This window comes from Paramisgurnus dabryanus, chromosome 20 (genome assembly GCF_030506205.2).
Source record: "Paramisgurnus dabryanus chromosome 20, PD_genome_1.1, whole genome shotgun sequence".
NCBI classification, from domain to species: Eukaryota; Metazoa; Chordata; class Actinopteri; order Cypriniformes; family Cobitidae; genus Paramisgurnus; species Paramisgurnus dabryanus.
This window is the reverse complement of record NC_133356.1, coordinates 14,058,719-14,611,362: the sequence shown is the minus strand read 5'-3', so window position 1 is coordinate 14,611,362 and position 552,644 is coordinate 14,058,719. Positions and strand designations below refer to the sequence as shown.

Genomic DNA, 552,644 nt, shown 5'->3' with positions numbered 1-552,644 from the left:
AATGACTTTATTGTACCTGCATTGTCCCACTACAGAAACGTTATACACTTAAAAAAATATTTTAAACCCATTGTTGGGTCAAAAAGGGACAAATTATCCCATGCTGGGTTGTTTTAACCCATTGTTGAGTCAAATATAAACATGTTCTGGATTAATTTTTAACCAGCTCCTGGGCTCGTCCCTTTTTGACCCAACGCTAGGTATTAAAAATAACCCAGCATTTTTTAAAGTGTATACATACCGTATAATCACTATTCCAATTATTCGCCAATCTGGAAGTGCAAATCTATGACTGCATTATGCTGATTTTACAAGAATAACCTGATCACTGACATACATACATGCATACATGTTACCAAGAAACAGGCCAGCGTGACATGGCCTGCATCTCATCAAATATTAGTCACACTGGTAATAGCACGGAAAATGTGTCCATGTAGTACTATGTAAATTTTCCACAAGCGATAAAGATTCTCAGACACATTATTCATAAGAAAGGGGAATGTCGGGTGTTTTCCGAAAGCCCGAATGGGGAGAAAGGCGCATCATCTGTCACGAGGCATCACACTGGTGAAAGAAGGAGCACCAGAGGAGTTACACTGGACAGCACTCGCTGCTACGTCCTGTCAGACGTCTATGTGCTCATCATCATCATCGCTGTCATTTCTGATGCCAGGGAGGCGAAAGGCCAACCTGGGGCTGTCAATCAAATCCACCTCATTAGGGATATTGCTAATTATGAAATTTTCTCTGATGTCTGGGAATGGAGTACTGTAGACACTTAAGTATGTGAAATATCAAGATGTCTAATATTTATATATATAGCTACCTAAAAGTGAATAATAATGTCATTTGTGCTATGCAATAAATTAACACTCCCATCCCATGCCTTAAACAACTCTGAATTTTTTTTAGTTTTTCACTAAACCTGTTTTAGTTAGCAGCAACACTTTACATGAATTAAATAGTTATTTCCAATTACTGGAAAACAGTTAATGTTGGCTTAATATGCTTCCATGCAGGACAAAAGCCCATTTCCATCCTTTTAGGTTTCATCTTGTTGATTATCTCATCATCATGTAAATACTCAAGATACTGTACAATTAACTATATGTCTTTTATCTTTTTAAAAAACATCAATATTCTTAAAATATTTAATAATGTGATTCAGATAAGGTCATTTTTGGTGATTTACTGTTTTCTGCATAAAATCTACATAATTTAAAGAAAATTCTGTTATAATATAACCTTGTATTGTAGGTCATGTTTAAGATTGAAATCAATGTAAAATCAAACTTTGATGCCCCTATCATATTAGATTATGAGATTTTGGCCTGGATTTTACAGACAGGGTCCATAATACTTCCTTAAATTAAACATTACAAAAAGTTCATTAAAACATCATATAGGGCATTCATGACTTTGTAAAAACCGAGCTTTATTTTCTCCGTATTGTCACTGTATAGGAGCGCAGTGGCAGTGAAGCAGAGCCACTCTCTTGATGGCTGCGCTGTGATTATGAGGTCAATTTTACCCAAGCTGTGTGAGCCCATCCAAGAGACACTTACATAAGTTTGCGAGCGTCCTAATGAGCAAGCGCTGATTGACTTTGAATTGTAAAAAAAACCCATGTGGGTGGAGTTCAGCCTTGTTTTATTAGTTGTATTATTAGCGCGGGATTCTTACGGTATGATCACAGACCCTGCACCTCCTCCTCACCAAATCTGGCCACTTCCCTCACCAGCCAAAACTCATTTTCTTTTAGCGGCTAAATGATCGCTTCTAATGGCCATTGTGTGACACATTATGTAATTAAAAGCTAACGCAATCTGCCTCGCCATGTGATTATGTCACCCAGCCCGTAAAGAAACTGCGCAAGAAATCAAATCGTCTAAAAGAGAAAGCGTTCCTCTGACCCGGCTGTTCAATCAAGTGGAGATCTTCTAGAAAACCGACAAAGGCCGTACCTAAGGGGGATTGTTTGTTTGCGACCCCAGGGCACCCTTAACATCCGAGAGAGGGGCTAAAACAACACGCAATCCCCCGTTTGCACTCCTTAAGACTCCACACAGAGGCTCATCCTCCCTGTTAAGTGTCTGAGTGAAGAAAAAGATAGAGAGCGAGAGAGAGAAACGGAAAAAGTGAAGAAGCACCAACCCCCATCGTCCCTCCTAACCCCAACCCCCCCACCCCTCCTCAACACCCAGTCACTGTCAGGCCAAACACATGATGAATTGCCCTGTCAACAGAATTCATTCAGGGACCAATTAATTCAGCAGAAATGAACTAGAGCCATCAGTCGCTGAAAAACTCAGTGCAAAGAGAGCAAAGTAGCTTACTTTGGAAAAGAGAGAGAGAGCGGGAGGAAGCCGCGGAGAAAAGCGAGAGAGAAAGAAAGAGAGAGTGCGTAGAGGAAGTTAGTCTGACAGAAATTGGTCATTTAATGCTTTAGCGCACTGGAGACAGCCCCTGTCATAGAGAAAAGGCATGGCAGGGCTCCCCTGGTGCTTTATTTATTAATTATCCAAAGCAGCGAGGGGCATTTAACTGTCTCACTCCAGGGCTGTCAACCCGATTTCTTGTCGTTTCCTTTCCATAAACAGATCCTTTAACACTGAACTCAGGTTAATAGAACAGAATCCCATCCTATCATTTTTTGGAGAAAAATCTTCCGGAATGTTACATGTGTGTAGTCGCCTATGTTTGGAATGGAAATGTATTAATAAGAAGGATTACCTCAGTCCTGTGCATATTCCAAAACTTTTGTGATTAATCACAGGCCTGGTAAAATAGCAGGATATATTAAACACTGACATATGAGAAAATACCAAAAAGGGTGGTTTCATCCCATTTGGACAAACCCAATTTACATAGAAAGTGTCCAGATTTGTACCAACCATGGGTTAAAACAACCCATCATAGGTTAATTTAAACCAAAAAGTTGGGTTTGTCCACATTTTAATCAAACATGGATTAAAACTATCCAGCATTTCCAAATTCCAGCATTAGATTCACATCCGTTGTCACGGTTATGCGCCTGGCCCAAACTTAACTTCCGGTCTGTGTTTGTTTATCGGTCTGGCTAGTGTCGTACCTGACCTCTGGAATAAATTTCTTGTTGAAAATACAAAATGTTTCGGTTTTCAAAGACAAGCATAGATGGATCACCGCTACGCGGGAGCCAGGCAAGAATTTAAGCATCTGTAGCTAACACTGTATACATTAATTGTACACAGTAACGTTAGCTCAGTGTAATAGTTGATATGATTTGAACTAAGATAATTTACTTGTTATTTATTTTGCTTGTTATCAGAAATAATTTACTCTAAATAGACTCAGTTATTATTAATTTTTTGCAAAAGTCTACTGGAAGTTAAGTTTAGGAAACAAAAGCTGTTTATGTTGTTGCAGCTGAAACCGTCAATTCATGAATATCAGTCATGCAACCTTTTACGTCATTCCAATTGTCTGCCGCCATCTTGAGTACCTACCGAGCACAAGTAGGCTACTGACAAGCATTGGCTAGCTTGCTACGATTTACGGATTTCTTATCTTTTACGGTCTATGATTCTTACGGATATGGGAAATGGCTACAAAAGCAACATTTCACACCTCGACTGTCATGAAAAGAAAAGCTACTTCAAAAAAATATATATATCTTGGTTAGGGTGTGATGCCTACTCGATCCCTGATGCGTTCTTCCAGCCGCTGTCCGCTGCTACTGAACAACCACCATTTTTACAACACCAAGGCGGCACGATACAACATGAAACTTTGCTTGAAGTAAAAGAAAGGTTTTCAACAACTGATTTTGGCTGTTGTGGTGTCCGCTCGTCATCACTGCCAGATATAAAGAATCGATTTCCAAATGCGAATCAATGAATCTCATATGAGGCTCCTTTTTCAACTGGAAAGTCAATATTGCTTTCACTTGCGACAAAACAACGAATTATCTGTGCTTTTACATGGAATTATACTTTAGAAGCTATCCATCTTTAATCTCCTCCCTCCTTACGTCACATTCGGAGATCGATACATCTTGACTGGTAAGATGGCGGCGAGGGGACGCCAAAACAAGCAAAGTTGTTTAAAACCCCTTTTTTTAGTAAACTCTGTTTACACAAACGATGCTCTCAATGCTCGAGTTCACGTGTAGAGACACAGGTGATACTTAGAGCAAAGTATTATGTTGTGTCGAGCCTTCTTAGTGTTTTAAAAAAAGCCATTTTGATGCTTACAACATATTGAAGGCATAGCTTCTAGTTCTTTTGCGACCACTTCAGGTACTCAAAATTAGGGCTGGGTATCGATTCAGAATTTCCAGATCGATTCGATTTCAATTCACAAGCTACCAAATCGATTCGATTTCGATTCAATTTTCGATTCTGGTTCTCGGACCGGTTTTTATACTCTATTCAACTCAATGAATATAGATTTAATAAAAATCCTATATTAATAAAAAGAACAGTGAACAGCAGGTTACAAGTGGGTAATTAATAAAATCGACGAAGCACCTGAAATCGCCATTTTAAGCACTGAATGAATGAATGACAGGCTTGCTTCTTGCTCCTTGATAACATGCTCTAGGCAAAAAAGAGGGTGACATCTAGTGAAGAAGACTAGTAATTCGATTATTGTTAATGTTTCGTTCAATGTTTGCAAAAATAAATATGAAAGAAAAAAATCGATTCTGCTCTTGGAGAATCGATTCTGAATCGACCAAGTTTTAAAGAACGATTAATCGAAAAATCGATATTCATGAATAGGTACTTATTCACATGTGTAGTGCAAATGTATTAGGCCACCATGACAACATTAGATTTGTTGTTTATGCAATTGTATAGTTGTATACTGTTGGTGTTTATATGAGTACCACCAGACCTGGGGTCTCATTTATAAAACTATGCATAGGATCATTACTAAAAGTCTATGTACGCACAAAAGCCAAAAATGGCATACGGCAAAAAATATTAAGACTTATAAAACAAAGCAATGTTCCCTTTATAAATCAAAGATCACCTGCAAGAGAGCATACATGAATCATCCTCAGATCCCACCTTGCAAGCCCATTCTCCCATTAAGTTTGTTTTTTTATAGATCACAACCTTTGCATGGGAACTGGCACTGGCACTTTATAAATGAGACCCCTGGTACCCATAGTCATTAAAATTTGCTAAAATAACAAAGCTGGTGGTGGCCCAAGACGTTTGCACAATACTGTATGTAAGTAAACAGCTATTTAATTATATGCATCAATTATTGATTTACATATGTATTTGCCAGTCTCGTGTGTTAAAAACAAAATCACATGATCGATCAAAAAGTAGATATTATCCTCGCTCAAATTTCTCCACTCCTGTTTCCTCGATGCTCCTTATCTTTTGTGCACTTGTCCAGAATTGGATTAGAATTAATTAGTACCTATGCTATCTTGTCCATCAGGAAACATCATTACGGCATCAGATGAGTCCAGGATGGGCTCTGAAGCAGCCCAAACTAATTAAGGTTGTTGTGTGATTTTTGGCCTGGTGATCAAGAGACTGTTGCCTCATCCCATTGGTAATTATGATGTCCATATGGTCAATGCAAAGCTATCTAAGCATGGGAAATACTATCAGTGTGACGTGGTTGCTGTGAAGCCAAAAGTTTGTTCTTCGCCATTGTGGAGGGTCTGATCAGAGACTGAATTATTGATGGGGTTCATTCATAGCCAAGACGCTGGGCCTGCTGTAAGGGGAAGCTAGACTCGGGCATCTGTGGATCATCCTGTCCCAACCGAAAGGGAGTGAAATTTGAGGCCATAGCGAAAGCCCAGGTACCAAGTACATTGGTCTTACATAGACATCTTTTAGACTATCTGCCAAATAAAAAACTATTGGAGGTCATTTAAATGATCATACAGTTAACCACAAAAGGAAGTTTTTCAAAATGCATTTAATCAAATTGTTTCTTTATCATAGATCTCAACTCTTTAGACACACAACTGATATTCCCACTATAGAGAACTTTACATGTAAGTTTATTGGAACTATACCAAAAGCCTTCATCACAGATTAAATGATGAGTGATCACCCATGGGCCCTCCAATCGGAGTCTAAACTCCACACGTTAGGTCCACTTGAACCCCAGCTCCTCTATCGGGCTCGGTCGGTCGACAGTCTGCTGAAAGAGCGCTATTTATCACAGCCACAGTAACCTGATAGACAACAGCGGCACGCCAGCTGAGTGAATCTGACAAATAAAATAGAGAAACTAACCGAGAAGAAAGAAGGTGCTTAGGTAAACTGTCTTTCTGAAGTGCGCTCCTCACCGCGTCTCACTTGCCATGTTTAAAGTTGACTTGTTTTCTTAGGTAAGGTAAAGAGCCGACGGATGAGTGTGTCAGTAACTAAATGCGAAGCATTGAGGCCTTGAGCGTGGGGATTGCTGACGGAGGGCACATATCAGATCGACTTTAAGTGACTGGTAAAAAGATGAATGAAATACTGGCACGGGAAATTCAGAAGGGAGAAAAGATCCACTTTCGGCATGTGCGGATCTGGGGTGTGGTGTGTGCTAAATTATAAAATGCAGTTTTGATGTCATTCATTGTTTTCATTTGTATTTATGTATTTGCAAAGAAGTAGGAAAGCTCAATTGTGACAACTATATACAACTATTAAAAGAAAAGTGATTTCATTTAAAGGTGTTTATACTGACATGCAACACCCCTGCTTAACAAAACGCGTGACTTCTGTGTTTTTGGAAGAAACCGTGTGACTTTGTGTGACAACTAGCCCCATTCTCCCCTAGCACTAATCTCAGTCTTTAAAAACACAATAAAATGAGATATATGACTTTACTTAAAGCATTATTAAAGTCACCCCAGTCTCTCCTTGTCTTGCTATTTTAAGTAAGGCTACTTTTTTCACTTTCATCACACAAAGCTGAGCAGCTCATTTCTCAGCCTAATGCAAATGGAAAGAAAAAACTGAACGCAGAGGAAGATAAGGAGATGTGCAGCAGAATATAATTAATTAAATGAGACTAATTAGGAACATGAGAGCAGGTGCCAGGCTATGGGCTGACAGCACAGACAGCAAGACAACATGAGAGACAGAGAGAGGAAGAGAGAGAGAGAGAAAGCGAGAGAGAGAGAGAGAATAAAAAACACTCCGGTTAAGGGGTGTAACATGACAGAAAGAGGGACAAAACAACTTTCTGCGTTTTGTCATGTGAAACCCCACAGGAATAGGTATGACAGAAACCATAGACCCCGGCACCATAGGGGTCTTTCCATTGTTTGAGACAGATTATTTTTTTGGCAATTGGAAGTTTGCACAAGCGCAAGATTTTTCCCCCTAATTATTCCAGCATATGCTCAGCACCGGTGGTGGCATAAATTGTTCTCTCTCTCTGTCTCTGTCTCTCTCTCTCTCTGTCTCTCTCTCTCACTGTAGTACAGAATGGGTGAAGCATGTTTCCCCTCTGGAAAACTTAAGTGAGATTTCATATTTAAAAATCAAGATGACAAGACTATCTGCCTTTCTTTCACCTGCGCTTATTAAGATACGTTTTGCTTCCAAAGATACCACAGGATCGAGGAAATCAAAGTATGACATATGACACACAGTTTCTCTGCACCATTCTGCCAAATATTTTAAACAATACTGTCATTTAAAAGAATCAAAGCGTGTTGCAAATCTGTTAAAACCTTTTCAAAAATCTAAACACAAATTCAGCGTTTACACCTGTCCTGTAGTCAAGGAGGTTCATAAGCAGACTGATCTCATGGAAAGTGGTGTTATAGTCACGAAACATTCGATTAATTTAATTGTGCCAATGGCACGAATTTCAGCTTTTTTACATGCCTTAAGCACAAATGTCTTTTTTGTGTCACTCGCACCAATTTCTATAAATAGTTTTTCATGTCCGTGGCACGACTTTCTTTTTCATGTAATTTTATGTATTGTTTTCTCATTGTATTTTCCTATTTCTATTGTCACTTGGGGTTAGAATTACTTTCAGTTACATTTTTAGACATACTAACCTAAACCTTAACTCAAACCCCAGGGTTATAGTTTCATCCTAACCCCAACCCCAAGCGACAATGGAAATAGGAAAAAACAATGAGAAAACAATACATAAAATGACACAAAAAAGAAAGTCATGCCACGGCCAAGAAAAACTAGAAATTGGTGCGAGTGACACGAAAAAGACATTCAAAAGCTGAAATTCGTGCAATGGACACGATTAAATTAATCTAATTTTTTGTGACTATAACTCGAATTTCTGTGAGATCATGTTGTTCATAAAGCATTACAAGGTATCTGCATATGCTGTCTGGCCAGAGATATTAGCTGTGTCCCAATTCAAGGGCTGCGACCTTCTAAGCATGCAACCTTAAAAGGTGAGCAATCGGTCTTTCAGGTGGCAGCCTCAGAAGTTCGCAAAGATAACTAAAATGAGACCGTCTAACCTTCGGAGGACCCATAATTTGCATCACCTGCTGCCCGCGCACACCGCGCCTGTCAGCAGGACACAGCGAGACGCTTCTGACTTATTAAAATAAATATGGAATTAGTAATTTATAATTTATTAGAAAACTTGACACGTTAATGTAGATTAAACTATTCAACATTATATCAAATTAATCAACCTTAGAAATATACGCAACATAAACAGAATAATATTAACACAAAACATAACTTATGATATTAAAACAGTGACAAGAAAATTTTTTTCTGATAAATACACACTTTTATTTAATAAAGGTTTTAATTGTTTATCTTAGAATATCCAGCCATTATATGCAGCCGTTGCAGGTGCGCAATGAATCTTGGGATATCCTCGGCTGTTAAGGATCCATTCGTTCTATCCTTAACAGCGCGAAAAAAATAAGGACGCATTTTGAGGCTTCTTTCTAAGCATCCTTTGAATTGGGACAGCCTTACTAGCCTCAAGTCGCGCTGCTGTGACGCAATCGGTCTTAAAATACGTCCTTAGAAGGTTGGAGCCTTTGAATTGGGACACGGCTATTGTAACATTGTCTGTGATGTAAATTCTCTGACCCAATCTAAATTATAAACAGGATGCTGATTTTGTGTATTTGGTATAATACAATAAGTTCACATGGTTTGTGGTTAAAAAAAGAACACATTATTATCCTCATTCTGTACATTTTTGTAGCTCCAGATCTCTTGCCGAAACACACGGATTTGAAAAGCTCTGTGTCCCTGATTGGCCAGCTAATCTGTATGTTGTGATTGGCCTGAATACCTCTGACATGTTTGAAAGATTTGCTCACAATGCAATGCTAACAGGAGTTAACTTACAGGCTACGAGTCGAAGCAGGAGGAATAATGATAATGACCGTTGTGTCCATGTCAACACGCACAGGAAGTAAACTGTTGCCTACAATCCGTGTGTTTGTTGCAGTCCAACAAAAAAGTGATTAACGTTGGAGACGATAACTCGCTTCATCGGTTTGTACCTTTTGCATATCGTTAATATGTACTATTACACACTTACACACCAAAGGAAATGTAAAATGCGTGAATCGGACAATAGTTGCTCTTTAAATGTTACATATTATACCTTTAAAAAGGATACTACCACAGTGACAGCTAGGGACCATTTTTCTCTGACAGTGTAACATTAGACTGAAAATAGTAAATAACAATAGTGAAAAAACTTGCCATACTTGACTTTTACCAATACAATATGAAGTATGTTTTTTCTATTTGATTGTATTATACATGTATAAAAAAATAATATGCATAATAAGCTGTAAACTTTTGCTTGAAAATCTACATTTTTGTACTTAGGGGGTAGTGATTTGCCTATAAACCACACTTTGGTAAACACTTTACAAACATGGGTACATTTAGCCATTTTTTCTAGATCTGTAATTGCCATATTTTTCTCTTGATTCAAACCCTTTAACAGTACAGCACAATAGGTTAAAACAACAACAGGAGACACCACAGGCACGAGAGTATTTCTCATTGAGAATAACTCGAGAGACTTCAGGTTAAAAAGTCATTTCTGCTGAAAACCAAATGAGTTCATTAAACAGACTCATCCGCTGATGTTCCCTGTTTACTACAGATGAGGTTCAGCACCTCCGACCACCCTCTCCAAATAAATGTCATATTCCTCATTTTGCAGCACAGAAGATCAACGAACTGCAGTTTTCATCCAGACACAATGTATTCTTGTGTCAGCCTTTGAAATGTATTAGATGTGGATTCATGGCAGAAACTGCAGAAAATATAACAGGGCCAAAGCCACCCAATTAACCCTGTGGTGCACTTCTCAATACGGAGAACATCTTCTGCGCGAGAGTGGGGATAGGGAGCAGGCATCAGCTGATTTTAGCACAATTTACTCCTCTAACAGGTTACAAATGTGGCATGGGATGAATATAATGAGGTTTGATGTCACTTAGCCTGCGGTCATGTGTGGAATAGCAAAACACTAGCTGTGACAGAGATAGACGGAAGAGACAAAAAGACATAGGCAGAAAAAAAACAGGAAAGCAAGGAAATAGCTAGTTTGCTTACAGTATATTGACAGAAATGATGTTGTGTGGGACATGTTCGGAAGAAATAAAAAAAAACACTTTAAATATTTGACCATTTTGGGGGTTGGGAGTCAGCTCGTATTACATGAGGTGAAAATGGTATTTGTCAGGCTGTATGGTTCCATAAAGAACCTTCAAAGAACATCCACAGAACCAATTTATAGTGGATAAAGGTAAGAAATAAATTATTATTTTAATTTGAAAGGCTTTTTGAAAAACGAAAAATGGCTTTCCGCATCACTGCCAAGAGCCCTCCTACTTTTTAAGACGTAAACATTTTGTCAGCCATGAGCAAAAGACCAATTAAAGTTTTTTTTAGCTCTTAAAAGAGCACAAGAGACTGTTTGAAGAACTTGATGCTGGAAGTCAGGATGCTGCCAACAGGACAGCTCAATATTTCACTTGTGCTCAGCTGTCAATGGGCCAAAAGTAAAGGCTGTGAGAGAAAAGCCGAGCTCTTTTTTTAATTATCTCTGACCCGAGCCCACTGTGCATCATCATTAGAGAAACTAAATATCACTGGTCACTTACTCAGGTAGTGGTAAACGGCACAATTAATGGGCTGAGAGGGGAAAACTGTATTCAATTTGAAAGCCTTCTCTCCTAATCCATCTCCACTGATCATGGCCTGTGCTGAGCTACACGCTTTTACATTCAATTACAATAATCAGCCTAATTCTGAGGAAGAAGTCAACATTTGAATCAAGGACTGACAATCTATGGTTATCCGGTGTTGAGACAAAACAAGGTCAAGATAATGAGTTTGTTTATATAATTATTGTATACAAGAAATATACTTAAAATATTGCATGTTATATTAATTCCCATTTATATAATACATAACAAATATATTAATAATTATGAGAATATAAATAAGTTATAAAACAATTGTATTTGACAAACGTTTAGTGTGTTTCAATTTTATTCTGGGTAGTGGCAGTGATTTCATTTTAAGTGAAACATCTAACATGTGTATTTTAAGGATTACAGATGTTAAAGTGGCAGTTTTACTAGTTTATTTTTTCTGCCAGGTGCACAAAAAGCTCACAGATGTGGTTACAGCACTACACAATGTCACTCAAAACCCTTTACCTCTTTCCAGTAATGAATAAATAAAACTTCAGTGCTGTAATGCAACAAAAGATGCACACCATCATGAGCGAATGCTATTGAAATCCATGACAACTATAACAAAATAATACTGGCAAATGTCTCTTTACTATTTCACTAGAGTCAAAACTTTTAGGACTATAAACTGTACTAATATTTGTTTTACCATGCGTACTGTCTTTTACTGCCTCGTGCATTTTTTGTTTTCGACAGTAAGCGACCCTGAAACCTGGTCCTGAATAACAAGAAAATTCATAGCAGTCTGTTTAATCACACTGGACAGAGGTTACAACAGCTCAATACAAGAGATAAGCAGTCTTTGATTCAAACAGCCATGCAGAACCTAGAGGTAACGGTGTCAGAAAATGTACTGTCAGGAATTTCGTATTTAAATTTGGCCTGATTATCACCACAGGGATGAATAAAAGAGACTGCAGGTTAACATCAACTGGAGTGTAGACTACATCTTTTCATTACTAAACAGATGCTCTGAATAAATTGAAGACTGTACTGTACTTAATTCTGCTTTTCAAAGACCAACATGTATGGGATTTAATATGAAGAAGCCTTGGATTTTAAAAGAACAAATATGACCCAGTCTGTGAAAACCCAGCCAAAGTCATATTTTGAAATTGACTGTTTTCAACGTAAAATCATCCTACATAATGAAAAAACCACTCCACTTTTTTTGAAAATATGCTCATTTTCCAGTTCTCCTAGATTTAAACATTTGATTTTTACCGTTTTGGAATCCATTCTGCTAATCTCCGGGTCTGGGACTACCATTTTAGCATAGCTTAGCATAATTCGTTGAATCTGATTAGACCATTAGCATCGCGCAAAAAAATAACCAAAGAGTTTAGATATTTTTCCTATTTAAAACTTGACTCTTCTGTAGTTACATTGTGTACTAAAACCGACAGATTAAATGTTGCGATTTTCTAGGCCGATATGGCTAGGACTATACTCTCATTTTGGCGCAATAATCAAGGACTTTGCTGCTGTAACATGGCTGCAGGAGGTGCAATGATATTACGCAGTGCCCGCAAATATTCCCCTGCCATTGAAAGTAACCAAGGGGACTATTTTCAGGCAGTGCGTTATATCACTACGCCTGCAGCAGCCATGTTACAGAAGCAATTAGTTCCAAGCTATATCGGCCTATAAAATTCCGTCTGTCTTAGTACATGATGTAACTACAGAAGAGTCCAGTTTTAAATAGGAATAATATCGAAACTCTTTGGTTATTTTTAGCGCAATGCTAATGGTCTAATCAGATTCAATGGATTATGCTAAGCTATGCTAAAAGTGGTACCACCAGACCCAGAGCACAGCCGAATGGATTTCAAAAAAGTAAAAATCAAATGTTTAACTTTAGCTGGAAAAAAAGCATATTTTCAAAAAAAAGAGTGTAGTGTCCCTTTAATACCTTAAGAAATAGTCTTGACTGAGTAAGGTCATGTCCAAGATTGAATTCAATGCAAAATTAATGAGTAAAATCAAACTTTGATTCTCCTAATCCCATAATACGATTATTAGACTATAGCCCATGGCATCGGCTTTTCATAACCAATGTCACATATTCTTAAATAAATATCAAACCAAAAATAAACATTGTGGCTTGACGTCCATGTCTACTTATTTTTAAGGCCATCAACATTAAATTCTAGTGCACTGTATTTTTTTAATTTTTAAAAATGTAGGTCTCTACAAGCCTACAGTAACATACAATACCTAGCCACCAAACCTTTTCCTACCATTGACTATCAATTCGATACGCCTAAGCCCCAACTTCTTGTTTCAAATAAACATGTCTCAACATAAGAAAAAAATGCACTCGTCACAACATTTCTTGTCTTTAGGCTTGTAGTACAGATCCAAAACAATAAGAGTAATCTTTTCAAGTAAGAATCTATTTCCCACTAGGCCCCAATGTAAATCATGTTCATAGACACAGGTTGATAATCCTTTGGATATAATAAAGTAACACGTCTCTAATTAATATATATGCCTTTTAATCAGACATTCCAGGAGACATTGTCAGCCTCCCCCTCCTCATACAGTCTGTTAATTGCCTGGAAATTGTTATCCGTCCAAATCCCCCGGTACCTGCGTTCATCCTTAGGCGACCAGCGTGAGTTTTTTCCCATCTTCTCAACGCTATCGAGAAACGCCTTCACTAGCCATCTCCTTCTCAAGCACAGCGTCCTCCACTAACACGCACCTCAGGGGCAGTCGGCAGACTCCTCTGTTGACTTTCATTAATTCACAGACACTAAACTTGCCAGTTTGGGGCTCACCCTGCTTCACCCCACCTGCACCTGTGCTCCAGGGCAGGTAGAGAGCAGCACGCACCCCATTGTCCCCTGGCAGCCGAATTAAACGAAAGCAGCCTGATTGCTGGAAATCACAGGGCCGGGTGATAAAGCAATTAAGGTTCTCTAATTCTTTAGCCAGGGAAGGGTTTGCACGGGCCTGGGAGGTAATTAACTATATATAATGAAATCCTTTTATTACCTCTTTTTTGATTCGATTTGTGTTTCTGATGCTGCTGGCTACATGGGAGTGGAGGTCTATGTGGCAGGGGTCTCTCCTGTCCTAAGTTGTCCAGCAGATGAAAACAGATCTTTAGTTAATAGGCTCTCTGTGGACAGATGAGGTCTATTAGGAGGTTAATTTGAAAATGAATGGGGGGACCACAAGAGAGACCATGAACAGAGACAACACAGGAGCTTCATAAACAGCATCCGTGTTAATGATCCTCTTGCTTTCAATAACCATATACCTTTCATTTCATAAACTGAAAACGAAGTGTGGTAAAAATAAAATCAAAGATTTTGAAGTTTCTCTGATAGTCTCAAAGTTTTTAAAGTGCGACATGAATATATGTATAACAAAAAATATTAAACATTTTCTGATCACGAAATACATGGAATGTAAAGACATTTACATACCTAAAACTAGGATTTCACACCACTCATTTGGCAAACTGTTACTATATATAATTCGAATTCAGCTCAACACTGTTCTCTGCACACTGAGAACAGGCAGAATCCAAATCCGAAAATACCAAAAATGCAAATTGGAATTTTTTTTATGGTAACACGGGATCTGAGCTTCTCCATGGAGTCATTTTAAAAAACAGCAAAGCATTGTTCAAATGCATGGCACCACCCTCCTTCCCATTTCCATTTTTTTCCCACTGCCCAGGAAAATATGATCCGAGCTCATTGGTGTGTGTATAATGAGGAGGTTACGGTGAGCTGAGAGAGGTCGTGTAATTCCTCGTACCGAGGGACAGGCTTTTTGGGGGAGTTGGCTGAGCACTCCTGCTCTGTGATGCATGTACTCGTGTGTGCCAGAGACGACCCTTCCAAATCCAAGGTTCTTCTTAGGAATTGGATGCATAAAACACATACAGTCCGAATATGTCAATATCATTCGGATATGCACATGATTTTTACCAGCAAAAAACTAAAATTAAACTTAATGAATGATTTATGAATTGAGCTAAATCAATCTTATTTAGACAATAAATATTAATCTCAGGTTCTTTCATTGTAGTATGCAGACTCCCACAAAAAAAACTGATACATGAAACCTGCATGATAGCTTTCTTTCACATTACATAAATAAACCACATAATCTACTAAAAAGATACCATAAACTTCATTAAGTGGGCTCAGTTCATGAGAGCAACCTCTTAGATGTGGGAGTAGCCCCTCCACACCATAGGTCACTGCTATTAGCATATCATTTGACAATATGGCCAGCTATTGTGGGAGAGTTTCCCCGAGGAGGCCTGCTCGTGTCTCCCAATGGACGTGAAGAACCACATCATTCCAGGGTTAAGTATCCCCACTTAATTATGATAAAGACATACGGCACAGTGCCATTCAGTCTCTGAGGTCTGTGTCAATACCCCGTATGGTCAATGCTCCGTTCCTTTGACTGTCTGACCTCTTAAGAAAGCTTCATCCATCATCAAACTCCTCACCCCCGATCATTGCAAATCATTACGCTCGGACACGGCTGGCCTCTGGTGGTTGTGGCCGGGATTTGGGGGTAATCTACTGGGGGTGATCAATCATGCCTGTGGCACACTTACATCATGGTCCTGAAGAAATCTTATTGGGTTCTAAAAGCAAAAGTGAGCCGATCAACACATGTCAATGCAATTTTAGGTCAAAGATTTAATGCATATTAAATGCTCTTAACCATTCCAAAGTACTTTATAATCATCTAAGAACATGATCAAAGTCTCCATTGCTCCTTCATATATAGGGTTTCCACACCTTAGTTAAAGGAATAGTCTACCCTTTTGCCATATTAAACTATGTTATTACCTCAACTTAGACAAATTAATACATAGCTATCTTTTTTCAGTGCGTGCACTGTACAGCGCGTCATGAATGTGTTAGCATTTAGCCTAGCCCCATTCATTCCTATGGTACCAAACAGGGAAGCCACCAAACACTTTCATGTTTTCCCTATTTAAAGACTGTTACATGAGGAGTTATACCAGTATGGTGCCACAAAATAAAACTTTTTTTTGGTACCATAGGAATGAATGGGGCTAGGCTAAATGCTAACACATTCACAACGCGCTGTACAGTGCACGCATTGAAAAAAGATAGGTATGTATTAATTCGTCTAGGTTGAGGTAATAACATAGTTTAATATGGCAAATGGGTAGACTATTCCTTTAACTTCAAATTCAAGGACCTTTCAAGGACTTTCCAGGTCCAATACCCTCAAATACAAGGACTAAATGTGGGGACACATTTCAGTGAGAGCAAGGTTACATCGTGTTACGCTTTAAGATACATTGTTTTTGAGGGAACTCGTTCTGCGTCACTGCAGCGACACTTTGGGGACGCCTCCAGGGGTATATATCAAATTTAACCAATGGTGAGGCTTAATGACAAAGACAGGGTGACGTGGGAGCCAGGAAGTATATCGCTATCTAAAATATTGCCAAAGATGGCGTTACAGAGACACAGGAAGTATGGCAAGGGAGAAGCAGCATCTCGTTCCCTTCTCGTTTTCACGTGTCAAACACAACTATGCAAAAAAGCATTTTGGTATGAATCAACATTTGCATACAGAAGATATAAGCATTTAAAGTGAACAGTTTAGCACGGCCATTCCCAAACTGTGGTCCGCGGACCACTAGTGGTCCGTGAGGGTACTGCAGGTGGTCCGTGAAAAGGCAAAATAAGAATATGTATATTTTAATATACAAACTCGTTCATATTTTGGGCGACCGTGTACTGCTGCCTAATAAACGTTACTGTGAACTCATTCATTCTGGTGCCTGTGAATGGCACGCTCTCTCAGTTAACGTCGTTCAATAGGGTGCCAGATTTGTATATTCTTCCAGGCGAAAACCCTACTAAAACACACTGTAAACAGGCCTTAATGTGTAGCGGAAAAAACACCCAATCTGGCAACACCGCCACCACTCTGTGTTCACCAGTCACGCTGCATGCGTCATCACAACAACACAGAAATTCTGAAGAATGCTGAAATTCCTGCCGCGCAACTCAAATAGTTTAACATTAAATAACATCATATTTGTCCTAAATCGTTAACGATTACCATAGGCTGCTAACGCATATTCCGGATCTTGAAATAGACTTTGACTAAGCTCACGCTATTTAACGTGCACGTGTGGTGTGCAATACCTGCGACCGAGTTGTCATACACACGATGCCTCGCAGCGCTTCTCGCCCGGGGTGCGACCCCCACCCAGCTAGCCTTTCAAGGTATGTGTAAGCAAATACAAAAATTAAAAGACAGTCAATGCTAATGTAAACCCTGGTTGGATAAGGATTTAAAGTTGGATATTTATATGAAATCTGACGCATTTAGCTTCAGTGTTAAAACTGATCAAATAATTGCTGTCTGTGGTGGTTCTATATGGGCTATAATGGCAATCATTTAAAAAAATAATATGGGAAAAAATAACTATAAATTAGTTCATTTTTGGAACTGTGACCTAGTTTAACATTTTCAAATATGAACTATGAACTGAACTAGTTAATTTTAAAATTTGTGAACTGTGAACTAAACTAGTTCATGTAGAAAGTGAACTTTCCCAACACTAAGAATATGTATATAAATAATTATGATATAAGGTTAAGAAACCTGTTGTACTGATGTAATGACCAGTTATAGTTTTAGTGCTAGTAAGACTATTTAGATGTGCAGATTAATTCAGGACTTTGTGTAGACATATTTTATAATAAGTATTATGAGGTGGTCCGCGAAAATTCTTGATTACAAATAGTGGTCCACACACACAAAAAGTTTGAAAACCCCTGGTTTAGCACGTGTCCTTAAAAAGTCTAGAATTTTTATGAAATTATCCTACACTACACATGGAATAATATTTTTTTTCCAGAAACTTTCAATGACCTGTATCTATGTATGTATATTTTCAAAAACTTTTTGAAATTTTTCCCCCAGATTCACAAACTTTCAAAAGATTTCAAGGACCCGTGGGAACCCTGTATACAGTTGTTTTCAAATGGCATATATATACGCAAAATTAATAAATAATCTGGCCATCATTTTGTGTTTCATTCAATAAACAAAATAATACATGAGGGTGAGAAATGATGGCAAAACTTTCATTGTTGTGCGAACAATTGCTTTCAACCATCTACTCATTTATCAAAAATGCACAATCTTGCCAAATATAAAAAAACAAGAAGGACACCATTCTTCATCCTTTCTGTCTGTGGAGGAACCCCTCCTCCCTCTCACACTGAAGATGCTCCTGACCCCGCTAGCTTTGCAAAACTAGCGCAGCGCTCTAACCCGAGGGTATGTGTTGTCATGCAAGCGAGATAAGTTTATTCTGCGTACGGCCGGCATTTGTTCCGTCAGGCGGTATGGGCTCTGGACCCCGAACGCTAGCAGTGGGGAGCCCAGCTCAGCACCTGCAGTGCTATCGAGGTGGCTATGGAGATGCTTTGGCCACAACCCAAATATCTGCCTCTACCTTCTGCGCCGAGCCCAGCCTAGGGAAAGCAGGAGGCAGCAATATTGTGGAACAAATGTCCTCTAATGTGAGCCTGCTGGTTGGAGGCTCCGGTGGGGCCCGCCGCCGCACGGCCTGAATTTACCCTTCACGCAGGCCGGCCGGCAGCATGACGGAGGAGGTGCTAAAGGCAGGTTAACGCTGTGGGGACCTCCAGATGCTCCACGGCCCAGGCACTTTGGCCCGGCGACAAAACGGTGCTGACAGAGAGAGCCTGGCTCGGGGTTCAGGCATGCCAATGACTACAGGGTTATTGAAGGGTTCGGAATTGCCAAAATGACACAAAGTTGTGCTTTGAAGGGTGTTTACTCACTCTATTGGGACACTTTTGGAATGTAGTTTTGTCACTTAAGATGAAAGTAACCTCCATCTTTCCAGTTTCAAAGTATCCAGTCAGACCCCCAATTGTAAGAACTGATTGAAATCGAGAATGTCGAACGCTTCGGGATTGAAATGGTTCTCCTTTAGTTTAAGGCACTAAACCGAGGCTTTGAAGTTCATTTTTACGACTCTCGGAAGAAAAACAACAATTACAAGCACAGCTGCATACAAAGCTGTTAATGTTCGCCCTGCAAGAGACGAGTCTTCTCACTAGAGGAAATGTTTTTGTTTGTCTGCCTTTGTTGCTCTGTGATTTGAGAAGATTCTGAGATAAGGACTGCAGTCTCTCTCAGGGTTGCTAACAAAGAGAGGGTAGATGGACTAATTTAGAGCTAAAAGTGACAGCAGTGACAAAAATTAATCCATATGTGCCTGTCCCCCATTAGCAGACAAACAGCGCTTTTGGAAACAAACAGCCAGAATGAGTTCATCTCTACACGCTCATTCGTACACATAGTACAGAACTGGGATCAGCACAAAAAGACGTTTCAACTACACAAAATGTGGAGTGCATTACAATCTTAAAAATAAAGATTTTTCACATCGATGCCATAGAAGAACCATTTTTTCTTAAAAGAGGGTCTTTTTATAATCTAAAAAAACATTTTAATTTAAAAAGAACCCATTTTGGAACAGAACGATTCTTCAAGCTTTAAAAGTTCTTTCAGACATTTGTGAATTTGTGCTTACCAACCAAGTTCGAAAAATAAATAGATAAATTGTTTTGTTACTGACTGTTAACTACACTACATTCATACGCAGCAACATTCAACTCCTGCTTTATTTTCTCACAGTGTATGTTTTTGCCTGTCAATCAATATGAAGTAATACTGTCAGATTCAAAAGCAATATGTCAAAACAAATATTCATAAATAGTGACAGACCAAAAATTACTTCAAGGATGGTTTCTTATGATTTGAAATGTCTGACAGAAAATCGTATATGTTGACAGTCTTGACAAAATAGTAGTAGCTAGTTTGCTGATGTTGCCGTGTTAAGTTTAATCTACAGTCCATATTTAAATCGACATAAAGAAATGACTTCCAGCAGGTGGTTTTAGAGGCAGTGAGTGACAGTTTAGATAAAATGAGAAAAAAATAAAACAAAATGTTACGCATTCGAATGATTAACTCTAAAAAATGTCACAAATTTAAATGTTGCTCATTTTAAAACGAATAGCAGGTACAGCTGAAAGACAAAAGGTCCCATTTTTCAAAAATGCCAAAACAATATATTGCACTACAGTTCTATTAATAAAAAACAAATCATATTTCAAGTCCAATATATTTCACACAAAAAATAAACCTGAAAAATCAAAACCTAAAGATTTCACCGCAATAAATATGCCTACATTTACAACCATTTCAATAAAATCTCTGCACAGAACATCAATAAACACGCTCACTATTCATGCGCAGTTACAAAGGCCAAAGCTGTGGGGAGGGTACTGGTGAAAACTATTTGAAATAATTTTCCTGATCAGTGGTCCCACTATCAATTGGAAAGCTTCCATCTGCAATCCTGTGCTCTGTAAGAGAGAGCAATATAAACTGGAGGAAGGTTGTCTCGTGTGACTGGAATTTACTTTTAGTGTTCCAAAAATGACTTTCCATTTTTATGCGATCAGTTTAATTTGTGCGCAATTAAAAGTTGCAAACGCGTGAAAACAAAACGAGTACAGTTACAACCAAACGCCATAAGCAAACCGAGAGCGAGGGAGAGAGAAAGCGAGTGAGCCCGTCTGGAAGTTTACTGATCTCCAGATCGTCGTTTCGACTGGGTGGTGGACTGCTCCAGTCTCAAATGAGCAGTCTGGGGCAAAGCAATGCAACAGAAGGAGCCATAACCATAGCAACGGCCCAGTCCCCAGCTGTCACGCTGGAGTGGAGATGGGTGCTGTGAGCACGGAGACCACTTAACCTCGGCCCCACTTCAACTTAGGGGAGTCAAGATGCTGTTGAAATCTTCACAGAACCCCACTTAATATGGAGACAATAAGCCCTGTGCGTAGACAAAGGATGCTTTTGAAACAGCCAATGAATAAATGAGCTACGCAAGGGCTCTTCGTGTACATTAGGTGTCTTATCAGAACATTGGATGTCACCTTTCAGAATGAGACAGAAAAGGCTGTGCTTGGTTAAGCTCTCAAAAATGTGCACATCACGTTCATTACGATTCATGAAATCACCAACATCCCTTTTATTTGTCTCGGCCAAGAATAACCTTCATTCGGACGTGTGCCGTAAGCTATTCATTGGACGGCAATGACAGCGCTGCTCCTTCAGCAGCTGAGCGCGCTAAGAAATATCAGCACGTCTGCTGCCGGTATTCAATTACTGACCTGCATCCAATATGGGTAACTAGGTAACTGAGGTCAAGCCGTCCCATAATCGACAGCATGCATAATGTCAGCGATAATAATCCTCATTCAAGGCGGCAGATCACGGTCATAAATACAGACGACCCCGAAAAATCTTTTTGGGGTGATTAGGGACACTCTTGTGTGCGGGGAAACCCTACAGTACGTCCTTCCCTGAATCCGAGGCGCTGATGGCAAGTGATCGCTTATATTTACACATAGCTGATGGGTCTTTTCTCTGAGCATGTCTTACACGTGTTTGTGTCACGCTCCCTCGCAATACAAAATTGTTCTTTAAAGGAAATCGGTTTCCAGAATGAAAAATAATAAAGAAAGCAAGCGTTTTAGTAGTATAGCAAGAGCCGTTCCACGGCCACATCTTCTTTATTCTTTCCATGTATTGAGCCAGCAAAACCAGCGCCAGACCTTTTTGAATCATTTCCAAAAAACACACAAGCCATTTGTTTTCCAAATGCATGTTTGCATGATTAATGCAGCGTAAACAGTGCCACCAACACAAATTCATAACATATGACTTTTTAGGGATTGCAAGGTTATGGGCACCAATTTGAATATGACACTATGATGCATAAGTATTTTGCGGCATATCATAAATAGCAATTGGTATTCATCATAATTTGCGGCTAAGCAAAACCAGCCCCCTCCTGAGAAGGTCATCTCCATATTAATACGCGAGAACAATACTCAGATGAGTAACGATCCATTCCAAATGACAATGTTTGTTTCTAATGACCACTTCACCCAAGCCTGACTCGTGGAAACTTGCCATATTGCGGCACATCAGCAGGGTTAGTGAGGCAGTGGGCTCTGCCATCAGCTGAAGCTGATGTACACACGGTTCTTTCTGCTCCTACTTGTTTGGGATCTTACCACAATGGTATGTGTTCTCAATTTTAAAGATTAAGAAACAAGATCATTCATCGTACATTCCTGTGTTTACCTCACGTGCCGAATCTCCGCATGTCGCTGAAGCCCACACAGAGCGTGCATTGGTATTCTGTTAGGTAGATATAAAAGCTCATGCTTCTATCAGATATTTTGCCTGGGGCTGAATGCAGGACGTCACTCCTAGATACCCGAAGACTCACAGCCCCAAAAGTCTCTTCTGCATCACTAGAGCTGCATGTGTTTCCTATCTCCAGTCAGCTCTGTGATGTACTGCACACGACACAGATAGTGAATTCAATGCACACCTGCATGCACACATCCAGCACTGGGTCAAAAACGGAAGAACCCAGCCGTTGGGTTAAATTAACCCAGAAAATGAACATATTTGGCCCAAAAATGGGTTAAAATAACCTAGTGGGTTGGGTTCGAACATGCCCTATGACCCATTGCTTGGACAAACAGGTAGTCCCACTCCAAATGTACACCACTGGTTAAGCCAATGTACTTCAGTAAAATAGATCACAGATCTCAATATGTAAACTTTGGGTCACCATGTGCATAGTGAATAATTTTGCCATTTGATGATAATAGGCATATTCGTGTTAATTTAATATTTTCAACCAGACTGCACACATACATATAAAAGGCTTCAGCCAGTGTAAACATTATCTAGAGTCAAATACAGTGTCAATATTATTTACTTAATATAATACAACATATTAATTATAAATAGAAATGGTCATGAAATCCAATTAAGACCTCAATGCATTATAAACAATATTGAGAAACTGTTCATGCAATTAATCAAATACAGGATCAACAAGGATAATAATTTTTTCCCAGTCTATTTCTTTAAAATATCTAAAGTAAAGTATTGAAAAAGGTAAAATATTATGACAGTCTCAAAAAGCTTGAGGTGTGTGTTTGTTTGAACCCTATGGCTGAGGGCACCCAACACCGCGTATCAAGTGGTGAATACAAAGTAACGTTTACAGAGTACACTCAGTGAACAAGCATTTACATAATACAAAAACTATCAAGCAAGGGTCTTTCTCTGCTTTGTTGTTTGTCAATGTGTGTGTGCGTGTGCGCATGTGTCATCTTCCCTGTGACACACATTGGCGGTGACAGAGGTCAGACGGGCTGGCCTGTTGTTTTGAAAGGGAAAATGGTGTATTGTCCTGCTGTAGTCTCCTCTGGTTGGGATGCAATGCTCTAATCAGCACTCTCCCCCTTTCAGTGCAGTGAGAGACGGCCTGTGGTCTCTGAGGGGACCTGCCTTCACCCATCCTCTGGGACCCTTCAATGGGCTTTAGAGGCCAAATGAGGTGTAAGTCTATTAAAAGGGGGTTTGTCTGCAGATTTCGAGCCTATTGACGGACTTTGAGGTGTCAGTCAGGTGCAGTTAATGTTGGTTCAATCAAAATGTACAAATATTGTGGAAAACATGGACAGAGTAACAATCAATATGGCAAAATAAGAATGTATGAAATAATAAAAAAACTATAATGATTTTGGTCGTTTTTGTACATTTTGGTTAAATATGTATCTTTAAGAATGTTATACGTAGTTTAAATAGCTTCCAAGGGGACTTACCATACTTTCCGGACTATAAGCCGCACCGGAGTATAAGCCACATCATTAAAAAATGCATCATTAAGACGAAATAACATATATAAGTCACAGTGGACTATACGTTGTGTTTATTTAGAAAATTATTTTACAAAATCCAAGACGAAGAACAGACATTTAATCTGGAAAGGCAAGTTTTTCAAATAATCAATAGCAGACAGAACAGCAGGCTGAATAGATGTCTGTTCGTTAAAGTAATATTATTCAATTCAATTCAATTCAATTTTATTTATATAGCGCTTTTCACAAAAGTCAATTGTTTCAAAGCAGCTTTACATAAATAGAAGCAGTGAAAAGCACAGAAAAACGACAGATAGCACAACAAAATACAAAATAAATTTGCTGCGGCTATGACTCAATATTATAAGTGCACGTATTACTAAAGCAACGTCTAAGTAAAGTAAGCCCAAAAAGGCCCAAAAATTAGCAGTTATTTAAACGCTAAACCATTGCATTACCTGGAAGGTTGAATAGGCTAACCGAACAAGCCAACTAGCGTGAAGTTCGCATACTCCTCATTCCACATTACTGAATCCATTGAATTACATTAAATACAGGAGTAGCATATAGTGGACTCTCACGGCTGTAGACGGTAATGTTGTCTCTTGCTTTATAAATGTCAAAATTAATTCATACTGACTTACAAGGCGCACCTGACTATAAGATGCAGCACCAGCCAAGTTATGAAAAAAAAAATGCTCACGGCTTATAGACCGAAAAATATGGTAACCATAAACTGGGTAAATTGTTGTAATGTTTCGACACAACATGGCAATTCATAACAATTTTATAAGGTAGCTAATTCGTAAGAATTGTACATTCTCATTTGTACGTTTTTTTTACAACCATCAATGTTTTTGTACAATTTACAAAACTCACAAATCTTACGAATTTATATAAAATCGTCAATTCATGTTACAACCAACAGGATGTGATGGCAATTTGTATGCATTGTACGAGGTGACTAATTCGTATTAGTTTGTACGACCACATTCGTATGTTTTTGTACGATTAGCTTTTGCCCCATGTTGCTGCAGTTAGGGGCGGGGATAGGGGTGGAGTTTCATTATTGTTTTTCCCAAATAAACGTACAGTCTAAAAACAAACGGTGCTAAATAGCACTAAACGTGGTTCATGAAATAAGGAAAAGTCCAAAGTGCTCAGAAATAGCAGAAGAAATTTTAGAAATAATTTGAAGGTGCATTTTGCATAGGGTATACAAAATGTCAAAAAAGGGGATCCAAGGCACTCTTCGTATTCAAAAAAGTGTTATAAAAAGCCTTTACATGGCTATATTACATTAAAAAAAAAAAAAAACATTAAACTGGGCAGCAACCCACACGTAGTGGCACAGATAGCCTTCTACAGCCCTAAAAGTGGTTCACTGGCTTGTAATCATAGGGGAACCATTTTAAGTGACATATAGCACTGATGTAGGGCCTGTGTAGCACCATATTGTGCTATATAGAACCATATCTGGTGCTATAGTGGTGCTATATCAGCCACAGATGGTTCTTCTTAGGTGCGGTATACACTCTAAAAAAACAAACGGTGCTATATAGCACCAAAACTGTTGCTTTGGATCGTAACCATAGAAGAACCGTTTTTAGTGCCATATAGCACCGGTGAAGCACCAGTGAAGCACCTGTGTAGAACCATATAGTGCTTTGTAGAACCATATGTGGTGCTATAGTGGTGCTATATGGCCCCTATATGGTTCTACACAGGTGCTACACAGGTGCTTCACCGGTGCTATATGGCACTAAAAATGGTTCTTTTATGGTTACGATCCAAAGCAACAGTTTTGGTGCTATATAGCACCGTTTGTTTTTTTAGAGTGATGGCACTAAAAATGGTTCCCCTATGATTACGATCTTTTAGTGCTATTTAGCACTAATTTTTTAGAGTGTACGTTTTTGTACAATTTACTTCATACAAATTCATAAGTATTAGGCAACTCGTAAAATATGTATGAATTCCAACAAGATCAAGCTGGTTACAACCCATGATACTTTAAACCAGAGCAGATAACATCAGCCATCAGACTATTTTGTACACAAAAATATAGAACAAATTTCACCTTAGAATGGTGGTCATGTACGATATTCATCTCCCTCTTAATCAAATTTATAATATAATTTCAAACAAATTGGATAATTCAATAAAACAATCGTTACAACCTGACCCATGTTACAACACTCCCTGGTCTCCTCTATTTAAATTCATATAATTAAAAACAGCTTAAAATTACTAAAACAACTTAATTAATGAGCAGTTCAAAGACAAAGCTTGGTGGATGCTTGTAGAGTCTGAAGCCATATGCCCTACAAACAGATGAAGGAAAGATAAATTAAACAAGGCTGTTTATTCATATGGAGAACTGGAATGAAGAATGGTCTGCAGCAAGCAGTGCATTTTGGAGGACGCTGTCGTCACACTATTCATTATATAGGAGTGCCTGTGGGTCATCATGCTTTATCTAAATCAGGTTCTAGCCCATTTTCCCCCAATACCGCCAGGCAAGAGCCATGTGTTCTCTGATTAACCTACTTCAGGTAGAGTCTTCAAGATCTGCCCTTCCAACGTGATCTCCTTGAGAATATAGCTAGCGTGATTATTCTGGGTCATCTGATAGAACAGTGAGAACAATCTGACACTTCAGTTCATCAAACCACAAAGACGCATAGAGAAGGACATGGCTTGACGTGCCAAAAAGCTGCTGCATCTCACAAAGACATTTCATTTACGTTGAACCCATATGTAAAACTAACTGGATTAGTGGCCTTGGGACCAAATTTCGTGCCATTTTCCGTTAATTAAAAGTCCACACTATCAGTTGATGTAAATGTTATCTTGGTTGATGTCTAATATTAGAACAGATGTTCTAGCCTTGAAGGTATGAAAAACAGAGCGACCACAACCACCGCTTTGTCGCGACACATTGAAATGCACCATAAAGCATCGGCATGCCCTAATCCAAAGTAGACTTTAAAAAACAGGTTACGTGACAAGAGGCAGCAATCTAATTCAGCCTGGGATGGACTGTCAGGGCTAATTACACGTGATTGTGAAAGTGCGCCTCAGAGCCGAAAAATTTAATTTGCTATTGATTTGCTACTTAAATGGCTCACGTCCATTCTTATCATTATTACATGGAAGCCACAATGCCAATATGCAGAGAGACCCAACACATCAAAGCAACAAAGTCCAGGCTCAAGGTGCTTTCTTTAGCGCAATAAATAAATCTAAACATGACCGCTGGATTAATTCTTCTCTATCAACTCGACCTTAGAATACAAGACCTTATTCTGTCAGCCATAGTGTGAGACAAGAAAACAAGCTGATTAATATTGATGAAAAAATTTATTTAACTACACGCCTGTTAACAAAACAGATCCTGTTTCTAGAGTGCTTTATACAATCATTTCATAAAAGTTCATGAATGTTTATATTTATTATTAAGAATGTGAAATTATTTGGCAACACAACAAACATGTATAATAACCAGAACAAAGTATTTAACTTTAAAGGTAAAAAGTATATGAAAAAGTAAGTATAATTGTAAATGTGTATGTGAATATATTTCCCGTTGACTTTTAAATAAACAAAAAAAAAAGTCAAAATTGTTCCCCATCTTTTTTTTATGTTTTTGGGGCTTTTTGGCCTTTTTATTTAGACAGTATAGTGGAGCATAGACAGGAAAGTGTTGGGTGGAGATAGGGGAGCAGGATCGGCAAAGGACCTCAGAGACGGGAATCGAACTCGGGTCACCGTGAGCAAACTGGTGCTGTGTGTCAGTGCACCAACCACAGGGCTACTGTGGCCAACGTCACTGGGACTTTTAAAAAAGGTCCTTATACACTATTAACCCTGGAATAGTTTATTTTTTAACGCACTGCCTTGCAAATGTATATAGTTTATTTGATTCAAACGTGTGCACAGATGTTCGATGCATCCGCATAAGGGTGATCCTTATAATGGGTAAATTTTTTTATGTTCTACTCTCACCCCCTAAATGTGTTAGGATATCAATAAAAACACACTGTGCAAAATTTTTAATTGTTCCAACAATATCTAGAGGTTGCTCAAAGCCTTTGAATATTTCCGAAATCACATATTTTTGCAAAAACTATACCATTTAAAAACATACAACACACATAAAACTTGCTTCTTGGAGGGTAACTTTGTTCCAGTTAGTCTGTTCCGATCCAAGTAACCATATAGCGGACTTGCTTTGTGTTGCTTCAGTCATTGTCTTAGGGTATATTCTACTGTGCTTCTTTCGCATTGAAGCGTTCTTGCTTTGAAAGACATATCACTAAAACAGGAGTTTTAATTGCATGGAGCATGGTCAAATAAGTCCATTGCTGCCATAAGTATATATTATTTAACAATTATACATGCTAGCACAAAGTATCACATAATACACAAATGTGTTAACTTCAAAGGTCTTGAACAACCTTTAAATATTAATTAATATTGACAAATTTTTGCCCAATTTATTTATTTATTCAAACATATTGGTGGGGTGAGCATGAACTTCTAAAAGTTGAAAAATAAGAACCACCCTAATGCGCATTGCAACAAAATGTTATACCTCTCCTAGCCTACATACTACTTCTGTATGCGCATGCACGACCTACACATACAAAGTACATGCGGTTACAACAATCCGGCGGTGAGCATACAGTATTATTCAAAATGTGCGTATATGAACCCTCGCGTATACGTAAAAACTGAACTATACTTCAGGCTTTAGGTACAGATTTGGTTCCTTTGAGATAATATGTACATTTGATGTACTAATAAGCACTCTTTAGTTGCAAAGTTGTGCTTTTTGAAAGGTTTCCACCCCAGTTACAGCTAGGGTACATATTGTGACATTTCTATAAGTGTAATTTTTTAACAGTATAAGTACATGAATTTATTCAGACAAATTGTTTATTTGATGATGTCATGGTGTTGTACGTATTAATGCTTGTTACCCCAACACTAAAATGTTAGGTAGACCCAATAAAACAAATCAGTTAAAAATTAGCTTGAAATACTTTGAGAGTCTCGATCACTCCGAGCTGCACGCACCCAGAAATATACTATTGCTTTTTTATTCCATTATTGCTGTGTAGATTTCACCACAACAGTTTTAACAAGACAAAAAGCAAAACGTTACAAATATTTGCATATGAACAATCATAATGGATATTGGATACTACCACCTGACCACAATGCTGATTTGTTGGACAAGCAACAAATGCTGTCTGGTAAATATTTCGAAGAGCTAAGCAGTGTTTATTGAACAGCGCTGGAGGGCAAGTGTGTTTTAGAGGTAAGATAAGGCAATGGGTGACGCTTGGGTGACTGTGAATCTGAATTAGTGGCATACATTGACTAGTATAAGAGCATTGGACTGATTTTCTATCCGTTACTCAGCTCTAAAGATTTCCCTTCAGCACGAATCAACTGCAGTCAACTCTTCCCTGTTAAAAGCATGCTTTAACAACTGCAAAATAGCACACATCCTTTTTACATGGCTTATATTTATAAGTGATGTTTTATATTACTTCAACAGTAAAGTTTTGAAGCTTACTCACTTGTTTATAGAGTTAGAGTTATATGTTTTAAATATAGTGTTTCAGTGGTACAGCAGTGCGAAGGTTGTGGGTCCATCCCAGGGAACACATATGCTGGAAAAAATATACTTGTACGTCGCTTTGGATAAAAACATCTGCCAAATGCGTAAATGGAAACATTAAAAAAAGATAACATAATTATGTATCACATTCTATCATGGTACAGTATATAAGTATTATGCACAATTATTTAGATGATCACTTTAAAAACAGTAAAATAAATCTGAACAGAACCTAACCACAAACGCATTACTAACTTACACAATGTACTAAATTACAATGCACCGCATATGCGCACTAGATGTATACCACAGTGTTTTATGAGTTAAGATGTACTGAGTTTTCCACGAAAAGTCAAACTGCAAACATCAAGCTCTTTTGTTTGTGTCTGTGGTTGTATTTGCCCCCGGAGACTGTGACTGCAAGTGTAAAACCGCTCCAGTCTTTGTTGTAGGGGCTGAGGTCACCAGACCAACATTGACCTCTGCAGTTCTATTTCAGTGATGGGCATTTGTCACTCTGTTGAGGCCAGTGTGCGGTAATAGATTATTGACCATTGCACAAGTCTCATCTCACCATGTGGCCTGAGCCCTGCTGTTTTCTTTATCACCAGAACAGATATTGCAGCCATGAAGAAGCAAGCACCTGCCACTTAATGAACATTTTGCACTTGATGCAGAGTAGCTATAACAGAGTCCTGTAGCATCACAGGATCACAACTACTTACTTCTATACCTGTTCCCCACCTACCCAACTTCTCATTCGCAAATACAGCTGACCTGAAGTTACTCCGAGAAAGTAATTAACTGTGAATTTTTAATTACATTCTTTTAATTAATTAGCGGGATTACTCAATTAATTAGATGGACACCAAGTCATCCTTTTAATTCACTCAGGATGTACTGGGACAAGTCATTCAAATATATTAGTAGGATATTAGCATGTTACAAGTAATGATATACAAAAAAGTGCTGGGTTGTTTTAATGTACAGCATGGTTGGGTCAAATATGGACAAATCTGACCAGTGGGTTAAAATTAACGTAAAATAGTGGATGTGTAAGTTCAATCATGGGTAAAAAAAAAAATGGACGATTGTATTTGAATTAAAGCCAAAAATGTCCGACCACGATCGCCGCCATGTTACGTAAAAGTGTTAGTTTGGAGCCAAGGCATGCATAGCAGGAATCGTCCTTGGAGCCAGAGGCGGAGCCGCGTTATTAAACTTCCGCCCAAACGCTTGCGCGACCAATTCAACCATGCCAATCATAACGACACGCCCCGTTTCTATAGCATCAAATTACTAGCTAAAATGCAACTTATCACAAGAATGAACACTTGAACATATATCAGTGTGATAACAACTACTTGAAAGGACCAAAACCATCTTTCGGAAACTTTCATTGGAAGTGTAAAATTTGCGGTCGCAAAATTCTGGTCCCTTAACTATCCCTAGAATATCAAAAGTGTCTAAAGGTTGTAGATCTTTTTCCTACTTAGCCCCTAAGCTCTGGAATGATTTGCCAACTGATGTCCGTGAATCAGACACAGTGGATCACTTTAAATCTAAACTTAAGACTTTTTTCTTTAACAAAGCATTCACATAATTTGTCTAGTAAATTATACTTATCTCACAATAGATGGCTTGTAGGGAACAAATCATTCACATAACTCGTCTGGGTAATATACTAATGCCGCAATAGCTAGCCTGTCTGGAACCGAGCATATATTAAAACACAATACTGTGTGACACTTGCTTTACATGCGAACGGCTCCTATGCTAATAAAGTTTTGTTTCTCTCTCCCCGTCTCGTCCTCGAACCCAAGGACATTGAGACCCAGTTCTGGCTGCCGTGGAGGTCAACACACCACTGATCTACTGGCCGCCCTTCAACGTGATGCCAAGCTGATGCCTGACCAACGACCTCCGATGGAACCCATTAAACCTCCTTATTTATATACCGTTTACATCACATATAGATATAAGATCTAAGGGTCCAAAGGGTTTTTTTCCTCCTAGGACTTTTTGTTCCTCCCTCAGGTTTTTCTCCTAGGGTGTTTTTTCAACCCCCGGGGAGTCGGCCGCCATTGGCTTAACTTAGCACCCTCTTGTATAGGAGACATTATTAATACGCTCGCTTATAAGGTTTATTCATAGCCGCTGTATTTTGCTATTTATATTTTGTGTCGATTTTTCTGTGTTTCCACTGCTTCTTTTAATGTAAAGCTGCTTTGAAACAATTACCAATTGTGAAAAGCACTATATAAATAAAATTGATTTGAATTAAATATTTTTTTATTTAGAGCAGAGTCCCATTCGTTTGAATGGAGAGGGCGGGGTTTATGACTTGTACTGCAGCTAGCCACCAGGGGGCGATCAGAGAGCCAGCGGCTTCATTTTTTAAGACTTATAAGGCACACCCAGTTAAAACAGACCAGCATTTTTTTTTTTTTGAATAACAGATTTTTTTTGTATTTTTCGCAAATTATTTCTTTGTGAATTCCTTGAATTCATTTCAGATTCCCATTCTTCTTTTCTGTAAATCTCAATTTGGATGCTTTGCTTCATGCTGCATTACCTCCTCCTACGTGCATTATTTTAAAATAATTCAACGGCCCTTGGTCAACAGCGAATCTCTGCAATGGACCAAGATTGCCCTGTTTGTTGTTTACACACAATATAACACCCGGCTCACGTCAAGAAGAAAGTCCAATGGCTCAAACATGTGGGGAACTTCTTGTATTTAGTTCGGCCCAATCATGGGTAAAACAGCCCAGCATTTATTATTATTTTTTTCTGAGTGATGAGTAACATCACTATTTTTTTGTCTTTTTCACAAATTATTTTTTTTGCGCATCCCTTGAATTAATTTTAGATTCCCATTCTTCTTTTCTGTAAATCTCGATTTGGATGCTTTGCTTCATGCTGCATTACTTCCTCCTATGTGCATTATTTTCAAATAATTAAACGGCCCTTTGTCAACAGCAAACGGACCAAGATTATTTAACGGCCCTTCGTCAATTATTCCAAACTAAATTTGAGTGGTTTCAACGTCATATGTAACATAACTGCATCATTAGAAGAATAACTGTAACTTGATTACTGAACAATAAAGCATAGTCTCAAAATCTCCTTAATACTGCAATGTTACTCTGTACTTTTAAAACTGAGACACTGCAGGCTTCATTATCAATAGCAATTCTGAGTGTAAATCACTCAAATTTTCTATGTAAATAAATACAACAAACAGGAGGAAAAAACGTATAATCTAAAAGTGAGAAACAAAAAGCAGTGAAACAGCGATGTGATTTGCTCAATGTTGTGTATTTTGTTTTTGGCGCAGTCTGGAATTTTGATTATATGATAATTCATCTCTGAGCTCCAATTTACCCCCCGCTGCCTGCTTTCTATGTTGGACCATTTTGTGATCGGTCCCCCAGAATGCTAAATGAGCGACTCTGTAAAAAAAGCCTGTCTGCCAGCTAAACCACATATTTATGGACATATTTGTTAGCTTTTTGTCAACATTAAACCTTTAGGCAAATGAGTGTCCATATGTGTCATTATCTGCTGAAAAGTTTTTGAACTTTTTGAACTTACTCAATCTTCAAGTTTTTCATGGTACTGGTTACATTGTCTCCCAAATAATGGCTTATGAAAGATTACAAAATTAAATTATTCTGACTGGCTGCTGTTCTCTATAAGTGATTTTTTTTTGTATTGTAATGGGTTTTATGTGGGACTCGAGGACTGCAATATGTCCCTCTCTGGAAGGTTGCATAATAACTACCTGCTGTTCCGAGTCTCCGGCCCTGTCTGTCAAACAATCTGGGGACATTTAGTGTTATTTCACCACTGCTTATTTAGCCACAGGAAGCCTATTAATGTCAGCAGGCTGCATCCTCTCTGAAATCTATCAAAAGAAAGCTTATGTCCCATTGGTTTAATACATCTGTGGCCTCTGAACAATGTCAGCCATCCACTGATAACTTACTGTATTAAACATGGATTAGAAAGTCTCAAAGCAAAGACACAATAATATAATGTATGACATCATCTAAATATCTTGTATGGTTCTTCAGCTTCTTCAAATCAATCGTTTCTGGCACAGTCCCAAACATTTTTTACCCTTTAAGTGAACCACATCCTTGACTTTGTTACCCAGATAATAGAAGATTATATTCTGTTGGACGATACAATCTGCTGGCACAGAACAAACACACTTTGACTGGTTGTGAAGGCAGTGCCAACAGAAAACATCATAGAATATTAACCCTTTTTGTTGTCTGGCATCAGTAGCAGATGGTGCCGCACATTGAAGCGAGATAACAGCTGCCAATTTCAAGGTACTGCCTCTAGTGGAGCAATCTTTTTTATTTTTTTGCCTCATAGGGATAGAGGATGATTTTTAAAACATAATAACCAAAACCGACGCACTTCTTCACCCTGATAAACTCCCACCCCTTAAAAACCTCAGAGACGTATCGGCCCATGCACACAAGTACACAATGCATGAACTGAAGGTGGTGCATTGTGGGAAGGACTAGGAGCCACTAGTGCCCTAGTTGTCTTGAACACACACACAAACCATGACTGCTGAGTCCAACCCCCTTGAGTCGCTGACTCTTTTTAAATTAAAACTGATTCCTCCAAACTGATTCCTCATTGTGGGTTCTCAAAGCACAGGAAAGTTGCATTTCACCCAAGCGGCGGCTTGGGAATTGTCCTCCTAACCCACTCCCGATCTTCTGATTTACATGAGAAAGGCAAAGTCTCGGAGACCTGGCCCCAGAGCTGAACTGCGTCTCATTTATTCATTTCTTTACCAACATCACTCGCTTTCCATCAGGGGCTACTGAGGAAATCATAGTAGCAATTTAGATTTGGTTTAACATACTCCCAGGGAAGGAGGACAGGGAATTGCCTCTGTGTAGTGTATTTCCCTTCCCGCGCCCAGCACAGGCAGCATCAGTCGAGGTAGGAAGAGATCAGAGAAAGCGATGCGCAATCCAGAAAATCTGCAGTTTCATCACAAGCCAATGGGAATTGCGGGACATAAACTATTTTAATTCTGTATTGTGCTGTATTTCTGATACACAACATTCAGTGAGAAAAAAAACGTAGGGTGAAACTTACGTTTATATTTAAGAATTTATTTGGATAATAAAAAGAGTGTTAAGAGTCGAACAGAATGCAGTTTGCTAATACAATGTCTAAATAGACATGTGGCAGTTAGATCTGGATATTTGGTCATTTCAGATAATTTACTCACCCCCATATCATCCAAGATGTTAATGTCTTTTTTGTTCAGTCGAGAAGAAATTACTTTGAGAAGAAAACATTCCAGGATTTGTCTCTAGACTTTAGTGGACCTCAACGTTTACAGTTTCAATGCAGTTTAAAATTGCAGCTTCAAAGGGCTCTAAACAATCTCAACAGATGCATAAGGGTCTTCTTAACCAGCAAAAAATTCAAATTTTCGCAAAAAAAATAAAAAATAAGTAATTTTTAACCACAACAACTCATCTTGCACTATCCTTGTGATGCGACAGCGTGACGCATGCGAAACTACTGCTCCAGTGTTAAATAGTGTGGAGAAAGAAGAACGTTCCAACATGGTTGTACGTGGAACGATACTAATTAATGTCTGTGTGTCAGTTTATTGGTACTGCAAATGTGAATTTCACATTGGTAACGCGTGACCTTTCGTCACATGGCTAGTGCAAGACGAGGAGTTGTGGTTTAAAAGTACATATTTTTAATGTTTGGGAGGGCGAAAATGACAATCGTTTCTCTATAGTTAAGACCCTTATTCCTCGGTTGGGATCATTTAGAGCTCTTTGAAGCTGCATTGAAACTGCAATTTTAAAAACCATTGAGGTCCACTAAAGTCCAAATATGGAGAAAAATCCTGGAATGTTTTCCTAAAAGACTGAAGAAATAAACATCTTGGATGACATGGGGTACCGTACTTTCCGGACTATAAACCGCACAGGAGTTTAAGCCGCATCATTCAAAAATGTGTTCTTATGACGAAATAACATATATAAGTCACAGTACACTGACTATACGTTGCGTTAATTTAGAAAATTATTTCACAAAATCCAAGCCGAAGAACAGACATTTAATCTGGAAAGGAAAGTTATTCAACTAAACAATAGCAGTCAGAACAGCAGGCTGAATAGATGTCTGTACGTTAAAGTAATATTATCAGTTATTTAAACGATAGCATACAGAACTTACCTGGAAGGTTGAATCGGCTTAATTAACCGAACAAGCCAACTAACGTGAAGTTCGCATACTCGTCATTCCACATTACAGAATCCATTGAATTACATAATTACAGAAGCAGCATACGGTGGACTCTCGCGGCTGTAGACAGTAATGTTGTCTATTGCCTCATAAATGTCAAAATTAAATCATACTGACTTACAAGGCGCACATGACTATAAGACGCAGCACCAGCCAAGTTATGAAAAAATGCGGCTTACCAAAAAATACGGTAAGTAAATTATAAGGATTTTTTACGAAAGTGGAGTAATCCTTTAACATCATGCACTAGCTAGAATGACCAATAGTATGTGACAACAGCACATCTGGAAAGTGGGTAACTTAACTGGCAGAGCATGCCAATGACATGGACAAAATCATGGGTTTAAATGCCAGACAATGCATTTAAATTACATTTGCATTTATTAATTCGGCAGACACTTTTATCCAAAGTGACCTACAGTACATTTAAAGTATGCATTTTGAGTATGTGTGATTCTTGAGATCGAACCAATGACCTCTGCATTGATAACTCAATGTTCTACAAAGTAAGCTAACTGTTCAGGCACATACTGACATAATATATTTTGATTAAAGATTAAATAGTTGTAAACAGAATAATTACTCATTCACAATAAAACCAGGAATGAGTTTAAGTAAATACGGTCAATTTTTTATTTCTTTAATATCCCGATATTACCCACATAAATTACTTAAACCAAGTAATATCATAGTTAGGCACATTGGCTGATAACCGATCATACACAGTGCGAGTCCACACCTGGTTTGTACTTTGACACACAATGGTCAATTCTAATACAAGCCCCTGAACAGTTAGTAAATTGCAATGGCAAAGTTTCATGATCAAATGGAATACATCAATCCTGCTCTTGAAGGAAATCAATTTGCAATTGACCTCATCTAGGGTGACATTCTCTCTTTATATGCCTGTCTGCATTTGCACTCATCAGCACAGCTCAGGCTGGCTTTAAGACCACAGAACCTGCCGAATCAAACTATGTTACTCAGTGCCTTTGTTTCAGTACCGAGTGGACTGCCCTGGCTACAAAATCAGCTGCCTTTTAAGGCAACCGAAATGAAAACTCAGTAGTCAACAACTGGTAGCGGCACATGCACATGCACGTGTGTTGCGAATCTAGCCATAGTACTATAATTAACAATACTTTACTATTTTGTGCTATATTTAAAATTTTTGTTCTCATCTTTGATGTTTTTCATTGAGCTTGGAGGAGTGAATTCTGGGGTTGCATTCTCTGTGAAATATAATGGCTGCCATGCAGTTTATGCCAAAAAGGAGCGAACTTGGTGACACTGCCCACTTCTTACCTTTACATACACATCTATAAAAGCCCTTAAAAATAATCAAGGTGTCTTAAAGACGGTGAAAACTTTAAACGTCACGTTCTGTCTGATCCCATTTTTTAAACCCTAGCTAGTAATGTTGCTATAATAGCATAAATAATACCAGTAAAATAATAAAGCTCAATGTTCACTGCCAGGTGTTATATTTTATATTTTTTATACAGAATTCGCCTTTCAAAGCCTACATCAAACGGCCGGTTTGGACTACAGCCCTCTACTTCCTGCTTTAATGATGTCAGTAGAACAGTATTTGAATAAACTCCGCCCACAGGAATACGTCAGTCGCCAGCTAAGCTAACGGCAAGCTAAGCTGCTATCGAATCACAACACACTAAACCAACTAAACAATCAGAACTCGATACGTATTTTAGAGCCCTGCACGGGCCAAAAATCTAGGCCCTGACCCGGCCCTGGCCCGAGAAGCTTAGGCCCTAGCCCGGCCCTTGTCCGACAGCTTATCAGAATTCTCAGACCGAGTCCGACCCGAGTCCGAACTTTTTAATTCTCCCCATTAGGAATCTGTGTCCGCAGATATAGTCACTGCATCGTGTGTGTTTGTGAGTAGAAGTCTGTGCTGTCTGCTGTGAGGTTTTTATGAGAGAAGCACAAACTTTTTAATAGCCTATTTAATATGTAAAACTTGAATTTGAAATAAAACTTTCTGCGGAGAAGTTAATGAGATCTCTATCGTCTCTCTTGCTACATGACGCGACAATTATTTATTATTTCAAATCCGTTTACAAGATATATATATATACATTGTGTTGTTAAACTGATGAAATTATCTTGCTATATACGCTACATTCATTATGAGAAGCCTTTTCTTTTTACTCTTACACTGTAGACAGTAATATGTATATTATATAAAACTATGGTCGTGACAGCACATTATCCATTATCTGTTGGTTCATGTTGGTCCAGTTTAATTCAGGATAATCCTTTAATAAAATGTAATATATACACTGTTAACGATTTCCCTGTATTTTTACAGTACGGTACTGGCAGCACGGTTGCCAGTAAGTTACTGTATTTTGGTTTTACAGTACTGTACTGTAATACCCTTTTACAGTACACAAACTAGTACTGTATAGTTACAAAGCAGTACTGTACTGTAATTTTACAATATTTTATTACAGTAGTCTATTTTTACAGTAATTTACTGTAATGTCTATATTGACCCATAAATACTATTTATTACTTATTACAGTTAATACAATAATATTATATAAAATAGCTAGAGATTTAGGTTTAAATCTATAGTTATTAATATGGTAAAAATGCTAAATTAAAACATAATGAATTAAAAGGCAATCCAAGCAATGTATGTATCAAAATTTTATTTAAAAAAACATTTAATTGAAACAAACATATTTAAAACAAGATTTTAAACAATAATAAACATATAATCAAGTAACATAAAATAAAATCAACAAGTATAAACAAGTTTGGAGACCCCTGCTGTAACATATTTAACTCTGGCAAATAGAACACTGTTCCATAGTTTGAAGTTTTCAGTTTAAAGTCCATCATCGACTAAAAGGTAACATTTCACTGTGGTAAAAACAACACTGGCCCATAGTTTTAAATATTCTACTTGAATTTCATTTAACACTAAAAATAAATGCATTAAACTGTGGCAGACAGACCACACTGGCCTTTACTTTGAAGTCGTCCATTCGAACTCAATCAGGGACTGCATGAAGCTGTTCACATGGGGGTTAATGGCCACAGCTTTTCTCTGCACCAAGTTCCTTGTCTTTTTGCTTGCTCCTTGTCTGGATGTGCACTTTTTCCCATCTTTGGAATTAATTCTATCCAGAAACCTGTTAGAAATATCATAAACATTAAGTCAACAAATATAAGATAGAAAAAGATTCTTAAAAAATTAAACTCAGCCTTGAATTTACTCCTATTCTGAAACCTTTTGCTCTTATTCTACTGTTCCACACCTAATTTCACTAAAATACAGAAGATTCACTTACCGCTGAACAAACTCTTTCCTCAATGGACAGCATCCACCTGGATCCTGTCATGATTGAATGTCCTGAACAGAAAGTAAAATTGTTACTGATTTGGACACAACTTTTTATTCTGAAAACAAAATCTTTTGTCAATAAAGTCCAGGGACACCTCTGCTAAATAAATACAATTATTAAATTAAATTTCTTATAACCAAAGTCTGAATATTTCTGTTTGTATATTTCTACATGGCAAACTAAGACAATTGTGTACATGTTGTGTATGGTCGTGTTACAGTGTTGTGTGTGGGAATTGTGAATGAGTGTATACATGGGTATTTAAAGAAACTGTAGTGGTAAAGTGCAAACTTACCGAACATAATGTGCTTGGTGTGTGTCTGGTATCACACGTTGTGCCTCCACATCTGCCTTAACTCCTGAAAAGTGCAATGACACTCAGGTAAACTACAAATAAAAAGTCAGCCACATTCCTGTGTAATTTTGCATGTGACGTGAAAGCATTTAATATTGCAGTCGAAAAAATACATGACTTGTAACTGTACATCATGTACTTGCCTGGTGCCTTTAAAGATGATCCATCTTACCCAATCCAGCTTACAAGCAATGGTAAGACTGTAAAAAAGACAAATGTTACAAAATCTGTTAGCCATAGAAATAAATAGACATTGTGAAGGAAATGGTAAAAGAAAATTTAGTAACACTTTACTATAAGAGTTTATTCCTTAACATTTGGTAATGCCTTAGCTAATATGAACTAACAATGAACAATATATTTTACAACATTAATAATATTTGATAATGTTCATTGTGCAGAGACAAAGTGATTGATTTAAAAATTTATTAAGTGTTTAAATCTAATATCATGCTATGCTAACAAATAAAACATTACTGTAAGTGTTAAGTCAGTTGTAAAACAAATATATAAATATTATATATATATATATATATATTAGTTGTTATATTATATATTATATCTAAATATCTAAATAAGTATTTTTTTAATTATAACATCTGGTCTACAGAAAATCTCTGAAAATGTCTCGTTTAGTGCAGAAAATAGCGATTTATAGTGATAAGGTAAAAAGATTGTCCCTTTAATGTTTTACCCGGACCGGCTGCGGTGTAACACGCTATTTCGCGCAAAGTTTTTTAACAAGTTAGTAGCTAGCTGCTCACTTTAAAGATAAACATGATCGCCTAAATCTGAGCAATCCTGGTGATGCCAGTTTCCTACACGATGTTATTATGGATTATTTTACATCCAGAGATGAAGGATCAGATGACAGAGACGAGAAGACAAAGGTACGTAAATGCGGAGCCCATTCTCTTTTCGTGCATTGATTTGATGTGTTTTGGAAACTTATATACAGCGTGTAATGCATCTGAAGTGGTGGAAACAATATGCCATAAAAATGTATTGGACAACTTACTGGACGTGTAAAACGCTTTAGAGAAGATATTCTCTGCTTTTGCTGATATACAATAATAAAATATATAATATAATATATAATAATAAAATAACAACAACAATAAGCGTGGCAATCCCTTTCGTTCATCTGATATTAAGATGAGCCCAGGTCTGAATGATATTTGGTCGAAGTTAAAGCTGCGATGAGTTCGATGCATGTATCCAGTTAAATATGAGGTTTCTTGTTTTCACTTCTGTGGAGGAGTTCGGTATGCTGTGTACGGCGTGTCAATTCCTGTCTGTTTACAACCACAGCCTTACCAAACAGTCGAACTTAATACTTTTCTCTGACGCTAACTGAACGGATGAAACGCCGAGATAAACGACCGTTATGCTGGGACCGCAAGACCGCGCTGGCGGGTGGTCTTTGTCCATTTCGTTAAAAATAGTTTCATTGTCACCACACTTTCAACACAATATAAACTCACCAAACCGTCATAATTTAGTTAAAACAACCCTATATTCATTAAAAAAGGTGTAAAGCGAGTTAAAGCAGCGGTAGACATCTGTGTGTAACGTTAGCTTACTTTCTGAGGGAGATTGAAACTTTGTTGGCGACCGTTTTTTTCTCTCATTGCACATTTAAAACAATATTGTGACAAACTATTGACAACATTCTTAAACTAAAAATTAAGTTTTCATGAAACAGAAATATTTCTAACTTACCGAACTGCCAGAAATCAATCATCCTCCTTCAGCTGCAGCCAGGAGTTGTGCTCTCTCTCCCTCTGTGTGATTTGACGTTGGCACACTTTCTCTGATTATTGCAAGTACACCTGGCACATTACAGCAATGGCTACAGCAAGGTTACATCAAGACCAAAATATACTGTAAAATTTTCCCGCTCAAACAAATTTACCCAGAATGCATTATGAACTGCAGTACTGTACTGTAATGTATACATACAGTATAGTACTGTGGATTTTTACAGTAATGTACTGCTAAATCTACAGTGACATCTAACAGTGTAGTTATAAAATATTTTATTGTTTTGTAATATTCCCAGCGCACATTCTCTCGGATCATTTTAAAACATTTTAAATCTTTCTGCAAAATTCCGCATAGATTTTGCAAAAGAAATCCAAAGAAATAGCAAAAAATAACTCCTTACACAGCTTGTACAGCTGTACTCTTGCAGCAATTAAAGCAGTTCAGTTTTGTTTTAAATGGCAAAATAGTTATATTTCTTTTTTATTAACATTTTAGAGCAGTTTTTGTTTGTTAAAGTTTTTTATGATAACCAAGTGGTTAGCGGCCGACAGCAAGTTGACGACATGTTTGATGAATTGATCCTCACAAATCAACACTTCACTTGCCTATAATATCAACTATATAAAATAAATATTTTCAGCATATCACAATGTTAGTTTAAACGTTTATTATCAACACATACTATTTTTAAAAAGCGAAGGCAGGTTGCTCTGCTGCTCGCAGTTGCAACGGGTGCAGAAATAAAAAAATAAAAAGGGCTATACAAAACGAAACGAAATAAACATGAAACAGAATAAACATGCATGCTACCTTATCTTACAACTTCGCTTTGCATATACATTTTTTTTTAAATGCAAGGATTTACCACAGAACATGGCTATTCATGTATCCATCCAACAGTTAAACTAATAAAAAAGTCGATCCATACACAAACAAGAAATAAAGACACAGCCTTCTTACACGAAATTAATACAGGGAGAAGTCTTTAATAGATTATGTCTTGGATGCTGTCTGCATAGATTATTTACAGTATCCAAGGTTTTAATCTAGTACTCCATTTATAATTTTTCCTGGTGCGCTGAAGATCCTGCTGTTTAAATACGCTGTTAAAACAGCTGCATTGTAAATGTGTGGCTGTGCGTAGCGGACTCATGCGATAGGTTAAACCTCTTCCAATGTTTGTTTTGCAATCATAAATGTCTGTTAAAAGATTATTTTAATTAAATTGAAAACTATAAAAAGATGGAGAAGCGGCAGCCTAAATAAGCCCGAGGTCCGGCCCGCGTATCTGCTGTGACGTTAAAATTGGCCCGAAACCCGACCCGAAGGGCGTAAACAGGTCGGGCCCCGTCGGGCTCGGGCTGAAATGCAGGGCTCTAACGTATTTCTGAAGGATGGACTTCGTTGAACAAGGAAGACATCAGCCTGTTTTGAGGACAGTGAAAACAGCGCTATACAGATAAGTAAATAGTGAAAAACCCCAGGGTTTTTTACATGTAAAACATAAACACATGTTATATTGCGCACTGTAAACACAATCAAAACTTCAAAAACACAGAAAAAAACGGGACCTTTAAAAAGTTTTTTTAAAGTTACTGTTATCTTGCTTAGTAAACGTATTGACTAGCTGACACAAGTTTAATGCTTACATATTATAATTTGACCTGAAATATAATCCCCACGCCAAGGAGAGCTTTGGACTTACAAATATTTGTTTGCTGCATAACAATGAAAAATCTCTCCCTCACTTGTACGCACAGCGAAGCTTAAAAAGAAGCGCATATCATTTAAATAAATATAGGTTTTCATTTTCATAATTAGCATAGTTTACTGTTCAGCTCCTCAATAGATTCTCCTCAGCTCCCCCTATTATTTATCTTAAATGGTATCCTCCCCCAGAAAGATTAATTGAAGCTGGGATAAAACAAAATGGCTCCCAGGGGGTGGACGACTGTTTGTTATTCATGTTGGTCTGAAAACGGCAACAGTAAATCCTCTAAGTTGTTGTTAAGCTGGGGTATTACCATATGTGTGCCATTTCCACATAGTGACAGCCCCCTTGGATCAACTGGGGACTATTGATCCAGCAGCACTCCATTTCAAGTTAATTGTGCTTGAAATGAGGTACGCACTCTCGAGCATACCTTTGTTTGAAAGGTGGTTATTTATTTTTATTTGGCCGGATGTTGATATCTGGGAAACAGGAAATATTCCATGCTCTTTGTTTTTACTGAATCCCAGGCTGTGATTAGCCTACATCAAACTGTCAATACCCGATATGTATCTGAGGCTCTTTGTTGTTCATCTACATCTGTAGTATCTTAATTGGCAAAACACTTGTCATAGCTAAACAGACACCCCTCTACCGACGAGTAATTATGAGGGAACATCGACTCAAACACGGCCCAATAACATTTTTTAATTCAAAATGAAAGAAGCAGTCTAACTCGCTCATGTAACATACTAAGTTAATTACGCATTTATTTAAAAACAACAACTGAAACGCGTTCATTTAACTCACCACCGTAACTGCTGTTTTGAGATTTCGAGAATGAATAAATAAATGCCGCCACCTGCTTCAACAGCTAAGAGCTCTTTTATGAAGAACATCTTCTTACTTTGTGATGCAGATAACGCTCCCACACGAGAAATCATTTTCCAGCCATAGGGAACAAATAAATTGCACGTAAACCAGGCATTTCACTAAGAGTGAGAGATAATGTGCAGCCACTTATTCTACCGTTCCCGGGGATTTTCCACCTCCAGCCGAGTTAAACTTTAATTTCTGATCGGTATAATGTGTCTGCGGCTCAAGCCTCATTCAGGTGGGTCAGCCCTGTCTGGGACACCACCCAGAAACTGAAAGTCAAAGCGCTATACGCTGTATAATCTCTGTCATCATTAAGGCCAAAGCCGATTAACGTATGCAGTGTACGTGAAGCTGCGTACCTTTGGCTCTTAACAAGGCGTACAGTAACAGGATGCAGAAAATAAGGCGGTAGATGCTCTCAATAGCTCAAAGAGAGAAAGAGAGAGAGAGAGAGAGAAGAGGGAGGAAAAGCAGGATAAGCTCAGTTACAGAGCAAACAGTGGCACTTGCTTGGATTAAAGTCCTAAGTGGCTGCCGCTTCCTAATCCCCACTGAGAGATGGAAGTGAATAGAAGGGAAATGAGAGTGGATCTGAGAAAGAGAAATGACAGAATATGACTTGCACCTCCTGCGTGATCATCGGGGTTTGTCCTCAGGCACTCTGTGCCCCAAAACACACTTCATCTTTCTGAGCAATTACTGCTGTTCCTCGGGTTGGCTCTGCGTACTTGAAAGAATATTAGAGCTAAACAAATAAAGGGGTAACAGTAACCGACTACATTAAATAGACAAGCATATTGAGGTAGGATTTCATTTGCATGCTAGATTATTGCGATACTGGTGGTGGAGTGGCCTCAGGGGCGGTGCTGGTATTAATAGGATCTAGTCTCTTCAAATCCATTAAGTCAATTGAGCGGACACATATATAATCTGATTTCAAATCCACCATGAAAATGCTTAACAAGTAGCCCCTGCCCCAGGCTGGCCTTCTTGGCAGCTGAATTCCACACCAGATTCCCACAGAGAGAAGCCCAAGCTGAAATATCCACCTTAAACTCAGAGAAGCTATACATTTTATCAGTATGTGTTTTTTCTGGGAATTAAACCCAAGAGCTTTATTTTATTTTTTGGGCCATTTTGCCTTTATTGGATAGAAAGTAATTAAGGAGATGACAGGAAAGTATAGGGTGAAGAGAGGGGTATGGGATTGGCAAAGGACCTCGAGCCAGGATTCGAACTCAGGTCGCCAGAAGTGCGTCTGCACCATGTGTCGGAGCACCGTCCACTACACCATCGGCTCCAACACCCAAGAGCTTTAAACACAAAGCTCTACCAATAATGCTACAAAAATTAAAGCCATAGTCTGGAACTTGTTTTAGTAAAAACAAATAATCAATATTTGACCAAGTACATAAACAATCAATGTTCAATTTCGGCAAATGGAAGTTGTTACACATATGTATAGCAAACTATCATATTTGTTTCAAACAGAGATGGCGATAGAGAGGCAAAAGTTACAGACTGCAGCTTTAAGTTGGAGTAGACCAGGGGTGCCACACAACTCCTGAAAAGTAAAGCCAAAACATTTCGATCGCCCCCTGGTGGCTGGATGCAGTATAGGTCATAAATCCAAAACTCTCCATGTAAACATATGCCAAAATTAAAAATCAAGTTACACTTCAAATAATTATTCCCACTGATGGTTGCTGTTATTTTTTTCACATTGATGCACTTTTAAGTTTTTCTAGTAAGTTTGGTTTAAGTTGGTTGTTAGATGCTATTAAAAAGGGGCGTGATGAATAGGTGGGGCCTTGATACAGTGGCTCTACCTCATGATCACTACTGGGCAGACTCAATTGTGGCTAGATGGGATACAGCTACGGACAAAATCTTGTGAAATCTCAACAAATGAGTGCTGTTTTAATCCTAATCTTACCCCAAAACCTAAACCTAAGATTTGGTGAGATTTTCCCTTATGAAAAATAACCATGGTTTTACTACAGTTAAAACCAAAAAACATGGTTACTGTAGTAAAACTATGGTTATCACAAAATAACCAGTTAAACCATGGTTACTATAGTAAAACCACAGTTTTGCTAATAGTAATCAAGATTCAATACATCAAAAAAAAAAAACATGGTTACTACACTTTTACCACAAAAAAACATGATTAATTTTCTGAGGGTTGGCCGTAGCTTTATCTCATAGCATAGCCCTAACCGGCAGACCCTGGCTCCAAATAAAGATGTCACTGGCCATTTTTGATATATTTTGGCCTATTTTTTTTTTACAATTAAAGTCTATAGACTTTAGACAAAGAACCACTTTTGGTGCTATATAGCACCGTTTGTTTTTAGAGTGTAGTGGAAAGGACGATTTGTAAAAAGACATTCATGCTGTTCCTCACACGTAACTATTATATTATATGGCTTTAGAACATGTAGTGTAAAAAATTACAATTTTTCATTTCGGGTAAACTATTGATTTAAACATAAAAAATATGTATAAATAAATGGATAGATAGATACTCGGTTCAGAACAGAGTGACAGTTCTGTTGTTCACATCCCAAAGGCTAGAGATGCAAAGCTGTGTGGGAAATGAGCGGATCTCTCAGGGCTGTATATGAATGAAGGTGAAAAGCTTTCTGCTGGCAACTAAATCCCTGTCCGTGAGCTCGGCAGAAGACGCCGCTGGAGGCGCTCGGTTCTGTGCCCCCGGCGCACACGGCCTGACATGGTCAGGGTCATGCCTGAGTGCCTCGGCCCACCATACTTTTCCAGCCACTCCGCGCTCTCACAGCTGGGGTGACAGGGGGATAGACAGCAAGAGAGCAGAGCTTCACACCGGCCAGCTGCACAGGGCAGGAAGATGCACCCACACTGGGGGATATTCATGTTGTTTATAATTGGGGGCGCTACCGGAGGGGGATGAGGAACAGGGGCAACAAAACCAACAAGAGGGCAAACGTTAAAGATTTGTGGGGTTTGATCTTTCACATGAATGGAGAGTGTTGTATTTGTTTGTTTGTTTGTTTGCTGTGTGTTGGCTTTTGTTTGGTACCTGGCAGGGATTGCTAAAATTTCATTTTTATTGAAGACTCGCTTAACTAAATTTAACAAAAATATTTAAAAAACCAAAGGTATTTTTTGGTTTATTTATTTATTTATACGTGCCCTGCTTGATGGGAGTTGTTGATAAACGAAAATAAAATTTCTGACATCCTGTCTACAACAACAGAGGCTTTTTTTAAAGTAATTCATTTAGACAACATGTCAGTCACACAAATTTCTATAAATAGTTTTTCGTCTCCATGGCATGACTTTATTTTTCATGTCATTTTCTTTATTGATGTCTAATTTTTTTATCCTATTTTTAAATCACTTTTGCTTGGGGTTAGATTTGGGGTTTGGGTTAGGATGTACTTTTATGTATTGGTTTTTACATGTTTTTCTTCTGCTTTTAATATTCTCACCTGGAGTTGGGGTTTGGGTTAAGATGTCTAAAAATGTAACAGGAAGTGATTCTAACACCAACCCTAAGCGACAATGGTAAGAAAATAGGAAAAAACAATGAGAAAACAATACATTAAATGCCACAAAAAAGAAAGTCATGCCACGGACATGAAAAATTATTTATAGAAATTCGTGCACCTGACACGAAAAAGACATTTGCGCTTAAGGCACGAAAAAAAGCTGAATTTCGTGTCATGGACTCAAATAAATGAATCACATTTTTTGTGACTACAACATGACTTTACGTGAGATCAGTCTGCATTTAGATGAATCAAGGCCAAATATATTTTTAAATAAATAACTATATATTAGTTTTTTTTTTCTGTAGCTCAAATTGTATAGTTGCATTAGCAACACAAAGGTTATGGGTTTGATTCCCAGGAAACACACATATTTATGAAAACTGTATATATTAAATACAATGTATGTCATTTGAGATAAGGGCATCACATTCATACATTTAAATGTAAACATATTCTTATGCTGCTTATATTCAGATGCTTGCAATTAGTTCATAAAATGTCCAAAAACACATTATGAAAATACTAGTGTCTGTCCTAAATTACAACCATGTCCATTTCTCATATAAAGTCCATTATCAGACATTTCAGGAAGACAGTTTGCTAACAATTAATGCTTTAACACACAAAGGAGGCACAGCACATCCCAGATTTCAAACACAAATGCATCCAAGTGCCATATTGAAGCAACAGTATCCTGAAAATAAGAGTGGTTTTGTCTGCTTCCTGGAGGAAGCCCCCCATCCGATCCCTCCCTTCTGACAGCTGACCGTGCCGCGGTTTGCCCATCACTGATTAATAAAATCTCCATTCTCCCAGCTGGCACCCAACCGTCACGTACTTCGTCTGTGGATGTTGACAACATCAGTGAGTGAAGCGTTCAGCGTGGATACAATAGCATTAAGTACTGAACAACGGCCAACAGTGAACACAAACACAGATTTCATTTGTAAAACACAGACCACAAAAAACTTAATCGGACGAGGCAATTAGCAGTGTTCTTCCTGAAGACTCTAACCTTTACACAACAGTTTATGGTCAAAGGATTTGTCACCTCCACTGTGAAGGCCGTCTTGGCTTTTCAAAAATACATAATAGGAGAAAAGAAATGGGGGGAGAAGAACTCCTCCAAACCTCCGCTGAGGATTTGGGCACTTATATAACTCCCAATTATCAAAACTTCTCCAGGCAGCCTCTGCACTGTTTATATGACTCACAAAATATCTAATACTCAACTGTGTATAATGCCACTGTGGCCACATGACTGCAGAAAAGGCTCTTGCGCTTTCTGCCCCACTGAGTCAGGCATAATAGGTGTCTTGAAGGCTCCGGGCTCAGGCCAGCAATGCTAACAAAGCCTGGGTGGCTTGCAGGGAAGAGCATGTCTTCAAGCAACTTGCCAAAAACTCATTTTCAGGAGCACTCAGGGATTTCCTCAGGATGCTTTGGTGGTGCTATGACATGGCAGGCTTTAGATATCGTGGCGCACGAGGGATCTGGGGATGCATTGCATATAAATTACCAAAATAAAAGCCCTTAAGAAAAATACATGGTACAGTATATATTTATTTAATAGAATGTATTTGAAAAATTATTTTTTGATCATTTTAAAAAATTATAAAAAAAAACTAAACAACAATTGTTGTTTTTATGCAAGCTCATGAATATGATAAAACTGCCACTGCAAGTAACAGTGCCTCTGTATTAAAAGATTCTGGGTAAATCCACAGGAACAGATATTTTAACAGTGAAGACCGCATCCAATCACTGACCACATCTTTGCACTTTTCCTCTCTTTCCCCTTGACTTCTGCTCCCTCTCTCTTTATGCCCACGTTAACATACCTGTTTACCTGATGGGTGGTCTTGAGCCGAGCTCAAATAAAACCCCTTTCCCTGCAGATCTAAGTGTAGAGTAGCTGCTAATCCGATTTCAGGAAACAACCAAGCCGCCCTCTAGCTTCCCAGCTTATTTCTACACCACCACCACCACCGGGAGGAGGTGCAAGGGGGGTGCATCATTCAGCAAATATTCCAAGCCAGACTTTGGGACCACCTAACCTGTGGCTTTTATTGCCGACCCCATAATGAGGAGGGGAATATTACCTTTTCACTGCCTGTGCTTTCTTAACTACGCTCTGCCCTCGCGGGGACATTACAGTGGCCAAATATAAAGCCGGGTTTCATGGAGCCCGGGCTTATCTGGCCTCGGAAAGTATGTGAGACATGCCGGTGAACAAAGGCTCGTCTCTCTGCCAGCAAGCAGGGTGAGGGGATCTCTTTCAGTGGCCACAGATTGCCCTGTGTTCCCTTAATTGACAGACCCTGGCTGGCTGGGACAAAAATGACATGCAGCTGCCCCTGTCCCAGCCTGCACAGGTAGACCACCTTTCAGCAGGGAAATTGTCTCCAATACTCTATTCTGCATGGAGGTCCTCTACCTCAGTCCCACCACCGTGACTTTGAGATGCACTTCCAAAAAGAAATTGCTAATTCATCAAAAATGTACAGTAATGCATGTTAAATCTAAACTAAAGGTTTATAGACGGCAAGAAATATTTTTTAAATTATCAGTTTTATATCATATTTTTTGACTATCTATAAAAGAGGAACAACCAACGAATCAATAAAAATGATGCATGCTGGGGGCTAAAATAAGGCTTCTGTGTTCGAGAGAAACCGACGTAGACTCTATGTTTGGACACTGTCTCTGCCCAGTTTGGGGAAAGCATGTCCTCAACTGGCCAAACATAGGCAATGCAGTTCCTTAAACAATTCCCTTTAAACCATTTACATTTATGTGGGCCTAATATATTAATGCCTAAACATGTTTTGGTGTCGTTTAATATTTTCAGAAACATTTAAAATTAATGTTGACATTTTTTGACTGCAAATTCCTACACTGCCTCAAGTTGATTAAATCGAAAATGCATTCATGCCTAACAAAAGCACATTCAAAGTGTTGAAATTTGTACTCAATCAACACAATTACAGCTATGACACATTACAGCTTCCCAAGATTCCAGAAACAACACAATGTGCACTAAAATGTGAAGAAGCGAACACATCACCAGACAGATGACATCACTTCGCCCGTGTTAGTACAGGCTAGTGTGGTACATGTGATCACTGACATACTGTATACGATGCCATCAGAAGATAGTGTCACTGCTGATCCCTGATGTACTGTCAGATGTCAGCAGACCTCAGGGGCTCTTTCTGCTGGGAATACTACCAACCATACGGCATCTGTCACTGCCGCTCAAATCCGACCACTGAGCCTCACCCACGCCATGCCAGACCTGTACTACAACACACCACTGATGGCCAAACTGGATAAGCTATTTTTTTTGATTGGAAGTCAGAAGAGATTTTCCCCTTAATTCGGTTTATACCCATTTACATTCCATTTTACATTGTATAAATATTATAAACATAACTTTCCAATGTTTGCAGACTTTTTTTAAAAAAATAGGGGAAAGTGTGGCTCATGACCGTTTGAGTTAATTTTTATATAACTGCTTATAGAAAAGTTATTTATTTATATATTATATATTATTATATAACAACTGACATTTTTAAAGTTTGATGAATAATTTTTTACATAATTTAAATTCTTTTTTTTCCGCATATAGACAGTTTTAGCAGTAACAACATAAACCAGTGGCTTTCGTGGTCAACACGTAACTTCCGGTAAACTCCACTAAGAATAAAAACAACAAAGTACTTTAAGCATAGTTTATTTATATAACAAGCAAAATAAACAACACGTAGATTACCTAGGAAACGAAAACATTTGTTATTTTTGACGAGGTATTTGTTCAAGAGTTTAATCCAGCATCTAGTCAGACCATTAGAAAAACTGAAACCAGAAGTAAAGTTCGGACCAGAAGCGTATCGAATCATCGCGAATGCTTACAATGAAACGGTGTATACATGTGATATGCTATTTGTGTGACAATATGCAATTGACAATTTACCCCATATGGTTTGCCAACATACCTATTCCTCTTTCAATAATGGTTGAAATAATTAATAGCATTTACACATACCTTAGGTATGTATAAAACAACCTTTATCACAAAATGATGTACCTATAGTCACGTAAATTTGTGTCTTTTCTGTGACACTGACACGTTTTTCCGCCTTTTTGTGTGAACGTCACGCATTTCTGTTTACGTGTCACTGTCACGTATTTGTTACTCAACTGTTTTGTCCTATTTTCAAACCATTGATGCTTCGGTTAAGGGTTACATTTGGTGTTTGCGTTAGGATGTCACTTTATGTATTGGTTTATACCGTTTTTTTATGATTTGTTTTTTTATATTTTATGATTTTTAAACCATTGTCACCTGGCATTAGGGTTAGAGTTTGGGTAAGAATGTCATTTTATGTAAATCTAACCCTAAACCGAAGCGACAATGGTAAGAAAATAGGACAAAACAGTTCAGTAACAAATACGTGACAGTGACACGTAAACAGAAATGTGTGACATGTTCACGCAAAAAGGCGGAAAACCATGTCAGTGTCACAGAAAAGACTCACTTATTTATGTGACTAAAAGTACATCATTTCGTGATACTAGGTTGGTATAAAAATATTGACTGGATAAAACTCTATAAATGATAAAACTATTCTAAAGTTTAAAGTAATCAAAACCCCCAAAATAGTCTCCTTTACGTATTCAACAGTGACCTTTCATATGTCAGACTGCTACACACAAACAATTCAAACTTATGCGAAAATCTTGTATATGTGATATGGTCCAAGTAAGGAGAGACAGAGACATAAAAGAGGAAAGAGAGATTTAAAGTTTCCCATCTCAGCCCTGCCTCGCTGTTACCTGAGGAACACCACTGAAGTCAACAAAAGCTCTTGTGTCTGTCAGAGCTCTTTCACTGCGCACTCTCTTTGATGGCCCATCACTTTAGCGTTGCTCAGAGATGACCTTGATCCCACACTTACTCCACAGCCGGAGGAGCCTGTAAACACTCCCACCCTCAGCCGCTTAACAGCCACACACTATACAAACAAAGGTAAATAACACATGGCTTTGAATGTGAAGGGTCCATTTTCTCTGTTACCTGGACGTCTGCATGGCCCCCCGGGGCGTGAGTTGGGTTTTTTGTTTGTTTTTCTTTACCTGTGTCTGGAAACTATAGCACCTTGATAAACACTTTGTCAATCAATAATCCGACATTTTACACAGTGGCCAGGTGAGAAAATAAAACAATGCTTAGAAACACAACATCTTGTAACTGTTTGTTTGTGTTCTACCTGCAGTGGCTTGCAATTTAGAAAACGCTTCATTTGGTACATCTACATTATTACCGGGAAATTCAAGTTCTTACCAGGAAATTCACAATTTTCGTGGTGTAAAGCTTAAAGGGACACTCCACTTTTTTTGAACATATGCTAATTTTCCAGCTCCCCTACAGTTAAACACTCGATTTTTACCATTTTGGAATTCATTCAGCTGATCTCCGGGTCTGGCTGTACCACTTTTAGCATAGCTTAGCATATTCCATTGAATCTGATTAGACCATTAGCATCGCACACAAAAAAAATAACCAAAGAGTTTTGCAGCAACTGAAAATAGTCCCCTTCTATTGAAAGTAACAAAGGCGACTATTTTCAGGTGCTGCCTAATATCATTGTGCCTGCTGCAGCCATGTTACATCAGCAAAGTCCTTGATTATTACACCAGAATGAGAGTATAGTTTCCAGCCATATCACCTAGAAAATCGCAACTTTTTATTTTCCGTCGTTCTTAGTACACGATGTAACTACAGAAGTCAAGTTTTAAATAGGAAAAATATTGAAACTCTTTGGTTATTTTTTTTGCGCGATGCTAATGGTCTAATCAGATTCAATGGATTATGCTAAGCTATGCTAAAAGTAGTACAGCCAGGCCAGGAGATCAGCTGAATGGATTCCAAAACGGTAAAAATCAAATGTTTAAAGCAACACTAAAGACTTATTGCTCTTTGCTCCCCCTACAGGTTAGAAGCATAATTGTTAATTACCACTGTCGTAAATACTGCAGCATAGCTGGCTCTGATTGGATTGTAGGTCTGCCGTAAAGCAAGTTTTTGTAGTTTTCACTCGAACTACAGGACCACTACCCGACGGTTGGAAACTTCTTTAGTGCGGTTTTGGCTGATAGAGGGCTGCAAAGCAAATGTGAAAGTGCCATTCACCCTGTTTTGAGTGGATGAACCACTGAAACTTTTTTGAAAACGTTATTTTAAGGAAAAAAAAACTCTTTGGTGTTGCTTTAACTCTAGGGGGGCTGGAAAATGAGCATATATGTTAGTTGTGTTTTAGAGCACTAAATTCAGGTTCACACACAGCACAGCTCGGATAGAAAATTAGAAAATATGACTATTGGTTTATATTAGTACAGTTTTTAGTTCAAAAGTCCAAAATGGTCCTTTTATGGCATCATGAAGTATCTTTATTTTTAAGAGTGTACTGTAAGAACACAACCATTCAAAACTTTACCTTTTCTGAGGTCCCAATTTGTAACTTTACAGGTATACCATTATACAATGTTGTACCTTTTTTGGTACATAACTGTACATTAAGGACCTATTGTGTACATCTAACATGTTTTGAACCCCTAACATTTAACTGGTACACAATAGGTCCTTAGCGTATAATATAATAGGGTATAATAACTAACCTAACCCTGACCCGAAAAAGTTAAATTTTAGTGTGTTGAATACTAATAAAGGTACAAAAAGAAACTTTTAAGAGTACCACCCCAGTGACAGAAAAGGTACAGTACTTTAATTTCTGACAGTGCACTTGTTAGTAAATACAATGGTCAATTCCAAAAACTGACTGTGCCTAACTGTAGACACAGTTAGACAGGTTCTCTACCTTACATTAGAGAAAAAAAATATTCAAATCTTTTGCTACAATTAAAAAAAAAATAAAGCAAGAAGAGAAGAATCTTTTTTATGAAATTTCAAAATCTTAAAAAAGCTAAATATTTTCTTACAACAGAGAAAGGTGAAACTAAAGCAATTAAATGAATCTTAAAGTAGCAATTATTTTATATTCTAACTTATTACACAGAACCATGACCACGTCTGCAGCTCAAGAAACTGTCTGAGGATCATGATGTGTATTTAAAAAAGAACTTGTTTTCTTTGCTTTTGTTCACCCAAATGCTCAGGTAGACTGAAATCTTGAGAGCACTGGTATAAATGACCTCTCCATCGGCTCCCGTGGAACACTCAGAGAGCGACTCTCGTCTCAAGCACATAAAATGTTATTACTGCGTGCTCAGTGGAGCTCTTACCAGGGCACCAACAATAGCCATCACCACTAAAGAGCTTTTGGCTCCAGTGGGACCTAATGAAACTCAAAGAAAACAGCACTAATTCTAACACTGGTACCCGAAATGGCCTTGACAATTAGGAGTCGTCTACTAAAATAAATTCCTCTTTGTAGGTTTTGCCAACAGATGAGAAATTTGTCATCCGAATGACTCATTCATACCGTGCATATATACAGCTATATGAAATATTCCCAACAGAAATCTGTTTAGAAAATAGACCATGGATTTTTCTTTTTCTTTTTTTACATAAAGTATGGTGTTTCACTGAAAGCACTGTGACTCTGGGTTAGATATGATTTATTTGTGAGGTTTATTATAATGAGGAAACCATTAAGAAATGATGCCAGGAAATGACAAATAAATTTGCAGTCGTGTACTATTTAATCTCCTATATTAATAAGAAGTATATTATGACAGATTTCCGTGATGAAGACAAAACCATAATGAAACTTCAGATGCGTTCTGTTCGAAAAGCTATTTGAAATTATAACAGTAACAACGTCCTTAATATTTCAATAACCTGCACATACTTTCAGCCAGACACTTAAATGAATCCTGTTGCTCATTCGTACATTCACACGGTTTCTGTAAAATGCGTTGCATCTTAAAACACATTAATAATTTCAAAGGCACAAATCATTAAAAAGCCAACAGTGAACACAAGGCTCAGCCTCAGTATATGATGAAATGCAAATATAATAACAACAATGTGCTTAGCTGGTAGATATATATAGATGGATAGATAGATAGTAACAAAGTTAGTAAAGAAAAAACAAAAACAATGCAGGAGCAAATAAGCCATGCAGTACCAACCACACAATCACAGTACATTTAAGTATAAGTGTATGACATAAGCAAGCCACACACAGTCAAGCGTTTCAGAGCTGTACTTTATTGCAATGCTCATCGCTGTAATTTCTCGACTGCTGGCCACTGATTGCATTTCAGCTCAGAGGTGAATATTACATGCTCACTTAACACCTGAGATCATACAGACCACCGCGTGTCTTCCCCTCCACTGGGTACTTGGCAAAGCAAAACTCTATGAACATAGTACAAACTACAGCTCATCCAGCGAATAGCCACATCTGTGAGCAGAAGGATAACAATGTATCTGTGCATTATCTCGGAGGGTGGGTCTTTGTCTTAGTAAAGCGAACGTTGCAAAATTGTATGAAATTATCAGTTGATGAAAAATTATGTATTCAAATGAATTACATTATTATAGTTCTGTTAGATATCAGAATGTATTTTCTTGTGGATCAAACTGGCAGAGCATGGCACTAAGACCATGGGTTTGATTACCAAAGAACGCATATGCTCAGATGCAAAGCCGCTAAACCTGGTCTCAATCCATTCAGAAATACTGGTTTATTTGCAGAATCCGCTAAATGGCACGTTTTGCAATGTTTCCAGTTGCAGCTGTAGTAATTTTGCTAATACTATTCTTGTCCAAAGAAGTGGATATTTTAGAAATGTTTTTTGTCAAAAGTTTGCATGTACTTGGAGGGTTTTGCAGGGAAAGACAGTCAACGTTGTTTAATACCAATAAAAATGAATAAACATTAGACATAAACATAAAACACAGAACCTGATAAAAAATGCTCATTTACAAAAAAACAGGTCAGACGTACTTAGCAGGTTTTGCATCTGAACTCTTCATATAATGATCAAATACAGAGTTTGGTTCCAAAACACGATAAACATCATTACTGATTTTGGTGGTAACAATTTTTTTTTTAATGTATCAGTTCAGTATTAAAAAGTAGATTCTTAATTTTACGCAAAATCCAATATCCGCCGTGTTATTCTGTCAACTTTTCTTGCTTTTTTCCGAAAACACAATAAACGCCAGTCCTCCTTCTCTGCAGAATGCAATAAATCCCCTCAACAAATCACAGCGCACCATTCCACGCATCATGAACAATGATGGCGGCACGTTGAATACACACATAATCCTAGTTTTCCTCATCTACTTTGTATGTCATGATCAACAAACAAACAAACAAAAAAATAATACTTGTGATGCCATTAATAAACCTGTGGTGGTTTTCTGTGGCGGGGAACAAATCAAAATCTAATTATTTACATGAGAGGCACTCGGGCGAAGGAAAAATGCTGGCTGTTGCTTGTTATCACACGACAGCATCAAACTTTTGCGATGCTAACACATTGACCCCAGGGATCTTATAAAAAACTTTCCATTATTTTACTCGAAGTCATTGAAAATCGAGCAGGACCAAAACATTATACAGCTGATCGCTGTCAAAAAAGTTCAGCGATGACGTCCCAAGGATGACAGCAGCAATGACTATGTTCTTAATATGACAAAGTAAGTGTTTTGATTAATGCCATTAATGTTTATTTTTTTAATCAGTGTATACCACTAGTCAACTAAATGAATATAACATGGCAAAGATGAATGCACATTTATATATTGATTCAATAGATTTAGAACATTTTGCGGAAAAAATAATCCGTTTTTATAATAAATCTTTGAAAATCAAATTATGGATTTGATTTTTTTATGTTATTATAACATAAAGATGCTATGTGGAAATTTGTAAGAGAAAATAGTGGTTTTTCATCTTGTCACTTTCTTGTTAACACATTTTACCAAAATTAGTCAAAATGGATTTATGGCATTTTGGAATCAAACTCTTCAAATGTATACATTGAAAGCAATGCAAGTTGCTTGGGATAAGCATCTACTAAATGCATAAATATAATATCATTCTATCTGCTCTTGGTACAGTCAGCGTAGTTTAGTCACATTTGGAAATGTTCAGTCGCAGGTCAGGTGGCTAAAGAAAATGTATTTACTAAAAATAAAATTTATCATCACATTAATTTTAAACTAAATTAAGCAAACACTAAAAATGTAAAGCTCTATCCATAATTTTACATGTTTGTCCATCAACATTAGGACAATATTTTGAAATGGAAACAAAAGGAAAAATATCAAGCCTTCCATTAATGTCACTTAACATCAGGATGTTCAAGACCAACAATCACTTTTCCTTTAATGGTAGTTGAATGCATTAGAAAACAGTGAATGTGGCTGAGAGGTGTTTTGTGTATTCACGGGCTGTAGAGGACTTAACCCTGCTATAGAGGGGTGAGAATACAATAGCTCGGGCACCAGGGGTCTGAAACTATACACTTTAATAAAGTCACCAACGGCTAAATGAGGAGCCGCTATCGCGCTCGCATTACCAACAACAAGGGCCGCACTATGCCTCTAGGGGGTTTGTTTTCCACAAATATGCTAAGCTAATGCAGACCAAAAAACACAGAAACCCGATCACAACTCAAAGCTAAGGCTATTCAGCTTTTAGGCTTTTTTGTACAGGCAACATCGAGAGCTCAGCACAGAGCGAATTGAGGAACTTGAGCTTAAAAAAAAAAAAATCCTACGCATGCTAAAACACGAAACAAAAGGAAGCCGCTTGGCTTCGCACCGGTGGCTTTCTTGGTCCGCGTTGGCGCGGGGTGGCGAGCTACCTGATGGCTATCCCCAGGCCTGTGTTTGAGCGCTAAATAAATTGTTATCTAGCGAGGTTTTTGTCATTTCTGGGAAGATGCCAGGAACATCCCTCCCAGCCACCTGTCTTTAGATAGGGAGCGAGAGCGAGCGAGGCAAACTTTGGATAGGCTCTCTTTTGGGCCTCCCATTTGGACACAGGAGAGGTCGTAACCTCCCTCTTTATTTTTCCCAAGGCTGTTGGGCTAATGAAGTAACAACAAACTAGGCCGGCGGCTAATTTGGAGTGGCATTTCCTGGCCCCTCTTGGCCCACGGAGATGTGTTTCATTTTCTCTTATCAGTGCTTCAGTCATGTGGCTTTCCGCATGGACGCCCCTGTCTCCCCCCATCGCTGGCCTAATGGAAACTTCGTTAATGTCATTAATCTGCCGTCGAGGACATGCACTAAACACACATCAGCCTGTTTGTACCAGCTTCAGGGAAAAAACACCAGAGGCTGTTTAGACTTGGAAGAAGTGACAATAACAAAATTTCTTTGTTTGTTTGTGCAGCGGCGAGTTTTGGTGAATGTGCATCACGTTTGGTTTCAACCGACTAAATAAAACACATAATAAAAAAAATGCAAAAATTCATTTATCAACATGTAGTGTGTGTTTTTGCTCATTCCTTATTCCTTTCCAATTCACCCTGAGGGCCGGTGTGTCGACTTTCATATTCGACTCTGGCACAAATAGTCGCTCCCCTCCCCTGCCCATATTAAAAAAAGAGGGTTTGCTTAATGCTATCTTAATGATGAGTCAGGTGACTCTAATTAAGAGGCTTCATTCACACATTCCCTCGACTCCATCAATGGACGATCTTAGACCGACATGTCATATACTTCCATTCATCCTGAGCAAAAACGCGAGGGGGAGCACAGCTCTGCTGGGAGGGACGGGTAACCGAGGGGACAGTTTTCTTTTGTGCACCGCTAAGCTTCTGGGGCCAAATGCCAGCAGGCTTACCCCTGTGCTGGCTGCCCATGTGTTTCTCCTTCCTCCCGAACGGAGTAATTAGGAAGATCTTAATGGGTTTCCAGGTTTATTAGTGCCCAAGAAAAGCTTCAAATGTCACTTTAATTAAAGGGGATTCCACAGACAGCTTGTGTGGCAATGTCAACCCTTCAAAAAATTCCTTGTTTGGGCAGGAGAAGTGAAACAGGCAAAGTCTTCAATGCACACAAAGAACACTGAAGCTCTAAACGGCAGCTGTCTAGACGTGTGGTCAGAGACAAAATAGATCATTTGACCTCGACATAACATTAAACTGACAGCGATTATCTGCTTATAAATGCCACACATGCGTAAAGGAGAGTCCTTTTCTTTTATCAGCACCAGCAATCCGACTCCCCAAAAACCATGCCATTCAAAAAGCCCCTTCCCAAATTATTTTGGGAGATGAATTTATTCCTGGCATATCCTATGCTCGTTCATGCAGGATATAAAATCCTAGATTATTTCTTGCTTGGTTAACCTGCATCCGGTCGCCTCGTTCACAAAACCACTCTAATGTTGCCATTAGTTATGCTTCTACGGTGGCCAAAAGATGAATCCCGGGGTCTTCACATTCAGTAAATGCGTACATGAATGGTGGAGGAAGATAAAATGTATCTGAGAGATAAAGAAGGGGCCAGTTCATTGCTGGAACATCAGAGAGCGAGATAATTAATCAATATGAAAATGACATGGGCTCCATTGTTAAATCAGAGGCATGGAAAAGCCTTTTCACCTTGAAGAAGCTTTAATATTAATTAACTGCGAAGACAACAGCGAAAATGACACAAAAAATATTTCATTTCAATTCACATTAGTATTTATTTTAGAGCCACTGCAAATGATCTTGAATTAGTTTTTATTCTTTAAAAATATTATTATTATTATAATTATTAAATTAATCTTATTTATAGATATCAGCTTGTCTCTCACATTTAAATTATTAATTTAGTTAAATAAATAATAAAAAATTATTAAGTATTAACTAAAAAGTGAATAAGAAGAATTAAATTATTTTTACAAATTGTGTTTTACACATACACATATCTATATATGTATATATGTATATATCACCAGCTTTGTTGTTTTAGCAAAGTTTTAATGTCCTTCCATATTTATTTTTCACTCTTTTTGAAGATACAAACAAAAAATACAGGAAATATGTACACAATATTAAAAACAAAACAATTTTCATAACTAAATGTCTACTTCATGAGCATCAGTCAGTATTTAGTGTGACCTCTCTTGGCACGAAACACATCTTGAGCTTTTTTGAGAAAACTGAAGTCCTGAATTCATTAGATTATAATTAGAAATTAGGATTTAATTTACTTTAGGTTTAAGAGATCCTGCAGCTGCCTGCTATTGCTCAAGTTGAAGAAGAGTTTACCATAAATACTTGACACTTCAGCTTATACTTTTATACTGTTTTTAATACTACATACACATTTCCTGTATTTTCTGGTTGTGTTCTAAAAAAAAGAGACTGAGAAATAATTATATATGATCACTATAACATTGTAAAAACAACAAATGATAGCATGGTGGCCTAAGACTTTTGCACAGTATTGTATGTTGGCTTACCTTTATGCAAAAACTGCAACTAACAATGCATTTAAAGGTTAATGTCAATAAACCAAAAATTAGGCAAAAAACAGCTTGTTGGACAAACACATTAAACTGACCTTTAAGCTCCTTTGTAAAAGGCAGAAGCTGAGTTGAGTAACTGGTGTTGTCTCACTGAGAGTAAAGGGAAAACATTTTTAAGTTTTATAGCACAGGTGTGTAATCGTACAGACCAGGAGCCTGGAAAGGTGATCTGGTAATTGCCATGAGAAAACATTGTGTCAAAGGATTGTCTAGATAAGAGACAGGAAAGCCTTGTAATCAGGTTTTATTATTATGTGTCTATCTACAACAACAATGTAATGTGTAACTTCAAAACAACCAAAGACTCATCCGCAGCTAATGGAGCTAACATTAGAATAATAATCTCTATGGATCTCTTTAAAATCTCAATCATTTATTTTACACCTCAGTGAGATTAAATAAAAAACAAATGGAAATCTTTCCTCAAGTCTTCCCTCAGCAAACACTTTTGTGTTTAAAAGATGTCTAAAAGCCGTCCAAAGACAGCAAAGTTGTCTATAGGCTAAAATTTGGGCTGTCAGTGAAAATCATTTATAGCTCATAAATAAATTAAATAAAATGCATTGTAATTGTGGTTGATTTGTTTACATGATAGAATATCATACCTCTCGCAAGTTATTTTGGCAAAAATTACATGCAACCAAATTCAAGTTTATTTTGGCAAGAAGTGGGGTTACTTATAGCCAGACTATTTTGGGTCTATCTATTGCATGCTACACTCTAAAAACCGTTGGGTTATTTGTTTTACCCAATAGGTGGGTTAAACATATTGGGTTGTTCTGTTGGGTTATTCCTAGCTTGTATTGGGTTATTTCCATAACAACCCAGAGAGTTGGGTTAAAATCGGGCTCACGTCACGCATTTTGAATTTCAACGGTTGACAGGTGCCACTGCTGAGTGCGGACAGACACGAGAGGTACGTTTTAAAATATCTATCTCTGTGTAATGTTTTATTTTGCTACAAAGTGTCTTTAAGCTCTAAAACACAGTAAACTATCAGTCACGTTTAAATAAGTGTACAAAAACGCTGTTGTCTAGTTTTTGTCCGTTACATCTGTTCCATTCATTAACTGTTATCGATGCCAAACGCGTTTTTAAGCAATCATAAACGTAGAGAGACATCGCAATTTATGTTAATACTAAACAGCACCAACAGCATGGTCCCTTACAAAAATGAATAATTTCTTCTTTTAGTAGTATAACGTTAGTTTCATGACGTATTGATTGCCATATTGCTTTAACCATGGTTTCTGTAACAGACAATGTTTTTTGGTTTAAAGTGTAGTAAAAACCGTTTTTTAACTTTTGTAAGGGATGCAACCGGCTGTTTTTTGCTCCAAATATTTTTTTAGCCGGTCTGTGTTATAGACACAGAGCTGTAATATAAATGTCATTCTGAATGGAAATGTCTTAAGAAATGACTCGATGGCATTTTATTGTCCTCTTACTTCAGTATAATCCCTGATAAAGCGCTGTTTAATCCTGCACGTCTGTTTACTGTAACCCTGGTAACGGTTGAATTTGCTCTTTAGCGACATCTACTGTCAAAGTAGAGTATTTATTCAGCGTGCCAGATGTGTTTGCTTTGAGATTTAATTAATTATTCTTTTCTTTAAATGTAGACATTCTTGGAGATGTTGCATTAAAAACCTTACAAAATGGCCAGCAAGATGGTTCAGCCTTCCTACAGTACCAAGAGGCAAAGCAAACATTTATTAATTTGCAACCTGTAAGTATCATTTATGACACTTAGTTTTTTTATCCGGTTTATGTGTGCATATTTACATTGTGAAAATTCTGTCTTCAGGTCAGAAAACAAACATAATTCAGTATTTGGAGGAGGAGGTATGACGAAGACCCCATGTCCTGCTATGAGATGAATCAGACTAACCACAAGCCTTTGTTATCGTGGGGAGGCATGGCCCAGGAGCAAGACCAGCAGTTGACATGTGCTTTAATAGTTTTTTTTACATTTTATACAGAGTATCCCAAGCCTTTCACTACTGTTAAGTAGTTTCTGTAACACACAATACATTTTGTACCATGTGATGTTTCCTGAACACACTGTCACCTGCTTAAAGGGACAGTTCCCCCAAAAATGAAAATTGTCATAATTTTCTTCCTCTCCTGTCGTTACAAACCTGTAGACATTTTTTTGTTCTGATGACCACAAAAGAAGATATTTTGAGTAATGTTTGAAACCATGAGCCCCATTGACTGTCATAGTAGGAAAAAAGAATACTTTGAAAATGAATGGGGCTCATGATCGGTTTGATTTCAAACATTCTTTGAAATATACCTTTGTGGTTATCAAAGTAAAGACTTATATACAGGTTTATAACAACATGAGAGGGAGAAAATGATGACAAAATGTGTGAACTATGCTTTTAAGCAGTTTTTAGTTGGATAAGATTGAGTAGATTTGTTTTCTTATGTTTTTGTTTATTTATGTATGTATATATTTATGTATGTGTGTATGTATTTATGCTTCTATACATGTATGTATTTATACATTTAAATGCAAGTGCAAATGACTAAATGAAAATAAAGCATTACAAATGTATTTGTAAGTTTTGTATTATTTATTTATAAAGCAAATAATAGTAATAAATAATAATAATAATACTAATAATAATAATGGGGTTAAAACAGCATTGCAAAAATAACCCAACAAATTGGTTATTTCATAACCCAACTAATTGGGTAAAACTTTCTACCCAATGCATTGGGTTAAAATAACCCAACAATGGGTCGGTGCTATAGTAACCCACCATTGGGTTATTTGTTGGGTTATTTTTAACCCAACTGTTTTTAGTGAGTAGGCTTTGTCTCAGATATTTCTCCTGAGGAGAAAAATTCAGAAATCTCACAGTTTTCTCCATTAGATTATTGAAGAGATCTCAATAATTACAAGTCTGCTATCAAAAGTCAATATTATTGACGATTTCAATTTGAACAAACACTTCTCATCAAGTTTACCCAAATCCAGATTATTTTACCCATACATTCTACATTAATTTTACGGCTCCATACGCTTGATGTATTTTAATAATTGTCTCATTTGTTTCTTTCTCCCAAGCAACTTCAGGAGAAACATCTGAGACCAATACTTGAATGAAACATAACTGAGAACTCCATAAAATCTCCTGAGCTTTAAAAGAGAAACATCTGAAAAAATAATATTTCCAGGCTTCAGCATTTTAAAATGATCACTTTCATCTCAGGATCGCTGAGGAAAAAACTAACTTTTCTGGTTTCCACAATAAGTAAAAGAAAAATACAAAACAAGAAAATGATACAATTGTATAATTTGAAAGCGAAAACGCTGGGTTTTGAGTAGAAAGCACCCTGCAATTTTTTTGCACAATGCGCAGAGCCCAGAGTCTACCGCCCGTATTTCATGCTGCGAATTGCATCTGGTGGCAGCAAAGCGAAACAGCAAGCTTTATTTTCTTCAGACAGTAATGCTAGCGTACCTTTGGCACAGAAAGCCAGCGTCTCTCATAGCTCACTCGGGGCTACTCAGTCAATGGAACAAAGTTAGAAGAATGGCACACAGTCTCTGAACAAAACACACACACTGGAGAGAGACGGCGAGACCCGAGCTGGAATTCCACTCGCTGTGCAAGATGAGCAATATGGTGACAGGCGAGAGTGGCACGGGGCCCTTCCTCTAAAGCCAAGCATGTTTTCGTCCTGAAATAACCTATTTTCATAAGCAAGACTATCTTTACAGAAACAGGTGAACCATCTGTGCATCCAACTGCAAAGGCTTGGCTGAGCTTACAATCGAGTTAACCTAATAGCTGAGCACTGTATTTGGACGGGCATGTTTTGCTTTTTTGTCACGTGCCAGACGCGTTTACAATGACAATAAACATAACAGCAAAATATCTAATCCAATTATGCCAACTCAAACTGCACAGAGATGACCATGAGCTATCAATAAAGAAGCTGTTAAAGTGTCAATAACACTTGTAGCAATGAAACCCATGTCAATGTCTTATTGAATTCAAAAATGTTTTCAATAGAAATCAGTCACCAGTTTGAGCTAAAATGTACTTAACTTTTATTAGGGATATTATGCGAGTACTCTACGATATGCAATACCATTTGAACCAAATGCAGTGGCTAAAATGCAGTTAACAGTATTTATAAATGAACAATCCAAAAATTGTTGCATTGTTCATTTATATTAAAATCAACATGTGAGATTAGAGTTTAAGGTTGTGTTTTGACTGCATATTCACCCTTATTTATGGTTTCCAGTGGCACAGAAATCAAGTCCACTCATGTTTTGAAGTGGCTCTAATGTCAAGATAAGATGAAGAATTGCAAGGTACTTTCTGACACAAGATAAATGGGAGTTGACCCAAAGACACAAGGAGGTGAGAAGCCTTGTAGCATTGTTGTGCCGCAGCTCTGAAAACATTTCCTGTGTTGTTTGAGAAACGACACGCCTTTGGGCCATTTTAGACATGGATATATCTCATCTATGAAAACTTTGAGAAAAGTGTAACTGACTGAGACAGGCTGTACTTGTAAAAAGCATAAAGTCACAATGAAATTGAAATTAAAAACTTAAATTTTGTGGTATTTTTTAGAAATGTGCATTACAAATTCATGTGCCCTCATAATCTTTGATCTAGTGCTGCCTCACGATTAATCATGACTAAACATTTGCAGAATAAAAGTTTTTGTTTACATATTATATGTGGGTGTATAATAATTATTAATAAATACACAAACACACACACACGTATATAATTAAGAAACATTTGCATGTGTATACATGTTTACTTTATATATAATTTATTACATATAAATATTAATATTTATTATGTACATTTATTTTTTTCTTAAAATTATACATGTATGTGTGTGTATTTATATATACATAATTATTATACACAGTACACACACATATATTTTGTAAACAGAAACTTTTATTCTGCAAAGTCAAAACTAATCGTGAGGCAGCACTACTTTGATAAAAAAACTTAAATCTCCTCCCCTCCTCAAAACGATCTCTCTTTACTTTCAGTCACGAGGAATGGTGGGACCCGGGAAAAGATTGCAGCGATTAGCAAATAGCAACATGACCTTCCAACTTTCAACAATCCAATCATATTTCAATGGACAAATTCAAGTCCCGCCCTACCTTGTTTTACTCGGATGTACGTCACGATGTGGAAAATAAGACAATCGCTACTTCTGTTTCATTGTGACTTTAAGTCCATCTCATTTATCCTTATTAACACAAAATATTAAGTAAGAATATCAGGTTTGGTGGTTTCTCAAAGTCAGTCGTTCCCAAACTTTAAAAAAAATCTGTATAAATTCAGACCATGTAACTCACCCCAAATTTCATTAAAAACTGATATTATGTTGACTCACTAATCATTGCTGTATTGTTTATTTTTTATGAAAATTACTGGACAGCTCTTAGCCCAACTACTGTAAATGTACTGTACTGTATCAATGAACTGTTATGCAATATCGATGATTTTAGGAACTTTATCATTTCATAGATCTATCATACGCTGTAAAAAAATGCTGGGTTATTTTAAACCCAGTGTTGGGTCAAAAATGAATGAGCCCAGCCCGTTAGGTTGTAATTTCACCTATGCTGGGTTGTTTCAAACCAAAATCCTGGATGTTTTTAACCTGAATTGCTGGGTTTGTCCCTTTTTGACCCAGCACTGGTTTGAAAATAACCCAGCATGGTTTATTCGTTTTTTTGTGTATGTGTGTCAGATCATTTTACAACCTGGACCACAATTTGAGAGCCACTGCTTTGGGTCCTTGAGAGCAAACACATTCATATATAAAAAGATAAAGTTACAATATAACATTCAGAAGAGTTGCTTATTGAGAATTTTTTTGATTATTACATCTCACTCTTGTATTTTGTTTCGTTGACAAAAACAGCATTTCTCCTCCAAACGTAATCCAAAGGAGAAAAACCATAGACATGCAGAGTTACTCAAATGCATGAACGCATGCCCAATTCTGTAACAATATTCTGTGAGCCGCACAAATGATCAAACTTGATGACAGCCTCAGTCTGAGGAAGAGACAGAGCCTACAAAAGGAAATGTGACAGGCTCTTCTACAACAGATGTTTCTACCGAGGGGAGTCTACTCTCCACTGAGCAGTCTCACACATGAGAGACACCCAAAAGCTCTGGAAACCGTCCTGAAAATGTATGTTCACTGGTAAAAACTCAACCCCCATACGGACTACCCACCACTAACTATTCCAGTCAAAAACACAGAGGGGTATTAAAACATAAGCACCAGTGTACCGCGCTACCAAAGTTTTACAAAAGAAACCTTTGTTATATCAAAACAAAACCTAAAAATGAGAAGAAAAAAAATGTGATAAGTCTTACCGCACAAGAGTGTTTGCCTCTATTGATCCATGATCCGGAGAAGAGCCGTGTTATTGACTGAAAACAAAACACATTAGAAAGGCCATTTGTCAGAAATGTTGCTCTTCAGATCTATCACAAAAAGAAAAATCTTCCTACTGTAAACCATAACACATGTCTGTTCTTCATTTCCAACAGATCAATATCAATATGCAGGGGGTCCCGAAGATGGATTGCGGACAACCTTTAACCAGTTGAGTGCTGGGGTCAATGCGCAGAGAGGCCTGATAAGCGGATTGAGCCAGAAACAAAGTCTTTATGATATATGAAGCGCTTCATATATCATACAACCTCTTTCTGTGTCGTATATCTGTCATATATAGACAATGTAACATACATGTGTAGTGTAAACACTCTATAGATCCGAGTTCATGGTAGGACAAGCTGCGACCAAACAAATAAATAATGTTTATTTATATACTTCGTTTAAAATAACTTGTTTTGGTCTCTTAAATATATTGCTGAGTCTCAAATGACATCATTCACTAAAAGTCACCTTTGTTAAAATTTACAAAACTTTTTGTTGCAGTAAATTGCATCTTATCTGCAGGTGTGACCCATGCTTCCAAAAAATGTTGAGTACTTTTTGGAAGCACTGTGTGTTTATGTATACATACTTCACATACACGCATGCACATTTCTCAAGATCAACATATGCAGGTGTTTCAGTTATATCTGAGCTCAGTGGTCTATTTAGGCAGACTCATCTAAATCAGACTACAAGACGGCGACCACTGCACAAAACTGCATTATGCCTTCTGTTCACGGTGGGTCTTAGAGAGCAGTGGCCAGTCTGGTGCCTATTTCTTTGAGACAGGATCTAAACAGGAGCCAGACGGGAAGGCAAGCGTTGCCTTGCAGGAGGCCGGATAAGCCAGCTCTGATGGCTTGATACAGCTCCAGACCCCCAAGCCGGATACCCTGGCCAGACAAGCAGGTCTAAATATTGTTTGTCATGCTTGCAGCACGCATGCTACTGTGTGACATTGGTTTCCTGCTAGTAGTCTTTCATGCTGTATTTAAGGACAATTATCATATGTGTCAGACACCAACAAGCACCTGCTAATGCACAATTCAAGAATTCACAAATCTTTAATTAAATAATAGAAAAGAATTATATTGCATAAACATTATTTAATTGTAGCACAGTGTTTAATCTAAATGATTTATTGTGTCATATCGGAGTGTACTGTACTTTAATCTGTTTGATTCTAACATACTGTAGCGCACATATTTGTAAAGACAATGCAGTTTTATGATCCATGTACAGAAAAAAAACTGTGGCTAAACCTAACATTATGTTCACCTCACGCAAGTGATGGTGAACTTTAAAGCACCTTTCATGCCGTTTGGCTGTGTGATTAAATTCTGTTCATTTATCTCACCATTTGAGAGTTAGAGGACAAATTGTGAAAAGCTTGAAAAAAACTCATTAATAAAACTTGGTGGCTTCAATTACAAAAGAGATTTGTTCAATTTCTCTCAATATCTGCGGGAAGAAAACAAAAATCTGTTGATTTGATTTTGGCACTTGGATAATTTAATTCAAAATCATCTAATATATAATACAATAATACACATTCACTTCAAAGTATAATAAAGTTAATAAAAAATGTGAAATCGCTGTACCTGAACTGTGAATCAAACATTAATAAAATAATTACAGATGTGTTCCGACAGACAGCTCCTGGTATTATTGTCTAAAGTTGAGGAAAAGGTAATTAATTTGGCAGTAAATTTATTCGCACTGTGTTTGGCACCTCTAACGAAGGAGAGGAAATTGCAAAAGCGGAGATCAAGTATTCTTTCATTGTGTCTGATCAATTGGAAATCTTTCTCTTTTAACACAATATGCACATTGTGTGGCGGCCTTCCATTGCCGAATGACATGCTTGAGCATACCAGTAACTATGAGTGAAATCTCATTAATTACTTTTTAATATTTTTTATGCAAAATGTTATAATCATATAGTTATTTCCTTATAAAAGACATTGAAAAATTAATTACGTAATTATTTTATAATTATTATTTTATCTATTTTTTGGAATGCATAAAAGCTAGATTTAAACCGACGTTAATAGATTTATACTGAAATGCTATCAAATACAAAAATATACAAAATAATACTAGTTAGGTTATCAAACACCCTAAAAATTGTAACAAAGTTTTTAGTCTACTTTAAAATAAATATACTTAAAGTCACAACACTTAAAACACACCTCATATGATTCTTTTGCATACAAGCGACCAAATTATATAAGTAAAGGGCATTTACAGTGTACAAAAATAGAGGAACGTTCATAAAAGTTTTAACTTTACAGAGACAATGTATAAAAATGATTTTTATGATATAGTTAGGCTGTTAATTTCACATCTGGTTTCTGAGTGCGCAGAGCAACAATAGTGTGTGTTTAACAAACATCAGAGATGGTAATGTAGTGTCACAACATATTTAAGTGCATTGCACTTTGGATTTAATAGGACTATGTTAAAGTTCTGCACTGTTAAGGGATGTGCTTGACGAGATAGCCCCTGCTGATTCAGTACAGTAATCTCTGTGGCCCACCTTAGGCACAAGGGTTTTGCCACAATGGCAGATGGGACACATCATGCCTTCAACTGGAAAACAGTTCTCTTGTGTCAATGATAAAAAAAAGAGAATTAAAAGCAATATGAGTCACACAACAAACTATAATATTGCCTCCAACACCAAAAATCATATTCACTGATAACGTCACTTGCTAAACTGTGAAATACTGTTGTGTATACAATTTTACTAAATACATTTTATATTACGAGAATAATAATATAAAATTATTACTGTTTCTTTTGAGTTTGATTGTTTTTTTTTAAATGAATAGTTTACCCAAAATAAAAAATTGTTCATATTTACTCATCCTCATGTTGCTCTAAACTTGTATGAGTTTCTATATTCTGTTGATCACAAAAGAAGGGATTTTGATAAATGATGGTAAGCACACAGTAGTAGACAGTACCCAATGACTTTCATAGTATTTGTTATTGCTACTATGGAAGTCAATAGGCACAGTCTACTGTGTGCGTACCATCAATTATCAAAATACCTTCTTTAGTGTTCAACAGAATAAAGTAACTCATACAGGTTTAGCACAACATGAGGCTGAGTAAATGATAACAACAATTTCATTTTTGGGTGAACTATCTCTTTAATGGGCTATGTATTTGATATAGGCATAGGCCTAATAACTAGCAAGTTATTGCAGCAAAACCCCATAAACTCTACGTGCAGGTCTTGTTTCGTAGTAGGTCTAATATTTTATCATGGGTCACCTTTAGCCATTATGAAGTGCTTCAATATTTCGATTTACAATCAGCACTGTATCACTTAGCGTGACTCGATGACGCCACCTTGCGTTTAGACTGCGAAGCCCACCAAATCATAAGCCATGCACAGAATCACGAAACCAATAAAACAAGGCAAACTGGCAAACTTAACATAGAATGTACAAATATCAAATATGTAATAATAATGATATTTAATAAGAAACAGTATTGAATTTTAAAGGTTAAAACACTAGGTTATGTGGCCTTAAAAACACATTTACTTTAGATAAATATCAGATAAGGTATTTTGAAAAAGAAAAATGATAGAGGCGACTGGGGCTAGTTGTCACAGTGTGAAAGTCTATATTATCTCAGTAATTATATGGTAGGGAGTCAAAAGTCCAAAATCACACGAATGTCTTAGTAGAGTAATGTGAATAAATGATCATATGTTTTAAATAATTTATTACTATTTAATAATTTTGTAATGGTTTTGCATGTGGAATTTTAAAAAAGTAGAATTGGCTCAGCTATATAGAACATGATATACAATAATGGCACAATGCTTGTTACTGAGGAGTGTTATCACTAAAGCTGCATAAAAAACTGGATAAATATTTAAACAGAAAAGGGGTAACTAGCTTAAAATTAATACCAAATAAATACTAGAAAATTAAAAGGACCTAAATATGAAACTTGCTTTGTGGAAGCAACATGGGCTACAGCTTGGCTTGTTTACTCTAACACAAACAGCACAACTGTATTTCAGTGTACTTAATGACCTTAAACTTTGGCACAATGACATTTTACTCTGTTCCATAAAATTCAACTAAAATGAAAAATGCTAAATAAATAGACTTGCAAAAAAGGTAACATTTATGTAGTAGGCTACATTTTTGCCAACTCTTATTTTAAGTCTAATAATATAGGCTACTGTAAGTTTTGTGTACTGAATATGTTAGTTTCATTTATGCATTCAATTTGTGAGAGAATTCCACATGTCACTGATCCAAGAGGGTTAAGTAGAGTCCAGCCAAGATGAGCCATCTTTGTCCTATAGCTACTCATTATCAGCCTCGTGTACTGCATTTCCCGCACTAACAAATAAAACAGTGCAGCTGTATAAAACTCACACAAGCGCGCGCTCGTGTGATGAGCATTAATTATGCAGCGCTAAACATCTATGAAACCAATTTGTAATCAGTAGGCGTGACAGCATACACTTGTGTAATAACACTGAACCGCCAGAAACCACTGGAGCACTATTCACCTCTTGTATGTGGTCTAACAAATGATGATGTATGTGAGGGCATTAGAAAACATCAACAAAACACAAACTACAGTAGTTGCTATTGCTTATCTATAAAAAAATGTGCCATGGTAGCCCTTATTCATTGTGAAAGAATAGAGCATATATATCATGGATAACAATGACGTCATACTGTATGCACAAAGCAATGCAAAGCACACTTCCAGTTATACCACACTACTTTGTGCATTTGCAAGTAAAGTCACATATGTTAAATCTATCTGCCCGTCTGTCTGCCCATCTACTGTTATAATAGCGAACAGATAGCATAAAAAGTGTTTACGAAAGACTGCAATAGCAATCACAACAATGACACGAGGGTGTGTTTACATTAAAGCGGATATGACGTAATTGGTTTTAAACCTCAGCGAACGCGCGCAGCGCTAATGAATTAGCTATACATTTTAAGCTTTGGTGGCATCTAACCAACTTAAGACTAAGATTTTAGATTTTTTTTATTGCTATCATTCCAGGTTTGCAATTTTATCGAAAAGGTAAGATAAAACTCATAAAGCCCCATGCGCAGATTATGGATGATGCTAGTTAGCCATAGCTACCGCGCTGAGCCGAAGTAAACAAACCGTGATATCGCTGTCAAATGTGTTCACAGCATTTGAATGCATGTGATTTGCGACCTGTATTCATTTTGTTAATACTAAGAGTAAATGTTTAACTTAATAATGTTCAAAAAGCCAGCTAGCAAAACCAGTTGTGTAACGTTATGTCGCGTGCAAATGTTACCGCTGCAGGCGTGTAAAAGTAACTTATTTGTTTTCCAGCACGTTTTAAAGAAATGTACTTAACGTACATCAATTCAATGCTTGTGCTGAATGAATAAAATACATTGCATTAAAGACTCAAGACTCGTGTTTGTCGAATTTCGAATGATCTTGCGTGAGAAAATAAGAATCGATTGTAACGTTTTGATTCAAGTCAACGTTGCTAACTCTCTAAATCGTCAGTGTGTGTATGTTTGTTTCTATGCACAAATCGTTACTTACTTGGTAGCAAAACAGAATCAGCTTGTAAACAAGTTGTTATTTGCTTCTCTGTCTCCTCTTCCTTCTTTTTTGTCTAATTGCTGATAAGATGGACATCCAGAAAATCATTCACGATGCACTACACGAGTTCATTCAGTCCTATATACCTCAAGCAGACCTCAGGTGCGTGTGAACGAACGCACGCATGCGTTTAAATAAAGTTTGTTTTTAAGTTCTGACCAAATCTGTCAATTACCTTCCAAATTTGTATCCTCGTTAGTACTCTTGATGATGTGCTTTTGTCATACATCACCGGGGTGCTGGAAGATTTGGGATCCCAAGAAAGTGTGGAGGAAAACTTCGATGTAGAGGTGTTTGTTGAAATGCTGGAAGCCTACATCCCTGGTTTTTCTGATATTGACAGGTAATGTCGATAGCAAATACATTATTTGCAACTTTAATTGTACTAAAATGATTAACAAAAATGTGTTAAAATTGTTATTTTTAATGTACTGTTTTGGAAAAAAATATATGCTTAGCTTATAGCATATTCCACTGATGAGACAATCTTGCTTACAGTGTCAAAGTTTGTGAGATGATGTTTAGTCTGGCATCAAAGTTGGCTTCAGCACGGGACACAGGTAATTTTCACCTCTCATAAGTGTACAATGTTGCTAAAAAAATCTTGTATTACTGGATGTTTTAACACAATTGTGATATTTCTGTGTGAAAGATACTGGAGAGATGAAAACCGAAGAGATTAAATTTCACTTATCAGAAAGCTCGGCCATCACCAACAAACACTCAGGAGCAAAGCCTCACAGTGTCACATCACAAGCAGAGGGAGCCACAGCTGAGGTCTTTTTAAACACATTCATCTGTATTTTTTTTTGAAGAGCAAATTAAGGTTCATGTCTTAAAGACACTGATTAGATATCTGATGCTTAATATAATTGATTTTACTTGCTTATACTTGGATAAAGGTCAAGAGTATACAAATGAGTCATCTGATCTGGTGATGTGTGTTCAGGTGACTGAATCTGTGTGGGATAACCAGGAGCAGCATCTTCTTGAGATGTTTCCTAAGTGCAGTGTGACTGAGGCCAGAAGTGCATTGTCGATTGCAAAAGGAGATATGGAGGAGGCTGTTCGTCTTATTATTGAAGGAGATGTTCAGCTGATGTGTCCACCTTCACTCAATGTGAGTTGACTTTACTAGATACTGTACGTTTTGCCTTAGAAAAACATGTTACGTTATGAAGGAATTTTGTCGTTTGTGTGTGAATGCCTTTTACATTTTATATTTTTAGGTAAACGAAGGGAAGACTGTATCTGCTGAAGTTGATCAGAAACTTAAAGCAAGTATTTTAGAAAAGTAAGTATTGTTAAAGTTACCTTCATTTGTTTCTGGTTGACCAACTTATGTCAGCTACAATAGTTATATCGAAAGCAAAAAAAAAAAATTTTCCACTTAAAATGAAATATAATATGTTTGTCTAATAAATGTTTTTGATGTTTTTAATCCCCCACAGGTACATGCATGTTGATAGTGAAGAAGATAAAAAAGTACACAGGCCAGTTACTCCAAAAGATGTAAGTTTTTGGTCTCATTTTTTTTCTATTGATTTTTTTTTTCTTTTTTAATCAATCTTGTGCCATGCATCCGTGTCTCATGCATTTTTCTGTAGCAAATCCATATGGATTTTTGAGGGTATCAAAGAACCAATTTAAAGAAATACATGATTGCATTGCTTATCATTGTTAAATATATTAGATACTAATTCATATGCTGTGCTTGGTTACTTGCAGGCCCCTAAAAAATTAGTGCGCTACCATGGAAGTCAAGTGGTCACCACAAAAGGAGAACGCTACCATCTAGTCAAGAAAGAAGAAGGTGAAGATATGAAGAAGACCTACGTTAGTCTCAAACCAGCACGCAAATATCGTTTTCATTGATGACAATCATCTTGTTCATGGACCATTCTGATTATCTTTTGTTTTTGATATTTGTGTCCCGTCGAATGATCTATGACTGGAAACAAATAGTTTGGTTTTTATTTAAGTGTACCTTGGTCAAAATGGGTGTCCATTGGATTTGTTGTGGTGCTCAAGTTTTTGTTTCCTTAATATTTGAAGGAGTTGGATTGGTTTTGCCTTGTTTTCAGTGAAACTCACAGCAGTTTCTTTTCAAACCCTTATGAGTTAATGTATTTATTTTTTTAATCTTTACTAAACATAAAGCTATATTGAAGAACATTGGGGTGTTTACACCTCATTTGGCTGTTGGCCTCCGTAAAGTCAAACCTTGTTTGAAACATCATAATGTGTCATTGAAACATGCAGTGAAGTGGTTGTTTTGTTTTAAAATCAACCAATTTATCATGCTGTTTTTATTTTCATATGCAGAAATATAAAATATATGTTCATACAAATATTAAGGAATTGATGGGTCTGTGACAGTGGATTCGTGTTGCAGTTCACAAACAAGGTGTGTTAATTCAGGACTCATCTGATGGCAAATATACACTGGATAACTTTGGATAGATTAACCTTTGAGTGAATATTTCATTAAGTTTCACTGTATTGTGTATTTAGCTGGCTATACATAGTTTTAGAAATGAATGCTTGTGTTCACGATTAACAGTTATATTCATATTACACTAGTATTTGAAGATTGTTGCCATTTGATGTACTGTTTACCCGGTTGTGTTTTGTGTAGCGTGAGCTGTCAACATCACCAGATGTTTCCAAAACCACCGCAGCCCTAAAACTAAAGTGAAGTGATTGGATTCAAATATATTAACATTGTTTCTCAAAGTAACTAGTAAAAATTGGATGTTTTACAAATACAGTCTTTTCTCAGTTCTGTGTATTTTGACACGAATAGTTTTATAATAAGATTGTGTTAGGATAATTAACTATACATATCTGAAGACACAAAGTCATGAACATGAAGGCCTTTTGTTTTTTAATTTAAGGAGTACAAGCAGAATCTTTAAAAATCAGTGTAACTGTGAGAAGCCGCTAAGAATTGCATAAATCACGCAGGAAGATTTTAAAACAACAGGTTTAGTTTTCTTTCAATCTTACACCGTATTTCAAAGCATGAGTGAATCAGTACATTACTTGAGTTTATTCTTTTAGACAAAAACCCACATGCAATGTTTAGTATTACCTTTGTATGTCAATCTTTTCCTTCCTGTATCATTGTTAAGGATTGCAATTTTTTAATTATTTAAAATTTAGTACTTAAAACAAACATTCCCAGAATGCCAGTGTGTGCTATGATTTATTAATGTGACATTTTTGTTTCTTGAATGAAAGGACCTGGTAGATAACTACAATCTTAAGAAAGACCAATTGAACACTTCGATATTCTAAAACAATGTCAAGCCAGTTTAACTGACCCCAACTTAAACTAATGCCAAAAACATTAGCACAGGTATGATTGCAACATGCATGGAGGGTGATTTTGGCACACAGCATGTTGAATTCCAGTGTGTTGCTTGTTTAGCTTTCTAGCACACATTTAAAAATGCATCAAATATCATAAAATTATAATAATTCTATAAGTTCAATTCAAAATAATTATCTTTTACTATTTTGAAATAACAGACAGTAACACAGACTTGGCAAGTGTAGTTTGTTCGGAATTAAATTTCTGACTCGAGAGGTACCGTGTACATTGAAGCATTTAACACAAAGAAACTAAAACATTTGCCTTAATATACACATAGAAAAGAAAAAAAGATCACAAATTGAACACAGCGAGTCAGGTATGAAAGGGTTAAAAAATTCCTTACGTTTAAAAATTGGCCTACCATTGCGTTCTGCATTACCTTTATCCTAACAGAAACAAGCACAGACATTACTGCTTCTCAAAAGATACCATTAACAGTTTAAAACTGTTCAATATGAATGAATGATGGTAAGTTTTAAGCTAAATATACAGTAGGATATGCTCAAGGCATTCCTGCAGACTCGAAACCAAGGGAGTCTAATTATGTTATATGGCACCTTTGTCCCAACATGGGACAAAAAAAATGACAAACAGGCGCTCTGTGTGGTGTAAAAGTGCTTTCTGGTAATGCTATAGAACTGTTAGTATGTAATGTCTCACACATATGAATAAGGTCTCTTATTAAAAACAGATCAAATAAAGATTTTAGTGGTATTCTCCTTACACCAACACAGAACTAATGTGATAATGGGACAAAATGCCAAAATATTGCCATTTCAACAGTCTGACTGTACGGTCAAGCATATTATCATATTCACACATACAAATAAACAGACCATCCTAGCAGGACACTAAAGAATTCAGCTCAGTCCATGATCATATCTGCCCTTTATCATCATGTTCAACAATGGACCAACCTGTTGAAAACACAGCATAATTAATATAAAATTTATTATTTTGTCTCAATGTTCAATTATAACAACATACTAACTAGACTGAATTAAGAATTGAAATCTTAGTTTATTATAAACGATGGCCAATATAATAAAAGATTTTAAAAAAATAGTTTTTGCTTTGTCAAATTAAAGCACACACAATTTTAATCTCGTTTAAACAGGTTAACCACAGATATAATTGTAATTAGGTTATTGTCAAGGTCAAAATACACAGGGAATTCCTTAATGCATTATTCATATCTAAGAACTAAAAATGGAGATGAATTTGATTGACTGTTCCATTTCTCTCTACCTCATGTGGGTCCCCCAAGGCCTCTCCCAACATCTTCTCTATGTTCCTCATAATGGCCACCTTCTGATGAGCTCTCAATGGGTACTCTATCCTTTTTGGAGTTGGTGCCCCCTTATAATTATATAGTGTGCAATATTAGTTGACAGTTTAGGCAATATTTACAATACACACAAGACACAGTATTACTGAGATGGCTTTGCTAATCCATACCTTGTACCAAAAGTTCACCGTGATGGTTACTCCTCCATTTAACAGTGACTCGATGTGATGCCACCTTAACCAAGTGAAAGAGCAAAAACACTTATTTCTCGGCATAAAACCCTACACCTAAAGACTTCCTCTAGATTTTAAATGCCCTGATATTTTACCCATATATACGGCCGCACCTGCAGGAAACTTCCCCTTGAGTAAACCATATGCATGGTGCTCATATACTCCTAACATCACCCATGTGTCAGATTAGATTGGATGTGTATGAAATTGATTTGAGAAACTTAAAAAAGAAATATTTCCTCTAATGCAAATGAAGTCTAGGTTTCAAAAGGGGGAAGATGTTCACACTCAGACAGGCAACGGAAACAGTATGGACTGTAGAATTACACAGCTGGTTGGCATCATTTTGCACTCCAGTGACTGGAGGGAGCAAGGAGTTGGAAGACGAAGCCGTCATGGCTGAGTCGCTCTTACAGGCTTGAAACCAAGTCAGCAGCCCATATAGGCCTGCTAAATGACATACTCCACTGAAAAAGGGGCCAACACCAGCTGGGTCATTTCAGGTCTAGACTTCAATGGGAGATTTTTAAAACTGTGCCTAATACACCTTATTGATATATAAAAAAAATTGTCTATCTATAGAATGTCTATTAAGAATTATGCAGGTACAGGTAGGATCAACCAGAGCCCCTCAATTTATTTAATGCACAAAAATAAAAGCGTTATTGTATGTCATCTCTGAGTCTGCACCACTAGTGTCAGCAAACTACAGTAATTGTGAGTTACTTTAAAAGTTGGGGTCTCAGAGTTAACATACTTTATGTGAATTACAAATAAATAGCTTATAGTTCTCTGTCTATATTGAAGTATTATATAACCGTTTATTTGGTTCTCGAATCTGATTGGCTCAAAGTATTTTCCAGCCATGTAATATTCCATCAGTATTACCACGGGAACCATTTCTATCATTATGCCACTGAGCATTTTAATATTTATAACAGAGGCTTGTTTGGAGCCATATGGTCACATATTTGTGACTGGAAAATCTGCCACCAGAGTAGACGGTTCCATATTTGTGATCAGAGAACAAGTGGTGGCTGTGAAGCATTTTAAGCTAGAAGTATAGTCTTGTTTTTACACATACGCGAGGGTCCATGTACAGTACGTGTGATGCAAATTTCATCATTAGAAAAGTATGGGCATACTGTATGCGCAGGTCACATACTTTTATGAATATTTAAAAGCATTTCTTACCAATACATTGGGATGTAGAGAACATCACCTGGTCCGACAACAGCCTCATATCCAATGGTATTTTTGAAATTAGGAAACTTATCATAATCTGGATTTTCGAAGTCAACCTATGACAGCAAAAACATATAGCTTGTTGAAATCACTGTGAAATATATTATGTCTTGAAAAGTTTAAGTATTAAAAATCAGTTAAGATCAGTGGTTCTCAAACTTTTTAGGTGACACTTTCTGGCCACAACGCATTACCCATGATCCTCAGTTAGATAACATGATCTATCACATGATTGAAACTATGCTCAAAACTAAGTCCCGGATCCAGTGTTTAAACGTGCCTCATATCAAGCATCTCAGTTCCTACAGACCCTTTCCGTTCCACTAAATTTGTGGATGGCCAAACCACAGTATGGCCAAGCTACCGACAGCTATGACGGTGAATACTTTCCCACGGTTTATACTTATGCAAACTGTTGTACAGTTTTGCTAATCTTACTCTGTAAATGCAAATGTTTATTTGATGTTGATTTGACATGATTTACATTTTTGTGAATTTAACTCTGCACATGCAAATATTTTAGACAATAATGAACCTTCATAAAACATTAAATTGCAACATTCATTCCCAAAGTAGAAACTGAGCCATGTATGAGAGCCATAGACACATAGAGCTGTACTAATATTGTAAACACAACTAGAAATTAAAAATAAATCATTAAAAATGCAACTTTTAATGTCAAGTTAAGCACTTTGACAACCACTGATCTCAGATGCTATCAAACATAAAATACCTGAGACTGTCTGTCACATGGATGATGAACAGGGTAGGGATAAAGGCAATCAAACTGATCAGGAGGAAAGAGGATACATCTTTTATGTCCTTTAATTTGTGCAAAGAAATTCTGCTGCTCATCATAGTGTGCTGGTGTCACATTGCCTTGTGACATTTTCAGAGGATAAACAAACAAAAAAAATTAGATGACAAGTACTGCACTGCCAATTTATCAGCTTAAAACCAAAGACAGACAACTAAAAAACAACCAGAGAATATTCAAGAGAAAATCCATTTAAAACTCAAGACACATTTTGGCTGTGAATTTGTTTTGACAATTATAATTGAGGTTTGATGGTAATAATATAAATCTGAAATAAAGTGCACTGCATCTGTACCTTCCATTCCTATGAGTAGCAAATTTGAGGTAAGCGGTCCCCAGTTTCGTTTAGCTTGCTGTTTGTTAATCCAGTTCCAATTGAATCCAAGGAAGTCCACCACTATTTTTCGGCCTACTGTATCATTCAGAGTTTGCTGCAAATACAATCTGCAAATAATACAAATGGACAAAGTCAATTTTCAACTTTAAAATGATATTTTAAAGGATTAGTCCACTTTCTTAAAAAATTCAGATATTTTACTCACCACCATGTCATCCAAAATGTTGATGTCTTTTCTTTTTTAAGGAAAACATTCCAGGATTTTTCTCATTTTAATGGACCCCAACACTTAACACTTAACAGTTTTTTTCAATAGCATTTCAAAGGACTCTAAACGATCCCAAATGAGGCATAAGGGTCTTATCTAGCGAAAAGATTGTCATTTCTGACAATAAAAATAAAAATATGCACTTTTAAACCACAACTTCTCATCGATCGCCAGTCCTGTGATGCGCCAGCGCATCCTCACGCAATTCGTCATCATGTCAAGAGGTCACGGATGATGTATGCGAAACTACGCCCAGTGTTTACAAGTGTGGAGAAAGAGAACCGTTCCGACGTTGTTGTATGTCGAATGATAATAATTCATGTCTTTGTGTCAGTTTATCGTTTTAAAATGGTCCGCAAATGTGTGTTTCATATATGTAACACGTGACCTTTCTACGTCACTACGCAGTTACGTGAAGTCGCACTGGCACGTCACAGGCCGGAGATAGACGAGAAGTTGTGGTTTAAAAGTGCATATTTTTATTTATATGTAAATCGTTTCACTAGAGAAGACCCTTATGCCTCATTTAGGATCATTTAGAGTCCTTTGAAACTCAGTTGAAAAAAACTGTTAAGTGTTGAGTTAAGTGTTGGGGTCCATTAAAGTGAGATCCTGAAATGTTTTCCTTAAAAAAAAATCTTCTCGACTGAACAAAGAAAGACATTAACATTAACATGACATGGTGGTGAGTAAATTATCTGGATTTTTAAGAAAATTGACTAATCCTTTAAATCATTTGGTGCTTTAAAAGCTCCAATTGTACTCTCAAAAATGATCAAGATTATAGAGAACTGATTTCTCTAGATATTCCTCTTTTTTGATTTATTTAGTAAAGTCTAATGAAAACAAAGGGTGAAGAGCCAAAAACAGGATGATTGAAAATGGTATAGGGAGTAAAGTCAGCAAAGTAACATAGCGAAAGGTCAGAGATGTGACCAGGATACCCATTGGCAGAACTAAATGCTTAGTCATGTAGCCGAGTAATTTCATTTCCTGGATTGGATTTCATGCATCTCAACACTTATCCACCACATCATACAACTGTCAATATAAACGGTTCAAAACCTTATGCTCAAGCTTAATTTTAATTCTGGACAAGTGTACAATTACAGGCTACTGGATGTATTTTTATCTGTGAAAGAATAAAAACTAAAGGGTCACTTTGATTTGTTTGACACCATATTTAGGATGATAAATAAATAAGAGCTACAAGAGGATTGTTAAAGGATAAAATGTATTACAAAGACAATACTGGACATGTAATAAGGCAAAACATGTTGAAATACCTTTCATTTCCACCTTGCTCTTCTGCCTGGTGTATCCTGTCTACAAACTCTGAAAATTTCATTTCTATTCGACGAGATTTGGGTACAAAGTCCTCAAAGTTCGACAGTTTCTTCTCGTCATAATATAAGAATTTGTGATTATTTGCTGTGTAAACAGAGAAGTCTCCATTTCCAATGTTCTCTTGCAAGTAGGGTATGTCCCATTTTAGGGCTGGGTGCACCAAGTTGGTGTCTGTTAACACAACAGGTTCCTGAGAAAGAAAATAGTGCATCCAAACTATTAAAATCTTCTAATAAAAAGATCATTTGCACACAACTTAACATTTAAAATGTCAGCTTAGGGGTGTATTTAACAGATTGCTTAATGTTTAACTTTTTCTAACTACATTTGGGTGGGACATTTGTTTCCCTGTCATTCTGTCTTCATGGTCACCTTCAAGTTTACTGCATGTCTTAAGGTGAATATTTTAATGATCTTAGATACATTGTCAATACACAGAACTTGCGGAATGCTGTCGCGAAAACGCCAAACTCATCGTTTATTTAACATAATAATAATACTGATGCTGCTGCACCGTGAAAAAAAAATGACAAGTGCTACGTGACTAGAGGAACGTACTCAGTTCCAGCATGCGCGCGACCAGACTGCTCGCGCCCTCCGCTGCAGCTACAGCAGCACAGCATGCTAACCTAAGCATCATGCATGGTAACAACCAAAAAATTATTATTTTATTTTAAACTACTCTAAATAAACATTTGTTTTCAAACTATTATAATTGGTATACTGATTGTGTACCAAGTCTCGTTCAAACACAAACGTTAGAGGCGTTGCTTGGAAACACAATAATTAAAAATCGAATATGCAAAGATATTCCAAAGAGTTTTTTTTTTTACATATAAATTGTTTATTAGTAATTTACCCATTTATTATAAATGCATTTTAAATTGTATGAACTGGGTGTGTACAAAAGGCGCGCTTGAATTGTTTACACCAATGAGGCAGCCGTCAACACAACTTGAACAGTGTGCTTTGACTGTGTTCTCATTATAAACCAATGCCACAGTCTTGTATAACTAAAGACCATACTGCTTTTTATAAAAGATATTGCAATTCTATTTTTTACTTTCTATTTAATGCAGGGTCCCTTTACATGCCATGAGATGTGTACTGTTATGATTATGTCCTTTTATTAAAGAAATGTCTTTGCTATAACTTACCAACGTCCCCGTATATAAACAACAGTGTTGTATTTATATGTAGTATGTATATATGTATATATGACTAATACATTTTAACTCTAATATACTCAATATTAAAAGTATTTACAGTGTATTACATCTACTGGCATACTGTACAGTTTCACTTTCACACCTTGTGCAAGTTAAATATCATGCGGATATTACGTGTGGTAACGTTACATGGCCCGTTTACCAACTTGCTGAAAGTAAAGCCCAACATGACATATAGTTAGTGTAGAATAACTATTAATATAACTACAAACTAACAGGACCAAAAGAGATCAGATTAGCCACGTCAAAACAGACTTGCCGTTGTCTGGCAAACCCATGAAAGATTTCAGTAACGTTAACGTTACTAAATGTTTTTGATGTTAAATCGATGCATTTATTTAAGTTTGAGTTAATCTTCCCTTTCGCGAATAATAGTAACACCTTGCATTGGATGAGCCCAACCAGTTGTTCTTTAGATCGACCGTCTGTAGAACAATAACAAAACCCAAGATAAATCTGCCAAAATACCTCGTTATTTATTAGCATCTCGGCGCGTGGATCCGTATGCGAGAGTCGCAATATCTGTCTTGTTGGAAAAGTATACGGCCTTAGCTGCGATTCATCCCAGCCTGGGTCGCGTAGTTCCGCGAAGGAGGCACCAGCTCCATCGGTCTCTGCCATGTCCTGTGAGTGCGCCAGACGATTATTTTGCGCGGAAACTACTACGACGCAATAAAGTCGAGCGATCTAAGATCGCAAGGCCTAAAGAGTAGCAATATGCAGGAGATTCAAACAACTCATCCACACAAACGCTACTGAATGACGAACAGACACAGTCACACAAGTGAAGCGAAAGCTTTCTGCTTATGTTTTCACAACACCTACCGGAAGTGAGTCGTTTCAAAATAAAAGTCCGCATTAGATTCTACTGTTCACAAATAAAGCGACCATACAACACACAAATAACTATTGCATTTGTATTATTTCACATTTTGTGTATATTAGTTTTATTGCTGTAACAAAAAATTTAATATGGTATTTTGGTGGGAATTAAAATACAATTTTCGGCAGTCCAGATGAACCCCAGAATAAAACCCCCCAGCTGTGACCTAAAGTGCTGACCATGTACATATTTAGTGATCAAAATCTCGCCAGGAGACAGATAAAGATGTTTACAAAACCATAGTTATTTTGTTGTAACCATGGATTTACTACAGTAACTATCGTTTTTTTGGTTTTAAAAAGGGTAAGGGTAATATCTTACGCATTTGATTAAATCATGGGCTCCTCTGGAATTAAACCCATGACGTTGCTAGGCGCCATGCAAAACCCCTGCAACACTCTTAAACAAACATAACCCAGGTATGCTCCAGAGTGGTGAAATATAATTTAAAACGTAGGCCAGTTAATGTATAATTAATCTCTTATCTATTACTGATCGTGTCTTCCTACTGGCCATTTACACAAAAGCAGGTTTTTGCGGATATTATGGTATTAAATTTAGCAATCACCAATTTGTTTTTGTATTAATTGTTTTTTATTCTTTAAAGTGTGTCACAAGATTCCAACAGTGTGCTTTATCCTTCATTTTCCTCTGAGCCTATATGTAAAAATATATATATAGGCCACCTCCAGAGGGCGCCAATAAACTTGTCTAATACTTTAGTTGACAAGTGAATTTATGATGGGATTAATAATTTTACCACCAGATGGAGCTATTGCTCTGCATCCCACTGTGTCTAAAGTCGCACCTGTTTGTTAAAATTCATGATGACCTGATCTGCAACCCCTGGCACGGTCTCTTTTAGGGATTTTTTTGTTTGTTTAAAAACCTCACCATTTTGGCAATACGAAGCAAATTATTAGTATTATGAATGATGTAATTCTTAAATTTGCATTAAATGTACATGATGTACTTGATTGGAGTTAGTCAAGTTGTGATGGCATGCATCTTTTAACCTGAAGCTTACATAAACCAACTGTTGTGCAAACTAGGGAATGTCAAAGGAAGAAGATAAATCGTTTTCCCACCCACCACTATACTCACACCCATGCTGACCTAGTCACCTCTTGGTGTTGTTCCCCCAGATGTCTTAAGTCACAAATCCTTTTAGTCAAGGTTTCTCAGAACAATTAAATGTAATTTTCCAATCTCTTCTGTGGTGCTGAGGGATCTGAACAATGCTCAACTTTATTATTCTGCATTTTTGTAATGTTTATTGGTTGTTGTTGTTGTTGTTCTTGTTGTTTTAGTTTTTTCTCTTTTCTTGTTCTTTTCCAGTGTGTCACACTTTCAACCACCTCAAAATGATGCCCAACTGCAAATAATCCATGGCAAGGCTAACCTGACCCTGGTTTCATTAGAACACACAAACGGGAAGTCTAACTGTAAGTTTAAATCCTTAATAAATAGGGTTTTAATTATTTCACCATGTCTTAATTTCTTGATTTATTATTTTTTGTCAAAGATATATGATATTTTTGTATATGATTTGTGTGATATGTATACATTTTCACATTCACTGAATAAAGAAACTTTCTGTTTCACAAAAGGTTCATTAGGCTATTAACCGTAAGGAAAGAAATGGTTATTTGGGAAACCAAACATTATTCTACAGCATTGCTGTAAAAAAAAAAACTTTTATAGCACATTTATTTGTAAAAATGTATATGATTTTTAAAATGTATATAGATTTCAAAGGGTCTAAAATACATTTGTTTTATCACATAGCACTAACCTCTCAGAAATAAAAGGTTCAAAGTTATCACCTATTATGTACCATTTTGGTACATACGTGTACCTTTGAGGTAGCAGTATTTACCATTAAGGTACCAATATACCTTTGGGGTATCCACCTTTTAGGTATAAAAGTGTACTTTTTGATACCACCCCATAACCTTTTTGCACCTTTATTCTTAGAGTGTAGGAACGTAATTTGTTTTATTTTATTTGTTTCATTATGAACTAAATGTGTAACACCTAAGGCAGAGTTGCCCTTACCCACTAACCTGTGGCGTTAACCAGGAGGAACTGACCTAAACTCACATGATTATTGAGGTATCAATGGGAGTTTTTTATTTTGATCTTGATTTTGTAAATAAGATGTCAATGAGATGCTTTACTGGAACATCCGCGAAGAGACTACACATCAGATCCAGATATCAAGAGTTTTAATTAGTTTTTTTAGTCAGCTTTCTAAGGGCCACGTTTTTGTCAGTGTTATACTGTAGTGTTGGCACTTCTGCAGATGGGACGGTAGCTGGCAAGTATTTGTTTATAAACCCTACTTGTTTGGGTACAATACTTGAACTAACTTCTATTCAGCAAACAGTGTGAATCCATGCAAAGCCTTTTCCCAAAGTCCTTTTGAAGGCGACAGGCCATTGAAGGAGGAGGAGAGGGGGATTAGCGTCCTCAGTAGCAGTGCATTTCCGAGGGAGCTGATTAGCTCGCCATTCATTGTTAAATCGAGCAAAGGAAGGCCCTAGAAGACTGAAAAGAGCCAAATAGGTGGGCCTGGAATAAAACATCCACAGGAAGCCCAATACAGGCTACATGAAGTTTTCCCAACATTTTTTTTTTCTCCCGAGATGGCGGCATGAAAAAGGAGATTAGCATACAAAATTAGACGCTGGATGATTTGTGGGGCGACTTGGTTCATGTTTTCCCTCTGTCTCAACAAAGTTAATTAAACTAGCCTTAAACAGTAAAGAAACATCCAAGCGCAAAAGCATTGGGAGTGCTTTGAGGATTACTCCGACAGAAAAGGAGGCATTTGTGAAGAAGAAATTGAGAGAGGCGTGAAGGAAGGAAGACTATAATTAAATGCTGTCTTCCATTGTTTCTCTGCCCCAGGGTTATGTGACACCAGGCTGAAGAATACAAAAAGAAAAAGAGTATATGTGCTAAAGACAAAGAAATAATTAGATCTGACCAATGGTATGGCAAATGATTTAAGCTGTTGGTCTTCCATATTTGATTAGTTTTAATTTAGCTACTCAATAGACATAACCCAAAAATCTTGTGCATTGATCTACAAATTCTCCTTGTTGGTTTTTGGATTTTTCCGTCATCAGTGTGAAGCACATTTATTTCCAAAATATAAATAAGCACAGGATATTTTACTACAGAAACAGCAATAAATTCAGATGCATTGAGTAATACAACTATTAAAAGAAAGGTTACATATCTTTAATTATGAAAGTAAGGTGGAAAAAGCAACACAAAAAAAAACTAATATAGAAAAACAGCACTATAGTATCTGTGCAATAAATTAACAATATACAAAGTGCTTTCTCTTATTTACATTTCATATACAGCATCAAGGTAAAACTATCATCAGGATGCTAACAGACAAGACATTAGGAAAGAAATGTTTGTGTCCAATAATGCATTGAAACCCCCCTTTGTATGATCAACGAATAAATTATAAAATAAAATACATCCACGTTCAAATTGCTACCTTAAATGTAAAAAGTTTTAATCTAATTGCCTGTGCAATTCTACACTTTAAGAAAAAAAGGGTACCCTTTAAAATGGTCCTATATGTACTATTTTGGTACAGATGAGTACCTTTGAGGTACCAGTGTGAATCTCCAAGGTACCACTGTGTACCTTTGAGGTACCAATATGCACCTTTTAGGTACAAAAGTGTATGTTTGAAAAGGTACCGCCCGAAGTGACAACTTTTGTACCTTCTTGTACCTTGAGTGTACTTATAACTACTTAAAACATCGAATTTCAAATGGTTTACATTTTAACTAAGCCAATTTGATTAAACTTAAAGATTTAGGCAGCAAAAAAAGTTTAAGTTTGTCCAAAATCTAAATGAAGAGTTTTTTAAAGTCTTTTGTGCCCCTAAATAATTTGATGTGGTGTTCAGTGCTATCTTAAAATTTTGAAAGATAAGGGGTGATATCTTACTGTACATGCATTTTTCAATTTAAGACACGTCTGCAATTGAAATGAATATGTGCTCACAGTATAAGATCTCCTAGAGATGTCAGGCCTCCATTAAAGCATTCTTTACAGGTTTCTTTTAGCTAAGGGTGAAACAAACAAAACTAGTAAAAACTCTAGAGCTTTTTCTTTAACCGATAGCTTTTCCTGCGGCTGGCGCTGCTATCGTTCTTGACTCGCTTGGTCCTCTTGACACAGTAGTACTTTGTGACAGTTTTACGGCACTGCTCGCATTTCACGGCACAGCACCAATGGAACTTGCAGTTGCAGCTAGAAACGGTCTCAGCCCTGCGCTCCTCTACGGCCAGACCACAATCCAAACACAGCCGCTTACAGCTGCGCTTCTCCCATTTGGTCAGGTTCTTCCCTTTCCTCAGGCATTCACGGCCTTCTGTACCTGCCAAGCCTAAGGTCCGGTTCTCCAAGCAGTAGTCGGGCGAATCCTCCAAATGCACCAGCTCTTTACGTGAGATTGAGCTGAAGGTCTCCGCGATCGCCCCGCGGCTGGCTGCGCTGTTGCCTGCGCCGCGCAGCAGGTCCACCTTCAGAGCTCTGTGATATTTCTCCTTTAGATAGTTGCCCACCTCACGAAACTCTGGCAACTGCAGCCAGCAAGTCTGAGTTGTGCAGCTGCCAGACACTCCATGGCACTTGCACGTTCTCTGCATGGTTCCTTTTACTGCCTGATTGGGGAGAGGATCTGGTGTTAAAGAATTAGCAATGCACTTCTGTAGAGAGACATTTCATTCAGAGGTTCATTCAGAATGGAGGGTTCACATTTGTCGTTCATTCATGCATTCTAGAGGCAAATGTTCATGTTTAAGAACTTTCTAATTAGGATTGAGCTCGTCAGACTAAATATACAATAAGAAGGGCTATACATCGAGAAATAAACGAAAAAGCTGAAGGAAACTGTGAGTTAAGAGGAACCGGTTCAAGGTTCAAGTCTGGGGTTTTCTCTTTTCTGGTGGGCGTAGAATAATTCCTGACTTCGGCTGAAAACAAACAGCTGTTCGTTTGAAAAGGAACCCCTCTTTTCTCAGGGAGGCACTCGCTATGCGTTCGCCGCAGAATCAGGGTCTCACATCGAGATAGATTGTTCGGCACAGGAAAGGGGTGTATTTATTTTGCATAGCCATTGTCGACGTGTTTTCTGTCGTGGACAGACCCAGTGGTAAGTCCATTGAAGAGGAAGTGAAAAAGAATTCTTTCACTTTTTTTTAGTTACAATGATGCTCCAGGTGCCAATCAATTGACAAAACCTGCAGACGGGGGCACAGGCAGGATAAACAAAGCGCACTTCAGCCACATGGCCGTGATCCCCGTGGCTTTCTCAAGTACAACAAAGACCAACATAAATGTAAGATCCTTATTGCAAGAATAAAACTAAACACTTATTTGGGAAGCAACAGAATACAGAACCTTTGCAAAATGCGGACCCCTAGGTCGTCTAATTAAGCTCGCACCACTGATCCCAAGAATCTCAAGTTAAGGGCCCGTCATAAAGGACATTCACAGGCTGTAAATAGGCCTTTCTAGTACAACACACTCTATTGGAAGAACGAGTGGCACCTTGCTTATAAGGCAGTGAATGAAACTCTTGGGTGGTACGCTATCATTAGAAGCGCTGAAAAATGATTCAGAAGGCACTCCACAATCAGTCGGCCCGAATTTTATGGCGCAAGTGCAAAGACCCCAACCAGCATGATTGAATTCACCGTCCTCCTAAAGGCTAAAAGCTGAGACAGAAATTTGGACTGGAAGACTGAAGACTTTTTTAAAAGGCAAAAATAACTTGACGTACCTTGCGTCCCACTTCATTGTTGTGCAGGTTCATGGCCGCTCTCGCATCCTGTCCGGTTTCCAGCGCGTCCACAAACTGCTTAGAGATCACTTCTCCGAATCCCACGTTATCACTGCACCCTCCCCAAAGCCACCCTTGCCCACCTGCGACAGCAAAAGAATGATGTTTATTACCAGACAAAATAACACTGCCAGAAAATAGTAGTCAAAAAATGCTGTCACTGGGACATACCCATTCTAAAAGTACACCTTTGCACATATACTGTAGGGGCGGTTTCCTGGACATGGATTAGCTTAAACCAGGACTAGGACTTAGTTTAATTATGAAATATAAATAAGGAATAATTGACGACGGGCCATTGAATTATAAGAAAATAATGCACACCCAAGGTGGTCACGGAGTGCCGTTACACCGCGAGTGTGCATTATTTTAAAATATTCAAAGGACCGGAGTCAATTATTCTGCTTATACCACAAACATTGCTCTGGTGCCTATTTTTAAGACATTTTAAAAGTTAGGTGTGCAGTTATCGAAAAATAATGCATACCCATGGAACATTTCTCAACCAATCAGAATACAGCATTCAACAGACCCATGGTATTACTAGTTTTAACAAACATGCCTTACTAAAAACATTACTTGTGTGCATTTTGAGGCAAAACAAAGGGCACTGATGTATTTTAAGATATGTCAGTGCAAGTTGTTTTCAGTTTGGACAGCTCTTACATTTATTTTAGTCTAGCACTTGTCTAATCCCTGTCTGGGAAACCCCATAAAGTTCATATTAGTACTTCTGAGGTACATATTGGTACCAAATGTATACATATCTGTACCCAAATGGTACATATTAGGACTTTTTTAAAGGGTACTGTCCCAGTGACAGCTTGGGACACAGTAATTTTTACTTGTATATATGCTTTTGAAAAAATAGCTACATATGTAGCACATTAATTGACTGTCTATTATATTTGTTTTTATCAGTTTACTGTTGAGCTTCAGTTTATCACCTCGTTGGCCGTTCCGGGTATCATCGCACCCACAGTTGTCAAAGTCACCAAGACTGCAGTTTCTGGTGAGGGTGTACATAACCCCAGCAGAGCTGATAGCGTGAAAAAACGCAGTCTCTCTGTTTGCTGTGAACACAAGTAAGAATGGCATTAATTTGCTCTTGTACCTTTATAAAGTACCTTCACTCTTCATGTTTTTACAATGTTAAAAGTCGTAAAAGGCATCGAGGAGATATTTCTACCTGATCTGTCCCTGAAAATTATATGCAGGCAGCATAATAAAAATGTTAAATCTTATTTTGACACAATTTCCCCCCAGCAACAAACATAGACTAGTGGTATTGGTCTACTCTCATACATTGTCAGTCTGAGGTTTGCATTGGACTGCAACGGGTCCCTCTTTGGCACTTGAGGAATCCCTAATGAAAAGAGTCTGAGGCAAACCTTTGACCCACACCCTTTGACTTGAGAGGGCGTCCATTTCACTCACTCACTCCGGTGCACAATATACCCTTGGTGGCTTTTCTATTTGCCTATTAACAGACTAGGTTTAATTGACTCAAGAATGCAGTGGTTTCATGCACATCAACATTGGGAGAGGCTTCTGAGAGTGCATTTAAAATAATCATTGTTTGTTTTAAGTGATGTAACTGGGATTGTTACGACTTGGATTTGAAACACTAAACACGTTGAGTTATATAAAAAGTAAACCCTCACTAACTTTTATTCTAATAATATGTGCATTTTAAGAGATTAGCAATTTAAACAAATTCATAGATTATGATTTCACTATCAAAGGTCAAAGTTCTCACCACTTCTCAGTCCACTGTGGGTGGAGAGCTGAAGAGCCCTCTCTGGACAGTTCCAGCGATCCCATGCAAACTGATACTTGCACTCCTCAATCCCACTCTGAGCTCCAGCGGCCACACTGCTGGAGTAGATCAAGTAAGCCTGAAAAACAGATAATTATTAATGTAGCTCCATGTTATTCATTTGGTAGAGCATTAGCATTAGCAGTGCAAAAGGTCATGGGTTTGAGCCCCATGAAACAGTGCACTCTCTGAAAATGCTGTCACTGGGGCAGAAGGTCCTAAAATGTACTATTTAGGTACAAAAATTTAGCACCAGTATGTATTAATATGCACTTTTTAGGTACAAAGATGTACTTTTTGAAAAGGTATACCGCCCCAGTGACAGCTGATGTATATTTTCTTCTGAGAGTGTATAGCACTTGTAATGAGCATAGGCTCTTAGGAAAAAAGCGTCTGCCTATGTATAACTACAAATGTAGGTACGGTGTTCACAAAAGCACAGCAACAAAACATTTTTCATTATACATGGTTGCAATAATTGGGAAAATAAATTAATATGGAAATAAAACACTGAAAAGAAGTCTTTATTAATATAGTAAAAGTTTCAGAATTATACTTAATTTTATGGGAAAATACAATAAATATAAGTGTAAATGGTTTCCCCATGGTTAAACTTCAGAGACTCTTCACAAAACACAAACTGTAAACAATAAGGGTCTATGTAGCGTGCTGAAACTGTGGTTTATACAATCTAATATGTCTCAAGTGGTTTAGAAGAGACTGCACTACAAGTGCTCTCACGGACGGCTGGGTTGCTAATGATGACCACCCACCAAAGGCCCCTTCCCTGGCCACTCAGTGAAAACTCCTCACAACTTCACATTGTGAATGAGCTCAAGTGTGTGAAAGCTATATGGTCCAGTCCACCCCAAGAAGCAAGTAATACCTAATAGAAGACACATGCTAAAGAAATACAGCACCTGTGCTGTGAAAATCTTTTCATTTGATACTTGCTTGCACTGTGATCACATGCATGCCCATGCATGTCAAATATGAACTACTTAAATCCGAGAAATATTTAGACTTTTTGAAGTTTCTCCTGGCTGATAAAGGTCAGAAAAGAAGATCAAAAGATGTTGGCTTACCTTTGGGCCAGTCATCAGGAAATTATTCACTGACCTGGAAGATAGATCAGCCTAATTTAATCAGTGTTAAAGTGTTTGAGCCACACAGAGACAATACTTTTATATGTTTCACTTGAGATTAAGAGAAAATCACGCTGAAATGCCTTACTGGTGATCATAAACATAAAAAATACATTTTATCTATTAGACCTACAACTTTTTTCAAAGTAGCTTCGAAAGAATTAGTACATTATTATTACCAAAAACAAAATATTAAGTAATTCATTATTTTTAACATATTATATATTACAGAAAACCTATCCATATGGGTTACATATTCCCAAAAAAAATTAATTTTGCTGTTAAAAATACATGAAATGCGTTCAATATAATTATTTTTAAGCATGCCACCCAGTGCAAAAAGAGTCAAAGGATCTTTATCATGAGATGATCATCTGAAATGTTAAAAAAAATACAACGCAAAAGACAGCCATAATAGGCTAGAGATTTTTTATTATTAAAAAAGTGAAAATAGAAAAAAACCCGCGATGTTATCACCAAAGTCATCTGCGTAAACGCCAAAAGAACAACTGAACTTACCAACTACAGCAAGACCTCATGTGCGCCATCAAAATGAAAGAGTAATAATAAACCTCCCAATGCATGAACATCCTGAGAGAAGTCCGGCAGCAGACTTTTCGTCACCTTGGAAAGCAGAGGAGTCTGCAAGAGCTCTATATAAACTACATCCAAAATGTAGAGGCTGGGGGTCTCATGTGTGAGCCAGGGGGGTTCTGAAATGGAGCTCCTCTCATCCCAACAAGAGATTATGTGCTTAATTAAAGATTTTCCCTTTTCTTACTCGTTCAGCCAATCAGAACTATTGTACCAGAGAGAGATTGAAATGATCAAAAGGGCACCCTGGGCTCCTCTGGGACAAATAGCTGGGAAGAGCTCCCTGCGTGCTAACAGTTGGAGTGAATTAATATGAAATCGGGATGGCATCTCTAAGGTTGTGCCTTAAAACTCAATTTCAAGAGCGGCATGAAAGGGTTGGATACAGTAGTGGCTTATAACGCTTAAGGATTACTGGCATTATCTGGTGCATCAAACGACAAATGTTATTTGTGGTGTTAAGATGCTTTTTTGGATGTTGCAGGCCTCGCGAGCGTATTCATAGTTTTTTAGGATGAATAAATCTGGCACAAAAAAGAAAATTAAAGCAGATAATTGTAACTTAAACAATTAAAGGTAAAACCTTTTCCCAGCCTACGTCTGAAAACGTGAGAATCTAACACGAAACTATGTGGGGCGGGGACGAATTAAGAGATTGTAAAATACAGCAGGAATTTACATAGATAAGGAGGATTAAACCGAATTGATAAGATTTGTGTTTGCAGTTTATTCAGGGGGACTTCATAATTTTTAAAGAGTGTTGTTTTATTTTCTCTCTCAGTTAAGTCCTCAGATGACCCTTCGTGACCTTTAGGATCTGATTCTTTGACATCCGCCTATCTTCTTGTGTGCAAATTAGGATTAGGAAAGTTATTTGAGAGATTTTAGAGGGATGTTTTTGGATTACCCCATGCATGAAAAACGTCCCTGAGACTGGTAAAACACACGTGGAACTAGGAAAAAATACCTTTGATTTCATTTAAATAAGAGGACCTCATGACACAGCGCCATAAAATGTTATAGTTAAATTTAAGATGATGTACAAAGTTTTATGCATACAAGAAAATCGGATTTGAAATGTTTAATTCTAAAAACTATAAATACAATGTACACAAACACAACATGAAGTCGCAAAGCTCTTATTTTGGGCTAAACCGAATGCAGTGGTTGCAACTATATCTTAAAATTAGTCATGTATTTTAAGTATGTTGCATAAAAGGTAAAGTTGTCTAATTTAAATACAAATAGTAAAACTGATTAGCCCTAACGAATTGCTAGTTGGAATAACTTCACGGCTATGCAAATAATAAAGAATATAAGTTGCAAAAAACAATGCGTTTCGGTACACGCATTTATAACAGACATCTCCTGATCACTGATTCAACAAATTATTTTAAAAAATGTAAGTCATTTATACCATAATGGTGTTTAATATGTAAATGCATAACATTAACGAAAAATAAATGATACTTTACAGCATTTATTAATCTTCATTTCAGCATTTAATGACACCGTTTTAAAATCAAAACCTGTACATTTTAATCGGTAAATGCACATTTAACAAACATTAACAATTGTGTTGGCATTAACTCATATAAACAAAGATTTATAAATGCTGAAAACTATGTATTGGTTAGTTCATGTTAGCATATGCATTTACTAATGTTAACAAATACCACCTTACTGTAAAGTGTTACTATAACAAGATACGTGAAAAAAAAGGTTGCTGACACTATATTTTCAGATGTACACATATTTTTATTCAATTAAGAAACGATTAATATTGATTCATAACAAAACTCATGGTACAACTTGCAAAACTCTCCCAATTATACAAATCTTAGTTTATTTAATGGTACAGTGAAACAACATTGCTTGAAAATGTGCCCATTAAGGCTCCCAAACATCAAAGGTCAACACTGTATGTAAAATATATAGATCATTTTTGTTTTCTTCTTTTAAACATGGGTGTATGTTTTAAATATATATTTTAAATATATATAAAGTTTTTCTGTTGTTATATTTTGAGTGAGCATGTGGTTATTCATTTGTCGCAGAGACCATAAAAGATCCATGCATATACATTAATGCTCACTATTTGGAAATTTATCTGAAGTTATAAATAATCTTCTTTGTGTTCCAATTTTGGGTCTAGCCAAAAAACATATATATCCTGTATAAGGCAAAGGGCAAGTTATGAAAACAAACTTAAACATTTTCAAATTTTCAGTTCTTGTAATATAAAGGACAAAAAAAGTCTCACAATAAATCTGTAATACAGTTACCTCAACAAATAAATATTATTACATAATTTTAGATAGTCTTTTGAAGCTTCAGTGCATTTAAATACAGGAATACAGGACACTACAACAATATTAGCCAGGTCTTAAAATATAATTTCAAATTCAAATTTATGGTGAATTAATAAATTTACTTGAGAAAATTCATTTATTAGCACACTGTAAAAATTCTATCAAATCAACATATATTTTTATGTTACTTTAACAAATTACCTTTTTTATAAATTATGACGACTTATCACATGTCAAAACTTAAAAAAGGGGTTGAATTGACTTGCATAACCAAGTTGTTTTAACTTCACGCTGCAATTTTTTTTTACAGTGCTGATAATACAACTTTTGCATTGGTGTGTATGATCATTTCATAGATAGGCTACTGTTTCTAACAACAATGCCCGAAGATGAATAATCCACGACTTTTTCATATAAATGGTCCATACTGAAAAACAGATATTTATTCTCACTAGAGTAGAGCTCAAAGCACCAAAGGTGTAGTTTTGCTAAAGAATATAATTTTCCAATGACCTCAAAACCCATTATCTGTGGCCTAGCACTTTTCTGACTTGTAACTGCATACAGTATACTTTGATCAGTAATGCTATTTATATTTCAGATAGAAATCAGCTTTAACCACCTAAATAGCAAAGACATTACAATATTGCCAGGTGATTCGTATATATATATAGACAGATGCAAAGCACACTAAATCAGAGCAGTTATTATTTAACCAGGGAAATATGGGTCAACCTATTCATGAGAGAGGGCTGTAATGAGGCACATGGCTGTTTAACTAGTGAAGTACCATTTCTTGCCAGTGGAGGCAGAAGGAGATATTATTATCCTCCCAATCTATGGTCTTTACCATCAGCAAACCATCCCCACAGTCCAATACACTTTATGAAAAGGAAAACGATTTCTTAGAATGAATGTTAGTACAATGCACTCTAGAGTTTTTTATCTAAGAGTGGATACAAATCAATCTTCATTGTACACGGTGAAATGCCGCAAAATGCATTTGTGTATTTTGGCTTATCGTAACATTTTGTTTATGACATAAAATGAATAAATTAACCACTTTTGTGGCTGCCATCGCCAGTGCGTTTAACACGGGCCATGACAGTCTCATGAGGTACCCTTCTGCAGTTCGAGGCCAGGCCGAAGTAGCACATGAGATCTATAAATCCTTTGGTCACATTCAGCTGACTGCCAAACTCACTTGTAGCATAATCATGGGGGAACGTGTGATGGTAGTTGTGAAATCCTTCACCTGAAATTAAATGATGGGATATATTATCCAAACATTTTCACATGCAAACTGAGTGTAAAAAAACATATAAATCCATTTCTATAGCATAATGTAATCATTGTTAATAACAGATCTTTAAGGATATGACCCAAATGATATTTAGTTGCCCGGTTTAGTTGAATTATGCATTCAAACAGTATATGCTATATAAAGGCAATGGCAATTTAAGTAGGTACAAAGCTTTTTGTCATAAATCTGTGCTTATTTATATGTAATTTATTCAATGGACTCCAATTTATAAGTGTTAAATGTAAAGTAAAATAAAGAAAAGAGTTTTTACCGATGGCGCTAAAGGCAACCAGCTTGTTCTCTCTAGGATTGATGTTGTGGTCATAGGGTCTCATTCCCCACATGTGAGCTGCACTGTTGACCAGCCAGCTTGCATTGAGGACCACTGCGTATCTCAACAGACAAGGGATGAGGTAACTCATCCAAAGACTCTCTTCCCAAAAGAACCAAGGTACCCACATGGGAATGACAAAACACATCACCAGCACAGACAACTTGTAATACCTAGAAAAAGAGAACAGAAAAATATTTCAAAATAAGCATGTATTTGTTTCTCATGTTTCAAATAGCACCTGCTGTACAGTATAAAGCTCAGCTGTAACAGATTAAAAACACTGGAATGCTGATGAACCAGCTATTCTCCCACTATCTGATTTGGCAAGCCTATAAAGCATTTTGGAAGCATATCAAAACATTAAACCCTTATGAAGAAGTTCAGGATGTTTGTTGGATTTTATCCAAAGTGATAGACCTGGTCAATTATTTTCGTAGGCAAAACTAAATGCCAGTTTATAGTGGTCCTGGCCATAGGAGTGTGAGGAAAACGTAACCACAAAAAAAAAAAAACATGTATTTTTGATCATAAGGAATTATAAAACCTGGATCAAACTGAACCAATATATATTGATTTACATTGATTACCACTGATTTTTTATATTTAATAGCCCTTACAATGCAGCATTATAGGGATTACTTTGTTCTGTTGAACACAAAGGAAGATATTTTAAGCAATGTTTGTAACAAAAACATTTTTTGGTAAGCACCATTGACTTCCATATAATTGTTTCTTCTACTATGGAAGTGAATGGTGCTTCTGATTATTGCTTGTTTACAAATATCATTTGTGTTTAGCAGAACAAAGACATTTCTACAGGTTTGAAACAACTTGAGGGAAGTAAATGATGACAGAATTTCCATTTTTGGTGATACTAAATAAAAAAATATACTTACCTCCTCTGAAACATTACAACTCCATCTTCTTTAAGATCACTGAGCTCCAGCTTCTTCCCTTTTTCAATAACATCTGGGTGTTTACGGACCAGCAGCCAGCCAATGTGAGCGAAAAAAAATCCCCTCCGGGCATTGTGTGGGTCTGCATCAGTCTCCGAAAACTTGTGGTGAACGCGATGGTCTCTGGCCCACTCATAGATATCATTCTAAATGTGTTTAAAAAAAACAAAGTACAATTAGCAAGTTACCTTTATGTTTCATTGCATCTGAACATTTGCTTTTATCAAGGTATATATTTTATCAGTAGGCATATGTGTGTTACCCCGGGTTTCGAACCCATGACCTTTTGTGTTGCTAATGCAATGCTCTACACTTTGACTTATAGGGACCCATTTGGCATATGCTTATTTCCAAAACAATTTACAGCACACTTCTAGCAGATCTTGGGTGAATTGATTTGCTCAAAAGCACAATGGTAATAGTTGATGGATCACCCATTGTGTGAGGTTTGAACCAGTGAGCCCATATTTTTAACCAGCATCTGAGATGTAATTGTCAAAAAAATTCTCCACATGACTCTGTATCTATTCTAATCTCATTATATTGTTTCCTCCATTTTATAAAACGGTTTACCTGAAAAGCCATGGAGTTTGCAACAGCTAAGAAGATTCTTAATGGCAACGAGGCTTTATAAGACCTGTGGCTCCACAGACGATGGGCGCCAGCAGTAATTCCTAGAGCACTTATCATGAAACACACTCCAGCTGTCACAAGGGAGTAAACAAAAATATTTAATACACACATGTCATTCTAAGTCATTCTGTAGTTTGTAATGGTGTGTGCGCCCTTGATTTGTTCTATTAGAGGACAATATCTTGTTGTGTTTTGTCAGACAAAACTGCAAGGGATGTACACGGACTGTGAAGAAGAGTGTACTGTTATAACCCTGCACAGTTTACAATGGAGAGCCTATTTAAACAGCAATCGTTCATTGTTCTACAAGGCACAATATTATGCAATTATGCAATGCCAAAAATGCACCAAACACTGAACCACAAATTTGGGGATTTTTTAAAGATATTCTTAGGATTGCATTTCTCACACAAGAAATAGACAAAATCACAAATTTAGCTGAAATAAAAAATGCAATGATATATTTTTTACTTTTGGGGGGGACATTAAGCATTGTTTAATGGTCACAATAAAGGATTACATCTGATAATTGTAGCTAATCACAACTTTGGATCTTAGATAACATACGTGCGCACGTGACCATCAGGCCAGGAGAAATATAAATAGTTTATTTAAGTAAAATGACATCTCACATAATGAGAAAAAGCAGTTATATCAGCTACTCACTCCATATGAGGGTTAAGGCAGAGGCGGATGGTATAACAATCAGTCCATAAAGAGCTCCTATGTGCAAGAGAGACATTAACACGACGTTTCTCCAGACTATTTGTCTTGGAGGACTCGGGCCCTTCTTCGGTTTGTAAGAATCATCATACACATCTTCTGTAAAAGAGGTTTCATCCATCGCTCTTTTGCTCTTTGTTGTCTTTATTGACATCTGTCGAGAGAATAATAAGTCGGTTATATTTTCATCACCGTGACTAAAACGCATTTTCCCACCTATTTTCTAGATAAAGCCCTGTTCGTCCAATCCAAGCATGCAATGAATATTAACTAACGCCTTTTTAATTCTGCACATAAATGGGTGATTTGTCTCTTAATAGGTAGGACAACTGTGGCACGCGCTGAAATAAACGCTCATTACGCGTCTGTTGTTCTGTAACACGCGCTTACCTTTTTCTGCGACGCAACCATGAAGGCTTATTGCAGTATGACTGATGCGAGCCGGCAGGAAGAGAGAGAAGACGTCGAGTGAAATTTTTTTTCTCACCTAAGCCCTCGATGTCGATTTTTGGTTGTTTAAAATGATGCAATTGGGCGAGGCTGAAAGGATGCCATCTACCCTACCAGTTTCATTGGTTGCCTGGTTATCTGATGCTTATGTTGAGAACGACATGTTCACTATGCGTAATGATTATTATGCATCGCTAAGAGTTAACCCGGTGCGACATAAATTAGGTCACACTGATACAAAGCTCGTGCCTTAAAAATTTCCACAAATCTGATTCCCAGTGAGGATGAGAGGTGTTATTAAAAGGATTTTTATTGCCAGTTAAAATAATATATTTCATCTCGCTCAGCATGTTTATTATTTTAAAAAGGAAGATGTTAATTCAGTGTTGATAATATAAACGAACACATCACTGGTTTAATCTTAGAAAAAAAGCCTACATACATGAGTTTATTTGTAAAGCAACCTTTTCACATAAATGCCCCCACTCACAATTTCTAACAAAGTATTCTAGAGCTTGCATAACTGTATGTTTGCTAAAGGTTTTGCTCATTTTAATGCTTGTTTTACTTTAAATATTTGTGATGTTGAGATCCCAGTGTGGGCACTGGTCCTCTGACTGAGAAACACTGCTGTAAAGCTATTTTATAGGGTGAATTCAGGTACAGTCAACTGAAAGTCAATTTACCTGAATTCAGGTAAGGGACAGCACAGGTCTTGAGTATACTGGAATAAACAGTTTACTTCCATACCTTATTTCCAACTTAAAATGTACAACTCTGAGCACATTATAGCAATTGAATGGGATTGTACTTACATGTACATTTATGTACATTTGAATCCAATTCAACTTACAGTGCAAACAAGAGACATTTTATAAGTATGTGTGTTGGCTAGGTATCAAACCAATGAACTTTGTACTGCTAACACATGCTCTACCAGAAGACTTCTCATTTTGCACTTCTCACTTTATCTGTGCACTTGATCATTTTGTTTCTAGTTCTCAGTATGCTATTAAATGGAAAGTAGGCTTCATTCATATAATTACATTAGCCTATCTAACTAATACAAAACTGAATCATTTTAAAGGAAGCCGATATCAGTTGTCTTTTTTTCAAGGCAAAACTGTCAGAATGTGGCCAATGTGGATGTCTTGGCATAACTGCAGCACATTAGCTATATTTTACTGTATTCTGTTGTACACCCTTTAAACTTACCTTAATATTTCAAAAACAAACTTCTGAAATAAATATGTTGCTGGATATGCAAGCTAATATCTTGCAACTAGGCTACACTCTAAAAAATGCTGGGTTACTTCAATGCAACATTGGGTCAAAAAGGGTCAAGCCCAGACGATGGGTTGCATTAACGCAGAAAATGTTAATATTTGACCCAACAATAGGTTCAAACAACCCAGCATTTTGGGTTGAAACAACCCAACGGGCTGGGCTTGTCCCTTTTTGACCCAACACGTTAATGCACAAAATGGAGAAATGTCCCAATAGCACCCTCTAGTGATAATGTAAGTGGTTTGTTCACATAATTGATAACATTCAAATAAATATGGGTTTCTGTAATATTGTGTCTTTCTGATATTTAATGAATGTATTTCTGACATTTTAGGTGGTAATTATACTGAACACTTTGCATTCACATTCAATGGTTTATAGATATTCATGTTTTGTTACAAAGTGATTAATTTCCTTCAATCAGTATTTTCTATACTATCTCTCAATAACAAGCACAAGTTCACAGTGAGGAGTGTGTGGAAACAGGTCCACAGGAACAGCCAAGACTGGCTTAAAGGCTTCCCCGTTGATCTTCCTCTGAAAATTGGATCCACAGCAAAGATCTCTAAAGTTCCTCATTGCCTCTCCATCAGGTTTGCATGATATGTAGACAAGCCTTTTTATGGCTGGGTGGTTCCTTAAGGCTCTGACAACTCGATAATGCAGGCCAGCCCTGGACGGATTCACGACGGCTGTCAGCCCACAGTGAGAACCCAACGTAGGCATCAAATTTGGTAGAACAACCTCTGCTTTGCCTGAAAGAAATTCACAGTTATTTACTCCATTTAGTTCTGCATTATACTTGGCGTCCTTAACTGCCTGCTCAATAAGCTCTATGCCGATGACTCTCTCCATCTGTGTAGATAATGAAATGCCAATGGCTCCTGTACCACAGCAGATATCAAGAAGGGTACCCCCAACACAAGTCCTATTCAGCTCCGCAACAGTGCGGTACAGGGCCTCTGCTGCTCCCCTGTTCACCTGAAAAAAAGAATCAGCAGATATTCTGAACTTAAACCCAAGCACCTCCTCAAAGATATGAGGCTGTCCATACAGAAGCTGGTAGGGGGATTGTTCATGACAGCATCGGGTCATTGTACTCTCCTGAAAGTAAAGCGAATCCAACTGACAAACTGCACCGGGACCTTCTGTGAAGTATTCGACCAGGTCAGCTTTATGGATGGTAATCTCCTCAGGTGTCAGTTGTTGAGGATGGAAGTAAACTATAGCCATAGTGTGACCGGCAGAATTAGTTCTTATAGTGATTTCTCTCCAGTGACCGCCATCGTGAAACAAAATACATGGATTAAGGGGTGAGAGACGTAGAAATTGCTCATAGTACCTTGCGACCATCTTGTGCTTTGGGGGCATGTTCAAGAGGTGGTCGCCATGGACACAGACAATGTTACCACTTTTTCCATTGCCGATGTAAAATCCAACAGTCTTTGGGTTTCCGTCTACTCCTGTGTTGACAGAGAAGGTTGACTTATTGCGGTATCCATCAATCACTGGTGAGGGTACTATGGGTAGGAGGGGGAATCTTAAATCATCAGGCTTATGGGGTAAATCCTGAGCCAGCTTTGTCATCTCAAGTAAAATTTTGTGCTGTTGTTCTTGTTTCCATTTAAGCTGCTGCTCATAACTCAGTCTCCATAGAGGAGTCACAGCATCAGACAGTCTCTCTTCCCAGGAGAGCGAGTGCCAGTGAGCAGGTAGATCAGGTTTCCCTTTTCTCTTTGCAGGCTTAAGGGCGATTTATAGTCGTGCGTAGGTGCTACGCCGTAGCTACGGCGTAGGCTATCCGTAGCCTGTGCGTAGCTCTGCGTAGCCTGACGCGCACCTCACAAAATTCCTAACAGCGCGTCGGACCTACGCGGACCGCAAGCTCTGTGATTGGTCCACCAGAACCCCTCCCGTCAGGTAAAAAAAACTGCGTCATAGGTATTTCCCGTTGAGACGGTGAAAACAAAGATGAGCCAAGTCGAGAAGTGATTTAACTAAAACTGCAACATAAGTCGCTGTTTATTTACTTACATCATTGCTGGTCTTCTCAAATTATACACAACAAGTTGCTATTTTTTCTTCGTTTGTGGGTTAACTTGCTTAGCTTCTTCTTCTGTGACGACTTCTGCTGCTACTGTGGTTACACGCGTGATTACTGCCAACCAGCGGTTTCGCGTGTCTTTGCACGTCGACGCGGACGGCGACGCACAAGTATAAATGAAAACCGACGCGGAACCTACGCCGTCGCTGCTACGCCGTAGGACCTACGCACGAGTATAAATCACCCTTTACTGTCAGTATTGACAAAACTGTGACGTAATACTGAATAACTAAAGCACGCTTTCGGTTGAGTGATTATTTGTCTTAGCACTGGGGAAAATAAATGAAAGCCCATTATTTTAAAGGCATTGATCATTGATGCCGACTTTTAGTTAGTTATGCAGCACGTGAGAGCACACACTCAAACACATTGCAAATGCTGTGATATCAGACGGCCAGAGTTTAAAATACTATATAAAACTTACGTACTGGCAAAAGCCCGGAAAAACCGTTTTTGTTTGCACTAGCCCTCCTCTCCTCTTGTTTATTTTCATAACAAGTTGAACTGAAAGCTTCTCATTTCGGTTACGCAAGATAAAACGTTACTCACTAGCAGACCCACTCTGTGGCCGTTTCTCAATTCGAAGTTTGTAGCCTCCGGAGGTCGCATTTCTAGGCTTCATACGTCATCAAGACTGTCTAATTTCAAAATATTAACAATTATAAAGTTGACTATTATTCTTGGTTAATATTAATCGTTGTGATATGCTTATGACTTGCGAATGTAATGCTCAATTAACTTAAATAAACCAGGTTTGATGATGTATGCAGCCTGCATATGCGACCTCCGCAGGCTGCAGCCTTTGGATTGAGCAAAAGGGCAAGCAAGTTTGTTTCCGGAGATTAGATTTTTTTATATTCAAGATTCAAGATTACTCAAATTAGCAAATTGAGGAAACATTTCACAGAGTTTCATGTATTTTGTAAACAGCAATAGAGAACTAGATAATAAGTGTAGCTAGATAATAATACGCTAAGTAAAATAACTTGAGCAAACAAGCAATGATCAATATAAAGAAAAAATACATAGCGCAAATCATAATAAAAACAAATATAAAGATAGATTGCGGCTTAAAAACATCGTATTTAAATAAAAAGAAAAAGAATAGCGAGCAAGGAGAAATATTATAAATTAATTATTATTTATAATAATAGAAAATTGTGTATAATGGCTTCTTTACATTTTACATACAAGTCTAAAATATTAACATTATTTATGAATAAAAATGTATGAAGCGCCACCATTTTCTTTCTTGGGTAAAGTGGACGTTCTATGCGCTACTGAAATGTCTTTAAATGGTTGTAAACGTCATCAAGGTGCGTCTGTAGCGTCAGGAAAGAGATCAGTCATCAGTTCCGCCGTCGCAATGGAATCAAACAAGGACGAAGCGGAACGCTGCATTGAAATTGCCATCGCAGCACTGCGAGATAATCGACACGACAAAGCCAGACGCTTTTTAGAAAAGGCACAGAGACTGTTTCCCACCGAGAAGGTGAAAGGTGCGTGTGATGTCAATAAGTGTTTACCGGAGATCATAAGAGGTCTGGCCACAGGATAAACCTCAGTAGTAAGATCAGATGACGGTTATGGCTCTAGAACCCTAATACTAGATGATTCATTTACTCGTAAAATGTAAAATTGTGTTTTCTTGCAGCACTTATTTTGTGCTTTTGGTTATATACTACTGACTCTGAATAGAGCCGATGTCCATAATCATACTAGTAAAAATAAAGAAAATGTAGTAGTACTAATGCTTATTCTAAAAAAAATGATGTGTAATATTCTGTATTTATGTATAGTATTTGAGACAATATGTGACCCTGTCTGTGAAAACCCAGCTAACCTAAAAAAAAGTAGTATTTGCTGTTTTCTACATAAAATCATCCTACATAATGTAAAGAACATTCTGTGAAGAAATAACCTTGATATCTATAGTCTTGACTGAGTGATGTAATATTAAAGATTGAAACTAAAGTAACTTTTATGGTCCTAATCTCACTTTTTCATGGTGTCCACATAATAGTGTATCTTATTTTGTATAGATATTGATGCAATTCCTCCTGATTAAAATGCAAGTGTTCTCACTTTAGCTTTACTAGAATCTATTGCTGAGAACGGAGGACCTTCCACAAATAAAGAAAACATTGGAGAAAATGACGGTGCTGGTTTACGAAGCAGACTGCACAGCAATGAAGAACACTCCTCTGAACATGGTGCCACAGAGTCATCCAAACCCTATACGACAGAACAGCTGGATGCTGTCAAAAGGTTACTGACTACTTTCATAAAAGACCATAACATTCTGTGATATACATCATTATATTGTGATCTATCTTTCGCTTAATGTAGAATTAAGAGGTGTAAGGACTATTATGAAATTCTTGGCGTCACTAAAGAAGCCACTGAGGATGATCTAAAAAAAGCTTACCGAAAGTTGGCTTTGAAGTTTCATCCAGATAAAAACCACGCGCCTGGTGCCACTGAAGCATTTAAAGGTATCATACGTGATTTTAAACTCATGCATTTAGGATTTATTTTATGGAGAAGGCTCACGAAAATTTTGTTCATTACTGCCCTAAACAGCTATAGGTAATGCTTATGCAGTTTTAAGTAATGCTGAAAAAAGGCGACAATATGATGTCTATGGAGAAGAGAAAGCCAATCCGTCTCATCAAAGGACCCATCACAGAAATTTTGAGGCTGATATTTCCCCTGAAGACCTCTTTAATATGTTCTTTGGAGGTGGTTTTCCAACTAGTAAGTAGTTTGAATATTGCTTTGCACTTATTGTAGGTTGACCTTTTACGTTTTAGATATCAAAATCAATGTGGTGTAGTTATTATAAGCACTAAATTATTGTGTCTTTCTAGGTAATGTGCATGTGTACAGCAATGGCAGGATGAGGTTTGGTCATCAACACCGACATGAACGACGAGAACAGCACAGAGAGGTAACTGACTACACATCAGTAGCGTTAGAGATTGATTTTGATTTATTTATCTGTGTCAATGTATGGTAACAATGCCATTTTTATTCATGTGTTATAAATAGTGAAATGTGGTGTCTCTTGAATTAACTGGGAATTTGTCATGGAAGTTTATAAGACGTATTTGAGCAGCTTGTTTATTATGTCATTATGTATTGTTTATTTAAATTAATGATTTTTATTTTCTAGGGTGGCCTTGCTTTGTTTGTACAGCTCATGCCTATACTCATACTGATCATAGTCTCAGCTCTCAGCCAGATGATGGTTTCCAGTCCCCCATATAGCCTCAGCCATAGATCGTAAGATCATGTGTTTTATTTTCTTTAAAAATGCTTGTGTATTATCTGTGTTGTTTTTTGTGTTGGATATTACTAATATGAACATCGTACTTATACCTTTGTGTGTTTTGAGTTAGCGGTCAAATTCTGTTGTAAGATATAGTTGGTTTAGTTTTATTTTTTGTAAACCTGACCTCTAAGGAGTTTGTAAGCCAGAATATCTCGTAAAGCATCTTCATATGGTTGACTTGCAGGTGATAACCATCTCTGGCATTTGTAAAATATTAACATCTCCCCATTGCAGATCCACAGGTCACATACATAAGCGACACACTACCACTTTGAAGGTGCCTTACTATGTGGCCGATCACTTCTCAGAGGAATATACAGGAATGAAACTGAAGAATGTTGAACAAAATGTGGAAGAGGACTTCATATCAAACCTGAGGAACAACTGCTGGAAAGAGAAACAACAGAGTATGTGGAGTAGTGATATAGGGTTGGAATAAGAAACATGTCTATACATCGTAGAGGCCATTTACACAAAAATGTTAGCTTGTGTTTTTATGCACTTGGCTGTGCGTTTACACGACATTGGTATTTGGGGTCCTGAAAAATGCAATCTTTTAAAAAATGGCCCCTTGTCGTCTCTGTTTACATTTTTTTAACACAAATCTGCAATAACGGTGGGTGATGTCAAGCGCATGTGTCAATTCGATCTATAGGCATGCACGAGTATAACAAAAACAACAGTTGCCTACAGGACTGTGTTTGTGCTGCTCGAGTTTATTAACACTTCAACAAAGTTTACAAAGTTTTGCCACTTTATACTTAAGAGTCATTTGTAGTAATATTCCCACCTTATCATCCGTCTAAACAAAACTGCACAATGTTTTTGTCACCTTTATTGTTTGTGTTGATCGCTCTGTAGATGTGTGTGTTTGCAGGCTTGTTGTGCTTCTTTACAAAGTAACGTTGTTACTGGCCTGTCACACATAATACAGTGATTATTGTGAATTTGTGTAAATGCAGGGGTTTTTTGACACCATTGTCGCATGTACGTGAAATTTTTCAAAAACGAAAAGGGAAAACTTTTCAGTTTTTTTTCCCATATTGTTGTTGTGTACATAGCTTTAGCTTTTTAAAATTCTGATGCTTTCCTGTGAAACTGCTTAATAATGCATGCGTTTTCTGTGTGATCTTACCTCTGCATTTGTTTTCAACTTTCCATGACCACTCGGTTAAAGACTAATTCAATTTTGTTGAATATTCTGGCCACTTAGACATTTTTGTTCTGATTTGCAGAGGAAGGCTTGTTGTATCGTGCGCGTTATTTTGGAGACACGGACTTGTACCAAAGGGCGCAAAAAATGGCAACACCCAGTTGCTCAAAGCTTTCAGACATACAAGTTCTGTTATATGGACCATGAGTAGCAAAAAGTAAGTTCGTACATCATGTTTTGAATTCCCTATCTGATTTTTTATTTAACTTTAGGTGCATTTGTCAAAATATATTTGGTATACACAGTGCTTTTGCATATGCATCAGGGGGTAGTGTTTTATTTCTGTTTGCTTTCAGGTCCTGCTTTGAAGGTGATGATTTTGTACAGAAATGGTCTTCTGTTCTAAATTGGGACAGTGCATTGTACCTGTTGAAGCAAGGAGCAAAGTAGCCGGTGCCACAGGGGCTTTGTCATTCAAAATTTCTGGAAAGCTGCGACTCCTGGAAGATCTTAATATTGATTTAAAAATGCGTTGAATTAAGAATGAAAAATAGATAGTTGAGAGAGAAGTAAATGGCTGTTTATTGGTAATCAATGCTGCTAGCTTACTGCTTTTATATTTACAACTCTCAAGCATTTTTCAAACCCATATTTGGGTTTTCTGAGCCAACTGTAAAATTTCAGTAGTTCTGGATCTGTGTATTTGACCACAGGAAATTAAAGCATAACGCTAGGGTCATTCACCATTTAATGAATTGTTCACTGTGGTTTTGCCTGTTAGATTTTTAAAAAGAATGTTTAAGATTGATGCAAATGAGAAAATAATATTTGTATTTATTAAATTGTATCATACTATAACTTCTCCATTTAATTTATTCCTTACGATAGAAAAGGACCATTGTAAGCATTAATTTTTTTTTTAACTATAAATGTTTTGAAGTGTAGATTGAGTTCTGAAGCATATTCAAGTGCCTTGCCATCTCCAGTCTTGCAGTATACTGTTACTCCCCACATGTAATATAGGAAGATAAAAGCATCAGTGTTTGGACTGATGTGTTTAGTGTTTTGACCAAATAGTCTTGTCCCCCATGTTTCACATTCTCGTAGTTCCATGTAACATTTTATGTAAAAAGCCTGTAATGTACACAATATAGTTACTCTAAAAGACATGACATAAAAAGTAATAAATTTTCTTTCTAAAATGTTTAGTGTTTAATAATTATGCTTTATTTGAAGTCCATGTCTCACATTTTTAAATGTTGACTTTGTTGTTCAAATGTAAGTGCTTTAAGATTGTGTTCATTCAACTTTATTTTGTAGCACTTTCTGCAGCTTTGCATTGTTGCAAAGAAAATTTACAGGAAGTACATTTTAGAATAAAACCATATATATATATATACATATATATATATACATATATATACATATATATATATATACATATATATATATATATATATAAATATATATATATAAGATATATATATATATAAATTTTGGGGGTATACAACTAGGTAACCAAAATGGGTTCCTCTTGAGCATAATGTGAATAATAATGAATTCATATTGATTTCCTGAAACATTCCTATTCATATTAACCTCCTAAAACCCAAGCTTTGGTTTGGCTTGCATTTTTGATTTCTTCCAGTTATTTGAGGTTAGGAAGAACCAATAAATATAATAACCAAATATTTTTCTTTGAACATGAAGTAGTATAATTGTCCACGTACAACAGGTTCCAGATACACAGAATTATGTGTAGAAGTATTATGGTCCAAACTAAAAATGTGATCCATACCATGTGTTTTAGGTTAAGATGACTGAAAGTGGGGAATTAAAATGGATATGGCAACACTATAAATTATTTTTTTATTACTTTTATTTTATTATGGACGTGCTCAATGCAATTTAATTGTTATAAAAGTTATTTTTGAGAAAGTTCTGTCAGTGATAAATACTGTAAGTGTCTAAACAAATATTTGCATATTGAAATCTGTGTTGTAATACCGATATTACACACATGGAGGCAATCACAAGCCTTTATACTAGAAAACAATTAAGAGAATGGAAGGTATAACACCATTGTCTCTTTATGACAGATATATTCTGTGTTTATTTTGTAAAAAAAAATACATTCAAACATAACATCAGATCCTTTGACTAGTTATTTCCTCTTAATTAAAAAATTAACCCTTTAAACCATTTCCAAATTAAAGTTCAACGATTCATAACATCCACAAAAACGCTTTTTTTCTTAGCAAAAATATCGCATATTTATTGTTTGTGCTTCTACTGTAGGTAATATGCATGTGTAATGGTCCAATGGTGTCTGAGGTAAGAGGCCACTCCATCATCAATAGGCTACTGTCAATGTTTTAAGAGTTACTTTGGGTAATGGAATATAACAGCAGCTTGCCTTGTTCGTTATGTGTTAGGTTTTTTATTCAAATGAATAATTTTTATTATCCAGGCCTTTCCTATTTTGTTTGCCAGCCTATATTCATACTGATCATATGCGCTCAGCCAGACGATAGTTTCAAGTCCTTCATATAGAGGCCACACATACAGCAGAAAAATATACTTTTTAAGTATTTTGTAAGGCCTCATTGTTGTTGGTTGACTTGCGTGCGGATGATAAATATCTCTGACGCTGTTAAAATCTTTCACCCATTGCAGATCCACAGGCTACAAACTTGCGACACACTGCCACTGAAGGTGCCTTACTATGTGGGCGATCACTTCTCAGAGGAATATACAGGAATGAATGGGAAGAATGTTGAACAAAGTGTGGAGGAGTATTGGTCTGTATTTAAAAAGCAGCCAATATCTCTGAAGCACCTGAGAAACTGGAGCAATGTTCTTATGCTTTTTTATGAATCTATAGCTGCTCAGTAGCCTAATAGATTATGATGTGCATTGAAAAAAAGTTTCACCTTTTCCAAATGGTTTTAACCTTGAATCTCTTTAAATTCATGAATGGATAAAAATGCCTCTGATATGGGCTATTAAAGAAGTAATTCTCATAGTTGTTTTTGGTGGAAAATATTTTAGTAAACAAAGGTAAATGTTTTCAACTAAAAGTTCGCACATCATAGTTCTCCTGTTTTTTCTTCTTTCTCTAATGCATTAAAGATGCACTGCATAACTTATAGAAAGATCTCTTGATAGAAATGCATTATAATATACATAACTATTATCAGTGGTGCATAAAGACCTTACAAAATTTAATATATTGTTTTTATTACCTTAGAATGAGCCATTTTGATCTACATACATCACCAGTCCCCTTACATGGTATTTTGCGACACCATAGTAATACAGTAGCCCTAAATGGATGAACTGGTTTATCGAGCATGTTTCTTTATGATGTTGTCCCAGACGATGACATGTTTGTCCAGTGGCGGCTACCGTAGCTTCACTTTGCATTTCGAAAGGCAAGGGGGTTGAGCTGTGGACTGAGCCTTTGGTTGCAATTCACCATCTCACCACTAGATGCCGCTAAAGACCTACACAGTGCACCTTTAATACTGAAGAAGGTTCTTGGAAGATTTTAAAGAGCACCTATTATCCGATTCATGATTTTACATTTCCTTTGGTGTATTAGTACATGTTAATGATATAAGGTATAAATCCCAAAGTAAACGAAAACGCAAGTTATATACAGACATCATTTTAATGTTTTAGTATCCTTACCAATCTGTTATGTCCTGCTCAAGACGTGCTGGTATAAGTTGATCGATCAGCTTGGTCGTCTGCATTTTCTCGATCAGATTTGGCTTGAATAGACAGGGTAGTAAAGAGGATATTAATTCCTGTCAGTATTGCATTGGCAGCTAATCTTCCAAACGTGGTAAGGAGTGGCACATTTCCGGGTGACGAGAGAGGTATTCAGGCCAATCAGAACGTCCTAGTTAGATGGCCAATCGGAGGACACTGCGTTTTTCAGAACAATAAGCTTTGTACAAAATCAACGCGTTTCAGGGAGGCAAGCAGAGGAGCAACAATAATGTGTGGAAAATAATGTGTCTTTTAAACATAAACCATGCAAACACATTGTATTACACAAAATAACATTGATTTTTTTTAGCAACGCAATATGTGCTAAAAATGCTATTTAACCCTGGAGAACCCACAGGGTCAAATTTGTTCAATAGAATAATTGGGTTTTTGGATTTTCCTGGGTTCTCCAGGGTTAAAAAGGTCTCTTTGGTACTATTCATTTTATTTCAACTCTTAATGCATTTCAAACACCTAGTTTTCTAAGATGATTACTACAGGCCCATAATTGTAATCCTTTCAACATCAACAATTTTTCTATGATCAATCATATAAGGATGTTATTGGTATTACACTAAGATTTCGTAAATATATATGTTGTAATTTCATGAAATATTGCGCTGAGCTGAATTAATGGGCTGCACAGAGAGGGGAGGAGCTATAGACCAATTCCCAGACTGCATTGAGTAGCCAGTAACCATAGAAACAACATGTTTTATGAAAGAAGACAAGACTTCTGTTTGGTCTGTGCCTTACTGATGTTTAAAGTCTTGAGACCATTATTTACTTCAGAACTAACTGATTGTGTTATCAAGGTTAGTTGAAACAAAACATGCTACTGGAAATTTGAAACGATGTTAAGGGAATTCATTTTACACGTTTAATTCAATGATCATTTAAATGTGAAGGGGTTTGTGGTTGAGATCAAGTAGGAACACAAGCCACAAGATAAACTGTGTCTATGTGTGTGTGTGTTAACCAAAACACTGTTCCATTTAAGATGTGATTTATTGCTGGACAGGACGAAAAGGATCCCAGCTCCCAGGGGTAGGTACAGGAGAAAATCTGATGTTGGCTAATTCTTGCTGAGATGCGGTTTTCCTGCATTTCCAATGCACAGCACAGCGACTTTAGGTGTAAAGTTACACTTAAGGTTAACATAGAGATCTAAGTCACTTATCTAGTTGGCCATGAAATATGTCTTGGAAAAATTAATTTCCTTAAGTTGCAATATTGTACTGTAATGTATGAAAATGTCACGCCATTTAAAATGTTGCCCCTTTTTGGAAGCCTAACCTTAAACAATACTCAAATACTTCTGTCAGCAAAAATTGTGCAAATATAATGTCTTCCAGTATTGCTGTATTCAGAGGAAAACATACATCAGTGACACCCCTGATATTAGGCCTGAGGTGGATGTAGGGCTCTATTGCGTCTTCCCATATGGCAAAAAATATGTTTTTAAATATATTATTTGTTGAAATATATTTTGGATTATGCTTGCAAAAATATTTTTCACTGAAAAATGTTTTGGCCATTTTTGTATATTTTGAAAAAATATATTTAGCCCTCCATATATTTCAAATATATTCACATCGCATTGGAAGAAAAACTTTGTTTATGTAACAAACCTGTAAACATAATAGTTTTAAAAGGTTATAAATATATTTTCAATTTTGGCAAAGAATACATTTTCTCAATTTGGGATGAAACATTTTAAATGTATTTGCTTGCCCTTGAAATACATTTTAAAATATATGTTGATATATGAAGGTTAAAACGAAATATATTTCCAAATTCAAAAATATATTCAGTTGAGCTTTACTTTCAAAATATTTAACTTATATTTAAAATATATTTTTGGCCAGAGACTTTTTTATTTTGCCGTATGGGTTTATAGAGTTTAGGGTTGACACAGAGCTTAACTGGAGCAACCTTAACCCACCATCTAAAGACTTCTTCACATTACATTAGAAGCGTATAGGCCGGCCGCACTTTGTAAGATCAATATGCCGTACTTTAAAACAAAACCTAGTGACATGACATCTTTCCTATGTCCTTTGCCATGTTAATGTTCTTGTATTATTCCTTCTGTCTCAAGTTTCTTTTAAGAAAACCACCGCCAAGAATCAGCAAAACCAAATCATGAAGAAACAAAACATATCAGTATCACTAAAATCACTCAGAGGCAAACACAGTGCATTGTAATAATATCATCACAGGAGATGAAAGAAAGTTAAATGGAGGGTAAGTGTAGTTTGCCTTTACTGCAGAATATCAGTGGGAGAAGTGATACTGTACCGCGGTGTTGGCAAGTGCTGAGGGCAGTAAAAAAAACCTGCATCCTGTCCCAGTCCATGTGCTACAACATCACCTCTCAGCACTGGAAGATGAATGGGATGATGACAGTCATCTAGATTCAAAGTGTTCATTTTGTGTGTATTATTTGTGTCAATAAAGTTTAAATTTGAAAATCATAATTATTTTAGAAAAAGTACACTGTGATACTGATACATATAGCAACAAAACATGTATGTGGAGGTTTACATTGCTTGCCTGGAGCTGTGTGTTCATGTGAATCAGGTGTTCTCATGAGTGACAACTATGCTCAAATATGAAGACCACTTGAAACCCCCTGTGGGACTTTCAGGACTGAGTTACTCTACACACTGACATATTCACACACAAAAACATTGTCATGTATGTTTGGTCAATTGTCCTGTCAATCAATGTTTTTTATGTTATATCACGTTGGTTTCAATATCATGGTGCACATTTCCTTCTAACCATTTCAGGTGTCCCTTTTGTTAGAATTCAGATAATAATTACACATTTGCTTATTTGTTAAATGCACTTGATCATACTATATATTTTAGCCATATACTGTACAGCTTGTATGCTGTGCAGTGTCCGAATTATAAAGCTTATGGGGGTTCCCCCAGCTAAGCCCCCCTCCCATTATTGGGTTGATGTAATTTCACAAAGTAAGATGTGATCCTGGATCAACAATCATCTGAAACCCCAAATTACCCTTAACTCAAACCATAACCAATTTTACCCCTCAAATTAGTGTGAAACAAGGTCAGATATTTTAAACTGAGTGGACCTTGGTGAAATAGGGGGGACCTCAATTACATAATTTTCCAATATAGTAGGTGTTAATTAGATTATATTACATTTTTTGAGTAATGAATTCAATAATTTTTGGATCAGCAAAACTAGGGTTGGGAAAATAAAGAAATAGTTCCTTCTGTTCCTTAAAGGGATAGTTCACCAAAAAATGAAAATTCTGGCATCATTTACTCTCTATCTATCTCTTGTTGTAACAAACCTCCATAAATTTCTTTGTTCTGATGAACACAAAGGAAGATATTTTGAGAAATGTTTGTAACCAAACCGTTCGTGGACCCCATTCACTTCCATAGTAGGAAAAAGAATACTATGGAAGTAAATGGGTTCTACGAAAGGTTTGGTAACATTTCTCAAAATATCTTCCTTTGTGTTCATCTGAACAAAGAAATGTATACAGGTTTATAACAACACGAGGGTGAAGAGATGATGACAAAATTTTCATTTTTGAGTGAATTATAAGTTACTGCATTAGATAACACAAGAGACACATGCGAAACTGTACAACATAGACTTAATAAAAATAAAATTGACTAAAAAGTAAAATAAGAACTAGCCAGCTTACAGCAAAGTTACAGAAAGTATACTGTAAAATATCCCAGTTCAAACAAAATTACCCAGAATGCAATACAAACTACTGTACAATATTTTATTGTAATGTAGAAATATTGTATTGTACTGTAGATACTCACAATATTACACTGCATTATTTACAGTGACATCTAAGAGTGTCAATATTGTACACAAACTATATCTGGGCAAACATGTGCAACCATAAGTATAGACCGTTTCAGTGGCAACAGCATAAACAAATTTTGGATCAAACGTAACTTTCGGTGGACTTTGCAGTAATAACAAAGTCCTTTAGATTATACAGGCACAATAAATAACCAGTAAATTACCTTAATTCAAAATCCTAGCTAAAGCATATCAACCATTACACTAAGCTAATATAACTGTGTAAAATAAATGACAGATTCTTTAATTCTTATGACTGTCAAATCCAGCGGTGTTCCATGCTCACTGTCTCCCCTTTTGGAAACCGAAACATTTTTATTCATTTATTTTTTATTTAACGAGCACAGAGCGGAAGTTAACTTCGGGCCAGGCACGTAACCACGGCAACGCACCTGCCTCAGTTAAAACCATCAGAAAGAATGTATCTCCATTTCTGCCAAAACGGTATTTTAGTGTTTCTGCTATTTTATGTTTATTGCTGTTTACATTTCTTGTATCGCACATTTTATGTTTTGAGTGTCATAATTGATTTACCTACCTTTTTTTATATAATACAATATTGTAGGATACGTTCAGAATGATTTTCCTCTGCTTCTCCGTTTCCCTTGGTCATCACTAGGCAAAAATAAATCCAATGTCACTTACACTGTCAAATCATAATTTTTATTTGCACACTTTAAATTCCGATCACGCGTTCACTGCCAAGCTTGATAGTAGCAGCTCTTTTCGTCTCTCTCTCTCTCTCTCTCTCTCTCTCTCTCTCTCTCTCTCTCTCTCTCTCTCTCTCTCTCTCCTCTCTCTCTCTCTCTCGTAGAGGGAAGACGCATCCCGTAATCAGGTCACATTTCACTGTAGTCTCAGCATCCGTTTCTCGCGCTTTACAGCAGAGGAATCGGACATCAGACAGGCGGAATAATGGTGTGGATGAATGATCTGGGATGTCTTCTCGTCCCGTTGCTAATGCTCATGCGGGTTTCCATGCAGGTGGACGTAAAGAACGGAAAAGAAGCCGAGAAAACAGGGAATTTCATGGAAGATGAACAGTGGCTGTCCACCATTTCCCAGTACAGTCACAAGATCAAGCACTGGAACCGCTTCAGAGATGTGAGTTTGTCTTTAAGAGTATCAATGATGACACTGCACGACGCTATCTGCTTTAGCTCTTATCAATACTGATAGATTTGTAAGCGATAGGATATGTTGGACAGTATTCATAAGACACCATTAGTACCAAGACATAAATTCACAATTGCATCACAAACTCTCGGGCAAATTGAAATTGTGAGAGTGAATTTTATTTAAAAATTATGTACGTCCGATACATAGCAATCATTTGCATTTTGTATAGCCAACACTGCCCTGGTGTTTACACAGACTTGTTTCAAAACAATGAACCATCTGTTTCTGTGTGTTTAATTGACAACATAGGTTTGATTACAAAATAAAGCAGATTGCATTGGAGTGTCAGTCATTGCCCAGCTGTTTAATCTGATGTAATAATAAGAAACTTTAATAATTGATAAGACCTCACATGTGTTCAGAGGGAGATTTATGAATTTATTAATCTCCTAAAGGTCGTATTGTAGAATAGAGTTATTATACAGTTATGTCAACTGATGCTTTATCCAATTGTATTTCTGTATAAATTTGCGGAAAATATTATCTCATCCCAAGCAATGTCAGAAAAAACACTTTATTGTCACTCAGGCAAAAATCAATAGCCCTTATGAATATGTAACATAGGTATTAAAAACAGGTAGTGATATTTGACATCAGCAGGTGACATACTGTTCTTGAAACTTAAAAGGGTTCTCAGTCGTTCTCTGTTTGCATGAGCTGTGCACCTAAAATTGAAACATTAAACCGTGATTTATCTCCGTCAGTGTTTGGCTGGCAGCTATTTTTACCCTTCTGGAAGTAGATTAAGTGTATAACTCCTTAAACGATTATGTCGAAAAACACATTCAAGAGAACCGGGAACTTATCAAAATGTGGGTATGAAAAGATTAAGTATGAATTAGACCAGGATTATAAATGGATGGGTACAGCATTTTAATATCAGTGGTTTACAGGTTTAAACCAGGCCCTGCAGCAACCTGTGTATTCTCCAATCAATGGCCATTGATCACACCATCTCACATGAATAGCAGAGGAGCAATGCTTGTCCAACACATACGGGTGTTTTGCCGAAATAACAGCCCTCCTTTCTTTCACGAGAATCAAAACAGCCTTTTCTCTGTCTCTCTGGCCATCTAGTTAAAATGCAGGTTGTTTTTTTCTTAAACTGTATACTAGCTGAATCACTTGCCATGAAATGCTCGCAGCTGTATAGTTTGGTTTGCCGTGCCATAGCACAGATAATTGGAATATTTTTTTATTATAAATAATAAATAAAACTTGTTGTTAAAGAATTCGAACTTGTGAAGTATGCCTGGGGGAGAAGAAAATTGAAAAAGCCCTTGCACCATAAAAGCACACTTTTCTCAAAGCAAACATAGCAACAATTTTCATTATTTCTGGCTGCCTTGGCAACAAAAGCTTGGTTGGGTCAGACAAGAAAAGCAAGTCGTTTCAGATTTGGTTTATTTAACAATTTTGACCTGATGCTGAAAAAGTACAGCATGCATACATCTTAAATAATCTGAAGCTCGTCTGCTGTTTTGGAGTCAGCTGGGCTATATATTTTTATTTTACAAGACTTTCAAAGAAATGGTCCCTAAATATCTACACTACAGTATTTTAACTTCATGGATTAACATAAATTGCATTTGTAATTAGATATTGATTTAAATGCGGTCTCAATCCTGTCCCTTGCTTTTCCAAAAATAATCTATTTAAATTGCATGGGTTCAGATCATGCTGACGTGTTTGCTGATGTTAATTTGTTTATTATTCGGAGACCGCAAGGATTAACAAAAGCTCCGACACAGTTCTGCACCATTTTAATAGTCACCTGTTATCTCTGATCAGAGACAGAGATAAAACTGTTGAAGACTGAAAATTAATCTCTTTCTGAACACAGCTGATTTCATCTTTAAAGTGTTGCTTGTGACAAGGGCAAATAATTCAAATTGATGTTGGCTCTCAAAGTCCTTTGAGGTTCTTAGAGCTGAATAATGATACAACCAAGCTAACACTAATGAAAGCAGAACATGGAATGCTCGCTGATGCACATGGGTTATGATTTGACATAAATATTTCATATACTCTTTAAATTTCATTCATTGTTGATTTTTTAAACTTAATTTCACTTTATACAGTAGGAGAAGTATGAATTGGACTGATGTCCCTTCTGTTTTATTTACAAACCCTGTCATTTAAATTAAATGTGTCTTTTTTCAGTTACGAATGTATTAACGTCTTACATATTATGATGATACAGAACCATGGCTTTAAGACAAGCCTCTTGTAATCTGTGGGGTTCGAATGGGTTTTATTTTCTACAAATTGAATGTGGGCACAAAGACAACCAGACTGATTATAAACTGATGATGGTGTCAGTCATCCTTTACAACCAATTTTCTTTTTTTACCCTAAAAAATAGGTTATTTTCAACCAAGCATTGGATAAAAAATTTACAAATTTAGCCGTTAGGTAAAATTAACCCAGAAATTGTTTATATTTGACCCAACAAATGGATTTAAACAATCCAGCATTTGTTAAATTACAACCCAGTGGGTTGCGTTTGTCCCTTTTTGACCCAACTCTGGGTTGAAAAAACCTAGCATTTTTTAAAAGTGTATATGGTGGAACCATATCAATTTAATTGGATTGTGAAAAATAATGCCCCCCCCCAAAAAAAAAAATTCTGTATGTTTGCTATATGTTACACTTTCCAATTACATGTTTTACACCGAAAAGATGTCAGACATGCTGTCGTACATTTGGAAGACAAAAATGTTTTACTTGGAATAAATCATTTAAAGTAAAATCAGCAGCATGCATTACGAAAGTTTTTGTTTTACTTTAAAGTACTATGTTATCAAGTTATAGTTCTTTTTTTAAATCACAGTGACTCTATATTAGGAAAGATTACAAACATCTGAAGATAATTACATACTGATCAACCCTAAGTGCTGATATAAAGTAGATTCAGGCTTAGTCAGGAACATCACATAGACACTAAAAACTCACAGTGTGGGTTTAAACCATTTTGTCATGCTCTCTTATCTTTTCCCATACAAGTGGAAAATTAATCTTATTTCATGGTCGGCATTTAAGACCAAATATACTGCAGAATGTAATAGATTAGATCACTTAAAATGACAAATCCCTGCTGGACACAATTACATTCACAATTGCCTCTGCAACATTAAGTCTAACTTAGCTGTACATCAGATATATATCAACTTGAAAGATCTTGCTATATACAACTACATACAAGGAGCTCAGATGCAAAAGCCTCTAAATGCCACTTCCGTCAAAAATGAGGTAATGATATTAACCGAATGGTCTTTGCATGTATTATGTGTTCGTCCAATAATTTCGATTAAAATCCACTTAATCAGGCCATTCAGAGTCTGATTAAAATTCTCATTTACCAGAAAACATGTCAGACGCACTTAGAGGATTTCATATGTGGCTCTGGATAATTGCACCCCTCACACTTTGTTAAAGGGGACATATCAAGAAAATCTGACTTTTTCTATGTTTAAGTGCTATAATTGGGTCCCCAGAGCGTTTATCAACCTAGAAAACATGAATAAGATCAACCCAGTTACTTAGTTTTGATAAACCATTCTCTGCAAGCATGTGAAAAAATAGGTCAATGAAATTTGGCTCCCCTTGTGATGTCAGAAGGGGATAATACCGCCCCTTAATCGGCACTATTCAACCACGGCACTGCCATTAAGTGCAGAGATCAGCTCATTTGCACTGAAAAGGACAGACACAAAAACAGCACATTTTTGCTCTCTACAAAGCTGAAATTTTAACATGCTATAATAAATTATCTGTGGTGTATTTTGAGCTAAAACTTCACGTATGTACTCTGGGGACACCAACTAATTTTTTGACATCTTAATAAAGTCTTGTTAAATGTCCTTTTTAAAAAGAATGTCTCACAAACCAGGAGTGAATCTGTTATCTATCCTGCTGAATGTAAACAACCAGCAGCGCTGCTGACCAATCCCGTGGTGGCTGGCAACCCTCTCTTTCTCTCCCCCTTCACAATGTAGAAAAGGCTCATTAAAAATCTGTGCTTTCCCTCCGCTTCAGAACACTCTCGGCTTGCACCTGTTATTCAACCGCTACATTTTTAATGAAGCAAAAATGTTTCAAGCTTCAACTAAAAATGCTCTTCCATTTAACCATTCATCACTATTTCCTTTAAAATACCATTTGTTCATTCAGAGTGGGTGGAGGAAGGTTTTTTCAGTTTCTTAATTTATGAAATTTTCATTGTGGCTTAAATATTGAATGCGTTCGTCTCTTTCTGACAGAACTCGGCTTTATCTGGCACAGTTTGTGTTCTAATGAAATTAGCCGCAGTTTTTACATCAGCATTCGAATATGTGGATCCAGTGGAGAAATAGAAACTGCACAATATGTGTCTGTCGAATGAAGCGAGTGATTTCGTCCGACAAGCCTGCTAGACATGCATACCAACCGCAGAGAACCTCAGTGCTGGCCTGTCATGGCTCTGGTCCATAAGGATTCAAGGCACATGCATTAGAATGTGGGAATGCCCTAGCAACTGTCGGAGCAGCCTAGCATATGGTCCATAATTACTGATAATGCAGCATAAGATGATACATCCATATACGCCATTATTTCCTGTTTAATTTATCTTTTTATTTGGAGAATGCAGGTGCACGGTTGACCCAGGATCATTTTTGGAGGCTTTGGTCAGGCTCAATTCGAGAAAATCTCTTTTTTTACCTTCAATATCTACAAGTGCTGTTACAATTGGAGCTAAAAATGAAAGCAACCTCACTTTTCTGCCTTTCTCCCCGAGCTTCTGGGAGTCTGAGTATAAAACACAGTGTTCTCTGAAGATCAAGCTGACCTACCAAATAAAACGGCTCTTGTTCCGGGCATCCAATTACAAATACTAGCATGACGACGCTATTTTCTCCCCCAAAGGTTTCCTGTCCCGGATGAAGGCAGCATAATTCTTCCCTTCCAAGTCTGCTTGAAATAAACAAAGACGTGCTTTTGAAAATGCCACAGTTAAGGGGCACCGACTTTACAGACTCTAATCTCCAATAAAGTGCATTAAGCCTCCAGCAATAATGAGACGGGGAAAACTAGGATTAATCCTAGAGAGAGCTGTAAAGGTATGGAGTTGACGTGACCTGTCATCCCCCCATCCATTCCCCTCAGAGGTTCAGTCCTTCACATCCAGTGAATGCCGTATTGACTGCTGTTGGTGTCAGATTTGCTCATTTAAAAGCAGCTCTTGCCTCTGCTGTATCTCTCACTCTCACTTTTAGGGCTGTCAGTCGGTCCCATTGAGTTGCTGGGAGTGTTATTGAGTCTTAAGAGGCAGGAAGATTTAAGATTACTGACCAATGGATCTGGACAGAATGTACCCTCTTTAAGGATCCAAAAATGCTCTTTGTCAAGCTGTATGGCTCTATGCACACAGGGTTCTTGATAGGGCATTGTAAAAAAAATGGTCCCAAGCTTTTTTTTTTAAAGTACACATTTGCACCTAAATACTTCATATTACTACTCCAGAGGTACATACTGGTACCAATTAGTGCATATTAGTACCTCAAAGGTACATACTGGTACTAAATGTATACAAATCTGTACCTAAATGGTAAATACTGGGACCTTTTTAAAAGTACTGCCCCAGTGATAGCAAGACCATTTATTTAAAAAAAAATTCTGAAATGGTATAGCTGCTTGCTGTGCTTTATGTTTCCTTTAAGATCCTTTCATTTAAAAGATTCTTTGAAGACCCAAAAATGGTTATTCTATGGCTTTGCTTGATTTAAAGGTGGGGTGCACGATTTTTGAGATTGGGCCGAGTACCAAAACACACTTGTAGCCAATCAGCAGTAAGGGGCATGTCTACTAACCGACGTATAGACAGAGCGTAGTTATGCTTATTTAAAAACCACGCCCACCAGGGGGAAAACAATCCAACCGTCTCCATTGTTTTGCATTACGTGAGGCCGCCTTCTTGTCATTTCTGGCTAATAACAAAAAACAGAATAAGGCCTTAAAGCTGTTGTGTGACAAGGTATACAGCTAACAAGCTAAAAAAACCCAAAAAACGAGCATTTAAAGACACAAAAGTGGATCGTCGACTACGTTTGTCTCCAGTGGGCGTAGTTCTAATAAAAGTAGTACAATGCAAAGTTGCTTGTATATACATTTGGGTTTTTAAATGCTCGTTTTTTGGGGTTGACAGCTTATAAAAACGTATTTTTATTTTTTTGGGCTTGTTAGCTGTACATCCCGTCACACAGCATCTTTTGGGCATTATTCTGCTTTTTGTTATAAGCCAGAAATGACAAGGAGGCAGCCTCACGTAATACAAAGTCAATGGAGACTGATGGATTGTTTCCCCTCCGGTGGGTGTGGTTTTCCGGTTATGAGGCGTTGCTCTCTGTCTCTGTTGCCTGGGTTGTGTATGTGTTGGGCGGGTCTAACAAAAGAAGCTCGAAATTCTATTGGGGTAGGGGCGGGTTTGTTAAGGTGATTTCAAATGTCAACATTGGCTTTCAGAGATCGTGCACCCCGCCTTTAATTTACACTTGCATAAGCCATTAAGAAAAACAAGATTTTTGGGTCAACAGTATGAATCTGCAAAGTATAGAAGCATTGTTAAAGGTGCAGCCCTATCTCAAGACATTTCGTGGTATAGTCACAAAATATTTTATTTATTTAATGGGTTTATGTACACAATTTTCCTCTTTTTTTGGTGTAATGAGCACAAATTTTTTTAATCTATTTTTAAACCATTGCCGCTTGGGGTTGGATTTGGGGTTTGGTTAGGATGTTATTTTATGTATTGGTTTCTCAATTTTTTTTTTACAATTTTTAACTATTGTCACTTGAGGTTAGATTTGGGTTAGGATGTCTGAAATGTAACAGTGAGTCCTTCTAACCGCAACCCCAAGCGACAATGGTAAAAATATAAGAAACCAATACATAAAATGGCACGAAAAGAAAGTCATGCTTGGGGACACGAAAAACAATAGTAATTCATGCCGAGTAACAAAGACATTGTGCTCATTAACCTGAAAAAAAAGAGGAAAACCGTGTCAATGAACACAAATAAATAAATCTAACATGTGTGACTATACCACAAAATGCTTTGAGATTGGGTTGAAGGGTGACATGTGTCAAGTGTGAGACCTCAAAAAGTCAAGAGATGTGCATCTTTCATGCATCAAAATGCATTCTGTAACTCTTGTATCTGACAACAGATGCTTTCAGTCTCAGTTGTATGTTTAATTTAAAGGCCAAAGTCAGTGACAAATGCTCTCAGCGAAAAGTCAGCTCTGTTCTTTTCACACTCTCTCCAGACAGTCTGGGTCTAGAGTTTTACCCTGGAGCAGCAGCTTGCCTTTCTCCTCTCAGCTTTACAAAAACCTACTGGCTGGCAGGCCTCTGAGCTTTTTCCTCCACATGAGGAATGGCAGGATATGTTCACAGTCAAGGGAGTGGGCTGTTAGCTGAGCTTTTTGATGCACTCGTGTACGGTTAATCTGAAAATCCCAGTCGGAAAGGCCTCATGCATAAATCAAGTAGGAGGCCGTGCATGCCTGTCAGCTAAAACCATGGTGTGACAGTGAAAACATAGTTTGGAAGGTACTGATAATACAGCGCCTGTTTCTCTCTGGATTCTTTTCCCGATCGCGGAACGTGACTGATTACAATCGGAGTCAAAGGAAGGATGGATGTGTGGGACCTCAGCATCATGCACCGCCTGGGGTGTTTATGAACTGTGAGGAGCCTGCGTGATTTCTGCCAACATCGTGGTGTGATAAATGTGTGGGTGTGAGGCCGCTGTGAGGTCATCACAACCAGGATCCCTCCTGCTTTTATCAATTATGGAAGACTGAGGGCCTTCAACAAGCATTAATTATGAGCACGGCATGCAATTTTGATTTCCTTATAAGTGCCGAAACCAAAACAAAATTGATAATATTGTGCATATTAAACAGATTAAAAGTCAAATAACAGATTATTGCCCGCTTCTTTGATGTTGAGGTTGCATGCAAAATCCATTTGGCTAAAAAAAGGGGGGCATGTTTGAATGGTCTATATATCCACCCTCATGTTGTTTCAAACCATATGTTTTCTGCTGAAGAAAGAAAGTCAATAAACCCGCATTTCATATTGATGTTTCCTGATATGTGTTTGCTGGATGTCGCAAACGTTTCCACAGCAGAGTGCAGTGGTGCATTCCTGCATACCACTTGCTGTCTATCTGCATTGTGATGTAACTGTCAAGCATGAGTGGAAAAGAAATATCCAGTTCACCCACTAACTGATGCTCGAACACACGCAGACACGTGTATGTTTCACTCGTCATCCTTTTCTAAAGTGCCAATCAAATCCTTATTTTTCCACATAAACATACACCGGTGATATCAGGGCCTCTAAATCACAGTCGAATTTACAGAGTGCATGTTCAGACGTGTTGGATTACATGGCAGTGATGTGAGGGATAAAAGAGTTGTCAGTCAGCACAGGAGGGGGTGAGACACTGTGATGTTTTTCGTGAGACGGTGGTCCTCTGAGACATACCCCTGCCAACCTTAACTCAGGTCAAAGCAAAGATGAGCTGACTCTGGATATAGGAGGTGCCATCCACAGATGCTACCTAGTCTTTGATGAGTTTAAAGTATGCTGTCAAACAAACAAAAAAAAGTAATTGTCATTGATCAGACAAACAGAAAGTCTCACCCCAAACTCTGGCTTTTCTTTGTAATTGATGAAGTGCCAAAAACAAGGACTCTTAAAGATTACTGCATGCATGCCCATTGGTATAAGCTTGCATCATACTTTCCCATTTACTGTATAAAAAATATTTTCTATATCACCGTAAAGAAGTCAAGACCTTGATGATGGTGATATTTTGTGATGGCGGTGATATTAAATTTAAAGAGGATGATGATGATGATGATATGTTATGGCAATATCTCTGTTAGTGGTGGCAATATTTCTCTGCTGTGACTCATCCTTGCCTCTTTTCAGAGAGGGTAAATGCGTTTATGTGACACAATATTTTCTCACTCACTGGGTTTACCACTCTCATGCAAGCAGCAAAAAGTGCACATCTAAACATTTTCAGGATGTGTTGCTATGGATGGTTGCTTCAATTTGCATAATCTAAAGATAAGAAATAAGCGACCCTTGAGATGGTTTCACTCCTCTACCCTTGTAGAACATTAGATATTCACTGATATAGACATCTAATATGTCAGTAGACCACACAGTATCTCATTTGCAAAGACAGCAGAAACAGACTTAAATAATGCAGATATCAGGGAATCAATATCAAGGATGTCCACCGCCATATATTATTGCTCTTAAGCACTGCAGTAGTAAGCCAGTGGTCTTTTACAGCATGAGTTTATTTCTTCTGACAGAGTTGTGTCATATTAGGGACAAGCGTGAATCAGTGTTTATAATGTGTTTTATTGTAATTGATCCAGGAGAGATTTTAAACAAATGTTGGGGTGTAAAGTAAGTTTAAATGCAATTGCACAACCTGATCTCATGAAAATCTGTGTTGTAGTCATGGAATATTTAATCACTTTATATGTGACCATGTCACTGAATTCAGCTTTTTTTTCGTGACGGGACCACATATATCTTTTTCATGTCACTCCCACCGATTTCTCGTGTCATTTTATGTATTGTTTTCTTATTGTTTTTTTCTATTTTCTTACCATTGTCGCTTGGGGTTAGGGTTAAAATCACTTTCTGTTTCATTTTTAGACATCCTAACCTAAATCCCAACCCCAAATTTTCCGTGACTATAACACGGATTTCCATGAGATCATGTTGCACTTGGAAGTGTTGGTTTAGTGCTGAAACCAACTGCCCTTAAAGTAATAGTCTACTCATTTTCAATATTAAAATATGTTATTACCTTAACTAAGAAGAGATGATACATCCCTCTATCATCTTAGTGCGTGCACGTAAGCGCTGGAGCGCGCTGCTACACTTTGATAGCATTTAGCTTAGCCCTATTCATTCAATGGTACCACTCAGAGATAAAGTTAGAAGTGACCAAACACATCAACGTTTTTCCTATTTAAGACGAGTAGTTATACGAGCAAGTTTGGTGGTACAAAATAAAACGTATCGCTTTTCTAAGCGGATTTAAAAGAGGAACTATATTGTATGGCGGAACAGCACTTTTGGGAGTACTTCGACTCGGTCCCATTATGAGAGGGAGAAGGGGAGCGGATTTTTCAGGCGAGTTGAAGTACTCCCAAAAGTGCTATTCCGCCATACAATATAGTTACTCTTTTTTTTAGGAAAAACGTTGATGTGTTTGGTCACTTCTAACTTTGTCTCTGAGTGGTACCATTGAATGAATGGGACTAAGCTAAATGCTATCGAAGTGTAGCAGCGCGCTCCAGCGCTTACGTGCACGCACTAAGATGATAGAGGGATGTATCAACTCTTCTTAGTTAAGGTAATAACATATTTTAATATTGAAAATGAGTAGACTATTCCTTTAAAGGCATCATCTACTCACTTGTATGTTGTTCTAAACTTTTCTTCTGTTTAACACAAAAGAAGATATTTTGATTAATGATGGTACCCACACAGGTGACGGTACCCACTGACCTTCATAATACACTCTCAGAAATAAGGTACACTTTTGTACCTAAAAGGTGCATATTGGTCCATCAAAGGTCCATATCTCTAACAAAATTTTATAAGGACCTTTTAAAAAAAACTTTTTTTTACCTTTTTTCTAAGAGTGTAGAAAAAACAAATACTATGGAAGTCAATGGGGACCATCAACTGTGTGCTTACCACCATTTATCAAAATATATTTGTATTCAACAGAATAAAAGAAACACATACAGGTTTATAACAACATGAGGGTGAGTAAATGAATTTTGTGAGTTTTCATTTTTGGGTAAAAATCCCTAAAAATAACTATGTATTTCACATACTAAAGGGCACATTTGAAGGATTTTTTGTATGTGTGGTAAATTTCAGCAGTTTTATATATGAAGAGTTTTGTTGCAAAACGAGATTTTTTTAATTTTTCAGAAATCTCGTTTTTTGGTTGTGCATTCCAATTAATATCAATTCAACTGCAGTTGGTTTGTTTTAACCTTAGTTTAAATCTTCATAACTTAAAAAATACAGCTAAGTATCACCATAAAACAAAATAATAACATATATTATAGTATATATATATACACACACCCAAAAAGGATGCATAAAACAGTATATGTTTCTAAAGCAGAGTCATTTAACCAACTATATAGCCTTTGTATGCATCACTTCAATAGCCACTTGACTTGTGATTGCAGAAATAATAATTTATTGCCCTTTTGTAGTTGACAAAGCCAAAATCAATCAATTTGTAATTTCACCTTCTATTTACACTAACAGCAAAAGCGACCACTACAAGATAAATTACCACTGATAAATAAAGTTCACTACTATTATTTATCGCTACTGCAATATTTCAAGTGCTATGAGCACCAAGTGTATAATTATTTCAAAGCAACTGCCTGTTTTATTAGAACACATGGGAGATTATTACAGATGTATTCAAAGCTCTGCCCAGGAGGCAAATAGATGTTTAAAGCAGTTGGAGTCTGTCTTTGTTTTCTTGAAAGTTACTCCTCGGAGATGCATCTCTCTCCTCTAACTGTCTGCTCCTCTTTTCTCTTTTATTCATCTTCCTCACATTTCACCAGGAAGTGGAGGTTAGTAGTGCTTGCCTCATGACTTTGCTTGTGTTTGATGTCTTTTTTGAAATGTCATCTACCGTAGGATTCTCCATCAAAGTTCTATAACCCTGCTTTTTATTACAGTCTGCATTTAGTCATCTCACTTTAAATTTCTTTCATTTTTATTTATCTGGTTCCTCTCTCTGTTCCATTGAATCTTAGTGCTTATCATCATTAAAATATGTGATCATATGTGTGACTTATGGATTGTATTGATAAAAGATTGAGCCTATTGACTACAGGCTTAGCTTGTGAACGATTCAGTAGCACATGGACTGACAACTGTTTTTCTCTGTCAGGATGATTACATCAGATCATGGGATGAAAATCAAGGCTCAAATGAAAGTAAGTCATCTTTAATATTATTACTGTAGTATATTTTCTATATTGTAATAGGCCGTCTATTTAAGTACTCAAATCCAAATGTTACCAGATAAACAACAATGTTAAATTTAACAATGCAAGTTTAGGTATCAGGCTTTGGTTGTGCATAAAGGAAATGGCACATCAAAGCACATTGTCATTTTTTGCCATGTCACATAGTCACTGTGTAAAGGTGATTATTAAAGATTAATTATATGCAAGGAAGAAAGGTCCGATCACAATGGCTTAGACACCTTACACTCTCACCAACATACAGTCTAAAAAATGCTGGATTGTTTCAAACTATGGTTGGGTTAAATATGGACAAACATAACTGTTAGGACATGTCTATATTTCTATATCCAACCATCCCAGGATTTTGGGTTAAAACAAATTAGAATAGACTATGTTAATTCAAACCCAACTGTTAGTTTATGATATATTTTACCCAACCTTTTTTTTTTTGAGTGAATAATGCTTTCAAAAACCAAAAATATCAGACAAATAACTTGTATATAAGTTTTAATGTATGGTGTGGTATCCATTCAGAAATGCACCTTTGCACCTAAAAAGTTAATATTAGTACCTCCATATTGGTAGCAAAGAGTGCATATTAATACCTCAGACTTAAAGGGATAGTTCGGCCAAAAATGATATTAAACCCATGATTTACTCACCCCCAAGCTGTCCGAGTTGCATATGTCCATCGTTTTTCAGACAAACACATTTTCGGATATTTTAGAAAATGTTTTAGATCTTTTAGTTGATTAAATGTAATGTTACAGGGTCCACGACCTTCAAGTCCAAAAAAAGTGCATGCATCCTTCACAAATTAAATCCAAACGGCTCCAGGATGATAAACAAAGGTCTTCTGAGGGTAATCCGCGCGGTGTTGTTGTAGAAATATCCATATTTAAAACTTTGAAAGATCTAAAACATTTTCTAAAATATCCGAAAATGTGTTTGTCTGAAAAACGATGGACATAAGCAACTCGTACAGCTTGGGGGTGAGTAAATCATAGGTTTAATATCATTTTTGGCCGAACTATCCCTTTAAGGGCCGTTCACATTATAACATTAACTATAACGATTAATATATTAGTGTCCACATCATACGTCTTATTCAGCCTGCCGCCATGTTGATTCCAAAACGAGGCTGTGAGGGATAGAGGTCCAGAGCGTGCGTTTTAAACCTATTGTTTTGTACTGGGATGCTGGTCATTCAGACATCAAAACACAGAAAATACATAATTTTATAAATTTCCACAGTACAAAGATCGCAGAAATCATGCCTGTTTGTTTATCATCCTGGAGCCATTTGGATTTAACTGAAAGACATTTAATCAACTGAAAGATATTAGCCTGTTGGCTAATCTCTAATTTCTAATGTTGTAAGCATGTTTACTTAAAAAAAAAAAACAATATAGGGCAACAATACATAATTTTATGACAATAACTAAGTATATATCTCCAGTTTGTATAAAACATGAGCGTATGTATTATGTATTTTCTCTGTTATGTTTTTTTTTTCAAGACATGAACATTAACTTAATAACGTGTGATTGACTTGATAACAAGCTATTTACTTGATAGTTCATTGTGCAAGTATTGTTAGCTGTAAAACCCCAAATGAACCCCAAAGTTGTGTAACTTAAAATTTTTATTTAAACACCCCTGCTGAAAGAAACAATAAAACCATTACAGAAAATTCTAATGGTTTTATTGGGAATTTTTTTGGTTCCACTGGAATATGGCCCAGAACACACTACAGTGTATTGGTTTTTGTTGGTCTCTAATGGTATGTATTGTTTCTATGTATTGGTTCTAATGGAATATGGCCCAAAACACCCTACAGTGTAGTGGTTTTAATGGTAAAAGCTAATGGTTCCTATTGGTATTTTAATGGAAACCCTTAGAATTTTCCGTAATGGTTTGATTGTTTTTTTTCATCAGGGACAACATATGCTGGTCTTGCTGGTTTTTCCAGCAGGGTCCTGCTTCTGTTGATTAGCTACAGTCAATGTTCTTAAAAACTTTCTCAGAGGAAAGTTTTTATATTTATGTTTTGCGTTTTTGTAATCTGTACGAATTGGAGTTATGTACTTAGTTCTAGGACTATATTAGTGTTGCCAAAATTTTTTAAAACATAAGAATTAGTGATTAGCCAACAGGCAAATAGCAAAACAGATTCTGTATACACATTGCGCTGCTCTTATCTCAAAATTAGGTTATATGTCCCTTCTTATTTAAACAATCCATGATTTTTGAGGTTCTTTGTCCTGTGGAAATGTATAAAATTATGTATTTTCTGTTTTTTGACGGCAGAATGACCAGCATCCCGATACAAATCAATAGGTTTAAAGCGCACCCTCTGGACGTTTTTCCCTCACAGCCTCGTTTTGGAATCAACATGGCAGCAGGCTAAATAAGGCATATAATGATAACTTTATGCTAATTCGCTCACGTGCGAGGAACTCACGCTAAGCACTTGCCTTTAATGGCATTAATTAATATTAGATATTTCTTTTAATAATAAAAATGTTTGCAATTGTTTACATGTCACCGAATATGTAAATATGCTGTTGTTGTTGCATTTACACAGTGGGTAACCAGCAGATGTCTTCAACTTGCTGCGTTTCACGTAACTCTAAACAGTGAATCTAGTAGTTTGTGTAATAATATCTTACCTTTTGGCGTAGTGTGGGAGGAATAAAGCATTATGTAGTGAATTTCACAGCAACTGCATCAGCACTGGATACCTGAGGTAATTTTATGTTATGCACCTCAGTAATGCGTCATTTTAGGTGCGTGTGCACTTTGAGTACAAATAGATTTGATTGGCTGTCAATGGTTTATCGTTCATCAGATGAAAAAAAAAACGCTGAGAAAGTGATCCCAACAATATCATTGTATCTTTATCGTTATAGTTGTGGTGTGAACTCTGCTATTCTCTTTAAAGGAACAGTATGTAAGAAATGTATATCAATTAATCATAAAATGGCCCTGATATGTCACTAGACATTAAGAAATAATTTTCATTTTAAATACTTATATCACTGACAACATTGGTCTGGCCAGGATATTGTCATTTAAAAAGTGGAGTTGCAGCCCTCAACTGATGTTTATGTTGTCATTTTGTGTATTGGCCACCAGTTGTAAGATTGCAGTACCAGTTTTAGCCACAAGTTTTGTGATTGCAGTACCAGTTTTGACCACAATCCTACATACTGTTCCTTTAATATATAATGGTTTTCAAAACTATATTTTTATAGTTATCGTTATAATGTGAACGGCCCTTTAAAGTACATATTGGTACCAGATTTATACAAATCTGTGCCTAAATGGTACATATTAAGACCTTTTTTAAGTATTCTGCCCCAGTGACAGCTAGGGACCATTTTTTGACCATTTCTTCTGACAGTATATATGTTAGGGTCTTGATCCAAACAAGAATGTTTCATTACAAAGCACTGTAGGCTATTATAGGAGGATTTGGTCAGTTTTTTATCATTTGTGTTGGTTTGTCACAGCTGAGAGTCCTTCTTTTCTCCTTGACTGCCAAACACTAATTGCTTACACAAGAGATGAGGTCATCCCTCATCAGAGTGTGCTCGAGTAGAGTGAAGGCCCGGGCACATTTGAACATTGAGTCTTGATTTTCAGTTCAAATGAAGTCTTCAGAATCGGGGAGTCCATTAGCAAATATTTCAGGATGTAATTAATGGATAATTGCTGGTTCTACTGAAGGCCCAGTAAGAGCTGGAGGCTTGATTTAGCACTGACTGACATTAGCTTTGTTCCTTTAATGCACAAATTCACTTTATCTTCATACTGTATGTTCAGAACGAAGGTCCATGAACCGTTTCAGAGTTTAAACTAAAGTTTATTGAGAGCCTGTCACTACTCCCACCTCAAATCTTTTGTTTTGAAACTCATTCAATGAAGTTATTTTCACATACAATAGTGAACTGTCAACAAAACATTTGACAAAAGTGTTAGAGAGAGAGAGAGAGAGAGAGAGAGAGAGAGAGAGAGAGAGAGAGAGAGAGAGAGAGAGAGAGAACATGCATACATACCACAGCAAATATAACAATGCTGCCAAAAAAATGACAATGCTGTCATTATTTACCCTCATGTTGTATAATGTTCATCCTTCATTTATACACTCACTCACCTAAAGGATTATTAGGAACAACATACTACTACTGTGTTTGACACCCTACCACCTTCAGAACTGCTTTAATTCTACGTGGCATTTATTCAACAAGGTGCTGAAAGCATTCTTTAGAAATTTTGGCCCATATTGATACAATAGCATCTTGCAGTTGATGGAGATTTGTGAGATGCACATCCAGGGCACGAAGCTCCCGTTTCACCACATCCCAAAGATGCTCTGTTGGGTTGAGATCTGGTGACTTTGGGGGCCATTTTAGTACAGTGAACTCATTGTCATGTTTAAGAAACCAATTTGAAATGATTCGAGCTTTGTGACATGGTGCATTATCCTGCTGGAAGTAGCCATTAGAGGATGGGTACATGGTGGTCATAAAGGGATGGACATGGTCAGAAACAATGCTCAGGTAGGCCATGGCATTTAAACAATGCCCTATTGGCACTAAGGGGCCTAAAGTGTGCCAAGAAAACATCTCCCACACCATTACACCACCACCAGCAGCTTGCACAGTGGTAACAAGGCATGATGGATCCATGTTCTCATTCTGTTTACGCCAAATTCTGACTCTACCATCTGAATGTCCCAACAGAAATCGAGACTCATCAAACCAGGCAACATTTTTTCAGTCTTCAACTGTCCAATTTTGGTGAGCTTGAGCAAATTGTAGCCTCTTTTTCCTATTTGTAGTGGAGATGAGTGGTACCCGGTGGGGTCTTCTGCTGGCACCAACAACCATGCCACGCTCAAAATTGCTTAAATCACTTTTCTTTCCCATTCTGACATTCAGTTTGGAGTTCAGGAGATTTTCTTGACCAGGACCACATCCCTAAATGCATTGAAGCAACTGCCAAGTTATTGGTTGATTAGATAATTGCATTAATGAGAAATTGAACAGGTGTTCCTAATAATCCTTTAGGTGAGTGTACATTGTAAGGGAATAGGCACTGAGGCTATCAGTCAGCAGTCATCCTTAGTGTCCCCCAAAATGATTTACAAACCCTTTCGTCCATGAAAACACAATATTTCTTTAAGAATTTATACAATAATGCAATAACTAATGTTAACAAACACAACCTTATTGTTAGGCATTGTTCTAGCCAGCATGTTTCATAAGATAATAATGTGCTGTGGGCCTGTCATGATAGTAATAAGGTTAGATAAACTGCAGCGTAGAACAAACATATATATGAATATTATTTATACTTTGTTTTGGTGGCTGATTGATTGTCAATTATTTATGATTTTATTTATAGCTTTTATAACAGGAACAGAGCATCTGCTCTTCATTTTCTAATTTTCCTCCAGCAGACAGCTAACCGGAATTCCCAAAGAGCCTCATTTACAGCGGATTCTTGAAGATCTGGTTCTTACCTTTTTAATGAGGAACGGATTTCCGTTTTACATGTTATTAATGGAATGGCTGTCACATAGTATCAGAACAAATTTACGTGATGTATCAATTGCACCAACATAAAATGAATGAGAAAAAGGGCACCTTTATTCTTCCCATTTTTCTTCTGTTCACTCAGGACTTTCCGGACAAATTGTCATCGCATTTATGGATTCTGCCAACAAAACGGTATTTCGGAATGGTTTGTGGCTGGGATAAAGCGGATTTGAAGCAAAAGTATTTGATGAATGTATAATACTCGCTGAGAGCATTTGATCAATATCATTATCTAATTGGCGTTTAGCGGCTTTTGCATCTGAACACTTCATATACCACTTTAGCTGGAGAATAAATGTGAAGATCATCACCACATTCACAGGTCAACATTTCACATATTGTTTACTCTAAATTCTGCTGGGTTATTTTTAAACCCAATGCTGGGTAAATATTGGACAGAGCAAATGTTGGTTTATAAATAAACATATGCTGGGTTGTTGTTAACCCAACCATGTGTTGAAACAACCCAGCATAGGTTTATGTGTTCTGTCCAATATTTACCCAGCATTGGGTTAAAAATAACCCAGCAATATTTAGAGTGTTGTTAAGCAGCATGTACAAATTATTCACAAGCACTCTTTTTTATCCCATTTTGCGTGGTTGTACAAAGAGTTGATCAGTATTTTATAGAGTTAATTTGTAAGTTAATGAAGAGATCATGAGAAAGTAAACAATGCTTCAGTTTATCCACAGGATTTGTTGTGTAAACAGCATATGTGTACATTTTCATAATGCTGGTCCTGACTGCTGATAAATATTGGTCGCATTAGCTCAGGCTTTGGCTGGGCTTTGATATCGAGTCAGTGGCTCCTTGATTACACTCTGCGCCTGTAATGATCACATTAAATGCTGCCATGTGTGTAAATAAAGGATAAGGGAGGTGGCGCAGCAGTGACTAGCTGAGAGTCCTCGGATCTCTAAGCCGGATTTGGCATCGCTCAAACATAGGAATCTACATAAAGTGTTTTATATGGCTCAAACTCAAAGGGCAAATGCTCATAAAACAATTTAGAAATAGAAAAGAGATAGAGAGGAGGAGTGTGGTGAATATGGACAGAAAGTGTTGTCTTTTTTCAGAATACTTACATGAGCTTCTAATCAGTCTTCACTCTAGAGTTGAACTGTTGCTATAGCAACATCATCATCATTCTTGTGTTCACGTTAATTTGCTTGAGACTGTAGTGAGACGTATAGATCAGTTTTGTGCCATGTTTAGATCAAGATAATCTGTTAATCTTAAAATAATGATTCTTATTCATTTAGGGTCATAATGTTACTGATATACAGCCAGTTGTAGTTATGTTATGTCTGCTAATCCTGCTAATGGTCGGTTACACAATTTTGACTTTTTTTTCTCAAAATCAGAGGATGCTTGTCATTGGATACCTTAAAGGATTTGCTTAAAGGATTAGTCCATTTTCTTAAAAAAATCCAGATAATTTACTCACCACCATGTCATCCAAAATGTTGATGTCTTTCTTTGTTCAGTCGAGAAGAAATTATGTGTTTTGAGGGAAACATTGCAGGATTTTTTTCATTTTAATGGACTTTAATGGACACCAACACTTAACACTTAACGCAACAGGTAAAAGTTTTTTTCAACGGAGTTTCAAATGACTATAAATGATCCCAAACGAGGCATAAGGGTCTTATCTAGCGAAACGATTTTCATTTTTGACAAGAAAAATAACAAATATACACTTTTAAACCACAATTTCTCGTCTAGATCCGGCCCAGCACGACCTAACGTAAATGCGTAGTGACGTAGGGAGGTCACGTGTTACATATATAACACGCACATTTGCGGACCATTGTTAACAATAAACTGACACAAAGACATTAATTAGTATCATTCCACATACAACAATGTCGGAACGGTCCTCTTCAAACACACTTGTAAACACTGGGGCGGAGTTTCGCGTTCGTCCTCTGTGACCTCTTGACGTCATGACGTATTGCGTGAGGTCACGCTGACACTTTCAGGACTGGTTCTAGACGAGAAATTGTGGTTTAAAAGTGTATATTTATTATTTTTCTTGTCAAAAATGAAAATCGTTTCGTTAGATAAGACCCTTATGCCTCATTTGGGATCATTTATAGTCCTTTGAAACTCCATCGAAAACAAACTGTTACGTGTTGAGTTAAGTGTTAAGTGTTGGTGTCCATTAAAATGAGAAAAATCCTGCAATGTTTTCCTCAAAAAACATAATTTCTTCAAGACATCAACATTTTGGATGACATGGTGGTGATTAAATAATCTGGATTTTTCTTTTAAGAAAATGGAATATTCCTTTAATAGAAAAACGAGCATAATATTCAATTTACTTCCGAGACAACAGAGTAGTTTGCCCTCACCTACTAATACACAGTAGATAGTTGAATCGCTTACTGTATAAAATGTACAGTGACTATATGTAACTGACAAATACGGTAAATCTCTGCAGATGTTGATACCACTAAAGATCCTTGCCAGAAGGTGAAGTGCAGTCGACACAAGGTGTGCGTTGCCCAGGGCTACCAGCGTGCTGTGTGCGTCAACCGCAAGAAGCTGGAGCACAGGTCAGAGCCCTTTGCTTAGAAGAACTATCTCTCCCTCTCTCTCTCCCCCATAACATGAGTATGAGTAAATAAATAATAACTAAATTACTGGTTGAACTATTCAACTAACAAACATGCATTTACTATGTGTGTTAGGGTTATGAGAAACAGTTCACAATATAGTTTGATTCATCAAATAATATATGTTTGAAATTGTTCATTCAATTCATAAATATGTTAATAAAGTCATGTGTTGTCTAGTTGTAAGGTACAGAGATTTAGTCCCTATAGAGTTTGTTTTTATAGTAACTGAAATGTTCCATAGGCCAACCTTTAGGGGTTATTTCTCATTGTACGGTACCAGTCAATATGAACAACATGTGATATTACATTCAGTAAAAAACTGGCCAATGAAAGCACATTTGCATTTCATTTTTACAGAAAAGATGTTGCTGTTGTTTTTAATGTGTGTCAGGTTAAAACAGCAGGTCATAAAGCAACAGCAGGAAAGCAACTGTAGGTCCTGCCCGGTGTCCTCTGCTGGCCCCGTTTGTGGTTCTGATGGTCACAACTACGCCTCACAGGTACTGCACACCACATAGAGCTTATTCACTGTAGCTCTTTCCCCCAGCGGACATGATCAATTTCTCTGCAGTTCAGCTCATTTCAATACAATTGAATTTGTTGGATCAACTAAAAATATACGTGACTAGGAGTATTCACACCCATACTACAAATTTAATTACAAACTATAGGCATTGTTAGAGACGACTGCATGCTTCCATCTTGTGTGTATATGATTGTCTAAATGACTCATATAGATCAATCTGCTTGGAGCAATATGGTAATGTTCTCCATTAAATCCTGTACTGTAGCCCTGGACATCTTCAGAAATCTTGTCTGAGAAGATTCAGAGTGCACAGAGATGAAAGGGCCATTCTGCTGAATTATGTATTATCTCAATTATATCTGTTTTTAACCTTGTGAGGGAAGAAGTGAAGGTTGACGTCAGCTTTTCTTTAATGGAGATGTCATGTTTAGATGTCATGAATCATGAGTAATTGGTTTGTATCTTGGCTATAATTCATTCCTCTGAATTGGGGCATGTGATACTGGACAAGTGTTATAAGAGTGTTATCCTTTGTGTTGTGTGTCTGTGTGTGCACCTGTGAATCAGTGCAAACTGGAGCAGCAAGCATGTCTCACAGGGAAGGAGCTGAAAGTAAAATGTGCCGGTCTGTGCCCCTGTACCGCCACCGTGGCACCTACTTCAGACACGGACAGCAAACATGGTATACATGCCACACACTGACAAACAATGCAATCTAGCTTTGTGAAGCTTGTTCAGCTTTAAAAAATAGTATAAAGCACAATAATAAGCTTATTTAAACCAGCTTGTAAATTACTTTGAGATTGCTGCAGTGCATTTGCCTCTCTTTACGTCCCCTGAGCTGTTTGCAGCACTGCCTACAGTAACAAAGGCTTTATTGATTTATCATCAGATTCTCGCTCTCTGTCTTTCTTCTCATTTTGAAGATGTGCTGACTTTTGATTATGTTTGATTTATATCTGTGAGGGCAACATTAGGACACTGTGCTTGAATTTTTTATACCAACATCTGGCAACACCCCCTTACCTCCTTTTCCACCTTTTCTCTTCTCATCGTCCGTAGAGAGTTGCACAGGGCAGGACCTGGCGGATCTAGGCGATCGCCTGCGGGATTGGTTTCAGCTGCTCCAAGGCAACGGCAAGCAGAACAACACAGGGAATCCTGCAGCCAGCTCGGCATCAAGTGAGACACTAATATCTGCTTAGACAGTGTTGTTATAGTGTTAAGTTACACATAGCATCCTCAAATACAGATACAGAATCAGATCAGCAGTACAAGGGATTCAAAAGTCTGAGACCACTATTATTTGTGATGTGCAGAATATTTTATACAAATGATATTATAAGTTGAAAGTTTAATTGATAAATGTATATACATTTCAAAATTGATATTTTTGCTTAAATGACAGCATTTGTGCAAAACCTTATCTGTTTTATATAATATTGTAGTAAAGACATAATAATTTTTTTACAGAGTTAGTAAATAATGACAGAATTTTTCATTTGTTGATGAACTATTCCTTTAAATATGGTTTTACAGAAGTTGCACTGCATTTTGCATAAAATTACGATAGAACCGACTGATAGATTCAGAGATATTTTATTTTGAATTGTTTCCTTTCATGTAGCATTAAACCATCACCAAACAGCACAAGCACCATCTTACCCTCGAAAAGCAGTTTTGCTGAATTGGGAAATGCCAGTAGCTTAAGTACTCCATTTCCTCCTACTTCAAATTAAATGCAAGTTTAATGGCAAAAATATGGCCAGATTCACCATACGCCTCATCAGTTCTCAAACTAGCTGTGAACTGCCTATGCCTCTCCTGTGGCACGGTTTCTATTATTTGCTCCTGTTTGATTAAAAAAATGTCAGTTTCAGACCATTTGACATCCTTATGTCAATGATCCACAAATTATTGTGGAAAACTTAACTGGACTATTTATCCCTTGTTTGTGTTTGTCTATAGGATTAGATGTTGTCAAACACAGACTTTAAACATAACCATGTAAAAAATACAGTGTGTATGACCATGGGTTTTATTACTGGATCTCATTAAAAACATTTTAAAGCAATGTTGCTTTTTTGAGGAAATCGGTTAAATTTCTCAGAAACTCATTCGGTCAGAAAGTAGCACAATATAGTATTTTCTCAAACACAGTGATATGCAAGTACATCATGCAATGAAACTCCTCACACACATTACAAGAAAATTATATAAATCAGATTAGTAATAAAAATTAAGTAAAAAATGTAAAAACAGAAACAAATCTGAAAACTTTATTAAAATTACAAAAAATAAGATTAAAGGTCACCTAATATGGTAAATTTTGGCTATGTTAGGGATAATGTAGAGGCAGCCGGTAGTTATCGGGAAATAAGCCCCGACAGTGTGATCAGGACCCGATGCGAAGCGGAGGGTCTTGTATCACACTGAAGGGGCTTATTTACCGATAACTACCGACTGCCTCTACATTATCCCGCTTATTACACGGCTACTTGCCACATAAGAAAAAATACTGGACATGAATATGAATTTGAAACATTTTATTGGCATATTTGTTTTAAATTAAAATTTTTATCCTTCCGCGAAACTTTGCACAGATGCATAAAATGATCGTAATACCTTATTAAGATTCTCTGCTTCATACTTGTCTGTCTCCATTTTTTTCTCTTTTAGCCAGTCTTTGAGAAGTTTTAATGCCCATTCTGTATTTTTTTGTGTGTTGGCTTCGTAGCTGTCATGCTCTATTTTGTCAAGTTCAGTCTCAGTAAGCTCTCTGTGTCTTGTCGTTGTTCGTTCTTCTATCCATTGTTTAAATGTTTTGTTTTTTCCGTACATGTTAAAATTAATGTGGTGGTTGTCCAGTGTTTGTCACAAGATTGCGCCAAACAGTAATCTTTATTGGCGCGGAGCGATTTTAATCGTACAAGTAGTACCGGCTATGCGTTATTACTTTGGAGCGGTTATTATTTGAAAAGAACGAACCTGCAAATGTCTCAACTGACCAATCAGAATCAAGCATTCCAGAGAGCCGTGTAATAAATGGTGATAATCTTAGGTGTCCCCAGAATGTGCCTGTAAAGTTTACGGTCCAAATACCTTATAGATAATTTATGATACAATGTTGAAAAGGCCCATTTTTGGGTTTGCTGAAAAAGTGTTATTTTGGTGTGTGTCTCTTTAAATGCAAATGAGCTGCTGCTGCTTCCCTCCCCGTTAACTGTTATCTATACTGAAAACATACATTGTATTAAATAAGACAATACTTCCTTACCTACCTTACTTCATTGTTTATAATGAACGTGCGATAATGAATTATGTAAAGAAGATTTAAAAAAAAAAATTACCTAAGGGGCCAATCACACCAAACGTGTTTTAAACGCGTGGAAATGCAAGGCGCATGGCACTGCCTTTTTTGGTCACTTTGAAAAAGAGGAGTGCGGCACAGCTTTTTATATTGCTAGGCAACCACTGTTGCAGCTGTCCTGTCAATCAAATACTGAAGCGTGAGCGCTCTTTTGCTGTTAACTGTCATATTAGCAGAAACTTTAAAAAAGAGGGCACTTGCTCTGACCTTGTTTGATGGTGAGAGGTGCACAAACACAGGAGACAGGGAGTGACTGCAGTCCGGTTGTTTTTAAACAACTTTAAACTTCCGTCACTACAACAGAAGGCCTCTCCCCTCATTCAATTGGACAATGGTAGGACGCAAGTGAAGTTGGGTGCTTTTCCGCTCTTAGCGCTCCTTCAAAAACGCATGCTGCAGCAGGCGGCAAAAAAACACAAGGCGTTCGGCGCACATAAACAGCACGCATAAAGCTTACTGCTCATAGAAAAACATTCAAAAATGGTGCCTGCGACTGCCATAAACGTGTTTGGTGTAATCGGCCCCTAACATAGCGTGCACACCAAAGCTTTTAAAAGCAGGTGGATGCCGACTGCCAGCTTTCTTCAGCTGAGCACTTTAGTTTCTGTGATAGTTCTGCTTTGTTTATCAGTCGTTGTACGATGCGCCGGTTGGTTGTTGTGATGTTTATCCCCCCCCTCCACTGTGATTGGATGGCCATGTGAGAACTGACATTGACAAGCTAAGCTATTCTGCTTTTCAAGTTGAATATTTTTCAACTCTAGGCGCTCAGCATGGTTAAACCTGCCAGCTGTTCGCTTATTTAAAAAAAACGCTGCGCTTCCATTGCAAACAATTGAAAACATAAAAGCTTTGATGTGCACGGCCCCTAACTGTTTTTCTTGGACGGTTGTGGGTGGGGCCTGTTCAAAGTGCCGTCAGTTTGCACAAAAAATCCCATAATTACACACAATTATGTTCAAAATACATATAAAAGTGAATTTATTATATAAATTCAAATAATTACAACACAATAATAGCATTATATAATCAAAAGAACTTACAGCACAATAAAATGAAATGAAGAAATATATATGTAGGCTACATAAATATGAATGTAGATGGTAGCAGGGGGTAGTAGTTGTAAACTAGTATTTTGAAATGTACCTGTGTGTTTTGTATAGTTGTGGATCGGACTCTTGTTGCAACCTGCAAGGACTCTATTGGCTGGATGTTCTCTAAGTTGGACACAAACAGTGATCTGTATCTGGACCAAGCTGAGCTGGCCGCCATTAATCTGGACAAGTATGAAGTGTGCATACGGCCCTTCTTCAATTCCTGTGACTCTTACCGCGATGGCAAAGTTTCCACAGCCGAGTGGTGCCTCTGCTTTTGGAGAGAAAGTAAGTTTTCAGTATCTCTACACAATTTAAAGAAATTTCAATGACTTTTGTAGCATATAACAATAAATAGCATAGTGACATTCTTTTAAATGCCTATTTATGTTTAGAACAATTAGCATGTGCTGGATTGTTTGTTGTATATTAAGTGTAAAAAACTTAAGGTTTATGTAACTATAGAACTTTTCCTATACTTCAAACACTTATCTTTTAAAATCCCTTAAAAAAATTCTCAGGGATATGCTAATTCTCGCTAGTTTTAGGGCTACAAATGTCAAGTAAAGTTGAGATAGGAGAAAATATTGTAATATTGAGAAAATTAAACACCCCACAGCTTTAAAGTCAGCGAACTGGGATGGTTGCCTGGGCATTGCACATTTCTGCCCTGCACCCTGCTGTTTTGTGCCACGGTCCACAGTTTGCTCTGCTCAGTTATATCAGCATGACAGAAGGGGGACACATGGCCCAACGTCAGTGCCAGCACAAGTCCGTGTTGAACACGGCTTCACAGAGTTTTAATTTGGAAAGTTAATAGTTGAGTTTGAGGGAGCTATTTAATTTACATTACAAAGATTATGAAGACATATTGCATGCAAAAACTCCTCTGACTCCTAACATCAGTCAGCATCACGCATAACAATATAAAGATACTAGGTACAGCTTTAGGAAAATCTGTCTATCTCCGTGCAGAGAGTTTTCTAGACCCGCACCACTATCTTATTCAGGCTGCGGTGGATTAAACCTAATTGGTTTTCTAAATATAATCAAACATTGAAGGGGGGAACTGAAGCATATGTGGGATGTTTGGATTACCGTAATCCCGAGCTTTCATTTTCTTCAAACACTCTCGCAACCCCTCTGGCTAGAATACATGAGACGAGAGAGCAAGGGAGACTGTGAGCTGACCTTTAGCTGTTTGTGGTAGAGTAATTTAAAGTATTTATTCAAATAGATGCATGAGTCTTTGCAGCATAAGCTGTTTGTGTGGAGGAATTGCTATTCGGTGTGTTGCTAGGGTGACTGACAGTAAGTGTGTGTTGTGTCAGCGAGAGAGCGCGAGTCTGTTTGCATGTGCATGTGTTCATAAGCAACATGTTATACATATTAATGAGGTTTGTCAGCGTGTGAGTGTTTCTTTGTTTGAGGAATTCCTCTGAGTCTTGAATTGTGTGTGTGTGTGTGTTTGTGTGTTTACTTAGGCCATGGAGCATGGCAAGCGTCTTGACACAAACAGACATATGCTCTACTCTGCATCTCATTGGAGGGCACAGAGCTGTATCTCTCACACACACACACACACACACACACACACACACACACACACACACACACACACACACACACACACACAGTATACCAGCTTGCTTCTTGTTTGATGTGATTCTGCTCACGATGTGGCTGGGCACTCTCATCTCTCCAGGGAAGGGCACAGTTGCTTTTGGCCTGTCACACTTTGTCTTCCCCTTGTATTTCCCCTGGTGCAAAGGAAATGGTTATTGCAAAAAGAAAACAACATCACTGTTGGTTGTTGACAGGCCGCTCGGACTCAAACTCTCTGGGATTGAACCCAAACGGGCAGTGAGACAGAAGCTCGTTGAGGTTTTCAGACTTGACCTGACCGGCCCTCACATGTAGTTTTGAAACGTGATAGCTTTAAGGCATTTGTTGATATTACTGTACAGGCTATCGACTGCTATCACCTTGAATGATAAAGTCATTCACTAAAAGGGTCGTATGATCACCTTGGGACCCGTTTTGTGTTTGACAGAAAATGGAAAGGTCACACGTGTTTACAACAACATGTGGATGCACTGTCAAAAACACATCACTGTGGCTGTACCCTTAAAAACGCACAGATTGGAACCTGAAGATTTCATATTAGTGCATTTAGAGATACTTATTAGTATCACAAAGATACATATTGTTGCCAATGTATACATATCTGAACGTAATTGTGCAGATATTAGGACCTTTTAATGGGTACTGACCATGACTATTCTTTTAATAGTGTGGGCAAATGATGTAATTTTTGGTTGAACCATGCATTTAATGCATTGTCAAAGTGTTAAAAAGCATGGAAAATTTGACCAAGTCTGTGAAAACCCATTTTACATAATGGAAAGAGGATTATAACCTTAATATCTTTAATATTGATTAAGACCATATGGAGTGCACCGATAAATGCCGATATACACTAATAATACGTGGCCTATAACTATTCTGAATCGCACAGCCGATATTATTCACAGCTATTTCATGTACTACGGCTTTTGATCAGTAAGTCCTTATCGATCTGAAATCACTTAAGTTTGAGTCGTTTATAACATGCATTTGAAAAAGCTACACTCGTCAAACATAATCATTATACATATGCAAAAATGCACGAAAATGTTTGAAGAACAGCAATATAAATATATCCTTAAGCCATTTCCTGGAGCTGCGTGTCATCATAGATATGTATAATAAAGGCTAGATGCGTTACGGCGGAGTCTCTAACGTCATCACCTGGCGGCCATCTTACCACAGGCAGCTCGCTCACTCGTAGCATTGAGTTTTAATGGTGCAGGTACTTTTAAATGACCATAACTTGCTCAATTTTCTACCGATTTTTAAACGTTTTGTTTTCTTACAAACATTATTAACGTGGCTATAATTCTGGATGCTTTAACATGTTTCATTTTTTTTATAAGTATGCAGTGTCATAGGTACATCTTTGACGTTTATAACAAACCAAACCGTTTGAAAATCTGTAAAAAATTAATCAAGTTATGGTCATTTAAAAGTACCTGCACTATTAAAACTCAATGCTACGAGTGAGCGAGCTGCCTGTGGTAAGATGGCCGCCAAATACGGACGTTCCACTCAATTGGCCAGCAGCGCAGGCGAGACATCAAGCATTTATACATGGCTGTTTCTCAATATGCGTTCTTCAGCAATCTTGCGTCCTTGTGTCCTCTCTCTACGTCATCATTAACAGTCGAAGTTCAATTCCAATTCTCAAGAACGCAAGTACAGAGGACGCGTGAAAATACCCGGATGAGTTCTTGATATCGAGGATGCATCGAGTGCAGACTTGCGCGTTGAAATCTGGGGAGGTGACGTGACCAGCAGGAAGATCACACACATCTCAATTTCTTACAAGTGTGTTCTGTGTTCTCGCGACCTTCTGAGTTCGTTCTTCCGAGATCGCCTTGCAAGACCAGTCTCCAAGAGAACGCAAGTCCGTTCTTTGCGTTCTTGGAATTGAGAAACAGCCCATATCTATGGTCCTAGCTGCGTGTGTATGGTTCTTCGTCTACAGCGCATATTGAGTTTCTGCACGAGAGCGCCCTCTGGCTTTTGGATGTAGCGGCATTTCACAGTAATTCATTGAGAACGATTGCGAAGGATAGCAAGCATCATCTACCAATATCGTGAACCCCTAACACCATATCAAAGATTAAAATCAATGATTGAAATCAAATTTATAATTAGATTATGAGAATTTAGCCTAGATTTCACAGACAATGTCACATATATTTAATGTTCATTACTCAACCATTTCAGATCTATCTAAACCAAGTTATATTACCTAAAGAGTTTACTTTCATTTAAAAATTAAATTGATATAAAACTAAAGATTTTAACAGTCATTTGTACCATTTATAAATAAGGTGGTGTGCTTGGGTGTAATAGCGTTATTTGAGTGTGCGGCCGAACAGAGAAAAGCTCGGCCATAATGCTGCATCATCTGGGAGTTGGTGGGTGAGCTCGTGTGAAGCGTTTGTCTAAAGGAGATTAGCGCTGACTCTTCCCTAAAGGCACTGACTGTTTTTCTTCCTCAGAGCCTCCCTGCCTGGCTGAGCTAGAGAGAATCCAAGTGCAAGAGGGAGCCAAAAAGAAACCGGGTAAGAATGAACGCTCTGCTGAGACTCACTGTGCTATCTCAGGAAGATCAAGTTAAGGTGTGAAGGAGAGAAACAGAGATTCAAACAAAAACTGGAGAGAGAGGCTATATGTGGAGAACTAGAAGAATAAAGAATGAAGGTCAATAAAAGTAAAAAAGCGCATAATTAGATGTGGGGATTAGAGCGGAGCTCCTGGCAGTGGACAGCGCTGCATGTTGGGCTGCACTGCTGCTAGGACTCTCCAAGGACACGCTGCAGATCCAACAGCCAATCAGAGTCAGCCAAAATGCAAAAGCCCCCTGATGCTTCAGAAAAAACGTATACGTATACAATAAAACCCAAGCGTTTTTTTGTTTTTCTGGAAAGTTTAACCTATGTTTTACACGCGTTCATGATTAAATCCAACAATATAATAATTTTCTATACAGAAAAATAAAAAGTGTTATTTTAAAAAATGTGTTTTGATAGAGTGTGTACTGCAATAGAAGATGATGGCAAATATTCCTTAAACTATGTGATGCATTACCACTTTTGCCAACCTTGCTGAAATTCCATTGCAAAATACATATAGAATAATGGGTCAAAGGGTCAAAGATGCATCTAAAGCACATAAATTGATGATGATATGATGTGTTTTTTAAAAAACAAACAATGAACGATTATTAAAAAATGTTTATTTAAAAGATATGTCCTTGAACTATATACAAATATAATTAGATAAATGCTGCATTTTAATGTAGCTGATTTTACTGTGCGTCATGTGTTGAGATACTGCAGACAGAAACCCAGCCCTTAACCCTCGCCAAGGTTACATTTTACGCATTACAATGAGAATTGTCACTTGGGTCTGTCACATGATTTACAACCTGCACTAAAGCTAACTAGATTGATTCTCATTTTACACCCAATTCTATAAAAATACATTTAAAATGTACATTTGGCTTTTTTACAGTCATTGTGTGTGTGTGTGCATTCATTTGTATCACTCTTCGTTTTTTGTTATTGTAGATACATACATACCCAGCTGTGATGAGGACGGCTTTTACAGGAGACTGCAGTGCGATAAGAGTAGAAGGGAGTGTTGGTGTGTGGACCAGCATGGAGGAGAGTTAATGGGCTCCAGAATCCATGGCAACCCCGACTGTGGTAAGCACAAGCACATACACACGCATATAGACACACAGAGGACAATGCTTCTTCTGTAGCTACAGGGCTTAGGGCTTAGATCCACGAGAACATCAGTCACGCATCTGACAGACGACCAAGTGCTACATTCATTAGGCCAGGTTCATTTCCATTCCAAAAGAGCAGTTGTCTCACGGAAATAAAGGTCTTTAAGATTAATTACTACGGGCTGCGTCCGACCGGCAGGTGATAAGAACATCCCCCGACTGGACATAAAAAAGCGATTAAAAAAACGGACCTCCTGTTTGGTTTTGTTTAGCCTTTGTCACACAAAAATCGTAACTGGATGCATTCAACCGTTATTAAATAATGGTTTTCTTCTACAGATGAGATGGTCACGTACTCGGGCGATTTCGGCAGCGGACTCGGATGGGAAGACGAAGAGGAGAAGGAGGTGGAGGAGAATGGCGAAGAGGCCGAGGAGGAGGAAGGGGAGGTGGGGGAAATAGATGACGGTGGATACATTTGGTAGATCGTAAAAGATCCGCTTTGTTCGACGTAGCTTTCTGTGGCCCATCACTACAGAGGCAGCTCTATCTTCTGACATTTAATGGTGGACACTGGAGGGTTGATCATCTTTATACTGCACTCCAAACAGCTTTGAGTTAGGGAGGGGGTGGGGAGGGGTCGCTGGTTAGTGTTAGCTGTAGTGAGATTATTGGCAAGGAGTGGGCTTATGAATACTTGTGAACCATCATATTTTTTGTTGAATCGGTGAATCCGTCTCTAGCATCCGCAAACACGAGAATTAGGCGCTTGATAGGTGTGATGTGATGCGTTCTTATGCAAGTCTAATGAAAACATACTTTTATCACTATACACTTGGAAATTTTACCTGTAAATTGTTCGAGGTGCAGATTTAAAGTTTTAAAGAATGTATACTGTAAAGATAGACAGGTTTGGGGTCCAACCAGGTTGCTTACTGCTTCATTAGATCTTTGTTATGTTGGCTTTGGCTTTTTGAGACTGCTGCTGCAATGTCTTTGCTCTTAGAGTTCACGTAAATTGCAAATTTCTACTTTCTTCAGATGGTTTAGCCTGTATGAGCACAGCAACAAAAGATTACTACTAGTTTACTACAAAAAATAAATTAAACTCTAGAGCTAAGACTGTTACTCTTCATCATCAATGCAAGATCTGAACAAAATCTGTAACACTTTTCATTAAAGCAGCCTTTGAAGTAGATATAGTCGTAAATGTCTTAAGATGAGGTAGCCTTCATTAATGTATTTGAACTTGTATATGACGTATTTCTCAGCAGTCACAAACTGCAACAGATTTTAGCCAATTTTGCCCGAAAGTACACAATGCACTTCTACAAGATGATCCGTGTCCTAAAGGCACAGTTTTTCTCTCTTTTGTGTAATAATCCAACCGAAACCAGAGTCTGGTAAAGCTTTATATTTTCATACAAACTATGTCTCGACGCAGTAGCTCTCTCTCCCACAAACCCCAAAAATGTCCAAATCATTGTTTTCTGTTTTGCAATGCACAGTAATAAATCTTGAGAAATGTGCTTTTTGGTTTCATATTTCTATCGTAATAGAATTTGCTTATACTCCACTAGGTCAGGCTGTAATACGGTACCTCTGAGGCGACACGGCTATTATAATAAGGCAGTATATGGATGAACAGGAGAGTCAGGAATGCGTTTTTGAAAATGCATTTCGACATATTCTCCCTCATATTCCCGAAGGGACCAATCTGTCTTTGCAGATGTCTTCTAATCAGATCTTCCCATCATTTGCAGTGAAAGATGACTTGGCTGTAATATTGCAAGGTGTAAATCCGGTAGGCTACTGCAAGGATTTATAATCTAGGTCCAAATTTATAATCTTTAAAAGACTGAAAGTAAAATATGGAGTAAAATCACAGCTAGCTGGCTGTACAGGACATTTCTCTTTATTCCACTTAGGAGTTTCAGTTGCTATAGCACATGAACTGTAAAATGTATGAATTATAGACTCGGTCTGGTATGCTAATTTACTCAGATTTGGTTTGCGAGCTCCGAATAGGGAAGAGAAAATGCATTTGATACGGTTACATCCAAACAAGTAAACATATTCATCAACGTACTGCTGCTTTTCGTGCCGCACATAAATCCTCTAAAAAAATAGAAATGTCAGCGAGACAAAGCTTGAGGATATTTAAATTATATCTGGATTATCAGATAACGTCTCTCTGGTTTGATCGAGTGGATAGACGGCCTGCTCATTAAAAGTGAATTGTGAATGTTCTGATGTCTTACTCATCAGTGTACAGGAGTCTGCTAACAGTGATGTTATACCACTTGGACTAGTGTATGATTGTATTGTACTGTACATGCCATTATTATTGTAAATACTTGGATTTTACTGATTAGAAAACACTCTATTTGCGCTGAGTTGCCGTATATTTGCATTTAGTTGCATGTTTCTTTGTCTGAGTGTCCTCTTTCTTGCCTGAATATGATTAAAGGCTCTGGGCCCTAAACACTTTTCCCTTTGTTCTCCTGATTATTTGCAAGACATTTTCACTACACTGATGTTCATTTTTTCGTGCTATTGGAGACATGAAACAAAGTTTTCAACACATTTTAAGCAACATTTTGGCTGTATAATATACATAAGATATCAAACAAAAGCTGATTGGTTCTAAAGACACGGACACAATGGACTCAAGTATTTCAATGGCAAAAAAAAAGTTTAAAAGTAATTCAAATCTTTATTGAAGAAATTAAGTTAACACACATCTTTGAAATATTTGTCCTACAATTGATTAAAATCAAAAAATTATATGAAGAAACTGTTGAGGTCTACTGTGTTGGCACCCATATGTTTGGGATCCAGTGTGGCACCTTCCTTTGTATCCAGTGGGATGGTTGGATATTGGTTAACATACTTTTGGGTTAAAATTTTTTGGGGTTTTATTTGGTTGGAATAATTAAGAATTGAAATGAAAAATACATTACTGGGGGCATAACTAATTACAATACACTGTATTAGGTAATGAAACATGGTATAACCATGGCATAATTTAAAGGTGCTTTCTACAGCATCATCATAAAATATTTTATCTTGAACAGTCATTATGTTAATTTGCTTGATGTACATTGTAAAGAAGTGCAGAAATTAAAATAATTAATATGTTAAAATGCTTTAATCAAGCCTGTTTTTATCCGACGTGCTTAGTTGAGCTGTTGTGAGCCCAATGTCCATCCACGCATCACACTCAGGAACACCTACATTTTGTTAATACACTATTAGGTAACGGATTACTCTAAGATTGAATAACATTTCTCAGACTTCTTATCTTTTTATAAAAGAAAGTGATTCATTTTCCTAATGATATCATCCATTTTTAAAGGTCTTCTACAATTACATTTGATTGATGAGGACAATCAAAGCTTGCTTTGAAGGCTTTGTAGTCTCCATGTTTTTCTGACGTCCTTCTCTGCACTGTCTAAGGCCTTAAACACCGCCGCGTTTCCAGTTTGTGCAAAGAGTCCCAGCAGCGGTTCCAGAACTGTCACTGGGACACTGAAGTTTAAATGTGGATATGTCACTTTCGCTGAGTAGTCTCTTGTATTGCTAGACACGATACCTGCAGTAATAGGATATAAGATAAAAGAAAACATTTAACATGAATTATGCTTCAATACTCACCCGTTAAAAAAACATGCATAGTTGGTCATATGGTGCCCCCTTCTGGTTACCGAAGATATTGTGTAATAGAATAATTTGTGTGTTTGTCAGTTAAGGCCAAGTGTGTGATTTTTAGACCACTAATGTCATCAAACCGAATTACAGAATTGCAAAACCAGCACCGCCCCACACTCACACCACTGGTCAAGCCAATGCTGGCTTAGTGCCTTCAGCGATAGAGAAATAACACACTTCTCCTTTAAGTATATATTAAAAACATAATCGATTTATAAATAACTACAGCACAGTTAAAAATATATATATTACAGGTAAGATTTCACAATGCCTAGATTTTAATCTTCAGCTTTTTTATTTTATTAACACAAATACTTGATTAGTATAGAACATCTGGTGTTGATGACCTGATGCAGTACATAATCATTTCTTATGCAACTCTTCCATTGCTATGCTAACTAGTAACTATGTGATGTTAAATATAGAAATGATTTTACCCAACAATTCCCCAGTCCCAGAACGAACCACAGCGCCACCACTGGCTCCAGAATGTACTGCACATGTAGTTTGCAACATTACAGGCTGTGACTGATGGGTGATAACTCTGGATAAGATCCCTGAGGTGAAAGATGGGCCAGAGCTACCTCCTAAAGCCCCAAAACCAACGACAACCACATCTTCACCTAAACAAAAAACAAATTATTTTAAAAATGAGAGAAAAAAATATTTTATTTCATATTTTGAATTATTATATAGCTTACTTTATTAGGTTGAGCCAACAATTTTCTTCTAAAATTTTCCTGCTAATAATATTTGCACGATGTGTATTACTGAATAAAAAATATTATATTTATCTGGTACATATGGTGTAAAAACAATGAATGCAATGTAACAATAATTAATGTAAATCATTTGCAATGAATTAGAATGGCATCGGTTTAAGTCATAGCAGAAGGAGGACGTGCTGGAATTCTGATTAACAAATTGAAGCCCAAGATGATTTCCTTCACTCTCAAAATACAACAAACATGGATAAACATTAAATTGTTGTAAAATAACTGTAACACATTACCTGGGTAAAAGTGTCTAGCAAACCGTGGAGTAACTATGTTCATGAGGGGCTCCTGAAGCTCCACCACAGCAATATCATAAGGAGATGATGGTGCTGAGGAGTACAGCACCTTACCACTCATCACATGAAATCTGAAAAGTGTATTTATTTTACTGCAGATTAAAAAAATATCTCAACAGTTTACAAAACTTTACAAAATGCCCTTCACAACAAAAATGTCTCAAGACAAATTTGCATAAATTCAAAGTATACACAACCATACCTTCCTCCTAAATCTGCTTTAACTGTAACCAGAGATTTTTCATTCACCAGATGCCTGCAGGTCAGAACCAAATGCTGGTTTAGCAGTACACCAGAACCCCACAGCCGATCTGCGTCGATCAGTACCACTCCAGGATAACGTTCAGACTCTGACCGTCTGTTTGTTAATGGTGCTTGAAGAGATTTACGGATAAAATGTAATGACATTTCTGTCAGTGTTTCCTGAGAGCCTACAGCCTTTAGGGCGTTTTTCAGAATTAAGTCAACGGAGCACACTAGTGTTAACCCAATCCATTCTTCTGATTTCCAGCATAGAGGTGAAATGATCAAGCCCACGAGATAAGCTCTATCTTCTTCACTAACAAACAGTCCTCCTCCTTCAGTGCCAGGCAAACAGCGGGCATCAGTCAGGATCAGTGCATTCTCATCTCCAGCGAGATTACTCACAATGCCTTTACTGACTGTGTTCATAAAGAGATCTGGACATAGACCACCAAAAGGAGACCCACAGGCAAGGACACTAAATCCCTTTTTAAGAGTGTCACTCTTCAGCCAAGGCAGTGATTCGCTATAGGTGGATGAAGAAGGCACTTTAAGAAAGGCGAACCAGCTTAGGAACGTGGAGTCTTCCAGAACCCCTGAATCCTCAATGCCACCATAAAAGCCCCAGTTATCTGCCCCCTTAAAGATTTTGTGAAATGCATCTTGAAACTCTACACAGTTAACCATCATTAACAATTCAGCCTCTTGACGGATCACATTGGGTCTGTCCATTAGTTTATAAGATACATCAGTGAGCTCTGTGTGATCTACATACACTTTCATATCTTTACTGAAACTGTCAGAATGCAATGTCTGTAAGTCTTTCTTAACTTTTTGCTTCTCACTTACAAAATTAGAAAACACAATGCCAGTACAGATTACAATCCCAGACTGGTAGTTTAGATATACTCCACTGCAACTCATTGCTTTATTCTGGGACAAAGAACTGAGGTCGAGGGGGGCCTCAGATACGGTGACAACACAACACGATTCCTCAATAGTCTTCATTGCCAATCATAAACTATAAAACAACTTGCAAGTAAATACAATATTGCTAGCTATAGCATATTGTTTTAGCTTTTAGGAGACCCTAGCTTTCGCGTTTTGAATGGCATCACGAGTAATATGTTACCCTACTGTACCAAAAAAGTGTCACGCTCTGGACTACCAGTTAAAGCATTCATAAGAAGCTGGCTACAACCGTCCTTCAGTAAAAACGAATCCGGTGATTTGGCCAATGCTTCTAGTTAGGATTAAATTAATACATTTTCGAACCCACACTAGTTCTAAAACTACAGCATTTCCGGGTATGATACGATTGGCGTAGACGTGATCATGTGATTTTGCGCGTCGATCTAGTAGGCGTGTCCGACTTCATTCCTCTTTTAATTTATTTAATATCGACATCAAACGCAATTTGCACAACTCCACATGGACAAGAGGTCACATTTAGTCACATATGTTACTGCATGTCATACTTCATGCAGCCCTGCACAGACGAGCGGCACGTGTCATCGAAGTATCGCGAGAACGATTTACGTCTCTTGAATAGCTCTCACGGTACTTTGATATCATATGTTGGTCGGTCTGCGCCGTGCTAACTATTCTACTTAATAAACAAAAAAATAGTGTAGACCTAATAAAAAATACAAAATGCAATGTACACAAGGATTTAAGGGCGATTAAAATATTTATTTGTAATGCCTACTTACAAGTGGCATGTACATAGTTTGTCATTTCACAAGATAACCAACATTGAAAACTAAATTTATTTACTTAAATCTATTTCCAGGCAAGTGCTCCAGTAATATAACACATTTTTATATTGCACAGGCATATTTCATGTGAAGGAAAGCAACTGTACTCTCATGCCACAGCTGCATAAATCACAATTTTCGCAACTTTTTGACAGTCAAAAAGTACTCGCACAGATGAATCGGGTAGGCCGGTGCTGTAGTGAAACAGGTCAATGTAAACACATAGTGCAACTGTTACGTCAACACTGTTTTAAAAGTATCAAAACGCTACATATAAACTGCAAACATTTGGATGTTTAAATATTGGATAAATATTTCATTTTAAATTATTGCATTGGCAACCCTGGTGAAAAACAAATATACTTTATTGTATTTCAAGTATATTTAACTTTGCAATAGTACATTACAAATATACTTACAAAGGAATGTACTTTCTTTAAACATATTTAAAGTATGCTTACAACATATTTGCGCGTATTTTTTACAATTAAACTTTTAACATACTTCAAAATAATTATACTTTAGTATATTTTCTAAAAGTATACTTTAGAAAAATATACTTAAAGTTAAAGTTTTGTGCAATTTTTAAAGTATACTAAATTTAAACTTATTTTAAAATGTATTTTAGGTATACTTTATCGGTATCCTTAAAGTTATCATTATAATAATGCACTGACAGTATATTTCTAAAATACATTATTTAGTATTCTTTAGAAACAGTATATTTTAAGTACATTTTGAAAGTATATGGGGTGTACAAATGTATATTATTTTATGGAGAAATAACGTGGGCTTAAAATTACGAGAGAGCAGTATGTTCAGTTACATTTTATATTGTAGATGTATACATTTGTAATATACTATTAACATAAGGTACACTTTAACTTCACTATAGTCAAGCATTGGATAAACCAATTAACTGTGTTTTACCACAAAATAACCGTGGTTTTGCTAATAATAATCAATACACCAAAAAAACATGGTTACTAAACTTCTACCACAAAAAAAACAAACATTCATTTTCGTAAGGGGAATATGAGTGTTTGTTTTTTTGTAGTTTTTCAGTCAATTGCATACCGCTTTTAGCTGTACAAAACTTAAACAGTTTTCGTAAATGCATTTCAGAGAAAAGTGAATTCTGAGATTTGAATAATGCATCTGACGTGTGTGTGATGACGTCACGACGCACGTATTTTGATTTTTACCAGTCGTTCAAGGCGGACGGATTCAGTCCCAAGGTACGTGAAAATATCTTAAAATTAATTATATTTGATTATCGTTTGACCATTCTGAAGTTTATCAGTAGACTATCATATTTCGAATGCGAAATGTTGTCAATAACGCGGTGTCTAACTCGCTATTAGTGATAAGCTGCTGTGTAGCTTAGCTTAGCTTATAGCTAATGTTAAAGGTTTGAAAGATAGAACTGTCAGCCTGTTATATCGAATTAGTACACCCGATTGTTTTGTTAAATATATGTATTGGTGTGTATGTATATGTTAATGAAAAAAGGTAGCGTCAGTCAAATCTGTTTTTTAAATGTAGCATGAAAGTTAACCATTTATTGACTGTTTAGAGGTTGTAAGGCTTTTACCTAACTGTATTTAGTATTAATGATGCTGCATTCTTTCCTCAGAAGCTTAAGTTTTTCAAAGACATTTGTAGGGAGGACTTTGCAGCTAATGGTAAGTCATTTTAAACTCTTTAAGATATAATAATTCATTCGTAGTAGTAAATCAAGCTTCAGTTTAGATAACGTTATACATATTGAGGCGGTTTCCCGGACAGGGATTAGACTAGTCCTAGACTAAAATAAATGTAAGAGCTGTCCAAACTCAAAACAACTTGCACTGACATATCTTAAAATACACCAGTGTCCTTTGTTTTGCCTCAAAATGCACACAGGTAATGTTTTTATTAAGGCATGTTTTTTGAAACTGGTTATATTTCTTAATTAAATTAAGGCCTAGTCCTGTTTTAAGATAATCCCTTTCCAGGAAACACCCAATTGTCTGCTTGTTGCATTTTCTTTCTGACAATTTTTACATTTAAATTTAATACAATAACATCTTTCTTTAGGAGCTGAAGTATTTTATGTAAGGAGGATTTTGCAGCCCATATAGGCAAGTCATTATAATGAAAACTCTTAGGGGTGGTTTCCCGGACAGGGATTAGCTTTATCCAGGACTAGACCTTAGTTTAATTAGGATAGTTTTAACAAACATGCCTTACTAAAAACATTACTTATGTGCATAACGATGTAAAACAATGGGCACTGATGTATTTTAAGATATGTCAGAGCAAGTTGTTTTCAGTTTGGACAGCTCTTACATTTATTTTAGTCTAGGACTAGTCTAATTCCTGTCTGGGAAACCGCCCCTTAATATATATGATGACATTTAAGTCAAGCTCTAGTTTAGGTAAAAATATATCTGCTATACAATCTCTGCCAGTAAACTATAGATTTAATACAGTAAGTCTTAAATAAATGTAATGTTTTAATATTAAACACTTTTTAATTGAGCTTATTGTCTCTCTTTTTCAGATTTCCTTAGGCTTAACCAAAACCTGCCAGACTAAAGTTGATTTGGGAGAGAAAGGCGTTGTAAACTCAATCATCTTGACATTCTTCAATGAGTAATTGTTCAATTTTTAGGCAAATATTGTACACTTTGAATGCTGTGAATAAAACTATACTTTAAATATATTTAAAATGAATTGTTTTTGACTGTTTTAATCAGCTTTTATTTATTTGGAAAAAATTATTTTGGTTATGTTACCAGCTAAAGTAATCTATTCCCAAAACAGCACTCTTTAAGTTAACTAATTATTAACACACTTGAAGTATACTCATTACTAATCTAGCTGCAGGTATGTAAAAGTATACAAAATGTAATGTACTTGGCATATTCATTTTTCACCAGGGCAATTTTTAGAATTTTGGATTGGCCAAAAATATATAGAATGTACGCAAACAGTCTATTTAAGGTATACTGATTGTATGATTGCAAGACACTCATAATACATTTGTAATGTACTCCTAACATAAATAAAACACACTCTAAATCCACTTATCAAGCATGAATTTAGCACAAAAACAGTCATGTACTTAAATTGTACTAAATACACTTAAAGTTGTTCCACTTTAGCACACAAAAGTACACTAAATACACTTAAAGTTGTACTTTGTTACAATTAATATACAACTAAAATATATTAAGTACAAAATTAGTTGTTCCAAAATAGCACTCTTTAAATAAACTAATCAATAGCACACTTTAAGTATACTGGTCATTAGTGTGACTGCAAGTATACTTAAGTATATCAAAATTAAATATATTTAGCATACTATTTTTTCACCAGGGAATACACACTGCATCACTTCAAGTTTTCTTTGAATAGGTGAAAAATACAGAATTAGGAAAATGAAGATAAAAAGTGTTATTGAAGACCACCAGCATTAAGGCACAGAGGTAGCAGACAAAACACTGATTTTGTATTATGGTTTTGCATCATCAAAATATATCCCAGCACATTTTTTAATGTGACCAAGTATTGTCTACCTTATTTTTACCTTGCTTCAAAATAACAAATGAATGTTTACATTTGGCAGGGTATGTTGCTGTATGTTACCTTGGTCTGAGACAGGTGCTCTGTCAACTACTATAGCATATACTTCTGCTAACCCTGCTTTTAGAGAGAGCACAATTAACTGGTTTATAAGTTAGGGGAGAGCGAGGCACTATCATTCAATAAATATGCGATAAATATTTCTAGAACCTACCGCTTTCGTACAATTACACCAAAAGTGGGGTTAATTGTAACAGACAGATGGTTTCTTGTAACATTTGCTAGACATTTCTATTTAAACACAAATAATTTCATACTACCAATATTCTTTCCAAATACCAGAGGTGGATGTTGCTTATATATCTGTCTATAACAGATATCCATCCACACATCCATCCAAGATCCTTCATCTAACCATCCTTGTATTATCAATCCATCATCCCTGATAATGTATTTACATATATTATTTTGACTAATGGTATTTACATTGTTTTCATTTCATTATCATTGAATTATTGAGGCTTAACCCCGCTGCAAAAAAAAAAAACGTTTTCAATCCCAGCTATCAGTTACTACTACGAGTTGATGACATGTTTTAGAATGATGCTTTGTTTTAGGTAACCAGACAGTGATTGAAATAATATAAAGTTGGATTTGGTGATATCGTACAGGAAAAAACACATCATGAAGAAATTGCCTACAAAAAACTCTTTGTCAAGAATTTTTACAAAAACACATAAAAAAATTTCACAGATTCACAGGAGATTGTTTTCTGATGGTAAGAGAAAATGACCAAAAGCACATTACTCAGCCCTGTGAAACTATGTAAAGTAGCTGTGTTACAGTTAACCCCACGTTAATTTGTGCCCCGCTCACCTCTTGTTTAGACACATTAATTTAACGTGTATCTATCCCATAACCACCCTGTTTTTTTTAAGGCTCAGACAACAAAATATACAACACCCCTGGTTACTACAGTTTATTACAAGATAGAAAATCAAGGGATCATGGATTTAGGGTGAACAAATTGTTTAGTAACATTAAATATACTAATCAATATACTGAGAAAGCCATCGAAAACCTTCACCATATCCTTGCCTCTTCAACACACTGCACATAAAGACTTCCATTGGCCTTAGGTTGAGCTCCTTTAGTGATACATTTCCCTGTATAGACAAATACAAACAAATACTTATTTTTTAAAGTACATATCTGAAATAAACATATAAAATTCCCAAATAACTACTGCTACATAAAGTTACCCTAAGCCTCTGTAATTTAGGTTTAGAATTTATTCATTTATTTGCAGAAAGATCAACATATTTCCCTGTTAACCTACCTTTCCAGTAGTTTGTCCATAAAGACCAAACATTTCTCTAAGGGCATCCTCACTAATTGCTTCTGGACGATCAATTTTATTCCCCAAAATAAGGACTGGCACGTTGGAGATGGTTTCATCAGTTAGGAGAGCCTATGGTTTTGAAATTATGTTAGACAATACCATGGTGCCCTTATTATTGAAAAATATTACAGCATGTCAGTGTTATGAGTCACTGGGTGTGTAAAAAAATTCAACACAAAGGCATCATATAGAAAAAATTAAAAGTAAACTTACATCCAGCTCAACTTTGGCTTCAAGTAGGCGCTCATGATCAGCAACATCAACAAGATAGACTATTCCATTTATTGCTGGTAGATAATTCTTCCAAACTCGTCTTGCTGAAAATAAAGAGCAATTAAGACCAATATGTAACATTGCTTTAAAGGTTGCAATTTTTAAATGACTGCTTTGCAAAATCTAATTTTAATGAAGGATATATCATTACATATTGTTAAGCTCTGTATTTTTAAAAGATATTAAAATAATATCTCAACATTTACCTTGAGCATGACCACCCAGGTCAAATGTTGTGAAAGTCATGCCAGCAATACTCAGCTCTTCAGATGCTAAATGACAAAACAAAAACAGGTCACAATACAAATGATACATTAGTTGCTCCAGTCTATAGCATAAAGGTCACTTTGTAAGATGAATCTGTTTATTCTTACAATATTTATCCACATTAAAAAAATTAAATATGTAGCACTGAATAAAATAATTACTTACTAGGGTGAAGTGTTGGAACATGTTGACCAAGTCGATCATCTTTAAGCATGTGCAATAACGTTGTTTTTCCAGCATTGTCTAATCCAAGAAAAACGAGTTTCCCGGACTTTTTATATAATCCTAGAGTATGAAAGAAAAATGAATTTTAGTCAAATTAACTGCCTGTCAACTGCCATGCCAACGTTGGAAGGCAAAATGTATGCTAAAAATCATCAGCACATAAACTTCTGGCTGATACTTTACCTAATAATTGTAATACATTGCTGAATCCTCTGTACAGCCAATCAATTATGAACGACATATTTGTAGATTGCTCCCTTCAATGAAAATGAGAGAATTGTAACAGTATTGTACACGAATTTTACATGGGCTCTTCTAACTATACAAAACATGCTGAAACAGGTGAAAAACAGTAACCATTACAAATTACTCGGACAATTCTTTAATACGTATTACATGTCTCCTGTATAGCATTGGGTAACAGTAAACATTCACTTGAGGAAAGAAAGTCAACTATTTCTAGTTGCGAGAGTTTGTCACTTGACGCCAAGGATACAGCGCACAGACTTAGCTGTCACTCAAATGACAGCAACTCTCATAAGCGTTATGCTCGGGCGTTTCTATACATTAATGATATGTATATATTTTGCAATGTAATTTATGCAGTATATGTAACACAGTGTCGTTAATATATCCTAAATGTAACCACCAGAGTATACGTTTTTGCATCCAAATGTTTAGAGCGCGCACTTTCCAGAAAGTGTCAGGCACTGAGGCGCACTTTGAATACATAGCAAACAACAAACACGTAGGATAAATGTCGAACAAACTTAAGGATTACACACCGCTGTGAAAACAAACAGGTGAATACGAAGAAAGATCAACACATTTATTAAACAGTGAAGAGTTGAGGGTTTATTTTGATGTGTTATAAATAGTTCCGATTAGAGTTCTACACAGTAACGTTAAGCCTATTTTATCAAGATAAAAAAATTACGTCATTCAACAACAAAGCATTACAGGAAACAAACCAAACAACACACGAGAGAAAAACATATTATGGCAATACCTCAAAGGGTCTGCTTCTGTAGTAAAGCAGTCAGTCCGCTCACCGTGTTGCTGAATGCCAATCCAACATGACGTTTAACCGGAACTGCGTCTGCGTCGCTGTAGAGTTGTCTCAGATCAGTTGCGTTGCATGGGATCTTATGTTAACTGCAACTCACAACTGACTCGATCTGACATTATTGTTCAAATGTAGAAAAATAGACAAGGCGGTGCACTGTTGGCGTGCTTTGGTGCATGGAAACTAGGAGTCATGATGCATTTACAATTTATACAAATTATATACAAAGGCAAAGCAAGTCAAATTCTAATTTTAATGGATAGTTTCTACTCCATCTATGCTTAATTTTTGCACTCATTACCACACTGTTTATCTTTGGTTGTGTATTTATACTTTCGCCTATTTACTTTGCTTGTTTATATTGCTATGAGAGACCTGTTCGTTGTTTTTAAACAATGAATATACATCGGTATTATTCTATTCTCCACACTACAGAAGCTATACATAAACAAAGAAGTATTTTATAACAGCAATGGCATTGAGAATAACTTTATTAAAGCAAACATTCAGAATTTTACAGTACCGGAGTTTACTTTAGTATTGGTTAAACAGAATGTCTAGACATAGAAAAATTAACTTAACTTAACTGGACATTGATTAGCATTGTTATTGTGAGATTTAATCCCCATACAAGGTGTAACTATGCTTTTCTAAAACATACACGGTCCTATTCAGATACTGACATACATATTCTAAACATGTGATCAGACTGGTCCATCCACAGTGTTATCTTCAATTCTTCACCTTGTAGAACCATTTGTCAACTGAAAAAAATACATAATGTAAATAATGTAAAACAAATGGGAAAAACTTCATTATTTTAGTATTTATTCAAGACAAAAAACAAACCCGAGCATGGAATTGGACTGGCATCTCCACACGGGCATGACTGGAAATGTAAAGAACAGATACTATCATAAGATCACAGATCATATCTAGCAGAGTAAAACCAAACACAAGCATGAATCTTTGAGGATGTCAAAATGTGTATTATCATCACATTAGTGAAGGCGATTTCACAGACAGGGCTTATCCTAGTCCCGGACTAAAATGCATGTTTAAGCTTCCCTGATTAAAAAAAAACATGTTGCACTGACATTATTACCTTAACATTAATCAGTGACTTTTTTGTCTCAAGATGCACACAAGTATTGTAAAGGTTTGTTTGTAAACCTACTTAATTATCCTAATATATTTCATTCAATATCCTTTTCTATTCTCTTCAGTTCTAAAAAAAAAAAAAATACACAACTTAGATAGGCTTTGTGAGACTAGTTTTATTGCACGTATGTATTCCTGTTCTTGTGTTGTTCTAAATGCTTCTATTGTTTACCTTTTTATAAGTTGCTTTGGATGAAAATGACAAAATTTAATTGTAATATAATTTAGCCCTAGTCCTGGAATAATCTAAACCCTGTCCAGGAAACTGCCTCCTTATGACACAAGGCACCACTAAAAACATCTGTATATTATGATATTTGTAAGGTATCCCAATAAAATCTTGGTAATAAAACAAAAAGGAAGTTCTTACTGCATCAACAACTGCTTTGGCTTCATCTGCTGAACAGCAGAAAGGACTGTCGCTCCCTGAGAAACACGTGTTCTTGCTGCATAGTACAAAAAAAATTACTTGAGATTAAAGAGAAATTAAAACAGAAAAAAAAAAATGAATAAAAAGCTAATAGCCTTCGGTTTACACCCAGTGACCACTTTATTAGGTACACCTACACACTGACACAAGTCTGGCAGAAACTCCATTTATAATCACAAACACATAGGGAGCACAGCTATTTAAACCAAAGATCAAAATTTGGGATATTATGATAAACTGAATGTTGCCTGGATTTAAGACTTTTCCCCATAATGTAATATTTTGGCAAATATTTACTCTAAACTAGATATTACCAAATCTACACCTTTAAATCTGTAATGATCATGAATGAAAGTCAAACACCAATGCAAGACGAGCAAACAAATTTAACTTTTGTGGTATAAATTACATACAGGTGTTATTTGTGGTATATATTACATATAGATGTATATCACATGCTATTCACTTACCAGTTTAGTTCTCCAGCATTGGTTTGTTGTGAAATAAGTGCTTTCCAAAAGCCATGGGTGGCTTTAATTGTCTCAATGGCAAAGTCCTGTAATAAGAGTAGCATATTATCAGTGACGTAAAGTAGATTTTACAAGACAAATCGGGGACAAACTGTATTTCATGAGTCTATTTATTTCTAGTGGAGTATTAAAAATGTATCCAAAAAATTTTAATATTATGAGGAAAGTTTACTAAACAACATACCTTGTCTTTAAACTCTTCATTGAATGCAAACTTGTTTTCAGGTTTCCCATCAGGTACTTTGTACCTCCTAAACCAATCAACTGTGGCCTCAAGGTAACCTGGCTTGAGTCTCCTCACATCACTGATGTCTAAATTTCATAACAGAGGAACAATCACTCTCCTAAATCTACTGAAAAGAACCAAGTAACTCACCAAGTTAATACTTACTGTTAAAGTCTTTTGCCTCAGGGTCATCAACACTGATTCCAATGACTTTCCAATCAGTTTCACCTTCATCAATCATTGCCAAAACACCCAGGACTTTCACTCGGACAATATCTCCACGAGATAGTATCTAAAAACATTAAGGGACATGGAGTTTGTATATATATATACACGTATACAGTTATGCTTTGAATAATTATATATATATATTCAAAGCATAACTGTTCATATAACAACATTCCTGTTTTTTACAGGATGCTGTAAAAACATGCACTAATAGCCAAAGAAAATAACTTTTGAAAAAAATACCTTGCTACCAATTTCACAGACATCAATAGGGTCATTGTCGCCACAACACCCGGTGTCTTTGTCTGTGTGCCCAGGGTCTTCCCATGTCTGTCAAGAAAGAGACAAACACACAAGGCCAATAGAAAAACTATATTACTCTTTGGAATAGCAGCAGTAATAAACCTTGAATTTACATGAAAAACTTGAAAGTAATTATGTAACAATAACTGTATTCATTTATTCTTTAGCATAAAATTAAATCTGAAGATTGACTGTGTGTTTTAGTGCTTTTTGAATGTATTGTACCAATTAACACACCCTTGATTTGAAATTTGTAATGTTTATATTCAGTGCATGTTTATTTAGCTTACTTGTGGGATTGCTCCATAATTCCAGATATAGCCTTTATGTGGGAAAACATTGGCTACATAGCGCAAATTGCCCTTCTTCACATCTTGCTTAATTGGGTTCAGAGGGTCTTTTGTAGCGATCTGAAAGTGAAGCATAATGTTGAATTACACAATGGCAGAATATAACGCAGACAATAATTGGATGATTTGTTATTTTGTTATACTGCAAAAGTACACTCCAGACATAAAATTCTTGTATTTTTAACATTACATTGTACTTATCCTACTGTATATCCAGCCATGTTAAGTTATATACGTATCTATATGTAAATATAAGGCCATACAACATCAATGTGTTATAAATGGACAACGTAAAGTGGTTCTGTAAATGTGATAAAGTTAGCTCTGGAAGTTTGCCGTATTAAACATATGTACACAATGTTTATTTTATGTCCTTTTCTGATGTTGTCAGATGTGATTCTGGTGGAAAGATTCAACAAGTATAATATACTGAATTCTGTTTGTACCTCCATTTTTGCATTTGTCCATCTTGGGACTTCAACAACCATGTGGAAAATATTCTGCAGAGCACAAAAATAAATAATTATAATAAAATACAAAAAATATATATTTCTAAACCATAAACTTATAATTTTACTAAACAAATACATTCATATACAGAAAATATTATAATGAATGAGCAAGTAACAAAGTTAAGATAACAGACTAGTACAAAGTATTGAATGATGACACTTAGTCCTTTTACCCATTAGGTTAGCCTGATAAAAAAACTGATAGACCCATGCTGGATTGTGAAATTATCATTTGGTGCCAAGTGATTCCCACAAGGGAAAAGACATCTATAGACAGTCAAGACTTGTTATCACGAATGATGATCTTGAAAATTTTGAGAAATACTTTACCTGAGCTTCATCTGCATACATAGGTATGTCATGGAATGGTGAAATGTACTTTCCATCAGAGTTCTCTGTTTATATAAAAAACACTTTTTTAAAATTATGTATTAACATCTATGCATAAGTACAGCTGTATGATTCGGTTACACTTGACATAAAATCACACTTATCACCTGACTTGCCAATTCAAACAACTTATGAAGTGTATGCTGCTGCATAGCACATTTAATGTAAAAATCCATCTACCACCACGTGATTTATCCTATAAATAATTTCCACAAAATATGCTATATTTTTATGTTGTTGTTTTTAAATACTTAAAGTCTTACCTTTAAAACTGCACAAAATCCTTGTGTTAATGAAAAGATATCAGAAATCGCACTCTAATTTCCCTTTATTGTGTACTTAATCTGCAAATTAACTACTATCAAAAGAAGACGTGTTATGTAATTGTGCTAAGGGTGAGATTACAGGTGGCAACTATAAAACACGCCCTATTTTTAGAATAATCACCTAATAAGTATTTCTAGAGTTTGTTTTACTATTAAATGTAGATTCAAAAGACAATATTACAAAATAATAAAGCTTGTTTAATACTGCACTACATAGATATAAAATAAATCCAGCTAGGCAATCCAGTTCGTGCCGAGGTTATCCTTAAACGTTAAAAGATCGTTAGATAGAATTCACTAATCATTATCCATAAATCTAAATATTCTGGCTAGCTAACCCATAGCCACATATAACTTCATAAACCCATTGAATTTACAGTTCCTTTGGTTAGGTTTTAGCTAATGAATGACGCAACGAAAAGCGACACGTGGGACTTGCAGCTCAACCCCTTTCATCCCCATTCAATAAACCACCCTCACTTTACAAACGTCTCATTATCAAAAACTAAAGATTGCAATTTACACTTACTGAAATATATCCTATAGCTCAAAGTGTTAGGGTTTCCTCGTTCCTCAGTGGTGAAACTCATACTTTGCTTTCAATGGTGTATTGATTCCGGTAGACCGTGTCACAGCGGCAAACCCAGCGACTTTGCTTGCTATAGGAAATCACGCATGCGCAGAGACTCCGTTGCGTAAATAGGGCTTTCAGTGCGAGATTTGTAATCCAAGATTACTTTAAAATAATTAACGTCTGTCTGTCAATCGGTCTGTCTGTCTGTCATCTTACATCATCAGTATGAAAAAAATACAGTACGCATTTAAACAGTTAGATATAATTTGACCGTAAAATGATGTACTGCAGGAAGCAATAAAGTGATCAATACTGTAAATCACATTATTAAAACTGCATTTTATATATTCTGTAAACAACCACTCAAAATATTATAACTACAACAGTGACGCGAATGTGGGTGTGAGTTTATGTGACGCATTCTCCGCTGACGTCATATCCGCCCAGCTCTCTTCGCTTCCTGCCTGGCGGAGGGAGGGGTTGGTGCTGACGGCTGGGAGGACGAGCTGCACGTCAAGAAAGCCTTGGAAAGCGATAATAAAAGAGGGAAAAGGGCCCAAGGTTTTACCTTCCATAGGGATAACTTATCGCTCGAGTCTGATTAGCAACCGAAGCGAGCGCAATGTCGTCCAGTCGTCAGCTTAGTGAAAGCAGGGCCATCCCGACCAGGACGGTGCTGATCAACGACTCAACGCAGCTACCTCACGACTATTGCACCACTCCAGGGGGCACTTTATTCTCTACCACCCCGGGAGGTAATGCACTCCATGTCCCGTCTGATATATGGTTGTAATATGCATGGAGAGAGTCGTGTTGTTGGAGAGTGGCCTAGGTTGGCCAGGAAGCCAAAAGTGTGTCCCAAAACCTACATAGACAGGATTTTGGGGCATCATAGTTTCGTAATGATTTATTTTGCGTGTAAACGTGTTTAAAAATGTTGGGACGTTTAAAATTGAAGTTGCCAAAAATGTTGTCTACGAAGGCAGCTTGATGGGGTTTTGAGACGGCCATGGAGTTCAAAACAAAAACAGCTATGATGATGAGCGCCGCCCGTGCGTCACTCTGATCAACGTGATTGGTCTGCAGTGACTGATAGACAGAACAAAGGAATGCATTGGTTTTAACTCATACAGAATTAAAATAAATCCCATGGTTATGCTTTGTATTTATCCAAGTGATAATTTATTGTTTGTTGTGACCAGTCATAATAAATTAGTCATGTGAATTCCATTGCTCTAAGAGAGTCCTGTTGAAATGTCATGGGTTGCTGTTTGTGTATTGAACTGGTTTATAACCGAATGCCATCCTGACAGTTGTTATGACAATGCAGGTACCCGAATAATCTATGATCGCAAGTTCCTGTTAGACCGGCGCAACTCACCCATTGCCCAGACCCCACCAGCACACCTGCCGGTTATCCCAGGAGTGACAAGCAAAAATGTCCTGAATGAAAAGAAAAGAAATGAAGCTAACAACATCAACAATCATGATGCCAAACCAGGGCAAGGTTAGTCTTTAAAACGGATCTAACTGGACCTGTTTTTACTTGCACCACCCTGTTATACAATTTATCATGTTTTGTACACACATATGGTACAGTAAAATAATATGACTGGTGAAAGGTTTGGACTAGTAATATATACAGTGTTTATAATATGCAGTATAATTCTATGCTACACTACACACACAGATACCATTATAAATGTATTAGTTTACTGATTAGTCATGCATGTTTCATATCAAATGGCATTTTTCTTTTGTGTCACAGGTGAAGATGCTCAGTTTGAGATGGACATCTAAAGAAGAGAAACCAACTTGAAGAATGATTATTTACCTGGTACCTGTGTGCCAGTGGCTTGGCTTGTAGAAACCAATGTTGTGAGCCCTCTCCTTTAGCTCTCTCTAGCTGCAGGGTGCTGCATAATCATGGGGATATTTGACTAATGTTTGCCCAATTGGGCTGCAGGAGCCCTGAAAGTTAACCTTATGAGCTTTCTCTGTTTAAGTTTCAGGGCAACCTCCAGCTGTACTTGCTTTGTCACAGAGCAAGGGAAAATTCTGTATTGTAAGTGCCCGGACTTTTTACAAGTTTACTGTAATAGAATCATAAACGAATCGGCCATCAGAGATTCACTGCTGATAGTACATCGTTGTTTTCAAAGTACACTGTTCCAGTCTACTTTGTTCACAAGTAAAATAATTTGCAGACAAGTCAGCCAAACTGTAATCAAAATGAACGTGTTCTCCCAAATTTAATCATGGTTTTCTTTCCCTATCAAAAAAAAAATGGAAATACGGAATACTTTGATTTTTCTTTGTAATGCTAACAAGGAGCAGCAGGATTAGCACCATAATTTTGGTTTAAAGATAAATAGACTTGCATATTCATTCCAAGTTTTTTATATCAGTTAAACATTCGTATACTCTTGATTTTTTTTTTAAGACTTGAGGTTTTTTGGAATTTGATTAGTTCAGATGAATAGTTTTATAAAACTGTCATACCACAGACCTTAATAAATCATTTGAATTCATACAGAATCATGATGCCAAACAAAATCACCAGATTTTTTTTTTAAGACTAATGCAGAACTTTCCTTAAAGTCACCATTTCAGTTCAGTTTTCCTTAGTCCTTTCTTCTTAAAGTAAAGGTTAATTTAAGGTAAAAATAATATTAACAGATCACTGTTTGGAATGATCAGATTGTTACATTTGATCAGAGAAAATGGTTGTTGCTCAGACTCATCCCGGTGACAATACGGTTTGTTCCTAGCTTGCGTGCATGGCAAGCTACTTTAGGTGATACTTGAAGGATTCCCATCAGCTCTGTAGTCACTGTATCTGATAAGCACTTCTGGTCAAAGGTATACAATACCTAGTGCTGTTAGACCGGATAAGGATTTCATGTACTTAATGAAACATTACGACAAAAAGAGAGCTGGTCTCAGGAAGTACTTGCGCTATGTACCTAACAAGTACACTTATTATTGCCCCACTCATGGGAGTAATAACAGTGAATATTTAACATTAATATCAGATGTGATATTTGCTGTCACTTTCCGATTACTACAATTCTTACAAACCTTGATAATCAAATCAAAGGTAGAAAAGCACTGAAGTGTCGTTTGGTCATTTTACTATCTCACAACTACACAATGTGAAATTTCAAAATTTCTTTAAACGATGGATAGTTTTGTAGTGACCAGACATTCATATTTTGATTCAGATCAAAAAATCTTGAAAACTTGAATCTTTTTACTGCTCTTCTATGCATGTTGTTTTGATCTGCTCTTTGTTTCACATGTCAGAATCAAGTTAACATTACTGAGTTACCTTATTTTTGGGGATGCCAAATCTTCTGAAAAAAGCTTTGATTAATGTTGAAAGTTAATTAAACAAAGAGATTATTCAAACAAGTGGCCTAGAAAACTTAGTCTCGTTCTATGTTTGTTATCCCGGCAGAGAAATAATTTTTTTCTCTCAAACCATTTCTTGTGCTTCGCCTCTGTATCCATGCCTTACTAAGCTGAACAGCTGTTTCAATGCAGTTCCCATTGCATACCTTAAAAGAGGATTATTTCCTTTCCATTGGATTTCTTTTTATTATTCGTCCCTGATATTAAGTTGAGAATTAACTGAATTTGCTATGTTTTACTAGAAAGCAATTATATTTTTGAAAACATGTTTAATATCATTTACTTTCTTACGGAGATGGAAAGATTAGGACATAAATCAGTGCAATGTTTGTAATACAAGTAATGGGTTGTTTGACTTAGGTTTGGTTGGGTGTTAGGTTTTCCTTGATCGTTACATTTAAACTTTCTATCAAATATTCAATACTGGTGAATTGAATTCAAATCCTTGAGAACTTGATGCACATTGTCCGTTGTAAATCATAATCAAATTTCTGTCAAAGTCACTTTTAAATAATGGTGATTTAAAGGGAACTTATCATTTTACTACCCTCGTAATATATTTGAGTTACTCTAAAATATGAAAGTTTAAATTTTGAAAAGGATCACTGCTAACTTTTGCTTCCCTAAGGTATCAGAAATGTATTTAGCTCTGTACAGGGGGATTTTGGGTGAAAGTGTTTTATCTAATGTGGCAGAAATTTCAAACTTTATTTTCTTTTTTTCTAAAACCCTGTTTAGTTTAATTTTAATAAAATGCCAATGCCAGTGGACACTGTTACAGCAAGATGAATAAAAAGTTCCTTGACATCAGCTCTCTGTGTTCATCTTTTCTGCTGTAGTCACTAGGTGGAGCACTGTAGTAAAGTGCAAAATCAGTTTTAAGAACAAACTCGAGCAAGAATGTATGTAATGTGTATTATATACCTGTACAAACATACACTTTTAGGCTAAGCACTGTGATTGTCACAAAAATCAAACTGTTTTCATGGTTTGCACCAAACAGGATGAAAGTTTTACGTTTCCTTTACCCGTGCTAGAACAACTTAGAACTGATTAAACTGAAATAGGTCTGCCTCATGTGAGAACTTGGTTGCTTTGAAACTCGTATCCACACCTCACCAACAGTTTAAAGAAAAAGACCACAATTTCAATGCAGTGAAAGTTATAAGCCTGGTCACTAAGCAAAATATTCTTGCAAACATTTTTATACTTCTTTTTTAAAAACTGTTATTATTGAAGGTGGCAACTTCCACTCTATCCCCTCCGAGCACAATCATGTGCATTTGTACTCTTTTAAAAGATAAGTTACTGCAGATATACGCATCAAAAATAATTCTACTCACAGAATGTGTTTTTGTAGAACATGCATTTAAATCCGTCAGTTTCTGTTCTGACAATGTGAACAGTATTAGGCACAGACATAAATAGTTGTAAAATGCAAATTAGACCTATTGACGACTACGCTGCGCAGATTTATCAGCATATGGCATCAAATACCGCGAGAGCGATTTGAAAGCAGTATGCGGTCGAAGCGCTCTCGCGGTACTTTGATGTCATAGCCCGATCGGTCGGCGCTCCGCCGTATGAAGTTGAACATGCCTTTCAGCTATTTTATACTGAAAGTATTTGTCAATAGTAAACGTGGAAGGGAAAGTAGATGAATGTGAACTTATTGTAAATTGGTGAATTAACTCAATCTCCGCCTACCATCCTCCCTGTTTTAAACATATTTTGCTCGCGCTGCTGTAAGCTTGTCCATGTCAGATGGATTTACAATTGACTGCATTGCATTTACTGACAGGACTCAATATGAGTGAACATTTAACTTTTTCTTACAACTCAACACGAAACTCCTGAAAGGTGTCTTTAGGAGCCAGGTGAGAAAACTGTTGAATAATATTTTACCTTGACTTCATTCGCTATTGTGATTTTTTTTATCAAAGTTAGTCTTTCTATCATTCTGTGAAATATCTCATTTTTACAACGCGAGAATTTATTTACACATGGCAGGACATGTGGGTCCTGTAAAACTTAGCTTAGAGAGTTTTATTTATTTATGTATTTATTTGTGTATTTATTTATTTTACCGACAAATAGACATATCTGTAAATTATGTTGTTGATGTTCTTAAACATATATATTTAAGTATTTAATATTTAAGTCATTATGCTATATGCATCTTTATATCACAATTTAAAGAGATTTGATTGTAAAGACCGCACATCTATATTTAAACAAATGTAAATACATTGCATTAGGGTCCCTCGGTTGGCAAAAAATCTTAGAGGGGGGCAGTCAATTGGGTCACAAAAGGTTTGTCAGCCCTTTGCTGTATACACATTAGATTACTTGTGTTAGGGCATTCACTGTACTGCTGACTGTCTAGTTTTTTAAGTTCATTTATCAGTGTGAATAAGGACATGTCAATCACTCCAGAATAGCTGCAAGCTCAATATACGTGCACTGATTTGTGTAGCTTTGTAAGGATGCATCCCGGGTCCTTTCCCATCCATATTTGGAGATTTTTGTTGTTGTTGTTTTTGTTCTAGGACCGTGATACTCGGACTCAACTGGAATTTAAATCAAGTCCCTGAATGGGAAAGCATTGGTCCTGGTGCCAGCGTCTCAGTATACCAAACTTTCAATTGGCCAGGCAGTTATATAAACACAGGACAAGAATATCATAATGACATTTACAGACCTATCATATATTTTTCAGTCTGGCAAAAAGTTGATGATTTATGAAACGAAAAAAAAAACAGGATTGGATATTTCAACTGCACAATCTCATCATCTCTTTAATGACTCTGTGGCATCAAACTCTTAAGGTGGATTTCAGTAGATGCAAAGGCTTTAGTAATGTTTGGTCTTGTGGTTTCTTTTCCTCCCATGTTCGGTGTTCTGTAATGTCTCTGTCATTGCTTAAGAGTACTTTGCATGGGTTGTCCCTGTGAATGTCTGGAGCCGCCCACATTGCCGTCTGGTTGCCAGATGTACTATAGTTCTCTTTGGCCCCCTCAAGGGTTGGGACTGTTATCCTGTCACTGTAAGTAGAGAACCAGAGAGGCATTGAGCGAGACAGCAAAAAAGATAACTTTGGTGGCACAGAATTGTGTTAAGTTGAAACAAAGGGCTTCTTTTTTATGTTTTATGGATTCTGCTGGCAACAGGACAGTACGTTTGTTTTGTAAGGATTAACCGATAAAGCACGCTGAACATCTTTCTGAAACTGAGATGCAAAAGCCCAAGGATGTGAGCACACGCGGCACAGACATGGGACAGTAAGCAATTCGTTTAATGGTCAAATAAAGTGGAATGACTAAGATGATGTGCATGTGTAATTTTAAGATAAATTTGATTGATTGTCTGGCTTTTTGGTATATGGAACATGTATTTAAATGCAGGACTTCCTTAATTTGTTTAACACCAGATTTAGTTACATGTGTTGGTGTTTTAGGAGGAGGAAATTGAATCTTTGTGGTCTCACCGCTCAGTATAAAGCACATCTGTATCTTTACATCAGGACTGAAATAACCCAATGTAAAATGACTAACATGTCTAGCGATTTGCTATTAATCACAATATAAATCCATCACAGCTCTGTGCAGATTATGGGTACGAGTGCCAGTGCAACATCACAGGCTGCTCCACTTGCATCTACACAACAGGCTGATTTCCAAGGTAACGGCATGGCAGAGTACAGACGCTCACTACAGTCACTGAACATTCACAACAGCAAAGCCAAGTCCATCATCACAAACAAGGTGGCCCCTGTTATCATCACGTAAGCAACATGATGCTTTTTAAAACTTTTGCTTTTTAAAACTCTGTACAGAAAATCACAACTTGTGTGTGCTACTATTTAATTAAACTGCAGTGAGCAAATCTTTATTTTCAGTAAAATATTATTAAACACAAAAGTTTGTTTAAGGTTAAAGATTTATTCACAAAGTTTCATAAGATGTCAGGACTATTAGGACTTGATGTTTTATGGTCATTGATTTAAAGGGGACATTTCACAAGACTTTTTTAAGATGTCAAATAAATCTTTAGTGTCCCCAGAGTACATATGTGAAATTTTAACTCAAAATACCCCACAGATAATTTATTATAACATGTTAAAACTTCCACTTTGTAGGTGTGAGCAAAAATGTGACGCTTTTTTGTGTGTCCTTTTAAATGCAAATGAGCTGATCTCTGCACTAATTGGCAGTGCTGTGGTTCGGTGGTTGGATAGTGCAGATTTTGTTTATAAGGGTTTATTAATTTATTTATTGCAAGTATAAAACAAGAATATGATACAATATCAAACAATCTTGGATGACACAAATACAATAAGTATAAAGCAGGAAAGAAAGCAACCGTTTGAAAACAAAGAAAAAAAATACATACTGTATGGCTTAAAGAATTGTCATCTTATGTTCCTGTTGAAAAAATTATGTTAAATTTGAAAAGAAAATCATCAATGTTTGACAAGATTTGGGGCAAATTTGTTAAATATATATATATAATATTGATTTTACATCAATTGGAAATGCCGATGTGAAAATGTCAATTATTAACTGTAACACATTATGTTTATAATTATTTTATTTTTATAAAAAAAATGTCCCTTTCCTTTAATGCATTTCAAGGTCTTGTCATAATTTCCATATACGTTTTCTGTCTATTGGGGCGTTGAAAAGGGGTGGGAGGGTGATTAGAAAACTTTTTGTATACTGAATTGAAGCTGTAAGTTATTCTTGTGAAAAAAATACAGAGGTAATAAGCGACTTATGTAACATTTGTCAAATCATTATACAAATTCACAAATTTGACACTTTTTTGATTATTAATCTTTGTTAGTGTTATAATTAAATAATTATGGTCACAATATTTTTTGTGGGGGAACTCTTGAGGAAAATTTGGATAGTGCCGATTAAGAGGTGGTATTATCCCCTTCTGACATCACAAGAGGAGCCAAATTTCAATGAGCAATTTTTTACATGCTTGCACAGAATTGTTTACCAAACTAAGTTACTGGGTAGATCTTTTTCCTATTTTTTAGGTTGATAGAAGCACTGGGGACCCAATTATAGCACTTAAACATGGAAAAAGTCAGATTTTCATTTTATGTCCCCTTTAAGCTTAATTTTCATAAGGAATTGGGAAATAGATTTGTCCTTTATTAAGAATACATTATTAAATTATTACCAAAATTTAGTTATTCTTAATGCTTAATTTTTATGTTTATTGTAATGATTTTTTTGCAGTGCAGATTTATCAACCCCTTCACCTTGACTTTGAGAGGGCCTTCTTATTTGACATTTATTAAAAGCTGTGAGATTTTAATGAAGTTTTATCTCTATACAGAAATAACTGCAAGGAAGAGTTTCAGATTCATGACAAGATCCATTCTGCCAATTACTCACTTGGGAGAATATCTGACATGCTCCCTGAGCACTACCTAGTGCTGGTAAGTTTTTAAACCGAGATTTAAACAAATTATTTAATTAATTTAAAAGGACTCAAGATAAAGAAATGAATTAAAGAGATGGAAATGTAAATAAATGCATGGCAAGTTCTTGTCATTCACGATGAAGTGAAAATTATAAAAAACAGTTTTTTGCTCTTTTATTTTCCAGGGGGAGTTTTTTATGGTACAGGATGTATACGATAGAGCCGATGTCTTAAATACTACAAAAAGCTATGGGGCCCCAAACTTCCGCAAAGTGAAGGGAAGTTACCCACTTTTCGGAATGGGCCAACCCAGCCTGAGCGGTTTCAAACAGGTCCTCCAGAGATTGCAGATTGAGAACTATGAGGTCTGTTTGAACTTGATCATAAGTGGCTTTTTGATTTTCTAAAATGGTTATCACATAACATAATATTGATAACAGAAATATTAATGACGCAAGTGCTTATTATTACAGTGTTTTTTATATTAGAATTTTTTTTACAACTGTTTACACTTGTTGTAATAATTTTATCCCAGAAAACATAGTTCCTTATACAGTATAAGAAGATTGATATGCAACAAAAAGTTACTAGCATCTAGTGTTGTAGTCAAGTCCAACTTGAGTGAGTCAAGACCAAGACAAGAGATTGAGTGTCGAGTCCCAGTTCACACCTAGCTCGACTACAACACTGGGTTCCTTGGTGAATTAGTAAAAATATGGTGCTTTCATCAGAAATAGCTCTGAAATGAAATAAAAAAAAACAGTGTTTAGTTTTATGTAAACAGACCTAACAATAATGAGCAATAACTTTTAATCCCACAAAATATGTGAACAGGAGGTCATTTTCATCTGCGTTAGGGAGGAACCAGTGGTCTTCTTTCATATAGATGAGGACTTCATTCCATACACTCCCAGAAAAAGAGAGAATCTCCATGAGAACCTGCATGACCTGGACAAAGGGCTAAGTGCAGAACAAATGGAGCTCTCCATCCGGAAAGAGGTCAGTTAAAGAGCTGTTATAGCCTGGCTTGGGCTCATGATGAGTTTTATCAGGGGGATTGCCTGCCATCCTTTTAAGGCAAAGTGTAGACAGGGGTCACAACATCTGTTCCATGTCAGTTTTTAATTCTTCAATATGTGTAATGTCTTTTCTCCAGTTGTGTGACTTGGCCAAACTGAGTGAAAATATGATCTATGTCTATGATGACATTGAGCACTTCGTAGACAAACCTCGGCGTGTTCAGATTCTGTCAGAGGAGGACATTCACGTCACTGAAGAGGTCTACAAAAGACCACTTTTCAGTCAAGTGTTGGACAGGTAATTTTGCTTGTATATTTGAAAACAATATATAAACTAAATTTTCTGTTCTGTTATAATGTGTTGTATCGTATTGTATATTATGAATTCTTGATTCTTGATTTAGATATTACAGGCTACCACTCCCCATTGAAGGGGCACCAATGGAGGAGACATTTGATGCCTTTGTTAATATACTCAGGGTAAGACCTACATTATATGAAAATTTCAAGGGAGACCAGGCCTTGTTGTTTTTAGGGGAAGTTGTCACAAGGGGTATACAGTATCTCTGTACACAGATCTGAGTTAAAAGTCCTATTAAATGTGTTTTTATCTAGCAGCTGTTTTGTATGTTGATTTTGTGTCTTTTAAACTAAATGTCCGATATCATTATATTTTGTTGGGTAAACAAGTAACACAGTGGTCACATGGATAGTCATTCAGAAAGATTTTTGAAGAAAAAAGTAAACCTGTCCTGAGAAATATTCACTGGAGTACAGTGTATAGACTTGTCCTGGTCTCCTGTACATTTTTAATTTCAATATCTTCATGTGAACTCTTGTTTAAATGTGATGATTTATGTCACTGAAGCAATACTTCATCTCAAGAACCTAGAATGTTTGACCGAGCGCTCGTCATCTTATTTATATTTCATTGTCACCACGAACATCAATCTTTGAAAAGCAAATGAACCCAGACAAGAAGTTATAAATGTTAACATAAGACCATGGAAAATGTCTTTAGGTGTCTGCTTATGATCAAGAAATTGCAAGGTATTTTTAGACTTTTTAAATCCAGTTTCATCATCTTTTCCATCTTGAGTTCACCTTTTTCAAACCTTATTCCTTTTTATCAAAATATTATTTGTGTTTTGCAGTTTGATTGACACAGGATCATAAATCCAGGATGGTTGTTTTTCTGTGAGGTTACAAAAATGTAAACAGAAATGTTTATTATTACTATCTGAGAGAATGCTGGATATAGACAGACCTTGTAAATCTAATTTTCCTGGATTGCTAACAGTGTCTTTTTTCCAAGGCCAATGGGCAAACACCCACACATACACATATTGGTACTTCTATTGTTATAATTGACGTACTAATTAATGATATGTAATTAAAAACATCCTTTACACCTAAAACTACCCCGTATGTACCCCTTTTTGCATTTTGACATGTTTATATATGTTAATTTTATGGAGCAATTTGAAATACAAGCACAGTTGGGGTGTTCTTACAAAAGCTTTTCCTACATTTGTGATGCCGCCTACCCCTCTCCCATACACAGGAGACCCATAACCTCTCTGTGATGCGGGATAGTTCAAGACCTCTGCCTGCACTGCTGTTCAGCTGCCAAGTGGGAGTGGGACGTACTGATCTTGGTTTAATCCTGGGCGCCTTAGTCTTGCATCACCTGCAGGGGGCATCACAAACCCCCAGGTACCTACAGTACAGTACAATACACAGTGCAAATCATGTTTATCTTTCAAAAGAAAAGCATTCATTTATTCATTATTTAGACACGGCTTTGTTTCTTTGAGGCCATTTATCCTTTTAATTTATGCTATTTCTTAAGCACTCTCTCTCACAGTCATGAGGAAGTGAACAGTGGACACAAATTGAATTTCCAAGTGATTCAGTTGCTAATCAGTCGCCTACCCAAAGGTCAGCAGGTCCTGGATGAGGTTAGTGTTAATAGTTTTTATTTAAACAGCGTACAACTAATAATTAATGTATAAAAAGCACACCGTATTAGGAACATTAAGTATTTATCAAAAAGAAAATTAATATAGGCATATGTGAATTAACAATTTTATGTAACCTAAATGTTGTATATGTGCAGTATCGGTAAAGTTTAACAAACACATATTATTTCTTTCATTACCAAACCATTTTTGTTAAAATAATTTTTGAAATGATTTAGACTGTATGTTAAAGAAAAAGCAGCCAAAAAGAGGCCAGAATACACATGAACTCCTTCAATATTGTTTTAAAAGCAACATTATTCCTATACACTGTAAAAAAAAATTGCACTTAGATTTTTAAGTATAATCAACTTGGATTTACAAGTGATTTCAACTTATTTTTTATCTTGACTAGTGATTGGTTGCTGTAACTTATAAAATAAAGTTGAAATAAGTTAGGGCAAGATAAAAAATTACTTAAATGATTCTTAATTCATTTTTACATTTTTTTTTTAAAATTACGTAATTTACATTACGTAATTTGTTAAGTTAAAGTAACATAAAAATATATGAAGAGTTTGGTTCCATAATGCAATAAACACCATTAAAAAAAAGTTACCATCAAAATCAGTATTGTATCTGGTCTGTATTATAAAGTTAATTCTTAATTTTACGCAAAAATCCGCCATGTTATTTTGTCATCTTTTTTCCAAATCGTGACAAATGCAAATTCAACAAATTTGTGTTTACATACATTCTATCATTTGCTAAGTTTACAATTATTCTATGTAAAAAAATATAAATAAAGAATGAGTAAGTTTTCCAACTTTTGACTGGTACTTTATATTAATATATATAGGTTGAGGATGCGATTGCCATGTGTTCGGAGATGCAGAACATTAAAGATGCTGTGTTTGAAAGCAAACTAAAGCTGGAAGACATTGGGGTAGATCACCAGATTCAGGTAAATCCCATTGATTATTTACACATTTGTATTAAAATAAACTAAAATGATTTATCAATAGTTTATGTTGTTGTTTAAAGGGGAGCAGTACAAAAGAGTATTTACTGCAGAAAACACTGCAGAGTCTTGAGCGTTACCTGTACCTGCTCGTTTTCAATGCATACCTTCATGATCAGGTATGGAACAGCCATGAAATCAATTATACTCTAAGTGTATGTCATTATTTAAAAAAATATATATTGAGTGTCTTCTTTCCATCATATTAGTATCCACAGGCATTTTCCCAGAGCTTCAGTCATTGGATGCATATGAATGCTTGGATCTACAGATTGCTGACCTCTGTAAATAACACTGAAATCTCTGCACCAGCCGACCTTATAACTGATGGGATCAGAGTTCTGGTGAGGGATTTAGTGCAAAGACATAGGATAAATAATTTATAAATTAGGATAATAGAGAATAAATAAGTTAGACCACATTGTTAAAAATGTCACAGACAATTGCTGGTTTTAAGCAGAGCTGATATTGCAGTATAGAGCGGGGAAAATATATGTGTCAAGTATACAAGAACATTTAAGTATACAAGTTGAGTCATAATAAAGTGAATTATTTATTTATTATGACTCAACTTATACTTAAATGTTCTGATTTCTTTGTATGAATTCAATATATGGCTTGATGGCTGCATCTGGTGAAAATTTTGTGTCAATAGCCCACTTACAAATCCCCTTACTGATAAAAATGCTAATGTGTCAAATACTTATTTTCCCCACTGTATAAAAACACCATATAGGTTGAATTATAAAACTTATCAAAGGCTTACTTTGTAAGTTTGCAGATTCTTCTAAACTATAGGTTTACACACTACATGTACAAATATAGGGATGAACATACTGTAACTTCAATTTCTTTGAAGGTATCCAGTGAATTTTTAGTAACAGATCTGCTCAGTACATCCAAGGACATGAAAGTGGCAAATTTCAGACGTGTTTCAAAAATGGCTCTGTATGGAATGGGCCAGCCAAGCTCAGAGGTAAACACATTTTGAGGCATTTATTAGCTGGATATGTGCAGCGCAATCTTCTAAACCCTGGCTGTCTGCGATGTCTGATAGGAACTAATCAAATCTTGTTCGTATCTATTCAGGCTCTGTCTTCTGTGGTGTCCTACCTGACGGACCAAAAACGAAGACATTCTGGAATTCTCTGGATAAATTTACAAGAGGAGCTTGTGTTGGAGGAAAATGGACAAACGTTCACGCCGAGAGAACCCGGCTATTTGGAGCAGACCATTCCAGTGTGGGTTCAACACCCAGGGCAGCTTCAGGTGTACTGGACTTGATCATTTGTGTATCTATTGCATCATATCCAAACATTATGGCCTTCACTTATCTATTCAGGACTAGATATGAATTTAGTATTTAACAAATCTAACACGGTATTAGTTCTGTTTCATTCAGCAAACGTAAGCAGTGCATATTTTTTCTGCCCACACACAGCACTTTCTATTCAGTAAGTCTGACTGAATACAGATGATTTAAGCAGTTTACAGCAAGCCTTCGGGCTCTGAGTTTTGTTCAGTGTAGATTAATTTAATGTGCATTCACATGTAAATGAGGTTTGTAATAATTCTTAATCACGCAGTCTAAACGTTTAACAATTTATGGCCGTTATTAAAAAAATACTTAGTGTATAATATTTTGCAACCTAGAAATTGGGTATGCAACCAATGCTGCTGCTTTGCTCACATATACATATTAACCATAAAATGTGCATTTTTAAGACATATTTTATTTAAGTATTAGAGGGACACAAGGTTACATACCTTGTCGCAATATTAAAATAGTTAAACCAGGGTCTTTGAAACAGGAACTAGAGCTGGCAGTGAAAGACAACATCCTACAGTCTGAGAAATGGCTGGAGGTCATTACAGAGCAGGACAAACAGATGAGGATGCTGAAGACTTGTCACACTATAGAGGAGCTCTTTAATGATCAGAAAAAAATCCATCCTGGTCTCACCTACCACCGGATTCCTCTATCTGAATATTGTGCACCTAAAGAAGAGGCAAGTTAATGTGAAAGTTTACCCTAGCATGTGGCAGAGCTAAACCTACCTTTTTATTTCGAATGACGTCACTCTTTTGCAGGTGTTTGACCAGTTGTTGGAGGCCATGAAAAGCAGTCTGGCTGATGATCCCTGCTGTGCTTTCGTCTTCAACTGCCTTGATGGGAAAGACCGAACTACTGCAGCCATGGTTATTGCCACACTCACCCTGTGGCACATTAATGTGAGCCATTTTCAGCTTTTAGCTGTTAAAGGAGAAGAGCCAGAACAATACTGAGCTCATAAACCATGACATGACTTTGTTTCTTCAGGGCTTTCCAGAGTGCAGAGACGATGAGATTGTAAGTGTTCCAGATGCCAAGTACACCAAGGGAGAGTTTGAGGTACAGTTCATGTCAATACATTAATCTAATTACTGTTAAAAACAACAAGTTAATTTAACCTACTTTTTTAAGTTTTGACTGATGATTAGATGACAAATTTAGAAAAAAACAAGTTGAAATTGTTTAAAGGGGACAGAGAAGGAAAAACCATTTTTACCTTGTCTTTGTTGAATAATGGTAGTCTACCCACATTCACAAACATACAAAAAGTGCTAGACATGCTAAACATCTCAGTCTCATAGAAATTCCTCTTTTAGAAATGTCAGCCAGAAAACGGCCCAATCTGAAAAACTGATGCTTATGACATCACAGGCATCTAACTGCCCCTCCACTTTAAAATAATTGGCTACATTTTTAGAGTGGCAGCAAAGTCAGCCAATCAGTAATGATATTGCAAGTTAAGCCAGTAGGGGGAGCCAAATAGGTGCAAAACCACTTGGTCAAAATCCCCCACCTTAATACAGATATCTGATTGAGGTTTTTAGGGAGCTTCTAAAGCATTACAGACCCAAACAAAAAATTTTTGTCTACATGTCACATCACAGAACAAGGAAAAATACCCTGTTCAATCATTCTATGTCACCTTTAACATAATTTGTTAAGTTAAAGTAACATAAAAATATATGAAGAGTTTGGTTCCAAAATACGATAAACACCATTTAAAAATTAGTTACCACCAAAATCATCTGGTCAGTATTAAAAGGAAATTCTTAATTTTACGCAAAATCAGATATCCGCCATGTTCTTCTGTCATCTTTTCTCCATTTTTTTCCAAACTGTGACAAACGCCACTCCTTTTTCTGCAGAAAGCAATAAATCAGCTGAACAAATCACAGCGCATCATTCCATGCATTGTAAACAACAATGGCGGTGCTTTGAATACACACAGAATCCTAGTTTTCCTCATCTACATTGTATTTCGTAATCAACAAACAAACAAAAATAAAATAATACTTTTGATGGCATTGATATACTGCCGGCTATTGCTTGTTCTCACACAACAGCATCAAGCTTCTGTTATGCTCACACATTGACTCCAGGGGATCATGTGAATAACTTTCCATTATTTTACGCGAAGTCAATGAAAATCGAGCAAGACCAAAACATTTTACTGCTGAACGCTGTCAAAAAAGTTTAGCGACAACGTTCCAAGGATGACAGCAGCAATGACAGTGTTCTTAATATGAAAATTAAGTGTTTTGATTAATGCCATTAATGTTTATTTTTTTAATCAGTGTATACCACTAGTCATCTAAATGAATATAACATGGCAAAGATGAATGCACATTTATATATTGATTCAATAGATATTTTGAAAAAGAAACATTTTTTTTTACTGCATTTTGTGAGAAAAAAAAATCAGTATTTATAATAAATCTTTGAAAATCAAATTATGGATTTGAATTTTTTATGTTATTATAACCTAAAGATGCTATGTGAAAGTTTGTAACAGAAAATATTGGTTTTCATCTTGTCACTTTCTTGGTATAGAAACACGTTTTTACGGAAATTAGTCAAAATGGGTTCACTGAGTTTTGGAACCAAACTCTTCATATGTTGATATGATCTCATTTTTTTACAGTGTAATAACCCATTATTGAGTTTAATAACCCAGTCTAAAGTAGAAAGTTTTTATTTTTGGCATTTGGCATCACAGTATTTACAAATACAGAAAAATAAACAAAATCAGCTAAACGCCACTCCTATCAAAAATTATACTAACCAAATACTTTTGGCATGTATTGTACGTTTATCAAATACTTTTGCTTCAAATCCATTCAATCTCGGCCTCAGGCCATTTAGAAATACCAGTTTGTTGGCAGAATTTAATATAATATGTATATGACACTATATATATAATGAAAATCAGACAAACACACAAAATACAAAGTTTACACTTGACCCGAGCCATGTTTATCTACAGTACTGTTTATGTGTATATGTGCAAACATGTGTTCAGGTTGTGATGCAGGTCGTGAGGCTCTTACCTGATGGTCATTGTGTAAAGAGAGAAGTGGACACTGCTCTGGATATTGTCAGTGAGACAATGACCCCCATGCATTACCATTTACGGGAAATCATCATATCCACTTACAGACAGGTAGAGAGAAAATCACCCTTCTGAAGTCCTTGATATAGAGCACTTCTTTAATAAAGGACAACAAAAAATACTGCTGATCAAAGGCTTAGGGAGCATAGCCCCCCAATATAAGCATGAGCTGAATATTTCTTGACCTAAGTAGTTTGAATCTTGGAACATATAGTTTATTAAGTAAAATAAAATAAAATGTCATCCACCACTATCTGCACCAAACGTAATAGAGATAATAAAATCAGATTGTGTAGCTAAATATAAGTAGAGGGATAACAAAAGGAATAACAATGTTTACTGGTTTTTCAATCCCCTCAGATTAGGACGGCTAAATCAGAGGCTGATGCCCAATGCTTGCGGTTAAAAAGCCTGCAGTATCTCGAGCGCTACATTTATCTCATCTTGTTCAACTGCTACCTCCATCTGGAGAAGAACGACTCCTGGAGGAGATCCTTTAGCCAATGGATGCACCAGGTAGTGTCCTCACAATATTGATCAGACTCTCAGAAAAAAAGGTACAAAAGTTGTCGGGGCAGTACCTTTTCAAAAAGTACACTTTTGAACTTAAAAGGGATAAACTGGTAAGCAAGCAATGCATTTTATGTTTGTATCATGAGTAATGAATAATACCAGCTACTGCCACATGCTTGTGTCAGGGCAACTTTGAGCCGACCTCATAGCTACATTGTTGGCATTGGTTTGTTGTGTCCCTACTCTTAAACAGTGCTACAACTAAACATAAGTCACACGAAACATAAATGGCAAAGTGTTCTCTGTCAACATGTTTATGGTTGAAAACATGTTCAGTCTCATTCAGGCATTTTGTCAATCCAGCCATGATGTTTAGTTTTAGTTTGAGGACCTGGAATACAATGGGAAAACTCAACTGTGACATCAAGTGTTCTAGCTTTCAAATAAAAAACATTAAATCCAAAACAACTTATATACTAAACATTGTAAACAGAGAGCATCTGGGGGTGTTGTGTGGCTTGCACAAGGGAACAATGGTTATAGAGTGTGAATGAAAATGTAATTTTCATGTTCAACATTTTTAGCAGTTTAATAGCACAAACATTGCTCCCTCTGCTCCAGGTGTTTCTCTGCCCACCACATGCCTCTATCCTCAGATATACAAAGACAAAAATCCAGCTATAGACTCAGTTGGCGAAGTCCCTTTTTTTTTAAACTTCAATGTTGCTGGAACTTCTGTTGAGTCCATAAAACATCTTTTGTGCACCAAACCATTTATAAACTTTATGAAAGTAAACCCCTTTTTTAGCATATATTTAGAAATCTTCCACTAAACATCTATATGGGTTATTTTCTTTCAATGTCGCAGGTGGCAGCCAGAGCTGGCATCTATTCCATCCTCGACCATCTGGGCTTTTCTGAGTTTGAGAACCCTGAAGACTCTCTGATGGCCAGACTGCGTTTCCGCTGGCTCCCACACAGCATCCAGTCAATTCCTATGAGAGGGAAACTTATTTAGAAAGACACAAGGCCAAGCTCACTACATGCTGAATCTTATTTCATTACAACCTTTTATAATACTCGTTTTCAGAACTCATTAAACTTTTAAACAAAGTTGTCTTAATTTGTTTTTACTCTTTTCATGAGCCATTATGTCTTGATTTAATGGCTTTTGGTCAGCATAATCTATTACACCTGGCCACAAAAACAATTCTCTAAAATAAATTTAGTGTGAGTTTAATGCAAGTATGAGTTTAAAGAAGAGATTGCTGTTCAATCCTGTGGATCGGGTAATAAACTGGCATGATATAAATGTCTTTCAACATACCCGGGTCATATATTCAGTGGGTGTTGATATGTTTGGGGGTGCATTTATATGAAAAATAGCTGTAGCATATATGCAATTCTTATAACAAAATTATTGTCCAACAGAGCCAATGTAAGAAATGTACAATTCAGATTAGAAATACACTGAATGCAAAACAAGATAATTTTTGTTTTCCAAAGCTAAACTAAAACATGACCTTTAGTGTGTTTTTATATGATTGATACATAATGACCTGGTCAACTACATATTTTATAGAAATCAAAAGAGAATAGATCAGATAGGAATTACTCTTGCTGCACTCAGTAGAGTCATATGTGCTTTGAAAAACTGTACCTTACATATCTCATCATTTGCAACATCCTGCAATATTCCTTTGATGTTTAGAGCGCTCATCTCATCTTTGTAGGGAATATTTTAGCACATCCTACTGAGGCTGATGGTTTTCAGCCAAGCCTGAAGTCAAAAATCAAACCTCAACTTCAATTTTTGTAATTACTGTAATGCTCTGCTGGGCAGTTGTCCTGCATCCTGAATAAACTGGCACAAATAAGTGCAAAATGTAGATGCTAGAGGTCTTACCAGGTCACAGAAGTTTGCTCATATAACCCAGATTTTAACACTGGTTAACAATTAAATTCCGTATTTATTACAAAATATTGCTACTCACTCACCCCTATGTCGTAGCCTAGCTAGGTTGCAAGAACAAAAATGTAAGCAGCCAAGCTTATTCTTTACTGGCTTTTCTGTTTCACCTCGGCATGGTCATCCCAAGGTAACTACACTGTAAAAAAAATTAAATTTTTGTTTTACTTTAACTTAAATATCTAAATAATTTTATCTTGTTTATAAGTTATGTCAACTACATATAGTCAAAGTAGGTTCAGTTGACTTTCATAACCAATTTGATTAAACTTGCAAGCAGCACTGCAGCATTTTTATTTACAGTGTAGCGATAACGCCAGTTCAGTCTCCATCAAATGACCCAAGACATATGGAAAGATGACACCAGCCCTTGCAAGGACTTCAGATGAAGCCAGCTTTGGACTTAAAACTGATCTATGATATTTTAATTTTTACTTTTGTAAAGCTGCTTTGCAAGTGCTATATAGGCAAATAAATGTGAATTGAATTCTATTATGACAAAAAGTTATTTTTAACATTTCTATGGTTACTTTTTCTATATTGTTTATTTTTTACTTCTGCTGGTATTCCCTAAATTGTACTGCACAAACAATATCCTACAGTCTTAGCTTCATCTTACATCAGCCATATGCATTTTTAGATTTGGTTGTCAGCCAGTATAAGTTGATGTGGAATTAATTTCCTGAAAAATTCTATGGAGGCGTTTCACTGTTTCAAAACGACACTTTTAATGAGTCGGGTGGCATATTGTGGCTATATATGTTTATATATCATGTTTCATATACATTTAACCTTTATTGACAGGTTTGTCATAATTGGCACCAAGAACATGGTTGGTGTTAGACATGTTATGTTTGTTGGAGTTCTTCCTATTTCTTCATGACAGTAGCCTAGTACAAGCATCAGTGCTGTATATTTCACATTTTCTATACTGTTTATTTGCAGACTACATATAATTGCATAGTGCAGTTTTCATAGTGCTCCTAGAATAAATCCATCAGGCATATTTATGTTTGAGAGCTTGTGCATTGCCATTGTACTACTCAAAAGTCAATTTAAGACCCCTTATGCAAATGCGTTGCTTGTGTCTACTTGTTTTTTTTCCTATTTCAGATAAACAATCCAGTAAAATAGAATATGGAAGAAAAAGAACGTATTCACTTTTACTCAGTATACACTGCATATACATATAATAAGCCAAAAAATATTGTTGCATATTCAATCTGTCCATGAGGGCAGGCTAAGATAAGAGACTTTATTATGTATCTCAGATTCCAGAATATTCCAGGAATTAAGGATAATGATGGCAAAACAAAACTAGACTGTGATGAAGACTTTCACTTTTGTCTGAGAATTTCTGTTACTTTGAGCTGCAGTTCTTTTTGAAGATTGAAGCTAATGGTAAAAATTGTGTCATGAATCATTTTTGTGTGTATTCACCCATCTCTAATCTACTAATTAAACAGCTTTTTCTTTTATATGGTTTAATTTTATCATGCTGATGATTATACAGCAGACTGTAGATCTTCATCCATGTTAAACAATGAAAAGCTCTTCTGAATCGCAGCCCATATGGGCATTTTGATCTCAAAGGTTCATCAGAACACAATAGCACCATTAATTCATGTACAAATGCACTGTTATACAGCAAATTAAATGAATCCGAGCATTGCCTCATTTATAAACATTCTAGATTGTGATTTCATGATTTGTTTCATGATTTCACTTTTTGTAGCTCTATTGAGGGTTAGCCATCTTGCAACTACAAGCAATATAATCCTTTCTATTATCCTTGGAGAACAGAGCACTCCCTTAAGTTTCTAGTGTTTTCCCATAAGTGCCAGTTTGTTATAAAATAGAAAAGTTGCCCGAGGTAAGTTGCTCATTATATCTCAAGAATAGCAATTACCTTGTTATATTTTACAATATAATTTTTTGAAAATGTCTCCAAACTCTGCTGTAGTAAATTGCTTGAATATGATGAAGTCCAATCTACCCGCTGGCCATTTGTTTAAAATCACAAATTGGTTTTCTGTTGATATATTTTGTGCCACAAAGTTTATCACAAAAAGAGCACCCTTTTCAGCAAACAAATCATACAACCTCAATATTTAACGTTTGCAACGTCGTTACCCCCCCCCCCCCAAAAAAAAACAAGATAACACATATTTGTTTTTAGTTTTTTTTTCACAGGCAGGGTCATATTTACATAAAAACATTTTCCTGTGCATTTATTCTCCTCGTACAATCTAATGTAAGTATATGGGAAAATCCACTGCCCCACATGCACTAAACAATTTATTTCATTTATGAAACAAGAGGCATTGAGATCAGGAAAATAATGGGTTTTGATACTTATGAAATGTCTTTAAGAGTATGTCATCTATTATTTCGGTATAGTGCGTCCATGTAATATGCCTCTTGTTTAATAGACATCATCACATGAACACATTAACCATGTACATATAATCTAACATACTTCTTTGAACAGCAGATCAAACAGGTTTTGAAGCTCATTATGGACCACCATTGTGTGTTTTCAGCTTCATATGCCTTCCAGAGATTTCTGCTTGTAACTTGGGCCAAATGAGTTGAAAATCTAATGATCTGGACCGGTTCTTGGGCAAGGATCTGTTTAATGAACACTGACCGAGTACCACACGCCATACCGACCCTAGGTGAGGAAGTCAACTTTGTAGCCTTGTAGAAAGTAAACTGATAAGAGATTTCATTAACATTTCCAATAAAATTGGTGAGAATAAGGGAGGTTCTACGTTTTAAAGGGGACATTTCACAAGAATTTATTTAAGATGTCAAATAAATCTTTGGTGTCTCCAGATTACATATGTGAAGTTTTAGCTCAAAGTACAATATAGATAATTTATTATAACACATTAAAATTGTCACTTTGTAGCTGCGAGCAATAATGTGCTGTTTTTGGGTGTGTCCTTTTAAATGCAAATGAGCTGATCTCTGCACTAAATGGCATTGCTGTGGTTGGATAGTGCAGATTAAGGGGCGGTATTATCCCCTTCTGACATCACAGGTGGAGCCAAATTTTAATGACTTTTTTTCACATGCTTACAGAGAATGGTTTACCAAAACAAATTTGTACAAAGTTACTGTGTTAATTCTTTTCACATTTTTTACGTTTATAGAAGCACTGGAGATCCAATTATAACATTTAAACATGGAAGAAGTCAGATATTTTTATGAAATGTTCCCTTTAAATCAATAAGAATTTTTATTATTATTATTTATGTGAGAAATATATTTTTATTTCTAAATAAACGTTATTTCTTAAAATCTCCCAAATCGTGGTTATCAATAATTGTTATCAATTCAGCTGTAAATTAATTTAACATCGATCTCCTTTCATTGCTGCGTCTCAATGCCTAATGGGTCTTTCACATAGGAAGCGGTGTGCGCTGCGCTGCGCTATGAAACCCATTCATTTCAATGGCTTGCGCCGCGCGAGGGCGGTTTTTTGTTGCGCCGAGCAAATCACGCCGCGGTCAAAGTTCAAAATAGTTTAACTTTTGCGCTGCGCTCTGTGACGATTACCCGCGCGGCCAATAGAAATGGGGCATCCAAACAAGCAAAATGGACGAAAGCTTATACTCGGGATTCTCAGAGCTTTATAATACAAGTTTATGCTCCTACAGAGACATCGGAAGGAAAGCCGTGTCATGGAAACACGTAAGCAATTCAAGTTGACATGTTAGGTGTGGTTTAAGTCAAGCAGCTTGTTGTAGGTATGCTTAAAGTTACGTGAAATGGAGATGAGCAACATCAATCTCTCTGTATTCCTCGTCGACTATTTAACGCAAATATAAACACTGTAGTAATTTATTGAAAACCCCGCCTACTTTGGTCTGGCCATCAGAGCACAATCGCTTGGCTGCGCCGAACCCAGCGGCGAGCGCAGCGCACACCGCATCCTATGTGAAAGCCGCATAAAGCGTTGTAGGGCCAATTCAGGTAGGATCGGGACATTTGGATAGTCACATCAGTGTCAAAAGTGGCTCAAATGTATCTAAGTTCACCTTTTTTTGGCATCGTGCGCGTTCCTTGGCTGGGAGTATGACGCCCAACATACTGTCCAGTGAGGCAGCTCACTAGGTTTTGAGTCACTCACAGCCGATGCATTTAATGAAATTGTAGGTGTCAGGGGAGATGCTGCACGCGTGAAAGAGTCACAGAGCGTCAAGCATAACGGACTTTTCAGGCTCAATCTCGCAAAACTTTGATTTCCGTCGGAATATTTTAAGGATAACGGTTACACATGGATGATACGGAGATAACTCCTGAAGTATTGGAGCAACTATTGCAGTTGTACAACCTTACTCGTCAAGAGTTTATTAAAACGTACAAGATTCAGCCACTGGTTTACATCCCCGAGTTACCGTCCAGCGCCAAAACTATATTTATAATTGTGTACACGGTGATTTTTCTCCTGGCTCTCGTTGGGAACAGTCTGGTTGTCTATATTGTGTTAAGAAAGCGAGGGATCCAGACTGCAACAAATATTTTCATCTGCTCTCTCGCCGTCAGCGACCTCCTCATATCTTTCTTCTGCATCCCATTCACATTGCTGCAGAATATTTCCTCTGAATGGTTTGGCGGTAAGTCCCACCTAATGCTTTTAAATAACTTTTATTATTAACGTTTTTTAAATGTATGTTTTATTTGATTAAAGTAGCCTACTTTATTTCAGTGTAGAAAAGTATACAAAGACCTATAGGTTATAAAGTCCTAAATACTGTATATCATTTTTTTTTTAAAACAATCTGAAGGTGCATGGTTAAGATTGGGTTAGGGTTGAGGTTATGGCTTTAACCAACGTTTCATATAAATCTCAAATGTAATCTATAGTAATAAATATATAAGTCTTTGATTAGGGGTAGGTTAGAGACATTAGGGCTATATTTGTTTGAAAAAGCATGCTTGGATAAATCGTATTGTGTCTTAGTCTTGATAATAAGTCTGCTAAAAATAAATAATTAGGATTAAAAAATATATAATTTACAAATATTTCATACAAATATTTAGAGCCTCTCCCCTCCAAGTGCCAAAAATGCAACTACACACCATACATTATTATCTAACAGTGTCACAAGTACCTTGTCACAAGTAAATTGAAAAGTACAGTAAAAGTAAAGTTTTTATAGTTAAAGAGGTAGAGACTACCGCCAGCAATGCAAAGGTTGTGGGTTCGATCCTATGAATAGGGCCTACACATACTGTATAATGTATAGATTGAATGCACTGTAAGTCACATTAGATAAATAATATGTAAATGTATAGTAAATTTTATGTCAGATTTTGTTGGGTTATAACTATGTTTTTTCTATGTTATAACTATGTTGTATTATTAGGTGTGTTGGTGTGCAAAACAGTCCCTTTTGTCCAGACCACTGCCATAGTAACTGGCATTCTGACTATGACCTGTATCGCGGCGGAGAGATACCAGGGGATTGTGCACCCTCTGAAAATTAAAAGACAGTGCACACCACAAAGAGCATACAGAATGCTGGGTTTGATGTTTTTGAGAATCTTTATTCTTTAAAGAATTTTTCATAAGCAGATTTACTTTTATCTCATTCAAAATTTTATAATGCACATCTTGCAATTAGTTTTTTTTAGTATCTTTGTGTGATGCATCCTAACAATAATGTTTTCACCAATTTTAGGGGTTGTTTGGATTGCAGCCATGACAGTTGGGTCCCCAATGCTGTTTGTGCAACAATTGGAGGTACATATTAAATTATTCAATTTTGACCCTTTCATAGTGGGAACACCAATTAGTTTTCTTAGTGATTTCCGTGGGCATATAACCCATATAGTATGTCAGAAATTTTCCCCAGGGTTTGACTTAGCCTCCATATCCAACAGGATGAAAACTCTTAGATGTCTGGTCTATTCTAGAGAAATAACAAGCTTAACATTTTAGATTATTCATGCATATTCCTCAAACATTCCAGTTAATATGTTCCAGTTTCATTTTCATCAAAAAATCTCTTTGTTCTGTTCCTCGTGTACAGGTGAAATATGATTTCCTATATCAGGTCCATCATGTATGCTGTCAGGAACGCTGGAGTTCAAATGCCCACAGGAAGCATTATGCTACATTCATTCTAGTGTTCCTTTTCCTCCTACCCCTTGCTGCAATGCTACTAATTTACACCAGAATAGCCATTAAGCTCTGGATTTGCAAACAAATTGGGGATTCCTCAGTGGTAAATACCATGAACCACAGGGAGGTCGGCAAAATATCCAGGTAACTATTAATGAACCAGTGGTTATTAATTTCCAGTCTGTACATTTTTCAGCATGCATTATAGCTGACAATAATTATTTATCTTATATATCACTAATACTGATTACTGAACACTTCTTATGGAACAGGAAGAAGCGACGAGCAATCAAGATGATGGTCACCATCGTTGTGTTGTTTACTGTCTGCTGGGCACCTTTTCATACAGTGCACATGCTGTTTGAACACAGTAAGAAATTGTTCAAAAATACATCTTGGCACATTGCAGACTAAAAGTGTGGCTTTTTTCACATGTGCTTTACTTTCATGCAGGTTATCTGGGGAAAAAGTATGATGAAATCACAGTCAATATGATTATTGCTGTCACACAGGCCATAGGGTTTTCAAATTCGTTCAACAATCCTATTATCTATGCTTTCATGAACGAAAACTTTCAAAAGAACTGCAAGTCCACCATTTCGTTTTGCATTAGGAGGTCCAATCATCGCGTGGATGTGACGGACAAATCAAAAGTTAATTTTTCGAAATCTCCCAGACAGAATGAAGAGATTTTTGTGCTGCCCAGGATACATATAGTCGACCATGTCACATCTGCAAAGTCCAACACACAGGAAACTCTATCCTTTCAATAGGAGATAATTTCCAAGATGCATGCAAGATGTATTAAAAAATGATAAAACTATGTAACAACCTCATTCCAAAATACAAAGACCATAGTTAAGTCATTGATGCATAATTAAAAGCCTGCAAATCCACAATTTGTTGACTCTGAAGTCATTTTTAGTGATTTAATGCCTATTGTTTTCTACATCATCCTACATAATGTAAATAATATTTTGTGAAAATATAACCTTAATTTCTTTAATATTGACTGAGTAATGTCATGTCAAATATTGAAACTAAAGTGAAGTGTTTTTCAATAAACTTTACATTTAAATGCATTGCATTGGTAGTTTGTGTCTGAGTGGTTGATGTCATTGTTCAATGACAGCAAAATGATCTACACGAGACAAGTGTGACAGTGACAATGTTTGAAATGTAATGAAATAAAGTATTAAAAATACCTGGACAAAATTAAAATATTTACATTAACACATTTTCAGATTATCCTATTCGGTGCAAGACTGACACCTAGCGGAAGAACATTTACCATGCTGTGTAAAACATCCATGGTGGTTTTGTTGTTTTACTGATAAGTTTTGACAATATTGACAAAAGTATCAAGTATATGTAAATAGTATATGTACAATGATCTTTAAAATCATATATTACATTTGTTTTATTTGAAGAAAGCAAGGAAGGATATTATTTAGAAGCACTTAGGCATTCGAACTATTAATTATCAGTATTTTGTTTTAAAATAATTAATTGTTTTTGATGACTAATTACTAATAATGTTTCTTTATAAAACTTTTAAATTTATTTACAATTCCGTGGGTTACAGAAACTAATATATTTTGCATTTCGGTCAGGCGCCATCTCATGTACTGTAATACCGCACAGGCATATTTTCGGGCACCTACGGGTCCTTCTTTCTTTTCCTCGTCCCTGAGCGAGCCGACGCCAAGATGGTGAGTGGAGTGTGAAAAAATCAACCCGAAAATCTTATTTAATCTTCACCATCCAGCAATTGTATATTACAGTTATCACCGTAAACCACACTATAGATATATTACAATCAACGTATGGTTTTATTGAAAAGAACAGACATGGCTATAACTTTATATTTATGGTGGTCCGTGAAACGAAGGTGTCTCGGTTCATAACATCGTGCTACTGTCACGCAGTGGCTGAAAAGTTGAAAAAATGAACAGTATAGATCTGTTTATATCCCCGTACACGATAAAGGACTGATATAAACAAATAGAAGGCCACTGCAGAAATCCGAACTCTTGGTTTTGTGTCTTTGAAGCTAATACAGCTAAATTGCTAACTCGCCTAGCATAACGTTTTGTCCACATCTGTACAAAATTTTGTGTTTGTGTGACTTTACCTGATAAATGCTAAAAACATTTGCTTTTTCATTTCTACTCTATAGTTCAGTATATTAAAAAAAATTACTCTTGTCCATCGTAGCACCATCATTTGAAAAGCCAGCTTGCACAGTTGAGCTGCAGCTTACCTCTTAATTTACCTGCCTGTCTTTTTTTAGCACCTTAAACCCCAAAGTTTCGTTTACACCGATTTAAATGTGTTTTGGTTAAGATTGAATGTAGTTTCTTCTGAATGATGAATATATTGGAGCAGAACTGATCATCTCTTGTTACTGAAATCTAACACATATTTTACACATGTCTGTCTTTGCAGAATGACACAGTCACTGTCAGGACCCGAAAGTTTATGACAAACCGACTGCTTCAGAGGAAGCAAATGGTAAGTGGACCGCAGTAATGGCTGATTTAAGTTAGTTTAAGATTTAATGTGTTCTCCCAGTTTTGTATGCATTTGCTCATTTTGTTTTTGTTTTTAAGGTTGTCGATGTTCTGCATCCGGGTAAAGCAACAGTCCCAAAGACAGAGATCAGGGAAAAGCTTGCAAAAATGTACAAAACCACCCCAGATGTGGTGTTCGTCTTCGGCTTCAAAACTCAGTTTGGTGGTGGCAAGACGACAGGTTTCGCCATGGTTTACGACTCGTTGGACTTCGCCAAGAAAAATGAGCCCAAATACAGGCTGCAAAGGGTAAGCCACTGACTGATGCTTTGATGCTGAAGGGTTGGAGAATCACCTGAAACTTTTGTCATTGACTAGTAGTCAAGTTATCAGTGCCTTAATTTGACATCATTTGTTGTTTTCTCAGCATGGTCTTTATGAGAAGAAAAAGACATCCAGAAAACAGCGCAAAGAACGCAAGAACAGAATGAAGAAAGTTAGAGGAACCAAGAAAGCCTCTGTTGGTGCTGCTGGCAAGAAGGTAATGTTTGTTACACCTTAATTTCTGCACACATTTAAATTCTCATTTGTAGTTTGCCCCAATGTTATTTTGTTTGCCCATCATGGTCTTTGTGTTGCACAATGCCAAGTTTTTATGTAACTTGTCATCTTTCCTTTTTATCAAATGTACATCTGGATTGTAGAAGGTAAATTATTTCAGAAGTAGACTAACTGCTGTTGAAGGAGAGTCTGGAGTGATCAAAGTTAACTCCACATATCTAGCAGCAGTGTTGATGTCTAATACAATTGACCATTATGTTGTGGTGTACTACATATATGGTTTGGTTGGAAGTAATTTATTAGGTTCCTCACTTTAATCTTACAAATAGTAAGTGGTGTGCTTGAATGGCAGAGGTGGGCAAACTTTTTGACTGGAGGACCATGGCAAGTTTTTTTTATATTCAATAAGGATGCCACACTGTGTGCATGACAAATGGAGGCATTGCACAGTGAGTACTGTGCTACATGTATACGTGCAGTAAATTCTGGTTCATCGTACCATCTTTTCAAAGTAGATTTTGGTCTGTTTAAATGGCATTATTTTTGGGCAGATCAGACAGGGCATTGTGTCAGATACTAAATTTGCTTATTTCCTGTCTATTTTTTCATTACATGTAATATTCAGACAGAGGCCAATTTTCTTTTTGTCACTCTCATTTTTCTTTCTTCATGTCAAGCAAGCATTGCAGGCGAGCGCCATCTATTGGGTTTTGTTTGAATTGCATCAAATTTGCAGTTTTTGACATCCTCCAAAAACTAAAATGTGGTTGAATTTAATACATTTCAAAACTGCCTCGTGGTTAAGATTTAAAGTGTCCTGCCAGCCTGTGGTTTGCCCTCCTCTGTTGTGTGGTATACTAATAGTGAAGGGTGGTATAGTAATCTAATAGAGGAAGATTTAATGTAGTTGCTTTACTGAAAAGTATAGTCATTCAACTGTCCCATAAATTGTATGGGATCCAGTTCATGTAATTCTGTCTTTTAGGGAGCAATTCTAGTTATTGAAATATTCAAAGATCTCATTTGTTTTCAATCTCTTGCCCTCTTCTGCCTCCCCTGGATGTTTACAGAAGTGAGAGAAATGAGGTTTCAGGAGAAGGTAGAGTGGAAATCGGCATGGTGTGCTGATGTGATCCACTTTTACCGGTTACTTGGAGTGCTTGCATGTTGAATTCGAATGCTTCACCTCACTTGCAGATATTTTTAAACCTGTGTTTCTAACTTGGATGAAATATCAGCTTTATACTCTTGGGTGGAACTTGTGTTGTTCCAGTATAAACTATCTACAACTTATTATTTAACCATTATAAACCACTAATTCGTAGCATGCTGTGTGTGGTCAGCATTCACTCATTTGAGATACACTAGAATGCATGTCTGCAAGTGTGAGTCCGAACTGAAATATTCAAAACAAGCCGTTCACTGTCATACCGAATGATCAATGAAATGAGCATTGATATAGAGATGTTTGGATTTCCTAGTTTGTTTGTGTATAATAGTTTGATAGTGCTCTGATGTAAAATGCAGTTCTCACAATGTATGTTTTCTTTTCTTTTACAGTAAGACCTTCAGGGAAGACCATCATCCTGAAAATGTTCTTGTACATTGTCAACAAATAAATTCTTTAGAAAAAACAAATTACTGTCTCTTTTAATAAACAACTTATTTTTATGGTTTAACTAAAATGTCAGAAAAGAGCACCCCTGTGATTTATACAAATGCTAAATATAATATACTTTACATGTTGTAGCTGCAATATAAAGACTAAAAATAGCAGGACATTGAAGCATTGCAGAGTATTATTTACATAACAAATTTAAATAGTTTTTCTCTTGTAGCTTTAACTTTATGTGCACAGGGAAAGAAAATTAACTTTAACATGTTGGTTTGGACTTAATTATGGTAAATGTAGTTTTAGCACGCTATAAATGCTTTGGATAAGAGCTTCTGCTAAATGTAAATAAACAACCTGAATTGTGCCACACATTCTCCTATCAGTTTAGTTCAAGAATTAACCAAATATTTATTGTTCACGCATCATAAATATGCAATAGAATGAGTGTTTTTATTTAAGTGTATAGTACTCATGCTGCACATCTTGCAGTTTGATGCTCGTGCATGCATAAACAGACTTTTTTGTGCCAATGAAATTAATTGGCAAATATGCAACTGATCTGTTCAAGGTCTAACTCAAAAACCTGTCTGGTGCAAACGATGTCTTTAGGCTCCTATGTATCACAGTAACCCGGTTCTGGCTAGATGGGATATAGATACTGCCAAATCTCGCGAGATGTTGGGTTTTGGTTGTAGGATGAGGATGAAAACACTGGTTCTAGCTAAACGTGATATTGCTGTTGGGTTTAGGGTTAGGATGATAACTGCCGGCGAGATCCGTAACTGTAACCCTTCTAGCCACAACACAGTACCATGGGCTTCTGTGTGTAGAGTATTAACCAGTGATTTGTGATCATAAAACGCTACAAACAGAAGGGGGAAATCTGAGGCCGCTTTGTGTTTTTTTCCCAAGGGCACTGCGTTTCTCTGAGGAATATTTTATTGACATACACACACACAGGTGCATTGCAAAGCAAACGCTAAGCATGCACTGTTCTCAGAAACTTGTTAGTAATGTAATTTTGCATTACGTAACACTTAATTTAAAAATGTAGATCAAATGGTAGAAATGAAAACAAAGAAATTTGCTTGACAATTAAAAAATGCACTTGCAAGGTTTCATTGGCATTTAAACTAAATTGAAATACCCCTAATGAAACTGTTGATCAGAGACTGGAATGCGCGTTTATTCAGCTTTATGGATATTATGCAATGTGCGTGCAAGACCTGTTCGACATTCTCCGAAGAGCATTTCATTAGCATGCCTGTAAACAGCTATTAAATATGCACATAATCACAACGGATAACAATAGTGTTTCCCCTAAGGATCTCTGAGGTTTGCATTGCATTATAACATTTATTTGCCTGGCAGATGTCCATTCCTGAGGCAATATGCAGCAATTACATATTGTGACACTTATTACGGCTGCTTTCAAGGCTGTGCGATTTTTCAGAGAGGCAGAGATTTGTGTTACACCTGAACCTGGATTGATTTCAAAACGCTCCATCTGTGCTTTTAGATTCAAAGGAAAGATATTACACCACCAAACCCAATACAAAACAGAAACGTGTGCAGAAATGTAACCGCCAGAGCTGCCACATGGTGGCCCTGTATGCTTGGTTTTGTACCTCGACTCTTTGTAATAATCCGTCACACGTACCACACACAAAAACACATTCCCTGTGGTGAGGCTGATTCAATATTCCACCAGCTGATTTATGCAGAACAATTCTCCACAGGAATGGCTGGAGCCAGAGAGCGGAGGGGGTAAAAACATCTGAAAAAAGACTGTGGTAAAAATAATTATCTCTGGTGTCACTGTAGCAACAATCTTTGAGGCTGATGTCAATGAAATATTGAACAGCACAATCACTTTGAATGTGATCTGAGGAGGGCTGGCGGTGGGTCAGGCAGAGCCACAGGAGCGCGCTTCGAATCTTCCGGAAACGTGGGCTGAATGCAGAGCGCGGAGAGCATCACGCACTGTCTGCAGTCATTTTATATGTCAAAACACTTTTGCTCCTCAACCACTGCAAACCTGGCTTCTGCCAGATTAGGTTTTCTTAACGAATCTCACGTCTGAGAAATATATATGATTAATATCGCACTGAATTATCCCTCGTTTCGGTGCTGAAGCCAATTCTTTCTTTGTGTATAGAGAGCGGGATAACATGTCCCTTTGTTTATGTATATACAAACAAACAACATGTTTGGTCTTGATGCCCGCGGTTCTCTTTGCCTGGTAAGTCTGATTTCCTCGGGATGTCTAACTTGCCTAACTACACAATTAGTCAGCGAAAACTTTCATTTTTAGCATTGTCATCACAACAACCACGACCTTTTGGAAATATTTGCATAGAGGCGTAGACGTCCTTGATCACAAAGATGCATACAAATTGTTTTGAGGTCACGGATTTGTCCTCACGAATTGTGGTGAAAGCAGTTTGTTTTCTTTTTGATACTTTCTAATGAAACAGAATTTTTTTTTACTAAAGGATTAAGCCATTTATATAGGCCTATAGATTTGATCAGTCATGAACATGTTAGCTTTACATGATAAGTCTTGATAAGTAGCCTAATTAGTTACTGTAATAGACCTTTCTCACAACTTCCGTATTTATGACCGGAAATACGCAATCGTCGCGGAAATTTACTTCCTCCGCAGTCAAGGCAATGTAAAAAGCCGTATCTGTTCCATCAATTCCCTGTTGATGGTGAAGTTAGACAGAAGTGGATTCAGGCTATTCGGCGAGACTTATAATGTGTCGTTTTAGTTAACAGTTCAGTAACAGTTAGACTCGCTCTCTACTTACCAAGAAATTTATGGTCAAATTCTTCATGGAAAAAGTTTTCCTCCATTAGTCGTGTCACATCAGCAAATGTAATATTTGGCAAATCCGTTAACGAAGTTTTGTAGACTCTTTGATCCATTTTAAACTTGCCCGGGTTTATGTTTTTCTAGTGTGTTGACGCTTGACAGGAACTCCGCTTACACGACGATTACGTATTTCCGGTTACTGTGAGAAAGGTCTATAATTTAATATTTTTTCCTTGTTTAAAGTCGCCATGAAACGGAAGTAGCGATTGCCTTATTTTCCCCGTGGTGACGTATATCCGAATGAAACGGCTTTTGAGATGAAATAAGGCAGGGCTGGATTTGAATTTGTCCATCGAGATCTGATTGGATCGTTTGAAGTTGGGTCGTGTTGCTAATTGCTAATCACTGCGATCTTCTCTCGGACCCCGCCCACCTGCCATACTTTTGACCGGAAGTGAAGAGAGATCGTTTTGAGGAGGGGAGGAGATTTGCATTTTTGATTAAAGATTATGAGCACACACGAATTTTAAAAAAATAATGAAGCTCACAGATAAGTCATTTGTTAATAATACCACACTATTAAAAATACATATATAGTTTTTCATTTCAATTTCATTGCGACTTTAAGTAAAGTAAGGAATAACTCTTATTTTTCAGTAATTTAATTACAGTTACTTCTGATGTAATTGAACTAAATACTGTGTATGGACTGTATAACAAATATATATAAGACAATGGATCACAATTTAAAGTTTAACGTTAAAATGCATGCTTTTATGTATCCTTCTCACTTTAAATACTTGGTGAGTTAGTAAGAATAAGGGTACACTCTAGTGTAGTTTACAATTCTCACTATAAACTGGTTGGTTATATTGGCATTAATATTACTGAGATATTGGCTGTTTATTAGTACTTAAAAAGCACATATTAATGCCTGATTCTGCAAAACTTTATTCTACATCCTTAATCCTACCCAATTCTTTCCAATACTTAAAAATAACAACTACTTTACTAAGTATTAACAAGCAGTAATTGGTAGGATATGGATGCAAAAGTAGTTAATAGTTAGTTAATACTAGTGAGAATTGGACTTAAAAAGTGTGACCAAAATAATTTATGTACTTTTCTATTTGAGCCGTTTCAAGACTGTCTTTGCATCATTTACTACACAGTAGAGGTCTACACGGGTCCAAAAATTCCTACCCGAACCCGATCAGACCCGCAAATGTGCTACACTGAACCGACCCGGACCCGTCTGTTGTTTTGAAAGCTGGACCCGGACCCGACCCGGACCCGTCTATTATTTAAAAGCTGGACCCGGATCCGACGAAGACCCGTCTATTATTTAAAATCTGGACCCGAACCCGTCCGGGAAGACACAGACCCGACCGGCAAATATTCTTTAGCTAAATGTTATTAATAAGTCAATAAACAAGTAGCGAAAATTAAACTTTTTGTCTTACCCATAGAAGTTAGTCTTCTCCCTCCTTGTACCTGTCTGTGTGATGCACAATCCTTATTTCCAAGAAAGTTCCATCCATGTTATTCCTCTCTTGACGATGAAATGTTTTATGCTTATTCCAGCTTTTAAAGTCCACTTTACAGTCATGGTGATTAATAACGCAGTTTTACATCGGGTCAACTTGCTTAATAATGTTTGCCCATTTGGATTATAATAACGATTGCTCGTTCAGTGCCATGGCTGCTTTCGTTGCTTCTTTGCTATCATCTCTGTGCTCTTTGAGTCGCGAAAACTTTAGATATAACAGCAAGACGGTCAATTTATAATATTATTATAAAAATGAGAGAAGTCAGTGCAAAATGCGTGGTACGGCGGAATAAGTCCCGCCTTCTAAATAAAAGAGCCAATAGTCAAAGGTAAAGTCATTGCGTCTCACTGCAGAAGCTCCTGATTGGTAGCCAGAGCAGAGACACAGTAAAAGAGCACATGCGCGTTAGCTGCCTGGTTGGAGCAACCAAATATAAACTTTTTAACGCAATTTTAGCGTCATAGAAAAAATGTATGCGACAGTTCATCTAAGTTTTTGTTGCTGATTTTGAAATATTTTATTTAAATGTGAGTGTGTGTTCTCCGAGTCCGATTGACCTCGGGTATTAGCCACAATGTTAAACAGACCCGGGACTCGAAGTAATAGATTGAGACCCGACCCGGACCCGGCTGATCATTTAAAATATAGACCCGAACCCGTACGGGTCCCGGGTCGGGTCCCGGGTCTTCGGGTCTCGGGTCTTCCGTGTAGACCTCTACTACACAGTATTTAGAAAGTAAGAAGTAATTAAATACTTTCTGGAAAAAAGTAATTTGTACAGTATCCTTATCTAATAACATATAATTAGTATACTAGTCATTAATTACTTTGAGGAACTTACCCAACACTGGATATGGATATTAGGAGAAAACATTCTCATTTTACAGAGTTATTGAACAAAAGCGAGTAAAGTCTAAGTTATCAATAGTTTTGACCCATACTCCCAGAGAAGAATGTGTGTTTGAAAATGACTTTTTTCAACATTTAAGAGTACACTAGCATACCCATGACCTCAAAAGCAAACTCATATTTAAACCCACAAAGTTCAGATTCCCTGCAGTGCACTTTAAATAGGTGCATTATATGAGGTTTCCGTTTAGTCATGCTTCTGGGTGGTTGTGGCTTTACAAAACTGCGATGATTTGAATGACAACAAAACCTTTCTTGTGAGAATGGTCTGAATGTTTGTAAGTCCTTCAGACGGTACTGTAGTAGGATGCTTTTGACGGCAGAAGGTGCAAAAAGTTGAAGCTAGTTCATTTCTAAATCTGAAGAACGACTTTATAATTAACTTGTATAAAAGCTGCAGTGGTGATCTTAACATTAAAGTATGACTTATGATGGTGGTAGATCACCTACACTAAAGATACTTGTTTTTTTCTTTCTTTCAGTGGAACTGAGCATATGACACACTTTACTTTGACCTTTACTTTACTTAAGTAGGTCGAACGAATTGAAGCGTCCTTGGTGTCTGTCTCGGTGCGCTGAGAAGAACAAAACACGAGGTCTCCTTGACTCTTTCTCTTTCTGTATTTTCAATAGCAGAAATATTTTCTGTAACTCACAAACGTTTTGGAATGTGAGACTATTACCTGTAAAGTATCAGCAGGTGAGGATGTTTAAACCAATTCGGATTTTAATACATGGAGAAACTGGTTGTTAGCATTGCCCTTTATCTCACTTGAAGTCTGCACATTGGACCGCAGAACTTTTTGAACCAAGTGCTGACTACAGTAAGCGTAACGTTATAAAGTAATAAAGGAGAAACATTGAAACACATATAGCAGAAACACAGAGGTCGACAATTGGATATGAAGGTTAAACCAATTTCTCTCAATCTGGGGTACGTGTACCCCCTAGGCAAGATGATGATCGGGGTACGCAGCCTTTTTTATTATAGTTAAATACTAAAATAACATTTAGACCAAGTTTGTGTAATTCCCACATGCAAAAAAATCACATGTCCACTACCCTCTAGTGTTTAAGCACCACAAAATAAAGCTAATCAGTACATCTTTACCTGTCACATGAGTGTGCACCGTACATTCTGCATTTACAAATAATTTTAATCGCTTCATACTGTCACACCTGCATCACACTCGCCGTTTTTAAGCATTATAAATAAAACAAATAAAAATTAATTGTGCCCCTGTATAGCTCAGTGGTAGTGCAAAAGTCAAAAGGGTCAAAGGGTGTAATGCATTGTAAGTTGCATTGGGTTAAAGTCTCCACCAAATGCATGCGGTAATTGTAAATCTAAATGTAAGTAAGGAAGCCTTTTTCACAGAGTTAGTTAAAACAATTAAATGCACCCAAGTTCATCTGTCATACAAACTAGCAAGAACATGATTTGATTATTATATACAACATGGTAGTAGCCTATGGTAGTTCCAATCCATAATGTAGCTCAGACACAAAATTAAGAAGTTAAAGGGACCCTTCACTTTTTTGAAAATATGCTTATTTTCTAGCTCCCCTAGTGTTAAACATTTGTTTTTTACCGTTTTGCAATCCATTCAGCTGATCTCCGGGTCTGGCGCTACCACTTTTAGCATAGCTTAGCATAATCAATTTAATCTGATTAGACCATTAGCATTGCGCTAAAACATAACCAAAGAGTTTTGATATTTTTCCTATTTAAAACTTGACTCTTCTGTAGTTACATTGTGTACGCAGCGTCTGAAAATAGTCCCCTGCTATTGAAAGTAACCAAGGGGACTATTTTCGGGCAGTGCGTAATATCACTACGATTGCTGCAGCCATGTAATGGCAGCAAAGTCCTTGATTATTACGCCAGAAAGAGAGTATAGTTCCTAGCCATATCTGCCTAGAAAATTCCCAAACAGGAAAAATATATCAAATTTTTAACTCTAGGGGAGCTGGAAAATAAGCATATTTTCAAAAAAGGTTGAGTGTCCCTTTAAGCTCCCTTTACCAAACTTGATTGTGTTGAACATAATAAAATTACATTGTGATTACATGATGAAACAACATTATTGACAATTAAAAAAGTGTTGTATTATCTTTCAATTTAAAGTTCACTGACAAGGCACAAATGATTTTCAAGTGTTGGTTAAAGTGCAAAGATGTGCATTTCAGCATGTTTGCTGCTATTGTGGGTTTTTTTTAACCACAGTGTTTTCGTTCAAAGCTATATGCAGGAAAGACTTCCCCTTCTTCGTGTTTTTATGTTGTTAGGTTACCAGGTTAGGCTAACCAGACATTTTTTCAATACATGTACAGTGTGTGGGCAGCCTCGCGTTCGATATCTCCAGACCACCCCTGCAGCAAAGGTTACAGCGTGATCTCCCTGCAAATTGATTAAAGGAAGGTCTCACTCAGCCGCAGCGCTTGCAAACAATCCGGCACCCATCAATAGGAAATAGTCAGCCAGGTAAACCACTGCTCTCTTCACACAGTGCTTTAAACACAGCACGCATGGCCTTTTCTATTTCCATGCCTACTTCTTAACACCCTGCTGCATTTATTCTTTGCTCCTTAGCTATTTACTACCAGTCTTTCTCTCTGTTTCCTTTGCTCTACTTCAGATTTCTATTACACAAATGTGCAGTGTAACAGTTGCCTTGAATCTTTAATGCCTTACATCAGAAATAACTGAGCAAGGCATTTAAACCATTTCAGATCCATCTCAGCAGGCACTGATGTACATACTGATACTATTAAGCACATTGCATAATCATACTACCATATTAATTTTCTGGATATACGCTACACCAAAAGCATGTGGACCCCATTTTCTATTATTAACAAGTGTATGAAATGAACAATACAGCCATTTTGAGTAAAAGTGAATGTATTAAAGCGCCCAGTTAAATACTTAACCAAATTTGATGTGCAGTATCTTGACTGCCTGTGCAAAACCCAAACCTGACCTCAAGCCCCCATCGTCCAATATCAGCATCTAAAATTGTGTCTAAACAGAAGCAAATCCCTGCAGCCATGTTTGAGTAAAGTAAAGCATTTTTAGGGAACAGAAAAGGGAGAACCAACAACCTAGATTTCGAAATCTGAATCTTGTTTTATATCTCATTTCATTGTTAAAATAACAGCAAGTGGTGTGAAAGATTCAGTCCTAGTGGGCAGCATACAAGAAGAGGACCAAAGATCCAGCTTTGATTTGCTTGTGTGGCAGTGGTAAGAATGACATAAATGGAGCTTTCAGCTCAGGGACTGGTAACAGATGGTCTTGGAAAATGAGGTTCTTCTCAGCAGTGCTGACGTGCACTCCCAACCCTCCACCGCCTCCCATCTCTCTCTCTCTCTTTACTTGTTCTACCTCTGTATCTCTCTTTTTTCTCTTTGCAATTTTTCGCTTTTGGTTTTATAAGCAAGACAGCTCATAAGAGAAGTCTTACTTCAGATGTCTATTCAGGAGAGGAGAGATCTGGGGTGCTCCTAATTGGGGAGAACATCCAGAAAGATCTACTGGCTGCTCGTTCTTCAAGTCTGTCTGGGTGTCTTCAAGTGTTTTTAAACTTGGCACTGAATGGCAGGTCACAAATTAAAGCAGAGGTGTGCATTTTTACTTTGCTAAAACACTTTCTTATATTCCAACACATGATTTCAACAGCAATTCAATAGAAATGTTGTACTGGCTGAACTAACAATGTTAATTTAATGTTTTACTATCTGTTTGATCAACCATTGGGTGATGGGGAGGCCTGTTTGGAAACTTAATTTTTTTTACAATAGTGATGCTATACATTTAGGCTTTAAAAATCTTATACTCTCATATAAAAGGTACAAAAGTTGTTGCTAGGACAGTCCTCTTTGAGGTACAACACTCTAATGCTGCGTTCACACCAGCCGCGGTAGAGGCGTCAAGTGCGAGTTATTTCAATGTTAAGTCAATGTGAAGGTCTCGCGGCGCAAATGAGGCTTTAGTGCTGTGCGGTAGATTCTAGTTCGTGTGAATGGCGAGAATTGAGCGTTGCCGCGGAAACTCGCAAGTTGAAATTGTTTTTACTTTGGCGGATAAACGCGCCGTGTTAACCAATTAGGAGCTTGCTCTAGTAGGGACGTGATTCCATTAGCTGCGTTTGAGGCGTCAAATTTGCGTCTACCGCGTCTAGTTTGCCGCTTAAAGATTTTGAGTTTAGTCGCTTCATTCACGCGTGAAATTCTAGTCATCGAGACATTCACGCAAATTCACGTTATGGGAGGGGCTTCTGCTACACTACTAGAGCAGGGTCCTAATTAGTTAACGTGCCATGTTTTTCCGCCAAAGTTCAAAATTTTGAACTTGCGCGTTTCCCGCGGCAACACTCAATTCGCAGCATTCACGCCGTGAGAGCTCAAGATAAGCATTAATGCGTCTTCACATTGACTTAACATTGAAATCACTCACGCTTGATGCCTCGCGGCTGGTGTGAACGCAGCATTAAAATGGTTAACATTCTGTGTTAGTTTAGGAACAACACATTTTTTGTTGTCCCTTTTATTTATTATTTGTTATTTGTTATTTGAACACAAAATCAACACAAAACGACACGTTTAATATCATAACACAAAAAAATGTGTAAAAAATGAACACATCCATTCTTAGAGTGCGGTATGCCTCTTATACTGCAGGTACAAAAGTGTACTTTTTGAAAAAGGTACCACCACAGTTTTTTTTCAACTTTTGTACTTTTACCTCTGAGAGTGTTGAATGTAAGGTCTGCATTGACCAAAGTCTCAATCTTATGAGATTTGGAGCATTAAAGTTTGATTTCACTTTAATCTTTTTTTTTTTAAGTTAGATTTTTTGTCCATTTTGCCTTTATTTAACAGTGAGTAAGGAGAGGACAGGAAAGTACAGGGAGGAGAGCGGGGTATGGGATGGATTGGCAAATGAGCCTCGGGTCACATGACTATAAAGATATCAAGGTTATATATCCTAAGACCTGGAGTCCACATGTGTGGACATCAAGTTTTGTTTTGTTTTGTTTTGCACCATAATACTTAATTATGTGTAACTGGAACCTGTTGTACACAAACATGGACAATTACACTGCTTCAAATAAGAAAAATATTTGGTTATTATATTTATTGGTTCTTCCTAACCCCAAAACAGCTGGTAGAAATCTGAAAAAAGACAAACCATATCTTGGGTCTTAGGAGGATATTCACTGAATGATCTTTGCATTATAATTTTATGTAGAAATAAGTAAATCACAAAAAACGAACTTTAGCAGGGCTAAACGCAGGGTCACATGTGTCTGACATCTACTGAAGTAGTTTCCAGTTAGTTTGGGTGTAGTGCAAATTCTCATCGTCTTTAGGGTCCAGTTTCATTGCTCTAAATCTCATGAAGTAAACAGAAGAATTAAAGGCTATAAGAACTGAAAATGAGGAAAACATGAGGAAAAAGGCACAGTTGCAGGTTTATCATGCATGGATTTGAGAGGTTATGCTGGCCAGCTCTGTCACCTGGGCCCTGGCAGCCATTCTGGCTCTTCCAGACACAGTTAGCAGATGGTGGGGCTGTGCCTACTCTTCTCCAGGGGCTTCTGCAGATAGAAAGAAAAACTGAGATGAATGTGTTGCTGCTGTATTATTGTTATAGACCAGGGACATTGAGTAGACCAGGAGTATGTCAGTGTAAGTGTTTCCAGATTTGTTGAAATGCATCAAACTAAGTGTTGATATTTGTCCAGAAAGAGCAATTAGATTTCATCTGTAGGTGAGCTCAGCCTTCTCGCGTGTGGTTAAGATTGTAATTCCCACTGTTGAGGACTAAAGGTGATGAATACCTTGATACAGCTGAAGGTCTATGAAATTAAAGTAGAAATTTATTTTAATTCTTTTGTGTAATGGGTTTAAATGAGAGGCCTGGACAGATGGGATGTATATGAGACTATCATCACGGTAACAGTCACTTTTGTGTTTTTTGTAAAGTTGCTGAATTAATGAGTTGTTGGTTTTAGTGATTCACGTCTTTCATCATGACATAAAAACTATTTTCATTTAGTCATTTAGCAGATGCTGTAACCAAAACATCTTACAAATGTGGATCATTTATCATTGAAGAGCCAAAAATAATTGCAGTACTGCAATGAACATTATATCTAAATAAATGAAAAAATATCTGAAGCAAGATTTTCTTTATGAAAAATTTTACATGATTATCCGTAAATAACAATTTAAAGGGTTAGTTCAATCCGAAATTAAAATTTCATCATGAATTAGTAACCCTCATGTTGTTCCTCACCCATAAGTCCTTCGTTCATCTGTGGAACACAAATAAAGATATTTTTGATCATATCCGAGAGCTTATTGATCCCTCATAGGCCCGGTCCCAAATGGCACACTCCAGACTATAGACTTCCTCCACACGAATTTCCATGTTATAGTCACAGAATATTTTGCTCATTTATCCGTGTCATTGTCACGGATCTCCGCATTTTTCCGTGTCCGTACCACGGACTTTCTTTTCCGTGTCAGTTTCATGTATTGGTTACTCAATTGTTTGTACTATTTTCTTACCATTTTCGCGGGGGTTTGGGGTAAGAACAACTTTCTGTAACATAAAATGACAACCCAACTCCAACCCTAACGTCAGGCGTCAACTGTTTAAAAATCCGGAATTTTTTTTTATAAACCAATAGTTAAAGTGATATCCTAACTCCAAATCTAATCCTAAACTTACGCGAAAATGGTTTAAAATAGGAAAAACAATTGAGTTACCAAATACTTGAAACTGACCCGGAAAAGCAGGTCTGTGGTACGGACACGGAAAACTGTGGAGATCTTTGACAATGACACGGATATATGAGAAAAATATTCCGTGACTATACCACGGAACTTTGTGAGATCATGTTGTTAGGAACCCTTGATGCAAGTCCAAGATGGCGCAACAGAGTCGTATTTTGGGACAGCCTTGAGCGTCACGCCGGAAATAGGAAGAGAAGTTGTGAATTCCTCCTTTCCGTCATCTGATTGGTCTGACTGCTCTTTCGCAAGGACTTCTGGGTTGGTAAAGTGTGCGAAGCCTTCTGCAGTGCGAGCTTAACCGAAAACCGCGTCAAGGGTGCAAAGGGGGCACTGATGAGCAATGAGCAATAAATGACAGATGGGACACCCTACAGACTCGTAGACTAAGCGAGCATGTGCAATTTAAGGACACGAGACCGAAAGTCCACATGAAGTGCGTCATTTGGGACAGGGCCATAGACAGAAATGCAACTGAAGATTGAACCACTGTAGTCCACATGGACTATTTTAACAATGTCATTACTGCCTTTCTGGGCCTTGACAGTTTCAGATACATTGCTGTCTATGAGGGGTCGGAAAGCTTTTGGATATCTTCACAAATATCTTAATATGTGTTCTGTAGCTCAGTGGTTCTCAAACTGGGGGCCGCGAGATGGTGGCGGGAGGCCCCAGTTTTATGACATTTTATAAAATACATAAATTTTCCTTAAATTCTGTGTAATTAAACCTAAAAAAAAAAATAAGGCTACTAACCAACATCACTACTTTGTATACTTTAATATGTTTTGTCTATTTAAAATGTTATGGTTTAGAACAAAATTGTCATAATGTTTCTTTGGGGGGCCGCGAAGGAATGCAACGTACACAAGGGGGACCGCATGCTAAAAAGGTTGAGAAACACTGCTCTAGCTTAACAAAGGTCTTGTGGGTGTAAAACAACATGAGGGTGAGCAATTCATGAAATTTTTTTCATTTTGGAATAAAAAACTGGCTTAAGTGTTGAAGATCTGGCATCCACCACAGAAGCCATAGACTTCTTTTATAGCTTTATGGCACTTTCTCCTTTTTGAGAGTGTCGGTCGATGGTAATACTTTCAGAATGTCTTATTTTGTGTTCCACAGAAGAAAACAAAACATAAGGTCTGGAAAAACATGAGGGTAACTGCTTCCAGACTAGTTGTTTATATTTCTTTAAAGAAGAGAATCTGTTACCTATTTGCATGATACGCGTGTAGTTGTTTTAAGCATCTATCTGTTGTATCAGTTTTACCATCCCTGCATTGTGTCAGTTGCTAGGTACTAATATGTAAAATGTGTTGCCTTTAACTCCCCTCAGGACCTGGCAAATGATTCGCTTCAGAGGCCGTGTAGGGTTGGTAGAATTCTAATCATGTGCTCCGAATCCCAAGTTTGGCTTTGGCTGCAATTTCTCCCAAACACAAAGAAAAAATCATGAAGCATGAAGAAAACAACCCGAATATCCCCCACAGACTCAGTCATATCTCTCACTCCGAGTAGATACGTATGCTAGTATTGCCACACAGCAGCTTCTGGTCAATAGACCATCTCTCTCTCTCCCTCTCTTTCTTGTTTTTTTTTTTTTTGTTATGACATAATTGTCTGATTTGATGTCTTTTTCTTAAGCATATCATATTTTTCTTGCATTGATATAAAAATGTACACATTGAAGTGTTCAGCTGTTGAAAGACATGTGTTGCGTGTGACTGGTGTGCGTCGCACCCGGCTTGGAAACATTGTGAATGAAATCGCAGCATGCGGCAGCATCTCCGCCATAAAGGGCTCTCCTGTCTCCCCACGTTCACGTCCCTGTTGTTTTCATGCCTGGAGAGGGAGCGAACGAGGAGTCGTGGCTTCAGCAGGCCAGCAGATGTTCAGTTTACTAAAGGAGACAGGACTAGACTGAGAAACAGGCTCTGGCTGTCCAATCAGAATGACAAATTTGATGCCCTGGATGAGGGCCCACAATTTGTTGAACAGATTGCCGAGTGGTGCCATTATTGGACAATGTGTAGAGTGATTTGTATAGGACTGATCCGAGAACAGGTTTTGTGTTCTTCTTTGTCATGATAGGACAGGCTTGTGATTGGCTTCCATAAGATGATCTGAAGCCAGGTTGATAAATCTTTAGCTAAAACGCATTAGTCTTTGGATGAATTTTGTTTCCTTATCTGAACCGAGGATGCTGTTATCACAGGCTGGAACCTCTGTCATCTGTCACTGCAAAAGGAAAATTCAAATCATATGTCAGTAGCAGTTTTGGTCATGAATTTCGCATGCATAAGCATAAGATGCACAATCATGCAAATTCAGTAATATACCTAGTAATTTCAACACGTTAATATGTGTTGGCAAATAAAATTTATTAGCAGTGGATGCCACTATTTCTGTAATGCAATAAATCTCTGGCTTATAATTTCTATATATTTATAATAACTTAAAGGAAAACACCACTGTTTTTCAATATTTTACTATGTTCTTACTTCAACTTAGACAAATTAATACATACCTATCTTTTTTCAATACATGCACTCATTCTTTGTACAGAGCGTCGTTAATGTGTTAGCATTTAGCCTAGCCCCATTCATTCCTTAGGATCCAAAAAAGGAAGAATTTAGAAGCCAGCAATCACTTCCACCAAGCACTTAGTTTGCAGCACTTCGACCTCAGGTGCAGTAATATTGCAGGCGTTAGAGAGAGAGGGGGAGTAGTCAGGAGTGAGGATGTTACTGCGCGCAGAGGTCAAAGTGCTGCAAATTAAGTGCTCTTCTGCCATACAATATACCAGTGGTTCTTAACGTTATTCCTGGAGGCCCACTGCTCTGCACATTTTGTATGTCTCTTTTATCTGACAGACTCAGTTCAGTTCATGGAAATCTCTTTTAATGAGCTGATGATTTGAATAATGTGTAAAATAAGGGAGACATACAAAATGTGCAGGGCAGTGGGCCTCCAGGAATAACGTTAGGAACCACTGCAATATATCTCTCATTTTATCCCTATGATTAAAAAATCATCATGTTTTTTTTGTGCCACCATACTTACTCGTGTAACTACTCAGGTAACAGTCTTTAAATAGGGAAAACATGGAAGTGTTTGTTGGCTTTTAAAATCTTTCCTGTTTGGATCCCAATGAATGAATGGGGCTTGGCTAAATGCTTACACATTCACGACGCACTGTATAAATATTACGTGCACACATTGAAAAAAGATAGGTATGTATTAATTTGTCTAAGTTGAGGTAAGAACATAGTAAAATATTGAATAATGGTGGTGTCTTCCTTTAATAAGCTTCTATGATTGGATAAACATCTATGATTCAGTAGGCCTAGTACATATTCTCATTATATTTATATATGTGTATAAGTATATATGTATTTTTTTGGTTCAAGAAATATGGTCCTCCCGAACTTTAGTTTAAACTCCATATAATTTGTATCACTGCAGGTCTAGAACCTTCCGTTTTACATGAAGCTGCATTAGTGAGAGTATAGTCTGGTGTCAGGACCGTCAGGCAGGTGTCATTACCGCACTTCATTTGCAAGGTAAGTGACTATGGGCTGTGACAGTGCTGGAATTAGTAATGCGCTCCTGCTGTCATTTTTATCAACACGGCCTGCAGGGAGGACATGATAAAATGGATATTCCTCCTTCTGCATTAATACCCTCTGCCCCACTTTCAATTCCATTTACTTTCCCAAGCACTGAATGAGGAATTTTAACTATCGATTGCCAAGAGGAGAGGCAGATTCCTGTACCAAGTGTACATTTTAATGCAGGGGAACCTCACATCTGCTTCCTAGAATATAAACAGAGAAAATATCTCTTATTAGATTTGTCTGCTTCTTCTTGTTAAAGGGATGATGAGATTGGGTTAAACACAGTGGCGGCGGTGACTTCTTTTTTCGACGGCGCTCAATGCGAAGTCATCCCAACATTAATGTAGCCCATCATGTGTGTGGTTCCTTTTTTTTAAAGGTGACATAGAATGATTGAACAGGGTATTTATCCTTGTTCTGTGATGTGACATGTAGACTAAATTTTTTTGTCTGGGTCTGTAATGCCTTAAAAGCTTCCTAAAAACCTCTCTCAGGTAGCTCTAGGGTGGGGGATTTTAAACAAGTGGTTTTGCACCTATTTGGCTCCCCCTACTGGCTGAACTTGCAATCTCATTACTGATTGGCTGACTTTGCTGCCACTCAAAAAATGTAGCCAATTATTTTAAAGTGGAGGGGCAGTGAGATGCCTGTGATGTCATAAGCATCAGTTTTTCAGATTGGGCCATTTTCTGGCTGACATTTCTAAAAGAGGAATTTCTATGAGACTGAGATGTTTAGCATGTCTAGCACTTTTTGTATGTTTGTGAATGCGGGTAGACTACCATTATTCAACAAAGACAAGGTAAAAATGGTTTTTCATTCTCTGTCCCCTTTAAATATGTGTGCGTCTAGAGATCCTGTGTGGATCACATGTCTTGTCAAAATAAGTGCCTGCTGCAGATGCGTCTAAAGGGTTTATGGTAAAAGAGACACTCGCGTTTGCCAGATACTCGCATAATATTAAGCGTAATCAGAGTTTACTGTTAAGGGAGTGTATTGCATGTATTTTTCTTTTATCATAAACGGTTTTGACGTGTGTGCAGCAGGCACTTATTTTGACAAAACACATGATGCAACAAACACATATTTTGAAAGAAAAGTCACAGATGAGATTTCTTTAGTATCTCAATTATGTCTCACTTTACTATTTTTTTATGATATGTGATTACACAACACATGTACAATTGATGCACATTTTTAATAATTGCAGTGTTTTTCCCTCCAAATGTTTAATATTTGGTGATTGTCAAGACAAAAGAATGATGCCAGTGATTCAGTGTTAGCAGATCAATGATGCTGAGTTTCAGACACAAGTGCTGCTTACGAGCAGGGTGGGGGAAACAAATCAATAGCCACTGACCTTACAGCTGCTTTTCGGCTGGTGTGACTGACCACTGAACAACACAAGATATTCTGTACTGCCCTTGTGTTTAATAATACAGCCTCGTTTTATGCATTAATTATAACAGAAAATCACATCATTAAGATCAAATTAATTACAGAAAGGGTTTATATAATAATGCACATAATACACTTAATATATATGCTTATAACACTAATAATCCATAATAAAAGTCCCTAATGTGCACTGAGCCACACTGATGCTGAAGCGGGGTTCATTAAAACAGTTGTAGATTAATTAAATGTTAACCGAAACAATTTAATTATGCATGTGATGTGAATATAGATAGAAGGTCAAATTCTTGACTATTTACTTAACATTTAATTATTTATGAAGGAATGTAAAAAATACATCACTGCTCCAACATGATCATGGAAAGTTTTGTTATAGCCTCGCAAAATTTGATTAATTTATCCGTGTCCATGGAACGAAATTCAGCTTTTTTCGTGCCTTGAGCACGAATGTCTTTTTTGTGTCACCCGCATGAATTTCTATAGTTTTTCGTGTCAGTGGCACGACTTTTCGTGTCATTTTATGTATTGTTTTCTCATTTCTTTCTATTTTTAAATCATTGTCGCTTGGGGTTAGATTTGGGGTTTGGGTTAGGATGTACTTTTATGTATTGGTTTCTTCATGTTTTCTTCTGCTTTTAAAACTATTCTCGCCTGGAGTTGGGGTTAGAGTTGGATGTCTAAAAATGTAACAGAAAGTAATTCTAACCACAAGCAACAATGGTAAAAAAAATAGGAAAAAACTATGAGAAAACAATAAATAAAATGAAACAAAAAAGAAAGTCATGCAACGGACACGAAAACTATTTGTGCGAGTGACACGAAAAAAAACATTCATGTTCAAGGCACAAAAAAGCTGAATTTCGTGCCATGGGCATGAATAAATCAATCAAATTTTGCGTGACTATAACACGACTTCCTTTATCGTACACTTTCCTGGATACGCTGTGGGAATGTCTAAAGTCGTCTTTTGGTTCGTTGAAATAAACCGGATTTCCAGGAGATGCGAGTATCGTGATTAGTTTCGGTCCCTGGAAAACAAAGCTCTGACGTTCCATTGAGGAAGAGAATCAGTCGTGTTCACGCGGATAATAATGACCAGTTATCATGATCAGCTAAACATTAGATTCTCAAAAACATGCAAAGGCATAGACTCTCTAAATGACGTCCAAGAGTTTTGCTTGAGGCAGTTAATGGAGTCAAAAAGTTTGGTTCTCCTGAATTGCTTGTAAGGTGTTAAAAAATGGAGAGATATGCTTCAAACAGATGTTTAACAGGAGCGTCTCATTGGTGTGGCTGTTGATGAAGTGCACAACGTTGTTTTATGGTAGCTTGGATGTAGCAAGCTTTTATGTAGCTTGCTACATCCAAGCTACTTTTTTATTTTTAAAGAGTAACTAAACCCCTGGTCAGAGCGTGACTCCACCCACTGGCAATATTTGAAAAATGCAAGAAAAGTGGGCAGATCCCAAGGAGATAGAGGGGACGAACTAAGTGTGTGGTGAGATCGTAACTAGGGCGTGGTGATTTTGAACCTGCTTACGTCACGAGTCATTTTTTGGACCCACCATCCAATAGGAAAATTCAACTGCAGTAGCCACCGTTCAACCTGAAGAGGGCAGCACTAAGACGTTTTTACACCATATATTGTAGTATTGAAACACTTTATATCCAAATGTCAAAAAACGTACTAAAATCAATGAACAGCACTAATAAAGCCCCATTCTCACAGATCATTAACTAAAAAAAGTTGGTTTAGGGTTTAGTTACTCTTTAACCAGTTTTATTATGTAATTATTTATTCAGTTTCCATTTAGCATTTTGGTAATTATAGGCTATACAAGCATAATGTAGGCCTAGGTACTTCACATTTTGGGACGGTTTGCTGGACAGGTCTTATCCTACTCCCAGAATAAAATGCATGTTTGAGCTGCCTTAATTTAAAAAACCCTGGCCCTGACATATCTTAACACAGGGGTCTCCAACTTGGTGCCCGCGGGCAGTAGGTAGCCTGCACAGAGTCTGTGAGGTGCCCGCCAAAGCACACTATATTAATAGTTTCAATAGTAATAATTATTACATGTTTTTATATTAGCTTGGCTTGATGACGTAACCCAGTCAGAGGTAGAGCAGGAGTCTTCACAGAATGCGAGTGGTAATGTTTTGTATGAATGAAGGAAGGCTGCACAACTCGAACATACGGGACAAACGACGTCCTGTGTCGATTCAAAATGACGCGCTTATTCTCAAATTCAGGACGACTTCAGAAATGTTTGGAAAATTGTAGCTTGTGTGGAAGCTACCTCACTACTTGGTCATAAAAAGAGCTTAGCTACTGAAAAGCTATTTGATTTAGAAAGCAGCTAAGCTACCACCAAGCTACTGAAAAATGTAGTTAAACTATTAGCTTCGCTACTTGTAGTGAAGCTACTGCCCAGCACTGCTAGGGACTACTAGACTAGAGCATCAGCTGTGGACAGAATATGGATAAAAGCTTTTTGGGATTGGAACCGGAGACCCTGGCCTCATAACTCTCTGACATAACCACAGCATATTCAACATTCATGATGAGGGGTTGATTTATGAGCAGGCAACTGCACATGTCAGCCATGTTTCTTCAGAAGTGTCAGAGTCACGTTTTGATGAGAGTGTTTTTGTCATTTTGATACATAAGATACTTTATTGGTCGTTGAAAGAGAATTGATTGTTACTTTAAAAACATCTCAAAGCAAAATGTCTTTGATTGTATGAGAAGCCGAGTTGTGACAAAAGTGCACCTTGTACGTTCCTAATGGATCTAAAATGAATGCATGGTTTATTGCCTGCAGGCATTACTATTTCAGGCACAACTGACGCTTGGACTCCCTACAGAGCGCCTGTTCATCCTGCGTGAGATCGTTCTGGAAAGAAATCTGGGGCTTTTACGGAAATCAGATCAACCAAAAACAATGTTATGAATACGACAATAAGTGATATTACCATGCCGTCAGTGTAAGGGTGGGTTAAACGCACAGTCATGGCCTGCAATGGGTATCCAGAGAAAACTGCAGGTGTCACTCCTGACATGGAAAATAAGGAAGAGATGTTCAGTAGAAACTGTCATTCCGAGCCATCGAGCTCTGTCTTACTGAAAAGAGACCCAGTCAGATGTTCACTATGCGTGCTGCATTGTCTGCTGCCTGTTCGATAGGGCTGGCAGCAAAAGGTGACATCTGGGGACTAATGTGCTTCCATGTTCCCCTTTTCTCTGGGTGGCAGATGCTCTGCAAAAGCAGATAGCAAGAGGGGGTGGGGGAGTGAGGTGAGGTGAGCTTGAGATGGACAGGCAGGGTAACGTTTGCGTGCATTTTTGTATTGCCATTTGCAATGGATCTGTGATTTTTTTTTTTTTTTTGAATGAATATAAATGAAATATTAGGATTAATAAATTGCTGTAGTGCTTCCTGGTTTTGTCTGCATTATTCTCAAGTTCTGTGCAGGTGCTCAGTCAATACATCTAGAGTTCAGGTGAACTAAAAGATAGCACTTCTTTGCCCCCACACTACCACATAGGCCCAACACTTCATGTCACCCGGACAGCTGTGCTTAACCTCCCCCTGACCTTTTTGCACAGCTGCAAGTGAGCTCTTTTCCCCTTGTCTTACTCATGAGTGGCCCTGCAAATCCAAATACATTTGACAGAAAAGCGGACAGCCTCCATTCCGGCTTTTAACTGCCCTGTTGTTACTTAGCCACACACAGAGAGTTACAGCAGAAGTTCACACAATGCCACACTGTGTCAGACAGGCTTCCCAAAGCCGTGCGGTTTCTAGACAGCCTCCAGTGTAAAGCAAACACAAAGTGACTGGAACGGACAGATGTGCAGAAGAGGTGCCTTCACTGTGACAATATATTTTCTTAGGTAGTTGTCATAGTATGAGATATGTTTCTATCATGTTCTAAAATTAACTTTGTCTACACCTGCTAAAGGCAAATGAATTGACAAAAAGCCATGAAACTGCAATTAAACTGTGCAAGCGGAAAAACACTTAAATGCTCTTAAGTCTAATTGTCTCAAAATTCCAAGGTATGCTACCACCTGAAACTTATAACACATGGCTGCAAATCATTTTGACAGGTATAGTTTAATATTACACAAAAATTAAAGGAACAGTATGTCAGAAATTTATATCAATTTTTAAAAAAATGGCCCTGATATGTCACTAGACATTAAGAAATCATTTTCATTTCAAATACTTATATCACTGACAACAGTGGTCTGGCCAGGATATTGTCATTTAAAAAGTGGAGTTGCAGCTCTCAACTGATATTTATGTTGTCATTTTGTGTATTGGCCACCAGGGAAAACAGTTCAAACTCTGTGTATTTTTTGCTAATCACTCTGAATCTGATCTCTATCAAAAGTCCTTCACAAAAATGCAGAAACATATTTGAGAGGTGATAAGAAGAGAACAAAGATAGGTATTTTTTTATTAAAAGAAGAGGGTCTTTTGACTCTGTTCTTTCATTTTATATATATTGTATGTTTATATTTAACCTCCTAAGACCTGGATGTCCACATACGTAGACATCAAATTTTTCTGTTGTTTTGCACAATAATACTTAATTCTGTGTAACTGGAACCTGTTGTACACAAACATGGACAAATACACTGATTCATTTTCTAAGAAAAATATTTGGTTATTATATTTATTGGTTCTTCCTAACCCCAAAATAGCTGGTAGAAATCTGAAAAAAGACAAACCAAATCCTGGGTCTTAGAAGGTTAAGAACAGTTTCTGGAAGGCTTAAACTTTTGTGAAACTCATAAAAAATGCTGGCACTGGCTGGCAACTTTTTTAAAAACCCTGGCGGGGAAAGAGTTAAATATGGGTAGGTTTCTTGAAAAAGAGCAAATTTTGAGCAAAAAGCTGAAATAATTGCATTTTTGTACAGGAATTTTGTTAGAGATCAGATTTAAAACGATTATCAAAACATACACAGACTTTAAAATTCGTAAAATAATTTTTTGCTTCAGTTTTCATAAATAGTAAGAGTGTCATCTAGTGGATAATAGTGTCATTACAGATTACCGTAAAAACTCGTCAGGAAAGCCTCATTGTCAGGGAAATGTTTTCTTTTAATTGACGAGATAACTCGTCAATGGCGTGGAAAGAGTTAATAACATATATGACATTATAATTACAAATGATTAAACCAAATAGTATAACGTCTTTGTCTTATCTTTAAACCAAGAGTAAATGGGTTTTCCTCACGGAAGGTCTGCATTCGTTAAAAATGAACAAATAAAATATTTCTAAATAATATTTAATGTCCCTTACCTTATGAGGTTAATAGCTGAGTAATAAGCAGGATAATGTACATACGGTAAAAAATGCAAAACAACTTGGTTTTTCAACCTACTATTTTAAGGAATTGGCTTGTGAAAAGTTGTCATAACTTATAAAATTAAGTTGAAATTGTTTAACATATTTTTTTAAGTTAAAGTAACTTAAAAATATGTTGATTTGGCAGAAATGCTACATAATTTAAAAAAAAGTGCAGGCAGGGCTTATTTCTGTGATTACAACCTGCTGCCTATACATTATCCCTTACCTAAAACACTAAAAAAGGATACTGGGTTATTTTTAACCATCTTGAGTATGAAATCAACCCGTTGGGATATAATTTAATCTATGCTGGGTTATTTCAACGTAAAATGCAGGGTTGTTTAACCCATTGTTGTGTTAAATATACGTTTTCAGGGTTCATCCCAGTTTGACCCAACACATAGCACTCTTTAGAGCGTACCACAAATGTCACTAAAAGCATCTTAAATGAATCAAAACAATATTTTAGCATCTTCAATGTTGTTACGCTTTGCCTAGAATGTGCAAAATCATACTGTTTGCATTTCATCAAGAAGCTTCTTACATTTTCACCCTGTGATATTTTTTAAACAAAACTAAAGTATTTTCCATCTTTTCTGGGCTCTTGTTGACTGTTTCTTCATTATTTGGTCCAAGTCAACTATTTCAATAATATGATCTAATCTAATGAAAGAAATGAATGTGTTGGCACAATTTCATTTTTGTCTACAGAAGTAATTTCACACATTATAGCATACACCTTCAGATTAAAGTATTTTTAATATCATGAGAATCATTTCAGTCAACATTTTCTAAGCTTTTGTTGAACCATGTACACTGCCAACATGAGAAATAAATTACTTACACTATAAATCATGCTGTGTTGATTCAACCCCTGGCCATGGTTGGGTAAAATAAACAAAAAACTATCGAAAATGTCAAAATTTGACTCACCAAGCATTTTGAATGTAGCTGTTTATTCCATTTTATATTTTATTATATATTTGCTGTCACTCTTAGCATCATATACCTGTACAGTCTCACAGTGCCACCAGCCACAAAAATATGAGAAGTGTAAAATATTAACACTAAGGTAAAAATAGATCTTTTAACAGCAAGGGTCAGACACTAAGTCTTTTAGTGTTCGTGTTTTATTCATCTGCAGCAATTCGTAATAAAATTGCTAACAGATTTATTTACCTAACAAAGTCGAGCAGATTATTATGCGCATTTTCCTCTTGGAGTGTTAATTTTGGACCCTGGCTTCTTTCACAGTTTCCATGTGCAAAAAGAACACATGTTCCACTTCTTACCGGTTATAGTCCCTCTTGTTGTACACAGATGTGATTGAACTGCCTTTATGCTGATATAGCGATTCATACATTCCACAGGAAGAAGTTATTAAAATCCTTTTCATTTTAAGCCATATTGCCCTGTCTTTCCCAAGAAAGTAGCCGTTCTCTTTAAGATAAAAAATCTGCCACGAGAAAATGAATTGGCAGGTTGCTTCCCCCGAGGCCTCCTCTATCAGCTAGTGCAGTGGGTGACAAAATGCAGCGCATGTGTTCCCAATACAAACCTTATTCCATCTGTGGCCCTATCAGCCAGGAAATGACATATTTATCAGAGCAGTGTGGCCTTGCAGGCAGCAGAGGCATAGTGGCTGCTGACTGTGAAATCTTCCAGAATTAACTGGGGCTGTCCTTTTCTCCCTGCACATTACTGTTCCCCGAGGGCCACGGTTCAAAGTGTCCTGCATCCAATTGCTTTCCTATTTGTTGTGCCTTATACAATTGATAACATTTGTCGCGACTGAATAAGTGATCTAAAATGATAAATCCATCATTATGAGCGTGCAACAAAAAACTGTTTAAATGCACCAAAATGCACCATCATTTGCAATCACAATTTCATGAAACAAACGTGTAAGACACAAACTGGAAGAATTGTATTAGGCAAGATGATATTTCTACTCTGAGACTGTGAATACACCCTTACTGTCCTAGAAGAAACTGCAAGCTATCTGTGCTGAAGCGTGCAGAAGAGCCTGAGGAACTTGCGTCTAATAATATCTCAGTTACCATTTTTTTCACCAAATTGTTTATGCAAAACATCAGAAGTCTGCATTCGAAGGTTGTTAGACTACAACTAAAACTATTTGAAATTGATGAGTAACATTTTACAGTAAAGTTGTATTTGTTAACATCAATAAATGCATAAGCTAACATAAACTAAATGTATTAGCAAATGCTGAAAATTATAAAGTGTTATTGAAAATAACAATACAGTACAATACAATAGTACTATATTTTCTAATTAGAATTATTTAAGAATTAATATTTGTCTATACAAAACAACAAATAATGAATAATGACTTGATTTTCTTAAACACACAGATGAACACGTGCGTACACACACACATACACACGGAGTTATGTAAGAGACTAGGATGGGGTACACAAGCTGGCTGGAGGTTTGTAAACAGATGTGGTGTCGACGTGGGGCACAGTGCCAGGGGTGTGTGCTTGACTCTGTGTAAACAGCAACAAACCCACCATCTTACTCATACCCACAGTGTCACGTGTCACAATGTCGATCCAAGTTCATTCTAGATTAGATCTGTCTGTTCCTGTTTATTTTGGTCTGCGAGGGGGCAGACTGAGGAAATTCAAATGATTCTTCTGTCATTTCTAATAGGGTGCCAATAGATTTGGATGATGTGATCCATTGGGACCACTGGACGATTGGTTGTCCAACAAAGAAAATGTAATACCCCTCTGTACTAATAGGTCTCCTGCAATGAATTGGGGTTTCAAATCACACACTTTAAAAAACAATTTTAATTCATGAAATTAAGAGCATTGAAATAATAGCAAATGAACCGCTTGAGTGATTATAGGGATGAGCAATTCAAATTGCATTCAGATTGCTGGTTTTCTTTGAGATAAATGTGCAAATTCATTTCAGACAAGTAAAAATGAAACTGTATATGCAAAACCCAAAGAAAATTGCGTCCGACATGTTTTCAGGAAATTAGCAGGATCTTATGTTTAGGTTTAGTAATTTTACTTTAATGGCACTTAAAAAGTTATTAGTCGATAATTAAAATGCCTTATTTTCACAAATGTCAATTTAGTAATTTCCATTTGACTGTCTTTCGTTGCAAAACCCTCTAAGTGCATGCAAGCTTTTTTGGCAAAAAACTCCACTTTTAAAAAATCTATTTCTTTGGATAAGACACAATAAACAGATGCAAGACCACTGAAGATGCTACAATCATATGCAAATAATAAAAGTCAGAATGTAAAAATTTAGAAACTGAAGCACACACTAGGTGGCGCTGTGATGCAAGTGGCTGCCACATTCTGGTTGTATTCAGGTCCAATACTCACAAGGGACACAAGTTTAAAGGGACATTCCACTTTTTTTGAAAATATGCAAATTTTCCAGCTCCCCTAGAGTTAAACATTTGATTCTTACAGTTTTGGAATCCATTCAGTTGATCTCGGGGTCAGGCGCTAGCACTTTTAGCATAGATTAGCACAATCCATTGAATCTGATTAGACCATTAGCATCGCGCAAAAAAATTACCAAAGAGATTCAATATTTTTCCTATTTAAAACTCTTCTGTAGTTACATCGTATACTAAGACTGACGGAAATTAAAAGTTGCGATTTTCTAGGCAGATATGGTTACTATACTCTCAAACTGACGTAATAATCAAAGACTTTGCTGATGTAACATGGCTACAGCAGGCGCAATGATATTACATAGTGCCCAAAAATAGTCCCCTGCTATTGAAAGTAACTTAGGGGACTATTTTGGGCAGTGCGTAACATCACTACGCCTGCTGCAGCCATGTTACATCAGCAAAGTCCTTGATTATTACGCCAAAATGAGAGTATATAGTTCCTAGACATATCAGCCTAGAAAATCGCAACTTTTAATTTTCTGTAGGTCTTAGTACACGATGTAACTATAAGAGTCAAGTTTTTAAAATATCAAAACTCTTTGGTTATTTTTTTGTGAGATGCTAATGGTCTAATCAGATTCTATGGATTGTGCTAAGCTATGCTAAAAGTGTTAGCGCCAGACCCGTAGATCAGCTGTCAGGCTCAAGAAAACAGAGAAGATCCCAATGCAGTAAACAGAAGGTTTTATTTAAATAATAATGTGGGTAAACAGACAATAGCGCGTCTGGGCATAAAGCCACACCAGGGCAGACGGCTGAGGCGGGGAGCACACACAAGCACCAGGGAGGAGAGCCACACACGTTCGGGCTCCGGCCAGACAGCGAACGGTGGGAGAGAGTATATGTGGGGGCCAACCACAAAAGGCCAGAAGACAGTCCGACTACAGGCACTCGAGGCAGATGGAAGAGGAGATCCTGTGGCGGGCAGAGAGAGAGCGTTAGTGGTGCTGAAGGGAGAAGCCGTGCAGCTTCAGTGCTGAAGGACCCTCCTACTGGACAGCGGCAATGCCGCGGCGAGTGTGCGCTGCTGTAAGCACAAAAGGCAGTCAATAAAACAGGCAGGCAGTTAAGCAGGCAGAAGGAGAGTGGTCCGTATTTGGTGAGTGAGAAACAGTCTCTGAGAGCCGTCGAGTAATCAGAGTCCACAGAAAAACTCCCGGGTAGCAGAGAGCACAGACTGGGGTAGGAGAGATAATTCCACAACAAGAAACAGACACAAAACACGACTAGGAACTAGCGTAGCTAGAAATGGCAAGAACATACACTGTGACAGACTAGTATAAAGACAAACGGACTTGCAAAGACACACTAGACACACAGGGATTAAATACACAGATCAGACGAGAGGATAACAAGCAACAGGTGAGGAAGACGAGAGGCAATCACACTGAACAGGAACACCTGTGAGGGAAGCACACGTGAACCTGTAAAACACATACAAACACAAGACAACCACAATACCAACAAGACAAAACCATAAATATATTTATATATAAATATATATAAATATATATATATATGCATGAAAACAGAACACTAGACTAAACAAGACATAAAAACAAAGACTGGAAAATGCAAGGGAGCGGGGAAAAATAACACACAATGACGAGAATACAAGGGAGCGGAGAAAAGTCACAAGACACGGGAAAAACGTGGTCTGATATGACAATACCAAAACCACGTTCTCCCACACAAAACATTGTACTGTCAGGACCCTGCCATACACAACTAGATATAATTACCAAACCAGATTATGGCAGAGTCCTCACAGGACCCTCCCCTCAAGGGACGCCACCTGGCGGACCTCAAGGAGAGACACAGGACAAGACAGACTGGACACTGGACAGCACCCACGAAAACATGACAAACACTAACAAGGGAAGACAAGACAGAACAACTAGAGGATTCGGGTGGGACAACAAGAACAACAAACAAGGGAGGGGGGGGCGGGGGAACAACAGCGTTCACAGGAGGAGGGATGGGACTGGGTACAGGACGAGACCTCTGACCCCGGGAAGTAGCTGAGGGTTGGGTGCGTGGAGGCCGGGCAGGCCTAACAGGGTTCCGTGGGGAGGAAACAGCTTGGGGCAAGGCAGGAACAACAAGGTCAGGGTTTAAAGGCTGAGGGGAAACAGGAAACATGACAGGGGGCGCTGTGGCCGGCAGCGGAGACAACACAGGAACATTCACAGGAGTCGCTGCAGACGGCAGCGGAGACGAGGCGGGGACAATGACAGGAGGTGCAGCGGACGGCTGCGGAGACAACACAGGGACAGTGACAGGGGCCGCTGCGGACGGCAGCGGAGACGGGACAGAGACAAAGGCTGCTGCGGTTGGCTGCGCAGACGTCAGGGGCTGCAGCGGAGGCTGCGCAGACGTCAGGGGCTGCAGCGGAGGCTGCGCAGACGTCAGGGGCTGCAGCGGAGGCTGCGCAGACGTCAGGGGCTGCAGCGGAGGCTGCGCAGACGTCAGGGGCTGCAGCGGAGGCTGCGCAGACGTCAGGGGCTGCAGCGGAGGCTGCGCAGACGTCAGGGGCTGCAGCGGAGGCTGCGCAGACGGCAGGGGCTGCAGCGGAGGCTGCGCAGACGGCAGGGGCTGCTGCTTCTCAGAGAACTGAGGGGTGGCAGCTGGTTGAAGAGCGGAGGAGTCCTTCTTCCTCTTCTTCCTCCGTCCGGAGACCGGTAATGCAGGAAGGAGATCGGGTGCGGGCGTAGGCTCCGGCGCTGGAGAGATGAAAGTCGACCTCCCCAACCTGATCGCCCCGGTCTGAATGCCCCTTCCCCTTATCGCCAGACGACTACCCCGAAGGCTGGCTGGCGGGGCGGAGCTTATGGAGCTAGATGTGGTGGGTGCTGAGCTCTCCAGGACCATCCTCCCGACAACGCGGCCCTCTGGGACAGGTGACAGAGGTCTGGACTTGGGTTCGGGCCTGTTCATGACGTAGCTCACCATGTCAACGAAGTCTAAGGGCTTGAGCAACTCCACCTCACTGGATTTGAGAGGCTCATCGAGACAGGCATAGAAGATGACCTTTAGCTCGTTCCCGCTAAGACCGGCAAGACGAGCCTCCTCCAAGAACTTGGAGGCGAAGGACCGGATCTCTGCTCCTCTCTGCCGCATGCCAAAGAGTAAACGGGCATGGTGGTTACGGTGGGCAGTGAAGGCCGAATCCTCCTCCTGGGCAGTAGTGGAGAGCTGAGCGGTCGCTGAACAGCCAGATTCTGTATCTGCGGGATCCATTTATGGCAAGTCCGTTCTGTCAGGCTCAAGAAAACAGAGAAGATCCCAATGCAGTAAACAGAAGGTTTTATTTAAATAATAATGTGGGTAAACAGACAATAGCGCGTCTGGGCATAAAGCCACACCAGGGCAGACGGCTGAGGCGGGGAGCACACACAAGCACCAGGGAGGAGAGCCACACACGTTCGGGCTCCGGCCAGACAGCGAACGGTGGGAGAGAGTATATGTGGGGGCCAACCACAAAAGGCCAGAAGACAGTCCGACTACAGGCACTCGAGGCAGATGGAAGAGGAGATCCTGTGGCGGGCAGAGAGAGAGCGTTAGTGGTGCTGAAGGGAGAAGCCGTGCAGCTTCAGTGCTGAAGGACCCTCCTACTGGACAGCGGCAATGCCGCGGCGAGTGTGCGCTGCTGTAAGCACAAAAGGCAGTCAATAAAACAGGCAGGCAGTTAAGCAGGCAGAAGGAGAGTGGTCCGTATTTGGTGAGTGAGAAACAGTCTCTGAGAGCCGTCGAGTAATCAGAGTCCACAGAAAAACTCCCGGGTAGCAGAGAGCACAGACTGGGGTAGGAGAGATAATTCCACAACAAGAAACAGACACAAAACACGACTAGGAACTAGCGTAGCTAGAAATGGCAAGAACATACACTGTGACAGACTAGTATAAAGACAAACGGACTTGCAAAGACACACTAGACACACAGGGATTAAATACACAGATCAGACGAGAGGATAACAAGCAACAGGTGAGGAAGACGAGAGGCAATCACACTGAACAGGAACACCTGTGAGGGAAGCACACGTGAACCTGTAAAACACATACAAACACAAGACAACCACAATACCAACAAGACAAAACCATAAATATATTTATATATAAATATATATAAATATATATATATGCATGAAAACAGAACACTAGACTAAACAAGACATAAAAACAAAGACTGGAAAATGCAAGGGAGCGGGGAAAAATAACACACAATGACGAGAATACAAGGGAGCGGAGAAAAGTCACAAGACACGGGAAAAACGTGGTCTGATATGACAATACCAAAACCACGTTCTCCCACACAAAACATTGTACTGTCAGGACCCTGCCATACACAACTAGATATAATTACCAAACCAGATTATGGCAGAGTCCTCACATCAGCTGAATGGATTCCAAAAATGGTAAGAATCAAATGTTTAACTCTAGGGGAGCTGGAAAATGAGCATATTTCCAAAAAAGTGGAATGTCCCTTTAAAATGTGTTCCATAGTCATTTTATATTGGTCCTACATGCACTTAAGGGACTTTGCTGAAAAATCGACGTGGCATTTAACGGATTCTGCCAACAAACCGGTATTTGCCCAGATGCACTATTTTGTTATTGCTTGTTATTCATTGATAAAGTAAAAGATGTGTTATTAGCTTGATACATCTGTAACAGTATCCTGTGAAAACTGATTTTGTAACATGTATTACAGCTATCATAGAAATAGTCTTGCAGAAATAGTGTACTATTGTTTTCCAAGCTTTGTTTTATGTGTATTTAGGGGCAGGTGGCCTCTGGCGGGCTCTACAGTATATTTTAATCATCTAGTACTCACCAGGAGTACACAATGTAGAGAAGACCCATTGAATATTTCATGACCTGTTTCCTTTGGCTAACAGAGGAAATCTGATTAAATGGATATATTAACTCACACTGCAAATTATATTATGTGGAAAAGCTGTATTTGTTTTTAGTCAGCTGAGTAAATCACATCATTTCTCCGTTGTGTTATTAATCCATCAGTTTGCTTTAAGAGCGTACTCCTAAAATGGCAGTTTTGTGCTTTGTGTTTTCTCTAATCAATCTTCTGCAGTGTTCCCAAAGGAGCGTAAACAAGAACCCTCCAACCTTTAGTCACCACATTACAGATGTAAGGCGCAGGTAGCAAGAAAAAGCATCAGATCACTATTAGCTGGGTAAAAATCTTCTCCTGTGTAATTGCAATGTTCCACTTCAAAGACTCTGACAGGAAAGCTGGTGTAGGAGTGAGATATCCTTAAAATAGCAATTAAAGGAGCCGAGGAAAAATATGACCTCTACTTCCTTGGGTCACAAAACTGGAGAGATTGAGTTTATTGAGATTCTTAGCCGTACCTTTCAGCTGCAGTTCTGAGCTTTTATATCAACATCGCTGCTTCGCCGATTAACATTCTCTCGCTCAAAGGATTATTATGTCACATCACGTCGCTGTTTAGTCTCTTCATCATGAGTTTCTATGGTAATTCAACAGTGAGTTCATTTGATACGTCCAATATTCTGCTTCCAGCAACAAAAATGTCATTTTATTTTAAATGGCTGTGCCAAGCATATGATGATTAAATGCAACTTTTCTGCAAATCTTGGCCTGTTTTATTGTAGCAACTTCAGTGCATTCTAATCTAAAAAAAATGTATGAACTGTATATATATATATATATATATATATATATATATATATATATATATATATATATATATATATATATATATATATATGATTTTTTAACTATTTATTTGTATGATACAGCTGCAAATAACTATTTGAACACCTATCACCCGCCAGGACCTGTTAGTCTGCCTTTAAAATGTCCACCTCCACTCCATTTATTATCCTAAATTAGATACACCTGTTTGAAGTTAGCTGCATAAAGACACCTATCCACCCCATACAATCAGTAAGAATCCAACTACTAACATGGCCAATACCAAAGAGCTGTCCAAAGACACTAGAGACAAAATTGTACACCTCCACAAGGCTGAAAAGGGCTACGTGAAAAAAGGTCCACTGTTGGAGCAATCATTAGAAAATGTAAGAAGCTAAACATGACTGTCAATCTCCTTCGGACTGGGGCTCCATGCAAGATCTCACCTCGTGGGGTCTCAATGATCCTAAGAAAGGTGAGTGACCTGTTGTGTGACCTGAAAAGAGCTGAGACCACCGTTTCCAAGGTTACTGTTGGTAATACACTAAGATGTCATGGTTTGAAATCATGCATGGCATGGAAGGTTCCCCTGCTTAAACCAGCACATGTCCAGGTCCGTCTTAAGTTTGCCAATGACCATCTGGATGATCCGGAGGAGTCATGGGAGAAAGTCATGTGGTCAGATGAGACCAAAATAGAACTTTTTGGTCATAATTCCACTAGACGTGTTTTGAGAAAGAAGAATGATGAGTACCATCCCAAGAACACCATAACGCACAAAATAATGTTTTTTTAAGCAATAAAATAGGTGCACTTTAAGGTAAGATTATCAAAAGTGTCATTGATAGATGCACTTTTTGTTGTGTAGTTTTAAGGGAAATAATGTAATACGCATAAGTATAAACTTATATTTATGAACAGGGTGAAAAGTAGTAGTAGCACTTACTCCTCGGCACATTTGTCAAAACATGTATGATGCTCTCCGGGTTGGTGGCCTGATTTCCATTTCGCCACGAGTCTCTGTTAGCCCGTGCTGCCTAGTAACGGTCAGATCTAGAGTGTGATTTATGTAAATAGGCTGGCAGGGGCTCATGGGTCAGAAGCGATCTGTTGTGAGACCACTGTTGGGCAGCTGTACAGCATAAACAGCAGACTCCACTGCTATCCGACCGGCACATTCTAGTTTTACGTCATTATAAACTGCTGATTTTGAATAGTTTGATTGTGATATATAACTCTTAATTTCAATACATTCTAAATTAAGGTTGTTTGCTGAGAGTGGGTATATACAGCAATAAACCTGCCACAACAAAATGTAGACTAAATCAGTGATTCCCAACCGGGGTACGCGTACCCCAGGGGGTACGTGAAGAGTTTCCAGGGGGTACGCGAAAAGATTTACATTTTGCTTTGATCTCATTTACTTTTAATAAAAATGTCTTTCGTTTGTCCAGTCATTTACCTAAGATTGATTTTTGTGAGGAAAGCATTGTAAAAAGGACAACTTTGTAATTTTAATCTTATCATTAATATAATTAGCTGTCAAGAGTAAATGCGCTGCATGATCCAAAACGCAATAGCGATGTCCAACTCAAGAACGATCTGACTATTTTCAATGAACCTGAATAGTTTCTAAAGACACAAAGTTTATAAACTATAAATAATGTTCAAATAATGCTATAATATTCATTCCCGCTGCCATTACATTTTCAAATTATGCAAAAAAACTTTTGCATTGTTTTTGGCTAACATGTATTGTCCCGTATGATGTCTTTTGTATTTATAAAGAATGTCTTCACATTTTGTTTCTCTTTATATTTGAACAGAATAATTTAACCTATTTGCACACTTTAATTATCAGTAACTTAAATTGAGATTTTATTAAATTTAGGGCATTTACTAAAAAGGACTTGAGAGCTCAATTCCAAATAAGCGCCGGAGTGGATAATTTGCGTGTGATTTACTACAAAGGCGCAAATAAAATACACAGGCACAATAATGACATAAGCACATTTCCATAATGACCATTGCAATCTATTAGAGCAGCGCAAATTAGTACAGGGTCGCAAATAAGAGACCTCGGCAGGACATCGCAATGAAAATGCGGACTGCGGAGTGTGAAATTCCAGCTAAGTGAAAGTAAGACGAAATATGAACGGTAAAAAAGTTTTGAAATACCTGATTTGACTTCTCCTCGTGACTTCTCCTCTTTTCTCCAGCAAATTAAACATAGCTTGGCTTGGCAAACTCTTTATATATTTTTTTTTAAGTATGTTCCTCTGGCAAAATGTAATACTCTCCTCGCATTAATGTTGCTTCAAAAGGAAAACTTCCACAAATGTAAATGCAATAAGGTCACAAAAATAACACATTTTCAGAGCTAAATATCTACTGCGTGTCTTTAGTAAGTTCAGTCGTTATTAAACGCCAAAATGATGGTTTTGCAAGCCGTTAATAAATCTGGGCCTTAAAGGGGTCATATGATGAAATTTTTTAATTTGTAAAATAAGTCTTTGGCGTTCCTAGAGTCCATATGTGAAGTTTTATCTCAAAACACCCTACAGATAATTAATTATAGCATGTCAAAATTGCCATTTTGTAGGGCTGAGCAAAATGTGCCGTTTTTGGGTGTGTCTTTTAAAATGCAAATGAGCTGATAAAATGCAAACACTGATCGCAATGATAGTGGTTTGTTGAAATAAACATGCTTCATCAGTCAGTGCTTTTTACTTCAATGTTTAAAATTAATAAATATTACTAATTATTTGTCTTTAAAACACAACTTAGGTTTAGTTTCGATGAAGGGGTACTTGAGCCTTACTGATAGGGCTGTGGGGGTACTTAGGGCAAAAAAGGTTGGGAACCACTGGACTAAATCATTGACCCCTGATGGGTGCTGCACAGCATCATAGCATAAATATTTTATATTTCAATAAGACAGTATTGCCACCATTGAAGAATAGGTCCTTTCTTGTGATGTACCACCTCATCAATACAACGCACACCAGGGATGCAACACTATGATTATGCCGCTAGTTTCAAAGAAGTCACACAATGCCTGAGCATGCAAGTGTGTCTGAATTAGAGGAAAACATTGTAGTGTCGATCAGAGAGTTGCCATAAGCTTCAAGCTTTTCTTATCTCGCTTTTGCAGCCTGGCTTACAGTGCCTTCATTTGGATCACCAGCAAAACAAAACTGGGCAAAACAGAATCAGAAATTAGTCTGTCGCTTTTTATCCCCCTGTGTTCAGAAATGTTAACATTTGACATGGTGAGTATTTCAAGTTTTATACAAACCACAGGAGTCGCAAGCATTAACTGTCCTGTGTGCATCCCTGTGCTCAGGCTTATTAGATGAATGATATCCAGATGATGATGAGTTCAGGGGAGAATCAAGAAAACCCACGCAGACGTTTCTTTAAACAGAGGCAAAGTATCATAAAATAATTAGAGCAGCACTTGCCGCTCCCTTGTGACAAGCCCTGCAAAACTTGTTTTTGAAGAGCGCAATCTGAAATGACTCTTGTGAGGGTGCGCGCTCCGGTACCGGTGCAGATGGTCTCGAGGCCATGTGTGCCAATGGGAAATTTAATTGCGCTGCATTTAAAAGTATCTGTTTTAATAGCAGGGTTCTGGAGTTTCCCGCTGGCGCGTTTTAATTAGTTTGAATACATTAGGCTCCTGTTGGATCTCTACCTGCCAGGATTGATCACCGGACTGGGACAACACAGAAGCCATTTGCATTCACACCCGTTGGCCCTGTAGATTGAAGCAGTTACAGACTCTGCAAAGCTTTGCATGTGCACTTCTGCTCTTTATCAGCAGAAGGTAAAAACGGAAACCTATCGGCCTGATGGATTACTGCAGTTTTAGAGAGGTGAAAGAGTCTAAAGGCAAAAAAATCAGGCACTGAGTGGTTGCATTGAATTGTTTCAGTTCTTCCATCTTTGAAGAAGTGGGGAAAGGTTGAATCTATTACCAGTGGGGCTAGTTGTCACACTCATAACCCTAACCCTAACAATTATTTTTCAGGTTATATATATATATATATATATATATATGCACATAAAAGGTTTGGCCAACATATGTGTTTGCGTGTACACTGCATGTATGGATAATTTAAAATAATGATATTGGAGTTTTCTTAACTTTTCTGTAGGACAACTACCCCATATCTCCCATTAAAGAGGCCATGGCAAGAAAAAATCTGACTTTTTCCATTTTTAAGTGCTATGATTGGGTCCCCAGAGCTTCTATCAACCTAGAAAATGTAAAAAAGATCAACCCAGTAACTTAGTTTTGGTAAACCATTCTCTACAAGCACATGAAAAAATAGGTAGTTGAAATGTGCCTCTCCTTGTGATGTCATAAGGAGCTCTTATTATAACAATACAGCCCCTTAATCTGCACTATCCAACCACAGCACTGCCATTTAGTGCAGAGAGAGAGAGAGAGAAAATAATTCACAGCACAATTGAGTTTCAATGTCAACAAACCACCATCATTGTGATCAGTGTTTGCATTTTATCCGCTCATTTGCATTTTAAAGGACACACCCAAAACGGCACATTTTTGCTAACACCTACAAAGTGTACAAAGTGGCATTTTTAACATGCTATAATAAATTATTTATATGGTATTTTGAGCTTAAACTTTACATATGTGCTCTGGGGACACCAAAGATTTATTTGACATCTTAAAAAAGTCTTGTGACATGGCCCCTTTAACATTTCACTTTTTTTATTAGGTTGTCAGATTTATTAGTGTAATGATATGCCTTTTGCACCCACGTCATAACAGCTTACCCGGCCTTAACAACTTTTACCAATGCAATACAGATTTAGTTTCATATAAGGATTATTTATTACTTTCAACACATGCATATGCTGTTGATCATCATACGTATCTTATCCAGATGGACAAAGAGAGTGCATCACTGAGGCAGCTTTCTTCTCTTTCACAGTCATAACTTGGGTGTAAAATTTGATATTGGCAATATTATGGAGAACTGCGGCAGAGCACTATTACTGAAAATCCCCCAGTTTCTTATCTCTGTCAGGAAAAGTGCACATATAGCTCTTCTGGACCTTGACTATTGCTGTATATCAGTCAGAAAAAGGAGCTGACCTCAGTCTAATTTGTGTTATGAAGGTGGAAGTGAAAAAATCTCAATTCTGGATAGACCTGCATCATGTGCTGGCAGGTTGGCAAGTGCTTCATAGCCATCAGAACTGAAGCTGACATGATGTGTTTTTCTCTGTTGCCATAATATCACAATTTCTTTTGTGTCAAAATGGCAAATATTATGCAGAGAAAAGTTTTCCTGTGTTGTCGTTAGGTTCCAGGCATAATTGACTTGCAAGCTGACAGTGTTTTGCATGCAAAGTTATTAAAGAAATAGTTCATAAAAATGTACTCACTTTTTATTTCAGTTTTATTTCTAACATCTATGAATGTCCATTTTGTTAAACATAAAATAAAGTTTACCCGAATTTTCACATTTCCCTTCTCCATAAAATGAAAGTAAATGATGACCAGGGGTGTTAGACTCCAAAATTGACAAAAAACAACAAAACCATAAAAATTAAACTGTATTCCATCAACAATGGAATTTGTGGAAGGAAAAATACAAATGAAAAATAATGAAATGTTCTTGCTGTTTAAGAAAGTAAATTATGACAGAATTTGTAGGTGAACTCCTCCTTTATTGCAAATTTATATGAAAGTTATACATGCTTCCTAAAGGGATACTCCAGCAAAATATCAAAACTACCTGATGTACTCACCCTCAAGCCATACATATGTCCATCATCTTTCAGCCGAACACATTTTGGGTTATTTTAGCAAATGTCCTTGCTCTTCCAAGCTTTATAATGGTAGAAAACAGGGATCAGGGAACAACTTTTAACTATAAAGTGCATTAATCCTTCACAGAAGTAATCCACACGGCTCCAAGGGTTAATAAAGGTCTTCTGCGAGTAATCAATGCGATTGTGTAAGAAAAATATCTATATTTTAAACTTTATAAACTATAATAGCTACACTTAAAAAAATAATACGCTGGTTTTACTAAAAAACATAAAAATACAGTGCATCGTTTTTGCATCCACTTTTTTAAGTAAGTTTTAGATAAAATTAGCAATTGCATTTTTTAAGTAAGTTTTTTTTATTAAAATTATTAAAATTCCATGTAAAATTTACTTTAAAAGTGGATGCAAAAATTTAAATTTTTAGTGCACAGCCTTGTTAGTTATATTTGCTAAAATAATTTAATTTCCTTCTTACAAATTTAACATGATAAAATTTAGTTGAATTTACTAAATAAAGTGTTTATTTAGAATTACTCATCTTTTTGTGTTCTTTTTTTACTAAAATTTGGTTAAAAAACAAGATTTTTTTAAAAAAATTGAATTTACTTAGTTAAATTTACTAAGCCACAAAATCATTTTTACAGTGTAGGTTCTGGTAACAGCGCCATCTTGGACAGTGAGCACTGCACTCGTTGCCATGGAGGGTACGTTGTGCAGTGACTCTCGTGAATAGAGTCCAAGATGGCGTTGTTACCGGATACTAGTTATTATAGTTTATAAAGTTTAACATTTTTATATTTTTCTTACAATATCGAAAGCCCACAAAATACTGTTATTAACCAATTTGAGCTGTGTGGATTACTTCGGTGAAGGATGGATGTACTTTATGGGCTTCAAAGTCAGAAGGTGTTGCCTGATCCCTGTACTCTCCCATTATATCACTAAAATAACTCCAAAGGTATTTGTCTGAAAGATGATTAACATATGTATCTCGGATTGCTTGAGGATAATTCTGATATAGAGTTTGATCTATTTTTAATTTATCTCACCTAAATCCCCCACAAACTGCCTAAATACTACAAGGTTTTCATAGTACATCATGATAAAAAAAACTTTGCATTGCTGCCTGATTGTTATTACTGAAGCCATACTAATTTAGAGCTCTACTGTATCTGGTAGAAAAATGCATGTTAAGTCATAAGAAACACCTAAATTTATGATCACACATCTACCAATGTGTATTAATGGAAAACCGAGGTGCCTACTAGAAAACTGATAGTAAGCGAGATAGTGTGCAAGAGTGTCCTTCTTCTTGCTAGCAAAAGCAGATGTTCACCTGAGACCCTGCCAAAGAAATGTGATGTAAAAGGTTGAGCTGTGAAGATCTACCTTACATCTCTTCTCATGGGTTCCCACAGGCCTTGGTGTTTTTCACATGGGCTCCAACCACTAAACCTGAGAGACTGCAAGGAGAAGATTCTTCAAAAGTGTTTGAGGTAGGTGTGTGTGCTTTCTGAATGCAATAGCGGCTCCTCTGAGGGGCGCAAATTCAAAATATGTGTCACAGAATGTCACGTGTGTTGCTCATGTTTTCAAAATATGTGTTCTACGCGTCGAGTGATCCTATGTGCATCACGTGTTTTGTCAAAATAAGTGCCTGCTGGACACGTGTCAAAACCGTTTATGACAAAAGAGACGCTGACGTTCACAAAATACACGCAAGACACTCCCTTAACAGTAAACTCTGATTACGCATGAGATTATGCGAGTATCTGGCAAACGCAAGCGTTTCTTTTATCATAAACCCTTAAGATGCGTCTGCAGCAGGCACTTATTTTGACAAGACACGTGATGCACTTAGGTTCCCTCGATGCGCCGAACACATATTTTGAAATGACGAACCATACACATGACAGGCTACATACATGTTGTGACGAACATGTTGTCACCGGCCGCCACTGCTAGTATGTGATGTCTTTGATAATTTATTATTCAATTCAATTTTAAACCTTTTATTTTAGTAGGCCCTGTGTTTGCACGCTTCTTGATTTGTATGCAGTTGATATAATTTGCCTAAAGCATCGACATACATTCGCCCAACAAGTGTCAACAGCTAATGCAAATTTAATCATTAAGTCATAATAATTCAGATAAAACCATGTTGGAATTTGTACAATTTCACAATGTGATCATTATGTCTAACTAATCTCAATGTCATCCAGAGTTTATGTATTTTTAATACAACAATGAACAACGAGGATGCTAACACACCTCAGTATTACATGGCCGATGGCAAACCATTAATAAAAGAATATGTTCCACAAAATGGGTGTGTTACCAAAAACTCTTGCATATAATTGTGTGTAATATGCAAAATATTAAAGTACCTCATAAATAAACAATTTCACAATTCACACCTTAATAATGAATCACATTTCGTTAATATTTTCATATAGTGATAAGTACTTATGATAAAGAGCATGATGCTAACAACAGTCTTACAGGTTCAATTCCCAGGCAGCACACAAATTTATCAAATGTATATCTTAAATGTACAGTACGTTGCTATTGTCATGTAAAAGTATCGATACACAGAGGCCAGCTAAGGATGAACCACAATTTATACCAGCGTGTGTTTTAGCACTTTCGTTTAATGCACTTTCTTGCCTCTTGAAAACCTACGTCTCTGTTTGAGAACTTAAAAGATATGGTAAAGGAAAAGAAAGACTCGCAGAGCCCTGAGGGTCATTTGTTGTTAAGGAAACCAGGCAGGAGTGCGTTACAAGGCATCAGTTCACTGTGAGCCTCCTGTCCTCCGCTGTACACTGGAAGAGTGGGTAATGGATCAGACCTGCACCCATGAGACCGCTGCCTGAATCAAACCGTTCAATACGTGCCAACAAAGTCTCCTCTCCCTCCAAGCAACAAACAGGGAAGGGAGTAGGAGAGAAACACCTGAATTTCAGGCTTTCCCACTGCATATAGAAACACTATTGAATGTATTAGCATATAGCATAGAAATGTTCTTTTGCTTAGGGAAGAAAAACCGACTGTGGGCACACAGATTGATTTGGTGTGTTTGTGTATAGAAGGTTGCTGTGCTAACATGGCTTTGTTTCCTAACCACAGAGCTTTCGTATCAGTCAATGTCCCGTTAGGGCTGTTGGCAAATTAGTCTCTGCCTACTTTTCTTTCCAGGATGCAAAATAAAGGAGTTACAAATGATGAAGTGCAAATGTACACAGAAGTGTGTTTGCCCTCTTTAGAAGTAATTTAAGTCTTTGCTGAATTTGATTACAATGCAGTAGATTGATAACTCCAGGAATTTCACTGTGGTTAACTAAGCTACTCAGAGACATGGAGCAATACTGAAAGCACATAGTTTTAATTATATATACATTAAGTACCATACTGTATGCTTTTGTATCATATTGCATAAATTGAATGAATAGTTTACTTACCTTAATGTGAATTTGCTCACCTTTATGTTCTTACAGTTTCTTTCTTCTGCAGAAGAAAAAGAAGTTGACATGGCCCCCACTGACCTTTATTATATGGACACAAACTCCAAAAACATTTCTAAAAGCATATTTTGTGTTCTTTAGTAGAAAGAGTCATGAAGGTGAATAAATGTTGACAGAATTTAATATTTTGGGTCAACTATGCCTTTAAGGCCAGGTTTCACAGACAAGGCCTATAAAGCTTTCACAGACAAGGCCTATAAAGCTAAGACTACACCTTAAATTAAGATGTTTAAGCATCTGTATAAACATGCATTAGAAAAAGTTACTGTATCTTGAGACCTTTTTGTACCTTTATGGGTATACAGCATACTGAAATGTTGTATCTTTTTGGGTGCAGTATTATACTACTTTAAGGACCTATGTTTTCCCTTTTAAGGACCTATTTTTGTACCAGTAAAAGGGGGTACAAATCATTTAACTGTACATTTAAAGATACACAATACGTCTTTAAAGCAACACCAAAGAGTTTTTTTACCTTAAAATAATGTTTACAAAAAAGTTTCAGTCGGTCATCCACTCGAAATAGGGTGAAGGGCACTTTCACATTCGCTTTGCAGCCCTCTATCAGCCAAAACCGCACTAAAGAAGTTTCCAACTGTCGGGTTGCGGTTCTGTAGTTCGAGTGAAAACTACAAAAACTTGCTTTACGGCAGAACTACAATCCAATCAGAGCATATGCTGCAGTATTTATGACAGTGGTAATGGACAATTACGCTTATAACCTGTAGGGGGAGCAAAGAGCAAAAACTATTTAGTGTTGCTTTAAGGTACAGTAATGTACTCAAAAAGGTACAACATTGTAATATGTTTTGTACAAAACGGAACCTAAGGGTACCATCCCAGCGAGGGAAAAGGTACAGTTTGTACTTTTTCTGATTGTGTATGCTACAAATTTGGCTCCCCTTGTGATGTCAGAAGGGGATAATACCGCCCCTTAATCTGCACTATCCAACCAAGGCACTGCAATTTAGTGCAGAAATCAGGTCATTTGCATTTAAAGGACACACCCATAAATGGCACATTTTTTGCTTACACCTACAAAGTGGCAATTTTAACATGCTACTGTATAATAAATTATATGCTGTTTTGAGGTAGAACTTCACATATGTACTTTGGGGACACCAAAGATTTATTTTACATCTTAAAAAAGTCTTGTGAAATGTCATGACCTTAAAAGTGCGAGAGAAATCTTAGCTGTGTGCTATAAATGTCATTATCAAACAAATAAATAAATAAACAACTACAAAAAATGCAGCATACAGTAACCCCATGACAATCACGCTGTAAAATAACAAGGACTCACTTTGTTGATGAACAAACATCTCATAAAAAATTGAAACAAGGTTCACATTGAACATAACTATTGTGAGTCTTATCATAATAAGCCATTCTTGTCAAAAACTACACTACATTCTTTCATATGCTTAAACATATTTGAACTTTCTGCAAGTTAAATGTGTCTGAATATGAATATTATTGTCTGTCTGGAGACCGGGTCACTTTTAGAAGACCACTTTAAAAGTGGATAGAGCGTCTGACATTTATCAAAAGGGCAGGAGCAATTCATACTATTAGGGCCTGTGGCTGTGTCTTGAGAGACTCAGCTAAACCAATCTAGAACCCAAATGTCATACCATCGTGCTCAGTCTATTCAACCTGTTTTAAAATCAAAGTGGCAAATGCAATTTGCTTTATATTGATGCTGGCTTTCAACATCAGTGGTGTGGAGCCCAAAGTGTTAGTATGTTCATAGCACGTATACGTTTCTCTGAAGAGTGTGTTGTTCCTGTGCCCTGAGGACGTCCTTGTCTGGACTGTCGGTCCTCAGCATCTTTAATTCAGATGATACATGTTCTACACGTGACTTGTTTCACTTTCCCCTGTCTGTGCGCCTTTATTACATCAAATCTTTAATTGCTCCAGACATTTATTCAACAGCTTAGAGTGTCTTGTTTTCCATTAAGGTCCGTGCTGTATGAGAGCCTGAAATTTAGTGGATTTCTGGCATGTCATTGTTCTGCTTGTCCCTTTAATCGACAAACTAAGGGCAAATTATGGTTACTCTCTGCAAGCACACATCATGCCGCATGGTGACTTGCCATAGCAACCCTACCATCAATTTTCCACTCAAGGACAAAACTGTTTGACTAACCTGTAAGTTAACTATATTCTAATTGATTTCATATGATTAATAAACTCTAGATTTACATTAAACAACTCTTATAGTTGTGTTGCTAAAGTCTGACAATGGCTGTAGTCGCGTATTTAGTAGGCCTATATTCCTCATCGTGAAATTTAGCATTGAAATTAATGTTAGAATAGGACGACATGATGGCTTGGTCAATAACCCTGTTGCCTCTCAGCATGGAGAATTCCAGTTCCAGCCTCGGGTGGGTCAGGAGGTCTTTTCGTGAAGACTTTGCACTCTTTTACCTATATCAGCATGGATTTTTTGGGGTACTCTGGTTTTCTCGTACAGTCCAAAGGCATGCAGGTTAGGTAAACTGGAGATGCCAAATTGTCCTCATCATGAATATAGCCATAGATGCTGAAATAACATCAAGAAATATTAAATAAATAAAAATATGTGTGATATAACTGGACTCTGAAATGCTGGATAAGGCATTAAAGGGGACATATCATGAAAATGTTTAAGTGCTATAATTTGGTCCCCAGTGCTTCTAACTACCTAAAAAATTAAAAAAAATCAACCCATAACTAAGTTTTGGTAAACCATTCTCTGCAAGCATGTGAAAAAATAGGTCATTGAAATTTGGCTCCTCTTGTGATGTCAAAAGGGGATCTTATTATAATAATACCACTCCTTAATCTGCACTATCCCAACCACGACACTTAGTCCAGACTAAAGAGACTGAGAAATAATTGACAACACAATTCAGTTTAAATTTCAACAAACCATCGTTATGGCAATCAGTGTTTGCATTTCATCAGCTCATTTGCATTTTCAAGGACACAGCCAAAAACTGCACATTTTTGCTCACACATACAAAGTGGCAATTTTAACATGCAATAAATTATATGTGGAGTATTTTGAGCTATAACTTTACATATGTTATCTATAGACACTTAAGATTTATTTTACATCTTAAAAAATCTTGTGAAATGTCCCCTTTAAAGAAATATATATTGAGATACATTAAGATTAATAGAAATCTCCACATTCTACATTTTTGTTTAGGTCGTTTCAACCCTTGGTTGGGTCAAATATGGCAATTTTTTTATGTTGAGTTTGTCGATATTTTACCCAACTATGGATTGAAAGAACCCAACATTAAAGTGCATGTATAATAATTACACATAGACTAGTCGGCGTCAATATAGCCTCATGGTTAGTCAGCTGACCTATGGTGCCAGTGTGCTCATAGCGACCCGAGTTCAATTCCAGTCTCTGCGGATCTACTTTGCTGATCCTGCCCCACTATTTCCACCCAACACTTTCCTGTCATTTCTCTACTACAATATCCAAATAAAGGCTTAAAGCCTCTAAAATATAAAAAACGGCAATAAAGATGCATAACCCACTCCTTTGATTTAAATTTATTGAAACATTCACACAGTCATTTGGAATTTACAAGCATGTGTGAATCTTGAATCTTCTTGTGCATACAACAGTTCACAGAATATGAACAATTTCAGTGTAAAAAGTAAAAATTGGATCTGCTTAAACAATTACTTCAATTGGTAACACCTGAAAAATTTAAGCTTTATCATTTTAAAGTTTAAGAATTTTAGTTGAAAATGTTTTATTTTTTAGGGGTTACCAATTGAAGTTATTCAAACTTTCACTTTTTACAGTAATTGATATATCTATTCATACATCCATCTATGATACATTCACACAACAGCTGTGAAAAACAGTGTCAATGACTATAAATGGCAACCCCATTGCACAAGAGCGTTTAATCACAAGGGTCTAAATGCTTTTTATAACTGAACAAGCTGTCAAAAATAGCTAAGCAAGACTTAGACTAAGATCTTTTAACCTGTAAGGTTTCAGCCTTCTCTGTATTCTTAAGGGCAAATAAACTTTTTACCAGATGAACAAGTTCTAATAACGCCTTACAACTCTCCATTTACTCAAAGTGGATAAAAGACAGGACATAAAATGATGGCGCCAGCCTCTTGAAGTGCCTCTTACAAGAGGACGAAATACAACCCGCTGCCTCGAGGATATTAAAAATGAAATACAAAGTCATTTGCTGCACAGGGTCAGCCTATACTGATCTGTTTTTGATTAAAAACAAGGAGCTTAGAGGCTTTCCTGTTGCCATGATAAGGCATCATGTCATAAGTCTGATTTCAACCGTAGCCGTGCGGACAGTAGTAGTGAGCTTTGGCCATGCCTTAATAATCTTCCATCTAAATGTGTGAGAACCTTCTGAACCCCACAGCATCACAGACTGCTTTTAAGGTTGCAGGTTTTGGCTTTGATGGATCTATCTTCCTTACAAACTTCCATTTGGAAAATATGTGGCCCTTCTTTACTCTCTCTCTTTCTACTCTTTCTGGCTGAGCGCAGGATATGAAGTACCTATTTCGCTTCTCACGTCTTTTGTAAGCATTTGGATGCAATGATATTTTCATATTTCAGTGACAAAATGCATTTAAGAAAAGCAATAGATTACGAATGTGCTTTCAGTTTGCATTGTGCATGCATATTACTTTGGATATCTGGGATAGCTGAGCTGAAAGTGACTCATATTTTAGCCCTGTAAATGTTGAATTTTCTGCTTGGCGGACATCCACAAATGCTTACTTGGAGAATCTGGTTTTATTAGTTTTGTTCTCAGAGCTATGTAGATGAGCGTGCCTGAAGATCCATTTAGCGTATGGTATGTTTGTGCGGAGGCCACGTAGACAATTGTTTGTGCACGCACAGGCTCGGCCATTAGACCTTCTCCAGGTCAATAAACATTTATGATAAGAGCAGTCCCCTTTCACAAGACGTTATTTTACAGTCCCAGCCTCCCAGCCTTTTTCAGCTGCATTGTGTGAAACACTTTAATCCATCCAGGAGGGACTCGGTTGGCGCTGCGGAGGCCACTCTGTCCCCCTTTCTGTTTTCGCAGAGGTTCAATGGCAGAAAATCCATAGCCTCTCTAAAAGGAGGAATTCCATTAGATAATAGATATGGAATCCATCTCGATTCTCCACCTTATCTTCTCTTGGGGTGAGAAATCAATAGAGAAGCTTCAGCTGAACTGCCAACAATAACAATAAAATGATAGGCTTGTGAGAGAAGAGAGGTGAGGAAGAGGGGTAATGGACCAAACGTCACACTTTTCATCGACAATGACGTAAATCACAGTGTTAATTGCGCCAACAGTGCTTCAAATGAGGAAAGGAGGGAATGGAAACCAGTAGGACTCAGCATTTTGTTTTACTTTCATTTCATTTCATTTTGTAATGATTTTGTAAATTAATATTACATGCTTTTATTTTGCAGATGCTTTTATCAAAAGCAATGTATTCAATGTATACTTGTTTACCAGTACACTCTCAGCAAAAGGTATAAAAGTTGTCACTGGGGCGGTACCTTTTAAAAAGGTCCTAATATGTGAGGGAGAGCAGGGCACAACCCTTTTTGGCTTTGGCTGTATCATTCAAAAAATATTCAAGTTAGATAAATATTTTTTTTACACAATCAACATACACATCTCTGCTACAAATGAACACTCAACGTTTGTTTGTGGGACCTACCGTTATCTTACAATTACATCGAAAGTGACAGGAGTGCAAACGTTACAACTTACCCCATAGGTGGGGTTAATTGTAACAAACAGAGGGTTTGTTGTAACACCTGCTAGAAAATTTGGTTAAAAGACAAATAATTCAATACAGTTCTGTCTAAGGGTGGATATTGTTTATATATCTGCCTATAATATATAGATATCCACACATTTATCCATCCATGATCCTTCATAAAACCATTCTTGTATTAAGCATCAATGCATAGAAATAGATTGTTTTAAAGGGCTGCACAATTAAGACAAAAAAATTCATAATTGTGAGTTATTTACCGTGATATTGTATTAACAGTTATCATTTTGATGAATAGTATTTGAATTGTTTTAATTTCATTATCATTGTATACCTGAGGCTTAATTGTAACGCTGTGTCACAACTACAGTAACCCCGCTGTGTAAAATTTTTTTCAATCCCAGCTATCAATTACTAGGAGTTGCTGACATGTTTCAAAATGGTGTTATGTTTTAGGTCGGCCATTCCCAAACTGTGGTCCGCGGACCACTAGTGGTCCGTGAGGGTACTGCAGGTGGTCCGTGAAAAGGCAAAATAAGAATATGTATATTTTAATATACAAACTTGTTCATATTTTGGGCGAACGTGTACTGCTGCCTAATAAACGTTACTGTGAACTCATTCATTCTGGTGCCTGTGAACGGCACGCGCTCTCAGTTTAACGTCGTTCAATAGGGTGCCAGATTTGTATATTCTTCCAGGCGAAAGCCCGACTAAAACACACTGTAAATAGGCCTTAATGTGTAGCGGAAAAAACACCCAATCTGGCAACACCGCCACCACTCGGTCTTCTTCACCAGTCACTTTGCATGCGTCATGACAACAACACAGACGCTGCTGAAATTCCTGCCTCGCAACTCAAATAGTTTAACATTAAATAACATCATATTTGTCCTAAATCGTTAACGATTAACATAGGCTGCTAACGCATATTCCAGATCTTGAAATAGACTTTGACTAAGTTCACGCTATTTAACGTGCACGTGTGGTGTGCAATACCTGCGAGTTGTCATACACGCAATGCCTCGCAGCGCTTCTCGCCCGGGGTGCGACCCCCACCCAGCTAGCCTTTCAAGGTATGTGTAAGCAAATACAAAAATTAAAAAACAGTCAATGCTAATGTAAACCCTGTTTGGATAAGGATTAAAGTTGGACATGAAGATGAAATCTGACGCATTTAGCTTCAGTGTTAAAACTGATCTGTCTGTGGTGGTTCTATATGGGCTATAATGGCAATCATTTAAAAAAAATAATATGGAAAAAAATAACTATAAATTAGTTCATTTTTGGAACTGTGACCTAGTTTAACATTTTCAAATATGAACTATGAACTTAACTAGTTCATTTTAAAATTTGTGAACTGTGAACTTAACTAGTTCATGTAGAAAGTGAACTTTCCCAAGAATATGTATATAAATAATTATGATATAAGGTTAAGAAACCTGTTGTACTGATGTGATGACAAGTTATAGTTTTAGTGCTAGTAAGACTATTTAGATGTGCAGATTAATTCAGGACTTTGTGTGGACATATTTTATAATAAGTATTATAAGGTGGTCCGCGAAAATTCTTGATTACAAATAGTGGTCCACACACACAAAAAGTTTGAAAACCCCTGTTTTAGGTAACAAGACAGTGATTAAAATAATATAAGGTTGGATTTGGTGACTTACACACCCAGTCGGCATTTCAACGTTGATTCAACGTTGAATCAACGTCAGGTACCAACGTTGAATCAACGTTGGATTACCTTTCGGTTTTGCAAAAAATTTCAACGTTGAAATCACGACGTTGTTTCAACGTCACATTTTCAACATAGGTGAATTATGGTTGATATCATGACGCAATTTCAACCTTCTATTTCCTTGTTGTTTTTAACACTAAATATAGATTTTTACTTGACACTGCAATACTCACTAAATGATTTACTGTATACGTGTCATTTTTAGTGCAATTATCATATGAATGCAACTTGCTACGCATAACTTACAGTACAACCCCATTCATAAAACTAAACACTTAAGGAAGGTAAAGTTTAAATGTGGACAAATAAGATGGCAGGTGCCTACTTTTTCCAAATAAACATGAAAGCAGCTGTTAAAAATATTTTTTAATGGATAAAAACACATTCTTTCAAACAGTTAGGTTTCCAGTTAGTAGTGCAGAAGTGGAATTTTCTAAATATAGAATAAAATCATAAAATATATGAAAAAAATCATGTTTAAAAGTCATTTAATTCATCTGAATAGAAAAACTTTATTCAAGAAAAACTGCAAATATGAATTTTGTTGTTGGTTTAGTTGACAGTCTTCTTATGGCCACCACCACCCATCCATTCTGGCTCATGCTGTACTTAATACGATGACAGCATCTAAGGAGGGAAAAAACACAAGATATTTAATTTTCAAAAAATGCTGCATTTTAGCCCATGTACAAAAAAATCTTGTTATTGCACATCAGGGCAAGATGCGTTTTCTTTGATAGTCTGACTTGAAACATTGCATAGCCATCTGATGAAGGAACAAAGCTGTTGTGTTTACGAAGATGACAATGAGGTTCAATTAAGATCATCTACAGTGCATTCAGAAATCATACACCTTTCACTTTCAATTTTATGTTGTTGCATGATACTGTAATTGTTTAGATATTTTTACAAAGTAAAAACAGAATTTTAGAAACTTTTGCAAATGTATGAAAAAAGAAAACATATCATATTTACATTATACATATTCAGACCCTTTGCAACATCATCTGCAATTTAGCACAGTTGCCTCCAATTTCTCTTGAGGTTGCTGAGATGTTTCTACACCTTAAATCGTCCTGATGAACACAAAGATTTTTTAAGGAATGTCTGCAACCAAACTGACCAGAAGCACCATTGACTTACATAGTAGGATAAAAAAATACTATGGTAGTGAATGGTGCTTCTGATCGATTTGGTTACAAATGAATCCAGTACTGAATGCTTAAGTGATTTTAACTTTATATTTTCAACTAATTCCAAATGAGATGCTTAAAGCAAACACTGACAGGTTGCTTTACGTGTGGGTCAAACAACCTTTTGTGTAGTCCCTTACCAATGAAATCGAAGATGGACTTCAGAACTTCTGGACTGTCTGTGTAAGACTTTAAACTCGCTCAGACCAGCAAGGCATCTTGTTAGCAGACATCCCGACCTGATCAAAAACTTTTGATTAGGAGATGTTCTAATCCTATTTTTAATATATGTTTTACAAACTTACCACATGTGATCAGGCAAAGCGACTTATGAAACAGCATCTTCCCAAATCTCCTCTTCAGGCTCATCTTAGCGATCATTGCATTTGATAAAGTTTGGAAAAAGAAAAACATATTTCATTAGTATAGAAATATAAATGTAATCTTTTGGTTAAAAATACAGAAAACTGTGGCCCAAGTACAACTTTTAAAGAAATTAAGAATGTTTAATTTTTTTGTCATAACACTATTCATTACCTTTTAAGGGGGAATGATTTGGGGATCTGGAAAGACACACTACTTCACCTCTCTGTATTTTATCACACGTCTTCAAATTGCATGTTGATATGCCTACAATTTAAAACACATAATAAAATAAAAACAAGTCATAGCCCCTTTTAAAAAGAAAACATAAATTGTGAAATACAAAACACTGCATCTTAATTATTAGGATTAGTAGAATTTGATTTGGTTACAAAACAAATATTAAATGCATTGTAAGGTTTAAGGGGAGACGCTTCACAAAAAAGAAATGGTAAATTACGGATTTCTATTACAACATGGTATCTTGGTGGTGCATTACCAGGGTAGGTGGTAGCTCATTGACAATTAAAAAATTATGATTAAAGCCATAATACATAAAGATAAGAACAAATAAATGCTGTCATGTACACCACCACAAAGACCCATTTTTTTCTGTCTATATGAAGCCTCTATAAAACTTGCATCAACATCCACTCTGAACACTGGATTTACTTTTTTCTCTGTATACTGAAAACAAAGTGTTTGAAATATGTAGGCCTACATACTGTAGAAGGAATAGTGGCATAGAAAAGAAATTAATTGCTGTGTTGAAAAGTAACCATTGTATCCTAAATTAGTTTCTTATATTTTCCTATTGACAATGATAAACCATTCTTGAGAAACAAGTAGCAGGTGTTTTAAAAAGCCACTCTCAATTCTCACCTGTGAAGTTTCTTGTGTTTGTGTGTCATTCTGTTTCTGACCTGACAACCCTTGCTGTCTGTTTCTTGTTCAATCTTGACAAAATATAAAAAAGTAAAATTAGTGCAATATTGGAAGATAATTATAATGACTTTTATCAGAACATGAATACATACACTTGCATACTGCATTTAAGTAAATATTGTAGAATAGCAGGGTTAACACAACATTACCTGATCCAGATGTAGTGGCTGTTGATGCATGAAAATCTCAGCATTGACAAGATCATCATCACTATTCTAATTTGAAGGACTCTGATAACAAAGACATTACAAAAGAGTTATAAAAATATACTTAAAACAAGAGCACATTTGTCTAGATAACCAATATTTTCTATTTTCATTAAAACGTGCTAACTATTCAACAAGAGAAGTAAGCAAAATTACACCATTACAATGTATTTCAATTCGAATAGAACATACCAACTTACACGACATGACATTTTCGTACAAAGGAGTAAACTAAAGTGTTTCATGCCGCTTAAAATCATGGATACTGCGCGAATGACCGCAGGTGCGATCATAAGCGTAACGTAATTGACTGATTGCCATGGAAACATGAGGGTCACGTCCACTATCTTGTCCCTTTTAATTTTATAACTGCATTTATACACATTACCCCGTCGAGAAAACCTCAGCATGATTAATATTGGATTCGACGCCCATGTTATCACGTCATCAATATGTTTGGATTAATGTCATTAACACGAACTGCTATACGTATCCGTTATTGCGAATTCGTGAGCCATAAAACACCAACATCTCATCTAAGTTTTAACACTTTATCAGTAATATGAATTTGAGAAACTAAGCAGCTTAACACTGACCGCACCGCACTCGCGCTGCTCCTCCTTACAAAAGGCTGATAGGTGTCTGTGGCGCCTGTAAGACCTCTCGGATATAAGTTACGCTGAATGAACTACGAAATCTTTTTCACCGAAGTTGTCCAAAAAAGCCCTTACATTTATAACTAGTTGCTTTTCTGAAGCAAAAACAACCAAGTGGTTAAAGATGATAAAAACACACCTCATATTAATTTATTAATATTCATAATAACGAAGTCCAATTTCGGCGGGAACATCCCGTGGACTAGCAAATTAACTACTATAACGAATACATTCGCAACTAACAGAAAAAAACCCGATTTGGCATCGTGCTTTTTTGTCATACCACTTTGTATATGTGAATATAATAACGTTATGCGTTTACATTGACTTATATTTCCTTACCTCTTCTTTCTCTGAAGCATTTTCTCGTGTGATACGCAAGATCTCCCAGACAGCCGTTAAAACAGTCCAGTCTCGTGTAATCTCGCGAGATTACCTCGCTACCTGTATATTCAATTATTTGTTACATTTTTGTATAATTTCATCAATTTTATAAAATGAGTTTTTAAAATTTTTTCTGAATGATTCACATATTATAAAACATTATTTTATTGTCTCTCTGCAACCATTTACTTCACTGTTGTTTCAACGTTGTTTCAACGTTGAATCAACGTTGAACAAACAACTGACATTATTTCAACCAAATTTCAACGTTGATTTTTAAGCATTTTATTAACCTTTTTCAACCGTTTACCATTCACCGTTGTTTCAACGTTGTTTCAACGTTGAACAAACACCTGACCTAATTTCAACCAAATTTCAACGTTGAAGGTCGGTCATATGCCCGCTGGGCACCCAACATAGAAATAAAAAAAACTTAAGATGAAAAAATGTACTTTTATGCCTCCAAAACACTCTTTGTTCACTAGCTTAACCAAAACACATCAAAACTTTTCACAAATTCACAAGAGATCATCTTCTGACAGAAAGAGAAAATGACCAAAATCACAGATTGCTCGGCCCTGTAGAAATATGTAAAGTAGTTCCGTTACAATTAACCACGCGTTAGTTTGTGCCCCGCTCACCCCTACCATTTAGCTTCAGATATGTACCTTTGAGGTACCAGTACGTACCTCCAAAGCACCAATGTGTACCTTTGAGGTACCAATATACACATTTTAGGTAGAAAAGTGTACTTTTTGAAAAGGTAACACCCCAGTGACAACTTTTGTTGTACCTTTACAGGATTCGAACCCATAAACATTTGCACTGATCTTCAGGAACACAGAGTTTGTGTTAAATGAGTTAGATACAGTACAAAATGTTTGTTACATATAGTTCTAGATGTTTGATGAAATCTTTGTTTAAAGTGATGTAAGTGTACAGTGGCCATGCTTTCCTGACTGCTGTGGTTTCCTGTTGAAACTTTAGCACTGAAAGGTGTGGTGTTTCCCCAGTGACATGTTACAAACTGTGCAGTCAGCGAACAAGATTGTCCAACCTTTTAATGATCACTATAATTTACTTTCAATTCTTATTTTGTAGTTCAGACATATTTAGACATTATAAAATGACAGACTGCATAAAATGTATTTTCTGAATTTTAAGTGTATCAATAGAAGCCACATTTGAATTCACTGTAAGAACTAAGCAGCATCATGTACTACATAGAAAGGCAAGAGAGTTTACATTGTTAATTTTTTTCTGCATGTTGCTGTCAACAAAATAGCTAGATTTTCAGCTCAAATTTAGAGGCTGTGGTAAAATGGAAAGTTTATGCTTATATGTAAATACATAGGGTGGCACACACATAAAGTCATCTGTTATTGCTAGACAGGCATCATTTTTCTCTAAAGTGCTTAAGAGCTGATTTTGCATAACCCTATACAACACACCTTAACAACAACTGAACGATTGTGACTCTAAAGCTGATTGAGTAACTAGAACTTTAACCTGATTATGGTACTGATGCTTAGCCAGCAGATGTCAGTCTTTTCTGTAGTATCGGTGGCACATTGCAAATGACATTGCCCTGGAGGCAAACAGAAAGGTGAAGCATACCATTTTTGTGTCACAGACTGAATTGCAAAGAGAATTACTCTTTGCAAACTGGTTTCAATTGGTCACAAAAGTCATGCCATTGGTTGTGCCGAGGTTGGTATACTGGGCATTGGTCCAAGACAGACCACCACAGGGTTTCCACTGTTAAGAGAATATCAACAAAAAAAAACCTTTTTTTAATTCTTTCTGCATATTGAGCTTGGATAGGAGATTGAAAAAATCATCAGAGTGATGAAATTGTTGGAAAGATCTGTAATGCATAAATGAAAATGCTTATTAAAATGGCCTTAATGGGAATAGCATGCTTTATGCAGCTTTCATAACATCTCTAACTATTAATGATTATGTTCTTATTTGCACTTTAGACTTAATTGTTTCATTTAATCCGTGTGTATGCCTTGCATAGAGTAGAATCATCACAAGTCAACTACGCTTCAGACATAAAGATTAAATAGCAATCGTACCATTTGGCCAGTTAACTGGTGCTTTAACAATAACATTCAAGAGTAATGATATTATTATCTTATCCTAGACATTCCAGGTCAGTTCTAATGAATGAATTAGCACCCCGATGCATTCATCTGGGCCTGCAGAAAATCAAACCGGAACAATAGTACGTCGATAATATATTTAAACCGTGTCATATCTCCTCTCCTTACGCAACTTATCCATTACGGCTTGCGTGGGATCTGTTAGGCAGTTTCCTTTTTCATGTCGAGCCGTGTGCGGAGGGAAGACCACCCTCATTGGGAATTGAGTGCAAGTTAATTTCAACCCACACAATGACACAATCTAGAAGACCGCAGAACTGTCTTTTGTGCAGTTTCTCTCCCCCAGCCAGTCAGTGGGAGGCATTAGCGTCCCTGTCATCAGAGTCTGAGAGCCATCACTCCTTTGAAGGATTAACTTCATTAGCATGTTTTCACGCCACTCGTCCTCTAATTGCTCAATTGAAGCGCCCACTTGTTGTGCTTGTGAAACATGCCTGGACTCACAGTCCGACGTGAGTCCGAGGCTGGTGTCTGAAAGTTATCACTTTTGTTAAGCTAGTTAGAATTAATATTTAAAAATTGATTAGCATTATTGCATTTGACACTACACTGTTCAAAACTGGATGCAAGTAAGATTTTCTTTCAACGCTGCTTATTAGATCATGTTCCATATATTCAAATACTTTTGCCCATTTTATTCAAATGTTCAAAGCGATGAGAGAAAAAGTGAGATCTGTTGCATACAACATTTTCGTCCAGCCAAACAGAGAAAAGTGGCACCCTGGCTCAGAGAGAGGGGTGGAAAAGTAACATGTATACATACATAGCCAGGGGCCTTCCTCTCATTTCCCCATGAATCACAAAATACATGCACGCGATGCTTTAACTAAAGCTTTCACCCTATAAAGTTCTCTACTAAATGATGTCATGTACAGGAAGATGTTTCTCAGTCTCAACCTGTCTGCTCATGCCAGTTCACCAGTAATACGATACACATCTAAAGACTGAGAAAATGCTGGTCATTCTCAAACAAGGGCTTCATTTATTTCCCGAAAAGGAGGCTAATGTTCCTTCAGTTCGGTCTGGACTGTGTTTTAATGCACCAAATAAAGAAGCCAATGCACAATTTTGTTTATCATCAGAACATGCAACTTTAAATTTTTGTTATACATTCCTGTAAGACAAAAATTACGATAATTTGCAATTATTGGCAAATACAGTGTAGATTAGGAATGAACACATATTAGTTATATTTAATGATTTACTTTAAAATGTATATGCTCATCATGCAAGTACTGTATAAAGCCAGATAAAAGGAACTATTTGTTTGCATTCCAAAATATTGAAAAAAATGAAGCAAATGTTGAAAAATATTGGAAAGCTTTTTAGATATCAAAAGGATGCTCAGACAAGTAGTAAATCTGAGAGATTAGAGAATGTTTGATTTAAAAACCAGCCATCAATAGACTGAAAGGGTTATTTGGATCAATGGAAAATAGTTTAGTTCTTTTATTTGATTATTGCTAGCACTATCAATTACTGTCATTTCTTGAAGAACAGAAAACATAATCTTTTAAAGGTACATAACACTCTCTTATATAGTTAGGTTTCTTTGCTTTGCTTTATCATTGAACATTGTATTTCTTTTATATCTTTATTTGTTTTTTTCAGGTTGTATGTGGAACCTTGCAGTAATGTTTCTATACATTTTGCACAGCAAGGGGTTGATCACACCAAAAGCGTTTATGGCAGTTGCTCTTTTTGAATGGTATTCTATGGGCAGGGAGCGTTTGCGCGCTGTTTATGTGCGCCGCAGCATGCACTTTTGAAGGAGCGCTGAGAGCGGAAAAGCGCCTGACGTCATTCGCGTCTTTCCATTGTCCAATCGAATGAGGGGAGAGGCGGGCCTTACGTTGTGTGAGGGAAGTTTACAGTTGCTTTAAAGAATCGGACTCCACTCGCTCACTCTCTCCTGTGTGTTTGTGCACCTCTCACCCTCAAACAAGCCGTCCTCTTTTTAAAGTTTCTGCTAATATGACAGTTACAGCAAAAGAGCCCTCACGCTTCAATTTTTGATTGACAAGGCAGCTGACTCGGTGGTTGCTTAGCAATATAAAAAGCCGCGTCGCACTGCTCTTTAAAAAAAAAAAAAAAGACGCTCCTTGCGTTTAAAAAAAACGTGTTTGGTGTGATTAGTCCAGCAGTCATTCTGTCAAGAAAGAATTTAAGCATCTTAAGCAATCAGTGGCCAGTTGCATAAACTGCTTAGACTAGTCTTACAACTTAGTCATCTAATTTCTTTCTTCAAGAACTTTTTAAAGTCATAAAAATGTATATTGGCCTAATTTAATTTAAAAAGTATGAAAGTAGGACTGGTTAGCCATAACTAATTGCTAGTATGTCATGCTAGTGATTAGAAAGTCTTAACTTAGCGGCTATGTTTATGCAACAGGCCACAGGTTCTGCTTCTCACACAACTTGTTTCTTGTCATGTAATGAACCTAATTAACAACCAAACAGAATGCAACAATGAACTTGAGTCTCACTCCAGCCTGTCTGCTGCTCAAATGCTAAAATTAACCTCAAAGGAGTGGCACAAATTCATTTTTGTGTATTTGCAATTCAAACACATAACCAAAGAAAGCATAACCAGATAGTATTAACTTTTACAAAGTATCAACATGAAAAAATTAAATGCAGTTATTTTTCCTCATTAAAATAATAGCTTTTTTTTTTACAGACATAGAGCAGGGCTGTTATCATGATAAGGTCACATGACATGTTGAATACTATTTTCTTTATTTCAGTAACCACCATATTAATACAGAATGACAATAATTCAACAACATTTGGCATCAGTAACCAAACATTGCTTGTAATATAAGTTTGATTCAATAGTTTGTGCTGTCAAAACATTTCAAAGGTGAAAATAACCAGCTACACCATTGGCTCTTCATTAAGTTTCCAAACTTTTAGTCTTTATCTCCATACGTCCCCTTCTCGATCCCTCTTTCACCCCCCTTTCTCCTCCTTCTTACATGGCCTGAGGGAGCAGTTAGCTCTCTGAATGCTCCTACTCTATTGTGAGCTCACATTGATTGCCTCTACCCTCTCCAAAGCCAGTCGGGCCAGCCAGCATGGGGTACAGCCTGTCTGCTTTATCCACCGTGGCTCACATTTTTCTGAGAAATAAAAGAGGGGGACAGAGAGAGAGAGAGAGACTCTCCACAAGTGAGTTCCTCCTCCACTCCTGCAAACAGAGAGCCAGATGCATCTGTTTTACTCCCTCCCTCTTTCTTTCTTTCCCCCTCCCTCTCTCCTGCCTCTACTCTCAGCGGCTGTGCTCTAAAGGGAATCAATAGTGTACTTAAACGGATTTCTCTCGTGTCTTGTTGTCAAATACGTTGTGCACCTCTGCCTTTCTCCGTGTGGGCTGATCTTTGTGTGCGCGGCGCTCATTTATATGCCCTTGATCTGCATTTCCTCTCATTGTCTGTTTTACACTTCTGTAATATCCTTTACACCTACCCAGTTAATGGTGCTTTGGCACAGTCGCTTGTGTTTCCTCTAAGGAGGTCTGTGAGGGCGATAGAGCGCTGTGTAAAGGAGCTGTAAATAATCTGTGAACGCTCAGTCTGTGTGTGAAAGCTTATGTCAGCAGAACTGAAACTCTCCTTCCATCATGTAGCTATGAAGTCCCAGCAGCATCAATCATTTCCCATGTGATTGTCAGGGAATTAGCTGAGCGGTGGTGCTCTGGGTTGAGGGAACTCATGTCAGTTCAAGTCGAAAAGCAAAGGAGCAAGACTGGATACATCTTCAGATATGGGGTCCACCTGACACATTGCACAACACTCAAATGCAAACCTTACGAAATCCATTTTGATTTCGTGCATCTGCCAAAGATAGGTTATGTATAAAATTATACCGGGGTTCAGTCAAGCCTAAGTCACTCCACCTAAGGTCCATCCATCTTCTTGGCAGCCATCTGGTCATATTGTCTCAGAACGCAAGAGTTGAGGGTTTATCCGTGAACACTAGGAGCTCTTACAACACCAGCTTTGAACTGAAGTGTGCTGTTCATTGATTGCCTCTGATTTTGTTCGCATGAACCGTGGCATCTTTGAAGGACTTCACAAAAACATGATTAATGGCCCAGAACACAGGATATTACAAGCAGCTTAAAAGGTAATCACAAAAGACACCGAGGTCCTCAGCATTACCAACGCCATGCTTTGATACTGATGTTACATGGGGATATCCATCTTTGCAAAAAGCCATTTTGAAGCACCAGTCATTCTATCGAGAAAATTCAACAGCATCTGTTAAATCACTTTGAAAGTCAGGACTTGATGAAGTACTTTAAGATCTAATGGCATAAGTGCTCATCAAACAGACACATTTAAACTAGCCAGTCAGAACTTATACCAAATCTGGAACCAAAACGGTGTACAGTTGAAAAAGGAACACAATAAGTGGCAAACGTGGATGAAATTGAGGAAGAGGTGCTTTGACATTGACTGTAGCCTTTTAAATTGTCATTCGGCGGATGGCCATCTCCTTCTAAGAACAGGACAGAAATAAATATGAATGACTGCTTGTGACCAATGATGTCATCTTGCTAGATTTATCCTTGCCAACTTAGATAACTGTACAGGAGCAAGTGTCCTTGAGACAAAGTGCTCAGAGAATGAGCATGCATTAATGTCAACAGCCTTGCTATGGAGAAGCTACGAATGTCAAATACACATCATTTGGAAATAATTGCTAATAATTGACAGTTGCCAGAAAATGTCTTGCAGTCCATTTAAAAATATGTCGCAGTGATCCACATTTACATCTACAGCTCTTATCCAAAGCAACTATAGGTATGCAAGTTCCTGGGATCAACCCACATTCTTTGCGTTTCTAAAACAATACTCTACTAATTGAATCTTTAAGTTGCTAATGCATTCTCTACCAATTGTTCTTCAGAAGCACTATGATCCTATAATTAAAACAATACATTGTAATTTAGTTTAGAGAATTATAGTTTAAAGACAATGGTATCCAATAAAGTTGCTCCTGTCAAGAGGGGAAATAAACAAGCTGCAAAATCCCAGGCTGTGTTTTTCATATTTTGAGACGTAGGTCATTTAAGCACGGTGGTATTTGGTATGAGGCAGTCCGTGAGGAAGCACGTAAAGTGTGTGACTCTATCTGATGCACTACTAGACGCACGGACCCGCGGACAACCCCCCTCCACACGCACACACAGTAGATGCGCGCGGTGTCTCGCCACTGTTGGAAGAGTCATTGTTCCCTGACGTCACCACTCAGCCAAGCCTGGCGCTGCTGCTCTCAAACATGTCTTTGTTATTCAGAGCTTTCCACCGGAGACCGGCGAGTCGCAAAACACGGAGCGATTCCCTTCATTCACTGAAAAAGTGCATGGGTTTGTTTATTTGGAGGGAAAATGTATAAGAGAATATATTTTCTATTATCATTTTTTTAACTAAATATAATTAATCAAATAAATGTTTTTAACCAAATTCTTTGTCTTTGAAGCAAAATTTTCCTGTTAATTATGGCAACTTAATACGAATACAAAAGCCCCCTTGTGTCCATACAGAGAAAATTATTACATTAATTATACTTTAAGATGATTTTTAATGCATATAAATTTAAGACAATAAGCAAAGCGCGTTTTTATTTAAAATTATGTAAGATAGTCGACTTGATGAGATTACATTATAAATCAAGCCAGATGATATCTCTCAGAGGTATAAATAAAATAGGTTTAATAAAAATGATGTAGTGTACTCAGTATTTACAATAGTTAGTTAAAGTAAAATTCCTATAGGCTGCATTAAAGTGTTTTTGAACCTCACAATTGTAAATATTAAAGTATGTTACAGTATTTACAACACTTTATTAATTTACTAGTTAGTTACTACACAGTAATATATTAGTACTACACAAGTGTAGTAATTAAATATTAAATACAGCATACTACAATTCACTACAGTTTACTATAGAAAATATTAATGTATACTATAGTATTTTTTTATGTTGGACCAAAGAGTAAACAAAACGCGTAAGTAAAACACAACTGGCACTTGAGTGTAAATCCAGTCCGTTAATGTGCACTCACCGTTTGGTGTCTGTAGCGCGTGTCTTCCAATGGCTCGAGCGCTTTACGCGACTCTGGGACGCATTTTGTCAGCAGCCAGCAAGCATGGCTCTGTGGTAATAGAATAGCCCGTGTAATTTGACACTTCAACTTGCCGTGCGCTACGTTAGTTGATTCAGACAGTCACACTAACGAAACGCCGTGCGCTTTTTTCTCAGTGTTTGCAAAGTGCGAGGGAAGAAAACAGGACGCAACTTTAAATCCAGGAGCATTTTCAGCGCTGTTCTGTGATCGGACCTGAAAGTAAGTTCTGCGTGTGTTTTCCTATTATTTTCACACCTCGGGACTGTGAAACGCTTTTATGCATTGCACTGAAACGAATCCGTAGCCGCCGAGCTAGCGCCAACCCCAGCTAACAATAGAGTCACTTAAAGACTCGCCAAAGTATGGCTAAGATTTATAGACGCGTATTTGTGCGCAGGAAACGAGCTCGTTTGAATTGCACTAACTGAAATGTTCGCGACGTGTGTCGAAGCAAAACAACAATCGCGCACTATTGAGCATTTTTCCTGGACAGCGGTGTTAACGCGGAATTTGCTTCAATGAACCGTGCACGTTAACCGGAGAATCCCAGCGTTTACATACAGCATACAATATCGTTCTGGTGTGTTGTATTGTTCAAATGAAGAGGGCACTGTCATGCGGTGGACGCTTGGTTGGCATATAGATGGGCACATCTAGATGTGTAGAAAATCGCCACGAGTCATGAATACGATGCCAACATAAAGGTTATTTATGATTGGGTGCAATTGTATTGTAAGTACTTGATAAGTACAACGAAACGATGCGTTCAACCATGTGCTGAAATGTAATGTGTGCCATGCTGTGTTCTAGTAACAGGGCTTCGTTAAATCTGAGCAAGCGCGTTCAGACGATCGCGGCTGATACATTGTAACATTCCGCATCTTTGAATGTTAAATTCTTGAACGCTTCCTCAATCAAATCCTGTCACACGTATTGCAAGATACACGAGTATCCTGTCTTTTATCCATAGGCTGTTTTTGTGCTTAAGCGATCAGTTAACAAGAGGGATTCTTACGGGCAGGTTGGAAATTATACGACTTTGAAGCAAAGAGGTTTTCTTACATGGTGGATTGAATGAGCTTGTTAAGTACTTAAACCAGCGATATGGGGTTTTGAGTAAGCCTAACCCACGCCTTACCCAGTCATGTTAATGCTTCAGATTTTGACAGAAATTATTCATATTTAATCATTTCAAGATACGTCTTGCCAGCACAGATTAAGCTCCCAATTTACAGCACCAGTTTCAATTTACATTAAATTGTTGTTGTATTTATGATATTGTTTTGTTTCCCATATTTCATAATAAACAGTTTTTATCATTTTACTGAGTTCTTTATAGTAGACACAGACAATATGCATTCATATAGTTTTTTTTAGTCAAAGTTGACGGCAATAGTTTGGTCACTTCTTCAGGACTGTACAATCACAGTCAATGTTTACATGGTTGTGTGAATACTGATAATGTAAAAACTTCAGTGTGGATTACTTATGGAGCAAAGGTGAAAGTACCTAGTTGTCATCATAGTAACTGGTGTTAGTTCATGTAAACATTGTTGCGATAGGTACCATAACAATAACAAGGATATGCTTTTCAAATGCTTAAAAGTGAACCTACACTCATACCCAATCCTGGCATTCTTGTCTCGTGATGAATCTGTATGTATTGTATAACACCACACATTTACCCACCAATGTCGGTACAGTAATGAATGAAGATTGTGTTTAGGGGAGAGTTTATTTTTATGATGGCCCCAGGTCGAGAATCATCATTACCAATGGCAGTGGCTTTATCCACATTCATGTAAAGATACATATAGAAGTCAAGTCATTCTGTAAACAGCACTAAAGATGTCTTGCACAGGAGCTTAATGTAAAATAACTGGATTAAACGTGCGAAGGATTGTTGAAATGCTCTTTTCAGCATGCCAATATGGACTGTGAATGAATGACTAGATATGGTGTTTGAGCAAATTAACATTGTCAAAATCATCTATCAGATTTTACACTTGAATTATTCACTAACAGGTTTATTAGTCATTAATGCTCACATCAGTGGCTGTTTGTGCGCATTTGTGTCTCTATTGTGTCTAGCCTAACAAACGCATTCAAGGTTGTCCAGTTTAGGAGCGTAGTCTCTATGATCCCCTTTCACATTCAAATTTTTGGCATGTGTGACAAAAGCTTGCTTAATTCACTGGGCGATTTAAGGGTGGGAATTGTGAGACGATCCCTGTGTACAATATTATCAACAATAACATGAGAGTATATTTTGAGTCACAGTAAGGAGTTTTGTTGTTTTAATTTTGGGTTTAGAGATTATACATGTGTGTCCTTCACCTTTTATTAGTTTAGTTATAGACGTTTAAAGCACAGCTTAGTCTTTCTGTGTTTATGACTTACTTCAGGGCCAAAGCAGAGTTAGAAATGTCACTCACTCTTTTCATATTTGTAGCATTTGAAACTGTTTTCTTATATTGGTTACGGACGGAAAAAGATATTGTAGCTTTTTAAACCTGCTGCACTCTAATCAGTGTTGTGACAGCTTGACATTTAACTGTTAGTACACTATTGTGGTGAGCGATTGTGAAATAGTTGGCCCACGTTCATTCATCATAAAGCAGAGCAGTTGTCTAGTTGCCACCTGCACACGCCCACTCTTGAACCTCAGTCAGGCTTTGTTTCTGAATCCACATGATGCACTGTGGATCAGCATAGAACTGTGTTCATTTTTTACACTTACAATCCATTGATGGCCTTTTTAATGGTTCACATTAAGTGTTTACCTCTACATAATCGCCTTCTAGTTTTGCGCGCATACAATTTCATTTCTGTGGTGATGGGGTTGTGACCAGCTTACAACAAACGGGAAATTATTTCAGCCTGGCTGATGTGTAATGCTTTGTGATTTCCTTGCAGACTTATGGTTATGATGTTCTGTTTCATCCAGTAGTTCATGACCTTGGTAAAGCAGTAAGGAAAAGAATTTTTGATTTTAATTAAAGGCATCTGAAAGAAAGTGGTGTGGGACCAAATCTGCTTCCAGGCTGCGTAAGTTGAAAGCTTGTTGAAGGTTGCCTCCAACTCTCAAGCTGACAAAGCGACCATGGATGCATTGGGATGTGACGTGCTGCGCATTAGCTAGCTGCTGCAATTTTAAGTGCTTTGCCCTCAGATAGGGACGTCCAGTCCCACACTGTCATGGGCTCATGCATGTTTGATTTGACATTCTTTGAAAAATGAACGTAGAAGATGTCACAATGCCTGTATCCCCTTTTCTGTCTGCAAGAGCAAGAACTCCGAATCAAAACGGACACCTGGCTACTCTTTGTCAATATGAGGGCTCGCTATTTTGCACTATAGGACAAAATGTCCTCACTCCACCGACAATTTTGCATGATCATAAGCAATTATCTTCATTTTTTGGTGCCAATGAAAGCATGCAGTGCTTTGAAGTCTGACTGCTGTGTGCCTTGCAAATCCAGCTTAAGCAAAACAAACATATTGTCCACAACCTGTTTTCTTTTGACTGAGGCAAATGAGTCTTTATTCACTGAGCCATGTTCTCCATATTAAACTGTTAGCACTGCTACTTCAGGGTTGCTTAAGAAGATCAGGCTCTGTCTTGAGAATTAAATATGTGCATGGTTTAGTACTTTAAATAAAGACCCAGGGCCTATTTAATAAGCATTTGTACCTGCTTGCAATCATTTCGACTGTGTGCAAGAACAACTGCAACCTGTACATCTCCATTTATTTTATATATATCGAAATGCCGCCATGTGTTCCATCATGTGGAAGCCTTGGACCTTGTCACTGGATCTGAGTCTTGGGGTCTCTGTGAGTGGGATATTTCGCTGCGATTCTGAGAGGGACGTGCAATTACATTTAACATGGCCCGAGGGATTCATACATGTTTTCTGACAAAGTAAATTAATTAGGTTTTCTAAGGGAGGATAAATATTATTTCTCATCCAAATTCAGCTTGTAGAGGAAGGAGTATTTGCGGTACGGCACGCAGAATGACACGCACGCGTAACCTTGACTCAGACATTTGCGCAAGGTGAGACTAAATGAAAGCTGAATGAAAGGCAACTGCGAGATGTCTGGAGAACTTGACAAATGGATGAATTAAATTCATTTCAGATCCACCAAATCCCTTTGGGGCACAGGATAAAGGTGAATTTATATTAAGCAGAAAATTGTTTACTTAAGGTTTCCTGAATTTTTCTCAATTTAGATTTTTGGATACATGGGATGTTTTTGCATGGATATTTGGATACACAGAGTCTATTTACACTTAATGCCACTTGATTGATTGGATCACAGTATGATTGGGTATAGGGGTGGGCGATAAACCGGTAGACAAAATTAACCGGTAGAAATTTGTCAACCGGTAGAGATTTTGGACTATCGTTTCTATCGAGGTTACGTGCCCACGTCACGCTCCTGTGCGTGTGGTCGCGAAAACGTAACGTTTGTACACGTATTTAAGCACTGCAGTTTTAAAACAAGTTATTTTAAGCCATTGAAACACAGACAACAGATCTGTATGCGTGCGTTCTTTCTGTGTGTCAGGAGCGGACAAGTCGCGCAACCGCTGCTCTTTCTGTCTGTGAGGAGCGCGCAAGTCGCGCGACCTCTGCTTATTAAGCTCGTGAGCATTTTTCCCGCTTTATTGGCCTTAAATACACATATGCGTCAAAATTCCCGTCTTTGCAAGCATCATCATAAACACGACCAGTAAGGTCTTAAGAGAAAGTAAACAGCTAAAAGAGAAAGCGCATGTGTAACAGTGTATTGGATCCGGACTTTGGTCTTAAAGGGGAAGTTACCTAATTTTGCTCCTGTCTGTCACTCGTGTTAATCAAACAGCATTGAGAAAAAAATCTCTCACTGCTCCTGATTAAATCACTTTTCTACCTTAAATAAAAATATATATAGGCCTATACATACATGCATAATTATTTATTATCATTCTTATTGACTGTGTATCTTCAGAGAGCTTGAGTTTTGTTTGTTTTTATCTTCTTTCTATGCTTGTATATGTTTTTTGTGAGAATTATGAACATTTCTATGGTATTAAAGATTTAAACCTTATTAAAACATAAAAAACTCTACCGTGATACATATCGTTATCATGATATAAAATTAATCCTATCGTGATAGAAGATTTTGGTCATATCGCCCACCCCTAATTGGGTATATACTTTTCATGGCCACATAAATGTGACAGATATAAATCTCATCTACTATTACCCCACTTTATGCAGTGCAAGTTATATGGGGAAGTTCACCTCCGCGATGTTGCCAATGCGGGTAGCAAAATATCTCTGTGCTCCGTCTCAAACCAAACTTTTGCATGCAGACATATTTTTATTTGGTATAGTATACATTTCCATATGTGGCCTCAACAACCAAGGATTTACACTTTGCTCACTTGCTATGTGTCTTAAATGTGAGCATTTGCACTTCAGTAAATATATACATATGCACATAGTATCAAAGACTGTAAGCCGATGAGGTCTTATATTGTTTATGTCCAAATCGCCCAACCGGTGATTTCCAGAAACACTTGTCAAGTTAGTTTTAAATCAATAACCGAGTGGTTTACAAAGGCAGATGTCATGTAAAAGTCTGTTTGTCCACAGCTAGAACCCTCTTTCTGTTACAACACATATCATGGGTTGATGTATAGAAATGATGTAATATCACAGCAATATGGCTTAGTAGGCCAATTTCTCTCTGCAATTTAAGCAGTTTGCTTTGACGTAACATATACATCACAGTGATTAAGCACGTTTGGCTTTAAATGTATTAATCTAGATTCCACCAAATCAAAATAAGCCGTAGGACCGAAGCTTTCTTTAGCAGTCATTAACTATTCAAGGCGGTTTTCACAGCGAAAATGCATTCGAGTTGAGAGCACACCTCTCGCTCCACAAATACGCTTCATGCATGGCAGCATCCATACAGAGCTCACGAGGTGACAGCTGTAGGCAACAGAGAGACGTTCACGGCGCGCCGGTGCAGACTTGCCGCCAGATAGAGCATGATGAATCCAGAACCGCGTAAGCGTTTGTCTGCGCGTGTATGTCCGAGCTCATACTGGCGTGCAACGGCAAGCACCACTTTTCTTGAAAGTGCTGTGCGCCTGTGCTCTTAAATGACTTTCATAAGCAAGACTGACTCTTGGTGGCAACTGTGTTCTCTCCTCTCTTGTTCATCCCTCCGACCTCATGTGGTTTCATTTCTCTACCTAGGCTATTCAGAAAAAGAATCATATTAGAAACCCCACAGGGGTTTGTAAAATAGCAGGTTTGGTGTAGCAATTTCCACTTAATCCGTCAACAGAAAAACCAACTTGATTTAATGTTGAATGGGTTACATGAAATCAGAAGCAATTAGATTTTTTTTCCAAGCAGTCAGGAGTTCATTTGTGCCGTAGCAAATTGAAATGTTAACTTTTATGACTTGTAAATTCTAGCACAATAACGTTGTCAGCCAAGAAGCAGAGATAAGAATAAGTGATATTGCAAACTAAACCCAGATTTCTTTCCGTACCTCATTCTTGCATGCATCTTCTGAGAAAACAGAAGCTATTGTTGCTCTGATCATTTATCATTGGTGTAATGAGATTAAACTAATCGTGTATTCCAGAGACAGCAATGATACACTGTGTGGGGCTTGCCAGGGATCATCTTCAAACAGTATTTGTCATTGTCTCTCAGTGCTTTTTAATTATCTGTTGACAAACAGCTTAAGCCTTTTGGGCTATATGATTTAAGAGCAATATCATTGTTCCTTAAAATTTTGGAAAAACCTGGAAAGAAGCAAAGATATTTTATCATCTATTAGACAAAAACAATTCGTAGTGTATGTTTTATTTCCTACCTATCATTAATGGCCGCTGAGATTGTTAATGCGATCCTTCTGCAGTGAGCTTGTTGCTGATACAAAAGCAAACAGTGTTCACATGAAATGTTTTAATTGCGCATTAACCCACTGCTGGTGTTTTAATCTGGTGTGCCTTAAAGACAGCACGACCTCCGTTGTATTCCCACATTGATGTTAAGAATCGCGGGTTAGACGTGGAGCATCAAGGCAAACTGTTGTTGCATTAGCGTGATCGAGCCAGTGGAGTGATGCTCCAAGGGTGCTTCAGAAAGCTCCCGACGCTGCGCTTGCAATAAGTAGTCACCAGGGACGTATGGCACATGCCAGCTCAAATTTTCACGCCGGCCGTCAGATGAGAAAAAGCAGACCGGCAATAACAGGCAGATGTTTTTCCCCTTGCCAAGCACTCGTTTTCGGACGCCATGAGCATCAGATCAATATAAAGGAATGTAATTTAGTTTGGCTTGATGTGCCCAGCCCTGTTTGATGATTTTTTTGTACATGGCCGTCTCTCGGATTGTCTTTGGATTTCTTTAGAATCTGTGACCTGGGAATGTGGAAACTCAATCCGGAGTGCCCTGAGGGTTCCTCTGCGAGAGAATTCCCACCCAGATCGCTGCCAACACCCACACAAACATTTATGTGGGTCTGTTTTCAAGAGGACGCCGGCCTCAGTCTCACGTCACGCCATAGCCATCGTTAACCGCAGCGGGCGAAGTAGGTTGTTTGTTTGTGGGAAGCGTAAAGCCAGCTGAACATGTGCACAAGGGCCGCTGCTTGCGTGCTGCACTATTATTAATTAGATTATGGTTATACTTCCAAAGAGCCACAATGTACATGCTTATTTATTGAACGTTAGAGCCCATTTAGTATTGCTGTGGTGTTCTTAGTAGAAAAAGGTAGGACATACTGTGTCTGAAATTGATAGATTCTTAAGATTTATTACTAGATGTATATTATTATGTTTGAGTAGTTGAAGCATAACGTGTGTCCAGTAATGTGACATGCTTGACTTCATCTAAAGCTGTTTTAAATGCAGAAAAATCTCAAAATATAATATTATGCTAATGTTATTCATCAACTTATTAATAAATACAAATTGGCAGTGTACATTCCAAAAAATGCTGGGTTATTTTCTACTCAGCGTTGTGTCAAAAATGGACAAACCCAGAAAATGTTTATATTTTGACCCAACAATGGTAAAAACAACCCATCAATTTGAGTTGAAACAACCCAACATAGGTTAAATTACAACCCAACAGGTTGAAAATAACCCAACATTTTTAATGTGTAGGCTTGGCTTTTGACTTGGTTTTGGTGTGGACACAGTTTTTGGAAATGCTACCATACTATTTAAAGTATTTGTTCCTTTTCAAAGGCTATGCTTACACGACAACAATGTATTAAAAACTGAAAAGTGTCAACCACACACAACAGCGCTGTCAAAAAGATCCCCATTTACATAGATCTACAAAGGCAAATAAATACTCTGTGCCAGGCCAGGAGATGCCGATTACCTGGTAAAGACGCCTGGGCATAGACATTATATACATAGACGCTTCATGGTGTGCTGGAACTTAATCCATATTGGTTGGGTCTCCTCACTCTACGCTAGCGATCAATCGGAGTCAACGAAGAGCGAGCAACTATGCCCATATTTTGTGCAGCTTACGGTTGCAATAACCGGCGCAGTATTGATACCAGTTCGCATGGGATTACCTTTCACAAGAAAGATTGAACAATAAGGCAGTTGTAGCCTAGTGGTTAGAGTGCGGGCTTGTAACCCGAACGTTGCCGGTTCGAGGCTCACGACTGGCGGGTTGCGACTGATGTGCCCTTGAGCAAGGCACCTTAACCCTAATTGCTCCCCTGGCACTGCAGGGATAGCTGCCCACTGCTCCAGGTGTTTGTGGGGAACGACTTGCAGTGCGTGTGTTCACTATTCACTGGATGGGTTAAATGAAGAGGTCACATTCCAAGTATGGGTTACCATACATTGGCAAATACTCACTTCGTAATTTTGGTTATTTTACCATTTATAATATTATGTCATCGTAACTAACGTTACTTGCGTGTAACCAAACCGTGTGAAAATCCGGAAAAAAATTCAGGGAGTTATGTACTTTCTCAGTAGAAATAAATGCAGCGGGGGCACATTGGGGACCCATCCAAGATGGCGGCCGCGCTGATACATCAGCGACAATAGGGAGCGTTAGTCTATGAGGCGTTTACATATATAATGTCTATTCGCCTGGACACATATAGATTCTTCTACAGAGCGACAAATAAAAACAATCAGGGCAAGGAAAGCATCAGGCAACTTTATTTAGACGAACAGTGCCGAATAGCTGCCAATTGGGGTAGTGCCAAATTTCTGTAAACTTTGTTAATAAACTCAGTATGAGTATTTGAGTAGCACAAACACAGTCCTGTAGGCCGCCATGGCTGTTTTGGTAATACTCGCCCATCCATGACGTCACTGTTATCAAAGATACACGTTTAGGTAGTTTGCACAGATACGACAAGGCGTCATTATCAAAAGTTTGTACTTTGAAACCCATCTCTCAGGACCCCAAATGCACTGGCAAACCACCAAAAAATTTCCAATTTAAGATTGAAATGTTATCGTGTAAACGCCCTCTAAGAGTCTCTTCTGGAAGAAGTGTTAAATGGCAAAAATCATGCTCTGAGATTTCTTCATCAGCGTGTTTTAATGTAGAGCATCGTATTTTCAAGCAGAGTTTTATGTTATACCATCAAGGTCAATTGTGCTCTTTGTCTCTATATTAAAATAAAAGCGGTTTATTTAGGCAGAAGAACAACAGTGTTTTGTCTAGAATTGACCCTTATAATGAGGCGGTGTGCCCTGTGTTGTTAGCTGCAGCTGGTGTCTAAAGAATTAGCACATGTCACTGCCCTCTGGCTAAGGTTTGTCAGCTCATCTGATATTGAATAATGATTGTGGCTGGATTGTAGCAAACCACCAATGTCTGTCACTTTTAAGTGACTTCCACAATGGCAGCCTGTTTCTCCACCCCATTTGGTGGTGGCTTCTTTTAAAAGGGTGAATTGAGAGCGCTTGGGGTCCGCGTCTGTGGCTTGTTTCCCGTTCTCGACCTCCCGTGAGTGGAGGGGGTTGGTGGTGGCAGTCACGTGAATAGTAATTGTATTTGTGTTGGGTTTCTTTTAGGCTGTCGCCGTAAATCTGTTTGACTCGTCACTTTGTAAATCATTATGATGGCTAAAAGCTTTTTTATTGAATTAAGTTGATCTCCTGAGCAAATGTAAGATTCTTCTTTTTTGTTTGTTTGCCTCTTGCTCGTCTTCGGTAAAGATAAGGCTCACTTCTTTTGTTTGCCAAAAGGGAAAGTTGGCTCTGCGCTTGTTTTCTTTTGCTTTTAAAAAGATACAAATGAACGTTCACCAGATTTAATTTTGATTTAGACTGGATTACTGTACGTTTTCAACCCTCAGATGAAATTGCAGATTTGGATCAAAGCTTTCAAAGGCAGATGCAGTGATAAGGTAATGTAGATAATGTATGAACGATATGTATTAAAGTTAGGTCAAATAGGGTGAACATCAGTACATGAGGATCGACCCACTCAAAGTGTCACTCACCAGCGAAACTGGTTTGGGCTGACAGGAACATGACAGAGTGCATCATGTCCTGAAGATCAGCTCAGCTTGTTGTCTGATAAACATCTCTGTGCTGCTTTGCACTCGCTCTGCCACTCGTGGCTGGCATCAAGCGTGGCAGCAGGCATTTGTCACTCTGAGCTGATGTACTGTCAGTACACACACTAAACAGGATAACAGAGCTTCTTTATTTCTTTACGTGTTTATAGCAGCAGCAAGAAAGTCAAGTTTTTGACAAAAATTACTTTTATAGTTCCCTTTGCTGGTGAACTGTGAACTAAAATGATATTTATTGTTGTGTATAAAATGTTGTGGGTTCGATTCCTAGGAAGCACAGATACTAGGGGTGTAACAAAAATACACAAAATGTACAGTTTGGTATGTACCTCGGTTTGTAAGTCAATAGTTCAGTTCAGTTTCGGCACAGTTAGGTGGGAGAAATGCCATGCCAACTTGTAGCTGTAAACAATACTTTGCAATGCTTGTCCAGCCTCTGTGGTTTCCTGATTGGTCCACTGTTCTGGACCTGACATTGATGAGCTGTGCTCGGGTGTGCCTCATACATCTTGAAAAGTAAAGCTGCTGGCTCTTTGATCGCTCCCTGGTGGCTGGCTGCAGAACAAGTCATAAACCCCGCCCTCTCCATACATACGAAAGGGACTCGTGTCAAATAAAAAAATAAATTACACTCCCAATAAAATTTTCAGAAAGATGGTTTTGGTTCTTTAAGTTAGTTGTTATCACGCTGATAATTGTTCAATTGTTCATTTTTGTGATAAGTTTCATTTTAGCTAGTAATTTGATGCTTTAGAAATGGGGCGTGTCTTTATGATTGACATTTGTAATTGACAGCTTATCTGAGAGGACTCTTGGGGACTCGAGGGAAGATTGATTATATAACTATTAATTTTCGATTTCTGTGTTATTTCACACCAAAAATAGGGCTGTGTATCGCCAACAATTTCCCGATACGATACGTATCCCGATACAATGGTCCCGATACGATGCGCATCACGATACAAGACTATTTTGAATTACATTTTTTGTTCAGAATTTAGTAACATTATTATTATTATTATTATTATTATTATTATTATTATTATTATTATCTGTTTATTGTACATTGAATAAGCAGTGTTGTAACAGTTGTGTTTTTGGCATTCATTTATTGGCTTTTGGGGTAACATAGAAATGCTAAAAATCCCAGAGTTAGTACTTATGTTTTTTTTAAAGCAGTTTTACAAAAGATATAGTGCCTTACTCTAGGCATTATATTTGTCTCTCACTTAATTATTCTATATCAATGAATATATCTATAAACATGCAGTCAGAGTTAATACTATTTAGTAGAAATCAGATTATTAATGTTACAGCTATACTGTAGTTTGAAGTAGCTCTGTATCTCTTCTCTAGACGTACACTTTTCACATGCAAATCTTTGTCGTGTTTCTTCTCAAATGCGTTAGTACTGTTTTATAAGAGAGTGGCTTATAAAGCCCTTTGCAGTAGTATAGGCTAAGATCTGCGCTTTCATACTGAACTCATTGATTTTAAATACACACAAGTGCGCGCGCGAGAGAGAGAGAGCGCGGAGTACGCGGCTCGCTATGCAGACACGTGCGCCAGCGAGACAGACACGCAAAGTGAAAGTATACCCCGCTACCTTTAACTCTACGTACTCCACAGGACACGTGCGTCCTTTCCAAATGGATCACGGATCAACAGCGATTCGTCACGTTACTTTCAAAAGTGCATCCGAATCGATACGGAAGGTGCTGTATCAATGCGCGCATCGTGAGGCGTCCATGACGATGTATCGTCGTAGCGATATTTTGAACACAGCACTACCAAAAAAATAAGTTGTATTTAACTTACTTTATTTTTGCAAGCCAATCAAATGAGACGTTCAATGGGCGTGGTTGAATTGGGCGGAAATTTGAAATCGTGGCTCCACCTCCGGGCCTTCCACGCATGCCCTGGTGTATGAATGTGTGAGTGAATGTGAGGCAATATGTAAAGCGCTTTGGATGGCCATTGGTCTATGAAAGCGCTATATAAATGCGGTCCATTTACCATGTTCAGTCCATTACAATGGAAGAAAGCGGCGTCGCGACATCCATCTTTTTTTAGAGTCTATGGCTGCATTGCTTGGAAAATGTGAAATTCTTTTAACTTTACACGGCATCTTAAAACTCAAAGAGACTCTACAAAAGACGCGAGACTTGCACGTAACTTTCAAACACATCCATCTAGCGAGTGTTTACATAGAAAAGCAATGGAAAAGTAGCGCAGTGGAAAATACGCATTCTCCATTACCGGCTTGGCTAAACAAGCTTGCGGTCTGCCACTTACTATGTCCATGTGAGAACTTATACATGAAGTATGTCCACACGTAAAACAAGCCTACTGTTAACTACTGGTAAAGATTGCATTGGATTAACGTGCACCGAACCAGAAGGCATGTACCACAATGGTTCAATCTCAATATGTGTACTGTTACACCCCTAACAGATACTAATAAATGTATATTTTTAATCGACTATAAGTCGCTTTAGATAAGTGTCTGCCAAATGCGCAAATAAAATGTTAATGTTATGAACATGTGCAAAATGTTATTATTCTCTGAAGAGTTTCCGGGTACAACAGGAAATTCAATAAGTATGCATCGAATGTTTGTGAATTGAAACTATGTAGTCGAAAATCGCAAAAAAAGCTTTTAGTGTTTGGCCGAATAAGTGAAAAGACAGTGCATGCTTTACAAATGGGGATCCCTTACAAAAACGTAGAGAGACGCTTGTTTTTTAAAGGCCTTTGAGCAATGGTCAGATTGCAAAAAGTGGACATTGCACACCACAAAAGAGTCAGCTGGTTGAATTAGGGGTTGAAAAGAAAAAAGCACTTGTTGTGAGCAGATGTAAAAGGCTGCACAAGTTTTAATATTTTGATTACAATATCACAGAGGCAAATTATACCTGAAGGCCAATATATGTATTTCATTATTTATGCATTTGCTCTGAAGGGTGAAAGTAAAAAGGGTACATCTTGATTTAATGTTGACTTTAATCACCAGAGAGAAATTGCGTATGTTTGTACTCAGGGAGGGATTGAGGTTCCTGGAAGCTGATGGCCGGCTCTGCTTTTGTAGTGCGAGGGAGGAGAGACTGCTGGCATTTCTCAGAGTTGCTCGTCTGACAGAGTAACAATTCAAGCTGAAAACTCAGTTTTGGAAAATATTGATGTTGGAGGAAGCTAGTAAGCTGTCACAAGTGTGGAAGACTGTTTGCATGGTGATAAATTTGCTCTTTTGGAAATTATGCATTGTGATATTGTTTCACATCTGCTTCCTAACTAGATTTCAGATGATTTAAGTAACAATAGTAAAACATTTTGGTTGTTGCAACTGTTTATCTGTGCTGGAAAATATGATTATGATAACTTGGGTATTATGTCCCGTTACAGTAATACTCCTCCTAGATAGTTTCTGCTCTCTAAGAAAAGCGGAGCATTATCTCTCATTTGATGATTCGTTCAGGCTTTCGAGAATTATCTCAAAAGTGAATCTGACATTTTGTTTATTCAGTTTCCCCGCAAAGTATTGTTCAGAGAAAGACAGTGTAGACAGATTGCATTTGGGCCTGTCAGTCACAGGTGCAGGCTTTTCCGTCTCTGATAGCTAATTAAGTCGTGACACATGTTTGGCGAGATGCCCACGTCCCGATGGATTATGAAATTATTATAGAAGGCATTCAGAATAGAAGAGCAGAAAGATCAATATTGCATGTTTGCATAAGCTCATTACTAAGCACTTCAAACGCAGAAAACCATGTCTGTTGTATTATGTAGAGGTTAACACCTCCTATGCTCTTGATGCTAATTTGCTAAGGCAGTAATAAATGTAAATGATATACATTTAAACAATTTAATGACATTACATGTAAACATAGATAATCATATGGGTGGTAAACAGACGCTGTAAAACTGTGGGACTTTTTTGGGATGTGAATTATAAACGTAGATGTTCTTTTTGAAATTAGCATTTAAATATTTTCTGTCTTCGATCATGCTCAGATTTTATATTGCCAGTAGTAATCGCAACTAATTGTTTGCAGAATAAAAGTCTTTGTTTACATTATATATATATGTGTGTGTACAATAATTATGTATGTGTATATGTCATGTTTTGTTAGTCATCAAACATTTAATTGCCTTTGTTATTTACCTTTATTAGGTACTTTGTCAAATGTGTTTGCTAATAACCAGCACAGTTAGATTATAAACAGTTGATTGTCTATTCAATTTTAAAGTGACTTCTACTTATGTTTTACTGTAGACTCAACTGTGAACAAAAGCGAATAAATAAGAATGACTGGCTGATAGCCAAGACGGATTACTTGCACAGGAATTGCTGTCAAAAACATCTCCAAAGATAATTAGCTGTGGTGTATCACTGCCGATTTTACTTCTTAAAACCACATTTATATATGAGTTGCCCTGACCTGTTAAGTCTGGAGGGTGTGTAATAAATTATCATAAATGTATTGCTCAAGACAAAGATTATACACTTAGTTTCCTGTAGTTCTCCCAATAATAACCTTTTGTTTTCTAATAATGAAGGACCATTGTCAGTTTGATACATAACAGAAAACACCCACCAAATATTTGGCCTACCTTTTTTAAAGATGGTGTCTGTGGTGTGGAAGTGGTTGATAAGTGTTGGCTTACTTTGGTTGCTCTAAACTTACATAAAACTTTGCTGAAAGAGGAAGGAACTAAACTAAAGGCGTCCTACCCACAGACAATCCGTTCGATGTGAAAGTTAAAAATTGTTTTGGCAGGCTGTTGTGTATTGTAAATTCAGTATGTGTCTTGATATCATATCCTTAAACATTATTTTCTTCTCCAGTAAGCAGAAACACTCAAACTCTTTACTGTAATCTGTGTACAGTGTAGTAGCAGGAAAGCTTACACGGGTGCAGCACTTAAAGAGTGCTTTCAGCTATTATCCTCAATCAAAGGTCATTTGCTTGTTGTGGAGACAAATCAGAAGCAATAACAGAATCCAGCTGAAATGTCATTTCAGACCGTAGACAAAATCAATGGATGTGGAGAAGGAAAGGCTTATACTGGCAGGGAAAGTACAGGAGCTTAGTCACAGCCTTGGAGCTCAGAATAACAGTTGACGTCTAAGGAAAGCTTTGACATCAGAAGGGGTTCCCTAAATCATTGACGTTACCACCCTGTAATAGTAACCTTTTCCTTTAAAACAGAGCATGCTGTATGAGGTACAGAGAGTGTGTCTGCACTGTCACGATGTTGGATTGATTTATCTTTAAACAATGAATAGACAGTTTAAACTTTTCTTGTTTAAATGGATGTGGCAGTTTGCTTTAGATGTGTATAAAACATTATGCTTAAACTGTGACTACAGATGGTCCCTTTGAGAGATTACGATGTTATCAGCTGTATATTTGATGCAAAACCCTCTAAGTGCGTCTATGTTTTTGTAAATTAGCATTTTTATCTATGTAAAGGTTTAGTAATTCCACTTTAATGACAATGAATAGGTTATTAGTCAGTAACTGAAATGCCTTATTTTCATAAATGTCACTTTATTGGCATTTGACAAATTTGACTTTGTTTTCTCTGCAAAACCCTTTTAATGGATTCTGCCAAAAAACAATATTTCTGAATGACGTGAGGCTGGGATTGAGTGGATTTGAAGCAAAGATATTTGATGAACATATTTTTGACACAGGTGACGTTTAGCGACTTTTTCATCTAAGCATCTCATTTCCTGAATCTTACATTTTCCTGACCCAAAAACTGCCTGATATTTGTGGTAGGGATGCACCAAAAGGAAAATTCTTGGCCGAAGCCAAGCCAAATAAAAAGAAAAACTTGAATAACGAATAATATTTATTTTATTTTAAATTTTGCCAATTTTTCTTACCATTGCACAAGTTACATTCAGAATGTCCTTTTTACTATATTTATTTCACATTATTTAACAATGATTTTTTTTACATTCCATTCTAACAGTCATTATAGGGCCTTACATCTGGTAACTTCTCTTGTCAGATATATATATATATTTCAGACTTGCTAAAACTGTTCTATTTACATTCAACCACATAAATGAGTCTGGGATAAAAGGATATTAATCCAATCTTTTATTCCCGCGAAAAATGCAAATAACATACTCATTACTACTACATTTCGCGTCAGGAGTTCGTTCTTCCGAGTCTGAACTTGATATAAGCGTGTTTGTCATTGTAAAACTTTACTGATTTTAGAAAGTTTTTATTTCGCACTGCTGATGCTCATGACATGGGATGAAGAGCTAAAGTCTCCCATTGTGCATTCAGCAGACAAATACCCAGGATTGCCGCCGTCGTGTCTTTCTCATACACGGCATGGTGTTCAGGATATCTTAACTTTAGATGATAAATGAAATTTGTAGTGCTGTATGTTTCCACGTCTTTCTCTGACACTTTAAAATGCTTTCACCAACATGTTTGCTGCATTTGCGCCGACGTGTCTCTCACTCTCCGCTGGTTGCTATTTGATCGTGTCATCAAAGACCTCATTATTCAGTAAAATTTATTTCCCTTTTTCGGCCGAATAATTTTGGTCGCCTTCCCTAGTTTGTAGGTTTCATTGACGACTGAAGACAATGACTAGCTCTGATGTTGGAAGGTAGACTTCATCGCTAAAGGGCTGCCAGCCTTTGATGTCTTGATGCCAGGCCAGAAAGCACTTGTATACAGACACTAATTGGAAGATTGGCACCAAAAGACTTTGAGAGTCACTCTGTGTTCCATTAGTCCGAGTGGGTGTGAGAGATAGAGGGATAGAGAGCAAGCGTTCAGTTTGATTATGACTGCCTGACCTAATAGAAAATATTTGCCTAATGGGAAACTCATTCCACTCTTGATATAGTTGGTTTGTAATGAGACAAACTAGCAAATGTTTGCCTTTGTAACTTCAAATGAAAAATTAAGAAAGTTGTTAAATGCTTTGTGTATGATGGGTGGGCCACAACGGCTGGCTTGCTTATCAAGTAATAATCCAAACAACTGAGTCATTGATTTTACTAGTTATTGTTGAATTGTACCTATTTATTGTTATTGAACTTGAATTTTTTGGGGGTGGTGGTTTAATTGGTGCACTGAAATGGTGTTGTGTTAAAAAAATCGGTCTGTTTTGAATCTCCTTTTAAATACTGTAAACAGTCACACTAATGTTGCTTGTTGTTACATGTAATTATACAGGACTTTAATGGCACTGTTCTGTTGCTTAGAACAATGCGGCTGGGCACAACGTGGCCCAGCTCGCTTTTCATCGGCTCGGTTTGCTTCACTGCTTCACTGCAGTTTAGAACCACTTCAAAGTGGGTGGGATTACAGACTTACCGTTATAGTTGCAGCGCCTCTATTGCTGACATAATCGTAAACGGATCATTGCGAAATAAATAAATGCGCAACAAAGAGGCTGTTTACACTTGGCATTAACATGCGTTTTCGTCGATCGGACCACAAGTGGACGACGTTGATGCCAGGTGTAAACGGTGTTCAAAACGTTTTGAACGCGTCCACTTTCGACCACTTTCAACCACATCCAGAGGTAGTCAAAACCACTTTCGATCGGATCGCTTTGGAGCTGCGGAACGCAATGTGGTTGAATGTGTTCGAACAGCCACACGCGACCGCCTTCCCTCCGCCCATTTATCTAATCTGAGGTATTAAACACAAATTTTACGTCTTTTTTTGACTTCTGGCGTGAACATACGGTGAACAGCGCTATTTTTAGCCTTTCATTGATAAAACTACTGCGGGTGTTCTCCATAGTTTCGTTTTGAAAGCGTGAAAGTTGTGCGATCCTATTTCATCAATTGCGCTGAAAATTCATAGAAAGCTCTAACATACACAGGTACAAAACTCTGTGCAGCATGTATACTTGCTAAACAAGCGGTGGACTCCGACATAATATTAGTTTGCGTCCATATAAACTCATAATTACTGCCGCTCGTGTTTGAATGACAGCAGAGAGACTCTTTCAAAGGGTATTTTGAAATAAACTCGTGCAAGAAAGCGCAGATGTTGACATCACTTGGTTTGCTCGACGGTGTACGAGGGTCAGCCAATCTTACATTTTAGCAATGACACTGGTAGTGATAATTCTCTCTGACTAATCTGTGATTTGCAGTGTTTACATGTCATGTTTTCGTATTGATGAAGCCTGCCTGGAACCTAAAGTGGTACTAAAAAAGTCCCAGGTATTAGGGACTGTACACAGTGGAGAACCCCCAAAAGTAAGCGGTACTGGAAAAGCGCCATAAGACAGCCAGCAAGTCATCATCCAATTTAAAAAAAGGTGTACTGCAGGGCTCCAGACTGCCACCAAATGGTGGCATTTGCCACCAAAATTTGAGAGCGTGCCATTGAATTTTACATCCAGTTGCACATGTGCGACCAATAAATTTGACCCTTTTTTTTGTTATGTGACACTAAATTTGAAACAGCACATTGTACTTTCTGCATCTATCATTAAAGTATTTATTAGTAATACAGTGGAAATTACTAGAAATGTGAAAATTTGGTAAGCATACTGATTTACAATGTGTGCCCCTAAATTTTCTGGTTGCGCCCCTAAAATTTTCAGTTGGGGGCCACTGTGCTCCTAGTGAAAAAAGTTAGTCTGGAGCCCTGGTACTTATAAGTGGGTTTACAGGGTGGACAATTGGTGGCAGATTAGTTATTTGATAATCCACACAAATTGTTCAAATCAATAAATGTTGCATTATTTAAAGACACTTTGACCAAACAGATTCAATAAGCTGCGACCCAGGCTTTGTTCAGGAGTGAAAACAAACCCTAATTGTCTGGTTTATTTTAATCCTTCAAATGAAGTGAGATATCTGAGCATAGGCCCTCCACCTTTAAGTGAGATCCGACACTTGAGGGAGTGAAGTGTTTTCGCTGGAAAGCGCATGAATGATTGATGGGGAGCAGAGCTGTTTAAAATCGTCCTGCTCCCTGCTTATCAATAATTCAAAGCACTTTCTGTATTTTGGTGGCACATTAAATATCAGTCACCAGTTTGAATTCTCAATTTGATTTATATCTGTCAAATACACTTGTGGTTTGTAGTGATTCCCTTCATTTAAATGAGTTAATTTTGCCCATGCTGGGAGTTATCTCACTTGTCGTAGTTGTATCGTCGCTAGTGTTTCACATTATAAGAGTGAAGTGTTGATTAATAATTATGCGGCTCTTAGAAAGCAGTTTCTCTTTATTGGTTAGTTGTTAAAGATGCCTCAGGGTCTCCGGCATCAAGATTTACAGGGCTACTTACCAAATAAGTAAATAAATTGATTTAAAATATTCATAAGTTGAAATCATTTTATAGAGTGCTTTAAAAGATATGAAACAAGCATTTATGTAGGAAACTGGCTGTCAGGGTTATACATTGTAACAATCATCTTATAAAAAGTTGTGTGCAGTTGACCAATCAGGATCAAGTGTTCAAGCGAGCAGCGTAATAAATATTTAATATCTTCTCATGACATGACTAAGCACCTCTTACATGATTTACTGTGGGACGTTATCAACGCATGTTCCACATCCCTTACTTTACCTCAGGCGATGCAGTGACATATGAGGTTGAGGTAGAGGTTGGGGTGCGTGTTGATGCTAACAGCCACGAGTAGTTACCATGATCTTAATTTAGAACAAGAGGGCTTTTACATTTTAAAAGATAGTTCAGGCGGCCTTATCCCGTAAGTGGTTTCTGTACCACACGGATCCCTCCCGTTAAAAGTTAGAGTCGGCTTTCCTCTCATCTATTCGCGGGGACGTGCCGTGTCCGGTCCATTTGCATTAACAGGGAAACACAAAAGGATTTGAAGGAGGAAATTGCCTCTTGTAAACACAATGGCCTTTCCTGTGAGTTCTCATGATAATGTCCTGAGTGGCCTTGGGGCAGAATCTAGAACATTCTGTAGGAGAGACCAGTGAGGTCTGCCTTTATTCGGCCTTTAGCGTGAAATGGCAGTGAGACTTGCGACTTGGATATTGAGCCGTAGTAAGCGTGTTGGCCAGCTGATGTATACTAACAAGCTTGAATTTCACATGATAAAGATGTCTGGATATGTGTGGTGCCCGGAGTGTCTGGGGTGGTGGCATGAGTGTAGATTTCGTGTTGGTTTAGGAATGCCTTTTGGACGTCCAACGTTGGCTTTCTGACAAGGCATGTTGACCATAAAAGGATTCACACGGTAGCCCAAATTAAACATCACTCTACATGATTGAATTTCCCACCTGAATTGTTTTATCTTGCTTTAAAGGGACACTTTACCTAAAAATAAAAAAATTAAATACTTTACAAACTTAAAGGGACAGGCATGGCTTTCATTCACAATGCCTAAGTAATTATTTACAGTTTAATGCAATTTAAAGGTCCCGTTCTTTCTGTATTTTTAAAGCTTTGATTGTGTTTACAGTGCGCAATATAACATGTGTTCATGTTTCACGTTTAAAAAACGCAGTATTTTTCACACAATTTACTTTATCTCTAGCGTTATTTTCCCTGTCCTAAAAACGGGCTGATGTCTTCCTTGTTCTTTGAAGTCCCTCCTTCAGAAATACGTAATGAGTTTTAATTGTGTAGCTTGTTTAGTTTGTTGTGATTCGACAGCAGCTTAGCTTAGCAGAGCCGTTTGAGCTTATCTATTCAAAGTAACCAAGGGGACTATTTTCGGGCGCTACGTAATATCATTGCGCTTGCTGGAGTCATGTTGCGGCAGTCAAGTCCTTGATTATTACGTCAGAATGAGAGTATAGTTTCTAGCCATAACTCCCTAGAAAATTGCAACTTAAAATTTCCGTTGTCTTCGTATACAATGTAACTCCAGAAGAGTCAAGTTTTAAATAGGAAACTATCGAAACTCTTTGGTCATTTTTGAGCGCAATGCTAATGGTCTAATCAGATTCAATTCATTGTGCTAAGCTATGCTAAAAGTAGTACCGCCAGACCCGGAGATCAGCTGAATGGATTTCAAAATGGTAAAACTCAAATGTTTAACTCTAGGGAGCTGGAAAATGAGCCTATTTTCAAAAAAAGTGGAGTGTCCCTTTAAGATTGCGAATTGCAACCAACCTCAATTTCAAAACGCAAAGAGAAGCTACAGCAGCTGCCACAGGACAAACAAGTCATCGTCTGAGACAACATAGGGACAAAACGCAATCTGCAAACAGTTTGTCCGATAAGGGCTACCATAGAAACATGACTGCGACTGCCATGTAAAGGGACCTGAGGTGTATGTAAATAATAACGGCTCATTCTAAGGTAATTAAAACAATACAGTTCATTATGTAAGGTCTTATACACCACTGATAATATAGTAATGTATATTATATTGCATTTCTGTCAAACAATCCTTCTAACGGTACATTCACACGGAAGGCTTGTCTGAAGCGTGGCCAATGGCCAGTCACAGTGGACGGAACAAACGCTCCGGTCTTCCATAAATGTAATTGGCTGGCTCTGCCTAGGAATTTGCATAAGGCGATATGATTGGCTTACACACGCATTCAACTTCTGCTGCGAGCAACAGCACTGACGCGGCGCCGATGGATCCACAATTCAGTTCGGCAGCGCATGGCGTCACCTATTAAAAGTGAATGGGAATCGTTAACGCTTACGCCCCGTGTGAATGTACCGTAAATGTCCCACATTGCACCTTTAAAAGGTGAAATGTGCCATTTTTGTGCCACCAGCTGTATCAGTAGGTTTGAGTTAGGGATGATGAACATAAAAACATTTAACCAATATGTGCATTAAGAGTTGGACTGTCCACTCCACTAGTTGTGCAGAAATGAAGAAATTTCTCTTTAAATAATGCTCATTTTTGAGTTCATGGCCTTGTTGTGCCTTTCTATAGTGAAGTTATATGAGTGTTGTTTTATCAGTCCTTGTCGTTGAACTATGGCTTTTGGCTGTAAGAGAAGGAGAGGGACAATTTACATCAGTTGACATTAGCGTCCATGGTTGATTTTGTTATCGCCTGTTTCTCATCAGCTCAGCCTGTCAGTTAGCTAAAATATAGCCGTGCTCTTGTGTCAACAGCTAATATTTACATAATCCCTTTTCCTGAGACACAGCTTTGCTTAAATGCACATCTGAATGCCCAGTGTTTAGATTTAAACGTGCTGATTAATTTTTAACACCAGAAATTCTCATAATGGGATGTTTGGCTCTTTAGAGAGAAGCTCGTGTAGGAATTATCTGGATACAAAACTTGAAATAATTAATTTTACAGTTTGTCGATAGAATAACTGTAGAGCCTTTTAACATCTTTTAGTTTCCAGACATCATAGTTTGGTATGTAAACTGAGGGTTTTGCCTGAAACATGCACTATGATTCACTGTGCCTATGGGTCATGATTTCATAAGGTCAGCTGAATCACATAGCCTGTGGTCTGCATGCTGCTCTGTATGTCAGGGAGTTGCTTCTGACAGCGGAGAACTTTATTAGGTTTTTGCTTCTTTGAATTTGTAATGAAGGCCCGCATCATTGACACTTCAAGTCTCCTGGCACAGTCGCACACGGAGCACATTGTGTTCTGGCTGATAAACAACCTCACAAATCGAACCACTGCAGAAGTAATTCAGTGGCGCTAGTAAAAACAAAACGAGAGTAAAGGCATCAGTGCGCTTGCGTGCCATCCGGATACCTTCGCTTGTATCCTGCATGGAATAGAGAAAGCTGGACCCACATGCATATTCATATACACACTTACAGTAAAGCTCTTGAAAAAAGCAGGAACTGAAACCTGTCTGAATAGGACTGCATCATGCTGGCTATTAAAAGGAGTGGTGGTTGCTCCTGATAAGCTCAGTTTGCTTATTGCACAGCATAAGTATTGAGGGCAGAGGATTATTGCCACTTGTGTGTTTTTCTGCTGATGTGTTTTTATCCCTCTTCAGTCAGATGGTGTATGCTAAAAAAAAAGTCTGATGCAGAAGTGGAAGGCATTTGCTATCACCTGAATATTAAGTGAGAACACACAGATGATGTCCTCACAGGTGCCGGAGAGTAAACAACTAAAAACAGCAACACCACTGACTTAACTACATTCTTCAGTAACTTAAATGTTTCAGACTTTTTCCATGTTTGCTATAATTGGGTCCCCAGTGCTTCTATCAATCTAGAAAATGTGGAAAAGATTAGAGCCCGACCGATATATCGGCAGGCCGATATTATCGGCCGATATTAGGTGTTTTACAAACTATCGGTATCAGCATTCATAATGGCCGATAAATGAATATTTAAAAAAAAACCCGGACGAAACACAGAGATGCAGAGAGAGAGAGGAATAATATTTTTTTTTTAAATAAAATTAGTTTGAAAAATGGGGGGGTCGTCTTATATTCGGGTATACGGCAATTATAAGGTAGCTTATGAGGCAATATAGGGACTAATTATTACACACGCACACAAACATTTAGGAGTGACCTTTATCTTGTTTAATGATAATATAAATGAAGATGATAGTAATAATGTCATCATTATTTTTTGCAATTATTACTGTCAATAATTTTTGTTGTTCTTCTGTTCTGTTGTGACAATAAAAGAAACAAGTAAAAAAAAATGCATTATCATATTATTTTAGTTAAAACTCATAAATAACTACAAATAACTAATGTTAGGGAAATCTGTTAATGTTTTGTTGCGAGTTTCTGAAAAAAAAAATATATCGGCCGATATATCGGAATATCGGATTGCAAAACCATCAAACATTTGTATCGGTATCGGCCTTCAAAATAACCCAGTAACTTAGTTTTGGTAAACCATTCTTTGCAAGCATGTGTAAAATTAGGTCATTGAAATTTGTCTCCCCCTGTGATGTCAGAAGGGGATAATAGCACCATAATTTGTACTTTCCAACCACAACACTGCCATTTAGTGCAGAGATCAGCTCATTTGCATTTAGAAGGACACACCAAAAAACGGCACATTTTCGCTCACACCTACATAGTGGCAATTTTTACATGCTATAAAATATAATCTATATGGTATTTTGAGTTAAAACTTCACATATGTACTCTGGGGACACCAAAGATTAAGTTGACATCCTAAAAAAATGAAATGTCCCCTTTAAAGTAAAAAGATACTTTTATATTGGGTTGCATGAGACGATTCTATACTATTTTACTGATTTAATTTTAGCGAATTGTTTTTGTGCATTATATTTAAATCAAGGTTTTGTGTATGTGTGTTTACCTTGGGGTTTGAACAACCTTTTATCCTGCAAGTGAAATTCTCAACCAATTGCGCTACAGGAACAGGTTCTTTCAGATAGCTTTTTTTTGGTTGAATTAAATGTAAATGTATTGGGTCTTGTTTTGTTGGTTTTAGAGACACCAAATGTTTGGCAAACAAAACTATTTGGCTAAAAAAAAGCAAAAAAGCATCTCTCTCAGACACTTAAAAATGCTTTCACACCGCCAACAATGACTGCCGAATATTTGGTGCATCCCTAGTTGATTGTTTTTGTGTGATATAAAAACAACATATTTTACCATTTTTATTAATCGTTCTGTCTTTATACTTTTCCAAATAGCATCAATGTAGCCAGTAAGAGATTTTTCTCAATGCTGATTGAATAACATGAGTGACAGACAGGAGCAAAATTAGGTAACTGCCCCTTTAAAGGGATAGTTCGGGCAAAAATGATATTAAACCCATGATTTACTCACCCCCAAGCTGTCCGAGTTGCATATGTCCATCGTTATTCAGACAAACACATTTTCGGATATTTTATCAAATGTTTTAGATCTTTCAGTTGATTAAATCTAATGTTACGGGGTCCACCCATAGTCCACGACCTTCAAGTCCAAAAAAAGTCCGTCCATCCTTCACAAATTAAATATAAACGGCTCCAGGATGATAAACAAAGGTCTTCTGAGGGTAATCCGCGCGGTGTTGTTGTAGAAATATCCATATTTAAAACTTTATTAACGAAAATAAATACCTTCCGGTAGCGCACTTTTTTTGGACTTGAAGGTCGTGGACTATGGGTGGACCCCGTAACATTAAATTTAATCAACTGAAAGATCTAAAACATTAAAAAAAAAATATCCGAAAATGTGTTTGTCTGAAAAACGATGGTTATATGCAACTCGGACAGCTTGGGGGTGAGTAAATCATGGGTTTAATATCATTTTTGGCCGAACTATCCCTTTAAGACCACATGTTACACATTTTCTACATGTTACACATGCGTTTTCTCTAGCTGTTTACTTTCTCTTAAAGGCGCTCTAAGCGAATAATGTGCGACGTCACTTCCTGTTGATGTTTGAACTGTTTTCAAACAGACAGAGCGTAGCTAACTCCTCCCCCTCCCCCTCCCTTCCGTGCTTTCATGAACGCGCCCAACCCCCACCCCCAAATCCTTCTTGCCGTTTATTGGCTGGAATACTTTGTTTTGTTTTGTGCTGGCTAGGTTTGGCCATTTGTTGATATTGCCGTTTGTGAAGCCTGGGCTGTCTACAGAGATCGCGTTTTTTTACAGTTTGATCAGCGGACAGGCAGCAAGCAGATAGTGAGGAGATGTTTCCGGTATGTAACAAAAAATGTTTTATGGTCTAAAACGCTTCAATTCGCTTAGAGCACCTTTAAGACCTAAATGGTCGTGTTTATGAGGATACTTGCAAAGACAAGAATTTTGATGCATATATGCATTTAAGGCTAAAAAACTCACGAGCTTAATGAGCGGATGCGCAACTTGCACGCTCCTCTCACACAGAAATAGCGCACGCATTTAGCACAGTTGTTTGTGTTTCAATAGCTTAATGTCACTTGTTTTAAAACTGTGGTGCTTAAATATGTGTACAAACAGTACAATTTTGTTTATCGCCCACCCCTAGTATCTGCTTATAGTTTCGCAACTACCCTTTAAAGGGATAGTTTCACTGTAGTTTAACTGTTTGATTTTCGGTGTAGTTTGTAACAGGATAAGCTACAGTTTTGAAGTAGCGTCCAGTTAGGCATTTCACAATTTACACCAGTTTTGCTTAATGCGGCAGCTATCAAAACAACCAGATAATATTTATTTTCCTCCCCATCACACCTTACAAAAAGCCGCAGAGGCCACGCCCTCCTCTCTGCTCTCGCCCGTCGCGCCTCAGTTTCAGCCTCCTTCCCGCACTGTCAGCGGTGCTGACTTTATTTACATAAATGATAAACACGGCGGATGGCTGGATTGGCAGTGTAATCCACTTGCAGTGTCATTAGGGAAGAAAAGAGAGAAAGGCTATTACGGCTCTTGCTTCATCAGTGCGTCTCTCTTAGGCCATTTATGGAGGTAATGGAAACCTCTCTCATTAAGGTGCCGCTCGCTGTGGCGCTGAGAAACATCTCCACTCTGTAATTGATCTTGTTGGTCTTTAGTGCTGGAAAGTGGCCCTAAAGCACCGCCCGCTTGCTGCATTCATTTTTCAGCTCAGTCAGAGCCGCCCTGCCCGCTTCGTCTCGTCCAGTCACCTTCACTTCTGCTGCCGCTGTCGTGCACCTGTGTGTGGTCTTCGCTTTCTGCTCGCTGCGTCTCTTTCATGGTAAAACGCAGAGGTGTTCCAAGGTGAAGAATTAGCCATTAGCACACCGAACTGAACTGCAGCGTGCATGGGTGGCAGCATGGGCATGGCATAATAACATTGATTCGAATAATGGACCTCAGTCAGCATTAACGAAAGTTAAACGAATTTCTTTGTAGCTTGTTCATTCTTATGGGAAGTCAAAATCTTATGGTAATTTGTTACTGTGTTACGGGGTGGCTAATTAATTTGAATTCATATGATCTCCTTTGCATGCTTTAATACGACCTGCTTTTGTTTCAGAGATGGGCCTTCATTATTGCTTTTCTAGCCTGGAGTATAGTCTGTTTTTTTCATGTAGGCAAATGTTACCGCATGGTCAAGCGCACAGCCTTGTAGTGCTGGGCAAAGATTAATCCCGATTAATCGCATACAAAATAAAAGTAAATTTTTGCATAATATATGTGTGTGTAAATATTATGTACATTTAAACAAACACACATACATGTATGCACTTCAGACATTTTTTATTTATATATATATATATTTTTTAAAATGTATATATATATAATATAGAATATAAAAAAATAAGTAAATATACACTGTAAAAAATTTGCTGTAATTATGCAGCTTTAAAGGTTTCTGCTTACTTCACGATTTGCGGTGCGGCCGGTCGCAGTCTTTATGTCAAACGGGCGGGTATGAAATAAATTGATGCTGATGTCGGATAACGGGTAAAGTGTTATTTTTATTGTGCGAATGCGGGTTATCAAACAGGACTCATATAAGGAAAATGGAATGACAGCATGAAAATGATAAAATAGCCTACATGTTTAATCTGTACATTAAACCCCCATGGGTTCTAAACTGCTGTGTTAAAGGGATAGTTCACGCAAAAATAAAAATTCTGTCATCATTAACTCTCCCTTATTTTGTTACAAACCTGTATACATTTTGTTGTTCTGATGAACACGAAGCAAGATATTTTGGGGAATGTTTGTAACCAAACCAAGAATAAGCCCCATTCACTTCCATAGTAGGAAAAAATAATACTATGGAAGTAAATGGGGCTCTTGAATTTTCATTTTTGGGTGAACTATAAATGCAATGCGGTCAACAATTTGGGTGCACCTAACTTTTGTGCTGGTGCACCTAAGAAAAAAGTTAGGCGCACCAGTGCAACCAGTGCAAAAAGTTAGTGTAGAGCCCTGATTTGTATATTAAATTGACCCATTTCCACAAGAATAGCTTTGGAAAGGATTTACAGAGGAACTAGTTTTGGTTGTCTTTCATAAATAAGAAACTTTGCCTTTAACTTTACAAAAAAAAAAAGTGCTGTGAAATTGAATTTGCACTTTGTATCATCAGAAGCATTATCCAAATGTAGCAAATTATCACAATGGTTTTAAACAGCGAATACACTTCCTTTGTTAGCAGTTGTTGTAGTAAGAGTCTGCACATTGAAAAGTGTCATACAGAAGTGTTTGCAATCAGTCGTGTATGTATCCACATAAGCACTCTCTTTATTATCTCTGTGTTGTCTCAGAGGATGATGTGTTTATGTATTAGTGTCTGCAGCTGTTTGGTGTGTGTGTCAAGCTCTTGCAGGCCACTGAGAGTTGTGACATGTGTGGTGTAATAATAGACGAGTTTTTGTGATTCGAACAGCCTGCTCTGCTCTGACTCACTGCGGCTGGGCCTGAGGTCTGGGCTTGCATCATCACTGGGATCTTCTGTGCTGTCAAGAGATCGCCAGGGTTTCTGCTCAGCCTGTCAACCAAGAAAACAGACACTTTTATTGCCTAAATCTTCAGTTTAGTGCAGAAGTGATACTAGATATCATTCAGTACCCAGAAGTGTCTGAGAATGTGAAATGTGCAATGTGAACGTGTCAGAAAGAGGAAAATTGTATTGCTCAGACGTTTTTCTTTTCTACCTTATTGAAGTTATTCTCCCCATTATGTTTCTTTCAGGTGTCAACATTGTCTCAGATGTTTGTTTTAAAAATAGAGAAATAAAATGAGATATGTTTAGATATATATGTCCGCAACAGTAGTTATACACATTATACCAAGCACAATATACCAAGACAAAAGTGTTTGCTAACGCGACAATGACGTTTAAAGTTACTATAAGGGGTGTGATGGATCACAAAACTCACGGTTCGGATCACATTACGGTTTTTGAGGCACGGATCGGAAAATTTTTTGGATCAGCAAAAGGGCTGTTAAAAATATACCGTACTTTCCGGACTATAAGCCGCACCCGAATATAAGCCACATCATTCAAAAATGCGTCATTAAGACAAAATAACATATATAAGTCACAGTGGACTATACGTCGTGTTTATTTAGAAAATGATTTCACAAAGTCCACGCCAAAGAACAGACATTTAATCTGGGATGGCAAGTTATTCAGCTAAACAATAGCAGACAGAACAGCAGGCTGAATAGATGTCTGTACGTTAAAGTAATATTATCAGTTATTTAAACGATAAACCATAGCATACAGAACTTACCTGGAAGGTTGAATCGGCTTAATTAACCGAACAAGCCAACTAGCGTGAAGTTTGCTTACTCGTCATTCCACGTTACAGAATCCATTGAATTACATAAATACAGACCTCAACATACTCTCGCAGTCGCGGCTGTAGACGGTAATGTTGTCTCTTGCCTCATAAATGTCAAAAATAATTCTTACTGACTTAAAAGGCACACCTGACTATAAGACGCAGCACCAGCCAAGTTATGAAAAAAACGCGACATAGACCGAAAAAATACTGTAATAACAAATAAAGAAATGACAAACATTTATAAAAAGAACAACGTTGCACATTATAAGATTCAAAATTAGCTTAAGGTACAGAAATTGAATCAAATGAATAATTACATTGTCTTTATTGTATGAATTAAATATAATTATAATTTTTTTAAAGCTACAGAAGTGATTTTCTCTTTGTCTTGGGTTGTTTGATTAACATCGATGATACAGACTCAAGTAGGTTAATTGAGGTTACTGTCTCTTTAAGACCAAATACGCGCAGACTGGTTTCTGACTTTAATCGATACATACACTTAAGACATAAACACATGTTTTTATTAGAAAAAGAATACTGTGGAGATGATTTTGTTTGTATGTGCCCTGTCAAGAACAGAAAGATTTTGTGTTCGCTAGCTTTTTTTAATGCGGCCCTCCATGTGTGCACTTCGCAGTATGAGACACAGTAGCGCAAGTCTCTCTAAAGTTTACATATCAAGAGTTAAATTGTTTAAAATCACTTGAATGTTAACATTTGCAAGCCTTTGAAACACATGCAAATTATATATTTTCCCTATTAAATTTGCGTATTAATCCGCAAATCACATGCAAGCTGAATCGTGGGTTGTGAACTGTACGTATCACGGATCAATTGCGATCCATCACAGCACAAGTTACTATAGTTTAAAAACCTTTAATATTAAGTTAATGCATTTAAAAACCTGTCAAAAGGTTAGCCCATTTTTTGGGAATTTTAATATATTAGGAAATTTAAATCTCTGCAGGGTTTACGAGTATCCAGGAGAACTGAGTGACGTCTGATACCGGACCATTCCAAAATGTCGGATGCGCCTACATACGTGGAGCGGTAGAATTACTTATCTATATATACATATTATGTGTGTAGACATACAGTAAAAATGTAGAGCTTTATGAAGTAAATACGGTTAGCATTGCTCAATGAATTTGATAAGAAATGTAGGAATTCATGTTTGGTCTTAGAAAATCTTAACACATTTGAGATTACTAGGAGAAAAATACAACCAAAGGTCTCTATCTGTGTTTTCATTTCATCTCATTGCTAAAGAAAGAATCAAGATCTTTAATATTATCGCTTTCCTATTGACTAACACACAAAAAAGAGCTGTTTTTGTTGGGGGGTAATTTTTACCTAATGCTAAGGTAAACAAAGGTTTTTGAGTATTTTGTAAAACATTTAATTTTTCCATAGAACTGTTTTTCCCCCTGTGGCAACGCAGTGCATTTAGACCCTGAAATGAATTCTATTTACTGTTCGAGGTGATGTTATTGTTCATCTCAGGTTAGCAGCGGTTGGGTTTGAACACACTCACTCAGACCACTGTAATGTGTCTGACCTTTTGTTCCCATTGACGGATGAGGTATTGGCTGAAAGGAAAATGAGATATTTCCAGCACTCCCTTTGACAGGCGCACACAAATGAATGAATCAAACAGCATGATTCCACTCAGACAGATCAGGATTCAAGCACGGTGAGCCAAGAGATTATCATGGTTGATGGAGAATATGAGGGGGAAATTTTGCCTTACAGATTTCTCAGAAATCTTTATATTTCCAACAGTTTGACTTTAATCGTGTTGTTCTTCCTCCAGGACAGAAAGATCAAGACTATCTCTATAGTTACTCTATATAACAGCTCAATGTGCTTTATGTCTTTATGGTGTCAGTTGACGTAATAAGGGCTCTGCTGCTATCATCATAAGTCATTTTGCTCTTGATAAGACCTCCGACACCCCCCTCCGGTGTTATTCATAAAGAGATTCGCATGAATGAACACAGAGCCCCGGCGCTGTTTTCTATCTGGTAGTGTTTTGGTTTATATCTAGGCCATGTGTATCTGACGCAGGGACTGTTATCCGCAAAAACAGGCTCAGATTGTCCGTGGACTTGTGCGGCCACCCGTTCCAATCTGCTATAAAGAGGCTTACGCGTTTTGTGCTGAACAGCTTCCCAAATGTGCAGATTTGCAGGGAATTGAGCAATCTTTGACCAAATGAAGGATTTCAGGAAGAGTGGTCTTTCTAAGAACTAATGCACGAGATGGCGGGTGTCATATCTCGATCGGGTTACTAATGCAGGAATATGAAACGTTAATCAAGACGCTGGGGAAGTGTGCTCAGCATGAAGCAAATTACCTGGATTAGCATAGCAAAACGCTGCATAATGTACCTTTACCTCTATGCAGAGTCTCAGTAAGAGACAGGCCTCTGTTAATTACAGTAGAAATAAACAGAATGTGAATGTGATGGGACTAAATGGAGCTGAAAGAATAGAGATGCTAACATGGGGTCTGATTTTTATATTCCCATCATGTTTGTTTTGAATTTGCTGCTTGAATCACTGACATGAGGTTCGGTATGCACAAGATGTCTGATATGATAGATTTGTATGTAGTAGATAGGGTTGGAATACGGAGTTATTTTTTGTGTTGTTAAACAAGATAAGATAAGCTTGGTGTAATTTAGTCCCATCAATGTTCTTTCAAATGTATTTCCAGCTTTGTCTTGTTATAATAGCTTAAACATAAGGACTGTTAGTATCAGTGTCATCATGTGGTTTTTATTGAGGTCAAAATTTTGTGTTTAAGATAATTTTTGATGGTGTTAGACCTAATATGGTATTTGGCAAACCATTTTTATTTTTGCAATCCAGTATTTATATGTATTGGAATTGGTGCAAATGTTCATTATAAATACCATGCTGACTTCTATTTAACCTTCAAAAATCAAGCAGAGATGCTCACAGATTTTGAGGTCAGGCTGAATAATATTTCTTGCTGTTGTCGATTGCCCCTGGCTTTTTGTTTTAAATAAAATAGTATTTTAACACTACCTATTTTCATTCGCCACTGCTGATGTAAACGTCCTAGGCATAAGTCTTACAGTTATTTTTTTTAAATTAAATTTACATGCATTTTGCAGACGCTTTTATCAAAAGCAACTTGTGCTGACACGGTAGACATTTTTATCATCATGTGTGTTTCCTGGGTTTGAACCCATGACCTTTTGTGCTGCTGACACAATGCTCAACCACTAAGCTATACAGAAGCAAATCTGTAATCAGCCATGAAATCCTATGTTTATTTTTAATAGTGTAAATAGTGTATGTGCCGTTTACCACCTGGTTGCAGTCCATGTACCACATTTTGAGAACCACTGTTTTTAGGAAACTTCAAATAAATGTACAGTTGGAATTAGGGCTGCATAATGATTAATCGCAACTAATTGTTTGCAGAATAAAAGTTTTTGTTTACATCATATATGTCTATACTTTGTATTATAATTATGTATATATAAATACACACACATGCATGTATATATTTAAAAATATTTACATGTGTGTGTGTATATATACTAGGGGTGTCCTCGACTAAGGATTTACATATTCGAATCAGAATTTTCGAATCTTTCCATAGTCGACCGATAGTCGAATCATCTATGTTTGTATGCATGGGTTGGGAGGGGGCCAGACCAGGTACAAATTGGTAACTTTTATTTTCTTTCACAAACAGCACACATAAACAACTGTCTGATAAAGTGACCAAAACTGTCTTTCAAGTAATAAACGAAGACAAAACTGACGATGCATTTATATATATTTTTTTTTAAGGTAAAATGTAAGGCAACATTTGTTTAATTATTCCTCATAACATTTTAAAGCCACGATCTACAGAACATCACACAAAAATACATTTTGATAACTAAACCTAAAAAAATAACAAAGGTAATCCTGCCTTGGAAACTCCGGCTACAATTACGTGTTTTTATTTAATTTGGAGATAGCGCGTCAAAGCAGTCATGACCAAAAAAACCCGACAAATGAGAAATGACAAATAATTTGTGATTGTGACTGTAAATGATAAAAACTAATCTTTATATACAATTCATTAAACGTTAATTTATAACAAGAAAAACACTGAAATTAATGATTATATAGACACTACGCGTTATTATTTAGCGCAGAAATACCTGCTTGCTTGCTTTGACTTTGATCATCTCTGTATTCACTTTAGATACAGAAAGACCGGATGATATTATTTATTTCAGGAATCTCTTTGCTATAATTTGAAAGTGAACACCGACTGACCATAATATTAAATCACAAGAAAGACATTCGTGTCAGGCAGAAATAGGTTCGGTGCAGATACTAGTTTCCGTTTCATCACCGAAATAAAAAAAAACGGCTTACCTGTTTTGTAGTTTAACTTTAAGATAGACAATATATGTTTTAAATACATTTTAAAAACTTATACTCGTCGAAAAACATCCGTTTTTTAATGTTTAGTTTGATGAACTCCTAAATATGAGACGCAGAGCACCTAACCGTTCGGCTAAATTACATGCGCAAGCATGGCCAGCACGCAATAGCGCAACATCGATACAACGAAAAGCTATTCAAAATTTACATACTTAAATTAGATCGGAATTTACGTTTATAATAAATACAATTTTTTTAAATAAAATAAGGTCAGAAGTAACAAAGTGCAGAACAAATATGCAAAATGCCTCAAGTGCACGGAAACAAAACACAAGCCAAATAGTTAAATCAGATAACCCAAAGTGAATTATAAATAAAATAAAATATAGAAATTATTAAAAGAACGAAAGACATAGTTTAATTTGCCAGCTTTGTCTTTTAAATGTCGAAACAAAGAGGCAAGGCTTTAATAACATAGAGACCTCTTATGGACGTGAAGTCCGGTCACAGGGGTTGTTGGATTTATTAACGCATTTTAAAAATATTTATTGAAAGCTGCTACTTCACATATTATTTGCAGCATTATCATAATATGCAGTATATTAATATATTGTGAGAAAGCTGTTATATGTGAAATCAGATAATGTGTGCACCCATACGGCCAAAATTAAATGATCCTCATTTCATAACACATCTGCGACGATTCGACTATGAGATTGGTAGTCGAATCAGGCTTCTCCTATCGATGCATCGAATCTTCGACTATTCGGGGTCACCCCTAATATATACATAATTAATACTTAATACATGAATATATTTTGTGTGTATATTTATATATACATAAATATTATACACAGTAAACCCAATTATGATGTAAGCTAAAACTTTGCAAAGATTAGTTGTGATTAATCGTTATGAAGCCCTAGTTGTATTGTTAGAACGTATGTTGGAGAAATGATCTATTTGAGAGGATTTAACACCGACAGCAATTTTGGCTTAATGTGCATTTGTTTTTCTTTTTAATTTCACATAATGGATAATGGACTGTTGTACAGTTATGGTGTTTGTTGTTTATATACACCTGCACTTAAAACAATCTACTTTAATTCATACTACTTACTGTTAGGATCTAAATGTTAAATGCTTTGTGATTCATTTTGAATACTAGTGTTTGCTGAATCAAGAAATGCAAATAGACTTTGATAAACATGTTTCCTTTAAAATGGGCATGGGCAAAATTAGGGTCATTCAGTATAATGCTCCACTTTTTCAAGAATTGAATGTAAACAAAATGAAAAAATGATTCTCGACGTTTCTTTGGTTTTTTGAAAGACATTTCATGTTATGATTTAAGTAGTAAATAGCTGTAATAGGTGTGGCATTTTTAACTGTGGTACATTCGGTTGGGTGTGTGGTGAATCTGTGGTAAACACATGAGCTCACGCAGCTCTTCAGAGCGACAGTCTCTTCACACAGATGACAGATGTAGGTCATTTAACAAACATGAATGTGAGTTACTGTCCAGGCACAAAATTATGACCTGTAATGTAAACCAGGCCACAAACATGCATTTCTTACTAATATAATTACACCCTTCAGTAATTTATGAAGTGTTTATGCCCAGATATCTTCTTAAAACCATTATCCTTGGTCTTCCATTGCCCAACATTTTCATTTGATATTATTATTATGTAGACTATATTTTTCATATTTACTTATTTATAATTTATTTTCCAATGGTCATTTGTATTGTAAAAAATTCTGTAATTATCTACCAAATGTATATGTGGTATTGCAGAGATAAGAATCTTTCCCCTCACATATATTTTTGTTAGGATGGAAGACATCTATGGACGACTTTTCTATTTGTAGACCTGACCTTGATGCTTTACTGTACCATCAATATTGTATCATCAAAATGTGAATTTGTGACATACTGTATGACTGCACTTTATAATAGGAAATAAAATAAAAGTAAAAAAAAAACATCCTTGTTATACATGATGGTACAACTTGTTTAGGTTCTGTTTAGGTTTAAGTGACAGTAGCAACAGAAAAGAGGCAAAATGATGAGAAACTGCATAAAAACTTCCCTCACCTAAAATCCTTATGATCCCACTATAACTCTAGCTATAAAACAACAATTGTTTCATGATGCTTAAAAAAACAGCCTTGGCAGCAAATTGATGCATTTACTGAATAGAAAGCAAACAAAAAACAGTTGTCTCTTAATAGCAAGTATGATTGTGTCAGTGAGATGAGAGACTCGTCTTTACAAGGCTCCTGAAGGAGCCTCGTTCTGACTGGCATGTGCATCTGTCCTCTGCGCTGGCTGTGTTGAAAACCAGGCCGGTGCAAAGTGCTACTGTTACATGTGGGGTTGGTATGTGCATTTGTGAACCACATGGCATCATTTCTTTAGTAGGAAAAAGAAAGCACTGTTGTAAGCTGCAGGTTGATGTGTATAATGTCCACACAGCTTGTGACACCCAATGAAATAGCAATTATAAATACTGTTTTCACACAGGTTTACTGAACAAACTCACAAAATTGCTTGGACAGGCTGGCCGTGCTGCTTAAAAGAGCAATGTCTTGATAGTGCCTCTGTGTTTATAATAACTCGCAAGTGGCTTACATGTTGTTGTCTTCTCAGCTGGAAATCATTGTGGTTTTAATAGAGTTGAGAAAAACAAAGGGAACTATTTTTAGATTTTTAGAAACTTAAGGTGTGATGTTCTGCAACACTCAAAGGCTTTTTTATTGTGCAGAAGTGGCTACATAACAGTCATATAAGTGTTTATATGCTGCTGTATCCCCAGGACATCTTAGAAGTGACCAATTGGAGGAAGCCACCCAAATCAATTTCAATTGTTGACATTTGCTTTTGAAGCTTCAGATGATGATATCACTGATTAGGGAGCGATGTGGAACACTTGACCTGTTTGTTTTAGGGGGAAATGGTATTTCTCAGCTAATTTCCCACTGATAACTATCTGACAACTCATAGTAAGGCACATTATCTTCAGCTGAGGTAAATGGTTTCTTCATAGTGTGAATTGATTTTGCCGGATGCCAGCGCCACTTCAAAACATTCAGTTTTTTTAGACTGAACCCATTCTTTTACAGTTTCTATTTGTATGTAAATTATCAATTATTTCTTTTGCCAGAGTTCTGCCACCCAGCTCGTGTTTCACATGTAGAAATACTGTAGTGAGGTGATGCGCTGTTTCACCTTAACAAATTATGTTTGCACCCCCACCCCTCACTTTCCTTTTGCAATTATCGACTGTTTGCACTGCTGACTATATTGATTTTTTTCCCTATGTCACGACTTAACGTTTGGCTAACTGGCTATAATATATTTGATTTAAATTAAATTTGGTATTGGTTGTGTGAAAATCACTTTCATTAAATAGATACTTTCGTAAAAAACAGATCATTGTAGTTGTGCAGGGTTGTTAAGTAAAGCGTACACATTAGATCTTGAGATGTTTTAAGTGAAATCATATTCATCATAATGTATCTTAAAGGGACACTCCACTTTTTTTGAAAATATGCTCATTTTCCAGCTCCCCTAGAGTTAAACATTTGATATTTACCGTTTTGGAATCCATTTGGCCGATCTCCGGGTCTGGCGGTACCACATTTAGCATAGCTTAGCATAATCCATAGAATCTGATTAGACCATTAGCATTGCGCTCAAAACTAACCAAAGAATTTCAATATTTTTCCTATTTAAAGCTTGACTCTTCTGTAGTTAAATCGTGTACTAAGACCGACGGAAATTAAAAGTTGCGATTTTCTAGGCAGATATGGCTAGGAACTATACTGTCATTCTGGCGTAATAATCAAGGACTTTGCTGCCGTAACATGGCTGCAGGAGGCGCAATGATATTACGCAGGGCCCGAAAATAGTCCCCTGCTATTGAAAGTAACCAAGGGGACTATTTTCGGGGCGGTGCGTAATATCATTGCGCCTCCTGCAGCCATGTTACAGTAGTAAAGTCCTTGATTATTACCCCAGAATGAGAATATAGTTCGTAGCTATATCGTTCTAGAAAATATCGAAACCTTTTGGTTATTTTTGCAGCGCGATGCTAATGATCTAATCAGATTCAATGGATTATGCTAAGCTATGCTAAAAGTGGTATTGCCAGACCCGGATATCGGCTGAATGGATTCCAAAACTGTAAAAATCAAATGTTTAACTCTAGGGGAGCTGGAAAATTAGCATATTTTCAAGTGGAGTGTCACTTTAAAAGTCTAAAGTTTGGCTATGTAAACTTTTTCACTGCAGTGCTTACAGTTAGAGCAATGAAGAATTGACGCATTTTATGTAGATATTTTTGTAACAGTAAGAGTAAAAAGACTTCTGAATGTCTAATATCTAGGCACATGCTATTTCTCGGGTATATTCTGATGGTTTTCGGGAACCCCATTGATATACGGTTGATATTCAATATGACTTTGATTTGTCTTAGCTCCATTCTTCCTTTCTAGATCTGCACGTGAAGCTTGATTGCAGACATGCACCAAATTTTCCACTACATTTATTTTCTCATGAATGTTTGCATATTTCAGTGATTGCCTTCTAGTGGGTTCAAATATGCAGAAATGGCAATCTTACACTCCTGGAGTGAAGCGTGTTCTCATTTCACAGCGCCTAATTGCGTTTTTGTAAAACGGTCAATTGTTTCACTTGCACAAAGACTAAAGTCGATGCTTTGTATTGACGTAATGAGAGATTCCTGACTGTGATCGTTCATATCAGTATTCAGAATATATGCAAAATAGTTGCCATGATGCCATGAGTATTAAGGGTCGTTGCTTGGGCATGTGGTAGGTGATTGCGTACAGGTCCGATTGAACCCATGAGTCTTTGACATTTTGGTTCTTAGAAATAGCTTGGTCCCCTAGTGAAAATCCTTAGAAAAGTCAACCAGCGCATGATTTGGGGTATCATTCACATCTCTAGCGTCATCCTGAAATGTGATACTTAAGTTTAAAGGTTTGTTTGAAATGATGAGCAATTGTAACATTAATGAATTCCATAGAAATCACCATTAGTAAAATGCTGAAATAGATCCATCCCCACTGGTTACGCTGAGGCTCGAAAAACTGCATGGAAACGCAAGGTTTGCCCAACAGCTGCTCAGTTACGTCAACAACTTGGCTCTTTTCCATCTCACTGACTTTTTGCAACTTGACCGGTGCAACAGACACGCAGCGTTCCTGTGTTCGCTCCATCTCTAACATTGCTGCACATTGCCTTTCCCGATCCCGTTCTCAGTAGCGGAGCTGTGCCGGTCAGCCATCCAATCCAGTTAGCAGCCATCTGATCCGGGTACGATGAGAGGGCCCTGTCATTATCACTTGTAGATTCATGCCGCACATTACCATATGACCTTCCCATTGCTGTCAGTCAGAAAACTGCCACAGTACCCAGCCACGAGGTGACTGTTCATGCCAAGAAACCAAAGATTTTCCACCCATATCACTTTTACAGGGTTAATGGCCACTTAATTGGCTTACCTGCCAATGTGCGATGAGTTGTGAGCTCTGTAAATTCAATTTGGTGCTGACACGTGCCACTTTGAATGTTTATGGCTCTTTTACTATGACGTAAAGTATCGCACTCCATTTTTTACCAGGGCCGGAGTGGGGCCACTTTTCAGCCCGGGAGTTTCAGGCCCAAGACCGGCCCACTTTTCCATAGTGTTATTCCAAATTAGCACTTTTTTCAAATTGGATAAATAAAGCAACAGTTCCGCTCTTACTATAGTTTTTATTAATATCATGGTTCAACAAATAAGGTAAAAGTTAAATAATATTTCACTTAAGATGAGAAGTTAACAAAAATATTCCTCTACACTCTAAAAAAGGCTGTGTTATTTTTTACCCATAATGGGTAAATATTGGACAGAACAAATGCTGGGTTAAAAATAACCCAATGTTGGGTTGTTGTTATGCAACCATGGATTTTAATAACCCAACATTTGGGTTAAAACAACCCAGCATTGGGTCAATTTTAACCAAGCAGCGTGTTCTGTCCAATATTTACCCATTATGGGTCAAAAATAACCCAGCCCTTTTTAGAGTCTATTCCACAAGGAAAGGTTGATAAATTATTAGCATTGCTAATGCTATGAGGCATATATGATTAATCAGATGCAAATAGAAATATAAAACACAGTCCTACTTTAGAAAGAAAACAATTTGACAAAAATATTGAATCCAATATTGGGTAAACATATAGCATAACAAGTGATTTATAAGCTTTTTTTAGGCTGGTCATTTTTGACTGGGAACACAAAAGGTCTTATAGGGTTCTGAACACAACCTGAGGGTTAAATAACTTTAATTCATATTGTTTACTCATGGCCTCCTCATTTTCACCGGGGAACTGGCTTATCTGCTGCTCAGAAGATGCTTGCATAATATTTGCAAAGTCTATGAATCGCCATGTATACACAAAAGGCTAATATTTTAACTAAAAAAATGCTGGCTGCTCTTTTCATCTCCGTCAAAAACTAATCTACTCCATCGGTTACCTGCATCTTTCCTGGGCCCATAACCTGTTGATGCAGCCATTTTGCGTAATTGATAACCGGTAATTTATTAAACAATAAAACGTTAGAGAAAAACACACGCATGTACCACTCTGCTCTCTGCCAGAACCGGAACCACATTTATTTGCATATTCCCTTATATGGAAGACAGGTTATATACACGTGACATGAACACTATGAGGGCACATATATTATAAACGCTAACAGCTTGTAAATAGTTTGACAACGGTATTAGCCGAATAATTACGTTGCTAATGCTAATTATTATTAGGCTTATTTCTCTTTAAGTTACCTGTTGTCACTTTTGTTTATCCTCTTAAAAATAAATCTGTAAGGTTGGCACATTTGGCAGCATCCTCCACCAATGGCTTTTTTCTTCAACCTGTTTTTTTACGCCCTCCTCCTCTCAGACGCATAACGTTACGGTAGGGCCGGCCCAGCCTACCGGAGAAAAGTTTTGGAGAAGACGTGCTATGGACCGAACCAACTCTATGGGAGGGGAGGGGAAAACTCCCTCACATGGTAAAACCCATGCAGAGGCTGCGCGCTGCAGTGTCAATGCGAAACGTGTGAAGTGTCATTTAAGAGAAGATAGACTCACTAACGTGACAAATGTAAAAAAAAAAAAATAACTCGACCGGCCCAAAAGTGAAGCGGCCCACCGGGAATTCTCCCGGTTCTCCCGATTACCCACTCCGGGCCTGTTTTTTACCCACCCTTACACTACATCCTTACTTTGCAGTGAAGTGTGAAGGTGCTTACCCAGCCGTTCAGAAAACGTATCGTATTATACTGCGGTAACTGCTATTTGTAATGAATTTTGGATTAGGAGCGACAAAGTGGCTTTGATGACCGTTTGGAAGAACGTATTTAGGGGTGCTGTGTTTGATGCTGCTGTAGTTGAACAGTCCCAGTGCAACACGAACAAAACTTGCCATACCAGACCTGTGTAGGATACATCAGTCGATCGAGAAATGTCAGATCATCAGGCGTATACATGTGAAGTGAATTATTCGGTTTTTGAGAGCGTCCCTTGTGATAGCTGAATGTCTAAAGTGTCTTTTATTTCTTCGCAGGTGCCGTGGACCCTAGTTTGGACGTGAGCTGACCGAGGGACCTTCCCCACGGACTATATGAAGGGAGGGGAGGGGGAGGGGGGGCTGCTGACGTGACTCCCAGCTTACAGAACGCACAGGTCGGCATTGCTTTCAAACCATGCATCTTTAAATATTTAAAGACGATTCTTGAAATGTCACGGTTTGATTCATTTCTTGTCCAATGTGTTGGTTTCAATGTTGAATTAGTGGCTTTAAATTAAGTAAATGGTCCTTTTTCTTTGCCGTACAGCTAATGGATCACATTCAGCACCCTTGTCTGTGAATGTCTTGTAATTTAGTGCTGTTTTTACACCTTTAAATGCTGTTCCCAACCTTTTTGTTTCAACCTTTGGGCTCAGGAACCCATTATTGAAACCCAACCAGAAGGGCGTTTCTTTTAACACCATGTGTTAAAGAGCACCTATTACATAAAACAACATTATTTAATTCAATGTGTTTGCATGGTTTATAGTAAAAAAAACACATTATTTACTAAATACAATACATAATTGTTGCTCCTGTATGCCCTGCCTCCCTAAAACGCATTGATCATCGTTCTGAAAGGCGCAGTGTCCTTCGATTGGCCAGCTATTATGTATATTGAGACACTATATGCAATCCATTAGCCATTTTTTCTCCATCAGCCATTAGAAAAACCTTGTAAGTTGACTGCTTTTATAAAGCCAGATGTGTTTGTAAGGTTTATATGATCACTATAAGCTTCTGTCTGTCTCAGTGGTTTCTTAGAGCATTGCATTAGTAGCGCAAAAGTTCATTAGTTTGAACCAAGGCAACACACATGCTGATTAAAATGTATACATTGTAATGCACTGTAAGTCGTTTTGGATGAAAATAATTGTATAAGGGAATATAAGTACAAATCTTTCCAAACTCAAAGGAAAGTGCAATATGGTAACAACATTTGAAGCAGCTTAGAACAAAGTGCATAACATCTGGATAATGGTTGACCTTTGCTCACTGCCCTCTATATAGGCATAAGGCCGTTCCCATTCTCAGCCATAAGCCATGAGATGTTTACCTTTTCTTTATGATTATGCCCGTTTCATGTGAGCACAACAAGCATAAGGGAACATGCTGGGTTGATTTGGCCAAATTGGAAGGCTGTGAGTAATATATAGCAGGGCTGGATGGACCGGGAAAAATCTGGTAGTGTTTATGCGCAGTGTAGCCGCATCTGCACACAGCCTAGTCCTTCGGATGCCTTGTACCCTTAGGGCTCCAGCACCTGCATAATGGAACAACAGAGAAGAAAGAAAGTGGAGGGAGATCAAATGACAGGGTCTTGGGTTTCTCACTTCAAATGTTTCTTTTTTTTTACTCGCACCAGGAAAATATTTTCACAACCTTAGAAGGTTGTGCGCTGATATGATCGAGCAGCCTTGTCATTGTCTCGTAAACATTTGTCTTATTGCGTGTTTGGCGTTTTGCCCCTATCGGCACTGTTGGAAATTGATGGTGGAAAGAAATTTCTGTTAAATTTCTGTGGGTCTGTGTATTACACTGCAAATGAGGACTGGGGCTGTTAGCATCTGAAATACACTGTAAAATGGTCCAAATGACTTGCGTGCTATCTTCCAAAGTCATAAATTTGTGTGAAGAATAGACCAAAATGAATGTTGTTGTTATTTACGTAAAATGACCAGGGACCTGCAACTCAATGTGGCAGGACCAAAAAATGAGTGAACCAATATCATTCAGATTTTGTGAATGACCAATTCTCTTAAAGGATTAGTCCATTTTCTTCCAGATAATTTACTTATCACCATGTCACCCAAAATGTTGATGTCTTTCTTTGTTCAAATTATGTTTTTTGAGGTAAACATTCCAGGATTTTTTTATTTTAATGGAATTTAATGTACCCTAACATGTAACAGTGTTAATGCAGTTTAAAATAAAAAGAGTTTTTAAAGGATCTAAACGATCTCAAACAAGGCATAAGGGTCTTTCTTATCTAGCGAAAAAAAAAATCATTTTTGATAAGAAAAATAAAAAATATGCACTTTTAAACCACAACTTCTCGTCTTCCTCCGGTCCTGTGATGCGCCAGCGCAGCGTCAAGAGGTCACGGAGGATGTATGCGAAACTACGCCCCAGTGTTTACAAGTGTGGAGAAAGAGGACCATTCTGACTTTGTTGTATGTCGAATGATACCGTATTTTCCGGACTATAAGCCGCTCCTGAGTATAAGTCGCGTCAGTCAAAAAGTGCATCATGAAGAGGAAAAAACATATATAAGTCGCGCTGGACTATAAGTCGCATTATTTAGAAAATTATTATTCTTTTTGGGGTCATTTTGTTTGGTAAGTCTTTCTCCGTTGTCTTTAAGTTAATGTTTCAGTTAACAATTTTTTTCAGGGGTAGGCTACAGGAGCAACATATAGCGCCCTCTCTTGGCTGTAGATGGTAATGTTTTACTTTAGTTCATGTTAGTCAGTATGAATTAATTTTGACATATAAGTCGCACCTGACTATAAGTTGCAGGACCAGCCAAACTATTAAAAAAAGTGCGACTTATAGTCCGGAAAATACGGTACCAATAAATGTCTTTGTGTCAGTTTATTGTTTAAAATGGTCTGCAAATGTGCGTTTCATGTATATAACACGTGACCTTTCGACGTCATTACGCAATTATGTGAGGTCGCACTGGCGCGTCACTGGACCGAAGATAGACGAGAAGTTGTGAAGTTGTGCATATTTTTTTTTTCTTGTCAATCATTCAAAAGATAAAACCCTTATGCCTCATTTGGGATCATTTAGAGTTCTTTGAAACTCCGTTGAAACTGCAATTTTAAATGCCATTAAAACTGTTAAGTGTTAGTCCTTTTAAAATGAGAATTTTCTCAAAATACATAATTTCTTCTCGACTGAACAAAGAAAGACATCAACATTTTGGATGACATGGTGGTGAGTAAATTATCTGGATTTTTTTTTTAAGAAAATGGACTAATAGTTTAAGAGACCCAAAACAAACAAATAATTAGACATTGCATACTTTTCTCAAATGTAGTTTTGGACACATCATGTTTTTTTTTTTTTAGCTTGACAGCCTAGTCCTCATTAATTTTCATTATATGTAAAGCGCAGCCAAGATATTATTTTTCCTTTTGTGTGCCATGGAAGAAAGTCATATTGGATTGGAAAGACATAAGCAACTAGTGACAGAACTTTCAACTATTCATCCAGCCTAGTAGGATTTTATTCTGCAGTTTTGTCAGCGATTTAAGAATTGGGGCAGGCGGTGGCACGTATAGGGATGGAGGTAAATAAATAAATAAATAAAGGTGCTTAATCTCGCTTAGTGCAGTGTGAACGTTGAGCAGTGCTGTGTCCTGACAAACATCTGCCTCACACACAGCCGAGCGGGATCAGCTAAAGCGATTAGTGCGCTCACGTCAGTCTGTGGAGACGGGTGCCCGTTACAAAAGCCAGAACACCAGCCATCCCTCCTACACTCCACCTGGAACACTGACACAGCGGAGAGGGCACCGTTCCAACAGCAGCACAAATACCAGCTACAACCCTCTTCCAGCGTGCATCTGCTATTCTGCTTTTTGCCTCTCTTAAAACAAAGCAACACGTAGCTCTGAGGACTGAACAATCTGTTGTGGTACTAAAGCAGATGCTTATCACAGCCAGAGTTTTTATCCCAAATGTAACTTCTTAATTAGTTTCTGCGTAATGAAATATGCCATTCATTAAAGTCTAATTGTAATCTTAAACTTCCTTTGTACTGAGACGGGGGGCACGGTTGTGGTATCGGAAAACCTTTCAGTGCTCTCTGTAAAAAGAGACCATCCTGCACATGAGTTTACAGTTAACCTCATTAAAGCAAAGCAGAAGCAATACTTCCTGAAATGGGCTTTCAACAGGTCTTTTCTCCTCTTTTCTCCGTCTCAATAGCTTCTAGCCGTTTGTGTTCATGTACTCACTGTTTTCTTTTTCTTTCTTAGTTGCTCTTTGATTTTAACATCATGTTTCTGGAGTCCCCAGCTTTGGCAGTGACCTGCTTATAAAACCTGCACTATAGTCCGTTTTATTATTCGCACAAAAGCATACACGCACAATTGAACAGTGTACAGTGCGTGCATACTTTATCTGGCTGACCCACGCGTATGTGTAAAAACAGATTACTTCAGCCTTAAGACCTAATTTCTCGGCAATATTGTAACTCACTGTGGTTTCTCAAACATGGATCGATATGTGATTTTACCTTTGACAGATAAACCAGTTGTATTATATAAATTTAAGTAAGGCAGGATTACGCAAACAGCATTACTGAATATCAACATAGCTGTGATTTGGCCGTAAGCAGCAAGTCACAGATCAAAAAACTCACATAATATTAATCCTGCTAATATTGCTCAATGTTCTGCATCGGCAATATCATATACATCTCCATTGTCTGCCATACTACAGGACAGCCCAAAAGTTAGAAATGACTTTGCCGATGAGGTTTTCTCCGGGCATGTGTACAAGCCACATGCTTCATTTGATAAAGAAAAAGGATGTCAGCACTCACAGGATTAGCTCACACCACAAGAATTAAAGTCAACATCCCTACTCCTGTAGCACCAAGCATTTCACTTCCCTTTTATACCTAAGAGAAAACAAACACCTGAAACCGTGTCTTTTTGCAATTTATGCTCCGTTTTTAATCTCGGCCTGTGTGAAGCTATTTATTTTTACTCTGTTGGTAATGGAGATTTGGCCTGTAGGCATCTTTCCAACGCTTTCCTTATATTTTAAGTATTAGAAGTCTGCACCTGTGACAGCTAGTTTCATAACTGAAGACAATAAATACAATTCTTAAAACACTTTAACTACACAGCATTTTTGCCCATATTCTAGCAGTTTGTTGTCATTTGTAACGATTTGCCATAGAGTTGCTTTTATAATTTCTTTTTATTGTTGGCTCGGATTAAGTTTAACACCCCCATTTGAATGGAAGGTGTTGAAACAGGCAAAAATATCCTTCTGCCCATGCCAGAAGTGCATTCATGAAGAGCACTGACTGTGCAATGCAGGACAGATGTAGTGACTCATCTGGAATGATGCCTCTTTGTGGAAGGAAAATGAATTCTCAGGCGTGGATGTTCTTCATCTTATCTCTGGACATGCTGTGTTTATGCCAGTGACACAGCTAACATTCAGAAATGTTCAGAGGTTGATTTTCTTTATATATTATGCATATATGCTTTGGCTGAAAAAAATATCAGCAGTAAAAAAAATCCAATGTATTGGAACCAATGCGTGACTCTGAGATTTAAATATGCTTACTGAAACTAGTTCTGATTCACAGAAATGTACCTTGAACGCCTGTCCGAACTAACATTTCTTATCTTTGCAAGTCATAAGTCAAGAAAAGAAGGAAAAATTTGTGTGATACTCTGTAAAAAATTCCTTGTGGCACAACCTAAATTAACAAGTCATTTTAATTTCCTTGAAATGAGGAGTTGGTATAAATAAAAATAAAGTTGAATGGGCTTAGGTTACTACAACTTTATTTTTATAATTTATAGCAACTTCTAACTAGGCAAAAATGTTTGAATAAGATATTAATTCAAGTTGTTTAAACAAACATTTAAGTGCAATTTTGTCAAATCAACATATATTTTTGTTACTTTAACCTAACATATTAAAGGAATATTCCATTTTCTTAAAAGAAAAATCCAGATAATTTACTCACCACAATGTCATCCAAAATGTTGATGTCTTTCTTTGTTCAGTCGAGATGAAATTATGTTTTTTGAGGAAAACATTGCAGGATTTTTCTCATTTTAATGGACTTTAATAGACACCAACAATTAACACTTAATTCAACACTTAACAGTTTTTTTCAACGGAGTTTCAAAGGACTCTAAATGATCTCAAACGAGGCATAAGGGTCTTATCTAGCAAAACGATTGTCATTTTTGACAAGAAAAATTACAAATATACACTTTTAAAGCACAACTTTTCGTTTAGGTCCGGTCCAGCGCGACCTAACGTAAATGCGTAGTGACGTAGGGAGGTCACGTGTTACATATATAAAACGCACATTTGCGGACCATTTTAAACAATAAACTGACACAAAGACATTAATTAGTATCAGTTGACATACAACAACGTAGGAACGGTCCTCTTTCACCACATTTGTAAACACTGGGGCGGAGTTTCGCGTTCGTCCTCTGTGACCTCTTGACGTGATGACGTATTGCGTCGGGTCACGTTAGCGCATGACGACCAGATCTAAACGAGAAGTTGTGTTTTTAAAGTGGATATTTGTTATTTTTCTTGTCAAAAATGACAATCGTTTTGCTAGATAAGACCTTTATGCCTCGTTTGGGATCGTTTAGAGTCCTTTGAAACTCCGTTGAAAAAACTGTTAAGTGTTGAGTTGAGTGTTAAGTGGTGGTGTCCATTAAAGTCCATTAAAATGAGAAAAATCCTGCAATGTTTTCCTCAAAAAACATAATTTCTTCTCGACTGATCAAAGAAAGACATCAACATTTTGGATGACATGGTGGTGAGTAAATTATCTGGATTTTTCTTTTAAGAAAATGGAATATTCCTTTAAGATAAACAATTTCAACTTGTTTTTATAAGTAATGTCAACTTACAGGTCAAAACTTAAAATAATTTTCAATTTACTAGCAAAACTAGGGCACCCATTTCATTAGTAAAAAACAATGTTATTTTGTGTATTTGGTATAATACAATGTGTTTGCATGGTTTATGGTTAAAAAACACATTATTTTTTAAATACCATACTTTATTGTAGCACCAGATATCCCTGTCTTCCTGAAACGCTCTGATTTTGTACAAAGCTCATCGATCTGAAAAGCGCTGTACCCGATTACCCAGCTAACCTGTACGTTGTGATTGGCCTGAATATATCTGACAGAAATGTGACGCTCCTTACCATGTTTGAAAGATTCACTCACAATGCAATGCCGACAGGAATTCATTTACAGGCTGAGTCCAAAGCAGGAGGAATTATGATAATGTCGGTCTTGTCTACATCACCAATTCCAGGAAGTAAACTGTTGCCTACAAACCGGTGTTTGTTGTAGTCCAAGAAAAGAGATTTACATAGGAGACAATAAGTCGTGCTATTGTTTACTTTAGGGTATGTATCTTTTGCATATCATTAACATGTACTAATACACACTTACACACCAAAGCAAATGTAAAACAATGAATCGGATGATAGTTGCTCTTTAACGTTTTTCAGTGCAGTGCATTTTGTTTTTATGCTGAAAAAATGATACTTGTGTAAAATAGAAGTTTACTTAATTTGTTTTGGGCTACATGCTTAAATCTTTATATTTCTTTGTTACCATTCACTAAAACTAGGCAGGAGATTTATGGTTCCCTGTAAGCTTTTCATGGGTATGGATGGATGCACTCTAAAAAAAAAAGGTGGGGTTTTTCAACCCAGGTTTGGGTCAAAAGGGGAAGAACCCAGCATTTGTTAGACTGTGTTAAGAGTAAATACTAAGATGAAGTGATATTTATTTTGTGTTTTTGAGGAAGATTTGTGTTCTGTTCTATTCAGAGTTTGTTCCATTAAAACAATTAAATGCACAAACATGTGTTCTTCCTCTGACATGAAGCTATAAGATAATAAAAGATGTTTTCTCTTACCCTGCCAGGCCATGCGGCCATGATAAATGGGTGTAATATACAGTGCGTCAGAAGTGGACTCGTGCATTAATGGCTCTTAATAATTTGAGCGATGCATTTCAAATGCTACTTGTGCACAGGGGATGATTGTTTCTGAATGATTTAATCTTGTTGTGTCTCCCTCCCGTTTGTGTCAGTAAACAGGAAAACTACGTGCTCATTTGAATAATATCACAAATTGTGTAGTTCCTGGCAGTCCCGGGCTGTGCTGTGTGAGTTGTGGCAGCCCTCAGGGTCTGACTGAACAGAAACAAATCACTGCATTGCTTACACAATTACAAACCTGCGTACTATTCATCTGCACAGGATATGTGAATTACTTATCTGAATATGTCTCCAGATATCATCGCTTGCACACAATGATGCACAGATTGAGATACATGTTCTTCAGGCAGATCAGAGCACATATGCGTAGAAGGAATCTAGTTGGCATAATAGAACCGTCATTTTAATATTAAGATCGTAGTCTTGAACAATCGGGGTGAATGCTGAACTCAAACAAAGCCTGGAGTTATCACAGCACAGTGTTTCGCCCGTCCCGCAATGATTATTTGAATATTTCTCATTTATTTGCTGATGATTCAGGGCGTTCGTAGTGTTGGTGTTGCTCACTGGCAGAACTGTCGGAGTTGATTTACGGATACAGTCTGTTGGATATAAAATTGGAGCTTATTATAATTCTACCCATGCCAACATGAAAATGTATATTTATTGGACTTCCATTTTTTTATATGGGATCTCTAGCCGGTGTTGTGAAGCAGATTGAGTGCTCTCACTTGATAAACCTCCACTTTACTCGTATCTGACAGCAATTATCCTGAAACATTAGATCCAGATTATGCATACTTCTCCAGTCCTATATTTACATCATCTCCTTCAGACTATAGGCTGTTTATGTCCTCTGTAAGGGAAGACAGATGTTCGAGGTTCCTTGGTTTTTCTTCCCAGACACCTCTGGTTGGGTCCCAGCACCACCTTTGATTTCAGGGCCCCCAGAAGCACCTGCAAATGTGGTAAGGCGTTTAGCTTTGCTTAGAACTGCCAAAACAAAGCAGTTAAGGAAAACGATGGAGAAACTTTATACAGTAGTATCAATATGGATGTTTTTGAATGTCTAAGTGGAAGGAGCAATGTGGCACGCTTTTAAAAGTAGCAGCAGGGCATTTCATGTCCCGCGAGGCCTCCTACAGTCACATGGCTTTCAAAAGAAGAGAGTTTGAAAGGCATCCAAGCCCTGGTTAAAGTTTGTGTGCATGTGTGCAGTAAAGGAAACAGACCTCGGATATTTGTTCAATTTTCAAGCTATTAAACTTTCTGATTATGGTATGGAATGTTGCTTGAAATTAAGGAGTTCAAAAACGTTCCAAAAAAGTTTTTTCATGTACGTAGTCAAATATATAAATATAATAAACACAAAATATTTTGCCTTAATTGGCCAGCCCTAGTTAGTATTAATGTTAACCAAATCTTTCATGGCCGATTAGCTTTTTCTATATCTGATATGAAGTTTTAATGCTTGCCCTTATGATCCATTGAACTGTGAAGGTTAAATGTGATCCTCCGCTATCTGATTACATCGTTGTATGTTTCACAGGCTCGCACATATGCCCAAACGCCCTTTCCACTGTTTTGACAAGCAAATAGCGGCGTGGCGGCGCGCGCCTCAGTGGATCGTGGTACGGTCCAGACCCAAATACCAGAGAGTGAGTTATTCCCTGCACCGTGACCTGATTAATTGAGAACGTCTGAGGTCGTCTCTGGGTTGTGTTCAGGCTCCAGCCGATGCCCCAACCTCATCCATCTCAAAAGCTCACGTCTAAAGGCTGGCCTCCAAACGCTGACCCCTCGCCCCGACCGCAGACAAAAAGTGCTTGTGCTTAAGTTGATTGAATGAATGGGAGCGAGAGAGCAAGCCGGGCATCAAGAAGTAAAGATAACGCGCGCGAGAGCGCGAGACAAACTAGGCAACATTTAGACAGCTGCACGCGTGGCGTCACGTATCCGTGTCTGTCAGAGGAAGATATTTTTGTCTCCTTAGTGTGGCCCTCAGGCTTCCGAGCGGGCCATCTCGATGTCATCACCGCCACCCCGCTGTCATTGGCTAAAAAGGCCTGCTTAAAGTACAGCATGTGCTAGAGTTAAGGGTTCTGTCTGCTCGCTCCGGCCTAATTGGAGAGCCTCTGTCAGGCAGCTTGACTCATTGCAAATTACTAAGAGCAGTGCACTTAATAGGAAAGCAAGGAGGATTGACAATAAGGTCATGATACCAACATATTCAATAGCAACAATGAAATTCCAGGGCTGCTGTGTTTGAGTTAGTATGTCTTCTTTACATACATCGCAAAGCTAGTTTTTACATTTTGCATTTGGCAGGTGCTTTTATCCAAAGTGACTTTGACATACAGGTAACACAATGTAAACACTGATGTGAAGTGACACTGTATATTTGTGCTAATGTTGACCATGTTATATACTTTTTTCCGCGTCTGCGTTCGGCTCGTGCGCACACACGTTTGCGCAGCTTTCCATGGATACTCCCTGCGGCCACACGCAGATGGTCGCGTTCGACACGTATACGCAATACAGAAGCTGTACAAATGCTGTCTATTGCCTTTGTGTAATGGTTTGTAGTGGAGTGTCTCGTCTCATTATTTTCTCGCTTATGCGCTGTCGTACGTGGATTGTCCGCACGGTTCGCGCGGACGGCCGTGGACCCTCCTGATGATGAAAATGACATCATATAGATGGTACACGTAAGCAGACGTCCCTAGTACACCTCCGGGTCAGGGGTTACTTTAAAATTTGGGGGGAAATGATTGAAAACCATGAAAAATAGTGAGAAAGTGAATGTTTATTGATGTATTTAAATGCACACTCAGTTATTTCTATTCGACCAAAATCTATTTGACTGAACTAATAATAAAATTGTAAAAAGTTGACCAAAGAATAAAGTAGTTCAATATATTACATTTATATGTAATATATATTTTAAAAAAATACGTTTGCTCATAAATAATAAATATACATTTGTTTTGTGGTAAAACTAATAGAATAGTAGAGAGAACAAGAAAAAATCTGTATTGAAATCTTTATTATTGAGTCCTGTATTACTTAGGGGGTACTCAGACAATCCAAACGCGCTCGGGTGCGTTTGACCCCCAAAGCCTGGTTTGTTTGACTAGTGTGATTGCTCTGTACTGCGCCCCTGGTGCGGATTGGTTAATCGTGCCCTGGCCGGGTTGCAGAGGTGGGCTGGAGCATGGTTCACTTGGGCTCAGGCGTGGAAGGCTATAATGCGAGCGCAATCGCGTCTGAACGCGATTTAAAAGGTAATGACGTCAGTTGCACGACCACTCACCTTCATCTGCATCTGTAAAAACCTTTTGCTGCGTGCAGCAGGGTTACGTGAATGCCCGAGCTGCACACGTGACAGATCAACTAAGCAATATGATGACATGTGAGAGGGCTGTCTGTCATCGCGCACCAAACGACTCTGAATAAAAAACACAGACTTAACATTACGATGGGTTCCAGTGTAAAGAGAGTGCTTTTTTTTTTCAAAACAATCGCATCTTAATGACGAAAGCGTGCCCGGGCTCGGAATCGATAAAAGTACAGTGTGAGTGTGTGGATCTGGGGGAGTAGGGAGGGGTGACAATCGCGCTGGGGCATGGTTGGTTTGGTTTGGATAATGTGAGTGCGCCTTTATGGGCATTTCACACGGTAAGCTTTGTTTATACTCTCGCTTTGGTCCGCAACGCAAGCCTCTGCGGATCGCGCGCGCGTCTCACCAAATGGACAAGGCGTTTATAGTTGACGCGCTCGCTGTTGCAAAATCACCACGTGGGGACGCGAGCAATAAAGTCAAAAACCAACACAAAGAAGAGGATAGAAGTCGTCGTCTGCTGGAACAGCTTTTAACATTAGAGTTTGATATATAAATATGAGAACATGAATAAAACAACAATCTTTTAAATATGTCTTTATTAAACATTATCATTTCATAAACGTTTTTTACCAAACAAACAGTAGATATCTTAAGGTTTGTATTTTATTCCTCGTCTAGTGGTTCATTCAATACAAATATAAGCCAAACATTATGAATCATGTAAAAGAATTCGTGTTTTAAACTGCAAAGTTTCCATACTTTACTTACAGAGTGTCAGATAAATATATACATTGTTTTGCTTGGATTGATCAAAGAGATACGTCACAGGCTTGCCTGCTCGGACAGAATCGCCTCGAGTTCGGTCATTTTCGGATGCGGAGCCCTGCGGAAAGTTACAAAAAATGCCGTGCACACCTCCACGCGAAATGGGGTCTCGCGCACCCAACGCGCACGACCACCCACTCCGCGTTGACCTCATTTTTGCCGTGTACCAACGTGTCCGTGCGGACGCGGCGAGCATAAACATAGCTGTACGCGGCAATGGCTACGGCTTTTCTCTTGTAGTGGAAGTGTTTTGTGCAGGATTTAGTGCAAATATGTTTATCTTTAAAAGCGCTTGCCATGAAGAGCCATGGCCGTGAAGGGGCATGATTTTGGGTGCACGAGCAAGGCGTACGCTACACTTAAGCGTAACCATCCCCGTTTTTTATTGTCATTGAACTTAACATACGTGGCTGCAGTGTGCAGTGTGAAACGGTCATTAATGTGTCTAGAATAAGCACTTGTAGTAGGATTTGTCCAATGCATCACCCATGTCTTGTCTCGATCCTGACAAAAGGAACGTTGCTATATACAGTCAGGACCATTGCTATTGCTTTATATTTACAGTTAACCTAACACCTATGACGTGCTTAAGTTTCAGTGACATCTGAATTGTGGGAAATGAATTAAATTCAAGGATAAATGCTGAAAGCTTTCTCTTGTGTCAGGACTGCTACTGCCTCTCGTGTGCCTGCGGTCCGATTGATGACTTGAACCTGCTGTTGACTCGCATCTCTGAAGCTCACTATGTTTTCTGTCGACGTTGGGTTCTATAGTCGTCTTGTTTTCATGTAAATGTGACCAAAATTTTAAGTTACACGTGATATCATTCTCAAACCACATATACGTGACATGCCTGTTGTATTGTGGGAAATTGAAATTGGGAAGCGTTTCATAGTGTGTTTCCTTAAGATTGCTCCGTAACCCTCATGGCACACATGCTTTCACAGTGAAACGTGAGGTGGGTGTTTATGTTCTTTAGGTTAACATGGTTATCTGTGGAGGAAACCTGGCCTGCTGGCTCTGTTCTGATGAACTGACTTCATTTCACAGCTGCAGAAATATTCTCTCTTACAGAGCTGCAGGGACATGCCAGTATTTTCATTCCTAACTTCAGGCATTTCCGAGCTCTAACAAAGAAAGAGAGAGAGAGAGAGAGAGAGGGGTGATGAAACTAGGGGTGGAAACTGTTTTCCAAAAGCAGCAAATTATTTTTCTGTGTGAGCTGTAGATGCCTCACTCCCACAGAAGCTGGGATTCATTCTGTGGGGTTTGTTTTAGGAAACTTGCATGCAGTAGTTTTTTTATAGTAAACATTATGCTGACAGATGCTCTACCATGAAAGCATGGAAACGTATTATTCATATTAATTTAGGCTGGATCTTCTCACAAATATTGGTTGAGTCCTCTGAGAGAAAGGGTATTTTACATTTAAAATTTGAAAAGCCTCTAATGGACTGTTTAATGTCAAGTTACATTGTTTGTGACAACTTGTGTGAGAACAATTGTGCATTCAATGAAAGTTATTTTCCTGGGCAATAGTGAAATATGTTAAAGGAGTAGTCCACTTTAAAGATGGGGTCCATTGACTTTTCATAGTAGGACAAAAATATACTATGGTAAGTCAATGGGCCCCATCTATAAAGTGGACTACTCCTTTAATAGTGTATAAAAAGTGTAAATAGCTTAAACACTCTCAGATAAAATGTACGAAAGCTGCCACTCGGGAGTTACCCTTTTAAAAAGTACACCTTTGTACCTAAAGGGTGCATATATTAGTACCGCAAAGGTACATACTCTTACCTCAATAGTACATATCTGTATTTAAATGGTACCCTAATGGCGCTTTTCCATTGCATAGTACCCCACGGTTTGGTTTGGGTCAGGTCAGCTCACCTCACTTTGGCTTGGTTAGCTTTTCCATCGAGTTTAGTAACACTTCAGAGTTGGAGGGATTATAGAAGTGTCGTTATATTTGCGCTGCCTACTGCTGTGACATCATACAAGTGAGAGCGTTGTTGGAATACATCCCCATACATTCATTTAACGTTATTTCTTACTCTGCCACAAATTTTAAATTGACCACCACAAATAATGTTTAAACATCGCGTTAATCACTACCTCTGTCTCACATGACAGTTTCTGTACAAACACCCGTCGCGTCAGTTGATGAGCTCCGCTGAGCCTATTTTAATTTGCATTTAAGCATATGCGGATGTGCGCATCGCAAATGTGCCGCCACGGCAAGTCTGAAAAAAATCTGGTGTGGTGTTCCTGATTCTCAACCTGTGGATGTTTTTCGCTAAAATGGAGTTTGGGAACTTATAGCAAAGCACAGATGACAACATGTTTGCTCAAGACAGCGCAAGCTAGAATGAAGGTAAACCCTTATTTTTTACATTATAGAGGTGACGGTGGTAGTGACGATTCTCTCAGACCAATCAGTGATCTACAGTGTTTTTGTTTCACTTTTTGGTATCAGCTCGGGTCATTTGGAACCCCAACCGAGGTGGTACTTAAAAAAGTATTGGGTACTACACACTGCACCCAGAGGAAAAGCCCCCAAAAGTAAGCTGACCCGACCCAAACCAAACCGTGGGGGACTATGCAATGGAAAAGGGCCATTAGTGACAGCTTTTGTACCTTTTTCTTCCCATAACACCTTTTTGCTATAATTTTTTTTTATTCTTGGTATTGGGAAATGTTAAACCACTGCAGGTCTCCTTCTGAGGGAGCTTCAACTCTTAGCATATCCGTTTATTTTAATCCTTTTTGGAAACGGTTTGCCTCCTCTCAAATGGTGGTGCGAGAACCGGAGATCCACTGGTTAAACTGGAATCCCATTCATTCAGTTATGCTCATTCTTCTCCCATTGACTGTTAAAAAGCCTCCTGCTGTGGATTGACAGGGAGAGCCTTTGACAGGCGGATACCAATAAACAGGGAATTGCCCTTCCAGAAAAAAATAGCTCGGTAATTGTCGGGTACGTACAAGTCGGCCGCAAAGAAACTGCTGTACATTTTTTTGCCCTGCGTCAGGGTTGTAGATATTTCAGCGAGCCCCTCGCTCTCATGCGCATGGCTGTGGTCGTCTGCTCGACTTGGCCCAGTGGTAGAGGCCCAGCTGAATGCTTGGTGGTTGGCAGGCTTGGCTGCTTGCCTGTATAACTGGAGTTTCAATGAAAGGAGGCTTGTGAACCTTTGGGCTACTGTGGCATTTTCCAGCTGTCGACCTAAGTAATTAAAAATCTTTAGCTGTATTGCTGAAACGTGTAGAATTACAGTACCCGATTTGCTGGCAACACATTGCGTACCTCATTATCGTGCTTCTCTTTGGTTTCATACTGAACAGTGCAGCATTGGATTTTTGCCTCAATGAAGTTTATTTCGTCCAAGTACTTTATAGATATTTGCTCTGCATCATGAGTTGGTCTTTTATTTAGTTTTCTTAGACTGAAACGGATAGATGCTGAGGCTTCACATAGTCAAGGAACAGATGAGAACATCAGGATGTTTTATAATGGCAATAAAGATGCTTATACGATGCACCAGTTTTGCCTGAATGGTTCTATAAAGAACCTTAAACATTCTGTTTACAAAAGGTTGAAAAAATTTTTTTTAAGATTATTAAAAGGTAAGAAAGAAAAGGTTATTGAAAGAACCTTCGACTGAATGTTTCTTTGAATAATCAAAAAATTTTCTTCTATGGCATCGCTGTGAAGGACCTTTTAAGCACCTTTATTTTTAAGAGTAGGGTCCTAAAAAGTTAATAAATGTATTTTTTAGTTGTTAAATAAATTTTTATTTATTTATATTTATTAAATAATATTATATGTATTAAATAAAACTATTAAATATTTTTATAATAGAATTTTTTGATTTAAATTTTCTCTTCTTTTTCTGAAATTTTCTGCATTTTCCAGATTCTGCAAGGTGTATGTAAACATTTGATATGATTTTATTTATAGTTATTTTCTGCTGCATCTGTTTGATGACTCTTGTAGAGTCTGTGTTGCAATCTTTAGAAACTCTGAGCTGAAGAAAGCTGGTGATAGACATCTTACATCATTCTCATATGATTGGCTGTGAGGTTTTTATTGTCTGTGTGAAGTCTCATTACACGCTGCCCCTGGAAAACAGCATAATAAGAAGTCTGCAGTCTCTATTGAACCGTACAGAGAGAAATAAAGGTCTGCGGCACATGTAAAGACACCTGCTTACTAATTTGTAACGAATGTCCACTGAATGCCTCCGCTGTCCTGGGCTTTTTATCAATTGTAAATGTACGTTCTGATTTGAAATCGGAAAACAAACTGGGGAAAAACATGTCCCTCCAGCACGTTAAGCCCTGGCTGAATAATTTAGATCCGCTGTGTTTTGTCAGTCCATTCTGCGTAATGGCATCTTTTATGGCACATATCTGAGATGACTCCAGATGTAAGATGGTCTCTGCGGTAAATGCCCTTAAATTTACCTGTTTGCATTACCTCACTGTGCAACCCAGAAGCGAAGCCTAAAATGGTGGATTTCATTTCTGCTTTAACGTCCCCTTAATAAACCATTCACAAATCAATGCCTGCTTTTGTCATGTAATTTGTTGGCGAGCTGGGTTTTGTGATAATGTTTTGCAAGCAAGGCTCTTTGGATCAATACGAGATTGAGGGAGGAAAACACAAGCCTGGCTTCTATTTTTCTCTTCAAATATTTGTAAAATGAAGTTAGCGCATTATCTCATTCAGATCAATTCTGGTTCACGGTGGAATGTTCGTTTTTGCAAAGAGATAAAGAAGTGTATTTGAATGAATAGATAGTTATCCAAAAACTCATGTGACTTTCTTCTATATAGGTCACAGAGGACAGAATGTTAATCGTGTATGACAACCTCGGTTACAATTTACTTTCACGTTATTGGCAAAAACCAGCATCAGCAGAAACTAAGTCACACAGGTTTAAAACGATATAAAGGTAGACTGTAATTTTTGGATGAAATATCCTTTTAAACATATAGATTTCAACTGTGCGCACCCCTGAGTATGTTTTTCTGTCTATCTGGTAACGCTTGCTCTCTCTCCAGCTGCACCTGCAGTAATTGTAAATGTGCAGCTGTGATGAGAGAGCTGTCCTCCAGCTGGGAGAGCTTGTTGAGCTGCCACACAAACTGGGCGAGCCAAGCATCCCAGTAAGTCCCTCCTTGACTCGGCTAATGAGTGTGGAGCGCAGACAATACACCCCAATCCAGTGGCCCATCTGAGCGCCACTACAGTCCAAGAACCAGAGGAGGTCGACTATAGACGGCTCTCAGTTTGTGCTCCGTGACCGTGAAAGTGTGGATAATCAAGCCTTTTCTGTCTCTGCCTCCTGTATCCCTACTGTTTCTTTCCTTTATTCTTAGTATCGGCCCATCTTTCGGGTTTCTTTCACGCTGAGTAACTCCAGATCAGTCATCCGGTCTGAAGGTCATATTTTCTTTACAAGTGAATGATATTCAATAAGGTTTCAGGGAGGCTTTGCTGGATGTTTCATCATTATATGTGGGCTTAATTGTAACAAAACAGTAGTAGCCCTTGAAATCTAGAGCAGCAATAGTCCTTAATAAATAAACCTGTAGGAGGTTTAAACCTTATTTCAGTCATTCCTTGGTTGTCCAAAAATGAAAGGGTGGTTGGGTGTTCACTGGGTGGGGTGCAAATGCGTTTTTCTTCCAATCTTAAATGTGTAACGCGAGTACTGAAGAGCGTTAAGTTAATTAAAAGGTTGTGTCCGATTTAATTTGACTCAAACATGAGACAATAAACGAGAGGGTCACGGAAGCCAACGTGACTGAAGTGTAATTTAATGACACACTGCATGAAATCAAGTTTTTATTATTAATATGGATATTATTTTGGTAACTGAAGTCAATGTGACCCAGCGAAATATCAAAAGTATTATGTGTTCACACTGGCCGCTATAAATTTGTTAAAAAATACAGTCGCAATAAACGAGTCCATTAATAGTCAAGGCATGATCCCATTAGGATATCAGTAGTTTCACATTTCCAAAAGCTGACTTGAAATATTCATATGAAATTATAGCCGTAGGGGTCGGGATGGGTTGATAGCAGGGATTCAAGCAATAAACACACTTAATAGACCCTGCACTCCAGTCACATGCGGAGGGCCGAGAATCAGACGGATTGTCACTTTTTGCTTTGGATTATAAGGCCATTCATTCAGGCACAGTGACAGTTACTTGACAGGAAACGGATGGTGTAACGGTAGAAGCTGATGGGAAAGATAAACCAGAGCAGAAAGTTTTATATAAACAGATTATTGCTGCCTTCGAGTCATGTCAAAATTATCGTATTTGAGAGAAGGGCACGCATGAATGCCGCCACAGTGTTGTACAGTAAGTACCAGTGAAGCATTCTGGGCTTTTTTGAGTCTCCATTGCTTTGCAGTTTGGGTGCCAACACCTAATATATTATGAAGCAGGTGATTGTTATTGAGTATATATGTTTTACATATTCCTGATTTTTGCCAGAATATGGTCTGTTCTTTCCAAAATCATGATATCTTAAAGGGACACTCCACTTTTTAGCTGATCTCCGGGTCTGGCGCTACCACTTTTAGCATAGCTTAGCACAATCCATTGAATCTGATTAGACCATAAGCATTGCACTAAAAAATAACCAGAGAGTTTTGTTATTTTTTCTTTTTTTTAAACTTGACTCTTCTGTAGTTACATTGTGTACTAAGACCGACGGAAAATTAAAAGTTGCGGATATGGCTTGGACTATACTCTCATTCTGGCGCAATAATCAAGGACTGTGCTGCTGTAACATGGCTGCAGCAGGCGCAATGACATTACGCAGCCGAAAATAGTCCCCTTAGTAACTTTCAATGGCAGGGGACTATTTTCTGGCACTGCGTAATATCATTGCACACCCTGCAGCCATGTATTGAAACTCTTTGGTTATTTTTTAGCGTGATGCTAATGGTCTAATCAGATTCAATGGATTATGCTAAGCTATGCTAAAAGTGGTAGCGCCATACACAGAGATTGGCTGAATGGATTCCAAAACGGTAAAAATGAAATGTTTAACTCTAGGGGACCTGAAAAATTATCTAATTTTCCAAAAAAGTGGAGTGTCCCTTTAATTGTGACTTCTAAGCTTGTTAGTAGATGTTTTTCAGGATGACCTGAAGGCGGCATAATTGTACCTATAGGCCTAATTTCACTTTACCTAATGTTAAGTCTGTCATAGACGACGTGTTGTGGTCTAGACAGGATATAAAATCATGCACATACAATACATCCACTTGTTACATGGCTGCTGCATACTAAATATATAATGGACATCAAATATTGATTTACGTCATTATGTGAAAAGTAGGAGGCAGTGGATTGATAGGAGATGCCTGAAGCTGCCTCAGCTATGTACTGTAGGTTGCTTGGGGCAGAGGTCAATAAGTAGTTATTATACAAGTATTGGACTGCAGAATAGTTCTAGTTAGTACATTGGTGAGATTTGAAATACTGTATGTAATAAGATTACATTCTTGCTACCATTAGTTGACATTTTCCTTTTTCTAGCTTTAAATAGTACGGTAAGTAATAAGTATAGCGCTTAGATTGCCTCCTATAGCTGGCGCATGCCGTAGTAGACCATAATGGTGCATTTGATCTCATATACAGAGTTAGTCTTCCTTTTTTAGCAGTGTGACATTATCACGAAGGGAGAGTACAGGACATGGATTATAAATGCTGAGAAATAATATGTATATATGTAACCATGAACAATATTAAGTTTGGCAATGTATTTATGTAATGTTTTTCTTCTTCTAGATCACTTCTATGATTGATGAGGATATGTGAGTGAATTTGCCAAGCCCTGAACGAAGAAATCTACTGCATCCTCTGGTAAGCTGTTTGACTGATGATCCGTCACTGCTCATTTCTGCTAATGATTGTTCACCTAATCGCAGATTTACACACACATGTGCTGCTTGGATAGTGATATCTTCAAAACAACTTTCCAGATTTAAGTCCAGTGGAATAATTGGGGCTAAAAACGTGAAAGCACGCACGCTTTCGTATTTCTTGAGCGGAGTCGAATGACGAATTTATTTAGTGTTTTTGAGCGGCAGCAGACTGCTCTGTATAACATGAGTTTTAATTAGCAGCAGGGTCTTGCAAATCACTCGCTGCTTTGTTGTTCCCCTCGCTACGGCGGCGTCAGGTTTTTTAACGTGATTATTAAAGGCAGCCACAATTACCGAGATGTGAGATTCTTTGAAAAAAATCTGTTTCAGCAAAGCCATTCATTTGAACAACACATGTGGCATATAAATTGTTTCGTCTTGAGCCTGCAATATATGTTCACCACGTTCTTCCTTGTCCCGTGTACCGAAGAGGCGTGGAACAGCTTGAAACTGAAAGAATTTTTTCGGTGGCATCTACGTTATGCTAATGAGGTCTGGAGGGGGTGGAGCCATAAGTGCCAGATTGCCTAGAGAAGATGGATAGTAGAAACCTGTAAATTATGGATGCAAACTGCCATTTCTGCCAAGGAAAAGGGAAGAGAGGGACTGGGAGAAACCTCAAGTCATGCATATCAGATTATCCTTCCCTTACCCCTCCCTCTGCCTTGACTTGACTAAATTTTCTTATCGTGCTCCTTGAGCAAACTTGCACACACAATCTGGGCTGTGTATCTGTAGTCACATGAGGGCCAGAGGTGCTGACGGGTTGGAATGTTTGGCCTGGTATTTCCTGATGCTTAGGCACACACATGCGCATAAACACACACTCACATAAACACACAGGGTAGGTTATATATTTGTGGATGGGTTCATGTTTGACTTGGATAGAGAGCTAGTAGCAGAATTGTGAAACAACAACAACAACAACAAAGATAGTTCTCGTTTTTGTGGATGATTTTCGCTGCATGGTTTAGAAGTTTTGTTAGTCGAGATGAAATCCAAATTGACCCTGTTTACTACCTTGCATGTGATTTATTTTTGATTGGTGAATTCATTGGTGCATAATTAAAATAAACATGATTTTTTTGCTGATATCATAAATTCCCACTTTTTGACCCCTCCCTATCTGATCCAATCATCTGGCTTCATTCAGATCTTCACAATTCTGAGTAAATAAAACCATGGCCCTCCCTACATTTTTTTCTTATGAAACATAACCAGTTTCAATCCAAAATAGTTCACCCCAGTCATCATCATTTACTCACCCTCAAGTTGTTCCAAACCTGTATACATTTTTTTGTTCTGCTAAACACAAAAAAAGATATTTGTAATCAGGCAGGAAACAGAAGCACCATTAACTTCCATAGTAGGAAAAATAGTATGGAACTCAATGGTGCTTAAAGGGATAGTTCACCCAAAAAGGAAAATTCTGTCATAATTTACTCACTCTTATGTTGTTACAAACCCGTATAAATTTCTTTGTTTTGATAAACACGAAGGAAGATATTTTGAGGAATGTTTGTTTTGTAACCAAACCTTTGGGGACCCCATTCACTTCTATAGTAGGGAAAAATAATACTATGTAAGAGATGGGGTCCACAAACGGTTTGGTTACAAACATTTCTCTAAATATCTTCCTTTGTGTTCATCAGAACAAAGAAATGTATACGGGTTTGTAACAACATAAGAGTGAGTAAATATTGACAGAATTTTCATTTTTTTGGGTGAACTGTCCCTTTAAAAACAGTTTGGTTACAAATTTTCCCTTCTTGAGGGAGGGTAAGTGATGACAGAGTTGTTATTAGGGATGTGACGATAAATACCGATATACACTAATAATACATGGATAACTATTCTGAGTCGCACAACCGATAATATGCACAGCTCTTTCATGTACTACGGCTTTTGATCAGTAAGTCCTTATCTATCTGAAATCACTGTTAGTTTGAGTCGTTTAAAACATGCATTTGAAAATGCAACTCTCGTCAAACATAATCATTATACTTATTCCTTATTACCATGAAAATACCTAAAAAGGTTTGAAGAACAGCAATATACATATATCCTTAAGCCATTTCCTGGAGCTGCGTGTCATAGCTGTGTGTGTAATGGTTCTTCTTCTGCAGCCCATAATATTGAGTTTCTGCACGAGAGCGCCCTCTGGCTTTTGGATGTAGCGTTATTTCACCGTAATTCATTGAGAAGCATAGCAAGCATCATCTGACAATATATCGGTGCACCCCTAGGTGTCTTTTTTGGGTGAACTATCTCTTTAACTAATGTATGTAATATTTAATAGATTTAGTACACGTTAAACAACACGAGTGCTGTTTAAACTCCTGTTATTAAAACATGACACGATTTACAGTTGTTTAGATATTAATCTGCTTCATTATAAATGTCTATAGAGCTCATCTTTCTTCACCGGTAATTTCTCACAACTATTGCTGTGTACACGTTGTAGTCATATTGCTCTATAATTAGTATCCACTGTGAAAAGGCTCTTTGTATGTTTTATTTACAGAAAGATTAAGAAACATTCCCATCTGGTATATGTCTGGTAATTATTTTCATGAACTGAAAGATTATAAATTATTTAGTCTTTAATTGCAGCCAATCTTTACAATAGAGAAAAATCATTGTACGTATATAATAATTGAATAATTCCATGGCTAATTCATCATGCGCTGCCCGCTTGCATTATACATAGTAAAATCTGTAAGGAATTGACATAAAATAATACTTTTAATTTCATTTATTTAGTAAAAAACTTTTCTCTTTCGTTCTCACCTTTATCAAACGAGGGAATTTCCAGAAGTGGTGGGTTTTAGCGAGATCAGGTCAGAAGTGGGTGGACCTCTGTGAAAGTGTATGCGTTTGTATGGGAATAATGGAGCCATTCTTCAGCTCTACGGAGGCCGCTGTTATACAGTGGCATGTGGTGGACCTGCCAGTGCCTCTGGGGTCTCCTTAAAATAGCACCAACCCTTGACTGTCAGTAGCAATGGTGAGACTGTGCACTGAACGCTACCCATCTGACCAAAAGTATCAAAGAAATCTTTTTTAGACTTTTTGTGCTTTTGCTGCAGCCAGGAAATCATCCACTCACAATAAGTAAATCATGATTTGATTTTGATTTATTATGGAATCCCAACAGACCTTTGACTTTTCTAATCTTACCACAAACCCACAAATCTGTGCGCTTGTGTAGCAGATCCAGAGAGCTCATGGAGAGCAGGTTTCTCTGTAGGGATGTTTGTTTAATAGTTTATTCAAAAGTCAAATGGTTGACATGGATTTGTGAGTTTGGCGATTAGTTTATTCTGCTTTATGCAATAGAAAGGCCACAGACAGGGAGAACAGAAGCTTGGCCTTGTCTGTACCATAGCATCAGTAAACTAACAACCAGAATAAATCAGATTATTAGACCAAAACGAAAGAGCATTCATTTATTTTCTTTGTTTAAGAGACCACACAACATAGAAATGCAAGCGACTAGAATAGTCTATGCCTCGCAGTCTCAGTAAAAATGGCTGTGACAGTCAGCCGCATCCTCCACAACTTAGCAGTACAACCAGCCTTTGAGAATAGAGTTTGAATATAGCCTTAAGCACTGATTTTTTTTAAACATGTTTGTTACATCACCTCATTTACATAATTTATTTAGTAATTTTTAGTAATTTGGGTGATGCAACTGTGAATAATCTGTATTGTCAGTGGGTAAATGTTCTTCCTAGTGAATTCCCTTTTCTGCATCTAGTTTGTCCTTAAGCTACTAGTAAAGGTCTTCTTTTGGCCATGTTTACAGTATAATAAAGTCCAGTGGCGACAAATGAATTCCCAGTAGATGTAACTCTGTTACGGGCACCTTGGATGCTTCTCCCTGTGGCAAGATCAATAGTAAAATAGATCATAAGTATCACACCTGATTTCTCAGGCTTAGCATTCAGCCATGCCATGACACAGCCTGTGTACTTTTAACCTTACTCATATAGACAGATAAGCACCCAACCATCCAGAGGGATTTGAGAAGAGCAGAGACAAAGAACATTAGAGAGTAAAAGGAGATGAAAGAAGGCAAGGTTTACTGGATCCACAAGCTCAGATATCCACAAAAGAGCGGGGACAGATGTATCTAATTTGAGATAAATCACATGGCCTACAAACATATTTTGCCATAATCTCTTTGCATTGAACTTTATCTGGGCTCTTAACATCAGTTTCCCTTGGGGTCAATAGGTGGTTGATGTTTTGACATAGTGTCAGCACATACAGTACACGTAATTTTTTTTTTTTTTGGTGGATACCATCACTTACCACAGGCCTGTTGAATGCTTTATTCTGATTGGTTGAGAATTGGTGTTGATTATTTTTATGACCTAGCCTGTCAAATGTCTTAAAATAACCACCAGAGCAATGTTTGTGGTAACCGTGGTATAAGCAGAATAATTGACTATAATAAGTGAATTATTAAAAGAATCAGAGTCAAATATTCCTTTCCTTTGTGTCATGTGAAATAAAAATATTTATATTAGGCTTTCATTTATTCATTCTTAAATATACTACAATATAACAAAATAAAAGGCAAAAAATGAAATGGACTTTGTGGGCAGGATGACTTTAAAGATTGTTGTGGACTTTATTAACTCTTTCAGCGCCATTGACGAGATATCTCGTCAATTAAGAGAAAACCCTTCCCCTCCAATGACGAGATTTTCCGTCTTTCCGCAATACCGCTATTATCTTCCGCAACTTTTTAAACCCGGAAGTATTGCCCTATGGCAAGCTGCTGCATGTCCGTGTCTGTTTTAAAGATCGCTCTGAATGGGATCTCTATGAAAAGTCTGTCACAAAAATGGAATTATCTCTGCTTTTTGCTCAAAATATGGTGTTTTTGCAGAAACCTACCCATATTCAAAAGCTGATTACAAAAGAACCACTGAAGGTAGGATGAAACGGTTTTGTTTTGTTTGAAAGCAGAGGGTCTGTTCTTTCATTTGGTATATTGTATGTTTATATATTTAAAGAAGAACATTTTCTGGAAGGCATTAAACTTTGGTGAAAATCATGAAAAACGCTGGCGCTGGCTGGCAACATTTTTTAAAAACGCTGGCGGTGAAAGAGTTAACAGTGCTATGGCGCTTTTCCATTGCATAGTACCCTCACGGTTTGGTTTGGGTCAGCTCACCTTAACTTGGTAAGCTTTTCCATCTAGTTTCATAACATTTCGGAGTGCGAGGGATTATAGGCGTGTCGTTATATTTGCGCTGCCTACTGCTGTGACATCATACAAGTGATAGCGATGTTGTACATTCCCATACTTTTATATTTTCTCAGTCCACCACAAATTTAAAATGTACCACCACAAATAGATGTTTGCACATCAGGTTCAGGGCTCGCAAATTTTTTAAATCCCTGGTAGCCCTTCGGGCAGGCACTCTTTCATTTTTGGTAGCCCGAAATGAATACAAGTAGCCCGAATAAAAAATACACTGTTTAATGTAGAATATTGATAAATCCTGGACTTCCATGTAAGCCAACTATTTTCTGCCCATCCCCAGCTAACAATTTGGTACCCAAAACGTTCCCCTAACATTAGTTTTTGCTTTCTAGAATGTTATTTTCCAAGGTTTTTGGTTAATAGCAAGGAATGTTTTCTAAAAAGAAAATAAACATTCCCCTAATGTTATTTTTAGGTTATTTTAACGTTCCCCTAACGTTAGAATAATTGAATTGTTATATTACTGAAATATTATATGAATGTATTATAACACAGGTTATTTTTAATTTAATTTAATATAATAAAATACCTCAACACATCACACATTGTATTTAGATAACATGGTATTTTATCAAATATATAAACAACCAGTGACTTAAACACAATAAAGAAAACTTAAAACAGATATTTATTAAAAAGGAATAAACATTTAATTCCCTTTAGGTTAACAGATCTTACCATAGCCGTTTATTTTCGCTAGAATAATGTTAGACTCTGAGGTAAAACGAAATGACAAATAAACATTCTATTCGCTTTAGGTAAACATATCTTACCACTGCTGTTTAGTCACCTATCAAAAGCTTCTAACTTCATATTCTCTTAATAGCGTAGACGTGTCAAATCGATCGGAAATCACTCAAATATATTTTCCTTCTCAAATATTTAAGTTAATACCTGAAGAAAGAAAAAAGAAACGCTAAAACAATGTTAGTCTATGAGGTAATTATTTTTTTAAATGACTTGAGTTCCCGCTGAGCACAAGAGCAGGCAGGTGCTTGTGAAGAGCGAAGCGGGAGAAGCGCATGCAGACGGTCGCGCGCATTTCAGACGTGCACATTAAAGGATGGGTTTATTTATGCTTTCACTTCATTTCCTGACATTTTCACTTGTTACGTGAGGATAATGACTGACAAAAGGACGCCGAAATACATAGCCTACAATATAATTACCTAACTAAATCTGAGACAAAGCAAAAACATTAAAATATTATTTCCTCCCCAAGATAGCCCGACGGGCAGCCTGACAGGTATTTTGGTAGCCCGACAGGAATTCACAATAGCCCCGGGACGTCGGGCTAGCGATTTTGCGAGCCCTGAGGTTTAACACTACCCCTGTCTTACATGACAGTTTCTGTACAAACACCTGTGGCGTCAATCGACGCGCTCCGCTAAGCATCATTTAAGTTGCATTTAAGAATATATGCAGACGTGCGCGTCGCGAATGTGCCGCCACAAACTGCAAATCTGAAAAAAAATTGGTATGGTGTTCTGATTCTCAACCTGTGGATGTTTTTCATCGCCAAAAGGGAGTTTGGGAACTTATACCAGAGCACAGATGACAACATGTTTGCTCGAGACAGCCCAAGCTAGCATGAAGGTAAAGCTAATCTTTTACATTATAGCGATGACGCTGGTAGTGACGATTCTCTACGACCAATCAGTGATCTACAGTGTTTTCGCGTCACGTTTTGGTATCAGCTAGGGTCGTTTGGAACCCTGACCGGGGTGGTATTAAAAAAAGTATCGGGGACTACGTACTGCACCCTGTGGAAAAGTTCACAAAAGTAAGCTGACCCAAACCAAACCGTGGGGTGCTATGCAATGGAAAGCACCATTAGTCTGATGCTCATGGTGACTTAAAAGCGTCATGAATATAAACTTTGTTAACTTGACCGTCTGACGGCTAACAGGATCTGTAGTTTACCTCAGTCCTTTCACATGATTTACAGTCTACGTTCCAGTCAGAACTGTACATATTCATGTCCTTGGTGCAGGCCGAGACATGATCTCATTTACTTCTGCCGGGGCATCTCGTGTAAGCACAGAATCTGCAGATGTAAATCACTGTTTACTTCATTACACCATTAGCCTTGTTTCCTTGGGCCCGGGAGAAATGAGGTGAAACACAGCGGTTACCGCTCGCCCCTTTTTGTGCCCTGTCGAGCCAAAGAAACCCATAAATGAAGCTTATTTCCCTCCTTCTGTTTGCAATAGAAGATAGATCCTGTTGGACAAATTCACATCTAAATTATAGAAAAGCTGCCAATTTGGCTGGCGTTTTTCCGCTTTATCACAGTTATCATATCACTGCACCTTTATTTGCCCCTTCAGAGATTTCTGGTTGATTGGATTTCAACACGGATGGAAAGATGGATGAAAGATTGGTTTGTTTAAAACTGCTTTGCACAATAGCGCTCCGAGGTAAAGCGCTAAAAGAGAAGCTCTTGTTTATGAAAGGGGTGTGTAGCACTTAGAACAGGTGCGGAAATAGGAGTATAATGTTTTTATTGTAGATCTGTTGCTAGGAACGTGTTTGCTGTGACATGGTGTGATACGTCTGGTGCGTTCACAGTTTGTTTTTAAGTACAGAGCAAATATTGAAAAGGAAAGTAGTTAATGTGTTTTTCTATGAATTAACTTTTAGCCACAAAGGTCGTTCAATTCCTAGAAAGACTTCACACACCAGAACCTACAGTACTGTGGTAATACTGGATTAAATGGGAAAATATATATCAGCAACTACAATATAGTGATCTATCACTTCGTCTCGCTATACATTTTATCAGTAGTATGTGCATTCCCTGGGAATCAAACCCACAATGGTTGTGCTGCTTGTGCAATGCTCAGTTTAGCCAAAAGAACACATTTTGTGTGTGTGTTTGTTTTTTAATGTGCACATATACCAAACAGACATACAATAACACATCAATAGAAAAAAATAATATATTAAACCCGAGAACAAGTAGGCAAACAGATTCACAACAAGGGTGTATGCGTGTATACACCACTCATTACGAGCATAGGATGCTTGTCAGTATGCTGGTTAAGTGTTGTTGTGAGTAAGAGCAGTGTGGCCTATTGTACTCACTCGATTACACACCTAATCAATTCACCTGCTTGTTTATACGCTCATGCGTCAAAAAGCAGCTACGCTTCATTCATGCTGCTTGGCTTCCTCAAAGGTCCTCTAAACAGTATCCATGAAAAGCCCAGCGCTCCGTGCAGAACAGTGGATTTGGATTTCTCTCTCTCTTGCGGACACTAAATCCGCATGCAGTGTGACATGTTTAAACTGTTTTCCTCATGTTTTAGGAACCGTCTCATGTTCTGAAGCGGTGATTGATTTGTTTAGAGCTGGTAGCATCATAATCACTCGAGAAGCAGAGGATGCGTTTTCCGCTCTGTTATATTTGCGTTATTGGAGTGTGGCTTTCCCGAGTTTGTGGATATTGCATTACAACAATATTGTCTCTGTACGCGCTTAGTTGTTCGCCTAGACACACTACAAATGGCCGGGCTGCTGCTTGTTTAAATGCTCTGAAGCATTGCTAATGCCTGGATTATCTCCTAGAGAAATGATTTAGTGAATATAATGGCTTCACATTGGCTCCACTGCAGCAGATATATGCAACAACCCAATAACCAGTCTGCAGATGGAGTATATTGATTGTGGCAATAAAATTGCAACATTTCCCCAGAAAAGAAATTTAAAAAAGGATATTTTTGCGAAATAGAATTTTAATGAGAAACTGTTTTGATTGATTAATCATTTGATATTTATTTCTTTATTATGGATTTATTCATAAATACAGTATGAAAATATAGAAATGTATCATTTCTTGCATTACATACCGGATTTCGTATAGCATTTCATTTTGTTTAATAGCGAACTTTGTTTTGATCAAAATGATCAAAGTGCTTTTCTCTAGCAGTCTGTTTAATTGACATGTGAATGAATGAAGTATTTGAAGTTTAATATTTAATCGCTTAATCTTGGAGCATTTTACAAAATGGAAATCATCATACTGTATGAACATAATATAATAAAATATTATTATTAAGAAGCTGCCTATTGCAGTGTCAACCTGATACTGAAACCGGAAGAACTAACATTGAAACATAGGATGGAAAAAATATATTTTCCCTTTTCCTGTCAGAAGTGCAGAGATCATCAGAAATATTGGCATAAGTTCACCAAGCTTATTGTCTGTAATCGTAACCCCTCCACCTACGCTCACTGTTGATGCTGAGACCCACTGCCTGCCTCAGGATCACACATGACATCATTTCACCACAGCTGCGGGCCGCACACGAGGCGTGGAGAGGGAACAATTGACCAGGGGGGACGCAGGAAGAGCAGAGTGACCTGATTGCTCAGCTGGCCAAGCAACTGGGAAGGAAGGCCCAAGGCGGAGTCATGGATGAGGGGAGGGGTGATGGTGGCGGACAGTGCCCCGTTTACCCTCCCCTCCCCCTGGACGCACTTGTGTTTGTCCTGCCCTCTGCTGTTCTGCGGCCTGAATGTCTGAGCCAAAGCAGATTTGTACATGAAAAATGATCTGCAATCTCTGTGGCTGTATCAGCTTCCAGATATAGACGTTCCTGATAGGCCAAATCCCTTTTAAAGAGAGCTTTATCCTGCTCGGTGAAAAGCCAGGGAGAACGGCACATTCTTTTATCTCCGCGCCTCGTATGTTCTAAATATGTGTCGCATTTTGTGCTGTGACACCAATCTGTTTCGTTCATGTACGGGGTATGAGTTCACATTCAAAGGCTGGGATTCGTAGTTTGTCACTAAGCAAATGCGAGCAAATTGGTACAATGTTAACTCCTTCATGACCGGATGCTTTTTGGAACGTTCTCAAATGATGGGGCCTAACATGAATCATCTGGTTTTGACTTGTGGAGTCTGTAATTTTTCTTGTTATTTAATTGTTGATTTAGTAATTTCAAATAAAAATGTATTTTGATAAAAAGAAAGTAAAGTAGAAGAATTTACTTTAAAACCCTACTGTGTGTGTGTGTGTGTGTGTGTGTGTGTGTGTGTGTGTGTGAATTAAGCGAATTTCATTTAACACAGCAGTGAAAATGTGACCGGTTTAGTAGCAAAAGGTTATTGTATAAATGTTAGCGCAATCTACATTGCATTGATCGTCCTTAATTATGAGACGCACAGCTGCCGCCTGAATACGAATCAGATGGGCAATGTTTCATCTATGTATAGACAGGCAGCTGGAAAGGGCACGTGCATATGACCCACCACATGTTCAATTTCGTATAGAGAAAGACGACACTAGACTTTGATATGAGAAACATTACGCTAAAGAAGTTAACATCTAAACATATTTCTCTGTGTCCTCAACCAACTACAGTCTAGGTTTACAAAGAACAAAAACCTTAAAACCAGACCGTATAAATACACCACAGGGCAAACCGTGTGTGCTTGTGTACATATGTTTGTGTCTGGGTTGGAGATCGCGATAGCCCTTTTCTCCAGAAGAGATGTGTTTTCCCGGGCTGATTCCCGTGAGGCGGGTGATCCTTTTTAATGACAGGGATTCATCTGTTAGCGTTCCTCAGGCCCCACGCAGCACCGTACGGCATAGCTCCCAGCAGCCCGCAGAAAATGGGCGGCGGTCTCAGGAGATATCACCTTCTCAGCCCCTCAAGATGCAATGTGGGAGTTTAATTACTCCTGCGGCCGCAAACCACAGCATACACGCTCTCATTACAACAAATGCCTTCATTTACAGTCATTTTTAATCATTTTTAGGCAAGAATATCACAAATGCCCTTGCAGGAAATGGACCAGGCGCTCAAAACTGGAGGTCGCTCTGATGTGGGCTTGTGTAGGGGGGTTGGGTAAAGTGTCTTGAATAGGGGGTAGAGGTGAGGGTGCCTGCCTTTAGGGAACAGAGGGGGTTTAAAGAAAGGACTTTGGATTACTACCTCTACAAAAAGGACTAAACATCCATTCAATCAGATCCCTCTGGTCAGTAGGGCCTATCCCTGCTGTTTTAATGAACTTATTTGGAGCGAGTTTAGTTCATCCACTACTGCTTAAATGAATTAGGCTGCTATTTGTCTACCTTATATTTGCTTAAGACCTTAAGAACATGTAGCCGACTATTTAAGGTGTTAGTTCACCAAATTTGCCATTTAAGGCCTGGGTGTACTTCGCAGTCTCAAAAATTGATCTGTACGCAAACAGGGTGGGCACTGGGCAACAGTGGACCCTCCTGATAACGAAAATGGCATCATCTGTGCTTTGTGCTCGCATGTAGCTCCATATAAGAGGTCCATATATAAAATCATACAATTTCCATTTCATGTTTGCTTTAGGTCGATATATCAAACATTATTCATTCTCACTTGTCTAGTCACTGTCATATAAAATAACATAAAGCATCTGTAGGTGCCATATTTGAATGTATGCACAAATAGGAATTATTTATTAGGAATTATGGTGTGCGCTTTCTTTTTAATCCCACCACATTATATTTCCCATGCATCCTTTCACCTCAACTTAGTATTGTTTACATTTAGTATTGTTTCAGTATTTTTCAATGTGTCCAAGATCCCATCTGCTCTGCCAGTAAGGAATCCTGGTTACATTTGAAACCGGATCCGTCTGGATTCTCATCCTTGTCTTTTTCTGTCTTGCTCTCTTTGAGAGTGTGAGACAGATTACTTGCTCTTACTCTGATCTCAGGGGCCTGCTTTGGGTGGCTGCCTTCTGCGTCAAGGGGAATTTCTGCAGACATTGTACAGGACTCTCAGATCATTACAAGCCTCCTTCACTGAGCCTTTGTTCCCACCCCCGCCTGCCCGGGTGGTGAGCCGACACACGGCAAAGACCAACCGCCAAACTGTGCATCTCCTGACGTAGCGCCATGCTGAGAACACGCTGGCTGTCATAGCGCTGCTTGTGTGACCCTCCCCTCCTGACTGTGTCATCTTAAATCTGTTCATCTGTTAACAAAGCCTCAGACAGCTTATTATGAAGGTGTGAAAATCACTCTACGTCCCAGCATCGAAACATTGTGTCAAAAAGCCGCTTTTATTGAAAGCATCTGAATTGGAGTGTAAATCTGTTTTAGTGTACGTTACACCAGACTTTACCATTTTTGCATGATCACGCGTAGATAAAATCTGACTGCATTACAAACAAGGTGTAAATGCATCAAAGCATTGAGATCGGAATTTGAACAGGTCACGTTCGGATGGGGTCGGGGATGGATTACTGCTACACACAATGTGGGTCTTAATGCTAATGCATTTTCATTGTCCGTATACAATTGCGCAAGTAATAAGTAATGAGGTTGCGCAACAAATAATCATTATCCGTCACTTTGATGGACCTGGTTGTTAATTTTCCGTCCTGCTTTATTTTTTTATCCATGTGATGCAAAATTATCCTTCAATGATTTTCAATTTTGGTCAATGCTAGAAAATGTTCTGTTATCGCAACATCCAGGTGTCGGATCTCAATCCGTTTACTCATCTCAGCATTTTATTTATATTCTGTATTTGTTCAATTTTTACTTATTAATGACAAGTCACTTGATTGTTGGAAGAAAAAACTGATGCCATTAATTAGAGCGCGTCATTAAATGCCTGCGTGTCAGGGAGTGGGAACAACACACTCGCTGGTTTTAACTCTGCGCGCTAACAACCTCTCTAGTGCAAAGAAATGTCAGACCCGGGTGTATTACATGCTTGTGTGCGAGGAAGAGTCAAAATCAGGTGCATTACAAGTTCGGGTGCTAAAAGGAGTCCATGCCGCGCATTCAGGTCCGACCAAGAGTCCAAGACGAGCGCATTAAGTCCAGGTGCGTGCGAGAAGGAATCCGCGCGTGTTTACAAGCTCTCTTGCGCAAAGTGAAGCCCACAAACCCTTTCATGCGAGAAAAAGCACGCAGTACGCATGTTAATGTGAAACTATGATGATAATAATAATAACCATCGCCAACTATCGTCATAAAAGCCTGCCATTGGCGGTATGTCTGACGATCGTCGATACGCAATACTATCGTCTATCGGCAAAAGCCTAGATCACACCGTAAATGCATTGGAATACAAAGTGTGTGAGTAAAGAATCTAGATAGTGTCCGGACACAAAATGCATGTTAATACCAGGTGCAAATGCCAAATCTATGCCTTAAATATTGGTAGAAGAGCTTGCATGTGTCTTTGTTTTCCTGGGAAGAGGAGCCCAGCCAGTTGTCTTCTGCCTCCGAACTGAACAGCAACACGGGAGCTTAAGTTTCAACCTGCGCCATATCCTTGCGTGTTGGGCCCCCGCCAGGGTTCAGAGATCACACTTGTGAGGCATGTGTGTGGAAGGGGGACCCAATCCGGGGGCCCCTGCCTCACACAATATGTCCGTCAGCAAATCTCTTGTTTTCTCCTCTTTTAACCACTCAAGTCTCCGCTCCGTATCCAAGGAAATGTTGCCAGGGGAGATCGGTACGAAAACGTAGCGGTATGTGTGGATGCTCTGTTTGCTTTGATAAATGCATGGTGTCCAAGCATGTCTGATTATTTTGCCGCGTCTTTTTTTGTCCTTCCTCTGCTGCTCCTGCGGGACCCATGCATTTGGCGTACATGCGTTGGTGTGCATGCGCGCAAGCTTGTGCGTGCATGTGTGAGTACTTCCATATGTCTAGACAAGAGTGGAATCCCAGGGGCCCCACACGTTTAGACTCAGGATATTAAATGACCTAATGGTCATGTTATTTGTGTTGGATTCATTCAGAGAATCTTTGCGAGGAACATTAAATCATAATGAAGAGGGTATGAATTTTGATGGCGAGCTGCTTTGGGAGCGCGTCCAGGTAAAGCTCTGCTAAGGCCGCCGCATAAAACCCTCATTGAAAGCTTCAGGCGGTGACCCGAGCCAGGTAGCTGCACATAGTCTTAGCTATTCAGACAAGTTTGAACAACCAGGAGTAGACACGACATGACCAAATCTTGAGCAGCGCGCTTAGACCTCAGTAGTAAGAAAAACAATTAACACCTAAACAAGACAGAACACACATTCTCTGTGTTAAATCCTTTCGAGAACGTTACACTTTATCTGTTCTTGTGTACACTCGGATGATTGATGTTTTATATCACATTGAACAGTATGTGCTGTGACTTCAGCATCAGGTGGTATCTGAAAACTCATCTTCCTCATGTCTGTGCCTCATTAAGATAAGAGGGAGGCTGCTTTTCAGACACTTTATGTAATGACTCTCTTTGATGTTCTGGGCAGGCTAGGACAACAGTCAGCTAGTCAGGTTCTGAAGAATTTGCAGTCTCTAGTATACTTGGCATTGCTCTGGAAATATTTGATCCTTCCTGACACCATTAGGAGACAGATTGCTTTTTTTATTCATTTGATAAATCACTGACTGAAATTTGATGAAGTACATGTTATTCTTTTCAATTTTGTGAAGTGCATTTTGTTCTAATTTGACTAACTATACTTAAACCATTAATAGATTGTTTCCCTGAGGAGAAACATTGTGTAACACTGGGTAAACACTGATATTTGTGACCCTGGACCACAAAACCAGTCATAAGTAGCATGGGTATATTTGTAGCAATAGCCAACAACACAGTGTATGGGTCAAAATTATAATTTTTATGCCAGAAATTGTTATGATATTAAATAAAGATCATGTTCCGTGAAGATATTTTGTACATTTCCTACCATAAATATATCAAAAATGTATTTATTATTAGTATTATATGTGTTGCTAATGACTTAATTTGGACAACTTTAAAGGCGGTTTTCTCAAAATTTCGATTTTTGTACCCTCAGATTCCAGATTTTCATATAGTTGCATTTCAGCCAAATATGGTCATATCCTAAATCATACATCAAGCTTATTTATGCAGATTTTAGATTATGTACAAATTAAATGTTAAAAAAAAATAGCTGTGGTTTGTGGTCCATGGTCACATTTATAATGGGACTTCCTGTTTGCCCAAAGTCAATGTATTTTTTTTTTTTTTTTGGAGTTCCGTGCCACTACTGGCACATCAATTACAAACTGAAGCCTTAAAGGAAAACACCACCATTTTTCAATATTTTACTGTGTTCTTACCTCAGCTTAGATGAATTAATACATACCTATCTTTTTCAATGCGTGCACTTTTAATCTTTGTACAGCGCTTCGTGAATGTGTTAGCATTTAGCCTAGCCCCATTCATTCATATGGCTCCAAACAAAAGTTTTATTTTGTGCCACCATACTGTCTGTCTTTAAATAGGGAAAACATGAAAGTGTTTGGTGGCTTATAAATTCATCCCTGTTTGGAGGCTAACACATTCACGAGGCACTGTACAAAGATTAAAGGAACAGTATGTAAGAAATGTATATCAATTAATCATAAAGTGGCCCTCACTAGACATTAAGAAATCATTTTCATTTCAAATACTTACAGTCCGGCCAGGATATTGTCATTTAAAAAGTGGAGTTGCAGCCCTCAACTGATGTTTATGTTGTCATGTTGTTTATTGGCCACTAGTTGCGTGATTGGAGTACCAGTTTTAGCCACAAGTTTTGTGATTGCAATACCAGTTTTGGCCACAATCCTACATACTGTTCCTTTAAAAGTGCACGCATTGAAAAAAGATTAATTTGTCTAATTTGAGGTAAGAACATAGTAAAATATTGAAAAACCGTTGTGTTTTCCTTTAAAGCTGTAAGCTGTAACTCATTTTATGGTAAAAAATGAACACAGATCAGTTATTAAGCAAGTATACAAGAAATCAGCGTTTGACACTGTCTTACCTTACTGTGATTCACAAGGGTTAGCTTATAATAGCAATCTATAATTTAAACTGTCTGGTCTGAATTTGAGGGAAATGACATTTTGACTTCAAGCCACATAAAGAAAATTACGCTAAAGTAACCTGCAATTTAATGCTTCCAGTAGAATGGCAAAAGTTACAGACTGCAGCTTTGAGGAAGTTGATGTTACTAAAAGGTATAAAATTATTATACGAAATGTCAAACTAAATTGAATTCCTTATTTTTTGTATCCTAAAACTTATGCCAAGTAGAAATATGCTGCTCTGTTATGCAAGTTTCAGAATGGCGTGAGGCTCAACGTTCCTCAGCTAACAGGAACTCCCCTATTTCCTGAACTCCCCTCACCGTTTCATTGCAAACACTACACACACACACAGCCTCAGGTGTCACCCCTGTTACATATACAGAGACCACAAATTAAAATTGTAGAGGGTGCAATGCCAACCATATAAACCAATGTATCTGCTATCATCCATCTGTGCGTGGATTAGTGTTTTACATTTATTCATTTAGAAGACAATTTTATCCAAATCGACTTACAAATTAGGGAGCATTTAACATTTGTTCTGGGTTTGTGTACTATCCAGAAGCAACGCAACATGTATGTTTTGTAATGTGACACATTGACAGCCATTTTTCCATTCTACTGTGAAGATTTTATGATTTTAGATCAGGTGGAATATGGTTAGATACCCATTTAGTATGCGATGTAAAGCTAGCACTCTTGTCCTTTGTATTGTTTTCACTAGCATGAGATCTGTATCTGCTGGTTAGTCTCAGTGATTGGTTCAAGCCATATAATTGATCCCTTAGTTGATGTTTCATTCACCAAATGAACACCCAGGTGATCAATGTCTGATAAAAGCCCAAGGCGGTGAATAAACCAGAACACAGGAACCAGTTTTAAGTCAGATTTTGTCAGCGGATGTTGTTCATAGTTATGTATACATATATATGCATTTTATCTCTATAAAGCTTATAGATCCAGATAATGAGTATAAAGAGAGAGAGAGGGAGCAAAACCAAGCTGTGACACTGGGTTGTAGACCTCTGCTCCAAGCTGATTGACCCTTTGTGATCTGGCCAGTAGATGTTGGATTCTCAGCTCATGATCTATTGATCCACATGAGCCCTGTCTATTCACATCCATGTACTGAAGCTGTCACACCTCAGTCAGGGAGCACACCAGCTTTCTTTGCAAGCATATATGTGAACTCGAGCATCTGACATGCATGGTGTTGAAATATGTATTTTTATTCATGCATATTGCATCAAGTCATAAATCATATCATTTATACATGATTATGTGTGTGTGTGTGTGTGTGTGTGTGCTTGCGTTAAGATATGTTGCACATGTTGTTTTGTGTCTTCTGTGTGTGCTCGCAAGTGTGTGTGTGGTCGCACTTAAACAGAGTTGAGGGTGGGGAGAGAGGCAATAAGGAAAGAATGATTACCAGACAGGACTCATGCTCACTGCAGATATGCAGGCCTAGCAGTATTTCGCCTCTGCACAGTGTCAAGCATATTGATCAGCCTCTTGTAATAGAGAGAGGGCAGTGTGCAAAATCAATGCTCCATTTCTTTCTTTCTCTCTATCTCTCCCTTTCTCTCTTTCAAACATCCGTTCAAAGCTGTTTCTCACCTCTAGCTGTTTAGTCACTGTAAAATATATTGATGTGTTATATATATAAAATCAGTGTTTTGCTTTATTTTGTAGTAAAAATATTGAAACACCCTTACAACTACATATGAAGAGTTTGGTTCCAAAACGCAATAAATCCATTGAGACTAATTTGGGTAAAAATGTGTTTTTCTATACCAAGAAAGTGACACGATGAAAACCACTATTTTCTGTTACAAACTTTCACATAGCATCTTTAGGTTATAATAGCATTAAAAATTCAAATCCATAATTAGATTTTCAAAGAAATGCTATAAATATATTGAATCAATATATGTTAATGTGCATTCATCTTTGCCATGTTATATTCATTTAGTTGACTAGTGGTATACACTGATTAAATAAAAATAAACATTAATGGCATTAATCAAAACACTTACTTTGTCATATTAAGAACACTGTCATTGCTGCTGTCATCCTTGAGACGTCGTCGCTGAACTTTTTTGACAGCAATCAGCTGTAAAATGTTTTGGTCCTGCTCGATTTTCATTGACTTTGCATAAAATAATGGAAAGTTTTTCATAAGATCCTCTGGGGTCAATGTGTTAGCATGACAGAAGCTTGATGCTGTCGTGTGAAAACAAGCACCAGCTGGCATTTTCCCTTTGCCCGAGTGCCTCTCCATAAAATTATTCGAATTTGATGGCTTATGTTTTTTCCCCGCCACAGGTTTATCAATGCCATCAAAATTACTATTTTGTTTTTGTTTGTTTGTTGATTACGAAGAACAAAGTAGATGAGGAAAACTAGGATTCTGTGTGTATTCAAAGCGCCGCCATTATTGTTTACAATGCATGGAATTGTGCACTGTGATTGGTTAAGCGAATTTATTGCATTCTGCAGAGAAGGAGGACTAGTGTTTGTCGTGGTTTGGGAAAAAAGGGAGAAAAGATGAAAGAACAACAGCGGATATCAAATTTTGCGTAAAATTACTTTTTAATACTGACCTGATACAATACTGATTTTGGCGGTAACAAAATTTTTTTAAATGCCGTTTATCGCGTTTTGGAACCAAACTCTGCATACTTTTTTTGTGTGAAAATTTTGTTTTTTGATTGTGCATTCCAATCAATAGCAACCAAACTGCAGTTGGTTTATAATTAAAGAAATACAGCGAAGTAGTACAATAAAACACAATAAAAACATAATAACATAATAATAAACATGTTTTGAAAAAATATTTTAAAACTGATTTATCTCGTTTTGGAACCAAACTGTTAATATATTGTTCTTAAAGCAAATTTCACAAAATATTAGGACTTATTTATTTTTACATTTATTATTCTAACAGCATTGCCCATTTTTGTATTGTCTGTTAGATTGTCTGTGTCGTGTTGTAGCTATAAGTTAAAAATGTATTTGTAATAGCGGTACTTATGCGTTACTGCTGCAGAAACACTATAATGTTGTAAGAGGGTTTGAATTTTCCTTCAAAGAAATGAGAAGAGAAAGAAAAATTATTAAAATTGTTTAATATTTATTGGTAATGTGGATAATTCCTCATTATGGGTAAAGGGTGTAAACTATATGTCAGCATATAAAAGCAGTGCAAGCATTTCAGATTGTTTTGTTATAAAAGGCCTGTCCAGTGTTGTCCAGTCTGCGGATAAAATCAGGCTTCTTTCCTGTTATGCAAGTGTTCCCATTTGTTCCCTTTTCTCTCACTCAGCGTTTGATACAGATTATAGAAAAGATTAGGTCTGGCGTTACTGTCCCAGTCTGTCTACCAACAGAAAATAGAATTCATTTAGGTAATCCAGATGGTTTTTCCTCAGTTTGTGTGTTTGGTATTTGGCCGGCAGTCAACAGCTTTTAGCAGCTCAGGGTGAGCTTTTGTGTTTGCATAGAGTCGAGGACCTTGACAGAGCCGCTGCTCCTGCGTTCACCAGCATCATCGTTGGCACTGAGCAAACGCACACCTGCTGGTGATCAGTGGGCATTGTTTATCGCTACGAAAAATCGCAGTAAATGCATTCATTTTTTTCTTCAGATAATGTTGTCGGTGGAGAAGCTGAGGCGCTCCTGTTATTCCGATGCTATGGAGAAAATGGATTGATTTGTTCTGTAAACCAATTAATGCGGCTAAATACACCTGTGTATTATATTGTTGTTGAGGCCTGACTGTCAATAGCTATTTGGCTAATTCATCGATTAGATTCACCAGAGAACTCATTAGAATATAACAGACGTAAAATAGCTGGCGGCGATGTTGATCTTGAATTTATTCCTGAAAAAGCTTTGCAAATAAATCCACAACATGGCACACATTTCCTCTAATCAACATTGTTTAATCTTTATTCACCTTTCTGTCATGTATGCTTAATTTCTCACTCTCCGGATCCGGCCCCCACGAGTCTTTGTTGCACTCATGTAAATGATCTGGCGTGGGCTGCCGTGTGACCTTATGGCAGCACAGACCCCATGACATCAGTCAACGCTCTTCGTCTTGAGGCAACAGCATCTTAATGAGCACTCGCTCTGCCAGACTTGGCCAGGCTCAGCCTCTCTGGTTTGGTTTGGAAACCGGCCTGTGCTCCTCCAGAAAACCGCCCTGCTCCAATCCCGGCCCCACCGCACACACATGTGATCCGCCCAGTGGGATAATCTTTCCCCACTGTTGCAGGGGCACAGGAGGATGAGGGTTTTTTCCCTGACACACAAACGCACTCTGATACGTGATCCCTTAGTGAACAGATGCCCTATCTGGATAGCTTTTTGGGTCCTGGAGGTGTGGCGGTCCCAGCCAAAGCAGGCTGGGTTGGGGTAGGGCTGATGGGCTGGCCATGTTGGATAGGCGATGATGAATGGGACTCACCTGGTGGTCTCTGTGAGGGCTGGCAACCTGCGCTATGGGGGTCTCCCACCAGCCTGTCCCATGCAGCGTGTGGCAGGAGGCAGCAGCCAGGGCCACATTAATCAAATCTTCCACCTGCCTCTTTCTCAACTGTCTCCCTGCTTCTCTCTTTACCCATTCTCAACCAGGCTCGTCGCTCAGAACAATGGGCCTTTTAGCGGGGCTGGTGCGAGTCAAAAGTCTTTCTGACAGTGGCCATTTTACAGCCGAACCTTGGACTCTCTTTGCACTTGTGTAGTAGGTGTTTAATGCTATTACCGCAAGGCGAACCTTCTTCTTCTCATTTGAGCCCTGACGCTTTTATAAAAGCTAAAATAGACTTGGGTTCCTTTAGCACTTTACATTGACTGACCCTTGCCCCGTTCTTTAGTATTAGTGAGACAAAGCAGTTAAGACTAGAATTGGGTGACATTACCTTTTGAGATCACTGAACACATAATTGGGTACTTAGTCAGTGCTTAGTGTAGGTCACTTTAAGTTACAGTCAGCTTTGAAATGAGCTGAAAAAGTGTTAACTTGTAGATCATTCTAAACTCAAGGGTGTCATTCTGTAAAAAAACAACAACGCGTGCAGCATCTTTAAAACCACCGCATCGTTACGAAATTAAACATAAGCAACAACTCGTCCTAAATGATTATTTACTGCATGTGAAATTGACCGTCGTTTCCCTTGTGATTTTGGGGGGGATCAGATGAGCACCCGTGGCTCATTAAATATACATGCTGTGTATTGAGCTGAGCGAGCCAATTAACCGCGTTCGCTTTCGATCGCTAATAATTGCTTGCCGTTTGCAATATCTCCAGACCCCGCCTCCCCTTCGTCTGTTCAGGGGGTCTCGTCTTTGTGATGCGATCAGTAAATAAGGTTTCTACTGTTCCAGACCTCCTAGCAGTAGGCATTTCATGTTGATCCTTTCATAAGGCGACATCTCAAACAGATCCCCACCGCAAGCTGGCTTGTTCTGCAGGTGGCAGCCTGACTTCATTATCGCACTTGTCTGTGCGTGCATGTGTTAGAGCGGATTCGTAGATGAAGGCTGAGATGATAAAATGTGAGCTGTTTAGAAACAGCCTCCGTGCATCGACGTCGACCGCGCATGTGTCTGTCGTGCCAGTTGCAGAGTGGATTTCATACATCATATGCTTTGATGCTACACTGCGTCATCAAAGCTGAATAAATGGTGTTTACAGCTACATCCTCACTGTTGCAGGATCAAACAGCCCGACATTAACCATGTACAATCAAACATAGGCAATCTGTCAGAGGGGTTTGCTAGTGATGATGACATTTGCCGGCAAAGTTCAGCGTGGTGTTATTGCATAGTGATATTTTAAAAATGAAATCATAGTTTGTAAAATGGTTTAATAAAAATTAAATAAATAGATACATTAATATATAAATAACACACATTTACATCGCCAGCCCTTCATTTACATGTATTACATGTATTTACAAAATAGAGCGAGTTGTGTCAATATTCAACTAGTCGGTTGTTGGACTGCTTTGACTCATCCATGTGATTTGATAATCTACAGTATTTTTGTCTTTCGTTTTAGCAGAATGGTAATGATCTTATCTCCATGTAATTAAAGGCTAGACTGGCATGATTTAAATAGAAATGCATGGAAGGCCAGAGACTTTGTGAGAAACAGAGACGGCTACACGCAACTCAATTACTGCATGCTAGAGAAGATCTAAAACCGTCTATTACGGCACATTTTATGGATAAACTGCTGCAGCTAACTCATAAATCCTGCAGCTCGTGCGTGACACAAATCTATTAGTGCAAGTCAACTTTCGTAAATACACCTTTAGATTAAAAGAGAAATTTTTGCGATGATAGCTTTGGTGTTGTCTTTGTATGTACGAGTGTTGGCGTGTCTTCATCGTCCAGTGAGTGGAAAACACAGATCGCACGATTTGTCAGAATGCTTGATTTGGGTTTGGAAATCTGGCTTTCCTCTCAGGAAGTGTTGTTCCTCTCCTTTTTCTATAAACAGTGGAAAAGGGACTTGAAGAATATGTCCCAGACTCACTATTTCCATTGTAAACACTCTGAGCTGTTTCCATCCACAGAAGTGGCTTTCGGCTGGATCTGCCCAGGGCCTTTTTCAGAGGAATGATTTTCCAGGGAAGACTTCGGTTGGGTTTTATAGCACGATTGCTAACTGCTGTCACAAGAGGGTGTGGATTTTTATGAAAACATTTGCATGTCTTCAGTGTAGGATTGGTAACTTTCTTATTTAGAACCTGATTTTTAAACATTCGGCTTTCATCATTCCCAACTCAAAATAAACCAGGTGCTGTTACTGTATTACTTGTAGTAAACTTTAGTAAATGCATTAAAGTGCACCTATTTCATTGCTAAAAAACATGTTATTTTGTGTATATGGTATAATACAATGTGTTTGCGTGGTTTATGGTTAAAAAAACACATTATTTTTCACATACCGTATATTATTGTATCTCCAGATATACTGCTTTCCTCAAACACATTGATTTTGTACAAGGCTTATCAATCTTAAAAGCTCTGTGTCCCTGATTGGCCAGCTAATATGTAGGTTGTGATTGGCCTGAATACCTCTGATGTCAGCTTGAAATGTGACGCTCCTTATCATGTTTGAAAGATTCTGGCAAAATGCAATGCTAACAGGAGTTAACTTGCAGTCTGAAGCGGGAGGAATTATGATAATGAATGTCGTGTCCACGTTAACAGGCCCAGGAAGTAAACTGTTGCCTACAAACCGTGTGTTTGTGTTTGTTAACATGTACTAATACATGTACGCAATATAACATGTGTTTATGTTTCACGTGTAAAAAAACACAGTATTTTTCACACAATTTACTTATACCTATACTGCTGTTTTTGCTGTCCTAAAAATGGGCTGATGTCTTCCTTGTTCTAATAAGTCCTTCCTTCAGAAATACGTATTGAGTTCTGATTGTGTAGTTTGTTTAGTGTGTTGTGATTTGCTGGCAGCTTAGCTTGCCGTTAGCTTAGCTGGCGACTTACGTATTCATGTGGGCGGAGTTTAGTCAAAAAAACTATTCTACTGACGTCATTAAAGCAGGAAGTAGAGGGCTGTAGTCCAAACTTACCGTTCGCTGTAGGCTTTCAGGGTTTCCCGCAGAAAATTTGTTAGTTAAGGTGGTAGGGTTGTGCAGGTGGGCGGGCCGGGGGCGTGGCAATCAAAGGGGCGGGGCGTACGCATCAAATAAACACTCAAATAAAACTAAATTTTTAAGTAACTATGACAGAAAATTAACAAATACTAGATTATTAATTAATTAAATGTTTTATCAACAGGCTAGTTGTCCTCCAGACATTGACGGACCATGTCTTTCTCTCATTTCGGCCATGTGGCGCGTGCCCGCTTGCAGTGTGAACGCGTCCACGCTATTCTCCGAGATGCACTTGACGACCTTTTGTGCAGCGATATTTTTTTTGGACGACCTTGTTAAGGTGGTAGGGTATCCCAGCTTAGGTGGGCCGCCCGAACTGAAGAGTGTTGCGGGAAACCCTGGCTTTGAATAGCTGTAGGCTTTTGTAGGCTTTGAAAAGTAAGCAACATTACATACTATCTAGGGTTTAAAAAAATAGGATCAAGAAGAACATGACTTTTAATTCTTGTTAATGTTAGTTAATGTCAATACAGTTATTCATGTTAGATCATGGTGCATTAATTAATGCCCCGCCTACAGAGAACGGACGTAGGACTTCCTGCTTTAATGATGTCAGTAGAACAGTTTTTTGACTAAACTCCGCCCACAGGTATACAACGCTTAATTTTCATAAATGTATTTGAAAATGCTGAATTAACATTAACTAAGATGAATAAAGCTGTAGAAGTATTGTTCATTGTTAATTCATGTTAGCTAAAACATATACCAGTAGCGAACCATCAGGGCACTCTAGGCCCTCGGAGAGGATCTAAACTTTGTTAAAAGTAACATTTCAAGACTTTTAAATGTTATTTTTAGTAAATGTCAGCCATTTTCGCCTATTACAGTCGCATTGCAAAATGATCGGCGCATGACATCATAGTACCTCAAGAGCTTTTTAAAAGCATACAGTGCGGTCAAATCTTGCGTTATTCACATGCCTGCTGATTGGTCTGCACAGCTCACAATAAGTCCACACACTCTGTGATTGGTGGTCCAGCTGTGAAATTACATCCAATGCGAGACTTATTTGTTTAAAGTGACGAAAAAAAATGACCAATCATATTGTTCCTCTGAAAAGGTTTGGGGTAGAGGGCATAGGTTAAAGATTCACTGTTCGCTACTGATATTAAATAATTATTAATACATCCTTATTGTAACATGTTACCCGATATGTAGAACTTGTTGAATGTTTAAAATTGTATACATTTAAGATTCCAGTCACATCATTAGCATGATAAAAACAATTATTTTACTTTTTCCAAGCAGCAGGTAATAATAATAATAAAATAAAAACATAAAATATGTTACATCGTGTACAACAGAGCATTGCTTTGTATAAAGTTAAGCTTTGTTAGGAGCCATTTATTTCTTGAAGTACTAAAGGAATCGTAAATGGAGTCGTTAAGGACCTTGAACTTTTAAGTAAATTGGAATCTAAACCAGAATCATTAAATTCCTTACGATTCCCATTCGTAGTCCTCAGCTAAACCAATAGCAAATTTTCTAATGACTGAACTCTGAGGTAACTCAACATACTTCTATTAAAATTATATTATCACAAAGAGCCTCTAAAGTGTGATAGGTTTATGGGAACATTTCTGTTGATCTAACTTTCTAAAACTTTGGCATTTGAAAAATGTAAAGGCTTGTTTCTTTCTGATTTCATTTTTATTTGTATTTTTTGAGGGCATTGTTTGCTACTTTAAGCACAAAGAAGGAACAACAATTTAAGATTAATCGGTTGTGTTTTGATCCGTCTTTATTTCTCTACATTTACATTTTACCTATATGTTAATCATACTAAAGCGAATCATATGGTGCAGTATTTCCTTTGTTCCATTCTTGCTAAATTTATCTTTCTCTCAACAAGTAATTAAAGTGTTAACAGATGAAAGGAATCTCATTGAAATGGCAGTATCGCACAACAGCTATCTGACTGATAGGAGAGGTAAAGCTGCATTTGAGGCCTGGAGAGCCATTTTTATTGCATCGTATCAGCCGTGAAAGAGGTGCTAAGATGGACACTCTGTACCACCATCGTGCCAAAAACTAATCTAAATGGAAAACACATTGTCTTCATTATTTTGCAAGTGCTGAAAGAACATTGTTGCCATAGTAACTGGCAGGGGAGGCCGAGGGCTGCTTCAGGGCCAGTGAATGGAGTAGAGGAGAGCCCTCCCGAGCCCAACTATAGAAATGGCCAGTTAGTGAATGTAAAAGTGCTGCTCACTCATGTAATTAATTTCAAGGAGGATTGGTGGGGGGGTCCAGAACGCAAGATAACAGATTTAACATGGATACTTAGAAGCTCTTTGCAGTGTTTAGCGCCGCGAGTCAAATGGCAGCCCTGAAGCATGCGAGCAAGGGACGGTATGCGGGCGTGTGGTGGGGGTAGATGAGGGTGTGTGTTTGATTAACAGCAGCGATGACGACATGCTGTTTTGCAAACATGCGACTGAAATTGCTTGCATCCATAAAGCCATGGCTGCCAGGCATAGCTTGAGTTTTTCTCCGGAGGATTTTTAACGAATGCCAAGAAAGCTGTTATTTTCGTGAGGTGGTACCAGACACACACACACACACACACAGATGGAAAAAAGACTGAGGAGCTTTATTAAAAAAACATATGAAGAAAAATAACATCGTTCATATCATAAACTGTCTCACTAATGCTACCAAATCCAGACCAAATCCGTCTTGTGGTAGTGTTTTGTTGTCGTGTTATGAATAGCAAAAGGATGTTCTTTCCAAGCTGTCTGCCAAAATTCTAGGAATACAAATTATAATGATCTTGCCATTGGGGTCGGACCTAATGATTTGTTATCCATAGCATGAGCGTTTCATTCGATGAACTAATGATGCCGCTTGCTACACTTGCCATGTTCATTTAAATGCCTTCTATTCATAGTGCAATACAGTTTTGTTATGTCCTCGATGAAATATTTAAAATACTTGCATGCTTATTTTCAAGTGTGCAAGGTGCAGAGAGGGGTATTCATGTAAATTCAGTTGTTTTGTAGTTTGAAATCTGATTTAAAATATTAGATTGCGATAAATGCAGTCTTTTATGTTCTACCAATGTTTATTATGTCATTAATATTCATTTCTGAATAAATAAGGGATAATTCACACAAAAATGAAAATTCTGTAATCATTTAAAATTGTATTAATTTCTTTTTTTCTGATAAACACAACAGAAGATATTTTGATAAATGATGGTAATCACACAGCTAATTGTAACAATTGACTTCCATAGTAGGAAAAACAAATACGATGGAATTCAATGGGTACTGTGTGCTTACCATCATTTATCAAAATATCTTCTTTTGTGTTCATCAAATAAAAGAAATTCAGGTTAAGAACCGAATTAGCATTTTTGGGTGAACCCTTTAATGTGAAAATGTTAATTGTTTAATTGAATTCATGAGAAAATAATGCACACTTCATTGCTTAAGAAGTGCATCCATGAAGTATGCATGCTAGTTGTTTCTAAATGCAATTTATAAATTGTATTTAATCATTTAAATGTAAAGAATTATGTAAAACCGCACATTCACTTTTACTGTAAAATTGATATTGAGTATCAGAAAATTTCACTGGTGGTGTTATTGACTTTTGAATTTTTGGTGTCCTGGCAACACTACCAGTTAAGTTACAATAGATGCTGGTTAATGATCTATTCGGTCAGCTAATAGGGAAGTGCTAACAGAGGCAGGCTGGGTGTCAGTGACAGGACTTTTCTGTAAGGGGGAGGACAATGGCATTACCGCTAATGGCTGCAGCTCTTGTGTGCGGAGGCTGTTTGTCACAGCGATTCATGTCAGGGTGTAATTGGTTTACCTGCCCATGTCTGTTGTGAGGCTTGTCTGCATAGCTAAAAACAAATTACCCACCACTGACCTTTAAGCTAAACCGACCGCCTGGTCGCGCAGAGGGTGCTGGGTGGAGAGGAAGGAGGGAACTTGGGAGAGGGGAACAGAGGAATTGGGCGAGAGGGACTAGTTGAGTCAGGCATGCACTGCTGTAGATGAAGGTTTTAAAAAACAGCGGCTGCAACGTTTGCACTACTTATCTGTCAAGAGCAGTAAAGGGAGGGAGAGAGATGCCGTAATTCCCTTCTTCCTGCATGAAGGATACAATATCCATTTTAGTGACAGCGTAGATGGGCCTCAATTTAAATCTTAATCCACAGGGGCTGAGTCGCAGTCGGCCGGATTGATTCTAGCCCGCTGTGTGTGCGACTGCGTGCTCCGGGCGACACTGCACAAGTTGATTTTCTTTGTGATTGTCTGACACTTCGCCGCCACCCTTCGTGTGCTCATTTTTGTCTGCGCTGGCATGTACGGATGACAAAAGTGCTCTGCCACTGCTTGTTGTTCTCCCTAAATAAGCAGCCACTTTCAGGCAAGAGCTGGGTTTTTTATTTCTTTAATTATGTTGGCAAACAACAGAACTGTAAGAATCTGAAATTTTCACATGATCTGTTTTTTAATGCCTTTAAAGTCACCTGGCATTGCAGTTTTTCAAGATGTAATATTAGTCTCGGTTGTCCCCGGAAGGTGCCTGTAAAGTCCAAATACTCTATAGCTGTTTTTGTGTATGTTTCTTTAAATGCAAATAAGCTGCTGCTTCTCTCCCCGTTTACTGTCTATACCAAAAACATATAGTTTTTAACAGCATCTTACTACACTGTTCATAATGAACATATTGTAACAAGTTATATAAAGAAGATTTAAAATGGATAAAATTACCTAACTGTGGTCTTTGGACGGTTGTGGGCGGGGCCTGCACAAGTGACATCAGTTTGGTCCGAAAACGGCAACAGCTCGTCCTATAAAGCTGGATTCACACCAAACGCGGTAGAGGTGACAAAAACGTGCTATTGGCACGCTTCATTCGTGCATTAATGCCGCGCGTGAAAATTCCAGTCCTTCGAGACATTCACGTGAAATTCTTGTTATGGGAGGGGCTTCTGCGACTCCGCTCGCTTCCTGTAATCACGTCACGCAACCTGTAAAAACTTGCACAACTAGACCAAGCTCCTCATTGGTTAATTCGCTGCGATTTTCTGATTTTTCAATTTGAGCGTTTTCCGCGACAAGGCTCAATTTGCTTCATTCGCGCGTCATTCAGCGGTTTCGCGTCTACTGTGAATGCATGCTAAACGCCTCATTCATGCTGCGAGACCTCCAGACGAGGTTTACATTGACTTAACATTGAAATCATTCGCACTTGATGCCTCTACCGCGTCTGGTGTGAACACAGCATAAGACTGTTGAGGTTTTACAGGGAATTAAGAAAAAGGAGTTTGCAGATTTTTATCATTAAAGGGTGGTTGTGTACAAATACAGGCGATACACAATTATTTTCAAACAACATCTAAAAATACATTTCTCATTGGTGACCTTTAATGCAAGAAATATTATATGCAAATACTAATAAACCACATATGTAGAACAGTTTATGCATTTAAATTGTACATTCTGCCTCTTCTTGATTACCGAAATATACTCCATTTCTGGTCTATATCAAGGTTTGTCTAGGCATGGGTTAGAAAAATTGGTTCTGTCCTAGACGTGCTGTTTTTGTATTGTATTAGATGTTAAAGTATCTTCCCAAAACAGGTGGCTTATACAAGTGTCAGTATGGGACCAACAATATTGCTTAACTCCTAGCAGGGTTGGCTGCTTCATGTGCTCCACTGATAGCACAGCAAATACTGTCACCATCACAGATCGAGCCTGGCCAGAAGATCATGTGCTAATCATGAGCTTGATGTAAGTCCATTTCGGGCTGATTCCATTATGCTTGCAATCTGAGAGCTTTGTAAGCAGCAAACATTGAAGATTGCTCTCCTGAAACCCCTTTTTACTCAGTTCTCTAGCCCAATAGACCGAGTGCAGTTACAAACAGGTGCAAGAGCTATGAGCTGTAAACACTGTCATTGATCAGTCTTTTTAATTAGTCGGTGAGATAATTAAAACACTGTATTTTCACTCAGCTGGGTTCATCCGATGCACTATATTTTTTAAACCAATACCAAACGTCACAGTAAAAAAGTTGCACCCTATCGACAGGTTCTATTCCTGGAAACTGTCTTTTGCTTCTAATAGTTTTCTTTTCATCTAATTGGAGTTTCACACTAATTAGATTTGTCTTCTAAAACACAAGAAAACTCTAGCGCAGCAGGAGCTGCTGAGCAGGAGGTCGGATGTTGGAGCTTTTTGAGAAATGTTAGTCACACTTGTGAATGATGTGCGAGCACGTGGCTGTGTTTGAAAGTCTGGATATGTAAATCACGGTGAGGTCTTTTTCATAATGTGTTTTTTGTGATCAGTTTTTGTTTGAATGCAAATTTACTGTCGTAAATGCTACAGAATGGTTTCTAAAGAAAATCCCTCCTCCCTGTGCTACCCCAACCCCCAGCGGTCCCCAGTGATCCTCCAACCCGTCAAATTAACATGGCTGTCAAAACACAATACTCTGTTTATGTTTGTGAATGTGTAATCACGTTGTGTACTTTAGTAGTAGTGATAGACTAATATATCAGGCAGACCCATTAATTTCGTGATTACCACCATTGGCTGTAAGCTGTAAGTTGTTTGGCGCATTACCAGTGGTAAAGACAAACAAAAACATAAAGTGGTAATTTCCCACTTGTGTATTGGGTTTCAACAATGTTTTGTTTTGTTATATTTGCCATCCTTAAATTTTATTATATGAACCAGTATTTTATTTGATTTAAAATGAGTATCATACATGGTTTACCCTAGATAGCAATGGGTCTGATGGAGACTTGGCTCAGTTCTTCTGCTTATCTGATTTCTCTTTTGGCGAAAGTAATTTTACCTTCTCTTTATTAATTTTGCTGATGCTTTTATTCAATGTGACTTACAAATAAGAGAGCATTAAAAATTAAAACCGCCTTTTTACTGCACACAACAAACAACGAAAAACCGGAAGTCATTCATTCCCTATGGAGAGTCTAAGGGGCTGCGTGAGGTGCCGACCATCTGCGGATACATAATTGTCTGTAATGTTTTGACAGTTGGATTCAAAAAATGTTTAAGTTGTGCGACTGCACCGTATGCGATAACCTGACCGGAAGTGATGTATTTTAGTGTATTCCAATCAAAACACTGTGCAAGGTGAAAATTGTCTAATCCTTTTTGTTTAACTTTATCAGTAACACTTGAATCCTTTAAAAAAACAAGTAATACATTATTAATTTAATATGTATACGTTATTATTTTAATCTTGTCTCCATATGTTTTCTCCAAAAAATATTGGCTCCCAAACTACGACAATCGTTTCCGAATGTTGTGTGCAGTGGAAAGGCGGCTTAAAGGGGACATTTCACAAGACTTTTTTAAGATGTCAACTAAATCTTTTGTGTCCTCAGAGTACATATGTGTACTTTAGCTCAAAATATCATATAGATAATTTATTATAAGATGGTAAAATTGCCGCTTTGTTGGTCTTACCTCAACTTAGACAATTTTTTTTCCATGCGTGCACTTAATCTTTGTACAGCGCATTGTGAATGTGTTAGCATTACTCATTCATTCCTTAGGATCCAAACAGGGATGAATTTAGAAGCCACCAAACACTTACATGTCTAATGTCCCTATTTAAAGACTGTTACATGAGTAGTTACACGAGTAAGTATGGTGGCACAAAATAAAACGTGGCGATATTTTTTAAGCAGATAAAAATTGAGAATATATTGTATATCGTCCATCAATATTACTGCGCCCGAGGTCAAAGTGCTGCAAAAAAAGTGTTCTTCCGCCATACAATATAGTTCTCATTTTTTATCAGCTTAAAACATCGCCACATTTTGTTTTGTGCCACCATACTTACTCGTGTAACTACTCATGTAACAGATTTTAAATGGGGAAAATATGGAAGTGTTTGGTGGCTTCTAAAATCATCCCTGTTTGGATCCTAAGGAATGAATGGGGCTAGGCTAAATGCTAACACATTCACGACGCGCTGTACAAAGATTAAGTGCACGCATTGAAAAAAGATAGGTTTGTATTAATTCGTCTAGTTGAGGTAAGAACATGGTAAAATACTGAAAAATGGTGGTGTTTTCCTTTAATACCAGGTGTAAACAGCCTTTATAATGATTTTTTGTAGAAAACAGTAAATCACAAAAAAATATTTTCACTGGGTTTTCACAGGCAGTGTCACATAAAAACTTAATCAAAAGTTAAACAGTGCACAGTTGAAATGGTGCCTACAACTATTCTGCATAAAAGAACTATTAGTGGTTCTTCTGGCATGGAGCACAGAGATCGTGTCCTTCAGTGTGTCAGTGAGAAAGCCCAGAGCCTGGCCTGGTACTAGACTATAGAGTTGTTGATGTTTCAGCACTTTTAAAGCAGACCTGAAACAGAAGGCCATGGAATTTCTCAGCTTACCTATTCAGCACTGAGGAGTCCACCAGCAGCCAAACTGGTCTGCTGCCTGCGGGGTTCGGTTTACACTAGCCTGTCAGCTCTCACTCATGGTCCACAAACCCAATGTTCAGTTTTGCTGAGTTCACTTCTTTCAGATAAAGCCTGAGCTCTCTTCCCTCGATCTGAAATACGGCTAGAGTTTAACCAACTGTGCAGGAACGTAAATTACATTTTTTCCTAAAAGGCCTGGCCTGCAGTTTCTTCTTTTTGCTGGCACTCTAAATTAGAAAGTTGAAGATTTAAGGGTCTTTATGAGAGTAAGACCACATTTTCTTTTATGCATGGCTGGGGTTTGTCTCCCTTTTTCAACCGATACTATGAAAGTAATAAATCAGTACAGTAAATGTGCTGCATTGCCATATTACAGCAGGGTAAATTGATATTGTAAACATTAAAGATGTACATAACATAATCTATTAAGTCTTGTTCTTTCTGAATCCATTTGAAAGCATCTTTTATACTCTTAAGACATTTCAGGGTCATCCAATTTTAGATCTGAACAGTACAGATTGTCTCATTGTATATAATTAAATGCAGTGACTATATAAACATCATTGTCTATAGTTTTATTTCCCTTGCAGCCATATTATGATAGAAATAAGTCAGTAGAGGCCATGCATTGCAGTCCACAATTAAAATTTAAATACTGTAATGCATGGCCTCTTATAGGTAATACAGTTATTATAATAATTTAAATAATTATCGCAAACGGACCAATCAGTGAGGGACTTGACTTGAGCAGGTTTACCACTGTGAGGTGCAAACACTTCCCAGTTTATTTACGCAGGCCTGTCCAGCTCTGGCAGTTGGCGATCTCTGACAAATGAGAGAATGTCGGGATGAGCCAAAGAAGGGTGAGAGAAAATTGTTTGGAATGCTGGACATGCTTTTGCTCAACCTCACACAGACAGACACACATTTGCGTGCACTCTCACACACAAACATGCCCGGCAATGCGTTGATAAGAGCAAAGGGTTAAATCGTAATTTACACACACTGTGATTTGTGGCCAACTCCGGTTGGACAGCCGTGCGCCATCCACATTTGCGACGCCCTTATCGGGGATAGCTGGAGTTTTTCACAGCCCTGTGAGGTGATTCAGGGCTAAAGTGAGCCGACACATAAAGCATTAAGTGAGTTCATAGATCGTACTAGAATCGCTGTTTCTGTTCCCCCAATGTATTCGTGGCATGATGGGATTGTCCTGGGGTATCTGGTGACACATACGTGCCATTGTAGGGACCTCTGGCACCATACTGCTGTTCAATATTTATAGACACCAAATGCTCTCGAATATCAAATAGTTAAACAGCTGCACACAATTTCACAACCGGCTGCCCGTTTTGGAAAGTGCACAGGCCTCAAAATAGTTGCTGGTATAAAAGAGCTTAATTTTTCATCACCTTCCTTATATTGGATAATTGATGGACTTTGAAAGGAGATGTTGTAGTTGTTTCCATGTAGTCACCATCACTTCACTTTATTCTGGTCACCTTATTACAAACATCAAAAGATTAGTCAAAAAGATTTTGAATTGGCAACATGCAGCGAGGCGGCGAAAATGGCTGTCACGTGGCCAGCCTGGCGTCAGCGGCTCCCTTGTGAGAACTTCCCCTCAGGTGAGAAATTAAAGTGGATATTATCTGTACGGCAGCCCAGCAGCAGATCTGTCTGAGGCCAGGATCCATTTTGCTCCCTTCACACAGGAAATGCTGGGTTGACATTATTTTCAGGGTGGCCATACTCGCCCTCTGTTAGTGATGTGCTTTTCATTTAGTCTCTGTGCTTGCGCTTGAGGCCAAGGTCAAATCGACTAAGGTCGTTCCGCTTCTACCGAGGTGTAAAAGGAATGTGAGAAAAAAAACGTTGTGCATTAGGAAGCAAATATGAACAGTTTTGTATGTGAATGCTCATGTTAACATTTCTTTTAAGAATATGAAAGTTATATAAACACGACTGATACAAACCAGTACAACTAATGCAATGCTTTGATCTGGATTGGGCATGAGCCGACATCAACTACCAGAGGTGGTTGGGCAATGATGGAAATAACCAAAATAGCAACGATCATGTAACTTGCACTTATAATATGACAGAAACTAATTATGTGTACTGTATCTATAAACAGTACTGTTACATAGTTTAACCCTGATTTATATATAAGCGATTTTTGAGATGTCAGTTCTGCAACTGGATAATGCAACATTATGTTTAATGGTTTTAGCAAATTTTGCATAGATTTTTTAAATAATGTTCATCTTTTTATTGTGCGTACGTGCAGTCTTACATTATTTATTTACATTATATAAAGCCAACCAACTTCTAATAACTGCAAACTTCTAATAAAAACCTGTATCAGTTGCAGTGGCGGCTCGTGACTGCTCAACCGAGGGGCGCTAATTCAAAATAAGTGTTTTGCGCCTCAAGAGATCCTGTGTGCATCACGTGTTTTGTCAAAATAAGTGCCTGCTGCACACGCGTCAAATCTGTTTATGATACAAGAGACGCTCACGTTCACAAAATGCATGCAAGATGCTCCCTTAACAGTAAACTTTGGTTACGCATGAGATTATGCGAGTTATCTGGCAAACGCGAGCATCTCTTTTATCCTAAAACCCTTTAGACGTGTCTGCAGCAGGCACTTATTTTGACAAAACACGTGATGCACATAGGATCTCTCGTCACGCAGTACACATATTTTGAAAAAAGGAACCACACACATGGTGAGCTACATACATGTTGTGACGAACTTTGCATCGAGCGCTCTCGAAAAAGAAGTCACCGGCCCGACTGATCAGTTGCCCACTAATTAAAATCGTCTGTTAGTTAGAGGAGGTTGTGTTGGGGGGGTCCACACTAAAGCGTGCCCCCTCCCCTCTCTGAAGAGCCCGCAGATGGGCTGCACCAGCCTTCTGTTCCAGCAGGGATCCAACAGATCCAAGCTCTGGACAAATAATGAGAGAGACAGGTAGAAAAAGGAGGAGAAAAACAAATTAAAGTGAGCTGGAAGAAGAGAGACTGTGAGAAAGTGAAGGATGAGATAAAGGGACAGAAAAGCAGACTCAAGTCAGTAGCTAAGTGTCTTGTGACCCGAATGAAACAGAAAGCCTGAGGCAGATGTAAAGAGTAAAGAAGAAAGGAGGGGGTGGTGGTAGAAAGAGGAAAAAAAGAGGAAAGGGAGTCGTTTCGAGAGTAAAAGGAACGTAGAGTGAGTGAAATAAATAAATAGAGAGCGTGAGAGAGAGAGAGAGAGAGAGAGAGAGGGTGGGCGGCGGAGGGGGGAGATATGGTGGGCCGCTGCGGGCATGTTGATTGGCTTGTATGAAAACACATGACTGCAGTGGGGAGCCTATTGCTCAGGGTGAGTGGCTCTGCTTCAGACCAAACCACATTAGATGAAATGAATCCATTCCCCAGCCTGTTAAAGGAGCGTGCTGTCCGGGTTCCGGAGAGAGAGAGATGGAGAGAGGAGGGGTGGATTGAGTGGCAGGAGGGAATGGGGGAGCAATAGAGGAAAAGAAGAGATGGGGGCAGGAGGAGGCCAGCACACACACACACATACGGTGCTGGAGACTGCTCTGGAGATTACTGCACATTTTAGGTCAGGACAATAGAGAGCAGTGGAGAGCCTTTACGCTGCCTTTCTAGAATCACATAACAAATGTTGCCTTGTCCTTTCTGTGGGGGCCACATTCTGAGGGGGCTGCTGTCCAGATCACTGCTCCTTGCTGAACACAAATGCACACTTGTAGCTCTTTAAACACATTATCAACACATATTTTTGAACATTTGCATATTTTAAATGTATATTTAATCTTAATCAAGTTTGATTGTTTATTAGTGGATGTTATACAGTACAGTGGGCCCAAAAAGTTACCAGTGCAAAGGTCATTGTTTTGATGTCCCAGGGAACACACTGATGAAAAATTTTTAGATTGAATGTACTCGCTTCTGATAAAAGTGTCTACCAAATGCATGAATGTAATGTCAATATATTTAGACACCTAGTTTTTATTCATCATTGATGAAGAAAGACAGCACAAGGACATTTTTATTGAAAACATATCTGAAAGAATTTGTCAGGTTTGAAATTATAGAGCTAGATATACTATTACAAATGAAAACAATTTTTTTTGAATCTTTTCTGTTTGTTATGATTAAAACTATGATTGCTCTCTTAAAGGGACACTCCACTTTTTTTTAAATAGGCTTCTTTTCCAGCTCCCCTAAGAGTTAAACATCTGATTCTGACCGTGTTGGAATCCATTCAGCCAATTTTGGGGTTTGGCGGTACCATTTTTAGCATAGCTTAGCATAATCCATTGAATTTGATTGGACCATTAGCATTGTGCTAAAAAAATAACCAAAGAGTTTCAATATTGTTTCTATTTTAAACTTGACTATTTTGTAGTGCCTGAAAATAGTCCCCTTGGTTACTTTCAATCGCAGGGGACTGTTTTCAGGCACTGCGTAATATCATTGCACCTGCTGCAGCCACAGTACGGCAACAAAGTCCTTGATTATTACGCCAGAATGAGAGTATAGTTCCTAGCCATATCGGCCTAGAAAACCGCAACTGTTAATTTTCCATTGTTTTTAGTACACGTTGTAACTACAGAAGATTCACATTTAAAATAGGAAAAATATCGAATCTCTTTCGTTATTTTTGAGTGCGATGCTAATGGTCTAATCAGATTCAATGGATTATGCTAAGCTATGCTAAAAATGATACACTAAAATCCCCTTTGGACCAGTTGGTCAAAGAAATTGTAAAAAATGTCAAGTTTATTCTAGCATTGAAGCTCTAACATTGTTTGTTTCTCTATACCACTTGTTTTGATATTGCAATAGCATTAATTTTTTTTTTAAGTTGTGCATTTGGCAGATGCATTTATCCAAAGCTATTTGCCGTGCATTACAAGGTATGCATTTTGCTTTTTATGTGGCCCAATTATCCTAAAACTTTTTTTTGGGACAGCTACAGGTGTTTGATTGTTGGTGACTACAGTTGTGCTGCTCTTAAGTGGTTAGAGAGTGTGGTTGTCCAATCGATCAGAGCAGATGACAGACTCCCTGCCACTCAGCTGCAGAAGTCACATCAACAGGTGCTGAGAAACTCTCTGCCCTCCATGTGCGGTCTGATCTCAGTCTGACTGCACTCTGATCAACCGTGCTGAAAGCGAGCAGGTCCCACTGGTCTCAGCATCAGACAGCACGCCCACATACTGCCCACAATTCATTCATTGACCGTCTGATGCGTATAACAGATAAAAATGGCATAAGCTCTATGACATCACCAGTTCTAATATGATTGGTCAAAAACTGGTCTTATCTTTTTTTTTAAGTGTTTTGTTTGAAATGCTTAGCAAATTAATTAGATTTATTTGTAAAATGAAACTTTTTCCACAGATAGAAATAACAGATTAAACGTTTTGCGGTCATTTCTCCTGTGCAGTTATTTGAGGTTTTCCTATATCAGATAAACCTGCTTCTGAAACTGAAACTGATTGGTAATTTTCCATCAATCAGACAGATACGCCACATAAAAGAGTTAAGTTGAATCACGTGGTCTGATCAAGCATGAGATCTAGCTTGGCATTTTTCTTAAGTTATATTATAGGCTGGTATTAACCTGTGAAACAAGAGCCACTGATGGTTTTTATAGAAAGCTGCCAAGTCAAGCGTAAATGGAAATGCAAAACTCACTCATGCAACATGTGTCTGATTATGAAGAGATATTCTCTTTGAAAAACTAACACTCTCTCTCTCCTTCAGTCTCTCTATGGGTCTCTCTCCCAGCCATCTCCATGACCTCACCTTTCTAAAGATTATACATAATGCCTTTTCACTATTTTTTTATACTCCACTTCCAGCTTTTGATTTTGTACTGACTGGATGAATTATGTCTAGTCTTGTATGTCTGAAAATATTTATTTTTGTGCTTTTGAGGATTGTTTCTGCTGATTTGCCTGGTAATATCTGTATATCATTACCTTATCTCATTTGTGGTTTGATGAGATGAATAAACCTTTATAAAATGCTGTGATTGTATTATGCTGTTTGGTCACCTGTATTAATAAGTTAACAACATTTGTAAGCAGCATGATCTTTGCAGTTTTTTCCAACATAGGTTTAAAGCCATAAAATAATCAAGTAAAGTACTTGTTTTTTTGTTTGTCCAAAAATGTCATTTACAGGGTTCCCACGTGTCCTTGATATCCTTGTGAATCTGGGGGAAAAAATCAAGGCTCTGGGAAGTTTTTGAAAGTGTACATACATAGATACAGGTCATTGAAAGTGCTTGAATCTATTTTATGCAAGAAGTTTTCTGGAAAAAAATCCATATTATTCCCTGTGTAGTGTAGGATAATATCATACAAATTCTAGACTTTTTAAGCACGGTAACACTTTATTTCGATAGTCCACTTTAGACATTTTACTAATTATAAGTAACTTTGCAACTACTTATCAACTACCAATCTTTAGAGAATTAGTAGACTGTCTGCTTAATATCTACTAGCACTTTATTGTGATGATATCTCAACAGATATTCAACTGACTATAAGTATCTTTGCAGGTGCATGTCAACTTATACCACTAACCCAAACCTCTTCCCTAAACCCAACCCTTACAGTCTACTTATACTCTAATGAAAGTTAGTTGACGTATAGTTGCAAATTTTTGAAAGTTAGTTGACATGTAGTTGAAAAGTTGTTTATAGTTAGTACAATGTCTAAAGTGGACTATCAAAATAAAGTGTAACCTTAAGCACACGTGCTTAACTGTTCGCTTTAAATGCTTATATTTACTGTATGCGAATGTTGATTAATACCAAAATGCTTTTTTGCATAGTTGTGTTTGACACATGAAAACGTCTCGGGTTACGTGTGAAACTGTTGTTCCCTGAGAAGGGAACGAGACGCTGCCTCTCCCTTGTCATACTTCCTGCATCCCTGTAATGCCGTCTCTGGCAATTATTTCAGATAGCGATATGCTTCCTGGCTCCCGCGTCACCCTGTCTTGGTCGTTAAGCCTCACTATTAGTTAAATTTGATATACACATTCAGACGCACTTACCCCTGGAGGCGTCCCCAAAGTGTCACCGCAGTGACGCAGCACGAGTTCCCTCGAAAGGGAACTATAACATTGTGGGCCCTATCTTGCACCCAGCGCAATTGACTTTGTCAGTGACGCATGTATCATTCGTATTTTGCACCGGCGCACAGCGGGTTTTTCCCACCACAGACGCACGTCGGCAAACAAGGAAATGAACTTGCGCTTCCTGGGCGGTTCAGCACAAAAAAGGAGGCGTGTTGCGGCGCAAACCATCCCTGATGCTATTTTGCAGTTTCAAAAAACAATTGCGCCACTGACCAAAAAAAACTAGTCAAAAGTCAGTGGCACGTTGCGCGTGGTTCATTATGCTATGTATAGCGTGCACAACGCGCACACACTTTGCTTATCTAATCTACACAGATGCAACAGTTATTTTTGCAAATCATAAATTGTTACAATAAAAAATATTAACACATGAGATAAGGGAAATCATAGTGGTGAGCATTGTGGTGATAGTTTTTAATTATTGTGTGGCTGCGTTAAAAAAATTCTCATGCAAATAACGATTAAAATATTTTCATAAGTTTGTTGTGTGGCTGTATTACGTTTATTTTATGTAAATAATAATAAAAATGTTTTTATAAGAAACCTTAATGTATATGAACTTGATTTGTAAGTTTACTTTGGGGTTGGACCTTGCTTGCGTTTCTTGGGTCCGATTTCAAAGCCCCCAAACCCTTCAGTACTTTCAGCGGTGAGGGTGGACGCAGCGATGTCCTCTGTTGGCATCAGATTCTGTGTAGAGGCAGATCCACCTCCCGTTACACGGCGTGCCCGATTTATGCTGGCAAGCTTGGGTTTCCCCCGTCTCCTGACATCATTGTAGCGCTTGGCGCAACGATGGGGATGCCAGCTGATGAGACAATTTCTTCTCACGCCTGTTTAACCTACGCTGATTTGGGCGGGTTTCTCTTATCCCCATACATAACAACTTCTCTGTCTTTGACTGCTCTTACAAGAACGTGGGTCTCCTCTGCTGTGAACCGCTCCTGCCGTGCGCCTGGTAAATCCGTCATAATAATATCAACCCGCCATGGAACTTGCGCCCTTGCGTTTAAAGGGAATGTTGGCTAGCGTTCTGATTGGTTTATTTGACGTTACGCCCAAACCACACCTATGAATAATGAACCTACTTCAGACCAACCCCTTATTGATTTGCGCCTGGCGCAAGAGTTATTTCTCCCGCCGGGAAAATAGCAACAGCACCCAAGATCCGCCCACAAACTCACTTGCGCTTTGCGCTTCGCACTTGCGTTTCAGATCGTTAAAATAGGGCCCTGTATGTTAAAAGGTAACACAATTTAACCTAGCTCTCACTTGAAATGTGTCCCCATATTTAGTCCTTGAATTTGAGGGAATTGTACCTGGAAAGTCCTTGAAAGGTCCTTGAATTTGAAGTTAACTCTTTCACCGCCAGCGTTTTTAAAAAAAGTTGCCAGCCAGCGCCAGCGTTTTTCATGATTTTCACCAAAGTTTAATGCCTTCCAGAAAATGTTCTTCTTTAAATATATAAACATACAATATACCAAATGAAAGAACAGACCCTCTGCTTTCAAACAAAAAAAACCGTTTCATCCTACCTTTAGTGGTTCTTTTGCAATCAGCTTTTGAATATGGGTAGGTTTTTGCAAAAACACCATATTTTGAGCAAAAAGCAGAGATAATTCCATTTTTATGACGGACTTTTCATAGAGATCCATTCAGAGCGATCTTTAAAACAGACACGGACATGCAGCAGCTTGCCATAGGGCAATACTTCCGGTTTTAAAAAGTTGCGGAAGGGTGGATAATAGCGGTATTGCGGAAAGACGGAAAATCTCGTCATTGGCGGGGAAGCGTTTTCTCTTAATTGACAAGATATCTCGTCAATGGCGGGGAAAGAGTTAACTAAGGTGTGGGAACCCTGCATTTAGGATTGATGACACTTTACATTATGTATGTCTAACAAAATTTTTATGATTTAGACATGTTTTAGCTATATTTTGAGGTCTGAGTTTTGTATATTATTTACCTTTTGGGTAAACATTGTGATTTCATAACAATAAGGTTGTGATAATGGCCAGTTTCTTGGTAATCATTTTATAATTTATTGCCATTATGAAACCATGTAGTTACCCAGAAATTGTTATTTTCAGTTTAAAGCTGCAGGCCTCTTACTGTACACAAAGGAAATGCTATTGGTATGAAAGTTCATCGCGAGCCACTTAAAGCTGCTTTACTTACACTTGAAACAGGTCTGAAAAACAGGTATAGTGTCCAGGGAGCTTTCCATTGAACAAGGATAAAGTAAATGGGATAATTTTGTAGGATATTAGATATGGATTGGGCAGAGGCAGGATCAATTAAGTGTTGTTAATGTTTCCAGCACGGCCAGGCCAAGCCTCAGACTGTACACTTTTAGTTTGGAACGGCGCCATGGCTAGCGTCTGCTACTCTTTGAATAATCAGAATCAGAGTTTGTTTTCATTGAGGTGGTTGTTTCGTTATATAACCACTTTTTTTTCGTGCTTGAGGAGAGAGAGAGAGAGAGAGAGAGAGAGAGAGAGAGAGAGAGAGAGAGAGAGAAAGAGAGGATGCATGATCAAGCTGTGTGGATTGCGTTACGGCTCTCTGACGTCACAGATCAGGATGTTCACCAGCCGCTGTAATGATGTTTTCATGTCATCATTGCCCTCTTGAAGCCTGGAGTTTGCACACCAAACAAAGCCATCCCAGACTCTCCCCCTCCTTCCTCTTTCACTGCGGGTAGTATGAGGTGAGAGTGACAGAGGGGTAAGGAGGGAAATAGTTAATCAATAGCCACAAGGTCAGACAGGCGAGCTGCTGGTTTGAGCGTTCCCTGTTAGTGGGTTGGAGGAGAGGATTTGTAGCGCTTGTAAAGGCTTAAAGGAACACTCAGCAGTTATTTGTGGTGGTACTGATCTGATGGGCAGGGTGGGTACGCTGCAGTGTGTGATGGAGAGACCCCTGCTGGCCTTTGACCGTCACTGCAGCCACACCAGCTTGAATCTGTCAGTGCATTTCATCGATTTAGCATTAAATGCCAGATTGGTGTCTGGTTCTGCAGCATTAACCAAAACTAGCTTGCTATAAAAATCCATTTCTTAATCAGTATGTCTTACACTATTAAAAATAAAGGTGCCACCGAAGAACTGTTTTTGGGTTTTATGGTTCCATTAAAGAACCGTTAGCATCTCCAACCTTTCTGTTACGCAAAGGTTTTTTGACAAAATGTTCTTTTTTTGACCAAAAATGGTTCTTCTGTGGCATCATAAAGCACTTGTATTTTTGAGTGTGTGGTAAAAAAACGTAAATTTGAAATTGTTGTCTTGCATACATTTGTGTCATTTTATAACCATTATTTTTAGAGGATTTAAAAAATATTTCCTATAGAATTATTTACATATTTTAGATTATCATTATAAAAAATTATCATTACCGCAACATGATATTACATTAAATATATGCATTTACAAACTCATGTTTCGGTAATGAGAACTAAAAAGTTGTCTAGGTACTATGACAAACAAAATTTCAACTTTATCTGGAGAGAAAAAATAAGAACTGCTTACATGGTAGCCATCTTGAGTGTCACAGTCAATTATGTCCCTTACAACAATTTTTTTTAAAAATTTTAGTTCCTTGAGGGCTTAAACAATGTTTAAAAATTATTGTTGTCTCCACATTTACCAATGATCACCAAATACCACATGTTTCTTCACTGTAAAGTTTTATAGTATAACATGCACTGAAGCTTTTTATTTTTTAAATATTTTTAATTATAAATATTTCCATGTCAAAAACCAAAATCCAGTCATGGACACATTGTGGTAATGAAAAACTTTCCCTTAAATGTGGAAAAAACAACAAATTTGGTTTGTATGATGTCATTTGAAATCATGTGCAAAATGCTACATGAAGAGATGTTTGTAACTGTATGCTTCTTATTTTGATACTCTTACTTTGCATTTACTTTTCTTATCAAAATGTTTCATGACACCTCATAAGTCTAATTTCGCGAGAATCACCCATGTAGAGCACCAGTCTCTAGCCCTCAGAAAGGCAAAGACATCCCGTTCCTGTCACACAGACAGCTGAGGTGCTTGAAGTGAGCTTTATCAAAGTACAGCAGCGGTCATGCATGTCTGTTTTTTTGTCCCATTTGCGACTACGAATTTCTGAAAGTGACGGCAGTAAAGTGTTCAGATGAGAGATGAAGTCCCTCCGCTCCTTTTCCCACCAATTAATCCTGCCGCACGTCCGCGCGGTGAGTTACGGCTCTGGCCGCCGGGCCCCGTATTTATTTGCCAGCGGATGCTACTGTAAATCAGTCCGCGCTGGCTAAATTGATAACCTTGAATGTAAGGCCCTGATACCTTTAACAGCGTGTAATAGACACACTGATGGGGTTCAAGCTTCACAGAGAACTGGAAAGCTGACTGGAGTGTAATTGGTCACAGTGCTTCCACTAAACCAACAAACACATACACACAGCTCCTCTCCAGTCGTACTGAATCTACAGCATGCTGTTTTTGAGTTTGTGTGCATTTGTGAGATACTCGAGGAGGAATGCAACCTGACCTCCTGTTTCACAGTGACTTCACGAACATGAGAGATGTATAGAAATTCTTCTTTTCACCCACTGCAGAAATGTCATCGGGACACTCTCGGTGTCTTTCAAAGCTTCATTGAGCGTATGAGGAGATCACAGGTCTGCTGAAGTGCCATCTCGTATATCTCTCAGCCTCTGACACGCTTCTCTGTTCTGTCTGTTTTTTTAGAGAGAAGAACTTTAATGGCTTCCAGGTAGAGAGGAGGCAGCAGTCAAGATGAACTCGATTCCTTCGATGGACAGGCACATACAGCAGACCAATGACAGGCTGCTGTGCATCAAACAGGTGGGAAACAAGAACCAATTACAGTGGCAGTCTCACCCTAACCCATCTTATATACATGTCTTTCTATCTGTGAATGTTTATTGTTTCTTTTGGCCTCCTTTAAATGGCTGTTTTCCAAGCTTTCACATCGGTAAAAATCTGGTTCCTTTGTTAACTTTGTACAAACACACACAAGTAGACATGTCCCAAGGCAATGTCTTGTGATTCTAGACTTTGATAATTACCGTGTGTAATGTGTAGGTGTGACCTTTAATGTCTATCAACGGCTTACATGCCAATCTGCGAACAGGTAGTTCGGGATTTTTCACTTCCGCACAGATTTCTGCTCCGCTTTGTTGTTTCTGCCTCAATTAGGAGAGTCTTAGTGCTAATAAGATCATGTCTACGGCACGTTCGGATCCATTGATATTCTGAGCCATTTTAATTGGTTACAAATGACATTTGTTAGCTCCGTTTTGCATGCCAGATTGGGTCTGATTAAACCTAAAGACAAAACACAATCAATTGCTGCTCATTAATCATATTGATATGGAACATTCAGTGTGGTGACGGCCGTCAGTTTAACCAACGGGACTTTTGTCCCAGTCAGCTCTTGTTAAGCTGAGAAATCACAGACATCATTTACATTTGTAGGGGGGGGAATTGAGGAATAGGGGTGAGGGTGTCAGGTTAAGATTAGGGCTCCCTAACGATTAATCGTGATTTATTGTTTGCAGTGTATTTATATGTTCATAATTATTATACACAGTACACAAACATATATGATGTAAACAAAAACTTTTATTCTGCAAACGATTAATCACAATTAATCGTTATGCAGCCCTAGTTAAGATAGGTGTATAATCCCATTTTTACGCACACGAGAGGGTCCGCCTACAAGTGCGCATGACGCAAGTTTCGTCATCAGAATAGTCTGCGGCAGGCGCACTGTACGCACACCACCAAATGTTTGTAACCGCATGTACCTAAAGCCCGGATACACTGCATGATTTTTGGATTACCATAGTGAAACAATCATGACGATTTCTGTGATCGTGGCTCTTCATCGGTGGTCCTAAGTTGTACAGTGAGAGAGGTTCAAAGTCTTGTATCCAAAGAAAGCCTAATGGCCATTGCATAGTATCCCATGGTTTGGTTTGCGTCAGGTCAGCTTAGTACCACCTCGGTCGGGGTTTCAAGCAACCCAAGCTGATACCAAAACGTGACGCGAAAACACTGTAGATCACTGATTGGTCTGAGAGAATCGTCACTACCAGCAGCATCGCTATAATGTAAAAGATTAGCTTTACCTGCATGCTAAAGTAAACATGTTGTCATCTGTGCTCTGCTATAAGTTCCCAAACTCCCTTTTAGCGATGAAAAACATCCACAGGTTGTGAATCAGGAACACCATAACATTTTTTCCAGACTTGCAGTTTGTGGCGGCACATTTGCGATGCGCATGTCCACATATATGCTTAAATGCAACTTAAATGAGGCTCAGTTGAGCATGCCGACTGACGCCATGGTTGTTTGTACAGAAACTGTCATGTGAGACAGAGGTAGTGATTTGTGGTGGTCAATTTTGATTTTGTGGCAGACTGATAAATACAACAACGCTCTCACTTGTATGATGTCACAGCAGTAGGCAGTGCAAATATAACGACACGCCTATAATCCCTCCCATTCCGAAGTGTTACTAAACTTGATGGAAAAGCTACCAAGCCAAAGTGAGGTGAGCTGACCCGACCTGACCCAAACCGTGGGGTACTATGCAATGGAAAAGCGCCATAAGATAGAAACTGTAGCATGTAGCCCAGTAGATGCATTGCGTTTCGAATGAGTAAAATAAATTATTCTTTACAAGGCTGTGCGTTTGAATGTGTGCATACATTTGCCTACACATAAAAACTAAGTTTTTCAAGCCACAGTGTGCGAAAAGTTAATAATCTCTCAATAAGATCTGGTCTTTTTCCATCCTGTCCCATTTCCTCCTTTTATCCCGCTGTCATCCCGTCACTCATTTATACGCCCGCCTGTCACACAGCCTGTTCTTTCTTCAACTTTAGTTGGCTAAAATGACAGTAGTGTTCAACATTATGTCCTATCTCAAGACTAACAAACACCAATCATCACGATATGATTGTAACGTCGATCAAATGGGCCGTGTTTGCTCTCTTGGTTATACATTCTTACTCCACGCTCTCTCGCATTTCCATCTGAGTTTCATTTACTGAGCTCCTCGTGCAGAATTCCCCTGTTTTCCCAGCACGGGCTTCCTCACCAGCGGTTAAAGCTCGCACGTTAAGCAGTCAGAAGCGCCAATAGCTGTCAATCAGACTAAATGAGATCCTGGTCTATCTGAGTGGAATGAACTGACATCATAGTCAACTAAAGTCAAACTGTTGCATTAAAATGAATCACATTTTTGGAGAAGGGGAGTTTAATATCATGTATTATAAAAAAATCAGCGTATGTAACTGGAGCTATATGTTGTTAAATGAACAACTTCCTGTAATTATACTGGACTGATTATATAGTACGTACTGTATAAGCACATGTAACAAAGTAACAGCTTATTTTGGGTGGACCTAATTCAGTAACTGATCTGTTTGATTTAGTGAATGATTCTTTTGAATAATTCAAAGCATTAACATTTGAGTTGGTGAGTTTGTTTGATTCATTTAAAGAACCGGAATGTTAATCACTCAGGATACCAGTGCTCATGCTGTTTATTTGTTATAGCGAAACATAAAGGCGTTTTATTTTGTGGTACCTGATCCTCTTTATCTTATCATATTCAATTTAGAAGCTCACAAAACATTTCACATGCTGTCGGATACTTTTTCATTTATTTTTCATAAGAAGTTTATTGTGTTGCATATGTGCTTTTGCAAAAAGTAAACATCTTTATTGTTCAGATTATTTGCTATTCATTGCAAAGTAAACTGTTGTTTGAATTATCAAGGCATTTCTCTGGGCCCGTTCCCTGTCAAGAACATGAGGAGGACTTTAATGATTAGATATAATATGCGAAACATGGCACAGCGACTCCGTTAAATTAGAGCGTCTTTCTTTTCCTTTTCTTCTTAAGCAAGAAGAAATTATCATTCGCATGGAACATGAATACAAATTTGCAATGATGTCGAAGAGTATTCTGATGCTGTGGAGGGGGCGTTTATTCATGGTTCATGTCCCGTGTATGACTGATGAAATGAGATTTCCTCTAAACAGATTAGCTGATGAGAGAAATTATTCAAGATCCTGACCTGTTTTGTCTCAAGTCTGAGTGAAGTACTGAAAATTGTTATTTTAAGATTTTCCATTAAGTAAGCTAACAAAGGAAACACTTTACTATAAAGTTGTATTTTTTAACAGTAGTAAATGCATAAACCAACATAATTTAACACTTAACAATACTTTACAACATTAATCTTAAATTCATGTTAATTTTAACATTTACTATAACATTTTCAAAATCAAAAGTTATTATAACATTAGTTATAATAATTAGTGCAAGGACACGATGGGCATTTGCGCATTTGACAGACACTGTTATGTGACTTACAGTACATTACAATGTATACATTTTTGGGTCAGTGACGTTAATTATTTTGTGTCCGGTTCAATCAAATGTAAAAGGATTCAAATTTTCAAAATAAATTTGCAGATTACTTGCATACAGTCTTTTTTTTGAGGACCTAAAAGTCTAAAATTTCTGGTTTTATTTCTTTTTAAAGGAATATTTGGGGGATAATTGCAAAAATGTCAAATTGGTATAAGTAGTATTTTTTAAATGAAAATATAAATATATATGCATAAAATAATGTGGAATAAAAAATTATCATCTAGTTTGGTGTAATATGATTTTTTTACATACATTTTTACATCATTTGTCAAAGATTATTTAGAAAACAGAGCTGTTTTCAGCATATGTCAGGACAAATATTACAAAAACGCATTAAAATTTACATTTAGAAATAACTAAAAAAAATGATATTTTAAAATGATTTTTATTTTTTTGTTTTATGTTTGATGATTACGCTCACATGCCATGAAGGTGAAGGTAGATAAAATATTTAATATTTCTCATTCTTTGGCACAATTGGCTGTTACACCATTTGACATTTTCAGGTCCATTCAGTCTTAACTTTCATAAAAATGGTGCAAATGTAATTTTTTATTGCATAAAATCAACATAAAAACACTGATGCATGCTTTTAAACTTTCTTTCTGATCCCATTTTTTAAACCATATTCAGTATGTAATTTTGCTATTATAGCATAAATAATACCTGTAAAATGATAAAGCTCAAAGTTCACTGCATGCGATATATTTTCTTTAACAGAATTCGCCTTTCAAAGCCTACAGCGAACGGACAGTTTGGACCACAGCCCTCTACTTCCTGCTTTAATGACGTCACTAGAACAGTTTTTTGACTAAACTTCGACCACAGGAATACGTCAGTTGTCATCTAAGCCAACGACAAGCTAAGCTGCTATCGAATCACAACCAGTGTTCGAATTGAAGGGGGTCTGGGGGGGTCCCGGACCTCCTATAAGCCTTAAGGGACCCCCCATAAAGCACAAAAATATAAATTAGGGGGGTCCCCTGGTTTTTATTAAAATTAAAATACTACATGAATTTAATATTCTCATGTTGCGTGTCACAAAGCGAAACTGTCTTTATTTGTCCCAATTTCACAATAAACTAATTCAAATGACTTCTGTCTGAAATAAATAAACTCGCAAGTGCGCCTCATGCTGTTTTCTGGAGGAATTGACAGACAAACAGTGGCAAATCTATCCTGTCAGTCTGACGGCTGGTCCACTCAGTCACACAAAATATTTTATTGGGGAAGCAGAAGAAATCACGCTTAAATGATAATAAATTATAGTCTCTTTAATACTTAACACCAGGGCACATAAATTGCACTTGAGCGTGTTTGTGACCAACCCTCATTGACGACAAGCACACATACGCGCGTTTGTGAGCGGCATTGACAAGTACATAAACCCTGTGCGTGTTTGCTGTGATTGTTTTTAATGATAGAGAACATGAACCATTTGATATTTCAGATGAAATAAAACTTATCACTAAGTTATGCAGATCTTACTTGTAATTGTCATCTATGTGACGCGACAGTCGGCACTCAGCAGCACATCATCATTTCAAATTCGTTTACAAGATGAATTCTCTTGTTATGTTAAATATGAAGTTTACATTGCATTGTAAAAATGATGAAATTATCTTCATACGTGCTTATTCATAATGATAACGTATTAATACAAGCTTTTTAATGCTGCTATAATATATAACAAAATAAACAATATAATACATGTCATTTTATATACAAACTATGAAGTTTACATTGCGTTGTAAAAAATAATGAAATTATCTTCATACATGCTTAATTCATAATGAGAACGTATTAATACAAGCTTTTTTATGCTGCTATAATATATAACAAAATAAACAATACATGTCATTTTATACACAAACTATAATTATATCTTGACAACCACATTATCTGCTTCATGTTGATCCGGTTTAATTCAGAGGACTCATTGCTTTGGTGTATTCATTTTCATTTTAAGCTTTTAAAAAGTAATTATTTTAGATGCAATTTTGTAATATTTATGGCTTAAATTATCTAATATAATTTTTAAAACATTTAAAATCATTTAGCAGAATTCCGCAGATTTTTCCAAAACATTTCCAGATATAAAGCAAAAAAAGTCTGCATATTTCGTCTGGCCCTGTTTATCGCTCAAATACGCATCATTCAGAAATAAATAACTATATTTATAGAAAGTATCTTTTGCATGTGTTTTTTTAAACCTTGCAAATGTTAACATGCAAGCGATTTTAAACAATTTGAGCGGAAGATGTTAAAGTGGGCTGTTTTATGTGCGCAAAGACAAGGACGCGTCGCGCACACATTAAATGGACGCAACACTCATAAGCGGACGCACGGAGACGCGCGATTCCTAAATAATGCAAACACAAAATTATTTGGAAATACCACAGTCTTGGCACCTATTCTCATAAAAACATTCAGTTATGTTTTAAAGTAAGTGCAAACAGTTCAGAAAGAAATCAGATGTTTGTGTTGGTCTGAAAGTAGCAGTTCTTATCTGCTTGTGTTTCTGTCATTCATATTAATTAAACAACAGAAAACAAAGGAAAATCACTTCTGTATCTAAAAACAGATTAATTATTCGATGAAGAAGACAGTCTTATTATTCATTTGATTCTATTTATGTACCTAAATATATCTTACTTTATTTGTAACTTTGTTCTTTTCTATTTTTTATGCTCATAATTTCTTAATTTGTTCTGATGTTATTTTCCCACCCCCAGTTTTGCTGATCTGAAAAGTATTCGATCTATGACTCAAAAAACGCAATGTAATCCATTTAACCACTACTATACTGTATAGTAAAATTATGTAATTTAAAAATGAGGTCCACCCTATTTAACCCCTATTCTGTGTAAAATGTCTGCCCTTGCCAGTGTTTCACACTAATTTGAGGGGTAAAAATGTTTTAGAGTTTGAGTTAAGGGTAATTTGGGGTTTCTTTGATTAAAACCAGGATCAGATGATTACTGATCAAGGACGATCACATCTTACTTTGTGAAATCACAGCGACCCTATGATAAGGGGGTGGGGCTTGGCCAGGGGGTGGGGCTTAGCTAGGGGACCCCCCATAAGCTTTGACATAATTCGAACACTGATCACAACACACTAAACAAACTACACATTTTAGTAAATTGTGTGAAAAATGCCATGTTTTTTACTTGTGAAACATGAACACATGTTATATTGCGCACTGTAAACACGATCAAAGCTTCAAAAACACAAAAAGAACCGGACCTTTAAGAAGATTTTAGAATTTCTCATCTTGCCAAACCGTTTTTGTCACTGACCCTTTTATCATCTGGTGTGTTCCCTGGGTTTGAACCCCTGACCTTTTGCGGTGCTATGGCAATGCTGTACCACTGAGGTAATACAGGAGCACGTAGCAGTGTAACTCATGCTTTCCATACCTCCCCAACTCCCCTGTTTCCAAAGTGTAATAATTGGCCAGACGCAGACATCAGTATGTCCACTTAAACAAAGAATGGGCTTCCTTAAAATGGAGATTATTTTACACCAGCCTTTTTGTGCCAGAGGGGGAATGTTCGCTGCCCACATATTCCTTGCAGGATTTACTCAGCAGGGTTCTGCAGCAGCAGACATTGGCTCTTTGTCGGATGAGCTCTTTGTCAACACACACACCAAAGCGACCTATTCAAATGGCGACCTCTGCCGCCCTCCGGAGACAATGCTGCTTCCTCGCTGCGAGTGTGGAATAGGAGGTGTCCGCCACAAATTTAATGGTCTTCAAAGTGTACAGTCTCCTTTTTCAGAGCTGCCAAACATGCACGGAGCATTTATGTGCGGAGGCTATAAAGAGCGTGTCCGTTTGTTAAAATTTGTTGTCGTGTCTCGTGCGCCACCGGTTGATGGAGATTTTGGAGGGGGGCGGGTGGGTGTTCATTCTGAGAGGAGGATAAACATCCTCGCTCAATAAATAAAAAAGAGAATAAGCCTCTCTTTATTCAATTCTACCACAAAGCAGCCCCCTCTTGTGTGCGCCTTATTGGCCGGCCTGCTTGACTATTGCTTTCAGAGGTGCAGATCTGTTACATCTTAGTGGACAAAAGATGATGAAGAGTCTGGATTAGGACATACTGCTGTGTTGTGAGGAGGCCTTGATGCACACTGAGGTCTTTGTCAGGAGGGTAGATCTGTCCCAGAATGCACAGCTGCGTTCAGATCAGGGCACCTTGGGTTGTCCGGCGGGTTTTGCCAGACCACTTTGCATATATTTTTTTGTGTATATTGTATGTGATCCAGCCTGCAAAAACACGACTAAAGTATTTTTTTTATAATTTACTATTTTCTACATAAAATTATCCTACATAATGCAACAACAAAAAAACATACAGTACTGTGAAAATATAACCTTGATATCTTTAATATTTACTGAGTAAGGCCAAGTCAAAGATTAAAATTAAAGTGAAATCAAACTTTGATCTTGAAATCTCATAATTAGATTTTGACTTTACACTTGATTTCACAGAAAGGGTCATGTATACTGGTTAATTATTTGAAGCAAATATTAACCTGTGCAATATTTGTGATTTGTTCTCCTCCGACAGCACTTACAGAATCCAGCCAATTTCCAGACGGCGGCCACAGAGCTACTGGACTGGTGCGGAGACCCACGAGCCTTCCAGCGACCTTTTGAGCAAAGCCTGATGGGATGCTTGACGGTAAGAGCAGCTGCTTAAGTCTTGTCCTCGTGTCAGGGGCCAGTGACGAATGTTAAAGCAACAGTCATGCTTCATGTGTCCCTCTGCCCACCCATCTCTCTCTCTCTTTCTCTCTGGCTCTTCTCTCTTATAACCTCACAGATTTTCAGCAGAAAAGATGCTGTTGTATAAAACTGAAGTGTGCTTTTTTAACTAAATAATTTCTTCTATCATGGCTTGAAAAATATAAGCAAACTATAAATAAGTCATTTGTAGGTTAAAAGGTCAATTATGACTTTATCAATTAGTTAGCATCCTGACCTGTATAATATTGGCTCAATCAAGGGTAAAAGTTTACACTCATTAAAAAAGGTAAACAAGCTGTCACCGCAGGGTACCCTTTCAAAAAGGACACTTGTACCTAAAGAGTGCCTATAAATATCTCAAAGTTCAAATTGCTACCAAATGTATGCATATTTTTAACTAAATGGTACATATTAGGACCTTTTTAAAGGGTACCACCACAGTGACCGCTTTTGCACCTTTATTCAGAGAGTGTAGGGCGCAGTTCAAAAAACCTGTTTGAATTGTTCTTGCAATGTCATTTTGTGATGCTAATAGCATGCAAGTTACTTTGAACAACAAACTTTGAACATGGAGTCGAATAGAGAAAAGCAGCCCCCATTCCACATTATTAGTGACTGTCATTGGCCAAATTCCTGTGTTTAGCACCCTCTGCGTCTAATACTGTCCTGTTTAGGTGCTTTTCATAGATGTACAGACTAGGTCTGCAACAAGTAATCAATAAAATCGTAGTCAATGAATTTCATGATCGATTAGTTGGTCTGTGACGTCACATGCTCCCGCACCATTGTCTGACAGCGCGGACGCGCGTTATACTTCGCGAGCTGTGCGCTTATACTTAAAGTCAGATGCTGTTTCTTCCTACAGCTGCGTGCACAAATTTAGACACTTTTTCGTCATACAACGCTGTACGTTTATCAGGTGCAGCTTGTTTAAATGCATGGCAGCGTTGCCAGGTCCACAGCCTTTCGGAGGAGTTTTGAATTGGGCTGCTTTTAAACTGTTTCTGAAGGTTGAGGTTTTTCTGTGGGTTACAGATGAAAGGATTTGATTCATTAGTTGTTCGTATTTGGGCTGTGAATAGTTATTGGGATGCTTTTGGACTAATTTTTAATTAGGTCTGGTTTTGTTACGCTGATCTGGCCACCCTAACAGGACAATGAAGGAAGCAAAAGAGCAAATGAATGCTGGTTAATGAAGGTTTAATTTCCTTTAATATAGGTGAGTTTGTTGAATTGTTGTTGGGTTTTCATAAAAATAGTATGAACCACAAACTAAGCATCTGTTTTAAAAAAGCAGGAAATCCAGGTTTTTATTACTGTAACAACAGAAATATATAACTTTTACATCATAATGGCATTAATGTTAATTCTTATCAAAGTCTAAAGTTAAAATTAGTGAAATCTGTGGCTATCTGTGGAAATCTGTTTAACTGTTTAAATGCAGCACAAACTTTATTTATATTTAAGGTTTAAAATATCAAAATCAAAAAGATTAAATTAGTAAAACTCTGTGTGTGGCTTTTGCAATTTTTTAAGTACACATCTACACGTCAATACCCTAATTTAGTGCCTTATTTAGCTATAATAAGTGAAAAATATATTATCTAAATCTATTATCTTATCTAAATATTTGTGTTTATCCTATTTGTCGATTAATTGAAAAAAATAATTGCCTAATTAATCGATTATGAAAATAATCATTAGTTGCAGCCCTAGTACAGACCTTTCATATTGAGTTCCACTGGATGTCTTTAATTAATGGCTTTTGAAATAAATGTCAGCTTAAAGCAAACAGTAATTATTATTCAATAAATGCAAGCATAACTCCTTTAATATAAACCTCCCATAAGACTTTCAGCTTTATTCATTATAAATGGATGACTGTACACACTGTTATCAAGAAAAAAGTGCAAGACATGAAGAATTTGAATTTTCTTGCATCATATCTAGGCTGTCATGTATTAATAAAAGCAGTTTGCTGACAACATACAGTTAAAGAGAAAGGACACTAGACACTTTTCTTTGATGCACAGTAATGCAACCTCGTAACACTAAATCCCTCCAGATTTACAATGCCATATACTCTATGTCCATGTACCCAGTTTCACATTTCATGTATTTTAGGTGTAGTTTCTTTGTGTTCTGGATATTGTAATCAATTTGTCTGATGTAGTGGAGTCCCTCAGAGATCAGGGAGGAGCTTCTTCTCTCCAGGTGAGAATGGTGGAGAGAAGAAAGAACCGTGCATGTCGACTGACAGATGTGGACACCTCGTACATATTTCCCTTCAGGCAGCAGGTAGCTCTGCGTTCTCGGCAGACCTGCATATGGAGCTTTCTGCCGTTGTCTCTGAGCTGCACAGTATCAGCACTCATCCAAATGATAAATGACATCTCCAGACTGTCAGTGGTTGTACTGATGACAACTATCTCTGCCGTCCCGCTTTCTTTTCTCTTCAGCCCCTGCGTGTCAGCAGCGCTGAGGGCCATGTGATTGGACGGTTCTCTTTTCCACTGTGGATAGAAATAAATGCGTTGTTCTTTTGTTTCTCATGGACTGCGTATTGTGTTGCTGTTATTGCATAGCAATGCAGCAAAACTGTAAACGAGTAGATCTGTGTGGTTCAGTGACCCAAAATGTTTGGTTGAATCACTTAATATTTTTTGGCCTGCATTCTAAGAAAATATATTTGGTGGAAAGGCTTATGTGAGGATGCGTTTGTGAATGCCGGTTGAGTTTATACCAGCCCTCGTGGCAGTCCGCCTGGCTCCTGCATTTGGCAAGAGCAGCTGCAGAAGGGAAATTAAACTTTGGCAGGAGCACAGCAATGCCGCCTGTCCAAAATCCAAAAAGTGGAGGACCAAAATATCTCTAGGTTTTCATTTTTATAGTTGTTCATCTGGTCTTAAGCCACCAGAGCATTTCTTGTCCGTTAAACCACAAATAAGATCTGCCGGTACAGGTTTAATTTGTTATTTTTGTTGCACTGCTTTGGTAGCAGATGTGTGACAATTTATGATTAAGAGGAGTTAGGTTTGCACCCCGTGTGGAACATAAATTGCGCGGCAAGCACCGAGTGTTAAGAATTGAGAAGGTTAGTTGGTGGATAAATGCAGTGCACGGCTGCAGCAGCGTGATACACGAGTCATTAAAGATCAGGTGCAGCAAAGATTTCACAGAAACAGATGATACAAATGTTTAAATGCCTCTTTCATGTCATATCAGTCCAATTTTTTTGAAAACTTATGTAAAAAAAGAGAGAAAGAGTGAAGTAAAAATGGTAACACTTTACAATAAGGCTTGCATGTTTGTTACTATTAGTTAATGCATTAGCTAACATGAACTTACAATGAACAATACGTCTTAACCTTTTGTTAAAACTTTACAGTTGTATCTGTTAACATTAGTTAATCCATAATGAACTAACATAAACAATTGCATTGCCCTTTAACTTCGAGTAAAATAATGGAAAGTTTTTCATAAGATCCCCTAGGGGTCAATGTGACAGAAGCTTGATGCTGTCGGGAGAAGCAACAGCTGACATTTTTTCCGTCTCCCGAGTGCCTTTCGTGTAAATTATTCGATTTTGATGGCTTACACCAAAGAAAACCACCACAGGTTTATCAATGCCAACAAAAGTATTATTTTGTTTTGTATGTTTGTTGATCAGGAAGTACAATGTAGATGAGGAAAACCAGGATTCCGTGCCGCCATTGTTGTTTACAGTGCATGGAATGGTGAGCTGTGATTTGTTGAGTGGATTTATTGCATTATGCAGAAAAGGAGGAGTGGCGTTTATTGCGTTTTGGGAAAAAGGGAGAAAAGGTGACAGAATAACACGGCGGATATTGGATTTTGCGTAAAAATTAAGAATTTACTTTTTAATACTGACCTGATACAATACTGATTTTGGCGGTATCTAATTTTGTTTTTAAATGACGTTTTACGCATTTTGGAACCAAACTTTTCAAATAATGATAAACTATATTCCTCATAGTAGCATATAGGTTTACCAATGTTAGCAAATGCAACCTTAATGTTAAGTGTATAAATGTAATTCTTAAAGCAATGAAGTTTACATTTAAATATAGGAAAAATGATAAACATGAATATGTTGAACTTCAAATCATTTTCAATAGAATAGAAAACATTCAGTAGCATAACTTTACTGTTATTAAAAGGTTTACGCTACCAAAATCACGAGGATGCTTTCAATCCATAAAAATCCCCATCCCTGCTGTATAATTTTAAAGGCTTAAATGTCTGTTTTTAACAAAATAGTGTTGGTGTTGTAATATGTGCAGTAGTTTGGTCACCTACCTTGCAATCTGCCTTACTTGTGGCTTTAGGGTTTTATTGAAAGTCTTTTTTTAAAGAGTTTTTCAACAATAATCACAAGATGCTTTGAAAGAAGATGGAGTTGAGTTCAAGGGGGCAAATGTGGGCTGTGGTGTCTGCAGATCAGGGCATTCAGTGAACAAACAGTAATGTCTGCGTACCAGTCGCAAGATCTCTGGGGAAAACTCATCAGTCGTGCCCTGCAAATATCAACACGGCCTTAACACTATTCTGTATCAGTGGAGGTGGCTGTTTTATCTTTAAATACATTATTCATGCACTTATATAAATATTTCATATGATTGCACTAAAAAAGGGAAATTGCTCTTTTATGAGTAGTTTTTACAGAGATATTTGGTGTACAAGAAGGAGGGGGGGCTAGAGCCGAGTGATGTGCGGATACCTCCGGTTCTTTGTTTCCCGTGGGAGTCTGGGGTAGATTTTCAAGGAAACTTAATTGCATATTGCTCATGTAGACTATTGAAAAATTTAATAGCTGCAATGCTAAAGAGTGAGTTTAGGACATTTCAGGCTGTGTGTTTGCATATGCAATTTCAGTCTCAACAGGTTCAAGTAATGGACACACATGTGCAGACAAAACTACACACTTTGACACACACCTGATTTCTCCTTACAGGTCGTAAGCCGGGTTGCAGCACAGCAGGGTTTCGATTTGGACCTCGGCTATCGGCTCCTGGCCGTGTGCGCGGCAAACCGCGACAAGTTCACCCCGAAGTCTGCAGGTAAGACCTCCACGTGCGGTTCTCCTTTCATGCAGCGTGTCTTTTCACTCATTATTTGCTATTAATACCAGACAACCACTCTGCCTGTAATGAATCCACATTTCTCATTCAGCGACATGACAGGAAATCTATTAATTGCGGCATTATACAATCACAGCACACGGCCATGCATTAGCATCCATTCACATTCCTTTGTCCGACACTCACCCATCTCCTTAAGACATCACAAGGCGATAACTTTGCGAGGTTGTGACGATTTTACGCATGGGCTCTCGGCATGCCAAAACCGCCCTCGTATAATTCAACGATAAAGCTCCAGAGTTCACTTTCCAACAGTCATCCATCAGCAAAGCAGCATCGCTTTGTAATCAGCTCTGTTTGAAATCCTGACCTTCTCAGCCAAAGCTGAGTGTCCTGTTCTTGTACATTTGTCAAAGTGAACTGCAGACGGGCATCAGCCAAACAGAGATAGATGGTTGGCAATCTGTGGGGTTGAGGTGTGTGAGTGTACTTCATTTGAGAAAGCCTGACACGGCTTGCTGTTGAGAATGAAGATAAACTGTCCGTTTAAACCACGGTTACTGCGGGACACCTTGGGTCTTCCAGAAGTGTTTTTAGGTGGGGGTTTTTTTCTATTGTGCGGTATTACCTCATTTGTAATGGGTTCATTTAGAGGCTCTCAACCTTGACGTGATGGGGTTGCCTGAGATATTTTGTGTATAAATTAAATGTATTTATCTAATTAGCGGACCAAAAAATGGCCTTTATTTCAGTTGAAGCATATACTCATGTTACGGTGTATAGCAGTGGATTCATTCGGAATAGCGGATGATAAAGAAATGTCTGGAAGTAGATATGAGTCAGACCTCCTCTCTCTCAGCGCATCATGAGGGCATCCATCTTACCTCAATCATAAGGGCGTCTGCCGCCCCAGACACAGAGACGACAGTGGCACAGCTCAGTCTCATAAACCTGCTCTTTCCATCCCTCTCGTTTTCTGTCCCCCTTGATGCTCTACTCTCTTCCTCACTTTTTCTCTCTTTATCTGTCTTTATCACACAAACACACACACACACAGAAAGCGCAACAAAGACAAGACGGAAAAAGAGAGAGAGAAAGAGAGAAAGGAGATGCATATGTTGGGACAGGGACTGGTCGAGAAAGTGCAGCCCCAGCGAAAATCCAGTGACAGGCAGGATGGCGACAGAGGGGCGGCCACCGGACACCACACACCGGAGTTGAGTGTCTGGCTCACCCAGAGCCTGAGAGTGGCGCGACACACCCACATTACACGATCAATGCACAATCAGTGGGCTGCGGAGATGCAGCCACTGCCTGCAGAATGGATTCGTCTTGTTTTGCTGTCTCTGTGATATACAATGCAGTTGACACCTGACTGCGAGGGTGGGCGAAAGTCAGACGCTTACAGCCAGAAATACGGTTTTATCTCTCGTAAGAGTATGCTAAGCACCTGAAATGTATAAATGCCAAGGGATGTCTTGAAAGGTTAATGCAAGTGATATAGTTTAAACTCTTGTTAATGTTACCTTGTAACAGTTGTAATGATATAAAGAAGTCATTTGGATGATTTACTTGCCCTTAAGAGAAGATTTTGGCAAAGTTGATAAATTAAGATCACACATAAGGATATAGAGTATTTTGCACTGACAGTAAAATTATAAAGGACATTTTTTGAGTCTATTTCACACTGTAATCGAGAGTACAAAAAAGTCTTAATACTTTACAGAATGAAAATTATTCTTATCATTTTTTATATAATATATTAATAATAATTAATATTATATTATTTAAAGTATTTAAATTTCAAAAATTAACTATGAAATTAAAATATCGAAAATAAAACCGTAATGAGACTTATGTGACGTGGTTAATTGTGATAAAAAATGTCATAATGCGTAAAAATTTGTCATTATGTCAGTTATGTTTTATATGTCAGTGGTTCTCAAACTTTTTCAGCGTGCGTCCCCCCCTTGTGTACAGTGCGTTCTTTCACAGCCCCCCAAAGAAAATTTATGACAAAAACTAGTTCTAAAATGTAACATTTTAATTAAACAAAACATATTAAATTATACAAAGTAGTGTTGTTGGTTAGTAGCCTTATTTTTTTGGTTAAGTTACGCAGAATTCTTGATAAATTCATGTATTTTATAAAATGTTGTAAAACTGGGGCCCCCTGGCACAATCTCGCGGCCCCAGCCCCCAGTTTGAGAACCACTGTTATATGTAATATTCCTCGGCTATATGCTCACATATATTTATCAGTGACGAAAGAAAGATAGAAAGAAACAGTTCAAGATGAGAACAACTATTTGCATATCTTCAGGTGATCTTTAAAAATGTGTAAGACGTGTGTGTGTGTGTGACATGAAGAATAGCCTGTAATGGTTTGCTGGTTTGTGAATACTGACCTCTCTGTCATTGGGATTATCTAGCAGTATTAATCTGTGATTATGGGAATTATCCATCCACAGTGTGTGTGTGTGTGTCTGTTCTTTTTGCGTCTGATCTGCTTCGCTTACATGCCACTAACAGACTTTTTTAACCCTGCTATGGTTGGCACCCTGCTGCCAAAGCAATAAGATAATTACTTTGTCTAAAATCTCCCTCTTTAGTGCACATAGCTGCGTCTGTAACACTAAATACCCCGTCTGAGGAGCTTTTATCTGGCGTATGTTAATTATGCACGCCATCACAATTGCATTTCCACAGCGTTCCAACAATATGCTGTCAGTTGCAACAGTGTGCTGTTTTAGATCAACATCAAATCTTTCCGCACCTGTCATGCTGATATTTAATCAAGAGCACACTAGTTGAGAGAGTGACAGCTAATGTGCTGGTCTATTAAGGCATGTTTCTTATTTGTATGCAGAAAGGCTGTCATTATTAAACATTTTCCTAAAAAATAAATTAAATAAAATTTCCGAAATGTGTTTGTGTCCGCACACTGGAGCGTAGTGGAGAAAGTGCTGCATTGTTAGGAGTGAGATGTTGCGACAAGATAATTACAAGGTGTGTCTCAATCCTAAGGGTTTGTTAACGTCAGTTATTGAGTAAATTTGGCAAGAAGTGCAGAACACATTAAGCACAGGATTTTCAACAATGCTTTGGTTTTCTTTAAAAAAATCAGTTTTACTCATTTAAATGTCCATTAGCTTATTCCCCGAAGAAGGCAAGTGGTCATACAGTATATAGTTTAGTTGATGAAATAAGAGTTGAAATGGCCGGTGTATACACTTAACAACAATATTGATCAATGCCGCTATCTTTTAATGAGTGCGTTATTTTCACAGAAAATCTAATTCTGGCCTTTTTTGTCCTTGTTTGTTCTGCAATATAGTAGTTTGACGCAACTGGTTATCAAAGTCAGTTTGAAGCATTGGCAGTTCTCTGAGCGAAAGAAAGGAAACAGACCTCTCAATGCAATGTTGAGGAATGCTCCTGCTCTACATAGAAAGTCTGTCAGCAGGTTGTAAATCAGCCCAGCTGGAAGGCACGTCAGGAGAGCAACCAATCCGCCGTGTCAAGGGTGACGGATCGTTTTCCAGCACCCAGCCGTAATTCACATGTCATGTACACACATGGTTTACAGAGAAGAGACAAGTGCAAATACACAAGAAACTCAAGTCCGGGGACCTCCCCGTTGGTTTGAGATACCACAAACCCTGCCCACTGTCTGCCTACAGTGCTCTGTTCACACTTCAGAAATCTTCTCAGTCTTTGAGTTTGCAACATCAAAGAATACAGTAGACAATTATTGGGGCACAGTCGTCTATGATAATATCTAAAGCAGTGATATCTGTTTCACAGATTTTTCAACAGATTCTGTTCTTGCCTTCTGATGTAATCACTTGGCAATGTTTCAGTAATTTTCTTATGCTCCAGATCTGCTAGACTTTGCTCTTATAGGCACAAGGGACTTCATGCCTTTTTTATAGTTTATTATCCGTTCCAATATTTCTTTAATATAGTACACTGTCAGAAAAAATGGTCCCTAGCGGTCACTGGGGTGGTACACTTTCAAAAGTACTCCATTGCACCTCAGACATACAGTATTGTGCAAAATTCTTAGTTCTTTTCAGAACGAAATGTTTTCTTAAGGCACCATTTAGTATTTATTGTGACCTCGCTTGGCACGGAACACATCTTGAGCTTTTTGAGAAAACTGAAGTCATTAATTAATTTGAATAGAATTAGAAATTAGGATTTGATTTCATTTAGGTTTAACAGATCCTGCAGCTGCCTGCTATTGCTCAAGTGGAAGGGGAGTTTACCCTAAGTACTTGACACTTCAGCTTATACTTTATACTTTTTTTAATACTACATACACATTTCCTGTATTTTCTGGTTGTATTTTTATAAAAAGACTGATAAATAATTTTATATGATCAGTATGCAATTGCATAAACAACAAATCTAATGGCAGCATCATGGTGTCGTAAGACTTTTGCACAGTACTGTACAGATTTGCATATATGTACCAAAATTAGGAAATTATTTAAAAGAAATGTCCCAGTGACAGCTTTTTTGACTAGAGTATACAGTAGTGTCAATGGCACCTTACATTTTAAGCACCAGAAAGATGCCCTTGGGGAACATTTTAGTACTCTGGGGACAGCCCCGGTAACTTGGTCCCTATAACTTAGTTCTTATAATATCCGGTGTGAAAGTGGCTTGTGACACTTTTGGCTCACTTTGTGACTCAGACAAGATATGACCTAAGGGAAAAAACAATAACTTAGTTAAACAGTATTTAAGTTAAACAGCTTTAAAGGGGCCATGGCATGAAAATCTGACTTTTTCCATGTTTAAGTGCTATGATTGGGTCCCCAGTGCTTCTATCAACCTAGAAAATGTGAAAAAGATCAACCAAGAAACTTGGTTTTGGTAAACCATGCTCTACAGGCACATGAAAAAATAGGTAGTTGAAATTTGGCTCTCCTTATGATGTCATAAGGAGCTCTTATTATAATAATACCGCCCCTTAATCTGCACTATCCAACCACAGCACTGCCATTTAGTGCAGAGAAAAGCACAATTGAGTTTTAATTGCAACAAACCACCATCATTGTGATCAGTGTTTGAATTTCATCAGCTCATTTGCATTTTAAAGGACACAACCAAAACGGCACATTTTTGCACACACCTACGAAGTGGCAATTTTAACATGTTATAATAATAAATTATTTATATGGTATTTTGTGCTAAAACTTCACATAAGTGCTCTGGAGACACCAAAGATTTATTTGACATCTTAAAAAAGTGTTGTGCCATGGCCCCTTTAAGTAAGTTGGAGCTTTGAGATTGTTAGGCATATTTGTGTAGTGGTATAGTTTTGGTGTAGCGTGCAAGTGCTGATTTAAAGCATGACCTAATATGCTAGGTTTTTGACAGCTTGTGATCACTTTGCATTTGACCAAATTGAGACCACTAAATGTGCAATTTAGTCATATCATTTTAAATGTATAATAGTCATCCAGCTCTGGATTTTCATTTGAATTTTTTTGAAAGTTGCATTGAAAATGCACTTTAGGCCCTCTAGGTATGTATTGTTTTAATGTACTGTAAGAAAGAGTGAAGTGTCAAGCTGACGAGAGTCATTTACTGTGATCGTTGCCTGTGTTGGTGGAGAGCTATGACTCACTGTTTTGCAGTAAAAGTTAAAGGAAGCTCAAGTTCCTGTTTGAACCAGCTTGAGCTCTTCACCTCCTTTTTCATGTAGCCTGTAGCCTTCACTTGTCTTCTCATTTTCTCTGAGTTATTTCGCCCTCCCGTAGCTTGATATTAAAGGTATCCGTCATGCTCGGTGCTTCGATGCCGGCCGGAGAGACGTAGACAGTGTGCGCGGGGAGGTCTTGATGCATCGTGGTACATTGTAAGTCTTTTCAGGGAGCTTTTAATGAATTACTCCTAATTTGCTGCCAGTGGAAATTGTTACAGGGTGGGCTTTTGCTGCGTCAAGAAAGCATCGCCTTTGATACAATGCTTTTATTAGCAGATTATGCCGCACTAATTCAAGCACTGAAGAATAACTATGTATTATATCATTAACGGAGCACTGCTATTGACAGCCGGGGAAGTACTGGATGTCTCTCTGATATTCAACACTTTTGGCTGCGTGTAATTAGCAATGTTAGCAAGTGTCAAGTTAGGCACTTAAAACTAACACGGTTTCCATTCATTTCACCCTCACATGACACTCAGGAGGGCCGGCCCCCGGCTCAGTTAGCGTGAGTGGTCTGATGGATTTATAGATCACTTTCATGTGATTAGGCTTTTCAATAGATGGGATTCACACGCTTTGATAGCAGTAATCGCAGGCTGCGAACACGGCTTTAACTGAATTGATTTGAGCTTGTTGTTTGCTCTCTGTGTCTTTCTCCTGATGGTTTGGTCACGAGCCAAGATACAGCCCGTCTGCCATGATAGGCCCCGCCTCTCCCTGTGCAAGTTTGAAATGTGAGCCACCCATGCTTCTCCCCCCCTTCCGCCCTTCTGGCAAAGTGGCCGTCGCATTGCATAGATGTATGTATGTGTGTGTGTGCATGTGTGGCCTCATTCATGTATCTTTCCATCCATGTCTAAGCAATAGGGGTTTTAGATAAAGGACTACAGAGCATGTGGACGTCACTAGCAACACATGTGAGGTGAGATGAGATTTGCTGCTTTTTCTTCGTATCAGTTTTTTTTTTTTTCGTTTTCTCCTGCACCCTCCTCTCCCCTTTCTTTTTTTAACCCCTTTGAAACACAACAGTGCTTCCTGTTCATTTTGTGGTTTTGCTTTGCTGGCAGTTTACAGGCATTTAATTCACTGTCATTGTTTTGACTGCCTACGGTCCTCACAAAAATAATGAAACGGATAAAAACTGACTTCTGCAGCTCTATTAGTAGACCATTGCAGTAGCAACACAAAGGTCATGGTCCCCACTATTTTAAAGGCTCGTGAATTAGCCTTTAAAAACGTTATGTAGCTTTAAATCTTATAACTTGTGAGGGTTAGGTCGAGCAGTATGGGTTTGTTGTAAATATCATTATGTTAGTATTACAACCACTAATATAGCTTCTAAGGACTATCTCTCTCTGCGTGAGTGTGCACGTGTAAAGGTTTGAAGCGCTTAACCTGATTCCCCGTGGGCTACGGCTTCGAGCAGAGGAGCCAGGTATAGCAGGAGCCCATTAGCACAGAGCTCCATCTGTGATTGGCTTTGCACTGGAAACCCAGAGACCGCTGCTGAATAATTGATGCGTATTGTGCAGTCGCTGGACGGGCGAAGAGAGAGAAAACAGAGAGAGCTAGGGTGCCCCTGAGAAACAGACAATCAAAAACAGAGATCGAGGGGAAGCTTGTAGATTTCTCTGGAGTTCCTCTTTGCCTGCTGTTTGAATCCCACTTATGAGAAGACCGCAATGAGAGGCACAGATCTCGGCCGTTGGTAAGTCAGAGCGAGGCTGAATGCACGTGACAGACATGTACGGATTGTGTTGCTGATTGTGCTCTTCTGTGGGCAAGTGTCAGACAGGTGTATGCACAGACTGCATAGGAAAACATACTTAACCTCATGTCTTTTGTAACATGTATGACTCTTTTCTTTTGAAGAACACAAAGGGAGTTGTTTTAAGTAAGATATTTAAAAAGTTGCCCCAGTTTAAGATAAAAAGTGAGACGCTGTTAAGATCTGGAATGTAGCCATATGGACTACTTTTATGATACTTGCTTGCTCTTTTTGGGTAACACTTTACAATAAGATTATATTTGTTTACATTAGTTAATGCATTAGCTAATTTGATCCAACAGTGAACAAAACTTCGACACTTCTAGATTTTTTTCTGTTAGTTCATGTTAATGTCAGCATTTTGTGCTAAGTTTTTTTTAATAAGTTATTAAATAGTTGCACACCAAACTAACATGAACAATTGTGTTTGCATTAACCAGCATAAACAAAGATTAATGAATGCATATTGTTAGTTAATGTTAGCTAATGCATTCGTTAATAAATACAACTGTATTGTAAAATGTTACCTCCTTTTTTTTAGCTTAAAGGCTCAACTCTTTTATTGTATGAGAGAGAGAGAGAGAGAGAGAGAGAGAGAGAGAGAGAAAGAGAAAGAGAAAGAGAGAGAGAGCGCAACTGTCTGCTAACCTTAAAGGGACACTTCACTTTTTTTGAAAATATGCTCATTTTCCAGCTCCCCTAGAGTTAAACATTTGATTCTTACCGTTTTGAAATCCATTCAGATGATCTCCGGGTCTGGCGCTAGCACTTTTAGCATAGCTTAGCACAATTCATTGAATCTGATTAGACCATTAGCATCGGGCTAAAAAAGAAACAAAAGAGTTTCAATATTTTTGCTATTTAAAACTTAGTCTTAAAACGTAGTGATATTACGCACTGCCCGAAAATAGTCCCTTTGGTTACTTTCAATAGCAGGGGACTATTTTTGGGCAGTGCGTAATATCACTACGCCTGTTGCAGCCATGTTTCATCAGCAAAGTCCTTGACTATTACGCCAGAATGAGAGTAGCCTATAGTCCTAACCATATCTGCCTAGAAAATCACAACTTTTTATTTTCTGTCGGTCTTCGTACACGATGTAACTACAGAAGAGTCAAGTTTTAAATAGGAAAAATATTGAAAGTCTTTGGTTATTTTTTAGCGTGATGCTAATGGTCTTAACAGATTCAATGGATTGTGCTAAGCTATGCTAAAAGTGCTAGCGCCAGACTCGGAAATCAGCTAAATGGATTTCAAAACTGTAAGAATCAAATGTTTAACTCCGGGGAGCTGGAAATTGAACATTTAAAAAAAAAGTGGAATGTCCCTTTAACTGTTTGGTGTTCTATGGAAGAATAAACATTAGGGTTTGGGACAACATGAGGAAGAGTAAATTATGAAAATTTTGGGGTGAACTGTTTCTTTAAATGCCTTCTCTCAACAAGCAGAATGTGTAATCTCAATTTCTAAGTGATGGGATGGGGCACATAAAACACAACTGCATTTTCAAGTCCCGCACATGATAGAGCCGTAACAGCTGACTGGGTATGACCTAGATCCTTGTTTCTCACACACAGAGGGTCAGAGTGGACTTGATTATCTGCAGGAGGAGAGCTGACCTATTTGAGACACAGTGTTTTTGTCAGTCTTATAGCAGTTTGACGTGAGCCTGGAGACAGCATGGCTCCAACTGCTCAGCCAGTTAAATGGAGAATCCTCAGTGCATGGATGTGATTTACTACACATGCATAACAGAGCTGTAAATCATTGGTGGAGAAGAAGTTTGCATGTAGCGTTCTGGAGGGATTATTTTATGTTTGATTGGTCGTAGAGATGGTTTTAAAAGAAACAGGTCTTGAAAAAGTAAATGTTATCTTCCAGAATGCAGACATGGGAATTTTTAATAGCTTACAGAGATTCCTGCACTGTAGCTCAGTTGATAGAGCATTGTGTTAGCAGCACAGAGATCAAGGGTTCGATACCCAGGGAGCACAATACTGTACTGATAAAAAGTATTGTTGGAAAAACAAGACTTTGCCAAATGCATAAATGTAAATGTACGCCCTTGTTGTATATTTAGCTAGCAAAAACCTGCCTTAAATTGAGTGCTTCTGCAATAATGTCCCAGATCTAAGCACAGTCCCAAGATATTTATAGTAAATAGTTGTTTGTGGCTGCTACAGGATGGCATTTAAAGGCTGCATGCAGTGTTGTAAGGATAATATGCTGCTCCAGGTAAATCTACAGGTGTTGTTCGAGTGAATTTTGGTTAACGCTCTTAGCCTCAGACTATGTACTGAGAGGGGGAAATAAACAATGGTTTGCTATAATCAAGATCCTGCTGTTTATGTGTGAACTTCCTCCTCAGCGGTGAGGAGCTTTTAATAGCTCTCTGCTTTCTGCAGATGTGCTGTTTGTGTTTGCCGGCTTGACTTCATTTAAACATGCAAATGTTATTCTAACGTTTTGGCATACAAATCAGTTCAAATTTTCAAGCTGTCTAAAAGTACGCTTGCTACTTCTTTTGGGAGACATTTACATACATTTTCGTGGCTTTTCATTCAAGTAAAATGTGTTTTGAGAGGTTGTATGTGCAGACTGCTGACATTAATTATTATTATTGCCAATTACAATAAGCATAAAGTAACAAATTAGTCAAATTATCAAAGGGGAAAATATTTATAATCCGTCCCCTTCTTACTGCACTTGTGTTAAGTGAAAGAAGTAACAAATAAACTAGGACCTTAGATGATATATATATATATATATATATATATATCACCGTCTATCCTTGTCCTTAGTAAACCAAAACATTCGTTTTTTTTTTCAGTTTAGCAACTAGTCAGACCATTAAACAGAGATCAGAAGTTCAATTCTGCTCAGACCCGTAATCGCGTCACCGCACGTGCATTAGATGAAACGTCTATATATATATACACTAGCAATGCATTTAATACATTTTTCACAGACCCTGATAAAGTTCACATTTCCCAGTGCAAACATTGTCTATTTTGTATCCTGCGGCAATGGTAAATGTTAAAAGAAGTAGAATATTGTAGCAATTGAAACAAACCATAAACCATATATAGATATATGAAACCAAATATGGATAATGCATATGTTGTGACCACATTTTGCTTGGATGAGCAGGTTCTTAAATGCAGATAAATGTGCATCTGAAACCAAATACTGTACTATATTAATGCACTAAATTGCTTTGTTGCTTGGCAGCTATATGCCTACAGTCGAAAAGTGAACTATATAACTTGGTGGAAAAATTTATTATTAATATTAATATAACATTAATGGCTTTTCTCATATTGTCGTTTTATGGTAATGGTTATGGTTTTAATGGTAAAATTATTGTAATCACACATAGCAAACTGGTATATATAAAATAATTACACAAAGCCAGTCTGAATTGTTTTTAAAGGGACAATAAGTAGGATATACCCCTGCTAGGATTTGCATTCAAAGGAACAGTGCTCTCTAGCGCCTCGCCTTTCCAAATGCGTGTTGCGTTGGTAGGCTAGTGCTTTTTGTTTCTCTCTGCTATTATAGTTTATCAATACGGCGGAACGACATGGAAGCCTCCTTGGACTACCCGTTCAATGTAAGTAAAGAGAAGAAATTCTAAGCTTAAAAAGCAAAATCAGATCATTGGCATTTTACAGGTCATTTGACACCAACAAGGATATATTTATGAATAAAGACATTGATTTTGATTAATAAAACACTTAAAATCCTACTTATAGTCCTTTTAAGCTGTGCTCTTGTTTACCCCTCTTTGAAAATGCAAAATTAATCATGGCTCCGGTTCTAAATGTACCTTTGTGATTGTTTTATCATATGTGCAAGAGCAAATTTCTAATAGTTTTATACAGTAGGTTTTTAATATTGTTAGTGTTAGTTGAACCTTAATCTTCAGAGATACTGACTTGATTGTTAATGTGACTAATTTGATATTTAAATGATTTTCCTCATACTGTGACGAGCGTGTTATTCATATGAAGTGTCATCAAGATACATGCATATAAATCAAACTATAATTACACCACTGTGTCTTGAAATCCTCTGTGGCTTATTTGTGACATGTTTAGTTATTCTTATAGAGGTATAGATAGTATTTGACACAATATTGTTAATGTTTGTCATTATTATATAAACCGTTATTAGTCATATAAAATGTTATGTTGAACTAAAAAGTGAATTCAAAACTACAATAAACTCTTGATATCGTGAAATTTCTGACAAATGTGCAAGCAACTTGGAATATTTCAGCCAATCTTGAGAGATTTTCTTACGAAGAGAAGTCAGCGTTTCATTCAGCAAACATAGAGCAGAACCAGGGTCCTGTTTATCCCAAAACAAAAATCAGTAGGTTGTTTCTAGCTGGCCATTAGCTGGTCCACACTAGATTTGACTGGTCAAACCAACACCACTTTCCAAAAATCCAGCTTGACTACCATAAGCTGAAAATGATGAGCTGGTAGCCGGTTTGTTGCTGGTCCACCACAGTGACCAGCTAATAACCATCTGAGGCAAACTAGAAATCGATTACCATGTTCCAAAACACAACCACCAGCCTGATGTGTATTTTTCGGCTCGCCTCAATTCAACCAGGACATCTGTTCACCCATCGATGACGTCAACTCTGCTTAATGATACTTTATTGTCTTGATGTTGCTTTGCCCCCTTGAGTAAATTGTTGAATTTGAACCCTACAGAAACCACCACCTGCAGGAGATGTCAGAGTGACACAGGTACTCTTCTGTGTTCTAGCATTGTTTGGCTTGTGGAGAGCTCTCTCTCCCTCTCTCTGTTCATCGTCACCATGGACATTCATTCAGTTGTGTTTTGTTTTTTTACTCATTTGTGCGCAGTCACAGGAGATGAGTCGCAGTGACGCAGATGCTTTAAATGTGCTTCCTTTGTTGCGGGGGTGTTTATGTGTGGGTCATTGGCTGCTGACTGAGCATCCATACCTGTTTCATAGACTCATGTCATTTCAGATTAGCTTAGGATGTTTTTTCCCTGTCGTCCTTTTTGAGGCACTGAATGTACAGCTTTATTCTTGGACTGTACAGCTCATTAAATAGGAATGATGTTTTATACACCCATTTTGTGACATTTTATGTTTGAAATTGAGCTTTCATTCGTATGTCTCTCACATCCAGGGCTGCCCTGTGTCGTGTGCTGATTTAAAAAAGTATTTTCTGTTTCATCAGTCATTGTTTTTCCAATATAGTGGAATCCCACAATGCACTATGCTGTGTGTACTTCAGTTTCCTTTTTACAACATAAAAGAGCATCAAGCTGTTTTGATTTTCTCATACAGACAGTATAGTCAGTGAGTACAGTATGTATTGTGTGGATGTCACAGTGCTGTACTAACGCTATTACATTTGACAATGATAGAAATAGACACGGACATGCAATAGTGTATTAATTCAAATTAGACAGTGTTGTGGTTGTGCTTTTTTAAATCTGTTCAAAGTGTTTTATTCTGGTAACAGGTTGAGTTTTGAGTTTTCTGGCATTAGTTAACATTGGTGTCTGTGTGTTGTGTAGTAGTGGAGTCAGCTGTCCTGAGTGGTTACATTCTGTGTGAGTTGAGGTCACTTTGTGGCCCGTTAGCCTCTGTTAGGGGTTAATAAGTCGTGTGTGTGTGTGTGTGTGTGTGTGTGTGTGTGTGTACTGAGGCTTTAATTAAAATATGAGCCTCTGTTGTAAGTGTGGATCTGTCCTGTGACATTAATAGCAGTCTGCCTGAACACAGACCTGCTGTACTGTCGGGCACTGGTACAGGTGGATAACCACATTTATAGACCTCGTCATGTAGCATATCACCATTTTAAAGGGATAGTTCACCCAACAATTAAAATACTGTCAACATTTATTTACCCTCATGTCTTTCAAAACCTGTATATGACTCAAAAGAAGAGGACCACAAAAGAAGATATTTTGATAAATGCCTCAGTGGTTTTGTATACATACAATGGAAGTCCGTGAGGGCCAGTGTTGTTTGGTTACCAGCATTCATTATATTATCCCCTCTTTATGTTCTGAAAGAAAGTCATATAGTTTAAGAAGGATGATGGAAGGATGAGTAAATAAAATGTTGAACTGTCCCTTGCGGAAAGAATATTTGCATCTTTTTACATGTCTGCATTTTACATATTTCTGCATAGATTTTAGAGGACAGTTGGTAAAAAAAAATTCCTTGCATGTGCTTTTATAAGAGTTTCGCACTTATCGGCAACTAAGGCTCCAAAGCTTTTAAACGCTGCTGAAAATGCCTGGTGGACACCAAATTCTAGCTGTTTTTTCAGCTGAGCGCCAGCTTTTTTCAGCTGAGCGCTTTGGTTGCTGTGATACTTCTGCTTTGTTTATCATTCGTTGTATGATGCACCCGTTGGTTGTTGTGATATTTGTCCCGCCCCTCCTCCACTGTGATTGGATGGCCATGTGAGAACTCACATTGATGAGCTTTTCACCCAAAGTTGAATATTTTTAAATTCGGTGCTGTGCATGAAAAAACTACCGAGCGTTGGCTTTCAGCGCGGGAAAACAAACGCTAGCTGCTGGCTTTTTAGAAAAACGCCGAGCTTCCATATGCTGGCCACGGGCGTAAAAGCTTTGGTGTGCACGCCCCCTAAGGGTACTGCATGCTTTAAGATTAGCAGGAGAAGTGCGGCTTTATAGTTTTTAAATACTGTTTAAATGAATTAAAACTATTTTGCCCATAACTCAGTCTACTTATTAAAATATAAAGAGTTGAAGAAAAAAAAAAGATTTCTCATATTTCTATTTTATTAATAGCTTAGACAAAATCCTATTTGGCTCGCAGGGGGGCACTGCCCCAATCTCTGCCTATTCGTTTCTCCGTGTATACCCTTTCATAAGCATACAGTTTATCTTGCCCTGTGTATTGTGGTTTTACACAAATCTCTCTCTGAAAGGAAGGTTTAAGCTGCTTAAACACTGGGAAAGACCTGCATTTACAGATTTCAGTACTCTGCATTGAGGAATTTAGAGTGATTTTGTAAAAATTAGGCACAGTGACCCAGTATTTGAAATAGACAGATTATCAGATTATCTACTACTTGACTAGTTGAGGTAGACTCAAGATCTGTGTAAATGGCAGTTTAAGATTGTAGTCTTAGTAACAGTTTACATTTGACATTTTTAACATTAGTCAATGCAATTACATAATAATAACAAACAATGGCATTTACTTATATTTGTTAAAAAAACATATTTTTGTATATATATGTATATATATTTAATAAGAACATATCTTTTAATTTTCTACAATGTTCAATTTTCCATAGACAGTATCTAATGTTATACGATGGTCTCAATGGGGTGAGAACGAAGGGAAAAGACATTCTGGCCGTTTAAACAGCACTTTTTACACTGAGGAAAGTCTGAGTGGTCTAACAGGGCCAGTCGAAAATATATCTTTGAGTATTTAAAATACTTTGACTTCATAATTGATGCACCAAACCTGCATTCAGTGCATTCGGTGAATACGCAGTAAATAGGCAAATGTGTTAATTTATTAAACAGAGATTTTGTCCCCACTCTATAATCCTAACCTGTTTCTGTAGCTCAACTAGCATTGCATTGCAGATAAACACGCATACTTATAATGCTTTCAAACTGAAACTTTTTAATAAGTCTCTTGGATAACAGCGTGTGTCAAATTATTAAATGTAAACTGTATATGTAACCTCTGTTTGCAGCCACCCACTTTTTATTCGAAACATCATAATCAAAAACCCTATTATGAGGTGTTGAAGGCAATAAAACAGCGTGAGAAAGTGAGTTTGGCCAAGTTGGGTTGCTGGCAGAAATAAAGTGGCCAACGGAGGGTAGAGATTATTGGGGCGGCTTCAGAGACGACTTGGGTTACCGAGGTGACCTGGGTTCCCTACACACTGGATCATTTGGAGATTTACCCGGTCAGTTATTCAAAGCCAACTAAACCTGCTTGAAGAGCCTCTTCTGTAGACAAAGAGCAGACGTGGAGGGGGTGGGTGGGTTTGTGTAGTGTCTGTCTCACTGGTCTGTTTTGCCAGAAGTCTGTAGAGCCACAGGCTGTTGTCCTCTCAGTAAGACTGTTTCTGCTGCGGAGTGGAGCGGTCTGGCACCTTTAGGAACAGCAGAACATGGCTAACATGACTCACTGTGAACATAGACGTAAAGCTTGCGTAGATAGCATGTCTGTCTGGCCACCAAGAGTGTGCCTTCTTTCCGAAAGAGTAACAAACCCCAGCAACCAACATGCAATGCCCTAGCTAGCAACATCCCATAACACGGGAAAGCACCACTTAGAAGTCTAGTTCGTGTTAACATTTTCAAGTGTTTTGTTACAACATGACACACTGAGTCATTAATGTGCTGCTAACACCGTTAATGTCTTTGTTCTCACCATGAAATTACTTTATTACACAGTGTTTAACAGCAGTTATTGGAGCTGCTCTGTTGTGATAATAAACAGCATACTAACTATGCAAAGACTATATTAAAATCTGGCTGGTGTAAGTACACTTCAGTTTTAGTGTCTGGCTGGCGCAGCTCTATGTCCGTGCTCCTCTCTTCCTGCTGGGATCACTGCCTGGAGCTAACCGCTGTGAGCCAGTCCTGCCACCATAATGCCCGCTGTCATAGACCCAACACAGAGCCATGCCACCGAAATGCCCAGCACAGCAGACTACTGCCAACATAACACTCAACAAATGCTTTCTGGAGCAGGTGTCTGGCAAATAAAGCAAGACTAAATGAGAGATGAGAGATAAATGAGAGAAAAACAGAGGTGTTTTACGAGAATGAAAGATGCACAGATATTATTGTTTTAGAAAAACTTTCTCTTCACCACTCACTAATATCTGCAATTTTTAGTCAGCAATGCTATAAATTATCTCGTATAAAGTGTGTTTATTATTGTCACCAACTGCTGTTAATAACATTGAGGATGCTATAACTAAGAAACAAGGCATTATTACATCTCAATGTATTACTTTTTAACAAACTCCCTTATCATTTCATCATAAAAATTCCAGTGTACGGTGGGAGGGACACTGCATTAAATTTCATCAAATATAATGTTACATATCATTGTGAAGCTGAACTTTTTGTGATTCAAATGATGTAAACCATTTTAATATACAATCAACACGGCAAGTACAATTTGTGTCCTTTTTAGGCATTTTTAGCCTTTTTCAGGAATGCTAAGGGGTTAAAAATTTGTCCCAAGCTGACACTGGGGCAGTACCCTTTGTAAATGTCCTAATATGTACCATTTATCTACAGATATGTATATATTTGGTACCCGTACTTGCTAATATGCACTCTTTGGTACCAGTATGTACCTCTGAGGTACTTTTTAGGTGCAAAGATGTAATTTTTGAAAGGGTACCGCCACAGGGACAATTTTTATCAGTTTTCCTGACAAAATCATCTCAACAATCTGTGATTGGTGGATGAAACATTATAATGTAATGCATATTGTAAAGACGCTCTGCTAAATGATTGGCAAAGGATTTATTAGCTGTTATAAAATGCACTGTAACACTGCTTTGCGGGGCTTATTGCTTTTATAAAATGGTCACTTCATATGCATAGCAGGATTTCATAAAATAAATACATGGTAGGCCCTTGATGGCATAGTGATGTTCTGTAGGTACAAGTAGCTTACTACATTCTTGATTTGCATAATTAATATTAGGCTATTCTACGAGTATCAGCATTGGTGCAAATACTGTTTCTGAGAGAGTTGCATTTGGCTAGACAAGAGGAATATTGTACTGTACGTTGACAGGCGGCACTGTGTTGATTCAGCTAAGCACTGGTTGTTTTTCACCGAGTTTAGGAGGCAGGAGCGCTTTAGTCTTTGTTAGGTGTGGGAGGCATGCTAGGCGGGGAACAACAGTTGAAAATTGGCAGGCGGCGTCTGGCTGTAACCTGTCATATGAGCTCTAAGTTGGTCTTTTGTGAGAAAATAGCACTTGCCAGCATGCAGAGGTAGTGATTTAGCTGGCCGATAAGCTCTCTGTAATGGCAGGGTAGAATAATTCTCATTGAAGTAGGTGGGTGATTCCAGCCTTCCTCTCGAATCCTGCTGGGACGGCTTTCACGCCTGTCGCAGAGAGGTGAGAAGCATTCCCTCTGAAACCGACCCCTTTGATATATTTACCCAAACGCGATTTTCAACGTAATTGTGCGTTTGAACTCGCAAAAGGGAAAGTGAGTCGGGTGCTGCTGGGATATTGAATAACTTAAAGCTGTTTCTTGGAAGGACTCCAGTCTGAATTAAGCCAAGCATTAAGGGTCCTTGAATTTCTTTTTTTTTTTTTATTATTATTAATATAGACGCAAAGTGACTAATATCACACAAATAAAGGCTGTAGTAAATAAGTCTGAGCTGTGCGTGTGTCGTTTGGTGTTTTTCAATAGCGCGTGTGCTCTTTTACGTTCTTCAAGCAATAAATGTGCTGGAGACAGCTGAGCAGTCTTAGTAGTCATTACTGGCTGATCGATTTCGAGAGGAAAGAGCCAAGACAGACGTCTGTCTCTCTACACCAGACACACACACACAGAGAGAGAGAGAGTGAGACGTTCTGGACTCTTGACACCACCCCCTGTGCTCTTTTTTACTCATCTACTGTCTGTGAAGTAGATTTGGAGAAGAAAGAGGAGCATTGTTCCATGTATGAACCCGTTTTAAGGGAAAGGGAATATTTTATAAGGTCCCTTGCAGAAGCTGTTTGATAGGAGGGGAAGACATGAGGTGCTGCATCACTGAAACTGTTCCTGGCTTTTGTTCCTGTTCTGTCTGCTTGTGATATGATTTTTTTAGTACTTCACTGTGTGCAGCTGAGTCACTGTACTGTATGAAAGGGGTGTTTTTTCAATTTGATAAAGATATTATATTTCTGCAAGATTGTCAACATTCAATCTCTTTAAGTGCTTATAAATGACATTGTGCTATTGCATGCTAAATGAATAAAAAATTACATGATGGGAAATTAGATGTGATGAAACTTTCCGTATTTTCGGTTATGGCCTCATTTTTTCGTACTTGAGAGCCAACAAAATGACATAGTAGAAATAGTAGAATAAGTTAAACACTTTCTCTGTCTATTTTATGTGACAAGTAAGGATATGCGCAATGAATCTTGTCAAGCTTGAACCACCACAGATTTTGAATATTAAAAAAATTTGAATGTTGAATTTGGTTTCAGTGAAAATATAAGGGAAATTTGTGGTGTGGTGTAATGAGGAGCCGAAATTTGAAAAATGTTTACAATTGGCTATATGGACATTGCACATATTCCTTCACTGTATATGTCAAATATATTACCCTGTACCACAAAACCAATCATAAGTCACATGGGTATATTCATAACAATAGCCAACAATACATTGTATGGGGCAAAATTATTGTTTTTTTAATACCAAAAATAAATCATGAAAAAATTAAGTAAAGACCATGTTCCATAAAAGATATTTTGTAAATTTCACATGGTAAATATATAAAAAATTAAGTTATCATTAGTAGTATGTGTTGCTAATGCTGGGCACACACTAAAAGATAATCGGGCTGATTTTTTGGCCGATTTCCCCCCTTCCGACAATCCTAGCTAGGTCCCAATTATCTTAATGGTTCTACAGATTATCAGATTTTCCCTTGGTATTAAGAGTGTCCGAACCTGATCGGAAAAAAGTTGGAGCTGCCCAGATCGTGAATCGCAAATATTAAAAATGTTTAATATTTACGATACGTGATTGGGGCAGCTCCAACGTTTTTCCGATCAAGTTCGGAAGGGAAGGTCAGCATCAGAACTCCTGATGTGTGGGGGAACCCCGAGGACAAACACGTGCAGGTTCTTGAGATATCACTTGAAACGAAACAATATCCAATCAGAAAGCGAGATGATGGAAGATGGAAGTATTCTGCATGACCATTGCTCACCTCAAGCACACATCTTGTACAGTCCATATTCCCGCTGTCTCCACGACTTCACCCAAACCCTTTTCTTTTATTCCTTTGAATTTTCTGTGAAAATCATTCCAAACACTATCATTGAAATGTCTTTCTGCATATCGTCCGGCATGCTTATTCTGAAGTCTCGCAAGATTTTGCGAGATTTCCTGTGTTCACAGTCGAGACTCCGATTGAAAATCTGTTTGTGTGTGGCGTGCTGTTTTTAACACATCATGGCACACCACACACTATAGGAGCAAAACGGTTAAATCTAGGATTTTTTATGTTTGTGGTCTATCGCATTTTGAAAATCTCATAAGATGTAAACAAATCTTTTGGTGTGTACCCAGCATAAGGATGTATTTGGTCAATTTTTTAAGGCGATATTCTTTGCCCCCTCAGATTCCAGATTTTCAAAAAGTTGTATCTTGGCCAAATATTGTCCTATGCTAACAAATCATAGATCATAATCAATGGGAGGCTTTTTTTAAATGTATAAAAAATGGCATACATTAAAAAAAAAAGAATCTTATGCATAGTTGGTCCAGGGTCACATATAAGATCAGCACATGAATAAATATATTTGATCTAAGTTGTTGGTATTTATATAAGCTTGTAAAACACTAAATATAACTCAATTGAGTTCACTTTATGTGTTATAATAAAACAAATAAAACTTATTTCTTGGAATGACTCAGCTATGAGAGCGAGTATATAAACACTGTCAGTTGGAAAGTACAAGGTCCATTTGTTTAAAGAGCACTTAAATGCAGCCTCAGTGATTCAGTCATATACAGCGTAAAGAATCGAGCAGGCCGAGCTCTGGCCCCGTGCCAGCTGCTGCCATCCGAACCGACTCCGTCGCCATGGCGAGATGCTCATTTTGTCAGCCCTCTCAAGAGTAAAGTGCTGCCAGGAGACAACACCAGCATGATTCACTGTCCTCTGCACTGATTCTCATCTCCCATTTCTCTTTCTCTCCCCATCTCCTTCATCATCCTCCCTTCACGAAAGAGAAGGCGGACTTTTGTAGTAAGATCATTGCTTACAGTGCAGCGCAGATGAAAAGCATATGATCCTGAGAGAGAGGAGTGCTGACAAGCCGTCATAGAGGTTCTTAAATGGTTCTGTCTCTCTCGGAGTGTAGTGACCTCTAGTGGTTAGGATTTGAACTGCACTGCAGAGATTACAATTGTGAGCATTTAAGGGCCAGAAAAACATGTAATTAATCAAGCATGAATGTCACCTCAAATGTTTGTGTTTTCATTTCTTTAAAAAGTTCACAAAGGAGGTATCATCCATTTTACCAAATCTTATAGAGAGGGACTTAAGTAATATCTAGCAACTCGTATATCATAGAGACTTGAGTTTGGACTGTTTGACACTTTTGGGCCCCTCAGAACACCCTAGCAACCACAAAGCAATGTGTTGACAAGTTGGCAAGCGCCCACATCGCCATTGTGAAGGGACTGCATAGGCAACTTGAAGAAGGCAGCACTCAAATTCTTGCTTAACAGCAAACCAAATATAAACAAGGTTTCTGTTTGGCTGAAAGTTAATTTGTCTCTGTTCCCAGGATGCTGATGTTTTTCTTTCTCTGTTTTCTCTCTTTTTTTGCAGCACTCCTGTCGTCCTGGTGCGAGGAGCTGGGTCGGCTGCTCTTGTTGCGGCATCAGAAAAATCGTCAGAGTGATCCACAGGGCAAAGTACCCTTGCAGCCACCCATGAACTCCATGAAGCCCTCGCTCTCTCATGGGTCAGTACCCAGATAAAACCCTGCTCCGTAGATCACTAACCAACACTCCTGGAGTTGTTCCAGGATCTGTTAAAACCCACGGTGCCGCTACAGAAGCTTTCTTAGAACTAAATTTCCTCTCGAAATGGAGTTACAGGACCAGTTCAGTGGTCTGGCACAGAAGTGGTTGTTTTCAAGTGCCATGTGATCTTTAAGACTGGCCTTTTCCAAGAAGCTATTGACCGAGCTTTAAACCTGTCTTTACTGTAAGAATGTGTTAAAGAATTCAGCTCTCAACTTTCCAAACAATGGAAGATAAAACATGATAATGTAATTTCGAGGGCTGGGCATGTCAGATAAAGGTGGACAAAGTTATTTGATAGATGTCCATAGAATAATTATGGAAATCCTAGCTTTATGATGTATTGTAGTACGTTGTGTGCTCTAGGGCGGTCGTGACCTGAGATCAGCATACAGACAAATCTTATGAAGAAAAAGTGTAGTCAGGAAAGGAATCACTCTTTATCAATGCATATGTGATGCCACTAATATCACATTACTGTTTGAAATTTGTTTTAGCGATGGATCCTTTCCATATGACGGCGTTCCTTGGCAGCAGAACGCTAACCAGGCCCCAGGTTCATTGTCGGTGGTTACGACGGTGTGGGGAGTCACCAACACGTCACAAAGTCAGGTGAGTCATACGTGCAAGCGTACGAAAAGCAAACGTTAACAAGGATAGCGATAATGTTGAACTTACATTGCTTTTGTTCTAGGTATTGGGTAACCCCATGGCCAATACCAACAATCCCATGAACCCTGGGGGTAATGCGCTGGGGTCGGGAATGTCAGCCAACAACCCAGGGATCAACTCGCCTCAGTTCCCCGGCCAACAGCAACAGTTTTCAGCCAAAGGAGGATCCAACCAGGCGTACATGCAGCAAAGCATGTATGGTCGTCCGGGGCACCCAGGAGGAGGAGGATTTGGAGGAAGGTAGTGTTTCAAGGCGGGATGATGGGAAGTTGTTTGACAAAGAAGGGAGTGTTGCTTTGTATCACTCTGGGAGATTCGGTAAACTACAGCAGAGTCTCCCATTAGTGATATTTGACGCATGGTTTAAAAGCCAAGCCAACACTCGCTTCAAGGATGTTTTTCTCAATAGGGATGATATCACCTTCATGTTATGCCAAGCGCATAGCCATAATACAGATCCATTTGTTTTTCTTTGCAGCCTTTTTTTTGATATTCCAGTAAAGAGACATTTCTCTCTCAGTTGGGTGTAATATAGACATTTTACAAACAGGCTTTTCTTCTACTATAGTTACCCAGGTGGGCCAAATGCACCGGGTGGTATAGGGATGCCCCCTCACACGCGACCTACTTCTGACTTCACCCAACCTGCTGCTGCCGCGGCCGCCGCCGCTGTTGCAGCCGCCGCAGCCACGGCGACAGCCACCGCAACTGCAACCGTGGCTGCCCTGCAAGAAACCAACAAAGATATGAACCAGTACAACCAGGTTGGTCACTTAAAAAAAGATCAATATCCCCAGATGGGCTTTGGCTTGTGCTTTATTTACATGTGACTGCATCTATTCATTTGCTATTGGCCCTCTCCACAGGTCTGCTCCTCTTTCCAGATGGGCCCTACGCAAGGATACAACAACCAGTACATGAATCAGCCTGGGCCTCGTGGCCCTCCGTCCATGGCAGGAGGCATGAACCCAGCTGGTATGGGACCTGGTATGAACAGTTCCAATATGAGTGGCCCACCAATGGGGATGAACCAACCCAGAGGGCCCGGTATGGGGCCCTTTGTTGGACACGGCCAACGGATGCCCCAACAGGGTTACCCGGGCCCACGACCTCAATCCATGCCCATGCCGGGCACTAAGAGGCCTTATCCAGGAGAGGTAGGACCACCTACTATGCCAGAGTTTTTAAACTATTTAAACTGTTTGTTTGCTAAACTAATTCGCTTTCTTATAGCCTAACTACGGAGGTCAGCAATTTGGACCCAATGGCCAGTTTCCCACCCAGCAAGGGCAGTACCCTAACCCAAATGCTTCTAGACCTCTTGCTTCACCCAACTACCCGGGCCAGAGGATGCCAGGACAGCCAGGCTCGGGACAGTACCCCCCCACAAGTGTACCTATGGGCCAATACTATAAGGTACATTTAATTCACAGTTTTGCCAACCAAGAAGACAGATCTTGCTTTTTAGTGTTTTTCACTTTTACAACTTTTCCTTTTCAGCAAGAGCCTTTTAATGGTCAGAATAACAATTTCTCTGGAGGCGGCTATGGGTATAGTCAAGGAAATGGGGTAAGTGTTGAAACTTTTTTTATGTTTCATTTGCACTGTTTAGAAGCACAGATATGTTAAATAAGTTATGTCCGTTTCTTTGGCTAAAGCCTCCTCGGCAGGTAGCAAACTACCCCCACTCGCCTGTTCCTGGGAACCCTACGCCACCCATGACTCCAGGAACTAACATCCCTCAGTACGTTTCACCCAGTCAGGATGTCAAGCCCCCGTTTCCGGACATGAAGCCGAACATGACGTCTTTGCCTCCACCTCCGAGTGAGTCCCACAGACGAGCATTTCATTGCATTGATCTCTCTTCTGTCTGTATTACAAGCTCTGTCACAGTCTATCAAAAGTAAACCCCTATGAAGCCTTTGATCCGGCACCTGGAGCGGAGCGAAAAAAGTCCCATCGCTCATTTATCTGAGATTCATGCATTTTTCACATCCACTCAGAGTTCATTCATAATATATGTGCTTCAGTGGGTAAAACTAGGTGAACTGAAAGGCAAACTCCCCACCCACTGATCCAGTTAAAAACACAGACGGGCTGGGAATTCATCTATTCTTGATATTTGTTCCTTTAGCCATTCCCAACGAGGAGCTGCGATTGACGTTCCCTGTGAGGGATGGGGTGGTGCTGGAGCCCTTCAGATTAGAGCACAACCTGGCCGTCAGTAACCATGTCTTCCATCTACGCCCCTCCGTCCACCAGACTCTCATGTGGAGGTTTGTGCTCTCTTACACATTACCGTACCACCGCGCACAGAGTCTATAATGAGATCTTTCATGCTGTCTAAAAGAACCGTTCACCCAAAAATATAAATCATCTTTCACACATTCTCAAGTCATACCAAACTTGTTTCTCTTTCTTCAGTGAACAGTGAACACAAAAGGCGTTTTCAACAATTAAAATCGCCAACAAATGTACCAAAACTTTTGTTTCTCAAGATGAAATTGAGCCTAAAAACATCTTTTTGACATTTGGTACTGTTCATTTAACACTTTGCTTGTCCCACAGATCTGACCTGGAGCTGCAGTTTAAGTGCTACCACCACGAGGACCGACAAATGAACACCAACTGGCCCGCTTCCGTCCAAGTCAGCGTCAACGCCACGCCCCTCACAATCGAAAGAGGCGATAATAAGACATCCCACAAACCCCTTCACCTGAAACACGTGTGTCAGCCGGGTAGAAACACCATCCAGATCACGGTCACAGCCTGTTGTTGTGTGAGTATTCCTCCGATGCTCGGAAAAGCCGTGCCCTTCAACAATGTATAGTCTGTCATTTAATGGCCATGTCAGATAGCTGTTGTAATGCATGTGATATGAAATCAGATAACACTGATTTGAAGCAGCTCCTTTTCTCTCTTGCTATGTCTGTGGCTGGTATCAGATTTATGCTTCTCTGTTTGAAAGGTGCACGACACAGATTGTGTATCATGTAAAGGATATTCTGAGGTAGAGATGCTTGCTTGCGGGTTGTAACGCATTTGTTCGGGTCTTGTTGCAGTCGCATTTGTTCGTGCTGCAGCTGGTCCACAGGCCGTCGGTGCGATCGGTCCTTCAGGGTCTCCTAAAGAAGAGGCTCCTTCCTGCCGAGCACTGCATTACCAAAAGTGAGTAGATGCTTGAAGCTTTTCCATTGCAGCATTTTTGGAGATCACTAATGTTTTACTCTGCATTTTCATCTCTGTGACCCTCTAATCATTGCAGTGCCTGTTTTTCCACAGTTAAAAGAAACTTTAGTAGCGTAGCGGCATCCTCTGGGAACGCCACACTAAATGGGGAAGATGGAGTGGAGCAGACAGCCATCAAAGTGTCCCTAAAGTGTCCAATCACATTCCGTCGGATTCAACTTCCTGCTAGGGGACATGACTGCAAACATGTGCAGGTGAGCACTATTAAAGTGTTTATCTTTAGGTAGTTGATATGGCTCGAAATTAAAGGGATAGTTCACCCAAAAATAAAAATGTTGTCATCATTTACACATTCTCGCTGCAAAAAATGACATTTATACTTAATATTTATGTCTTTTTTTCGTTACAAATATAAAAAAATCAATTAAGATGCATTTTTTTCATGAGCAAAATGACCTAGGAAAATAAGTCTAGTTTGTAGACAAAAAACATAAAATTTAAAGGCGGGGTGCATGATCTCTGAAAGCCAATGTTGACATATGAAATCACCTAAACAAACACGCCCCTACCCCAATAGAATCTGGACCTTCTTTTGATAGACCCGCCCCACACATACGCAACCCATGCAACAATGTTGTTTAGAAGACACGCCCCTTACTGCTGATTGGTGTGTTTTGGTACTTGGCCCGACTAGCTTTTCCAAAGTTTTGTTTTTAAAAATCATGCACCCCGCCTTTAAGTAAATTTGTGCCTAAAACAAGCAAAAAAATCTGACAATAGAGTAAGAGAAAAAATATTGAACTTTTTTTCTTAACTTAATTCAAGAAAAATTAAAAAAAAAATTGTTTGCTTGTTTTAAGCACAAAATCACTTTAATTATTTATTTTTGTCTAAAAACGAGGTAATTTTGTTTATCAAGAAAATACATATTGATTTAAGAATTTTTAGATACTTGTACTGAATTTTTGCAGAGCTCATGTTGAAACAAACCTGTATAAATGTCTTTGTTCTGATAAACACAAAGGAAGATATTTTAAAGAATGTTTGTAACCAAACCGATCTAAGGCCCCATTGACTTCCATAGTAGGAAAAAAGAATACTATGGAAGTGAATGGTGCTCATGATCGGTTTGGTTGCTGTAGCCCAAGTTGTAGAGCACTGTGCTAGCAGTGCAAAGTTTTATATAATATAATCAGGGTTCTAAATTAACTTTTTTGACCACCAGCCAAAGTGGCTGGTAACTTTCTAAAGTTACCAGCCAAACAGCATTTCCACTAGCCAATTTTTTTCGTTTTTTCTTTCGCGTGCATGCGACAATCCTGACAAAACATGACAACATTTTTGTGATGAAACATAAGCTTTCTTCATTTCTCTGTCAATAGACATAAAGCTTTACTGGGGCACAGGCCCCCCATTGTTTGAAAGCCTGCTGTGTGCAAGAAGTGTGCAACACTTCTATACAATGCCCTTTGCTTAACCCACTATTCTAGGGCCTGTTTATATTAGAGCATTTGCGTTTTAAAACGGCATTTTAAAATGAAAACGATCCTCGTTTATACTGGCATTTTAAAAAGAATCTTCATCCACACTATACACCACCATAAATGCATGAAACATGACTAATCATGTAACTGGGCATGCGCATAAAAGTGTAAAATAACTTATTACTCTAATAATAGCTTACCTTTGCGCGTTTATGCTGCCTAGGGGTGTGCGATATTGACAAAAAGTCATACATGGGTCCTTTGCTGGCAACTACAACAGACACTATTTTTGAACCTATAAAAATGTGTTTGGGAAAGTCTTGTACTGTTCTAGCTCCCCCTACAACATATTAATATGATTAATAGGTTAATTTGATTTTATAACTAAACAGAAAGGTCTTTATGATTTAAAAAGAAAGCATTCAAGTGAACAGTACTAAACAGTAGCGAACTTGAAGCAAAAATAAATTTCAGCAAATGCATACTTCAATCAAACATAGTAAGAGGTCAAGTATTGCTTTAGCCTACCAGAAATGCTTATTGCATTCATTTTTAAAAGTGTGCGAGGTCCGTGCACGTCCTCCGCTAGCAACACAGAAATAGCGCCTAAACGAGCATTATATATTAATGACGTTGAGTTTATTGTTTTTATTAATTTATATTCACAAAACGTATCAACAAAACATCGATTAAAATTAAGAGACAAATTATCTGAAACGAAATTCATTTTAAAGTAGCAAACAAAACTTACATTAAACTGGAAAATAATGTCTGACCCATTACAATTCTCCCTTCATATTGGCCTTTACAACGCCTATTTGGCATTTAAAATTACAGTCTATCTTTCCTAAGCTAACTAAATTTAAACAAAACAAACACATTAAACCCAACAATACTCAAACATTAATATAAAACAGACATTATCTATAAGGATACATGTTAAAACAATCCGATATAGCGTTTATAATAGCTGGTTGGTAGATGTTTACTATTTTTGGCAAAACCTCCGTAACAAACCAACATTTACATGAATAAAATAATTTTTACTTTGAAAACGCTGTCACGTTAACATCGGCTGTTCGTTTACATAAGACTCCGTCTACGTTCAATTACACTCAGAGCAACGTCTGAGTTCTCAAACTAAAACAGGGTCTTCAGCGTTTGCGAACGAATCCGTTTATGAGGGTCGAAAACGGTGATGTAGTGTAGATGAAAGGCGTAAACGTAGCAAAAGTAACGCGTTTTAAATGATAAACGCATTAATGTAAACATAGCCCTACAGTGCAACAGGTACTGCGAAAGATAAATATGTATTTAAAAATATTTAAGTGTAATCTTCATCATACCTAACATTATTAACATGTTTGGAGGCACACATAGCATAAAATGTTAATAATGACAGCAGAGAAATATTTTCTACAATATACAATGATAGCAATGATTAATAACTTATTTTTACAAGAATATTTTGCTATACTAAATAATCTCAGTCATAGTTACTGCTAACTGTTATGTAAGTTAGTGTCCTAGTGTTAAATATTAGTAAACTAAATATTAATTTCATATCTGAAAATATAGAACAGTATAATACATACATCTGTTGATTTTCTAAGCAACAATGCAATCCTATAGACTTGACAAAAGGTTTTCCTGAGATTTTTCCTCTAATGTTTGAGACCTGACAGTGTAAGGATGTAGTTCGTCTCATACCTCCCTTAAACTCATCATCTCTCCTTTCTGCTTCCCTTTCCCTGCTTTGCACAAAACATTTCTGATGTCCATCTACAGAAGCCAATAATGATCGAGTCAAAATAAGATTAGCACTATTATTTAGAAACTTACTTCTCGTCATGTTTTCATCATTACTCATTCGCGTTGCGTCCCCTTTTGGATGCTTGTATGGAAACCCAAATGCTTGCACGCGTCAGTGCGACTGCTTCGTCCCTTTACAAGCGTAAATTGGGTAACTACATTGCATATATATTTGTTTTTGCCGCTATTATCTTTGTTAAGGAATACACTAGTTAACTGCTAAAATTTAAACTTGAGATTTACACCTGGGCACGAAAGATTTACACTGGAGCACATGCCCCAGTAAAGGGGTGTGGTGACAAAGCTGTCTTTTAGTCTATCCTCCCTGCTCTGCCCGTTCGTTCTCCTTCTTCCTTTAGTTTTCTGGTGGACGGGCGCGCTCAGTTCGTTTCCATGGTTTCTCGCGCTGGTTTCGCTGCAAACTGCGCGCAGCCAATTGGTGTATTAAACACCATCACGTAGCATTACGGCACAGTGTTCATGGGAAATGTAGGAAGTACTGCCAGAGGGATAAATGACCGAGAACGGAGCTTTATGTATCTTGCATGCAATGCCTCATGCATCACCGGCCAAACTGGCTAGTAAGTTTTTATTAACACCCACCAAAATGAATTTTAACCCGCATTTGGCGGGTTGGCGGGTGTTAATTTAGAACCCTGAATATAATATGTCACTTTGGGTAAAAGCCAAATGCATAAATGTTAAAATACCAAATGTAACAATTTTGCCTTGATTAAAATAACTTATGTGATGATTTCCTGTTACAGTGCTTTGATTTAGAGTCGTATCTTCAGCTAAACTGTGAGAGAGGAACGTGGAGGTGTCCTGTATGCAAGTAAGTGGCAGTTTGCTGTGAGATTTGCCTTGGACGGTCAGGTAAATGTGCTTTCTTTTTTTCTGGTGTTTTATACATTTCTCTCTGTCCCCAGTAAAACAGCGTTATTGGAAGGACTGGAAGTTGATCAGTACATGTGGGGAATTCTCAATGCAATTCAAAAGTAAGTTTTATAGACATCCCTCTACCTAAAACTGTCATGAGGTCTCCTGTCTGCCTCTTAAACGCTAACTGCAATTTTCTGCTTTGCAGCTCTGAGTTTGAAGAGGTTACAATCGATCCTACGTGTAGTTGGAGGCCGGTGCCCATAAAGTCTGACATTCATATAAAGGAGGACCCAGATGGACCTCTGGCCAAGCGTTTTAAAACCATGAGTCCCAGTCAAATGATCATGCCTAATGTGTTGGATATGATCGCCCAGCTGGGTCCAGGCCCATCACCCTACACCCCTCTCCCGCCTCAGCACGGAGGGAATAACGGCGACTACGTGGGGCAAGGTAGAGGTCAGCACCCTTTCAAGCTCTGTGCTCTTTTCAATCTGCCTATAAAATAGTTCTTAGAGTTTAACAAGCTTTATTGTTTAGGAATGCTTATTTTCCCCCTTAGTTGTAACAAAAGAAGTTATGCTCGCCAGTTTTAACAGGTTGATTTGCTATCCAAGCTGTCTAAATCTTTTGTTTATGCACTTCTGAGTCATTGCTGTTCTCTGTTTTGTGCATCAGGCAATAGTTACCCGGGCCATGGAAACTTTGACTTCACCCACAGTAACGCTGGTGGCGGAGCTCCCATGAATGACTTCATGCACGGACCCCAGCTCTCACATCCACCAGACATGCCCAACAGCCTCATGACTTCTGACAAGCCTCTCGCCCACGGCATACCAGACTCGGTAAATAACCTCTAAACTCTTATTAAACAGCTTTTTACAATGTTGTTTTGTTTTCAAACGTAATAACAAAATGTGGACATGGAGAAAACACCTTCACAGATGTAAAAAAAAAAATATATAGCATTGTAACTCTTACAGTACCGAGTACACTGCAAAAAAAAACCATAATGTCAGTATTTGTTGTGTTTTTAAAGGGACGTAATGAGAAAATAGTTCCCTTGGTTACTTTCAATAGCATGGGACTATTTTCAGGCACTGTGTATTATCATTACGCCTGCTGCAGCCATGTAACGGCAGCAAAGTCCTTGATTATTACGCCATATCTATGGAGCTAGAAGAGTCTCAATAAAGATAAATGCACACACTACATTCACATATGCACACACAGGATTCATAAATACACACGCAGGATACACAAATGCACACAAAATTCACAAATGCACACACAAAATTTAAGAAGCACAGAAGATTCACAAATGCACACAAAATTTATAAATACACAACCAATTCAGAAATGCAAACAACATTTACAAATGCACTCAAGATTCACAAATGCACAGGACAAGATTCAGAAATGTATTTCTGATGCACACACAAATATATCTTGATTTACAAACTGTTTTTGGTCTGTGAACTTTACTGCATTTAGTTAATGCCCTTTTTTTAAACAGGGAATGATCTGCAACCAATTAGATATCTCACTTGTTTTATCACAAGAACGCACCCCACGTGGGGGATTGTTTACTTATAAGCCAATCACATGACCTTTAAGCTGGTTTGCCAACCGCCAATAAAACCGATAAAGAAGTAGTTTACACAGCGTGATATGCACGTGGTGCGGGCGCGAGCTAACGTTAGCGGGGTGAAGTTCTGCCTGTCAGTTGGTTGGTTGAGAATAATTGCAGATTATTCACATTGATATTGTAATCACGATTATCTGTATTTGGTGTCCAAACATACGTACGAAACGCACAAAAATAAGCACAAATGGATAGTTGTAATTGAGGCTTTTGGCGATTATAACAAGGAGATAACTAGCTAAACATTTTAAGTTCTACATACCGCTCCCCTGTGGTTGCCAGAAGCCATGTTGAGGTCTCAACCAACCAACTGACAGACAGAACTCCACCGCGCTAACGTTAGCTCGCGCCCGCACCACGTGCATATCACGCTGTGTAAACTTCTTCTTCTTCGGTTTTATTGGCGGTTGGCAAACCAGCTTAAAGGTCATGTGATTGGCTTATAAGTAAACAATCCCCCACGTGGGGTGCGTTCTTGTGATTGGCTAAAACAAGGGAGATATCTAATTGGTTGCAGATCATTCCCTGTTTAAAAAAAGGCATTTGTGTGTCGAGCCAAGTCAGGGGAGTCTCAAAATTCACACACAAATGCAGTAAAGTTCACAGACCAAAAACAGTTTGTAAATCAAGATATATTTGTGTGTGCATCAGAAATACATTTCTGAATCTTGTCCTGTGCATTTGTGAATCTTGAGTGCATTTGTAAATGTTGTTTGCATTTCTGAATTGGTTGTGTATTTATGAATTTTGTGTGCATTTCTGAATTTTGTGTGCATTTGTGAATCTTCTGTGCTTCTTAAATTTTGTGTGTGCATTTGTGAATTTTGTGTGCATTTGTGTATCCTGCGTGTGTATTTATGAATCCTGTGTGTGCATATGTGAATGTAGTGTGTGCATTTATCTTTATTGAGACTCTTCTAGCTCCATACATATCTGCCTAGAAAATTTTAACTTTTAATTTTTACATTTTTAACTTTTAAAGTTTTAAATAGGAAAAATATTGAAACTCTTAGATTTTTTGAGCGCGATGCTAATGGTCTAATCAGATTCAATGGATTATGCTAAGCTATGCTAAAAGTGGTACCGCCAGACCCGGAGATCGGCTGAATGGATTCCAAAATGGTAAAAATCAAATGTTTTTCTCTAGGGGAGCTGAAAAATGAGCCCCTTTTTTCTAAAAAAAAGTGGAGTGTCCCTTTAAAACATATGTCTAAAATCCCAAACATGAACTTACTTGAGTGAAAATTGCATTAAATATTAAGGGATTTCAGGATAAAAGGTTTATGTGCTTTAGAATCATCTGCATGGCATCCGTCTTGCTCTCTGTCTGTCTCTGGGTTGCACTTGAGCTTTTTGCTATTGGAAAGCATCACCCTACACAGAGACCTCATTGCTTCTCTTTCCTCCCTCCGCAGATGTCCCATCCTGTGAGTGCTGATCAATCCCATGCTTCCATGCAGCCAGGCATGCACGCATCCCCCCACCCCAACAGCCAATCAGCTCAGCCATTGCATCACAGCGGCCCCCCATCTTCCCAGCCCCCACGCCAGCCTCTGCCCCCACAGCAGCCCGGCCAAAACACTCACCCACATGCCGATATGACCTTCAACCCTGGTGCTGATGGGCAGGCAGGTGGCCAGGGACCCGCAGACATCCCTGAGCCTTCTCTGGATGTGAGTATTCCCACAGATTCATTTCTGATGTCATGTGCTACTAACGTTACTCGCAATGGTGAAGTCATGTTAGCATCATGCTTTCCTCATGGTCCAAAGGTTGTGATTAGTTGTCAAAATAAAAATTTGCCCACATTTTACTCAGCCTCAAGCCATTTCAGCTTTATAATGGCACTGGATAGTGCCCCATTTTAAAAACTCAATCCTTTTTTTATAAGCACATCTTTCCATCAAAAAACAAAAAAACTAATCCATACAGTTATTAATTGTCTTCAAAGGAAAAGCGATGGGTATGGATTCGTTTTTGATGGATGAATGTGCTTTTGAAGCTTGAAAGACACTTTGGTTAACTATCAAACCAACAAAAAACCCCCTCTGAAATCTTATTATGCATTCTTTTGGAACATACATACCCCTTGTTGGGTATCAATACTGTATAGTCCCTGTTGTAATGTAAATTTGTCTGTCTGTGAACCTCCGCAGCTTTTGCCGGAACTGGCGAACCCAGATGAGCTGTTGTCATACTTAGATCCTCCTGACCTCCCAAGCAGCAGCAACGACGATCTGCTCTCCCTCTTCGAGAACAACTGACTCCCTCCGGTCGGCCTTTCGGAGTGGCCCTAATTTGTTCGGCTGTCAGGAATCACGAGGCACCCTGCGGACAGACTCTGCATTTTGCGCACAGGAAACAGCCATCCTCTTGCCTCCTCCTCATGTAAATATCTCAATCTTTTACAAGCGACCTTTTCCACAACTATATGGCAGCCATGTTGGTTGGCACTAAAGTGATATCTTTTAATACTAACGGAAATACATGTGCAGCTATAATCGGTTCATATGATGACATCACAGAGGACCGTCTGTGCGCTGACTAGGAAAGTATTGTAGCATTTTTAATTCAGATTTTTTTCCTTTTGTGAAAAGACCCTGAATAGAATATATATATATATACACACACACATATATATATATTCCTGCAACGACCTATCTGTGTCCGCAATCTCTTGAACGTTTGTTCTTCCGAGCTCTACCACCGCAACTTCCCAAATCCTTGTCAGAAGTCCTCACCCAGATGTCCGCACTATTTGTCCATTCATCTCCCTTGATAAAGCACAAGAGAACGGTGACAAAATGCGTCTGGAAGCCTGTCAAGGAAACAAGAAAGGGAAGAAAGCTTGTATCACCATCGATATTGAAATGATCCCATCCCAGAGACTAATGATGGGAAAAGTCCTCCAACAGTTCTTAACTCTCATTTGCCCAATTTGCCATGTCACAGGACACATGAGAACGTGTTCTTTTCTAGTAAACATCGCACCTCATTTTGTTACGTGATTCATATGTCCACCCACCCTCAGGCATATGCGTCACGTTCAAAGTTAAACAAATGCTGGAGGGCATCACGGCATGCATTTTACCCTTGGCATTGTGCATCTTCCGACAGACTGTACTTCCCCTGCAATGTCCTATGGATACTGCACATTAGAAGAAAGCAATTCACATTTCAAGTAATCTTGTGTCACCTTTACTACATTGTCATCTGCCTTTGTGAGTATCCTCCATGCATGAGGCTCTTGATGTTTGTACCCCTCTTTCTACAAACTGCATACAATGTCCAGACATTCAGTGTTGCCAATCGCCCCTAATTTTAGACAAAGTTTGACTGATTTTTTCAATCAGTTCTTTTGTTCGTTTTTGTTTTAGCCTTTCATTCATGAACTGTCTTTATAATGCACAATTATATTGTTTTTATTTTGGCAACTGTTTCCTGTTTTTATAAATGTGTACATTTATCAGAAAGTGTCCATGAATTACCAAAGCACCCTATTTGAGAAGGTGGCCCAAACCTGTTTTCACCAGGTTAAACCTGTTTTCAAATTATTATGTTTATTGTTTTGTTTACATGTAAAATCCTAGTAATGATACAACAAACAATGAAGAAAGCGTTTTTAAAATATGTTCTATATTTATAGATTTTACTTTTTAATTAAAGCTATATATTATTTCAGTACCCATTATAAAAAGGACAGAAACTGTACATTTCAGTAAACAATATGTACAGGTATCACCTGTGTTTTCAACTATTTTGTCATATGTACAAGGTGAATGGTTTCCTTTTTTTTTTTTTTAGAAAGTTTTATTTCAAATCAGTAAGACCCTCAGATAATTGTCAGTATTTATGATATTTGTAATGATAACATTTCCATAATATTGATGTTACTCAAGAACTGTCTATCATCTGTACAATTGAATACTGTTTGCATCAGAAGTTTGAACATGTTTCCATTTTAAGTTATTTTTATATGAATTGCAATATTAGTTTTTAGTTTTCTTTCTGTTCTTCTTGGTGTAGAATTATGTACAAAAATGATGTTTGTTGTTGACAGTTGAAATACTTTGAACTCCAACAAGGAAATGTGGGTTCGAGTTTAACGTTTGTCTGTAGTTCACTTGTATATCCTTTCAAAGATGCACTGCCACATATTCGTTCCCACTTTGTAGACACAAATAGGCATAAACTGAACTTAAAGACTCCTCATTAAGCTGGCAGAGGTCTGAGCTGTCACACGCTATCGATGTACAGGTGCTGAGGAGATGCTGAGGTAGAAACAGAAAGGGTTCAATGAATTAGACTGTGTGTTTTCTACTCAGTCACAGGTGTGGGTTCGGAGAAGTTCGAGGAGAAAAGGGGAAAAGGGGCACATTAGGGATGCATGTACATATGTAAATGATAAATAGAGACACGTTAACAGAAATGTATTCATTTTCCCCAGGGGAATGTGCATTGTGTATTTAGAATCTGTAAAGCTTGCATCCTCGAATCAGAATCTAAATTGGGTAAAATGAATCTGTGTTTGTTAGCGTCTATGGAACCTCTCAGCATTTATTCACTTTTGTAAAATATTCATCCCACATGACCGAGGAATTGGGGAAGGGGAAAAAAGAGACACATTTGTTTTACATTTGTGTAATATTTAGCATACGTGTATTGCTCCATTTCTTGTGTACTTGATAAGGTGCTACAGAAAATAATGAAGAAAATCCTGGGGAATAATTTGGAAAACTGGGACCAGGAGCGGTTCCTAAAGATTGTAACCAAAATCCAGAATTTATACAATTTTGATATCATGATCAGGAAAATTGAAAAAAAAACAAGGTACAATCTGAGGTGATTGGCGCCAAACGTTGCAGTTATCTTTGCTTGTACATTCTGTTGTACAATCATTTCATATTCTAAACTGGTCAGAAGAAGAAAAAACAAAAACTAATTGTGATTTTTAGTCTTGCAAAACTGTATGTAGTTAGATGCTGTGACATCCTAATATTTATCTAATAAATATGTATTCAGATGAAACGCTGTTTTATGTTTTCTTGGTTGTGAATGCATTTGAGTTGATGAGTTTTAAAATGGAAATGGGCGGGATTTGATTGCATTAAAGTCAGGGGTGTTGCTACATGCTATAAACAGAGCTATTTGTGTCATCCCTGTTAAATTAAATTCTGCATGTTTTCTTGATCTTGCCCTTTAAATTTGCACACAAATTAGACAACAATCTATTAATAAATCTTTTCAAATTATTCACAATTCTCCATTAAGGAGCTTATAAAGTCAAATTTAATTGTGTAAAAATGTAATTTACAAATTTGTTCACCAGAGACCTTTCAGATTACAAACAAACAAAGCTTGTAATAGGGAAAACTTGCAATAGGCTAATGACAACAAAAAAAATGCCTTTTTGAATATGGAATTTAACTCATTTTGATGGGAAACCTTTATCTTGCCGCAGTAACATCATCACTCCTAACTTTGGAAGTTTGAGCGAGAGCGGGAGTAGTCAGGAGTCATGGGCTGCATCCGAAAGCTTTAGGCAACTGACTGGTTGCCTCGCTGCCTCATGAGGCAATGACTTTAGAGGCATGAAGGCAGCTCAGAGAAACACTTCCGGACACACTTCATAGGCAGCGTGTTTGAAATATAAACAGAGAACGCCTTTGTTTACCTTTATTTACACTAAATCTGTGCTCCAGACGCTTCCTTGGCCACCATTTAATTTTTTCGAACTCGACCAGGCTCGACCAATCACCCATGCACTTCATACTATATAGTACGCGAAATGCAGTAGGCGAGGCGAGTAGTATGTCCGAATACATAGTATTTGAAAAACAGTATGCGAAAAGTACCCGGATGACCTACTACTTCCGGTTAGATTTTGCAGTGTGAATACGATGGACACTTAACTATCCCATGATGCCCTGGCAGAGGAGTTATCCAACCAAAAAGAAGAGGCATGCGGCAGTTTTCGCGCTGGAATGACATGACGTGATGACGACGTATGTCACGTGATGTAGCAAAATGGCGGATGTAGTACGTCCGAATCTCATTCATACTACCAGAATTCATACTATACAGTAGGCTACCTACTGTTTTAACGGCAAGTAAGTAGGTACTTCATCTTATTCAGTACCTACTATATAGTATGCGGTTTCGGACGCAGCCATAGAATTGTGTGACAGGACATGAAGGTATCTCAGGAGACAGGAAGTAAGCCTAACATTGGATTCCGACATTGATGCCTTCCTGCCTTGGAATGCTGTCTCAGAAGGCAGCATTTTAGAGCTTTCAGACACAGCGATGATGTTACTAAGCCTGAGGTCGAAGTGCTGCAAACTAAGTGCTCTTCCGCCTTACAATGTAGTTCTCAGTTTTATATGCTTAAAAAATGTCAATGTTTTATTTTATGTACTCGTGTAACTAATGTAACAGTCTTTAACCAAGGAAAACATGGAAGTGTTGGTGGCTTCTAAATTCACCACATGTTTGGATCCTAAGGAATGAATGGGGCTAGGCTAAATGCTAACACATTCACGACACGCTGTACAAAGATTAAGTGCACGCATTGAAAAAATAATAGCTATGTATTAATTAATCTAAGTTGAGATAAGACCATAATAAAATATTGAAAAACGGTGGTGTTTCCTTTAAAAAAAAGTTGCCTCCGGTTTTGGAGTTTATGGCACCTTTTGCAGATCTTAACTTCAGGCAGACATTTTGGCCGCTGCGCAGACCGATCGGCATATGACACCAAAGTATCGCGAGAACTAGTTGACAGTAATGCTCTTGCGGTACTTTTATGCCATATGTCGTTCGATCTGCGCAGCGCCGCATAAAGACGAACACACGTATCCTCCTCAGGCTTATTGCTTTAATAGACACCTACTAAAGAGAAGTAAGTAACATAATTTTAGAATGTTTAAATAAATGCCTTATATTCACAAAGAAACGCGATCCTGACCTCGAATCAACTACACCACACTGTGCACACAATACAAAAACCAACCACATGGTGTCGCTGTGGGGTTTCATCTTACCATAACAGAACGGTCACATGTGTCTTGTGTATACGGTAGTTCAGTGTGCAGCAGTTCACCTTGGACACTGGTCAGTAGTGCATATCCTCGTTGATGGGTTTTCAACAACACTTAAAGAATGCTACAGATGAAAAATCGTTTAAAATATTGCTCTGTCGCAATCGCTGCGAACAGGCTTGTTTCTGGACCGCTGAAGAACCCTGTTGTGTTTATGGAAATCGCAGCTGACGGCGAGTTCATTGGAAGAATCATTATCGAGGCAAGTAACGATTTATCAAACGTGAACAGTACATAATGCCACAGTCTAGTAAAATAAATAACTAAAACAGACGGACCAGTCAAAATAGATCAAAGATCTGTTCATAGAAAGATATGAGTGAATAACATGCAGAATCATTCTTCTAGTTAGTGACATGTCTCTCAGTAACTGGTTATTTAACCTAGGTGTGTACTGTTGATATAATCATTAATGACAACAGTACTAGCAAATAAAACAATTTAATATTATGAAGACAAATTTTTACTTGCCACGTTTTTTGCAGCTTTTTGCTGACGTGGTTCCTAAAACAGCAGGTACATTTTTATATAGTTTTAATGAAATAATATTGGTATGTGGCCCTAATATTAACTCACATGTATGTGAAAGTGTACAATATGATTGACAGTACTGTTTAGTGTGTATATGTTTGTCTTTCAGAGAACTTTAGGGCTCTCTGTACAGGAGAATATGGTTTTGGTTATAAGGGCTCTGTGTTTCACAGAATCATCCCTGAGTTCATGTGTCAGGTAAAACTTTTTTACTGCTTGCTTCATTCTAGCTATATCAATTCATATTGTAAATATACTTTTTCATCAATCAACTTTCCTCATTACATATCAAACATTGATCATATTTTAACCTTCTTTATGAACTACATATGAATGTTGTGCCTAAGGTCATGTCATGACTGATGTTTTGTTGACAGGGTGGAGATTTCACTAATCATAATGGCACAGGTGGAAAATCTATTTATGGAAAGAAATTTGCGGATGAGAATTTTAAGATGAAACACAATGGACCAGGTAATGTCACCACTGCATAATTATTATTTCTTTTTTTTGCCCTTAACCATATAGATTTGTGTCCATGAAACAGAGCAAAACTCTTATTTTAGATTTGCCACAAATATTAAAAGCATCTCAAAATATGCATGCACGTCCATGCATAGCCACAGGGTGGTCCTATAGCGCCCTTAGTTTCTGATTTTGTAATCTCCAAGCAAATGACCTACTTTCTTAGTTAGTGAAAGCCAGTGTATCCTAGTGTGTTTTGGGTGCCAGGGTGTTCCTACCCAAGTAAACCCTTTTGATTTGTTTATTATGGTCAAATAGTGTTGGGTTGTGTAATACATGACTGGATGTAATTGTAGTAGAGAACCACCATTTGCCAAACCTAAACCCCCCAATTCACAGTGGTTTTCAAACTCTTCTTTGTTATAAATGGTTTCAGCAGCAACAACATAAACACACGGCTTTTGTCGACTAAACGCAAATTCTGGTATACATCCACATAGAATCAATAACAACAAAGTCTGTATAAACTGTAGCTTATTTCTGATAGCAAGGGAAATAAATGACAAGTAAATTACCTTCATATATCATATCTAACGCGTATCAACTGAGCAATTACACTGAGCTAATGTTACTGTGTAAAATGAATGTATACAATGTTAACTACAGGTCCTTTAATACTTGCCTGGCTGCGAAACCTCTCCGCACAGTTGTGATTCATCCTTGACGTCTCCCGGTCGTCTTTAGCAATTTTTTGACAAGGTATTTGTTTCAGAGATCAGTTTAGCCACAAGATTAATGAATAAATACATACAAGTTCACTTTGGTTCGGGGCAGGCATGTAACCGCGACAAAACGCATGCATCTGATGAAACCATCTGTATTTTTGAATTTGCTGATTGTAAGGTCTTTTACTTATACATCATTAAATAATTCAAAATGACAAACAATTGAGTCTGTTTTAAGTGTAAAGTTGGTCTGATAGTTAGGGCTGTCACAATTATTAAATAATCGTCTCATCGCGATTGTTTGACCTCATCGCGTTGATTTCAGATCACCGCAATGATTGCACATCTCTTAAAAAACACAAGGGGGAGCTGCAGCGCCTGTATAAACAAGACCGTATGTAATGGCGCTCCTTGACTGACAGTGTAACGCGATACATTGCAAAGCTATTTAATACAGTGGAAAAACAACATTTAAAGAAATGCTGCAAAACTTTGATAAGCAGTATTAACATACATTTCCAAAACAGTAATTCCAAATTTTGGGAAGTGAAGGATGCTATTCTTACGGATCTGTAAGGAATTGATTTTTTTGCAGCCACTACAGACATGTGGTCCAGTACTAATATGGCCTTAGTATGATTGGCCACTATTTATGGCCTGTTCTGGTTAGTTTATTATTATTATTTTTTTAAAGAGAGGGGTAAAGAGGTGAAGAGAGGGGTATGGGATTGGCAAATAACCTCTAGCCAGGATTCGAACTCCGCACCATGTGTCAGAGCACCGTCCACTACACCATCCCGACTAGTTTATTTTGATTGCATTTTTATTTTCAGTAATTTTTTACTTTATTGTGTTTATTAAGAATTTTAAGTTTTTAAAAAATATATTCATTAAATAATTATTTTTAAATATTTGTATTAATATACTGCCAGTTAAACCTTGCAATAGATATAATTTAAATAATCACAACAATGTGTGAAATTTATTTCATGAACCAACAAAAAAATCTATGAGAATTAAAAGTCAAAACCCTAAAACAGGCAACTAATCGTCACAATTTATTAGACAATTAACCGCCAGCTAAATGTTATAATTGTGACAACCCTACTGATAGTCTCTTTCTCATAGGTGTGCTGTCAATGGCAAACTCTGGGCCGGACACAAATGCATCACAGTTTTTCATCAGCACTGTAAAAACAGACTGGTATGCTAGTAGAAATCTTATTTATTAGGATTATTACCCATCCAATGCGTCTAAACTGTTTATAGGTATTGATATTACTGTCTTTCTGTCTCAGGCTTGATGGCAAGCACGTTGTGTTTGGTCAGGTCAAAGATGGCATGGAGACCGTCTCTCTCATGGAGTCCTATGGCTTACATGATGGAGGAACTGTAAAGAAGATTGCCATTACAGACTGTGGAGAACTCAAATGATTGTGGAAAGTTCTGTATGAGAGTCTTTTTGGGAACTCAAACTGCTTTCACATGTAAATCTTTAAGTAAATTATTTGTATTTAACTGAATATTACTCACCTGTTGCTATATTATGCACCATTCTGGATTAATTGAGGTGTTTTATGCTTACTAAGTAAGTACACTGAAAAGTAAAATATACTATTTTTCCACATACAAGATATCTTGCCTGGTCTAAGTTTTATTATGAGTTAAAAACATTTTTGAGGTTTATAAATTAGGATAAAGCATGTACAGAGATTGTTTACCTTCTAAGAACTATGCCAGAGAAACCCAGGAGGTATTTTGAAAAAATAAATGACACACGAAACTGGTTGTGACATATGGAATTCCTTCCAGGATATTTGCATCCTGTGCCCATTTTTTTTGTTTTAATGACTCAAGGCTGTTTTCCAGATGAGCGCCGGCTACAACTGTAGCGGTATATCTGGTTGCGTGGCATGCTTTTTAAATCTTCCTGAGAATGATCCCAAACCTTTTTTTAGATTATCCAGCAACAAGATTTCCTGTCCCATAAAGCACGATATGACATCCTGTTTGCCTACAAAGCATCGCTACCACAAACATACAAAATCAAGCAAGAATCTCTTCAACATGAATGTGTTAATGCAATAGTAACCTGCGTTTCCTTTATAATGTTTGATAAAATTTTATATTAACTATAGCCGATTGACATTCATAATACTTTACTCTGTCTGTAATGAACTCGACAGTCATTTTTAAATACTCTGTAGGTATAGCTTATCACAGTAATGCCTTGTGAAAGTAAATTATGAACCTTTGTGGAAAACAGTGCTCTGTTAAATGAAACCATATGGGGTCTGAACTCAACTAGTTTGTTTGACTTCTCAGATTGCAGCGTTGCTATAGAGACATTCTTGTTCTGTTTAAGTCTGCATTGTTGTAACAAACTTGATATAATTTGGGTCTCCACCCTTTTGTGAAGTTTAAGGGATTTGGAATGTGTAGACAATTACTTAAACTTGGCTTTAAGTAAAAGGCCAGCACCATTGCCAAGCACCAACGCTCGCATACAGAGCTCATATGTTTACAATCATTACATGCAATTAGGTCAAACGTAAAAAAATACACACGTTTGTCTTCAGACCTGTGCAGTTGCAGCGATGGGTTCGCCGATCTCTGTCGACTAAAGAACCGCTCATCGGCCTCCAACCATAAATGAAATTGATGTCAGAATGACAGGCATTCCCAAAGGCTTCAGATTTGGTTTTGAATTACATAAGCATCATTCCCTAGGACTGTATATAAATAATGAATCAGTCTATACTGCCTTCAGCGTGACTGATTTAAAATGGACAGAATTTCGCAATGCCCCAGATACAGTAGGCCAAAAAATATGCTGAAATATAAAAACAGGCAGCACGTATAGTACAGTTCGGCTCTGTGGAAGAAATAAAACAAAGGCATGGTTCATTTAGTCATTTTTTTTAATTGAACAAACTTCTAAAGGCACAAAGTCTTCAGTTTTCCTATAACTAACAAATAAGGCACATATCGGAATGCCGTTTCATGGACACTGAGCAAAGATTTGAGCTCATCTTACTTTCCTTCAAATCTTTGTTACTCTGTCCAATCCAATATGATCAATAAGATGACAAATATTTTACAGACATGAGTTTGTCACATGAGAGTTAAATCAGTACATTCAGTACATTTAATAATGATACTGCAAATACTAGCAGTGAATAGAGGCACTAACAATTAGGTGTATTCTACAAAGATATCTTACCAGGAACTAAACATGTATTTATATTAAATAAGAATACATTGCACAGATGATAGTTCTTGAATCATTAAAAAAAACATGCACATGCAAACTTCAGTCCCAGATACTTGTTTGAACTCCAAATTTTTCAATTTTGACATATGAAGATAACGATTTCAATATAATTCCTGGCAGTAACTGGAGACGTGACTAACCAAAGCTCACAGTTTCATGTAATATTTAATACATGTAAAAGATTTCGAAATTCAGTGTTATGGCCAATCACTGGAGTTAGTCACATCTTTTGCATATACATAATGTTAAAACAAAGTGTTGTAACTTTCCTATAACTGCAAATCAAAACATTCATGCTGTATAGCAGACACACAAAGATCCCAAACATGTTTAAGCACATGTAACGGGTAAGGTTACTATAGATCTACAGTATATAACATCTAGAATAACAAAACACAAATAAAATGGCTTGTAAGGGCATAATATGTACCAACCTTTGAATAATATTCTATGTAGTCATCATCAATATTTTCTTCATAGAGTAGCTTTCGTTGCATATTTTATACAAAAGAATTGAATTGTTAAAAAAGAAAATCAAAAATCCTTCCATAAATATTTCTGTATAGGATATAACCAAAGATTACTGTAAAACATCAAAGGAAAAAAATCCCAGCTCTTTTGCATCTCAGCAATTTGCCCTTTTTCACATACAATGTTTTAATATTGCATCATAACATTTTGATAATGATGGAACATCGAATATATACACAAAACACACTTGTATCTCTCTTAAGGGAAAAACTTGGATATCATATTGCTCCAAAATCTCTATATTGTTTCCAAAATACACATACCTTTAATAGAAAATAACACGTTTATACTGAAAGTGAGCTATAAAAGTCAAGTATATGTATTTCAAGACAAAAACACATGCGCAAAAAGCACTTTGTATAGTTTTAAATGCATCTACGTTCTTAATACCACAAGCTCTGTCTTTCGTTCAAAAAGGCAGAGACGAAACGATAGGACTAGAAATAAACTAAAACGTCGCAAACAAATATCCCATTTGTGTAAATCTGTATTCAACATTTACAAAACTCAGGCCTGTTTCATTAAAGCCAATGAGGAAATTCGGAGATCAGTCTTGTATTTAGTGCAACGCAACTATGAACTATTTAAGCCTTGCTCTAGTGGTGCTTCATATCATCTATCCATGTTTACAGAACTGACGATGAATTAAATTGATCCCAATGATGCAATGCAACCATTAAGCGTAAAGGATCTACAATGATTGTGATAAATCCACAGTAATCGTTCATTTCAATGCTTATTTTCATTACGCCATTCATTACGGTGTTTATCAAAAAGCAGAATTACTCATTCCAGCTGAAATGAGGCTTGAAGTAAACGTTGGCGCGTAGGAACGTACACACAGTGGAGCCATTAGCAATGCCAGAACAATGTGATAAATACAGTTACCAAGAAATACAGGCTCTGAGAAACAATAATGACCTTCAAAGAAACATCTTTTCCTTGTTTTTTGACAACTGAAATTTAATGATCGACTCCCTGGATGATTGTTTCACTAAATTTACCATCAACAAAATCAAAAATGAGCTGTTTATTATTATAAGCATCCCACCATTCTCTTCCACAGTATCACACGTGACATCTGCGACTAAAAACTAGACGTTTCATAACCGAACAACTTAGGCACTAAAGACATTCCCTTCAGACAAGATTAATAACTAATATTCCGACAGCACAAAATATGTGGACTCCAAAGTTAAGTAAACAATTATACACATTGTATTTACCATGTAAATGTGTTTTTATATGTACATCTAGTGTATTCATAAAAAAGATCGCTCGATTTACCATCTGAACACGTAAAGCTGCTGTACATTTAATATTAGATGATCCTGGGTTTTAGTACTTCACGTAAGCCATAACAAGAGGTAAACAACACCTAGATGAGCTGTTTTATCCTATTCCTTCATTCAAATGTTTCCATCGCTTTCAGTGCTCTCCAAAACAAATAAATGTACCCAAAGTGTCATCTCCAAAGACTCTTCAAAATTACTTACTTTACCATCTTTCCCTTTACAAATATACATTGCCCACCCAGATAGAAAATGCTTTAAAAAAATAATCACAGTTTCAACAGGGTGTAAATCATCACTTGTGAGTTACGCAACTAATGTACTGTATAAACATACACTCGTGTCGGGTTAGGCAATGCTTTAAAAACATATACAATGCCAAAAAGGCATTCGAAGTGAATTTCATTTCTGAAACGTGTAAACAGGAGAAATTTTAGTGCAAGGGTCTCGTGTCAAATTAAAGATTGTGAATGAATAATTTTTGATGATTTTGTAAATGAACGTTTGCTTATGATATAGTGAGGCCTGAATATAAAGTTTCATAAAGGAGGCATGCTTCATCGTGTGTTATTCAAACACACTCTTCATCCTGAGGCAAATAAACTCTGTTGAGGAACAGGTGTCATGTTAAGGAACGATTTATGACCGGGTTTAATCGGTTGCATATGGACCAAAAAGCTCAGTTTGACCCTGTACTAAAAAAACTGAGCTTTACCTGGGTTCCTAAGTTTTACAAATCGGCTAGCCATGGCTTTGTTTTGATCATCCACACACTTCATAAAACGTACAGACAATATGACAGGAATTGATGAATCTGCGTAAGCTGTCATGGGTTTTGCATAGTTGCCAACAACTTGATGTCCGGGGCTACGTTTAGCCGACTATCTAGCATCGAAACAAACTACCTGACGCAAGCATTAGACAATTCTATTCTACAGTAGTTTCTAATGGCAAGAGGTGTGGGGTTAGACAATATCTGTCTGTATATAAACACAGATTATCCCAGTTTAGTAAATTGAATTGCACTACGATACGGTATACAAACATAAATAAATATGTGACACAAAAGCTAGGGATGGAAAGTCCATTATCCCTCTGTTAATTCACAGTTAATATGATGTGCTATTGACCCAAAGCTCTGTAAAAAGGCACACGGGCCCTTGTCTGAGTGAATTAACATGGTGCTACACGTCCTCATAAGTTCACTCAGCAAGGAGAATGAAGGGAAAGTCTGTAAACACACACGATCTGAGGACGCAACGGTGAGGTAATCCACTGCGCCCGGTACGGATACAAATACTGTCAGTGACAACTCTTCCAAACATATTCAATTGTCCATTATACACATATAAACGATAAATGCAATGCATGCTGCTGATACACAAAGCCGTTACTATAGCTAAACATATTTACATAATTTTGGCACTTTTCACTTTTTCTCGGAGTGCTTGGGTAGGCTAAGCGAAAAGAGAAGAAGGGGGGAAGAAATAAGACGACGGGGACGTCAGGAAACCTCCTTATTGCACGCGACGGCAGTAGTAGCCCAGGACTTTGCACTTCTCGCACAGATGTTGTGGGTGCTCCTTGCTCTGATCAGAAACGTCCAGGCCATCGGGTTTCTCTAAGGGACGCTGAGGGAAACAAAATGGAAATCGCATTTTAATGTGCATTTCTCGTCCACAACACCATTCAGGTTTCAATATGAGATTTGTTTTAACGTTTGGCTAGACTCTTTGGAGATATGGGTTTAAGGGAAAAAATATCAGGAACTTGTTAAGTCCAAGTCTCAAACCGCAATGGACCAACCGCAGGGGTGTGTCAAAAATGACTTGAGCACTGATATCAACTGCACAACACTCCTTGCCAGGTGGAGTATATATATGATTTGTTATTAATACTTTATTATAGTGTGCACCTAAGTTAACCATATACAAGAGGATCCAAAGCAACTGTATATGCCCACAGGATTGCAAACTGTGATTATGGCCAAGCTATAAACCAGCACGACCAGGCAGGGCAGATTTAAGAGTGAATCTTTGTCTTGGACGTTATTCAAAAGACACTGAGAACACGTGTGAGCCAAATCTTTTTGGCTGTTGATCACAAATAATACTTTTGCAATTATTTGTTTTCCCACCCATCGCTTTTGGAAGATCATTTTACAATCTTGTTATTCTTTCCTGTACGTCTCAGCTGCGCTCTGTGAATTACGGAAAACCAGGTTAGAACGGGCCACTGGGAGGAGACAGGGCCATAACCCGAAGGAGCGTTTGCTCGAAGAGGTTTTTGTGAATGATAATGTGAGTAAACATTCAATGCTGATAAATAATTACTCTTAATAAGGCCAAAAACAGGAAATTTGGAAAGTCTTTTCTGTAAATAATAATATTTTTGTTCCATGTCTGTTCTCATATCGTAAAGATGTCAGCCTGGTTCCCCATGCATATGTCGTTAAATACGGGAATGATAAAAGCCGGCATCTCCAGACGCACTCTGAGTAAATTTTGGCACAGGTCTGGATCTTTTATATGACAGTGTAGCACTGCTGATACAGTGTGGCATTCGCATAATCACCCATCGGGAACCACTGAAGATATAAAATACTTCACATCGTAAGATTTGGAGAATTAAATGATTTCCATACTCCACATCTTGGAAGAATGATTTCCATTGTGAGTGAACTATAAAAACTATATTTTTGCTTGAGTTGAATGGGAAAGGAGACCATCTGCAAACCCTTAAAGGGTTTTTGATACATGTATATTGCAGCGAGCTGCACATATCACACGCTTACTAAAGGAAACATATTAAGTGGGTGAGAGTGAAAAGCTAAAGAATTTGCTCGTCATAAGGGAATAACCCACGTTTGCCTTCTTAAAGGGATAGTTCACCTAAAAATGTAAACTTTTTCATTATTTGCTAAACCTCATGCCGTTTGAAACCTCAAGGTCTTTCGCCGTTCTTCAAAACCCAAACTCAGATTTTTCTTTTTAACTCTTTCCCTGCCAGCGTTTTTTTTTTAAGTTGCCAGTCAGCGCCAGAATTTTTCAATATTTCACAAAAATGTAATGCCTTCCAGAAATTTTCTTATTAAAATATATAAACATACAATATATCAAATGAATGAACAGACCCTCTGATTAAAAAAAAAATATTTTCAAGTTTTCTCAAATATGGGTATCTTCAATAACACTAAATTTTGAGCAAAAACCTGAGACAATTCCATTTTTGTGAAAGACTTTTGATAGAGATCAGATTCAGAGCCATTCAAAACACACGGTCATTCAGCTGTTTGTCTCAGGGCGATACTTACAGGTTTTATAAGTTGTGAAAGAGGGTCACATGATGCATAATAGCGGTATTGTGGAAAGACAGAAATACTCGTCATTGGCAGGGAAGCATTTTCTCTTAATTGACGAGTTAACTCGTCAATGGCAGGGAAAGAGTTAAAGAGTTGTTTGGTGTTTTCTATAGTAACCAAAAAAAAAACTTCAAGCTTCAAAATGTCTCAAAGATATTAAATAAATACCTGCACTTGACTTGTGTCATATATTTTAAGTGTCGTGAAGACATTTACTCCTCTATTTTCTTGTTGTTTCAGTTGTTTACTATCCCTTTAGCAGCTAGTTCCTACTGCACAATGGTTGCATATGCATTCAGCTTGCAAAACTGCTTTAAATATAAGTATTTAAAATTAATGTTTCCCTTTCAGATCATTTATAACATCCATTTGGATGAATAGCACATTTTACATTTATTTATGAAATAATTTAATTCATGCACTATTGTGATTGTATACTGTAGATAAATGTGAGTCGTATGTAGCTATATAAGCATCTGTACTATTTTCATTATTCATACTTCCTAAAAATGGACTCCTTGTCCAGAGTTCAATGAGTATTTGGTTTAGATGAATATCTTGGGTTTGTGTCTCAGGTTTCAAGGGTACCTGCTGGGCCCCATCCATATGAACTTCTTGGAAGATTACACAACACACTACACCCATATTAGAGTAAACGTAAAGATTGAAAAAACCTGTGTTTGGTGTTTTAAAGAGAAAGCGTTACAAATTCTGCAATATAAGGATTTTACCTGTTTATGGGGATAAACATTGATATGGCATTTGATGCATTCTTGTCCCATGTTGGCCCAGGAGTTTCCACTCATCCACTTCCTCTTGCATTTAGGGCATTTGTATTCACCAAAGCACCTCTTCTTTCCTTGATATGGAGTCAATCCTTCGCCTTTGGGTCTGGCCTGTAAAGGCATGTCGAAGACAAAATTTAATTCATGAGATTTAAACAAGAATTTAACTTGTGGGATCTAAATTCATCCGATCAGCTGAGAGAGTTCTGACTTTAGACTAGCTCCTGACCAATAACAAGACCGTGGCAAATTTGTATACATTTGTGACTGGGTAAATTGAATGCAAATGAGGCGGACACTGACACCTTTGATGTTATTGGAGGACTGGAAAAAGCAACATACTTTTTTAGAAAACGACATAAAAACGACTGAAACAGTGTCGAATAAATCAAAATGTATAGTCACTGTTATTTTTTGTGATAAAATACTTTTAATATATGCTCTGAAACACCACAGTAAAATTTGTGACTGGCCAAATTTTATGCAAAACTTAGTCTCTGTTTTTCCTCAAGCCATCATATGATTGATTCTTAAAGGAAAAATCCACTTTTTTGAAAATATGCTCATTTCCAGCTCCCCTAGAGTTAAACATTTAATTCTTACCATTTTGAAATCCATTAAGCCGGTTTCCGGGTCTGGCGCTAGCACTTTTAGCATAGCTTAGCACAATCAATTGAATCTGATTAGACCATTAGCATCGCTAAAAAATTACCAAAAAGTTTCGATATTTTTCCTATTACCAACTTGACACTTCTGTAGTTACATTGTGTACTAAGACTACTAAAATTAAAAGTTGCGATTTTCTAGGCATATACGGCTAGGAACTATTCTCTCATTCTGGCGTAATAATCAAGGACTTTGCTGCTGTAACATGGCTGCAGGAGGCGCAATGATATTATGCAGCAGCCGAAAATAGCAGGGGACTATTTTCGGGCACTGCGTTGTATCATTGCTCCTCCTACTTTTAATTTTCCGTCTGTCTTAGTACACGATGTAACTACAGAAGAGTCAAGTTTTAAATAGGAAAAATATTGAAACTCTTTGGTTATTTTTTTTAGGCGCAATGCTAATGGTCTAATCAGATTCAATGGATTGTGCTAAGCTATGCTAAAAGTGCTAGCGCCAGACCCGGAGATCAGCTGAATGGATTCCAAAATGGTAAAAATCAAATATTTAACTCTAGGGGAGCTGGAAAATGAGCATATTTTCAAAAAAGTGGAGTGTCTCTTTAAATATTTTAGAATTTCTCTTTTGCATATTTTTACATTTAATTTGATTCATTTGGTGATGACATTCAAGGTTTACATTTCTTCATCATGAGTGTTCAATGGAATTGAAACCATGTCCTTTGCACTGCTAGCGCAATCCTCTACACTGTCAAAAAAATATGGTCCAAGCGGTCCCTGGCATGGTACCCTTTAAAAAGGTCCTGATATTTACTATTTAGGAGCAGGTATTGGACATTTGTTAAGGTACTAATATTAGCTTTTTTCTGACCTATAGAAACACATCAGAGTTTATTTATTTAACAAAAGAGAATCTGAAAAACTACAAATCTATTGGAGAGGCTGTTTTTGAGTAATAAGCAACTATACAGCAGATGTATTATTCTCACAAATATTTTATTATGAAAACCAATTTCATAAAATTACTTAATGGTGACAATAACTGAAAAGATAAATATTATGTTTTTTTCCATGACCATAAGTTTCTCCAAAACCCTTCTGTGCTGAACTGCAAAAACACACAAAAAGCATCAACAAACATAATGGTGGTATTTATAGAGAGCTGCTAACTTCATCATCTTACTGAATGAGTTGCTATGTGTGGTATGGTGGTAAACTTCCCCAGAGAGTTCAGACTCCAAACCACTGAACAAATCCTGAATACGGGGAATTTGAATGATTTCAATCATGTGAGTGAATTGTAACCCTGGATAATTGTACTGTGGTTCAAACATGCTCTGTGACCACTGAGTTCAGCATATTTCCAGTTTCCCTTTTGACTCAACTCTGCAAAAAGCAAATAAATAGAAAATAATAAAAAAGTGCTATGAACTCATTTGATTGGCTAGGATTTTTGTTAAATTGCTGTGACACTGATTTATAATGTAAATGCCTGCATAACCATGTGTAATCTTGCATAACAATTTGTCCCCTTCCCAGGCTGCTGGTGTGTTTATTCCACACTCTTAAGGGGATGAGTCGGTCTAAAGCTGCTTTTAAAGTTGAGGAGATTGAGAGCTGAGGCTCCAAGGCCCATATGAGTAACGGAAGGTGAAATCATTCGTTAACATCTGCTCTATCCAACCAAAGCCAACTGGCTAACTGACACCGTGCATGTAAACGGTCCTCCTCCCCGACCCTCAAACAACATGACTTAACCACTTTCAACAAAACTGTCGACAACAGCTGGAAACCATGATGTTTGTGGCTGTTGTTTGGCGACTTTCAAACTTCTTAGAAAGACTGACGTAAATATGATGGTACCGAATCCTCCAGTACCGTAATGCTGGTGGTCTGGCGTGGATGTAATAACTGGCGTCAGAAACACTGATGTGGGCCGAACATTACTGATGTCTTTTAAATATGCAATAACTAACTCAACATGAAGAATGATTTTGGCGCAAAGGGTTGCACCATGCTGTGAAATGTAGCTATATGCCAGATTTTAAGAACTGTCTTAAATAATGGAATATTAGGATGTCTGCTCACAAATTCGTTTGATTGTTTGTTAATGAAAAGCTTATGAGAAGCTTATGCTCGCTTTTAAAGAAACATTCCCCTTTTTATGAAAATATGTTAATTTTTCAGCTCCCCTAGAGTTAAACATTTGATTTTTACCGTTTTGGAATCCATTCAGCTGATCTCCGGGTCTGGCGCTACCACTTTTAGCATAGCTCAGCACAATCCATTGAATCTGATTAGACCATTAGCATCACGTAAAAAAACCAAAGAGTTTCGATATTTTTCCTAGTTAGAACTTGACTCTTTTGTAGTTACAATGTGTACTAAGACCGACAGAAAAGAAAAAGTTGCGGTTTTCTAGGCCAATATAGCTAGGAACTATACTCTCAAACTGGCATAATAATCAATAATATTACACGTCACCTGAAAATAGTCACCAGCTATTGAAAGTAACCAAGGGGACTAATTTCGGGCAGTGCGTAATATCACTATGCCTGCTGCAGCCATGTTACAACAACAAAGCTTTTGATTTTTACACCAGTTTGAGAGTATAGTTCCTAGCCATATCGGCCTAGAAAATCGCAACTTTTAATTTTTCATCGGTCTTAGTACACGATGTAACTACAGAAGGGTCAAGTTTAAATAGGAAAAATATTGAAACTCTTTGGTTATTTTTAAGCGCGATGCTAATGGTCTAATCAGATTCAATGGATTATGCTAAGCTATGCTAAAAATGCTACCGCCAGACCCAGAGATCGGCTGAATGGATTCCAAAACGATAAAAATCAAATGTTTAACTCTATGGAGCTGGAAAATTAGCATATTTTAAAAAAATTGTAGTGTCCCTGCTGAAAAACACAGCATCAAACCAGCATGGACCAGCATGGGAATTATGCTGGTCTATGCTGGTTTAGCTGGTAGTCACAGCATACCAGCACCAAAACACAACATATGCTGGTATGACCAGCATGGGATGCTGGTGCTAATGCTGGTTTAGCTGGTGCTAATGCTGGTTTGGTGCTGGTTTAGCTGGTGCTAATGCTGGTGCTGATGCTGGTTTAGCTGGTGTTCAATAGCAAACCAGCACCAAAACACAACATATGCTGGTCTTGCTGGTATGCTGGTTTTTTCAGCAGGGGTCCCTTTAAAGCCACCATTTATCAGCTTTGCATCGCAGCCAAGCAAATATAACCATTATTGCCCAAAATATGTCGGTCAACCCAGATTGCTTGAATGTCATGATGGTTGCTAAGCCCCTGGGCATCTCTACGACAGTGATCTGATCAGCAGTCTAAGAATTCACAACTCTATGAAAAAGCCTCTATATATCCAGCACTGCAGTGGTCTCTGGGTAAGAGCCAGAGGACACACATGATATTCTGTTTACAGCAGTCTGACCTATTTTGGTTGTGTTTTTAATAGATTTCAGACCAATAGAGCTACACTGAAAATCTGAAGGAAATATGCTGAAATTAACATTGTATAATTCTCAGGAGATTGAATCCAGCGTTTCTCCACAAGTAATGGTAGGAAATAAAATATAAATAAATAAAACATTTTACATAAATAAAAAATATAAACCTTAACCTAACCCTACAAATTTATATTTTTTTATATATGGTTAAAAATTCTCACAAGCAACATTAAAGAAAGCTTTGTTATATTGGTAACACAGATTTTTAAATATGGTTGATTTTTCTTTTAATAACCTGCAGCAAATTAAGGACTATCATCTCACAACCACCGGATGTGAACTTTACAAACAGCCCTGAAAAATATTTATCATATTACTGAATATTCTTTCTGCAAAATAAGCAATTGCACAAAACAAAACCCTCTTTATTTTCCAAACATAACAATCTCAGAGGAAATAAAGCGAACGGAAGTTCAACTCGCTCAACTTACGGCCACCACCAGAGAAATGACAAACGAACACCGTTGACATTAATGCCACAATCTAAACAAATCCGGAGTAAAGCCTGTGTGTTTCGGATATGTTTACACAGTTCTACCCAGCGCTTTAGAAGTAATGTGACCATATTAACCCAACACTGAGCTTAATGGACACAGCAGGTTTGTGTAAATCAATTTAGCTGTTTATCTAATGAAAACAGAGCTAAAAGACAGGAAGGGAATCGATAAGAGCAACATTAAAGGAAACGCTGATGTTTGATATACAGTATATCTCCGAACCCATCTATGAAGGTGCTTTAAGTCTATGTTTATTTCAGAGGCCGACTGAATTAAAAGAATCGTTTGGTAATCGTTCCAATCCCACTCATTTTTGTATTATTTTACAAAATAGCACAGAAATTGCTTCACAATACAATCAATGTCCACAAATGATTCATAATTATGAAATCATACAAAATGCAACCCCATAAGAACCGCTGGGACACTCTGCTCCACAGTTTAATTTTTTGGTGAATAATTCTGTTAAGATTAATGGTTTTTGGAGCGATGCCCTTACAATCCAGCTGTTTTAGGGAGTCATAGTTATTGTTTTGGAACAGAAAGCGAACAAAACAGTCACCCACCATGAAAACGTAACCATAAACACACACACACACACACGTAAAATATTTTACAGCCTGTCAACAGCGATACAGTGAATCCAATGTTCCACACACCATCACTCCACCATAAACCAAACAGCAGGGTGACCCTTTTAGCTTTGGGAATGCTTAGGACATTAGATACAAGTATTCTGTGACTATAAACTGTAAACGAGGAAGAAGATCAGATCTAGCATCTCCTCGCCATCCCCCCAGCTGTGTTCTCTTTGGAGACCGAAGGGGGGGTTGGGGAGCTCTGACTGTCCTTGCAGCAAAGCCAACCTCCCTGCAACAGGACAAATACCACAGTACAGCAGTCATCGTTCACAGCTGGAGACGTTCCTCCAATCAGGCCATACAGGACTGAAGGGGGAAGGAAATCAGAAGCAGATGAGTTGCACACTGGTATAACATGAGAAAACACTAAGGGTCCCTTTTCAAATCAACTCTGTTTTGAATTAAGACTATCCAGATTAACAAAAGGGTGCCAGAGGAGGAAAGCGAGAGAGATAGTGTTTTGGAGTATCAGTGTTTGGAGGCATCCGCACCACATAAGAGATAAGGCCTTTCCAACGGAGGGAAATGTTAGGAAGGGTTTGTTCAGGGTGAGTTCAGAAAGAGAACAGCATATGCACTAATAATTTATTTAAAAAAAAAAAGTGTTTTGCAGCAAGAAACACAAACCTGTCTCTCAGGGAGCTAGTTTAAACATAACCAAACATTTCTTTACTTTATAATATAGTGCATGTTAGAAGAAAACAGGAAAAAGACTTGATGTAACAAACCAATGAAACAACAATTATACAATTTTGTTTTCGACCGCTTTGTTATTGTGCTATGTGCAAAAATGAGGAATTTTTTGATAAATGGCAACCCTATTTAAGAGAATTCTTGAAAGTAACTCGTTTTAGCCTCAATTGCCGAAGTTTGGTTTTGAAAGGAAATGCATGTTAAATCTCGTGCGGAGAATCTACATTTTTATGTCACTTTTTTAAGTCACATTTAAACACAACAAATGTTGCAGCACACAAAGTGCACATAAAGTTTGGTCAATCCAACATTAGGAAACCCACAGTCTTGGATAACTGGCCTACCACAAAGAACATTCTCATTCGTTCCTCATTCTTACAAATCTGTCCCATCTAAATTAAGTTGAACTTGACGTTGCTGACAGAAATACATGCACAGAAAAACAAGACAATTCTAAGAAGCAGAGCACCGAACACATGTGACAGCTGAATATCATTTTTTCTTGTATGAGGAACAAGTTTACTTTATAGATCACAGACTTCTGTTGGTTTTCATATAAAGCTTATTATAATACTATGTTGTTATAAACCTGTATACAGTAAATGTCTTTGTTCTGATGAACACAAAGGAAGATATTTTGATAACCTATCAGAGGCCCCATTGACTTCCATAGTACAGTATTATTCTATCCTACTATGGAAGTCAATGGGGCCTCTGATTGGTTTCCTCAAAATATCTTCCTTCGTCTTCATCAGAACAGAGACATTTTTACAGGTTTGTAATAACAAGACAGCGAGTAATTAATGACTGAATTTAAATTTTTGGGTGAACTATTCCTTTAAGGGGTTGTGCACACCAAAACTTTTAAACACTGCTGAAAACGCCTGGAGGACGGCGAATGCCAGCTGTTTTCAGCTGAGTGCCAGCTTTCTTCAGCTAAGCTCTTTGGTAGCTTTGATACGTCAGCTGTGAGACGGTTGGTTGCTGTGGTAATGTCCCGCCTCTCCTCCACTGTGATTGGACAGCCGTGTGAGAACTGACATTGACGAGCGGAGCTTTTCACCCAAAGTTGAATATTTTTAAACTCTCGGCGCTCAGCACTGACCGCGGAAAAACCACCTTTCTTTCAGCGTGGAAGAAAACCGCTAGCTGCTGGCTTATTTGAAAACGGCGAGCTTCCATTGGAAACAATTGAAAACATGCGCCGGCCGTGGGCGTAAAAGCTTTGGTGTGCATGCCCCCTAAGGGCCAGATTTACTAACAGCTTGTGCCAGCGCAAACCATAATTTTGGCATTAAACTGTCAAAATTTAAAGCAACACTAAAGACTTATTGCTCTTTGCTCCCCCTACAGGTTAGAAGCATAATTGTTCATTAGCACTGTCGTAAATACTGCAGCATAGCTGGCTCTGATTGGATTGTAGGTTTGCCGTAAAGCAAGTTTTTGTAGTTTTCACTCGAACTACAGGACCACTACCCGACGGTTGGAAACTTCTTTAGTGCGGTTTTGGCCGATAGAGGGCTGCAACGCGAATGTAAAAGTGCCGTTCACCCTGTTTTGAGTGGATGAACCACTGAAACTTTTTTGGAAACGTTATTTTAAGATAAAAAAAACTCTTTGGTGTTGCTTTAATAAAGACGCACAGTAAAAGGTGTGGTTCCATTATTTTTGCAACTGACCTTATTAGATATGCATTTCTAGGAGTTTCCCTTTCAGACGCAAAATTTTTGGAAGGAGATTATTTAAATGATTCACGCAACGCGATTTACTGTTATCTGTTTTCGGTATCCTAAGGCTTCTTCAGCTGGAATACACACCCCGAACTTTCAGCTGTGATAACCGTGGTGCTGAACTTGTGCTGGGTTTGCGACCCTGAACAAATTTGCGCTGCTCTTAGTAGATTGCGTTGGTCATTATGGAAATCAGCTGTTGTGTCTGTAGTATTTAATTTGCGCTTTTTTGTAAATTGCGCTTGCATGCTAATTCGCCCCGTTAAGTAAATCTGGCCCTAAATGTCCTCAAAAGTAAGTTTTAGCAGATTTTTAGCAAAAATATGAAAAATACATATAATATTTAACAGTGGCGGCTCGTGACTGCTCATCCGAGGAGTGAAAATTCAAAATAAGTGTTTGGAGTGTCATGTGTGTTGTTCGTGTTTGCAAAATATTTGTTTGCTGCATCATGTGAACCACACTGAAAAATATGATTCATTCAATTTACTCAACTTTTTAAGGTAAGGGGTTGCAATCAATTTATTTACCTTAAAAAAAATGTGTACATTGAATGAATCATTTTTTTCAGACACGTGTTTTGTCAAAAATAAGTGCCTGCTGCACACGCGCCAAAACCGTTTATTATAAAAGAGACGCTCACGTTCATAAAATACATGCAAGACACTCCCTTAACAGTAAACTCTGATTACGCATGAGATTATATGAGTATCTGGCAAACGCAAGCTTCTCTTTCATCATAAACCCTGGCACTTATTTTGACAAGACACGTGATGCACATAGGATCACTCGATGCGAAGAACACATATTTTGAAATCACACACACACAAGACGGGCTACATACATGTTGTGACGAACTTCGCATCGAGCGCCCTCGAAAAAGAAGTCACCGTCTACCACTGATATTTAATAATATAGACATTTCAAAGTCATGTTAATTGATGTCATGAATGCACTTTCCACATGTAAACAGATTAAAGGTACCAGCGCATGTTACTGAGCTCTGGGTCATCATTACCATCACAATATGTGAATGAATGGATCAAGCAGAGCTCTGTCTGGCCTGGATGAGGAGATTCAGGCAAGGCCAACACAGAGCCTGCAGATGGCCTTTCCCAGCGTCTCGCACACAAGAATGACAGTGTTGAGCTCATCAGCTGCGTCTGTGTGTGATTTCCGGAGTCGAGCAGGCATTCCAGTCAGGTGCACGCTGGTGTTTTTTATTAATCCCAACTAGAGCGCATAAATGAAGCTAGTGTGTCCCTTTCTAACTGCAGCTGTCTCTTTTTATGCCCGAACGGCAAGGACGGCATCGCGAAGACTGACGGGGGAGAACAGGTGTGGTGTTAAATGATAAATCTGTCTGTTCATAATGTCTCAGTGTTAAGAAAAACAATCCTCCTTAAACTCGTGGTCTCTGAGAGAGAATTCTTTGAAACCCCCAAAGAGAAAGCAGGTTAAGTTGATATTGACACATTATAGCTTTAGTTGCTGACCTGAGGTCAGCCTTGAAGTTTTTCTTAATTTGATGATTAGTGCTGCGGAGTCCAGGAGTGCTGATATTGGATCTGTGGTCATAATGTGAAAGGGAAGGAAGCGGCTAATAACCAAGTACTAGTCATCAACCACAACACCTTACAATTGCAACCATTCATCTTTTGTGTAAAAAGCACCGTGCATTCTAGATATTTTTATACTGTTTTTACTGTATTAAAAAAATGCTATAGAAATAATCTTGTATTGTGACATCAGATCCTAACACTGATAACTCAATCACTTCCTAACACTAGATCACAATCAACACTTATTTGGCAAACCAATGCCCACAGGCAACTCGCATACAGTAAACATTTCCTGAACAAACTATTCTGAATTGTGAAACACATACAGTCACTCATAATTAGTTTTAAACTCCGCACAGATTTTGGCCCTTTTGCTGTTCTAGGTTATTACAAAGCTCAGCGACGTTTCCAAGTATTCCAGATAGCGCTGGACAGCTTCCTGGTTTTTTGGCGTAGGCCCCTGGAGTTTGGCTGCTCCCACTGCCAGCATCTGGAATCCATCAGTATAAACAATGGAGGCCCCGGTGCTGGAGCCTCTCGCCCTGGCTCCCATGGGACTAAGCTCTACGCAGCACCAGTTCCACCAGATACAACGCGCTCAATTACCCCGCAGAGAAGATGAGGGGAAAAACTCAACTTTCTACTAATCTCTGTTTAGTTTGGACGAGATACAGAAGAGATTGATTTGCTGATAGATGCAGAAACACACACAGATCAAACTCGGCCCTTCCTGAGGGTTCGCTCTCCGAATTGCTCTGTTTACTCTGATAATTAACTGCAAATCCTCTGATTAAGATTCGTATTGTTCGGTGCATTGTAAATGAGTCGTAGTCTGCGTGGTGCGCTGTACAAACAAACATGCCGATTAATCAGTGATGAAAATCGCAAGATTCTGTGTCTCCTGATTTCCATTTGCTAACAGCGACATATGTTACATATTACACTAAACAACAGACATTTGGCCATAGTAAACACAGCAACTTGCTGTGAAGTGTACGGATATACAGAATCCTATAGGGGTACAAATCACAGTCTGTTCGCTCACTTAAACATGTTGAGATTGCTAGCCGTGAGAGTTCATAGATTCCAGACTAATATAGCAAACTAAACCCCTATAGTGTGGAAGACACAGGGGATGCAGAGGTAGGCAACCCTCATACTTGGCCACAGCAATGTGTGAGAGAGTCTCTTTATGCTAAATCGAGCTTGAAATACATTCCTATTTATTAATGCATGTATTTATACATCTAAGGTAGTCAAGTACCGCTGGCGTTCAATCCAAATTAAAAGATGCCAGCGACACAAAAATATATATGGCATATATGCTGCACAAAGACAAGCATTGCTTGTGTCCTCAATTTGTTCACTAGCAGCTGCTCTTTGCGAGCAATGACTGCTGAGATAAGCATTCTTATCCTGTACAGCGACGGCTAAATATACACAATCACTGCGTTAAAAGTTATTGAGAGTTTTAAAAATACTTTCAACTAAATGTAACTTGTTAAACATGTCATGCAGAACGTTCAGTCTCTTTTGTCTGAAAAAAAACAAGAAAAACGTCCAACATCAGATACATCATGAAATTAAATGTTTTTTTTTTTTCGATTAAAGAAATATACATTTTATTTTACAATAATATTTGAAAAAAGAGACTTGAATCATATATCCCAAACAATATACAGTATGATTAATAAGCCATGATGATCGTAATAGCTGCTATGCTATATAATGTCTCAGAAGTAAAAATGAATCAGTGTACCTCAGTGACACCTATAAATGTCACATCCACCCAAGGTTTCTAAGAACAGCATCCTCGCCCAAAGGCGTACTTGTTCAACGCTTCCAAAAAAGCTTTCCAGTCATGCACAAAAAGTAATGACAATAATCTTCAACAGCCCTCCAAAAGCCTCAACAATACATTTTAAAGGAGAAACAGCACAGACCTCAATATGGCAGCTTCATCTGGAGACCGAATAACACAACACTCAATAAATCATGTCCTGGGAACCAGCACTCTTCTTATTTATAGGCAATAAAATTACATTCAGTCACACTAATAAATGAACCAGTTATTAACATACCGCAGTGTTTGCTATGTTCCTCCCTACCCCGGTTACAGAAAGAAAACAGCGAGAGATTTCCAAGAGACCAGCCAACATCGCACATATGTTGCATAAAGTTAATATGGAGCATGTATATATTATGGCAATAATGGATCAACGTGCATAAAGCACAAAGGGATACGTTACAGGAAATGTCTGCACTTACCCACAACATTACTCACACAACCACATTATTAGAAGTGGTAATGTATTAATATTAATCTGCCATCTTGTGTCCAGCTAATAGCCCACTCAATCTGATAATACTGAATGTTACTACAAATAACTGTCATTTCTATCTCAAATTATACGATGGCTACACTAAAGACAATCTTCTCGGCACTCAATTACAACTGGTGACAGGCAAATAGCTGGCAAACCACTGATATTTTTCAAGAGGGCTTATCGAACACAAGCGTTAGCCATCCTGGAGTAAACACGTGGGCTTGTACTGTAGATCAAACACCCTTTCCAGAACCCAAGAGAGCCTAATCTTGAAATAACAGTGATGTTTCCATTTAAATTTAGTCAGAACAAATGTCGGATTTAATGAAAGCCCCTCTCTGGGCACAACTACAACACCAGCAGGCACGATGGCTCGGTTGAGTCTGTTACACATGCACGTTTGGCATTCCCCTTCTAATTAAGAGTTCATCACATGTACCATAGTCAACTCAGGGTCAGTGAGGACACAAACCTAACTGCTCAAACTAGGTCATTGTGTAAAAATCTGATATGAACATCCAGGGCATTTTATTGTAAAACTGTACATAAAAAGTATGCACGCGCTTAATCTTTGTACAACGCGTCGTGAATGTGTTAGCATTTAGCCTACCCCCATTCATTCCTTAGGATTCAAACAGGGATGAATTTAGAAGCCACCAAACACTTCCATGTTTTCCCTATTTAAAGACTGTTACATCAGTAGTTACACAAGTAAGTATGGTGGCACAAAATAAAAAGTGGCGATTTTTTTAAGCAGATAAAAATGAGAACTATATTGTATGGAAGAAGAGGACTTCGACCTCGGCGTGCAGTACAATCATCACTCTTGACTGCCCCCCCTCGCTCAAGCTTCCTTCAATATTACTGCCCCCATGGTCAATGTGCTGCAAACTAAGTGCTCTTCCGCCATACAATATAGTTCTCATTTTTTATCTGCTTAAAAAATCGCCACGTTTTGTGCCACCATACTTACTCGTGTAACTACTCATGTAACACTCTTTAAATAAGGAAAACATGGAAGTGTTTGTTGGCTTCTAAATTCATCCCTGTTTGGATCCTAAGGAATGAATGGGGCTAGGCTAAATGCTAACACATTCACGTTGCGCTGAACAAAGATTAAGTGCACATATTAAAAAAAGAGAGCTATGTATTAATTTGTTTAAGTTGAGGTAAAAACATAGTAAAATATTGAAAAATGGTGGTGTTTTCCTTTAAAGCTTGTATTGTATGGTAATTATTTTTAAAAGTAGTATGGTACTGTACTCAAGGCTAGTGCTGTATCGTGAATAAGTCACGGTTCCGCTTCACGTCATGCCCAAAAACTTTAATAATCCAATTAATGAACACAAGTATAGTCTTGACCAAAACTTTAATTTGGCTGTTTACTGAGACCTGGATCAGTCATAAGATGCAAATTATCCAGTTTATATCTATAACCCCATTCACACAGCACTTTGATCCCAGAAAATGTTCGTAAAATTGGCAGGGAGCCTTCTGTATGAAGACAAACACAACCCGTAAATGTTTTGGCATCCCTTTCATAAAGAGGACCTAGTAACATTGCCGCAACATTTATGGAAAGCGTCCTGTGCGAACAAAGACAAAACAGTGCCATATGAGGACGTGAATGTCATCGCAACAAGAAATATAATTTAGCTCTTTGACAATGGGGTTTAATAACATTCACAATGAGAAATGTCTGTAAACTGGACTAAACAGAGATCTGGGAGCTCATCACTATCCGCGCTAAAGCTGCATTATTCACCAGGATAAAACGACGCGCAACGTGCTCCTTTATGGTCTTATCATAAACAAAAATGCATGCAAGTTGTTTCTTGAGAGAGAATTCATGAATAATATGCAAACTTCAAACGCTGCTGAAAAAAACTACCAAGTGCAGAACTTTAAACACATCACAGGTCTTTACGGGATCCTTATGGCATCTGTGTGGATGCACGCACAGATTCCGGAAAATCATTTGCAGTGGGAAAGAACCAAAAATCAAATGATCCTGGACAAATCCCGGATGCATTTTTCCTAATCTCTGTGTGAAATGGTCTAATGTTGGCTGCATCTACGACAACATAATTTCATACACATTACTAAAACCGACCCAAACAACCAGCTGCAATTGCTGAGAAAAGATAAATGCAAGTAAAGAAGTAAACAGTCTGAGAAAGCCATAGTGCTGTTTATTCTATTCTCTTGTGAGCTTCATTGATCTTCCTCCTATAGTTTAACAGAAAAAGGCATCACAGAGACACATGTTATTGGCTTTGTTCCATTACAGCTGATCCACTGTTGCTACAGTAAAAGATGAACACTTCCTTATCACCAAGGCGTGTCAATCAAGGGGGTAATTAAATTATAAGTGACATATTTTATGAAGCAAAGGTTATGGGAACCAATTTGGCAGTCAATGCCTCTATTGTCTGAGGTTGCAGGGTATAAAAACACGTCTCAAGAGAGAAGGACTGTTTTTACATTTTAGTTCATGCTGTGTTAGTACCCACACAGAACACTCTTCAACGTAGTTCTGTCCTAACCGGGACAGAAAACAAGATCACCAAAAACTCATAAGAACAAAACCTTTTACATGAAAAATCTTACAATGAAAACAAAGCATGCAGCTTGGAGAAGAGTAATGGAAATTGGAAAAGAAGTTCTTGATTTTACGCTCCACATCTCTTCGTCTAGTGTAGACAGATAAATGGGTTGTCACTGGTGTGGTCATATCTTTAAGAAGTTTGTGTTGGTCCTTCACAGGCAGGGTTACTGGAAAAGATTTTGGTTAGCCTGCCAAACAACTATTGAAAGATCTCATATCATTTACTCAGCAAGGTTGATGAGTTCACATCATAAGGTCAACACTACGTTCATTCAGTTCCCAGAATAATAACAGAATACGCTTCAAAAACATTTCTGATGTCTGTTTTTAAAAACCTGCTGGATCTAAATGTCTGTAATACAGGTAAGCCCTACATCCTGTAAAACAAACCAGAGCTTGTTTGGCTATCTTAGCAAGCTAATATGAATCATATCGAAAATCTCCCTGCCTGGATTACCTTCAATATCCTTTATAACATTACTATAAGCATTATAATATAACCGAATCTGGGTTTACAGGTTCAGCTCGGTGAGAAAGGTGCGGGTGGGAATCTTATTTATGAATGAGCACATTGTGTTCTTTAGTTTCTCAGGAGGAGGTTTACTTTTGGCTTGATGTGTAAATAAATGTTTTCAATGTATTTCGTTTCATTGGGAAAATGCAGGGGGTTCACATTTACACTAGCTGGCACCGGTCAAAAATCTCCCACAGATAATGCCGACTTTTCTATTAGCCGTTTCTGATCACATTCGAAATCATCTCTCACACAGCATGCATACATTTATCATATTAATGTACCGTGCGGTCCTTGAAAACAGATGACACATGGGATGGAAATTGTGGGCTGTATCGAATGGTTTCATGGCAACAGATTCACACAAACTAAATATGTTGCCATAGTCCGACTTGAGAACCTTAAACGCCCTCCTCTACAGTATATTCCTGAAAACGATTGAGTCTTAACAATCATGTTTGTAAGTCCATGTTTCATACAGGACTCTTGCTATCACAATGCTTTCAGTAAATAAACTGTATTGGTCAAAAAACCTCAATTCCCAAGGATCCCTGAGCCAACCCCGGCTAACCCTTACGACTTGTACAGCTGCGAATGGGATTAAGTTACTGTAGCTATGAATGACATGAACAGGTTGATTGGCTGGTGGAGGTAATGTATCTAAATGTTTCCATCTTATTTCAGAGCACATGGTTGAGAAAGTGGTTGAGAAATGCACTGCTGTTTCCTTACGGTTTCATTTTTAACAAAGTGGACTTTCGATTCCAAGCATTAGTACTGTGGGACCCTGTTGTACACATGTAAGCCATTTAACATTGCTGTTTGTCAATGTATCATCATACTATCTGTTTATCTTACTCTGCTACGATAACGGCAAGGGATTTATTGTGTAGTAAATACCCATGTAAACAATTCTCTTCGGTTTTCAAAGTAGAAAAGGCCTGTCTGTCATGTCTCCAGTCTTACACAGATAAGCTGTGTTTATATTTCACTTTTTTGCTGATACTCTCGACAATTTTTCTTTCACACACAAAAACTACATTTGCTATCTCTGGAGAGGCATACATACTGTAGGTAGGACCAGGAACCAGATAGACTCTAGTGTGTCAAGACTGGACTGGAGCAGAATGGAAGGAAGATCACAGGTCAGACTGTAAAAACATTCCCATAATGCCCTTCCCCCTCTCAGTCACGCTCTCCCGTACACCCCCGCTACTTCCCTGAACCCTTAACAGCCACCACAGTGACTCAACACAGGCTTTCCAGCTACAAGATACTCAACAGACTGAAGATCAAGCTCAACACTGTTTGGGTTCAACACTGTCATTCTTATAAAAGCAAAAAATCTTTTTTTTTTTGCAAATAAAGTCAAGTCCTTAAGACCTTTTGTTCCACTGAAAATAAATAATCCAGGTGAACCCAGGCGAATGTTTGCAATGTGTAAAGACAATTCTAGCCGGTTTACACCTGGTATTAAGATGCGTTTTGGCTGCTCTCTGTCTCTTTCATTTTTGTTTCATTTTGAGAGCATGAGAAATTTTGTGCGAGCTTATTTTTATCGATTGCTTTCAGAGAAAGCTCTTACATGTACATAGACAAATCGCTGTGCATCATGTTTACTAACAACACAAGCAGCCAACTCTGACATAATATTAGTTTGCATCAATTTAAAGCTGTCATTTCTCCCACTCGCATTTTAAATGAAAAAACTAACGCAGGGTAACACGGACCGTTTACATTGTTGCACAAGGTTGAGCGTTTTGTTTTTACGGTATTTTTTTCACGCTGCCAAAAGACGATCTCCCGCAAATTATTGGAAATGTATAATATTTTCCAAAGAGTTATTGATGAACGAGTGGTTTGGTGCCAAGTAAGTACATTTTTTCGTCATATGTTTTTTCGGTTTCTAAATTGGGTGTGCAAGATACCAAATCCAATGCCATGTCATATTAATCAGTGTCTTGTTGACTAAAACATAGCATCGTTTTGAAATATGTCTGCAGCTCTTAGCAACTTTTTTGGTGGGCTTGAAAATATTTTAAATAAATAAAATAAATGTGCCTGTCTTATCAAAAATCGTGTGTCAAATTAATTTTTGTTCATATCTTTAATATTGATTGAATAAGGTCATGTCACAGATTGAAATCATAATGAAATGAATGGCTAAAATCAGACTTTGATGCTCATTATATCAGAATTTGATTTTGAAACTGTAGTATGGTTATTACAGACTGGGTCACATATAAACAAATTTTTGTCATAATTGTGCTGCTTTTTCTCACATATTTAGACATTTGTACCCATTTATAATTGAACTATTGTTAGAAAAGGGCTGAATGAATGAATACAGTGTGGATACCGGTCTATTATAGACAGATATATAAACAATATTCACTTCAAGTATATAAAAAAGTAGTATTAAAATACTTAATTTTTAGCAAGTGTTACAACTAACCCCCTGCCTGTTACAATGAACCCCACCTATGGGGTAAGTTGTAACGTTTGCACTTCTGTCACGTTTGGTGTAATTGTCCATGAATGGTAAGTACTAGAAACAAACCTCAAATGTTCATTTGTAGCAGAGATGTGTGTGTTGCTTGTGTAAAAATATAATTAATCAAAATCAAATATTTTTTGAATGATTGAGCCAAAACCAAAAAGTGTTATGTTGTGCCCCGCTCTCCCCTACTAGAAGTGATGTTATATCCTTCCTCCAATCATAGCTGAGTGTTTTTGTGGTCTGTCTATCTCTGTCTGACCATCTGTCAGTCCATCCATCCATGTCAAGTCATGTACTAGCACAAGTGATGTTACAGCCTCCAATCACAGCTGGCTGACTCTATTGCTATAAAAAAAACAGGAGATTGTCTTTACTGTGATTAAAAAAGCAAGATCTGTGGTTTCGGCTTATGCTGTAGTCAGCATCCCACTGGGTGAACAATACGTACTGACTTCCTGACCCCTTCGTCTGGGGATCCTTAAGACAAACAATGGGACCCTTAATTAACATTGGCCATTCCCAGCACTAGGCCCTTCCTGACAATCCCGATTCAGACCTGAACACAAAGCTTGCTGTGTTTTATTTCTCTGACACCATCCACTGTGCTTGTGTGCCCTGGCCCTCTGCATGAGCACTCCCAGTAAGACCCCAGTAATACTCGTTTTGAATGGAAAAGAGAGGCCTTACACATCTTTAAGTCAAACGTGAGCAATAGGGGTTCAGTTGTGCAAACATGAAATTTAGTGACTGTAATGAGAGAGATTGATCTCATAAGCCCTGTGTAATATAGTTTTTTACCCATATGCCAGCGAACGCACACCCTTGCAAAGCACAGTTTATTATTTGACTCATGCATGTGCGCTGATGTTCGATGCATGCTCATTGTGAAAATTGTGTCACGCGCACTGTACGCGGACCCAGGCATACACTTAAAAAATGGACCATACTTCGGCCTTTAAGGTGCACGGTATGAGATGAGCTCACGGTTATACATTATCTATTGCTCCAAAGAGGCAGGATGTGTTTCCATGCTAGATAAGGCCAAACAAATGGCTATTTTTTTTTAAGTTATTAGGTTGGCTACAATGTCAAAGGAACTTGTAGGTTGTATGTGTGTTCTTGCAACAACAAACAGCTTCTAACAATATCAATGACCTTGTGGAAGTTTAAAGTGACTTTGTTTAAGTGAATCAATGGCAACATTGAACAATAATAGATGCAGCATTCAAAATTCAGACAGAGGCTTTGGTAAATGTCATTACTATGCTCTGATTTAATCAAATCAGGCTAGCAGTGAAACAGCGCAGAAAACAAAATACAACCCAGATGAAACATGAAACACGAAAACATGCTGAACATCTCCAAACAATCATAATCAAAAGCCTACAAATCAAAGTTTCTCATGTCCTTTTTACCAGCACATCATAAAATATTAGAGTTGACATGAAGCCCACTCATGTTTGTTTTCTTTCATTAACTTTGGTGCTTAAAAGACCAGAAGTGACCACAACCTACCCAATAATAAACTGATTGAAATGCGTAAAGGTTTTTGTACAATAAAAGTTAATGAAAATGTAATTACTTTGGATTTCTAAAATAATTGAACTCAAAATGACGGTGAACTCCAGAGAAGGGTTGAGGATCTTTGTCTTTTATCCAAGCAATATACCCCCATCTGCATTACGTCTATCCAAAGCAGAAACGGACTTGCTGAAACCACCGGGATTGTTTTGAGGGTCTTTGCGAGACTGAGAATGCCAGTGTGCCCTTTAATTTGTCCTCATAAAGCTCTTTGAGGTCAGCATTCTTAAAAAAAGTCAGAGCTCTTCACTCAGCAATTCCTATTTTGTGATTTCTCATTTTTTAAATATGCCAACAGATCACAACATGCATCTACAATAAAAAACGCTCTGTTTGCATTTGTTTCAGCAGAGGAAGAGTGACAATATTGTATAAAACACAAAGCAGCTGTCAGGAAACCCACTTTTCATATTTTTTAACTTTGATTTCCTTTTTGAGGAAGTGTGCTAAATGTGTTCGCCATAGTGCTGACCTTCTTCAACTAAATGTTTCCAATCCTGATTTATGACTGTAAATCTAGTATAAAATTAGTTACATGTCATAAACAATCTGATCTACAATTAATCCCAGCCTACTGCGCTAATATATACATTATTAGTAGTACTGCCGATTTAATGATTATTTGATATCTTTGAATTGCTGTCATTCAAAGGGTAAATAAAAATGTAAATATATTATTTATTTACACATTGTGTCTATTTGATTCATTGCATTTTGCAATTGACAGCCCAAATTATTACGCACTTACACCTGCTTTTCTAGCAAAGTGGATTACCATTTTTTAAAGGAGAACACCACCGGTTTTCAATATTTTACTATGTTCTTACCTCAACTTAGACAAATGAATACATACCTATCTTTATTCAATTTGTGCACTTAATCTTTTACAGCGCGTTGTGAATGTGTTAGCATTTAGCCTAGCCCCATTCATTCCTTAGGATCCAAACAGGGATGAATTTAGAAGAACCAAACACCCTATTTAAAGTCTGTTACATAAGTAGTTAACGTGCCAATTTTTTTAAGCTGACCTCAGGCGCATTAATATTAAATTAAATAGGGAAAACATGGAAGTGTTTGGTGGCTTCTAAATTCGTCCCTGTTTGGATCCCAAGGAATGAATGGGGCTAGGTTAAATGCTAACACATTGACGACACGCTATACAAAGATTACGTGCACGCATTGAACAAAGATAGGTATGTATTCATTCCTCTAAGTCAGGGACAGTGATGGGAAAAACGGCGTTATAAGTAATTGGCGTTAGTAACTGCGTTATTTTTTTCAGTAACGAGTAATCAAATAAATTACTGTTTCCCCCGTTATAACGCCGTTATCGTTACTGACATTAAAATGCTGCGCATTACTAAAATTGATCTAACTGTAGTGATTTTCAGCCGCGTATGCTCACTCTCTCAGCCAAACACTGTTTTTCTCTTGTGTGTGTTGTGAGAAACATAACGGACGATGATTGGCTTAATTTCCATCGGTAGCCAACCAGAGGCAGAGTTCACAAAAAGGCCCGCCCACACGCGCAGTCCAAGTCCGAGGAGCGAGCAGCAGTGTTAAAAAGTCTGAGCAACTTGGTCACTTTGTCGCTAGATTTAGCAACTTTCTATCACTTTAGACAAATCTAGCTATCTTTTCTGGCGTGGTTGGAGACTTTTGTAGACTGACATGAAAATACGCGTCGTTTTCTCTTCTCAACGAGCAGCGGTGCTGCTGCTGACTGTGCCCCATCTCAAAGCACTGACATGCAGCCCGGTCATCGCGCATCAATCACTCCGAAAACACCGGCGACAGGGCGATGCCAAGTACAACAAGCTCAAAGGTAGCGGTCGCAAACACGAAGTATAAAGCACTACTTTTCCATTGTTGAGGCGAAAGGCAAGAATGTTTGTGTAATGTGCAACTTATGCCCATGAGGAAAAAGTCTCTCCACGTCTGTGGCAAGTAATTCTGATCTAATAAAGCACCTCACATCGTCACATGCTGCCACAAAATTAGTGATTTCTCTTTAGTATCCATTTTAGTCATTTAACATATTTAATTTTGTAAGGGGAATTCAAGTTATTTGAAATATTTTTTTTTTTAAGTAACGCAGTAATTACTTTTCCTGGTAATTAATTACTTTTATAATAATGTAACGCAGTTACTAACTCAGTTACTATTTGTGAGAAGTAATTAGTAACTATAACTAATTACTTTTTTAAAGTAACGTTCCCAACACTGGTCAGGGATGGGTCCTGGAGGGCCGGTGTCCTGCAGAGTTAGCTCCAACCATAATTAAACACACCTGAAGCCAATTAAGGTCTTACTAGTAGGCATCCTAGAAACTTTTAGGCAGGTGTGCTGAGGCAAGTTGGAGCTGAACTCTGCAGGACACCGGCCCTCCAGAACTGAAGTTGCCCATCCCTGCTTCAAGTGTAGGTAAGAACATAGTAACATTTTTTTTTTAAGTTTTACTTTAAGTAAATATTAGGTATTGATATAATTAGTTATTAGTATTAAATATAACATTTTACTATAGTTAACTATACCCAAATATGATGTAAATAACGTCAAACTGAACACGTGTTTGGGAACGTGAATACTAAATCTGAATTGTGACATTACACTGGTTGTTTCCCAGGACAACACACTGACAGACTGTGAGAAACACTGAACAGCTGGCCTGAACAAGCATGAATGCAAACAAATCTCCTGAAGCAACATCACACTTAAATTCATTTACATAGCATCATTTGAGTACAATATCCTCTGATTCACTATAACACAACCTTAGTGCCACAATAACACAAATTTTTGATTTTCACTCATTTGCTGGCATGAAAGTACTGGTATTTGTAATTAAATACACGCATGTCTTACATTAAAATGTAAGACATGAGAAAGAGTCAGCTATTTTTGCATTGTGGGATTTTGATAATGAGCAGTGTTTTGTTGTGCATGTAAACTCTCAGTGCCAAGCAAATCCCACTCAATGTTTATTAAGTAACTTGAGAAATTCGACTGCACTGATGTTGAATATACTACTGAATATATTTGGCTTTTGAAACAATTTATGAAAGTTCTCTTACATTTACAGACAAATGTATAATATAACTTTGAAATGACCAAGTGTGTGCTATATGTGTCAAAGCATTTTAACAACACTTATTCCCAGTTAATTTCTTGAGCCTGCTATAGTGAATATGATTGAATATGGACTTGCTTATGTATGCAGCTTACAGCTGTTTATTTGATTCCGTCAAGAAAGAGGAAATACATTGTCATTTTGACTTCGTATTAAAGTCATGTTTACGCAATTATCTCAGCAAGAGACTTGGAAAAGGTGACTGTCTTCTTACAACCCTGTGATTGCCTCTTACAACAGACTGTTTTCCTTTCACAAGTACTTGAGGTTCTAATGGAAGTTTCTTTTAAACAAAGGTCTCTTGTCGAACTAAATTACGCAACCTCAGGATAATGTTTACAATTTTGGTACTTTAAATAATTTAAATGCTGATGATAACAGCATCAAGAAATCATTACAAGTGGTGAAATAAAATATGCAAGTTTAAAAAGATCTACACTTGAGAATTTATAGAGTCCATCTGCGATGGGAAAAAAGTAATGCTTTGCAAGCAGTGCTAGGGCTGTGACGATGGTGGTTGAGGAAAAATGGTTATGTATTGGGGATATAAACAGTGGCGGTCAGTGACTTCTCTTCCAAGGAGCGCAAATTCAAAATATGTGTTCGGAGTGTTGTGTGTGTTGCTCATCATTTCAAAATATGTTTTTGTTGCATCATGTGAACCATGTACATCATGTGTCTTGTCAAAATAAAAGCCTGCTGCACACACTTCAAAACCGTTTATGATAAAAGAGATGCTCACATTAACAAAATACTCGCAAGACACTAACTTAATACTAAACTCTAATTACACATGGGATTAAGCGAGCATTTGGCAATCATAAACTCTTTAGAGGCGTCTGCATCAGGCTTGTATTTTGACATCACATGTGATGCACATAAGTTTACATGACACGCTGAACACATATTTTGAAATGACGAGCCAAACAAATAACGGGCTACATGCATGTTGTGACAAGCTTCATGTTGTGTGCCCTCGAAATAGCGGTCACCTGGCACCATGGATGTAAATATCTGTGAATGAGGATCTAATATCCATTCCTTTGTGTTTTACTTCCATCTGTGAAATAACACACTGCAACAAATAGGCTCATGGTAAAATAAATAACAGAAATAATGTTAAAGGTAAAATTTAAATATTGAATAAAAAACATTCATAACTTGCTAGAAAAAAATGTAGTCTCATGCTAGAAATGCCATGGTCATGACAACCATCACAGCCCTAAGGGATAGTTCACACAAAAATGAAAATTCTGTCATCATTTTCTCCTCCTCAAGTTGTTCCAAAATTATAAATGTATTTGTTCTGCTGAATAAAAATAAAGAAGTTTTAAAAAATGTTTGTAAGCAAGCAAGCAAACAGATCTAGGGCATTGCTGACTTCCATTGTATTATTTTTCCTACTATGGAAGTCAATGGTGCCCCAGATCTGCTTGCTTACAAACATTTTTTAAATATCTTTATTTGTTTTCAGCAGAAAAAAGAAATATACAAGCAGTATACAAATTTAGATCAACTTGAGGAGGAGTAAATGATGACAGTATTTTCATTTTTGGGTGAACTATCTCTTATACCTTAAAACATGTCAATTTTCACATGTTTCTGAAAAATGTGATGCCAAATAATCCAAACAAACTGCATTGTGGTATTAACATGCTTGATGATTTTTATTTGATAAAAATCCAACCTCAGAACAAGTCAATTTTCTTAAAAAAATCCAGATAATTTACTCACCACCATGTCATCCAAAATGTTGATGTCTTTCTTTGTTCAGTCGAGAAGAAATTATGTTTTTTGAAGACAACATTCCAGGATTTTTCTCATTTTAATGGACCTCAATACTTAACAGTTTTAATGCAGTTTAAAATTGCAATTTCAAAGGACTCTCATCTTCCTCCGATCCTGTGACGCGCCAACGCAACCTCACGTAATACGTCATCACGTCAAGAGGTCACGTATGACGTTTCGAAACTACGCCCCAGTGTTTACAAGTGTGGAGAAAGAGGACCGTTCCGACGTTGTTATATGTCGAATGATACTAATTAATGTCTTTGTGTCAGTTTATTGTTTAAAATGGTTTGCAAATGTACGTTTCATATATGTAACACGTGACCTTTGGACGTCATTACGCAATTACGTGAGGTCGCGGTGGCTCGTCACACAGCCGGAGGAAGCAGAGAAGTTGTGTTTTAAAAGTGCATATTTTTTATTTTTCTTGCAAAAAATGACAATCGTTTCGCTAAATAAGACCCTTATGCGTCGTTTTTGATCGTTAAGAGTCCTTTGAAGCTGCGTAGAAACTGCAATTTTAAACTGCATTAAAATTGTTAAGTATTGGGGTCCATTAAAGTCCATTAAAATGAGAAAAATCCTGGAATGCTTTCCTCAAAAAACATAATTTCTTCTCGACTGAACAAAGAAAGACATCAACAGTTGTTGTTGACAAGGTGGTGAGTAAATTATCTGGATTTTTTTTTTTTTAGAAAATTGACTAATCCTTTAATAAGTTAATGCTATAATCACTGGGGGTGTGGGAAGGACACCATTTGCTCTAAACAGCCTCCAAAGTGTTACATTTACCACCTTTAATCAATACACATAAATGGCCCACAACACTTGAAGCAAGCAAATAATGCAACATAAGGGAAACATTTGTGTTGTTGCATACTACAAACAAAGAAACCACGGAAAAGCAAACAGCTAATCAGAAACTGCCAATTGCTTGTTTTTGGTTTCCAACAATTTCAAGAAAACAGCAGTTTCTATGGATGCACAACCAACAAACCCTCATATACTCTACCAAACATGATAGCAAACATGTGCTGTTGCACAAAAGCAGCTCAAAAACAGAGCATTTCAGCTTAAGAAATCCGTAGGGAGAAGAAAATTGGAAACATGGCTATATATACATATATACACACATTCCTTTGGCATGATTATGATTTAAACAAGAGATGTATTATCTCAAAAGAATAATCGGTCCTCTGTATGAAACCAATGGTATTCATGTGTTTCTGGTTAACACGAGATGATCTTCATCGTTCCCATCAAAAAACATAGAGACTTCTACATCGTCCCACTCCAATGTATCACTGAATTAATTTTTTAAAGATATATTTTGCACAAGTTTTCTAAGGAACTTACAAAAAACATTGTGGCGCTAACACAATAGATCAAGAAGAGAAAATGCAAGTAGGAGACAGAAACATGATTGTGACCCAGTGGTGATTTCTTCTTCCAACAAAAGGCATTTTCTTCGGCACCCTGTACCATGTCTCAACGATTTCTAAACAAGACTTACATTGATCGGCTGACAGTGGGAGTTAGAATCCATGCTGTGAGCGTGAATGACAGACAGTGTCACTGGGACCGTGACACGAAAAGACCACTGGCAATAGGGATGCATTGCAGAGGACATGACTCACGAGCTGAGCTTACATGCAGAGGCTCTCAAAGCCCTGCAAGCTGCATACCACCGGCGCACACATTTTCCATGAGGAAACCCTAGCGCACCTCTGTACCAGAGTGTCATCGACTGAAACAATCAGATATTCAACTAGCATAACATAAACAACAGGAACTGGGCCACAGATTTTGAAGTCTTGGCATAAAAGTTGGCAATGGGAATACTGGGTAATGAATGACAGAGCAAAACTCTTCATAGCTTGTTGACATAACTCTCTCTAGCTGCCCATGGGCAGAGCAGAGTTGGTTAAACAGATGCCGGCTCTATGGTGTTTTGTTCCCCGAGGAGCTCAGCTAGGGGCACAACCACTTCCCTTAGGTGACACATGTGAGTAAAAGAGGTCTATTGCCCTGCAGTCTGAACCACACACATTAGAAGACCTAACCCACACACATGCTTCCTGCCCCCACGCTCTGCTCCAACCGAGCCATGACATTCCCCAATTCCTATCTGGTCTGCTCGTCTCCAGTCGCCCCCACCGTGGCCAGCCCCGATCCCAGGAATGGCTGTGTTTTGAAATTCTGCCCCTGCACTTACTGAGCAGCTTGGCCCATTTCACCTCATCTGCTGGGAAACTAATGGAGACCTAGACAGTATGATGGGAGAACGCATGAGAATGCGATTCTCGGTGCTGGCTTTAGATCACAGGTCCTGCTGTGCCCTGTGAAGTCAGAGCTTCAGTGTTTGCGTTGGCAGGGAGTTTGTAGCCCTTCGGATAGGATGGACATTTAGTGGGGACCAGCTTATGCTGGAATTCATTTCCTTTGGGACAACAGATGGACGACCAGATGCATCATTTTTCACGTGCAAAACATTGTGTTTGAGATATAGGGGGAAGTACGTGGATGTGTCTTATGATATAGCAAATGGAAAGTAAATCATAGACTCCAGGGGGAGGTACAGTAAATTGCCATAGTGTTAAATTGAGTAGGTGTGGACAGTATCTGGGGACTGGACTTTTCTTGTGTTTCCACTGGCCTCCACAAAATCGACTGAGATTTAAAACAGAACATATTTAATAGCAATTCACTCTTCGGGTTTGTTGGAGCTGCTCCACAAAAACTAACTAGCCTCCTGCTATAGCATTATAGGCAGTTTTGTTTAAATTAAACTCAAAATTAGTTTTTTACTATACAGTATGTATTTCTAAGCTTTATAATACATGACTGAGTAACTCTGTCTTGGCTAAAAACTTAGCTTTTAACCATGGAGCACAAAAGCAGATGCTAGGTAGAAACTTAGTGAATCTCAAAATCTCAGTCACTATTTACTTTCAATGCATGAAAGAAAGCAGTGTCCACATTCTTGAAAAAAAACTCTTGTTGCACAGAAGAAAGCCTTAAAGTTTCAGAACAATATGTGGGTAAGTAAATGACAACATTTGTGGGTGACCAATCCCTTTAAACGCTTTCAAAATGCATGCAAAATGACACCCACACAGTGTAGATTCCTTTAGACAATAGCTCACAGAGTTTAAACTCAAAAAACAACAACACGATATCTTATATTGTGATAACAATAACATATAATCTCTGGGATATCATCTACGACCGCAGAGTTTTTATAAACAAACCTACGATTACATCACAGCCCTGACACAACTACAGTTCAATCTTTTACATGCTTACAAGCCAATGAGGAATATTTTCCATCCGCCATTAGGGACAGCAAACACCCTCACAAAAAACAAACGCAAGGGTATTTCAGTGCAGAGATGTTCGTAAGTTACCTGAGCCATGCACAAAGAGCTGGAGATATTTTATCATGATGGGACTTTTAGCAGCCAGCAGGGACCCGTCATCATCTTTCATAAAGGGAGGTTTGCCACTTTAATCCCACATCTGGTCTGCATTACCATTCCATGCGGCTCTGACTTGAGCCTGTACAAGAACCTCACCCACTATCTACATCCAAAGACTATTAAACTCTAACAGCCTGAAATTAAAGACGACACAGTCTCCTTCATAAACACATGTATTTTATCTTTGTTTAACACCTTGCTTTGGAACGATGACAGTCAAAGGAAAGATCTCTACGAAATGTGAGTTTAAAAGCTGTGTAATGGCACTCGGTATTTAAAAAAACAGATTTTAATACCTTTAAAAGTTCAACTTAATTGTTTATAAAGGGATCTGGAGCATATTTTTTAAGGAGTTGTCCTTAAAGTCAAACTGGAACATGACAAGTGGTTTCTCTGGATAGCTCATCTTGTTATTATGCACATTTTCTCAGTAAACAGTGAGTTTGAATGCCTAAACATATTTAAAATCCCAAATTATCCCATCGAGAGCAAAACATTATCATCAGCATATTCTGATTTCGTCAGTATTTTTTTTCTTACTGAGCCCATTCATACCACATTAACTGATGATGAACTAAAATGTGTTGCCTTGTAAACATGTTTTCGTGCATTTATACAAATATATTGCTTATAAAAGCTCACAAGACCTTACAATTGCTATTATAACTGAACTATAACAGTACCTGCAAAACACACATGGTGCCAATAGGACACTAATATTAATATTGACTGAATAAGGCCATGACAAAGATTGAAATAAATGTGAAATTAATGATTGAAATCAAACTTTGATGCTCCTGATTTAGATTGTGAGACTTTAGCTTGGATTTCACAGACAGTAAATTGTGCTTTTACAAAAAAAAGACTGATTTCAATATTTTAAAAATGACTGCTCAGTGGCCTCTGTGTTACTTAAAGTATTTAAGTTCTCTGACTTAACTTAATACACATGACTAACAAGACAGAAAGAGGCTTGTTTGGCAAGTAGGTCAAAGCACCACAATCTTAGTCTTTTTTTATCTCTAGTGTACAAAGATTGGCGGCTTTTACCTGAGGGCAGTCTTTGATATAATGTCCCTTGTTGAAGCAGAGATGGCACAGGTAGTTTGGTGGAGGTCTCTTGCTGGGCTTGCGTTGCTCAGAGGAGAGGGAGAGGTCAGAGAAGTGGTCCGTTAAAGAGTTCAGCCCGTCCACTATGTTGTTGAGAGAGCCATATGGGGACACGCTTTTGTATAAGCCATTATTCAGGGCCTGCAAAATGTAGCAGAACATGGAAGACAAATCACAAAATAGCTATCACAACATCAACAAGTACACTTGCGCAACGAACATCTAAAAAAATTCTTAATAATTGCAATAATATAATATTTTGCTCTCAATAATTGCCTACTCTTATTTGAATGCTTGTGGAAAATCTGAATCTACAGTATATCGAGATCAATCCTAAGCAGTAATTGAATTAAAGACAGATTAGATTAAATATACGCCAACATATCATCTGAAAAAGGCCATGACGACACTTATCAATGAGCATTTATCAGAATCAGTTCTTAAACTGAGACAACGTAATCCACAAAAGCCAATATAAATCCATCAGTCTGAGACTTACAAATCACACAATATAACCACAAAAAGTACAGTAATGTGTCAAACACACGTTATAGAGATGATTTGGAATAAAAGATGTTGCGAGAGCAATGTCTTCCTCTGGTTAAGGTTTGAGAGGTTATGTTATTGTTGAAGTCTAAAGCTGGATAGTACTGAAACTTTATACTTGGCAAGTTCAGATACAACTGTCATCTTAGCAAGCCAGGACAATAAACAGTTTCAGCATGTATCTTCCAAAGAAGGATCACTTAATCAGTTGGATAAACTCTGGCTACACCAGATAAGCTTTGTTCAATCTTTTTCTATAGCTGTACATCTGGTGATCATTTTCAATTTGAGCTAGCTGATTTCATTTGGTGCGGAATATATATGTGCGAAACACACAATTGCATTGAATGCATACTGTGCAATATAGTTGCATGCAAACATTTTGTGTAAAATACTGCCAGCTGAATGCCAGTCACATATAACATATATACATTTACAGTAAAAACTGTTTGAAATGAATAGTAAATTTACAGTAAAAGGTTGCAGCGCATAGACATTTACACACTGAAACATAAAGTAGCTATATATAGATGTGTTATTTTCATAATAAATAAAAGTATATAACAAGCAGTGTTTTGGGAAACTGTGTCTAACTACACTGTTATTTTGTGTAAGTTATGACCAACAGACCGTGAAGTCTAAGAACAACAAGGACTTCTCCCTAAAAATGAAACTAACAAACTCCAAAGCATTTGTGACTATCATACTCTGTGAAACACAGTTAAAACTATAAGACATGGGTTTGATTTCCTGGAATCATCAACGCTTATGCAATAATGTAACTCTGCAATATTGATTGTATTTGTCAGAAAGGAATTTGGTCAAGTCTTTCCTGAGGGACGTGGCCCTTACACACATTTACACTAATTGAGGAGATCTCTCCTCACCCCTCCAAACACAGCAGGACAGCCAGTCAGAGGGGTCAATCCTAACCTGTACTGCTGCCACTCACTGAAAACACACACAAAATGGTATTACAGTACCAAGGCATTTGGCCATTTCATTATAATCTAAATCAGTGGTTCTCAAACTTTTTCAGCGTGCAGCCCCCCTTGTGTACGGTGCATTCCTTTGTGCCCCCCACCCAAAGAAAATTTGTGACAAAATTTTTTTTTATTAAACAAAACTAAACAAAGTAGTGCTGTTGGTTAGCAGCTTAATTTTTTTAAGTTTAATTACACAGAATGCATGATAAATTAATGTATTTTATAAAACTGGGGGGCCCCCTGGCCCCGGCCCCCAGTTTGGGAACCACTGATCTAAATCATACAGAAATGTATTTATCATATGCACACATAGGCTACTCAATGTTAATCTGGAACACATAATACACTGCAAACAAATGTGGCACTAAAAACTGCAAAACACATACTGCAATAATAATACTGTTTCTTGGATAATTATAATATTTTTACAGACATTGTTTTATTCTTTCAGAAAAATACTACTTAAAGTGGATCAAAATAATACTGCATACTATATGTAATGTGAAGATTTTGAAAAGGTTTTAAACCCTTGTCATCTCTCTATTTCGAAGTGCATTAAAAGAGAAATTTAGAGGGGGAGGAGGCATTGAAGAAAAGAGAAAGAGAGAGAGAGAGAAAGCGTGTGTTTTTGTTAACTCTGATTACAAATGAAAGCTTTGCCCTTCCTCAAACTTTCCACTAAACATCACCACTTTACATCTGTCTCAGCCACAATACTGTCATTACATCATTAAAATGTGTTACTCATATGTTCAAGTGTCTGGAAGTCATTATCTCATTAAGAAAGGTAAAATAAAAGTACAAACAGAATCGATAGAAACTTGTAGTTGTGAGAGCACTCTTTCAGAATAAATAGTGATGAAATTACTATAGCCTACAGTATTCAATTTCAAAAACATTCCTTAATTTTTATAAAGAAACCACACCCATATTCTTGGCTTATTTTCCATGTTTTATGACAACATTGATTTTCTAGTCGTTACCACAAAAATACATTATTATATAAAAAGCAATATTATGGTCCCAAAAGTTCATTTTTAAATGACTTGAATTAAAACTACTTTCGTGGAAAATGTATATATTTTTTGTAAAGTTATGCCGGGTTAAAAAACATTTTTTTCTCCAAATATGTGTGTTCTTAAAGGGATAGCTCACCCAAAAATGAAAATTCTGTCATAATTTTTTAACTCTCATGTTAATACAAACCAGTATGCATTTCTTTTTCCTATTGAACACGAAAGAAGCTATTTTGAGGAATGTTTGTAACCAAACCAATCATGGGCCTCATTCATTTCCATAGTAGGATAAAAAAATACTATAGAAGTAAATGGGGCTTATGCACATTCCTCAAAATATCTTGTCTTGTGTTCATCCAAACAAAAAAATGTATACAGGTTTGTAACAACTTAAAGGTGAGTAAATGAAGACAGAATTTTCATTTTTGGGTGAACTATCCCTTTAAGCCCCTATCCTTATCATTGCAATACATTTAAGCTACACAGACTGATTTAAAATATTTTCTGGTACACCTGTGCATATTCAGAGCTAACTATTCAGAGGATGATATGTCTTTAGCAACTTTAACCTCATTATTACACTAAGCACCTTTAGGCCCATAGAAAGTAACTGTCTGCCTCCAGCACTATGAGACTTCTGATTTGGCTTAAACAAAGTTCAACTGAACCAACTAAGCGACTGACAAATAAAATGCATGCAATCTTACAAGCAAAATAAGATCATAGATGACTGCTTACTTTGGTTGCTCACGGGCTGTTACAAAACATAGGCTACATTAAGAGTGCACAACTGTCACTACAGTAATACGCACTGCTTTGTTTTCTTAGATGCGCACATTTTAAACACACATTTTATAGTATGATAAAATAAATCTATTATAAAACTTCAATCTCTATAACCTTCACAATAACACTAAATATACACTAAATATGAATGAATCTGAAAAAAGAAAGATTTATCACGATTCCAATTGAATGCACACAAAACATCTTTGTAAAGTAATAACTTAAAGAGTAAAAAAAATCAGACGCCGATTGGTCCAGTCATCATACTGTATATAAAACTGCGCGCGGCTTAATAAATCTTACTGCAGACTACAGTGACCGTAACTTCTCTAACTTATGACTCACTTAAACTAAATAAATTCTGTAGGAGAAAATTTGTTACCTCATTCCTCTGCAGCTGAAAGAGATTGTTGAGATAGTTGGAGTTGAGAGAGGAGCTCAGTTCACTGGCAGGGGTTTTGGTGTAGTTCAGATCCGGATGGGACGAGTTGGGCTCGGGTCGGAAAGCATCGAAGGCGCTCGTCTGATGTGTGTCTTGTAAAGAAAGATAAACCCAGTTGAGAAGCTGTGCAGGCTGGTACACCGATGTACTGGTGTCTATTGCAGACAACAAGCTCATGTTGCAACTTTTACTCTTCCACTGTTACTTTTGGGAAAGGCAAACTTGTTCTGAATCTACTGTGAATGCGCCGTCCGGTTCTCCACACCCAAAAATGAGCACTTCTCTCTCTTCTTCCAGCACAGACCCTATTCGTCCGCTGGGATCCCTGTCCCAGGTTTATACTTACACAAAAGTCATTGCTTCAACATGTCAGAATAAAAAGTTTTAGCCCGCTATCCTCGGCCCGTTATCTCGCTTTATTTGCACTGTAACAGCAAGGAACTCATTGAATATTCATGTAGTGTCTGCGCGCGTCACTGATCAAACAACCAATCAATACGCGCGCTTTAACAGCGCAACTTGTTGATTATTGGCCATCAAGTTAATTTAAACAGAATATTCATTTTTAACCACGGAATTTATTTAAAGTGAATTTCTTCATGTAGATTTTTTAAAACTATGAATTATGTATATATAGCCTACATAAAGTAATTTAAATATAAAACGGACACAAAATAAGTATTTAACAATTTAAACATTATTTCATATCTTATCAGGGCCGCATACTATTAGTATATTAACTTGAAAAAACATTGAAACATTAGCTCTTCCTCAAAACCTAACTAAACCAGGTCACACGTCTGAACTAAATCGTTTAAAGACCTTAGTATACGTGAAACTAAACACCTTAGGGAAGCCAATAGGCTGCATAAGCAAATGGGTTTGTTTATTTAACAACAGGGGTGAGATTCTTGAGTGATGAACCACAAACAGATCCCAGGGAACATTACCTACCTATTAACAATGTGTTGTTCAAGAATGATACAAACTTTTTTTCTAAGAATTACACACAATTTCATGTATGCATTAAAGGTTATATGTTAACAAATTAAACAGGATGTAAACACATTAAACATACTTAGTGCTACATTTGCTGGACTAAAAGAAACCAATAGGGTTTAATACGTCTACTGTATGTGGGATTCTCATACAGGATTTTACATCTGATTGACTCACCTGCTGTATGCTGGCCTAACATTGTCAAAGTGATTTGTGCTCCACCTTGTGGCGTTAAGGTTCTCATCCTTTGGCAGACACACATTACAAGCCCCAAATTTACCCATCTCATCAGTTCTAAAATTGGAGAGTTTGCTCCTGATTTTTTGCTTTAAAAAGGAGGATATTTCTTCAATATAAGGATTGACTTGAGCAATCTTTACTTTCTTTAGTAGATTTCTCAGATGAAGACAGTTGCCTTGTTTGGTGATGCTGCCACATCTGGGGCCACTGCTGCATTCTTTTTCATTACTTTACTTTATTATTTAACAAAACAAATACAAACCAATCAGGTATCTTTACTCACATTTAGGGAAGCAATGGACTTATATTCTTCTGTAACGTACCTATAATCCTAACAATTATGTGCACCCTTACAGAAAGCAATTATGCTTATATATACAGCAAAGTCAACATGTGCAGAATTTAGCCTCCCTCTGGTGGAGAAATGTTAAATCCTAGTAGTGAGAAGCATTTTTATATGCACACTTACTGTACCTGCTTTCCTGAGTGCATCTTGCTAGTGCCCGAGTGGATCCCTTATACCAAAGAACCTTAATCCTTGCATCATAACTCTTTAATTAGCAAAAACTGGGATATATTAGTTAACTGAGACGTAAATAATTTAAATGCACAATTTACAAAACATTAAAAATATGCATTAGGCAATGCACGTCTGTTTAGTCAAAAATGTTTTTTATGGCATCATGAAGCACCTTTATTTTAAAGAGTGTAATGAGCTACATTGTAAAAAGGTAAAAGTTAGATCAACTTAAAATACAAACATACAAGTTGAAAAAAACATAATTTTTTAGGTGTAACCAATTTAAGTAATTTTTTAACTTGATCCAACTATTTGCAATGTACATTATCCAATAAAGATACATGCTTTGGAATAATTAACATTACTGGAATAATCAATCATATGTTAGTGATTGGTGATGTCACTCATTTATTTAAAACACAGTACCATAAGAAAAACTAAGGTAAAAAAAATAAAATTCATTTCAGGTAGAAAGCTTAACAATCCAATAAATATAAAAAACATGACCACACTTTACATATTCACCTTATTTTTATAAGGAATGAAAAAAAAATCTGATTCCCTCTAAACTCTTCATAAACACGCAGATGCACATTGTGGACTCTACTCAAGATGATCCTTCAAATGCAACCTGTAACTGTAGCCATATTTGTAAGCCTTCCCACACAAAGAGCACTGAAATGGTTTCTCATTTGAGTGTGTGCGTCTATGTTTGTTAAGCGTGTAAATACGCTTAAAACCCTTTCCACATTCAGAGCATGAAAAGGGTCTCTCTCCTGTGTGATCTCTCTGGTGCACCCTTAGGTCGTATTTGTCAAAAAAACTCTTTTCACAGCTATCGCATGAAATTGGCCGATCACCAGCATGTCTACGCAAGTGTATTTTCAAATAAGATGGCTTGGCGAACTTCATTTCACAGTGGTCACAGGTGTATGGCTTCTGTCTTCTGTGAATCTTCACATGATCGGTAAGAAGAGTCGATTGATGAAATGCTTTCCCGCATGTTTCACAACTAAACAGATCTTCTTTGTGTAGTTGGTTGGTGTTTCTTGCTTCACCTGTCTTCTTAGGAGTAATTACACTTTTCTTTCTTTTGCTCAAATTGGAGTTCATTTGAGTTTGTATGATGTGCTTTGTTTCAGTCAGCTCTGTCGACCATCCAGCTACTTTGCTCGATGCATCAGTTTTTTTCTTAGAGCTTTTTTTGGTTTTGTGTTGCTTAGCTGAACATTTCTCTTTGCGTACCGTTTTGTTTTGTTGTTTATTTTGTGTTTTATCTACAGAAGCACGTGTGTTCCAAGTGATTTCAAATTCTTCTTCCTCCATTTCAATTGGAGGTATAAGGCCAGCAGGAAAGTTATCAAATGCTTCCTTCTTAATTTGCACACTAAGGTCCAGAAACTCTTTATCATCATCCTGAGAGTGAAGGATCGAGGAGACGTCTTTATCAGATTTAAATTTATCTTGGGATGCCTGAATGTCTGAATAAATTAACTCTGATTTCAGTGTCAGTATGGTGTCATTTTCCGTTTTTGGGCATCCATTTATAAAGTCCTGTGAGGTCTCATCTTGGTTATTGAAATAAAGGGGACTGATTATTTCATCCTCAGTTTTTATACGAGTAAGGGTCTCCACAAAAGGGAAACCTCCCTCCATTTGCTTTTTAATGTAAACTTCACAGTTTGAAATTTTGGGTGGTGATGAGTCTTCTTAATGGCAACCCCAGCACCAAAGAAACAGAAGACAACAGACATTAGGTATTTGTCCCACGGTGTGACTTTTTTGTTGTGACAGTACTGTACATATGGAGACAACTTTTGAGGAATGCATTTCTTTCTACATTTCCTAAACTGCTAGCAATTGGTCTTTCTAGACATTTTTTGTCTTGCATAAATCTTAAGTGTTTACATATTTGCATGGACTGTTTATCTCCAAGCTTATCTATTAAACTCAAGAGTCAGTCAAAACCTTAATTTGTCTTAATATATAACTTGCCTAATAAATAACAAAAATGGCATTTAAAGCGTATTTTACTTACCGATGAAACGAGTGGCACCAGAATTAAATAAAATGTACTTATAACCAACTTGCAGACTACCGGTGTTGACAACGGCGACAGGTGTCGTGAGCAATCCAGTCCCCCCGAGCAATTCTGCCCCCCTAGGACCCCGCGTAATTCCATTGGCTGAAAAAACTCCTCATGGGTAGCCTTTGTAGCGCCTTATTACAATTCCTTCAAAATTTCGTGATGATTTATATCGTTAGAATGTTGTTAAAATTACAATTGGTCTATTTTAAATTATCCGTTTAATATAGTAGTATATAACTGATGCTCTAGGTGGTGAGATCTACCAAATCTCGTTCTTAGATTTTTTTTAATTAGCTTAACGTGACGTACCAGCTTAGCATACAGCTATCGGGTAAAATAGCTTAACACAAACACCAGTTGCACTCACCGTAATAACGTAATGTCATTTTTTTTTATCCTGAGGTTTAAAAAAATATGTTTCACGTTCAGATAACTTAGTAATCAATAACATAAAATTGAAATGTGTTTTTGTTGTGTAAGGCAATTAATTGGGTTTTTAGGCGATTACGTGTGTCATTACGTGCTGCTCACGTGTTTGCAACATGAATATTAGTTCATTAATTATATTATTTTTGTAAGCTTTTATTTTAAAAATATTTTGTATGCTTCTATTTTGTAAAAAGTACCTAGCTTGCTACACCACTAACGCAGCTTCCATTAGCCATTAGCATCAAGATATCGCGATGACAAGTTTTTGACCAGGCATTACTGCTAGGTACCAATTGGGGTCCTAGGGGGGCAGAATTGCTCGGGGGGACCAGGGGGGCAGGGTTTCATATTTTATTGAAGCTTCCCTGGACGCCGCCATTGCTTAGCGAACACCCATCTGCTGTTAGCATCCCATTGACTCCCATTCATTTTGGCGTCACTTTGACAGCGAATAACTTTACATCTGAGGCGTTTAAAGACTCCATTTGTCCATTAATTATTTCTAAAGAAACACGAAAATGTATAAAAGGCTGCATTACCATGTATCTTACGTTATGTCCCAGTAGAAGCAGTTTTTGTAAAAATAGGCTAACGATTGCGTCATAACCTGCGACTTTCTGTCGCACAGTAGAGAAATTACCGTATGGACTGGGAGAGAAGCTCACAGGCAATCTTTTACTGACTATGAGGCAATCGGTTGGACGTGAAGGCATAAAGTGAGGGAGCTCTAATCAGAATACTAACCAAAATGTGCTCCTGTTCACGCTCGACGTCTCTGCAAGATTCAGTAGGTGATTCAGATTTCCCGTGGCACGGCTATTAGAAGACTTACAATTGCCAGACAGGTTGCTCACGTGACATCCACGTCATTGAGCTCAGTTTGAGTCTGCGCAGTACGCTCGACACCCAGGAAGTGCGTGCTTCTAATTGACTTCACTTGTCTCCGTTGAATCCAATGGGGTCGCTGTGTCCATTTCTTTTACTGTCTATGGGGGGGACTGGATTGCTCATGACACCGGAAAATCTTTCTTATTTATTTTTATTTTTTCGCGGGTTACAGACGATCATGACAGGTGCATACCGCCACCTATATACTGGAGTGTGCAGCACAGCTTATTCATCTATTTTACATGTTTTAATTCATCTAAATTATTCTTATTATTCACGTTTCCAATTGTGTCATATTTATCTGTATTTGATTAACTGAAATTTACTACTAAGAAACAACATTTATTAAACATCGTATGATAACTCTTGTACTAATATTGAGTTTGATCGATTTTGAAATGTGTAATATTTTATACGTTTTAATATTCCTCCACAAGTGTTGTTCTACATTAGCTATTATTGGATTTAACCTGGAAAATTTCCACACGTCATCTCTTTCTTAAGATGGTGACGTAGGGAGGAAAATAGGTGTCATTTACACTGGGGAAGCTGGGGACATGTCTCCACCACTTTTTAAAAGCATTTGGTTGAAATGTTCTGAAAAATCAAGCAATACCTGTGCGACTTACACGGCAAAAATGACTTTCTTACTTAGTATTTTTCTATAAGTCTAGTTTTTGGCAAAAAAGTACACAATTTAAGTGAATTTGTGATTAAAACAAGCAAAAATATCTGCCAATGGGGTGAGGAAAAAATCTTAAAATAAGATTTCTTTTTTCCTAACCACTTAATTTAAGCAAAAATTCCTTACTCCATTGGCAGATAATTTTGCTTGTTTTAACTAGACTTATTTTCTTACCTCATTTTGCTCATCAAGAAAATCTTGATTCAAGAATTTTTTGATATTTCTACTGAAAACAAGACAAAAATAATGAGTAAGAAACTAATTCTTAGTATTTTTGACTTGTTTTCAGTAAAAAAAATCTAAAAATTGTTAAATTAAGATAAATTAAGTCTAGTTTTTGGACCAAAAATATCAAATTTAAGTGATTTTGAGCATAAAACAATCAAACAAATCTGAAAATCAGAATTTTTCTTGAATTTAGTGTTTAAGAAAAATGTTCAAGATTTTTTGCTTACTCCATTGGCAGATTTTCTTGCTTGTTTAAAGCACAAAATCACTTAAATTTGATATTTTTGGTTTAAAAACTTACTTAAAGACTTATTTTCTTGGGTCATTTTGCTCATCAAGAAAAAGCATCTTAATTTAAGATATTTTTAGATATTTCTACTGAAAACAAGACAAAAATACAAATCATTTTTTTCTTGAAAATCATTTTTTGCAGTGTACGACTGGTTTTGTGTTCCAGGGTCACATATGTTGCTTTGTGTGCTTATGGTGTGGTTTCTTTTACATATGTAATGAATTTCATTGTAATCTTTGACTTAACGTGCTGCTGTTTTCTACCGTATGGTGCTTTGGCACTGTTCGATTGAGCTGGTGTTGTAGGGACTGTTACATGTGCAGTCAACATTGTTGAGGGTTTTTATGATGAGTATTTTTGTGTTGTTGACTGGCCTACGCTATGCCCATTTTTGATGCACCATTATTCAATATTTTTCCAATCCTGCTGTAATGTTTTTTCATCTGATCTTTTGTCCCCACCACTTTTCAACACAAACTGACGCCCCTGATCACACCGCCATCTACAGTGCTGGTTTGAGAAATAAGGAACCATGTCCATTGGAGGCACAATTACAGTGCAAGTATTGGATCTCTCACAAATCTGGCCCCATTATTTTTCATCTTTGAGTTATTACTAATGAGCGGAATCATGTGTGTTTGAATAGGAATAGTTGGAAAATGTGTATTGTTGGTGTGCTTTCGGGATCAAGGTTGGGAAACACTGCCTTACATGCAACACATTTTGTGGTCTTTTATTTGTATTGACTTACTGTATGGTAACATATCAACAGTAAATTACAGTACACTTTCATGTCATCAGGTAGCCTGTATTTATGGAAACTTTGCAATCTAAAAATGCATTATATGTATTTTATAATTTTCTTTTTTTTAAGTTTCTTGTTTTTATACAGTTTTTATGTCTATGTTTGTCCTGAAACAAATTTTCTGTAATGCTGCTTTGCAACAATGTCAAAGGAACACGCCCAGAGTTTGGGAATTTAGCTTATTCACCACCGTATCCCTCAGAGTTAGATAAGTCCATACATACCTTTCTCATCTCCGTGCGTGCTGTAACTCCGTCTGACACAGCCCCCGCTAGCTTAGCACAAAGTCTGGAAGTAAATGGCTCCAGCTAGCAAACTGCTCCCAATAAGTGACAAAATAACGTGAACATTTTCCTATTTATATGTTGTGATTTGTATAGTCACACAGTGTACAAATAACAAAGTGATATGAGACACAGCAATCTTTTAACAGTATACATACTGGGATCTATAATCTCAGAAGACAGAGCACTGCTACATGGGCGGAGTGATTTGCACAACTCTGATCGAACTCTCTGCTCCTCATCAGGGCTTCTCGGGTGCTGCAAGCAAATCACTCCGCCCAAGAAGCGGTGCTTCGTCTTCAGAGAATATAGTTCCCAGTATGTATACTGTTAAAAGATCGCTGTGTCTCATATCACGTTGTTATTTGTACACGGTGTGACTATACAAATCACAACACATAAATAGGAAAAAGTTTGCGTTATTTTGTCACTTATTGGTAGCAGTTTGCTAGCTGGAGCCATTTACTTCCAGACTTTGTGCTAAGCTAAGCTAGCGGGGGCTGCGTCAGACAGAGTTACAGCACGCACGCACGGAGATGAGAAAGGTATGTATGGACTTATCTAACTTTTGGGGATACGGTGAATAAGCTAAATTCCCAAAATCTGTGCGTGTTCCTTTAAGATTGTAAAAGAGCTAGAAATACATATGAATTGCAAATTAAATTTCTGTTGAGTAAATAATACATGTAGGCTACTATTCATTCGATAGTCTTATCAAATTGAACCAGAAAATAAATTAAATTGGCATCAAAATTTTAAGGATAATCAGCAATTGTATAAAAAAATATGTTTTAAAAAATCTCAATGGTCTATACCGATCACAAAAATATACTATTAACGTTTGTGCAAAGTGCAGCATAATTTTTTCAGTAAAAAATTTTTTGAAATTAGGACGTTCCCAACTCAACCCACAAAACAATAGCTGACATAATTTGACAATACAGATTTGCCTATGCAATTTACTGTACATTCAAATTTTCCCCATTTAAGGCACAAAACCCCTCCGATCTCAAAAATATAATTTTTATAAAGATCTTCATCCCTCTCTAACATGAGGAGTTTTCACAAATTAGATGTGAATGAACCAGATGTAGGAGTGTAGTGAGATATAAGACGCTCTGCTTCTCTCCAACCCGACATCAATGCTCCATGAACTGTAGAGAAGAAGGACCTTTGTGTGGCCTCTCCTGCAAACAACACCTGCAAAGGCTACAGAAAACAAAGATTATGTTTTTTCATGTTATAATGAGATACTAACAAGTTTACATCTAATAAAAATAATCAAATATATCCGTTAAACATTAGTATAAAATTTAGTATGAGTAGCTGTACCTTTGAATTACCGCCATTTAGTGGAAGAGGCTCAGCAAGGTTATCTATATCATATCCTGAGCAACCTTTGGCCACATAGGTGTAAGAGCCACAGGAATATGGATTATGAAACCATTGTGATCTCAAGAGCCTTCTTGGTGCAACAGTTGGATTCCCTAAAAATGTTAATACATTTTTTTACATTATCTTACATATACTTATATTCTGTCTTTATTGGTGTTTACAGAATCGACTGTGGATGCAGTATATCGAATATGGACAAAATAATACATATAATAAACTGCAATGATGTCCATATAAGATGTACAGTTAACAACCTGTAGGATTTTAAGTGAGTAAAATGTTACCAGTAAATTTACGAAGAAGCTGTGTGACACTTTGTAACACTTCCAATTCGGACAGTGTCTCCATGTACTCGGATTCATGTCCCGCAATCCATCCACAGAGCACGTGTCCAAATCTGTGTAGCAAAAGAAAAGTAATAAGGTATAAACTGTAGTAATGTGTAGCATTACTATCGTACATACTTCTCTGTGGGCCTGAGCACAGTAAATCCAAATATCTTTTTAATCCAGGACATCTTTACGTCGGAAACAACATCAGAAAGATCCGTCTCATCCTCCCACACAAGGTAGATCAGTTCACACTCATCATCCCAGAAAGGCTGCTCGAACTCAAGGAAGATCTTGTTGTTGGTCCCAAAACCCATTCTCTGAATGGAATGCAATTTGTGCAATGGAAGAGAAGGGCTCAGGAAAGTGTCCTTATGCTTCTTCAGGTACCCTTTGTTAAAAAAACAGCACATAAAATTTGTTGCAAAGAGATACCGTAGTAATCTAATAACAATTGAGTATATAAATGCATAAAAATCCCAGACAAAAGTGGTCAGTCCGGCTGTATCACACTTACCTAGTGGGACAGTGACTATAACATGGTCGGCTGCAAATGTCTCTCCATTACAGCATTCAATCAAAACAGGGAGGGTTTTAGTGTCTGGTCCATTCTTCGTGTTGTTCCAGTGAATGCACTTTACCGGCTTGTTGTACAAGACTATGTCTTTGGGAAGACCCTTCATCATGTTATCAATTAAACCTTCATATCCTCTGTGAAATAAAGAGTACATTAACACGTTAGTTGTTTTGTACTGGACAACTGAATTCCGATACCCCTGCAGTAAAATGGTCATCATTTTTTTGTGTTTTAGATGATGATGGTACCATGCACAGGATTTATGAATAATATATTTTCTCTGGCCCACCAACTAGACTAGCAACACAGTAAACAAGCATACTAACATTTCTACCATTTTACATAAAGGATCTGTCACAATGATCACTCACCCTGGGAAAGTGCAGTCCAGTCCTGGAAATGTCTTATACATGCCAAAGGCTCCCAGACCCACATCATCCAGCGTGTGTGTTCCACTCACACAGCACTCCATCTTTAGTAATGTGTTTATCATCGCCATTCTTAAATCTATGTTAACCGGATCTTCCTTCCACTCTTCTGGGGCCAGACGTTCAGCTTCCGTCTTAACAAACTTTCCAACGCTGGGCAAAGGCTCTCCGCCGATCTCATTGAACTGCTGGCTCTTTTCCATTAGTTTTATAAAAAGCTCCATTGCTGGCCCCATGACTTCAGGCCCCAGTTTTTGACCTGAACTGGAAAACCAGTTGGGATTAAATAGCGTAGGGCCATCCATTTTAATTTGCTGGTTTTCTTCAGACATTGACTGTTTGTCAAGGAGTCTGTAGTCGCATGCCAAGCGAAACACTGGATTTTCCTTTGATGGGCCATGGATCCAATTAGCACCAATCTCCACAATGTTATCACCTTAACAAAAAATGAGAAAAAGTGTAAAAAAACATCTCTCTCATATCTCTTTCTTTCTCCATACATGTATACAAACAGTTGTCATAAGGATCAAGATAAATATTTGCTCCAGAGCTGTACTGTATATTCCCATTAATATGTTAATGAGTTACATTCTATACATGATTAATTATGAATGAAATGAACAAATTATTTGAAAAATACAATTAATTGTACAGCAGGTTAAATTATTGTTTATTTACTGTAGGCTGTGTAAAATTTTAAAGATGTCCCACTGGTGAATGATTCAATTGCAGAAACTTGTTTTTTTTTTTGTATTTTACATTAAATTGTTAAATAGTAAAATGGTTCAGGTTTAGATTATTGTAGGTTTAGCAGTCTACATTGTAAAAGCCATGGTACATGTGTATAGTAATATTAAAAGCCATAATAATAATACTATTTCATATTACTGTCAGTGGCACGTGCTACTTTTGCAAAATGTATTAAAAAAATTACAAGTATCAGTGGTGTCATCTTGCAATCTGGTTAATCTTTAACTACTGACTTATTTGTTCATTACTGGACTGTACTAGCTTTACAAAATAAGTAGGCACATGTTTATATCAGTTTATCTTCTGTACTTCTTTTATATACTGTACTGTTTTGTTATGTGACTAAACAAACAGCTGACCATTTTTAATGTTATGTTCATGAAAACTTCCCCAAGTTGCAGATGCAAACCATAACATATTGCAGTTAAAATATCAGAGTAATCTCAAAATACATAAACAATTTGATTAAAATCTAACCAAACATGCTAATCCACGTACTGCAGGCCATGTGTGTTTATAGGAAGTTATGAAGAGTGTGGTAGATGTAGATGAATGACAGAAAAACGACCAATGCAGTTTACATTTCTGTTCATATTGTTAAGTGCTGTTATATAATAGGCAAATTATCATTTTCAGTCTTACCCAGCCGGCCTGTTTGTATTCTGCCACCGCTTCTTCCAGTTGCTTCTATGATGTGTACATTACGAAAACCATGCTTGATTAATTTCTGAGCAGCACCAATTCCTGAAATGCCGCATCCGATTATAAATATTTGCGAATCGAGAGCTGAACGCTGCGATGCCATTGAACGCGTTAACAGTTACCTTATTTCGCACAAGACGCTGAGGGCTCTCTCTCTCCCTCTCTCTCTCTCGTGATCCCTCCCCCTTACACTGACACGTGACCTGTCATCTGATGCGGCGGCGCTGCTAGAACTGACAGGCGGATGGCGTCAAAGCACCGCGAGAGCTAGTCGAAGTTACACTTCTCCATTTGATTTCTCGAATCAAACTCGCGGTACTTTGACGTCATCCGTCTGTCGTTTCTTTCGGCGCTGCAGGAAGTCAAACAAGCCAAATAAAAAAACGCCTACCTGATGAAACAACATACAGTTAACATACAGTAAACTTTTATATACAGTAAAGATAAAAACGTTTACGCTTTCTTAAGGTCTTAATAGGTAGCGTTTGTTCGTAAGTTCAAAATTACTTTTCCACTTTAAACAGTACAGTAATGAACGAAATGTCTTTGATACTGTACATGTGTGATATATCTTTAAAAACTTTCTGCCATAAAATCAAACTTTATCTTTATGAGATCTCTCGTAGAACTTTTACCAACACAAAATAAAAGGTGGTCAAATTTAAAATATCGTAAAACTGTATTTCTAAAGCTATACTACTTTTTACCAGACGAGGGCAGTCTTCTATCTTTTTTAGTTTCTTGAAACATGTTTAAAAGTGAAAAGAGTTAATAAAGTATTCAGTAAAGAATACTGAATACAAGTCTTACAAAAGGCAATGTTAGCTCAATTTATTCATGATCCCCGTGCCAGTGCACTTCATGAACTTTAGTTAATGACATTGAAGGTACTTTGTACTTGGCATAGTTCAAAGTCAAGTTGTTAGAATGTTTATAGTTAAGTATCTACAATCTGATACTGATGCACACACAACTGAATCTATATTGAATATAAATAACTATTTATGCAACAGAACCTGTACTGCCATGCACATTTAAGCAGAATGCAAATTACATTGATACAATTAATTATGTGTGCCAGGAAATCATTTTCAGATCTTGGAAAAGAATAATGGGAAACTTTTTACAAAAAGTATGATTTGTTCACATTAGTAAATGCATCAGCAGAAATGAACTAACAATAAGCAATACAGTTTTTTTAGCATTTATTAATTTCTATTAATCTAATGTTAATGACAATGCAATTATTTATGTTAGTTCATTGTGCATTAAATAATGTTACAGTTAAGTTTGATAAATGCTGATAATAACATGCATTAATTAACACTGTAGCAGTATTTGTTATGTAGGTCAAGTTATGTTATAACCTTACTGTAAAGTGTTGCCAGAATAAAAAAAACATAGTGCTGCATGTCCAGGAAAAGGGAACAACCTTGAGGACTGAAATGTTCCTTGTTTCCCATGATGCCTCCCAATGTGTAACATGGGCGCTGAAACCAGAAGGCACTGCCATCACAACAACCTTTTATAGCTCGTGGGAACTGGCTCAGTATGAGGGTCCCTTTAAGAACAATAGACATTTATTGTGAACATGAATGAAAAAGCACAAGCTATTTTTCTAAAACATTGAAACAATGATTTAAGATTATGAAAATAAAGACTGTGGAGTTTAAAAAAGTGAATTGTCAATGTGCCCGGCCGAGGAGCGCAGACAATTGAGCATCTATTTAAATAAGGCATACTGATGTTTTATATGGTCTAATGTCTGCTGCTATTTATTCGAGGTGACATGATTTTCTACATGCATGTATAAAACTAACCAGACAATATTACATAGAAATAGACAGTGACAATATATAAAATCATATAAACATTTCTCATATATTAATTTTATGAAAAATAAAAATACCATTACTGTAGAAATAATATCAAGAGTATATTCTAAAAGTTTTACAAAAAATACAATAGTTGGCCCTTTTAAAACCACGGAGATCATATATGTACATCATAAAAACAATCTAGGTCATTTGTAATGCCTGAGAATTATGGGTAAAAATACAATTAATACAGTATATAATGTACAAAACTAGCCTATATGTTATATACTAGTTATTGCACTTGTCTTCTGAAAATAAAACCCTAAAACTAGCCTATAGCCTAAGTCACTGTTGATTCTTCTGATGTCAGCAGATTTTCTCACACATGATTCATCTGAGAGATGCCATCTAATTTCTGCAATATCATGGATTTTAGTACACTGTATCTGTGAAATGACAAACAACAACACAGTTCAGATTATAATGAATACAAATTTATGCTTGTATTGTCCATTGATTGGAAATTGGAAAATCTTTATTTTATAAAAAAAAATTGTGCCACTTGGGGAATGTAAGTATTTACTTTCTAGTCAGTTTTAAAATCTCTCTCTCTTCCTCCTCTTTCAATTTCTTAATGAAACTGTCCAAAACAGGCATTTCAAATTTGATATACTGTGCAACCTGAAAGACAAGAAAGTGTGTTAACCCTTAAAATACCGTATAGATATTTTAACCACAGTTTAAAATCAAATAAACGATTAATTTAAATATGAGAAAATGCGGAATAGGAAATAGAGAAGCCAACATGCTCATTTAGAGCATAATTTTAATAATAAAGCAAACAAATTCTGCAACAGATATATTTGTACGATTGTTAGACTTCTTGATAAGCTACATATGCCTAAAATTAGACTTGAAACTGTATGTAGCATCTTAAACTGCAATTTCATTTATATATGAGCAACTGAATGTAAGTTTGCCTGGGGAAGCATGCAAATTTTAAACTTTGAAATGCATAGATATACTCACATCGTACGTAATCTCTTCACCAAGGTCCTTTTCCATAATAAATATTCTGGCGATTTTTTCACATGGACCATGCAGCAGACGAGATACCAGAGGGTATTCTGTTTCTTTTAGTTTTGCTCTCTCTAATAAAATTAAAAATCTCTTGTAAGGTAAATTTACTTTTGTTTAAAGTAAACTTTGGAATAAAAAATATTACCTCCTGATTCATGGACTAGGTAGAGACCAAATTCATCCGCAGTATTATCTACCTGTACAAGTACAGAGCAGTGTAATAATGAACAGTAGGTTGCTGTATCATCAAAACTAAATAAGGCAAAACTTACCCGAAACTTATGAAGAAGTAAGTTAAGAACTTGCTGTGTTGTCATAGTGCTGTTCACTCGAACATTAGTCACTGATCCATACGATGGAGTAAAAACAGATGTCTATATAAAAAAATGTAAAAAAAAAAGATGAATTTCAACAATAATCAGCTGTAGATATCTGAAACAAGTGACAAAAATGTAGCCTATAATAAAATAATTGTAATGCCTGCAACATATAAAAAACACACAATGTAATATAACATACTGTATAAAGCATATATCATTATATAACATGAGATCTTTGTAAACCGCACTTATAACATTTCTGTTTAATATTTATTTAGCATTTTTTCACAATAACTTTAAATCAAAGCACACTCTGTTATCATTTACATTTAAGCTCTGTATAAAAATAAATAAGAGACCAAACTATTTAGTCATACTTGAAAATAACAAAATTTTCCTTTCATGTTTTACACAGTTTTTGGCCAGCAAAAATGCTAGATACTTCTGTCAAGAGATCATTACAGCCCAGCTCACATATATATGACCTTTGAAGACCATTTATGAGAGGGGCAGGTGACAAGCAACGCCTGTACAGGAAAGAACTGCCTCTCAACACCTGCATCCATCTCATAACACTTAAGTACAACATAAACACTTGGACAACAGACACTTCCCTTACAGATGCTGCTGTGGCACTTTCTGAAAGCATCAGGCCCTTTGCCAGGCACAAGACGTGCTATCTTTCATTAAGCACTATTGTACTATTTTCCTACAGTAAAGCCCTGAGTGTGGAAGAGGTCCAACTCTTTTCTGGCTTCCTACTGAGATCATGCACTGCTCTTCTCTGAGGCAAAGGTTTATAGATAGTTACACCTTAAATGAACTAGGGTTATTTGTGCTTATATAGCATAAATGCTTTCTATAATGTAAATAATCTTTAAACAGTTAAATTTGTTAAAAATCAGGTCCAGCTTTTCACCTTGTGGTTGTAGAAATGTCCATTGATGGAGAAACGATGTCTTTTAATCTGCTGTGAATCTGCAGAGTTGTGAATTTTAGATCTTCTTTGGATGTTTACAAAACTTGCGTCACTTCTTGTCCTCAGCAGTTGAGGGACATCCTCCTCAGCATCATATCCATCCATACCTGCTGCTGAAAAGCAGAGACCTGAAGTAAATTACAGTACCTACAGTACTAGACAACGATAGGTCTGTTAGGGATTCAGTTGGTGCATTATGGGTTAATGTTGTTTGGCAGCCCATTGAATACCAAAGGAGTTGCGTCACTAGCATCCATCTTTACATCATCTATATGGGCAGTTATTTCAGTCATGCATGACTAAAGTCCTATCTACTTGAATGGGGAAAGACAGATCTCTCTAAAGTCGTGTGGTAAAATCATAATTAAACAACCTATTTCTGACCAACAATTAAATCTCACATCAACCATACCACAACTTTTGCTTCTTAAGCTCAAAATGCGCTAAAAAACACCTTTTCTTAAGATATTTTTAGGTACTGCACATATGCTGAGGATGGCAAGCGCCTCATGTGACTCTGTATCATGTCTGTATCATGGTTGCAAGAGCGGCCATACTAAGCGCTGCATTGTCTCTCATAGAAATAGAAATGCTCAATTTTGTTATATCCAGTATGGTGATACTGACATACTAATACAAATATAGGCTACTCTAAATCGCTTTGAATAACACATTTATGCATTTGGATATATATTAAACACAGATAATGATGATCTAAAAATATCTAATTCATTTCCAAGCTGCTAAAAACACAATGTCTAAACACAGTTAGTGAGGAAGCAGCTATTTATGTATCATTACACTAATGGTGACTAATGGTGACCCTGTCTTTAAAAACACAGTTAAAGTAATTTTTGTGATTTACTGTTTTTTTACTGAGTGAAATCAAATCTCAAAATGAGATTATGAGACTTTAGCCTGGATTTTCATATACAGGGTTTTTTTCATATACATGGATTTCATATACAGGATCACAATTATAAGATCATTTGGGGAAATTACATCTAATAATGCATTTGGTCCAAAAGCTTACGGCATAATTAAAAAAGCATGCAACTTTAAAAAGGTGTTTTTAGGCCACCAAAGACATAATATTTTTATCCATCAGACTATGTAACTTTGTGATGGTTTCTGTGGTAAATCTGAATCTTATTCATACTCACTCGGTATGGATGTGGCACAGATTTTGTTGTTGTTAGGCTCTGAAGAAAACTGCAATGGATTGCTCTGCTCATTATTTTCATTCCTGTTAAGCAAAAAAAGTAAATCAAAAAAATGATGCTAATTCATTATAACGTCAAAAAAGTTGCAAACAATAATTAATCTTTAACAACACATGTTTTCGGATTTATTAATTTGGCTGTAAATTTTTTTTATCTTTAGTTAATTCAACTTTATTTTGATAATTTACTGCAACTAAGAAGGTTTAAATTAATTGTAAAATTAAATTAAATGAATGAACATGTTGGTGCAACAAGGAATTTTTACAGTGCATGTTATTATGATCATAATCTGATTATGTTAAAAGCCTTTAAATCTTTTTGATCATAGTATAAAACAAAGGGTCATAAGGGGTTTGAACATGATGCTTAGATCTGATTATAATGTCCATGATACATGAGTGCACGTGAGACTACAAAGAGGCCCAGACATCTAATTTAACCAGATCCTCTTTTGGTATAAAGAGCAAAACAACACAACATTAGCTTTCACCTAGTTAACATGTGTTAGGAAATTACATCAACAGAAAACACACAACAATGACTATGAGTCATTATCAGCACTTACAGCATTACAGCTGTGAAAGAAAACAACAAATACAAATGCTTGTTTGGGAATTGTTTTTACTTTCACTCATTCACTTTTGGGAGACACTTTTATCCTGATTGACTTACAGTATGTTATAATAAATTCATTTTCTCAAGAATTTTCACAAGATTTTGCATTGTTAAGGCAATCATCTTCCAGTGAGCTACAGGAACACATTTTTGAAATAATGCTTAAGTTATCTGTCACTTTAAACCTTTTAAAACATCTGAGCATAAATAGATAAGTTTAAGCTAACATTTGCGTTTAACAATTTATTTCTTATTAAAATCAAGACATATTTGGACAGTTGGACAATAGCTGTACTAGACCTTTTCACCTAGCTTCTCTATATGTATTGTGCAGCAGACCTAACCTGTTCCATATCATCTACAAAACATCTGCAAAAACGTTCCACACCCATAACAAAAACTGACCTATGCTTTGAGGTGTCTATGAGACTGAATTCATGAGAGAAACAGATTGAGTTTTGCCCCAATGAAGGAGAAAGACACCAGTTGGGTGTGGTGGTGTGTAGCAAAGATCCAGACTGTTCCACCCACCTGCTGGACTCGGAGCTCTCTGACCTCCACGCTTCTGTGCAGTCATAGTAAAAACGCTCGTTGTCATCCTGCATCTGAAGTCTGATTGGCCTCCTCAGGCCCCAGGAGATGTTGAGTAAACCCTCTACGATCAGCTCACCCTCTTCCTGCATCGATACAAGAAATAATAATAATCATCATTAACTCTTTTGTCAGATGGAGGAAATCCTGCTGGCTCACGTCTGAGCTTTGTTTCAAGTGTACGTGCTAAACAAGCAGTTGCAAAGCCCAGATATACAATTGAAGGCAGTGAAGTTATGGAAAGTGACTTTGGAGGCAGGACAATAATAGCAAATGTACGAAAGTCTTGATCGGTAATGCGGATTTTATCAATCGAGTCTCATTCAAATGAAAAGTAAAGTTAATTTACAAATGCACTCTTGACAAACATTACAATATATATTAGTCTACACTCTCAGGATAAAAGGTACAAGAAGGTACAAAAGTTGTCACTGGGGCTTTACCTTTTCAAAATGTACACCTTTGTACTTAAAAGGTACATAGTGGTATATCTAAAAGGTACACATTGGTACCTTAGAGGCACATACTGGTATCTCAAAGTCACGTATCTGTACCGAAATGTAGCTTTTGAATATTTACTAAAGATACTAAAGATGCATAATAAAACAAAATGCTGAGGTATTTTCAACCCAATATTGAGTCAAAATTGTACGAACTCAACCACTGGGTTGTAATTTAACCTATGCTGGGTTGTGCTGGTTGTTTTAACCCATTGTTTGGGTCCAATAGAAACATTTTTCTGGGTTCAAACTCAACTGCTGGGTTTGAACTTTTTTTTGACCCAACGCTGGGTTGACCCATCATTTTTTAGAGAGTGGCTATGTGTGGGGACGGATGGAGAGATCTACTGCCACGTGCACTTAAGCACAGCCTAATCCTATCAGGAACTAAGTCAACCAACAAAGTAGATAAGTCGTTTCCGTTCTCATGCAAAGACCAATATCAACAGAGCCAAATATACCACTCTGAGATTTAACCATAAGATTGAAGACAACGGCTTAAAAATAGCTGATTGAAGCATTTTTTTTTCTGTTTTCCTTGCAATGGGGTCACAGCCTTCTATTTATGTACGTAAAAGTTTTAAAGTTTTGGTTTTATCTCTACTTTTAGCTAAAGTGTACTATACAATCTTTAAAAAAGTACAATGCCATAGAAGAACAATTCTTGCTATAAAGAACCTTTAAAATCTGAAGAACCTTATTGTTTTACAAAAGGTTCTTTGTAGTCAAATAAAGTTTGACTAAATAAATAGTCATAAAAAATCTGACAGAATGGTTTTTATTGGGGAGACACATTTTTTTCTATAGCAATGCTGTAAAGAACCTTTTGTAACACAATTATTTTTAAGAGAGTTTGTGCATCTAGGGTAAAAGAAATTCACATTTGATCTGAATTCTCCACGTATCACTTTATGAAAACCACGACCAGGGCCAGTCAATTTCAGCCCTGGAGTTTATGACTATATTCAAATAATATAATTAAATCCTCAGTAGCCTTCTCTGCAGCCTTGCAATTCATTGTAATTTTTAAATATATCATTTCCAATTTACACTGAAAAAAAAATGATTCATTCAATTTACACATTTTTTTAAGGTAAGTGGTTGCAATCAATTTATTTAAGCTACATTTAAACAAAAAAGATTAGTAAAGTAAAATACAATAAAAAACTTTTGTTTAAATGTAGCTTAAATAAATTGATTGCAACTAATTACCTTTAAAAAATTGAGTAAATTGAATGAATCATTTTTTTTCAGTGTAGTGCAAATACAGTAGCCTAAACAATAATGATTTTTAGCATAATTGTGCAGGCCTACAATAAGGTATTTTAATATAATTCATTTAAACTTATTCAAAAACTACTGAAAGGGAACAAAGTGTTTGTGCTTCCCCCTATATTTCTATTTAAAAAAATTGGTGGGTCCGGAGATTACCTGTTAGGTTGATAAAGTTTGGAAACCCCTGATATACAATACACTAGCAAGACTTATCAAATATGCAGGGAAAACAAATGGAAATATAAAAATCCTTATCTTAATATTTTAGTACTTACATATATATACAAATATATAATGGACTTTCAAAATTTTATTTTCCTTGAGAAAACACCATACCGGTATTCATATTAAACTTAGTTTTTACTAATAAACTGTTGAGTTTTGCATCAAATAGTTTTTTTGTTACACTTGCAATAGACATTCATCGATGATTCATTGTTATGAAAAATTACGATTGGTAGACCCTTTACCTTTTAGAGGCCGTGTGTATCACGTTACGCATCCAGACGCGTGGCAAGCATACTCAAATATAGACACATCTGAAACAATATTTGTGTTCACAGGTGAGCGCTTTGAAAACCAGAAGAAAACCACACGTCCTGTGTTAAAATTTTGAAACCCCGCAAATTAAGTGAATGGGGCTGGATAAGTGCTGGCAGCCTAGGGACAGCAACCTAAAAAATAAAAACCGTCCCACCGGGATTTCTCCTGGTCCTCCCTATGGCCAATCTGGGCCTGACTACGACCATATATCCAGCTTATCAACCCAAAGGACAACGAAGACATTTGCTTAGTTGCAATGCATTAACTCTGTGAACTCACAAAAAATAATTTTAACTTTTTAATTCGATCCAACCTCACAGTGGCGTCCGCTGCCTCCTCGAAAAAGATAAATGTTTGAGGTGTCGTGTGTGGTTTGTCATGGCAAAATTTGTGTTCAATGCATCATGGGAACCTACGTGCATCACATATCATGTCAAAATACGTGCCTGCTGCATACGCGTTGAAAGGGTTCATGATAAAAGAGACGCACGTGTCTCGCAAGACACTCACTTAGCAGTAAAATCTGCCTACAAATGAGATTAAGCGATTATCTAGCAAACGTGAGCATCTCTTTAATCATAAACCCTTTCGACGGGAATGCACCAGGCATGGATTTTGACATCACACGTGATACACATAAACCTTTTGTAAAAGTATGACGGATGGAACATGACAATCCACACACATGACGATGTTTTCACGAGGTTCGCATTCGTGCCTCCTCAGAAAAGAAGTCATAAGCCACCACTTCAACCTCATCACAAACAGAGATTGCAAAATACAAAATACCATCCCTGGTAAATAATCATTTACCACAGTCAAAAAGCAATGCATGAGGTCAGAATAGCGGCCCACCAGACTTTTCCCCAATGGATCTCTGAGGACCTGCTCTTTAATAAAAACTATGACCAAGATAAAACCCATAATGTTGTTGGCAGCTGTTGTAATTCAGAGTGAGTTTCATAGTGTCATAGGTGAAGAAATAAGCTCTCCCAGGCCCTCATTGTTAAAGCAATGTAAACATTCAGGGCAGCTGCAGCAAGGTCCCATTGGTTTGCTTCCTCCCTACATTCTGCTCAGCACACACACACTTCCTGCCAGGCATGCAAGGTCAGATCACAGCTAAATTTAGTGCTATTAGCCTTGGCTTACAATCCCATTCTGCTGTGGCTATATAAAAGACGCTGAGCTGCATGTGGACCAGACCGAACTAGAGTAAACCTCAACAGAAGAGCCAACACTCAATTCTTCCTACAGGCTTTCATAACAGGTACATTTATTGATGTTTTAATCTTTCAACTTTAATACACATGTTTTCACATTCACGCACATTTGGAAATAACTAACAACTCTCCCTTTATGATCCAGGATGAAACCCAAAAGATTACTGCTCTCTGTGGCACCTCTACCCACAATAACAGAAACGCATGAGGACATCTCGCAGTCCCTGGATGAATATGTCAACTCCTTTAAAGAGCTCGCCCAGCCTGGCTGTGGACCACTGAGGGTAAACAGGACTCAGAGACCTCGTCTCTTTAGTAAGACCTTGGGCAAGCACGCTGGCTCTGCTTCTTCGCCACGCAGTGCTTCCCGGGCCCTGCAGCCCCGTCGCGGTTCCCTTGGACTGGATGAGATCACGCTAAGGTTTAGCAGCCAGAAGGACTATGGTGCTAAAGACCCACTGGACTGGTTGTTTGCACAGACCCAGTTACAGTCACATAGTGAGGATTTGTGCAGGACAGAGAAAGCACCTGCTGCTTTGTGGTTACTGTAGGAGCTTGACAGATAGCACTGACGCTCACTGTGATGGCTCAGTGCTATGAAGGATCTCATGAACTGAATTTGTTTAATTTATTGTCTGAACAGGATTTTTTTACATTTTGTGTTTACATCGTGTCATGTTTGTCTCTTTTATTATTGTTTTGTTGAATAAATTCCTGAATATGTTTGTTTAAATTTTGTATTTTAAACTGTCAAACTTTCTTTAGCAGTTTATCTATACATCCGTCCATCCATCAACAACAGCGTGCAAAAGCTGTTATTATCATCTAGGTTAACTATAGGCCTGATGTAGCCCAGCTATGAATTTGTTTACATTTGGTTGCAAGATGTATTATACTTCAGCAAGAAAGCAAAGTCAACAGTGGTTACAGGATGCTTGTTTTCATTTTTGGGCTATGGTTAGATGTCTATTTGATTTTCACTATAACAACCCACATTTTACCTTGTTTTAGCCTAGATGTCTGGGTTATGTTTAGATCTCAAAAATGCAAAATTGCTTGCTGGGATCCATCCGTTTATCTATCTGGCTGTCTGTCTGCCTGTCTGTCTAGGGTATGAAACAAAATAAATAAATAACAAAAGGTTTAATATATTATAGCCAATACATGGGAAAATATCATTGCACATCACAACACTAAGTCACCATGACAATTATATAGATATATATTAGCTTGTGAATACAAATACCTTTGCTGTCATCAAAGCTGAAAGCCAAAGTTTCAGTTTCAGTATCTTGATTCTGACTGTTTTACCTCCCAACATGAAATGCGATTTAAACAAGACTTGATGCTAAACACAATGGTCATTTTCTGGTGGTTTAAAAAGCTGGTGTTCCCTATGAAAGAGATGAACTCAAAGCTACAGCGACATCTGTTGGCAGTACAGAGTTTAAACGCGCTTCTGACGCACTATCAAACAGCAGAGGGCGACAAATGATCGTTCAGATTCTGACCTAAAAACATGGGATGTATTGATTATATAACAAACATCCGTGTAAAAAATACAGCAAATGAATTACATTAAAGTAGTTACTGGTTATCATTTCTGCATATTCACACAAGATGAATAAATGCTGTCAAACGTTTGACTGTGACCACTAAACACCCTTATGGAAATTAACCATCGTTTTATTGTGGTAAAAGTGTAGTAACCATGTTTTTTTGGTGTACTGAATACTATCAGCAAACCCATGGTTTTACTACACTAACCATGGTTAAACTATGTTTTTTTTAACCATGATTGTCAAAATCATGGTTATTTGGTGGTTACCATGGTTTTACTACAGTAACCATGTTTTTTGTTCGTTTTAACTGTCAAAACCATGGTTATTTGGTGGTTACCATGGTTTTACTACAGCAGGGGTTCTCAAAGTTTACATTCAAAGGTCCAAATCTGAATTCCCATAATTTTCATAGGTCCGGAAAAACTTTATGTAAATCATTTGTTTATATAACAAATCAACACAAATAGTTTGGGAAAAACATAAGTGTATTTTGCATTTAAAGTAAATAAAAAAAATAAACACATGAAATATGCCAAAAGTAATCAGGTGCAAAATACAGAGCAACCTAATTAGAGAAATGGCACAGTTTGTTCTCCATCATATACATAAACCATGGCAAAAAAAGTGTGGTTGGTAGGCAGAGACTGACCAAAATTAGGGGTGCACCTATAGACCAATTTAGAGTAGACGTCACAGTTACGTCACTGCAAGCTGCGCGCGCAATGCGGTTGCAGAAAAACAGTGAAAATGAATTAGACACGAGTGAAAAGAGCAAGATAACTCACTGGAAAATGTCCGGTTGTGCTGTTAAGTGTCAGAATAAGAATGCCAAAAAAAGATGGCTTTCATTTTTATAGAATATCATCGTCGAAGACATCATTTGAAGATAAACGTAGGTGTTTATGATTACAATAAGCCCTTAAACGAACAGAATGGAGCAAGGAAATCATCTGGAAATCTTTTAATAATTAGAATAGAAAATAAGTAGAGAAGATGTCCGGTGTTCTGTCGAAGTCTGTTCCCTCCATGTGTTTCTTATAGCGTTTTTATCATGTTACAATTATAATTTATTAAGGAAGAAATAATAGAAAACAGGAAAATTATGAAATATTTAATAAACGCTATTATATATATAATACATGATAGTATTGCTTTTACATGTACTTTAGCGATTCAGACTGTAAAAATATTTGATTTAGCAAAAAAGAACAATACATATACATTACATACATGCATATAGCCAAGCCATTTAAACTTTCTATCTATCTAAAAAAATAAACACAACGTGATTAAAACGCTATAATAAACACTGCACTAAAGGGAAACATAAAGGAATCAGACTTCGACAGAACACCGGATCCATAAAAATCACGGTTTAATGCTAAAACACTTCACAACCCTACTGCGGAGCAGTCACTTTCTGCAACCAGTTTGGCTCCGCCCACAAAAAACGTCATCTCTGTTTGCAAACACGAAATTGGTCTATAAATTGGCTGATGATTCTTGCTATGCTTCTCAATGAATTACGGTGAAATGCCGCTACATCCAAAAGCCAGGGGGCGCTCTCGGGCAGAAACTTAATATGTGCTGCAGACGAAGAACCAGACACACGGAGCTCCAGGAAATGGCTTAAGGATATATTTATATTACTGTTCTTCAAACCTTTTCAGGTATTTTCATGATAATAAAGAATATGTTTAAGATTATGTTTGACGAGTGGTGCTTTTTTAAAAGCATGTTTTAAACGACTCAAACCAACAGTGATTTCAGATTGATAAGGACTTAATGATCAAAAGCCGTAGTACATGAAGTAGCTGTGCATAATATCTGGGTGTGATGGCTACAGCGTCACACAGGACATTTTTAAATAACTCGTTTTATTTTATGACCAGGAATACTCTTAAATCTAAAAAGAAAAAAAAACTAAACGAATGGTTTACAAGTTTAATATGCATTTGTAAAATAGCAAATGCACACATTTAATCAATCACATAGAAATTAATGCACTTGTAATATGAAGTGGACGCGGGTCCGGATCAAGTTGCCGTCGGGTCCGGACTTTGAGAACCCCTGTACTACAGTAACCATGTTTTTTGGTTTTAACTGTCAAAACAATGGTTATGTGGTGGTTACCATGGTTTTACTACAGTAACCATGGTTTTTTGGTTTTAACTGTCAAAACCATGGTTATTTGATGGTTACCATGGTTTTACTACAGTAACCATGGTTTTTTGGTTTTAACTGTCAAAACAATGGTTATGTGGTGGTTACCATGGTTTTACTACAGTAACCATGTTTTTTGGTTTTAACTGTCAAAACAATGGTCATGTGGTGGTTACCATGGTTTTACTACAGTAACCATGTTTTTTTGGTTTTAACTGTCAAAACAATGGTAATGTGGTGGTTACCATGGTTTTACTACAGTAACCATGGTTTTTTGGTTTTAACTGTCAAAACCATGGTTATTTGATGGTTACCATGGTTTTACTACAGTAACCATGGTTTTTTGGTTTTAACTGTCAAAACAATGGTTATGTGGTGGTTACCATGGTCTTACTACAGTAACCATGTTTTTGTTGTCGTTTTAACTGTCAAAAGTATGGTTATTTGGTGGTTACCATGGTTTTACTAAACTAACCATGGTTTTTTGGTTTTAACTGTCAAAACCATGTTAATTTGGTTTTAACTGTCAAAACCATGGTAATTTGGTGGTTACCATGGTTTTATTACAGTAACCATGGTTTTTTGGTTTAAATGGCAAAACCATGGTTATTTGGTTATAATAGTTTTACTACGGTAGCCATGTTTTTTTAACTGTAATAAAACCATTGTTTTATTAAGGGCAGTCAGAAGCAATGTGAGTGAAAATAACTAAAATTACAACAACTAAATTGATTTCTATCATAACCACCAGGTAAAGCTGTTTTCTATAAAGACTAGCCAAGACTGTTTATAGTAGAAGTGTATTCTCTCATGCAGGTTTAACAAGATCTAAACACAACAAACATTGCTACAACGAACACTGAATGCCAAAAAATATCTGAATGCCAAAACAGACAGCTGTTTATTGAACCTTAAAGATGCTCTTACAATGAACTAAAAGATAAAGCTCAAGTAATTTATTACGCAACATGACTATTTAGTTACTTAGTACAACTTACTTGGGTGGTCAAATGCATGTAATAATTGGTCACACACTGTATTTAGTGCTGTATTACAGTCTTAATACAGTAAACCATGGTCTTTCCCATTTGGCCAGCAATCTTTATCTTATGCAATGTGTCTTTTATCTTAGTCTCTCTCTCTCTCTCTCTCTCTCTCTCTCTCTCTCTCTCTCTCTCTCTCATATTACTAGCACAATACTCACAGTGTCTTACTCATTCGGTCTCACATTACACGTTTAATATTTATATTACGTAATGTTTCATTTATCTCAGGTTCTCATGCGCTCTCTCTCGCTCTCTCTCTCTCTCTCTCTCTCTCTCTCTCTCTCTCTCTCTCTCTCAAAGACCAATTATTCTGTGAAATCAGAGCAGTTCTTCTAAAGAGGTTAACTGTACAGCTGTGCATCACATGCATCTTTTCTGACTCAGAGAATGGGACCACTTTATACAAAAATATTAAATTTACATCACTTATACAGTATAAAAGCTCTTATTATTTTGTTATTTACTTAGGTTGTTTAAAACATGTATTACCCTGTTCTGTTTAACACAAGAGGAGAACATTAAAGAATTTTGACATGGCTTTTTACATATACTGTAATTATACAAAATGGGGACTGAGTTAGTCACTTACATTTGCCAAAAATCTCTTCAAAAATTGAATGAATTAAATGATAAAATAATTTTTGTCTAAACTATCATTTTAATAACATGTAACAGCTATACCATGGTGATTATAATAGAAAACAATGTTATTGTATTTATATTTAAATTAGACTTTAAGAAATTAGATTAAAAAAATAATAATGTACAGTAAGATCTGGCAATACATTATTATATAACAATCTACAAGAGTCAAGTCGCATTGTGCCATTGGGGTCTGTGGAAATTTCGGATCTACTGTATGATACTGGCTTTCCTTTAGTCACATGAGGCATCCAGAGGCATGTAAGCACTTGATACACACGCACACAGGCAGGCACACACAAACCATCGACCCTACAGGATGCACAAGATTTGCGTGATGCAAGACACCTGTTTTCTCTGAACCACTCAACCGAATTCCAGGCTACATAAATGTGACTTATTTATAAATCAAGTACTTTCTATTTCATTTATGACAATCAGATGCTGAGTTAGAAACTATTTGTTATTATTTATGTAAAGTGTCTTTTCTGTAAAAACTGTTTTAGACATTACATCTCATTGAACAGTGGAGAAAACTATTACTTTCAATATCCTATATTGACTGAGGTTAAATTATAGCCAAACTTGTTCTAAAACACATACGCCCTGGTGGGAAATTCCATTGACTTGATTGAATCTTTTATAACAATGTGTCAGAATGTGTTCTCTTTGTTGGAAAAACAAGCAAGTACTCTTATTAAAAAAAAATTAAGGTTCAAATATTCAAGATAAAATTAAACAAAATTAACAGTCTATGTCAAGTTTACTGATAGCACCAGTTTGTAAATCTTTAGTAGGCATTGTTAATAAACAATGTTGGTTTCCCATGACCTTGCAACCAGGCTCGGTATGACAACACGTCTCCACTTTCATTTAAGATAAATCCTTTATACACAAGCACGACCATACACGACAAAAAAGCCTTATGTAGTTGTCGCAGTGAGTTTAAGTCCTGCATTTCACAATGTATCTCATCATTGTATTCACAGTCAAGAGTTCAATTATACAAATGATCCCTCCAAACATCCCACTGCAGGACCCATGCTGGCTTTTTTTGGGCAGGAATAAAACTAAATTAGTATTAAATTAATCGCATACAAAATAAAAGTTAATTTTTGCATAATATGTGTGTGTGTGTGCTGTGTGTAATTATTATGTATATTTAAACACACAAACATACATACATGTATATATTTAAGAAATGTTTATGGGTATATATATTAAAAAAAGTATATATAATATAAAAATATAAATATTTTATATATATATATATATATATATATATATATATATATATATATACCCAGCATATATACATTTTGTGTCTACTATATATGTACACTGCTCCTGGAGAATGGTGTTAAAATTTTATGAAATTAAATTACTAGTTTTGCATTTAATAAATACATTGGCTTGAAATCCCTTTGACTGTACATTTTTTACAATAAATACATTAGTTATGTAGTGACAGGCATTCATTTCAGATGTATAATAATTGTTTTTCGCAAAGACTGAAGTTGTAGTAGCCGAAAATAATTTATAGTGAAATTTATAGTGTTGTAGATCATGGGTCTCCATTCCTGTTCCTGGAGAGCACCTGTCCTGCAGGTAAAGGAGGGGTAGGCAACGTCGGTCCTGGAGTGCCAACATCCTTCAAATCTTAGTTCCAACCTTGCCTACCTGTAGTTATCAGGTGACTCTTTAGACCTTGATTAGTTGTTCAGGTGTGCTTGATTAGAGACGGAGCTAAACTCTGTAAGACATCGGCACTCCAGGACCAACATTGCCTACCCCTGCTATAAAGCAGGCTCATTAGAGCTGACAACTGTGTTGCATTACCATTATGGCTAACGTTTGTTTACTGTAACAAACTGTCAGGACTGTGGCATTGTTATTTGTAGCCAATATGACTTTACAGAAATCCAGACATTCTTATATGGTTAGTAACCACAGGTGTACACTACTTAAAGCAACACTATGTAGTTTTTTTACCTTTAAATAATGTCTCTAAAATTATTTCAGTGATAGAACAACTTTTAACTGGACAAATTGTACTGTTGCTGCAACCTGAGCAGCCTCCTAGCTGCTACAAGCACACTCTGAAAGTGGCGGTGGAGGGTAGAGCACACACCCCCGCCCCTCCCCCTGCCTGCAAAAGAGTGTCTGATACCAGGCACTGTTGCACATTTCAACCACATGGGGGAGCTGTAAGTCATTTTTACATGGAAACTACATAGTGTTGCTTTAAGTATTTTTACTTTCTACATAAAAGTACATTTTCAAAGATTCGTATTTTATCATACGATAAAAAAAACATACATTCCAAAGCATGTTATCATAATTTTTACTCCACTACATTTCATAATTTCAAGTTTTTGGTTTATATTTAATATTTAAGTACATTAAACATCTAGTACATTTTTTACTTTTACTTCAGTAAAAAGGACTTTCGTATTTTTACTCAAGAAAAGTAAAAGTACTAATTTTTATGTAATTAGGTATTAAATCAATTTTAATATGCAATATAAAAGGAATACACAGTATAATTCTATACTTTAGAATGTAGTGAACATTTTTTAGTAAAGTACATTTTTTCTCAAGACAAACACTCTGATAAAGCACAGATGCTTGGAAAATGTAACTAAAATACTTAAGTAGTATACACCTCTGTTAGTAACAAAATATATTTCATATCTGAGGACAACATTTCAATCTATTGCATCCTGTTCTATTTCTGAGAAAGACAAGATAAAACTTATATTAACCTATAAATTAATTATTAACCCGTAAGCACCGAAATTCTTGATCCGTATCACAGTTTCACTTTCTGTGCAGGTTCATACCTCTCGAATCCGAAGTTGGAAACTTTTCCCCTCATGGTAACAGTTATAGGTTTTTAAAAGAGACAAAATATCTGACCTGAAAAGGAGAGAAAAACAAAAAGGCTTTAGGTTGTTTGGCATGAATGTTCAGGGTGTGTCTGTAGTGCATAGCACCAGCAGTTTTAAGGTCATGGGTAAGATAAACCTAAATTATTTTCAATGCAAATTTGCTAAGTTTCTTCAAAATAAGTGTGTACTGTATAAGAAGTGTAACTCTTACTTTGAGACAACTTTTCTCTCATTTAACCTCACATAGGTGGTTTTGTCAGGATCCATGGTAACTCACTTCACAACCAAGGTTTCAGCTAAAATAGCAAAGGTGAAAGAGAAAAAGAGAGGGGGGAATGTGATAAATAACTGTTATATCAAGTAACACAAGGGAGTATTGTCTTAAAATCTCATTAGCCTATACCAGTATTGTTACAGTGAATCTTGTTTTACAGAATCGAGGTAGTCACATGAATAAAGAAAAATCACATGGACATTGTTAAACAGTTTTTTTTAAGAACAGGTTTTGTCTAGACACGTTTCAATTGATAGGAACATTATAAATATTTTTTTATGTCTGGAGGCAACTGAGGGCAACAGTGATTGCACATTTTTTTCCTATTCACTTTTTCCACAAAGACATCAACAACATTTCTTACCGGCAAATCATTATAAAAGCTAAATGTCTAAATGATTATTAACTAGCAGTAAATAACAATAAGTGATTTAAAGCAAAATACTGCATTTAAGTCAAAAAACTAAAATGTGATTTTTGTGTTATTGTTTTTTTTTATCTTCAAACCTTCCCAAAAAGAAAGCAAAAGAAAACTAAAGGTCATTTAAACTGTATTAAACCAAAATTGAGCAAAAATTCCTGTTATCAAAGCCTATACACAAGACAATATTAGTCTACTAAGGATTCCCAAAGTGGTGGGCATATGAAAATTCCAGCCTGTGTTATCTTTGTAAAGAGCTGAAATCAGTGGGAGTACGACATAAGCCAGGAATTTCCAAAAGTGACAACAGGGAAGTCCCTGCAATAAGTATAAAAACTGCAGCGACATTGAGCACTTCACAGACACAGCCTCAACATGAAGCCGACAGCTTTTGCTTTCCTGACATTCAGCCTCAGCATATGTCTTACAGGTGAGTGTTTCAGAGTAGATTAACTATGAAACTCTCTAAAGCTATAAAACAGTTAACTGAGTGTTGTTAAGCTAGCCATGTTTGTTACTTGATTCAATCATTTTTTGAAGTTGAAGTATTGTTTTTTTAATTTGTTATTGTTAATTAAAATCTCTTATTATTTTCTTAATTCAGTAGAGAGTCAGTATATTCCAAAGACCTGCCAGTGTCCAAAGATGAGGAAACAAGTCAAGGGCCCATTTAGTGACTTCAGCGTGATCCTAAAAGGACCCACCTGCCTCAAAGATGAAATTATGTAAGTAGCTGACATCATTTCAGTTACTACAGCTCAACATTAAATTAATAATAAGTAACAAATATAGATGCATGTGTCATTTATGTTTAAATAATTTGTTATTCTTTGCATTTTTCATCAGAGTCACACTGCAGAGGAATAAAAGTCAAGTGTGCCTCAGTCCAAATGACAAACAGGGCAAGAGATTGATAATATGTTGGCAAAGGTAACAAATATCTACTAAAGCACAACATAATTATATATATATATTAATATTGTGTGATTTTTTTATTAACATTAATGTTTTCTTTCTATTTTTGATTGCAAAAGGAATGGCAAAGACAGCAAAAGATGTTTACGTAAACTACAACAGAAGAGGCCAAACAAGAGAAGGCAAATCAAATCCAAGAAGGGCTCTTAAGTGAAATAGTAGGCACATGTACATGTAAAATCTTAAAAGATCCTGGGAACAGAATGCCCTTTAAGCTTGTGCAATATGTTATGGGATTTCTGCACTTTCATATGGAGTTTTCAAGCCGAGGATAAGAAAAGGCTCTATTCAGAGGAGTGCTCAATGGATTGCATCTAATGAAGGCATGTTATAACAGGGATGGAATCGAGCAAAGACAATTATAAAGACATTTGAGCCCTGCTATGCAGGTCGAACATGCAGTTTAAAAACTTTTAATGTGTTGATTTTAAAGCATGTGTTCTGTGATCACATGAAGAAAGTGAATTTTGTAAAGTTTTAATATAAAATAGTGTAATAAATATGAAAATGTTATGTGTCTCTTAATTCTTGTTTTGAGATGTGCACAAAAATAAGATTTGCATTTCACAGTTGGATTTCAAAGCATGACAAACAAGACTTTTTTCTGAAATAACAACTAAACATTAAACAAAGTATCATATCAAATGTAATAGTGTTTCCATTGTTATTAAAAACTCGAAAACCAGAAAATTTTAAAATTATAATTTTCTATCATATAGTAAATCATATATTTGAAGAGCTCATATGCAAAACCCTAATTATGTCATGTTTTCCTTGTAAATTAGCTATTTTTTTATCAGACTCTTAATGGATATTTCTAAATGGTTTGCGCCATTATATTTTAAATCTGATTTTAAGTGAAAGTATAACAAATTTTGAGAGCATTTGGTTATTTATTTATGCATTTGGCCAATGCTTTTATTCAAAGCGACTTACAGTGCATTACAAGGCATATATTTTACCTGGGTTCAAACCCATGAAGTTTTGTGTTGCTAATGCAAGGCTCTACCACTGAGCTATACAGGAATAATATGATTATCTAATCTGTGGCGATGACAGATGTGGTGCGCCTAAGCTCCTATGAATCAAATAAATCATATTTATAGTAATTTTATTATAATAATTTTTTGCTGAATGCATATTATTCAGCTAGAAATGTTCCATGATAAATGCAATCTATATACAGCCATTTTTTTATCCTCATCAAGTAATCACAAAAATCAAAATGCCATGGAAATTCATTCATCAAAAATGTGTGAGAACCATAATTCAGTCATTCTAAACAGGAATAACAGCCACATCTAAACCTCTCATACAGAACAAAAGCTTTCCAACCGAAAATGCCATCTTGATAAGGTGAATCAACAGGTGTTGAGAAATCACTTTTCTCTCAAAGCTTTCTTGTAAACCATGTGACTGTGATCCTGCTTAATATGGCAAAGCAGGAAATGGAGAAAGGAGGGATAGTGAAGGAGAGAAAGGGAACTCCAAGCACACTCCAGTGCAGGCACATTTAAGACAGGAATTCTTATGAGCAACACAACTTATAAAAATGGATTTCAGGTTTGTGACAGCAAGTGTCAGCCTGCTGCTGTTGTCCTTCTGCTCCAATACAGGTACAGTAGTGTTAAAAGACATCTATTAGCATTTATCAGTAGTCTTTATAGTTGTCAGATAGACATTGGTTATGGAGGTGATGTGAGAAATGTCTTTATCTTTCTCAATTTGTGTTTAGATAAAGTGACTGCTGCTATATCTAATCGAGAGAAATGTCAGTGTGTTGAAGAGACCAATTCTGTGCGATGGAGAAAAGTCACAGACTTCACAATTATACAGAAAGATTCATTCTGCAACAAGATTCAAATAATGTGAGTACTGCTTAATTGCTTTGCAATGTTATTGCAATGTAGATCACAGGATGAGACCGCTACTAAAACTTTAAACTAACAGTATAATAATAAATTGATTTAAAAGTTTATGATGCGTAAGGATATTACACAATATCTCTAGGACACATCATAACCATAGCTGTTATTATTTTCGCTTTGGAAAAACGGGCATGATCTGTCACAATATACCACTGGATTTCTCATTCTCAAGAAAGAACCAAGACAAACATTGGTATATTCATATACAGCTGGATCCATGTCTAATGCGTACTTGCTTTTGAAAAACACATTAAAAATCAAACACAATTCTGACAATAGTTTGAAACTGCAATCTGTAACTCTTTTGGTTAAAACTAAACAAAAATTATGTATTGAGCAAGCTTATAATTAATGATTTATACGTTTATAAGAGGCAAAAGTTACAGATTGCAGCTCAAAACTATAATAAATAATGCTGGATAAACTATATGTATTAGTTAAGTGAGAAAAATAAATAGTTATCTCAGATTACTGTATTATACTGTATAATGTAACTAACAATGACAATGCACACATCTGAAAGTATTCTAATTTCTCCTGCAGACTCCAGCTGTCAAATAAACAATCTTGTTTAAATCCAGATTCCAAGCCAGGGAAAAGATTACAACAATGCTGGAGAAGGTACGTTAACATTGACAGATCATTTAATACAATGAAATACTGCCACAGTCTGGCTAAAGAAAATGCTACAACCAAAAATAGTCAACTCACTTTATTCCCAGGGTTCTGGACAATTCAGAATATAATACAGATATGTTTGAAATGTTATCAACAAAATTATTTACTTTATTTGTATTGAATAATAGTTGCATTTAATTTTATTTTAATTAAAATGTAAGAAAATTCTGCATCGTGTCATTCCAATTTATATTCTAATTTAAGTCTCTTGGGTAAAGGCCCATATATATATATATATATATATATATTGTTTGAAAACACACAGTAATAAGTTTAACATACTGTTATAAGGATTGTTACATGTAGCATTAACAGATTTATATTGATTCTAGGAGTTGCAGTTGCTTTTAAAGACGCTTAAATCTGTTCTCGAGTGAATCTTTACTGCTTCAGTTGTGTTCATTAATAATTTGAGCTGATTTAGCATTGTGAAGCTGTAGGTCATTACACGAAGTGTTTTTGCTTATTTACAGTAATTAAAACTTGTCACTTTTTGGTTGTACAGGATTAAATTCAACCCACAGAAGAAGAAGATCTGTCTAACGCTCAAGAGCAAAACTGGACCAAAGAAGCGAATAAAGCATTAGATTATTTTCCATTGTATAAAGGCTATTTGCTTGTCCTTTAAAGGGACACTGCATTTTTTTTTTTTGAAAATGTGCTCATTTTTCCAGCTCCCCTAGAGTTAAACATTTGATTTTTACAGTTTTGGAATCCATTCAGCTGATCTCTGGGTCTGGTGGTAGCACTTTTAGCATAGCTTAGCATAATCCATTGAATCTGATTAGACCATTTAGCATCGTGCTGAAACATAACCAAATAGTTTCGATGTTTTTCCTACTTAAAACTTGACTCTTCTGTAGTTACATCGTGTACTTAGACCGACGGAAAATTAAAAGTCGCAATTTTCTCATTTTTAATGATATTACACAGTGCCCGAAAATAGTCCCCTGCTATTGAAAGTTACCAAGGGGACTATTTGCGGACACTGCTTAATATCATTGAGCCTGCTACAGCAATGGTACGGATTATTATGCCAAAATGAGAGTATAGTTTCTAGCCATATCGGCCTAGAAAATCGCAACTTTCAATTTTCTGTCGGTCTTAGTACACGATGTAACTACAAAACAGTCAAGTTTTAAATAGGAAAAATATCTAAACTCTCTGGTTATTTTTGGGCGTGATGCTAAATGGTCTAATCAGATTCAATGGATTATGCTAAGCTATGCTAACCAGACCCGGAGACCGACTGAATGAATTCCAAAACGGTAAAAATCAAATGTTTAACTCTAGGCTGAAAAATTAGCATATTTTCAAAAAAAGAGGAGTGTTCCTTTAACATGTACATAACTTATTCATACTAGTATATAATCTGCCTATAAGTATTTGTTTTTCTACACCTGTTTTTCAATAAAACCCTATAAAAGCTTACATTTTTGGACAGTCTTTCTGTATTGGATGTCATATGCATACTGGAAATAACATTAAACAACGCAAAACTAATAGAAAGCAAGCAAGAGATCGAATCAATGTGGGTGATCCATCTTGTAATGTGACAGGAGAAACCAGCTTCAACCATAATGAAATGAAGCAATCAGCTAAAAGCCAAAGATCCTCCTATTCAGCAGAGGAAATATTTGAATATTCTAAGAACTGACCCCACCTTTGTCTATGACCGTTCTCATGAATTATTAAATCTGTCTTAGTGGTCTATTTACAGGAAAAGCCCATGGGTTTTAAGAAAAATACACATTATGGCCTATTCTGCATCCACCAGGAAGAATTAGGCTACAGTAAAACAACACAAGACATAAAAACGAGTTTTGTTTAGTGATGCTCTCCAACTGCGTTAACCTACCCTTTAACCTCTCTTTAAGCCCAATCAATGAATAAAACCAAGCTGTGACTCTTACGTTACATTTTCATATATTAAGTGCACCAAGTAAACTATTTAGCCAAAGACAAGTTCCACAGATTTGCAAGGCAGGAAATAAGTCTTATCCATCATGTATATCACCATTCTGGCACACATCTGATGCAGAGATAAACACATAATGAACAGCTTGGACAGGTTTACTCAAGTCTAGTATATGTTTTGACAGCTGTACAGAAATACCATACACATACCTGGAATCAGTCGCCTTTTAAAATACCTGAGCCACAGTCAAGTGCTCACCTGCAGAACCATCCAGAGATTACACCGCAAAATAAACTATAACACGATCTCTTTTATTTTTATACACCGCAACATAATTTACCTATTTCTTAAGTTTTTCTTACCATTTCATGAAATGTCGTTTCTTTGTAAAATGCGCTCGCTGTTTTGTAAGACGTCTTATCTCGCAATCCACTCTTCCCACTTCAGCGGCTTCCTCAGGGAATAGATAGATACGGTCAAAATATTTCAGTCGTTCTGAAGACTGACGGCTGTACTATCCAATCATCAACAGCTCTATCAGTGACGAACCAATCATAGACGCCTGTGGGCGGGCGTCTTCTGTGGTTGCCCAGGGTAACGCTGGGAGCCGTTCACAGCAGCATGATTATCATGTCTGTGTGATAATTACCTTGAGTCTGATGATAACCAGTCGATTTCCTTTTTTTCTTTCTTTCATTTTCTCTTTCTTTCGCTTGTTTGTTTTCTTTCAGCCAATTTATTCATGCTAAGAAATGCAAAATGCACTCTTTTTTCTTTCTAATACAATGTATAATGTTCATGCGGAGGAATCCAAAAATACTATATAGTTTAGCTTACTGGTTTGAGCTTTGTTACAGTTTGGCAGGGAAAAAGCGCTTCCTGTTTTTAGTCTAAGAATACCATCTAGGAAAATATGACACTGACAGGCCTAATAAAATAGTTGAGGAAGCTTTGAGCTGCCAAGACACTTCCCCAGTTGGAAGCCAGTTTTATTTAAAAAAGATGATTATGTCAAGACCAGTAGTGCCAAATAAGGACAATTAATTATGGAATTAGAGGCAAAACGGACATTACAGAGCATAACCCAATGTATTGTCTGTTAATATGCTATTGGATTTCTATGCATTGACTTTCCGCTCCAGCTCTTGCAAATATTGTAATTTGCTCTATGACTGTCTATTACTAATAAGTATATGGCAAATCTATTTGATTAACATAACATTCAACCAAGTTTTGGTGTAAAGAATTTATTTTCTGTGTAATACAAATATCTAATAAACGTATAAATGCAGCACATCATATATTCCACTAATATTCAGGATGCTGGAGTCATTCATGCAGAAATAAGGCCTGGGGGATTGCGGCAGTCTTTAGACTAAAAGCCTTCTTGTCTGGGTCAGTATGTTGAAAGGGAGACTCTTAACTGGACTGATTTATTAAGCATGGACGCTGAAGATCCAGACTGATCCAGGTTACACACTGCTACAGTTACTATAACCACAAAAGCAACTCTTATCAGATAAAACTTCAATTTTGTTTTAAGTGATCATTCTTGGTAAAAAAAAAATTTGATTGCAAAATTGCAAGCATGCTTTTTTTATCCGTCTCAGGTTTAATTTTTCCATATGTCCAAAAACTATTTCTGTTAAAGGCTACCCTCTGGAGACCCTTTGGGATCGGAGTCTCTCCTTAATGCCTGTCCTGCCAAGGGAATATCTGGTGGAGGATCACTATGGTGACCTTGCAGAGATGCAATCTAATAAAACCTTTGGTTGAAATTTGAACGGAGCCCAGAAGACAGATGTGTGACTGTTTGTAGTAGAAAATATGTACAATATTGTGGTTTTACTTTCAATCTGCCATTCATTTTCTGTCACTGGAGATTATTTTTGCTGATACATTGTTTATTATTTTACTTAAATACATTTGAATATATTAAACATTTTAAAGCAAATCAATATAATGTATAAAACATTTAACAAAGCACAAAACAAGCAATTCCTTATTGTATACTGTATAACTAAATGAGATACTGAAATTGAATAACATACTGTAAATATTTGTAATTTTATAATAAAAATAACATTATTATTATTGTTATTAAAAACAACAGTAATCATTTTAACAAATGAAAGAAAAAATATGCAGAACTGCAGGTCTCTTACTTATAAATGGACATCCTACAATGATTTAAAATAATCACATTTAGGACCTCACATTGAACTAATTATTGGTACTTTATCTGACGTACTCTCTTCTGGTTCCACCTCACTGTATTCAACAATCTCCGAATCCTCCAGGATGACACTATCTACGAAGTGCACATTTCTAATGCATGTGTTTGTTTTCTTGCAGTTGGCGTTCTTGACTGACTCATGCTCTCCAAGCATTGACTGACTGTTGTCTGTGATGCCATGAAAAGCAGATCCTCTTTTGCCAGAGGTTGTGTGGATGAAAGAAAATGTCTGTTCAGTGTGTCCCGTGTCTGTGATACAGACAGAAGATTGACTTGGGTCATTATATACACTGGAATCTTTAGGAGGTTCTGATTTTTTCTTTTTGCTCAATATGAAGTTAAGGAATCCAGTCACTAGCAGCATAACTCCTGTAAATGTATATACAGAGTTTATTGATTCATAATATTAACCACATGTTTGTTAAATGTTATTTATTTTAGAGAGTATATAATTTAGGGGTGGTTTCCCGAACAGGGATTAGTTTAAGCCAGGACTACAGGCACTAGTTAAATTAGGATATTTAAGTCATTTTTAAAAGCATAATTTATAAATAAACATTACTGATGTGCATAACACTTGCACTGATATATTTTAAGATATGTCAGAGAAAGTTGTATTCGATCAAGACAACACTAACATTTAAGTTAGTCTGGGAATAGTTTTAAAAATACTCAAAAAAATTGACCCTAGCTGTCACTGGGGCAGTACCCTTAAAAAGACCCGTATCATTTAGGGACAGATATGCATACATTTGGCAGTGCACTCTTTGGTATCAATATGTACCCATGAGGTACTCTTTATGAGCAAATGGGTACTTTTTAAAGAGTACCACCCCAGTGACAACTAGGGACTATTTTTTGACCAATATTTTTTGCTTGTGTAGTTAAACGAATCACATATTACTGCTACAGTATGTACATGTTCAGTAAGTGCTGGGTTATTTTCAACCTAGCGTTGTGTCAAAAAGGTACAAACCAAGCCCGTTGGTTTGTAATTTAACACATGCTGGGTTGTTTCAACCAAAAATGCTTAACCCATTGTTGGGTCAAGTATAAACATTTTCTGGGTTAATTTAACCCAGCGGTTGGGTTTGTCCCTTTTTGACCCAACGCTGGGTTGAAAGTAACCTTTTTAAAGTGTACATCCCAAGCACCTGGTATTACAGCATGCCATGCAAGCACTGGATGCAGGAAACACATTAAAGACATCATTGTGTAGTATAGAAACTTTTGGAAGCCCCCAACTTTGGCGATCTTCTTCCAAATAATGAAGAACTTCCATGTAGGCGGACAACTGAAATCAAGAAACCCAATGTTGTTAAAAATTATTTGCCACACATTGGGAACATTAGGAACTACAAAATGTGACTTAACACATACATTTTAACTTAAAGGGCACCTATTTCATTGCTAAAAACATTATTTTGTGTATTTGGTATAATATAATGTGTTTGTGTGGTTTATGATTAAAAGACTCATTATTTTCCACATACCGTACATTTTTGTAGCTCCAGATGTCACTCTCTTCGCTATGTGCCTGATTGGCCAGCTAATCTGTACATTGTGATTGGCCTTTATACCTCTGATGTCAGCCGGAAATGTGACGCTCCTTACTATATTTGAAAGATTCGGTCAAAATGCAATGCTGGCAGGATTTAACTTACAGGCTGAGTCTAAAGCAGGAGGAATTGTGATAATGCCGTTCTTCTCTACATCACCAATCCCAGGAAGTAAACTGTTGCCTACAATCTGTGTGTTTGTTGTAGTCCAAGGTAAGAGATTTACGTTGCAGACAATAACTCGCGTCATCATTTACTCTGGGGTATGTACCCTTTGCAACTTTAACATGAAGCCTAATACACACCAGAGGAAATGTAAAAACGTGAATTGGACCATAGGTGCCCTTTAAAATCATATTTCAAGTTATTGAAATTAAATGATTTTAAAGTTATTAAAATTAAGTTATTGATTTAAACATTCAATTTTAATGAAATTATATAATTTGGGGAAACATACGTGAAGCACATTGCCACCAGAGCATCAATAAAATATGCAACTTCAAAAAACATAATCGCCACTGAAGAAAACCTGTTGGAAATGCAAACAGAAGTAATTGTTATATTGCAGTGGTTTATTTAATTTTAATCTTAGCTAAGCGTGTTGGAATCTAGACAGTTCAACAGAACAAAGCAATACTTTATTAATCTGTTCCACTTTATGCTTTAATCCACAGTGAGCAAAACATCACATACTGTATGTAAGCTTGATGTTCCAGTCGCTTCATTGCATTCTCATGTTCATGCATGTACACAAACCCTTTATGTTTACTTCTCATGAAAACATCTCCCTGTTGGTCATGCACAACTTCTCTGGTTTGGCTGTTAGCCCAGACAGATCAGACAATCTGAGACAAAAGGCCAACTTGCTTCCATCTGTGCGTAACTCCCAGGAGAAGCTACTGTACTTCCAGCAACAGTTAGAAATTCAGCGAACGTACTTTTGCGGATGATATATAAACTGAAAATTATTCAGTTAGTTTACTTGAGGGAATCACTAAATTAATGTATTGTAATTCAACTTTTAAAATAAACTGTCTGGGTAGATTGTGGGGTTGTGAACCGTTTGCGGTTGCTAAAAAATGATTAATGATGAATAAAGTCTCAGAATTAATCTCTTTAGACGGTTTCATCGGACACACGTGAGGTGACGTGAAACGCTTCTGGTCCAAACTTTACTTCTGGTTTCAGTTTGTTTAATGGTCTGACTAGTTGCTAAACTGAACTCTTGAACAAATACCTCATCGAAAATAACAAATGTTTTGGTTTCCTAGGTAATCTACAGGTTGTTTATTTTGCTTGTTATATAAATAAACTAAGTTTAAAGTACTTTATTGTTATTTATTATTAGCAGAGTTTACAGAAAGTTACGTGTTGACCACGAAAGCCGCTTGTTTATGTTGTTACTGCTGAAATCGTCTATATAAGCTGCATAGGCAAAGTTTGGCTTTTGTGCTTGGGGGCAACTACCTGCAAACAAGGGTTCTGCAATACTTTGAAATAAGCGAGAGAGTGCAGCTTTATGGTTTTTTAAAATCATAATTGACTCTGGTCTGGGGCAGTGCCCCCCTGCACCACTCCCCAAACTCCACCTATGCAGTGACAGCAATGACCAACAGTGTGCTAAATGGTTATACTTGCAAACTTATAAAAAATGCTGTATAACCTAAACTATATTTCCTGCAAAAAAGATAAGAAAACTACAGTATATGAATAAAATACTTACAGGAGATAGATGGCTAAGCTGTGAAACTCCCCCTGTTTCAGTGTCTCTATGCCCACTGCACAAAGTACTGAAAAACACACAACAATCACTTAAACATCAATCTGTCATACTTGTTTCATTAGCACAATTTAATCAGCAGACAGGACAAAATGTAATCTGTTTATCTATTTGTTTGCTATTTTAGTATGTTATATCCAGTGACCACTAGATGTCAGATTTGCCACATGCATTGCATAGACAAATTGATCCAAGGTCAGCACTGTTGTACTTTGTAGCAAAACTAGCACACAATATTTTGTTTAGTTGGTAAAAAATTATCTGTTTATAATATTGGAGAAATCTTTCAACATCTAAAGAAACGTTTTGTCATTTTAAACACTTAAATCCAAATAAAATTGTAGAAATAATATGAAAACCAAAGAGATTCAATGCCACACTCAAAAACTCTCACAACCTAAAAAAAAAAAAATTAACACAGGGTCTATTACTGATCAATCATATAAATTCATGTAATAATATTTAAGTTTATACCAAAATATGTAAGACCATTTTCTCTTTATTGACATCAGCAATTTCCTAAGAATAGCGAGTGTAAGACAACTACATTTGTATAAAGTAGTAATACAAAACACATTTTAGAAACACACATTTCTTTATATAATCTCAGCGACAATTACTTCTATCTTAAGGGCTTTCATTTACGTCACTTTTGTAAAACAATGTCTTACAAGATGACAGCAACCATACCTGCAGAAGTCGAGATGCCAGAAACCCTGCAGGCGCATTCCACCACAGCCCACAAAGCCAAGCCCTTCATGACCAAAGTGAAGATCTTTTCCCTTACAACTTTTAATACAACAGTTAAAAAGAAAAGCAAATCAGAAGTTTAAATGTTTGTAAGAATGGCAACATAAACAATGCCACTGTAACCCTGGTTAGTAATCTCCTTGCCTGAGCTGAAGGGAGCCATGGGTCCTGACGTTTTTACCGTAGTAATCAGCCTAAAATGAAATCACAAACACTGACCACCCTTGTGGCTTGTTCTTGCCACATTCCACCTCTATTCAAGGTGAAGGGATAAAACGCAGCAGGCCTAATGAAAAACTTTATAGTTAAAGATTACCTAGGTAGGTACTGGCAAAGTGTACGAATGAGCACATACATATGCATACATAAATGTTTATGCACACAAGCCTGTTACAGAATCCTCACAGGTTATGAGCAGTGACCTTCAAGAGCAAGGATTTTATAGGTGTTGAGGGAAATAACTTTACGCCAATCAGACAATTAATCAAAGTGTCCTTGGCACGAGGTCAGATGTGTTCTTACACAAAATATGCAGAGAGTCTCAAAAGTCCGGCCGATAAGCCCTGTTCTCGACCGGATGATTAATGGCGGAGAAAGCAGGCCTGTTACACGTATATGAGTCGATTCTGACACAAGACAGATGTTAATCATTTTGGAGGAGACACACTGAACAGACACCATATCATCCAGTCTGCAGTTACCTGTGTCAAAGGTCAGACTTTTCTCAGTCATAACAGATCACAAAAGATTAAAGCCATGATGTGCCCGTCCAACTGCACGACACTGTGAGGATCTGTAAAATTAGATGTGATTGCATGTGACTACAGTAGAGCAACATTTGCTTTAGGAGTTGAACCCACATATGTGGCATTACTTTCTATTTATAAGGAACGCAGAACAAGAATTAATTTGCTTGATTCAAGGTCTATCAAGGAAACAATAAAACTTCCTCTGTCCCCATAGATTAAATATCTACTCATTCTCATTCTTCAGGAAATTGTATTTAAAATGTTCATAAAGAAAAAGAAAACACAGGGGATTATGGGAGAATTCGTAAAAGTATAACAGATGTGAATTGTACATTTTTCAGGTTTATGTGACCGGGACGTTCACATGACAAAAGTGACAAGACGACGACATCAGTTCTCAGTTAACTCAGGCCCTGAAGGAGACAACATTATATATATACACTGCAATCCAGTTTTGCTATGTTATACAACTCTGACATAAGTTGACTCCTCCTAAAACAAAACAAAAAATCTAAATCCCCCAACACTTGAACAAGACCACTTTTGTTTGCCAGATTAGCAGTAAATTATTCCAGGTATGTGCATGCATTTCCATGCTGTACTCTTGATTCAGACTGTAAGGCTTATCGACTTACTGTGTACACACTGTACATATGGCATGAACATGTTCTTCTTATCCTCCCCAAAATACAGCATTGATTCTGACTGGCGTGCATTCTGATTTCTAGTCCCTGTTCTGGGATCATTTCAATTGAATCAAGCTGCCAAACCAACGAGATGCTGTGGGATCTGCACCCTGATAAACGTGGTCATGAGATTTGAATGTCTTTGAATTTTATTTTCTACTTATAAAAAACTTTTTTCACTGTAAAAAAAACACAGCATGAAGTTTAAACAACTTCATTATGCAAGTCAATTCAATCATTTTAATGTTTTGACTTGTGATGAGTTGGTATAACTTGTTTAACCCTTTAACTGGTGCAGCCCTTTTTGAGTGGGGGGGAGTTGATGAAAAAGTGATGTACACCTTCAAATTAATATAACTCTGGCTTTATTTTGGTAGGGAAGCCTAACTTTGTTCTTGTTTTAAAGAAGATACTTTAGTGTTTTTTACGGGTGCCGGAGGTATATTTTTTATAGCAGTTTACTTTTATTTGTAACAAATAAAAATGCAATATAGTATTATTTTTAATACAAAAAAGTGAGTTTTGTGTTGGTTTGCTGCAAACTCTTGTCACAAATGAATATATTACAGTAACTGCATTATTATTACTGCTAAAAGGTTTTTAAGTATAGACCTTTCCAACAATATAGTTTGTCGTGACAGATTAACATTTACATGAAAAATATTGTAAGTAAACTTAGGTGTCCCACTCACAGTTAACTTAATTTGTTAAAGGGGACATATCATGAATATCTGACTTTTTCCATGTTTAAGTGCTATAATTGGGTCCCCAGTGCTTCTATCAACCTAGAAAATGTGAAAATGTGTAACTTAGTTTTGGCAAACCATTCTCTGCAAGCATGTGAAAAAATAAGTCATTGAAATTTGGCTCCCCCTGTGATGTCAGAAGGGGATAATACTGCCCCTTAATCTGCACTATCCAACTGCCATTTAGTGCAGAGATAAACTCATTTGCATTTTAAAGGACACACCTAAAACAGCACCTACAAAGTGGCAATTTACATGCTTTAATAAATGATAGATATGGTATTTTAAGGTAAAAGTTCACATATGTATTCTGGAGACACCAAAGATTTATTTTACATCTTAAAAAAGTTTCGTGAAATGTCCTCTTTAAGTTAAAGTAACATAAAATATTTAATATTTTGAATATATTGAATATAATATATTTTGAAATTATTATTTTTACAGTGTTGTAGTATTTCTCATTTATATGATGCTTTGGATAATTTCTGCACACCACAGGCAAGTTATGCACTTATGTGTATCAATTTAGCTTTTAGATAACAGATAACAAATAATTTAATAACACAATACTCAAATTGTTGGGGAACATTTAATCTGTGTTTATATATAACACAGACAGAACCTGATCTGTACTATTGTAGCAAATTACATTTTCATAGAAATAATAAAGGGATCAATGAACAAACTTTATTCAGACTTTTCAAATAATAAAAAACACAAGGAAAACAAATCTCATATCTCACCCAGTGTGTTGACAATTTAGACAGCAGCCTTAATTTGTTTTTTTAATGCTACTCTTAACCAAACAAAGCCGAAAAACACAACAGATAAACATCAGTGGATTGTTTTGACAACGTCATGAGAACGTTGAACTAGAAACCAAAACACAAAATCCTTAACATTTACATTTTGGATGTCTGGTTTGTATTTGTGGCTATAACACATTCTGTTCTGCCTTCAAGAACACAATAATAAATCACATTGAATGGCAATGCCCACTGTAAAGGCCTAATCCTATACGACAAAAGAAATGACCTTGTATGATGTAGGACACTTTTTGTCCAAATACATATTCACACCGAGTCAAAGGCACTCCTAGATCATACTCTTACAATATACGTGTCCATCACTTTTATGGGCCTTTAAATGATTTGTCTTATTTGTCCCAGTCCTATATAAACATGTGCTGGGTGTGAATAACTCCTCTGGGGAATGATATATGAAATTTTATGGCCTTTGAGACGCCTGATATATTGCCTCACCAAAAGAAAACATCTTATCTTTAGTGAACTACAAACATCACATATGACACAAAGCCATTTGTCTTGCAGGCACACAGATGAGACTTTTCCAATATACGGATGGGATAAAAACAAACTTGACCATCTGAAATGACACATTTTTCAAAAGATAATTACACTAAGCGTATATAAGACAATGCTGAGAAACCTCCAAAACCACTGTTGAAATAACAAAGAGGTCAGGACAGTCTGGGCATTGCATAAATTATAATTTTCTAGAAAGTAAGTTCAAATGTGATATTTATTTAAGGGGTGATTCACACTGTCCAAAAGATTTTTGTTTCAAGTAAGCACAAAACATATTGTTCAATCAGTGTTCCTCGTCTTCCTTTCATTACCAATTGTATAATGAGATTTCTTGCATGGATCTGTTATTCATCACGGCCCGCTGGGGTATATTTAATCTTGATTACAATGGCAATTTTATCTTGCTCCATAAACATTTCACGAGAGGATTCTTGGTCGGCATCGCTTTATTCTGCATGCAGAACCTTTCTTGCAACGCAAAGTCGTTTTCGAGAAGGTTATGGTTCTTTATATAAATAAATCTCAAGATGACTGATCACTGGCATACATGTTGGCTTCTCACTTAAACAAGTTTCATATTTGACCTAGAAACAATCCCGGCTGCAGAGTAAAACAGACCCAACAAATCATGAACATAAGTGGATGAGGTACATTCTAAAAATGCTTAAAGGGGACAAAACCAAGTATGGGGTTAAATTTACTCAATAATCTCCATATCTGGCCCTACAGTACAATGCATTTAAATTATGGGTTAGTTTGTACATACACAGAGACATCTAATATTCTCAACAACAAGTAATAAGAGTGAAAGAACCTTAGCCTAATGCCTTATTAAAGTGATTAGTAAAGCATTCCTTATAAATTAATTACATCATCTGTTTGACAAACATAAATCTATTGCCACCATGTGGCAGAAGGATAAATTTAACTTTTTAAAAGGATGTGGTGGGGTCAGAAAGTCTTTCTCTGGAGAACCATTTCCTTATAAAGAACCATTTTTTCCCAGTGTGTCGTGTTTAGTTTTCTAAATATTCAGAGATTTAAAAAGATCAACTTTTAAAGAAAAAATAGTTCTTTGTGAAAATCCTAAAAGGTTCTCATAGAATCAGTTTGTAAACAGTGAGAATGCATAATGAATGACTTTGGTAATCCACCTTTACATATTTTTTATCGCTGATGTAAAACAGTCAGAAATAAAGTAAAAACTGTACCTTTTTTGTCACTGGAATGGTATCCTAATGTTTAGTTTTGTACCTTTACAGGTATACAAAGCATAATGCAATTCCTTTAAAAGTAAAGTTAAATGCTTTGTACTGTACACCTAACCTTTAACTCGGGGGTTAGTTTTAACACAGACTGTTCACATTGTCGCACAAGGTTGAGCATTTAGTTTTTCCGGTATTTTTTTCACGCTGCCAAAAGATGATCTCCCGCATATTATTGGAAATGTATAATGTTTTTCCAGAGAGTTATTGATCAACGAGTGTTTTGGTGGCATGTAAGTACGTTTTTCATCATGTGTTATTAATCAGTGTCTTGTTGACTAAAACATAGCATCGTTTTGAAATATGTCTGCAGCTCTTAGCAACTTTTTTGGTGGGCTTGAATATATTTTGACCCAGCGGGGTTAATTGTAACGCTGTGTTACAACTAACCCCTCAGCACTTACGATATCAAAACAGCTAACGTTAACATAATTATTGCCGTTGTTTTAAATAGTCTACACATGAATGATTGCTGGCTGCCAACAAAATAAACGTGCCTGTACTATCAAAAATTGTGTGTCAAATGTATTTTTGTTCATATCTTTAATATTGATTGAATAAGATCACGTCAAAGATTGAAATCATGAAATAAATGGCTAAAATCAGACTTTGATGCTCATTATCTCAGAATTTGATTTTGAAACTGTAGTATTGTTTTTACAGACTGGGTCACATATAAAAAAATTGTCATACTGTAACTGTGCTGCCTTTTCTTACATATTTAGACATTTGTATCCATTTATAATTTAACTATTGTTAGAAAAGGGCTGAATGAATGAATACAGTGTAGATAGCTGTCAATTATAGACAGATATATAAACAATATCCACTTCAAGTATATAGACAAAATAGTATTGAAATATTTGCCTTCAAACTTAATTTTTAGCAAGTGTTACAACTAACCCCCTGCCTGTTACAATTAACCCCACCTATATGGGGTAAGTTGTAACATTTGCACTTCTGTCACGTTAGGTGTAATTGTCCAATAATGGTAAGTACTAGAAACAAACTTTATTTAAACTTTATAAACTTTATAAACAAACTCAAATATTTTTTGAATGATTGAGCCAAAACCAAAAAGCGTTAAGTTGTGCCCCGCTCTCCCCTAATAAAAGTGAAAAAACTAAGCCTCATGCCTTATTAAAGTGATTAGTAAAGCATTCCTTATAATTACATCATCTGTAATGAATCTCAAAAATGAATCTATTGCCACCATGTGGCAGAAGGGTAAATTTAATTTTTAAAAAGATGTGGTGGGGTCATAAAGTCTTTCTTTGCAGAACCATTTCCTTATAAAGAACCATTTTTCCCATTGTTTAGTGGTCTAAATATTCAGAGATTTAAAATGTTCACGAGTACAAAGATACATTTTTAAAGGAAAAAATTGTTATTTAAAGGTTCTCATAGCATCGTGTTGTAAACAGTGAGAATGCATAATGAATTACTTTGGCAATTTATCCTTATTTCCACTGGAGTGGTATCCTAAAGTTTAGTTTTGTACCTTTACAGGTATTCAAAGCATAAAGCAATTCCTTTAAGAGTACAGTTAAATGCTTTGTAACCCTTACCTTTAACTGGTACAAAATAGGTCCTTAAAAGGACACAAAACTATATAATATAATATTATACCCAAAAAGGTACAACATTTTAATGCGTTATAAAAAAACGTTGAGGGTTGTGATAGAAAATGTTTTGTGCTTTTTTCTGAAAGTGTAGTTTCAGACTTTTGGACCCTACTGTATTAAAGCTTTGTACTCCATTGTGTTACTGATGTAGCATGATTTAATTATCAATTAAATGAATAGGATTTGCTGACCTTTGCCTTCAGATGGTGGATGATAAATGAGGTCAGAGGGGTGATAGGATTGGTCGATGACAGGCAGAGCCGGCCCTAGACCTTTGGGGGCCCTAAGCAAAATTTAGTCGGGGCCCTTTTGACCATTTTAAGTAAGGCCTAAAGAAAAGCAATGACTACCTTATGACTATACTGCACATATTATATCTAATATGTTATTTTTTTTAAGTATTTCGTTCTTATGTGGCAACATGTAGCCTACAGAATGACAATAAAAGACCTTGGGGTGGTCCCGGACAGGGAATATCTTAAGACAGGACTCGGCCTTAGTTTAATTAGAAAACATAACACATTTTAACAAAAATGCCTTACTAAAAAACATTATTTGTGTGGATTTTGAGGCAAAACAAAGGGAACTGGTGTATTTTAAGATATGTCAGTGCAAGCTTTTTTCAGTTTGGACAGCTCTTAGCCTACTTTTATTTTAGTCTAGGACTAGTTTAATTCCTTTCAGGGAAACTGCCCCCTTGAGTTCTTGATTTGAGTTCCATGTTTGATGTCTAACAGGAAAAATATGATACCACTGACTGAACTGAATGGCAGTGCAGTGCAACAAACACACACTGATGAACTTGCTGAATAAAAAGACTGATAAAGTGATTTTCACTGACCATCAAAGAAACATTTTTAATTGACACCAGAGTTTAAGAGGCACAAACAACAGCCTATATATAATTCAAATGAAATAGATTAAATAGAATAACATTTAAATAAAATATAATATAAAATAATAAATACAACACTTAAATGTTTAAATTTTTCAAATAAACTTCATTAACAATACTATCTAAAACCCAACAAACAAGGTTAATAGTACCTAACATTCGCCTCACTATATATTATCCCTTACGTAAATAGCATAACAAAAGTTAATAGGCTTGTTTGAGATGAGCAAAATCTGACACAAACATAGGTTTGTGGATAATAACAATTCACTTGCAAATAATATTAATAAGTGAAGATTAAGTAAGGGATAATGTAGAGGCAGCCGGTAGTTATCGGGAAATAAGCCCCGACAGTGTGATCAGGACCCGACGCGAAGCGGAGGGTCTTGAATCACACTGAAGGGGCTTATTTCCCGATAACTACCGGCTGACTCTACATTATCCCGCTTATTACACGGCTACTTGTCACATAAGAAAAAAAACTGGACATGAATATGAATTTGAAACATTTTATTGGCATATTTGTTTTAAATTAACATTTTTATCCTTCCGCGAAACTTTGCACAGATGCATAAAATGATCGTAATACCTTATTAAGATCCTCTGCTTCATACTTGTCTGTCTCCATTTTTTTCTCTTTTAGCCAGTCTTTGAGAAGTTTTAATGCCCATTCTGTATTTTTTTGTGTGTTGGCTTCGTAGCTGTCATGCTCTATTTTGTCAAGTTCAGTCTCAGTAAGCTCTCTGTGTTTTGTCGTGGTTGTCCAGTGTTTGTCACAAGATGGCGCCAAACAGACAGTAATCTTTATTGATCTTTATTGGCGCGGAGCGATCTTACTCGTAAAAGTAGTCCGGCTATGCGTTATTATTTTGGAGCGGTTATTATTCGAAAAGAACGAACCTGCAAATGTCTCAACTGACCAATCAGAATCAAGCATTCCAGAGAGCCGTGTAATAACAATTAACATTGCATTCATAACATTAATCTAACAAAGCTGGCTACTGTATGTCATATGCATTGCTATAGTTTAAATATTAAAGACTGAACAGTGACATTATACACTTTTGCAAAGGCTAGCAGGTGGTTTAAAATCAGTGCGCTGTCTGGACATGTACCACGCATATGCGCATGAGTTTGTTTACTCTTACACATAAAACACTTTAAATTCAGACGTTTAACAATATAATTACACTAATGACATAAATATGTAGAAATGACTATGGCATACGTGAAATATAAGCGTAACAGAATTAATTTACCACGTTAAACCGTTTAAATATTAATTATTAAGCTTAATAAACCAATTCACGTTATGATGGCAAATATAAGAAAGAGAAGTCAAACAGAACACAGGTTTGGTCATTACCGAAGTCAAATAAGATCCACTTACTTCGCATTTACGCACAAACACACATAACATTAAAGAAATTGTCCTTAAAGCAACAGCAAAAGTTCGCGTCTGTATCAGGGATCCGGCCCAACTCAACTTTGCGTTCTGTGGGCGGGATGCTCGCCTGCACATAGTCGCGGGCACTGATTGGCTGCTGCGCTGGATGCTGTGTGTCAATCAATCTCGGCAAGAAAGAGATCTTATTAGCGAACTTTCATAATAACTATAATAACAAGTAACAGCCTTTTTAACATTGCCATAATAATAAATAATGAATATTTATATTTATTTTATGTTACTTTTGATGAATGATTTCATTTTTTTCAACTCAGTCACTAGCTGAGTGACTTAAGGGGGCCCTCTGCTGGCCACGAGGCCCTTTGCAATTGCAAGTGTCGTTTAGTGGCTGGGCCGGCTCTGATGACAGGCTCTGTGGAGGAGCATCAGGAGAGTCTGCGTAGCTTTATGCTGCAGGCAGCTGCATTGACCTAGATCCACCATGCCAAATAGTCTTGAAATACTTATTACTGTGATCTCAGACACAACTACTACACAATTATAATGAGATGGAAGAGATCAGAACAGATCCTGGATTTATATCAACTCTGCCATTTCCCCAAAAACAGGATTACTGAGTAAACTATCCATGAGTCCCTCTGCGTACAGTAAGATTCAGATAAGTTAGTTCAAAAAAGAAAGCAAAAGAAAATCTGAAATACAAGTCATAGTTCATATGCTATTGCGCAAATCTTGAAATAAAAAATATCCATAAAAATGATGTGAACAATGAACATTAAAAACATCTGTTGTACAAAACAAATGCAACAAAACATAACGCATCTTGCTAGTATGAATATGATTAACATCTGATTTTATGTATGTAACAACAAGGTAATACATCACCTAACTAACCTGTCTGATAGTCAGATGGCATTCTCAAAGTGGATCGAAAGCTTGTCTTTCCGCATGCTCAAATCCCTGATCAGCAGCTTTACAGAGTTACTCACCTGAGTCTCTCTCATTATTTCTGATTGCTCGACTCTTTGTTCCACCGCCATAAAAGTCTGTGAGTGACGATAGAGCCTGACAGCCATGGTGTTTTTATGGGGCACCACTGGATTAGAAAAAGCCACAAGTGCCCGCAATGGTGATGTGTGTGTCCTGTAAAAAAAAAAATGCATCGGACTAATACCCCACAGCTTGGATCTATCAAATCACCAAATAATAAACTGAGGTGTTTTTTCCAGCCGTTTAGACATTGCATTGTTCCGTACTGTGTGAAAGTCTGTTAAGGATCAGAACTGTCACATTGAATAAAAATTTAAGGATTTTAAAAAGCATTTTTCATGCAGAACAGTTCCAGACTTGAGAATACAGGAAAGCCAGATGCAGCACTTACTGTAGATTACCGGTCTGACTTTTCAGGATTTAAAGAAAAACGTGATAATTCAGAGCTAAATAGAAGATGATTTTTAAAGCATTAACCACAAATAAAAAAACACAGCGCTTACTTCTAAACTCACTTTACTCCATTTTTAAGGAGTGTACCGTATCTCCTTCTCAAGGTCTCTGTAAGGTTGAAATGAAGGAAGCCAGAGGAATTTTTCATTTTAAGATCTGAAGCAACAGTTAAAACATTCCATGTCCGTAATAACCTCACTGATTTTGCAAAAAGAAGGAAATCATTAAAGCTATTGTGCACGATGGCAAGCGCATCAACATATCAGTCGAGACATCTGCTGTTCTGACAAAAGAAATAACTTGAAAAAAAGCACATAACAAAATGCACTTATGGTTGCAGGACCAAAACAGTTGTGAATGCACTTCAATGCATAATAAAGGTCACGTTCTTCCTGATCCCATTTTTCAAACTTTAGTTTAGTTTAGATCATAAATAATACCTGTAAAATGATAAAGCTCAAAGTGCACTGCCAGGCGATATATTTTCTTTAACAGAATTCCCCATTTAAAGCATAGAGTGAACGGCCGGTTTGGACTATACAGCCCTCTACTTCCTGGTTGAATGACGTGAATATTGGAGTTTTTGATTAACTCCGCCCACAGGAATACGTCAGTCGTCAGCTTTGGTTCAAACGGCTCTGCTAAGCTAAGCTGCTGTCTAATCACAACACACTAACCAAACTACACAATCAGAACTCGTTACGTATTTCTGAGGGAGGGACTTCATAGAACAAGGAAGACATCAGCCTGTTTTAGCACAGTGGAAACAGCGCTAAACAGATAAGTAAATTGTGTGAAAAATACAGTTTTTTACACGTGAAACATGAACACATATTATATTGCGCACTGTAAACACAATAAAAGCTTCAAAAACACAGGAAGAACGGGACCTTTAACAAACTAGACATTGGCCGGTATGAGATTTTGGCAGTATGATAACCTTAAGCAAAAACATCACGGTTTAACTGTGTTGCGGTATTGCCATTGCAACACAAAAATGTGTTCTTTTTAAATGTCTGCGTTAACAAACAACAACTTTCAACTGGACACAATACGTTAAATTTTTAAGCAACGTACAACATGTTTGTAAGGTAAAAATAATGCCTTTAAATTATAATATTTAAAAAAATGTTTGCAAAATATACTGAATGTAAACATCAAATTAATTATATGACTTAATGATTTAATTCATTTTGTGTAAACACAGCTCATCATCACCTTCACTGTAAAAAATACTTTGCAGCCTTAAATTTTTTTGTTGAATCAACTCGGTTTTACAAGTCATTTCAACTTACTATTATTTATCTTGACTAGAGATGAGTTGTTATAACTACAGGTGAGTTGTTATAACTTATAAAATTATGTTGACTTTTCTCAACTATATTTTATAAGTTGTGACAACTCATCTCTGTTGACTTGTAAATCTATGTTGATTTAACAAAACATGTTGAAACAGAATCACAGAAAAATTTTGTGGTTTTGAAACCTTGAAACCAGTAACCGGCCCATGCATAATAAACATTATTGGTGTGCATCTTAAAACAAAACTGGCACTAATGGCACTAATATTTTAAGATTTTTTTGTTAGGACAGCTAAAATATGCGTTTCAATAGAACTAGACTTAAGCCCTGTTTAAAAAACTACCCAAGTGTGTACACTGACAAAAATGATTCATTCAATTTATTACATTTTTTTAAGGTAAGTGTTTATCCGAAAGCAATCAATTTATTTAAGCTACATTTAAACAAAAAAATTTGAAAAACAAAACAGAACAAAAAACTTTTGTTTAAATGTAGCTTAAATAAATTGATTGCAACCACTTATTTTTTTCAGTGTATAGTGTAATATGTACTAAGAAAACAGTTTTGTGAGCAATCTCAAAACATATATGCCCTATCATTCTCAAAATGAAAACTAAATTAAACCCCACTATATAGTTTTTGTCCAAAAGTGTTACCATATACCATCAAACTTGATCACTTGAGCACTGATATAGTTTTTCCTCACCCTTCACATTGTGGAAGTCATTTATATATGTCTGTGTCTAAAAAAAACACCTTCTTTAGGAATAGCATCAATCTCTCCAAAAAGGAAGTGGAGGGGAGATTCCAGCCGTGAGGTGAACTAATAGATTTTAAAATAGCCCATAGATCTTCTCTCTCACTGTGGTCGTTTTTCAGGTTTCTCTTAAAAACTCCACAAGTTTCTTTTGTGGACTGCAATATTTCACTGGGAGCTGCAGTGAAATAAATCATCCATCAAAATAAAAAGTGAGTATACAGTATACATAATGAATTCATTACGGAAAGGCAATCGCTTTACAATTTAAATAAGGTAAAGCAGCCATTTGGTTTACGATGGAGGAGATGTCATAGAGTATAATACTTTACATAATTCAGATATACTCCTTGTAACCCCAAGAAACATTTCCTTGCAGGTGTTTGTAAAGAGACGAAACATGAACTCATGTCACTGAACGAGAAGAACTATTAAAAATGACTATTGTATTCAATGAATAATGATTGCTAGAGTTTCATTAAATCACTGCAGTAAATCTTACTTTGCTTGCACAAAATACCACAGATTTCATATAAAGGACCAATATATCAATATCTCTCATTATACGCTGTTATTCTAACCCTGGTCTCTACGTGTTTTAAAATCCATACTGGCATTATGTAGTGCAGAACTGTTGTAAAACATGACTAAATTGGAACATGTTTGGACTAAGGAGCGTGCACTGAATCCCATCAGACTGAAGCACTTTATCAAGGGTATTTTAAAGAGATGTTGTATGTTTATTCTCTTATACACCTCGTTTTGCAGCAGTCACATTACAGATAGTGGTGATGAATGACTCAATTAGGTATGGGTGGACTTCTGGAGGACTGGGTTAAGAGAGAGAGTCATGGAAAAGTGAAAAGACCGTAATGAGCCAGGCTTCTGTCATTGGACTCCATCGTCAGTGAGATTAATGAGTTTAAATGAACAGCTTTTAGTGTGAAAGAGCTTAATACAGCCTAACAGTTTAATCGCCGGCTATCAGACAAAACAACCGTTTCCGCAAACAAACTCAATGGTGAATTTATTATCCACAATTGAAACATGGATGTCGTCTTAAAGGGATAGTTCGGCCAAAAACGATATTAAACCCATGATTTACTCACCCCCAAGCTGTCCGAGTTGCATATGTCCATCGTTTTTCAGACAAACACATTTTCGGATATTTTAGAAAATATTTTAGATCTTTCAGTTGATTAAATGTAATGTTACGGGGTCCAGCAATAGTCCACGACCTTCAAGTCCAAAAAAGTGCGTCCATCCTTCACAAATTAAATCCAAACGGCTCCAGGATGATAAACAAAGGTCTTCTGTGGGTAATCCGTGCTGTGTTGTTGTAGAAATATCCATATTTAAAATGTTATTAACGTTATAAACTACCTTCCGGTAGCGCCGCCATTTTGGAGTGATGCGCATTCAGGATGAGAGCTTACGCAGCGTACGGAGGTTTCTCTGCTGCTGCTCTGTGCCCCCGCCCTCCGAATTTGTCATACGTCACTAAGAAAAGTGCGTACACTACGCTAATACTCTCTCCTGAGTCTAAGATGGCGGCGCTACCGGAAGGTAGTTTATAACGTTAATAACATTTTAAATATGGATATTTCTACAACAACACCGCACGGATTACCCACAGAAGACCTTTGTTTATCATCCTGGAGCCGTTTGGATTTAATTTGTGAAGGATGGACGCACTTTTTTGGACTTGAAGGTCGTGGACTATTGCTGGACCCCGTAACATTACATTTAATCAACTGAAAGATCTAAAATATTTTCTAAAATATCCGAAAATGTGTTTGTCTGAAAAACGATTGACATATGCAACTCGGACAGCTTGGGGGTGAGTAAATCATGGGTTTAATATCGTTTTTGGCCGAACTATCCCTTTAATAGACTCTGTATATGTTTTTAAACATTAATAAGAAGAACTGCCCTAATCGCTTAACAAGCAAGAGAAAATGGCTTGTTCATCCGAAAACTACACTGCCCTCTTTTGGAAACTTTAAGGATGTTCATGTCTCCAGAGAAAAGCATCTTATATATATATATAAATAGCATCATTACCGTCCACACTGTAATGTATTACCAGGTCAACACAAAACTGATTAAGGCCCATGTGTATAACACCTCATGATCTATAATTTAACTGTCGGGCTGCCAAACGCCTGTCATGATAATTACAGTTGCAATCTGCAATCATGTAATTGCCTGTTGCACCAGTATTACATCTCTATGTCCCCAAACACCCATCATAATGCAAAGCACTCTGTTCATTTGAAGCAAAACACTCTTTGTAACCCATGTGACCTTGTAGTGCTATGCCAGTTAAACCTGAATGCAAGGAACCTCTCAGCCTATTTCTAGCCAGATTGTTTGGCTTTAGGATGTGGATTTTATGGATCACGTATGAGCCAGACTGGAGCCGGCCAAAGTCAGCAGCAGCAGCTGGCAGCCTCCAGCATAGTTGCTCTGCCGGTGTGACCATCTTTAGAGACTTCACGTTGCTGAATGGAGCTCAGAGCATTCTGTCACGGCTCAGCAGACTGTTTGGGCCAATTAATCAGGATTTGAAAGGTTATTCAGCGGTCTGTCTAATTTACACTGCTTTACCTAACCAATGTTCGAAAGCCTTTGCTTCCTGTAAGCCCAGTGTGACTGTGTTTAGACATGTTGTATCGGCTTTTTAAAAGGTGGCATTAAGCTCCTAAAAAGTGGCAATGTGTATGATTTGGACAAGAGGTAATGTTAAACAGCATATGTCGAAAAAAAAATTTATAAAACAAAAAATATATATAAATTGGTTTTAAAACCACTTTGAAAATTTATGTCAGGGATAAAAACCTGAGATTTGTGCAAGACTTTGGCATCAGGCCACAAATCATTTCACAACACTCAAGTTCAATTTTGTCAGCCTTTGACATCTACAGAATCTTCTTGTTACACAAAAAGTTTTTTGTAGAGAAAAAGTGTTTTATAGACAACAAATAAGGTAGTAAGGGTTCTTTTAGGAACCTTCGACTTAGGGCGCACTCACATTACTTAAAGGAATATTCAATTTTCTTAAAAGAAAAATCGTCTCGGTTACGTATGTAACCCTCGTTCCCTGAAGGAGGGAACGGAGACGTCACGTCGTGACCGACGAATTGGGAACTCGCTTAGAGAGACCAATCTGCTTCGAATACTACTAAAACGCCAATGAACTTGGCATTGAGATATTTGCATAATGCTGGCGCCGCCCCGCCAGGTGCGTATATAAGCCACAGGTGCAAATATGGAAATTAGCTTCATTTCGCTGAGAAAGCCGGAAAGTGTGACCGGCCGATAAACAGCAGGGAGCAGCCCTGTGGCGACGGGACGTGACGTCTCCGTTCCCTCCTTCAGGGAACGAGGGTTACATACGTAACCGAGACGTTCCCTTTCAGTCGGTCACTACGACGTCACGTCGTGACCGACGAATTGGGAATCCCTACCAAAACGCCACTGAGGGCTGACCTCTTCCAGTGTCTGCGTAAAGCCCTCCGGTTCCACTTAAGGATAAGGAGAATTAGGTTTTAAGGCAGAAGGCCGGGCACTAGATGTTCCTTTAACCCCACAGTAGTGCTAGCGACTGGGAAGCGCCCTATCTGAGCGGTATAGGGACGCTGCGGAAGCCACCGCCCCGTTAAGGGCTATTGGTGGGCGAAAGTCAACCGTAGTTGAGGTATAAATGACAGCCGTGGCTGTGTAAGCAAAGCAGTGCTCTGCTGAGGGAAACGTGGGCTAGTAGGATTAACCCCACGGAAAATACTCACAAAGGAACCCGGTGGGACGCAATGTGGATGCCCGAGCCAAACACAGGTTCGCGAGGATGCAGCTAGTGAGAGGCTGGCAGCGGATGCTCCGCAACATCAGGCTGCCAAGGCAGCGGAGGAAGGCAAAACAATTTATTACGCGTTTTTGCCTCGAAGGCCTTCCATACTGAGCTCAGTTTGGAGCAGCAGTCGGAGGCTGCAAGCCGACCTGCGAGCCTGTTCTCTGTGCTTCCCCTAACGAGGAAAGAACACGAGAGGAGACAGGCTCGACACGAACACTGTAAAATCTAGTGAATGTATTAGGTGTCGCCCAACCAGCAGCTCTGCAGATGTCTGTTAGCGAGGAACCACGAGCGAATGCCCAAAATGAGGCAACACTTCTAGTAGAGTGAGCTCTCAAATTAAATGGACAAGGAATGCCCTGCAGATTATAAGCAAGGGCGATAGTATCAACTATCCAATGAGACATCCTCTGCTTAGTGACAGCTTTCCCTCTCTGCTGACCACCATAACAAACAAAGAGCTGATCTGAGGTCCTAAGGCTTTGTGTGCGATCCACGTAGATGCGTAACGCTACGGGGCATAATAAAGCCATGGTTGGGTCTGCCCTCCTCCGGGGGGCAGCGCTTGCAAGCTCACCACCTTATCTCTGAAGGGAGTGGTGGGAACTTTGGGCACGTAGCCTGGTCTGAGTCTCAGTGAGACAGCAGGACCAAACTGAAGGCACGAATCGTCAACAGAGAATGCATGTAAATTCCTTACTCTCTTCACGGAGACCAATGCTAGCAGGGTCAGAGTTTTCATTGACAAAAACTTCAGACTCGCAGACTGCAAAGGCTCGAACGCGGAACCTGTAGTAGGGCTTCAGCACCATGGACAGGTCTCAGGAGGAATAGAGGGAGGGCGCGAGGGGTTTAGCCTGCGAGCGCCTCTTAAAATCTAATAACCAAATCATGCTGCCAACTGATCTGCCGTTAATAAGCGAGTGATGAGCAGAAATAGCGGCGATATCAACTTTAATGGTGGAGGGTGACAGCCTACCATCTAACCTATGTTGAGGATATATAAAAGCACAATGTTAAGCATTCTCTGGGGTCCTCGCGTTGCGAAGAGCACAAGGTGACGAAAAGGGGTTTCATTTAAGCGCGTAAGCCCGTCATGTGGACGGTGCTCGTACCGCGTCGATGGTGTTAGATACCGCTAGCGATAAATCACCTAAACCTTGCGCGCACTCAACGACCATACATGGAGATCCCACAGGTCGGGGCGCGGGTGCCATAATGTGCCCCTTCCTAAAGAAAGAAAGTCCTTCCTAGGGGAATTCGCCAGGGAGGGGCTGTCGCGAGGAGCGTTAACTCTGAAAACCAATTCCTGGTCGTCCAGTATGGGGCGACTAACGAAAGGCTCTCCTCGTCCTGCCTGACTTTGCACAGTGTCTGTGCAATTAAGCTCACTGGAGTGAATGCGTATTTTCGCGTCCCCCGCGGCCAGCTGTGTGCCAACGCATCCACGCCGAGGCTGCCCTCGGTTAGTGAATAAAAACCGGCGACAGTGGGTATCGTCTGGCGACGCAAACAGATATATCTGCGCACGACCAAACTTCTTCCAAATTAGCTGGACCGTCTGGGGGTGGAGTCGCCATTCACCGGGGCGCGCAGCTCGGGAAAGCGCGTCTGCCGCTGTATTGAGCGAACCCGGGATGTAAATGGCACGAAGGGACCTCAGATGCTTCTGACTCCAAAGGAGGAGATGACGAGCGAGATGCGACAGGTGACGAGAGCGCAAAAACCGCCTTAACGGTAAATAACGCAACAGTCGCAATGTTGTCGGTGTCGGCTAATACATCCTTCCCTCGCATCTCCATAGCGGAGCGTACAAGTCCCAGATATACAGCGCACCGCTCGCGGCAGTTGGGGTGCTATGCACACCCCTGAGACTGCAAGCCCGTCATACGTGGCTGCTCATCCCGTGCTGGGGGCATTGTATGTGCTACAGAATGCCAGGAGACCCGACTCAGGGGCATATCTTGCTATCAGAAATGCTGGGTCTGCCACGGGGTAAAATTGAAATGACACGCAGGTGTAATGGTTACACAGTGTATGCCGTTGCGCCACGCTCTCCTCGAGACTCGATCGTAAAACCAATGCTGAAGCGGTCTCATATGAAGCAGCTCGAGCAGTGTCACAGCCGCAGCATGCTGCCATATGTCCAAGAGCTTCTGAAACTGTTTCAGAGGGACCGCGTACTTCCCTCGAATTAAACCGAGGCAAGTCAGAACTGACTGGTTGCGCGCTCTTGTAAAACACGCCAATAAATCGATCGAGTCTATTTCCATACTGAGAAAAGGATCCTCTGCACGGGGCAAAGTTGCTCTTTTCCCAGCTGACCTGATGACTTAAACGAGCGAGATGCTGAAGCATTAAATCTCTGTGTTCGCGTACGTCTGCCGAGAACGAGCCATTATAGTTGACGTCAATATAAGCAGAATACGAACAACGCTCTCTCTCTCTGATATTTTAATGCCATGACTAGCACTTTCATGGAGACACGGGGAGAGAGAGACAGCTCGAATGGTGTACTTAGTATTAGTATGTCCACTCCATGAACGCAGAGCGAAAAACGGTCTAAGGCGAGGGGAGATGGACACATAAAGTACACGTCTACAGGTCTATGCTGCAAACCGATCTGAATATTGAAATACGAGCCTCGGCGTATCATCCTAAAGGATCACACTTGTAGAGCCGGTGCGTAAATAAATCGGTCGTAACCCACCGCGTATTTTGGGTACTATGAGATAAAGGCTGGAAAAACCCTATCATCATTCTCGGTAAGAGGGACCGGCTCGAAACGTCCTTCGCCAGCAGGACATCGACTTTTGCACGCAGTACATGTGCATCGGACGCTTTCACTATAGTGAAACGAATGCCCGAGAATTTGGGGGAGTGCCGGTAATTGTATTACGTAACCGAGGCGGATAGTGCGTAAAACCCAACGAGACGGGCTGGGAACTGAAGCGAAGCATCCCGGGACCGTACGAGGAGAATTAACGACACTACCGAAGTACCCGCGGTGGGGCAGCGAAGCGAGACAGGTGATACTGCCGGTGCGTCTGCTGTGACAGCATAAACATCTACAGTATGTGTGTGTGAGACACTGACCTGAGCCCGCTGAGGGTGACGGTCGTCTGGTCTCCTCTGCGGAGAGCGCAGACTCCGATGAGGGTGCTGGTGGTCCGGTCTGCTCAGTGGAGAGCTCGGACTCCTCAGGACACCCGCTGGCGATAGAGGAGAGGTAGAGTGAGCAGGTGTACGCCCACGGCTCTCTCGATCCTCCGGAGACCTGGAGAGGAAAGAGGAATGCACTCTTATGTGTGGTTAAGTGGGTACCGGCTGGACAGCCGGTGGAACATATGCAAACCAAGGATTTTCCACCCGACCCTCTACCGGGGGAAGGAGCGAATCACTGTCTCCTGAAGAGTGATCCTCTGCCACTCCGGGTCGCCCGTCTCTGGCCACTTAAACTCCCGATTTTCACGGGAAGCGGCTAAGCGGGCGGGGCGAGCTGCTGACGACCGGTTCCCCTGCGCTGCCGAGATGGGGTCCGAGGAGGGGAACGGAGGTGGCCGCCGCAGGACGCGGACGGCGAGAGGCAGACTGAGGAGCCGGCGTTGGTGGACCAGGGCAGCTCTCATCCGCCGGGGCACGACCTAGGAGATCGCCTCAGTCTGCGCAGCGGAGCTGTACGACTCCCCGGGCTCGCCGAAGAGGCCGGTCTGTGAGACAGGACAGAGCATTCATGAAGTTGTTCCGTCATATAAGCCAGACATAGCCAAGGGTGGCGATCTTGAACACTGTGGTGGACATCGCACGACTGAAGGTCGCGGCTTCCCTCGTATATCTCTAAAGCCTCGTTTGGTGAACCTGCAGTACGTTAATGCGTGCAGGGCTGAAGCCGCGTCTCCGCATGCCTGATGGGCAGCGCCCGTAACCGGACGACTGTCTATACAAACACGGGAGGGAAGGGTTGGGTGGTCCCTCCAGGAACGCAGCTGCATCGCAACCCCCCGCTCAACTGAAGGGATCCCCCCTTAGCGGCTCCGTTAGTGAGGGAGATGAGGGGTGAGCTGAACGGCCGAGACGGCCGCAAATCACGTCAGCTCTTCGTGCCGTCGGGAAAGGCAGGCACAGGAGGTGAGGACCGTAGAGGCCCGGACAGCTCCGAGTACCAATCATGTGGGCGGGACGGTTCGGGCGGAGAGGGATTAACCCCTCCAACTCTACCGTTTCCGCCGCTCGAGCGGGCACGGCCGCCATCTCCGGGAAGACTCCGCCTCGGAGGGAAAAAAATGGGCACCCCTCTGATGCTGTAGAAGTGACGGGACCAGAAGGAGGTCCAGTGGATTCGGCAGAAATCGCAGAACACGACTCTGCAGTCTCCACCGGAGCCTCAACCGGCTGAGGATGAGAAGGCCGGTAGGTGAAGGACGCATCCCCCGTCCTACTCAGCATAGTGATGCGAAGAGCGTCCTGCGAGCGCTTGACAGCCGCACCATGGCGGCGTTCAGCACTGCAAAGGCGCGGACGCCGTTCCCGTAGAAACGACAGTCGTCTCCGCAATCCAAGAGGGTTATGCTCTCACAGAGAGAGCAAGAGCTCTCCACGAACGCAGCCTCGGAGTGCTCGATGCCATAGCACGAAGACAGCGCTCGTGACCGTCACTGGAATCCCTGTACTTCTCGCATCCAAGATCGCACGGAGGAAAAGCTATCCTGAAAAGGACGCTGATCTCCGAATATACGAGAGAGTGGCTGTCTTTAAAAAGACACAGAGCTCTCACGTATCACTCTTTAGGGAAATCACTCTTTAGGTGCTCAGCTGATGATGCGCACAGGGAGAGGCAACGCACACACTAAACTCAAAACAAAAATATGCAGAGCAGTGGAATACTGCGAGCGTCCGCTGTGTCAGTACTGCTTGTCAATCAACTTCAGCAACCGTTCCCAGAAGAGCAGAGAGTAGCTTCTCAGTAGCAGATAATGCCGGCTTTCGAAGCGAAAAAAGCTAATTTCCATATTTGCACCTGTGGCTTATATACGCACCTGGCGGGGCGGCGCCAGCATTATGCAAATATCTCAATGCCAAGTTCATTGGCGTTTTAGTAGTATTCGAAGCAGATTGGTCTCTCTAAGCGAGTTCCCAATTCGTCGGTCACGACGTGACGTCGTAGTGACCGACTGAAAGGGAACCAGATAATTTACTCACCACCATGTCATCCAAAATTTTGATGTCTTTCTTTGTTCAGTCGAGAAGAAATTATGTTTTTTGAGGAAACATTGCTGGATTTTTCTCATTTTAATGGACTTTAATAGAGCCCAACATTTAATACTTAACTCAACACTTAACAGTTTTTTTCAACGGAGTTTCAAAAGAACTCTAAACGATCCCAAACGAGGTCTTATCTAGCGAATCGATTGTCATTTTTGACAAGAAAAATAAAAAATATGCTCTTTTAAACCACAACTTTTCGTCTAGGTCCGGTCCAGCGTGACCTAACGTAAATGCGTAGTGACGTAGGGAGGTCACGTGTTACATATATAAAACGCACATTTGCGGACCATTGTAAACAATAAACTGACACAAAGACATTAATTAGTATCATTTGACATACAACAACGTAGCGGTCCTCTTTCAACACACTTGTAAACACTGGGGTGTAGTTTCGCGTTTGTCCTCTGTGAACTCTTGACGTCATGACGTATTGCGTGGGGTCATACTGGCGCATCACGACTGGATCTAGACGAGAAATTGTGGTTTAAAAGTGCATTTTTTTTTTTTTTTGTCAAAAATGACAATGGTTTCACTAGATAAGACCCTTATGCCTGTTTGGGATCGTTTAGAGTCCTTTGAAACTCAGTTGAAAAAAACTGTTAAGTGTTGAGTTAAGTATTAAAGTTAAGCCCAACTGTCTCCCCATAAATGGATCGGTTGGCGGAGTGCACATGATGTCAAATACACCTCTGTTATCTGGGATTTTTTGGGATGTGGTGGCACGCGGGTTCATGTAACTGTGCACATATCAGTGTGTTTTTACAATGACAGCTGAAGTTTCACACTCCAGGACGGTTGCCGCCGGCACCCTCCGCGCTTAAGCGTCCGGCACACTGGTATGGAGTTATCACACTTGCCAAACAAACGTACTCGGGTATTTGGTGTCCCCAGAGTACATATGTAAAGTTTTAGCTCAAAATCCCATATAGATAATTTATTATAACATGTTTCCCGAGTTCGCATTAACATGTAATCGATAGGGAATGAGATAAAGCATATTTGGCGTGCTGTCCGAGGACACGGGACAGAGGTGAGGGACTGCTATTTATAGGCAACTCTTTGCACTGATTGGTTGGATCACATGACCATGCTCCTCCAGAACTTAGTTAAATAAACTTTGTTAAAATTGACACTTTAGGTGTGAGCAAAATGTGGCATCCTTTTAAATGCAAATGAGCTAATGAAAGGCAAACACTGATCGCCATAATGGTGGTTTGTTGAAATTGAAACTCAATTGTGCTATTATAATAAGATCCCCTACTGACAACACAAGGGGAGCCACATTACAATGACCTATTTTTCACATATATAAGTAACTGTTCTTTTTCATATTTTCTAGGTTGATAGAAGCATCATCAATTCTAGCACTTAAATATTGAAAATGTCAGATTTTCATTATATGCCCCCTATAAATAATATCCTGGCTTTTCCTAGCTTTGTGGCATTCCGTTTTTTTAAAAAGCCCATCCATCCTAAATAAAAAAAAGGTATTCAGTGGGTTAATAAATGTCATCTGGATTTTTTTTAGAGAAAACTAATTGTATTTTGAGCATATTTAGCAATCAGCACATCCTGTTTAAATGTAAACACATCCTTTAAAAATGGCAGCACATTGGCTTCATGTTGGTAAGACGATCATTGTTCTCATTACTTACCAACATGCGGACCTTTTTTAATGTGTCTAGATGTGTGGGAAATATCTATTCAGTGTGGATTGCGCAAACACTAATGTCAAAATAATACAAAACATCAGGCTTGTAAAAGGTGTTTGGGCACAAAACCTTTCCAATGGGTCCAAATTGTTGCATGGCCTTTATTACAAGTCCACTCCACATTTTTAAAGCACAGTGAGCTCTTTAACAGAATAAATGAAACAAAGATGAAGAGAAAAAGATCTACTTTCGAGTTCTGCACTGTCAAAACAATATAAGTAACCCCTAACTCCCTTTTTCTCTTAAAAGGGCTGTTGCCTTCAGACTATTGATCTGCCCTAACCCTACTCTGCCTGTTTTCTATGAGGAGGCCATCCATGTCAAAAGTGAGTTTTCTTTGGTTTTTCACCAACTGTGGGATTGTTCTGAAAAAAAGCCAAATAAGCCATTACATTTAGTAATACGCAAGATAATTAGTTCGCTTTTATTCTCTCCATATATTATACAAGTTGTGGGTCTGCACAGATTTAGAGCGTGTTTTGCTTTAGATGTGGACAGGAGATGTCACTTAATAATCTGTTAATCATTTTTTAATTGTTTTTTATTACAAGAAAAATCTTAAAGTCTTAAAGGATTAGTCAATTTTCTTAAAATAATCCCGAGCATTTTCTCACCACCATGTCATCCAAAATGTTGATGTCTTTCTCTGTTCAGTCAAGAAGAAAGGAAAACGTTCCAGGATTTTTCTGATTTTAATGAACTTTAATGGACCCCAACACTTTTTAACAGTTTTATTGCAGTTTAAAATTGCAGCTTCAAAGGACTCTAAACAATCTCAAACATGGCATAAGGGTCTCATCTAAAGAAACGATTGTCATTTTTGGCACTTTTAAACCACAACTTCTCGTCTTCCTCTGGCTGTGTGACACGCCAGTGCGACCTCATGTAATTACGCTGAAAGGTTACGTGTTACATGAAACGCATTTGCAGACCATTTTAAACAATAAAAACTGACACAAAGACATTAATTAGTATCATTCGACATACAACAACGTCAACGGTCCTCTTTCTCCACACTTGTAAACACTGGGGCGTAGTTTCGCATATGTCATCCAAGACCTCTTGATGTGATGACGTTTTACGTGATGTCGCGCTGGCGCTTCACACGACTGGAGGAAGAGGAAGTTGTGGTTTAAAAGTGCATATTTTTTATTTTTCTTGCCAAAAATGCCAATCGAATTCTCTAGATGAGACCCTTATGCTTTGTTTGAGATCGTTTAGAGTCCTTTGAAACTGCAATTTTAAACTGCATTAAAACTGTTAAGTGTTGGGGTCCATAAAAGTCCATTAAAATGAGGAAATTCCTCAAAAAACATAATTTCTTCTTGACTGAACAAAGAAAGAAATCAACATTTTGGATGACATGGTGGTGAGTAAATTATCTGGATTTTTTTTAAGAAAATAGACTAATCCTTTAAGATATCATACATTCATCAATGTAGAAAGTCTTGGTGTAAAAATTATCTCTTCTTAAGCTTGGTAAATGGAATGTGAATAGGTCTATATCTATATATTATATTATGTTTGTATATTTTTGATTATATATATTTTATTTATTACATTCCTTCAATGGCTTGGTTATATTTGGCAGAATGCTTTAAATTTGATGTTCTGGCCATGTGACACTTGTTTTTCTTAAAAAAAAACTGTCACAAGCACTTTAAATTATTTTAAAGGACTGCATTTTTCTGAAAACTTGCAAAAAAATTGCATTGGTCTACAATTCGATGATCTCAATCCGTCATAAAATCAAAACAGGAAACTGAATATGAACGTTGTGTCAATGGCGATGAGTGACTTTCTCCGGAGGACATCTATCTGACCCTGATGTGCCAGTAAACTCGGATCATAACAACACGGATGTGTCCAGTGGTCAACATTTGCTTACAATAAACTAAAAGGGAAATGTTTTCATTTTCCAGACATGGTTTTAAAAGTTGGACATAACTCACAGGATCTTGATATCATTGCCATATTGGGAACATTATATTACAGGCAAAACAAACAAACAAAAATATTTTCTCATTTAAACCTATTTCAACTCATTGTAATGTTCTGAAAAACATTAAAAGACACTAACCTCTGAAATATAGTGTGATTTTTGGATGGCATGCTGCTTTTTATTGTTATTTAATCAGCAAATTCTTGTATGACTTTATGGGCCTTATAATACACCCGGCGCAATGCAGCGCAAAGCGAGATGCAAGTATTTTTTTGCTAGTTTAATCATTTTCCCGTTCAGCGCCACGTTGTTTAAATAGCACATACATTTGCACCTAAACAAAGTGAGTTGCAATTTTTAGGCAACTAAAATAGACTACGTCTTTGTTCATTAAAAACCTGGTCTAATGTCTAAAGTCAATTGCGCAATATTGTTTTTGTTATTTAATAAGTGCGTTAGTAATATGCGCCTATAAACGGGACGACAACGCGCGTATGCTTTATCACACACTTAGATGTGAACAAAACTTTTTAAATATAAAAAATTAGAGGATTAAAATGTAAAAGATTATTTTGGACAAGTCTCTTGGACATAAATGAGGACCGATTACGAGACGTTAGAAAGTGCAAAGAGCTGCTTCACCTGTACCCTGATAAATAATTTAATGTTTTGCTTTAAACAAATGCAAATATTGCATCTATTTTTAAATGTTTTATTTTAAATGTTACCCCACGGATTTATTGTATATGATGACTTTGTACTTCTGGATATGGGGAGATGAGAACCTTTTTTAAGTAATGCTATACAAAACACCCACGGCGCTGTCCGAGTGCTGAAACGTTTCGGTTCTCCACGTTTGTAAATTATTTATCTCCTGTTTGTAACAAATAAAGTATTTTGCTTATGCAAACCTTTTTTTTTGCATATTTGTAAAATTTCTTTTTTTTAGATTATAGTGATCATGCATCATATTTTATCAGCAATTAAAACACTGCTTATTTTACTCCATTACTGAAAAATAACCAATTCAATAAATTAAATGCAACGCAATTTTTTTAACATCAATCTTAAACTGGTGGTCTTCTTATTTGCTTGCGGTTTTTCCACTTACAAACTCCGCCATGTAAATAGGCAATCTGATATGGCGCAAGCGCAACTGGCTTTTTAAGGGGATGAGAGATGACACTCTTATTGGTTTATTGGACGTTACGCCCAAAACACACACATTACTCATTACGAGAATAGGAGCAACCCTTTTAGACTGTGCGTCAGGCGCACAGACCATTTTTCCGGGGTTAAATTAGCTAAAGTGGATTCAGACACACTCGTTTAGTCTCTGCACCATGTGCTTTAGACCATGCGCTTAGATCATAAAAATAGGGCCCTAAGTGTTTATTTACAGCCTATGTCTTACTTGGCCAAAAGTATTTATACATCAGTGGAACACAAATGCAATTTTATGTGTTCCTTTTCCTGAATTTTATTGAACACTTTAAATTATTGAACTTACCGGTGATCCAATAATTCTGTCATACGAGCTGAAAAACAGCAGCGCCAGCAGCTAAAAAACTTGTTTTCACAATGGAGAACTAGATGTGCCAAAAAACAGCTCCCACCTGCAGCATAGGCTTAAATACACAGCTTTAAACACCGTATAAATTTGACAGAATAAATGGATGGCGAGCCAAGAGAAATAACTAGACAAAAACAGGCGTGTGGAGCCAAATCAGTGTGACCATCCGTAACTCATCTCTCCGACTCCTAAAGAGGCCAACTGAGCCGAATGGCAAACCTAAACCTACAGAGATTGGCCACTGGGGCATAAAACCCTATTATTACACATGGTATAGATAAACATTGGCTATGTTCTCCTGTTATTGCGATGTCAAAGTAGACAGTGGTTTAAATGTTACCACAGGAGCCCCATGTCATCCCACAGAGAAACAACGCTCTTGCAAAGCTGTGTGGTCATGTCAGGAAAGCTTTGATTAAGATTAAATACTGTAGCGGTTCAGGTGATTATTCGAATATATTGATTGAAACCAGATGTTTTTTTAAATCCTATCCTTTTCTTAATGCATAGACATTCATACTTCAAAATTATTTATTTATAGTACCTTTAAATATTAAACTGCAATGGATTTAATTGTGGATTCACTCAAATCACTAAAAAAGTAAAAAAACAATTACAAATACTTCCATATTTTGTCTCTCTGACAAATGTGGTCCATCTGTTTTTAAGAAAGGATATGTAAATTTTTAACACATTGTTTTGTGTTATCCTATTTAACACATTATGTGTCATTTCGCATTGATTTTGTGTTTAAAAAAATGAAAGGGACAACACAAGATGTGTTAAAACAACACAAAGTGTGTAGTTCAATAATAACACAGAGATGTGTCAAGTTAAGGACAACACATTAAATGTGCTTTTCTTAACTAGACACAACATGTGTTGTTTTAACACATTCGTTTTAAGAGTGTACTGTCTGCAGACACATCTATGCCAAATCTTTCTCAGACGAATTTGACATTGCATGTCATTTTGTCTCCTTTCTGCAAAAACTACTCACATTCAGCCAGAAATTGCTCTAAACTGTGATAAGGTCATAATCAGCCTGTCGCACGCTATGAATATAAAAACAGAAAGACGGCTTTAAGCCTCTTTTATTTATATAAATCTTTTGATTGACAAACCACAGCACCCAACGCCTCTCCAAAACATGAGCAAAACTGTGTTACTCACAATTAAGCTGTGCTGGATTTCTGGCGAAGTTTTGTGTGTGTACTGGAAATTGACTTAATCTTGGGCACAGTGCATGACTTGGACTACTTTGCTAGTGTAGAAGAACCATTTAAACTATAAGAACGTGCAGGGGAAAGAAATGTTCGGGAAATATTCCCAGATTCACTCCTTAAACGGTCTCACTGAAAAAAAATGCAGCATGACATTTTGCAAGTCAATTCAACCTACTATTTTAAGTTTTTACTTAAGTTGACATAACTTATAAAAACAAGTTAAAATGTTTAAACTAAATGTCTAAATGTCTTACTGCTGTCGCTTTAAATATAATTTTAGCATGAAGCTATCGGTTGTTTAAATGCAGTACAGAGTTTAACATCCAACTGGGTTTTTGCAATGCTATATTTTTAGGATGCACTAACCTTCTCTAACCTTTTCAGTCGTAAATTGTAACCGTTCTCTTCTGGGATTTTTGCTGATACTCCACTTGTGCGGACCCTTACTATCTGTGCTCTCCTTACTAATGCACCGGGAGGCCCCTGACCTGTGTCCTGGCCCTGTGCCCCCTGAACTTCTTTGAATAATGGCCAGAGATCCCTGGAGGATGTGAGATCACAGCCTGCAGGATGTTAGTCATTAACAAAGACCCATTGCTCCACTTGGGGACCAGGCCTAATTGTTTTTCTCTCACCCAGGTTCAGAAAGGCACAGCTGGTGCACGCACACACATGCACACGTAATAATTTATGGTTATATGAATGCTGATTGCAGTTTGGAATCTTTATAGCTCTTGTTAGTAAATGTTGCATAGCTTGGAAATAGTAAAAAAGAGGGTGTTGTGGGCTTGTATAGCAATGTGATTGCTTGAGGTTTAGTCTGTCTGTCTGTCTCTATACGCTCTGAGTTGGTAGATCTATGTATCTGTCTGTCTGTCTATCCACATATCTATATATGCATTTTTCTGTCTGTCTGTCCATCCGTCCATTCCTGTATTTGAATCTGCCTGTCCCTCTATATATGCATTTGTCTGTCTGTCTATTCATCTGTACAATCTATTCATTTGTCAGTCCATCTGTCTGTCGGTCTGTATGTCTGTCCGTCTGTTTGTCCATTCATCCATCCATCCAATCTATTCATATGTCTGTCCATCTATCTGTCCGTCCATCCATCCATCCATACATCCATCTGTCCCTCTGCCTGTTCATGTATCTGTCCATTCATGCGTCGAATCTATTCATCTGTACTGCCATCCGTCCATCCATCCATCGGTTTATATATCTATCTATCTGTCCCTCTGCCTGTCCATCCATCTGTCCATTCATCCACCCAATCTATTCATCTGTCTGTCCATCTGTCTGTCTGTCCGTCTGCATGTCCGCATGTCCATCTATCCATCTATATCTGTCCGTCCGTCCATCCATCCATCCATCTATCTGTCCCTCTGTCTGTCCAACCATCTGTCCATTCATCTGTCCAATCTATTCATCTGTCCGTCCGTCCGTCCGTCCATCCGTCCCTCTGCCTGTCCATTCATCCATCCAATCTATTCACCTGTCTGTCCATCTATCTGTCCATCTGTCCATCTGCCTGTCCGTATGTCCATCTATATCTATCTATATTTGTCCATCTGTCCGTCCACCCATCCATCCATCCCTATGCCTGTCCATCCATCTGTCCATTCATCCATCCAATCTATTAATCTGTCTGTCTGTACGTCCGTACGTCCGTCTGTCCATCTGTCTCTCTTTCCATCTGCCTGTCCGTATGTCCGTCTATATATCTATATTTGTCCATCTGTCGGTCCACCCATCCATACATCCAATCTATTCATCTGTCTGTCCATCTGTCTGTCTGTCCGCATGTCCATCTATCCGTCTATATCTATATCTGTCTGTCCGTCCATCCATCCATCTATCTGTCTGTCTATCTGTCTGTTTATCTGTCCCTCTGTTTGTCCAACCATCTGTCCATTCATCTGTCCAATCTATTCATCTGTCTGTCTGTATGTCGGTCCGTCTTTCCATCCATCCATCTATTTGTCTGTCTATCTGTGTCTATCTGTCCCTCTGCCTATCCATCCATCTGTCCATTCATCCGTCCAATCTATTCATCTGTCTGTCCATATGTCTGTCTGTCCGTCTGCCCGTCCGTATGTCCATCTATCCGTCTATATCTATATCTGTCTGTCCGTCCTTCTGTCCGTCCGTCCGTCCGTCCATCCATCCATCCGTCCCTCTGCCTGTCCAATCATCTGTCCATTTATCTGTCCAATCTATTCATCTGTCTATCCATATGTCTGTCTGTATGTCTGCCTGTTCGTCTATCTGTCTATATCTATCTATATCCATCTATCCATCTATCTATCCATCTATCCATCTATCCATCTATCTATCTATCTATCTATCTGTCTATCTGTCCCTCTCCCTGTCAAACCATCTGTCCATTCATTTGTCCAATCTAATCATCTGTCGGTCCATCCATATCCATATGTCTGTCTGTCTGTCTACATTGTCAATCTGTATCTATCTATATCTGTCTAGAATAGAATAGGAATAGAATAGAACACTAGAATAGGAATAGAATAGAACAAATGTAGAAGTATTATATAACACTTTATGTCTACAATTGGACTGGAGCTGAACACATGTGGAAAGGTTACATGTCCACCCATCATGGGGTTTATTTATCCATGTGGTTTTTATATGACTATTAAACAGCCAGAAGTTTGAACAAGCCTGCTCATCCCATTCAGACGTGAGGACGTAGTGCAACCTCAGCTCATGGTGCCCATTTCAAAGTTCCTCTCTCTCTTTTGTCTGAAACCCTATATAGGCTATATAATCTCCAATGGGCCCCTAAACGCAGTTTATAAACCATTCCTTCCCTTTGAGTGACATCTAAATTTGAAATGAAATGGTCTTTGATCACCTTGTTTTAAATATAATCCTGAATTGTGAAAAACTACCATAGAATCACTAGGAAAAGCAAATGACATGGCAAAATGCACACTTGGTTGAATCCCTGACATGGTTTTCCGGACGATAAAGTAATTCTGTCAAGGATGCTTGGCTGTAAAAAAATACCACGGAGTTAACAATTTAGTGATGAGATGAACCCTTCAGACCCGGTTCACTGACTGACAAGACGCAAAGCAGTAGTGGTGTTCTTGAGGTCTGTTAAAAGCTCTCCTCATTCTCTGAGCAGTAAAACAATCAGATTCTGACAGATCCACTCTGAGCCAGAGACAGGAGAATGTTAACATCTCTCAGTCACCCAGCATTCCTTTCTGCTTTAAATGTGGTTTAATGGGTGACCCCTGTGACTGTTCTGCCTGCAATAGTTTACTGAGGAAATTGAAGCCTCGCTTTGGTTCACAAACAGAGGGATTTCCCAGTGACACTAACAGTAAAGGACAGTTTTGGGTTCGAACACCTCTCAGATTGCCCGGTAAACTCACTCAATCAGCCAGCACTGTAAACCGAAACATCTTAAAAACAGTCTATTTTATGACATTCACCATAACTTATCGCTTATTCTTCTTTATGCAAGCGGTTTTAAATTATATTTTTACATATGGTCTTTGAATGACAGTATTTGGCAGATGACTAAAGAAACAAAATAGTGGCCTCCTATGTGTAACATCTAAACGATAATATCACAGTAATGCACAACGAATGGCACAACAATACAAAAGCTCTGTTCCAAAATCTTGTGAGCTCACCGACTTCACAACTCTTTGTCATGGCCTTACTCAGTCATTCATAAAGCTATCACATTTCGACAGAATGTGCTTTACATTATGATTTTTGGGCAGAAAACAGTAAATCGCAAAAAAAATTATTTTAGCTATGTTTTCACAGACAAGGTCACATGTCACAATGCATTATGATTTTCATTTTACTACACTGCAAAAAATTATTTTCAAGAAATCAAATTCTTAGTATTTTTGTCTTGTTTTCAGTAAAATATCACAAAATTCTTAAATTAAGATGCTTTTTCTTGATGAGCAAAACGACCCAAGAAAATAAGTCTAGTTTTTAGACCAAAAATATCAAATTTAAGTCTGCCAACGGGGTAAGCAAATTTTTCTTGAATTTTTCTTGAATTTAGTGTTTAAGAAAAAAAATGTTCCATTGGCAGATTTTTTGCTTGTTTTATGCACAAAATCACTTAAATTTGATATTTTTGGTCTAAAAACTAGGGTCGTTTTGCTTATCAAGAAAAAGCATCTTAATTTAAGAATTTTTTGATATTTTTACTCAGTGCTTTAAGTGGCCCAAAAGAGGTGGCGGTACTCTGTTTTTTTTTTTTATTTTTATTTTTTTGCTGACTCGACTCCTATATTGAAGGGGTTTTATATTCAGCAGTCAACAGACGACCTTGTAAAAAATAATAAATCATTTTATAAATTTGCGGATTTGCTTGAGCTAGAAATAGCTACTGAACATAAATAAAATGTGCAAAAGGATTTTGAAAAAATACAATTAGAAAGAGCTACTGTAGAAAGAGCTTTTGAACATAAATAAAATGTGCAAAAGGTAGATATGTGAGCAGGGGCGGCGTTTGCGTATGGCAGGGTATGGCAGTTGCCATACCCTAGCATTCAGACAAAACAGCAGAAATCAACAGGCTATAATGAAGCTCCTTAAAAATAATTGTAAATATTTTCAGTAGAACATATCTGAACATTGGTACATCACTAATATGGATAATTTACGCGTGTGCTCGACTTCATGCTATAATACAGGAACCGACATGTGGATGACGTCAACGTGCCGCGAGAGCGGTTTGAAAGCAAACTCTTCCGATGATTTCTCGCCTCAACCTCGCGGTACTTTGATGTCATCAACCGGTCGTTCTTGCAGCGCAGCTTGAATTGTGCAGAAGGTTTCATGATGACCGCTGTTGTTATAATCTTTATTTTCGCAAGTAAACTCCTTTTTTTGTTTTAACATTCAAACAGACTCGTGGTTCTCCCCCACACTCACGCAATGCATATTGCATACATTATTCCAGAAGTAAAATGATTTGTTCTCTGTGGATAAATAAACATGTTCTCTTACACTAGGAAATTGTAGCGCAGTCGAAGTGATTGTGAATTGTATTAATTATTTGCGCGCGTTTTTGAATATGGCTACTTGTGGAATAAAAACTGCACGACGACAAAAGGTAAGACTTGTTTTTGCCTTTAGCCCTGTTTTACTAAAAGTTTTATGTAGTGTTTTAGTCTTAGTTGGTTAGCTGGCTGGGTTAACTGTGTGCTCTATCACATCATTAAACGTCTTTGTGTTTTTATAAGTGTTTATTGGCGGCTGTCATGACAAGATTTGTGAAGGGATGTTACAGTATGTTTTGATATTATCTTGTTTTAGTTTATATGTTGCTGGAGTTGAACTTGGTTAAGAATGTTAACATTTGAAAAGCATTTTAAACAACCATGATTTCTATTTTTGTTTTTCATTTGTATTGCTTCCGTATTGTTGTTAGTAAGTGTACATCCGTGCAATCATAGTATGATTTTATACAGGTTGGTGGAGTATGTACACATATGGATATAATGCGGTTTCATAGATTCGTTATTTGAATGGCCTTCTTGTACGAATAATTTTTGCCATACCCTAGGTTTTCGTGAAACGCCGCCACTGTATGTGAGTACAATTTTCAGCATGGTTAAATGCTAAAACTAGTTGTTCAGATAGAAAGAGATTGAATAAAAAACTTTAAAATGACACCAAGACCATGTCTATGGGGTAAGAATAACAAAATACTGGCCATTTGAAACTCTAAAGTCATTTATTTTGTCCCATTGTTTTCCATTTTGCGGGTGGTAAAACTACTGTGCACGTCGTTCAAATTCATTGAAATTTCGTTTACTTGTAGTTTAGCAATTAAACTAAATGTATATCACAATTTCAAGAATGTTTTCTGCACATCGCCTGAGGAAAACCGAAGTTGCTTCGAGGGGAACCAAGCTGACATCCGCGACAGCGGAGATTATCACGTACCTACAAGGCTTGCGTCTGACCTGCAGCTATCATTCTGGCTTGGTGGGATGTCAGCGAGTCCTCTGATTCTGACGGTGTTCTTTTACTACTCAGAGTCTTAAACAAGGAGGGCATATTACGTGTTCATTGTATTTTCATTTTAACCGAGCAGCTATGGTTGCGCGTTTCACACACAAACACACACCTCTCCAGAGCACGTTGACACTGACTGACGGACGCATGCGCTTTTAACTTGTAAACGCAAGGGTGTATGGGTAATGTAGTCTCTGCTCACGGTGGGACGAATTAGGAAGCGTACATTAAGGGCGCTCTGAAAAGCGGCAGCGCAGCCAAATGATTAAATTAAACCTCTGATTTTTAAACAGATGTGCAAATGAGCGTTCCGGTACGCTAAAAGCACGTTCTGGGCGCACGGAGAGGTGGTGGTACGCCCAAGAGCTATTTTTAGAAGTGGCGGTACTGAGTACCGGGGCGTTCCGGCCCACTTAAAGCACTGTTTTTACTGAAAACAAGACAAAAATACTAAAAAATGTTTTTCTTGGAAATCTTTTTTTGCAGTGTATTCAAGAATACACTGCAAAAATGACTTTCTTAATTATTATTTTTGTCTTGTTTTCAGTAGAAATATCTAAAAATTCTTAAATCAAGATGTATTTTTTGATGAGCAAAATGACCTAAGAAAATAAGTCTAGTTTTTAGACAAAAACTATACAATTTAAGTGAATTTGTGCTTAAAACAAGCTTAATTATCTGCCAATGGAGTGAGAAAATTCTGCTTAAATTAAACTACTTTTTAGATTTTTTCTCACCCTATTGGCAGATAATTTTCCTTGTTTTAAGTTTACATTTACTTCAATTATATGTTTTTGTCTATTAAACTACACTTATTTTTTTAGGTCATTGTGCTCATCAAGAAAAAGCATATTAATTTAAGAATTTTTAGATATTTATACTGATAACAAGACAAAAATACTAAGTAGGAAAGTTTTCAACAAAATTTTCAAGAATTTTTTTTTAGCATTTTTGTCTTGTTTTCAGTACAAATATCTAAAAATTCTTAAATAAAGATGCTTTTTCTTGATGATCAAAACGACCCAAGAAAATAAGTCTAGTTTTTAGACCAAAAATATCAAATTTAAGTGATTTTGTGCATAAAACAAGTAAAAAAATCTGCCAATGGGGTAAGCAAAAACACTAAATTTGAACACTAAATTCAAGAAAAATTAGCTTACCCCATTGGCAGATTTTTTTTTGCTTGTTTTATGCACAAAATCACAAAAATTTGCTATTTTTGGTCTAAAAATAGACTTATTTTCTTAGGTCGTTTTTCTTCATCAAGAAAAAGCATCTTACTTTTGATATTTTTCTGAAAACAAGACAAACATACAAAAAAAATTTTTAGTGTATGTAATGCAGTGTAAAAATTTAAACAACCTTCATGAGAGCAGATCTATAATGTATTAAAATGCTGTAGAAAGTTAAGGTTTTACCACATAGCAAATCTCACAAACTAATTGAATAGGAACCCAGAAATTTAAGACAAAGACTGATTAAACACTCACTGTAGCAAATGAAAGCGATAGCTCATGAATACGAAATCATTTTAGCGAATTAAATGTTAAAACTAACACTGAAAAACAAAACTATACAGATATATACACACATGGTAACGCTCACAAGATGTTACTGGAGATATATAGGTGATCTTACCACCCTCAAATGTTCATTGGTTTTCATTTACATTGCCTACTTGTATAAACACATAACATATTTCATCGTTCTCCTGCCAGCTGCAAAAATATGAAATAATGCACCTTAAGGGAATATGAGTTACATTTCATGCAGAGTCATAGCATCAGACATGGATCAGAGGTCTTAACCTAGCCAAATGTCCGCTTTTAAGTTCCTAATCGCAAAAGCGCTTTCTCAACCACTTCTAGTAAAATTTGGTTTGTTTCTCGAGAAGGAAACAGAAACAGGAATGTTTTTCTTGGATTATGCGAGTAGTAAATCACTCAAAAAGATACACTGCAGTTGTTGTTAGGTTAACTGATAACAGTAGAGTTTATTCAGCCTTTGTTTCAGCGGTTACTGTGTGTGAGTCTAACATTAGCAGGGAAATCAAATAACCACACAGATTTATTTACATCCCTCATAAAACTCATTATATGTTTACTTTACTGTAGCATCTTTAATCAAAACTGACAAAAAAATTACAAGTCAAAGAACACTGTGATAAAAAGGTTAAAACCACACATAAAATATTTGAGTCTAAACACGACCCAACTGTGTTTTAGTACACCACAGAGCTACATTGTAAATCTAATGTTCACTTTCAGAGAACATCAAGGGTGAGGGGTTAGGGGCAGAGCGTTAAACAGATCCTAATTTAAGACACTGGTCTTTACGTCTCATGTGACGAAAACAGCCTCTTTCCTCTACTAGTTTAACAATCCCTGCTATCAGCGCTTATCTCTTTAAAGGCTTGTTATCAATAGCCGTGTTCATGAAGGCGTGCAAAACACTGCTCACTTACCAAAGCACTCGCCTGTGTCCTGTCACCAGGTGGAAAGCTTATCTGAGATACATCTGGAGGCAGATCTCAAGCTGTCAAAGCACATGTCATTCGGCGGCCTCCGGGCCGCAGCGCCGTCCCGAGCGCGAGAAAAGGCCTGTTCGGTTGGTCAGCTCCCACAGGCCTGAACAGCAGGGAGCAATGAAGACCTGTAGATAGAGGAGCACAGGTCACAGTCAAACTCTCAGCTGCTACTCATAAAGATCTAAATAACCTGTCTTGTTGAAATGACACTCATAAAAAAGATAATTGCGAATAATCAGATTACCCAAGTTTTACTACTTAATGCTCTATGACAAGTTTGTCAACAAACATTTAAGCCAGATGAAGTTACTGCAACTAATATGCAAGACTGACCGAGCACAATTACCCTTTACCTGCCACTCCACATATGAATGTGTTGCTGAAAAACAGCCTGTACCGCGGTGTACTGTTACGTTTTTGCAAGCGTTCACGAGGTGATCCAGGAAGCAGATGGAGTCTCATCGAGGGTTGCTCAATATAAAGGGCTTTCAATCATCACTTGCTACTTGTATTACAAGTTACTGGCCATTTAAAATGTACAGGCTTGTCTTACATGTAAGACACTGTCATTGCAGTTTAACGTTTGTGCTGGATCTCGGAATTCAATCTTTAATCCAGACCACATGGGGATTTATCCAACTGAGGTTTAAAAAGATGAAAGTATTTCTAATTTAGAGCAGGACATTTGGTTAATTCATTGGTATTAAACAATGGCCATTGGAGGAAGTTTCAGGGCTGTGATCCTTAGCAAACACATTTATGCCTAATGTTTATTATGTGTTAATGGGATTCAAGTCAGCGCTCGGCAGCTGCAAAGCAGACTTGCGTTTCAAAGGCGGTTCTGTGACTGAAAGCAGCAGATTATTTCAAAAGTACTTGACCATTATAATTTGCTTGAATGGAAACGAATCAGAGGCAAATGCAATCTAAAGATCTATGAGAAATAAAAGCAAAGGGGGTTGAAGCAGAAGTGGCCCAAAAACGCACATCCAGCCTACTGGCACAATGGACGCTTTTGTGGCGCTAGTCAGGGGTTAACAGAATTCTGTTAGCATCCGGGGACGACCCCTCTCGATCCAGCCGAGTCTTCGCTCTGCGGTTCATTCTTGTGTTTTTTATTCAGGTCTAACAAGCGGGGCTCTTTGTGTGCGTCGGGCCAACACCAACACCCTTTTCAACAAAGCCTTGCCAGCCAGACGCATTTCTCCCGCTTTCTAAAGAGTTAAACCCATAGTGCCATAAAGAGTTCATGTCTAATTCAATCAAACTCAATATAACGGAGTCATTTGAGAATAGAGGACACTGGGAAATAAACTCTTACTGTGACACTTTTTATTGTGTTTGCCAACATGTGCCTTCACACCATGAATATCAGTATTGCACAGTGTTTACCAGGCCTCTTTCAGTATATTTCAGCTTTGTCAACGCTGTATAAATGAAATGTATAAATATGAGATTTAATGTATATTGTCGATTTTGCTGAGGCTAGTGGTCTTTCTCATTTAAAGCAAGGGGTTTTGTCAACACCCTCTGCTTGCCAACTGGCACTATAATCCTTTTAAGACATGTGAACATGACAGGATTTTTAAGTTGCTTTTAAAGCGAAGGGGGCCGGACTTGCAATGGAAAGTTAAGCTCTATTCAGATGGTTCTGCTTTGCTTGCTTCTTTTTGCAGCAGCAGCCGTTAAAAGCTTTAGACGTTTATTGGGGATTTAGGTCATTTTGAATATCTGCATGTTCATACACTCGCAAACATAAATGTGCTAAACGATGGCATAAAAGAACCAATTTTGGCTGAATGGTCACAAAATGTTCTTTGTAGGGAAAAGACGTTTTAAAAAGGTAATAAAGATATGTTTCCTTTAAGAACCTTTCACATGCTTCATTTAAAGGAATACGCCCAGAGTTTGGGAATTTAGCTTATTCACCACCGTATTCCTCAGAGTTAGATAAGTCCATACATACCTTTCTCATCTCCGTGCGTGCTGTAACTCTGTCTGACACAGCCCTCGCTATAGCTTAGCTTAGCACAAAGTCTGGAAGTAAATGGCTCCAGCTAGCAAACTGCTCCCAATAAGTGACAAAATAACGTGAAAACTTTCCTATTTATATGTTGTGATTTGTATAGTCACACAGTGTACAAATAACAAGGTGATATGAGACACAGCAATCTTTTAACAGTATACATACTGGGATCTATATTCTCAGAAGACAGAGCACTGCTACATGGGCGGAGTGATTTGCACAACTCTGATCGAACTCTCTGCTCCTCATCAGGGGCTTCTCGGGTGCTGCAAGCAAATCACTCCGCCCAAGAAGCGGTGCTTCGTCTTCAGAGAATATAGTTCCCAGTATGTATACTGTTAAAAGATCGCTGTGTCTCATATCACCTTGTTATTTGTACACGGTGTGACTATACAAATCACAACACATAAATAGGAAAATGTTTGCGTTATTTTGTCACTTATTGGGAGCAGTTTGCTAGCTGGAGCCATTTACTTCCAGACTTTGTGCTAAGCTAAGCTAGCGGGGGCTGCGTCAGACAGAGTTACAGCACGCACGGAGATGAGAAAGGTATGTATGGACTTATCTAACTTTTGGGGATACGGTGAATAAGCTAAATTCCCAAAATCTGGGCGTGTTCCTTTAAGGAACCAAACATGGTTCTTCTGTGGAATTGCTGTGAAAAACCTTTTGTAGCATGAGCTTAAGGGATATGTAATTAAAATATAAATATTATTTTATTATTTACTCATCCTCAAGTTGTTACAAACTTGTATAATTTCTTTGTTTTTGTAAACACGATATTTGTAATCAAGCAGGAAACAGGAGCACCATTTACTTCCATAGTATGAGGGAAAAATACTATGAAAGTCAATGGTGCTCAGAAACTGATTACAAACTTTTCTCAAAATGTCTTCCTTTCTGTTCAGCAGAACAAAGAAATGTATACAGGTTTGTAACAACTTCACTCTTAAAAATAAAGGTGCTTCACGATGCCATAGAAAACCTTTTTCTGTCTAAATTGTTCTTTAAAGCACCTTTAAAGTGATAGTTCACCCAAAAATGAAAATTCTGTCATCATTTCTTCACTCTCATGTTGTTAAAACCTGTATATATTTCGTTGTTCTGATGAACACAAAGGTAGACATTTTGAGAAATGTTTGAAAGCAAACCATTGAGCCCTATTCAGCTCCATAGTATTCTTTTTCCTATAGAAGTCAATAAGGGTCATGATCGGTTTGGTTTCAAAGGTTCCTCAAAATACCTATCTTTGTGGTCATCAGAACAAAGAAATTTAAACAGGATTGTAACAACATAAGAGTGAGTGAATGATGACAGAATTTTCATTTTTGGGAAACTATCCCTTTTAACGTTTAAAGAACCCTTCTGTCCCTAAAAGGTTCTTTAAGTTGAAAAAAGGTTCTTCAGATTATAAAAATGAAGGAAATGGTTCAAAACCCTTTGATTAAATGGTTCTTTAAAGAACCATCCGCACCCTTATTTTTAAGAGTATTGAGGTTGAGTAAATGATGACAAAATTAAAATTTTTGGGTGAACTATCCCTATCCAGTCAATAATATGTATTTGCTAAATGTGGAGAACATTGAATAAATAAACAGGATTAACAAAAATAATGAATGCACCCTGGAGAAAAACATCATTGCTGCATTAATTCTCAGAGATACTGACAGATATTACAATGATAACTCTTTTTTTTGCACTTTAAAAAATACAATTTAGCAAATCTCAGTTTTTTTCTGGGCAAAAAGAAGGGACACAGAGTAAAAAACTGTGGTGTTTTCCTACAAAATTCTGAAAGTAAGTCTATATTTGAAGAGTTTGGTTCCAAAACGCAATAAATCCATTTTGACTAATTTGGGTAAAAATGTGTTCTCTATATCAAGAAAGTGACATGATGAAAACCACTATTTTCTGATACAAACTTTCACATAACATCTTTAGGTTATAGGTTATAATAACATAAAAAATTCAAATCCATAATTTGATTTTCAAAGATTTATTATAAAAACTGATGCAAATATCTGATGCACTTTCAGCAAAATGCAATAAATTGAATACATAAACGTGCATTCATCTTTGCTACGTTATATTCAATTAGTTGACTAGTGGTATACACTGATAAGAAAAACATTAATGGCATTAATCGAAACACCCTGTCATTGATGCTGTCATCCTTGGGACGCCGTCTCTGAACTTTTTTGACAGCGATCAGCTGTAAAATGTTTTGCTCCTGCTCGATTTTCGTTGGCTTTGAGTAAAATACTGGAAAGTTTTTCATAAGATCCCCTTTGGTCAATGTATTAGCATGACAGAAGCTTGATGCTGTCATCAGAGAACAAGCAACAGCCGGCGTTTTTCTTTCGCCCAAGTGCCTCTCACGTAATTTATTAAATTTTGATGGCTTACGTTTCTTCCCCACCACAGAAAACCACCACAGGTTTATCAATGCCATCAAAATGTTGTTTTTGTTTGTTAGTTGATCACGAAATACAAAGTAGATGAGGAAAACTAGGATTCTGTGTCTATTCAGAGTGGCACCATTGTTGTTTACAATGCGTGGAATGGTGCGCTGTGATTGGTTGAGCAGATTTATTGCATTCTGCAGAGAAGGAGGACTGGCGTTTGTCGCGGTTTGGAAAAAAGTGAGAAAAGATGACAAAATAATACGGTGGATATCAGATTTTGCGTAAAACTAAGAATTTACTTGCTAATACTGACCAGATTTTGGCAGTAACTTTTAAAAATGGTGTTTATCGTGTTTTGGAACCAAACTCTTCATTTGCTCTGCACAATGATATCTTGTATTAAAAATACCTCTAAAGTCACAAAGACTTTTGTTTCATTTGACTAATGTCAGAAATTTATTTATTAGAATAAACAAATAAAATAAATTCTTGTTTTACACTTTAAAAATGACGTAATCAGGAAGTCACAACAACATTAACATTATAATAATTTAGGCAATTTAAATATTTTTGTAAAAAGTTACAGCAACTCATCACTAGTCAAGATTTTATCCAGTTGAAATTACTTGTACAGACTATTTTATTAAACTTAAAAATAAAAAAATTACAGTGTAGACTGTCACATTCAAAATAGTAGAAATGAGTGCTGGGAAAAGATTGATCGCTTTCAAAATAAAAGTGATTTTTTTGCATAATATATAAGTTTGCACTGTGTGTAATTATTATGTATATATAAATACACACGCATTTGTGTATGTTTTTAAGAAACATTTACATGTGTATATATATTTATTTATATTTTTATATATTCTTAATTATTTACAAGAAAAATGTATATATAAATAAAAATGTTCTGAAATGTATATGTATGTGTGTGTGTTTAAATATACATAATAATTACACAAGTACAGACACATATATTAAGCAAAAATGCACTTTTATTTTGTATGCGATTAATCACGATTAATCTTTTCCCAGCACTAGTAGAAATATTTCACGTATGTGTCATACCTAGCTGGACTGTGTGTGCGGTGAAATTTCTCCTTTGGTGCTTCACGGCCTTGTTTGTGTAGCCTGTGGTGGGTTTACGACCTCTGGACCGGAAAGGTTGCCGAGCCCGGTCCATGTGGCCGTGTAATGACGGGGTAACTCCGAAAGTTCACTTATTTATGACTCTCTCCTTCTTCCCTATGATGGCCACATCAAAGAGCACCTGCAGGGAGGCAAATTGGTGTTAAGTGGAGGACCTCCTGTGGATGCTTGCCCTCTCCATCATGATAAGAACGCGAAGAAATCTGGATAGGATTTTATGGAGACCTGCCACACAGGAGCAGGAACGTTTCAGCTCATGCCAGAACACTGATTCACCTCGGACTGCACTCACGTCCAGCGCACAGCTGGCCGCCCTGAAGAAACGCCTGCGGGAACGGCCCTTGCTCGTGCTCTAAAACTTCAATTAGAAGAATTAAAAGCCATTGGCTCCTTTAAAGCTTGAATATATCTAATCAAATGATCAGCAGATAAGCTCCAGGTTTTTGCAGTAAGATTTTATGCCACAGTGAAATGCGGCCATAAAATTAAACGGTGAGCAATGAATGCAACTTTGGGCAGCAGGTTAAAGGAAATAAAGGAAGTGGGTGGCTTTGATGTTGACTGGGAAAAATAAATACAAGTTGATTTGTTTTTTATTAAAGGCAAGGACGGAAATGTTTCCCAGGAACCATTTTTGGATAAAAATGCCATTACGGGGCATGTCATGTATAAGTAACTCCAGAACATTTGGCAAATTCGCTCATTCATTCATTTCGATTTGGAGATCCTCTGATAAAGTGTACAATAACACAAATGCCAGAAACCTGAGCACGCTCACATCAGCAAGATAATTATGCACTTTTTCCGCCTCTCGCAGAGTTGAGAATATATGTGGGGTGCCCGATAGCCCCTGTGTTTTCTAAACCACCCAGAATTAAAAGAAGAAAAGAAATGAGTGTGCAGTTAATTGAGAACAGAGCGCGGCCGAAGCGACTAATCAAACACAGCTCTGGCAATAACCTTCACTCAGCTTTGCCCAAACCCCTCTCTCTCTCTCTCTCTCTCTCTTTAGTTCACCCAATCATAAGGGTGGCCAAAAATCTGTTGAGCCCAGTTACCAAAGAGAATTTTCACGGACTGTGGAGAATCAAGCAGACCACCAATACGAAGCTTAATGCTGGATGCATATAATTATCATTAAAAAAAAAACAAGTCCACCTGTATCCTATAAGAGAACCGTAAAAACCTAAAGGGGACATTTCCTCACAATCAGCCTGTGAGGGTTGTATAAACACCAGTCCCCAAAAATCACTTGGCAAAGCTCAATGAATCATAACAGCCATTAAGAAAAATAAAAGGCCATTAAGAAACAAAAGGTCAAGCAACTGAAAAGCAAAGTCACCCGCTATAATTTAACATCTGCTTTCCGTCCACAGCAAAAAACGCCATACGAATTTCACCCTTACAGATCTGAAAGTACTCAATAAATCAATTCAGCCTAAGCAAAGTAAATTACTTCATCATTATAGCATTATCATAAACGCTTTTGTTTTTCAACAAGTCATTTTGCAGCCCTAATGGCGACTTTTCGCAAATATCTGCAGTCCCATTAGCCAATCGTGAGGTCATTATGTTTATTTAAAACAGAAGGGAACTCCTCGCTCTCCACTTCATAATGACTGACAGCTACTGCATGGACAACGGGGCATCTGTAATCCTTCTTAAAGTCACCAACGCAGTTTAATTCTTTGAAATTAAGACAAAAAATGTTGTAAAGTGTGAACAGATGTAGATTTACGGTGCAGACGGGGCTTATAAATAAAGTTTAGGTGTCAGCTCAGAGAAAGTGTTGGTTTTGACGGACAGCGGCATGTCTGCACTGATGGTGAGCTCTGTAAGGGTGTCTTTTACCTCTTCACCACCACTGACTCTGCGCTGACACATGCTGATCCCATTCACTGAGTAAACAAGAACTCTCTGTGGCATTAGTCACGGTGTTTTAACAACAGATGACTGAATTCATTAAAGATTCTGGCCTGAGGAAATGCAGAATGGCATTTTTTGGTGATATTTTAATATAATAGTACGCAATAGAAATTGTAGATCATATAACTTAAACACTAAAATGTATTTCTGAAGCACGCTATTTCCAAATTCTGTACACATTATTGTGTAGATGGAGGGGGATGTACAAAGAAGTAAGCTGAAATAAGCAAAGAAACCAAAATCGTCCTTAAGTAAATGTTGAGCACATAATAACCACCTTTCAAAGAGCCAAACTCGAATAAATCTCTTTCTATTGCCGCCCGCTACTTTATCAGAAATTATGTCATACATTTCTTCTGTGGAACACAAAAGGATAAACTGCTTTGTTGATACAATCACAGGAAAACCATGAAATGTCATTGAAAAAAATCTCTATGAAGTCTATGAAGATTGAAGTTAGTTTTAAATCCTAGCTGGTTTGAAATTAAGGTAATAAAAGGAAAAGCAAATAAGACACAGACACTGAGATAAATCAGTCTAAAACACAGATGAATAAACCAAGCACACTGCCCATAAAATATTTTGTTTTTGGCTTATGAATCGCACCAGCTCACTTACTGATTGATGCATATCAAAGCTCCGAGGAACCACATAAGAAACAAAACCAAAGAGCTTTGGGAGGAAGTTATACCAGGATCACAAAGCAAACATTGACGTTTATATTTTTTCATTCACTTAACCTACAAAGACTAACACACTGCATGGAACCAGCCACTCAGAAAAGACTTTTCTTTTAACTCTTTGTAGCTCACGGATCCATGAAGGAAGACACTTAAGGGCCGGCCACAGTACAGCGACAATCTGTCTGCATGCATGGGTCACACTTCACCTATACCCGCTCCACTGCCTCTGTACCGGGACTGCCTCAATCTAACAGTCAGCAGCTTTACAAAACTCCCAGACTGATCGGTGATCCCGAAACATCCTTACAAGTAACCGATGTGACCTTCTTTTAAACAAATAAAAGAGCCGTCTAAGTCTCAACCCTTTTTCCTGCTCTTAGAAGTCAGGGGGAACTTTTTAAGGAAGATTTCGTGATCAGCCCGAGGCACATTTGTGGTTTTAAGTTTCAGTGACAAAACAAACTTGTCCGCTCTATCGGAAAGGCCTAATATTTATGAATGAGTAAGACTGCAGCTTGTATTCTTTCCCTGTGTCAACATTATTCAGTGAGTGCCTTGATGCTGAGCAGTGCTGTATATCAGAATGTAATCAAAACTACATTAGATGTAAGATCTTAAAGTATGCAATCTGACTAAAATGCTTTAAAGATTTCATTGTGCTTGTAGTTCTATAATAACAAATGTATTTGTATATTAGTATTTGTTATAATGTATTTTTCCCCAATACTTCCATTTCAAAATATTTTGTTGGGTCTTGAGATAGATGACACATTTCTAAAGGGATCCGTAACCCTTGTGGGTTATTCAAATTCACCAAACTTTCGGGTTGTTCGTGTACAAAAAAGCAACTAAATTAAACGACTGTAAAAATGTATCAGAATTTTTTTTTTTCTTCAATTTGCATGGCATAAATTTGTTAATCAACCTCAGTACTGATAAAAACTACCAAATGTTTACAAAAATTCCAGGATTTTAACTCATTGGGCCCTATTTTAACGATCTAAGCGCATTGTCTAAAGCGCACAGCGCAACATCTAAATGGGCGTGTCCAAATCCACTTTTGCTAATTTAATGACGGGAAAAATGGTTTGTGCGCCGAGTGCACGGTGGGAAAGGGTTGGTCCTATTTTTTTTAATGAGTACTGGGAGTATTTTAGGCGTAACGTGCAATAAACCAATGAGAGTCTAAGCTCTCATCCCCTTTAAAAGCCAGTTGCGCTGGCGCTATGTCTAATCCCTATTTAGATGACGGACTTTGTAAACTGAAAAACTAAGCGGAGGAAGAAGATCCCCAGTTTAAAGCAACACTATGTAGTTTTTTTTACCTTTAAATAATGTCTCTAAAATTATTTCAGTGATAGAACAACTTTTAACCGGACAAATTGTACTGTTGCTGCAACCTGAGCAGCCTCCTAGCTGCTACAAGCACACTCTGAAAGTGGTGGTGGAGGGTAGGAAACACAGCCCCGCCCCTCCCCCTGCCTGCAGAAGAGTGTCTGATACCAGGCACTGTTGCGCATTTCAACCACATGGGGGAGCTGTAAGTCATTTTTACATGGAAACTACATAGTGTTGCTTTAAGATTAATGTTAAATAATTGTGTTGTTTTTCACTTGTATTGAAATTGTTATTTTTTATTAAAACCTTTAAAACCCATTTTCTTTTACACTGTAAAAAATCCAATTAATGAAATGTTGGAAGGGCAAAAATATATAAGTTAAACCAATTTTCTTGTTTGGGCTTAGTTGAGTAGACATATTATTTTAAGTCTAGATAAATCTGTGTTTAAAACATTAAGTGAATGGTTATTTCCAAATTCAGTCAACATCAAGAATGGCTATGTTGACTGAACTAATTAAGACAAATCTGGTCAATATGTGGACTTATGACAGCTATGTTTCCTGACAACAAAATGCTCACAATATTACTGTTATTTGGTAACAAAATGTAATTTTAAGAGTTGTTCAGGCGTGAATGTATGTGCTTTAAGTTTAAATATGCGGTCGGTTAATATAGATAGCGTCTATTTAAAAATGTGCTCGGACACTTTCGGACGGAGAAGAGCTCCAGATGAGCTCCAGAAAATCACAGACACTTAAGCGCTCACACCCCGCCCAGCGCAGCCTCGCCTCGGCAAGCGCATCAGAAATCGACTGCTGGCTCTGATATCTCTGTGGCGTTTAAACATGCGATTTAATTCATTTTAATTTCTTATACTTAATAATAAAAGGTTTACCGGTATGTTTTAAATCATATTTTAGGATTGCACTTAAATGATATCGCTGTTGAATGATATTTCATATCTTTCACATTTGTTATAACTGGGCTGCGTACTGCCTGCGATTTTGAACTTCAGAGCTGAAGGTGCGAGTGGAGAAATAGTCCCAATATCATAACAATCTTAAAACTTCTAAATATACCCGTGTGTGTACCCGTGTGCGTGCGTGTGTGCGCGCGCGCGTGCTCGCGCGTGTGCATGTATGTATGTATGTATGCGCGTGCGTCTGTGTATTTTAAATTTAAAATGTTTTAACTCGGAAGGATCTGGATCACAGGTCATTTCATCTGAGATCAATCCGCACGCAACAGCTGGAATCACTTACTGATTCACACAAGGGAGGACACAAGTCAGCCGTTTCCTGAAGTTCACGTCAGGTAAGTGTTTGTAATTAAATGTTAATTTTAGAATATATTAATTGGCAAAGACGCAAATACTCGACGTTTTTGTAATTATATTTTTGTAAAGATACATTAGAATTGTGTTATGTTACGTGACCGAAGTAAAGTGGAGCTATTTTAGTTAAGATAAAAAGCCTGGATATAGGGTTGGTTTACCGGACAAAGTTTAGAACTCGGTCTTTATTATAATTGGGACATTTTTACAAACAAACCTTATATAATACAATACTGGCGTGCATTTTGAGACAAAACAATAGCACTCATATTTTAAGAGATGTCAGTAAGTTATTTTAGTCAGTGAAAAGCCCTGTCCGAGAAAACCGCCCAATAGTGTTTAATTATGTGTGATGTCTGAGGGAAATTTGGCCTAACATTAACGTTATTTAGGGAATAAAGTCTTTCACCGTCAAACTTTATTATATTAAACATGTTATTTATGTATGTGTGTGTGTTTATATTCCTCTGTTTATCAAACCAGAGCGGAGATGATGTGAGGGGCGGACCAGAAGGATACATAGCGAGACAGTCTCCGCTTGGACTGGCTGAGGAAAATCTCCTAAATGGCCCTGGAGATGTTCTGACTGACTTTGGAGGCTTTTTGGACTGTTTTATGCCCTCTATTTAAAGAAGACTTAATTCTGTATGTTCAGTCTGTATGATAAGTGAATAAAAAGCTTTTGTTTTTATGTGACTGAAGTTAATTATTTTGTTTACAACACCAGCATAAATTATTTGATAAATAATTTAAAAATGTTATTAAAAAAATCCCAAATAATAAATATTAATTGAAGTAACACATAAAACATTGAGTGAATACTTAAATTTTTATTGACAGAGTCTTTGCTGTAAGTTTTTAAAGATTCAACTGATTAAAACATTTTAGTTGAATGAACTATAAAGCTAATTGAGCCAACATACTTTTTTATATTTGAGTCAAATTTGGGCCAACTAAAAAACATCAATCCAGGTAACACTTTGGAGACAGAAATTGAGTGAACGTAAAATTTCTGTGGAACTAGTTACTAAAAAATAATTCATTGAGCCAACAATTTATTTTTTACAGTGTAGTCATGGAAGTAAAAAAGCAGGCTTTTAATTGCTTTAAATGTATGGCTATCCAATATCATTTAAAAATAATTAACAAGGATGTAAGAAAAAGTTTGTACTCTAAAAATACTTTATTTGTAACAAACATAAGATAAAGAATTTACAAACGGCTCTCCGCATGTTTCAGCACTTGGACAGCGTCATGAGTTTTTTTTAATGCATTACTTAAAAATGTTTCTCGTCTCACCATATCAACAGGTACAGAGTCATCATATACAATAAATCTGTGAGGTAGCATTTAAAAAAAAAAAACATTTAAAAACAGATGCATTTGTTTAAAGCAAAGTATTTATTTACTTACCAGGCAACAGGTGAAGCAGCTCTTTACGCTGTCCTCATTTATGTCCAAGAGACTCAATAATAATCTTTTACATTCAATCCTTTAATCTTTCATATTTAAAAGCGTTTTTGTGCTGCTGCGCATTCATGTATGTGATATAACAAAAAACATTTTGCGCCATTGACTTAAGACTTCAGACCAGGTTTTTGTTGGTCAATGGCAAAGTCTATTTTGGTTGCCTCAAAATAGCAATACGCCAACAATGTGCCTGAACACACCTCGCTTTTAGACCAGAACGCCCATGAGCGCAAAAGGGGGCGCAAATGCTTTTGCTATTTAAACAACGTGGCGCTAAACGTGAAAATGATAATTGTGCAAGGTGGAAACTAGCAAAAGACACTTGCGTCGCACATTGCGCTGCATTGCGCCGGGTGTAAGATAGAGCCCATTAATTGCTAAGTTCATAAGTGATGTCACTGATTTAAGGGAAAAAAAAACACACACAAAATGACCAATTTTCAATATAAAAAGTGATTGTGGACTGGATCCCCCCCCTTTTTTTTACACACACACACACACGCACAAATATGCTGTTATACTCCATACAACTCAATGTACAAATCAGAAATTAAGCTCTGTTTTTGCACAGGCCTACTAAAGGGTTAATGGTGCCACATGTGATCAACAGTAAAAATTAAACATTTTACCTCTTAGCAAAAGGAAAAACCACCAACAATCAAGAATTTATATGATTATATGGTGTCATGGCTTTGCAATAAAGAAATGTTGTTATAATGGAAGTCAATGGGGAAAAAAAACATTGAATCTGATGCTGCACAAAAACTATATGAAAGCCAATGTTTTACAGCCCAAGACTGTGAAAAAAATCCAGTCCACAATCACTTTTAATATTTAAAAAAATTCAACTCAATTTTACAGGCGTTTAATTTAGTAACTTTTAGTACACGAACAACCCGAAAGGGTAGTAAATTTGCCCACCGTGTGGTGTTAAGTTTTTGAAAAATTTCAAAGCATTTTCTCAAAATATGTGTCAATATAAAATGTGTGACCAAAAATAATTTCATTTGGTGAAACACAGACAAAGTTGTGGCCAAATTAAGACAAAAAAAATTTCCAAAAATGGCCTCAACAACCCATAAGGGTTAATTTAGAGAAAAATTAGGATCTTTTTTTCCCATTAAACAGGATACATCCGTTCACTTTAGTGAAGGTTTCAGTGGAATGGACAAATCAATGTTCTCTCTGCAGGCAGGCCTGCCCTCTGGGTTTGGTGCCGTTGATTGATGTGTGCAAGATATCCTTCTTCTCTGATCTATTCCCACAAAATACTCTCACACCCCACTGAGTGTCCATAACCTGCTGACTGCGCTGACTGCTGCTGTCATCAGACTGACAAAATCCTGACTTACAACACCAAAACCAAATTTTCAATGAGTCTTTTTATATAGTTTGCCATTATAAAAAACCCGCTCTAAAAACTTTATGAGAACCTATATTCTTACTTTGATAGCAGTATAGGTATCATTTTCGGAGGATGTTTCATATTCAAACAACAATACCAAAACAAAGCCATTAATCATACAAAAGATTTGCTTACCTCCATTGCTGGTTTAAGCTGTTTTAGCTTAAATACAGATTAAACATCAAAGCTTTAAGTTTCTTAGTAGGCCAGGTGCCCGGTTCTCAGACAGCCCTGCCAAAATTCAAGCTTTTTCAGGAATTCTAATTCAGCACCAGCCCTCAATGTTAGCCAATCACTTAATACAAAAAATACAAAGAAGCAACATATTAGGATGTTTGGCAAATCTGGAAAAATACTTTGAAAAAATAACCATATGCCTTTAGTTAAAAAAGTATACATTTAAATTTAAACAATAAATGTTTTGTTAAAAGTTCTTAAAAGGTTCATTTACAGTAAAAGCTTTTCCTTTGAAGGCTTTTTGTCTTAACAAACCAATCAGAATTCAGGATTTCCAGGTCTTCCCATGGGTTACTGATGTCGAGAACTAATGGTGCACTGCATTGTCTTCGTCATCAAGTGAAGAATTGATGCTTTCTGCGTGTCAGCAGTGAAAGGCTCTCGCTATTTTTCGTGTGGTTCTGCTCCATCTGTTGATTGGCCCAACTGGTGGTCAAAGCAGGAAAAACTGTGTGATACAACAGAAGAGGTAAAGGGGCAAACACAAAGGCACAGCCGGCTGGTCCCTTGCCACTTTAGAGCCACAATGAGGAGCAGAAATGCCCCCCATTGGGTTCGATACCTCAATGGTTCCCTCACCCCAGGATGAGTCCTGCATGTGGACCTAATCTATGACTCGAAGGGCCTCACTTTCAAAATATGTTCAGCCATTCGGATCCTTCTAGACCACACTGGTATGTCGTTCCACATGCTTCTTAAGATGTTGACTAAACAATGAAAATCTTCAGTTAAACATTATTATCTGTATTTTTATCATGAAAATTGTATTATGCTTAATAAACACGACACTAAGAAAGAAAATTCTGGAAGTCATTTCGTGCATCTGTGCAGTTTTCATTTAAAGGAAATAATGTTAAACTAAACAAAACCTTTTCGGAGAAATATTAGGCCACTAAATAATGACAGGAGGAATTTGGCTAAGCAACAAAATCTGATCCACCAAAGAAATCGAAGACTATTATGCCATTTTTGGTCTGTTTGATGTTGCATTGGTTTCTGACTGTGTACGATTGTATCCTATTCAAGATTTATTATTCAGACGGCCATCTGAGTATGGTTGAACAGTTGTGAACCATTATGGCAAACAGTAAATCTCAGCGCAGGGCACATGCTCCAAGGGTGCGGGACAGGTTTGTCATGTTTTTTGTAAAGTGTATCAAATGCATTGAGCATTAAGGGAAAACTGAGCTCAACTAATGGACCAACCCCAGAGTTTTCTCCATAGATCCCTCCAGAAACAATTTCCAGCCAACCAAAGCGTGGAGCTGCAGATTCGTAACTGGGTTGCCAATAAATATACTTTAAAGTGTATACAAATATACTATACAAAAAACAAAATACAACAGAAAATGTGGTTTAAGTTTGGGATTTGGAAAGTTATGTCATATAAGCTTCTCCAAACTTTGCTTACTTTCATGAATTGTGCAATACGGACGGTTATATAATGTTGGCAGTGGATCTGAACCTTCAGATTGATCTTCACAGATCCTACGGCTTCACTTAACCTTGACAACTCTGTAATAACAAGACGTGGGGCTTTTTTCAATAAACAAATGATTTGATAAAAGCGCCCTAGACATTGCCTTAGATTGAGCAATGTCTGAAAACAATATTTACTGGCATGATGGTGGGAGCCCTGCATGTTTTCATTAGCATCATACCACAAGCTTGTTTAAAGCAAAGACAGAATGTGAACAATGACGATGGAATCATCGTGCCAAAACAA

General features: G+C 37.6%; 23 protein-coding genes and 4 long non-coding RNA genes across 51 annotated transcripts; 12 read left to right on the top strand and 15 right to left on the bottom strand.

Annotated features, from left to right (window-relative positions):
* Positions 1-38,605: 38,605 nt before the first annotated feature.
* Positions 38,606-41,675, bottom strand: LOC135787575 (uncharacterized). Of its 2 annotated transcripts, XR_012335561.1 has the most exons (5): positions 41,399-41,675; positions 39,820-39,876; positions 39,617-39,680; positions 39,268-39,329; positions 38,606-39,108 (listed from the first exon to the last, which is right to left on the bottom strand). It is a non-coding gene; the product is annotated as an uncharacterized lncRNA (long non-coding RNA). The 2 variants fall into 2 exon arrangements; XR_010547116.2 differs by lacking the exon at positions 41,399-41,675 and having other exon boundaries at positions 39,820-40,081.
* Positions 41,676-72,470: 30,795 nt separating this feature from the next.
* On the top strand, positions 72,471-76,110 carry cuedc2 (CUE domain containing 2). Its single transcript, XM_065296597.2, has 9 exons — positions 72,471-72,621; positions 73,217-73,290; positions 73,388-73,531; positions 73,687-73,748; positions 73,841-73,965; positions 74,138-74,308; positions 74,418-74,482; positions 74,640-74,700; positions 74,917-76,110. Exons 2-9 carry the CDS (start codon positions 73,217-73,219, stop codon positions 75,061-75,063), a joined length of 849 nt encoding a protein of 282 aa, XP_065152669.1. The 5' UTR covers positions 72,471-72,621; the 3' UTR covers positions 75,064-76,110.
* Positions 76,111-76,377: 267 nt separating this feature from the next.
* hif1an (hypoxia inducible factor 1 subunit alpha inhibitor) lies at positions 76,378-84,162 on the bottom strand. 2 transcript variants are annotated; one of them, XM_065296596.1, is made up of 8 exons: positions 83,800-84,162; positions 82,042-82,292; positions 80,446-80,594; positions 80,067-80,212; positions 79,283-79,389; positions 78,026-78,089; positions 77,816-77,926; positions 76,378-77,484 (listed from the first exon to the last, which is right to left on the bottom strand). In XM_065296596.1, the coding sequence occupies exons 1-8, from the start codon at positions 83,950-83,952 to the stop codon at positions 77,428-77,430; spliced, it is 1,038 nt and encodes a 345-aa protein (XP_065152668.1). In that variant the 5' UTR covers positions 83,953-84,162; the 3' UTR covers positions 76,378-77,427. The 2 variants fall into 2 exon arrangements, 1 of the variants encoding a protein (XP_065152668.1); XR_010547017.1 differs by lacking the exon at positions 78,026-78,089.
* A 3,225-nt stretch (positions 84,163-87,387) lies between these two features.
* Positions 87,388-93,749, bottom strand: wnt8b (wingless-type MMTV integration site family, member 8b). The gene is made up of 6 exons (XM_065297523.1): positions 93,579-93,749; positions 93,000-93,033; positions 91,855-91,993; positions 91,043-91,168; positions 90,036-90,178; positions 87,388-88,914 (listed from the first exon to the last, which is right to left on the bottom strand). The coding sequence occupies exons 1-6, from the start codon at positions 93,647-93,649 to the stop codon at positions 88,348-88,350; spliced, it is 1,080 nt and encodes a 359-aa protein (XP_065153595.1). The 5' UTR covers positions 93,650-93,749; the 3' UTR covers positions 87,388-88,347.
* Positions 93,750-95,390: 1,641 nt separating this feature from the next.
* On the bottom strand, positions 95,391-100,553 carry scdb (stearoyl-CoA desaturase b). The gene is made up of 6 exons (XM_065296595.1): positions 100,305-100,553; positions 99,858-100,068; positions 99,132-99,262; positions 98,499-98,704; positions 97,540-97,772; positions 95,391-97,220 (listed from the first exon to the last, which is right to left on the bottom strand). Exons 1-6 carry the CDS (start codon positions 100,323-100,325, stop codon positions 97,021-97,023), a joined length of 1,002 nt encoding a protein of 333 aa, XP_065152667.1. The 5' UTR covers positions 100,326-100,553; the 3' UTR covers positions 95,391-97,020.
* A 1,186-nt stretch (positions 100,554-101,739) lies between these two features.
* On the bottom strand, positions 101,740-104,289 carry trmt2b (tRNA methyltransferase 2 homolog B). Its single transcript, XM_073812913.1, has 2 exons — positions 103,947-104,289; positions 101,740-103,408 (listed from the first exon to the last, which is right to left on the bottom strand). Exons 1-2 carry the CDS (start codon positions 104,068-104,070, stop codon positions 102,087-102,089), a joined length of 1,446 nt encoding a protein of 481 aa, XP_073669014.1. The 5' UTR covers positions 104,071-104,289; the 3' UTR covers positions 101,740-102,086.
* A 792-nt stretch (positions 104,290-105,081) lies between these two features.
* On the top strand, positions 105,082-109,446 carry dnajb12a (DnaJ heat shock protein family (Hsp40) member B12a). The gene is made up of 9 exons (XM_065296592.1): positions 105,082-105,254; positions 105,846-106,023; positions 106,105-106,250; positions 106,339-106,512; positions 106,626-106,705; positions 106,931-107,040; positions 107,324-107,496; positions 108,325-108,459; positions 108,599-109,446. The coding sequence occupies exons 1-8, from the start codon at positions 105,122-105,124 to the stop codon at positions 108,447-108,449; spliced, it is 1,119 nt and encodes a 372-aa protein (XP_065152664.1). The 5' UTR covers positions 105,082-105,121; the 3' UTR covers positions 108,450-108,459; positions 108,599-109,446.
* Positions 109,447-116,685: 7,239 nt separating this feature from the next.
* spock2 (SPARC (osteonectin), cwcv and kazal like domains proteoglycan 2) lies at positions 116,686-150,212 on the top strand. The gene is made up of 10 exons (XM_065296591.1): positions 116,686-116,990; positions 129,082-129,127; positions 137,211-137,325; positions 137,780-137,888; positions 138,482-138,596; positions 138,977-139,096; positions 142,448-142,666; positions 146,488-146,550; positions 147,559-147,696; positions 148,062-150,212. The coding sequence occupies exons 1-10, from the start codon at positions 116,802-116,804 to the stop codon at positions 148,205-148,207; spliced, it is 1,260 nt and encodes a 419-aa protein (XP_065152663.1). The 5' UTR covers positions 116,686-116,801; the 3' UTR covers positions 148,208-150,212.
* Positions 150,213-150,418: 206 nt separating this feature from the next.
* tysnd1 (trypsin like peroxisomal matrix peptidase 1) lies at positions 150,419-154,152 on the bottom strand. Its single transcript, XM_065296590.2, has 4 exons — positions 152,708-154,152; positions 152,446-152,576; positions 151,871-152,056; positions 150,419-151,317 (listed from the first exon to the last, which is right to left on the bottom strand). Exons 1-4 carry the CDS (start codon positions 153,754-153,756, stop codon positions 151,115-151,117), a joined length of 1,569 nt encoding a protein of 522 aa, XP_065152662.1. The 5' UTR covers positions 153,757-154,152; the 3' UTR covers positions 150,419-151,114.
* A 1,005-nt stretch (positions 154,153-155,157) lies between these two features.
* Positions 155,158-157,187, top strand: LOC135787572 (uncharacterized). Its single transcript, XR_010547115.1, has 4 exons — positions 155,158-155,743; positions 156,142-156,190; positions 156,585-156,628; positions 157,051-157,187. It is a non-coding gene; the product is annotated as an uncharacterized lncRNA (long non-coding RNA).
* Positions 157,188-158,796: 1,609 nt separating this feature from the next.
* sar1ab (secretion associated, Ras related GTPase 1Ab) lies at positions 158,797-161,400 on the bottom strand. The gene is made up of 7 exons (XM_065296588.2): positions 161,252-161,400; positions 160,426-160,499; positions 160,183-160,302; positions 159,957-160,022; positions 159,691-159,794; positions 159,415-159,546; positions 158,797-159,241 (listed from the first exon to the last, which is right to left on the bottom strand). The coding sequence occupies exons 2-7, from the start codon at positions 160,481-160,483 to the stop codon at positions 159,125-159,127; spliced, it is 597 nt and encodes a 198-aa protein (XP_065152660.1). The 5' UTR covers positions 160,484-160,499; positions 161,252-161,400; the 3' UTR covers positions 158,797-159,124.
* Positions 161,401-161,818: 418 nt separating this feature from the next.
* ppa1b (inorganic pyrophosphatase 1b) lies at positions 161,819-166,456 on the bottom strand. The gene is made up of 11 exons (XM_065296584.2): positions 166,294-166,456; positions 165,379-165,443; positions 164,983-165,036; positions 164,477-164,596; positions 164,127-164,213; positions 163,821-163,947; positions 163,614-163,741; positions 163,370-163,455; positions 162,840-162,915; positions 162,158-162,197; positions 161,819-162,072 (listed from the first exon to the last, which is right to left on the bottom strand). Exons 1-11 carry the CDS (start codon positions 166,352-166,354, stop codon positions 162,041-162,043), a joined length of 876 nt encoding a protein of 291 aa, XP_065152656.1. The 5' UTR covers positions 166,355-166,456; the 3' UTR covers positions 161,819-162,040.
* A 326-nt stretch (positions 166,457-166,782) lies between these two features.
* Positions 166,783-170,562, top strand: eif4ebp2 (eukaryotic translation initiation factor 4E binding protein 2). The gene is made up of 3 exons (XM_065296589.2): positions 166,783-167,093; positions 167,669-167,845; positions 168,107-170,562. Exons 1-3 carry the CDS (start codon positions 166,961-166,963, stop codon positions 168,136-168,138), a joined length of 342 nt encoding a protein of 113 aa, XP_065152661.1. The 5' UTR covers positions 166,783-166,960; the 3' UTR covers positions 168,139-170,562.
* An 846-nt stretch (positions 170,563-171,408) lies between these two features.
* pald1b (phosphatase domain containing paladin 1b) lies at positions 171,409-185,260 on the top strand. 3 transcript variants are annotated; one of them, XM_065296583.2, is made up of 20 exons: positions 171,409-171,629; positions 173,351-173,536; positions 175,105-175,207; positions 175,377-175,556; positions 176,026-176,190; positions 176,348-176,508; positions 176,615-176,690; positions 177,775-177,926; positions 178,063-178,171; positions 179,031-179,135; positions 179,216-179,311; positions 179,402-179,536; positions 180,052-180,168; positions 180,282-180,461; positions 181,004-181,201; positions 181,284-181,424; positions 181,513-181,584; positions 183,545-183,685; positions 183,995-184,150; positions 185,016-185,260. In XM_065296583.2, the coding sequence occupies exons 2-20, from the start codon at positions 173,364-173,366 to the stop codon at positions 185,163-185,165; spliced, it is 2,610 nt and encodes an 869-aa protein (XP_065152655.1). In that variant the 5' UTR covers positions 171,409-171,629; positions 173,351-173,363; the 3' UTR covers positions 185,166-185,260. The 3 variants fall into 3 exon arrangements, with proteins under 3 accessions (XP_065152655.1, XP_065152654.1, XP_065152653.1); XM_065296582.1 differs by lacking the exon at positions 171,409-171,629 and adding an exon at positions 172,587-173,033 and having other exon boundaries at positions 178,078-178,171; XM_065296581.1 differs by lacking the exon at positions 171,409-171,629 and adding an exon at positions 172,588-173,033.
* A 4,983-nt stretch (positions 185,261-190,243) lies between these two features.
* qrfpra (pyroglutamylated RFamide peptide receptor a) lies at positions 190,244-193,123 on the top strand. The gene is made up of 6 exons (XM_065296578.1): positions 190,244-190,741; positions 191,495-191,653; positions 191,810-191,871; positions 192,161-192,396; positions 192,525-192,622; positions 192,706-193,123. Exons 1-6 carry the CDS (start codon positions 190,402-190,404, stop codon positions 193,023-193,025), a joined length of 1,215 nt encoding a protein of 404 aa, XP_065152650.1. The 5' UTR covers positions 190,244-190,401; the 3' UTR covers positions 193,026-193,123.
* Positions 193,124-193,878: 755 nt separating this feature from the next.
* Positions 193,879-196,964, top strand: rps24 (ribosomal protein S24). 2 transcript variants are annotated; one of them, XM_065296579.1, is made up of 6 exons: positions 193,879-193,964; positions 194,701-194,766; positions 194,865-195,074; positions 195,193-195,306; positions 196,397-196,425; positions 196,887-196,964. In XM_065296579.1, the coding sequence occupies exons 1-5, from the start codon at positions 193,962-193,964 to the stop codon at positions 196,400-196,402; spliced, it is 399 nt and encodes a 132-aa protein (XP_065152651.1). In that variant the 5' UTR covers positions 193,879-193,961; the 3' UTR covers positions 196,403-196,425; positions 196,887-196,964. The 2 variants fall into 2 exon arrangements, with proteins under 2 accessions (XP_065152651.1, XP_065152652.1); XM_065296580.1 differs by lacking the exon at positions 196,397-196,425.
* Positions 196,965-245,505: 48,541 nt separating this feature from the next.
* LOC135787571 (uncharacterized) lies at positions 245,506-249,267 on the bottom strand. 4 transcript variants are annotated; one of them, XR_010547114.2, is made up of 8 exons: positions 248,718-248,780; positions 248,065-248,145; positions 247,853-247,926; positions 247,145-247,237; positions 246,913-246,976; positions 246,748-246,846; positions 246,390-246,490; positions 245,506-246,041 (listed from the first exon to the last, which is right to left on the bottom strand). It is a non-coding gene; the product is annotated as an uncharacterized lncRNA (long non-coding RNA). The 4 variants fall into 4 exon arrangements; XR_010547113.2 differs by lacking the exon at positions 246,390-246,490 and having other exon boundaries at positions 245,873-246,041; positions 248,322-248,804; XR_010547112.2 differs by lacking the exons at positions 246,390-246,490; positions 248,718-248,780 and adding an exon at positions 249,120-249,267 and having other exon boundaries at positions 245,874-246,041.
* An 8,262-nt stretch (positions 249,268-257,529) lies between these two features.
* Positions 257,530-412,855, top strand: zmiz1a (zinc finger, MIZ-type containing 1a). Of its 7 annotated transcripts, none has more exons than XM_065296572.2 (25): positions 257,530-257,684; positions 299,233-299,351; positions 318,976-319,050; positions 363,263-363,379; positions 371,567-371,680; positions 376,721-376,826; positions 389,065-389,100; positions 397,950-398,085; positions 398,644-398,758; positions 398,841-399,058; positions 399,387-399,582; positions 399,685-399,975; positions 400,052-400,234; positions 400,319-400,387; positions 400,477-400,642; positions 400,953-401,094; positions 401,387-401,597; positions 401,881-401,986; positions 402,101-402,261; positions 406,071-406,138; positions 406,233-406,301; positions 406,391-406,635; positions 406,861-407,027; positions 409,243-409,500; positions 409,984-412,855. In XM_065296572.2, exons 4-25 carry the CDS (start codon positions 363,311-363,313, stop codon positions 410,089-410,091), a joined length of 3,234 nt encoding a protein of 1,077 aa, XP_065152644.1. In that variant the 5' UTR covers positions 257,530-257,684; positions 299,233-299,351; positions 318,976-319,050; positions 363,263-363,310; the 3' UTR covers positions 410,092-412,855. The 7 variants fall into 7 exon arrangements, with proteins under 7 accessions (XP_065152644.1, XP_065152643.1, XP_065152649.1 ...); XM_065296571.1 differs by having other exon boundaries at positions 257,531-257,684; positions 406,391-406,641; XM_065296577.1 differs by lacking the exon at positions 389,065-389,100 and having other exon boundaries at positions 257,531-257,684.
* A 2,031-nt stretch (positions 412,856-414,886) lies between these two features.
* Positions 414,887-418,434, top strand: ppifa (peptidylprolyl isomerase Fa). 2 transcript variants are annotated; one of them, XM_065296569.2, is made up of 6 exons: positions 414,887-415,129; positions 415,413-415,443; positions 415,568-415,656; positions 415,836-415,932; positions 417,777-417,852; positions 417,947-418,434. In XM_065296569.2, exons 1-6 carry the CDS (start codon positions 414,989-414,991, stop codon positions 418,080-418,082), a joined length of 570 nt encoding a protein of 189 aa, XP_065152641.1. In that variant the 5' UTR covers positions 414,887-414,988; the 3' UTR covers positions 418,083-418,434. The 2 variants fall into 2 exon arrangements, with proteins under 2 accessions (XP_065152641.1, XP_065152642.1); XM_065296570.1 differs by lacking the exon at positions 415,413-415,443 and having other exon boundaries at positions 414,993-415,129.
* A 1,117-nt stretch (positions 418,435-419,551) lies between these two features.
* zcchc24 (zinc finger, CCHC domain containing 24) lies at positions 419,552-458,430 on the bottom strand. The gene is made up of 4 exons (XM_065296568.2): positions 457,929-458,430; positions 454,153-454,353; positions 425,838-426,002; positions 419,552-423,376 (listed from the first exon to the last, which is right to left on the bottom strand). Exons 1-4 carry the CDS (start codon positions 458,163-458,165, stop codon positions 423,263-423,265), a joined length of 717 nt encoding a protein of 238 aa, XP_065152640.1. The 5' UTR covers positions 458,166-458,430; the 3' UTR covers positions 419,552-423,262.
* Positions 458,431-459,895: 1,465 nt separating this feature from the next.
* On the bottom strand, positions 459,896-462,222 carry LOC135786939 (uncharacterized). Of its 2 annotated transcripts, none has more exons than XM_065296567.2 (2): positions 461,786-462,222; positions 459,896-461,456 (listed from the first exon to the last, which is right to left on the bottom strand). In XM_065296567.2, the coding sequence occupies exon 2, from the start codon at positions 461,401-461,403 to the stop codon at positions 460,351-460,353; it is 1,053 nt and encodes a 350-aa protein (XP_065152639.1). In that variant the 5' UTR covers positions 461,404-461,456; positions 461,786-462,222; the 3' UTR covers positions 459,896-460,350. The 2 variants fall into 2 exon arrangements, with proteins under 2 accessions (XP_065152639.1, XP_065152638.1); XM_065296566.2 differs by having other exon boundaries at positions 459,896-461,453.
* Positions 462,223-466,454: 4,232 nt separating this feature from the next.
* paox (polyamine oxidase) lies at positions 466,455-469,797 on the bottom strand. The gene is made up of 7 exons (XM_065296565.2): positions 469,569-469,797; positions 468,120-468,612; positions 467,689-467,882; positions 467,307-467,562; positions 467,127-467,239; positions 466,780-466,934; positions 466,455-466,656 (listed from the first exon to the last, which is right to left on the bottom strand). Exons 1-7 carry the CDS (start codon positions 469,729-469,731, stop codon positions 466,510-466,512), a joined length of 1,521 nt encoding a protein of 506 aa, XP_065152637.1. The 5' UTR covers positions 469,732-469,797; the 3' UTR covers positions 466,455-466,509.
* Positions 469,798-470,912: 1,115 nt separating this feature from the next.
* rassf4a (Ras association domain family member 4a) lies at positions 470,913-494,923 on the bottom strand. 8 transcript variants are annotated; one of them, XM_065296553.2, is made up of 11 exons: positions 494,655-494,921; positions 494,502-494,550; positions 488,310-488,394; positions 488,051-488,126; positions 476,194-476,339; positions 474,988-475,070; positions 473,765-473,937; positions 472,671-472,899; positions 472,475-472,596; positions 472,029-472,126; positions 470,913-471,891 (listed from the first exon to the last, which is right to left on the bottom strand). In XM_065296553.2, exons 3-11 carry the CDS (start codon positions 488,363-488,365, stop codon positions 471,825-471,827), a joined length of 1,050 nt encoding a protein of 349 aa, XP_065152625.1. In that variant the 5' UTR covers positions 488,366-488,394; positions 494,502-494,550; positions 494,655-494,921; the 3' UTR covers positions 470,913-471,824. The 8 variants fall into 8 exon arrangements, with proteins under 8 accessions (XP_065152625.1, XP_065152630.1, XP_065152629.1 ...); XM_065296558.1 differs by lacking the exon at positions 494,502-494,550 and having other exon boundaries at positions 472,671-472,722; positions 472,798-472,899; positions 473,765-473,931; positions 494,655-494,920; XM_065296557.2 differs by lacking the exon at positions 494,502-494,550 and having other exon boundaries at positions 472,671-472,722; positions 472,798-472,899; positions 494,655-494,918.
* cxcl-c13b (CXC chemokine 13b) lies at positions 488,759-490,304 on the top strand. Of its 2 annotated transcripts, XM_065296564.2 has the most exons (5): positions 488,894-488,911; positions 489,049-489,223; positions 489,398-489,518; positions 489,640-489,723; positions 489,828-490,304. In XM_065296564.2, exons 2-5 carry the CDS (start codon positions 489,169-489,171, stop codon positions 489,916-489,918), a joined length of 351 nt encoding a protein of 116 aa, XP_065152636.1. In that variant the 5' UTR covers positions 488,894-488,911; positions 489,049-489,168; the 3' UTR covers positions 489,919-490,304. The 2 variants fall into 2 exon arrangements, with proteins under 2 accessions (XP_065152635.1, XP_065152636.1); XM_065296563.2 differs by having other exon boundaries at positions 488,759-489,223.
* cxcl18a.1 (chemokine (C-X-C motif) ligand 18a, duplicate 1) lies at positions 491,226-493,805 on the top strand. Its single transcript, XM_065296562.1, has 4 exons — positions 491,226-491,384; positions 491,504-491,636; positions 492,240-492,317; positions 492,880-493,805. Exons 1-4 carry the CDS (start codon positions 491,321-491,323, stop codon positions 492,959-492,961), a joined length of 357 nt encoding a protein of 118 aa, XP_065152634.1. The 5' UTR covers positions 491,226-491,320; the 3' UTR covers positions 492,962-493,805.
* A 612-nt stretch (positions 494,924-495,535) lies between the features above and the next one.
* Positions 495,536-507,266, bottom strand: tmem72 (transmembrane protein 72). Its single transcript, XM_065296561.2, has 6 exons — positions 507,208-507,266; positions 500,558-500,656; positions 499,811-499,877; positions 498,545-498,616; positions 497,683-497,822; positions 495,536-496,897 (listed from the first exon to the last, which is right to left on the bottom strand). Exons 2-6 carry the CDS (start codon positions 500,625-500,627, stop codon positions 496,506-496,508), a joined length of 741 nt encoding a protein of 246 aa, XP_065152633.1. The 5' UTR covers positions 500,628-500,656; positions 507,208-507,266; the 3' UTR covers positions 495,536-496,505.
* Positions 507,267-510,328: 3,062 nt separating this feature from the next.
* On the bottom strand, positions 510,329-550,968 carry LOC135786936 (uncharacterized). Its single transcript, XR_010547016.1, has 4 exons — positions 550,817-550,968; positions 542,443-542,644; positions 536,878-537,065; positions 510,329-510,462 (listed from the first exon to the last, which is right to left on the bottom strand). It is a non-coding gene; the product is annotated as an uncharacterized lncRNA (long non-coding RNA).
* Between the last annotated feature and the right edge of the window lie 1,676 nt (positions 550,969-552,644).

Coding starts and splice junctions, on each gene's coding strand:
- zmiz1a (XM_065296571.1), top strand. CDS start 363,311: ATGAACTCGATTCCTTCGATGGACAGGCACATACAGCAGACCAATGAC. Junction 376,827..389,064: donor GTTCACCCCGAAGTCTGCAG/GTAAGACCTCCA, acceptor TGAACCCTACAG/AAACCACCACCTGCAGGAGA. Junction 406,642..406,860: donor CTACGTGGGGCAAGGTAGAG/GTCAGCACCCTT, acceptor TTTGTGCATCAG/GCAATAGTTACCCGGGCCAT.
- tysnd1 (XM_065296590.2), bottom strand. CDS start 153,756: ATGAAGACTATTGAGGAATCGTGTTGTGTTGTCACCGTATCTGAGGCC. Junction 152,057..152,445: donor TGCTAGACACTTTTACCCAG/GTAATGTGTTAC, acceptor TTTTTTGTTTAG/GTGAAGATGTGGTTGTCGTT. Junction 151,318..151,870: donor TGGGACTGGGGAATTGTTGG/GTAAAATCATTT, acceptor CTATTACTGCAG/GTATCGTGTCTAGCAATACA.
- LOC135786939 (XM_065296567.2), bottom strand. CDS start 461,403: ATGGAGGGAGGTTTCCCTTTTGTGGAGACCCTTACTCGTATAAAAACT.
- paox (XM_065296565.2), bottom strand. CDS start 469,731: ATGGCATCGCAGCGTTCAGCTCTCGATTCGCAAATATTTATAATCGGA. Junction 468,613..469,568: donor AATACAAACAGGCCGGCTGG/GTAAGACTGAAA, acceptor TTTTTTGTTAAG/GTGATAACATTGTGGAGATT. Junction 467,563..467,688: donor TATAGTCACTGTCCCACTAG/GTAAGTGTGATA, acceptor TTTTTAACAAAG/GGTACCTGAAGAAGCATAAG.
- rassf4a (XM_065296553.2), bottom strand. CDS start 488,365: ATGGATCCTGACAAAACCACCTATGTGAGGTTAAATGAGAGAAAAGTT. Junction 472,900..473,764: donor GACATTTCTACAACCACAAG/GTGAAAAGCTGG, acceptor TTTTTTATATAG/ACATCTGTTTTTACTCCATC. Junction 471,892..472,028: donor ATTTTAAAACTGACTAGAAA/GTAAATACTTAC, acceptor GTCATTTCACAG/ATACAGTGTACTAAAATCCA.
- zcchc24 (XM_065296568.2), bottom strand. CDS start 458,165: ATGAGCTTGTTGTCTGCAATAGACACCAGTACATCGGTGTACCAGCCT. Junction 426,003..454,152: donor ATATCAAAGACTGCCCTCAG/GTAAAAGCCGCC, acceptor ATGCCTTTACAG/GCCAGACCCAAAGGCGAAGG. Junction 423,377..425,837: donor ATGTTTATCCCCATAAACAG/GTAAAATCCTTA, acceptor TGTTTCCCTCAG/CGTCCCTTAGAGAAACCCGA.
- cxcl18a.1 (XM_065296562.1), top strand. CDS start 491,321: ATGGATTTCAGGTTTGTGACAGCAAGTGTCAGCCTGCTGCTGTTGTCC. Junction 491,385..491,503: donor GTCCTTCTGCTCCAATACAG/GTACAGTAGTGT, acceptor ATTTGTGTTTAG/ATAAAGTGACTGCTGCTATA. Junction 491,637..492,239: donor TGCAACAAGATTCAAATAAT/GTGAGTACTGCT, acceptor TTTCTCCTGCAG/ACTCCAGCTGTCAAATAAAC.
- dnajb12a (XM_065296592.1), top strand. CDS start 105,122: ATGGAATCAAACAAGGACGAAGCGGAACGCTGCATTGAAATTGCCATC. Junction 106,251..106,338: donor TGCCACTGAAGCATTTAAAG/GTATCATACGTG, acceptor TGCCCTAAACAG/CTATAGGTAATGCTTATGCA. Junction 107,041..107,323: donor TATAGCCTCAGCCATAGATC/GTAAGATCATGT, acceptor TCCCCATTGCAG/ATCCACAGGTCACATACATA.
- qrfpra (XM_065296578.1), top strand. CDS start 190,402: ATGGATGATACGGAGATAACTCCTGAAGTATTGGAGCAACTATTGCAG. Junction 191,872..192,160: donor TGTTTGTGCAACAATTGGAG/GTACATATTAAA, acceptor CCTCGTGTACAG/GTGAAATATGATTTCCTATA. Junction 192,397..192,524: donor GAGGTCGGCAAAATATCCAG/GTAACTATTAAT, acceptor CTTATGGAACAG/GAAGAAGCGACGAGCAATCA.
- trmt2b (XM_073812913.1), bottom strand. CDS start 104,070: ATGATCAATGCCTTTAAAATAATGGGCTTTCATTTATTTTCCCCAGTG. Junction 103,409..103,946: donor CAGTTTTGTCAATACTGACA/GTAAAGGGTGAT, acceptor ACGCACGACTAT/AAATCGCCCTTAAGCCTGCA.
- ppa1b (XM_065296584.2), bottom strand. CDS start 166,354: ATGAGTTTCACCACTGAGGAACGAGGAAACCCTAACACTTTGAGCTAT. Junction 165,444..166,293: donor GAGCTATAGGATATATTTCA/GTAAGTGTAAAT, acceptor TTATATAAACAG/AGAACTCTGATGGAAAGTAC. Junction 164,597..164,982: donor GGACAAATGCAAAAATGGAG/GTACAAACAGAA, acceptor CTTCACTTTCAG/ATCGCTACAAAAGACCCTCT.
- scdb (XM_065296595.1), bottom strand. CDS start 100,325: ATGGTTGCGTCGCAGAAAAAG. Junction 100,069..100,304: donor TGGTTGCGTCGCAGAAAAAG/GTAAGCGCGTGT, acceptor TTCTCTCGACAG/ATGTCAATAAAGACAACAAA. Junction 97,221..97,539: donor GGTTGCCTTTAGCGCCATCG/GTAAAAACTCTT, acceptor ATTTAATTTCAG/GTGAAGGATTTCACAACTAC.
- sar1ab (XM_065296588.2), bottom strand. CDS start 160,483: ATGTCGTTCATAATTGATTGGCTGTACAGAGGATTCAGCAATGTATTA. Junction 160,303..160,425: donor CAATGTATTACAATTATTAG/GTAAAGTATCAG, acceptor TTCATACTCTAG/GATTATATAAAAAGTCCGGG. Junction 160,023..160,182: donor TGTTCCAACACTTCACCCTA/GTAAGTAATTAT, acceptor TTTGTCATTTAG/CATCTGAAGAGCTGAGTATT.
- rps24 (XM_065296579.1), top strand. Junction 194,767..194,864: donor TGCTTCAGAGGAAGCAAATG/GTAAGTGGACCG, acceptor TTTGTTTTTAAG/GTTGTCGATGTTCTGCATCC. Junction 195,075..195,192: donor CCAAATACAGGCTGCAAAGG/GTAAGCCACTGA, acceptor TTGTTTTCTCAG/CATGGTCTTTATGAGAAGAA.
- tmem72 (XM_065296561.2), bottom strand. CDS start 500,627: ATGAAGGGCTTGGCTTTGTGGGCTGTGGTGGAATGCGCCTGCAGGGTT. Junction 498,617..499,810: donor AGCTTAGCCATCTATCTCCT/GTAAGTATTTTA, acceptor CATTTCCAACAG/GTTTTCTTCAGTGGCGATTA. Junction 497,823..498,544: donor CTGGTGGCAATGTGCTTCAC/GTATGTTTCCCC, acceptor TCTTGATTTCAG/TTGTCCGCCTACATGGAAGT.
- cxcl-c13b (XM_065296563.2), top strand. CDS start 489,169: ATGAAGCCGACAGCTTTTGCTTTCCTGACATTCAGCCTCAGCATATGT. Junction 489,224..489,397: donor CCTCAGCATATGTCTTACAG/GTGAGTGTTTCA, acceptor TTCTTAATTCAG/TAGAGAGTCAGTATATTCCA. Junction 489,724..489,827: donor TTGATAATATGTTGGCAAAG/GTAACAAATATC, acceptor TGATTGCAAAAG/GAATGGCAAAGACAGCAAAA.
- ppifa (XM_065296569.2), top strand. CDS start 414,989: ATGCTACAGATGAAAAATCGTTTAAAATATTGCTCTGTCGCAATCGCT. Junction 415,130..415,412: donor TTGGAAGAATCATTATCGAG/GCAAGTAACGAT, acceptor CGTTTTTTGCAG/CTTTTTGCTGACGTGGTTCC. Junction 415,933..417,776: donor GATGAAACACAATGGACCAG/GTAATGTCACCA, acceptor TCTTTCTCATAG/GTGTGCTGTCAATGGCAAAC.
- eif4ebp2 (XM_065296589.2), top strand. CDS start 166,961: ATGTCGTCCAGTCGTCAGCTTAGTGAAAGCAGGGCCATCCCGACCAGG. Junction 167,094..167,668: donor ATTCTCTACCACCCCGGGAG/GTAATGCACTCC, acceptor ATGACAATGCAG/GTACCCGAATAATCTATGAT. Junction 167,846..168,106: donor TGATGCCAAACCAGGGCAAG/GTTAGTCTTTAA, acceptor TTTGTGTCACAG/GTGAAGATGCTCAGTTTGAG.
- cuedc2 (XM_065296597.2), top strand. CDS start 73,217: ATGGACATCCAGAAAATCATTCACGATGCACTACACGAGTTCATTCAG. Junction 73,966..74,137: donor CAGAGGGAGCCACAGCTGAG/GTCTTTTTAAAC, acceptor ATGTGTGTTCAG/GTGACTGAATCTGTGTGGGA. Junction 74,309..74,417: donor TGTGTCCACCTTCACTCAAT/GTGAGTTGACTT, acceptor TTATATTTTTAG/GTAAACGAAGGGAAGACTGT.
- wnt8b (XM_065297523.1), bottom strand. CDS start 93,649: ATGTTCATGCATTGGGAGGTTTATTATTACTCTTTCATTTTGATGGCG. Junction 93,034..93,578: donor ATGAGGTCTTGCTGTAGTTG/GTAAGTTCAGTT, acceptor TCTATCTTCCAG/GTCAGTGAATAATTTCCTGA. Junction 90,179..91,042: donor TACCCGGAACGGCCAACGAG/GTGATAAACTGA, acceptor TTGCTGTCGCAG/GTGGGCAAGGGTGGCTTTGG.
- spock2 (XM_065296591.1), top strand. CDS start 116,802: ATGGTGTGGATGAATGATCTGGGATGTCTTCTCGTCCCGTTGCTAATG. Junction 138,597..138,976: donor AGACACGGACAGCAAACATG/GTATACATGCCA, acceptor CATCGTCCGTAG/AGAGTTGCACAGGGCAGGAC. Junction 142,667..146,487: donor CCTCTGCTTTTGGAGAGAAA/GTAAGTTTTCAG, acceptor TTTCTTCCTCAG/AGCCTCCCTGCCTGGCTGAG.
- hif1an (XM_065296596.1), bottom strand. CDS start 83,952: ATGGCAGAGACCGATGGAGCTGGTGCCTCCTTCGCGGAACTACGCGAC. Junction 80,595..82,041: donor GAGCAAGGTGGAAATGAAAG/GTATTTCAACAT, acceptor TATTATTTGCAG/ATTGTATTTGCAGCAAACTC. Junction 80,213..80,445: donor GCTACTCATAGGAATGGAAG/GTACAGATGCAG, acceptor AAATGTCACAAG/GCAATGTGACACCAGCACAC.
- pald1b (XM_065296581.1), top strand. CDS start 172,987: ATGCAAAAGCCCAAGGATGTGAGCACACGCGGCACAGACATGGGACA. Junction 175,557..176,025: donor TGCAGATTGAGAACTATGAG/GTCTGTTTGAAC, acceptor ATATGTGAACAG/GAGGTCATTTTCATCTGCGT. Junction 179,136..179,215: donor GGGTAGATCACCAGATTCAG/GTAAATCCCATT, acceptor TGTTGTTTAAAG/GGGAGCAGTACAAAAGAGTA.